Below are 430,000 nucleotides of genomic sequence, written 5' to 3'. Positions count from 1 at the left end.
AATATAGCATTCCATATGCATTCAATCTATGTTATCTTAATATCCTATTTATCCAAATTTCAGATATTTCTATTGTCCTGATCAGGGCTTTTTTTCCTCATAGAACGCTCAGAATGGAGTTCCGGCACCTTTTTTGGATGGAACCTTGTAGGGTAGGCAAGGCGGGTTGTATGACATGTGTGAGTTCCGGCACCTTTTTCTTTTACAAAAAAAGCACTGGTCCTGATGGGGATTTGGATCATAATATATGCTTCTATTCCATAAAAAACAGCTACTAAGTCATAACCACATATAATCTATCAACAAAATTCCAGTCTGGACTTCCAGTTATAAAGAACTTTCTTTATATTTTGAAATGCTGTTCTCATCCATTTAATACTCCTTGTTTCCATCCCATCTGACATTCAAAATGCAGATGTTTATAATGTCACGCCCTTGGTACTTGTTTTTCCTCTAGTATATTATCTGGTTCAGTGATTTTATATTCCTATTGATAAACATTTTTTTTTGCTTTCCTGTGTCTTTATTTAATTCATATTTATCATGACTCTGCTTGACTGACGGTAATGAAATGGCAAAAGGAACAAGACAGATTATTAAAGTACTTTAATAGATATGGGACATTATGGAGTATGCCTTTTACTGTGTTTTATTCTGTGGAAAGGACAAAAGAGCCTAAAATATGAAAGTACTATTTACATGAACTAAAAGAATTCTGCTAATAAATGTAAAAAATAATAATAATGCTGAGACTGTTAGCAATTGGATAGGATGATGGCATTTCTAGAAGCTTGGGCAAATATGAAACAAATTCTTAATGCCAGTTTGAAAATGAACAAATCTTCTCAGAAGAAAGTAATTTTGAAGCTGAACAGTATCTGCAGCTATATTATATTTTGAATCACTATTGTCAAATTTTACTGGCAAAATTTGCAAGATTTTGGAAAGTCAGTATTGATCACAGTCAGTGGTCACACAATTTTAACTGTTAGAGGGGCATTCATTAATTGAAATTGTATGGAATAAGGTGCTGGAAAAGGGCATTGATAGCTAAAATAGCAAGTTGAAATATATTCTTTTTTTCAAATCTCAGTGATTATAAATTATGATTTGTCTCAATGAAAAATCTCTGAGAATCCTGTTGGCTTTCAGGTGGCTTGTTAAATATTGAATATTTTGAAAGTCATTTATTTTCATCCAGGGTTATTCTAAAGGAATCCTAATCCTACACAATTGCCTTGTTTCTATATTGCAATTTTGTCTGGCCTCTAGAGTGCTGCTTCATCATATATTAAATTTATATTTACAACTAATGCTTAGATTATACTTGATCCACTCCTTATAACTCATAAATCTAGATACGTAACAAGGGATTGTTATGAGTATTCTTCCTGAATCTCTATAAAATAAATGGGAATTAATTTTTATAGTAGATTCTCTGCCATACAAGCCACATTTACATCAACACATAGACATTATGGGAGTATATCCTTCCTATATATCAATCTATTCCTGTTCTTACTCACATATGACATTTTATCTGTACATCTAAAAATATGTGTGAAGAAGGCTCTTTCAAGCACTTTTAGAACAGAGCCTTGTGACCTTCAGATGAAAACTTCTGGGACTGAATTCCTAAAAACTTCTGTATTTATCCAATCCTTTCCCTACAAACAAACAGACATATTCAATTCTAACCTTTGCTCCAAAGTATTTTGGGAACCATCCCTTTCCCATCTTGAGTCTAAGCAGTAGTATTTTCTTGGCAGAAGGCCTGCCTCCCAGGCATGTCTAACATAGGTCTAACCAAAGATCAAAATAGGCAAAATTGATTTATATTTCCTTTCACCCACGTGCACATCATTAAATTTTCACATTACCAAGCCATTATCTACTGCTTAAAAACTTAGGGGAAAAGGAGTTTTATGGAGCTAGTGATCACAAAATAGTTTGTGATTTTCCAGGTTCATAATTAATAAACTGAGTAATCAAATATCTTTTTGTTTAATTTGTATTAAAAATCCTTAGACCAGTGGTCTCAAAACAACTTTACCGGCTTTGCAGACTGGTGTGTGTGAGGGAGAGGGGATGGATTCACACAAGTGGTGGGCGAGCGTGCACACATGCATGTGCAGTTCCATTTGTTCTGAATGGTTCTGAATGGGCCTCAGCCCAGGGGTTGGGGACCCCTGACTTAATGCACTAGAGCAGTTGGTGAGAAGGAGACTCACTACAGTACTTAAAACTTCTCAAGCCTTGATAAGGTTTAATTTTGTAAGTAGGCAAGCTTCCTCCTATGTTATTGGTAACAAAACCAGTGAAGGCTCTTAGAATTCCCTTTTTAAAAAAACATATTATTATAACATTCCAAATCTGTCCCAGCCTCCAGATGTTTTTTATTCCTGTTTTTAAGGCAGCAAGCTGTATTTATGGTCCTTCAGAAATTACTCCAGCTTAGTAAATGTAGCTGATAGTCAGGAAAGATAGCAATTGTAATCCAAAACGATTGGGGGCCACCGTTTCCTTAAGAGGTGACAGAAGTACATTGAAGATCAGATAAGGGGGCCTCTTTATAAAAACCCAGGTCTCACTCTCTGTGCCAGTTGGAGGACATATCGTTTTTTAATTTATCTCACACCTTTTAGAGTAAAACAATTTTTCTTTGTGTGCATTGAGACTAGTGCTTATTAAGTCCTTGCTGTTGCATGGCGCTTTCACAGTTCATTTGATGCTTTAGAGAAAGTTTTAAAACATTAAAACTTTTAATAAAGTGGTTATATAAATACTAGATTGCAGCCAAACACTTATTTATGGTTTCTAAAATTTCTGTGAAGCAAATCTGAGTCTGAAAAGTGTTACTTGAAATAAAAATAAGCAATCAGTTCTTAAGAAGATTCATGTCTATTCACTACCTTTAATTCACACAATCTTGAAAAAATATTAAAAGATGAGAGCAGCAGACAGCTTGGTGAGCTCCAAAGGAGGTGTCCATGGAAATTTTGGTGCTCACAGAACCTATGTTAGAAACTCCAGCTGATCTTGCGGATTCTGATTTTCAGCTTGAAATGTATATACTTTACCAGTCAGTTATGACTCTTATTCAACAGAAAAATTGGCTTCTCTAAATCCATTATATTATAAGGAGACAATAATCCACTCTTGGAGGCCACTGGAGGCAAAACATGTTTGACCTAATTGTCACTGTGATGTTTGTAAAGTCAAGCGTTGCTTACATATGTATAATTACATTAAAAACTACAAATTTGCATAGGTGTGTGTGTAATATATATATATGAGTTGGATTGAAGTGCAAAATCCCTTTGATTTAGTATCTGTGACTTTAAAAACCAATAATTTTCTAGCTGAGAATAAGGGGTCACTAGACCTACTGAGGTACCTATCATCAATGACACTTCTTCTAGATGAACTTAGAAAAAGTATAATGCACATTAGAACTGTCAAAGTTACACCCATGGACACTGCATATTTAAAGGCCAGATTCAATGTGGAACCTCCCCCCCCCTTTTTTTTTTAGTAATTTGTCCATGGAGAACCAGCGCAATTATTCATCCTTTGGACTAAATTGTGTCTTCCCAACATAACTGTTGATATCTTTGCCGATTCTGGTGTTGAAATTACCAGCCATAGGATATTTGCATTTGGTAATGTTTATTCAGCTCTCTCCAAAAGGATTTTCTGGAAGAACCAGGCCTTGAAACACAGACCTGAGTTCCATCCTGTTGGAAGATGAAACATTAATGTTAAGAATTAATCCAAACTTTGTGCTATCTGAACTGCCTGGATATGATCACTGTCTTACTGAAGATCTCCCACCCACCCACTGCTCTTCTGTACAAACCAATTTAATGGCAGGGATGTTATATGAGTGATGTCCTGGCAAATGTTGCTAAGCACATTGATTTGTGCTTTAGATTGTAAGCCGCCCTGAATCTTCGGAGAAGGGCGGGATATAAATGGGATTTTTTTTTTTAAAAAATGACAAATATCCAGCCACTATCTCCTATATAAAATGTTAAAGTCTGACAGGTTTTGCTCAAAACAGGTATTGACTATTTCTGTGCCACCTAGCAATAGTCTAACTCTAAGTAATGGCTTATGTGTAACCTGGAGTCCACTGGTGGCATTCAAAGCATTACGTTCTTGTCTAGATGCAAGAAGACATACTGATGATGTTATGGTAATGTTCTCACCAGCTTTTGCTGCCGGCTGCCGGCATCAAGCTCCCTGCGCCCTGTGCGTTCCCACAGAGGGGGCCTCCTCAGGGTGCCACCGATCAGAGAATGTCGATTGGTGGCCCCCAGGGGGAGATCCTTCTCTGTGGGCGCTCCGGAGCTGTGGAATCAGCTACCGGTAGAGCTCCGGACGGCGCCCGATCTTCGCTCCTTTCGTCGCGATCTTAAGACATTTCTGTTTGTACAAGCCGGCCTAGCCTGAGGGGGAGTATTGGGGTTGTTTTATCTCTCGCTTTTTAATTTTTTTGGGGGGTTTTTAGCGTTGTATTTATATTGTTCTTAACTAGGGCTATTGTTTAATCCTGTTTTAATGTTTGTATTCGCTATTTTATTCTGCCCTGTGAACCGCCCTGAGTCCTCAGGGAGAAGGGCGGTATATAAGTGTTATTAAATTAAAATTAAATTAAATTTTGATTCTTCGGATTGTAAATTAGTTTGCTGTTCTTGCATATGGCTAGATTGTGAGACAAAGATCTTGGTTACAATTTTTTATATTATTTCACAAATTCTAACTTATCAGAGGTAAACATGAAAAATTATTCAACTCTCAAATTTTCCTGCACTTCAGTTTCCAGGGTGTGTGTGTTATTGACAGGTTTCAAGCTGACAGCAGGTGAAATAATATTGTAATTGTTATTGAGCAATATTAAGATCTGTTTTTCACTCACAGTCCAGATGTATCCTTAGAGAAAACTCTTACTGAATGTATTAGTATTACTTTCATGTACATGTGAATAAGATGAAATTAAAGACATTTTGAAAATTACCTCCATTAGGAATATATTTGTGATTTTTTTTTTTTTTGCATTTAGCAGTTTCATAATGAATGCTAGCAGTTATGAAGTCCAACTTGCTGTAGTTTTGGTCAGCCCTTGTCAAAAAGCTTCTGAAAATTTAAGGATTGCTTCTATCTACATGCTAATTGAAACTATTTAAGAACAGGCCTTACGTTCACAGAAGCAGGCTGGCTTGGTCGCTCTACAGTGAGAAACTGGTGAAGCGGACACAGCAACGCCTGCATTTTCTGCGTCGCATAAGAAAAGCACATCTTCCTTCCCCTGTCCTTACCACTTTCTACAGAGGGACAATCGAGAGCATCCTGTCATACAGCATCACAGTCTTTGTTTGGAAGCATCACTGCTTCAGACAGGAAGGCAATGCAAAGAGTGGTGAGGATGGCCGAAAAGATCATTGGCAGTTCCCTCCCCTCCATCCAGGACATAGCACAGAAGCGTTGTTTGAGCAGGGTCCGTAAGATTATCTGGGACACTACTCATCCTCTTCACAGCAACCAAAAAGAGCCACATAATGCCAGTGGCTTAGTATGTCTGTGGGTATTTCACCTGATTTCTGATGTTGTCCCTTTAATTAAGCCAAAACAAATACAAACCCAAATACACAAACTAAATGGAAAGCTGGAATCATCTTTATTCACTATTATATTTTCGTATTTCCAGAAAAAGTGATAGATTGCTGCACCTACTCTTTTGACTTGGGAATTATGCTACAAATCTGACCTGGAAAAAAAAAGTTCAAGTTAATGTTGAGCAGTACAAAGCCCTTTTCTGGAGAGAAGGGTATAGAAGCATTGGTGGCAATTGATCAATGAGTTTATGACTAGCCATGCCAATCATGTTCTTTTATGAAACACTTTTTAACATTTTAAAAATTCTTACAGCTTAACTCCAAAAATGGTTTCATTTGTTGGAAATAGAAAATATACCAAGGATTAGTTCTTAATCGCAACCCTCTTCTGTGCACCCATGAATTTTTGCCCTTATCATCCAAAGGGGGGAAAAAACCTGAAGAACAACTGAAAGATCTCTTTTACTTGGTAGCCTAAGAACTCTCTCTTTGAAGGGCAATTAAGATTCTTTTTTTTTGCCAGTCCCCCACAATTTTCAAAGTTGTGGAAGTTTTTCAAAGCCCATTTGGAAGTTTCAAAAATAACTTGCACATCTAACTATATTTGATTTCAAGTAGTTTACAAGTGCCTAGCATAATCGTTGCCTCAATAAGGCTGGTTTGGGTCTGAGAGGACTGTACTATTTGTTTCTTACTGGCAAATCTTCCATTCCTAATTATTTAAAAGACAGTGCCAAATACTAATACTTTGAAAATGCTAACCTAATTATCTATAGCTGTGACTCCAGATCTTGAAATATCATAGGTAAAGGTAAAGGTTCGCCCGCACATGCGTGCTAGTCATTTCCTACTCTAGGGGCCGGTGCTCATCTCCGTTTCAAAGCCGAAGAGCCAGCGCTTGTCCAAGTACGTCTCCGTGGTCATGTGGCCGGCATGACTAGACGCCAAAGGCGTACGGAGCGCTGTTACCTTCCCACCGTAGTGGTTCCTATTTTTCTACTTGCATTTTTACATGCTTTCGAACTGCTAGGTTGGCAGAAGCTGGGACGAGTAACAGGTGCTCACTCTGCTACGCGGCACTCGGGATTCAACCCGCCAAACGGCCGACCTTCTGATCGACAAGCTCAGCATCCTAACCCACTGAGCCACCGCGTCCCTTTGATATCATATCATATGAAGATATAAAAAGGAAAACATGACCTGCTAGTTTATATACAACTCCTCACCTGACTAAAAACATTTTCCCAGAAATATTTTTATATCTGAAGTCAATGTATACTCCAAAGAAAGTTTCAGTTATTTGGGGCTTTAAAAAGTTAATGCATACTACAAACTTTAAATAGCTAACTACAGATCTGGGCAGCAGAGAAATTCAATTATATTTATACTTGGATTAAAAAGGAAATTGCATACTAGGGCAAGTAGAGGGATTTAAAAGAATTGAATATATCTCATTGTGAGACAGACATAAATAGATTATAAAGATATTTCTGATGAAAAATATTTGCTTATGAATAGAACCATAGTACAATATAATGCTTTGCTGTAATTGACTGCTTCAACGATCAAATTTCCACTTTTTGCTTTAATTAATTAATTAATTTTATTTGTATACCGCCCTTCTCCCGAAGGACTCAGGGCGGTGAACAGCTTTACCATATCTGTGGCTCTCATCTTGATGTACGTCACTGAAAGATGCATATTAAGTAATGCCTTAATTTATTTCCTCAGCTTTTTCTTTAAAACAATGGTTTTGTTTTAAATTATTTAAATAAATTTGCATAATAGCCCTTAACATTAACAGAATTGGTCCATGTTGATTTCTACCAGTACAGATCCAGCATTTTTTTGAACCCAGGTTTTTTGGACTGGGACATAACACTTCAAAAGTTTTGATTCCTTGAATGCCATCTCCTCAGTTTGAAGATCTGTTAGACTCCTATAACAATGAATCGGAAAAGGATTTCCAGGCTAAGAAACATGGCTTTAGTAAATAAAAGGGGACAACTACAAGCAGATATAGAGCAGATCTGTTTTCTGTGGGGTAGAGCAGGGGTCCCCAACCCCCGGCCCGTGGACCAGTACCGGGCTGCAGCATGCCAGCAACCAGTCCACACCAACAAGCAAAGCCCTATCCGCGGGATGCAGGCAGCACACAAAACCATGCACCCTCTGGTCCGCGAAAAAACCTCTCTTCACAGAACTGGTCCTTGGTGCCCAAAAGGCTGGGGACCTCTGGGGTAGAGTAAAACCTGTTGCAATAGCTGATGAGTGATGTTGGTTTTTAAGAATTACAACAATGGAAATTAGTATTAAATACTTAGTTATGTTAGAATGAATGTAACCATGTTTTTTTAAAGAAGTAATCATGTGAGTCTATTCTTTTTGTTAATGAGTTGGTTTTAAGGAAAGGATTTAGGGATTTCCCAGTCCAGTAGATAACATATTGAGGGAGGGGAAAAAGCAGAATGTAGAAAAAATAAATGAAATGAGGCAATTGCCACAACTTTATTTAATTAATTCATTCACAGAGAATGCATTTAAAGCTGGTAAGATGATGAAACTGATTCAACTATCAATGCTATGTAGCAAGATGTAATGTAGCAAGAAAACAAGATGTCCATAGAGAGTACATTTAAGGTTATAATAAAATAACAAGATAGGATCTTCCCCTTATTTTGAAAACAAAAATTTCATTCAAGACTGTTAGGATTTTAAAAAGCTATATAATGTTCTTAATTTTCATGAACTCAAACTCATTAGATTTTATCTGTACTAACTGGAAGAAACAATATGCCAGAGAACAGACTATGTCCATTGGTCTATAAAACTAATTTTTGAACATTTTATTGTAATTCTCAACAATTTCATTCAATATTTGTCAGTTTTTATGAGTGCCATATCTAAATGATACCAATTGCTTTTAAAACTGTTTATTTAGGAACAGATTCTATAAAATATTAGGATTAGCTTTTTAGGGCAGACCAGACTTAAAACTTAAATAAGAGAAGCATTAAGGGGGGGGGGGAATTTTCTGATTTTTTAAAATAACAAATAAGAGTGGAGGCCTTTAAAGTAGCCAAAAATTAAACCAGGTTGAAACATCATACCTCATCTCACACATGCTTATGATAAAGTTTGAATTAGTGGTAATAGAATTATTATCACTTTTGGTTATTTCCTCTTCTGTAGTTCTTCTACAAAATTGACTGGAATTATGCCCATACATTCTTCGGTCTGCTGTATTCGATGTCTTAAAATACTAGGCCTGATTATATCAATGTCCCGTTTTAAATGGTCCAATAGATCCGTAATTATTGTTGGAGAAGAATCAAAGTCTACCAAAAAATACCTGGAAATAAAGGGAAAAAAACACAGTTAAAAGGTTTTATGTTAAAAAACATAATATACACTATATCTTGTGGGCAAGATGAGACTCTAAACTGATGATGTACTTGACCCCTCTTTCGGGCTCAGCCTGGACATTTTCTACAAAAAGTGTAACTAAATTTAAGCAAGACTGGCATCCATCTTTATTACACAGCAAGAAAAGTACAAAAAAAAATACAGTACGGTTTCTAAAATTTGTTCCAATAGTACTGCCAAATGGCATGAGAACCCATAAAGGGGCAAGTCACAATTTAAATATTCACTTATGTTGCTTTCCTTTTTGCATTTTATTACTGTTAATATTACCCACTCAAAAGAACAGAACTTCATTATGGTTGAGAGGCCTGTCTGTTCTAATTATGCTATGGGTTTGCTGAAGAGGCACAACCATATGAGGCAGGTCTTAGCTGGAAAGCTGGAACAGACTAAATCTGTTCCAAAAAATCCATTCAATAAGGTGCTTTTTCAAAAGGCCATTCGGCTGTTTTTTCCTTGAAGAAAACAATGCAGTTGTCTTTTTCAAAAGACACATTTGAGACAACTCTGACCTGGATAACTGAGAATCTCCACAGACATCCAGTATGATGATAATACATAACTTGAATTTCATGCCAAATCTACTGTCACCCAGATTAATAAGAGTTGTGTTGGGTGGTATGACTCCTGGGCATTCACTGAAAAAAGTGCTATGGGCTCAGCTCCATCTGCAAGGCAACCAGGGCATGAAGCTGACAGACAGGCTACTGGAAGCCAATTGAAAATTTGTTCAAAGGAAGAAAACTACTAACTATGGAATGTTTCTACTGATCAGAACCAACAAAACATGGATTTCAAGAATGAATATACCAGCCCTGGAAAAAAGACATCTGGATTTAGGGATTACTCAGGAGAGATTTATGGACTAACGTGTATTTTTAAAACACAAGTTCTTTACCAATGTTGAACTGGAAGCAACTGAAAAATAAGCAATTCAAAATTTGGGTTTATTCTGAAATACCAATAATAATAATAATAATATACCAATTTACAGCGTGAACAACGAACAGCAGAAAGTGAGGAGACTATTGATATTAACGAAGAACAATAAGAAACTGTAGCTACCAAAGGTTTGCAAGCACTTAATGAAAATCTAGTTGGGTAAATTAAGGACGAAATGAAAGAACTGAAGGAATAAGTTTGTCAAAATTAAAACACGTTACATGAAAACTTTGGCTAAAACAGGTAAGAATGTTGATGAAACTGTTAAAATGATTCCTATTGCAAAGCTGGCTCAAACAAATCCAGCTGCCGTATGCTGTAGCCTGTGTAACCAGTTATTAAGAAAGTTCTGTAAATAAATATTTTTAATGTTGGGAGAAGGGAAGCTGGCAATCTTCTACAAAGAAGTCATATGAGAAATTGAAATATTTTGATGAGTTATGCATCACACGCAATAAAGTGGAAAGTGGAAAGAAAGCTTTTTTAAAAAAACTCCATTACTTGCCTTTATTGTCCACCTGCAAAAGTTCAGAAACTACACAAGACGCCGCAGAGAATATATGGAAGATATGTCTTCATTCTATGAAACTTGGTGACCCTTGGGGCTTGAGAGTGACTACCCATTTGACAGAAAGTTTTCCAACAAATCATTTGTCCATTAAACTAATAAAAAACATCTCCAAGAATGGTCACATTTTTTGCACTTCCCATTTTCCTTTTTTTCTCCCTAATCAACTTGCTTGCTGAAGAGCTTCCAAAACTCACAAATGTGTGTTGTTCAACCAAAATTTATTCTGAGAAATGTGGAAGAACAGGCTGCTTAGAAAAATTGTCATGGATTCTTTTTTTAAAAAAATTGTACCCAATTAGATTGACACAGATTCAAAAGAGATCCAATAGCACTGGATCTTTAACAGGTAGTTTTGTATATCACCCCATGAGGATTGGAGAGATGTTTTCTTTAAAAAAAAAAGATACAAAAATGAAACATGAAACTTACAAATCTGTATGAGTGCTTTCTATTACCTCTAACCCATATTCTATTCTATTGCTATCCTCGCTCTAGAATTTCTTCTAAATTATTTCAGAATAATGGGAGTGTGTGCTTGATAGAAAGAACTCATTTTTTAAAAAAATCACATTTCTCCCACTTACATGGAAATCTTGCTTTCAGTATTAAAGGGTGAGACTGGTAAATTTTTGCCCCCTTTCTTTTGCCTTGTTCTAGCCAAAAATTAAATGTACTCAAATGCAGCCATGCATTCAACATTTTCTCTAAAGCAGGGGTCTCCATCCATGGACTGGCACAGGGCCACAGCATGCCAGAAACTGGGTCACGCAAACAAGCGAAGCGCCATCCGCAGGATGTAGGTAGCACGCAAAACCACGCCCCCTCCGGTCCGCAGAATAACCTCTCTTCACGGAACCAGTCCCTGGTGCCCAAAAGGTTTGGGGCTGCTGCTTTAAAGCACTAGGGCAAAATCATGAATTTGGTTTATTCTTCTGAACTAGAGAAACTACCTTAGAAACATCAATTTTCTTTCCCAAATTATATGGTTAAGTAGACTTAAACAAGCAAAAATTACTGCAATTTAGAAGCTTGGCTAATGTTCTGCCTGTCAACAGAAAATAGATTATCAAGCCAGCAACAACCGTAGTTTTATGCAACCCAGCAACTTTCCAATGTGCAAAGAAGCATTTATTTATTTATTTATTTTATTTAGTTATATTTATATACCGCCCTATTCCCTGAGGACTCAGGGCGGTTTACAGGAAATTAAAAAATCCAAAATACAAAAATTAAGAACCAAATTAAAAAATATTAAATTAACCCTGTAGTCAATTAAAAAGAACCCCAAATTAAAAATTCCTCCTCAGTCTGGGCCCGAGAGCTCGAAGAGCCAGGTCTTCAGGCCCCGGCGGAATGATCGAAGGTCGGGGGCAGTTCTCAGCTCCACCGGCAGCTGGTTCCAGAGGGCAGGCGCTCCCACCGAGAAGGCCCTATCCCTGGGTGTCACCCGCCGGCAGTCTCTTACCGGCGGGACCCTGAGCAGACCCTCCCTGTGGGAGCGCACTGGGCGAAGGGCATTTGATGCCGGCAGCAGGTGTTCCCTCAGATATCCCGGACCCAGGCCATGTAGGGCTTTATAGGTGATAACCAGCACCTTGAATTTCACCCGGAGGGCAACCGGAAGCCAATGCAGCTCGCGGAGTAGAGGTGTTACATGGGAGTATCGGGAAACCCCCATTACAACTCGCGCGGCCGCATTCTGCACCAGTTGAAGCCTCCGAGTGGTCTTCAAGGGCAGCCCCATGTAGAGAGCGTTACAGTAGTCCAAACGGGAGGTCACAAGCGCATGAGTAACTGTGCGTAGGGCGTCTCGGTCCAGATAGGGACGCAACTGGCGCACCAGGCGAACCTGGGCAAAAGCCCCCCTGGTCACGGCTCCTATATGGTCTTCAAAATTGAGCCGTGAATCCAGGAGGACGCCCAAGTTGCGAGCCCTATCGACGGGGGGTAACACCTCACCCCCCATCATTAAGGATGGAATAACTTGGTTAACCCGAGATGCCGATATGCACAGCCACTCAGTCTTGGCGGGATTGAGACGAAGCCTGTTTCTCCCCATCCAGACCTGAACCGCCTCCAGGCACCGGGACATCACGGAGAGGGCATCACTGGGTTGGTTCGGGGTGGAAAGAAAAAGTTGGGTATCATCAGCGTACTGATGATACCCCACCCCAAAACCACGAATGATCTCGCCCAGCGGCTTCATATAGATGTTGAACAGGAGAGGCGAGAGAACCGACCCCTGAGGGACTCCACAAATGAGAGACCTCGGGGCGGATCTCTGCCCTCCTGTCAACACCGACTGCGAGCGGCCCTGGAGGTAGGAGGAGAACCACCGTAAAACAGTGCCTCCCACTCCCAGCCCCCTGAGACGCCGCAGTAAGATACCATGGTCGATGGTATCGAACGCCGCTGAGAGATCTAATAGGACCAGGACAGAGGAGCAACCCCTGTCCCTAGCCCTCCAGAGATCATTCACCAGCGCGACCAATGCCGTCTCCGTGCTGTGTCCGGGCCTGAAGCCCGATTGGTACGGGTCCAGATAATCAGTTTCCTCCAGGAACAGAGGGAGCTGATGCGCCACCACACTCTCAACAACCTTCGCCAGAAAGCGAAGGTTGGAGACTGGACGGTAGTTGTTTAAAACAGCCGGGTCCAAAGCAGGCTTCTTGAGAAGGGGTCTCACCACCGCTTCCTTCAAGGCGGCAGGAAAGACACCCTCCTTCAAGGAAGCAGTTATTACTGCATGGAACCAGCCTCGTGTTCCTTCCCGAGCCGCATAAGCTAGCCAGGAGGGGCACGGATCCAACAAACAGGTGGTGGTGCTCAGTCTCCCCATGATCCTGTCCACATCATCAGGGGAAACAGGGTCGAACTCAGTCCAGATAACGTGCTCAAGACCGCCTGATTCCTCCACATTAGACTCTGCCCAGTCAGAGTCCAAGCCGGTCCGGATCCGAGCGATTTTGTCCGCCAGATGATGACTAAACTCCTCGGCTCGTCCCTGCAAGGGATCCTCTCTCACCTCCTGATTAAGGAGGGAGCGAGTCACCCTAAACAGGGCGGCCGGGCGATTATCTGCGGACGCGATAAGGGCGGCAAAGTAGTTAGACTTCGCCGTCCTTATCGCCGCAAGATAAGACCTTATAAAGGTTCTTAACTGCAATCGGTCGGATTCGGACCGGCTGGATCTCCAACCACTCTCTAGACCTCGTCTCCGCCGCTTCATCTCCCGGAGCTCCACAGAGAACCATGGGGCCCAACGGGATCTGCGTCGGGTCAGAGGTCGCATGGGTACAACGCAGTCGAGTGCCCTGGTGGCTGCCGTTTCCCAGGCCTCCACCAGGGCATCGACTGGGCTGTGGGTAAGGGTGATAGGTATAGGCCCAAGCGCCCTCTGGAACCGATCTGGGTCCATTAGGCGCCTGGGGCGGAACCACCTGGTCGGCTCCGCCGCCCAGCGGCGGGGGATGGCATGACGGAAAACTAGCCTCAGGAGGTAATGGTCTGACCATGACAGAGGGGTGATGGACGGAGAACCCCCTCCCAGATCATCCAACCACTGTCCAGACAGAAACACCAGGTCAAGAGTGTGACCCCCCTCATGAGTCGGGCCCTCAATAACCTGGGTCAGGCCCATGGCTGTCATGGAAGCCATGAACTCCCGAGCTAACTCCGACGACCCTCCCAGTGATGGCAGGTTGAAGTCACCCAGGACTACGAGCCTGGGGAACTCCACCGCCAACCCTGAGAGGGTGTCGAGCAGCTCGGGCAGGGCTGTTGCCACACAGCTGGGCGCCAGGTATGTAAGCAACAAGCCCAACTGAACCCGAGGACCACACCTCAAGAGGAGGGTCTCACTCCCGGCCATCTGGACAATGGTGGCCTCCCGGGGACACAATGTCTCCCGAATAACCACTGCCACCCCACCACCCCTGCCCTGAGCCCGTGGCTGGTGCAGCACCCGGAAACCCGGCGGGCATAACTCGGTGAGAGGCACCCCTCCCTCCGAGCCCAGCCAAGTTTCCGTGATGCACGCTAGATCCGCACATTCCTCCTCAATCCGATCACGGATGAGGGGAGCTTTATTAACTACGGATCTAGCGTTAAAATAGACCAGCCTGAGCTCAGGGGCCTGATCACCCTCATCCCCGGGTAAGAGGGTGCTAACCGGAGGGTCGGAGCGCGCCACCGCTCGAAGATAGCGGGGGCGCGATCCCAGATGTTGATATGACCCTCCTCGCAAACACCTGCTGCCATACCCTATCGCCGTGGGGATTCGATACCCCACCCCCACATTCCCAGCGCCAGCAGCCACCTCCCCCAACCCCGTCCCACCAGGACCTCTAACAGGACCAGACTGAGTGCCGGTTACACAGTTGCCTTCACTTAGAGCAATGAACTGTGAAATGACATGTGAATATTGTTTGGAATTAAGAAAAGAAGGGAGCCAAGGTCAAAAATTATTTACAGAAATGCAAGCAAATGAATGAAATACAACTCATATTCTCCAAAGCAACCGGTTCCAACTATAACTTTCCAGAAATGCTGGACTACAACTCTGTAGTGGTTTATTGCAGTTGCAATAATAGAAACTATAGCATAATGTGTCTGGATGGCATTAGCTCCAGGGGAAAATGTTTTAGAAGAACTTAGTGGTAGTACCAATGTAGGAGAAAAAGTTCAACTAAACCCCACTAATTCATTGCAAATCCACCGTAACCCTGGTGTTTAGTATATAGATGGGCAATGAAAATACAGGGCAATATTTGTATATTTCCCATCAAAGTATCGGTTACAACAGACATGTCAAACACAAGGCCCGGGGGCCAGATCCGGCCCACAAAGTGGTTTCATGTGGCCCGCAAAGCCATCCTGGAAACAGTGAGGGAATGGCCCCCACTTTCTTGGCCCTGGCCCAGAGACCCTCCTTCTGCCAGAGACCCTCAGATCTGTCCCACTCCTGCCCAGGCCCCCATAGGCACCCTTGATGAGAATGATGTAGAGCTGGCCATGCCCACCCAGTAGGCCATACGCACTCTAGCCACACCCACCCAGTAGGCCACACTCACCCTGGCCATACCCATCCAGCCCCCTGAGGGCAACCGCAATGCTGATGCGGCCCTCAATGAAATTGAGTTTGACAACCCTGGGTTACAAGGACTTAAAGGAAAAAAACATCACAAAATTATTCATTCCAGATTTTAAAAGGGGCAGATACCTAATTATACACATATCAAACTTAAAATATATAGATTTTAATTAAAATGTCAAGATTATAAATTTGATATTGATATTAATTTATATCAACATTACATTTTATGTAATTCAAACATATACTAACAAGCTACATTCCCATAAGAGACTTTTAAAAAATTAATCAGCAACAGACAAGCACCTGGTTCCAACCTTTCTCACAAGCCTCGTGGGAAAACAATTCTCAGATGATCTAGCGTGACAGAGTGCCCGTGGGACAATCTGTTTAGTACAGGGCCAGAAAAGCTCTATGTTTTACGACCGCTGAGCTTCAGATTTTTAAGAATATATCATCATAATTTTTAGGCTCTGCCATCAAACACTTATTAATATAGCTGATTATGAGACTTGGAAGGGGACTAGAATAAGTGCCTTGTCTACTGCCTCTCAGGGCTCAAACTGGATTTCTCAGAGGTACTCAGCATGTCTGGTAAACACACATGGAAAAGATCAAATTACCAATTTTAACATTTGAACCATAGTTAACCTTCACATATTCTCATAAATATTCATACGCTTGGTAAAATATCGTAAACCCCCATTCTACTTTTGGTATCTAGTTCTAGCATTCAGCTGAGCAAAAACTCATGTATATAAAATCTCATCCAGAAGAAAAACTCCTTGTACAGTACCAAAACAACAGAATGTAATTGTTTAATATGCTGGGAAATGTATCATATGCTACAATTGAAGTTCATATGATGTAAAAAAAAGACTGGTTCAGATCTAAAGCCCAAATCTATTACAATTTTCTTCTCTGCTGCAGATAAAGCCTATCAACAGGATACAAAACAATAATCCTGAAATATTCTGGGTCAAGGGTACCCCAACCCTCAGTCTGTGGACCGGCAACCAGGCTGTGCAAACAAGCGAAGAAGCCCCATCCGCGGGATGCACGCAGCACACACAACCACGCCCCCTCCGGTCCTCAGAAAAACCTTTCTCCGTGGAACTGGTCCCTGGTGCCTAAAGGGTTTGGGGCCACTGATCTAGGTGTCAATGTTCAATCTCCCACTTGCTGAATTAATCAAGTGAGCAACTTAACATAAGACATGCAATTATCAAATATGGAAGCCAACTATTTAAAGTTTAGGGGTCGGTCTTATATGGTGCTCACTGTGCATCTATAAGTATATGTCTAGATTTGAAAGCAGCCAATTAAATCTCCTAAAATCTACAATACACCGTCCCCATTTGACCCTTAATGGTGTCATGCAAATAGGACTAGACTACTCTTTCTTTGCGACTCATTTTGAGACTGTGTTGCCTCAGCTTCTGCTCCAAACAAACCTTTCGGTGAACTCTCTTGATTCACCGTATCTTATTAAGGTTTGTCTTGTCTGATTAAAATTATACAAATAAATTGATATACAATACTGGAGGGGGGAGGGGAGTTCTGTTCCAGCAATATACATTCTTGGCTTCCATGAAACTTTGGCCCAATTTAAGCAGAGTATCTGAGACCAAGACATCCAACTTGACAGAGGCAGAGCTTCCGATTCCTGCTATAGTGCAATTTTCCTCTCTTCTTGGCCGACACAACAACATATTATTAATGTTGTTGTTATCATTACTGTTGTTATTTCATATGGTTAACATTATCAGCGTTAGTGCATAAAAATTCACAAAGACAGCATATGTATCTAAGTATAAAACACCAGGGCAGAGAATTATTTTAAAAACACACAGTATGAGTGATGAATAAAATTATGAAAAAAAATTAAATTATGCATGAGCAATTACTGAAGTGACTAAACCTATGACCAGATATGTAGATTGTTTAGCCATTGGACATTGGGGTGCAATGTAGATAACCTCCTCGTGGTGCATCCTGGGCAACGTGACTTTGTCAGGGCTAAATAGTCTACACCAGGAGTAGGCAACCTTGGCTCAGCTGGCTCAGGAATTCTGGGAGTTGAAGTCCACGAGTCATAAAAGAGCCAAGGTTGCGTACCCCTGGTCTACACATTCCAGCTACTGAACCTCATAAGGGTTTCCCAGCAAAAAGCAGCAGCAGCATGAATACGGAAAACAAAGGACATTTTATTCACCCCACAAAACAAAGACTTTTTCCCCCTAGTGCAAACCGATATGCTTCTCGTTAAAGTGACATCAGGCATATACACTGGTACCACTACAAAAATCACACTTGTGATTACTCTGATGAAAAAGATTGAAATTATTAAATTCTTGCCACTGTGAACTCACTCATATTGCCCATTGTCAGAAAACGTAATAGCTCATAAATGGCGACTCTCCTCTTTGGTGATCAATTTTCAGATGCCCCTAAGAAGTTCACACAAATTTCCATCCTATCTCCTATTTTTCTTAATATCTATATGAAACGATTGGGAAAGATCATTTGCAGATTTGATGCTACTTGCTCTCGTTTTTTGCTGATGACACTCCACAGTACTTACTTTCCAAACAGCTGAGAATTTTATCTCTCAAGAGCCTCAACATGAAAACCTGGCTTTTCGATTTATCCGGCCTGGACTGAGGGGGGGTTTTAGTTTTAAATTTTAACATTGTTTTATTGTTGGGCTATTATTAATTTAATTCTTTTTAATTCTATTTTTATCTTAATTTATATTGTCTTTTAAATATTGCCCTGTAAACCACCCTGAGTCCTTCGGGAATAGGGCGGTATAGAAAACTAATTAAATAAATAAAATAAATAAATAAACATACTTCAAGACCTGGATGTTAGAGAACATCTGAAGCTGGATATAGGCAAGCAGGCTGCTAACTCCACAGAATGGACCACAGGGTTGGGATGATATTGGTATTCTGAATGGGATCACATTCCTTCCTTAAAAGAAAATGGGGGTGAGGGAGAAGTCCTCCGTGATCCAGCCTATGTACTAGAAAGCCATATATAACAGTGGCAAAAAAGGTCTTTTCTCACCTTCAGCTGATTAACAAATTATGCCCTCCTGGAGGAAGCCTAGTTTCAGACAGATAGGAACTAGTAATTTCAAGGCTGGATTAACACAGTGCATCCCTTGAAAACAGACCATAAATTGCAGTATGTGACAGCATATGTAGTAAATGGTATTCCAGAAAGTGCCTTAAAACCCCATGCTGAAACATTTACATAGGTTGCCAGTTATCTCCCAAGTCTAATTCAAGTTGCTAAATTGGTGTAAGTTAGGTCCAAAATACATGCATGACTTTCTAATCCTGTACTGACTGCCGCATATTCTAAGATCCTGAATGGGACCATGGATACATTTCACGTGGAGGAAATTCTATTTTTTTTTAACATGGGAACAGTACTGCAGAAAAGATTCCCAATGAACCTGAAGGCGGCCCCATTAGAGTTTAGAAGGGGACTCAAACCCAAGCATTTTAACTAGGTGCCTTACAGAGTTTTAGAGTTTAATATAGTTTTAATGCTGTTTTCAAATTTCAGAATTTTTAAAATTGTAAGCCACTCATGGATTTTGGAATAGTTGGTAGAGAAGGGTGTTATTTTTATGCTTTCAAATAAATTGTAATGAAACATGATGATGATGATGACGACGACGATGATAATAACAATGAATAGCGGTTAAGACACCAGATTAAAAAGCGGGATACTGTGTCTTCTAGTCCTACTTTAGGCATGAAAGGCAGGTGGGTGACTTTAAGTAGTCATTCTTTCTCAGCCCAATCCACCTCACAGGGTTGTTGTTGAAGGGAAAAAAGGAGGAGGAAAGAATATTAGGTATGTGCGCTGTCTTGAGTTATTTATAAACAAAAAATACAGGTGAGATAAAAAAACCACTTTTATTTATTTATTACATTTATTTGCTGCCTGTCTCCTATTGAAACAACTCTAATAAAATTTTTAAAAAGAAATAAAATATTGCCACTGTCTAAGATATCTGTACTTTCTTTCAATATCTCTTTATTGGAAACTACATCATACCAGATACATTGATAAAGAAAACATACTGAATATATTTAAGAAATTCATTAAAAATGTTAAAAGTACAAATACAGTTGGATTTGGCTTCTGCTTTCAAGATACCTCTCAGTAGTTTGGCCAGTAGTACCATTTATATCTTTACAAGTAAAAAATAATAAATATCTAGTTTTCCCCTCAAATTTTGTACATTTCATCTAGGTCAGGGGTAGGCAACCTTGGCTCTTTTATGACTCATGGACTTCAACTCCCAGAATTCCTGAGCCAGCCATGCTGGCTCAGGAATACTGGGAGTTGAAGTCCATGAGTCATAAAAGGAGCCGAGGTTGCCTACCCCTGACCTAGGTGATACGTTGCAGATCGTTATTCTGATTATTTTCATTATTGAATGTCATCTTTATACAATACTAGTTGCTTAGCAACATTTCTCCCTCCTTATGGAGAGACTGCCTTTCATAAATTATTCCTAGACATTTAAGAGCCATCACAAAAAACATCACCTAAGAGAACAATTTTACATATAATTCCTCAATCTTTCAGCCTTTCCAGACTTGGGGTGGGGGAGAGGGCATGGTTCTGCGCAAGGATGTGTGCACAGCTGTTTGTGCGAGTGGCGTACATGCATGTCACTCACACAAATAAGAGTTCATGTGCACACGTTCCCCGCTGCTTGCACAAGCGGAGATGCCCTTGTTCATACTCACCCGCTATTTCCACGGCCCGGTTGCAAAGAGCTCATAGCCCACTAGAGGGCTGTCTCCCGGAAGTTGGGGGCCCCTGGTTTAACCCATCTGGTAGGCATCAAGTTTTGAGACATGGTAGGAGCAACTGCTAAGGCAATGCCCAAGCCCCAATTCCAGTATTTTTCTTCTGTAGATTTCTATGCTACCGCTTTGGATTATATTCAGTCTAAGCAAAACTACATGCAAGTAGTAAGTAGTTCATACCCTCCTCTGTTGTGATGCTCATCGTGCTTTATTATCTTATATGGCAGCATTCTTTCTCCCAAGTTTTCCAAATTCCTCACCACTGCTCCTCTTTCCAGCAAAGTTTCCACTGTCCGTCTCAGTGTTGCAGCTGTCTCAGGCTTTAAACAGAAGAAAAAAAACCATACATTTATAGCGTAGTCAAGGATCATATGTCTTGCTTTATTTAATAAAACAGAATTGGGGGAATGAAAAAATAATGACAATAGAGAAAATGCAGTGTGTGTTGGGTAAGAGTTTTTGATAAAATGGCTTCAGTAAAACTTATCCATATTGTTATTGTAATAGTTCATGCACAATTGACATTCAACTGACTCATGCAAAAGGCACAAGTAATAAATCTTCAATTTAGTGGATAATTGGGGCCATAAATTTGTCTTTCCAATGTTGAAGAACTAATCTCTTGGCAATAATTAGGGCAAAAAGAGCTCACTCACACTGCTCAACTGTCAATGTCCATGTACTATAGAAGGTAAATATTTCAAAATAATATGTATAAAGTCAATGGCAATTACTTTTAACTAGCTGGGCTAGAAAGGAAGGGGAGAAAAGACAGACGTTAAAGCAAGGGGAAGTCCCAAAAGTTTGATTACTCTCTTAGCCATTTGCAAGAATGTATTTTCAGATTATACACACATTAATAGCAGTCTCACAAGGAGTTTCTCAAAAAAAAATTTTTTTGCAATTTAATGGGATTTTAGAGAAAATGTGAATGTAGTCTGTATTCCCAAATTTAACACTTCATATACAAAAGCGTAACACTCCATCGTACAAAAAACTGAAAACAAGTTATTCTTAGGTCCGCTTTAGTATAGTTAAGAAAATTCAATTAAGAAAGGAATTCAATATTTCAGATCATGGTTGTCCAACCTTTTGGCTTGCCTGGCTTCATTAAGTGAAGAGGAATTGTCTTGAGCCACATACAATATATATATATATATAATATGGTTGTCCAACCTTAATCACATAATAATATTAAAATTATTTTGTGAGGCTGCATTAGCTATACAGGGCTGCATATGGCTCATGGGTTAGATATGTCTGTTTTATAGATTGATGTGGAGGAGGAAACAGGTATTTAAATAAAACTCTAAAACAGGGGTGTCAAACTGCCGGCCCACGGGCCAGTTGCATCATACAGAGGCCGTGCCCACCCCAGCTCCGGCAATGCAAAAAAAGTCACAATACATTGTGACAAATCACGTGACGGGTTTGATACGTCTGCTCTAAAGAAACAAGGGTATATTTTATCATACATTACTGCATATAGCATCCCCATTCAACTTCATATAGGTATGTGATACTTTAGGTTTTTAAACTGAAACATTTAACAGAATCTTGCTGGATCGGACCAAAGATAGTCTAATATAAGACTGAGATGTTTCAAGATAGTAATAGCAATCTGCTCCCCAATATTTCCACCATATCTATTGCTCTCTCTGAACCAGAAATTACATGTAGTTTATAGCTAATCACTAAACTTCGGCCTCTGATTTTACCCAATTTTCCAAAATAATGCACTGTCGCTGTCAATCCCCAGAGCTATAGTATAATGAAAGATGGAAACATGATTTCTATCCATTTTATTACAGCATGCAATATTTTCTAATCATTGTTTATCTCTCCCCTTGGGCCACATTACAGATAGTCCTTGACGTACGATCACAATTTTTCTGCTGCTAAGTGAGATAATTGTTAAATGAGCTTTGCCCCATTTTGCAACTTTTCTTGCCATAGTTGCTAAGAGAATCACTGCAGTTTAGTTGGTAACATGGTTGTTAAGTGAATCTGGCTTTCCCATTGACTGCTTCTCAGAAGATTGCAAAAGGTGATCAGATGATCCCTGGACACTACAACCACGATAAATATGAACTAGTTACCACCTGACTGAATTTTGATCATGTGACCATGGGGATGCTGCATCGGTCATGTGAAAAATAGTCATAAGTCACATTTATCAGTGATCTTTAACTTTAATTGGTCACTAAACAAATAATTGTAAGTTGCAGACTACCTGTATTTATAGCAATAAACTATCTAAATATTTTCTTCTGCTCTTTTTTTAAAAAAAAAATAAATCTAAAGGTACAACTAACTGCACCTGTAAATTTCACCCATCTTTCCCAGCTCTACAATATCCTTTTTAGATAAACCAGCCAGGACTGTAAACAGTATTTAAAACAGAGAACTACTAACAGATACTCAGTACTCCTGTTTCAACTCCTTCATGATTCATAAGGAATTTACCCTTTGCACCCAAGTTGTAATTTTCATTAAATTATCCAACCTGATCAAGTTGTTTCATAACTAGTCAAATGCTAGTTTAAAACCCCACCAGCGTTTATGTACTGTCAGAGTAAGCAAATTATGGCCCCGCAGCTCCCATTTCTATGAGCATTAGGAACCACTAATTGGAAGAGGGGAAAAAAAGCAAGATCAGCAGATTGGTTGCCCACCATTTAGAAAAATTAGTAGGAAGTCTGTGCCTACTCTTACTGTCCTTAGTCTCTCAGAGGTTTGTAAATAGCGTGGACCACAGTGTCTCATTGACAACTAAAAAAAAACTGTGTTGCAGTGTTTGTTTGCATTCCTGCCTGCAGAACCATTCTCAAAATAGGATTGGAGGGCTTCTGTTCAATACCATGGCAATCATGCAGGGAATTCCATTGCATTTGGTCTGATCTTCCCTGGTGCTGGAGCCTGTATGAAGCCATTGGGAAAGGCTGTCCAGAGTTTTAGAATGAGATTTACAAATGCCTCTTAAATTTTGTCTTTTTCATCTGATCCAAATCAACAGAAGAATGCTTGTGGGCTGCGAAGGACCAGATGAAGGCCAGCTGCCTGAAGATGAATCACAGAAAGATAAACATTAGCCTGGAGGTTCATCAACTCTGAGAAGTTCTCCTATCCAGAAACTGTCCTTAACCTAATATTACATGGGGTGACACTTGCTCTATAGAGCTGAGTACAGGATATATGGCTTCTCTTGGATACCAAATGATCACTGAACACACCTATGGCCTGAGTAGGGAGACCCTATGCACAGCTTCAGGTAGTGAGTCCAATATAGCAATTTATGGATGAAAAATGCAGTACCTTAGCAGTACACGCCATGGTAATCAAAATTGAATTATTCCATATAATTCTGCCATTGAAGACCATCTGGAGATTACAGGTGGTGCAGGAAACTCTCTAGGGTAGTATATGATCTCAGAAAATGACCGTGTTATCTGTACTTTTCAGGTGCTATCCTGGTTGCAGATAATATATTGGGTTTAATTTAAAGTCAGGTACTTACCAGTAAAGCCCTATTGTGACAGCAAACCTTTGTGATAAACGTCCAACGCATCCGAGACCGGTTTTCTTGTTTTGCATTTCAGAAAACAATAAAACACAAACACACACAATTGAAGCACACAAATGATTCCATTAAAATAGTGGTGCACTAAGCTATCCAGGATTATTCTCTGTTAATTCTCAATCCCTAAAAATATAAACAGCCTACCCTATTTAAAAAGCTATTTAAAAAGCTAAACTCATTCCCACAGATTAGAATATCATTTTTCTCATCCCTGGAATAGCTTTTGACCCACTCAAGAGCAGGCTGGTCTCAATAACTTCTCCAACTGATTCTATGATCTCTGATAATAAGGCATAGTGTTTTCCACATGCTTCTACTCCCCAACTGTTATTAGAAAACCACTGTCTTTTTAAATATTCACAACAAAATGTACCTAGGGACCACTATACATACATTTTGTTGTGAACTACATTTAAAAAGACTCAATAACCTGAAAGTAGGAGTGTTCATTCAAGCTACTCATTTAGTAAGCAACCAATCTTTTAAAGGTGAAGTATGCGGGTTTTTAGATTTTGCCAATTCTCAGCAACCCAAACCAACATCGTCCTACAAGGCAGATGCTGGAAGTGATCCACTAGTTTCTGACCTCTGTGAGTTAGAAAACCTTCTCTAAATCAATTAGAGAATTTATTTTCCATATTTGGATTTGCCCCAATTGTGTTTCTCACTTGGTCTAGGACAGGGTTAGGCAACCTCGGCTCTTTTATGACTCATGGACTTCAACTCCCAGAATTCCTGGGAGTTGAAGTCCATGAGTCATAAAAGAGCCGAGGTTGCCTACCCCTGGTCTAGGAATTCTACATGTTTTTTAAGATATTCTCTTTGAAGGTACCAGATCTCCTAACTATTGATTTGAATGAAGTAAGTTATATGTAGCAATCATGTTTCAGTTTAGACTAAATTTGGTGCATCACAAAATGGTCTTTCAAACTGAATAAAAGGTACCCAAGCGCTGGCTCTTCGGCTTTGAAACGGAGATGAGCACCGGCCCCTAGAGTCGGAAACGACTAGCACGCATGTGCGGGGGAACCTTTACCTTTAAGTCTGAAATAATGTATGTCCTTCCACTGTCTAATATCAAAATATCATAAATTGTTCACATAATCACATAACTGAATAAAAATTCCAGACAAAGCAGACTCAAGAGTATTCACCTAAGTTTATTTCATAAACTTCTAAGATCATTTCAGAAATACTTGTATTTTTGTACTTTTTATTTCAACTTTGTACAGAGGTTTTAAACATTTTCCATACAGTAACTTGGACAGGACAAAATTCTATATTCAGAAAAATGTAAACTGCAAGAAATACAGTTTTTATTATACACTCTAATAAGAGTTTCATGTTGAAGACTAATTCAGGAGGCAAAAAATACAGATACAGTATACAGTAAGCAATAAACATACAACTAGCATAGAGAACAGAGTTCTCCAAAACAGTTTTCTTCAATATAATATTGACCATATTCTATACTTAAAAGCCATTCATTCTATGACAAACTATGGTAACGATCGTAGCAATGTTCCATCAATATTCATTTTCTTAACATTTCCAGATCTATGTTCCTACTGTAATAATTTTATTTCATTGAATAATATGCCCTTTATCGACAGATCATGGACATTTAAGAATTTTAATTTAAGACATCTGAAAATAAGTTTATACATATTTATGCTTAGTTGTCCATTTTCCCCCTAAAGTTTAAGACTTGACATGTTGCACATTACCATTTCTTTTTGCTCGACTTCTAATTTACACACATTTCTAGAAAATACAACAGCAACAAAAACAAAAGATACCAAACATAGTCTTTAAAAAAGTATACCTATATATCCAAAGGGAAAGAAAAATTACCATCACACAGACACTGTATTTAAAACTTAAACGATGAAGAAAAAGTATTTACTTAATAAAAGAATTCGCTTTCTTCTTGAAGAAGACTACTAGATTTTTTTTGCACAGCAACTATTTTTATATCCACCTCAGTTAAAAGCATTGTGTTCATAGACACGTATATTACCTTATGTCACTGCCATCATTGCTAAGTACCTGACTTTGCCCATGAAGAATCTTACTGAAAAGTAGTCATTATAGCACTATTTTACACAAAATCAAAACAAAAATGAAGTATTTTTTAAAAACAAAACATTCCCAGAAATGGTTATGTGGGGTGGAAGGGGGGGGGAGAGATACCTATGCATGTGCTATTTTGTAATCAAGGTTAAAAAAATCTCAGTGAAATAAGGACTCTTATATGTACTTATATTTAAACTATTCTAAAGCTAACAAAAATTCATTTAAAACACTGAATTATACACAATTTCTCTTGAAAAAGTTTTAAGTACTTTACTCACCTTTAATTCATAACATCACATATAATAACACTAGCTTTATTTTCAAAACATTAAGGGCACAGGATACACAGTGTACCGAACAATTAAGATCCTAATTTCAAACACATAAGTTTTCCTTAAACTAAATTTATGAATTCAGTATACAGGTTTTTTTGGAGGGAGAGTCTCTCTTGTAGACAACTCCTACAATATATAATAATTTACCTTAGGTTAAGAATTTAAAATAAAGGCATGACACTACATCGTTGTTTTCTGAAGTATCCTTATCAGAACTTGACAGCCTACAGTCCACAACCTTCTTTTTTCCATTTAGGAAAATATTATACATTAAAAATTATTTCTGAGGCACAATACCAGGCTAAAACAGTCAGCTTACTATCTTCTTTTATATTTGTACAGATAACCCTTGAGTTACAACAGTTCACTTAGCAACAGTTCAAAGTTATGACATTAGCCCCCAAGTGCTTACGACAGTCCTGAAGTTACGAATACTGCAGCAGCAGCACGGCAGTCGTTTACCCTTACAAATGATCGCAGAAGCATTGCAACGTTCACATTGCCTATTCCCCACTCCCGCCGGATCTCCACAGGCACTGAGCCTGTGGAGATTCACTTACCTTGCAAAGATGTAGCGAGCGGTCTCCTCTCCAGCCTCTATGCGGCGGTTTCTTTGCCTGCTTCTGTGCATTTGCAGAGAATGGAGGCCTGAAGTAAAGCGAGATCAGTAGGGCATAATCTCGCGCTACTTCAGGCCTCCATTCTCTGCAAATGGAAGCCTGAACGAGATCCGCACCAAAAGGCTTTGCAAAAAGACAGGAAGGAGACTTTGGTGCTTCAGGCCTTCTGTCCATTTGCCATTCATGTCCTTGCTGAAACCTGCAGGGGCAAAGAGACTGGGGAGGAGACCACTCGCTTGATCATTGAGATCTTCAAAAGGTAATGAGTTTCCACAGGCCCAGTGCCTTTGGAGACCTGGTCGGGCAGGATGAGGGGATGGGAAAAGCATATTTCAGTGGGTCAGAGGCGGCCTTGGGTGATTGAAAGCAGCCCCCCCCACAGTCTTTCCCACCCCAACAAACCTCATGTGCACGTAATGACCTGAGCATTCAATTAGCGAGTGCATTGAGTAAATCAGGGAGGGATCGTGTTCATTTTACGTGATCCGATTAATGAATTCCACGGGTTATGAATATAATTGACAGGCTCTATTACATTCGTAACTTGAGGATTACCGGTACAGCAAAGCAGCAAAACGGGATGGAAGGATGACTTTGGCAAAATATTGAATAAAATATTTTCCAGAATAGAAGCTATGATTTCCCTGAATATAGTACAAAAATAAAGCCCTCATACAGATAAAGCTTCTATTTAAATATACAAATTAAAAGCCCATTATATTTCTAAAAAGGTATTCTTGATCAACTGCTATGGTAGTGTACAAGACAACACTACATCACAAAGATTCAGAGGGAAAAAAATACCCATGCACTTCTCTGGATCCATTAGGGAAATGTTTGTATAGTCCTGCATATAGACTAAACTAGAATTCTCCAGCTGTCCTAGACAACAGTTCTCGGAATTCCAGCATTAGACAAGCAGAACTGTGACCGAGGAAGGCAAATCTAAAGTATTACACACACTGGACAATTGCTTACGTGTTTAGAAGTAAAAGCTGATCTATGGGAAATTTGCATTTTTGCTTAGGTACCACCAGAAATTGTACACTAAATTGTAAATAGAAAGATGGTTATTAGCCAGAGTCTACTCGTCCCAGCTTCTGCCAACCTAGCAGTTTGAAAGCATGTAAAAATGCCAGTAGAAAAATAGGGACCACTACGGTGGGAAGCTAACAGCGTTCCGTGCGCCTTTGGCGTCTAGTCATGCCGGCCACATGACCACGGAGACGTCCTCGGACAAGCGCTGGCTCTTCAGCTTTGAAACAGAGATGAGCACACCAGCCCCTAGAGTTGGAAACGACTAGCATGCATGTGCGGGGAACCTTTACCTTTTTACATTGCTAATCAGAAGATCAACGGTTACTCATGGAATGTACAAGAATTTCCAGCACAGTTCAGATGATCATCCAAGTTGGAATCCTACTCAGTGACATTTATCAGAACTGATTTTGCAATGGTGTTAGAAGCTTAGGATTGTTCATCTTTATTAAAATGCTACCCTTCTTTAATTTTGCAAAGATAATAAAAGAGCCTGCTATTAATTGTTACAGTTAAGCTGTAAGAGGCTGGCTGATGCGATTTTATTTGGGAGTAATTTCTCTTAATTTTTTACATATAAGTTACATACAAAAGGGCTATATAGTACAACATGTAGTGATCTAGAGATACATAAAACAATTTTTACAAGATTAAGTGCTGTTTACAATATGCCTTCTATTAATGTAAAAATAAATACTGAATGGCCATTAACAATGAGTGTAAACTATGATTTACTATTTCATTAGTCTTCAAGACTAGAGTTACAGTTCTACTTAGAAAAATATATGTGCTCCTTTATGGCATAGATAGAAATGTGAAGTCAGCAAAAAATAAATGTTTTCATCACAGATGAGACAAGGTTATATTTTGCTACTAAAAGGCACTATATAACAAGCTATTACACGTTTACTTTCTTAATTTGAAGGAAACAGCAGAATTATATAAAAGAAATGTTCAGTAGTAAGACTAAAGGAATATAGAAAGTTCAGTTAAAATATGATTCTTATACTTATAAAAGAATCAAACTAGAAGTAACACTTAAATCTTCTACTACTACATACAAACAGCAAAAACAAGGTTGCTATATTCCAGAACATTATGCAGCCCAGTACAGACAACCATCTTAGACCATGGCAACCGATAAAAAATATCACACTCAATAGTAAACCCTCACAAGCAAAAAGAGGGTGCTTCAGAGGAAAGCATATTTCTGTGTAGACTGCAGTCTACTTCAATCGGCCCTAGTTAACAAAACAAAGTATTTAAACTAAGGCCTGATTGCTCACTTAACAATTTAACTGAAGCTAAACAACAACAAAATCCTGTTCTGCTATCCTTGCAGAAGCTTACGTGTTAATCAAGTAGTAGAACTGATTTTACAGGTGGAAAGGAGGGGGAAAGATACTGCACTGTAGCCCCCCCAAAAAACATTTTTAGAATGGAAAAATTGGCTTTACTCACTTGATGCCTGTGGCCTCCATCTGCCCTATACCACAAATTTCAAAAAAATGTCTGCAAAATGGTTCCCTAGCTTAAGTTTAGAAATTTCAATGAATAAGCATGGTAGGTAGCATTCACATATTCTAATATTTTGTTTGCTCTGTTATTCCAAAGTGATTTGGAAACTATCGTTCCCAGGAATGGCATGAACTGTTCTAGACTCATTTCCTGCGTCTGGCATGTTCATGTGATACCGATAGCCCTCAACTTACAATCATGCATTTATGGTTGTTTGAAGCATTCTGTGGTCACAACTGTGAAACAATTGAAACAAACAATTGTGAAACCAAAAGTTTACTTCTCCTTTCCACGCAAAAATGTCTCTTGTAGACAATGGGTTCATTAATAACCACAGCATTTGCTTAACAGTGGCAGATTTACTTAATGACCATTGTAATTCGCTTAATGACTGCTGCAGAAAATGTTGTAAAATCAGGTCAGTCATACGATGATCTGGTTAACGATCAGCACGACTTGTGACTATAATATTGTGCTCAATTATGATCACTGCTCAAGGACTGCCTGGACTATACTTGATCTTAGTCAAAAGGCAGAGAAGCAATATTCAGGATCTCCATTCTGTCAAAGCACAAAAGCTCTTAACAAAAAAAAAAACTAAGCTTACGAACAGCATTGCAACCTAATAGTCTAAACTATATAAAGTGGGAAAACGAACATTTCTGCAATGCTCAAACAGAATTAATCGATACATTTAAAAAATGCGGTTACAATTGCCCTTATTGGTTAATTGGTCCAACATTTTATGATCACGTGATGTGCCAATTTCAAATATATCCAGAATTAACTCTGCCATATATCTATTTATAATACCGCACACAAGTTGCTTAAGACAGTGGGGAGTATTGGACGCTGCTATTTTAATGTGTCTGTATGGCTATTCAAGGTATTTTGGGACAAATACCTTGGGAGGGAGGGAGGGAGAGGGAGGGAGTGAAATATATCCCTGAGCTAGCCAATCTGCATGTCAACACTAGCAACTCATTCCATATACTGAACATATTGAAAAGAGCGATGCTACCTTACTCAGTAGTAATCCACATTTCATCACTAGCATCATCTGGTGTCTCTAGTCCCAGAAGGCCAAGTTGTTCACTACTTCAGATCCGAGGCCAAAAAGGAACTTTGGAAAGAGCATGAGCACATATGCCACATAGGTCAGTACCTCTTTTTAAAGAAGCGGTACCTTCTTCTGGGCTTCTAAAGCAGCTGTCACCCAGGAAAATATGCATTTGAATTAGTGAGGCACCAGAATATCTCACTACCTGTTCTAAAGCACTTTTTTTTTTAGCATCAATGAAGTATTTATTACACATGCCTTGGAAAGGCTTTTTGGTCCTGTAGGCAAGGAAGCTCAGTTCATGTAGAAGTCAACAAAAACACCATCTTGCTACAGTATTTACAAAATATACCGCTTTTAAAATTACATCACATAATCGAGATTGAAGCCACAATTTAATGTTTCCAGATTTTTCATATTAATTCCATCATTCAGCCATAAGAAGTGTCAGTTACTATTCAGTAACAAATGACATTTTTTTCACCGCTCTCGTGGGAAAAATTCTAAAGCAAAATGACTCAATATGCTGTTACCAATGAGTTAAGCCAATTTTTGGTTCTCTTATCATATGCTGTTTTAATAGTTATTGCAATCTTAATCTGTTCTAAGATGTTGTTGTTGTTAGCTGCGAAGTCGTGTCCGACCCATCGCGACCCTATGGACAACATTCCTCCAGGCCTTCCTGTCCTCTACCATCTTCTGGAGTCCATTTAAGCTCAGTGTTCTAAGATACGGACATATAAAAAAAGAAAATAAATGTGTTTCTGCATTGAATACTTCAGTTCTGCAGTCCTGATTAAAGTCATAACCCATGGTCCTCCAATGGGGGAACATCCGAATTTCCATCAGCTGTAGATAGCATGACCAAAAGCCAGGGAGCAAGACAAGTACAAAGCATCTGATGGGCCACAATTTTACCACTTTGAAATGTAAGAATGCATTGTTCCAGGACTGCAGAGCTGAGCTCAAATTCTAAACAAAGGACAAATTCCCTCTAGCCAGTTATGAATGATGAAACGATAAATTCGTTTGTATCTGCCAGTTCCTGCTTCCACTGGCCCTGCCATCTCAGTCATGCTATAGACGCCACGAACGCCAGTGCTGAAATGGAGTGTGCATCTATTACTCCTCACGCAGCCATTTCAAACTGGGCATTAAACATTGGCACAGGATAGGGAGCAGGTAAGATTCACTCTTCTGCCTTTGCTACAACTACAGCCCCAGAACAGGAGATTCTTCCATGCATGGAACAGCTGGCTTTCCGTTATTTGAGCCCAAGTTGAAACATGATCATTTGCATTATCTCAATCTGTGCACATAAAAAAACAAACCAGGGCTTGTTGGACTCATGCATTGGGAGTGGGTTGGAACACTGCAGGGAACGCTGATGGTGGCTGAGAAGAGGAAGAACATAAGCCCCCATCTAAGTTGCTGGAAAAATGGGGGGTGCACACTGAAGTCCAAACCTGGAAAAGGGGGAGCTTTTAAAAAGTCTGCTTTTGTGCAAAATTGCTTATTTTACAGTGGCTTTTTTCACACTGTGAAAAAGATTTCGCAAAGGGTGGCTTCACAAAGAGGATGCTAGAGGTTTGGGTTTTTTTTTTCCTTTTCAATCTGCATGAGATTGGAGGAATCAGTGTAATCTTACTATTTTAATGTACAAATAGAAGTTTATGAAAACATTCAAAAATGCCCAAGAAGTATTTTTAGAAGAAAATACCTGAGGGGTTTTTTTTTTTGTCTTACCGCCATTAAGACTGCCTTTTTGTCTCCAAATAATTTGAACTATAACACCAAATAGCTTAATTTGTAATCGAGGCTTAAATCAATATGCAGAGTATCAGTTAGGGAGATCTGAACTGGACCGTTCTTTCTACTTAATTTGAAATATTTTTTTCAAACTTACTGCCAAGTATTGATAAATACTTACTTCCATTTGGTGAATGGAGAAAGGGAAGTATTGTACTCAGCGGTGCATAATAATTTTAGGTGACATGAATTATCAAGAGTTGTGCAATTCAGTCTGAATCCTATTTGTTGGGACCATAGTCAAAAACAATGTTTTAAGTACTGGGTAAAAGCTTGTAAGCCGCCCTGAGTCTTCGGAGAAGGGCGGGATATAATGGAATTTTTTAAAAAATAAATAAATAAAAGAAAAAAGAAAATAATCTGAAACTGTTATTAAGATGATTCATAACTGTACGTGTGTAATTTACCAATATGTTAGTACCAACATTAACACTATTTTCACCTTGACTATTTGCAAATGATTGTGATTATTTTATTTTAATACAGTAATTTCCTACTTTTGATATATTGAAATTCAACTGTTGGTACTGAATAAATTTCCCACTCTGCACTGAAATAAGAACCCAACTCTACAGGATTTGCAATGATTTTCCAGCTGGTTGAGAACAATAATGCAAAGGAAGCATGAGATATGAGACACATAACACACATAATTATATAGTTTTCCAAGGACCTGTTGTCTGTCTTGTGAATGTCAGGCCGCACGCTTAAAAAACCGTTCACAAAGAAAAATAAACAAACATGAATATTCCAAGAAAACACACGCAAAATAATCCACAATTAAGTAATAATTTAACTTTTGGAGTCTCTTCCAGCATTTGTAGACAAATAGTCTCTTCTTCGCTCTTATCTTGGATGACTCTACTGTCCACATTTTTGCTTTTAAAGCCGCAGAACCAATCTATAAATTTCCAGTCTTTGTCACTACTCTCCGTCTGCTCTTCAGCCTTCTTGTTACCCATAAGAGCTGCCTGACCATTAGAGTAACAATCAACTGGTGTCTCAGCTTCAGAGTTAAAAGAAATCACTGGATTGCTGTCATCTCTGGAAGTAATTAGATTGACATTTTCAGGCTGGTCATTTTTAACGTTTTCTTCAGCTTTCCCATTTGAAGATACCATTACACCGTACTTTAACACATTCTTCTCTTGTGCTTGATATGGGCTGCCTTTCACAGAAACTGCCTTTTCTTTCACAGTTCTGTTTTTTCTAGACCAAAATGTAGTTGCACGAATTTGTTCCATTGAAGGTGGTGGGGTCAAAAAGCTGACTATTATAGTCACAGTTCCAGTAATCCAAAACAGCCCAGTAGCAACATACATGTAATGGATATTCTTGATGAAGTATGGTCTAGTGTCTGGCTGGTTACATTCAGGGACACGATAGACAAATGCCAGAATCAGTCGTACAGCTCCTAAAGCAAATCCAACCATCCCACCAAAGAAAGCCCCTTGTTCATTACAACGCTTCCAGAATACACCTAAAAGAAATATAGCGGCCACTGGAGGAGTCAAATAGTCCGCTACCTCTTGTATATATAGATACATTTGACCTCCTTGCATTTCCACTATTATTGGGACCCAAGCAATGCTTATTACAACCATGAAAGCAACAAAAACTCTTCCAACAATCATCAGTTCTCTGGACGATGCGTTCTTCCTTATGAGGAGCTTATATATATCAAGTGTAAAGATGGTACTGGCACTGTTAAATATAGAATCCAAATCACTCATTAGTGCAGCAATCATTACAGCCATCATAAGGCCCCGCAGACCAACAGGAACAAGATTCATTACCAAACGAGGATAGGCAATGTTAGAGCATCCAGCTCTGCTTCCACACACTTTCATACAATGCTCTGGACTGATGCATGCAATATCATCTACAAACAAAATCCGTGATATCATTCCCGGAACTACTATAAGGAACATAGGCAAGAGTTTTAAAAAACCTGCCATCAGAGTGGATCCTTTGGCATGAGCAATATTTTTTGCTGCTAACACTCTCTGGACAATTACTTGGTCTGCACACCAGTACCACACAGAAGCTGGAGTCTGTCCCAAAATGAAACCAGGCCAAGGAATATCTTCATCCGTTGGTTCACGTAACATTTTCAGTGCATCAGGTTTTGGGTCAACGTGGCAATAGTTAGTATTGGAAAGATTATACATCAATAAAATCGATGTAATATTTGGCTTTGCCAACATGTATCTTCGTTTAACCTCTTCAAACCCACCCACTTCTGTAATACTTATGACCATAAGTGTGAAGGCACCAATAATCATAAGCAAAGCTTGAACTGTGTCTGTGTAGATAACTGCTACAAGACCTCCAGTCACTGTCAGCACGGCAGTCATTCCAATCAAAAGTGTAACTGATAAATAAATATTCCAGCCCATTGACTCTTGAATGAACAATGCTCCTGAATACAAATCTACTGAGAGTTTGGTGAAGATATAGAGAATTAGAGACAAAATAGCAAAATATACTTGAATCCTGTGCCCTCCAAAGCGTTTGGATAAGTACCCAGGCATGGTGTATATTCCAGATTGTATGTAGACGGGAACAAAGATCCATCCCAGGAGTTGCAAAAGCATTAAGGCATTGAATTCCCATGCCCCCACGGCAAATCCACTTGCTGCTCCAGATCCTGCAAGCCCAATGAAGTGTTCGCTTCCGATGTTGCTTACAAACAGAGAAGCACCAATTGCAAACCATGTCATAGATCGCCCTGCAAGGAAGTACCCACTTACAGTGCTTCGATTGTACTTCCACATGGCAAAAAAGCCTATGCACAAAACAAGCACAAAATAGAGCGCCACAATGGCAATGTCTGCTGGTTGCAAAGCCGCCCTCATTTTTGTAAAAACAAGTAACTTCCAAAAGCTGATGTCCAGGTCACAAACCCCGAGCCTTAGTAAGATAAATCAGTTTAGTTTTACAAACACTGTGGATCAAAATCTGTCCTTTGGTTTGCTGTCTTGATAGCAGTGGATGCAGTATAAATCTGAGAAGATAAAATGTGTTTTTTTCCGCTTCTTAAATACTTAAGTGTGCACTTTTATTCTCCAATCCACAAGAGCATCATCATTAACTTTGTTGATGTAGGAGAAATTCTTAGTTGCAGCTAAGTCTAGTGAGGCCTACTGTACCAACCCTGCAAGGCAGCAAAAACAAAAGATAAAGATTGAATTAGAGACGGCTTTACTATGCACCAGAAAAACTTGAATTCTGTTATAACAAGTAGGTTGAACATAGCTTTTCCTCACTTTGCAATGCAATGTTGAATTTTACACAATTTAACAGATAACTTTCAAAGACTGTAAACAAGATATATTAGTAAATTAAAGAAAGTGCATGCTTTCACTAAATAAGCTACCAAATTTGCAGAACTAAGCAGTAACTTAACTACGTAGAATGTTTTGATGTTCAAAATGATGGTAAATCAGCACCTCAGAAGGACTCTATTCTAGATTTATATATTGCATTCTTCAATTCTTTCAGAATCACAATTATCTCCAAACATGACTTACCTAACTTCATGTTTCTGTGCAATACTGTATCAATAATGTTATAAACTTAATTGCAAAAGCTGTCATCATTGGGAAATTATAACAGTATGTTCCCTTTACTATTCATTTGCTTCTCCAAAATGATCTCCACTATACCCAGTTCCCTTGTCCTAAGGTAGCTGTGCATATTTTTCATATAATTTCTTCAAAAGCTTGAAGACAAAAATGCTTCATATATTCATGTTCTATAGCACAATGTCGATTTTTTTAAAAAAAGTGTAATAATGTCTAAATGCAGTACTGCAGGTGACCTCTAGTGGGCTAAGGCTAAACTCTGGCAAGATAGAGGATTTCTAGGAATGTGACTGAGTTCAGGAGTTATTTTGCTGAAACTGTACTTTTCCTCCATAAAGAAATGATTGAGGAAGTGGAAGCTGTAGAAATCTTGGGAAATAATGATCAAGTCATCCTAGAATTCACCACACTGAAGGCAGGGAGAACTAAAGGTAATCAGGTTAGTGTTTCAAGACATTTCAAGAGAGCTGACTAAGAAAAAATGTGGGAAGGATTTCATGGATGGAAATGCGAAAGGGAAAATAATTTAGCAGAGTTAGGAAATTCTGGAAAATAAGATTAATCGGGAACCAAATTAAAACAATACTAGAAAGAAAAACTGGAGACAGGTGATATTATTGGGATGGTTGCAAGAACTCTTTGATAAACTGAGAAACAAAAAATGAAAAAGGAGTCATGTAATAAAAGCAGAATATTAATCCAAAACTCTTTTAAGGATGAGGTTAGAAAGACTAAGGGTCTCAGTGAGTGGAGGCTTGCATGGAAAGCAAAAATAACCAAAATGGTTTATTTGGATAAAGTATGAAGAAGATTAAGGAAACAGTGATTCCATTGGTTGGAGAAGATGGCAGCGGGGAGAAGGCTGAACTGCTTAATTCCTACTTTGTACCTGTAGTTACACAAAAGGAAAAAGAGGTCAGACTTCCGGTTTGCCAATGTCAGCCGACATGGATGTCTGGAGGACAGCTCCTGTCATCCATGTCCAGTTTCGCATCGCTGGGGAGTCCTAAAAGGGCCGAAGAGCTGCCTTGGAGGGGCAACCAGACAGAAGGGGCTTTTGCAGAAACGCGGGGGAGCCGCAACCCCCGTTAGTGCCTGCATTCCCTTTGTACTGGCAGACGAAAGACTGGCCATAGTAATACGGCCAGTTACTAGGCTGCAGACAGCCGAAGTCAAACTTACCATCAGGCAACATTAAAGCAGCATGGAAGAGACGGGGTAAGATTCCTCTCTTATACCTTAATCTTCTTCTTTTCACCTAAATAAGCTAAGTACCTTCCCCCCCCCCGTGGAGAGGGAGGGGGGAATTCAACCCTCCCTTCAAATAAGTGGCGAGCAAGCCCAGGGGTTTTTTAAAAAAAATTTTGAAAAAAGAAACGGACTAAAAGAATTTTCACAGTACTTGGGGGACACCCAGTGGCTAAACCTGAAATTGCAATCTTACTTTCTCTTTAAAAAAAATCAAGAAAATGTTCAAGAAAAACAAGATAAGATTAACCTTGAACACCAGATGTGAAACTTCACTATGGAAGAGTTTCAAAAACAAATCCATGCTATGTGGGAAATATCTTACCAAACTTATCAGTTCCTTTCTACAGCTGGTGATGAAATAAGAGCTTTTAGAAAAGAATTAGAAAGCATCTCGAGGAAACAAACTCAAACTGTAACTACAACTAATATTTTATGGGGACAGAACTTAGCAGAAGAAATTGAACAATCAAATAGATTGGCAGAAGATTTAAATATTCAACAAATACAGACTGTTGAAGATTATTATGGAAAACAGGTGAAAGAAAATTTATTCAGACCAGGACAATTATATCAAGAGGTGAAAATAATGAGAAGATTTGGAGCTCTTAACAGACTCCTCAAAAGTGCAGACTGGAGGGCCACTGCAATATGATATAACAGCACAAGAAAGCTTTGATGACCTTGAGGCAAAGAAGAGAAAAATGACATGGCAAAGGAAGAAAGCAAGAATAAGACTGAAGAAATATGGACATTTTTAAGAGGCCTGAAATAGATAATATCAAAATAGACAGGATTGTATTTGGATTACGAGAGATTGTTTTGATGAGTAGACAAAAATACTAATTAAAAATATTGAGTTCTTTAAATGATATGGATTAAGATGTATATATGTTAAAAATGATAGAATGTAACTAATATACATGGATGTAGTGACGACAGGATTATTAAATATTGAAACGGAAGAAATTTTGGTTAATTTTTAATATGTGGAAACTATGTATGAGAAACAAGAATATTATATTGTCCTCCCCCTCTTTCTCCTCCTTGCAATTGGTATTCTAATGACTACTATTCTAATATTGTATTACTAATATTGATATGGAAATGAGATAAATAAGAAGTGTATTACATTATTAGGTATTGGAGAAAATTGTGTAAAGGAGGTTATTTAGCAATATGAAAATAAGAAATTTTAAACATTTAATTTTAATATCAATGTAAAATTAAAGCTAGAAAATAAGGTGTTTGATGTTTTAAAGATGAAATGTTAAAATATAAAATATGCTAAAGTATTTATAAATATATAGGGACGCGGTGGCTCAGTGCATTAGGACGCTGAGCTTGTTGATCTGAAGGTCGGCAGTTTGGCGGGTCGAATCCCGAGTGCCACGTAACAGAGTGAGCGCCTGTTACTTGTCCCAGCTTCTGCCAACCTAGCAGTTCAAAAGCACATAAAAATGCAAGTAGAAAAATAGGGACCCTACGGTGGGAAGGTAACAGCGTTCCGGGCGCCTTTGGTGTCTAGTCATGCCGGCCACATGACCACAGAGACGTCCTCGGACAAGCACTGGCTCTTCGGCTTTGAAACGGAGATGAGCTCCGGCCCCTAGAATTGGAAACTACTAGCACGCATGTGCGGGGGAACCTTTACCTTATTGATAAATATAAGAAAACTATTAAATGACTGATGGATAGCAATGAGAAGTATGTTAATTTAAATAAGAGATAGTATGTATTAAAGGAAAAAAGAGGAAATATTGGTTACAACAATTTGGAGATTTGTAATAATATGTATTTTGTCTGAAATGGAACTATTGTAACCCGGACACCATGCTGCTTTTTAAAGATAATATTGTAATATTGGAAAACTAATAAAAAAAGGAAATACGAAAAAAAAGGAAAAAGAGGTCAACTATCAGGTGTGCCACGGGGGAGGGGGGGAGAAGAGAAGTGAAGGTCAAAACAGACAAATAAGTGGTGAGAAAAACCCTAGTTTGAATGAATTCAAGTCACTGAGTCAGATGGACTACATCCCAGGCTGTTAAGGAACTAGATAAAATAATCTCAGAACCGTTCACTGCAATCTTTGAGAACTTCAGGGTAGGGAAAGCACCAGAGGAACAGCCAAATGGAAAAGAGCTAGGACGCTGAGCTTGTCGATCAGAAGGTTGGCAGTTTGGTGGGTCGAATCCCGAGTGCTGCGTAGCAGAGTGAGCGCCTCTTATTTGTCCCAGCTTCTGCCAACCTAGCAGTTTGAAAGCACATAAAAATGCAAGTAGAAAAATAGGGACCACTACGGTGGGAAGGCAACAGCGTTCCGTGAGCCTTTGGCATCTAGTCATGCCGGCCACATGACCACGGAGACGTCCTCGGACAAGCGCTGGCCCTTCGGCTTTGAAACGGAGATGAGCACCGGCCCCTAGAGTCAGAAACGACTAGCACGCATGTGCAGGGGAACCTTTACCTTTAATCTTTCAGAAAGTCAAAAAACTATGGACTAATCACCTTGACTTCAGTACCTAAGAAAATCTTAGAAAGATCACAAAGCAGTGGGTTTGCAAGCCATGGATTAGAAAGTAACAGGGTAATTAATTGAAACTAGCATGAGTTTGTCAAACACAACTTGTGCCAGATTTTATGCCTTTTTTTAAACTAATTGGTTAGATTAGAAGGATCGTGGTAGGACCGGATGAACTAAGTTGTTATTCATAAAAGCTTATGCCTTTCACTAGAAATTGTTAATGAGAAAAGGTATTACCACACCCCTGCTTTTTTGCCAACACAAAGTAACACAGATCCTCACCTACAATGACTAGATTAGTAGACTAAAGGAATGCTCTGGAGGTAATATAAGTAGAATTCAATAAATTTAATAATTTAAATTTAATAAATTTAATAAAATCACCACCTTCTTCATAAAATGGTACAGTATGGTTTTACTAGCAGATGAATTTACAGTTGGTTAAACAACAATACCCAGCATGTCTTTAATCAATCTATATCTACATGGATAAATGTATGCAATAGGGTAGCTTAAGATTCCGTCCTGCGACTAAGTGCTCTTCAACGTTTTTCTAAGTGACTTAAACCAGTGGACAGAAAAACTGCTCAGTAAATTTGCAGATGGCAGAAACCTGGAAGGGGGGATTGCTAACCTTTTAGAAAACAGGCTCAAAGTTCAAAAATATGTTGCTAAGAATTGAATACTGGACATTTCCCAAGAAAATCCCCAACTTTAATAGCAAGAAATGTACAGTTCTGACCTAAAATAAGAAATCAGATATACAGGTGAAACTTGAAAAATTAGAATATCGTGCAAAAGTTCATTTATTTCAGTAATGCAACTTAAAAGGGGAAACTAATATATTAGATAGACTCATTACATGCAAAGCAAGATAGTTCAAGCCGTGATTTGTCATAATTGTGATGATTATGGCTTACAGCTCATGAAAACCCCAAATCCACAATCTCAGAAAATTAGAATATTACATACAATCAATAAAACAAGGAGTGTAGATAGAACAATATCCGACCTCTGAAAAGTATAAGCATGCATATGTACTCAGTACTTGGTTTGGGCCCCTTTTGCAACAATTACTGCCTCAATGCGGCCTGGCATGGAAGCTATCAGCCTGTGGCACTGCTGAGGTGTTATGGAAGACCAGGATGCTTCAATAGCAGCCTTCAGCTCTTCTGCATTGTTCGGTCTCATGTCTCTCATCTTTCTCTAGGCAATGCCCCATTGATTCTCTATGGGGTTCAGGTCAGGCAAGTTTGCTGGCCAATCAAGCACAGTAATCCCACGGTCATTGAACCAGGTTTTGGTGCTTTTGGCAGTGTGGGCAGGTGCCAAGTCCTGCTGGAAAATGAAGTCAGCATCCCCATAAAGCTCATCTGCGGAAGGAAGCATGAAGTGCTCCAAAATCTCCTGGTAGATGGCTGCGTTGACCCTGGACTTAATGAAGCACAGTGGACCAACACCAGCAGATGACATGGCTCCCCAAATCAACACAGACTGTGGAAACTTCACACTGGACTTCAAGCATCTTGCAGTGTGTGCCTCTCCATTCTTCCTCCAGACTCTGGGTCCTTGGTTTCCAAATGAGATGCAAAAGTTGCTCTCATCAGAAAAGAGGACTTTGGACCACTGAACAACAGACCAGGTCTGTTTTTCTTTAGCCCAGGTAAGACGCTTCTGATGTTGTTTGTTGTTCAGGAGCAGCTTGACAAGAGGAATACGACATTTGAAGCCCATGTCCAGGATCCATCTGTGTGTAGTGGCTCTTGATGCACTGACTCCAGCCTCAGTCCACTCCTTGTGAAAGTCCCCAACACTTTTGAATGGCCTTTTCCTGACCATCCTCTCCAAGGCTGCGGTCATCCCTGCTGCTTGTGCACCTTTTACTTCCACACTTTTCCCTTCCACATAACTTTCTATTAATGTGCTTTGATACAGCACTTTGGGAACATCCAACTTCTTTTGCAATTACCTTTTGAGGCTTTCCCTCCTTATGGAAGGTGTCTATGATGGTTTTCTGCACAACTATCAGGTCAGCAGTCTTCCCCATGATTGTGATTCCTACTGAACCAGACTGAGAGACCATTTAAAGGCTCAGGAACCCTTTGCAGGTGTTACGGCTTAATTAGCCAATTAGAGTGGGACACTTTGAGCCTAGAATATTGAACCTTTTCACAATATTCTAATTTTCTGAGATTGTGAATTTGGGGTTTTCATGAGCTGTAAGCCATAATCATCACAATTATGACAAATCACAGCTTGAACTACCTTGCTTTGCATGTAATGAGTCTATCTCATATATTAGTTTCCCCTTTTAAGTTGCATTACTGAAATAAATGAACTTTTGCATGGTATTCTAATTTTTCGAGTTTCACCTGTACAAGTGTCAGGTGGTAACTGGCTCAGCAACAGCTCTTGTGAGAAAGATCTGGGTATTTATTTAAATAAATAAACTTATTTACCTGATACATTTTTTGCTTCACTGCATTCAAAATATAGCTAGTTCTCAGGTAACAATAAATGGGATTGGAATTTCCATCACCAAGCGATGTGGTCATAAATCATGATGTTATGTGACTACATCACTTAGCGACAGCAATCCTGGCAGTCCCTGTTGCTGTCATTAAGCGAGGACATCCTCCAATTTCCTCCTGGCTTCCAACAACCAAAGTCAGTGGAGAAGCCAGCAAGAAGTTGCAAGTACCAGATGTTTTACAAAGAGGCTGACAGGCAGGCGGGTAAGTGGCTGCTGCCAAGTGTGCATGTGTGTGGGGTGGCTGCAGAGGCATATGTGATTTCAAGGTCCAGGGGTGGCTGCTTTGGGGGGGGGATTGTATGAGTAGCCACAGCAACATCTGGGTGTGGCCGAATACGAATTTTACGTACTGTTTCTATTCACTCAGGACACTCAACAAGGACACTCAAAAGAAATGCTGGCTGGAGCATCCATAATAACTGACATTAGAATGAAGTCGACTGGAACAAACTGATATGAGCAGAATTCATCAGCGTAATAATACAAGATAATGAAACAATACCTGATTATTTTTCAAAATCAATAAAAATGAAATAACCCAGAAAAAAGCAGGAATTAAGAGAAAAAGATTAAAATGAAGAGCTCCAAGAAACACATTTCATCATTTTAACGCTACCAGTTATTATTTTCCATCTACATATCTACCGATATAAATGTAGATGTTACATATCTACCGATATAAATTTGGATGTTAGTTATATATTAACAAACCCATTCAAAGGATTCAGTGACCCGTTACATATTCCGCTACGGAAATGAAACTCCCGGTTCTACCTCTTCACAGAACTAGTTCATACGGTAATTTAAGGCAACAATATAAACTTTCCAGTAAAAAAAAATCACATGAAATCTCATGCCAATAATAATACAATTGTGTAGATATTTGTTGCAGCCACCAAACCACCTGCAGCATCTTCTTTTCAACATCTGCCATTACCACAACCAAAATCCCTGGCTTCAGGAATAGCACATCCAAGCACCAACGCTTCTTCTGAATCTTCCGGTGCCTTCCCTTCCTTATCTGCTCTTAGCTACTACCACTTTGCCCCTAATGTCCTTGACATTTTCTTACACCATCCTCCCAAAACACTAATCTACATGGAACACGCTCCGGTCAGTTTAGATGTTTTGTTTGTAGGGACCATTTTGTACATATCTATAGAGAAAAAAATATGAATAAGAGTTTAGGTAAGGCTTGAATCAGATATCTTAATTATTATTACTTAAGCAACCTAAATTAGAAAAGCCAACACAATGGGACAGTAGTCCTTCCAAATTAATGAATATCAAAGACAATTTACAAGATAATCCAATGGAATGCATTATTCATGGTAACCAAGTATAAAGTATGGAACACCTGGAAGATATTATTTAATTATTCCACCCACTATATGTCTGGCAGTGTATCTCGCAAGTAAACTACAATATTCCAATCCTCTAACATCCAAATTCAGTACATACAAAGGGAGGTAATACATAGCCAAATAACACATTGCAGGTAGTCCTCGACTTACAACACAGTTCATTTAGTGACCATTCAAAGTTACAATGGCACTGAAAAAATGACTTATAACAGTTCAATAACATTCATAACACATTTATGACCATTGCGGCATACCCATGACCACATGATCAAAATTCAGATGCTTGGCAACTGACTCATATTTATGACAGTTGCAGTATTCTGGGGTCATGTGATTAGTAGTACCTTTTCTGATTGTGTGTTAAAGGATAGTTAAAAAGTATTAGTTGAAAAAGATGCTACCAGATTCTTTCTGATCTTTTTTTCACAATGCGTCCTACTAAACGTATCAATTTTTAAAGTTAGAATTATGGACATTGGTCAACTTTCAGCTTACCACTTCAAAAGAAAAGATATTTTGAATAAAAAGTCAAAGCTGTTTAAAAAGAGGGATTACTTAAAAACAGAAATGCTTTGCTGTAGTAGAATAATTTCTGTTTAGCATTATATTCTTTCATAAGTGATAAAATCAAGTTTCCCTCAAGTTGAGTTCACTGATACAGTGGTTCATTATGATTGAACTTCTATTTGCACTAGAGAAGACCTGTTTTGAAGTACATAGATCATTTTTTTCAGCAAAAATTATCAATTATCAGTGCTACAGATTACTTTCATGCATCTTTTAACCAGAGTTCATGTGTACCAAGAAACTATTCATATAGCCCTACTGTCAACAGGGAACTTTAAACTAAACAGAAGTAGCAGTCTCAATAGTTTAATCACTGTTAATGCAGAAGTACCCCACCCCATGTACGGTTTACCTTATTTGATCCTGCCAGCAGTTACCCACTCCTCCTTAATGTCAACTAAAAGCAGTTAGCTCTAACATAAACTGACATTGGTCTAGTGAATGGTCTACAGCACGGGTGTCAAACTCGTCGCGTCACGTGACATGTCACGACTTATCACGACTTTTTTCGCATTGCCTGAGCTGGGGTGGGTGCAGCCTCCACATGATGCAACCGGCCCGTGGGCCAGCAGTTTGACACCCCTGGTCCACAGCCTGTATAAAGAGCAATTACATCCCAATAAAAAAGAAAAAGATTTATCTTTAAATCCACATACATACAATATATAATTGAACAATCAAAGATACATGAAGAGGTATATACATAGAATGAAGGCTATTGCTAAGCACATTGGTTTGTGCTTAAATTGTAAGCCGCCCTGAGTCTTCGGAGAAGGGCGGGATATAAATGGGATTAAAATAAAATAAAATAAAATACTGTAATTTACTGCAATTCATTCCCTGGTCTTTATATTTGTTGCTCTAATTACATATATACCCTGATGCTACTCATCTACAGTGTGCTTCCCTGAACTCTTGAAACAGCCTTTCAATGAAACTTGCCAATTACATAATAATAACCTCATCATTCTGCTGGCACAGGCAGTCCTTGACTTAACAACCAAACATTTAGTGACTGTTCAGAGATACAACAGCACTGAAAAAAGTAACTTTTGGCTTTCACATGTATGATCATTGCAGCAATCCCATGGTCACATGATCAAAAGGTGAGCATTTGGCAACAGTTTTTATGTATTTATGACAGTTGCATTGTTCTGGCGTCATGTGATCACCATTGGTAACCTCTTCAGCTAGCTTCCAAAAAGCAAAATCAATGGGGAATGCCAGATTTGTTTGATATCAATCACTTAATAACTGCACATCATTCACTTAACAACTGTGGCAGAAAGGTCATAATAACTGCCTTGCTTAGCAACAGATATTTGGGGCTTAATTATGGTCATAATAGAGGAATACTGCAACTGGTACCTTGCATAAGCATGTATGACTAATTAATTACATTTCATAAAGTCAGTTTTTAAAGCACACTGTCAATGCCTAAAAATCAGTATCCATTTTTCAAGCCAATCAACCAACAGAAGAATTCAAAGAAGCAACCAATAAGTAGTAGGCATCTCTAAATATGACCATGTTCTAGCCTCCATGAATATATCTAATCTAAGAAACAATTTTTCAAGAAGAATTCAATTTTGGCCATAAACAATAACCAGTTCATAAATGAAAACTCACATTTCCCAGACACAGAACTGGGAAAAATGCCAAATGAATAAGTGATGTAAAAATTTGTAATGGTTGATCAACTTAACTGTTTAGTGCAGGGGTAGACAACCTCGGCTCTTTTATGACGCATGGACTTCAACTCCCAGAATTCCTGAGTCAGCTATGCTGACTCAGGAATTCTGGGAGTTGAAGTCCATGCGTCATAAAAGAGCCGAGGTTGCCTACCCGTGGTTTAGTGCATTATTATGCTTTTCATCATTTGTGTCCTATTCCTTTATATACTGAGTAAAGCAGTATCTTTTTGTAACTTCCTTATTAACAACCTTGGCTATTTTCCAATACATAATTTATATATCTAAATTCTTTCTACCAAAAGGAGAAAACCAATAGCTTCAAACACGTACTTAGGAAAATTGTATTTGCTATATAGTAAAATAATATGAAATTCCCTGAGTAATTTGAAATAACACACATTACTTGTAGAGCCAATTTTAAGCGTGCAGTTTTTCTTCACAGACAAGTGAAGTAAGTCAGTGAACCACTTTCCCCTGAATGGAAAAAAACTGTACTCTAACCAGAAAATAGTTTAGCTCTTTTGCCCTCTTCTGGGCAAGTACAGAAAGTACATGTATTTCTGGAAGGACATTAAAATAGGACCGAGAAATACATCTCAATCTTAATAAATTGCAACTAGATTTAAATTATTTTATATACCTTCTTAAATATTCCACTTTTAAATACCATGTTTGTTATAGGATACATTAAACTTTTAGTCATTAAGACAAAGGGTGGCTGTTCTTTAATTTCTTCCATTAAAATAGCTGTAAATATTTTACAGCTTGCACTCTTGCTTCTATTGTATTTCTATCTGAATTGATTCAGGTACCGTATTTTTATCCATAGAAAATGTATGTTCTTGCCAAAATCAATCCACCAGAACACAGTTTCATCTGACTTGCAATACGCCAGTACAATAGTGTCTTTGGGACTGAGATTTCTACATGTAAATGCAGACAAAATTAAAGCAATTCTTTCTGTATGTTGTTTGTTCATTACAAGACGACACTGAATTATTTATATTTTTAAATATACATAGTAATGATTTGGAAGACTTCTATCTAAATGTGGAACTCAAAGATGATTGATAAAAATTATTCTGCTTCTTTTAAGGTAATCTGTTTCTTTAGATCAGCTGACAGTGATCTGACATTATGGCAGAGGGTTGTTTTTTGTTTTTTTTTTTGCAGATTGTGAACTACTTCAGCTGCAAGATCCTAATACTTCGAACTTTAATTCAGAAATGTCTACATGCTGCTTCACAAATGTTTGGTACCATTTCAACAGGATCTATGCTTTCTAAAATATTTTTAAAATGTACTTTACATCTGAGATGGTCCAAAATTCAATCAACAACTTCTACATCCACAGAAAAACCAATGTTTGTCATCCCTGAAACATAGCTAATTTATTTTGCATTTTATGGCAGCACCCCAGAAAATCTATGAAAATTCAACATTAAATTAAGGTAAACCATCAGAAACAAAATGTGTGACAATACTACAAAATCTACAAACCCAGGTCCCAAACATCAGAAAAGCCAAATTCAAATAAAACTTGACTACGTGTGTTCAGAAGCATGTAGAATACATAACATCTCCTATGTATATAATGAAGCTTTACTAAGCAAAGACCGCATATAAGCAAAAATATTTTTAGGCTGTAAACATATACACATCTACTTGTGAGTTAACCTCACTAACCTCAGTGGGACTTTTTGCACTTAATGCTGCGTGTGGAGTTATAGCGCAAGGAAATACTGTGAGCTGCCCAGCCTTCTGTAGAGTATTTACGAGGGGGGGAAAATGTCTAGTTAGTGTTCATTACTAGTTTGCCTGAATAAATACATTGAAATAGAGTATCATTTTCTATTTCCTTTTTCAAAACTATTTCATGCTCTTCAGTATTTACCAATATCAGAATCTGTTTTAATATGGAGTCAGACTCATCAGTACTGGGTCACCAATACCTGCTTCAGGAAACTTGCCCAGGATTTTCTAGTGTTGTTGGGTTATTTCTGCACGAATCTCAAACCTGCAGCGTGAAAAATAGGTCCTCTGCACTTGTATTCTGGACTCCCATCCGATGCTTGTCTCTATTTGCCATCTGTATTTTGAACACCATTTGCCCTTCCTGGTAAGAAATCGAGCTACTCTTTTTTCAATGCTACCTTTTTCAAGGTCTCTAGAAAAAAACCGGCTAGTTTCAAAGGTTTAAGTCAGGGTTCTTCAAACTTGGCCCTTTTATGACTTGTGGACTTCAACTCCCAGAATTCCTCAGCCAGGCTGGCTGAGGAATTCTGGGAGTTGAAGTCCACAAGTCATAAAAGGGCCAAGTTTGAAGAACCCTGGTTTAAGTCTAAAGGCTCCTAGAGCAGGGGTAGGCAACCTCGGCTCTTTTATGACTCATGGACTTCAACTCCCTGAATTCCTGAGCCAGCTTGGTGGAGCAGTGGGCTAATGCCTCCTTAAGTAACACCAGCTGCCTGCAATTAGTGCAGGTTCGCATCCCACCAGGCTCAAGGTTGACTCAGCCTTCCATCCTTCCGAGGTAGGTAAAATGAGGACCCAGATTGTTGGGGGCAATTAAGCTGACTTTGTAATAATGCCGCTTGGAGGGTGTGTGTGAAAGCCCTAATAAGCAGGCATATACATAGAATGAAGGCTACTGCTAAGCTTGTAAGCCGCCCTGAGTCTTCGGAGAAGGGCGGGATATAAATAGAATTAAAATAAATAAATAAAATAAAAATATATGCGCGGCCCGTGCAAAAAAAAAAACCTAAGAAGAGCTCGGTGAAGGGGGGGGGGGAGAAAAAAAACACAACACTGTAATTTAAACCTGCCACTTTTTTCCTAAACGACTTAAGAGCGCCTCCTTTAATCGCGGTTTTTTTTTTAAAAGCCACTCGACTACACACGTGCGCTTTCAAGCCTTTGGGTACAGAGGTCTTCAAACTCGGCCCTTTTATGACTTGTGGACTTCAATTCCCAGAATTCCTCAGCCAGCGTGCTGGCTGAGGAATTCTGGGAGTTGAAGTCCACAAGTCATAAAAGGGCCGAGTTTGAAGACCCCTGCTTTGGGAAGATGGGACGGGGGCCGGCGGGGGCGGGTGGGTAGGTCGGGGGGAGAGAGAAGTGGCTTAAGAAGCAGAAGAGGAGCTGAATGGTTCGCACTGCGAAAAAGCGCTGAGCGAAATTCTCCCGAAGCGATTCGCCGAACGATACCGAAAGAAAAGCCCGCAATGGCGGGGAAAAAAATAATAAAAAAAAAATAATAAAAAAGGAAGCCCGTCCTTTCCGAGCCCCACACGTTGGTGCGGAGAGAGAGAGGGAAGGACGCACGGTCGGACCTTTCAGGGCTGCTGGGAAGAAAACCCCGCAGCGCGCAGGAGCTACGGCCAGGCTCGGAAGCCGGGCGGCCTAAAAAAAGCGCGCAGAGCGGTCAGAAACGAGCCTCGCCGAGGGAGGAAGAAGAAGAAGATGGATACCTGGCGGAGAAAAAGAAAGCAAGGGCACCCAAAAGGGCAGCGGCTGTTTTAACCGCGCACAACACGCACACCATCACACAAACCGTCCACACCCCACTCACCCTCTGCATGGCTTTCAGGATCAAAGCCAACTCATAACGGGGCATCTTTGGCGGAAAGAGGAGCAGCTCAGCCCCCCACCGGACAAGGGCAGTGCGGCGCAAGCCCGGAGCGCAGACCCGACACCTCCCTCGTCCCCGGCTGCAACGAGGAGTAGGCGGCGGCGAGGTGGGGGTGGGTTGTTTAAAGGAGGTCGGTGCTACGCGCACCCGGCGGGCCCGCCCCTTTGCTTGCGTCAGGCGGCGCTATTTTTCCTCTTTCTCCATCACTCGTCGTTCCGCCCGCCCAGGATTGGGGGGTGGGGAAGGGGTTTCTCAGGCGCGCCGGTCCCGAATTATGCCGGGAGACCCTTTATTTCCAACTCGTCCCCTTGCTGGGAAAGGCGGCCGTGCAGCGCCGCGCGTTTCGAAAGGCCTGCGCGGCTGCCCGCCTCCTCTTCCCGAAAGTCACGCCTGTCCCGCCTTTTCTCCCTTTTGTTTTCCCCTCCTCTTTAGATCCGCGTCCGCAAAAAAAATACTACTGCAGAGAGTGGAAATTTCCACTGAATCCCGCCCCGGTCTCCTCCCCTTGAAAGCCGCACATGGGAACTCGCTGGCCCTGCGAGACCCCTGCCCGGTAAAAAATAAAAAAAAGCCGCCTTCTAGTCCAGACCCTCACCTGGAGGCCTCCGAACCATTTTTTTTTTTTGGGTCCTCCAGCAGATAGGAAACGGGACGGCGACTCTGCCACCGAGCTATGCGGTGCCAGCGTCCTCCATGCCTCAGTTGCCAGAAGCTTCCAGAAACACCTGTGGGTTTGCAAAGCTTAAGCTCCTTTTTTTTCCGGAAAAGGAAAAAAAAACAAAACCCTGCCTACGTACGCACATCACAGACGTTTGGGACATTCCCACGATCAACGATAAAATGCCCATATCCAGGGCTTTTTTTTTCCTCATTGAACGCTCAGAAGGGAGTTCCGGCACCTTTTTTGGATGGAACCTTGTAGGGTAGGCAAGGCAGGTTGTATGACATGTGTGAGTTCCGGCACCTTTTTCTTTTACAAAAAAAAAAGCACTGGACAGAAGAATCAGTTTCTTGCTATGGAATTTGATTTATGTCCCATGTCTTCAATTCATGCCATTTTATGTTACTATGGATTATTTGGAGGACCCATCACCTTGGACACGAATGTTGATTTAAAGGCGGGTTGTATAACGTGTGAGTTCCGGCACCTTTTTCTTTTACAAAAAAAAGCACTGCCTATATCGCAAATAACTCCGGGGTGCAGCAGGTAGCATCGTTGCTCCTATAGACCCAACAGTCCCGAATACTTGTTCCTCTACCGCACGGTTAGCAAATCTGACTCTGCGTAGGGCGGTCTGACATATTTCACATTTCTCCGGAACGTAAGTTTGCAAGGGCATGCATACGCGAAAATAAACCTCAAGCCTCTTCCCAAAAATAAATTGCTGTAATGTCTACAGTGGGGATGGGAACCCAAGTGTGATTTCACTGCCCTGTTGTAGTCTCTCTAATCGTATTTCCATTATCGCCGGTTTAGCCTTTCTAAAAACATACGTTTTGTATTTGGATTGTTCCACAGCTGTTGGCATGCCCCAAAAGGGAAAGAGACAGGAAACTGCATGAATACAATACAGTATATTGTCTTAAATTAAATTAGAGGGGAAAGGGAAAAAAGGAAAACAAAGCTAGGTACCACCACCACATTGTGATGGGGAGGCAGAGCCAAGCCAAATATGGAAGGTCAAGGGAAAGGAAAATTATTCGGTATTGTATGTGTAAGTGCTATCTATTTTTCAGTCTTCCCTGCCTCTTTGCAATAAATTTTCACTTGACTGAACTACACACACACACACACACACAGAGAGAGAGAGAGAGAGAGAGAGAGAGAGGGGTATGCAGACAAGCTCTTTGTTGGCAGAAGTCAGGTGCTCACTTTCTTCTCTTTAGAAACTTTTTAGAGTGACAATATATCCTGGATTTTAACAAAATCCTTGAGCAAATAAAAAAGTGTATGCAACTTCATGTTTCTTGCATCAATCTGATTGGTTGGGGGGGGAGTTGTTATTCTTTATTTTGCCTTATATGTTCCACTCTGTGCCTGATAATATTATAGTATTGATAGGCCCATCATGTATTTCAACAGTTCTGAATCTTTATGGATGCATTGTGCTAGTTCCTTTTTTTTCCTATCTACTGTTCCCCCCTCCCCCCTGCAGATACAGCATACACCAGGGGTATCAAACTCAATTTCATTGAGGGCCGCATCAGCATTGCAGTTGCCCTCAGGGGGCCAGGTGGATGTGGCCAGGGTGGGCGTGGCCTACTGGGTGGGTGTGGCTAGAGTGTGTATGGCCTACTGGGTGGGCGTGGCCAGTTCTACATCGTTCGTATCAAGGGTGCCTATGGGGGCCTGGGCAGGAGTGGGACAGATCTGAGGGCCTCTGGCAGAAGGAGATGGGACCGGGGCAAGTGCCAAGGCAGTGGGGGCTGTTCCCTCATTGTTTCCAGGATGGCTTTTTGGGCCACATGAAACCACTTCGTGGGCCGGATCTGGCCCCCGGGCCTTGTGTTTGACATGTCTGGCATACACTATTTTCAAATCAGCCAAGTGTTGATCCACTGATTGTGCCAGGATTTGATCAACTGACTTGTCATCTGAGCCTGATGTCAGGGTCTGAGGGAAACTGATTGGCCCAAAGTTACCCAGCCAGCTTTCATGTCTAACGCAGGAGTAGAACTCATAATGTCCAAATTACTAGCCTAATTATCCAATTAATGTATTAGTGTGAGGGAATTGTCCAGTAGATCGTGTATTAATTAGTGATTCTATGTATCATTGAAGGTTAAAAGTTCACCTAAAAGTTATTTTCAATCCTATCCTGGCTGATTATGGGACAATTGAAAACTATTATATCTAGAGCACAAATAATAATTAGCTATCACAGTTTCTGCATGTATTAGACATGTCCCTATCTCCTGTAAATAAATAGTGATTCTAAGCAACAAGCATGGCTTGGGGTCAGGAATATTTGGGGGTCACAAGATATTTTGTATGCTCATCTATAAAATCTTAGCCCAATATTTGAGACTCATTTTTGGCCCATCACAATGCAATATGTTCAGGTCTTTCTCCGGATTGATAGATAATTATATCTTCTTTTCCTCTCATAATGGTGCAACTGTAGTCTTAGAATCTTTTGAAGGGTGAGGAGAGGGAGGTTTTTATGTGTAACACAGAGCATTTTATGTGGTTTTTTTTCCTCGATCAAGTGTGCAGCTGAAAGCAAGAGAGACTTAGGACTCATTTTATGCAAATAATGTTTTTTGCTCATTGGGTACTCTGCTGCCTGGAGGGTTTCTTTTTTTGCCTTCCCTTCCCTTCTATAATGCTTTTGGGGAGGGAGAGAAGGAGCTCAATGGTATTCTGTAAGGGGCAAAATCCAGAATATAACTGCCTGCAGCTGAGCAGCAGGTCTGTCAGCTGGCTGCCCATGTGGCAGATACTTAAACCTATGAAGGAAGTACAGTTGGAAAAAATAGGGTTCGTGTAGTAGAAAGCAGAGGGGGGAGATTATTATTTTTCCCCCTATACTCTGTGCCCTATGTGACCAAGTCCTCAATCGAAATTTTGAGCTGTGGTAGGTGAAGGGTGAGCTGCAAGCAATATTTATCTATATGCCACGGCTAGAAGAGTAGAGGAATGAGAAGAACATGCTAATATCTTAGCTATAAAGACGGCCAACATAAGAAGAAAGAGAAAATAAAAGGTTGTTACTAAGATAAAAGGTGAAAAAGGGAAAAGTGTTGGTTTCAATTCAAAAAAAATGGAAAGGTAAAATATATGGGTCTTCAGATAAAAAAACTAGTAGAAAGAGAAATAGGATGAGAACAAAGGGGAAGAGGAAGGAACAAAGTGGAGAGCTTATCTAATAATCCAGATGAGGAAAAAAGATCAACAGATATGGAGAGCAAGAGATTTCACTTGTGAATCTAATGCAACAACAAAGGGATCGTGTGGAGGAGCTTTGTTGACGGAGGGATGTAGGGACAGCTCGCTGCCCAAGAGTTTTCAAGGTTGGGAACACTGTTCTCTGACTCAGAGTTCCACAGCCTTTTGGGTACCAGGGACCGGTATGTGGAGAGAGGTTTTTCCACAGACTGGAGGGTGCGTGGTTTTGTGTGCTGGCTGCATCCCGCAGATGGGGCTTTGCTTGTTTCTGTGGATCGGTTGCTGGCATGCCGTGGCCCGGTACTGGTCCACAGACCGGGAGTTGGGGACCCCTGCTCTAAGTCTCAATGATTTGCAAATGTGGAGGAACAGGGCAAATACAAGGGATGAATTATGGACTGGATTGTGCTGGCAGTGAGGCAAGCAGAGCCAAGTTGCATGTACTTATTCCCCAAAGGGGAGGGCTTTAAAAATAATAAGTAAAGTGATGGTTCAGTTAGGTATGGTATCTGCAGCTATGGCAACAATTTCTAGGAATCTAAAAATCAGCAAAGTCAATGAAAAGTGATTCAAATCCCTTAAAAAATTATTTGCTTAGATTCCTGAAGATATAAACAATCAGATAGTTTGGGATATGGTATATTATTAAGAAAAACAGAGGGTTTTTTTTAAACTTCTTTAGCAAAGAATCCAAGTCTGGACTTTTTTTTTGGTCTGCCCCCCAGTTTTCTATGCATCGGGTACAGAGAAATGATTATTTCTCCAGTTGCAGTGAAGTAGTGCCTAAAAAAAGTTTTTCTCCATAGTGCATGTGTGTGTGAATATGGTATCTTTTCTTTGGATGCGTCTGTCTATTTTGTTATGGCAGGAAACCTTTGTAATTCTGGCTTTATTAAGACTTTCTGGGCCTCTCTTTGTAGCTTTTCCTATTGGAAATTGCCTTCATTTCGCTATCATTCTCTGAAATCCATGTTTTCATCTTCCTTTGAATTCAATGTGCTCTGGTCTTCGAGCCACTCTCCTATTGATTTGAACAATGTATTATTATTTTGTATCTTTTTAATTGGTATTTTTGTAAAACTGTGTCACCTGTGTATGTCATGCAAACCTAAATGACCCATGCACAATCAAAGGATGAAATGAAGTGAAAAGAAATTGTTCAGAAGACACTGTACTAGTTAGTGATTTGTATGTATCATTCAGGAATAGAAATTCACATAAAAGTCAGTTTAAATCCCATCACTGAGATGGAGACTGGGTGATTACAAGATAACTGGAAGCAAATTATTTACATTTCTACCACAAACAAATAATTAGCCACCACAACATTTGCATGTGTCGGACAGGTCATTTTGTCCTATGAATACTGATTCTAAGCAAGAAACAGGACTTGGACTTAGATTCACTCCAATAAAATTTATTTAACAGAACATTAATTTCATAGTATTCTGTACTGCCGCATATCGAAGTCTTCAAGACAATATCCATGTTTATACAGAATACATATTGTATAACCTACTATATATTAAATAATTTAACATTAATTGGCAGGTAGCTGCATCCTATTTTGTCATTTCCAATAGCTAAAAAATCCCCACCTGAGGTTTATAATCATGGTTCCCACTTTTACCCAAATTGCCTCTGTAGCATTTTCATATTTCAACATAAACAACCGATTTTGTGATCTGAAAATGTCTATTTAATATTGTGAAATGGGTACTTCCATTTTGTAATGTCTCTTTTGGGATTTATCTCTGGAATTGTCCCCAGAATACACTACATTGTGTTGGCATGCCTCCTTGGAAACAGAACACCAAGCAAATATGAATAGTTTCAAAATCTTCCATAATTTGACCGTCAAACTATTTTGGAAATGGATTTTTTTGTTATTAGTTCTCTTTCCTCTTGCTTCTTTTGGCCACTTTCCCTGGTGTACCAAGATATTGTGGCATATCAGCTAAGCTAAATCTCAAAGAGAGAGAAAGAGAGAATTTTGCTTTTGTATTCCACTTAAACATATTTTTGTTTAGAAATGAACTATTTACTGCACAATCATAATCCCAGCAAGCATATATAGTAAAATAAATTAGTATGACAGGACAGTAGTTACATAACTGGAAAACCCGCAGTTGTCCAAGTTTTTTTTTAAAATCTATGTACATTTTATCCACATTTATAAAAGAAATAATTTGCTTTAGACAGACTAGCTACTTGTATGTTGAATAGGTGTTTGGATTTATGAGCAAGCTTGTAAGAGCCCTGAAGAAACCTGCTGTTTCAAATCTACAATATAGATTATAGAACATAGAATAACAGGGTTGGAAGATACCTTGGAGGTCTTCCAATCCAACTCCCAGGAATTCTGGGAGTTGAAGTTCACAAGTCGTAAAAGGGCCAAGTTTGAAGACCCCTGCCCTACACCATTCCAGATAAATGGTTGTTCAATCATTTCTTGAAAACCTCCAGTGATGGAACACCCACAACTTCTGGAAGTAATCTGTTACACTGATTAATTGATCTCACTGTCAGGCAATTTCTCCTTAGTTCTAGATTGCTTCTCTCTTTAATAATCATCCACCCATTACTTCTCGTCCTGCCTTCAGATGCTTTAGAGAATAAGTCGACCTCCTCTTCTCTTTGACAACCTCTCAAATATTAGAAGACTGCTCTCACGCCACCCCTAGTCCTTCTCTTCATTAGACTAGACCAGGGGTCAGCAACCTGAAACAGTGAAAGAGCCACTCGGAACCGGTTCCCTCACAAAAGGAAAAACTGGGAGCCGCAAGACTGGGAGCCGCAAAACTGGGAGCCGTACATGCGCGCATGCACAGAACAGGGTTTAACTGAATAGTGGAGCCAAGGCGAGATATGCACCTACCCTGCATATTTGAATTGATTGGTTGAACTTTTTTAGTCCCACTTTTTTTTGGCCTGCACATGGCAGAGGACTGGGAGCCGCAGGAGATGGGTTGCAGACCTATGGACTAGACATATACAGTTCATTGTAAATTTTAAGTCTCCAATCCTCTAATCAGATGCAAAGAATGAATTAAGCAGTTCTGCTTTCTCCATGCTACTGGTGACCTCCTTACCATGTTCTTCTATTAGTGGGACCAATAATTTCCTTGATTTTTTTTCTTGTTTTTCACATGTTGAAAGAAACTTATTATTGTCATGGTTAATCTTCAATTCAATCCACAGTCTAGGACTAGTAAAAACTTAACAGTTGAAGTTCTAACCAAGACCTAAGAGCAGTTGAGGTAATGTCTGAGTATAGAGAGAGTTCCGAGTAAGCTGGTTTTCTGCAAAGTCAGAATATTTAGGTCTAATAAATTCAAAATTTCCATGTATCTAGGCAACCCTTTGAGTATTGCTCCAAGGGTTCCTATTACTATTGGTACAACCATTGATTTCTTCCTCCACGATCACTCCAGTTTGCAGATCACAATATTTTGTTATTTTTTTCTGTTTCTTTTCAATTTGTGCATCACCTGGTATTGTAGTATCAATGAACCAGACTTTTTTCTTTTCCACAATAGCAATGTTAGGTGTGTTGTGGGCCAGATGTCTGTCTGTTTGAATTTGAAAATTCCACACAACAGATCTCGACCTGTTTCCATTCATTTTTGCTGCATTCGAACTCAAACTTCTGCCAAAGCTTCCAATGTATGATTTTCGCAACTTGATCATGGCGTTGTAGATAATCAATCTGTGAAATTTTGCTGCAGCCACTGGAATTTGTTGCAACTCTTAGTTCATTCTTACCTTTTCTGACTTCATTCTTGCAGATTTGGGCTATTTGCTGCTTTTTGGGCTATTTGGTGGTAATTCTATTAGGGATTAATCAATTTGTTATGCAAACAACCTACATTAAATGGAATAAAGAATTACAAATTCTTATTTTGCCCTAGACAGTGGAAAGGATTAATATTAATGCCAAAATCTTTAGTAGAACTTAGATTATATCTTATTCAACCACAGCAAAAAATATTTTGATTGAACTCGATACTTATACAGAAAAGGGTTGAATAGATTGTCATGTTATTGGACCCTTAATAAAATTGATGATTTATTTAAACTTATGTTTATACAGTATCTATAATTTTCTCATTAGTGGAAGATTGTATTAAATGTGTTACCTTTGAGACAGGATTTAATATTTCCAAAATATTTTAATATATTCCTATCACATGGATGTTAACACATGAACAAAGAAAGTGGAATTTCCAGGTTCCATTTTTAGGTAAATGAATTATTTTTCAGCACTGGAAAGATAAATACATGGCCACAGTTACTCAGCGCTTTCCTCAGTTATTAGCAACTTATGAATAAATTTCTTATCAGTATAGCTTAATTGTGATTATAATAAAATATGGTAACAGTTATTGAAATGGGTATGCAGAACTTTATATACATATCCTGACTATACACCTTGTATTTTTAGTTTTAGTGTTTAGTTTTCTTTTCTCTTTCTTTATAATTTTGATTAATAAAATAAATATTTCATTTATTTTATAAATATACTGTATTTCTACATAAAATTGGTCATTATATGAATAATTTTGTGTACTATTTTCTTTCTCTTTGAGTTTTTAACATTTGTGTGTATGTCTGGGGTAGGTGTTAAAATTTATTAAGATGAAAAAATAAATAGCAATATTCCATATGGAAAAATGTAGCTGAGTTTTTTTGACAAAACAGGAAAGCATAAAGTTCAAATGGTTAGTGGAATTTTCCTACATATGCATGGTTTATTTGAAGCACCTGTTCCCATCACCAGGAACAGAAAATGTTAGAACTTTGCCAGCATAAAATTAAGATATAAATACATCTGTACTGTACCCAGTTTAAAAAAATGAAAATTGTGTCATATCTTTCAGCTTCCTTCTGTATTTTTCATGTCATGTATTTTTCTTATGTACTCTGGGAATAAAAATGTACTGTTCCCATTTGCAATGGACTTTCTCAACTTGCCATCAGTACATAATCTGCATTACAGCAGAGAAACAATCTAAACAGTATGTGCCTGTGAACAAATTACTTTCATTTTAAAGCATTTTAAAAAATCCAGGACTTATTTAATAATACATTTTATAAAGTTTTATTATTTTTTTAACAGAATTTTATAATTATTCAACAAAAACATGTTGTCTGAGTATCTTATTCACTAATACAAATTAACAGTGCTTTTTTGTAAAAAAAAAAAAAAAGGTGCCGTAACACACATGTCTACAACCCACCTTGCCTACCCTACAAGGTTTACTTTTGTAGTTAAAAAAAACCCCTTCATTTTTTTAGTGTATCTAAAAGATTAGGATTTTGTTCAAGGTGTGGCTTTAAATTACACTGTGTGGCTTTAAATTACAAGAAGGCATTTTATTAATCTTTTGGGACATTTACCATTGGCATACCCATTTAGTTTATTGAGTGGAAATGTCAGCTTTCTATGTGAAATGAAATTGGCCCAATAAAAGAAAATTTGGTTGCTTGTAAAAGATTGAATTATCTTTAAGAAGTTGTCAAACAAGGTGGGAAAATTTACTTTTGGAGTTTAATATGGATATTGACTTGAAACAAATTAACGTTGAAACTTTGTCAGTGAACAGATTACTTTTAATTTACCTTTAAGTTAAACCCAATTTAATAAATAGATCTGATTAAACCTTATACTGCAGGTCTACCTTTAAATCTGACCAATACATAATTAATATATATTAATAATACCCCCAAATCACAAGACATTGGCTTTATTCTTACTCTTCCCCTCTGCAGTTTGAATATAAAGTATAAAAGACTAAAAAGAGATTTCCGTAGACATCCCAGCCTTTGAACTACCCAAGGAACCGAAACAGCAAAGTTTCGCTGTTGGGCAAGCTTCCACACCAGCTGCCTTTCTTTCCTCTCGCTTCGCCTCTTTTTAACCTCACACCTCACCTTCTGTAAGGGGAGGCAAAAGGCTCACTGACCCTCTTGTGAAAGATGGCCTCCATGTTTATGTGTCTCCCACCACCACCATCGGCTTCCACACCACATGGTCCGACCCAGCCAATCAAGCCACACTCTGGCTGTGGTGCTCGGGCGCCTCATGGCTCCTCCTAGAGGAGGCAGACAGTGCTGGAGGGGACCCCGCTCGCAGCATACCGCCAGCCGGGCATTTTCAAAAACAAACGAGGATAGGAAGGAAAACAATAGGAAAAGAACGCAACTTTGGAAAATCCGTTGAAAAAAAGGTGCTGGAACTCTGTTCCGGTGCATTGTATGACAAAAAAGCCCTGCAAATTAAATTCCTAATCCCTAAATCTTTTCTATAACCATTGATAAAATAGGTCCCAAGTTTCAAAAAAATAATATTCCAATATATCTAGTATTACCCTCAAATTATTTTTTATTTGTCTCTTTGGCAAAAATCCATTTTGATCTGGGTGTATAAATTCAGTCAAAAATCTTTTCAGCCTCTCAGCTATTACTGAAGTGAAGATTTTATAGTCCACATTCAGTAGTGATATCAGTCTGTAGTTTTTTTTTATCTGGGTCAAATCTGAGTCCTCTTTTGGTATCAAAGTAACCTTTGCTTCTGTCCATGTATTTGGGAGTTTTGCCTCCAATAAAAGTTTGTTACATACATCTTTCAATGATGAACTTAATGTATCTTGTAAACATTTATAAAACTCTGCCAGGAGTCCATCTGGTCCCAGTGTTTTTTCATTTTTTTTAATTTAAAAAGTTTTACAATACATTTTGACTTTAATCCCCCCCTCCCCCACCCCTATCCAACCCTCCCTATCCCTCTCCCCCATTCCCTCCTCCCCCCCTGACTTCCCAGAGCTAAATACAGGGTATAAAATCGAAAAACAAACGTAAACACCCCTATGTTATCAACAATAAACTATAAATTCTATCTCCCTCTAGCTCATATAAAATGAATACAAACAATATTAATATTACAAATAAAGTAAAAAAGAAAAAGAGGAAAACAAAAAAGAGCTTTACTCAGAATAAATTTTCTTAATCCCAGTCCTTATTCATATTAATTTCAAAAAAGAAAGAAAAGGAAAAAAAACAACTTTCACCTGCTATTTACATTCTCCCACCTTTCTCTAATTTCCAAACAACTTCTCAGTTACGCGCCAAAAGCGCCTATCTCTGTTAACCTTAATAATCTCCGACCAAACTAAACTATGATCAAAAATAGTTCTTGCATATATCACACCAAATGTCTCGCAGTTCCAAATCATCCTTGAGTTCAAATAAAAAGAGTGTAAAAAGAAGGTTTAGGCAGTCTCTAAGACAACTTGTTGTTAATTAGGAGCTTGCGTACCCATTCTTAGTTCAACACATACTTTAAGTCCATAACCCTAATATACTTTTCTAGCAAGCAAATAACATCAATCTTAAATTGTGTAAAGTATTAAAAAAAGGAAAAAAAACTTTCTTTCTCCTCTATAATAATTTTACTCCATTGACATTCTAATTTAAAAATTTAATCAGCAATCTTAACGCCCCAAAACTTTTGGAGCACATCTGTCATGACCCCCAAAACTTCTTTAGACCGCTCCCCTCCCACATCTTCACTGTAAACACACTTTGGAGATTCCATAACTTTCTGCTGGTCTTGCTCTTGCTCTCGTCTCGCTCTTCTTAGGGCGGCACGCGTCATCTTCTGGCCTCCTGCAGCAACCGATGAGACTGTGACTTGATCCCCTCCAACACCATTGTCCTCTGTCTGTCTATCTGCAACATCTTGAAGCTTTCCCACACAGTATCCTTTTGCAGCTTCCAAAAATGATAGGGGGGTTGCTTTTAACACATTACTATAAAAATCACGTGCCTGAGCCACAGTAACCAAACGATGTCTTTTGCCTTCGTGCGTCGCCACCAATCCAACTGGAATCTCCCATCTAAACTTAATATCACGTTTCTTAAGTTCCTGTACTAAAAATGCAAAATCTTTCCTTCTCCTTAGGATCTTCGGAGGGATCTCTTTTAAAACCAAAACCTCTTGCTCAGCCACTACCAATTTAGTATCATAAGCAGCTTGAATGACTTCATCTCTAATTACTCTCTTTGTAAAGTAAACCACCACATCTCTGGGTAACTTCCTCTGTCTTGCAATCCATGAATTTACACGAAAAACTTTGTCCATATTTCCCTCAATTTCAGATGCTGGCTGGCCCAGTACCCCTTCCAGAGCCTCAGAAATCAGCTGCTTTAAATCTTCTTTACCATTCTCCTTTAAACCCCTAATTCTAATAGCATACTGCATCTGATGATACTGAACAAGGCTCAATTCTCCGTCCATTTTATCCCTTATATTTTCATTTTCTAATACCTTTGCTTCTAATATAGAGTTCTTTTGACTGAGATCCTCCACTTTTACATCCAGCTGTTGCACACATTCAGCTACGGATTCAACCATAGACAAGATGTCCACCCTCATTGCTCTCAACTTCTCTTCCATCTTCTTCTCCAATTTCTCCATTTTCTCCTCCATTTTCTCCTCCAGCTTTTTCAACTTTTCATCCATCATGTCAGACATCAATTGTGCATGCTTTCCAAGAGCATCTTGTAAATCCTTAAGCGTCAATACCGGGGGAGATGCAGGAGGAAGCAAAGCTTGCAATGAGGTCTCTTGCACCAGGGAAGACCCCGCATTCCGAAGAGCTTTAGAAGTTTTAGCCGCCATCTTCCCCCACTTTCACTTATTGCGCACTTTCACTTTAAAGCTATAAAATCCATTGAGCTAGAGAGTAAAAATAAAGAGTCCACTTCACCTTGACCTCCTGTACCGCTCTGCCTGCATCTTGATAATCAAAAGTATTTCCTTTTGGCAGGGGTGGTTGCTAACGCCTGGCTCTGCTCCAAAAATCCCGGAGCAGAGGCGCTGCGCAGCTCGGAGCAACCCAGGCTTCGGGGGGGCTCATCCTTCAGCCGCCCAAGCTCTCAGCTCAGGCAGCTCCGGAGAGCTCAACCCCTACCTGGGGCCTCACCCCCTCTTCTCCCGAGGAGGGGGCTTCAAATCCATCTAAACAGCTGATCGGCGCTGTTTACGATGGAAAAACACAGCTGCGGAGTGGGCAGCCCGAAAACGGCTGTCTTCGGCGTCGCGTCGCCACCGGAAGTCATGTTTTTTCAATTTTTTTGTCTTTTTATTGCCTCTGTCAATTCCATCATTGTTATTTTTTCATTTAACATAGTCTTGACATTTTCTGGAATTTTTGGTAAATTATTTTCTTCCATATATTGAGTCATTTTCTCCCATGGAGTTTCTTCCTTAACGTATAGTTTCTCATAGTATTCTTCAATAATCTTTTTTATTGCTTCATTTTTAAATTGTAAACAGCCTTTTTCATCTACTAAATTGTTTATCAATTTTTTCTCCTTCTGTTTTTTTAAGTTTATAAGCTAACCATCTTCCTGGTTGGTTTACATTTTCAAAAAAGTTTCCCTTTGCCCTTTTAATTTGCTGTGCCAATTTTTCTGATTCTATTAAATTTAATTTATGTTTTATTATTTCCATTTGTCTTTCCAATATTTTCTTTTGTGGGTTTATTTGCAGTTCAAGTTCTAATTTTTTAAATTCTTCCCTTAACAACTGAGATTGTTGTCTCTTTTCTTTATTTTTTTTTCACCATGTATGTTATCGCTACGCCTCAAAAATTTGCTTTGGCTGTATCCCATATATTTTGTATTATTGTATCTTCTTTTTTATTTTCTTTGAAGAAAAATTCCATTTCTTTTAAGTTTAAGTTTTATTAAATTTTTATACCGCCCTTCTCCCGAAGGACTCAGGGCGGTGAACAGGGCATATAATAAAAATACAAAAGTACAAAAGTTAAAAAAGAATTAAATTAATGCCCAAAATAAAACAGTAAGAATATACAAATAATTAAAACCCTAAATTGACTCCCCATCAGGCCAGGCCAGCTTGTTCGAATAAGTGGGTCTTTAACCCACGCCGGAAGGAGCGGAGATCCGGTGCCATCCGGAGCTCAACCGGCAGTTGATTCCACAGAGCTGGGGCGCCCACAGAGAAGGCCCTCCCCCTGGGGGCCACCAGCCGGCATTCTCTGACCGGAGGCACCCTGAGGAGGCCCTCTCTGTGGGAACGCACAGGGCGGAGGGGAGTTGACGCCGGCAGCAGGTGGTCCCCGAGGTATTCCGGACCCATGCCATGTAAGGACTTAAAAACCATCACTAAGACCTTGAACCTCACCCGGAAGACAACTGGTAACCAATGCAGCTCGCGGAGCAAAGGTGTACCGGGAAACTCCCAAGACAACTCTTGCGGCCGCATTGTGTACCAGTTGGAGCCTCCGAGTGGTCTTCAAGGGAAGCCCCATGTAGAGAGCATTGCAATAGTCAAGACGAGAGGTCACGAGCGCATGAGTGACCATACACAGGGCATCCCGGTCCAGATAGGGCCGCAACTGACGCACCAGGCGAACCTGAGCGAAAGCCCCCCTAGTCACGGCTACTATATGATCTTCTAAGGTAAGCCGTGAATCTAGGAGGACTCCCAAGTTGTGCGCCCTATCCACGGGGGGTAAAGACTCACCCCCCATAGAAAGCGATGGAACATTTTGAATGTCCCGGGATGCCGGAATGTACAGCCACTCAGTCTTGTCAGGGTTGAGTTGAAGTCTGTTCCTCCCCATCCAGACCCGAACCGCCTCCAGGCAACGGGACATCACAGCAAGGGCATCACTGGGGTGGTTTGGGGTCAAAATAAAAAGTTGGGTATCATCAGCATATTGATGATACCCAACTCCAAAACCACGAATGATCTCACCCAGCGGTTTCATGTAGATGTTGAACAGGAGAGGCAAGAGAACCGACCCCTGAGGAACTCCACAAACAAGAGACCTAGGGGCCGATCTCTGCCCCCCTGCCAACAACGACTGCGAACGTCCCAGGAGATAGGAGGAGAACCACCGAAGAACCGTGCCTCCCACTCCCAATCCCCTGAGACGCCGCAGCAGGATACCATGGTCGATGGTATCGAAAGCCGCTGAGAGGTCTAATAGGACTAGGACAGAGGAACATCCCCTATCACGGGCCCTCCAGAGATCATTCACCAGAGCGACCAATGCCGTCTCCGTGCTGTACCCGGGCCTGAAACCCGATTGGTACGGATCCAGATAATCCGCTTCATCCAGGACCAGAGGGAGCTGATGCGCCACCACACTCTCAACAACCTTCGCAAGAAAGCGAAGGTTGGAGACTGGACGAAAGTTGTTCAACACAGCTGGGTCCAAGGCAGGCTTCTTGAGGAGGGGTCTCACCACCGCCTCCTTCAAGATGGTGGGGAAATTACCCTCACTCAAAGAAGCAGATATAACCGCCTGGAACCAGCCTCGTGTCCTCTCCCTAGCTGCATAAACCAGCCAGGAAGGGCACGGATCCAATAAACATGTGGTGGAGCTCAACCTCCCCATAATCCTGTCCACTTCATCAGGGGTCACAGAATCAAACTCCTCCCAGATAACATTGACAAGACCACCCGTGTCCTGATCGTCAGACTCTGCCCAGCTGGAGTCCAAACCGGTCCGAATCCGAGCGATTTTATCCGACAGATGTTGACCAAACTCCTCGGCGCGACCCTGCAAGGGATCCTCCCTCACCTCCTGATTAAGGAGGGAGCGAGTCACCCTGAACAGGGCGGCCGGGCGATTATCTGCGGACGCGATGAGGGCAGAGAAGTAATTACACCTCGCCGCCCTCATCGCTGCGAGATAAGACCTAATATAGGTTCTTAACCGCAACCGGTCGGATTCGGATCGGCTGGACCTCCAGCAGCTCTCTAGGCCCCGTTTCCGACGCTTCATCTCCCGGAGCTCCGCGGAAAACCATGGAGCTCGTTGGGATCTGCACCGGATAAGGGGCCGCAAGGGTACAACTCGGTCCAGTGCCTCAGTGGCTGCCCTTTCCCAGGCTTCCACTAAGGCATCCGCCGAGTTGTGAGCGACGGAGGCAGGTGGGGATCCCAGCACTGCCTGGAACCCGTCAGGGTCCATTAAGTGCCTGGGGCGGTACCATCTAATTTGTTCCGCATCCCCATGGCGGGGGGTGGCAAGACGGAAGACCAGCCACAGGAGGTGATGATCGGTCCATGACAGGGGCATAATAAATGGAGAGCCCCCACCAAGATCATCCAACCACCGTCCAGATAAAAAAACCAGGTCAAGGGTGTTGCTAAGTCTGTAAATTTTTTCTCTTTTAATATAGATTGATTCAAACTCCATTTTATTTTTTTCTCCATCCCTTTCCACATCATTTTTAAAGGATTATGATCTGCCCAAGTGCGTAATTCTATTTCAATTTCCTGCATATTAACCCTTAATTCAGGCATCATCCAAATCATATCAATTCTGCACCAAGAATTATGACTATTAGAATAAAATGTATATTGTGACTTTCCTGGGTTTGTTTCTCTTCAAATATCTTATGCACCAATTTACTCTATCATTTTAAAAAAAGTCTTAGGTAAACTTTTTCTACCTTATTTCTCTGATTTACTACTTTTATAGTCTAATGTCCCATCTACTATTGCATTGAAATCCCCAATTAAGCATATATTTTGATATTCCATTTTTATTATTTTTCTGTGAAGGTTTTGATAAAAATTTTCTTGTTTATTATATGGTGCATATATTGCTATCAAAAGTGTCTGTTTTTGATTTAAAAATATTTCTACCATTAATATTCTTTGTTTTGTTTTCTCTTTTTATTCAAAGCAAACTTCATTCAGCATCGGTTGCTATATTTGATCCTTCTATTCTATACAAATAAAGTTGTGAGCTATAAAGAGAAGAAAGCAATATTATAGCAGTGTGTTTATACTGTATTTTTAAACTTGCAAAGCTTTGTGCTTTGTCAGAGGTTAATTTCAAGGTGGCTGACCTAATCCATCATTTTTCCAGGGTATACTGGACTATTTCCTACTGGAACAATCAATTAGTATCTATAGTGAAAGCATAATTTCTCCCCTTTCTTTCCTATGCTCTTTGCGTCTCTCTCTCTCTCTCTCTCTCTCTCTCTCTCTCTCTCTCTCTCTGTGTGTGTGTGTGTGTGTGTGTGTGTGTGTGTGTAAGAGACCATACAGCAGCTGGAAACAAGGCCGGTGGGGTTTGGAGAGTGTCAAAGCCACTTTCCTGGACAAAACCCAGAGCATCCAGGAGCACAGCAATAAGATGGCACCCAAAGATGGCTGGAAGAATGGCTGAGGCAACAGCAGACATGGAAGGAGGATCCAGCAGAGGAAGTGCCATGGCAAGACAGGACCCTGCATGGGTCAACATGGCAGATAGCTGAGATGGAAGACATTGGGAAATCCAATCAGTGGCAGGAAAGGGCTGGAATTAAAGACACCACTGAGGCACTGATCATAACAGCACAGGAAACAGGCACTAAGCACCAGATCCATAGCAGCAGGGTCTACGGTACTCAGGGCTTTTTTTCTCATAGAATGCTCAGAAGGGAGTTCTGGCACCTTTTTTGGATGGAACCTTGTAGGGTAGGCAAGGCATGTGTGAGTTCCGGCACCTTTTTCTTTTACAAAAAAAGCACTGACTGTACTAGACTGGCCACAGGTAGAAACTATGCTGAAAGGCCTCGGAGGCGGTCCAGAATATAGTGGCAGGGTGTAAGATGCACTTTCACTTTAGAAACTTTCTGGAATTAGCAGTGCCTCCTACAATGCTCCTTAAGATTCAAGAAGGAGTTATTTTCCATCCTAGCCCAAAATAATTGACATCATTTCTGGATTGTATGAAAGTGATACGGTAAAGTAAGAGGAATTTAAAAGAAGAAAAATTTGCCTGAAGGCAAAGAGATAGTGGAAAAGATACGGTCGTTCTGTGAAACAGCCATGTTGTCGTTTTTACGTATGCATTATAAATACATCAATAATTGATTGCTAGCCACTGCCCTGTTGTCTACTATTGTAACAGCCATATTAAATAGCAGATTTGTGTTAATGCTATCCATAACCAGGTAGTATACAAAGGTTAAAACTAGAGGGTGTGTAAAGTTGAATAAGTCATGAATTAGTACAGGACGTCCTTGACTTACAACAGTTCATTTAGTGACTTTGAACTTACAATAGCACTGAAAAAAGTGACTTATGACCATTTTCACTTTTACGACTATTGCATTCCCATGGTCATGTGATCAAAATTCAGATGCTTGGCAACTGGCTCATACTATGATGGTTGCTGTGTCCCGGGGTCATGTGATCACCCTTTGACAACCACAGTCAATGAAGAAGCCAGATTAACTTAACAACCGTGCTACTAACATAACAACAGCACTAATTCATTTAACAACTATGGCAAGAAAGCTCATATAATGGGGCAAAACTTACCATCTCACTTAGCAACAGAAATTTTGGGCTCACTTGTGGTCGTAAGTCAAGGACTATCTGTATTCTTTTTAAAAAATACAGGTCCCCCTCAGAAAGAATATGTTGTATTGCTTGTTATGTTAGATCAGATGATGCTCTTTTTTTCCTATGATTTATTTTATGTTCGGAAAACATGCTGCAGATATTTAAATGATATTCACAGATGTGCAGTGCTGTTTGTGCAGAAAGTCTGAAATAAAAAACTCTCAGCCTAGCAGGTGACTATATAAGGGTATAATCTGAAAAATATTTTACCTTTTGCCTAACATTACTCCCAGTCAAGGGTTTATTTTAATTAAGGAATTAACTATTTACATACACAATTTCTGACTCTCACACTAAGAGCTTTACATTAATTGGGCATTTCAATGAAAAAAAAACTTCCAGCAAATCATACGTACAAAATTCTGGGACCCCTGATGTAAAGCAGCATAACTTCTAATGCACTATCACACAGTATAGATATATTGTGACTTTATATACAAGAAACAATTCTACATCTTCACTAAGGGTGATGTGAGATACCAGCCCTTATCACCGTAGGTGATACCTGATTCCTACTTCAATATTAGTGGGTAGTTAGTGGCTACTATTAATATTAGTTCTTATTGTCAGTTACTCATCTAAGGTGAAAGAAAACCATAACATACCGGTATGTAATAATTTATTAGCTGCTGAATAAATTTGAATTCATGCCAAGGCTTTTAGCTTTAGTGTACTCTCTCTCTTGTTTGTTGACAAACATAAGCCAGGGGTTCAGTACATGCTTTGTCTTTATGTCCCAGGTTCAACCATAGCAATTTCTGATAGGATTGGAAAAGGTTTTAGCAGAGATGAAAGAGCTTTTGCTATCAGTCCCCAAAGTGCTGTGCTAGATGGATCAATTTTCTAATTCAATATGTGGATGCCTGCTATCTTCCATAGTCTAAATTCCACTCTACTAAGAAACTCCTCTTCCAAGGAGTTTCAACTATTTTATAAAGACTGCTGTGCTTATCCTACATAAATATGTTAAGGATCATTTAAATCAGGTCTGATTGGGTTATAAGTCTTTTGATTCGTTTCCACTTAGCTTATGAGTAGATTTTAGAGGGATATTCTTATTAATTTTAGTATTACTATTGATTATATTCTTGTTTAAGTTATTATTATTATGTTTTTAATAATTTGAATGTATCTATGTTAAAGGGGAGTTAGAGCACATTATGAATTTGGTTAATTTTATAATGGATAATTTTAGTTAGAATATGATTATTATATCTGTAACCCTGCATTCAGCTCTGGGAAGTGGGGGGGGAAGGGGTGGTTTGGGGTGGGTGGGTTTTGGGGATATGTATTGTAAAATTATTTTGTAAAACTTTAATTAAAAAAAGTCTTTTGATTCGTTTTAGAATAATGACATTTAAATTCTCATTATGTGAGCAGTAGTTCCATTCCTTGGGTATATATAAAATGAAAATGCAGTATTGGAAACACGTGCTTCAATCCCAAAGCAGTTGAAGAAAGATTTCTATCTATTCCAACAACTGTATTCTCCTGAATGAAGTTTCTCCCGAGTGTGTTATGGCATGAAATCAGTATCTTGTTGGAATTTGAAGCAAGAAATCTTAAAAAGTGATGCCCCTTTTTTCTTAAAAGAAACTCAGATATTTTTTTTAAAAAAGTGTCTCTTATGAATAAACATTTCACTTATGATGCTTTCAATCAATTGAAGTTTATAATATAGCCTTCTGTTACTGCCCTTGATCTTTTCACCTGTTACTGAGACTTTACATAAACATAGTTCAGCAGATCTGAAACATCCTATGTACAATAGAGAGTTCTGCTTTAATTTGAACTGTTTTTAAAATAGTGTGCATTCTTCTGATGGCTGATAAAACTATGTTATTAATATTTAATTGAACAAATCTCTTAGGGGGAGCCTGAAACCCCCACAGAGTGCATCCCTGAGTGGTGGATTGGGGGGCCCCTACCCATTATGGCTTTTATGCTGTAATGGCGGGTTGGAGGGAATCAAATACCTCCTGTGGACCAACAGGCCTGGTGAGTGGCAGCTGGCTCCCCAATATCTACTGAAGGCAGAGGCCATATTGGTTGGAACGGCTTCAGAAGAACAGCACACGGTGTGGTGGCAGCCACTTGAACAGCGGGTGCACAGCGGTGTAGAAAGCAAAGGGAAGACTACTAAAATATATATCTCCCAGGAAAATCATGTTAATGGTGGCAAAAACCTAACCAAAACTCAGCAGCACTTTTTCGTGTGGCTGCTGATAAAAACAGGATCACCAACATGATCGCCAACGTCCGATACACAAGAAGAAGAAGAAGAATTGAACTAATCTGGAGTGATACATGAAAGTTCAAGGATAATTTAAATCAAAGTTAAAAGGATTTATGGTAAGTTCTGCCTGCTTTCTGCATCACACATAAAGGGTAATAAAGGTAAGTTTTGACATGAAGGGATTCAAAAGAGAACAAACCAACTTTTCTATGTAGAGTGCTCAAGAAATTGGAACAGATTTTACATAATTTCAGTGTTGGTTTCCCTTATTCTTGAAGATAAGGTATACACAATTTTCTTAAATAGGCAACATTGTAAAGGCAGCCAAGCACATTGGTACAAACAGATAGAACTATGCTAATCATATTAGTTGATGTCTCTATGAATTCTTCCAGACAGAGATACAGTTCTAACAATGAGAGATTAATACAGTAATCTCTTCTTTGTGTGCCATCTTAGAAGGGAACCTAAGCCTGTGCACTGGCACTGTGTCTGTGGATGAAGGAGTGCTATTCCAGGGCAGCATATCCAGATCATGCTATGTCAGAGATACTACTGGATCATCATCTTGTGCCTGAATGGGTAGTTTCTGCTCTCAATTAGGGGAGGGTGTTTTTTTGTTCTTTTTTTGGTTTGGTCCATCTCCTGGTTCCTGGGACCTTCCTATGATTAGATAAAAGTGTCCCAATGCAGAAATATGTGTATACATGATTAGGCATTTAGAAAACCTTACCATTGCTAATAAAGCAAGCACAAAAACACAGCTGCTATTTATTCTATTTTATTATTGTAGAGAGAGGGAAGGGATATATACTTAGGCATTGATCTGAATAGACAAGACAAGGCATTCAGCTATACAAGCAAGCATTGATTGGTTGAGAGTTCTCCGTGCTTGGCTACTAGACAGAAAAGTTAAGTACTTATTGGCAAGCTCTAGACTCCATAGTCATAGGCATCCTGATATCCAAACAGATCTGAAAATAGCCCAGATCAATTTGAGATGCATTTTAACCTGAATTCGAAAAGGTGGATGATGGGAAGCTAACTGTATGATATATATATAGATGATATGTGACTATGTCATCTGTCCTTTACTCCTTTCTGCTTATGGCAGAAACATCTGATTTGTTACAATATTCAGTTTATTGAATATTTAAGAGTTTATGGTGACATGTAAAATTTATAGGGTGTTGTTTTTTTGGTCAGACAAAACAGAAGATCTACCAACTTTGTGCAGTTTTCTTTGGAAGCTATTTAAAACGCGACAATATAGACCTAGGCATTTGATAGCATTAGTCAGGAAAGAATCAAGATACAAACCAATTACAGGCATAATTTATCAGCTATAATATTCAGTTTCTATTAGAAATCATCCACACCATCTCTCTAGAAATGAAGCATCTCATTCATTTAATATTTCAATTTAGATAATATTATTAGGCATCCCCTATTTCTCAGAAGTGAAAAGTTTCAGGGACAGCGTTGTAGGTATTACCTTCCTGTAAATGAGGGAATACAAATGATGGAAGGAAGGTTTTCAATGCTACCTTTTGAAGATATAGAAAAAGGATACAGTTGAGACAAATTACTGCCAAATTACTGCCTACCTCCATTCTGTAGGGATAATTCTTCATTCAAGCTGAGGTGCTTCATTTTCAGCCAACTTTCACCTTTAAATTCTAAGTAATCAGAAATCCATTCTCCCTGCCCTCCTGGACTGATAAGATTCTTTTTTTTTCTACTGAAGAGAATAATGTCACATCAGCCATCCATTCCTGGCCACTGGCTAAAAGCTTTGCAAAGGATTATCTATGACAGTGCTGGTATAGATTTCCCATCATATATTTTAGAAAGAAAAAAATGACATCAGTTTGTCAGATTTTCTGTTTCCCATGCCAGTGATCATGGTGGGGAGTGATGGGAATACAGAACTATGAAAATACTAGGTTTTTTGTTGTTGTTCTCTCTCTCTCTCTCTCTCTCTCTCTCTCTCTCTCTCTCTCTCTCTCTCTCTCTCTCTCTCACACACACACACACACACACACACACACACACACACAAATATGTTACTTATTCTTATTAGGATGACTATAAATCCTTGTCGACAGAGAATGAGGTGGCTGGATGGAGTCACTGAAGCAGTAGGCGTGAGCTTAAATGGACTCCAGATGATGGTAGAGGACAGGAAGGCCTGGAGGAATGTTGTCCATAGGGTCACGATGGGTCGGACACGACTTCGCAGCTTACAACAACAACATAAATCCCTGGGTTTGTTGTCAACAGTTCCTAATTTAAAATGCCACAGGGTTCCAAAGACTGGTCAAGTGAATGCCGCTGAGTTTATAATGCATGTGTGCCAATTTCAGTACTGATTTATTCAGATTCCAATTACAGAATTTAGATTTTACAGATGATGTGGTTGCCCAGTTATTTTCCATGCAAATAACAGGAATACAAAAAATAGAATTCATAGAATTCACAGAATCAGTCTTCTTTCTACATACATTCTGTGTCTCCTTTTCCAGCAGTATATTAAATAAACATTCTAGCTTCTTCTTTCATGTGTTCCTTCACATATATAACTTTTTCACACTGATTTCCTTCTCTTTTCCTGGAATATCTACCCAGAACTATAAATGCTCCAAGTGGGTGGATATTTCATTATCTTCTAAATCAAAGAACCCATTTATTTCCTTTTATGGATCTTATTACCGATGAATTTCCAATTTTATTGCCAATAAATATTTTATTTTTAAAAGCCTATTTCATATATCAAAGTTGTGGGGTCACAGCTAGGAATATTACTTGTTTTATATATAGGGCCTCTCTTTGGAGCCTTATGAAGTATAAATCACCTATATTTCCACTTTTTTGCAGGATTAAAGAAAACAATACATAGAGTGTAACACAACACTTTAAGTCAATAAAAATATAACTTCTACATTTCATGGTAAAGTTCTTACATAAACAGAATCAATATCTGCATAAATTACATTTCTCATTTTCAGGCTCTCTTTCATACAGTATGCTCTTTTTTACACATGTACCAATGAATACCATCCACAGCATTGCACTACAATGTAGTTTGTTTGATTTGATTGTGTGGTATGAACTCAGGCTACGAGTGTTTTTGTAGCCTAACAAAACAAACTTACCATGCTCCTTTTCTTATTACTAAATCACAATTGGGTTCTTGAAATGCACTTAGCATGGTTTACAGATCAAAATAGTTGTGTTCACAGAGCATGCTGAATGAAAAATCAAATAGCAGGACGTAGACTGATTTGTCGATCCCAATTTGGCAGTGAGTCAGAAAGAGCACTTACGGTAGGGAAGAGATCAGCAAATGTCCTGTTTATATAGATTTTTTGCTATCTCAAAAAAGCAGACGGGCACACAGACTCCGCTGTTTTTGGTGGTGCTTCTGATCAGCTGCAGCAACCCTAACCCTGTCACTGTCAAAGGAAAAAAAGCAGAGTCTGTGTGTGCTCCTACCTTGCCCGTATCAGCCAGGCTCTCCATGGCATGTTGCAGCAAGCCCCTCGTAGAGGTGGTAGAGCATGCCCACGCCCAGCAAGCCAAAGGCCACCCCAAGCAGGGAAAGCCGGATCCCTATTGACGCCATGGCCCCCCACTCCCAGCCAGGATTGCGTGCCTCGTCCCCCATCTCTGCTGGGCCTGGGCGGCCATGATGCCAATGGGAATCCAGCTTTCCCCACTTGGGGTGGACTTTTGCCAGTCAACTGAACACTCAAACTGAATGGCATTAATGGTTGACACGGGTTGCTGCCAGCATCCTAGGTATCAACCAGGTATCTCCTTAAAATGTAAAATGTTCCGAGTAGCGCAGTTTTTTGTAGCTGCAATTTCTTGATGTATTTTGTAAAGTTTTTGGACATAGTTCCCAGTGACCCAATGACAATGGGTATCACTGTTATGCGTTTCATCCATAATCGTGCAGTTTCAATGGCCAGGTTGCAGTATTTCATAATTTTTTACAGTTCTTTTTCTTCAACTCTGGCATCTCCTAGTACAGCGATATCAAGCAGCTGTACACTTCGGTTCTCTACAACTGTGATATCTGGCGTGTTGTGTTCCAAATGGCGATCTGTCTGTATTCGGAAGTCCCACAAGATCTTCACCCTCTCATTCTCGACAACTTTTTCCACCCTATGTTCCCACAGCTTTTCGGACACAGGCAAGTTGTATTTTTTACACAATGCCCAGTGGATTAGTTTAGCAACTCGGTCATGTCTAGTTTTGTAATCAGTTTGCGCGATTTTGCTGCACTCATATATTAAATGTGAAACAGTTTCAGCTTTGTTGTTGCAAAGTCAGCAATTTGGATTGTCAGTAGATTTTTGTATCTTCGCTTTCATGGCATTAGTTTGTAGTGCTTGTTCTTGAGCAGCCAGTATTAAGCCTTCTATTTCTTTCTTGATGGTTCCCATCTTAAGCCATGCCCATGTCAAGTTGTTATCACATTTTCCTTCAATGTTTTTCAAATGTTGTCCATGCAAAGCTTTGGTTTTCCATCTATTTAATCTATCATCCAGCCATTTTTCCTTATATTCTGCCTTTGTTTCTGTTATTTTGATAATATTCTCTGTTTTCACAGCCCGCAGCAATTTTTCTGTACTTTGATTCACATAGTCATTCAAACTTTGTTTTTCTTCTTCTCACTGCTTTTTTTGTATAAGAAAAAGGTGCCAGAACTCACACATGTCATACAACCCGCCTTGCCTGTACTACAAGGTTCCATCCAAAAAAGGTGCTGGAACTCCGTTCTGAGTGTTCTATGAGAAAAAAAGCCCTGCTTCTTCTACAGTTTGGTGGATTTGCAGTAGCCCTCTGCCCCCTATTCTTCTTGGCAGGTACAATCTGTTGATGTCACTTCATGGATGTAGAGCATGGTGCATGTTCAAAAGTTTACGCGTTTTCCGGTCTAGGTGTTCCAATTCAGCCAATGACCAGTTGATAATTCCAGCTGGGTAGCGACCACTGGGACTGCCCATGTATTAATGGCTTTAATTATATTTCCACCATTCAGCCATTTCCACCATTATTATTATTATTATTATTATTATTATTATTATTATTATTATTATTATTATTATTATTATTATTATTATTATTTCCTCCTAAGGCATGACCTTCATTATCAGCTAGTCACTATAGACATAAACTGACACATTAAAGGTGCTACATGAGATTTTCAAAAGAAAGTATATATTATACTTACATAAGTAGAAATATGATATGAAATCAATTTTACTTTGTAAAATTTCTACCATCCATACGTAGAAATAAATGCTGTAGTTCTTTCAGAAGTTGAATTATCAATTTTACAATATAAAAATTCTATACCTGTTTTAAGTTTCTGATATTGAATGTTATATGTTATAACCATGGCTTTTTTTGTCACAGAACCCCCCAGAACAGAGTTCTGGCACCTTTTTTGGATGGAACCTTGTAGGGTAGGTAAGGCGGGTTTTATGACATGTGTGAGTTCTGGCACCTTTTTCTTTTACAAAAAAAGCACTGGTTATAACAGTAATCCATCCTGGAGATTATCAGAGCCTGGATTGTGTGTGACAGCTGTACCAACTCATAAAAGTCCAGAAAAAAATATTTAAACCAGGTAAAAGATCCTCTGGACCACTGAGGACGTTCTAGCCTTTAGTGACAATATAGCATAAAGAGATATCTTCAGACTCTGTATCTGCTTTTTCTGTGAGCAGTGAACCATTTTAAACAAAATGAAAAACTGTATTAAAGTTATTACCATGAAGACACTATGTTAATATAGTCTTCTAAGTCAGAAATCAGTAAGGGAAAAGAGAGTTTCTTTTTCTTATCTTTTCTTTCTTGCGTATTCTTGTCCAGCTCAAAATTATTTTTCTGTTACTGAAGCACAATAAATTATCCTTTGAATCAAGTAAAATTTTCTGCTGTCATGAGAAGTTAATTATTTTAAATACATTAAAACAGACATGTCAAACACAAGGCCCGGGGCCCGGATCCGGCCCGCGAAGTGGTTTCATGTGGCCCGCGAAGCCATCCTGGAAACAGTGAGGGAACAGCCCCCACTGCCTTGGCCCTGGCCCAGAGACCCCCCTTCTGCCAGAGACCCTCAGATCTGTCCCACTCCTGCCCAGGCCCCCATAGGCACCCTTGATGAGAACGATGTAGAGCTGGCCACGCCCACCCAGTAGGCCATACGCACTCTAGCCATGCCCACCCTGGCCATACCCACCCAGCACCCTGAGGGCAACTGCAATGCTGATGCGGCCCTCAGTGAAATTGAGTTTGACACCCCTGCATTAAAAGGACTACTAGTCTACTAATGTCAGAATCAGAGAACCCGCGAATTAGCTATTATCAGCTTAAGTGTTTACACCATAATCTATGCTAAAAGAGTTGTACTTTGTTACCTAAGAGAAGATAAAATCAAATTAGCTTGTGACATAAAAACTTGCCCTTTGTGCCCTTTCTGTTATTTCTTTTTAATCAGGCTGCCTTTAAATGGAAACCCACTTTTTATCAACAACTGCAACAAAAATATCACATGTGACCTGCAGTTTAGAGGATGAAGATCTTTTATTAAAGCATCAGTAAGAGCCAGACGTATATAGCAAAATTCTGTGCATTTACTGGTCAGCATTCACATTTGCCTCCAGTCGTTTTCCAGCATATCAGGCTTGCACAAATACACATACAGTTGACTGTGGCCTGCATCATCGAAAGAACCATGTAAAACTGCTTGGGCTTATGTAATAAGAAGCTAAAGGTGTTGTGTAGTGGGTTCTTTGTTGCAAGCAGGAGACAAGGCGAGAGAGTTCAGGCAGCAACATGCTTTATTGCAGACATGTCAAACACAAGGCCCAGGAGCCGGAGCCGGCCCACAAAGTGGTTTCATGTGGCCCAAAAAGCCATCCTGGAAACAGTGAAGAAACAGCCCCCACTGCCTTGGCCCTGGCCCAGAGACCCCCCCTTCTGCCAGAGACCCTCAGATCTGTCCCACTCCTGCCCAGGCCCCCATAGGCACCCTTGATGCGAACGATGTAGAGCTGGCCATGCCCACCCAGTATGCCATACGCACTCTAGCCACGCCCACCCTGGCCATACCCACCCGGCCCCCTGAGGGCAACCGCAATGCTGATGCGGCCCTCAATGAAATTGAGTTTGACACCCCTGCTTTATTGAATGCAGAACTGAACTAGTAACCAAGGCTTCTATGCAGCTATTTATACTGCTGGCCACTAGGCGGAGGCCAATAGGTTTGAAGGAGCCTATTGCTGCCCTAGAGCCAACCAATGGTTGTCGTGGAGACTGCTTGTCTGAGGAGCCAGGGACCGTTACCCAACTCCCTAATTAAGCAATCTCAAATAGCATTCAAAGACACGTGGTACAATTCAAGTAAAACAGGCCCAATACATTACAAAAGGAAGCTTTAAGAAAAAGCTGGGTGTCCTACCTTCTTGTCCTTTCAAACCATAGCACTTCTGGTATCTCTCTGGTAATTAAATGAATGGAAACAGGAGCTAAAATGCTTCCAACTAAGTCTTTTAATGTAATTGTCTTTTTTCATTTTACAGAGGGCTAAGGCATTGTTATCATAGTTTGATTATGTTTGATAACCTCTTTTATAGGTCTATCTATCATCTAGCTAGCTAGCTAAGCTAAAGAAAGGAGAATATGGTTTCCCCCCCCCCCTCTTGGTTCAGTGAACATGGTCTATTCTCTATGAGCCAGCAAAAAGCTAAAACCAGTATATGCTACTTTCTACTGGCTCTGTTCTTACTTGCTGCTGGAGAACAATATCCTCATTTATTGAACATTTCAGGGAAACCTAGCCTCTCTTCATGTTCTGGAAGTCACAGTCAGTGGGCAAACCATCTGTTAGTCATAATAATGAGCTTCACATTTAGCCATTTGTCCCAAATCATCCACCCTTTTACCTATTACATCTAATAGTTTGGGACCAGCTCACATATTGGGATAAGCGTTGGGACAAGAGAAATAGATAAGTCTTTATATAACAGGTCTCTGAGCAATCCCTTGCCCAGCCCTTAGTAACCCACTTATCTCTAGGTTTGTTGTGGGAGATTCCATGATCCTCTTGATAGCTGCCTGTTGATACAGTGGTAAGGTGGCTACAGTATAAATTTTCCTAATAAAAGAAAAATATGCAGAACTTGTAACTTGTAATTTTTATGAACTTAGAATAATTTGCAAATTACCATCTTTTCTCCCAGGCTTGAAAAGAACTTCGGAAATGGTGTGTGCGATGTGCGGCATTACCTAAGCCAGATTGTGCTCTGTTTCTTCTACTCATGGTGCAACCATTTATGTTAAGGAAGAAGATGAGGGGATGCCTTCTAGTGTTCTCTTGGAATTAAACACATGATGGTAGTGCCTAAAAACACCTTGTATTACCCTAATATTAACCTTCCATTACCACGTCTGTTGAAAAAAATGGGAGGCCTATTCCATAAAGCAAAGCAACCCTGACTTGTCTCCATATTCTTTCTGATAGACATTTTAATTCAGTTTTCCCCAACATGGATATTTTGTTGGTGTTTGATTAAACTCCCAGAATTCCTTTACCAGTCTGTCCACTGCTGAGGATTTTGGAAGTTCAAGCCCACATCGACGAAGGGTGGTTTAATACATAAAATAACATTATCAAAGTTCTGAACACAAGAATCTGTGTCAGGTCATTCTAAAAAAACAAAGGTCTCTTGATAAACCAACTTATCAACATGTATTGCCCGCTGCTATAGAAATGAACTTTGAGTTCCAAAACCATCATTTACCTGAGGGAAGGACCTTTGAAACAATAGCAATAAGAAAGTGATGTATAACCTCATTTGATAAACATATTTTCATACATACAAGCCATATCTCCTTCCTCTCAATGTGTTGTACTCCAATCTCAAAATTCATAGGTAGTGGGGTAATTAGCTAAGCTAGCTCAGAATTATGGAAATTGCAGTTCATAAGAATATACTTGGTTAAGAAATATTACTACAGTCCAGAGTGACCAAGCTGGCATTCTGCAATCTCTTTATTCATTTAAATGAAGAAAACAAATGGTGTAGCTCATGGAGTAGTGGTGTTACATGGGCATAACAACATGCCCATAATTAACCATTTTATTGTTTTCTGGACAACTGAAGTTTCAGGATGGTCTTCAAGTGTTGTCCCATGTAGAGCAATTTGCTATGTATCTAAAAAGTTTGGTTTACCTTTAGTTGAAGCACAAAAATTATCCATCTTATCCAGAGACATTATATTTAGTGGCCAAAGTTATTTGGTGATCCTCAGCATCAAATCAAATCAAATACTATTCTTATTATCATGGATCAGAAAATAACTTACAATACCTAAAATCTCCTGTTCAACTATAAAATTAGAAGATGCTGTCACTAAATTTGCCAATCCCCTGGCAGGTTTTTGGATTTCCACTTATGGAGTTTTGGGCAATCCGTTTTCTTACCCAAATCTTATCCCCCCCCCCCACCGCCTGCCATTCAGACGTATTATGTTTCTTGAAAAAATATTGGATTTCAATAACTTCAATTTGAACGAATTTGCTTTAATGTTTCAACCTTAAACATCAGAGGGCAAGTTGTTGCTGAAATAAGTAATCTCTAAAAAAATAGAATAACAGTCTAAAATGGAGAAAAGATTATTTAAAAGATCATTTCCAAATGATATAGGGAATAGAAAAGAAAAAGTGTACATTGGGTGCCCTTGGTTTGGATGGGCCAACAACTCAATATTATTCTCCCACACTAAAGCTGCAAATGTGAGTGAAATAAGAGAAAACAGTAATGAAAACAAATTCTGTGTAGGTGGTAAACTTGTGACCTTTCAAGCATATAGATAATTTCTGAGTGACTGGTAGGAACTATCTACAGAATAAGTGGTTTTCAAATGTTTAAGCCTTAAACAAATTAGCAGTCTTATCAGGGTGATTCAATTTATTCATGCCATCGAAGGATAAGTCAAATATTATTGCATATAGAAAAAAATGTCTTTATCCCTTTTTATTTAGCCATGAGATGAGCCTAGCAGAATTCTCTGTGCTTCAGAAACACTCTAAAAGATATATCTGGATACAATATAAGATTATTAATTTTGTTCTCATGTTCCAAAGTTTTTGCCATTTTGGCTACTTCTAACATTTTGTCTCAAACAACTACATAGGGAAATTCAGTTAGGACAGCATAAACAGACTGGTATTTAGATGGCAGACAATAGACTGCCTCAGTAGATTCAGCACAATGTATCTGATATAGATTTAATAGTTTCTATTCTCTAAAGTCTCTTTGTGCAGTTGATAAGCAAATCCAGACATTTTTTTGTATAAAAATGGTTCAAGGTTTCTTGACATAACACTAACTCTGATTACTGTTATGTCTCAAACGGTTAAAAGCAGCAGTGGGTTTCTTGTTTACTTCAATGTTAACTTGTTCTTTTAACAGCCTCTTTATTTTACTGTATCTCATCTCAATCTTTTCAATATTATCTACATGAGCTGAAAACATCTATTTATCAAATTTAACAAAACAAGACTCTCAGATTTGCTTATTTCATAAGGAATGATATCAATTGGAAATTCTGGAATAAATATAGTTTTCTATATGTATTCCATTTGAATTCAGGTCCCAACCATTGTTTTTACCAGTCAGGGAGGAATAAATCATTTGTCATTTGAAGCTCACTCTTTAGATATATTACAGCCTCTTCAGAAGCCAAGTGGTTTGGTTCCACTAAGGTAGTAGTTCAGATAATAAAGTTCTCTTCATAAGGATGTCTTGCAACTACTTTTATTGAGATTGGCTGTGCTGAACAGAACCTTGAAAGTCTGAGTTTGCTATTCCCTCCTCCTCCTCCTTATACCGTGTTTCCCCAAAAGTAAGGCCTACCCTGAAAACAAGCCCTAGCTTGATTTTTGGGGGTGGGCCTAATATAAGCCCTACCCCAAAAATAAGCTCTAGTTTTGGGGTGAAGTACACACCTAAAAATTAAGCTAGGGCGGGGGTGTGGAGCTACCCCACATGCCCCACACCCACTTGCCTTGCAGCCAGACCTTGCAGCCAGGTGAGTTTAAAAGACACCTACCTGTTGGGGAAACAGTAGTTCAGTGAAATAGGAAGGTCTCTGTCTGAGCCACTTCTGGAGGTTATCTGGATGTTCTGGACTTAAAAGGTGTTTTAGCCCTTGTTGCAATAGATGGCATATCTCCATCCAGGTCATTTTTTTCTTACTCTCTATGGGGAAGAATGGTGGAGGGAAGAGGCTGTACTTTAAACTTATGAAGTATTTTTGTCTTCCCGAGTGATCAAAAGGGGCAGTTTAATTAGGCGTTCACTTTAACAGCTTTCTTTACATGCTGTCTAATTTTTTATTTTTGCAGCTGGTGGGGAAGAGAGGACAAACTACATCTTAGCACATTACCATTCTGCCCGAAATCATAGACATCTGTGTCGATGGAAATACTATATGTGCTAGATTCTAATGTGGGAGATGCTACAGGCTGCAGATGGTCAAGGTTTAATTATGCATTTAGGATTGCAACTTTATCATGTAGTCTATTGCTATTTGCTATGTTTGCTGGCCCTGCTGGGAGCTGATTTGAGAAGATTTGGAGGGGATCACAATTTCACAATTTCCTAATCTTGACATCAGCCATGAGAGCTACTCCTTTTTATTTAAAAAAAAACCATTTCATATGGAAAGAAAGAAAAAAGTGTATATTTTAAAAATATGTAATTATTTAATAAAGATACACATAGAAAACAAAAAAGAACACAATATAATCTTATTGCATGACATATAAATAAAACCATTCACCCACATTTTAAACACATCCTTAAACTTTTTCAGGTTTAATCCACATGCAATAATATTAATTCATCTTTCTATATGGTAAGTAGAGTAATAATTTGTATATACAAAAAAAATACATGTCATTGATCCACAACTATACATCTGACCTTTTTCCAATATTGATGAATACCCTTTAGCCAGAAAATCCATAATGCTCCACAAAGTAATGAATAGTTAAATGTTTGATAGATAATTCAAACATATGTTCTCTCTTGTAACACCTGTCTTCTGGAACATCAGCCCATCCATAGATCTGTATGGCTTCAACTTGATAATAAGCCAACAGTTTTTGAAGAACTGTTTCTTCTCGTCAGCCTGGGCCTAGGGTGAAAACTGAGCCCTGTTGGTTAATTTTTTTTATATTCTATGTTTTCTGGGTACTCGTGGCTGTTCGAGGAGGGGTGGAATTGGTTTTATATTTCTTTATTGTATATCTGTTTTTCATTTAGTTGGTTGGTTTTATGGTTATTTCTTAATTTTAAATGTAAGCCATCCAAAAGTTTTTTGCAACCAGCTAGCTTCTAAATTTACTTAATTAAATAAATAAATCACATATTTAAACTAGAGATTTGTGAAATAGTGCATTAACAATCTAATGAATGTTAAACTACTAAAACTGGACAGGAATAGAATATATAATAAAAGTGTCCTCTCCTCCATTTTCTAGCACAGAGTGAGGCTGTCATCCTATCCTTTAAAACTATCTCTGAATATAAACAGTTACATTCATTTCATATAAATATCATAACAACCAAATTAAATTGCACTTAAAACAGAGATGTTGATTTGTTAATTTATTATAATCCAACTGCTTATTTAGTACTCTTTATTTTTAAGTTTGTTTATAAAACTGGGGTGTTTTTACAGTTAATGCAGATTTGAAATAATTCAAAATGCAATTCCCCACAGCTAATGATTTGGTGGTTTTAGATATGGCTAATGCACTTGAATCAAAATATGAAATCGATATTTTAATTTAAAATGTCTAAAGTTCAACTTGAAAAGAGGTGATTTTCATTTAATAATCCCTTGTTTTATTTAGAGAATGAGTTGATAAGTAAATATTAATTAAACTACATAACCTGCTGTTTCTCTATTTATCTAAAGTATCAGGTGTGTGATTTTACAAAATATCCCTCTATCAAATGCATCCATGACAGCTTGCTTAAAGACATCCAGTTGCAGCTACCAAGCTGTTCATCCAAGCAACTGGGAGGAACTGGGGTATGTACTCAAAAAGGAGAAAGAAAGGATGTGTCTGCAACTAAGTGGATTTTATACAAACATAGGGCCACTTAGATTTTGGAAGCTTCATGACATTTATTGGTAGAAAGTATGAACAACTCTTAAAGTTCAGTCCTGATTTTTTAACAGGATTGGGAAATTATGTTGAGGAAACCATGGTGTGGTTTAGAGATCTGTGATGGCCAGAGAGAACTCATGGAACTATTACTTTTAGTGGGGGGGTGTCTATGGCCAATAGCTTCATAAAAGCCATAGGACTATTGCATTTTGGAAGCCCTATGGCTATCAGTTGGAGACCACAGGGCAAAAAATTGGAACTGGATCATTGGACTCAAACTTTGGTTCAAGAGATGAAATGTTGTCTTCAGGAAGCTAATGGTGTGGTGGAAGGTTGTTAGAAGAATCTTGGTTTGAATAGCAAGGTGTTATCACAATGTGACATATTACCTTCAGGAGAACTTATTTGGTTTAAGACAGTGAACACCATCATGGGTCAATTAAGAGTAAATGTCTACGACTTACAGTAGTGCTTTTCAAACAATGAAAGAGGCTTATGATAACAAATAAAATAGGACATGTGTTTTATCTGTAAAATCTTGCACAAATGGAAATTACTGTTGCTACAGTCAAATGATTAATTTGCTTGTGTGAGTCTGTCTAATGGTACTTCCTTTTAATGTGAATAAGTACATTTGCCTTTATGAGCTTACATTCCAACTAAGGAGTAACCAAGGATATAACGGGCTTTTTGTCTTGTGCTATGAATGGTGATTTGATTTATAATCAACTTTATCACCATGGTTTTGCCTAGGGTGAAAGCTAATGTGAACAGGAGTTTTATCAGGTGACTATTAACATTTCTTTCAGGATTGTTGCTAGAATTGGCATATCTTGCAAATGTAAGGTTTAAACTGCTGGGCTATATAGTGTTTGTACATGTGTATGTGAAAAGGACGTGGTGGCTCAGTGGGTTAGGACGCTGAGCTTGTCGATCAGATGGTCGGCAGTTTGGTGGTCGAATCCCGAGTGCCGCATAACAGAGTGAGCGCCTGTTACTCGTCCCAGCTTCTGCCAACCTAGCAATTCGAAAGCACGTAAAAATGCAAGTAGAAAAATAGGGACCACTATGGTGGGAAGGTAACAGTGTTCCGTGCGCCTCTGGCGTCTAGTCATGCCGACCACATGACCATGGAGACATCCTCGGACAAGCGCTGGCTCTTCAGCTTTGAAATGGAGATGAGCACCGGCCCCTAGAGTTGGAAATGACTAGCACACATGTGGGGGAACCTTTACCTTTTACCTTTATGTGTAAGGGAGAGCATGTTTTGTTCACATATTGTGGTAAGCCACCATGTTGTTTGCTTGGATTTGGTTTAGCATGGTGTGAGAACTCAGCCATTATGGTTTATAAACCATTGCTAATGAATTAGAAAACTCTGTTCCAGTGTAAATCCAAACATTATGACATATTCAGCAAACTATGAGTTAATGGTATAATAGAGAATGAGATTCTCTAGAAAGTTTTGTAATGAAAGATAGCTCCCTTAGGAGGACATTGTTTGGGGGGATAACATGGAGCAATTTGATCTCAGAAAAATGTGGTATAAGCTATGCCATTTGCTTCTTACAGCATTTAGTTGGCCTTTTCTGATCTTGAAAAAAATAAGCAAGGTTGAGCCAGGTTAGTATTTGAATGGAAACCTTGCCAGGGACTCTCAGATTTAGGAAACTGAAAAACCCATTCTGGAAGGAAGTAGTGGAAATCTAATGTTATATTAGAAAATTACACAAATGTGTCCATTGTACCAGAATTCCCTAACCTTTCCGGCTTTGCAAACTGGCGGGAGGGGAGGGGAGGGGGAAAGAGTGAGCTCATGCAAATGGAGAATGTATGCAGTGCTTACGCACTCACATACTCACCCGTTTCCACGGCCAGGTTACAAACAGCTCACGGCCCACTAGTGGGCTGCAGCGCAGAGGTTGGGGACCCCTGCATTATACCACTAGAAGTCTAGTTTGACTCAAGAGAGATATTATCTTTATTTTATAACTTTTGCTTGTGTAATAACTTTTGCTAGCTTCCACTTGCTTGCAAAAATAAAAAATAAATTGAAATAAAGCAAATATTTCAAATATACTTTTGATGTCCAGAGTTTCTCCTCCAAAGAAAATTAAATTGTTGTGACTCAGGGCCAGCCTGTGGGTCCGACAGCCGGGTCCGATGTATCGGAGGACTCAGATGTGGGGGAGGAGGGAAACGAACCGGCTGATGATGATTTGGAGACTTTGCAGAGTCCTCAGCCGGGAACCTCTTCTCAGCTGTGTGAGCCCGAGAGTGCGGAGGATGATGACCCACAGCTGGCCCTGTTCAAGGACGCCCGACGCAGGAGGCAGACGAGCAGGGACAAACAAAGGAAGGCTATGGGACTCCTCGGGAGGAGGCACAGGGAGACCACGCCCTGAGCTCTCTATAAAAGAAGTGTTTGGGGAGGGGCTAGTTGCTGAAAGCAACTTTTTCGTTTGAGAAGTCAAGCTCTTGTATTTTTGTAACAGTGTAATTAAAACTTGGCAGAAGCCTTTTGATCTTGGACGCTTTCCAGACTCTTCCTTTGATTAGGGGTGCGAGAAGAGGGCTGGTTCAGAACAGTTTGCTTTCAGCCACCCACCCCTTAATACTACGATGGAGCAGCTTCTTGCCGAGAATGTCCAGCTCAACCAGCAACTCACCTTGCTGGCCACTCAGGTGGCACAACTGCAGGCTCAGGTACATGCTGCCCCCCCACCCAGGAGGAAATGTCAGATAGCTATGCCGGATAAATTCGCTGGTAATCCAGAACTGTTTCCTGCCTTCCTGGGACAATGCCAGCTTTATATCAGCGTGAGAGCAGCTGATTTCCCCACTGACCGAGATAAGGTGGGATTCGTGTTGAGCCTTCTGTCGGGAGATGCAGCTCGTTGGGGCACGCCTCTGTTGGCACAGCCTAGCCCTTTGTTGGATAACTTTGGGGGGTTTTGTGACCATATGCGCCTCATGTACGAGGACCCGATTAAGGCACAGACGGCCACCCGACGCCTGAAAGCTTTGAGGCAGGGTCAGCGCCCTCTACAGGCCTATATCAGCGATTTCCGGCTGCTTAGCCAGGATTCCGCCTGGAATGAGGCTGCGCTCGTGGATGCTTTTCAGGATGGCTTGTCAGAGGAGATGTTGGATGAGCTGGCCCGCGTGGACATTCCCTCAGACCTGAATGGGCTGATCCATCTTTGTCTGCGGATCGATGCCCGGCTGCAGCAGCGTAAGAGTCGCCGTGCCACCCCACAGACCCCTGCCGCCCCTGTTGTGCGTGAGCCCCCGGTCCAGAGGGAGGAGCCAATGGAGCTGGGTGCCGCCAGGTCCCGTCTATCGGTGACGGAAATGGACAGACGACGATCGGAGGGGTTGTGTTTTTACTGTGGGGACCCTGGACATTTGGCTGCTTCTTGCCCGAAGAAGCGTCAGCGGGCGTCAGTGACCAAGCCTGCCCCAAGAAAGTCCCCTGCTTTGTTATCGGGAAACGGCCCGAGCCCGATCTAGACGGTGTGAAAGATCGGGCGACCCACAACATCCACACCGAGCGACGCCGTTCCGACGGTGCCTGTGAACCTCCACGGCATTTGATTTTGGAGGCACGTCTGATCCTCCCTGGCAAGTCAGAGGGGATTCCAGTCCATGCCTTAATTGACTCTGGGGCTACCACTAACTTTATGGATTCGGCCTTTGTGGCCAAATGGGCTGTTCCCCAGTGTCCAGTGGATCCGCCCATGCTTGTGGAGACCATCGATGGTCGAGTGCTCCTGTCCGGGCCTATCACGGCCGCCACGCAACCCGTGTGTATGGCCATCAGTACCCATGTGGAGGCCATTCAGTTCTACGTCACTTCGGATCTGCACTTCCCCGTGGTCTTGGGACTGGCGTGGCTCCGGGCGCATGATCCACAGATCTATTGGTCTCAGAACTTGGTCACCTTCCCAAGTTTGCAGTGCGTGGACCACACCCGCCATATCTGTGCCGGCCAGGTGGAGGGTTCCTCAGGGGTTTCCTTGCCTCCCGAACTGTCCGACTTTGCTGACGTGTTCAGCGAGTCAGAGGCGGACCAATTACCCCCGCACAGGCCCTACGACTGCTCCATTGACCTAGTCCCTGATGCGCCTCTCCCAGTGGGGCGTTTGTACTCCATGTCGGAGCCCGAGTTGGCTGCATTGCGGGACTTCCTGACGAAGAACTTGGCTCGTGGTTTCATCCGGCCCTCGTCCTCGCCAGTGTCTGCGCCCGTGCTCTTCGTCAAAAAGAAGTCGGGCGAGTTACGGCTTTGCTGTGACTACCGGAAACTCAACGCTATCACGGTGCGTAACCGCTACCCGCTGCCCCTCATCCCCGAGCTCTTGGACCGACTCCGGGAGGCTAAGATCTTCACGAAACTGGACCTGCGTGGAGCTTACAACCTCGTCAGGGTTCGGCCGGGTGATGAGTGGAAGACGGCGTTTGGTACTCGCTATGGACATTTCGAGTACACGGTGATGCCGTTTGGCCTGACCAACGCCCCCGCTGTGTTTCAGCATTTTATGAATGACGTCTTTCGGGATCTGTTGGACCAGTTTGTTGTGATTTACCTGGACGACATCCTGATTTACTCCCCGTCGCGTGAAGCGCATCATCAGCATCTCCGTCAGGTCCTGCAGCGCCTCCGGAATCATCGGCTGTTTGCCAAGTTGGAGAAGTGCCAGTTCTACCAGGTGACCATTGATTTCTTGGGTCACCGCATTTCTCCTGAGGGCATCGCCATGGAACCGAGTAAAGTTGAGTCGTTGCAGAGTTGGCAACCCCCGCGTCGCGTGAAGGATATTCAGCGACTTCTTGGATTTGCCAACTACTATCGGACATTCATCCCTGGCTTTGCTGCCTTGACAGCCCCCCTCACCCGGCTCCTGCAGAAGAAGACTCGGTTCCAGTGGAACGCCCCCGAACAACAGGCGTTCCAAGCTCTGAAGGACGCCTTCATGAAGGAGCCCATCTTGAAGCATCCTGACCCGCAACGGCCGTTTGTCGTGGAGGCGGACGCCTCCGACATTGCCATTGGGGCCGTGTTACTTCAGGCAGCGACGCCCAACGGTACCCTTTTCCCTTGCGCGTATCACTCACGGAAATTGAATCCCTCGGAGCGCAACTATACCATCTGGGAGAAGGAGCTGCTGGCCATCAAGGCGGCGTTCGAGGCTTGGAGGCATCATCTGGAGGGGGCGCGGCATCAAATCGAGGTCCGGACGGACCACAAGAATCTGGAAAGCCTGCAGACCGCTCGGAATTTGAACCAACGCCAGATCCGGTGGTCCCTCTTCTTTGCGAGGTTTGACTTCCGGGTGCGGTACATACCAAGCGGGCACAACCAGAGAGCGGATGCTCTGTCCAGGAAGCCCGAGTACACCCGAGTGGAAGACAAGCTTCCGCCCAGGACCGTGATCCCCGTCGAGTCTTTTGCTGCGGTGCGGGAGCCGGTGGATATACGGGCTCGGATCCGGGAGGCGCAGCAGCAGGAGGCGTGGGTGGCTCAGCGGAAGGAAGAGGTGGGGCCAGATTCGCCTTGGTCGGTCACGGATGGACTCCTGTATTATCGTGACCGGCTCTATGTTCCAGGAGGGCCACTCAGGGGACTCGTCCTCAGCCAATGTCATGATAACCCGGCTGCGGGGCATTTTGGCCTGTTCAAGACTCTGAACCTGGTCTCCCGTACATTCTGGTGGCCCCGAGTCCGACACGATGTCCAGTCTTATGTCACCTCCTGCGTCCCATGCAGGCAGGCCAAGTCAGCGACAGGGGCCCCGCCTGGTTTACTGCAGCCTTTGCCAACGCCCAAGAGACCCTGGGGGGCTGTGTCCATGGACTTTCTGACGGATCTACCCCCATCCTCCGGCTTCACGACAGTGTTTGTGGTGGTGGACATGTTGACCAAGATGGCGCACTTCATCCCCTGTCGCGGCTTACCGTCAGCTCGCGCCACTAGTCGCATGTTCATCCAACAGGTGTTCCGGCTGCACGGCCTTCCCGATAGAGTCGTCTCCGATAGGGGGGCCCAGTTTACAGCCCGCTTCTGGCAGGAGTTGATGCGGGCGTTGGACATTAAGGTTTGCCTCTCGTCCGCGCATCATCCTCAGACCGACGGGGGTACCGAGAAGGTCATCGGCATTTTGGAGCAGTATCTGCGCTGCTACGTTAACCTGCAGCAGGACAATTGGGTGGACTATTTGGCCATAGCCGAGTTTGCCTTTAACAACTCGCAGCACACCTCCACGCAGATGACACCGTTCTTGGCCAATGTGGGTTATCACCCTCGGTTTTTCCCCCTTTCTCCCGTGGACTCACCGGAGCCGGCAGCGAACGAATTCATGGCGGAGTTACAGGCGATCCATCGGTTGGTGCGACGGCAGCTGGAGAAGGCCAAGGCCGACTACAAGAGGTTCGCCGATCGGTCGAGAAGGGATACGCCTCCATTATCGGTGGGGGATCGGGTCTGGCTGTCCACCAGGAACCTACCATCCACTCGGCTGGCGAGGAAGCTGGACCACCGTTACCTTGGACCGTTCCCAGTCGAGGCCGTCATCAACCCGGTCGCCTATCGTTTAACTCTGCCACGTTCCCTGCGCGTGCACCCCGTCTTCCATCGGTCCTTGTTGGTCCCCGAACAACCGGCTTGTCCACTTCGCCAAGCGGAACCTCCCCCATCAGGACCTCGTGATGGCGACAGCACCCCCGAGTACGAGGTCGCCAGCATCAGGGATTCCCGCTGGCTGAAAGGTCGCTTCCAGTACCTGATCGAGTGGAAAGGGTACGGGCCGGAGGACTTCACATGGGAAGACGCGACCGCCGTTCATGCCCCTGCGTTGGTGACTGCTTTTCACGAACAGTTCCCATCCCGACCGCATCCGGATCGGCAGACCCGGGGGAAGGGCCCTGCGGTGCGGGATAGTGTTGTGACTCAGGGCCAGCCTGTGGGTCCGACAGCCGGGTCCGATGTATCGGAGGACTCAGATGTGGGGGAGGAGGGAAACGAACCGGCTGATGATGATTTGGAGACTTTGCAGAGTCCTCAGCCGGGAACCTCTTCTCAGCTGTGTGAGCCCGAGAGTGCGGAGGATGATGACCCACAGCTGGCCCTGTTCAAGGACGCCCGACGCAGGAGGCAGACGAGCAGGGACAAACAAAGGAAGGCTATGGGACTCCTCGGGAGGAGGCACAGGGAGACCACGCCCTGAGCTCTCTATAAAAGAAGTGTTTGGGGAGGGGCTAGTTGCTGAAAGCAACTTTTTCGTTTGAGAAGTCAAGCTCTTGTATTTTTGTAACAGTGTAATTAAAACTTGGCAGAAGCCTTTTGATCTTGGACGCTTTCCAGACTCTTCCTTTGATTAGGGGTGCGAGAAGAGGGCTGGTTCAGAACATAAATCCACTTCTTAAAAGGGAAAACTACACAATATAATTATGTCAAATTGTAATAACATAATCCTTCAGGATGGAAAAATACTATGTACAGCCTTTGTTTAATATGTAGCTTGGATTGTCTATTAATCTAACCAAATTACAGCTCAGTTCTAACCTCAACTCACAGTAGGATAGCACTTATAGTCATATGGAAAAAAAAGTATTAGGACCACAACTGAGCCCAAAATTTCTATTGCTAATTAAGACACTGGTTAAGTGAGTTTTGCCCATTTTACGACCTTTTTTGACAGAGTTGTTAAGTGAATCACTGCAGTTGTTAAATTAGTAATATGGTTAAATTAGTAATATACAGTTGTTAAATTAGTAATATTGTTAACTGAATCTGGCTTCCCCATTGAGTTCGCTTGTCAGAAAGTCATAAAAGGTGATCACATGACCCCAGGACACTGCAAACGTCATGAGTCAGTTGCCAAGTGTCTGAATTTTGATCACGAGACCATGGGGATGCTGCCACGGTTGTAAGTCACTTTTTCCAGTGCCATTGTAACTTCGAACAGTCACTAAACAAACTGTTCTAAGTTGAGGACTACCTGTACACTCTGGCTGAAAAAGCAAAGAACCCAGGTGTTGTATGGCTCAAAGTCCAGACTTCAACCCAATTTATAAAGTTCATGACACAGGAAATATCCTCAAACAGGAACAGGAAGCAACTCCAAACAAAAGGATCCAGAGGGTATAAAAAACCCATTCCCTACATGTGGTCAGCCCTTCTTTTCTGCCAGCCATCTTCCTGTCTGGTTCTCCTCTTCAATAAACTACAATCTTCTTCCCAAAGCAGTTGCCAAGTTTATTCCCAGCTTGGATGAACCATAATGAAGTCTTCATCATGATAATTGAGATAGAAATAAACTATAGGAAAGTAGTGATTGTAGAAATATATGCCCCGAATGGAAACCAAGAACAGTTTTTTAAAACGTTACATAATAAGATATGTGATATAGATTACGATGAGATCTGTGTGCTAGGAGACTTCAATGCTATTATTGATAATAATTTGGACTACAAGGGTAATAAGACCAGGAAAAGGAGAAGAAGAACACTACCAAGATCCTTTTTCAAATTGGCCAAAGATCTAAATATCCAGGACATATGGAGAGAAAGGAATCATGAGGCTAGACCACGGGTCGGCAACCCGCGGCTCCGGAGCCGCATGCAGCTCCCAGTCCTCTGCCATGTGCAGTCCAAAAAACAAAAGTGGGACTAAAAAAGTTCAACCAATCAATTCAAACTTCTCATGGAAAAAAAACTTGCGAAGCTTGAATTGATTGGTTGAAGTTCTTTGGTTTGTGGGACTTCCCACAAGCTGTTTGTGGGACTGTCCACAAGCTGTTTGTGGGACTGCCCACAAACCTCTTTTCTTCCTCGGACTGCACATGGCAGCAGCAGAGGAAGAGACAGGAGTACTGCTGGAAAGGTGAGTGGGTCGGTCAGATGAGGCGTACCGGGGAGGGGGAGGTGTGTGTGTGTGTGTGTGTGTGCGCGTGCGTGCGTGCATGCCTCCAAATCCGTTCATTGCCAAGGTTTCTTCCCAGTGAGAAGGGTCCACTAGAAAGAGGGGATTTAGCAGCTTAGTTGCTCAGCCCACAAGCTTTCTCTTACCAGTTTTGCTGGATGAGGAAAGACGCAATCCCCTTTTCCGATCTGTACCCTCCCTAATACCCATTGGCCACCACTCTGTCTGTTAGAAGGAAAGAAACCAAAAGCCACCCCTTTCATGTTCCTCCTTCCAAGCAGGGAACCTTTTGGGGGAGGAAAGGGTGAAGCAAATGCACCCTTCCCCCAACCATTCCTTGCAGAAGAAACTAAGACTGATCAGCCGCATTTATTAGGAAGTGGCCCCTCTATTCTGGAGAGCCAGCAGGGCCCCTGCTTCGCTTTTCCTACATCAGCAGGGCTGGCACTCCCTTAGCCTGGAAAAAGAAGAGCAAAAAACTCAAAAAGATGGTTCTTGCTAGCAGCAGGGAGCTGTGAAGGTTGGTGAATCGGGAGAAACGGCCGGGGGGAAGGTGGTGTCGGAAGAAAGGGATAAAAGGAAAGCTTTTATCTCGCTCTCTCATTCACTCACACGTTCCTTGCAAAGCTTCTTTTGCTCTCATTTTCTCACATTTTGCTCTAAAAAGCCTGTTTCACACTCTCATTCACTCACACTTTGCTCAAAAACGTTTCTCTCACTCTCATTCACTCACCAACTCAAAAGGCCAGCTGCGGCGCCTCCATTTACTTCCATGGGGACACTTGGCAATTAAAACCATTCCCACTACTGCTACTACTGCTAACTTTTTCACTTGCTGCTTGGTTCCGATGAAACCGGAGCATCCCCGGATGCCACTGCTGGGGGTGGAGGAGGCTGCCCGCGTTCAGCCGTAGCAGAAGCCAATGACAGTAGCGGTGGAGGTAGCAGCGAGAGAGACACCGGAGGTCTGCCACATCTCCGTCAGCCTCCGCCTCCCCCTCAGAAACAAATCCCCGTGCCGGCTCCCATGGCAGCAGCGAGCCCGAAGGACTGGGCAATTGCTCCGCCGGTGGCAGCTGCTGTTGAGGAGCCCTAGTGCTCTCGCCGAGATGCTGGAGTGTCTTTGGCGGCAGGAGTAGCAACGCCTGCCTGCCGGGCGGAAGAAACAGGAAGGTTGGCAGCGGCGGCTGCTTTTGAGGCAGCTTAGTGCCCTTGCTGAGATATGGAGGTGCTCCAGGCCCACGCTCCACTCCTCTCCACTGTTGGTGACTCTGTACACCTGGCCCCGACCACCGACGGGCCGGTGGAAGTCAGGGCCGATGGTACAGAGTCGTCAGCTGATCAGCGGCCCTGTGTCCTCCAGGGCCCATGGGAGCTCTGGCAACTCCATAAGGCCGGCCCCGAACTTCACAAGTGAAAATCAAGGGAGATTGCCAGGAACACGAGATCGGCGTTTCTCAGCCCGTGCTGATCTCGCGCTCCTTACAGTCTCCCTCTCTTTGTTTCAGCTTGCTTTCTGTTGATCAGCACGCGTGGAGAAATGCCGATTCCCTCTGCTGAGCCGTCCCAGTTGCTTGCCTTTGCAGAAGGCAAGCATTTGGGATAAAGACTCGAGATTCGGTGTTTCTCCACGCCCGCTGATCAGCGCACACGGAGAAACGCCCATTCCCTCTGCTGAGCCATCCCAGTTGCTTGCCTGAAGCACCTCCATATCTCGCAAGGGCACTAAGCTGCCTGAAAAGCAGCCGCCACTGCCACCGCCAACCTTTCTGTTTTTTCCACCCGGCAGGCAGCCGTTGCTACTCCTGCCACCAAAGATGCTCCAGCGTCTCGGCGAGCGTACTAGACCACCCCAACAGCAGCAGCCACCAGCGGAGCGATTGCCCAGTCCTTGGGGCTCGCTGCTGCCTTGGGGGCCGGCACAGGGATTTGTTTCTGCGGGGGAGGCAGAGGCTGACAGAGATGTTGGCTTCCGTTACGGCCGAACCCGGGCAGCCTCCTCCACCCCCAGCAGTGGCATCCGGGGATTCTCTGGTTTCATCGGAACCAAGCAGCAAGTGAAAAAGTTAGCAGTAGCAGCAGTAGCGGGAGTGGTTTTAATTGCCAAGCGTCCCCATGGAAGTCAATGGAGGCGCCGTAACTGGCCTTTTGAGCTGGTGAGTGAATGAGAGCGAGAGAAACGTTTTCGAGCAAAATGTGAGTGAATGAGAGTGCGAAAGAGGCTTTTTAGACCAAAAGTGAGGGAATGAGAGAGCGAGAGACAAGCTTTTGCAAACAAAACAGGAGTGAATGAGAGCGAGAGAGAAGCTTTTCCAAGCAAAGGCGAGTGAATGACAGCGGAGGGGCCAGGGCGGCTGCATGTCACACCTTAGGCTTCACTGTTCTGTCAAGCCTCTTGTTTTGCACATGTGCATGCATGCACATCCTTTTTTTGCGGCTCCCAGTTTTTCCTTTTGTGAGGGAACCGGTTCCGAGTGGCTCTTTCACTGTTTCAGGTTGCCGAACCTTGGACTAGACAGTATACATATTTTTCCAATCGACATAGTTCGTGGTCTAGGATTAACATGGTATGGATGTCAAGGGAAATTAACTCTGAAGTCGAAGACGTGTGCATAGAGAAAAAGCACCTGGGCAGACCACAACCCTGTGAAATTTAGCTGGAAAGGGTCCAAAAAAACATCTAGATGGACTATACAAAGATCAATATTAAAAGAAGATGACTTCAGATTAAAGATGGAGAGAGAATTGGACACAGCTAAGGCTATTATGAGAGGAGTAGCTATAGCATATATAGCATATAGCATATATATAGCATATAGCATATATAGCTATAGCATATATAGCATATAGCATATATATAGCATATATGGCGAAAAAGAATAAGGAGAAAAAACAACAACAGAAAATGTTAGAAGGGGAATACAAAAGATTAGAAACAATACTCCAACAAGAACCACAAAAAAATAATGTAAAACAACAAATGGACTTAATTAAACATAAACTTAACATCTTAGAAAAAGAAAAATTAGCACAACAGATAAGATGTATAAAACAGAACTTTTTCGAAAATGCAAACAAACCTGGTCGATGGCTTGCACACAAATTGAAAAAACAAAAGGAGAAAAGCTGGATTAGTAAATTATGAGATGACAAAAGGAGAATACACTATCAAGAAGAGGAGAAAAAAATTATAGCCCAGGAATTTTACAAGAAATTATATAAGGAAGATAGCCAGGAAAATGAGGAGAAAGCGGAGGAATGTTTCAAAAAAGCAATACTACCAAAAGTTAGAGGAAATTAAAAATATGTTGAACGAAGAAATTAGTTTAGTTTAGTTTAGTTTATTAATATTTCTATGCCGCCCTTCTCCCGAAGGACTCAGGGCGGTGAACAGGGCAAGAATAAAATGCAAAATTAGGATGTCAGAGGTGATAATGGCCATTAATAAACAAAAAAATAACAAAGCATCGGGTCCTGATGGCCTCCTGATAGAAATTTATAAGGAACAACAAAGCATTTTAGGACAACGCCTTTGGCGTCTAGTCATGCCGGCCACATGACCATGGAGACGTCCTCAGACAAGCGCTGGCTCTTCGGCTTTGAAACGGAGATGAGCACCAGCCCCTAGAGTCGGAAACGACTAGCACGCATGTGCAGGGGAACCTTTACCTTTACTTTTATTAAATTACGGTAAGTAGATTTATGAAGAGCACCTCTTAACATTTAACTAAAGGGCTGTCTCTTAAATTCCTTGTCTCCATCCTATCCAAACTACCTTACATTTACAGAGCTAGGAAAAATAGGGTTACTTTTCCATACCTATTGGAGTACCTGTCTGTACATAAATGCCACTTTATTTACATGATGTCACCTTGAGAAATGATTATACATGCCAGTCTCTTTTACTCCAGGCACGAGAAGTATTTTTATCTCATGAATTCCAACCATGTTTTACACATCTCAGGCTAAATTTCCACTTGGAAAATCAGTAAGACAGGTGAGCCACCGCTGGGGGTGGGGTAGGAGGTAGGGGAACTTGGCTTGGAATTGCTTAGTGTTCCTCTATTTGCACACAGCAAATTAATATTTTACAGCTTGAGAAACAATCATTGTAATCAGCACCATACAACACAAGAGCTACTTCTATGCATCATGTATAGCCTGCTGCCTAGCAATGTTGCTTAGCAACCTGGCATCATCCAGGCAAAATCCAGCATTAACTTGGAGTGGCTGGTAGGGCTGGTGAGATGTGACATTTTGTGCACCAAGCTGCATCAAAGAATTAATGCTTTCCTCAAGCAAATTTTGATGGGATTTTGAATATCCTTCTCTTGTTTTCCTCATTCTTTGAAGTGTGGCACTGAATTGTATTATACAACATTCTGTATAATTTACCTGAAAACAAAAACAAAAAAAGCTGACGGTCACTTAAATCTCTATCAACCTGATTTAGAGAGCAGTGGAATTTTACAGCTTAATCTCCTCGTGTTTTGCCTCTGTGGCCTGTATATTACCTTCACTTAGCCATACAGTTAGATCACAATGAAATGACTCACTGCTGCAGCTAAAGATAGATACATACAAGCTAAACCTATCTTCACTCTGCATGCAAAATTTGGTTATTTTTCTTCTTTTCTCAAAGTTTGTTATGACATTTAAATTTTTTCTTCCGGGCAAGAGAAAAGTATTGTAAGCAGGTACTGTAATATTATTGGAAGGCTAAGTGGGAGGGTGGAGCCAGTGGTGGGATTCAAATACCTGAACAACCGGTTCTCTGCGTGGACGCCACTTCCAGAAGTCAATAATAATAATAATAATAATAATAATAATAATAATAATAATAATAATAATAATAATAATAATAGTAGTAGTAGTAGTAGTAGTAATAGTAATAATAGTAATAATGATAATAAGTTGGAAGGGACCTTGGAGGTCATCTAGTCCAAACCCCTGCTCAGGCAGGAAACCCTATACCATTTCAGGCAAATGGCTGTCCAGTCTCTTCTTAAAAACTTCCAGTGTTGGAGCATTCACCAATTCTGGAGGCAGGTTGTTCCACTGGTTAATTGTTCTAACTGTCAGGAAGTTTCTCCTTAGTTCTAGGTTGCTTTTCTCCTTGACTAGTTTCCATCCGTTGCTTCTTGTCCTGCTTTCAGGTGCTTTGGAGAATAGCTTGACTCCCTCTTCTTTGTGGCAGCCCCTGAGATATTGGAACACTGCTATCATGTCACCCCTCACCCTTCTCTTCGTTAAACTACACATACCCAATTCCACAACCCTTCCCTATATGTTTTAGCCTCCAGTCCCCCAATCATCTTTGTTGCTCTTCTCTGTACCCTTTCTAGAGTCTCAACATCTTTTTTACATCGTGGTGACCAAAACTGGATGCAATATTCCAAGTGTGGCCTTACCAAGGCATTGTAAAGTGGTATTAGTACTTCATGTGATCTTGATTCTATCCCTCTGTTAATGCAGCCTAGCACTGTCTTGGCTTTTTTGGCAGCTGCAGCACACTGCTGGCTCATATTGAAGTGATTGTCTACTAGGACTCCGAGATCCCTCTTACAGTTACTACTCTTGAGCAAGGTACCACCTACTATACCTGTGCATTTGATTTTTCCTGCCTAAATGTAGAACCTTACTTTTTTCACCATTGAATTTCATTTTGTTAGATAGCACCCAGTGTTCGAGTCTGTCCAGATCCTCCTGTATTTTAAGCCTATCTTCTGGAGTGTTGGCTATTCCTGCCAGCTTGGTGTCGTCTGCAAATTTGATGAGTACCCTATCTATCCCCTCATCTAAATCGTTGACGAACATGTTGAAGAGCACTGGGCCCAGAACAGAGCCCTGGGGCACCCCACTACACACTTCCTTCCACATAGATGCAGTTCCATTGAGGACCACATGCTGAGCACGGCCTGTCAGCCAGCTACAACCCATCTGGTGGTGATGCTATCTAACCCACATTTTTCTATCTTATCAAGTAGTAGGTTGTGATCTACTTTATCAAATGCCTTACTGAAGTCCAAGTAAATTATATCTACAGCATTCCTCTGGTCCACTAATTTTGTCACTTGGTCAGAGAATGAATTAAGATTTGTCTGGCATGATTTGTTTTTGACAAACCCATGTTGACTTTTAGTGATGACTTTGTTTGCATCAAGGTGTTTGCTGATTTGTTGTTTGATTATCTTTTCCAGAATCTTCCCAGGTATTGAGGTCAGGCTGATAGGTCTGTGGTTTCCTGGATCTATATTTTTCCCTTTTTTGAAGATGGGAACTACATCAGCTCTCTTCCAGTCCTCTGGTAGTTCCCCAGTGCTCCAGGATCTTTGAAAAATAAAGTTCAGTGGTTCTGAGATTACGTCTGCCAGTTCCTTGAGAACTTTGGGGCATAATCCATCTGGTCCTGGTGATTTGAACTCATCTAGGCTGGACAGATGCTCATTTACCATTTTCTTGCCTATCTTAACTTGCGTTTCTATTCTGTTTTTTATGGCACTGGTTTTGGTAGGTTGGACTGTTTTTTCCCTTTGTGTAAAGACAGATGCAAAAAATGAGTTAAATAGTTCTGCTTTCTCCCTGTTGCTTGTCACCTTCTTGCCACTTTCCCCCACTAATGGACCAATCATTTCCTTAACTTTTTTCTTGTTTTTTATATGTTGAAAGAAGCATTTTTTTGTTATTTTTGACTTTGGTCACAAGCCTTAGTTCATTTTGAGCCTTAGCTTCTCTCACTTCATCTTTGCAGGCACGGGCTAGTTGCTGATATTTTGCCTTAGTTATGTGCCCCTCTTTCCACTTCTTATACTTGTCCTTTTTATCTTTCAATTTATCAGAGAGTTCTTTATGCAGCCATGCTGGTTTCTTTTGAGAGCTGTTATTTTTCTTCTTTGTTGGTATTGTGCTAGACTGGGCCTTTATTATCTCACTCCTAAGCTTCTTGAGTTGTTTTCCCCTTTAGGATTCTCATCCATGGAATTCTTCCCACGGTCTCTCTAAGTTTATTGAAATTAGCTCTTTTAAAGTCCAAGACTCTAGTTTGGCTGTGTTCTATTGCTTGTCTTCCAGAATGTTGAATTCCAATATTGCATGATCACTTCCCCCCACGGTTCCTGTGGCTTCGACACTTTCTATCATTTCATCTCTGTTAGTGAGAATTAAATCCAATATGGCTAATCCCCTAGTTCCCTTCTCTAGTTTTTGGGAGAGAAAGTTGTCTGCTAGGTTTGTCAGGAATCTGTTTGATCTTCCACTTGATGCAGAATTTGTCTCCCAGTTGATATCAGGGTAATTAAAGTCCCCCATTACTATTGTGATGTGCTTCTTACATACCTTAGTTAGCTGGCTAGCAAAAAGTTCATCTATTTCCTCTGCTTGGTTGGGCGGCCTATAGTATACACCTATGGCAATGTCATTTTTTCCCCTTTTATATTGACCCAAATGCATTCAGGTTTATAGTTTTCATCATTGTTGTGCTCTATTTCTGTAGAGATAAAGTTATTTCTTATATATAGAGCAACTCCACCTCCTTTTTTGTTTAGTCTGTTTCTTTTAAATAATTTAAATCCCTCTAACTGTGTGTTCCATTTGTGGGTTTCGTCCCACCATGTTTCCGTAATGGCAATAATATCATATCCGCCCTCATTTACCTGAATTTCTAGTTCAATTTCTAGTTCTGTGCCTGGGAGGCCTCCCTGCCTCAGACTGGACTTCTGAAAGTGGCGTCCACGCACTTCTGATGGTCCATTCTGGACCTGGGAGGCCTCCCTGGCTCAGAGTGGATTTCTGGAAGTGGCGTCCACGCACTTCCGGCAGTCTGTTCTGGACCTTGCAAAAATGGCTAGGGGATCAGCCGGTTCGCCAAAGTCAACAAACATTAGCTACCAGTTCTACGGAACCGGTACAAACCGGCTGAATCCCACCACTGCTTGGAGCCCATCCAGAATATATAAAGTGCTTGAAGGATAGGGATTTGCAGAAATAGATTACTCACAGGGGAATGGCCTGTCAGTCTTGTGATCACAACCAACTGCAAAAGAAAGTTACTTTGAAAGGTGAGGAAAAAGCTGACTGAATAATTAGTTAAAGGATAGGGCAAGCAAACCCTGAAAGGAATTCCTAAACTTTCATCCCGAGGATCGTCTGGTAAAATTTTATTATTGGGTTGGATGTACATTTTTGTAGTTATTTCCAGAAAGTTAGAATTGTCTGCTTGTCTTCAGATGCTCTGCCAACCAATGTAGACACACCAATCGTGCTTCAATGATTACAGGAGACCATTGAACTTGCTAGACTTCTGAGTAGAAGTTTTGGCTGGTTTGTGTCATGCAAATCGCCATGTTGTACAAATTCAGGCAATTGGATAATTTAGTAAAACATAGTTAAGTAAACCATGGATTACAAATTATTTTCAGATTGTACCATCCCTGTCTCTTTCTCATTTTTTTCCCATGGTATCCTTGAGATAAAATCTTGTTTACTATTTTGTGTCATTTTGATTAGTAAACTATAGCTTTTGGAGGATTAAAAAAAAAGTGAATTAACATGACGACTTTTGCTTCATATTTTCTCTCTTTTTCTTCCTTTTGTTTGCTTTTTGTAAGAAATGTAATCGAAATTCCATAATTCTGGCAGCTACATTTATTGGGTCACATTTTAAAAGTTTTGTTGTTTTGTCAGTTATGAAATGGCTTTTCAGAAGCCAGAAATTTTCTGTGGGTATGCAAAATGGTCATAAGCTGAATCTTGGGGAATTTTTATTCTCAAGAACGCATGTTCTCAGCCAAAGGAATTCAGCAAAGGCTATTGATTGTTGTTCCTCAACCCTTATTCTGCCTTGGATGAAGAAGCCTGATATTTTTCCCCACTTCATGTTGTATCTTAGAAAAGGCTGTGTGAAAGATTTATATACTTGAAGCCAAAGGAAACAGAAATTAAAATGTTTACCAGCTATATCACCTTTCATTTGATTCTCACAACAAGGAAAATCAAGCCGGTGGACCTTATTGGAGATTAAATGCACAAAATAAGTCAAAATCCTTTGCCATATTAATGGGCACCTTTAACAAAAAGATATCATTTGCCAAGAAAAATGACCATGGGAAACATTAGAAAATAGTTCCATTTGACAAGTTATGGTGCACAAGGAATAAAAAAAGAGATAAATAGAATATTTAGATTCACTGGACTTATCACAAGCCCCATTTCCCTCTGCCTGTGTATAAATTGTTCAGCCATCTCAAAAATTCACAATGCCTTGCTATCCCAAGTTTCAGCTTTATATTTGACAAATGAAACTAGGAGACCCTACACTTGACAATAGAATATGAAAGAACTATACTATGTTCAGTCTTAAATAATATAGCTACAATATACGATGTACGTTGCAGAATCCAATCTGGTTAGGTCACTGGGACCAGAGGTTTTGTCTTTTGTCTGCAGTGTGTCTGTGAAGGTATGTTGGTAAGGTCTGCTACGTGTAGGTATGTATTAACATGGTCTGCGATCAGCAAAAATAAAAGAGTCTAAATGCTAAAACATGAGCCTAAAACAAAACTCAAGCCAATCATATAATAGTACAACTCACAGTTTTTAATCAAAGGTGGATACACTGACATAGTGTTGTTGTTGTTGTTAGCTGAGAAGTCGTGTCCGACCCATCACGACCCTATGGAAAACGTTCCTCCAGGCCTCTACCATCTTCTGGAGTCCATTTAAGCTCACGCCTACTGCTTCAGTGACTCCATCCAGCCACCTCATTCTCTGTCGTCCCCTTCTTCTTTTTTTTTTTTTAAATTTTTTTATTGAATTTATTATTTAAAAACATTGGACACAGTACCAGCGAGCTGACAAACCTTTTTGTCTACAATGTTTAAATATATATATATACATGTATATATGTACATCAAAAATACACTTAAATACACTTAGATTACAAATCGGTGAAATACCACAATATTTAAAACAGTGAGCTAGTCTGTAAAACCTAATAGAGACCTTTCTTTTTATCCATCCAAAGATACAATTTGTTCCAAATTCTATAATAGTCTGATTGATCTTTATTCTTTAATTCCAAAGTTAATTTGTCCATTTCAGCGCAATCCCAAATTTTCCTAATAACCTCTTTTTGTCCTGGGATCTCATTCTTTTTCCATTTTTGCGCAAATGATATTCTAGCTGCTGTGATAATATGGATCGTTAAGTATAGCACATCTTTAGGATATTTCTCTTTCGTGATTCCCAACAAGAAAAGTTCTGGACTAAACTCCAGATCTTGTTTCAATATTTCTTTCAGCCAAATCCAAATCATTCTCCAAAATTTTTGTGTTTTACTGCAAGACCACCACGTGTGGAAGTATGTGCCTATCTCTTCAGAACACTTCCAACATTTGGGAGATGCTGTTGTGTACATTTTTGCTAAGCGGGCTGGGGGAAGATGCCATCGGTAAAACATTTTAAATAAATTTTCTTTATACGATGAGGCCAGTGTTATCCTTTTATTCCTATCCCAAATTGTTTGCCAAGTATCTAGGTCGATGTTATGTCCTAAATTGTTAGCCCAGGTCAACATGGGGTCTTTCACTTGCTCTTCAAACAGCTTATATCCCAAAAGTAATTTATAAAAATTCCTTATTTGTTTAGAGTCCGGTCCCAATAATATTTTGTCCAATGCTGTTTCAGAGGTATATATCCCCCATTCATTTTTATCCTTCCTAAATCTCGATTGGATTTGTAAATAGGCCCACCAATCGAGTTTTATACCTTGTAATTCTAGTTCATTCCTAAGTTTCAATTCCCCCTCCTCATTCAGAATATCCTTGTATGAGATTATGTTACCCAAATCAAACAGATTTGGGTAAACTATCGCTTCAAGGGTGGATAGCCAGACCGGTATTTTGGTGTAATTGTGAGATCTAATTTTTTTCCAAGTATTAAGTAGCGCTTGCCTGATCCGGTGTCTTTGAAAATGCGAGAAAAGACCTTGTTTCTCCGTCCATAGGAAAGCATGCCAGCCATATTGCAAATCGTGACCCTCTAAAGTTAATAGTCTTCTATTTCTCAAGATTACCCATTCTCTAATCCAGCTCAGGGCCGCGGCGTGGTAATATAATTCCCAGTCTGGCAATCCAAAACCCCCATTTTCCTTCGTGTCTTGTAAATATTTCAATTTAATTCTTGGTTTTTTCCCCTGCCAAATAAAATTTAGTGATAATTTATCCAAATTTCGAAAAAATTTAGAGTCGAGTTGAATTGGGATATTCTGAAACAAAAACAGGATTTTAGGCAGAATATTCATCTTAATGACAGCGATTCTTCCCAATAATGAGAGTTTTAGGTTTCCCCATCTTTCCAGATCACCTTTTATTTGGTTCACTACATTATCATAATTATCCTTTTTGAGTGAAGTGCATCTAGCCGTAATGTTAATCCCTAGATATTTTATTTTCTTGACTATTTCTATATCCGTGATTTCGGCCAGATTACCTTTTTGTTTATTGGTCATATTTTTAACAATCATCTTGGTCTTATTTCTATTTATTCGCAGTCCGGCAACCTCACCATATTTAGATAATTCTTCCAATAGCTTTGGTCCCGTCTGACATGGATCCTCCATAATAAAAACCAGATCGTCCGCGAAAGCTTGCAATTTAAAGGTTTCCTTTTTAATGGTTAATCTTTTTATCTTTGGGTCGTTTCTTATAGTTCTCGTTAATACTTCAAGAGTCAATATAAACAGCAACGGTGATAAGGGGCAGCCTTGCCGTGTTCCCTTTTGAATTTGAAACTTGCTAGATGCTTCCCCATTGATAATTATTTTTGCTTCCTGATTGTCATAAATTGTCCTAATTATATTTATAAATTTTTCTCCCATATTCATAAAGCTAAGCTGTTGGCACAAAAAAGACCATTTAACATTGTCAAATGCCTTTTGGGCGTCTAAGAAAAGTAATGCCATCTGTTGTTCGCTATGTAATTCATAGTACTCCAATGTATCTAATATTATTCTAATGTTGTGCTTAGTGTGTCTCTTAGCGAGAAAACCATTTTGATCTGCGTGTATGAAATCATTCAGAAATCGTTTCAATCGTTCCGCTATAATTGATGTAAATATCTTGTAGTCCGAGTTAAGAAGTGATATGGGTCTGTAATTTTGGATTAATGTATGGTCTGTGTTATCTTTCGGAGTAAGGGTTATGTTTGCCTCTAGCCAAGATTTAGGCGTCCTTGCGCCTTCTAATACTGCGTTAAATACCTCCACTAGGGGTTGAGCTAGGATATTTTGTAATTCTTTATAAATTTCTGATGGAAGACCGTCGGGTCCCGATGCTTTATTATTCTTTTGTGCATTAATAGCTTTTATCACCTCAGATAGTCGAATTTCCTCGTTTAACATATTTCTGGTATCTTCTGTGACCTTAGGTAGTTTGGCTCTTTGAAAATATTCCTCCATTTTCTCCACACTTGCCTGACTATCTTCTTTGTATAAACTTTCATAAAATTCCTGGGCTATAATTTTTTTTTTCCTCCTGGTGGAATATTCTCCCTTCCTCATCTCGTAGTTCGTGAATCCAGTTTTTCCCCTTTTGTTTTCCCAATTTGTATGCGAGCCACCGGCCCGGTTTATTTGCATTTTCAAAAAAATTTTGTTTCGTATTTCTCAATTGTTGTGCTAATTTCTCTTTGTCTAGAATGTTAAGTTTGTGTTTAATCAGATCCATAGATTGCTTGATATTCTGTTTTTGTGGATCTTGTTGTCGTCCCCTTCTTCTATTGCCCTCAATCTTTCCCACCATTAGGCTCTTCTCCAGTGAGTCCTTCCTTCTCATTAGGTGGCCAAAGTATTTGAGTTTTAGCTTCAGGATCTGGCCTTCTAAAGAGCAGTCAGGGTTGATCTCCTCTAGGACTGACCGGTTTGATCACCTCGCAGTCCAAGGTACTCGCAGGAGTCTTCTCCAGCACCATAGTTCAAAGGCCTCAATTCTTTGGCGCTCAGCCTTTCTTATGGTCCAACTTTCACTGCCATACATTGCAACTGGGAAGACCATAGCCTTGACTATACGCACTTTTGTTGACAGGGTGATGTCTCTGCTTTTTAGTGTGCTATCTAGATTTGCCATGGCTTTCCTCCCCAGGAGCAAGCGTATTTTAATTTCTTGGCTACAGTCCCCATCTGCAGTGAACTTGGAGCCCAGGAAAATAAAATCTGTCACTACCTCCATTTCTTCCCCATCTATTTGCCAGGAATTGAGAGGGCCAGATGCCATGATCTTGGTTTTCTTAATGTTTAGTTTCAACCCAAGTTTTGCACTCTCCTTCTTTACCTGCAACAAGAGGCTCTTTAGTTCTTCTCACTTTCTGGCATTAGAGTGGTATCATCTGCATATCTTAGGTTGTTGATATTTCTTCTGGCAATCTTAATTCCAACTTTTGATTCATCTAGCTCTGCCTTTCTCATGATGTGCTCTGCATATAAGTTAAATAGGCAGGGCGACAGTATACAGCCTTGCCGGACTCCTTTCCCAATTTTGAACCAATCAGTGGTTCCGTGTCCAGTTCTCACTGTTGCTTCTTGGCCCACATATAGGTTTCTCAGGAGACAAATAAGATGGTCTGGTACGCCCATCTCTTTAAGGACTTGCCACAGTTTGTTATGATCCACACAATCAAAGGCTTTAGCATAGTCAATGAAGCAGAAGTAGATGTTTTTCTGGAACTCTGACATAGTAGTTATATAGAATTTTGCAACAGTGAGAGGAATTGCATTTATTTTCTCCAACAATTAAAAAAAAATACCATGAGATTCTGCTGGTTTGCCTGAATTTTGTGCTAAAAGAGCAATATGGGAATGAAGTAGATCTGACATAATAATAGATGGCATACTCTTTCTATCTCTTTTGCTCTTATGGACAATGCAGGTTGAAATGGTAACATTGTGATATTTTCCTTCCGCTAGCATTGGACTAAAGATTACTGCACCTTGTTTGAACAATATTTAACAAAAATTGGGCAGAAGCAGGGTATGGAGTTAGCAAGAACAGGAGACAGTCAGATTTTATTTCTAAGATTGACCAGAGTCAAAGCAAATAAACGTTGATAATTCCAAGAATCTGTTGCAAGACCAGCTGGCCTAAGAGAATTGCAATGAAGCTTGTTATGGAAGAAGTGTTGAATTTAGACGTTTGAATAAAGGCTAGATAGAGGGTTTCCCCCCCTCTTTTATAACTACATTTTGAAGAACAAACCATGTGTTTTCCCTGTATAAGTTGAGGCTTCAAAAAAAAAGCTTATTTTTGGCCTGGTCAATTCAAAGTTTAGATTTAATAATTGCGATTTTTGTCTTGCCTCTCAAAGATACCTTTTTTTTTGCAGGGATTTAATTGTATTCTGGTATAATTCTAAACCCTGCTTCAATGATTCTCTCAATACCTGTGCATGTTTTAAACTGAAATACAATCCCATGAGGTCTTCTCTACTTTCACTTTTCATCAAATATAAATTCATCCCAAACAAAATTGTCATTCTTTACTGAACAATTATTCATACCAGCTTGCAGACTTAAAGTTCAGCAGAAGGCTAGTGAGTATGATTTGCGATGTTTGCTGCCAGCAGAGAACAGCAGAACACCCATTGGATATGCTGGGTTTGCTTAATGACCACATGATTCACTTAGCAGAGGTGGCTTGTTTCATGACCATTGTAAAAAGATAGTAAAATCAAGCTTAATGACTGCAATGGCCTACGACCAAAATTCCGTGCTCAGTTGTGGTCATTCTGGTTGAGCACTACCTGTATAGCCCCTATATGGGGCTCTGGAAGTCAAAGCCATGTGTTCCTCTTTTGCTCTTCTTGGTTCTTCATCCATCTCATTCTGAAAAAAATCCCCTGGCAGGGAATTCAGTGTATTTGTCATTTCTTCTGTCTGATTCTGTTTGATTCCCTCTGATGTATCCTCCCAGATTGCACAATTTTGTGCTTCTATTTGTTCTATTCATCTCACATATGATCAAAAGATAATATTAATCCTGATAATCACCTCTATTATATTGTTTGTTATTGTGTTTTATACTTATTTTTTATTGAAATATATATAGATTTATAGATGAAAACACTTTATCTGTGTTTTCTGGCTGTCAGGCTGTAATGGAAGATTGAAATAAATTAAATTATTTCTTATGCTGAACATATAGCGTAGTAAGTTTGAAGCATATTTTTACATATACTTTGGTTATGTCCTTTGGTTGTCTGGATTGGCAGAATATTCTTACAATGGTCCTAGGCAAAATATAGTATTTGATGTTATTAATATTTTGTAAATTGCATTCCAAAAACTTTGAACATAATCGCCTTATGAAGAATTTTTGATTTACCATGTCTAGATTGTTGCTAAAAACATTATATGCTCCTGGAAAGAAACTTGTGTACCAGATGCAAAAGTTTGGCTTCATGATATGAGTCATCACTTAGCCCTTGAATTGGCTCTTGATTGATGAAAAAAAGACTGCATCCTGTGTAGTCAAGGTTAATTCATTGTTTAAAGATCAAGCTTTTTCCTCATTCATCTTACCATTCCCCCCCCCCTGCGCCGCCATTTCTCCTCAGCAATTTTATTCTGAAATCATGATTGTTATGTATTGAGCTTTTGGGAAGACCTTATCACGTGTACGCTGGAAAGCTAACGGTTCTCCAGCAACACAGATGGGACTTTCCAGTCCAGGCTGCAGTCAACTTGGCGGGAATGATGGGTTCAATCTGATTGGTTGTTCAGACTATGGAAACTATATAAAGACTGCATGGATACCCCTAACCCTCAGTACAGTTAAAGTTATGAATAAAGCAACTATTCTTCTGTACTCATCTGCCTGGCGTCTTTCCTGCTCGTCCGAACCCAAAACTTAACAATGATCTTTTCCACCTCTTCACATACTTATCATGCATGACTTTCCTATCTCTTTTATTCCACCAGTATTTCTTTTCACTATAGAGTTTCTTTTTTGCCTGTTTTTTGCTTCCATTCTTATTTCCTCAATACAGTTTTGTGGAAGCCTTGGCTTTCCAAAATTTAACCAAGAGCTATCCTCAGTACTCTATTTCAGAAGATATATAATAGCAGCATCAGTGCAAAACGTGATTAGGCACATGTTCATTACATCTTTTCTCCTTCATAACAACCAACCGTTCACTGAGGAAAAACTTTCACATCCTTTAGTTTCCAAGAAAGTTTGAGCACTGTGGATGAAGTGTGTTGGGAAAAGTGATGGCACAGTCACAAAATCCATAAAGTTCTTCCCAGTGGCATGATGGGATTCTCCATCTTCCTATTCATAACAATATCCAGAACAGTCTTTCCAAGCTTGAACACTGCCAGGATGCTTTTATATGTGACAGACAGAGCTTTGATTGTGGCTGCCATCCTGACAAATTTTGCCATATCCCTGCAGACACCCGTCTGTGGCCAAGCTTGAGACTGATTTTGGAATTTGAATTTTGGTTTAAATAGTTCAACTATTATACTGACAGTACTGTAATTTATTAAGATGCCTAATCTTTTTACAGTGATGACATCTGGTGTTCAAAATAGATTCTGCAAAACTATGTAAGTTAAAGTGAAGTGGGGAAAGCATCCAATCATAAACAGCATACAGAAGTAATTACTATCAAAAAAATTAAAATATTTTCTAACATAATCCAGGCTTATTAGAAGGCTTATTTGCTGTCTGCTCCCCAATGACCAAGTGATTATGAGCTTGAGGAGAGTGATAAAAATCTGTGCTATTCATAGGGGCAGGTATTGAGAAGATAATGCAGAATGTCCTAATCTGGACAGCTATGGATGTCTTGGAATGGCATTCTCAGTATTCCTGGTGAACAGGCCAAGATTGGTAACAGATGCAATACAAATGTAACTGATTACTAGCATTTAGAAAATGCTCACTTTCATTTCTACTATTTCTGCTCTCTGTTGTATGCTTTTGAGAGTGAATGTATCTTCCTTGGATTTGATTCACACAACACACAAGGTAAAAACATGGTTGTTGAATTTGGGGCTTAATGTATTATGCAAATCCAGCCAGTTGTTAATTTATAGGTTCATTCATATTGGACCACTTCAGTTAACTACGGTTAAGTTAATTATGGGTCAGGGTATGTTCAATGTAGCATTAGTAATGGTAGGCGAGCGTATTTTTCTAATAACCCTTCTTAAATCAAATATAGGATAGTTCAGAGATGCTGCAAATCTACAAAACTAAATAAATCACTGTTCAATTAGTCTTGCATACCTACATCTATGAACGCATCTGATGTTGATGATTATGTGAAACAGTAAAGGTATAAATACAGAAAAAGGGAGAATAAGAATACTCGTTTTATGTAATAGCCGTCTTTCTAGATAAGAAGTAATAAGTTTTGTACATACTACGATCGGTCAGCATAAGTCTCTAACCCAGCGTTTCCCAACCTTTAGGAACTTGAAGAAGCGTGGACTTCAACTCCCAGAATTCCCCAGCCAGCTATGCTGGCTGGGGAATTCTGGGAGTTGAAGTCCACGCATCTTCAAGTTCCTAAGGTTGGGAAACGCTGCTCTAACCCATGGTTTTTCTACATTTAATAATAAACCTTTATTGTCAAAGTACAACATGTGTACATTGAGATTTTCAAAGCAAGGTAAAGCCTTTGCTTTCCCTACTCCGACTCCTTATTATTAAGACTTTCTTTGCCTTCTGGAACTACGCGAGTTCTCCTCTTCCTCGGTATGTTAATATTCACCTCTCTGTAGTCTGAAAAAATGAGGCACTCCACAGAAACTACGACTCCCAGAAAGCCGCAGCGGTACGTCAGTCTCTGCGCGCGCTTCCCGTTTGCGAGGCCGAGAAGGCCGGTTTGACCTAGAGAAGAAGATGGCGGCTTCGGTCGCCGGTTTGGGTCTGAAGGTGAGTGGTAATGTTTCGCGGATTTTTATTTTTTTTAAAAAGGGGGGGAGTTGGTCCCGCGTTTATGACCTTCTCATTACAAGAACATTTCTCCCGTTCCTGTGAGGTTTCGGGGAAGGAAGAGTCACATCCAAGGGTCAAGCAGGATCCCGAAAATATGGAGCTTGCTTAAAAGGAGGATTCTGATCGATATGAAGGTGTAAAGAGGATGCTTTGAGCGAGCGGTTCTTCATTTTCGCTGCCAGATTTCTTGCAAAATCCTCCTCCTGGAATTTTAAGAACCGCCGCGTGCCAGAGCGATATCTGAATGAAATCCAAGCAGCTACCGCATTTTTTGCCCACCGTTTGTGCGAACTCGATCTCTGGTTTGCTCGTGGTCCAGTACGACTTGTGAACCCACAGCCTCCCTGTGGGGCTAGATGAAACTGCTTGTAGTCTTCTCTGGAATTGTCTGTTTATTTATTAAATGTATATGCTGGCTATCTCCCAGATAGGGTGACTCTGGACAGCTTACTGAAGGTAAAAAGACAAAAAAAAATGCAGTTAGAATTCCAAAACTAGGAGAAAAAAACCAGAACCAAGGAGATGGACAGCACAGGGAGTGCAATCCCATCTAGAACTAAAGATGATAATCAGATCCTGATGTCTCCTGCACCCAAGTCTTCTCCATCTTGCCAGAATTCATCTGAAGCCTGAAACCTGTCAACATTTTGTGAGATGGGCAGCTGAAACAATTTGCTAAAAAAAATAAAATACCAGGAACGTGATAGATAGATAGATAAATAAATGCTTCCTTCTTCCAAAAGGGAAAGACAGCATGATAAATTGCTTGGGTTGAAAGAAATTCCTGAAATAGAATAAAAAAAAACAACTTGCATATGCATGTGGGATAAGCATAGATTCACAGAGTTGGAGACCCTACTGGCGTTTCAGTCTTTTATACACATGCACACATCCATCCACCCATGCAGGAATCCAAGATTGCTACCCAGCCTTTCTGAAAACACACCTAGTGAAGGGATACTCACAGTGTGGTTGCACTGTTGAACTGCTGTTGATTGATGTTTATGCACTATCAAGACATTGTCCAGCAACCATAGAATAGCAGAGATCCTTGTCCAGGGTCTTGGACACAATTTACAAATCATCACTGAAGTGTGCACAGCCCTAGAACTACTATTTTACAATAATCTACAATACTGAATGATATTGAGAAGTAATCATATTAATTATTGTTATGTTAATTGATCATATTAAGGATTGATCATATTAAGGATTAATTTATTGTATTTGCTGAATTAATAGGATGCTGTTGTAATGTTGAAAACATGCCTTGTTCAGCTGTTAGTTGCTGAACTAATTCCTATGGCTGGTAAAAAACAACAACTACATTTTGTATGTCTGGAAGATGCATTAGGATCAAATCTACAGAATTAAGTTTTACAAAGTGACCTATCTCAATTGATTTAGAAGTAGTTCATTTTTTATTACTGTGATTTTTTTTATTCAGTTTATGTAATAGCTTTCTTTTTTAAAAAAGTTACACAGTACTTTTCTTCTTATAGGTGCGGCACTTCAGTACCTCTGTGATTAGGTCAGCATCCAAGCTAATTCAGGTAAACTTAAGTATTGCTAAATTTAGCAGAAAATATTGCTCATCCATAGCTTTAATAGTGTTTCACTCTAAGGGAATAAACACATCATTGTTGAATAATGTATTGTAATTTAAATAATGAAAAGATAGCATTTAGCACCTTTCACTTATGAAGTGCACTTTAATTATATTCTTTGGTCATATACAAAGAATTATAAACACATTTTCTAAGAAAAAGTCCTGTTGGGTTTAGTCATTTTATTTTCAATTGAAGTTTACAGTTAATATGAAATTCAAGAGAGAGAAGAAGCGGAACGTTTTCATGAAATGAGAAAAAAACAACAACCCAAGAATAAAGTTGGTAGCAGAGGAAAGATAGATGTTTGTTAAAGAGGTGAGGAAAGAAATATATAAGAGGACAGCAAGAACAAAAGCCGATTGACATCCAGAGATACATGAAAATATTATAGCAGAACTAAAGTCTTCACATCCCATCAGTTTTAGTGAATTAGTTGCAGTATGTTTAGGTGACTGTTATAAATTGTCCAGGACCACTTATTTTGTACAGTAATATTACAGGTAGTCCTTGATTTAAAACAATGATTGAGCCCAGAATCTTGGTAATTGAATGAAGTGGTTGTTAAGCAAGACGTCACACGACTGCTTCGCTCAACAACCCTAATCCTGGCACTCCTGGTTGCAGTTGTTAAGTGATTCCCTGAATTGTTAAGTGGATGGGATCTCAGGTAAGGAGCGCAGGGTGTCTTGGTGGGAGAAGTCCCTGGGAGACTCCACTCAGAAGCTGAAAATCTTCCTTGCCAAAATTCAAGCAGTCTTTCCAGCCCTTGAGCAAAGACATGCATGGCCTGTGCTAGGCCTCCCAGGTCCTCCCTCACCCAGCCTGAGGTACCCCACATCCCTTACTTTCTTGCATTGTGTCACCACATTCTGCTTGAATTTCAACTCCCTCTTGTCTCTATAGGCTGGTTGAAAGAGTTCCCTGCCAAACGATGTGAACTCCCTTCTGCACAGAAGGAAACCCATTTGGGTGGGTGTAGAAGTAGCTCAAATTATCAGGATCTGAGCTCCCATTTTTGCACCCTGCAGGATGTGAACTTTCCTCCACATGCAGAAGGGAACTTCTTCATTGGGGTGCAGGAACAGCTCAAATAATCGGTATCTGAGTTACGTTTCTGCACCCCAAGGGAGGATGAAATCTCCTCTTGTACTCCTTTGTTGGGGTACAGAAAGGGATGACAGATCATCAGGATCCGAGTTCCATCTGTGCATCCCATAGGACAATGTCAACTGTCCACGCACAGAAGTGAACTCCTTTGATGGGGCGCAGGAACAGAACTCAGATCTTCAGAATCTGAGCTCCATTTCTCTACCCCACTGAAGGAGTTCAACTCCCCTCAGCAGGCAACTCTTTCATTCAGCCCCCAGAGATGAGAGGGAGTTGTCTTGGCAGGCAGTAGCAACTTGAACAACCTTCCTTCATGGCTTCCCACCTGACTTTCTGAGGAAGTCAGCAGAGAAAATTGTAAATGGCAATCATATGATTGTGGGGTACTTGGCAACTAATCATAAGCGTGAACAGGTTGCCAAGCACGCAGATTGCAATCATATGATTGTGGAGTGTGTGTGTGACATTTTACGACAGCTAGAAGTGCTTCAGGTCTGTAAAGCACCCTTTCCAGGACAAGTTACAACATCAGATGGTGGTTAAATAGGATTACCTGTAACAATATGTTTTAATGCGTTGCTTTTTCCCCTGCAGCCCCCAATTCAAATATATGGGTTAGAAGGCCGATATGCCACTGCCCTCTACTCTGCTGCTTCTAAGCAGAAGAAGCTAGATCAAATGGAAAAAGAACTGTCTCGTGTGTTGGTAATAACATTTTGTATTGCAACTCTTTTGATGCCTATTTCTGCTGAAGACGTTTGTGTTCGTGACTATGAGGAACATCTTTTTGGATTTTCATGTTAAGCAAAAAATAAATCCTTCTCTCCCGTTTTATTATAGAACCACAAAAATGACTTTTTAAAGTATTTTTTGTAGGAAATAATAAGAATATGTGCTCAATTCTTCTAGTTCAAGTAGAAATGCCTTAATTATGATAGAGAAACATCAGAACTAAATAAATAAAAATAGAAGAATAGTTAACATACAAAAACAGATATTGTTTTGAGAGCCACCTAGAAGTGTTGAGAGTAAGATGTTAACTAAGTTGAATATATTAATACTCAGCATTTGGACTGGATTGGTAGTTGGAGTTTCTTCTAAAAAACAGAAAAATAAGTTCTCATCAAGGGTGTTTGTTTTTTTTCTTTTTGGCCTGGGATGGCTGAGAATGTATAGGACTGTTTTCTTGGTAGGTTCTTGACAAGACCATTTTATGTCCAAATATTGTTACAGTAAAGTGACCTTTGTAGCCACACACAATACCGCCAGTTTGACACCCCTGACCTAGAGGTTTCTTCCACACTGAAAGCAAAAAGGTGATTTTAACACAGTAATCTTGTCATGCAGCTAAGAACCTTGAGATAGATGTAAAAAGTAACTTTTTCTTTAATAAACGAAGTCATCCATTATTTAGTTTTCTTAACAAGTTATTAAAGTAAAGCAACGTATTGTATTCATTTATTTTTAAAAGTTGATTTATTATGGATTTTAAATGTCTTCAATAACTTTTGGAATGAAATTTCTACTCCAAATAACCTGCAGCGTTTATTAAATTATACAGATTTAAGTTATAGTCTGAAATACATTTACTAAGATGGGAAGTAAATGAGAACTGTTTTTGAGCAACTACATATAAGATTAATCAGAAGATGAATAGTATCGTGAATGTGGTAGTATCATTAAACAATCTAAAGCCACAGAGCATACCTTGATAAATTGAACTAGTATGTCATGACTAGAAACAAATATTATTTTGATCAAGTTCTCTTTTTTTGTTATAATTTAAGGCAATAGTGAAGGAGCCTAAATTATCCAACGTCATTGTGAATCCTTATGTAAAGGCCAAAGTGAAGCAACAGGTTGTGTGTGATGCTTTACTTAAGGAGAAGCTGTCTCCTCTCACTATCAATTTTGTCAGTAAGTACATGTATAGTGTTCATAGTAATTGGACCAAGCTCTACAAATGAGATTTGAATAAATATTCTGTAAAATACTTCAGAATGAAAAAGCTTTCTTTTGTAATTTGTCAGTGTGTTTGCACTTCTAATACAGTTTGGATATCCTTAATTACTGTTAATACTTTCTTATATTTTTGTTTTTCAAGAAACGCTTGCTGAAAACGGTCGATTGCCTTACACCCCAGGTGTAATTTCTGCATTTGGTAAGATTATGAGTGCATATCGTGGAGAGGTATTGTGCTCTGTAACTACTGCTCAGGTAAGCAAATATGCTAAATTATTTATATTAACAATTTTTAATTGTTATAGATAAGTCTCTGATAATTAGGTATTGGGGATGGAGGAAGTCACATGGCTACACACAATGAAAATAAGTATAATCCCTCATAAAAGGAATTATATCTGATGTGACCCAGGAAGAAGCCTTTTTCGTTATAGCATCTCCCTATGGAATATCATCCCCCATGGTTTCACTGGCCCCCAAGCCTGTTGGCCTTTAGAAATTCCCTGAGGACAAGATTATGCCATCTGGCCTAGGGATTGCACGAACGTTGTGAGCCTGCGAGGTGTCTGTATTGTCTGTGAGCTGTGATTGGCACAATGCCATGTTTTTACATTTTTGGTTTATTGTTTTAACTGTGATAAATGTTTGGTGTTTGGGGCTATCTTAATTTATGAGCCACTTGTGTCTAAGGTTAGGTGTGATATGGCGTGGCAAGGCATGGTACGGTACATTACAGTATAGCGTAATGTAGCGCACTAAGGTAGGAAGCTATGTATTGTGTTTGCCAAACAATACATGTCTTAAAATATTTTTCTGAAAAGAAATGAAAATGTCACTTGAACATTATTGAATGGAGAATTTCAGTTAAGACCAAAAGCAATGAAATGTTTTAAAGTAATCATTCAGGATTCTGTGTGTAACAAGCTATCCATTCTGTTTCTAAGCAACGAAATACCATATATTCATCTTATTTGTTTAGAATTGAATGCTATCTGTCAATTTTTAAACTTTTCTCTTTTTGTTTAATATTTTAGACCTTGGATGAGGCCAGTCTTACTGAACTGAAAACAACTTTGAATAGTTTTCTAGCCAAAGGAGAAATTCTAAAATTGGAAATTAAGGTATTGATGCAAGTTACATAAATGTTCTTTAAAGCAAAACCCTTTCCTTTTAATCTAAAAGTAAGATGGGCTAACTCTGTTATCCTCATTAGTATTCATCTGTCCTTGAAGCCTTTTCCATGTTTTGTTTTTCCGAATCTAACTTAATGCAAATTGATTAATGGATGATTGAGTCTTACACTAGGCCATAGGAACAAACTACTTTTACAAGTGGCAAAAAAATCACATTTGTAGCCAACCTTAAGTTAACAATAGAATTAATTACCGTTTCTTTGGCCTGTGAATGTTGACATTTCTTTAGATCAGGCATGTCAAACTGCCAGTCCGTTGGCAGGCCAGATGCATCACGCCAAAACCGCACCCACCCCATTGCCGACAATGGGGGAAAAGTCCTGATACATCGCGCGATGTCACATGACTTCGCGAGTTTGACATGCCTGCTTTAGATGTTGGACTTCTTAATCTTTCCAAATTAAGTGTCTTCCAGATCTGTGGAGTTCAACTTCCAGAATTCCCAAACATAGGGAAAGTTGACCTTGTTCACAGAATAATAACTAGAAATAATATTTATATCATTCGCTATCAAATACATATACTAACCGTTCTAATTCTTCTCTCTTGCACAGTCAGGTTATTTTTATTTATTTACAAGAGTTATAATTTCATTTCAGTCACCACCGTCTGAGCAGTGTATCATATCCTATTCTATAAAATAAATTAATAATTGTACAGCCAGACGTCTGGAAAAGCTGGTCTTAATGATCCTTCAAAAGCTCAGTAAGATTGGCACCATATTGGATTTCTGGGTCAATATTGTTCTGAAGAATCACCAATAGTTGAAAAGGCCCATATTCAAGGTCCCTGAAATGATATTTCTCACCTGAAGGACACAGAGGAATTACTTCTTGATCATTTAGAGATAATTGGAAGAAACCAGTTCTAAAGAAATATCTTTGGCAGGTAGACAGACAGGCAGATTCTGATACTGATAAAAACCACTAACATTCAATCAAATATTTTTATAGATTTCTGAGAACTGTCAAGATTATTTGGCATCTCTATTCTGTCATAAATTTGATTGTAGTAATTTCTCAAATGTAACATCAAGCACAGCAAGATTATATACTGTGGTAGTAACCTATCTAAATAATCTTGCCATTTTTTTTCTAGTCTGATCCATCAATCGTGGGTGGAATGATTGTCAACATTGGAGACAAATACATTGACATGTCTACAAAGACCAAAATTCAAAAACTGAGCAGGATCATGAGAGAAGTTATATAATGTCCACCCAGTTATGAATGTTCATTAAAAACTTGTAAGGCCTGTCATGAGAACAATAAAAATGTTTATCCTTAAAATAGCTGGTTGTATTTATAGTACTTTTATATTAGTTTTGATAGTACAATGATATTGATGAATGTATATGTCTTTGCCCTGCTTAAGATGCAGCCCATTGTAGCTGCTATTCTAAAACACAATTCTTCCTTCAAAAGGGTGCTTCTGGGAAGCACCAACTGTGAAATTGGAAATGTAGTTAGTGCTACTGGTGTTGCATTCTTCTACTATCATCTGATGGTGAAGAGCCTCCCTTCCCAAAATTTCTTGTCTACTTTTTGGATCATGTTTGTAAACCTGACAGACTGGAACCCTAACAGATTAATGGTTACTGGTTTTGGTTGTCTTTGGGTTTTTTTTTGTTTTTTCTTTCTCTTGTCTTTTGGCTCTTTCCTATTAATGCAAAACTTGGAGCCAGTTGCTAGCCATTAATGGTAGAGATTGTTGCCTGCATCTTGCATTGAAGGTCATAGTCTTCTAAACAATACTTGAAAACAAATTCCACTGTATTTCAGTGGGTTTAATTTCAAGCATAGATTCTATATACTACAAGATTAAATTCCATTCGGGTCTCTGTAAATTCCTCAACGACCACATTATGCCTGCAGTACTAGAACTGTCAAGAGGAATAACCAAAAGTCTAGCCGTAGACCAAGGAAGAGGAACTCTTTGGGGATTCAGAATTGCATTTGATATTAAGTGGATTGCATTATTGTAGATCTGAGGCCAGAATCAAAATGAATCAATCTCACATTAAATGGCTCAATTAAATCAAGAAGAGGACTTAGAAAGATATTTGGCAGGGTGTTTAGTTTTTCTGCTCAAACAGTTTTTAGCACGTGTTGAAAGTATTGCTTTTGAGATCAGCTGACATCAGGAAGGTGCTGACAGCAATTAATTGGTCAAAGACATCAGATACATAGCTGCAGCAGCATATTCAACCTTAACAGTGGTCTTCAGTAATGCAAAAGATAGGTGGGAGACAGCTCTGTTTAGTCATTCTGAAGAAGGTACATTTTTATTTTGGTAATTGATGCTTCAAAACTCAGCAAATTTGGTACTCTTATGTATTTTGATATGAAAATGTCCCAGTACTTGGCCTTTGTTTAGGACTCAACCTGCTGCTATAACAAGAGTATGGTTGTGGGGAACAGACAGGAAGTCAGCCATGCTGGGAAGGTTGCTGCAAAAGGAGGGGGATGGCCACAAAGGGTGAACAGGAAGTTGGCCATGCTGGGAAGGTCGCTAACATAGAAAAAGGAATAGACAGTTCTTCCTGGCCGAAACAAAGGATTACGTGGTAAGTCAACTGGTTTGGGACTCGTCCTTTTTAGTATACATTCCACCTCCTAAAACCAATTAATGCTGAGTACCAAGATACTACTGTATTATGTGAATTTATGTGTTGGTGAAAGATGTTGAATGCAAATGTTGACAGATCTAGAGAAGGAGTATATCTTTCTAGGACCATTAATAGTACTAAGTGAATAACTAGAAAGAGTTTATATGCTGAACAGTGAATTTTGCTTTATAAGCCAGTTAAATTTTGCATTATCCATAATATGTATTATATCCAGTGCTTTTTTTGTTAAAGAAAAAGGTGCCGGAACTCACACATGTCATGCAACCCGCCTTGCCTACCTTTCAAGGTTCCATCCAAAAAAGGTGCCGGAACTCCGTTCTGAGCATTCTATGAGAAAAAAAGCCCTGATTATATCCTTTAGATTTGAATTTTTCATTCAAGTCTGATCTTTTTAAATGGATAAATAAATGATTTATCCAAACTTGGCAAAATTTTATTGGCAGTTTTACTTATTGACATGCTTTGAATGGCTACTCTTCTTCAAGTTGTGGGCTTCCTGTCGTTATTCTAAGAATATGCAGCTAATTTGCTTTGACACTGGAGCTAATGCATCTGCTATTTTTATTGTCCAGTAAGATTTCTGTAAATAAGATTTTTTTTAAATCTGAAAAGAAAGCAACAGCCACCTTTGTTAATACCCTTCTGAGTTCAAGCATAGGCAAAGCAAGTTAGAACAAAGACGTTTAATATTTTTCCAGCACGAAGGAATTTTCTTTTTACTTTCTACATAATGTATTATTTTCATATACATTATATTTAATAAAATGTACTGATACAGAAAAAAGGAAAGTGTGGGCTTAGTACTATTTACATATTTTAATTCAAACATTTCAAACAACATTGAAAAATAAAAACAAGTGATTTTTCATTGTCTTTTCAACCAGTCAGTGCTAAATAACTGCATGCCTATTAAGTTAAACTTATTCTAAAACTTGATCAGTTTAAAGTTTCTAACTAAAGTGTGTTTCTCTGGTCAAAAAATACATAAGTATGTCATTTCTGATACAAAATTCTACACTATTTTCAATAAATAAATAGTAAACCAATTCTTAAAAGTATGAAATGTAAACTTTGTTGTTTCTCCAACATACAGGATTTTTTTTTTAAAAAAAATGACTGCTGAAAAGAATACAGTGGCCTTGGAAATAATAACACACAAACAGTTTCAAGCACAATTTACATTTATCACTAGACCTTATATACCTATCAAGTATAAAGTTATTCTAATTTCCTAATGGAAATAATAAAAGATTTGCTGTGCTAAATAACATTCATCTCCACAGGAAACATGAAAGCTGATACCAAAACAACATGCAAAGAACAGCACAACTCACAAGAACATTGACGTGCTAACAGAACCATCAACATCTCTCATTCTGAAAATCTACAAAAATCTCCTTTTAAGCATGATCCTTGGGTATCAAATGGAATAGTAATTGAGAACAGACAATGCACTTGCACTGACCCAAATTCTTCTGTCAATGTGTCAAGTTCATCCAAATACTTTAGCAAATAGTCTTTTGTTCAAATGATTTTTAAACACTCTGCTGAATCAGGTTTTTTTTCCTATTTGAAATTGCAGAATGTCAGTGAATCTTTAGGTTTGCAGGATAGCAACAGGTTCCTTTGAGATCACTCCCTTTGCAAAGTCTCAGCACATCCAATGTTTAAAGGGGCAAATCTGCCGCTATCTTGATGAGTTACAATATATTGTTACCATAGTTTCAAAACTGTGGTGTATCATTTCATTTGACTGAGGCACGATGCAATATATATAATAAAATGTTCTGTCTGGACATTTTAGCCTTCTCTTCATGGAGAGTTAACAGCTTTTGTGAACTAGAGCAACCTTTCCTTACCATTAGATTAATCCCCTTGCAGCAGTTTAATACATTTTATTGCAAGGTACAGCAAACACACTGCAGGACTTTGCTAATTGGATCAAAAATCCTTTACAACTCAAGTAAATACCAATACCTGAAGCACTGATAGAGAGTAATCCATTTGGTGAAAGACACCTAATGCCTATGGGAAATACAGGTTTCAAGTCCACTTAAAAGTCTTGCCTGCTAAAGGAAAGGATTTTAAGTTACTGCACCCTGGGCCAGCAATTTATTCTTAATCCATAAAATATCTGCTTAATAAATACTATGAAAAAGCAGCCTTCAGCTCAGCTCTTGAAAACATTCCAGGCTACAGGTACCTGTCACTTCAACATTTTTTTTCTTTCCTCTTTTTTTTAAAAAAAAACATACAAATATCATGAACTTCCTAAAAAAAAAAATCCGAATATCTTACATGGCAAGAATGCATTCGTGTTATAAGTATTTTTATATAAATATATTCACAATTTGTTTATATACTACTCTGAGGGGCAATAGGCAGAACACTAGGATAAATCATTAGAAAGTCCAAAAAGTCATAACGAGGAGGGCACCCTCTTGACACACAGCATGCTGCAGGAACCAGGAAAAAAAGTGCAATGTTTTCTCCACCTTGTCAGAGCACAGACTAAGGTCTGTTATTCTAGAAACCCTGAATACTGCAGCAGAAATTCCACAGAACAAAGAAATAAAATGAAATGAAAAATAACATTTTTTCTCACAATTCGGTATGGTCAAAAATTAATCTGGCTAACAAGTGTCTAGAACCTCTGCAGGGAAAGTTATTTCTTATAAATGGAACTGAGCTGTTTCGTGGAAACCTCTCACATTTTCCTTTCTAAGGCTCATCAAACAGCTGCAGATCAAGTCGGACAACTATCTCTCCCGTTGGGACTTCGTGCAGGAGAAGACACTTTGTAACTGGTCCCTTTGAGCCTTGGTCTTTCTTAATATCAGCCACACGAATTTCTGTTCGACCCAAGAAATCTGAAATGGGAAACATACGTAATCTTATTTATTTATTTTATTTTATTTTTATTTTTATTACATTTATATCCCGCCCTTCTCCGAAGACTCAGGGCGACTTACAAGCTTAGCAGTAGCCTTCATTCTATGTATATGCCTGCTTATTAGGGCTTTCATACACCCCCCAAGCAGCATTATTACAAAGTCAGCTTAATTGCCCCCAACAATCTGGGTCCTCATTTTACCTACCTCGGAAGGATGGAAGGCTGAGTCAACCTTGAGCCTGGTGGGATGCGAACCTGCACTAATTGCAGGCAGCTGGTGTTACTTAAGGAGGCATCAGCCCACTGCTCCACCAAGGCTCTTTCCAATCATAACTAATGGGAATATTGGGATCAAACTGAAAAACAAGCACATGTATATTTTATTTCTAGGAAAATGCCACAAAGCAAAGAACTCTATGCATGGACGTAGACCAGTTAACTTCCCTTTCAGTTGCAACTACTTGTATTGTCTCGTATCCTCATTGGAAGAATTCTGCTATTTAAAAGTGTACTTTCAATTATTGTCAAAGCATGCCGTAACAATAAGAAACCTCAGACTTTCCATACACGCACACTGACGAAACAACACACTTCTCTCCCCCACTGACTATTATAAGTTTGGAAAAGCTGCTTTGAGCACAAAACTAGGCTGAAAAATGAGAAGTGCCACTTACCATCAGGAGAGAATTGATCTCTCTCAAACACGGTTATGCACAGCACATCTTGTTCCAAATCTTTGATAAAAAACTGACAGTTAGAATTCCATTTGGGATTGAGAGTGTCCTGTATAGTCTTGGTGATATGACACTGTGACCCCATCGTCACTTCACAATATGGGTTACTCTTTCCTAATAGAAGAATTCACATAGATGGTATAGCACTGATTATATATTTGCCTCCGTGACGTTAGTAATTCAGTTCTATTCTTTTCACAAGACATCATTTTTATTTCTTTCATATTGTCATTTGTGTTTAAACAAGGACATTTATCTGGCTTTTTGAACGTATGAATGCTTTAAAATGAATATGGCATCATTCAAAGTTAATCATGTCAGACGTGACTCACCACTTGCAACCCATTAACTAATTACTGGTATTAAACCCAAATGGTTCAGGCAGTGAATTTCAAGGAGACATTTTTTTTCCCTTGGAGAGGGGACAAAGCAGAACCAATAAAGTTCACCTTGTCTGTCTGCCTGAAACTGCTAAAAATTGGTAGACTGACTTATGAAGGATATGGAAGCTATTAACATTACAAGTAGTCCTCAACTTATGACAACTGAGCCCCAAATTTCTCTTGCTTCAGTTGTTAAGTGAATCACCGCTGTGGCTAAGTTAGTAACACGGTTGTTAAGTGAATCTGCCTTCCTCATTGACTTTGCTTGTCAGAAGCTTGCAAAAGATGACAACATGGCCCTGGGACACTGCAACTGTCATAAATATGAGTCAGTTGCCAAGTGTCTGAATTTTGATTAAGTCGCTATGGGAATTCTGCAATGGTGATAAGTGTGAAAAACAGTCATAAGTCCTTTTTTCCCGGTGCAATTGTAACTTTGAATGGTCACTAAATGAACCGTTGTAAGTCGAGGACTACCTGTATTTAAGGTAGTATGTACTATCTGTACTGTACAGGCTCTTACTAGTCTAAATAGCTATAGGTGAAGATAAAGATGCTCTCATGCTTAGCTCGTGACGAATCCATGGACATACAGTATGCAGGGTTTTGGAAACAGTACGGAAGTGGTTTCCCATTGCTGCCTGTCTTGTGTTCCATAATGGTCAACATACTAATCTACATGAGATTATTCAAATGTATGTATTTTTTTCTGACAAATTCTTTTACGTTAAGCAGATTAAATAGCCCCAAGAGGTGCCCTCTGACACACTTGTAACTCTTCAGAACATCTTTCCCATAAAGCAGGGGTGTCAAACTCGTATGGTCACGTGACGTGTTGTGACTTTTTTGCCATTGCCGGCAATGGGGGTGGGTGGGGTTTCGCTATGATGCATCCGGCCCGCGGCTCGCAGTTTATCACCCCTGCCATAAAGGATACTGAGCACCTGTTAGTATCATGACTGTCACTTTAGCACTCTTCTCTACATTCCTAGAAGAAAGTTCTAGAGTAGAGAATGTTTTTTGCATTCTGTTGTGATTCAGGGTCAGCCTGTGGGTTCGGCAGTTGGGTCGGACGACTCAGAGGAGGAGGAGGGGCGTGTTGAAGAGCTTGCTGATGATGGCCTTGAGGCTCCGCAGAGCCCTCAGCCAGGCCCCTCCCACGTGGTCACGACGGAGACCCAGCTGTGTGAGCCTGACAGCGTGGATGAAGATGACCCACAGCTGGCCCTGTTCAAGGACGCCCGACACAGGAGGCAGTCAATCAGGAGTAAACAGAGGAAGGCAATGGGGCACCTCAGAAGGAGGCAGAGAGAAGCCACGCCCTGAACTGTATAAAAGGGGAATGTGTGGGAGGGCTGGTTTGCTGAAGGCAACCGCTTGAATAGTTCCTGTTTCATAGCTCCTGTTTCATGGTTGGTGTCTGTTTTATGTTAATAAATTTGGCAGGCTTTATTCCAGCCTCTTGCCGTTTGTAAAGGGGTTGTCCCTGCTTTTTCTGCAGGGCCGGTAGCAGGCTGGTACAGAACACATTCCCTGAAGCTCTTGTCTCTCTTCCCCTCCCCTCAGAAGCTCTTCTCTCTCTTTCCCGCCATCCCCCCCAGCCATTATGGGGAAAAAAAAAGAATAATGTTCTTACCATGAGATCTGCAGGGCTTCAATTCGATACCTTCAACAATGTTCACCATTAACCTTCCAATACCTGTTGCCCTTTGGGATCGGACTGTGGCAAGAACAGGCAAGATTCATTATAATATTCTTCTGTTATTTTGGGGAAAAGTTAAAACTGTACCCCCAGCGCAGTACCTAAGTATGCTTTTTCCCTCTTCTTCTTCTCTGTTTCTATGTAAAGTTCAGAAGCAGCTTTGATTTTCTGAACCCAAGCTGTCCTTCAGAAAGAGAAGGTGGAAAGAAAGTTACCCATTGTCATTAAGGGTGTCAGGTAAGCAAATCTGATTGCATGGAAGCACGAACCTATTTTAGCTCTTAATGTTTTAAAGCCAAACTGGGTGTGATGTGAAGGATCTCCATGAGAAATGACAATAGAGGGCATGGACAATGCAGGAAGAGCAAGATCTATTCCAGTTTTTGTGCTTTTTTCCCCGCCCCCCCACCCCAATTAAAACTTATGTCCTGACCAAAGTTGTTACGGAGCACATAAGCACGTAAATAAATATAGTTGCTGTGAAATCAAAATGGGAGAATGCAAAGTTAAATGTAAATAACAGTCAACGCTACGAGATGATGAAACAAAGTATTTGTGGCACATTTGTATGATAGAACAAAAAAAAAAAAGAGAGAGAGAACGTTCAAAGTCCAGTAATTTTCACTGCTAATGGGATGGTATTTTACCTTTCATTTATACTTTCTGCACGAAGTGTGTAGACTCGATCGATATGTGAGATGTGGAAGATGGGCTCATCCCCAGAAGGGTCCGTAGGCAGCTTTACCAAAACCTCATTTAGAAATATAGGCTGCAGAAATATTACGCAACATTCAGTTTAATTCGGAAGGAAAGCCTTACCAAGAGATGTTAAGCTTGGCACACAATTGACTCGTATGTTGCTGGAAAGATGGTACTTTTCTTTTTCGTGCAAAATGTATGCCACGTGTGTCCACTCCAATATAAAACTTTTGTGTATCCACAGGGCATAACTACATTATTTGCAACATATTCATTGAAAAAACACAAACCCCGCTATCCACTAGGACAGGGGTAGGCAACCTCGGCTCTTTTAGGACTCATGGACTTCAACTCCCAGAATTCCTGAGTCAGCTATGCTGGGAGTTGAATTCCATGAGTCCTAAAAGAGCCGAGGTTGCCTACCCCTGCACTAGGAAAAGATTCGGCATATTTGCAAAGATGTATTTGGTCCTTTTTCCCACAAAGGCTGTATACTGATCTGCTCAAGGCATTAATCATATGGGCAATACAATACCCAGAATATTGTCACTTATATTGAAATACAGTTGTTATAGTATCACCTCTAGTTCAATGCTACAAATGCTGTCAAAACATGAGCATTAAGAGTAAGAATACTTAAATTATGCAAAAGAAAATTGGAGTCCTGATCCCATTCCAAGCTTGGGTTCGCCAAAACATGGGGAAAAGGCCCCTACAAACCGCCACAGCCTCAGAAATACTCCAAACGTTTCATTGGTAGTGCGAGACACTGCCAGATATGGAACCTCACTGAGTACCAGTTTAAATAGCCCCTTCTCGCTCCATGATTCGGGGATATCCATGATATATGTATGATGTGTCCCATAAAAAAAACTTACACCCTCAAATTTTAAATCTACAGGATTAACCAATATGTGTAATTTTTATAGATTTAGTATTATGTAAGTGATGTCCGTGACATTATCTTCCAAGAAACATATATTTATGGGAATCAGCTTTAGATGCTTATAATATATCATGTGCATACATTCTTTGTTTTGTGCAGCTTCTGTACCTTACATTAATAAATAATGATTTAATTCTGTTGGGAGTTAACAATCAGCAGCAGCAACATTCACTCTACTGAATGTCTAAGTGGAATATACTGATTTGATTTAGTTAATTTATCTGAAAATAGCAAAAAAAACCACTTTTGCCTTTATAGTGCCTGTCAATAGTAAATGTATGCTTTTAAACTAAAGCAAATAATTTGTCAAAAGCTTGATGTAATTGCTTTAATTAATTCACTAATATTACCAATCCACAGCTTGTGGGAAAATATAAATATCTGCCAGAGTTAGAGTACATAAGAACTATTGAGGATAGTGTATGTTTTTGTTCCATCTCTGCTTCTGGGGTAAACAACACACATAAACACATAAACACAAACTAGACCCAAAAGGAGGACAAGGATGTTATTTTCCATGTAACTTAAAAAGTAGCACATTCATGGTAAAGGTAAAGGTTCCCCCGCACACGCGTGCTAGTCGTTTCCGACTCTAGGGGCCGGTGCTCATCTCCGTTTCAAAGCCCCAGCGCTTGTCCGAGGACGTCTCCGTGGTCATGTGACTGGCATGACTAGACGCCAAAGGCGCACGGAACGCTGTTCATAGACTACCACTAAAGACATTACAAATTTATTTTTGAGGAATCAGAAATTGAATAGAAGTGTATTTCCATCATTTCTCCAAACAGCTGGTGGATGCTGAGTCATCTGTAGCCACGAGGATTAAGCTGAATACATTATTCCAAATATTGCCCATTCTTAAAATAGTTTAAAGCCAGATGAGTCATACCATTTTTATGAGAACCATTTCAAATTATTTTTCCCCTCAAACCCAATCAGTTCTGGGACAAGAAAGAGAAGAAATTTTTGCTAATATCGCAGAAGGAAAAGTAAGCATTTATCCTCCCCTTCAAGTCATAATAAAATTTCCTTCCCTGCACCTCCAATTAGTTTTTTTAACTATCCAATACAATTTTAATTATATGTTTAGCAACATATCTAGCTTGCTCCCAAGAAACAAATAAGGGCAATCAGGGTGCTTTGGAAATATTAAGGATTGCAATTAACTCTCTAAGTGCCAACATTAGGCTAATGGGGACTACGAATGCTCAGTGACTATAAAATATGTAATTTGGTGGGGGAGAAGGGGGAGCAGAAAGATGAGATAAAAAACAAGGGGTTATAACTAGCTGGCTGTCAGGTGTGAAGCATCAGGATCACACATGAATTTCAGCTCAGAAGATTTATTGCTCAAGCCTGTACACAAGAATCTAGTCAATTAACATACAATACTGGCACTGGATAAGGGTTAATGGAAGAGGTGTTGAATTTGGACCATTTGTGGGAATGTAACAACTCCACCCCCAATTCTGCCTCCTACACTGGCTGGAATAATCCATACTGAATTATTTTATTGAAAGTTCTACTTGCTAGCCACTATTTTCTACTGATGCAGTTTAATTTCTATTTAAGTTGTCATCATCTTCCTCTCATAAGTGAGAAGTATAATTGTGGCTGTGCTTTCACAAATGCTTAAAAATACTGAACTGACATAAGAAAGAATCATGGTGATTGGAAAGATCTGCTGCCTGAGCACCCAGCTAAACAAATATGTTTAGGTTGATAACAATTTAATGGATAGATATCATGTTTCCTCGAAAGTAAGCCCTGCCCCGAAAATAAGCCTAGCTTGATTTGGGGAGGGGGGAGGGGTACTATAAGACCTAGTTTGGGGGTGAGGCACACACCTAAAAATCAAGTTGGGTGGGGATGGGGGGGGTGGAGCTTACCATTGCAGCCAGGCCTCCCATGGATCTACACTTGCCTTGCCGCACTGGCCCACTTCTTCCGCAGCCGAAGGAGCAGCTTCATTCTGCAGCTGTGAATAAAGCGCCAGCCTGCATTTTGCAGTCAGACACCTTTCTGGAAGGCCTCTGCAGCCAAGAAATGAGCTATGGATTTAATCCATAGCTCCGTTCTCAGCTGCAGAGGCCTTTCCAGAAGGCCTATGTCTGCGAAATGCGGGCTGGAGCTCCATTCTCAGCTGCAGAATGAAGCTGCTCCTTCGGCCATAGAAGAAGTGAACTGGTTGGGCGGGGCTGTCAGTGCCGCTGCCATGAAATAAGTAGAAAAGACACCCCTTAAAATAAGACCTGATGCCTCTTTTGAAGGCAAAAAAAAAAAAAAATAAGACCAGGTCTTATTTTTGGGAAACACAGTATGAGTATACTATATTAGAGTCCTCTATGCAAAACCTTTTGAATGTGAAGCAGCCCATTTAGAAATATTTGATGGATTACATTAAAGTTGACATGATATGATGAAAATACTTCCCTTGTTGATCATGTTGTTCACCTGACATCATTACTTATTATAACTTTTTTTGTAAAATAAGCTTACACATTCCATTCAAAAAAAATGCCTACACACAGTGTTGTTAACATCATCTTTCTTCCAAGGAATTCCTCTGATTATGACATTATCCCATTATACCTTATTGGGGGAAAAAATCAGAGGATGCCTTCAGCCCATTTGAGAATTATCTTAAAATGGCTAGTGTTCTGGACAAGGAATACTGTATTCATTATGTCAGCAGTCAACTGCACCAAGCCTGAGAAACACAGAACAAATATTTTTATGTCATAGGCCTTATCTAGCCATGTTACATCCAGTGTTTGGATAACCTTTGTCAAATTTGACACCCAGTGCTTTATTTCAAAGTAAAGTCCAAGATTAACTGGGGCATAGCACAGGGCAGCTAGGCTGGGAAAGACACTAGAGGAAATTTATTTATGAAATTTATATAGCTGCCCGTCTCACAGATGCGACTCTAGGTGACATAAATAAAACAATTGGGCAAAAGAATTTAAACAACGACAGCATAATTCAACAATTTAAAATTTTAAATAATGCAAAAACAGTTTAAACACAGATATAAACAGGACCACGGGAGAATGAACCAGCTTCCTAGGCACAATGTAGCCACCTCATTGGCTCCGTTATTTCCCTGACAAAAACTTCCTCACTGGTTTGCCTTCAGGCGACAATAGCAACCGTACTGGAACGGACATGGATGGAATCCTTTTCTGAAAATATCCAAGCTATATTCGCAAAGTTCCAAAGACGCCTATTGGCTTCAAGAGTTTGGGACCTTCGTCCTTTTGAATGAAAAAAAAGGGTATTTTAATTATAAATCAATAATTCCTTTTTTTAAAGTGATACTTACAGTTTTGTACATTTTATACTGCAGATTAGATTTAGGGCTGAAAACCTTGTCTGTGCCAGATGAGCCAAGAGGTTTTATGATCTGTGTCAGCAGGAGGAAGTCGTTGAACAGAAAACCATACAATTCCTTGTTGCTCTTGGCCTTGTAGAGTTTTCCACTGTGCAGAAATTTGCGTGGCCCCAAGCAGTTTGTAACAGAATTAAAAACAAGTTGCTGAGGGGGAACAAAACATACACACACACAAACCCAGCAGCAGTGAGATGTATAAAAATATACTAGTCATGACATTGTTGTGTGTAATTGAACCTATGACATTGGCTTCTGTTCAGGGTAAACACTTTAACCCAACAGTGTAATGTCATTACTTAGTGGTGCGGCTAGAAAATAAGGGTCATTTCTGAAATTATTCCTTTAGGTTTATACCCTTCAATCAGATTTGAAAGAAGGAAAGTTTAAAGAATTGAAGGAGGTATAAAAATTAAAATTGGTGACAATACATTGGCACGATAGGATTATAATACACCCAACTAGTTCTGCTAGCAGTTGGCTACTTTTTGTCTGTTGGCAACACTGGCCATATTTGCTGAGAGTGGATCAATATAAGTTTTATTATTAATTTAATTAACTATTAAAATTATATTAGTATAATAAGTGCCAGTAAGTACCATTGGCTAAGAATTGAAATTGGCAATTGTTTCTTCCACTTGTTTTTTTTAGAACCGCTTTGCTTCTCACCCAAACTGGACCTGTAGTTAACATTAACTGTGCTTAATCTAAAGAAGGCAGCTTCAAAAACTAGCATTTGAAGATGGCTTGTTTTAAACTATCCACTATCAAACAAGGGAAAGGGACAGAAAAATCTGATTTTTTCTCTCTGACCATATAACTCAGGAGGATGAATGGGAAACCAAAGCCCAAGGTATGCTGCTAAACCAGGGGTCAGCAACCTGAAACAGTGAAGGAGCCACTCAGAACCGGTTCCCTCACAAAAGGAAAAACTGGGAGCCGGAAAAAATGTGTGCGCATGTGCGTACATGCGCGCATGCGCAGAACAGGGTTTGACTGAAGAGTGGAGCCAAGGTGAGATATGCACCTACCCTGCATATTTGAATTGATTGGTTGAACTTTTTTAGTCCCACTTTTTTTTTGGGACTGCACATGGCAGAGGACTGGGAGCCGCAGGAGACGGCTGAAAGAGCCACATGCTGCTCCAGAGCCGCGGGTTGCAGACCTGTGTGCTAAACCATGATTATGTGATATGTGAAGACAGACTGTCTAGATTCACATTGTGCTAACCTGTGATCACAACCGTTTACACATTGTTCTAAGCCATAATCACCATTTATAATGAAGCATGGCCTGAGTTTCCACTACAAACTAAGTTAAAATCAACAAGGAATATTTTGGCTTCCTGTGATATATAAACCCACTAATGAATAACAACAACTACCTTCATCTATATCTTTGATTTTAAGAAACAGCCTTTTTCAGCATTACTGATACAGAAAAGAGTTGATTTTTTTAGTGGAATAGTTTGCTGGTATGAAAAGAACTTAGTTGACGCAAGAGTCACCACACTATTGTGGCTTAACAAAGGAGTCAAAGAGAAATGAAAACCAGAAAATTGACATAGGTAGAAGTTATGTCCAATGAAGAGCAGGATAAAATTAATTTAAAATCTTAGTATCTCTTTAACTAAACAGAGTTATTAACATTATTTCATTAGCTATCTTTTTTTTAAAAAAAGTAAAATATAATTTGTTTTTATATATTTAAGCTTTACCTCTGATAATCCTTCACACTGAACATGAGCCTGGATCCATTCTAATCTGTCTGAATTTTCTTTCTCACGTACGCCTTCATTCACCTGTGAACACAATTCTTCTGCTTTCTCTAAAGCATGTTTCAAGTGGCTATGGTCAGGGTGATTTTCAGGAGTATTTTCCAATATCTACATAAAAATAAGCCAATTTAGTTCCTTAGAAACCTGCAAATCAATTCCCTTTTCATTTTTGTTAATTATAAAAATAAAGAAAAATAAACTTAAGAAATACGACCCTGTACAGAAAAGCCATTTGTAACATTTCTTGATTGCTAAAACTGATTAAAGCTGACTCATTTTCAAAGCAATCTTATTTTAATCTTTCTTACATTACTCTAACATAATTTGACCCTTTCATTATCTGTTCACTCCTCAAACTTTCTTAATCATACTCTTAAAGAACTAAAAACCAGATCAATTCATGTTTCAACTATGTAGGGAGGGATCAAACCTCCAAATAAAACTAATAGAGGAGAGGGGAAAGAGACAGATCAATATATAACAAAGTGCATACAATTTAGCAATTTAGGAAGACTACATATGCTTGTGAAAGCCTAGTGTTCAACGCTCTCATGGTTACAGACACAGGAGTGGACAGACTTATAATTCAACATATCTGGTGACTATCAAGCCAGAGCTGGCTGTTCTAGTATCTTTATCTTTATTAGACTTATATACCGCCCTTCTCCCGTAGGACTCAGGGCGGTTCACAAGGTTTTTTTAAAAGAAGCAATACTACAATTACAAAAGTTAAAACAATTAAAATGATTATATTAAACCTTGAATATAAAAAACCTAGTTAAAACCAGTTAAAACCCCAAAAATACCCTCAGTCCAGGCCAGAAAGCTCAAAGAGCCAGGTCTTCAGGTCCCGGCGGAATGAACGGAGGTCAGGGGCAGTCCTAAGCTCTACGGGCAGCTGGTTCCAAAGGGCAGGCGCACCCACAGAGAAGGCCCTCCCCCTGGGTATTATCCGCCGGCAATCTTTTATTGGCGGTACCCTGAGAAGACCCTCCCTGTGGGAGCGCACAGGACGAAGGGAGCTTGATGCCAGCAGCAGGTGTTCCCTCAGATATCCCAGACCCAAGCCATTTAGGGCTTTATAGGTCATCACCAGCACCTTGAATCTCATGTATGACAAGTATGAATCTCAAGTATGACAAGTAGTGCATATCAGATAAATTAACGAAGTAAATTTGGATCTCAGAATTTTAATCCGATAACAAAAGGACTTACATTTTTTATTATTAGAGGATATCGTGTAACTCGCTGCATAGGCTTTAGCAAAAAGCTTGACAATGGCATTCCTTTACAGCGAGGATCCATTGCTAATTTCTGAAATATTGAGAAAGTAAGAAATATCGGCCGATTATGAAACGTATTTTTAAAATGTCAAAATCAAACAGGATCTTCCTTTATTATTTACATGATGTAAACATCAAATTCTCTCTTGCTCTCTACCTGTAAATCTACAGTATTAATATATATATATATAGCAGGCCTAAGTTGCTTATACAAATGAGAAATAGAATTTTGAGCTGTCTCGCTTACAGAAAGTGACTGGAGATTGGAAAGGGGAAAAAGGAGAAAGAAAAAGGGCAGACATGCAACACTGGGGTTCAATCATGATCAAAATTCCTAATCCTGGGATATTAGTCTTTCTTACATAGCATAGTGACTAAAAGCCAAATAATCGCTACAGGGCACTGTTACCCCAGGAGCACTTTCTGATTTGGGAAATTTAATTTTTTTCTACTCCTGATTATTAGTCCAAACACATATCAAGAATTAACAGGTAAACTATACATTTATTTTCCATAGCACCTGAAGGCACAAGAAGCAATGGATGGAAGCTTGACAGAGGGAGATCCAATGTGGGTATAACGAGAAATTTCCTGATCATGAGAACAATTAATAAATGGAACAGCTTGCCTCCTGGAGTTGCAGGTGCTCTGTCTCTGGAGGTTTTCAAGAAAAAATTGGACAACCATTTGTCTGGGGTATTCCTGTCTTGGTCAGGGGGTTGGACTAGAAGACCTCCAAGGTCCCTTCCAGCCCAATGATTCTATGATTCTATGAAAAACTCAAAAGTTTTCTCAAAGAGGCATAAGGCTCTCTAGTGAAGATTATTTTTACCCCTCAGATAGACTAAGGATAGATTATTTCAGGTAGGTATCTGTTTTATCAGAGGAGCTTTGATATAACAGTATATTGGTTTAAAAATGTGACCATGTTGTGTGAATTGTAATGCTATATTGAGGTACTGATCCAACGTTTTGAAACTGATTCTGATATCATGTACTTGATTTTGCGACACATGTATCTTTTACTAAAAACAGGTAAAAGAGATTTGCTTTAGATAATGATATAGATACATTTCTGTAGATGTTTTGTCACAGAAATCTCAATTTGGGATACTGACAAGCTTTTAAAATTCCCAGCGTCCCAAGCTGGTAAACTTAAGGGCTTAATTAACATGGAGTTACATTAAAAGATACTGAGCAATAGTTCGCAAGAGGTCTACTTGCAGGTATTCACCAATCTATTTGGAGAATTGAAAGCTAGCAGTCTATGACTAAGTGTTGAAGGAAATGCTACAGAGAATGCAGCAAAGCTACTCAACATAGATTTCCTTAGTTCTGCTAACAGTGAAGAATGTACATACAACTAAGAGAAAAAACAGGATCCCCTTGGATATATCTTTGGACATGGGAAAGTGTCATACACCCAGCATTTATTCTTCTATTTCCCAAATTCTTTTTCCTGTTTTAACTGTCCAGGCCACTCCTTAGTTGTCAAATGGTATTTGGCTGCTGCTAGAAATTGGATGCTGGTTGTAACAGATTCTTGATCTGAAAATGAAGGGTTCTTAACAAACTCATGGTAGTGGTTATGTTGAATCACAATCTGTCTTTCAAATTTCCTAATTCTAAAAAGAATCGTGCCATACTGTGTAAAAGTCAATTATCTGGAACAAAGTCAAAGGCTCCTTTGTTTTTGGAATTGAATAGATGGATCTCTAAACTGTGATGTCATTATTTAGGTGCATTATAAATGCATGAATTGTGTAGTTGATACTTCTGATTCCTCTCTATCCAAGTTATGGTCACTAAGATATATATATCCTAGACACAGAGAGAGAGTATTTACACAAATAATGATTGTCACAGTTGTGACTACCACCTGTGGACAGCCTGAGTTTGGGCTGATACAGGCAAAAAGATTTGGCCCGTAGTTGGGCCGGCAAGGTGTTCAAAATACTCAGGACATATCTCCCCTGCCTCTTCCCTCCCCAATGCAGCTGACAAAGTGAGAAAGAGCCTGTGGCCTAGAGGTTAAAACAACTGCCTAATGTGCAGTCAGCCCAGGTTCAAATCTCAGAAGGGTGTGGCTGACTGATGAGAACAAATAAGTTTGAAATAGCTTTATCAGTCTCCCTTTAATTCTTTGTTAGCAATCCAAAAAATTTACGCATATATATATTTATATCTTTCAGGTCTTGAACGCAACAAGCAAAACCTCAGCCTGAAATGGCCGTTTTCTTATTGCAATATGTATGCATGTTTATTTTATATATCTCAGGTTTTGTGTCCTATATGGACACATGTTTACCTCTTATATCTCTCAGGTTTTTATGCCTCATATATCATGTTTATTTTTTGTATATCCCTCAAGTTTACGTTTATATGTATGCATGTTTAATTTTTATATCTCTCAGTTTTATGTCTATTTCTCAGATTTATTACTTATATTTCTTAGGTGTTTTCTGACAACAACAAACCACAAACATGTTTGCATTTGCATAACTACCGTTATGGGATTTATATAGTGGTATTATGAAATACCAGACGGGGAGTGTGCTGCCACCACGTGGCTGTTCTTGGGAAATTATAATATGCTAATTGGGTCTGCCAGTACCTTCCCCCTTTGTGATGTATTTCCTATCCTGCTCATGATGCTGCACTAATATATATATATATATATATATATATATATATATATATATATATATATATATATATATATATATATATATATATATATATATAAAGTTTTCAATTATAAAGCTGTGTTTCTGCTTGTCATGCTTTCAAAGCAGAAGCTTCTGCAAAGAAAAAGAGAAGCAAACATGACGTTCTCTTACTTTAACAAAGTCCTTGAAGTCAGGCACTTCATCTGTTTTCTGCTGTATGAGTGCTGCCCCGTTAAGCTGGCAGCTGCAGAATCGAATGTAGGGCTGCATGTGAGGAAGCTGTGCAGTCAGGATATCACCTATCATTTTAACGGGCATTCTTTCACCTGACATCTTTTTACGAACTCGCAGTGCTCTAAATAGCAAAAAGTAGAACAGGTATTCTGTTAGGTATTCATTTTAATCCCTTTACTAATTAATGTCCCATAAATCAAAGCATTTGAACTTTGAAATACAAAAAATTGAAGGTCCTCCATTAGGAAAAGCTTTTTGAACCAGAAGAGCTTTCTGTAAGCACAGGGATTAACACCCTGTGGCTACTGAGTCCTATTTCTGCAGCTCTGGGAGTTTCCTCTGATCGTTGCAATGGTTTCCTTCCACTACGAGGAAAGAAAACGTGGAAACTATAGCATAAGGTATAAAATAAATGTATCTGTCAAAAAACAAAGAACCTGGAAATCTTCAAAGAGCCCTGCCCACCTATAATGTGGCTTCACCTTCAGCACTATCAAAACCTTTCAGTTCCCTAAAACAGGGGTTTGTTTGAATTCGGAACCGGGCCACAGAAGCAGCAGGTAAGTGTCTGTGTGCGAAGCTCCAATTCCTAACTTTCTGGCTTTGCAGAACCCCCCACCCCCAGCCCCATCCTGTTAATTTCTATATTTTTCCTCCCCAATGCAATAGAAAGATTCCCTAACAGGTTACAATATTGACCAAAAAAGATTTACGTGTTAACTTACTTCAGTAGTTTAATATTGCACATAATAAGTTCTTTCCAGTTTACAAAAATCATAGCCACTTCTTTTTCTGTCAGCAGTTCAGAGTCCATCAGTGGCTTCTGGAAGATCTGAAGATTTAAATAAACAATTTAGAAAACTTAACTCTGTACTTCATTTGCGCTCTCAACTTACGATCAAAGATCTGAAAACATCTTTTCCTGCATCACATTGATAATTCCATAGGATGCAGTATTGTCAAAGGCCAGCACTTTAAAATCTCAGTGATTGCATCAGGAGAAGTTAAGTACACTAACTGCTTAACTCAGAGCAGCCAAAGCAATCATAGTGCATTCAGAAAATATTCAGACCCCCTTCACTTTTGTCAATTTTGTTATGCTGCAGCCTGATTCTACAGTTGTTGAAATTCATTTGTTTCTCATTCATCTACACTCAGTACCCCATAATGACAAAATGAAAACAAAATGTTAGAAATATCTGTAAAATTATTAAAAAGAAAAAAAAACACTGAAAAATCACATTGCTTAAGTATTCAGAAGAAGGAGAGTGTCAAAAGTGGGCTTGAAATTCAACATTTAAAAAACCAAGATCATGGCATCCGGCCCTTTCAATTCCAGGCAAATAGATGGAGATGTTCTGTACCAGCCTGCTACCGGCCCTGCAGAAAAGGCAGGGACAACCCCTTTACAAACGGCAAGAGGCTGGAACTAAGCCTGCCAAATTTATTAACATAAAACGGAGCAAAACAAGACATGAACCATGAAACAGGAGCTATTCAAGCGGTTGCCTTCAGCAAACCAGCCCTCCCACACATTCCCCTTTTATACAGTTCAGGGCGTGGCTTTTCTCTGCCTCCTTCCGAGGTGCCCCATTGCCTTCCTCTGTTTACTCCTGATTGACTGCCTCCTGCGTCGGGCGTCCTTGAACAGGGCCAGCTGTGGGTCATCTTCATCCACGCTGTCAGGCTCACACAGCTGGGTCTGCATCGTGACCAGGTGGGAGGGGCCTGGCTGAGGGCTCTCATCAGCAAGCTCTCCAATCCCCTCAGCAAGCTCTTCAACACCCCCCTCCTCCTCTGAGTCATCCGACCCAACTGCCAAACCCACAGGCTGACCCTGAATCACAACAGGGGAAGAAATGGAGGTAGTGACAGATTTTATTTTCCTGGGCTCCAAGATCACCGCAAATGGGGACTGCAGCCAAGAAATTAAAAGACACTTGCTCCTGGGGAGGAAAGCCATGGCAAATCTAGACAGCACACTAAAAAGCAGAAGCATCACCCTGCCAACAAAAGTGCGTACAGTCAAGGCCATGGTTTTCCCAGTTGCAATGTATGGCTGTGAAAGCTGGACCATAAGAAAGGCTGAGTGCCAAAGAACTGAGGCCTTTGAACTATGGTGCTGGAGAAGACTCCTGCAAGTCCCTTGGACTGCAAGGCGATCAAACCGGTCAGTCCTAGAGATCAACCCTGACTGCTCTTTAGAAGGCCAGATCCTGAAGATGAAACTCAAATACTTTGGCCATCTAATGAGAAGAAAGAACTCACTGGAGAAGAGCCTAATGCTGAGAAAGGTTGAGGGCAAGAAAAGAAGGGGTTGACAGAGAATGAGGTGGCTGGATGGAGTCACTGAAGCAGTAGGCGTGAGCCTAAATGGACTCCAGAAGATGGCAGAGGAAAGGAAGGCCTGGAGGAACGTTGTCCATGGGGTCACGATGGGTCGGACACAACTTTGCAACTAACAACAACAAAGTATTCAGACCTTTTGCAACAACACTTGAAATTTAGCTCAGGTGCCTCCCATTTCTCTTGATGTTTGCTAACATGTTTCTACGCCTACTTTGGAGTTGACTTGTGGTAAATTAATTGATTGGACATGATTTGGAAAGGCACACACGTCTCTATAGAAGGCCTCACAGCTGACAATGCATGCTGTACCAGAGCAAAAGCCACGAGGTCAAAGGAACTGCCTGCAGAGCTCTGAGACAGGATTATTACAAGGCACAGATCTGGAGAAGGCTACAATAAAATTTCTGCTGCACTGAAGGTTCCTAAGAGCACAGTGACTTCCATAATTCTCAAATGGAAGACATTTGGCACAACCAGGACTCTCCTAAGAGCTGGTTGCTCGGTTAAACTGAGCAATCGGGGGAGAAGGGCCTTAGTAGGAGAGGTGACCAAGAACCCGATGGTCACTCTGACTGAGCTCCAGAGATTCTATGTGGAGATGCGACAGAATTCCAGAAGGACAGCCATCACTGCAACCCTCCCCCGATCTAGGCTTTGTGCCAGAGAGGCTAGACGGAATCCTCTCCTCAGTGCAAAACACAAAAAACCCTCTTGGAGTTCGCAAAAAAAGCACCTGAAGGACTTTTAGACTGTGAGGAACAGGATTCAGTGGTCTACTGAAACCAAGCTTGAACTGTTTGGCCTCAATTCTAAACGTTATGTCTGGAGAAAACCAGGCACCGCTTAACACCTGCCCAATATCATCCCAACAGTGAAGCTTGGCGGTGTCAGCATCATGCTATGGAGGTGATTTTCAGCAGCAGGGACTGGGGGACTGGTCAGGGTTGAGGGAAAGCTGAATGGAGCAAAGTACAGGGATATCCTCAATGAAAACCTGCTCCACGGCGCTCATACTAGGCAGAAGGTTCACTTTGCAACGTGACAACGATCCTAAACACACAGCCAACACAGGAGTGGCTTAGGGACAACTCTGTGAATGTCCTAAAGTGGCCCAGCCAGAGCCCTGACTTGAACCCTATTGAACATCTCTGGAGGGACCTAAAAATTGCTGTCCACCGATGGCTACCATGCCACCTGACCGAGCTTCAACACAGTACTAAGTGAAGGGTCTGAATACTTATGTCAATGTGATATTTCAATTTTTTTCTTTTTAATAAATTTACAGACATTTCTAAAATTCTGTTTTCACTTTGTCATTATGGAGTACTGAGTGTAGATGAATGAGAAAAAAATGAATTTCAACAACTGTTGAATCAGGCCGCAGCAAAACAAAATTGACAAAAGTGAAAAGGGTCTGAATACTATCTGAACGCGTTGTACGTGGAGAAGGAGGCTTGCAAGCATCAGGAAAATTTACTGTTATATTGGCACCAATGGGCTTGAGTTCTAATTCAGGACAAAAGGCACTTTAAGATCATTATATATGCAAGAATTATCTATGTCCCACAGGCATAACTTACCTAGCAAGTAATGAATGAATCTGCGGAAGTGTAATATTTAATAATGAACGATTAAGCTCACCTCTGTTACTAATTGTAAATCATTCACATAGTTCTCTTCTGTTACTATGAGTTCATGAATGTACCCTTGCCGTTTCCTTTCTGTAGGTGTCAGCATGTCTAGAAGATGCAAATCAGCACACCCTGAAAAACACAAGGAAAGAGGATCTATTTATTGTTTTTATTATTAACAAAATTCTGCATAAAATCCACATGATGATGTTTAGTGATTGATTGTTGTTGTTGGAACTGCAAATAACTCAAACCTCATTCTCTTTCAAATATGCTCGATTTTAATGCTATAATGTTACTAAATCTGAAAATTGTTTCCAAGTTGAACAATTACAGATTACAGAAGAGGATTTAACATGATTGAATGATTCATATGTAAGGATACAAATGCTTTTTAAAGCATTAAACAGCACTACAGTAAAATCTGTTCTGCATTACCTTACCAAACCTACAACTGAAAATATTAACATTTTTAAAAAATGTGCCTCTACACTTTTGAATCGAAAAATATGCTCCATTCACACAGGAGTAGCCAAAGGAGAAAATAGAAACATTTTGCTTAAAAGATTAGCACCCTATAGCTTCCACAACATGTGTGCGCATACAGCAATTAAGAACAGTGTACTTCAATTTGTATGTATGTATAAATATGTATTTATATTTTTTGCATTAAAATATTAATTCATTACCTGGAAAACCAGGTCTTTATACAGTTTTGTAGTTTTTTTTAAATAGGACAGAATTTGGATTAATGAGCAACACCAGATCATGCATTTTAAGTAAGGCAGCTTACCACCTTAGTCAGAATGAAATCTATTTTAGTAGATGACCAGCTAAAGCATTATTGGTAAACATTCCTTTGCCTAGCAGTACTCTGTATGTACTTTCTTTGATTGGTTTATATCTCGTATATTTACATTTCTTCCAGGAACTCAAGATATCATTCGTTCATCTCCATTTTTATCCAAAACTCCTTTGTGAAGTAAGTTGGACTGAGAGTGAGTGAGTGAGTGAACCAGAGTCATTCTCATACAAATATACAATATGCACAGGAAGATATATACTCTGAAGCAATCAGATACAATGAAGTTCACTTTTCAGTTTGGAAAACTTATTTTTATTGTTAACATCCTTTGTATTAGTTTAATGTTGCTCCCCTGCTTTGCTCATCTATATCTTATTTTATTTTTTCAAGTTGGCATTTCATTATATTTTTGATACTCTGATAGTTAAACTCAGAGACGTATGTGGTTCCCAAAAACCTTGAGTGCCTCCAGAGACCTCCAAAAGTTTATGGCTCAATAGAAATCACATTAATTGGGTTTAATTTCAGTTACCTCTAAATATAAACAAAATGAAACAAATTTAATTGTGTCCTGACCTTGCCCATAAGTCTGAAGTCCCTCCCACTTGCAAGCCAAAACCTCACTTGAAAGCTAAAACCTCAGCACAAGGGAGGGGGGAGTGAACATTATCTATTATTAAAATAATATACTAATGGGAACTAAACAATTACCATCTGACAGGAGGTGGAATACAAACTTAAACTGACTGCTAAAGAAGGCATGTTTAAATACAATTTAAAATTAAAATTTAAAATTAAAATTTACACCAATTCAAGATGTCGGTTACGACTTTTAAAACCTTTGAAGGCTTGGGTCCACACCATCTGAGGAATCATCTCACCCCAGTGGGATTGGCTCATTCCAGCAGAAGACCCCACTCAAGGAATTCTGGTTGATGGGGTCCAGAAAAAGGGCCTTTTCTCCTGTGGCTCCCTCCCTTTGGAACACTGTGTCCCTCAAGGTGATATTGCCTCCATTTTCTTGCCCTTCCAAAAGAATCTCAAAACCTGTCTCTGCTACATGGCCTCAGACCCCAATGGGGGCATCATTCTATGCTGGTGTTAGCTAGTGGACTAGGAAGAAGAGCCTGCCTCCAATCTATTATTTACTTTTTATTTTAATATTTTAATATTTTAAATTTTGTACTTGTTATTACAATGTTATAAACTGTCCAAAAGGGACGTGGTGGCTCAGTGGGTTAGGATGCTGAGCTTGTCGATCAGAAGGTCGGCAGTTTGGCAGGTCGAATCCCAAGTGCCGCATAACAGAGTGAGCGCCTGTTAGTCGTCCCAGCTTCTGTCAACCTAGCAGTTCGAAAGCACGTAAAAATGCAAGTAGAAAAATAGGGACCACTATGGTGGGAAGGTAACAGCGTTCCGTGCGCCTTTGCCGTCTAGTCATGCCGGCCACATGACCACGGAGACGTCCTCGGACAAGCGCTGGCTCTTCGGCTTTGAAATGGAGATGAGCACCAACCCCTAGAGTTGGAAACGACTAGCACGCATGTGCGGGGGACCTTTACCTTTTTTAAACTGTCCAAGGTCACTCGACAGTGAGATGGGCTGCATATAAATTTAATTAATTAATTAAAACTTTTATTCAATATTAGAAGCCAGTATTTTTTTCTTAATTACATTTTAAAGTAGCCTTTCTCAGATTGCTGGATTCTTTAACAATATGTGACTAAATTGAACAGTGGAAATGATTAAGAACTCTTATATATTTTGTAATTCTGCTGTTCACAGAAACTTTACTTCCATTTGGAGCTCTGATATGTCATGTATCATTTTAGTTAGGTTGTGCATGCTTGAGGATACAGTATGCTCAAATTGGTTGGCACTGTATTAGTGGTGGACAACATTATCAGATCTTATTGTCTTGGAGGAGGATTTGTGTTGAAAATCATGGCATTCTGTTCGAGTTTAATAACAAACCTATTCTATGTTCAATAATATATCTGAAAAATATGGCTGAAAGAATATGCTACCTTTTTCATAGCTTCCAATTTTTTGGTGTTGCTTTTAGAGCTGCTTCTTTTTTTATTTTTAACCACCAACACATCTATTTTTTTCAGAAGCAAAACTGGCTTCCCTGAAATTAAAATGTTGAGCAGCACTGCTAATAAAGAAATTAAAAACTGAAGAAATGTCACATTAGGCAATGAACCAATACATCTTTCCCATGGTACGAGTCCAATTATTTAGCTGAACAGTAACTAGTCTTGGATATTTAAAGAAAGAGAGGCAACATGTAAAAACTGACTACTATTCATTCTTTAGCATCATAAGACTCTAGCTAATTGAGTGTGTCTGTAAATCTTCCTCCAGGCAAAGTTTCTCTTTGCTGTAGACCTTAGAAAGCTGATGTTTGGTACACAGACAGCTAATAATCTACCCAGATTGTACTTTTTAAACCCAGCTGGCATACATTATTACCAGCCTGCCATCACAGAATACAGTGAAAGTAGCTACAGTATAATGAAGAAGGCTTGCATGACTTAGGCCCAATGATTTTTTTGGAACTACCAGCCAAATGATTATCAATTTTTTTGTTCCGTTTTTCACACACTGCCTTAGTTTCTACTCGCTGCAGGATAAATGAGATTCCAGGTTGCAATTTGAGCTTAACCTCAATCCTAACCAATTTGTGCTCACTGTAACATTCTGGCTTTCTTACTTTTTGTTGCTTAGAGAAGTACGATTTATTGCGCAATGAACATTTGTAAAAACTTCATAAGGAACATACGTAGCTTATGCTCAAAAAAATAAGAAAAATACAGCATATGATTAAAAGTAGTTCATACAGCAGGATTTTAAGCAAATTCCTTTAGGTATAAAATTATGACAATTAGCAGCAAAGAAAGTTAACCAGATAAAGATGAGAGATGGACTTCATTAGTCCACGACTTAACCGTATTTTGCTGCCTCCCTGAAGAATCCTGGTAACCTTTTTAACTTGGCTTATGGTGTAAAGATATACAGTTGCAAGAAAAAGTATGTGAACCCTTTGGGATTACATGGAGTTTTGCATGAATTGGCCAAAAAATGCGCTCTAAACGTCATGTAAGTCACAACAATAGAAAAACACAGTCTGCTTAAAATAATACTGCACAAACATTAGCTGTTGTCATGTTTTAATTGAACATAAGATGGAAACATTCACAGTGCAGGGTGGAAAAAGTATGTGAACCCCTAGCCTAATGACTTCTCCAAGAGCTAATTGGAGCCAGGAGTGAGCCAACCTTGACTCCAACCAGTGTGATGATATTGGATGTGTTGCTGACAGCTGTCCTGCCCTTTAAAAACACACACCTGTTTTGGGTTTACTGGTCTCAAGAAGCACTGTCTGATGTGAACCATGCCTCGCAGAAAAGAGCTCTCAGAAGACCTACGATCAAGAATTGTTGACTTGCATGAAGCTGGAAAGGGTTACAAAAGTATCTCCAAAAGCCTTCATGTTCATGTGTCCATGGTAAGACAGACTGGCTACAAATGGAGAAAGTTTAGCACTGTTGCTACTCTCCCTAGGCGTGGTCGTCCTGTAAAAATGACTGCAAGAGCACAGCGCATAATGCTTAATGAGGTAAAGAAGAATCCTAGAGTGTCAGCTAAAAACCTACAGAAATCTCTGGCACATGCTAACATTTTTGTTGACACATCTACAATAAGGAAAACATTAAACAAGAATGGAGTACATGGGAGGACACCACGGAGGAAGCCATTGCTGTCCAAAAAAAATATTGCAGCACGTTTGAAGTTTGCAAAAGAGCACCTGGATGTTCCACAGCACTACTGGCAAAATATACTGTGGACAGATGAAACCAAAATTGAGTTGTTTGGGAAAAACACACAACACTATGTGTGGAGAAAAAAAGGCACAGCACACCAACATCAAAACCTCATCCCCACTGTAAAACATGGTGGAGGGAGCATCATGGTTTGGGGCTGCTTTGCTGCCTCAGGGCCTGGACGGATTGTTGTCATTGATGGGAAAATGAATTTCAGAGTTTATCAGGACATTTTGCAGGAAAATGTACGACCATCTGTCCGCCAACTGAAGCTCCGCAGAGGATGGGTGATGCAACAGGACAATGACCCAAAGCATACAAGTAATTCAACAAAACAATGGCTTCAACAGAACAGAATACGCCTTCTGGAGTGGCCCAGTCAGAGTCCTGACCTCAACCCGATTGAAATGCTGTGGCATGACCTTAAGAGAGCGATTCACACCAGACATCCCAAGAATATTGCTACACTGAAAGAGTTTTGTGCAGAGGAGTGGTCCAAAATTACTCCAGATCGTTGTGCAGGTCTGATCTGCAACTACAGGAAACGTTTGGTTGAGGTTATTGTTGCCAAAGGAGGGTCAACCAGTTATTAAGTCCAAAGGTTCACATACTTTTTCCACTCTGCACTGTGAATGTTTCCATCTTATCTTCAATTAAAACATGACAACAGCTAATGTTTGTGTAGTATTATTTTAAGCAGACTGTGTTTTTCTATTGTTTTGACTTACATGACGTTTAGAGCGCATTTTATGGCCAATTCATGCAAAACTCCACGTAATCCCAAAGGGTTCACATACTTTTTCTTGCAACTGTACTTTTCTCTGTATGGGAGAGTCCATTCCTCTAAAAAATCAACTCTACCAGGACAGAGATCTATTGTATGTAATGATTTCATTTTCTGTTGTCAATCAACTATTACAAAATTAGGTATCAAATTTAAGTTATAAAATATTATAATTCCATTTGTCTGAGAAACAGTAATCCTACAGAATGACTTTGAAAGGAACACCTGTACATTAAAATGAAATTATGATACATTTTCTTGCTATTTTTTTTGGTTTTCTCTGTTATTCTTAGATATAATCTAAGACTAATACTGATAGGACACAAATGTTAAGTTGTAAACAGGAACCATGGCAAAAGAAAATGAAAAGAGTAAAATGTTAATGCCAGAGGATAACGCTTAAGTTTGTTTATCCTATCTTTATTATTTTTATAAATAAGTAAGTGCAGCAAAGGCATCTAATTCCTTCCTCCTCCTATTTCTCCATAACAATCCTGTGAGATAAGTTAGGGTGAGAGAGTGACTAGCCCAAAGTCGCCCAACTAGCTTTCATTCTTAGAGTGGGTCTAGAACTCACAGTCTCCTAGTTTTTAGTCTGCTGCCTTAATAGAATTATTTGTTGGCCAAGTGTGGTTGGACAATATTCTATCAACATTTGCAATACTTCAACTCCAAACACGATCTTCTTCTGGCCTCCTTTGGGTTGCAAGTATTACCAGAAAAAAAGATCTCCCCAAGACAGATATTCATCTAAAGAAGAATGACCACAATTCAAAATGTTATTGCTATAACCTTGTTTCTAGTAATTAAGTCTCATTAGCTTCCTTATAGGTTTCCTGGATTCTCACCCCATTTTATTAAACGTAATTTCCACTTGCACTATATGATCATATTTTGAGATTTTAGGTTATATGCACTAAATTAAGAGTTTATGCGCATTTAAAAAATGTTGCCTGAATGTTTTATCAGTCTAACGTGAAATCCATATATTAAATCCTAAGTTATAGAAACAACAAAGTTCTGTTGGTCTATGACCGTAATGATTTGATCTGAATAAAACTTTGTATACTTTCCATTATGTCACAATAGTGCTATATGCCTTCTAATCATTTCTTAACAGTCCTCCATTTCTAACATTCAGCACCATCTCTTCCCTATTCATAGTGTTCTTTGTAACCAGGGCTTTTTTTCTCATAGAACGCCCAGAACGGAGTTCCGGCACCTTTTTTGGATGGAACCTTGTAGGGTAGGCATGGAGAGGTTGTATGACATGTGTGAGTTCCGGCACCTTTTTCTTTTACAAACAAAGCACTGTTTGTAACAGTTATGCATGATTCAGTATTTTTGAATTCTGTATACAAATGTCACAAACCCATTATTGTTTTCATTTTATGACTTTGTGGATTAATAGTTCATACCTTCCTCTTTTGATTTCTATGAATATTCTTGATTTGTATTAATATTATTCTTGTGATTTTTTTGGATGTTAATTTTATCACCCTAGAGAGCACACGTCAATGTTTAGATGAGAATTGCAATATAGTAATATTTGCAAGTGTGCCATTTTTACATTGCGCTTCGTTAGAAGGCAACTGGCTGGTGAGTTCCTCTAATTCCTTTGTCTTGCTGGTCAAGAATCCAACAAAGAGATGGTAGGTAAGAACAAATACATTCTCATCAGGCCCAATACATTTTAATAAAATATGGAAAATTCCTCCATTCAAATGTAAATATATTGAAGATGAGAAAATTGCTTCTAAACACAACATACTTCATTGAGTTATTGTCCAAAAATGTAACATAGAAATCCAAACAGAAATATTTCATAATATCTCAAGTCTTCAGTTGTTCATTTTATTTACTTCTTTTATAGGTTTATAAATATTAACCTCTTTAAGTCTTATTTGTATAAGATGGAGTTATTGTAAATGAAATGAAATATTCTGGGAGAGAAATTCTCAGGATCCATAAGATTTGTTTTGCTATTTCAGTGTTTTAAATTAGTTCTGAATCATATTGACACAATTATCATTTATTGTATTTTTCTATTATCATATAAATCAGAAGTTACGTCACCCATGTAAGATTTCTTGTTCCCTATTCTTTCTAGAAAACATTAAAAATGTTTCTGTTGAAGTCCCAGTTTTCTCTGGATATAAAACTATGCAAAATATATAAAATAATGGAATTTACTTAGAAGTAAACCCCCCATCCCAATAATCTATTGGCTTCCAATGGAAAAATGCATGAACAATCATATTTTGGTTCTTAAGATTCGTTATCATTTGCTTGAAATTTCATTTGTAAAATAACAGCCTGCCCAGCTCCTATGCCATCCTGGCTGTGGCCATAAGGTTTTGAAAATATTCATCTGGCTTAATGTACTTTCAGACTTGCAAGATTCAGTTAATATAACTCTACTATAAAGTAGAATTAGCTCATCTGTCTATTTCCTCTCTGGTCCACTTGCAAAGCTACTATCAATCTTGCAAGACGGACGGCTCCCGACCTTCGCTCCTTCCGACGTGACCTAAAAACATATTTATTTGAACAAGCCGGCCTGGTCTGATGGGTTTAGGGGTATTTTAACGTTTTGTAATTTATTAAACTGGGCTATTGTATTTAATATTAATTTTTATATATTGTATTTTATTGTATTGCCCTGTACACCGCCCTGAGTCCTTCGAGAGAAGGGCAGTATAAAAATTAAATTAAATAAATAAATAAATAAATAAAGTACATTTCTACCTCCCCATCCCTTTTACAGCCCAAGAAGCTAGGGCAGGGGTAGGCAACCTCGGCTCTTTTATGACTCATGGACTTCAACTCCCAGAATTCCTGAGTCAGCTATGCTGTGAGTCATAAAAGAGCCGAGGTTGCCTACCCCTGAGCTAGGGAGACTCTCTTCTGAGCCCTCTTGCCCTATCCACATTCCTCCTGAGGGCAATGTTGCTTTTTATCTGACCATTCCCTTTGACTGCATCTGTTTGTCTGTCTCCCAAAGGTATTTCCACCTACCATTACAATGACACAAACCACTTTGATCGTATCATTTATTTATTTAAATGATTTATGTTACCATCCCTCTTAAGCACCATATCCCTGGACAGCTTGCAAACAATAATACAGTAAAAAGCATGAAAACTAGTGCAAAAACTCCCAATGCCTCCCAAAAGCAACATGTGCCCTAAATCCAGAAATAACATTACTGAGTTGCGGCCTCCTACTACACCTCAGTGCTTGTGAGAAAAAGCCAGGTCTTCAAAGCATTTTGGAAAATGAGGACCCTATTGGATCCCAGATGGGAGGGACTTCCAAAGAGCAGTCTGCTATAATGTTCAAAGGTATTAAGTCTTCGAGAGATGAAATAGTACTGGGAGGCTTGTGTTACTGCTATCCCATTCATGCTATACGGCATATATCAATGCTGTCTCCATGCAAAGATCCAGATAATATGTTTCCTTTGGGGCCCTCTTGAGACAAACCACTTTTTCCACAACCCTTCCCCAAAAAGGGATACCTGAGATAGATCAATAGATCTCCATTATGTATGAGCTGTGGAATGGCATCTTGAGGATTCATACTACTGCCTTTTTCTACGGAATAATAACACCTCTCTGAAAGACGCATTCACCACCATCCAGCTCATCATGTTAGATAATCTCAATTTAATGTGCATATTACTGAGGTAGGTAATATAAAAATAATACTCAACACCCACCCACAAGTCTGCCTAAATACCTAGTACATTCATGGTTTAGCAGGCCTCTGTATTACATTTCCTAGCCCACAACTCAATGACTCTTACTAAATTCCTAAGGAATGAGTGTATAAAGATATGTGAGACAAAAGCTTACTAAAATGCACAAAAGAATCTTAGCATGTTGACTTCAAAAATAACTCAATGTTTCACCATGGAACAAATGGAGATACATGGGGCAGTTGGAAAATGGTCTTAACTCAGTAGTGAGATTCTTCAGTCCACAATGGTGGATTAAATCGATATGCTTCACGATATTCATTGACCACATAGAATATAGTCAAAATTCCAATTTTTGAAATGAGTTTATTCCAGTCTCTTAGTTCCTCATTGATGGCAATAGTAATAATGCAATTTCAATGATGACAATAAAATATTCAAATAAATAAAATAAAAATAGGGTGAATTCAGGGTTCATTTGCTTTCCCACTGGCAGTTCCCGCATTGATGTTCTTTCCTTAGAGAACATCCTAGCAACATTTGGGCTTTTCTGTAATGGACTCATAAACACACTTAATAATTAGATCGTGCGTGTGCTTTTTAAGAAACCTCTCATTTACTACATTCTGGAACTGACGACTCTAATCAGTGGATTAATTAAACAAGCTTAATTTATATTGCAACAAATACAACAGCTGGGAAACGAAGAAATAGTTAGCTGTTCCACACAGAGGTAAAGAAATCTTTTTAAAGTATGTAACAGCTTTTAAGAAACATGATCTTGGAGAATGCTTATCTCAAAAAAAATAGTCTTAAGTTTTAATCATATAAAAACTGGAATATATACAGGAACCTGAGATGTAAAGTTAGTAATAGCCATTCTGGCATTCCAGCAATGCTGACACTTTGGATGCATGTTGAAAAACAACCAGTTATACTTGGAAATTAAAATTAACCATTACTGATGGCCTTTGATACTGCAAACCGAAATATGGGCTATTCCTCTGTGATTAGTGTCACTAAACTAAATTCAATAGATACACAGGAACAAGAACACAGAAACATTTAGTCTAGCTTTTATAGGAAGAATTTAATTATCTATACATGTAGCTAATTGTAAAGATTGTATTACAATTGTTAAAGCTGCAGGTTTTATATATTTATATATTTTACATTCATACCAATGAAAATACTGAAGTGCAAGTGTATAAGGAGCTTCTCTTGTTCTTTGCACCATGTGAATGGACATAAGGAATTACAACATTGTCAGCAGAAAATTTAGATTAAAATACATAAACAAACGGAAAAAGTTAAGGTTATTAGTAAAGTTGCTATATTGTGCTTCAGGCATAGGGCTTTTCTTCCTATGTGCTGGCTGCACCAGATATTTAATTAAGAGCTTATAACTAATATTTAAATGACAAACATAGCTTAGGCTACAACACATCTATGTAAAATTTAACTGTAAGCTCCACTAAATGTTACTTGTATAAATTCCACAGTCTAGTTTTAAAAAAAATGTAAACATTGGAAATTAATTGCAGGAAGGTATTTCTATACATTCTTTTGTCAAAATAAGATACTTGCTTAAAGGGTCTGTTCCATAGTCATTAAATTACAGTGATGATAAAACTTCAACTTGAAAAGGCATGTTAATTCTCAAGAAATAGATAAATGCTATATTCTTTTATTTTTATATAAAAAGGCAAAAAAAAAACCCAAAGAAATCTGAGACACAGAACAAAAAGGTGCTTATTATGTGTAGTTACAAATAAACGTGCAAAATATAAGGTAATGGGAGTAACTGTATTATACACTTATATCCTTTCTTGCACATGGAAGGAAATTAACTTCTTGTCCATGATGTATTTATACACACACACACTCACTCACACAGACACTAAAAGAACACCCAACATATAACAATACAAGATACAAATACCTTAAGCTGAACTTTTAATTGAGCACATTTTAGTTTTCTTTAAACCAGACTAAATTCTGTTCTTTTAGTAGTACATAAAAAGGAAAAAGACACATCAGGTACACTGGACAAGTGAAAAAACAAAACAAAACAAAACATACAAGTCTCAGATTTATGGACATTTGGAACAATTTTAATAATACATGCAGCATTCCTTGATAGTGGGTCTTTTTGCAATAACAAAATTGCAATGACAAAAATGCTTTTTTTTAAAGGCTAAAATAGGCATTTTAAAATATTTATAACCTTGAAAGCACCTATGCCAAGGTGAGAAATAGGTGGGTAACTATGAAAGCCACAAAAGGACCCACTATCCTGTGTTTTTGACTCTTTTTGTAATTTTGCTTCTATATCTTAGATATTAAGTTAAAAACATTGCGATTACATGCAACTAATGTAAAATGAGGTAAACTGCTCTGCAGTGTGTTCTTCTACTCAGAAGGCAGTAGATGATCATGCTGGAAGTCACATGATCAAGGCTGCATCTCCCATCATCCCTCTGGACAGTGATATGGGATAGTGGGTCTCTTTGAGGACTTTCAAGCCTGAGTGGGGGATGGACAACATATGATTCCTAGAAAAAGGAGGAAAACAACACATAAGCAAAATAAAACAATGAGCAAAATTCAAGCTAGGAAAATGAGCCAGGCATGTAAACAGCATGGTGCAAAATGATAAAGGTATCATGCTATAAGGGAAATGGAACTCAAAACCAACACAAATTTAGGCTTGCAATATAGAAGGTCTTCAAAGAGAGTTAGGCAAATATATAGCACAGCCAAGCTCCACATTCTGCAAAACACAGCAGAGTTATAGCAATGCTGCATGTTTCTTTTTAAATACTATCTTAAGCAACTATTGAGAAAAGAATCACTCACATTGCTGGCTTGGATCCATATCAGTTGTCAATTTCACATAGTTGGATGGGAAGAGACCCACATGACCATTCACTTCTCCTTTCCACCAATCAGGGTCTTCTTTATTAAGGACATTAATGATCTGGCCTTTATTGAATGCTAGTTCATCATCATTTTGTGCAATGTAGTCATACATACCAATCACTTGGCACACTGTAAAACAATAGACAATTAGTAAGACTGGAGATTTTCATAAAGGGGAAAAATTATCTACAAGGGGCATGTCAATGCCTGCTTCACTCACAGGCCTAAATCTCAGAATATAACTTGGACAGAGATCAGCAGTCTCAAGGTACATTCAAAATTCTGCTTCCCAAAGCTCTGGGATCAAACTCATGGTAAGAACACACCAAGTATAAATAGCAATGGCTGAATGGAATCTTAATTACATAAAACATCTTAACTTTTCCTCACCATTTCATTGTCACATTTTCAAAAACACTTATTTTTTTAAAAATGGCAAAATGGACAGGTATAATATATATGTCTATATGTCTGTTCATACAAACACACAGGAATTTTATTTATTTGATTTTTTAAATACTGCTTATCTGACAAACAAGTCTAAGGGCTTTGCAAGAGCATTAAAACAGTAACAGCAAAAAAAAGGAAAACACACAACAATAAAAACCACATGCTGGGGACAAAGACTCTAGATACACACTATTAAATCAGAACACACAACATCTTGGCCTAGTTCCTGAGGGGAGAACTTTGGGTTTCTAAAAGTCATCAGGATTGAGGACATCTGGAACTCAGGATATAGGGGATGCTGTTCCAAAGGGCAGGTGCAGAAACAGAGAAGGCAGTCCCCTGGGTCTTATGAGTTGACATTGCTTGATTGATGGGTCCTGGAACATTCCAGTTCTGCCAGATCTTGGAAAGGCAGAAAAAAATGTGAGAAATACGGACCTGCAAAGGTCCTGTGCCACCAGAATGGTGAACTTTGGACAAAAACCTATTCAGCTCAAGGATGACACCCGATCCCATTCTGATCACTGGATCAGACACGAGGATGAACTATTAGTTTCTCTTTCTACTCAACTCCTTTCACTGTTACACGGTCCTCAGCTTATGAATACTCACTGTTCTCCAACTTTTACCTCTTTTAAAAGAAATTAAAGAGACACAGACAAAGCTACTATGCCTACGCTGAAGGGAATAAAAAGATAGTTTAAAAACTCAAAATATGCTGGAGAAAACAAAAAAAGTGCAGCAGAGGAGATTATAACAATGTGAGCTAATATCAATAAGACAGTGAGACTTAGCTTTTGGTATTAAGCCACTTTCTTGAAAGTCAACTAATTTTTGCAGAAAACAGTTGGCTGGTAAATTCACTGAACAATCTCTAATGAGTGGAAGAATGGATAGAATTCCAGCTAGACAGGACAGAGGAAAAGTGGATTGTTCTACTTTAAAAAGGATTGGCTTAAAGTTCAACTTCAGAGGATCATCTGTTCCACCTCTATTTATTCCATGTACTGAAAGTATTCCTGGCAATATCATAGATGGTAACAGCTGATTATATTAAGAAGTTAAGATATTTTTTCCAACTTCCATATTGAAAGTTGTTAATTTTCATGTAGCTAATTATAGGTATTTTTGATCAGAGTAGAAAATGATCTTCTGATGGGCAAGTCTTAATATCTAAGGATAATTATAGTTTGGCAGGCAAAAAGAGGATCCTTCCAGGTAACCCTTGCTCTTTTAGCAATTATTGGGTGCTCAAATAAATGATATATTTTTCCATTCAGGTAATTGTAGTATCCTTAGTTTGGGTGCGTGTATTTGTGTATAGATGGCTGATAAACTCCATCTCTCCATGTATCTGTTGTGTGTGCTACCAGACTCTCAACCCAACCAAAGTGTTTCTGAATGACTGACTGATTGATTGACTGAATATAATTACTTCCCTTGGCCGATAACTGTTTACTCAATGTGCCATTATTTGAAAAATTCCTTAAGTGGAATATTGCTGTGAAGGATAAAATGTTCGCTTCTGGTCACTGAAACCAGGAATGAGCTGGTTATTGTGATAAAGATGCAAAATTGCTTGATGGCATGGGATTACTATATACAATGGCAGCAGATTCTGTTGAAAGAGTGTGTTTCATTTTTTTTTTGGGGGGGGACTTATATGCCGCCCTATCTCCCGAAGGACTCAGGGTGGCTAACAACAATAAAAATACAGCAATGTAAAAGTTAAAAAGAATCAAACTAACAGCCCCAATAAAATAATTAAAATTAATAAATTAAAATTTAAAAACATTTTTAAAATCCCTATCATCAGTCCAGGTCAGCCTGATGGAAAAGGAATGTTTTAAGGCCCCGGCGAAAGGACTAGAGATCCGGGGCCGTCCGAAGCTCAAGGGGAAGTTGGTTCCACAGGGCTGGCGCTCCCACAGAGAAGGCCCTCCCCCTGGGGGTCGACAGCTGACATTGTCTAGCCGACGGCACCCTGAGGAGGCCCTCTCTGTGTGAGCGCACTGGGCGATGGGAAGTTGTTCCCGGCAGCAGGTGGTCCTGCAAATATCCCAGGCCTAAGCCATGTAAGGCTTTAAAGGTAAGTACCAGCACCTTAAATCTCACCTAGAGGACAACCAGTAACCAATGCAGCTCACACAGGAGGGGTGTAATATGGGAGTATCGGGATGCTCCCATCACTACCCGCGCGGCCGCATTCTGCACCAGCTGGAGCCTCCGGGTGGTCTTCAAGGGCAGCCCCATGTAGAGAGCATTGCAGTAGTCTATACGGGAGGTAACGAGTGTGTGAGTGACCGTACGTAAGGCATCTCGGTCCAGATAAGGGCGCAACTGGCGCACCAGGGCAAATGCCACCCTGGCCACGACTCCTATATGATCTTCAAAACTGAGCCGTGAATCCAGGAGGACGCCTAAGTTGCGTGCCCTATCAATGGGAGGTAACACCTCTCCTCCGATAACCAAAGATGGAACCTCTTGGCCTAAACGAGATGACGGTACGTAAAGCCACTCAGTCTTGGCCAAGTTGAGCTGGAGCCTGTTCTTCCCCATCCAAATCCATACCGCTTCCAGGCAGTGGGACATCACGTCGAGGGCATCGCTGGGTTGGTTCGGGGTAGAGATGAAAAGCTGGGTATCATCAGCATATTGATGATACCCCACCCCGAAACCACGGATGATCTCACCCAGTGGCTTCATATAGATGTTGAACAGAAGGGGCGAGAGTACCGACCCCTGAGGCACCCCACAACTAAGGGGCCTAGGGGTTGACCTCTGCCCCCCTACCAACATCGTCTGCGAACGGCCCGAGAGGTAGGAGAACCACCGTAAAACGGTGCCTCCCACTCCCAATCCATCAAGACGTCGCAACAAGATACCATGGTCGATGGTATCAAAAGGCGCTGAGAGGTCCAATAGGACCAGGACAGAGGAATAACCCCTATCTCGGGCCCACCAGAGATCATCCACCAGCGCGACCAATGCCGTCTCCGTGCTGTACCAGGGCCTGAAACCCGATTGATATTCAGTTTCCTCCAGGACCAAAGGGAGCTGCCGTGCCACCACGCTCTCAACAACCTTCGCAAGGAAGCGAAGGTTGGAGACAGGATGAAAGTTATTTAAAATAGCTGGATCCAAGGCAGGTTTCTTGAAAGATTGTAATATACATTCTTATTAAAGAATGTGGTAAAGTAGGTATTTTTACTCTAGCGGATAGATTTTATGAAAAGAATGCTCTGAAGAACTTGGGAAAAATGATTTGTCTATTAGACCTCTGTAGCCATTTGGAGATGTTGGAAGTTTTGCTTCTTGATATAACTTGGTACTTCACAATAAGAATCCTTTTAATTTCCACTTTAGCAAGTTTAGATTTGAAGAGTTTTAATTTTTAAAAAAAAATTGTCTGAAATTGGTCACATGCATTTGAAGTGAATGAAAATTGTGCATTGGTTGGAGGACATTATGACCTCTGGCTACTTTCTGATATCTGCATGAATATTTAAACTATTTAAAAGTATATTTCAAATATACTTGAAAATTAAAACAGTATTATTTGACAAAAAAATTCAGTAATGGTGGACAAGATTATATAGAAGATAACTTGGCTACTCCTTCTTATTTTATGTGCAAGTTACAGCCAGAAAGGAGCACTGAGAGCAATATTTTAGATTTAATAAAATAATCACTCAAAAAGACAGTGGGTTTGTAAAAGACTAGCCAATAACTAGTTGAACTCACTCGAACAATGCATCTGAAATGTATTTGTCTTTTTAAAATAAAAATTAATGCAACAGGCAAAAGTATGAAAACAAAAGTATGATAACTGGACAGCCATTTGTCTGAAATGGAATAGGGTTTCTTGCCTGAGCAGGGGGTTCGACTAGTTGACCTTCAAGGTCCCTTCCAACTATATTATTATTATTATTATTATTATTATTATTATTATTATTATTATTATTATTATTATTATTATTATTATTATTATTATTATTCCTTGAATTAAAGGTTTCCTAAAAGAGAGAATTCTGTATATAATTATATTCAACAATATTACTTACCTGAGGGTAATGCTGTTGATTTGGGGGGCTCAGTTGGTGTGGTTTTACTAGTACCGGGGCTTAAGAGTTTCACATAGTTAGCAGGAAACCATCCTATTTGCCGTTTTTTCCCACGAGCCTAATGAGAAAGGAATTATTAACTTATTTTCAGCAAATCAGGAATACATACATACTTACCTTAAGCAGTACTAAAACATGGTCGGGGGTTACTTATGGGTCTACTAAATGAACTTTAAATACTAGTTCTACAATTTATATAGTTTTCATTTATATATATTACACACACACACACACCTGTGTGTGTAACACACACACCTGTGTGTGTGTGTGTTAAATGTTTGTTAAGCATTCAGAATACACTTGCTTAGTCCCAGACATAGGACAAATCTTATTTCCTGTTTCAGCCTAGCCCAAGGCCATCCACAGGCAGTAGCCACAGCAGTGGCAGCTCATATTTGTGTATTATTTTTTTTTTGGCTTGCTAACAACCCCTCTTGCCTAGGGGTTAAAACAACTGCTTAAGACACAGTCGGCCCAGGTTCGAATCTCAGAAGGGTATGGCTGACTGATGAGAACAAATAAGTTTGAAATGATTATAACGGTCTCCCTTTATTCTTTGTTAGCAAGCAAAAAAAAAAATTACACACACACACACACACACTTTATATGTATACATACACACACACAGAGAGAGAGAGAGAGAGAGAGAGAGAGAGTTTTACACCAAAACCAGTAACTTACTTGGAGTTCTCCTTCCCACCAACCCCCAGGATTCTTCTTTCTTATAAGTATTAGTTGACCAGGAGCAAGAGTAAGCTGTTCAGGGCCTGTTGCTGTGTATGAGGCAATGACTTGAGCTATTTCTGTTCATATATTAAAAAAAAATATTCATTAAAAAATTCATTAATCTGAAAGGTATATTTTGACTTCAATTAAACACACATCTAATGTACTACCAATTATGCCGAGACAGCTCATTTTACATCATCAATATATATTAATTGTAATAAACACACACACACACACACACACACACACACACACACACACACACACACCTTTTAGTACATAACATCAGGGGAAAACAGAACAACTGCATAAGCAAATAGAAGCCATGCAGTCATTTTATCCGTCAAGAGTTGCCCCAAAGACCAGTTCAGGCATTCATGGTCTGCACTCAGGCAAGAGCATGTATATACAATATGCATATCTATTATAAATTCATTATAAATAATTACTTTCTTCTACATAAATACCAAATCAAAACAACCCATTGCCTTTTTGCTTATTGCTAGCAGAATGGCAATGATATTCACCACTTTTTCCTAGGACAAAAGAGGGAGCTGCAAGGTGGTGGTTTCCTAGTGGTTCCAAAAGGAGAAAAAACCTGACTTCCCATTGTTTCCATTGTCAGTGATCTTAACTCCTTTTACTTTGTTTAGGCACAATGTAATAGATGCAGGATATCCTTCTGGAGGACGCATATTGTCTGCAGATTGCCTACAAATGGCTTATGGTATTAAGTGATTCCAAACCTCATTTTTGTGACCCCTCAAGCCAATCCCAACTAAATTGCAAAAGAATATAAGGTTCAGGGCATCTGCTGGACCTATGAATTAGCTTTATTGAAATATATGTATTGATGGTTTTTTTTCCTAACATAGCAGTTAACAAAATTATATATTACCAATAGTGAAATTTAATCCCACTTTTCCTGGTACAGAAATTTGACAGAAAAACTGAGGGACAGAGACAAAATAAAACTTGTCTTTCTGATTTAATCTTTTTTTAAAAAAATTCAAAATTTGGACTATGACATATTTTCTAATATTGTATTTTTTAAAATGATACATAAAAATAGTTAAAATACAAAATAAATTGGTATGTTTGGAAATTCACCAAAACAGGTAATAGGTTAATTTGAAAAGCTTGTCCCTATTTTATTTAAAATTTTTCAAAAGAAATAAAAATTGATTTTAGATTCAGAAAAAGACTCATAAGATGGTTCATTCTATCAAAAAATTGTATTCTGAGACTTATTTCCATTTTATTTTTTCAAATACAGAATAAAAATAGCTTCTATCCTTCAAAACATCTTGATTCATATAATAATTTGAACACAGAAGAGAAATATTTTATAAATGCTACATCATTTTACTCAGGGTGCAGTTTACAGCTTACCAGGTTTCTTGCTTAAGCTTCCTGCTTTTCCAGCAGTTCCAGGAACCTTTAAATAATAAGTATAATTTTAAATTCAACAGAAGAATTTTTACAAAACAAAGTTAAGTTACAAGGGCTATGCAATTAATCCCTCTATATATTTTTTCTATCTGCACAGCAATCTCCTTTTAGTAACAAAAAACTTCAAAAGCCATCTGTATTATACTTGCAAAAATATTCTAGTTATGTAACAAAACTAATCTGTATCATAAAATTTTTAAAAAGATAAAATCATCACCAGTTCACTTGTACACAACAGTAAGGCAAATCTGATATTCTTATGCATTCTAGGTGAAGGACTTCCCCCCCCCGCCATCTAAACCTTTTGGGGGTTGGCTGAATTGTCTGCCTTTCTATCTGGCTTTGAAGAGAGTAAGGAGAGTCCTTGAGCATTCCCCTTTCTGCCAATTTCAGCTCTGCCCTGACAAGCTGCAGTCAAGATCCACCACCATATGAGAGGAGGAAGGGTGGGTATCTCAATACAAAAACCAGAGCCACGCTGAAAATATAAAAACAGACTGGAGAGTTTGGTGAGAAGCCAGGGTTCCCCCCCCCTTATACATCAGGAGTGTCCAACCTTGGCAATTTTAAGACTCGTGGACCTCAACTCCCAGAATTCCCTAGCCATTCATGCAAACTTGCGAAGTCGAAATCTGCAAGTATTAAAGTTGCCAAGGTTGGACACCCCTGATACACAGCCTCTTCCCTTAAACTGGGACACAGGCTGCCTTTCCCTGGGGTAGGGCTATCAGGACATTCTTCTCTCACCTTGTACTGTATATCGCTTAGAGCAGGGGTGTCAAACTCAATTTCATTGAGGGCCGCATCAGCATTGCGGTTGACCTCAAGGGGCCCGGTGGGTATGGCCAAGGTGGGCGTGGCCTACTGGGTGGGCGTGGCTAGAGTGCGTATGACCTATGCATCAAGGGTGCCTATGGGGGCCTGGGCAGGAGTGGGTCAGATCTGAGGGTCTCTGGGCCAGGGCCAAGGCAGTGGGGGCCGTTCCCTCACTGTTTCCAGGATGGCTTCGCGGGCCACATGAAACCACTTCCCCCGCCGGATCCGGCCCCCGGGCCTTGTGTTTGACATGTCTGGCTTAGAGCTTTCAATTGGGACAAAATGCTGCAGCCATGTTTGTTTCCAGTATACCCTGTAGAAATCATATTAACTGCTTCTTAAATTTTGTACTAGCTGCCAATTTCCCCCCCCCCAAAGTATTTCTTACTATTTTTAAAGCCCTAATGTGCTTGGGTGTAGGATATCTGAGAGTGCCTCCTCCTGCAAGATAGTCAATGTCCATAAATATCATCCAAGGAATCATGTCTTGAGTGACAACTAGCCTTTCTAGCTGTCATTCAGAATTAAATACAGTATTGTTCATGGCAGCTCCGCATTTGTGGAACCCACTTCTTAATCTATAATATGAGTTTTGCCATTCAAACTGGCCTTTAGACAATTTTGAAAACATATCGCTTTCCATTGGCCTACATTTAATTATTCACTGAAAAATATTTACCTCACTGGACAAATTAATAATTACATTTTAATATAAAATTGTACAATTTCTATACACACTGTATTTTTAAATGTAATTAGAATTTTGGTATTTATATATGCTACTTAGGAACTTAATTGACGTGTGATTTAAGAACCAAATCAATGAATAAATATTATATACATATAACTTCAAAATAGAAAATAAACTGGGCATGGTGATCAAGATCTAAACACAATACGTTTGTATAAGTTGTATAAAGTTGGCAATACAAGTATTGGCAATATAGAATTGTCAATACTGTTACTTAAGAAAAAAAGATGACAAAATCAATCAGTGTTTTATATTAACTTCAGTTTCTTAGTTCAAAGAAAAAGTAAAGCCTGGTCAATTTAAAGGGGTTTAGATCACAACTGTAGACTTTAATATCGTTACAAAATTTATTTTCATTTTATTCTAAGAAACAGAATATACATATACATACATATATACATATATGTGTGTGTGTATGTATATCTGTCTAGATATGTATATATGTGTGTATATGTGTATATGTATATGTGTGTGTATATATATATATACACACACATACACACACACACATGTGTGTACACACACACACATAGATGAATTATATTTTAAGCATAATTGATCCTCCAGAACAGTAATTCCTCAGAATCTAAAATCCTCTTCAGAATCTGAAGAATATTGCCAATAAAAACCTACTTTTGATATAGTTTAGTTCAACATATTTTATGTTTCTTCCTTTCCCCATCCTTATTTGATAATCATATTTGAAATATTCGGTTACATAGAGAAATTGTTTCTAATAAATAAAGTGTATGAATTTTACCTCAGAGTCTTTGAGTCTAACATAGTTAGATGGAAACACTCCAGACTTTTCACCCAGCATTCCTGTCCACCAATCACCATCTTTCTTGGTCACAAGAATTAAATCTCCCTGCTGAAATGTTAAATCTCCTTGTTCAGAGCTCTCATATGTATACATAGCAATATATTCTAAAAAGCAAAATGGTTTGGAAGTGAGAAAATGCTTATAATTAAATAATTTGCAGGCTACTTTCATGCAATCTTACATACACTAATTTCTGATCTCTGATTTTCCCTTAAATAGGATTTTTAGATGTCACAAATTTATTTCAGGAGGGTTCTAGAATAAAAATAAAAGCAGTTTTAGAGGGATTACTTCCCCTGGAAAAGCATTTTATATTAGCATGTGAACATAAAAAAAGTTGTTCTGTTTCTCTGTTTAAGTAAAGAAATACTTCTGAAACGATGATCCAATGGGCCATAGGTTGTCTAGTTTATTTATGAAATTTATATGCTACCATCTTACTGTTCAAAGCAACAAAGTTTACACTTAATTGCATGTTTTCTATTTAAATAGTTGTATTCTATAAATGGAAATTTAAACTAATATCCATTTTCCCTATCATACAATAATTTCTGGACAAATAAAGCTCAATGGCCTACAAAACATTTTTAACTAAATTCTGGATATCAGTAGCTCCAAATACTGTGTGATAGCTCCTCCTCTGTTAAAGTGAAAAAGTAACTTTTAATTTTTGGACTTTAATATTCTCATCACAGTGTATGAAGGCCTAACTATAATAACACTTCTTGTGTAGAATACACCTTAGTTCTCAATCCAAAATAAACAAAAAGCCTGGGGGAGGTTATTATGAAAGGTATAAGTGCTTTAACGTCTAAAGCACAAAAATCTAGACATCTTTTAAATGGGATGATGAAATGATGATGAGAAAGAAATTTAATAAATAGAATGTTAAATCCTGCATTGTGGAGTAAAAATGAAAGACACAGGTATAGGATGATGGAAGCTTAGCTTGGTAGCAATGCATGTGAAAAGGATTTGGGTATTCTAGAACACAAATTCAACAAGGGCCAGAATTGTGAAACTGCTGCTAAAAAGCAACTATTATTTTGGGATGTATTAACAAGAACATAAAGTCTTATGTTAGGACTTATTTTGTATGGTCAGGTCCACTTGGATACTGTGTCACGTTTACACTTATAAAAAAGATGTCAACAAACTGGAGCAAGTTCAAAGCAGGGCTACCAAAATGGAGGGAGACACAAATTATCTGAAGAAACTTGATATGTTTAGATTGTAAAAGAGGAGAGAGATGTTTCTAATGTTTAAAAAGAGTAGATGTTTTCTGTTGCTCTGGAAGACAGAATCAGAGCCAATGGTTGAAAGTATCAGAAAGTAGCTTCAGGGTAGGTATTAAGAGGAATTTCCTGGTAATACAGTTGCTAATTAATGGAATAAATAGTGTCACAAAATGGCATGTTCCCCTACATTGGAGGTCTTCAACAGACTAGATAGCCATCTGTCCAAAATCCTTTAGCCCAGCTAGAAATGGGATTGATTAAAAGACTTCTGATCCCAAAAATAAATTTAAATATGGTAGGCAACCATGAAAGAACTTAGACAAAAGGAAATAAAAAATAGCATATGACAAAGCAGTATTTCCCAAAAGTGTACTTTCAGATGTGCTAAAATTTTCCACCCAAAATACTATTGTTAAACAATAGAGTATCTCTACAAGTAACAATCCTATATAATTGTAAAGAGAAGGTGGTAAAGGAAAATCTGGATAGAACTTGGCTGTTTTGTAATCTACTAAAACATTTACTGTGCTCAGAATTTAATGCTCAGAATTTAATTTAATTTAATAGTAATTTTTTTTAAAATCCCATTTATATCCCGCCCTTCTTCGAAGACTCAGGGCGGCTTACAATCTAAAGCACAAATCAATGTGCTTAGCAATAGCCTTCATTCTATGTATATGCATACTTCAAATTTGCTCTCAGTTGCTATTTATAATTTATTATATAAAAATCCAGTATATTTCCAGTTAAAAGTCTAACCTTCTCCTGAAAATGTAGATTTTGAAACTGGTGATGTCCTCTTTAAGTTAGCAGGACTCTCTGAAGATCCAGAATCCATGCTAAGAAAGAACAAAGAAGGATCAAAGTTTTTTGCAGCTTATTCAGTGAGGACAACTTAAAAAGAATACACAACACATTGATGTACATCTGCTACGTATGAATATCCATTGTTATTTCTAGATTATGGACGTTACTTTTTCTCTTTAAACAATTTTTTATACACATGTTCATATACATAATCTTAGCTGTTTAAAATAATCCTTCTATTATTATTTTACGTAGCAAAATAAAATTACCTGGTTGATTTCCTTATAGGACCTGATATAAGCTTCACGTAGGATTTAGGAAACCATCCTTTTTGTCCTTGAACCTCTCCAAACCACCACATATCTTGCTGTTCTAACACAGTGATGATATCATTCTTGTTAAAATTTAAATGGTTGTCTTTCTTGGCTCGCCAAGGATACAATGCTTGTGCCTGAAGTCCTTCTACTTTTTCACCCTAGTTAGATATTGAAGTTAGGTTGAGTTTATTTGATATACTATAATAATCAATAAAATATAAAATGGGAATGAGGAGGCACAACATTCATAGATTGTGACGTTATCATGGTACTGTGAAATTTCCAGTGTATTTGTTTAGCGTTACTGTACATTCTTTATTGTGGACAGTATGGACTCAGGAATTCCTAAATTGCTGTTTTCCTGCCTCTTCATGTAAAGTGATACTATCAGTTATATTACTTATCTAATCCATTAACTGTTTCATAAAGCAGGAGTACAAGTACAATGCAAAGTACCCAATAAAATCTATGCCCGTATGGTATTTAGCTTGCTCACAAATATCAACTCACCTGACCCAAAACAGGAGAAGGAGAGGATCCAGTAACAGTTGCAGGAGTAAAGGCAGATCTTTGCCTTAACTGTCCTGTGCTTGGGACTGTAAGGGAAGGCTGAACTGCCCAAGCATCCCAGTTATCTGTTTCTTGCTTATCACTAGTTGTTGGCCAACTGAATAGAGAGAAATGATGGATATAATCATTGCCATAGTTGAGACGCATGTTTTCTCTCTAATCATGACATATAACTTATTTCCCAGAATAATCCTGGATCACTGATGATTCCTGCATCTCTTTCGATATTACTGCTACTGCATGATCTTGTCAAGACATAAAATGTGCAGAACAGATATTCACCATGAGGCCTTGGAGGCCTTATGCCACCTTGGATTGCACAAAAGAGTGACAAAGAGGGAAAGGAACAATAGGTGCTTGGAACTTCTGAAGGCAATTTTGACCATGGATTTCTTTACATGGCTTTAAATTCAGTGATTTTTTTAAAAAAAAATCTTTAAAATACGTTTCTTTTCGGAATATTTTCTAAAGTTTGTAATCTAACAATAGAAATTTTTATCTGCTTTCTGAGAGCAGACAGTAAGAAAGAGTTCAGGACAAATAATTTTTGAACTCAATTTTACTGTGCTGATCCGTTTTGAAGCCACTAATATACCAGAAATTAAGGGCAGATGATGTGCTTCAGTATGTAATTTAAAACCTCTTGTAAAATTAATAGTGAAAGCGGTATAATTTATTTCAGTCATTCACTTATACAATTACCAAAAGGAAGAAAAATTGAAATTCCAATGAAATCATACGTTGAACTGAAGTCCGCCCAGTTGTTGCTAGTAGGACTTGAATCTGTAGGAACAGGTGGTGCCATAGGTATTGAAGGGGTTTCACGTAAGGAAATTTTAGGTACAGATGTCATATCAGTTAACTGCTTTATGGAACTTGGAATTTCATTTTCAGACATCTTTTCTGCATAGTTTGCAGGAAACCATCCTGTTTTTCCTTTAAGTTCACCTCCAAGCCATCCCGGTTCTCCAGTTTGGCTTTCATCCACCTGTTCAAATGTAAATAAGTTAATTCAAAGCATAAAACTAAAATGATTTCCACAAATAATATTTTCACCAAATTAAGAATATTTAATAATTTTAGAGCAATAGTATTATAATTAATGAAATGTAAGTAAATCTGTAGTGACTGAAACAAAAAGCTTTGACAAAGCTTATTGACAGGTAATAATGAAAACAGATGGTCTCCAAGAAACCCACCAGAGAGCAATTCCAATTATACCAATTTAGGACAATATAATCTAAATATTTCTATATTTTTCTAAGTATAAGAGACACAACATATATAACTGAAGGCAAATAACAGTAAAATATAAACAATAAATTTATATTAAATCTGCATTAGTATTTACAGCCTAATTATTTTCCTACTTATGCAACTATGCTTCAACAACTATGGGTATTTATTTTATATATTAACGTACATTGTCATGATCTGAAGGAAACAATATCAGGTAATAGTGTATATTTCATTATTTATTTATATACTGTATTAAAAATTTATCACAAAATGTTTATAATACTGAGATAAAAATGCAAAAATATACAACTAATTGCATGTGTCTGGCTCCTTGTTAGAAAGAACATTTGAACAACATTCTAAATTTTTAAAAAGGTGTAAAGAGAAGCGCTCCAGAGGTATACATATAAATGAATGAGCTGAGAGGGATTGTTCAATGTTATATAGGTAGTCCTCATCGAGCAACTACTTTTAGTGACCATTCAGTTATGACAATAATGGAAAACTTTGCGACCAATCCTTGCATTTACAATCTTCACAGGTCTGTAAAGCCATGGCTATCAAACATCAAAAATATCTATCAAGCTATTCCATCTCCTTTACTTGGTCGATCTGAAGCTATATGGAAAAACACCATCTGAAATACAATCCTTGCTTAATACAGTCCATATATACAGATAAGATATTGCAATGGAATTTGGACTGTGCCACCCTAAGCTTGTAAGCCGCCCTGAGTCTTTGGAGAAGGGCGGGATATAAATGGAATTAAAATAAATAAAAAAATGAGGGGAAAATAGTAAAAACTGAAGTAATCAAGATGCCCTGTGGAAATAACATCAAGAGTCTGGATGAAGACGATCACCACTTGGGCATATTTCAAGCTGACTTCTGACTGAAGTCAAGAAAAAGAAGTGAATACATCAAGAGAATGAAGAATTTCTGAACTCCAAACTCAGTGGAGGAAATACTGTTAAGGCAATTGACACCTGATTCCAGTTATTAGCTACACAGTTGGAATAGGAGACTGGACTCGTGTAGACCTAAAAGCCCTGGATAGGAAGATCAGAAAAAGAATGACAATGAATCATGCCCTTCATCCTTGCAGGGATATTGACATAATCTGCTTGTCTTGGAAAATAAGTGGGCATGAAATGTTGCAAGTGCATCAGACAGTTGAGAAAGAAAAAAGGGCACTAGAATATCGGAAGGACAATGAAGAAAATGCACTGGAGCTAATATACCAGGAAGGCCTACTGAGTACTGGAGAGACCAAACTGGCCTACAAGAAAAGCCAAATGAAGAAGAGAAAAGAAATATGGGAAGACACAAGTATTACATGGCCAGTACATTAAAAAATAGCTGGCAAAGCAGATAAAAACAAGACCTGTAGTATCTAAGAGCAGGGAAGTTTAAGAAAGAGACAGTGGAGCTCATTAAGGCTGCATAAGATGAAGCTTTAAGAACAAATATACACAAAGCCAGAATTGAGAAGACGGCAAAAGAAAGTAGGTGCCACCTCTGCAAAGAAGCTGAAGAAGCAGTGGATCACCTGGTTAGCTGCTGAAAGAAGACTGCACATACTACTATGGCAATGGTATGACAAAGTAACAAAAATGGTGGATTGGAAAAATCTGCAAGAAATACAATTTACCTGCAAACATATGAATAAAAGAGAAAGTAACAGAAGATGAAGAAGCTAAACTGCTCTGGGATTTTAGAATTCAAACTGACATACACCTGCCACATAACACCCCAGACTTAACAATTATTGATAAGAACAACAAAAAAGTCTGGATAGTGCATGTGGCAGTATTTGGAGGCAGAAGAATAGAAGAGAAAGAACTGGAAAAGATGACAAAATACAAAGACTTGCAAAGAGATATGGGACAACTGTGCAAAAGAAAGCAAGGGTAATACCAATAGTAATAGGCACCTTGGGTGCAATCCCAAAATAATTTGGGCACCATTGGTATTGACAAAATTACCGTCAATTGCAAAATACAGCTTTACTTAGAATAGTTTATATCCAGTAACAATACCTTTAATAGCATCAAACATCAACACCTGCCTATCCTAGATTCTTCAGAAGGATTTGATAAATGAAAAAAAATGCAAATCAATAATAACAACAACAATAACAACAACCTCTCAGAATGTTGGGGAAATGCATGGAGCATTCAGGTTTTGCATCCCTAATTTTTTTTTTAAAATAAACCTATTCATGTACAAATCCTGTGTACTAGTACTTCTATCATATAAACACAGAGATTTATAGTCTTGAATGTATTGTATGTAAAAAAAATGTTACTAAACTAAACATGAAAAATGCATACAAACATACTTCATGCTATTCTTTCATTTGAAAAATTAACTCTAGAAAATTATAAACACAACTTTTAGTAAACTTCATGTAATCATAAAGTTAAGATATATCACCATACCTAAACATCAAATTAAAGTTCCTATGTCAATATTTTAAACTTTGACAGAGAAAAAAAAACATTCCCTAGTACTCCAAAATAAGTATATTTACATTATATACATCAAATAATTAAAATCCTGTCTATGAAAAAAGCTTAGAAACAAGGACGTTCCACTGATGTTTCCCTCTTTTTATTCCTGGTTATACAGGAATTATAAAAACTTTATAGGCTTCAGGAAGGGTTAAAGAGTTTTTCTATAGTTACAGCTATAGAAAAAACTGAAATGCAAGTTTAAAAAATATTTAAAAAGCCAACTTTTCTAGGAACTCCTTAGTTTGCCAGCAACTCTAAAATAAGTACATCTTTTTCCAGTTGCAGACAATAACCTCCAAAACATCTTTTTGCCTTTAAATCCAAGACTGCACAGCCTTATTCATCACCATATTTGCCTTCTTACAGACCTATAATCTCTATAACATCCCCAGACATTATTGCAGAGCCTCATTATTTCACAACATATCTCCTCTATTAAGATGTTAAGATTAAGGTTTGTGATTTTGGGGTAATACTGCATTCTTCCCTTACCATAATCATGTCTCCTGGCTGGATAGTGATTTCATCATGGCTTCGGGATTCAAAAGGATACAAAGCTCGATAATACACTATTTTTACATCTTCCTGACCAGAAATAGTTAGTGGAGCCTTTTCTAGATCCACAAAAACAGACATGTTGTTTTTGAATTATATCTCAAGAGACAAATTTAATTTGCATACATTCAAACATTCATTTAAACACAATTTAGGATATGAGGATAAACTGCAGGTTGCAAAATATTTTCACAATTATTCGATGTATATTCTAAATTAGTGTTTTTTTCCCCTTTCTGTTACTTTTATTTTATTTAACCACTATACTGTATGTAAGTTTGTTAACTATATATTTGGGTGTTTTCATTATTTGTATTTACTATTTTAATAAAAATAAAAAATGAATAAAAACTAATGACATTATAAAAATTTCAGTTGCTATTACATGAAAAAAGATGTGCTTGTACCAAGTAAGTGTTCACTGAAATGTCTAATTAAGAGGTCTATTAATCAATAAATTGAATAATGTGGCATTTACATCATTTGCCCAATGATGTTGAATTTTCACTGTATATAATGGTGTGTACGTGAGCATGAAAGTGTGACATCAAATTATATTTAAAAATAATCAAACCAACTGCATCTAAATAAAACATTTGGGGAAGGGAAAAGAGGAAGCAAAAAATGATTTTTTTATTTTATTTTGGCTGTACATCCTTTTGAGTGTGCTGTTCTTGAGTTGGTTAAACCCAAGTTGATTAAAAGACTGTATTAGCACAGAACTATATTTTGGTTTTAGGGTAACTGTTTTTCATTGAACCCCCATTTCTCCAAAAGAAGCTTCCTTTATAGGACGACAAGCATGCGGATAGTTTAAGATTATGGGGGAAAAACAGGATATCAACAGAAGTTTTAAATCATATTTCTGAAATAGTAATTTGAATGTATTTGCATATAGTTCTAGCTTTAATTTAGAGACTTATAAACACTGAGGTTCTACTGTGTATTGGAAAAAAACAAAAAATAAATTGTAGCCTGCTTCTAGTTTGCTTCCAGTTTAATCTGCTTTGTTCATAGTAGTAATTTATTTAAAACAAAATATTTATTATTGCCTCTATACTGTTTCCAAAATGCATCTCCAAGTGATTTACAGTAAAATTATAAAATGCAGTCATAAAAGTAATAAATATAAAAATATGTTCAATTAGTGGTCAGAAAATGAGGAAATCTTCAGTCAGCAGAAGCTACCCCAGTACATCAAGAGAAGAACGTAAGATTTTATGAGCATTTAATCTGAATATTCCATTATTTTGTACCTGCAGTTGACCAGGGAGCTTGAAAAGTTGGTTTTGCTGAATCTTTATGGTGATGGAAAAATTTATTCATTTTTTCTTGCACTTCATGTTTGTTCTTCTCATCATTTTCTTTCTTTTTGTTTAATTCTTCCCATTTTTGTTTTTCTTCCTCTTGATTTTTTCTTGACCGTGAATGTTCTTCTTCCTGTTGTATTCTGTCAAGCCACTGTCTTTCTCTATCTTGGGTTTTTCTAATTAGTGCAAACATATAAATGGTATTTAGAAATATAGAAATTTAGAAATATACTAGACAACCCATGTAATTGCAGAGATATTTCCTTGCCAGATGCCTCAATGCTTTCAACAATGGCAGAACTTCTAATATATTGTTTTACCTGGAAAAGGTCTTAAAAAATCAGGGAGATATTCAGAGATGTTGGTGGGAGTGATCTTGGTGGTTCTTTTGGTGGGCTGTTTGCTGTTATGGTAGTTCTTTGACTGGGGTGTTATTTTTTGACTGTTGTTCCCAGCAACACTTGACAGGGCAAGCCACTAGAATATAAATTGAGAGCAAACCCCATTCCTTACTAACACTGAAGATGTTACCTAGTTTGGGTAATGAAATGTCTACAAGAAAACAACCAAACTCAGAAAGCACCAAGGACCACCACCCCCTTCACACAGACAGAAAGAGAGGGAGTGTGTGAGAGAGAGAGGAAGGGAGGGGGGAGAGAAAGAGGGAATGTGTTACTGTTAGCTTGAACCTAATACAACAAAAAGATGATCAGCTATCTAATGTTTAGGTTATTATTTTAAGTAAAGTGAAATTTATCCTAATTGAATATAATTATGCCTGGACACATATTGATGTACAACAGTAAGAAAATATTAATAAATAAAAATCAAACTGTGTGATAGTTGGACCCCCAGTGAGAAACATGCTTTGGATCAATTGTAAGTGCACCTATGGTATCATTTGGTTCCTTGGAATATCCATACTTTAGCCAGGGAAATACAAATTTAAATTAAGGAAGCACTGCTAGTTTGTTAAATATTAAATGTTTCCATTAATAGTTTTTTTTTGGCAGATATTAAAATATGACACAATTTATTTGAAAGAAATCAAAGAATTATGCATCCCTATCAAAAAAATAAGCTTTTGGCAAATATATGGACAATTAGTCCCTCCACAGTACAAATAACTGACTGATCAAAGATTTTGATCAACTCATTTTATGAAGCAATATGGTTTCCAAATTTGAGCTTACCTCTGGTTTTCTTTCTGCTTTTCCAGCTCTGTTTTCCTCTCCTGCTCCTTCTGTTTTAGTCTGTCAGCTTCTAAATTCTTTTGCTTTTGTAGCTGCTGCTTGTTATGCATTTCCCTCAGGTCCTACAATAATGAAATGGTGGGTTACTATATAATGCAGAGGACATCTTAAACAGTTCCCTGTTTCTCAGCATGAAGAGCCAAAGCTCTTCCAGAATAACCAAATAAACTAATTTTACATTTTATATAATCACCTTACTTCAAACTCACTGTAGTATGATTTATATCTGATATTATATTTGTTGTAGTTATTCAACTGCTTTAAATTCGATCTTGACTTTCAAACCTAAAAGTTTACCGCTTTTATGGGACAATCTGAAATGACAAGAATTGTTTATAAAAAGTCTACATGACTTATCACCTTAAATTCTAGTTTATCAATAAAAGAGAATATATGTAGCAAACTGCCAAGCTCAGAAAGCACCAAGGATTCTACAATTCAAATTCAACTTGTTTGTTTTTGTTTCTGAATCTGAAGTGCTTGTACATCCTTAACAGAATGTGTAGGTTTTCAAATCTTTCAAACGTTCTATGCAAAATGCTGTTCATTCCCTGCATCTTGTCCTTAATGGTCACTTAAGATAATAATTTCCAAACATTAATTCTCTTACCCTTGAGATGGAAAGGCAGCTCTGAATCTGACATGCTTTCAATAACCATCAGAATAGTTTTTATAATCTCAAAAACCTAAGTCTGATGTTCTAGAACCATTACTAATTTATGTTCATACAGGACAGGGTATGTCATGTCTCAACCGTATTGTACTTGAAATGATAGTCCCAATTCTAGTTTTACCATCTTAACAATGCCTAACAAGCCTGTATTCCTATAATATTAAAATCTGTCAAAATATGTTAACAGAATTTGGGTATAACGTTACAGCAATATTCTAACAACAACTACAGTAATAAAAGAGTTTCTCCTTATCTAATCTTCGTGATTTTTTTCCTGCCTACTCTGTTCACTGTTTTTCCAAACTAGAAAGGTAAACTCATTGTAAAATTTTCCCCTTGGTGAAGCTGTTCAGACCCCTTGATAAATGTTCTTATTATAAGATTAACATTAATATACTGAACATGTCAATTCTAAACACAAATTTCAAAATCCGTAAAATTAAAATAAGCAGAAGTACACATCAAACAACACTGAAGACAACTTAAGGAAAACAAAATCATTGTAGTAGTATTTCTATTTAAGTGCAATAATAATGTATAATATATTTTCAATATTTAGCTTAGGTATTCATCATCTGCAATTAATTAATTGGATCAATCTGTCTATATTTCTTATTAATAGCCAGTAGTTAAGTGTTCACATATAATACTGAAAATTATTCAATAATTTAAAGATAGGTTTATAGTTAAAAATCAAGTTTAAGCTAAAATACATTAATAAGATTAATTTAACAGTGCATCTAAGCATACATCAAGAACTTGCATTCTCTATGAATATTTAAATGCCTTGGTTTGTTCAATACTGAATGATGGCATCATCTCATATAAAAAATGAGATACATTTGTTACCCAACTGGGCTGGGTGAAATTCAATATTTTCTAGAGTTTGGATTATGGAGTTTATGTAGACATTTAAAAGGAAGTTAGCAAATAAACAACCTTGTTTCACTCTTTTTTGAACAGGAATTGGCAACACAAAGGCAACCTGATTTGTAACGAAATTGTCATATAATTTAGAAGTTGACGGCTTCACCCAATAGCTATTCCTGGGAAATGAATTATATACTACTTTTAAATAGAAAAATACGGCCTGGATGTCTTCTTTAGGGCAAGAAACATTTTTCCATGAAATAGTATAGAATATTATATATAGATGCTTAGCATAAATTTTGTTAATTGTATTTAAAAGATTTATAAGCTGATAACTAGCAGTTAAGTCTTGATTGTCTTTGTAAATAGGCACTACAATAAGTCAGGGCTTTTCAACCAGTGGTACGGGTACCACCTATGGTACATTGGCACCTGGCAGGTGGTACGCGACCATCCTAGAAAAGTGGTAGCGGGGGAGGGGAATGAGCTAAACCGGTGGCAGCACCGCACAAGCCTGTTGTGACTCAGGGCCAGCCTGTGGGCCCGACAGCCGGGTCCGATGTATCGGAGGACTCAGATGTGGGGGAGGAGGGAAACGAACCGGCTGATGATGATTTGGAGACTTTGCAGAGTCCTCAGCCGGGAACCTCTTCTCAGCTGTGTGAGCCCGAGAGTGCGGAGGATGATGACCCACAGCTGGCCCTGTTCAAGGACGCCCGACGCAGGAGGCAGACGAGCAGGGACAAACAAAGGAAGGCTATGGGACTCCTCGGGAGGAGGCACAGGGAGACCACGCCCTGAGCTCTCTATAAAAGAAGTGTTTGGGGAGGGGCTAGTTGCTGAAAGCAACTTTTTCGTTTGAGAAGTCAAGCTCTTGTATTTTTGTAACAGTGTAATTAAAACTTGGCAGAAGCCTTTTGATCTTGGACGCTTTCCAGACTCTTCCTTTGATTAGGGGTGCGAGAAGAGGGCTGGTTCAGAACAGTTTGCTTTCAGCCCCCACCCCTTAATACTACGATGGAGCAGCTTCTTGCCGAGAATGTCCAGCTCAACCAGCAACTCACCTTGCTGGCCACTCAGGTGGCACAACTGCAGGCTCAGGTACATGCTGCCCCCCCACCCAGGAGGAAATGTCAGATAGCTATGCCGGATAAATTCGCTGGTAATCCAGAACTGTTTCCTGCCTTCCTGGGACAATGCCAGCTTTATATCAGCGTGAGAGCAGCTGATTTCCCCACTGACCGAGATAAGGTGGGATTCGTGTTGAGCCTTCTGTCGGGAGATGCAGCTCGTTGGGGCACGCCTCTGTTGGCACAGCCTAGCCCTTTGTTGGATAACTTTGGGGGGTTTTGTGACCATATGCGCCTCATGTACGAGGACCCGATTAAGGCACAGACGGCCACCCGACGCCTGAAAGCTTTGAGGCAGGGTCAGCGCCCTCTACAGGCCTATATCAGCGATTTCCGGCTGCTTAGCCAGGATTCCGCCTGGAATGAGGCTGCGCTCGTGGATGCCTTTCAGGATGGCTTGTCAGAGGAGATGTTGGATGAGCTGGCCCGCGTGGACATTCCCTCAGACCTGAATGGGCTGATCCATCTTTGTCTGCGGATCGATGCCCGGCTGCAGCAGCGTAAGAGTCGCCGTGCCACCCCACAGACCCCTGCCGCCCCTGTTGTGCGTGAGCCCCCGGTCCAGAGGGAGGAGCCAATGGAGCTGGGTGCCGCCAGGTCCCGTCTATCGGTGACGGAAATGGACAGACGACGATCGGAGGGGTTGTGTTTTTACTGTGGGGACCCTGGACATTTGGCTGCTTCTTGCCCGAAGAAGCGTCAGCGGGCGTCAGTGACCAAGCCTGCCCCGAGAAAGTCCCCTGCTTTGTTATCGGGAAACGGCCCGAGCCCGATCTAGACGGTGTGAAAGATCGGGCGACCCACAACATCCACACCGAGCGACGCCGTTCCGACGGTGCCTGTGAACCTCCACGGCATTTGATTTTGGAGGCACGTCTGATCCTCCCTGGCAAGTCAGAGGGGATTCCAGTCCATGCCTTAATTGACTCTGGGGCTACCACTAACTTTATGGATTCGGCCTTTGTGGCCAAATGGGCTGTTCCCCAGTGTCCAGTGGATCCGCCCATGCTTGTGGAGACCATCGATGGTCGAGTGCTCCTGTCCGGGCCTATCACGGCCGCCACGCAACCCGTGTGTATGGCCATCAGTACCCATGTGGAGGCCATTCAGTTCTACGTCACTTCGGATCTGCACTTCCCCGTGGTCTTGGGACTGGCGTGGCTCCGGGCGCATGATCCACAGATCTATTGGTCTCAGAACTTGGTCACCTTCCCAAGTTTGCAGTGCGTGGACCACACCCGCCATATCTGTGCCGGCCAGGTGGAGGGTTCCTCAGGGGTTTCCTTGCCTCCCGAACTGTCCGACTTTGCTGACGTGTTCAGCGAGTCAGAGGCGGACCAATTACCCCCGCACAGGCCCTACGACTGCTCCATTGACCTAGTCCCTGATGCGCCTCTCCCAGTGGGGCGTTTGTACTCCATGTCGGAGCCCGAGTTGGCTGCATTGCGGGACTTCCTGACGAAGAACTTGGCTCGTGGTTTCATCCGGCCCTCGTCCTCGCCAGTGTCTGCGCCCGTGCTCTTCGTCAAAAAGAAGTCGGGCGAGTTACGGCTTTGCTGTGACTACCGGAAACTCAACGCTATCACGGTGCGTAACCGCTACCCGCTGCCCCTCATCCCCGAGCTCTTGGACCGACTCCGGGAGGCTAAGATCTTCACGAAACTGGACCTGCGTGGAGCTTACAACCTCGTCAGGGTTCGGCCGGGTGATGAGTGGAAGACGGCGTTTGGTACTCGCTATGGACATTTCGAGTACACGGTGATGCCGTTTGGCCTGACCAACGCCCCCGCTGTGTTTCAGCATTTTATGAATGACGTCTTTCGGGATCTGTTGGACCAGTTTGTTGTGATTTACCTGGACGACATCCTGATTTACTCCCCGTCGCGTGAAGCGCATCATCAGCATCTCCGTCAGGTCCTGCAGCGCCTCCGGAATCATCGGCTGTTTGCCAAGTTGGAGAAGTGCCAGTTCTACCAGGTGACCATTGATTTCTTGGGTCACCGCATTTCTCCTGAGGGCATCGCCATGGAACCGAGTAAAGTTGAGTCGTTGCAGAGTTGGCAACCCCCGCGTCGCGTGAAGGATATTCAGCGACTTCTTGGATTTGCCAACTACTATCGGACATTCATCCCTGGCTTTGCTGCCTTGACAGCCCCCCTCACCCGGCTCCTGCAGAAGAAGACTCGGTTCCAGTGGAACGCCCCCGAACAACAGGCGTTCCAAGCTCTGAAGGACGCCTTCATGAAGGAGCCCATCTTGAAGCATCCTGACCCGCAACGGCCGTTTGTCGTGGAGGCGGACGCCTCCGACATTGCCATTGGGGCCGTGTTACTTCAGGCAGCGACGCCCAACGGTACCCTTTTCCCTTGCGCGTATCACTCACGGAAATTGAATCCCTCGGAGCGCAACTATACCATCTGGGAGAAGGAGCTGCTGGCCATCAAGGCGGCGTTCGAGGCTTGGAGGCATCATCTGGAGGGGGCGCGGCATCAAATCGAGGTCCGGACGGACCACAAGAATCTGGAAAGCCTGCAGACCGCTCGGAATTTGAACCAACGCCAGATCCGGTGGTCCCTCTTCTTTGCGAGGTTTGACTTCCGGGTGCGGTACATACCAAGCGGGCACAACCAGAGAGCGGATGCTCTGTCCAGGAAGCCCGAGTACACCCGAGTGGAAGACAAGCTTCCGCCCAGGACCGTGATCCCCGTCGAGTCTTTTGCTGCGGTGCGGGAGCCGGTGGATATACGGGCTCGGATCCGGGAGGCGCAGCAGCAGGAGGCGTGGGTGGCTCAGCGGAAGGAAGAGGTGGGGCCAGATTCGCCTTGGTCGGTCACGGATGGACTCCTGTATTATCGTGACCGGCTCTATGTTCCAGGAGGGCCACTCAGGGGACTCGTCCTCAGCCAATGTCATGATAACCCGGCTGCGGGGCATTTTGGCCTGTTCAAGACTCTGAACCTGGTCTCCCGTACATTCTGGTGGCCCCGAGTCCGACACGATGTCCAGTCTTATGTCACCTCCTGCGTCCCATGCAGGCAGGCCAAGTCAGCGACAGGGGCCCCGCCTGGTTTACTGCAGCCTTTGCCAACGCCCAAGAGACCCTGGGGGGCTGTGTCCATGGACTTTCTGACGGATCTACCCCCATCCTCCGGCTTCACGACAGTGTTTGTGGTGGTGGACATGTTGACCAAGATGGCGCACTTCATCCCCTGCCGCGGCTTACCGTCAGCTCGCGCCACTAGTCGCATGTTCATCCAACAGGTGTTCCGGCTGCACGGCCTTCCCGATAGAGTCGTCTCCGATAGGGGGGCCCAGTTTACAGCCCGCTTCTGGCAGGAGTTGATGCGGGCGTTGGACATTAAGGTTTGCCTCTCGTCCGCGCATCATCCTCAGACCGACGGGGGTACCGAGAAGGTCATCGGCATTTTGGAGCAGTATCTGCGCTGCTACGTTAACCTGCAGCAGGACAATTGGGTGGACTATTTGGCCATAGCCGAGTTTGCCTTTAACAACTCGCAGCACACCTCCACGCAGATGACACCGTTCTTGGCCAATGTGGGTTATCACCCTCGGTTTTTCCCCCTTTCTCTCGTGGACTCACCGGAGCCGGCAGCGAACGAATTCATGGCGGAGTTACAGGCGATCCATCGGTTGGTGCGACGGCAGCTGGAGAAGGCCAAGGCTGACTACAAGAGGTTCGCCGATCGGTCGAGAAGGGATACGCCTCCATTATCGGTGGGGGATCGGGTCTGGCTGTCCACCAGGAACCTACCATCCACTCGGCCGGCGAGGAAGCTGGACCACCGTTACCTTGGACCGTTCCCAGTCGAGGCCGTCATCAACCCGGTCGCCTATCGTTTAACTCTGCCACGTTCCCTGCGCGTGCACCCCGTCTTCCATCGGTCCTTGTTGGTCCCCGAACAACCGGCTTGTCCACTTCGCCAAGCGAAACCTCCCCCATCAGGACCTTGTGATGGCGACAGCACCCCCGAGTACGAGGTTGCCAGCATCAGGGATTCCCGCTGGCTGAAAGGTCGCTTCCAGTACCTGATCGAGTGGAAAGGGTACGGGCCGGAGGACTTCACATGGGAAGACGCGACCGCCGTTCATGCCCCTGCGTTGGTGACTGCTTTTCACGAACAGTTCCCATCCCGACCGCATCCGGATCGGCAGACCCGGGGGAAGGGCCCTGCGGTGCGGGATAGTGTTGTGACTCAGGGCCAGCCTGTGGGCCCGACAGCCGGGTCCGATGTATCGGAGGACTCAGATGTGGGGGAGGAGGGAAACGAACCGGCTGATGATGATTTGGAGACTTTGCAGAGTCCTCAGCCGGGAACCTCTTCTCAGCTGTGTGAGCCCGAGAGTGCGGAGGATGATGACCCACAGCTGGCCCTGTTCAAGGACGCCCGACGCAGGAGGCAGACGAGCAGGGACAAACAAAGGAAGGCTATGGGACTCCTCGGGAGGAGGCACAGGGAGACCACGCCCTGAGCTCTCTATAAAAGAAGTGTTTGGGGAGGGGCTAGTTGCTGAAAGCAACTTTTTCGTTTGAGAAGTCAAGCTCTTGTATTTTTGTAACAGTGTAATTAAAACTTGGCAGAAGCCTTTTGATCTTGGACGCTTTCCAGACTCTTCCTTTGATTAGGGGTGCGAGAAGAGGGCTGGTTCAGAACAAAGCCTGAGCGAGAGACGGTTGGAACTGCAGGGCTGTCAGGGCTCAGCGAAAGCACCAGGATCAGTGCCAGGCTCCAGCTGGAGCTCAGTGCTGATCCTGGCACTTCTGAGCCCAGATGAAGCGCCGATCAGCTGGAATGTTGCAGCATCTCCTTGGTCTTGTGATTTACATTCAGATACTTGGCAACTGATTCATATTTATGACGGTCACAGTGTCCCAGGGTCATGTGAAGTGACCAAAACCTGCTGCAACCACCCAGCAGATGGGGGGAATAAAAACCAAACACCACCCCACTCCACCTCGCTACCAATCCTCAACAGAAATGCTCACAACAATGAAAAACCCGGACAGGAGGAAGAGCGCTGCCGGGCAGGCAGGCGTCTTGCTTGGCTGTGGCTTGGGGGGCACTTTTTTCAGTGCCATTATAACTTCAAACAGCCACTAAGTGAACTGTTGTAAGTTGAGGACTACCTGTACTTCATCACTTTTTTCCTTTTGGGGGGAGGGGTCATCAAGCTTTTGACACCTTGCTAGGCAACTGGTGGTACTCGGATGTTGCCATATCCTAAAAGTGGTACAATGGGTGAAAAGGTTGAAAAGCCCTGCAATAAGTAAATGCCACTCCTTTGGAATCAGTATGTTGCAATCTATAAAATTAAACAAATAGGTTAATACAGGTATCTGCAATTCCAAACTACTACATATAACTTCAACAGTGATAAAATTAACACCAAATTTAAGCTATTTAATCAAGTCTGCAATTTCTGAGTATGTGACAGGAGCCCAGTAAAAAAGCAGTCTAGCATCAAGCTCCAATCTGAACTAAAATTCTGTTTTTGTAAAATTCACTTGACCTATTCATATTGACTATATAGCTATCTTTGCTCTTTTAATTTTATGTTTTAAACTTTTAGACTGTTTTTAGTGAAATTCTGGTCAATGATCACAATCTCCTATACAACTGTGCAGTTACTGATTATGGATCTCCCTGGCCTAAATCCCACACACTTTTTGAACAGAACCTTATTCTGAGTAAGCCAGCAAGCAATTTCCAAGACAAGAAAAATTACTAGACAGAGAAGTTACTAAATACTTAGAAAGCTAAATGGGCAGTTATTGACCAGGTCAGAATTAGATTTTTTTTAAAAAAAAAATTAGAACCACAATTTCCTGGTTTAATTCTTCAAAAACATGGATTGTCCCGGAATGCAATGTTGATAATAATTGTCATCATGTTTTTAGCATCTCATCTAGTCCATATCCTATCTTCAGAACACTTTAATTTTAAAAAGAAATTAGACAGGAATGAGAAATGCTAAAAGCATGATGACAAATATGTACCAATATTACATTCCTGGACAATTTTGCTCTGATTGTATTAAGTACCTTAAATCAATGTCTTTAATGAATTAAACCAGTCAAATGTGACGCTAATGGTTTGTTTGTTTTTTTAAAAAAAGCTAATTCTGGCCTGATCAATAATTGTCCATTTAGCTTTCTAAGAATTCCTAATTCTAAGAATTCTTAATTCTTAGAAGTACATTCAAATAAAAGGTGAATATGTTATCTTTTGGGACACTCAGAGTTTTATGGGACAAATTTTCAATGGCACTGGGAAATTCTAACAATTTGCCAATAATCAATATCATTTCTTCTTTCCTCTTACATTTATATATTTTACCACCAAAAACATATTCAACCTAAAAACAGGGACAAAGTCTTTTTTTATTAAAAAATTCCATGCATGCTCGTCAATTTTCACAATTAATTCTGCAAATGGTGAAGTTGAAGATTTGCTTAATTGTAATATAACTTAAACCTGTTTACCTTTAGTTGGTTGTTGAAAATATCTATCTCCTGAAGTTTTGATCTGGTTTCTCTTTCTACTTCATCTAGCTGGTTACGAAGTTGCTGGCATGCTAATTCCTTTGCTTCTAAAGCTCTTTTGACAGTGAGAAATGAATCCCCTATTTAAAAAAATACTGACAGTGAATATTTTAAAAAAGACTCTCAGTGATTCTTAAATGGAATGACCTTTCAATATATATATTTCTGCTAGCAGAGAACCATTTTAAAATGAACTTACGATGCAAGCTGTTTTGCTGAACTTGCTTTAACTGGTCATTGAGTAATTGTTTTTCTGGAATCAATCTTCCAAGCATTTGCTGGGATTCCTAAAAGAAATAACATGAGAAATGTTGTATCTATAACCACAAATATCATATCACAATTGTTTCATCATTCCACAAAAACCACTTTTCTGAGAAAACAGTTCCTTAAGCCTGCCAAAAAAAAGCCACTGTGTAGAATACTTCCAAATATTTCCCCTTATTTTGTGTTATAGATATCACTTCCTTTCACAACACAAATAGAACAAGGTCTAGGCTCTCTACACATTTGTTATCACTTTGAAGTGGCAGAAAAATTCCATACAAAATCTTGAAAACAAATTTGTTACACTAATAAAGAATCCCATCCTAAAGATAACATTAGGATAATAGCTCCTCCTCTGAAGAAACCTGTTAAGATTACACCCAATTTTTCACAAATAAAGATTTTGAAGAGAATTTTTCATGCCTTATTCTTCCTTAGATTCATTTCAATGGCGTTTCTTATTACAACAGAACAATACTTTAACAGGGAACAGCACTTGTCATTATCAGTAAGCCAAATATGAGTGCAATAGAACAGAGGTCTGCAATCTTTCTCAGTTGGCAGACCGGAGGGAAAGGGAGGGGGAAGCATTTTACGCATGTGCACATACAAACGGGGGCCACGAGCACGCACAACGCAAACAGGGTGGTGCTAGCGCCTGTGTGACACTTGCTAGCACCGCCTCATTTTTGCCACATGGGTGCTATCACCCTGTTTTTGCCACGGCAATGGCACTAGCACAAGTAGGGGTGAGTGCCCATGGCCTGGTAATGGGCTACAGCCCACAGGTTGGGGACCCCTGCAATAAAGAAACAACAGATACTTGGTAAAGACATTTCACAGAAATTCCAAATCAGTTTTTGATGAAAGTGTAGTTTTATAGGGTTCATCCAGTATATAACCACTACCAACTAACTCAGCGGCGCCAAACTGCCAGCCCACGGGCCGGATGCGTCATCCAGAAGCCACGCCCACCCCATTGCCAGCAATGACAAAATAGTCCCAATACGTCTCGCGACATCACGTGATGTCACGAGTTTGACATGTCTGAACTAATGAACTATCTGGCTTGAAAATTAGATGAAAAATGCCCATTCTAATAGTTAATATTTTTGTTATGAAAAAATAAAAGTATTTCAGTTCTTGATACTTCAATCACTAACAATTATCTATAAAAGTTACTAAATATAGTCTTTGAAAGATACTTAGGGAAATGCCTGCAATGTAAAGCAGGCAGTAACAATAGAACAACATCCAAATTAAATTTGCCTGAAATCTCAGATGCCACATTTTTTGCTTCAGAAAACTAGAGGACCAACCTCAAGCATTTTGTGAGAATATTTAAGGTACACTTGCTCCTAGGCAGCGTAATTTAATAGCTACTCAACTTAACTAAATTTCAATATCAGAATAGATTCTGTGGGACGTGGGAAGAAAACTACAGCATCATATGCACTGGTTTCTGGAGAAAAAAATGGGACACAAATAAAATAGTTCATTTCCTTAGATACTGCTCATTTTCACTGTTGCCACATACTTATTGTTTAATACAGATATTAATTAAGCAACTAATACATTCAACTTGCATAAATTAAGTCCTATTATTTCAATGCAAGAGTACATAAGATACAATTTTAAGCAACTAATACATTCAACTTGCATAAATTAAGTCCTATTATTTCAATGCAAGAGTACATAAGATACAATTTTAAACATTTTCAAAAACTATATACTTACTTGTAACTGCTGTTGTAAATGTGTGATTTCCGCAATCCTCAACTCTCTAGATTTGTTTGTGCTCTCAATTTCTTGCCTTTGAGTAGCCAATCTGCATCTGATATCCTGAAGCTTCCCTTCCAGTTGATGTTTTTTATCATTCTTTAACAGGGAAAGAAAATATTGATTTATTCAGATTTTAATTAGAACACAAAACTGGTTGCAAGTATACAAAAAGAAAATATAATTCTTTTAGATGGAGATTAAATTAAAATGCAATTACACCAAGAAATAATAGTGAAGTATTGTAAAAGGAAATTAACAGTATTTTTTTAAACAAGCTAAAATAAAGATACTGATTTAAGAATGGCCTGGGATGCAAGTAAAACTTTTATTAGAGAATATTTCATAGAAAATAATACTGAACTTAAAAAGAATCAAGAGAAACCCAGATTATTTTAGATGAGATAAAAAGAATTAAAGAAACCTGCAAGAAAGATAAATATCTCTCATCAAATTAAACTCTTACAGCAAGAGTTATAGATACAGAAGGTAAGAGAAATGGAAATAAAAGGGAACTTATGCAATGCAAAAAATGTTCAATTTGCAAATAACCAGGAAAATATCTAGCACACAAATTAAGAAAAGAAAAAAAATGATATTGAAACAGAGAGAGAGATGCTGTATTAATGGATAATATGGCAATATAAAAAGCATTCCATCAGTACTATTCCAATTTATATAAAGGGCATGATATTCCTTTGGAGAAAATAGATGGATGTTAAAAAAAACACCAAAATCTATCAAAGATGATAAAAAAAGATAGATTATGAATAGATCTACAACTTCTTATAGTTGTAGTTCCATTCATAATCTTTTCTTTTCTTCTCTTTCTTTTCTTTCTTCTCTAAGTTTCTGAAGCTTTAAATTAAACCAAGAAAAGTACCTGTACCAAATGGATTATTGGACTGTTACTATAAATATTTTAGGATGAAGTTCTACAACCTTTGCAAAACATAGTGAATCTGATTTTACAGAGAGGAAAGGCGCTAGAAACTTGAAAAGCTGCAAATACTGCATTTATACCTAGAGGGATAAGATTTCATTTCAACAAGAAATTATAGACGAATATTATTATTGAATAATAATGACACATTTTTCACAACAGTATTAGCTGACAGATTGAAACTAATTTTACAAGAACGTATTCATGAAGATCAATGTGGATTTTTACCTAAAAGACAGTAAAAAGAATGTGAAAATTGTACTGGATATTTTAGAATATTTTGAACAGCATAATGAAAAACAAGCTGCATTATTTTTTAGGTGTAGAAAAAACTTTTGGTAATTTATTTTTTTATTTTTTTTATTTTAATTCCATTTATATCCCGCCGTTCTCCGAAGACTCAGGGCGGCTTACAAGCTTAGCAGTAGCCTTCATTCTATGTATATGCCTGCTTATTAGGGCTTTCACACACACCCAAGCGGCATTATTACAAAGTCAGCTTAATTGCCCCCAACAATCTGGGTCCTCATTTTAACTACCTCGGAAGGTAATTTGAATTGGACTTTTCTATTTATAGTTTTGGAAGTTATGAAGCTTGGAGAGAATTTTATAAATAAATAAAATGATTTATACTTCATAAAAAGCACAAATAATAATCAATGGAAATTTAGCTAAATCATGTGAAATACAAAAAGGAACAAGGTTTTAAGATTAAGAAACAGAAGACAAAGATGTTCAAAAAAACCCAAAACAAGATCAAATATAATTAATAAAATGGATTACCAGATTAAGAAAGTAAAATTTTTGGGTTTCAATATGATAAATTTGAACTGTTTGCTATTTCAAGATAATTATGTTACAACTAGGAATGAAGTTTAAAAGGATATGTTAAGATGAAAGAAAATGCAATATTGGGGAGAATTTTTATGACCTAGATGAATGTTTTGCCTAACTGCTACTTTGGTTCCAGACAATACCCATTTTGACTGATATACCATAAAATAGTAGAGAGAGATAACTAAATTTGTGCAGCAGCAGAAAAATGCACAAGTTAAATACAAGCTGTCATAAGATGTAAAAGAAAGAGGATTGGGTTTACCTGATTTGAAATTATATTTTGTAGCTTATTGTTTAGTCTGGCTGAAAGAATGGATGCTGCTGAAAAACAGAAGGCTTTTGGAATGAGAAAGACACGACTTGAAATTTGTGTAGCTTGGATATTTATGATACAACAAAACTAACGTTAATGTAGATGATAGATACCAGGGGCTCTCAGCAGAAGAAGCAGTTTATAGAAGAGAAATGATAGTAAACGCAAATAGTTAACTTGCTCTGATATACTAGAAAAATGGTTGAGAATTATAAAGATACTTCAATTTTATGCCAGAAAGCCAAACAAGAAAAGACATTTTGTCATGCTTGGTGGATTATATCAAATCCTAGAAAATTCTGGACTCAAATTATATATATTAATACAGTACGGGAAATTTTAAAAGCCAATATGCAATTGAAACCAGATACCTCTGTTTTGGGATTGATGAATAAAAAGTTGACAGCAAGATTATTACATGCATAAAGTTGGAAAAATTCAGCTTTACCTACAATGGAGGAATAGATGGTGAACAAGATGGAACTTGCTGAGATGACCAAATTGGCAGTTTGGGTTATAGAAAATATATTGTCTAAGTTTAATGCTGACTGGCAAACCCCTTGAACTTTTTTCATAAAACAAAAAAAATGAAATTATGTTTTGATTAGAAAAAATAATTATAGAAAAAAATCTACAATTTTGAAAATATTTGGCAAATGTTTCTCACTTACTAAGGCTTCCAGTTCAAACTCCAAAGTTTTTTTCTTAGCTTTCAAAACAACTATATCTTCTTGTTCTTTGTTTCTTTGATTCAGCAATTCCTGACGACGATTACGTTCCCACTCAAGCTGTCTTTGCCTTTCCAGTTCTCTTTTAGCAGCCTTTGTTAATTTAAAAATATGAAAAAAATTATTGACTTTTGTTGCTCTGTTAAATAAAAGTTTTAACCTATATAATACTGTATGTATTAGTATTGTATTCATACAAACAATGCAGATATGTGTCTCCCTGTCATCTTCCTAACATGAAACTAGATATTAAGTAAGTCTTGGATTTCTTTCCTAGTATTTCCTTGGATCTTCACTCTAATTAAAGTACATTTAATTAGACACTTGTGTGGTTATGCAAATTAACTCTCTCCAAGAATGCACAATTTATGAATGTAAGAAAAGTAGCCAGATTAGAAAGTTCCTATCCATCCAAATATTAGTATGTTAGTTCAAGTGGTATTCTACAGAATGAAAGATTATAGATAGAAATGAGCTTACAAAGCAAGAAGAATGAAAAACAAAGGCATTTTACCTGTTAAAGTGAACAGAGATTCTGAGGATAGCTAATAACTAAATTAGTACACCAATTAAAAATTCAGGCAATTTGATTATCAGGCAAAAAAGCTGCTTGAAAGGCATAGATGAACATTCTACAAAGGCTCAGTAACTAGCAACTAAATAATAATAAAAGCAATTATCAAACATAACTATTTTAACCCAATTTTATTTGATAAATTAGTTGCTAAATACTGTCTCCTAGCAACAAGAAACATAATCAACATGTGAGGTAAACAATGCTTTCTTAGATATTCATTGTCCTTAAATTCCAAGCTGGCAAGGACTTTTTAAAGTTTTAGTACCAGAACATTCATTTATGCTTAAAAAGATAAGCAATAGGCAGCAACAGTTTAGATTCAGTGCAACATAAAGCCAAAGTTTACACAGTCATGATTTAGAGCCAAGTTAAGGAACCAATACTTAAATGTACCTTTCCTGACAAAATGTTGCAAAAATATTAAATTATTCCTTCCTGCCCCATTTTGCCAAATATCTCATTTACACAATTTTGAAAACAGAAAAAAAAGAAACACAAGGTATTGTATTTCCCGATATAATTTTTCAACATAATTTTGACAAATGAGTGTTCCCCTGGAAATATTTATTTACCTCACGTCTTTCTATTTCTTTCCTCCTTTCCTCTTCCCTCTGGCGTTCCAATTCTCTCTGTTTTTCTAATTGTTTTTCTAATTCCATTTGCCTTTTCCGCTCCTGCTCCTGCCGTTCACGTTCCTTCCTTTCCTGCTCTGCCCTTTCCAACTGTGCAAGGCGTTCTTGCTCTTTTCTTTGTTGTTCCAAAAGAGCCTGTCTCCGCTTTTCAAGCTCTAGATTGCCACGTTCAAAGTTCTCGCGTTTTTTATCTTCAAATGTAACTTTAAAAAAATGTTACAATTAAAATTCAGATGTGATTTATGCATATATGAACATGAAGTTATATAGTCTACCTGGAATGTACTTTAAAATTGTAAAGCCCTATACAAATGCCTGATCTTTATTATTCTTGTAAATATATATATATATACACGTGCTAAGGACACTTCATAAATGATCAGAAATTTTCCATTTGTCTTCCATGTACCTTCAGAGCAGGCAAGCATAGATCTTACGCAAAATTTCTTACCATGCATTTCTCTTCTATATGTCACAACCATTATATATACTTGATGCTATCAAATGGGAATTGGCCTCCAGCAAATAGATACTATCAGTTGTGATTTGTGGAGCAGTAATTGGGTTACTAGGGACGCGGTGGCTCAGTGGGTTAGGACACTGAGCTTGTCGATCAGAAGGTCAGCAGTTTGGCGGGTCAAATCCCGAGTGCCGCGTAACAGAGTGAGCGCCTGTTACTCATCCCAGCTTCTGCCAACCTAGCAGTTCGAAAGAATGTAAAAATGCAAGTAGAAAAATAGGGACCACTACGGTGGGAAGGTAACAGCGCTCCGTGTGCCTTTGGCGTCTAGTCATGCCGGCCACATGACCATGGAGATGTCCTCAGACAAGCGCTGGCTCTTCGGCTGTGAAACGGAGATGAGCACCGGCCCCTAGAGTCGGAAACGACTAGCACACAAGTGCGGGGGAACCTTTACCTTTAATTGGGTTACTAAAATTGGAATGATGAATCATACAATAAACACCTTTACTAATAAGGACTCCCAAATCCAAAAAATACTCTGCCATGATCTTCATGATGGCAACACTATTATAGTACAATTCTTTCTGTTGGTGCAAAAATAATGTTGGAAAGCCTAAATAATGTTGAAGAAATCATTTTCAGGGCAATTTCCACAAGGAGGAGTATCAATCTACTATGCTGCTATAATGATGGTTTCTGAAATAATGTGAGAAACAGTTGTATTGCAATCATGATGATAGAAAAGCTAAAGTGAAAAATTTTATTGACATGACCTCTGCAAATATAGTTTTTGTGTTCTATTGTAAATAGTCTCTGGGGTTTTCTCACACCAACACTGTAATAAAGGCTTCTTCAAATGCAACTTACATATCATACGATATAATTTCCATAAAATACAACGTATTTCTTAATTTCAAATAAACTCTGGTTTTCAGAACTTAGTCTCTTTCAAAAATAGGCGGGCCAATTTTATTCCATTTACATTTTCACTCACCAGGCAATTTTTTTTCCAGCTGCTGCTGTTCTTCTTCTAATACTGGTTCTTCTGGTAACCGCTGCTCTACAGACATTGAACTAGTGACAGATACACCACTGCCAGAGCGAACTCTTCTATTAATAAAGAATAATACATTAAAATATATGTTCACACAAAGCTGTTATTCATTCTAATATTGTCACTTTACTCCCTTCCCAACTATGCAGATAACTAATTTAAAGGTTAAAGTTCAGGATTATTAAGCCTAATAAACTGCAGTGCAGGCATTCATTGGAAACTAGTACAATGGATGAATTCAACTTACAAAGCCATTTGTTTGAAACAGTGATATAAAAGTCTACTCTGCAACAAGACTGTGTGTGTTCATGATTCAGTAGTGGACAAGCAGGATGAACTGCCATACATTACTGAGACCTGGCAGAGGCAGGGAAGCAATGCTTCCATCTATTAAATCTGCCCAGCTGGTTTGTAGGTTTAGCAACAAGAAGACTGGCAAGGAGGGATGTGGCATTGATCTAGATCTCAGTTGTGGCCGAGTACCTTTCTATGCAGTTACGCTCTACGGAAAAGCCAGGGATCCTTTTGTGTACCTGGGTAACCCACACCGGGTAAACCAGACCAAGAGGCAACTCCACAGGAAATTTGTGATTTATTAAAAGTAGGCGACCCTAGTACTAGCTATTCGGCTTAGAGCAAGGGTCTTGGCTGAGGATGCCTGGCTGAGGAATTCTAGGAATTGAAGTCCACAAGTCATAAAAGGGCCAAGTTTGAAGACCCCTGCCCTAGAGCGTAATTCCATAAAAAATAAATAAATAAACCTTTATTGTCAAAGTACAACATGTGTACATTGAGATTAGCTGAGCCTCCCCCCGTGCTCTCTCCCCCCAACACACAGTGACAACAAACCCTCCATCCTACCACACCATGTGAACCAACTACACCACACACCGGCCTCCCAAGTAAATTCTGCATAAGTTCACAGAGATTATATCCCATTTAAAAGCCTAACAGCCCACGGATAAAAGCTATTTTTCAGCCTGTTGGTACGGCTGGCTATACTCCTATATCTCCTACCGGATGGTAGGAGAGTAAAGTGATACCGTCCAGGGTGTGAGTCATCCCTGAGAATTTTCCTCACTCTTCCAAGGCAACGAGCCCTGGCGATGTCATCCAGTGGTGTCAGGGGACAGCCCACAATGTCTTGTGCTACCCTCTGTAATACTTTCCTGTCCGCAGCTGTCCGCAGCTGTCAGACCAGCATACCAAACCACAATACCATACGAGAGGACGCTCTCTATAGTAGACCGGTAAAAGAGGGTCATTAGCCGTTGTTCTACCCTGTTCTTCCGCAAGACCCTAAGAAAGTGAAGCCTCTATTGGGCCTTTCTAGCCACCTGGGTTGTACTCAGCTGTAATAATAGTGACTTGTGTGATTATGCTATCCTCTCCTCCTTATACTCATGTCTGTCTAAGCTGTTTACCTATACTTTCTACTTGTTTTGGACTTAACCATATTTATCTTGATAAACTGGCAATGGATCTGGCCTATCTTCATCTTTCTTTACATCTGGCTGCACTGCTACTCCTGAGGATACCTTCCTGAATTTCCAGACCTGGTTGTCAACTTAAGTGATGAATCTCTCTCTTCTATGTTGATACTGTAGTTTAGTTCTTCAATCTCCAGGTGAATATTACTGGGTTGGATTGGAAACTGGGGTGTGCAAGTGGCAGGTGAGGGCACAAAGCTCCATTTGCTCATGTGCAGGATTAGGTTGCATACAGGAAACCATCCCCTCCCCCCACCAGTCTGCGGGGCCAGAAAGGTTGGGGACCACTGTAGTAGAGCTCAAGAGTTCATGGCCTTTATGACCATGTCCCAGGTTATCCTGGCACCAACACACATGGTTGGTCACATGTTAGACGTGGTTTTCATCTCTTAGCAATTGCTGTGTGATCTGGATGCAGGGGACACAATGATTTACCATTTGTAATGAACTGATCACTTTCTAATCCACATGCAGTTGACTATTGCCTGCTTCCTTCTGCCAGGCTGTAGTCATTTGAATAACCCACACCAGACCACCTATGGATCCATCTGTTTTCTGACAGTAACTGGGGATTTTCCCAATGATCTGGCAGGGAAATTGTTGATGACCTGTTTCTGGACTGGTGTGAAGTGGGATTTTAAACACTTGATGAAGTTGTTCCAAGAGACTTCTCTTTGCTGGCTTATTCCAGGTGGCCCTTGGTTTCCAAGGACCTCTGGTAGAGGAAGAAGCAGAAGCAATGCCCGTGGTGCAGAAGAATGGCTAAGACTGAATTTGACCAAGTACAGCCACATGCTTAAGTTGGGTCTACTCTTTGGTGATAAGGCAGGCAAAGCATTCTGAATCCTCCTCTTATTATGTTTCAGGCTGCCATCCAGAGGCTCTATTTGATGGTCAATTTGCTTTTTATAAGTCCTGCTCAGCTGACTTACCATTTGAGTGTTCTGACAAGTTTGCCAATAAAGGCACTCAAATTTGCTCTTATGTAGACTCCACTTGCTTGGAGTCTAGGTGATGATTGGGGCATCATCTTGCCAGGTTATTTATTCTTTGAGGAAAGAACAGGGTGCTCTGTAGGTTCTCTTGACCATCTGGGTTCTGGATTCTTGCCCCTCCTGAATTCTTTGGATAACTAGAGTGGGACTTCCCTGGATTTGGGAGGCTGTCTCACTGTGGGAGGGGTCAATACTGGCGGTCTTTAAAAAGGGATTGGTTCATCTCTTCTTTAAGAGACTCTAGAGACAATAAACAAATACTGTCCAGTCTCTAATCTTCATGTTTTGGTAAAGTTTGTTCAGATGCTAGATTTATTGATCAGCAGATTATTTGGACTCTTCAGTCAAGATTCAAATCTAGGTACAGGACAAAGACAGCATCAGTCACTCTCATTAATGAACTCATTAATGAACTCTGGTCCAAATGAGGGTCGTTCAATTTAATAATTTGACAACTACATGTTTAAACAGTAAGACAGAGCTATTGGGTTCCTCTATGGCTGTTTTGCCTTTGTAAGGGATTCCACTGCTCTTGAAGGAGCAGGTCCAAAATCTGAGGGTCCTTTTGGACTCACAGCTTTTGCTGGATCAGCAGATGGTGGTGGAGGGGGGGGAGTCTTTGCCCGGCTTCAGCCTCGTGTGTTAGTTGCCACTTCACTTGGGTCATGAGGGGCCTGACTGCAGTGGCCCACAACCTCATCAGTACCTGATTTAACTATTATAACAAGCTTTACCTAGGGCTTCCTTTAAAAACCACTCAAAAGCTTCAGCTAATGTAAATTCAGTGGCCTGTATTCTAACAAATGTTCACCAGTGGACATACATTACACCTACTTTGTGAGCCCTGCAATGGATTATTAGTTTTTGGATGCAATCTAGCACGCTGGCTTTAACCCATAAAGCCCTTTATGCCTTGCTGGCATGTTTGTTTATTCCAAAGATTTATATGGCTGCCCATCTTGTAAAAAGATTGGGTAGCTTGGTATCAGTTTATCTGTAGTACCAGATCTCCCCATCTCCCTCAGTCTGATTGTGCTGGATTTACTAGTCAGGGGACCAACACCCATAATCATTATTCTTCCATGACGGCGCTGAGTCTCTTGAATAGCTTTCCATTGGAGGTTAGTTTGTCCCCAACCTTATCTGCCTTCTGGAAAAAGTAGAAAACAGAGCTTTTCTTCAGGACTTTTTTGGGGGGTGATGGTGTCACCAGGTGACTGCTTATGATTACAGCATAATATAAATTTGATTAATACATTTAGACAAAACGAAAAAGTCACCTCTCTAAATTAGAAGAAATGACAGATTGGACATTATATTCCAAACATAATAAAGCTATCTAAAATGCAGCAATATCATGAGTAGAATTCCAAAGATAAAATTCAGCACCAAAATGAAAAGCTGTAAATTTTACCTAAATGAAGGAGGAATATATTCTGGGGATAACACAGGTGGCAATGGCTGTCCTGACATAGCCATATCGATTAAATGCATAGCTAGAATAAACTCTTCGGCTGTCAGTTTTCCATCTTGATCAATATCTGAAAGATTCCTATTGAAGGGGAAAAAAGAATGTCTAACCTGAAGTTTATTGATAATTTAACTCTGAAATAAAGCAAACTAGTGAGATCTGAAAAACAAACTGATGATAAGCAATTTTATGAAAAATATTTACCATATTGTAGCCAACTGAGCCTGTGGCAAACTTGACTGCATAAGGATAGTTCTTGCTTGTGGACCTAATAAATGGGAAACATGCCATGATGATACATTTTAATACAGAATTTTCAAAATGGTTGTTTGATTTTATTTCTATTTATTCAAATTTAGTAGCTGCCTAAGTCCTATGGACTATGATGAAATATTTATAGAACCTATTCGTAAACAATGCAGCCCTTAGAAAAAAATCTTTTCTATTCCAAAGAAATGTAAAAAAACAATTCTTAATAACTACTTTTCCAAAGATAATCAACATGTTTTAATGGCAAAGGGAAATGTTTCTAATCAATAGAACTATTAGTTCTACAGCTTTGTATATTATATTTTATGTATGTATACATAGAGATATCTCCATTAATAAAACTTGTTAGTTAAAAAAGATGCTACTGTCTCATTTGTGCTACTGTATACTAATATGACTAACATTTCTATACCATGATCTTCTGCACAAGGCCCCAATAGAAAGTACAGATTGTTCACAGGATAAAGGTGGTTCACATATCAAAATTAAAGCCATTTTAGAAAGGTACAGTCATAAATGAAACTCAAAAGTGAAGTGACAACTGCTCTAGATGTTTAGTAACAGATAATCTTCAAATACTGCTTCATTCCTGAGCATCACATTCTGGATTAGTTAACATTTTGAACATGTTTCGGAAGGCAATCTTTAATATGTTAAGAGTTACATACTTCATGTATACCATATTTCTTTTTAAGAATATTGATGAAAGCTAAGTAGGAAGAGACTTCCTTTATAGCTCAATTTCTACCAATAAGTTCAGTATTTATAACAGCAAAAGAATGAAAAGGGAAATATATCATACTGCTTTCGTATACACAGCGTAGATTCACAGTCTACTGTTATGATTTGCCTTTGAACAAATATTGTACCCTAGTAATGCAAAATACTTAAATTTTATTTTATCTACAGTATATGCAAAATACTTAAATTTTATTTTATCTACAGTATATATTATACTGTTGAGATAGTATTGGCCTTAAAAATATTTCACCTAACAGTCACAATGAGAGAAATGGAAGCAGGCAAAAATGCACGTTGCAATAGTTAAAGAGCCCTAATCAGGTTAATATCTTGTTCGAACTGAATCTGTTCATCCAGTCTGGCCAATCCAGACTGGTCCTCAAGAAAAAGTCTGCCAAAAGTTCCCTTCTCTTTTGTTGCCTTCAAATATGGATATGACAGCAGGCTGACACTGTAATAGCCCCCACCTTATGGAATACATTCCCTTATGGAATACTTTCCCCCTGGAAGTAGGTGTAACAACTTGCAACAATTCTAGAAATAGTTTAAACCTATACCATGCATTTTTGACCCTTACAGACTTACTATGGACATTTATCTTTGTTTTATTTGGGGATTATTTTTGTTTGTGATTATGATTTGGTTTTGACTTTGTTTTTATGTCCTGATTATTTATGCTTTTAGGTTCCTTTTGCTAATGTTGTATGCTGCTGAGTCTCCTTTAGAATTGCCATGGCATTGTGAATGCGGTAACAAATAACTAAATAAATGCTTTTAAAAGTGCATTATTTCAAAAAAGGTATTATAAAATGAGCTACGCTTGTATTTGACCAGAAAGCCATTACCACGAACTGCTCTATGGAAAAAAACAATTCTAACAGTGTGTTTATCTAATACTATTGACAAGGTTCTTAATTTAAGCTATTTATATTGGTTGCAAGCAGCTGTAAGAGGATTTTGGTCTGAAAGATTAAAATGAAATAAATAAATAAAATAGATGGATCAAATCTAAGTTCCACATTGTACAACATACGTTTTCCAAAAGAGGCCAACAAGATGCGGCCTCACTTTTATTTCCCTAATTCAGAGACATACCGCTTCTAAATCAGGAAGTCCCCTTTCACCAATATAACTAATAACTCGTTGGCATGACTTTTTAACCACTGCATTACACAAATTTCAAAGTATTTAGCAGAATTAATCAAACCAAACATATTTTGAAACTAAATATATTTTAAATGTATTTTATTCAAACTGAATATAATTTTAAAAGTGTTCATTAATATGCATATTCTAATACCTGTTAAATGTCCACTCATTGTTTTATCGTGACTATTGAATAGCTGCCTGTATTTTAGTCTTGATGACTGAGGAACAGCCCACTCTACTGCCGGAGATGCACTGGAATGATAGAACAGAGAAAATAAACCATAGCTCCAAGAATACTAAATTCTAGATTAGATTCTTTAAAAGTAACTTTCTTTTTGTTCTTTTAACATTTTAATACCACTGAAGTGTCGCTTAAGTTATCATTTTACATCTACCTTGGATCAATAGAATTTCTGCAGAGGGATTAGCCCTGTGAAAATACCTTAAAAAATCAGCATGCCTCTCACCAAGTTTTTAAAAGATACATTTTCATTTTTGTTTTCTATAATGTGGTTTTTTACAGTTCTTTTAGCATTACGTCACAAATGTTTATTGTAATGAACTTTTCTATTACCATAAAATATTCCTTTAATACATATATATATTCATTCTTTTCTCTTTTTAACATCTTGGATTTTTCTTCATAATTACTTTCTCTTGTCCATTTTAAAGTGTCCATATGTTTCCAATATTACCAGTACAATGCCTGGTAATCAATAAACATACTTGTCACTAAACCGTTATATTAGCAGTCTGAAAGGTACTTGATGTGAAACACAGATTAAAAGCTTAAATGATAATGTCAAAAATAGGTCAACGCTTTGAACTATGAGACCAGTTCAAGACTCAAACCAAGACTTGTGCTTCCAAATGTGTATAAAAGTAATGTTTTCAACATTCTTTCTTATGCCTACTGCTTGGCATTATCCATTCCCAGTCTGTTATACTTTTAACATTCCAAGCAGAATAGATTTGAAAGAGACCATTTTAGACTATCAAATCAACCCCTCCCCTCCTTAGTGCCATAATTCAAATAAAAACCTCCTGGTCAGTTGGCTATCTAAACCTCCACAATGATAACTGATTTTACTGTGAACCTGCTTTTACTGCTCAAAAGTTTTTTGTTTTTTTTCCTCATATTCAATCAGAATCTTTCCACCTGTGATTTTAATTCAACCTAAGAGGTCCAACATGCTTCTCTTTAGTTTTCTCAAGCTTAATATAATCATTTCCTTTAATTTCTTTTCATAGGATTTAGTTTCTAATCCTCTAATCCCTGGATATCTTTATGGAAGTTTTTTTTAATGTGTTCTAGTTTATTCTGAATCTTTTCTAAAATGTGGTGCCCACAGCTAGATTTCAAGGTAAAGTCTTACCAAAACACACTATACAATTATTTCATTGTTCAAAATAATGAATATCTATCCCATTTGAGCCTACTACAAACATGATGCAGAACTGTCATGTTAGCCTGAGTTTCATTAGTTTTCCAAAATCTTTCACTTTGATCCATATTTCTTGTTGTTTAACTGAGTTGATTTCTTAGCCGTTTGTAACTTACTCTAAAGGAAGCTATAATTAAAAAATAAGATAAAAACAAATCGTGTCAAACTGATTCCAACAAATTCAAGCCGGATTTCAAGTAACAATTTTAAGTGTTTAAGATCAATGCCTTTATGATTCCAAAGACTGACATCAAACTAAATAATCTACAGCTCTTTGTATATTTATTTTATACCCTGGTCACACTGCATTTCTTGCAGGAGTGCGTTACCAACTGACATGACTTTTTTCTTTGTGTTTTTATAAAGCACAATTGCATCTTTTTTTTTTGCTACTTAAGAATTTATCGGTCCTCTGTTCCATTCTATAAGGTAGCTTTTTTAGTCCCTTTGACATTCAGAGACAGTTTAATTGGCAAGATTAACTCAAGACTCTTGTTAGCACTCCCTGTTTTCTTGCTCAGTAAGCTTGCTCTCTTGAACCTAGCTGCCTTTTATTCTTCTTACAGTCTCTATTTTCTCAGCAGGGAACAGTTATTCAGTCACCCATATTAGGTAAACAGCAAGTCACAGGAAAGGAAAGAAAATTACATCTCACAGCTGAACATGCAAACTCTAATAGCATACGGCCTCTGGTTACTCTCCTTTTTCCCTGCTCGTTTTCTCTCTCGATTCTTATGCAGATAAAGATACTGATACTGAGAGATAGCTAAAACAGAGCTAGTCCCATTAATCTCAGACAACTTTAGATTCTTGGCAGAAGATTAATTGCTATGTTCTATACAGAGGCTTTCCAACATACTCTATGAATGCTAGCATTGCTACCCTACTAAGAGGCTGCATTGAAACAAATGTTAAAATAGATGCCCATGTTGATCTCCAAAATAAGACTGTATATGAATAGGAATTACTAACACCATTCAAAATACGTCTGAATAGATGTATCTCAGAATTTAAATTCCCCAAATGTAATAAAATAGGACATATTACCATTTGCAACTCACATCTTTATTCTTAACTTTTTAAAATTTCTGTATATGAAGTTCACTTGTTTGGCAAAACGGAGTTTGTTTTATCCAATGCCAGCAACTCAAGTGTCTCCAAAAGTTCTTGGACTGCAATTCAAAGCCTTCTCATCAAACATGGACTGATTTGATGTGCATCACATTTAAAGGAATCTGCTTAGGAAAAGCTGGCCTATCAAATGTTGACAGTGAATCTTAAGGAAGGAAAGGAGTCCCTGAAGCTTTTACTGTGCTAGTGGTAACCGACTACAGGGGGATGGCACTCATCTCTCTTTCGAGGGCCATTAAGCCACTGCTGTCCGAAGACGTTTCCGTGGTCATGTTGCCACCAAAAATATAAATATTCTCCAGGAATTCAAATTTATTTACCAGTTATGAGTATACCAGTTCTGTTCAATTAATAAGCAATATATTCTGGTCAATATTGCAACAAAATTGCAATTGCAATGATTAAGAAAACTTCTCTCCTAAATAACAATGCTTTTTTTATAAAATTATACTTTCAAGACAAAAATGGCAATAAACCAGCTAAATATATATTAATGAATATCTATGAAATTCTATACATGATGGAATAAAATGGAGAATTTCAGTGTCAAAAACAGATGTAGAGGAAGGAGAAAACTGCATTCAAACATAGGCATAATCAAAATAAATGGAGAACTTATTCTACGGTAACAAGAATAGTTAGCAGTGTAAATCACATCTAGCTAATTACTTTTCCAGATAAGTCCAAATCTTATTATTTATACAAAACTTTAATCCATGACTATCTTTTCACAACAAAACAGATGTACAATATAAAGTATATTAAAGACTATACATATTCTTCTACACAATTCTAATCAGTGATACCGTATTTTCCGGCGTATAAGACGACTGGGCGTATAAGACGACCCCCTACATTTCCTGTTAAATTATAGGGTTTGGGCTATACTCGCCATATAAGACTACCCCTCTTCCAACGCACACCAAATAAAAATTAAAAAACATCAGATTTGATTTCAATATGGTAATTTTAATTCAAATGCTTATGACATGCAGGTGCTTAGTAGGAAAACTGTCACTTATAAACATAAGGCTGTTTGTCATCAAACATGTAAACATAAAACAGTGCAAGTGGATTAAACTTTAATAATAATAATAATAATAATAATAATAATAATAATAATAAGAAGAAGAAGAAGAAGAAGAAGAAGAAGAAGAAGAAGAAGAAGAAGAAGAAGAAGAAGAAGAAGAAGTAGTTGGAAGGGACCTTGGAGGTCATCTAGTCCAACCCCCTGCTAAGGCAGGAAACCCTATATCATTTCAGACAAATAGCTGTCCAGTCTCTTCTTAAAAACTTCCAGTGTTGGAGCATTCACCACTTCTGGAGGCAGGTTGTTCCACTGGTTAATTGTTCTAACTGTCAGGAAATTTCTCCTTAGTTCTAGGTTGCTTCTCTCCTTGACTAGTTTCCATCCATTGCTTCTTGTCCTGCTTTCAGGTGCTTTGGAGAATAGCTTGGCTCCCTCTTCTTTGTGGCAGCCCCTGAGATATTGGATCACTATCGTGTCACCCCTCACCCTTCTCTTCGTTAAACTACACATACCCAATTCCAGCAACCGTTTCCTATTTTCCTAATTAACTTTTTCACTTTTCCTAATTCACTCTAAAGCTTTCCCTGCGCAGAGCCTTATGTAACACCAGCTGCCTGCAATTAGTGCAGGTTCTCATCCCACCAGGCTCAAGGTTGAGTCAGCCTTCCATCCTTCCGAGGTAGGTAAAATGAGGACTCAGATTGTTGGGAGCAATAAGCTGACTTTGTAATAATGCTGCTTGTGTGTGGGGGGGTGAAAGCTCTAATAGGCAGGCATATACATAGAATGAAGGCTATTGCTAAGCACATTGATTTGTGCTTTAAATTGTAAGCCGCCCTGAGTCTTCGGAGAAGGGTGGGATATAAATGGGATTAAAAAAAAGACCAAATGGGAGATTCGCTCCAGGTTTTCCAGCCAGCCCGCCCAGTTCCTGAGTCAAATGTGTCCTTAGAGCTAAACTGCTGCTCTGCTACGCATTCCCCACCTGCCTTTCAAATTGCTCTTGCATTCCCCACCTGCCTACAGCTGCTCTTCAACTTTAGAAGGAAAGAAGCCCAGACCCCAGCCTGTAAAAAATCACAGACTGCAGCTTCTACTCCAATTGGTCCCGCTTTTCCTGCGCAGACTAAATGGAAGATCCGCTCCAGGTTTTCCAGCCAGCCCTGTCCCTAAATTTTCAGCACCCGGCGTATAAGACGACCCCTGACTTTTGAGAAGATCTACGGAATCTACGGTAATAAAAATTCTATTCTATTCTACAGAAACAAGGTTTTCAACAGAATGAATTCTTTAATTTTAGATTTTTGAAAAGCCCTATTATAGGCAAAGAGTTCATATCTGATATCACTTATTTACAAGCAGTTTTCTTAAATTTAGTGAAATCATTGGTATCTGAGTATCTGCAGGACTGACATTTTTGACAAAGCCGCCAAAGTACTTTAGAACAAAATAGTCTTACTTACCCAGCCACATCAAATGATTGTGCTTTTTGCAGCTTTGCATTTAGTTGGGATCCTCCACCAGATCTACTGAAGGAGGAACTCTTTGGCAATGTTGCTGAAACATAATAATTATGTTTTAAATTTGATGAAATTAAATGATTAATACACAAATTATTTTACCTTAAATTGCAATTATCAAACATACTTTTTAATGTAAACAGATTATAATACTGCTTATAACATTGTACTTTTTTTAAAAGTACAAAGGATCATAAAATTAATATTAAATCATATATTAATCAATTAAACACAAAATATGACTTGATAACAGATCTCTTAGTTCATTAAAGAATCTGAGTACAAATGTACCACGTTTCCCCAAAAGTAAAATAAAACCTACACTGAAAATAAGCCCTAGCTTGATTTTTTGGGGTGGGCCTAATAAAAGCCGAAAATAAGCTCTAGTTTTGGGGCAAGGCACATGCCTAAAAATCAAGTTAGGGCGAGGATAGGGGGGTGGAACTGCCCCCCACACACTGCACTCGCTTACCTTACCGATAGGACCACCGCAAACAAGCCTCCTACGCCCTGATACTTGTTGCGCTGCGTGCTCATTGCACCATTGCCGCTCCTTGCAGCAGGAGGTCGCACAGCACATCAGGCCGTTGCCGCTCCTCCCAATGCGCCATGCAGCATCCTGCCACTACCGGTGGCATCGACGTGAAGCACCATGCAGCCTCCTGCAAATGGCCCGAAGCACCACGCAGCTTCCTGCTGTGACCGGCAGCAGCGGCCTGAAGCACCATGCTGTCTCCTGCCATGACCGGTGGCACCAGCGCAATGTGCCAGGTAGCATCTGGCTGCACATGGGAGCAAGCGGCCGCTGAAGTCAAGCAGCAACGTGACAGGTCTCGGAGCGTGGGAGGGCTGGCTGCGGCAGTCCTAAGGTAAGGTATCCCCCAAAAATAAGACCTAGTGCCTCTTTTTGAGGCAAAATAAATATAAGACCAGGTATTAAATAAGGGTTAGAGTTGTCTGACATTGATCGTGATATCCACAGCAAACCACGATGCCAAAATGATTTCATTTGCACTGTGATGTCATCACACAAATGCCATTATGTATTTGCAATCTTGATATCTGATACAATTACTTAAGCTGCAGCATTTGCATGATTTCACAACGGTCAATTCATTGTTCGGGAGAAGGGCGGTATATTAAATAAATAAATAAATAAATAAATAAATAAATAAATAAATAAATAAATAAATAAATAAATTGTTTCCTATCCATACCTCCCTAGGGCATGGATATGGTCCATGTTATTGATGTATCTATTTAATAAGGGTATTTTATTTTCTGTGGGTTGTGTCCAGTACAATAAAATTGTTTATACACAATTAATTCCCTATGTATTCCTTTCATGTAATTATATATTTCTTGAATAGTTTTCTGCCAAGACTTAAGAAAGACCTGGAATATATAAGCAGTATATTGCAGTAAAAGGAGAAACTGATCCCACACTGTATCAAGCTACAATTCATTTAGCCAGTTTATAGAATGAAAGCCAACTAGATTTTACAGCATTATGTGCCAAAAGCAAATAAACCAAATTTTGGTTTAGTACATTGTGGAAACTAAACCACTAAATAGGTATTATTTATAAAAGTGGAAGACAATTTAGGCCAAGCAATACTTCAGAAAGATATCAATCTCATGTCTAATATTAATTTGCTTAAATATGTAAATATATGCACTTGCCTTTATAATATTTTAACATGGCTTAATCAGTATTTAAAACACATGGAAAAGCCAACCAGTGTAATTTTTCAGGGGAAAAATTGATAAGCTTATTAAAATTAATCAAATCATCAAAGATTTAGTGACATTATAAAAAATTATTATAAATCTGTGTGAATCAGGAATGCAACTTTGTAATTCTGAATACAGTTAAACTCAAATATTTGATCTAAGATGCTGTAATATTTTGCTATGCTGTTATATATAAAAATTGATAAAAGAGTCATGTAATTATACTGCAGGCACCAGGATTCTGCAGCTCCTTGGATTAAATCAGACAAGAACAGTCTGATCCTGAAAAAAAAGGTGGGGTTGTTTTAGTGTTGCAGACAGATGTTAAATTCACACACTCCAAAGAATCTTTAGGAGACTGAATCTGAAACACTGTATATACCTCTAGTATATACTATTCAATAAGAAAATAATATAAGTTTAACAGATAACTTAATGTTCAGAGTAGAATTACATTGATGTCATACATAAATATGTGATTTCATTTTAAAACACAAATTACTTTTCTTTTAAATATAAAATAGAGTATGTATAAGCTCTGGAAACCTAAATGTTGATAATTCAGCATACCGGGATGACCATAAGCTGCTAGAGGTTGGATAACAGCTGGTGCTCCATTAGCAACAGGAGGCACAGCTGCTGTAGGAACAGAAGATACTAAAGGTGGAGACATTCCCACAACTGGTATGGATGTCATTGGCCCTGGTGCAACAGCTGAAAGAGGTGGTATACTGGAGAGACCGCTTATTCCTGTAAGAGAAGTTTTCACAATTACTATCATTGGCAAGCTACGAAGACTTTTATTACAATAATCTACATGAATAATCCTTGAATAAGTATAGGACTAAAATTGGAAAAAATGTTCCGATTCTGGAATAAATTAGACCAAGGAAGATTTTCCAAAAGAACAAAATCTGAAACAATGTTTCTCCATAGGGAAAGAGAATTTGAAAAATGTTCTCTTGGCTCCTTTGCTTTTCAAGTTGGGATCACAAAAGTAGATCAAGGGGGGTTATTTTTTAAAAGGTTTAAAATATTTTAACACTTCCCTTAACAATGAAAAATGCAATCAAAATGGCAAAAATGCCCATTGAATCAAATAACTTTGCATTTACAATTATATGGTTTACTTAACTGTGCCTCACTTAATCATCATAAAAATAGTTGTAAAATCAAGTCTGATATGTGGTGCCTCAACTTACAATCATGACATAAAGCCATAATTCCAGTCCCAATCCCAATTGTGGTGGCACAGTGCTTAGAATGCAGTATTGCAGGCTAATTCTGCTGACTGCCAGCAGTTCGATTCTCACCAGCCTTCCAAGGTCACTAAAATGAGGACCCAGATTGTTGGGGGCAATATGCTGACTCTGTAACCGCTTAGAGTATATAAATCTGTGAAATGGTAATTTCTGGATTTCAGGACTGAAAAGGATTCCAAAAGGATCTGAAGGGATTATTGTAATGTTAAAGGGGGAAAAGGGATGAGTTTGTAACTGCTGTAAAGAAGGGCAGAAGATACTTCATTTATTATTTTTCTTTAACTGCATTGTTTTCTGTATTTTTTTCTTTTCTTCCTAAATTTCAGTATTTTTGTTTTATTCAGATAACTCTTAACTGCTAACAACAGATATTTATACCACAAGTGAAAAGCTATATCATGTTTGTTACAATTGTATTAAAGTGATCTCTGAATAGAATGACAGCATGTAGACAGTATGAAATCTACGAAGTACTTCAGAAAGATGATGTAATATAAAATATTCTTACCAAATCCTGGGGTAGTTGAAATAGCAATGGGAGGCTGCTTCATAATAGGAGGTAATACAGAAGGGAGCTGATAACCTTGTAGCTTTAGCTTGATAAGTTTCATAGCTATAGAAAATTCCAGTTGGTCCATTCTCCCATCATTGTTCATATCTGCCAGAGCCCTAAAATGATCAGCATTTTAAAAAAGAATCTTGCAAATTCATCCAATAGCAAACAAAAGTTATATTACAGTGCCAACATTTTCTCATGTAATCTTTTTATCCTAAGGTAGACATTGGTCCACACAGTCCAGTATTATATATTGTGATAGCATCAGTTTTCAAGGAGTGATTTTAAAGTTCTAGAACAGGGCTGGACAATATGCAGTCTGCCAAACAGCCTTGTGTGACCCACAAGCATTTTTATAAAAACTTAAGTCTGCCACCACTAAATATTACCATCACCATCATGTAAATCATACTATCAAGCGTTTCCAACACTTCTAGGCATTGCCAACTCCATATTGTTGTGCTGTTCCTGGATGCATAACAACATGGCAGCTATTCTTTAGTGGCCTGTGATTATTTCTAAGGTATTAATCTAGTTCTTTCCCCTCTAAGAGATATGCAAGCTCGCTCTAGAATACTTTTCCTCTGCCCAAGACTCTTTAAACTAGCTTTTCTTTAACATAATAATCTCCAGATGTATTGGATTTCAACTTAATATTACTATGAACTATGAATGTTAAAAAGCTAAATACTAGAGATTTTCCAGGTTAATACACATCCTAAATGAAACGAATGGTTTCAAATAATCGTAATACACGATTTATGCTAATGTGATACAGAACAGAGCCAATTATTTTCTTGTATTATTTTCATACATTACTCCTGTCACGAATGCTTCTGCCAGTTAGTAACCAACAGAAAGCATCCGGTGATGTTTTTCTTCTTATTAGGCATACTCCAAATTCCTTTACCAGGAACTGAACCAAAATTAAATCTAAAGTTCATCTTAATGAATTAATGTAATATTAATTGGTGTTTTATAACTCTTGGTAGCACTAAAATTAATATCCCTTTGCAAATTACTGATACAGAATGAAATTATTTAAAATAATATATTTTTTCTGCTTCTACTTGAAACTAACAAGAACTGAATCAGAGCCACAAGGCAGAGTTATCAAGCATGAAATTTCATTGCAAAAGAAAGGATGAAAATAGCTTAAACTGTGCTGGCTCTTTCTTTTTAAGAGGACACCTATAGTGCATTGAGAAAGTATGAAGGGCCTTAGTAGGAGAGGTAACCAAGAACCCGATGGTCACTCTGATTGAGCTCCAGAGATCCTGTGTGGAGATGGGACAGAGCTCCAGAAGGACAACCATCACTGCAGCCCTCCACCGATCTGGGCTTTATCGCAGAGTGGCTAGACGGAAGCCTCTCCTCAGTGCAAAACCCATGAAAGCCCTCTTGGAGTTTGCAACAAAGCACCTGAAGGATTCTCAGACCATGAAGATCAAGATTCTCTGGTCTGATGAAACCAAGATTGAACTATTTAGCCTCAACTCTAAACGTTATGTTTATAGGAAACCAGACACCGCTCATCACCTGCCCAATATCATACCAACAGTGAAGCATGGCGGTGGCAGCATCATGCTGTGGGGGTGTTTCTCAGCAGTAGAGACTGGGAGACTGGTCAGGGTTGAGGGAAAGCTGAATGCAGCAAAGTATAGGGATATACTTAATGAAAACCTGTTCCATAGCACTCAGGATCTCAGACTGTGAAGGTTCACTTTGCAACATGACAACGATCCTAAGGACACAGCCAAGATGACACAGGAGTGGCTTAGGGACAACTCTGTGAATGTTCTAGAGTGGCCCAGCCAGAGCCCTGAATTGAACTCTATTGAATATTTCTGAAGGAACCTGAAAATGGCTGTCCACTGACGGCTGCCAACCAATCTGACTGAACTCGAAAGGATTTGTAAGAATGGCAGAAAATCCCCCAATCCAGGTATGCAGAGTATGTCGCATCATACCCTGTTCACCGCCCTGTTCACCGCCCTGAGTCTCTTGAGAGAAGGGCGGTATATAAATTAAATAAATAAATAAATAAATACCCCAAAAAGACTCAAGGCTGTAATTGCTGCCAAAAGTGCTTCAACAAAGTGCTGAGTTTGAGTACTTATGCCAATGTGATACTTCAATTTTTTCTTTTTAGACATTTCTAGAATTCTGTTTTCCCTTTGTCACTATGGGGTACTGAGTATAAATTAATGATTTAAAAAATGAATTTCAACAACTGTAGAATCAGGCTGTAGCCTGAAAAAAGTGAAAGCGGTCCGAATAGTTTCTGAATGCACTGTATTAAACAACCCACAGTAAGCAACTTTAAAGGAAGTCTGTTTTATCACCTTGTACGCTCAAAACATTCTCAAAATTGAACTGGAATGTGGCTGTGACAGGAAGTATGGAAATAATTACTCTGACAATGCTAAAATATTTATCTCTTTCACATAGGAAAATGTTATCACTTTCACAGAAATGCTAAGGTTGTATTTACAAAAGGAACAGTATAAACTGCCTACTGACATTTTCCCTTTCCTTCTCCCTCTATCAATTTTTAACGTAATTAAGTTGTATACAAAAGCAACAGCCACAGTTAATCCAATAACAATAACTGAATACTATAATAAAAAAACCTTAGCTACAGCCTAAAAATAGATGCCTAATTCTACACTCAAAATACATAACATTGCAGTGTTACATAGTATAACAATTGATAAAAATGAAGTTGAAATATCTACAAAATACTACATAGTATTTTCATCTTCTAGTTCTCTTATTTCATCTCTACTAGTTGAATAGTATCAAGACTAATCAAACAGATCAAAACTAAAACAAATCCTAAAGAACATAGTTTTCAGAACATATGTTGGAACAGCATGGCTATTTAAATTTAGTTACTATTTCGAAAACCATTTGAGTTTCTTTTCATTATAAACCTTAACCTTTATAATAAATTGTCTTAGCTACTAGAAATTATGTTTAAAAGGCTAGCATTTTACCATTCATAGCTTTTCAAAGCTCAAGAAAATTTAAACACCCAGTTACATATTCTAAAATATTATAAAATGCAAATAAAAATAATTATTGTCATCTTCTCATATTACTATCCTTTATATCAAAATTATACCAGAATACACAGGATGAAATTAAATCCTTATATAACAAAGGATTCTTAAATGTTCTTAATAATTTTTTAACGAATTATAATATATATTTTATATATAATCACATAAACATTCTAACTAAAGGCTATTGAGTAACATCCTATTATTTCAATATCTATTTATTCTCTCTAGTCCAGACAATGAGAAAACTCATTCTATCTGCTAAATGTATTTCCAATCTTAGAATCAAACATCATTTATGTTTACTCTGATAATTCACATACCTAATTAAAGAAGCTGGCTACAGAAAGATTACTTTGCTAATGTACTGGACTGACATTTTTATATTTCCCTTAATTCTTTAGAAAAAATGTTTCACAAAAACAGTATTTATCAAAAATACTGTTCTAAGAACTCATACTATAAAGGAAATATCTCCTTCAAATTAGGACCATCTATTAGCAACTTCACTGACACATCCATGTAATTCTCCTCCAAGATAATATTTTTTACTTCCCATTGAAGCCTACCGCCCTTGTATTTCATAGTATACTATAGATAAATTTTATTTTATTCATTTTTAAAATATTTTTATCCTGTCTTTATTACTTCTTACTTTATGGGTAACTCAAGGTGGAAAACAAAGTATTCCTTCTCCTCCTATATTCCCCATAACATTCCCCCTGTGAGGTGGGTTGGTCTGAGAGAGAGTGATTGGCCCAAAGTCATCAGCTAGCTTTCATGCCTAAAGCAGGACTAGAACTCAGCGTTCTGGTTTTTAGGTGAAATTTTAAAACAGAACGTCACTGTATCACCATCATTTAAGTATTATCCCCCCCAAAAAATGATGAAATATCAAACTTACCATATCTGTGCTAAAATTGGTTGAGGTAAACCAGACTGGAAAAAAAAATTTCTGGCTTGATCACCTGCCAAAAAGAAATGTATTATTTCAAATGTAAACCTGTTCAAATAGCAATAAGAAAGTAGTAGTAAGGAACCGATGTGTCTAATGCTGTTGAACTATATTCATAAAACCTTTATCGCTTGTCAGAACCCACTCCGATCCACATCTTAGGAAAGAAAAACTCTTGGGAGACACATTTGTCCAAGCAGGAACCTTTACTAAAACATAGACAACAGTGGATATAATAGACAGGATCTGAAACTGTCTCACAGATCGATACTTTTAAAGTGTCCAAAACCCCACCCCTCAGTCCATTTGGTCAGTCCCAGATCAGTCAAGACTCAGGTGTCAAACCCCTCGTGGGGAAAAAAAGAGAACCACCAGTACATTTGCAACATTATTACTTCCTTCCCTTCGCATTGCATCTGGAGATACAAACCAGAATTCCCCCTCCCACCACTTTTCTTGTTTGCTGGTAAATCAGATAGAGAGAGGATTTCCTTTCATTGCCCAGAGCCAGGATTCTCCCCCACCCCCTTTCTTTGTTCAGAGGGAGAGGGTTTCTTCCATCGGTCTTTTGTGATGGCCACCAGGCAGGCTGAATAAACAAACATTACATCTAAGGGAAAGAGATGGGGCAACTAACATCCCTGTCTTCTCTTTCCTCCTTGGGAAGGGCAGAATCCAGTAAGGGGGTGTGTGAGATTTGGGTTTGCACAGAGGGAGTTAAAAATGGATTCTGACACCTATCCTGTTAGAGCACCTGAAATTAAAGTAGAATTCCAAAGGAACCTGGAGCACCAAAAGTTCCCTTCCCCACAGTAAATAATTAATGCTGTTATTTTATCATATTCAAAGAATATCAGTAATTCTTACAACAGCTATTGTGATAGGTCAGAATTATTCCTTCTACCATTAAATAATGTTTTCCATGTTCATTCTGGAACAGCTTTACACATTCTTGAGCATTCCAGAAAACTCAAAGTTACCAGTTTGCAAAACTACAAAAAAAATTATTTTGAAAAAGAAAGTGAAACTACCATGAAAATGGGATTTTTCTCTCTCCCAGTGGGAGTATTTGGGGAGAATGAATAGCTCTAGAGATAATCAAATGAACTAAAAATAATTTTTAGGAAATGTTTTTCTAGAACAGACATGTCAAACACAAGGCCCGGGGGCCAGATCCAGCCCGTGAAGTGGTTTCATGTGGCCCGCGAAGCCATCCTGGAAACAGTAAGGGAACGGCCCCCACTGCCTTGGCCCTGGCCCAGAGACCCTCCTGCTGCCAGAGACCCTCAGATCTGTCCCACTCCTGCCCAGGCCCCCATAGGCCCCCTTGATGCAAACGATGTAGAGTTGACCACGCCCACCCAGTAGGCCATATGCACTCTAGCCACGCCCACCCAGTAGCCATGCCCACCCTGGCCATACCCACCCGGCCCCCTGAGGGCAACCGCAATGCTGATGCGGCCCTCAATGAAATTGAGTTTGACACCCCTGTTCTAGAATGTAAAGAAGCAGATACCAAAAGAGCATAATAAAAAGGAATAGTAGTTCATGAAGTCAAAAGTTGCTCTAACGCAGAGTCAGAACATTCTGCTGGCTCAGATCTACATCAGATGTTTTGAAAACTCCCTAACAGTCCTGGATTATTACATTATCTCCCTAACATTAGATATTAATAAGCATATTACATCATGAAAACAAAGATTCCATTTAACTGTCAAAAACAGAACTACAATATTGACAATAGGGAGCCAGTATTTTCAATGACTACATCTAAGCTTGGAATTTCTTCCAAAGGAGTTGCCTCATATTTTTGATAGTTTTCTGGACATTGTTAAAAATCTTCCTTTTTGAGGGCCACTTTCAATGTACTGTATAATACTGCCATTTTTGTCAAATTGCAGAATATTGTGCATACATTTTATTTCTGTTGTGAGTTGTTCACTGCTATTATTTTAGATTTTTGTTTGTAACAATGCCATCAATAGCTCTAAATTTATTTCTTTTATTCATTAAATTTAGAGACCTCCCATTTCACTTATAGAGTGACATATTAGTCTCTAATATGGTGATGCCAACACTTTAAACTTATTTCAAGTCTTTCAATTTTAGAATAAAATCTCCCATGTTCCAAATGTTTTGCTCTAAAAATTATGTATTTTTATTTATGTTAATTTTTTTGCTGCCTAGCTCACCTGGGGCTACTCTAGGTGGCTTTTATTTCATATAGTTCAGTCATTCTGCCATCTTATAATTTTTTAAAAAAAAAATCTAAAACTTGGAAAGTGCAGTAATTAATAAAAAATACGCAGAGGTTTCATTGCTGTTGCTATCATCTACACATCAACTGGAAGAAAGGAGAGTCAAATTGGAAGAAAGGAGAGTCAAGTAACAATATACTGCTGTTTGCCAATAAGTAAGCTTTCTGGTATTTTTAAATTTTCTGATATAATATATTGCCTCATTCTATATTTTGGAGAGGGTTGTCCCTGTGTTTTGCTTTCTGCTTTAGGTAGGTTATCAAGCAAAAAATTATGGATTATGCACATGCAGTAAACATAGGGTTGTTACGTTGTTTGAGCTTTCAAGCTACATTATATGCACTGTGAAAATAGGGTTTGAAAGAAGCGTCAAAACAATCATAGAGAAATGTATCTCTGCTGTTCTTATGCAGTTCATTGGCAGTAGTGAAGTGAATTTATTGCTATTATTTCTTTGCTGAACGCAGTGATATGCGATTGTTGGGAGGATGAGATAGGCAAGACACCAAAAAATAGCAATAAATTTAGAACTCTAACTCAATTTCTTAAAATTTTAGTGACTCTTTTTAAAATTACACCTCCGAGACCATATTTTAAGCAGAATATTAATTATCTTGTAGACATGTATGCTCTATCTTCTACCTTACTATAACAATGAACTTTTGCAACACTAACAGTTTGGCTGTTGGAAGGAGGCTTTAGGGCAGACATGTCAAACACAAGGCCCGGAGGCCAGATCCGGCCTGTGAAGTGGTTTCATGCGGCCCGCGAAGCCATCCTGGAAACAGTGAGGGAACAGCCCCCACTGCCTTGGCCCTGGCCCAGAGACCCTCCTTCTGCCAGAGACCCTCAGATCTGTCCCACTCCTGCCCAGGCTCCCATAGGCACCCTTGATGCCTAGGTCATATGCACTTTAGCCACACCCACCCAGTAGGCCACGCCCACCCTGGCCATACCCACCCGGCCCCTTGAGGGCAACCACAATGCTGATGCGGCCCTCAATGAAATTGAGTTTGACACCCCTGCTTTAGGGAAACAAACATGTTACATGATACTATGGATAATCTTAAGCAGAATGACTATTTGGCATTACCAGTGATAAATCCAGATATTGGTTTCAAACTGTGAAATTGCTGATCATGCTTTGCTCTCTCTTCCACAGTTATGGCCCAAATTTCCAGGCTGCCTAATTCATAACAAAGAAATTGAAAGAGGAAAAATAGGCATTATAAATAATGGTGTAGTTTCTTAAGGAGCTATAAAGAATTTAAACATTGTCAAACTTCTTTTAAACATCCACAAATTGAAAGGGGATTAAACAATGCCTTCCGCCTCAGGTTGAAGGAAGCAAAGCTCACAAATTAAGAAAAAGAAAATGTTCACTATAATAATCTAAAGAGCAACAAAAATACAGGTTGAAGAATTGGAGTTCACCATAAATGAAGTTGGCAGGTGACCAGTAGAAACCAGCCATGAATTTCTGATAATCAAATGCCTCTGCATTTTTAAAATCAGACAATAGAGAAAATGTTCTTTTACTACTATGAATGGTGTTAAGATGGAAGTAGCCAATTGACTTCTGACATAGCCCCCATCACAATGCCATCTAATATGTTAATCTTTGGATTTCAAAATTATTTCTCTAGCTCTTGTTCGGGCTGCTTTTATCTCCAACTATCCTGATGTCCTTTCTCTGAGCTGTTTTGCTAACTTCTATAATAATTCTGAAGAATGAGATACTTGACTTTTGGCTCTGCAAATCAGAGGACTTTTTCTAACACAAATGAAATAGTGTTTTCTCCCTTAAAAAGAAGTGTCACAGAAATAATTTAATGCTTACCTCCAAAAGGTGTTGGAAACTGAGCCATGATTCAGCTACTTTAAGTAGCCAATAGGTGTCTGAAATAAATCCATGCATAAAAACGTGGGATTACTAAAAATATGAAAATTTGAGACATAAATAAAGGGAGGGAGGGAGGGATTCCATTCCTATCTTTTTAACAGCATTAAGTCTATCACAAATATTGTTACAAACTTTAGTCTAAAGAATTTACATTGTTGCTTATTTTAACAAATGCTGTCTTAGTACTTTAGATTATGGTAAGCAAAGAAAATGAGACAGAAAAACAAATGGTATTAATTTAAAAATTGAGATTTAATTGCAATGACAATATTTAATTTTATCTAACTGCACATCAGCACGCATGGACTTCTACAGCGCTTAAGCAGACTGATTCTCATTGAGGCTCCTCATCAACTTAATAGCTCTCTTCTGATCTTATTCTAGTCGTGTCCATTTTTAGACTATGGTACCCACAACAGAATGCAATATACCAAGTGAGGTCTCACAAAGAAAAAGTAGAAGGGAATAATTGTTTCCTGTGATCTGGATTTGATGTAGATCACAAAATAACACTGACCTTTGGCAGCTGTATCACACTTTTGGTTCATGATCAACTTCTAACAAATATTTGAAGTTAGGTATTTACATAGCTGCCGACTATGAAAGCCATCTGAGTGACTTTGGATCAGTCCCTCTCTGTTCACCCCACCCACCTCACGGGGTTGTTGTTGTGGGGAAAATAGGAGGAAGGTGTGTTAGATATGTTCATTGCCTTGACTTATTTGTAAAAATAATAAAGGTGGGATATAAATAAATAAATCTCTAAGGAACTAGAGTCTCCTTGTCAACCCTGACATCAGGGATATCTGATGTATGTATAATTGTGTTTTCAATATTAAATCGCATTTTAGATTAAAAGAATTGATAGTTTATAGTTTATAAATCAATCGTCTTCTAATCTGCAAGAACAGGGCATTCATTATTTTAAAAATACTGTAATTAGCATTGATCTATCTACATTTTTTGATTTCTTTCCAAACTAACTAGCCTGGAAACCTTAATTATTTTTTCCAATGTTATTTTAGTTATACATTAGCATAGAGAAAAGAAAAAAGGGGGGGAAGAGGAGAAAAAAGGAAGAGGGAGAAAAGGGAAGAGAAAATACATACTGTCTGAAATATACTATCTTGCAAAAATATTAAAGATTACAACTGAGAATGAAGTATGAAGCAGTAAAATCTAATTAAGGCAGAAAAATTGCCAAGATATGGTTAAAAATTGTCAAAAAGCATTCCAAGTACATCAAACTAAATTTTAATTTCTACAAATGTTTTAAACATTCATTAGTTAGGCCAATCTAAGACAATACTGTTGAATGTGAGTCCCAATTTACTTCAGCCATTTTAAAACTGTGGACAGCCATAATATATTAACATTTAAAGGGTTATTTAAGCTGATCCCCCAAAATCTAGGATCTGCCAAGATTTCAGTGGAATGAAATAACTTCCCTGTTGAATCCAAAGACATCTGGAACTCCATTTTGCACTAATAAAACTAAAACTAAAATAAATGCCAACAAAAAGCATGAATGCTCAGAAAATTAAATACAACTTGTAGAGTGAGAAACTTGAAGGATAACTCCATCACAAAAAATTCAATAACTTTTAAATTCATTTTAACCATTGTGAAAGCTTTGAAAGTCCACTGAAAATGATTCTTATGAACACAGAGTTTAAACTTTCAACACTAGTTGAGAAACTTTCTTGAAACAGTCTCAATTAAAAATTCCCAACATATTAGAACAAAAATAGAATTATTCAAATATTTTGATATCAAGTCTGATATATCGGAATTCACAAAATAAGTAGGAAGGATGCCAACATTTCATGTTAATGAAATAAGATTATGGAAAGACATTTGTGGCAAATTTATAGAACATAATGCATACAGTAATCTCTATCCGATACACTCCTACTACAGTACCTTTAATATTTTCAGGGTTTCAACTTTCAAAGCAGACATTCTAAAAACAAACAAAAAAAGGAGAATGAAGAGATTCTTTTTTCTTTCAAGCACTCTTTCATGTTTTTATTTGCTAATATAGGCATGCACTCTTTTTTATGATAAGTTTATTAAACATAACAATTAAAAAGATAAAAACTAATGCAAACTAAAAATATAAAAGAATAAAAATAGAAAATAGAAAGTGTAGAAAATAAGAGAAAAAATGAAAGAAAATAGAAAATGAATGAATGAACCTTTATTGTCAAAGTACAACCATGTATACATTGAGATTAGCTGAGCCTCCCTTTGTGCTCCCAACCCCCAACTCACAGTGACAACAAACCCTCCATCTTATTACACCATGTGAACTAACTGCACCACACACTGGCCTCGCAAGTCAATTCTGCATAAAAGAACACAACGACAATGAAAAAACAAATATCTTCCCTCTTCATCACAAGCATAAACAATTTTAGTAACTGATCACCTTCTCTTAAAATACAACAAATGATTTCTACTTACCATACCTCATTTTTCTCTATAAACAAATCCCTAAAGCCTCATTGATCAATACTGGTCAGCAAACCTCTAGTAAAGGTTACCAGAGATAACATATCTATTTTAATCTTGGCAAAATAAACCAATTTTATACTTCCTCCTTTTAACAATCTTGATCTTTAATCCATTCAAATAATATCCTAGAACACGGGTTTCAAACTCACTACATCATGTGACGTGTTGCAACAGGCCAGCAGTTTGACACCCCATCCTAGAACATAGGTTTTTTTTTCATTTTTCTTTGTCACTTCTTAAAAGATCCTTCAAAAGTTTAACAACTGTCTTGTAAATCCAATATAGAAAAGCTACCCAAATCACTCTTGGTTTGTTATGTATATGTTCCTTTTAATTAAGATTTCAGCCAGCTCCATTTGTATATCCTGTGTAGTATCTTTTCCATATCATCCTTATAGTCTGTTATTTTTAAATCCACATTCAAATAAGTCTCTGTTTTATCTGATAAAACTTATTCCTCTTCTGTCATCTTTTAAAGACAGTCTAACTATAATAGCAGACAGTTTTAAAATTAACTTTCTGTTCACAAATAACCTTCAATATGTCCATTGTAAAAGCATTTTGCTCCATTTTGTATTAGTAGGTCAAATTTAAATGTTGTTCTTTAATTGTAATTTTTAGTTCCTTCTGTTTTCCTCTTGTGTTCAAGCTTCAAAGTCCCACCATATCATGTTTTGTCTTAAAAATTCAAAACAACAGCATTTTCCCATAGGAAGGATTCTTACATTTTCAAAATCTTACTCATAAACCCATCTGAACCCTTAGTCCATAACTTCCAACATCAAAGTTCTAATCATCTTCTGTTGTTTATTAAAAAAATATAGTCCTTAAATTTGTAATATTGGTCCAAAGATTCCTAATAGTTGAAAAGCAGTTAAGAAACAATTTCCAAAAGTGATTAAGAAACTAAGAAAGCTACAGTACAACCGTAAGCTTGGTAGAAATCCCTTGACTCAAGTTCAAGAATGAGGGGATTTGTAATGATACCACAGAAGTTAATTTTTTTAAAAAAAAACCATACTGGTAATCCACATATGATTGAGTGATTGGATAATCCCAATGCAAAATGAAACTTTTAGGAAAATCTCCAAAAAAGGAAAACCCACTTTAGAAATTGTGATTGCCAAGAATTCTCTTCAAAGCCATTTTCAGCATCTAATGAAATGTACATCATGCTATACAATAATTACAAATGTAATCCTGTCAGAACATATTTATCTCATAAATCCATTCTACATAATATTAATTTATCATCAAATTTAGACACTATCCATCTTACTCTCAGAATAACTCGGAGTGATTTACAGATACGCAGATAAAAGCATTAAAACTATATGAACACACAATATCTATCAAGTCCAGTAAAACAGGAGCCAAATAAAAACAAAAGATAAAATAAATTATACAATTAAAAGGTGGCAGCTCTTTAGGGGTGCTAACCTGGCTTCATGCCAAGTAGGCTTCAAAAGTAATCGAGCAAAAGCCCTCTTAGCCTCAAGTAGGAGTCATGAGTCCAAGAGAATGCGCAGATTATGCATTGGGTCTGCCTGGTGCAATGCTGCTCCCTCCAAGACCAAAGATAATAAACCTCCAGATACAAAGGAACCCCATACTCACAGCCACTCTGCATTACCAGGGTTCGGCCTGTTGATCCCCACTGAGACACCCACAGCCTTCAGGCATTGCAAAAGAACATCACAGCACGATTTCATTCACTGGGACAGAGATGTATCACTGTACTGTATGCTCATGATACCCAGCAGTTTCATGTAAATGTTAAATGTCACTAAGCCCTGAAGCACCCTACAAAAAAGGGGCTGAGGACTGGACCTCTCTCCCTCTCTATCAACAGCAACTGGGACCAGCCTCAGAGGAAGGAGATGAACCTGCACAAAATTGTGCCCCACCCCCCAACTCCCCGAGTCGGCCCAAAAGGATATCATGGTCAATAGCACTGAAAGCCACTGAGAGAGCAAGAAGAGCAAGGATGGATACACCAGCCCCATCCCACTTCAATTGGAGATCATCGAAAAGTAAGAACAATGCTGTTTCTGTCCCAGCTCAGCTGGAAGGGATCCAGAGAATCCATTTCATCCAAAATCTTCTGGAATTGTAGTGCCATCACTTTCCCTAAAAATTGTCCAGAACAGTAGGATCCAGCAAAGACTTGAGGAGAGGGCACCCCAGCATCTCCTTAAAGTGAACTGGGAACACCCCTTCCGGCAAAGAATTCACCATCACTCACGCCCATTCACATGTCACTTCCGGGGGCAGTCTTGGCAGCATGAACAGCATGGATCTAACTCCCAGGTGTTGGTATTTATAGTCTGGAGGACCTTGTCTGTTTCCTCAGGTTCAACAGGATCAAATTGTTCCCAGATAACTGAGTAAGTTAGCTCCCCAGGTATCTCCACAGGACTTGTCCCATTGTTGGCATCCAACTGGGATCAATTTTATCTGCCAATTGCGCAGCCTTTGACTCCTGTTGAAATATCCGCTGAATATATCACCACCTGAATATTGCAACTCACTCTGAATTCCCGGAATCTTCATCCTCTTCCCAACAATGTCCTTCTAGCTTTCTTAGCTGGGGATCCCCCCATCCGGCCACATACACCGAACCTCCTACAACCAACACAGCCTTTGCTCTCAGCACCTCTGGAACCTTTCATCCAAAAGTGTCACTCTCCCCAGCTTCTCTAATTAGCCCTTAGATAGAAGTTCAAGGTGTAATTTGTTTATAAAATGAATACCCCATTTTTCTATTTATAAATCACTCAAGGTGGCTTATAACAATTGAAAATAAAAGTTATAAAACCAAATAAATAATAATATAAAACTAAAATCAATATTAAAATCTGCATCATTAAAATCTGCATGAAATGAACGGTATAAAGCTTCTTGAAAGATTTTCACTATTTTCCTTAACATTGAAAGGACATTTTGTGAAGAGTGGCATTCAGAGCCTGGACCCGCACAGAACAAGCCCCTCTGCTCAGTAAGAGAGAGCTGACCTTCTGAAAATAAAATGATCCTCAAACAAACCCGCTCATTAAAATAACCAGGGGATGGGACCACCACCCCCCAAAGAGCGAGGCCTTAAACATTTTAGGTCATATTTATGCAGAACTATTGAAAATTCAAATGGGTTCACAATTTTTTAAGCACCGCTGTATTTCTAAGCTTCAGAGTACATGAAGAGTAAGACAGATTATAAAATGCACCAACCGGTCTGTTGTCAATTTCCTGAGCTCTTCTTAATCGTCTGAGGGCTGCCTTGCCAAGCCGTTGGGCTCATAAGAAGCCTGCCAAGATTCCTGAAGATAATGTTCTGAAGCAATTCAGGCATTTGCTTGCTACATGGCCTGCAATTCCACAGGTGGGCACTTAGCAACTGGTACTTTAGCACTGCAAGTCTTGGCTATGTATATCAGGGCTTTGCAGTAGCAAAACAAACCTAAGACTGTTTGCTTCTGCTGTGGGCAGGGGTTTCTATTTGAATGGTTTCTCTGGTGTTCAGGTCAAGGAGACTTCAGAGGGGAGAACTGGTTGGAGACAGGCTATAAAAGCTCTTGCCTTTATTCTTTCCTCCATGTCGTCAACTCCTCTAATTGCCCATCAGTTACGACACAACATTGGAACAATTCCTCCAAACTCTTTTGTACGCCAATAACTCGTTTCTCAATTTGTCAGCAAGTCTTTTCCAAAACTAGTCAAAGCAAATTGATGCCATTCCATATCCCTGAAAGTGTCTGGAAATTCAGTATATACACACCAGTTATACAATGACCTGTCTTTAGTTTGTGAATTTACCAATTTGCTCTTTTTCTCCTTTCCAGATCACCACAAATCTTTGCATAAAATTTGGGTGATTGTTCATTAATTGATTTTTGCTTTCAACAAGGAAAGCATATCCCTTTTGTGGTAGCCCCTTCTTTCAGCAGACTCAGAACAAAGGCAAACCTGGGGTGATCTGTAAATAATTTCACTACGAAGAGGGGCCAGAATGGCTAAGGTTAGGGTGGCTTCTTGGCTAACAGCTGGTGGAATTTACTTAACACCAGCAACAAGGATAAGTTAGAAGCATTGCAGTCCCCCAGTCACATGATCAAAATTCGGACGTCTGGCAGGCCGCTTGCACTTATGACCAGAGGAGTGTTTCAACTATCATCATTTGCTATCTTTTCCCCATTTCTGCTTTTTTGGTTGCCCTGCATAGCAGCATTTCTTAGTGGAGGTGGCAACACCAGACATGCTGGGGCTAAAATAGAGGCCCAGGGCCATTAGCGGTCTCAGTTGGCTACTGTATCCCCAGGCCTCTACATCAGCCCCAATGCCATCCTAAACACCATTGTCAGTGAGAATTGCTGCCTCAGTATCCACATCATGGCCAGCCAGCCACCCCTGCCCTGTACTCCACCAGCCCTGCCACCGTCACAAGAAGGCAGTGTGAAAATGGAGAAGTGTGGGCACAGCTTTTCTGCAAGCTTTTGGAAAGCCGCAGAAGCATCACAAGATGGCAGTGTGCAACTCAGATGGCTTGCATTACCACATGACTATGTGAGATAAAGCAAACCAATCTAGCCCATCACTTATTCTTAAAACATCCAACCAGTATGATTCATTTTTGCTTGATAATTTCTATTCTCACATTCCATGTACCAACTAGATATGATCTGATAAAGCAAGGAATATAGGTAGTCCTCAACTTACAGCAGTTTATTTAGTGACTGTTCCGAAATTATAATGGCACTGAAAAAAGTGACTTATGACCATTTTTTCATACTTACAACTGTTGCACTATCCCCGTGGTCAGGTGATCAAAATTCAGGTACTTGACAACTAAGTCGAACTTATGACGGTTGCAGTGCCCCAGGGTTACCTTTTGCAACCTTCTTAACAAGCAATGTCAATAGGGAAGCTAAGATTCAAGTAACAATAGCGTTACCAAATTAACACCTTCAGTGAGCCTCTGAACAAATGTGGCAAGAAAGGTTGTGAAATGGGGCAAAATTCACTTAACAAATGTTTCACAGAGCAACAGAAATTTTGGGCTCAATTGTGGTAGTGAAGTCGAGGACTATCTGTACCGCTGTGGCTTCAGGAAATGTTTTCCATCAGTAACTGCAATGGTGCCTTTTCGCTTTGGAGGTTCTAATCATCGGGCACCTAACTGACGTAAACGTTACAGCCTTGTACATACTATACAGTTTTATTGGCAACAGTATCCAAGAGGTTTCTGACTACCTTCTTCCAGGCATGATTTACTCTATATTTCCTCATGCTTTCATTTCTTCTCACTCCTGCTGCAGATTGCTCTTAACTTTAACTCCCTATTTAAATTCCTCTTGCAAATATGACTCTATTAGAGCCCATGGTCCAACCAGCATCACATTTAGAGCCATTAAAATAGTCAACTCTCTCATGACATTGATGTTAATTAGTTCGTTCATTCATTCCTTAGAATTTTATTTAATAACTCCAGGTAATCCTCTACTTATGAACGCGATGGGAACCAGAACCTCTGTCACTAAGCAATACAGTCATTTAATCAAGGAACTGTGCCCAATTCTACAACCTTTTCTGCTGACTTCATTTTGCGAATCCAACTTCCCTTACTGACTTTTCTTGTTGTAAGTGGCTGGGAAGGTTGCCAATAGCAATCATGCAACTCTGGGACACTACAAGCACAGTAAATATGTGCCCTTGCCAAGCACCCAAATTGAGATCACATGACCATGGAGACACTGTGATGGTTATAGGTGAGAGTACTGGTCAAAAGTCACTTTTTTCAACATAATAACTTCGAACAGTCACTAGACAAATGTCTTTAGTTGAGGATTATTGATAGATTTAATTATTACATTTTTAGATTTTCTCCTGGTCTTCTTTTTTAGAATATTACTTCCAACAACCAAAAAAACACAAATGTGTATCACGTGGGAAAGGGAATCTTTTCTGCTAAAACAGTCAACTCAAGGTTCATAAAGTAAAGAAGCTGAACACTGCACCCAATTTTTGCCAACTTTGATGATTTTTTAAATCTAATTTTCCTGTGAGTGAGAGAAGAATTGTTGTGTTTGGGATAAATATAGTACTCAACCCTAATTATGCCTGCGAAACTGGAAGGAGACAGACTTCGACTTTTGCAGGCAACAGAGAACCAAAGCCCAAAGGGAAGTAGCCTTTGCATTTTGGAGGCTTAGCATAATAGGGCAAAGGCAAATTTGACCCAGAAAAGAAGCAGATATCCCATGCTTGTGTTTAATTCCCTGTTTCCCCAAGCACAGATCTAGCTAAAATCAAAATGTACATGATAACATCTCAATTGGCAGAACTGATTGATTATGTCAGGACTTTCAAACTAAACTGAAATAAGCCTGGTAATATTTGGAAGGGACCACCAGAGCTGCTAGACTGGAAAGTTGAAAAACATAAACAAAGAAATGTAAAAACACTTTAATATACTCTCAACAAAACCGTATGGTAGGGTTCACAAGGCAAGTTTAGCTTCACAGAGTATTTACATTTTATTTTTATTTACTGGATTTGTTAAGGACACTCAACTCCATGAAGACTCTCAGAGACTTACAATAAATATATGCTTACAATAAATATGCTTAAAACACAACTAAAATACGACTGCCCAGAATTTTTTTATTTTTCTATATCTATATCTTTTTATACTTTCTACATTATTCTTTTTGTAGAAGCCCAGTGTGTTTACAAGTTTTAAAATAATCTCACAATACCAATAATACTTAAAAATTCATAATGTTTAATTCATATAAAGCAGAAAAGCAAAAAGATGGTTAGAAATCAGTCCTAAAGTTTTTGTTATCCCATAAATGTAAACAGGGCCTGATTGATTTCTTTAAAAAAAGAAACCCTCATCCAGACTCTCACATTTTAACATGAATTGTATTTTGAAAGGTGTTCAAATTATTGATCAGGGCTAGGCTTAGTTGACAAATTACTCACGCATGACAACAGCATTATCAATGCAAGATCATGTGACAAAAAATAAAATTAAAAAATACATAAATTAAAAAGGAAAAAACCCTCAACAGGAAGTCTCAATGGACCACTAGGTCTTTTCCTATGTTTCTATTTCCAGACACAATTCAGGAATAATAATAATAATAATAATAATAATAATAATAATAATAATAATAATAATAATAATAATAACAATAACAATAAGTAGTAGTAGTAGTAGTAGTAGTAGTAGGAAGGCACCTTGGAGGTCATCTAGTCCAACCCCCTGCTCAGGCAGGAAACCCTATACCATTTCAGACAAATGGCTGTCCAGTCTCTTCTTAAAATCTTCCAGTGTTGGAGCATTCACAAATTCTGGAAGCAGGTTGTTCCACTGATTAATTGTTCTGTCAGGAAATTTTTCCTTAGTTCTAGGTTGCTTCCATCCATTGCTCCTTGTCTTTCCTTCAAGTGCTTTGGAGAACAGCTTGGCTCCCTCTTCTTTGTGGCGGCCCCTGAGATATTGGAACACTGCTATCATGTCACCTCTCACCCTTCTCTTTATTAAACTAGACATACCCAATTCCAGCAACCGTTCCTCATATGTTTTAGCCTCCAGTCCCCTAATCATCTTTGTTGCTCTTCTCTGTACTCTTTCTAGAGTCTCAACATCTTTTTTACATCATGCTGACAAAAAATGAACGCAGTATTCCAGGTGTGGCCTTACCAAGGCATTGTAAAGTGGTATTAATACTTCACATGATCTTGATTCTATCCCTCTGTTAATGCAGCCTAGCACTGTCTTGGCTTTTTTGGCAGCTGCAGCACACTGCTGGCTCATATTGAAGTGACTGTCCACTAGGACTCTGAGATCCCTCTCACAGTTACTACTACTGAGCAAGGTACCACCTATACTATACCCGTGCATTTGGTTTTTCCTGCCTAAATGTAGAACCTTACTTTTTTCACCATTAAATTTCATTTTGTTAGATAGTGCCCAATGTTCAAGTCTGTCGAGATCCTTGTGTATCTCAAGCCTATCTTCTGGAGTGTTGGCTATTCCTGCCAGCTTGGTGTCATCTGCAAATTTGATGAGTTCCCCATCTATCCCCGCATCCAAATCATTGATGAAGATGTTGAAGAGCACTGGGCCCAGAACAGAGCCCTGGGGTACCCCACTACACACTTCCCTCCATGTAGATGAAGTTCCATTGAGGACCACACACTGAGTACAGCCGGTCAGCCAGTTACGAATCCCTCTGGTGGTGGTGCTGTCTAACCCACATTTTTCTATCTTATCAAATAGTAGGTTGTGGTCTACTTTACCAAATGCCTTATTGAAGTCCAAGTAAATTATATCCACAGAATTCCTCTGGTCCATTACTTTTGTCACCTGGTCAGAGAATGCAATAAGATTTGTCTGGTATGATCTGTTTTTGACAGACCCTTTGTTTGCCTTTAGGTGCTTGCTGATTCGTTGCTTGATTATCTTTTCCAGAATCTTCCCAGGTATTGAGAAGATTCTGGAAAAGATAATCAAGCAGTGAATCAGCGAAGACCTATTCATAAAACTTTACATAATTTGACCCTATTGGAAATACCAACTATATGAAAGTTATGTAAGGTTTTATACATAAAATCTATCTTATTTGAAAGGCTAAATTTAATATCGTGCTGCCTGGGTTTTGAGACTGCCTTATGAAAAGCTTCCTAAAGTATTTGAGGTTGTTTTAAATTTATCTTATTGACTTCTTTGTAAATTTACTGGATTTTGTATTCATACTCTATTAACTATGAAGAATAGCTGTGATTGGAAAGGCAAGATATATATTCAATAAAATAGTTAAAACTCAGTGCATGGAGCAGCTTTTGCTAATTTTACGAGCTAGGCACCATGTAAATTTAAAGACCTATTTAAAATGCAGGGTACAATGTTTTCAATCCTAAACAGAAGGGGACAAAATCAGAATGCTCTAATCTGGGTTACTATAAATATTTCAGATTATAAGCACCATAGATTTCAACCAGCAAGGATAAAAATGCCGACACAGCCGAACCAAGTTTGTTCAACACATACTTTGGTCTTCAGATTGAGAAAGGATAACTATTTTCTACAATCAATTTTTATAAATCTTACTCAAATATAATTAAAACTATTTTAAAAGCTCTTAGCAATTGTAAGGTAACTGCTAGATGTAACAGTTTTTTAGACTTCAAGTACATCATCTAGAATTCCTTATTAAAGAATTGTTTCCATTTTAAGACCGACAGCAACTCTTTGTACTTGCTTTAAGTTTTATTTTTATAATTTATGCTCAAATTTAATATTGTTCAGTTTTATTATACAGTATTTATTTTTACTTTCTGGCAAGTGGGTAGAAATTTTACATTGAACCTTTCCTAATGGTTAATTTTAGTATGTTGTTACTTTATATACAGTTTAATGGATTTTTTAATATTGCGTGTTTAACTTTTTGTACTTTTGAAAGTTCTCAAATTCTGCCTCTCAAGCTTCATTTTTGAAGCAAAACCAGGCCTTCTTGCTTGCTTTATCATTACAATCTAATTTCTGTATGCTACACTACCTAGTTTCCACTCAATTTAACAGCACAAGAAATAAGATTTTTTATAAAAGATAACTTCCCCAGAGGACCATCTTGAAAAAAATGAGAAACAATAACTTAACACATGAAGGAAACTGACTTAATTTCTAATGCAGCTGATGCCATATTTTCTGTCTGAAAATATGGCAACAGGAAAGTTAGATTCCTGAAGAAACAGAAAATTCTTAAACTAGAGGCAACAAGATGTTCTGCATCCCTATGCCAAATCATACCATGGTTATTTAATGTCATAAGTTCTGACATTTCCTCTTCTAATTACTGAACTACATTCAGCACAAGATACACTGCAGTGCCTTTCATTCATCAGAGATCACCATTCAACTAGCTATCTGGGATTTCCCATTTTTAACACACAGATTCTAAATCAAATCTGGCCACAAAATGCACTGAAGCATTTTCACTAGAGTAGAGAAGAAAAAGAAAAAAAGATAAACTTTCTTGAACACAGGCTGGGGGCAAAGAGATAGCAGCAGACAAGCGCAAGGCCGGGCAGATGCAAAGACTTTTTACTAGTATTTGTTTTGCCAGAAAAAAATGTCAAGAGCCTAATATGTAAATGAGAATTCCTCTCAATGAGCCATGGCTGCCAGGGACCAACATTGCACGGATTTACCCAGCATTGTAGTGGTGGAGGCTTCTCCACTTATTGGTCTGCCTTACTATATATATATCTATCTCATCTTCCGGGGAGTCGATCCCAAAACGGATAACAGTGCAGCAAACAAGCTGATTCATAAAGCCACGGAACAGGAGGCGTTGACACCCTTTCGCAGACAAGGCAGGGCACTCGCTGGTCCGAACTGGCCACAAGCCATCATGCACAGAGAACAGGGCCCCGTCTTCCCAGCACACCCTTCTGGGCTCCGCTCCTTCCATCTATTCCGCCCCTTCCAAGCTAAGGAGCCAAAAGGATTCAAACGAGACCCGCACCCGCATCGTCCCTAGCGAGACATATGATATATATATGATATGATATATATATATATATATATATATATATATATATATATATATATATATATATATATATATATATATATATATATATATATATATCTTGTAAGCTTGTAAGCCGCCCTGAGTCTTCGGAGAAGGGCGGGATATAAATGGAATTAAAATAATATATATATATATATATATATATATATATATATATATATATATATATATATATATATGTGTGTGTGTGTGTGTGTGTGTGTGTGTGTGTGTGTGTGTGTGTGTGTGTATGTGTATGTGTGTGTATGTATGTATATGTGTATGTATGTATGTATGTATGTATGTATGTATGTATGTCAATCACGGCCCCCAGCAAAGAACTCCCCCACGCGCGATAGGGGTCACTCGTCCACACCGATCAGGATCACGCCAGCCAAGAGGCGGCTGCTGCGATGTGAAGAGCCAGGCGAAGAGGAAAGAGGAGGACAAGACAGAAGGCGAGTCTGGAAACAATCAGAGGGGAAACCATCCAGCCAGGCAGGAGCAGCCTCGGAGAAATGGAAAAGGCGGCGGCGGCGGCGGAGTGAGGGGGGGGGGTGGTCTCTGGAGGCAGAAGGGGAAACCTCCCGCGGCCCCAACCTCGCAGCCGTGGGAAAGAGCAGCGGGAAAGAGGAAAAAAAAAACACTTTGGGGAAGGGGTCGGGGCGTCCTCCTCAAAGCGCCTGCGCTCACCTCCCCCGACTGACCCCCCCAGCGCTCTCGCCGCCAATTCAGCCCTCTTTTCCCACAGCCCGACTCCCCTCCGCTCCCTTGCCGTTACCTCACATCTATCGGTCTCCGGTGTCCTCCTCGCAACCTCGGCCAGGACGGAGGGCAGACGGCCGAGCAGCAAAGGCCATCGCCTCAGCGAAAAGCACCATCCCCTCCCGCGCCCGCTGCTGCTGCCGCTGCTGCTTTAACCGCCGCCGCCTCTTTGGAGTCACCGCCGTCTCGGAGAGAAAGGAGGGGGAGGGGAAAGAGACCTGCCTTCCCGGCTTCTTCTTCTCTCTCTCTCTCTCTCTCTCTCTCTCTCTCTCTCTCTCACTCACACACACACCCGCTATATTACTGCGCAACGCGGAGAGAGACCAATCCCCGGGCAGCCAACCGCCTTTTCGTTCGGCCAGCGATCCCGCCCCTTTTCTAAATGACGGACACCCCCTTTCACCAGTCGGGAAGGCGGAAATGCCGCTCAATGGAGCGCTGTAAAGCGCTGGTTTCTAACGATGCCTGAGGGAGTTGTTTTTTTTTTTGACCGTATTCTTACGGTTCCCAAACGGACGAAAAATCAGCAGTAGTGAATGTGGGAAAACGATAGAAGGAAAAGGTGGAAGGGCTGAGGTTTCCAGCCCCAGGAAGGTCATTAAAAACTTCTTGATTCTTCTATCCAGGAAAAGTACGCATAACCTGGAATACTATTCAAACCAAAGCACTCGGCTTTTCACGTGTCCACCCTGACTTGTCCACCCTTCAGCAATTGGAGAGGCGCTCCGTACTGAAACCAGATGACTCGCGTTGCGCAGAGTACCGGGAAATGTAGTCCTTTTAATTCAGAAACTCCAGAAAAAAAAAGAGAGAGAGAGAGAGAGAGAGAGAGAGAGCCGTGAAACGCTCGAGGGAAGTCTGAATGGAAGATTCTTGCCGTATGGTCCCGCCTTTACGTCGAGTGACGGCCGGGTCGACCAATTAACAGTGGCCTTTTCAGGGAACCCTTATTTGTAGGATTTGGGAATCGACGTTTCCGCTCCCGCGAGACTACAAGAGGGGCCTCGAAGAGGTAATGGGCTTGGCGAGATAGTCGCGGACTCTTTTTCTCGCCCGGGTCAGGGGTGCTAGACGTGTGAACGGCAGGGAGTGCGTGTCGCGGTGCAGCTGTACAGTAATCGTGTCGTCCGTTGTCTCTCCTTGATTGTCCGGTAGCTCTGCAGGAGCTCTACACGCTTCGTTTCAGCTGCGCCTTTAAAGAGTTTCAAGACTCTTGAAACTGAACCCGTAACCGTCTCGTAATAACCGATCATATGCCAAATCTGTTACGTGTTGGTTCCATCTGAAAAATTGGGCGAAAAAACAACATTGTTTTAGCTAAAAAGGATTCACATCCTACCCCTAAGCTGGAACGTAAACGGTTTGCCCTTAGCTCACAATATGGCATGACTGGTTTGGTGTATATAGCATATTGTGTGAATTCAGGTTTTATGGCTTGTAAACCCTGGTTGAGTGTTAACTATTTAATTCAGGATCTAAAGCACAGAGTGATGTATAAATTCAGATGCTGAATGGTTTTGTGTAGTAACCCAAATATAAACATTGGCCCTAATGAAGTAAACAAAGGCTGCACCTGGACAATGGATTAATTAATCTGTGAATAAAGTAGCTGATTTATTCAAACCTATTTTTGAGTTATGGGATATCCTAATGCCTGTTTTTATAGTGCTGAGCAGATTTTACAGATTTCTAAAGCAAAATACTATTAACTAAGGGGGAAAATTTTGCTAAATTGCTAAAGCACATTGATTTGTGCTTTAGATTGTAAGCCGCCCTGAGTCTTCTGAGAAGGGCGGGATATAAATGGGATTTTAAAAAAAAATACTAGTAATTTTTTTTCTCATTGTGAAGAAAATGCACTTTGGATCTATTGCTATGTTGCTTACTATTGCCATTTTGAAAGGAATAATACATACACATAGTTAATTGATCAATAGTTTTCTGAATAAATCAAACTGGATTTGCACAACAGACAACCATAAATTTAAAATGCTGGACGTATTGTGCAACACATTGAATCATAAACTAATCACAGCTGCATTTTTATAACAGTTGCTTTTTGAGAGAGGGACAGCTATACAAAGTTGATAAACAGCATCACAAACTATAATTCAATAAGGAGGTATCATAATTTTTGTTAGCATGTTATTCAACCTCACCAATGTCACACAACAATTTGGCATTCATTTTTGAATGGGAAGTAATACAGAAATACCATCTCTTACCTTCATATCTAATAGTAGGTTAACATCCACAATCCTTTTTTTTTTTGTAAAACTTAAGAAGTTTACCAAAACTTACCAAATTCTTAGATAGAAATCTCTTTAGGGTCTTACTATATCTGACCTGAAAATTTTCTAATATCATGAGTTTTATAGCAAGAGGGATTTTATTTTCTTCTCTGAATTTTAAAGATCACTATGAAAGGCTTATATTGGCAGCAGAATTCTGAAAAAGAAGGAGAGTTCATCTTCCTGGAAAAGGTGAGTTACACTGCTATCTTACACATCCATTCAGAGTTGCATATTTGATCAGGGACTGATACTTTCCCAGTGTTAAATTGAACAGTATATCTAGCCACCTAAATTGGGTCCGTGGACTGGCACTTGCACCGGCATATCAGAAAGTGGACCATGCAAACAAGCAAAGCTCCATCCATGGGATGCAGGCAGCACGTGAAAGCACGCCCCCCTCCGGTCTGCAGAAAAATGTCTCTCCTTGGAACCAATCCCTGGTGCTCAAAACATTGGAGGCCACTGGCTTAAATCAGGTCTTTTTGCCCTGTTTGATCTTAAGCAGACCTTTGATTGTATTGTTGAAAGAAAAATCATTATGTCCAGTTCCAAGCCAGGAGTAAATAAAATGGAAGCTAAGACACTGGAAATAAAATGGAGGGGGTGCTGTTTGGAAAGAATGATGAGCAGAACCAACAACAGCGTGCAATTCGGGGATAGCTGACCAAATGACCACTTAAGAGTGGATGGATCTTTATGGGGCCCTGAGACTTTGAAGTGCAAATGTTTCTGGGTTGTGCAATGAGGTGGGCTTTTGTGTCTTTTTCTGGTTTAATGATGGTGGGTTAATCCTATTATGTCTTAAAGGTCATGTCCTGTCCTTAAAATTTAGGTGGGGGAATGTAAATTCTTAATTCCATCAGCTGTGGGGGTTGAAGGCATTGTGTTTATGAATAGATTGACCCAGTCTTTCTTAATAGGTACAAAATATTCATCTCTAAAGACTTGAGGCTTCTGCTTGAGGCTATTAAGAAAGACAGGGGCTGCTTTCTGCCTTTAAGATTTTTCTCCATTTCTCCTTTGGGGAAATATAATATTCTGCCTTCTTTAATATTCCCAAAAATATTTCATTCTCTTGGGGGCGGGGGCTGACTTCCTACAGTATCTCTAGGTCACAAGCTTAAGCCATCTCCAATCAATAGAGAGATACCCAACTATATGCACTTCACAAGAACACTAGCCTGAGAGGGAGTTATACATAACAGTCATCTTTCCAATTCAGCATCAACCAGTAATAGGATAAATAAGAGTGTGTTTTGGACTATTATTATTATTCAGGTTTACAGCAATTCATTAGTAGTTTATTTCCTCAAAGGATACAGCCATATCAAGACACCAGTTGGCCATACAGGGACACACCTATTTCTATAAGGCAGGGCTTTTCAACCTTTTCACCTATTGTACCACTTTTAGGATATGGCAACATCTGAGTACCACCAGTCACCTAGCAAGGTGTCAAAAACTTGATGACCAAAAAAAAGGGAAAAAAGTGATGAAGTACAGGTAGTCCTCGACTTACAACAGTTTGCTTAGTGACTATTCGAAGTTACAATGGCACTGAAAAAAGTGCCCTCCCCAAACCACAGCCGAGCAAGATACCCGCCTGCCCAGCGGTGCTCTTCCTCCTGTCCGAGGTTTTCATTTCTGTGAGCATTTCTGTTGAGGATTGGCAGCGGGGGTGGGGTGGTGTTTGGTTTTTATTCCCCCCCCCCATCTGGATGGTTGCAGCAAGTTTTGGTCACTTCACATGATCCTGGGACACTGTGACCGTCATAAATATGAATCAGTTGCCAAGCATCTGAATGTAAATCACAAGAGCCTGGTGCTGATCCTGGCTCTTCCACTGAACCCTGATAGCCCTGCAGCTCCAGCCATCTCTTGCTCAGGCTTGTAGGGTGCTGCCACCAGTTCAGCTCATTCCCCTCCCCTGCTACCACTTCTCTAGGATGGTTGCGTACCACCTGCCAGGTGCCAATGTACCACAGGTGGTACCCGTACCACAGGTTGAAAAGCCCTGCTATAAGGAACACTGATTCCAGATTAACTATAAGAAAATAAAAGCCATGCATTTGTGTTAAAAATGGACTTTGAGTGCTGAGGAGCATAAAATGCAGCATGTTCCATTTGTTAAGTATCGGGTTTGCACTGCAATATTTGGAGAAGGGACATACTTACACTGCCTAGGTTGCTTTGGATGCTTAGAAGACTTCAGTAGCAAGAGTACCAGCTGCAGTGAAACTCTCTGAAACCAAGACATTGGCACAAGTCCTAGACAAAGCCCAACTAAACCCAGGCATCAACTATTACAAGCCAGGGAGAGACTACAAACCAACTTTCTAAGATAAATGAAACAGTATTGTCCTATGTCTAGAGGTAGAGTTCCTAAAATTGAAACAATGGTGCCTAACTATGCTTTAATATCAAACAAATGTTAATTTTTTAAGCTCTGATGCATCTTATCCTGACAATTTTTCTTCATGGACACAGCAAATAAATGACAAATTGCAGAAAATGGGATTTTTACCTGAGCTGCTGATGAGCTTGGGACAAGAAAAGATTACATTTTTCTCAGGTAACAAATTCCCAGTGCAGAATTATTTATTTATTTATTTATTCATTCATTCATTTATTTATTTATTTATTTATTTATTTATTTATTTATTAAACTTATATACCGCCCTTCTCCCGCAGGACCCAGGGCGGTTCACAAGGCAATTAAAACAGCATCACAATACAAAAATTAATAACAATTAAAATAGATTAAATTATCCTTAATTAAAATCTAAAACCCCTATAACTCTAATTAAAAACCCAATTACAATAAGTTAAAAAATTAAAAAATCCTCAGTCCTGGCCAGAAAGCTCAAAGAGCCAGGTCTTCAGGTCCTGGCGGAACGAACGAAAATCAGGGGCAGTCCTAAGCTCTACGGGTAACTGGTTCCAGAGGGCAGGCGCGCCCACAGAGAAGGCCCTCCCCCTGGGCGTTGCCCGCCGGCAATCCTTTGCCGGCGGCACCCTGAGAAGGCCCTCCCTGTGAGAGCGCACAGGATGATGGGAACTTGATTATAAACTGAATACAGAAGGCTCTCACAAACAATGCAACTAGGTTAGAATAAAATGTTTACGTTTCAACATACTTTGACCAACCTACAAATAATAGGGTTTTTATACTATTGAAGATCAATATCTTGTCACCAGCTGTGTTTTCTAATTTATTTTCTAAATTTCAAAAACTCTATGCAGAAATGTTTTCCCTTAAAAAGATGAAACTATCAAACCACAGACTCATATTTTACTTTATTGTAATTTTGTTTATTAGAAATTGGCTGCTAATACCTCTTTTTAGGCTGTTTGGACAAAATTGTTTATTTGGGGAGATATATATACTGTATTTTTGGTGGATAAGGATCCTAGAATAACTCCTGCAATAGCTAAATGTTTAATTGTAGAATGTAGAATTTTGCTTTCTTAATAGCAAAATAGATTAAGCATGATCACAGGCCTTTTTATTATGTGTATTATTTCATGTTATTGTTAACTGATTTTGTGATCTGTATGTATTTAAGTACCATTTATTTTAAGAAACATATTTCCAGTCAAAAGGCCCTTATTTTCTGAAAGAAAGCCGGCAAACGAAATCAAAATTAATTTGGAACAAATTTCCAAATATTCTGGTGGAGTATAATTGTGTAAACCATGGGTTCCCAATCCTGGCAACTTTTAAGACACGCGGGCTTCAACTCCCAATATTTCCCAGCCAGCCATGCTGGGGTTGGGGAATTTTGGGAGTTGGTCCACCTGTCTTAAAGTTGCAAGATTGGGAACCCCTGGTTTAAACTATAGTTAATACAGATATAATAGCATATTGGATTGTTTGAACTCAGAAGAGGGAATAGAACTATATTATGATAGGAAGAAACATGAAAACATATAGCAAAATCTGAGCAGCCCAACCATGATGTAACCATGCATTAAGAATCAAGCCTAGACTTACTGCACTTAAAGTTATGTAATAATTTATATTTTTAAAGTAGAAACCTCTAAGTCCAGCAGTTATTTTCTTCACAGCACAGCAAAAGAAGTGCATCTGTTAGCAGAATTTGTCACTTTCCATTTTAAAGAAATGATCTGAAATAGTGAGGAAACGATGTAATCACATGAATTTAAGGAAGTCAGCATTGCATTTTAGCAGGAATTGCTTAGTAATATTAAAGTCACAATCCATTATCTTTAGCATAATTTTCTTTGCTGAACACATAAAATTAGTACTATAAAAGAAAGGAGTGAAGTGATTTCCAAAACTCATTAAATAAACCATTTCGACATAAACTAATCTAACCGCTCTTCATACTAGATATAAATATATTAGATATAAACGATGTGTTACCATGCTGAATCTACTGTATTTCAGCCAGCTTTATTAAAATACCAACTTTATAAATGGTGTCCTAAGACAGTTGTGGAAAGCATTGTTGGCAAATAATTATATGAAAATGATTTTACTGTACATATTTATTTTAGAATTACTTTGCCTATAACGTTTTATAGTAAGATTGCCATCTTTTTTTAGGGCAGGACTAAATGTTTCTGGGAAATATGTGCCACATTTGACCATTTGTGGGAAAGCAGATGAAAGTGAGAAATGTTTCATTTTTCTATTTCACTTTGTTTTTATACCATTACTGTCATTCAATTCTCTATTTCATTGATCCAAAATTATAATTACTTTTGCTATTGTATTTTCTCCACATGGAGTAAAGCGCTTATTAATACAGATTATAGAATAAAATAAAGTGGTAGATTGGAATAGATTAAGCATCCCAGCTTGCCACTGCCTCTCTGCTCCACTTAATATTCCTAGGCCCCATTGCCTTTTCAGACACAATATTCTGCTCGAATTTCTTACAAATATTTGCTTGTAATGTAATTCTGCATTTCTGTTTTCACTGCTCTTCCTAATACTGCTTGGAATACATGCTCTGTTTTAAATATATTTCTTCAGCAGTTACAGGTAGTTTTCGACTTACAGCTACAGCTGGGACTGGAATCTTGGTCATTGAGTGAAATGGTTGCTAAGCAAGACACCCACAGAACTACAGTTTTGGCGCTCGCTGTTGCAGTCATTAAGCGATCTGCCAGGTTGTTAAGCAGGCAGACAAAAGAGCTGCCTGCTGACTTCCGGGTGGCAAGGCTCCGTCGATGGAGGTCATTTTTGACCGTCAGCCCTATTGCTCTGTTTAAATCGCGAAAACAGTGACAATCAGCTGTTTTGCGGTTTGGGAATCCCCCCCTCGGGAGAAGAGGGGGGGTGAGCATTCAGGTAGAGGTAGAGCTCCCCTAGAATTATCATTCTGGGGGTTGAAGGGTGAGAGCTCCCTCGGAGCCTGAATTAACTCCAGACTCGGGGACTCCTCTGTTTCAAGGCTTTGAAACAGGACGCTGCAACCATCCCTGCTCCCAATATTGTACTGCATACTTGGACGCAGGCAGAGCTGAGCAGGAGAATATTGAAACAGCAAGTATATGATCTTTAACTCTGGTTTAACCTAATATTGTATGATAAAATGGTGGATAACATCTTTAAGACACATATATTAAGGTATGCCCTGTTGCGAGTTTGGAAAAAATACCGATACAAGTTAAATTATAAAATACCAATTTGGGCAATACCTAAGCATGCGATAGAAAATATAAGTCTGGGATTTAAACATGATGTGACTACATATAAAGATATTCTCAGTCTGGAAAGGAATGTATGGCAATTAAAGCCACTTAACATTTTAAAAGAAGGGAAAATAGTACAAACTTGGTTTCAGTATGGCCAGATACAAGGTAGATGGAAAGAAGATCAGAAAATTGGCATTTCGACAACAGATGAAAATTTGGTAAAACAAATTAGAGATCAAAGTCAAGCACCTATAAGAAGGATATATAATGCATTGATAGAAATAGATTCAGAAACGGAACTTGTTAAAGATTGTATGATAAAATGGGCCCAGAATATTCAAGAGCCAATAACGATGGATGTTTGGGGGAAAAATTGGGTCAGAAACGTAAAATTTACTCAGGCACAAAATTTAAGAGAATTTTTATGAAATGTTTTATAGATGGCACTTAGATCCTAAAAAATTAGCATGTATTTATCCAAATTGTCAGCCTAAATGCTGGAGGTGTGGTTGTGAGGACGCAACATATTACCATATGTGGTGGACTTGTAAAAAAGTTAAAGCTTTCTGGATTAAAATTTGGTGGAATATGCAGAAGATATTTAAGAAAAAGATAAGGTTTACTCCACAGTTATTTCTACAGGGTATTATTACTGATTGTATTGTTACAGAAACTAAATTGATGTGGAATTTAATAACGGCAGCAAGACTTTTGGTTTCGCAATATTGGAAAAAGGAGGAACTGCCTACTATAGAAGAGTAGACTCTAAAAGTTTCAAACTTGGCAGAAATGGCAAAAATTTCGGCATATTTGAAAGAACAATTGCAACAGAGATATATCTCAGAATGGAGAAGATGGATTGATTATATTCAAAATAAATATGGAACTAAAAAAATTCATCTAGCATATGAATTAATATTAGAATTATAAGATGTATTATTATTTACTTATGTTTAAGGGGAGTTAAAGTGCAATAGGATTTAAAGTGTATTTATAGTTGGTTAGCATATTTTAGCTTAAGTTTGTTAGAGGCAATACCCTGTATTCAGCTCTGGGAAGTCGAGGGGGGGAGGGAGGGGATGTGGGGGGGAGGGGGAGGGGAGTATATGCTTAAAATTAATTTAAATTTAAATTTTTGTTTTAATTGTGGGCTAGTATTAATTTAATTCTATTTTAGCTTTCTTTATTTTGTATTGTTTTAATTCGCCCTGTGAACCGCCCTGAGTCCTTCGGGAATAGGGCGGTATATAAAATGAATCAATTAAATAAATAAATAAAATGTACTGTAATACTTTTCAATTAAAAAAAAAGAGCTGCCTGCTGTGTTCAGCTTCTCTCTGTGCGTAGAAGGGAACTGCTCCGGAGGACTGCAGAAAGACAGCTGGGATCTTTGCGATCCGAACTCTGTTTCTCCACCTGGCCAGACGATTTCCTCTTGCCTGCCTGTGGACGAGAACTGCTTCAATGGGCTGCAAGAACAGAGCTCTTTCCTGACTGGAGCAGTTCCCTTCCACACACGGAAAGCAGACAAGCTCCAGTGAGATGCAGAAAAGGAGCACGGATCCTGAAGATCCCAGGTTTGTTCCTGCAGCCCACTGGATCTTCCCTCCATGCATGGAGGAGAACTCCTTCAAAGGGCTGCAGTGGTGGAGCTTTGATCTTCAGGATCTGACCTCTGTTTCTGCAGCCCTTCAGAGAGTTTCCCTCCCTTGCGTACGTGGAAGGAAACCTGTTCGAAGGGCTGCAGAAACGGAGCTCAGATCTTTGGGAATTGAGTTCCGTTTCTGCAGTCCGTTGAGGATATCCCCCTCAAAGAAGCTGACTGTTTGGGAGGAAATCTCAGCTCCACAGCAGCACCTTGCAATCTTCCCTGCTGACTTCCCATTGACTTTCTGGGGAAACTGTCAGAAGACTTTTGAAACGGTGACAATGTGATCGATCATAGGGTACTTGACAATAGGTTGTATGTGCGAACAGGTTGCCAAGCACCCAGATTGCAATCACTTGATCAGCGGAGGGGGCCATTTTAAAGTGTTTTCCAGGCCATTCTTTCTGAGGTTATCATAACTTCAAACAGTCATTAAATGACCAGTCGTAAGTTGAGGACTACCTGTATAAGCTTTCAGTTGTATAGGATCAACATTTCAGAGAAAGTTTCAAGGTTAACCTGGATTGTCCTAATGTGCCAATGCTATTAGTTTGAAATATGTTCTCGACTGTTGTTCAATTGTAGTCAAACTGTTAGGATTTGCTTTCGAAAAATATATTGGAAATTGTACCTATACTTTCGATTTACCTTAGGACGGCCTTCCTATTGTGAGCGACCACTATGTGAAGGTGCAAGTTAAAGCCTGTGCTCTTAGCTGGATTGATAAAAAGGTATTTGATATATGTATATATATTTATTTATATATATTCATAAAGTTGTCAAATGGTTATAAATTTATTCTGTGAATAAACTCTCATGCAAGTTCATGCAAACAAGATTAATATCTTGACCATCTTATCTATCATATAAACTCATATATGAATCATAGCACAGTTCTAGACGTAGGACGTTTTTTTCTTTGTTTGGTGAGCTTGCTACAGAGCTTGAAACTTGTAGGTAGATATGTGCTTAACTTTAATCCTTCGCCTTTTTCCTACTAGATAAATTGGTCTGAGTTTTTAAATTTACTTGATAAATTTTTACACTATCCATCTTACTAAGTGACTCAGTGATTTACAAATAAAAAAATATTAAAAAGCAACAAAAGTTGAAGATAGTGCCTTCAAGCCACTAACCATCCCGAGGGTTGTATATTGTTCTTGGATTCCTCTGCCACTTGAGAGAGCTAGGTCTTAACGCTCTTCCAAAAGACGATGGGAGTGGGGGTTAACCTCACCTCAGGGGGCAAAATGTTCCATAAAGTAAGGGTGACAGCAAAGAAGATTTATGTAGACCCCTCTAGTCAGAATTCCTTAACTGACAGAGTCCGTAATATGTTCTTACTGCCTGACTGGATGAGATGGGTTGATATAACTGAGACAAAATGATCCTTCAGGCAACCTTTTACTTTGTCAAATATATAAAATGTTACATCGAGGAAGAAAAATAATACTGTATCCTAAGGCTCAAATATTAGCTTCTATGTCATAATAGTGAATAGGTAAGAACTTTGCCAATGGTCTATTGTACACATGATAATTGATTCACTTACTACATATATGTTACTTCAGACTTTTACATGATTACCATTACACATACATTGATACTAACACAAGTTTATGTGAGTGCTGCCTAACTACTAAAATTAAGCACTCTTTTGGGTGCATTATCTTGTCCCGTTAGTTCGATTGCCAGTGTGTACATAGAAGTAGAGCTACAACTTAAAAGATTATGCATTCAAAAGTATATGTTCAGCATAAAAAGCCATATATTTTATGTTTTGATATTGATTTTAATAATTAACATATAGAATAGATAATTACAGATAAATACTTGCTTCTAAGCTTACATAGCTTCCTTTTAAACACAATAAATTGAAAATATATATGTATTACATACTTTTATGGTGGCGCAGTGGTTAGAATGCAGTTTTACAGATTAATTCTGCTGACTGCCGGCTGCTGGCAGTTCAATTCTGACCGGCTCAGGGTTGACTTCCACCCTTCTGAGATTGGTAAAATGAGGACCCAGATTGTTGGGGGTAATATGTTGACTCTGGAAATCGCTTAGAGAGGGCTATAAAGCACTGTGAAGCAATATATATTTTAGTCAAACTTTCAAGTGTTTACAATTAATAAAATTAAATTGTTTTTGCAATGTAATTATTATGAAAATTAAACTCACACCAAGTTTATAGTTTCAAGAACTTTAGACTTACAGTTTAGTGCATAACTTAGAAGAATTTCTTTATGTTCAACATTTGTTTTATGGAAAAAAATGCATTTTATTGCAGCCTTAGACCCCATTATTCTTTTTTCCAAATAATCAGGGTCTCATTTTTGTTAGTAGCAGGAATCCATATTAGCATTTTACTGCTCCCTATGCCGATGTATAATCTTGACAATTGACCTTCTGTTATTGTCATAAGTTTTTATCAGAAATAAAAAAAGAGAAGAAAGTTCTACCTGTTGGAAGGGAAATTGCTGGTGTTGTGTTGGAAAGTAAGTATACTAATTTGCGTAATATTTCTATAAAATATTGAAGTATTCATATATTAAAATTACCAATCCCTATGTTCAGTGATCCTCTTACAGATCCTCTTACACTCTCAGAACCTACAACACTCCAGAATCACAACTGAATTACAACTCCTAGGCTACTAGAAGTTGTAATTCTGCAATATTTAAAGGACCACAGATTCCCCACCACAGCTCTAATATAATAAAAAAATGTATGCCAACTGAGAGGTATTTTACTTTTCGCAGACGTGAATGTTAAAGGCTTATCGGGATTAAAGTGCAGGATCATTTTATTTGAGAGCCGCTTAAAATTCATTTTTTATTTGTCCTGTATAAAAGTTTGCATTAATGCTGCAGTGGAGACAGTAGTTGCCACAATCATGCAAAGATAAACCATATTATATAAATGACAGATGTTTCCACAACATATTAGGCCGAAATTTAAAGAAGCCATGTGACAGGTTTACCTAATGAGATTGAGTAAGGGATTTTGATTGGAAATTTAATTTAAAACATGTGCCAATTGTTATTTAATGTATAAGCCAATAATTTCTAGGATTTTTTTTATCAAATTCACTCTCAAACATCCAATTCTTTTTATATTTACAAACTAGTTTGCCTATATAAACGCGTACATTGAAATGTTTGAAAATAGTGGAGATTCAAAAGACATTTTTTTTTAATTTGACTTATTTCTTTTCCTTAATTCCTTAGGACAGGACTGCCAGACTTTTGACTAGCAAATCAGTAGTTATGAACTGTATTTTGGGAGATGTCTGGAGATTTATAGACCTGTATTCAGGTAGTCCCAGACAAATAACACAAATCTGCAGTCAATTGCTGCTCATATAGTACATTGTCTTAGTTCACATATGCAGCTAGAAAATGAAGTTGGATGCAGAAACATCCCACTTGAATTACAACACATTATCTTAATTAACTGAATTTATTTTGTTTATTGCTTGCACATTGTTGATTGATCTGTGGATCTGATTGTTTTGAAGCTATAGATGAAATGGGTATGTAAATTTAATAGTCTTTTTTCCTGTTTTTATTTTTGGGAATGTAATGTCCAGACTTGCTTCCCTTTTTAGTCTTCGATTAAATTCTATTTCAGAGAAAGTTTTTTTTTCTTGCCCTTCTCAGTAATTTTTAAAACTGCCTATAGTTATCACATTGTGGATCGCATAATGTATTAGAAAACTTTATAATAAATTATTATTAACAGTAACATTGTTTTAAATGCCATAGTTCCTTTATCTATTCCTTTTTTTCCACTTTCTTCCAGTTGGAAATAAAGTGTCTTCCTTTAAGCTTCAAGATGAGGTAGTAGGTAAGTTTTATCTAATTAACTAAAATGTTTAAATTGTAAAAATTTACCATTTTTTTAAAAAAAATGTTATTTTGACATTCAGAATGAGTATTTGTCTAAAATAGATACAACATTGTAGATGAAACATTCATCTTGATCCCAGAAATTTTTCTCAGCAATGGCAATTACAATTTTTCCCATCTGAATATGTCTGTTTAAATTCATTCCATACCATGACATAATTATTTTGAATCAGCGTGCAATTCATATTAGTCAAGGTAAATCCTCAAATGTTTAACCTTTTTCTGCATTTTAAACCAGGTTAAACTCCCATTTTCCCCACTGAAAGCCAGATCCAGAAATGCTGTTTGATATATCATAGACCAAAGAGCTTTTCACTCCCTTAATTGTTATGAAGATTTAATTTAGAATTCAGAGGTCACGTCTCTCAGACATATATTGGCTGCTCTTACAATGTTTTTATTTTCAGTATGGGAACTGGGTTAGACGCTAAAATTATAGCTAGCAGAGATGTGCAAACCATTCGGAGGCAGACTTTGTAAGATATTCTTCTGAACGTGCTACTTCTGGCATCAAGTTCTTACATTAGTTCAAATGTTTGGCATGGTCACTTTGAGCACCGTTGAATAAAATTTAATCATATGTGGCTATGCACAGAAAACACTTATTGGCCACCTCAAAGGTGCTTTTTCCAAAATGTTGCGTTGGTTGAGAATCCTCCTGAGTTTTTCCAATATTCCTGCAACATATAGAATGACGATGTTGCTCTGTTTGTTCTCTACTTCTTCCGTTATAAAGGATCTCCTGCTAGATCTTTTTATGGATTTGATGAAGGCCACAAGTTAGGATAGGATAGCCACAAGTTCTGAGGGCTTCCGTGATGTGTTTTTGTTCTTTGGTAGGCAAATCTTCAGCCCGGGTGTAGGGTTATAATTACTCCCAGTTTCTGCTCCAGTGGGTGGTGAGAATCCCCAAATGGCTCAAAATTAAAAGACAGGAAGTGGAAGCCTTCACCAAACCCCTCAATACCGTGGACAGCAGCATTAAGTTCATGTGCAAAGATGCTAATGAAAATAGTCTCGCCTTCTTGGACTGTTCAGTACACATCAAGGAAGAGAGAAGCCTCAGTGTTGAAGTATACAGAAAAGCCACACAGATCAGTATTTACATTTTGATTCTCATCATCCACTGGATCACAGACTGGGAGAATCAGAATCCTATACCACCAAGCTAAAGGTCAACCCCCAAGTGGCTTCGCTGACTCTCAGAAAGCTAATGACCAACCCTTAGAGTGCTAACAACCAGACGACTGCAAAGAATATAAATTGTTCCATCCCTCACCAGTCAGTCAGAACTGAAGAAGCTTCTTGGATGAAAAGTGAAACTTTTCAAAGAAAAAACAAGAGTCCAGTTACCTTTTGGAAAAAAAACACTTTTGGGACAACCATGACCTGGATGATTGAGAATCTCCATAGACATTTACTGGCAACAACTCCAACATATATATAGGCATATACATGCCTTCTCAGCTCGCAAAAGGAGATCAGCTGTCCTGAGCTTCAAGAAGACATAGTTCTTTAATACCAGCACATTCAGTCCTACCAGCAAATACCCATTACTGTATGTTTTGTTCATAGCTGGATTGTTGGATTTGTATAATAATCTTGGAGCACAGTGGAGAAATTTTGTTACTTTCCTCCCTGGCCTTAGCTTTATCGATAATTCTCCCTTCTAACGTACCTATATTACCTTTTTTTGCCCAATTTTTCCCCATACTATAATTATGTGGGAAGGCTAAAGTTTTGCAATAAAATGCTGACAAGGAAAGAAAGTATTGAACTTCTCTCTATTGGAAAAAATCTGAAAAACTGAATTCCTTGTCTGCAGGGAAAGAAATCAAAGATTGTGACAATCACTTTATAGTAATTTGTCATTTGCATCCAATTGCGTTAGGGATCTGTTTTTATTAAAAAAAATTCATTCCAAGTTAAGAGGTACGTTAATCAAAATAATGTGTGCCTATGAGACTGAAGCAAATGCTATAAAAATACTTCAAATGACAGCAATCTTTAATGATGGAGAAGCAAGACAAATATAGGAAAAAGGCCCTAAACTAATCTTGCAAAAGCCTCAAAGTCAGTGCATAGATGTATGTATACAAGGGAGAAACATGGAAAGAAGCAGCATTATAGCCCATCTGGAGCTTTCTTAATATTTATTCTTCTTCAAATATTAAGAATCACTGCAGACTGTTAGTCTTAAACCAAAGATGAGAAACTAGATGACCATGGCTCCTTATGTCCTTGTAAACTCTGTGTGGCATCTGCTTTAGATTATTTCAGTTAAAAAACGTGAAAGTTGCCACATCAAATAGGCATTTTTAAAAAATAGTGACTGCAGTCTGGTGATTTGTTGGCCCACCTTCTTTTAATAAAACGTAAAGGTAAAGAAGTGGTAGAGAAAATCCTGGAAAGATAGATGAACGGAGACCACCATCTCACTAGTTTGTCTTCTGGAATTTGGGATTATGATTGGCTCACATTCATGGAGCGCTATTTTATGATCACAGAAGCACCCCCTCCCATAATAACGATTTTTATAAGAGTGTTTTTTAATTGTACTCTATGTTTTATTTTAATGTGTTATTTTACAGAACACGGTTATTTAAGAAAGGACAAAATGCTGCATTTTTGATTCAGATTATTTATGTCTACATCAGGGGCAAATCACACTAAGCTTCTTGGCTATTCACATTCAGGTGCATTACATGGAATTCAAAGGTGTGCAGGTCAATGATTGTGCTTGGATGTGTTGTTCAGCTGATTGTACTCTTGTCTTAAGCTGGAGGAAATCCTGTTTTCATAGGAATTTTACCATTGGACTCAGAAGAATCTGGAGTGTGTGAAGAGATTCTAGTTCATGAGCATTATTTAGGTATGTAGGTAGAAAACAGTAATACATTACTATTTCTGAAATGTAACTGCCTAACGTACTCAAAAATTGTTCAGTTTGTGAATAAACCTTGTTTAATGCGAAAATATTATCATCTTAGATCAAAACTTTATCATTTGACTTAAATAATGGTAGCAGTAGTTATCATTCTCTTTAAACAGAAACTACAAAAGCTGAGTCATCTGTTTCTGCTAAACTTCTCTTATTACTTCACTCACTCTTCCTTCTGACTAACCCTGAAAGTGTAAAAGCAAGCATTTCATCCTAGGTTTTCTTAATATGTTATTCTAAGATGTTCTTGGTTTCTTATGGAAGCATTTACTAACTATTAAGAAGGAAAATAGCCAAATCTTCCCTTTGTCCTTCCCAAAAATCACAAGGGGGCGGGGAAACAGAACATTGAGTTGGGTCTGGAATTAAGGTTATTATTATTATTATATACACTATGCTCAACCATGGTAACTTTAATATATTGTGGAAAATCATATTTGGAAATCTTCCACATTGCAAAACATGCCCAATTCATAAAATATATAAAATTTCAATTGCAAAATTTATTCTGCAGTTGGAAAATGTGCCCCATTACAAAGGTTTGCTTTGAAATATGGAAATATTTGCATTTCGATTTGGAGCTATCTTTGGAGATTTGTAAGTGTTGTATATACTGCAAATCATATAAATATATAGAATTTACAGGCAAATATGAAGTTTCATATAGTCAGATGGCATGCATAGGTTTGCATAATACCTGGATTTCAGTTTGCCCTTATATTTCTATCATTTTGAAACTGGTTTGGAACATCTCCAGTCAAATTTCATATTAAATTTTGAATGTAACTTCTAGATTCTCAATGTTAAACTGTATTATTTCTTAACGTACATATTTTAAGCCTAACTTAGCACTCAACACAATTTAATCAATAATAATACAAATTGTTGTTTTATAAAACAATTTACTCAATTACTTTTGATTATTTTTTCAAATGTTCATGCCTTGACATTTATCATTGTCAGATCAACATTATTCTAAAAACTCGTCTCAGCTAAAGCCAATATATCAGATGGTTAATAGAGAAACAAATGGAGATGGGAAGATGTTGAATACTTTTGTGTGATAATGATTTCATAGGTATAGCAAATTGAATATTTCATTTTATTTTATTTTTTAGTTTAGATCAATATATAGGTAGTCCTCGACTTACTACAATTGAGCCCCAATTGCTAAGCAAGACAATTGTAAAGTGTCAGTTTTGTTCCATTTTATGACCTTTCTTGGCACAGTTGTTAACTGAATCTCAGTTGCCCATTGACTTTGCTTGTCAGAAGGTCGCAAAAGGTGATCACGTGACCCTGGGACACTGCAATTGGCATAAATACATGCTAGTTGACAAGCATCCAAATGTTGATCCCGTGGCCATAGGGATGCAGCAACGGTCATATGTGTGAAAAATGGACATAAGTCACTTTTTTCCAGTGCCGTTGAAACTTTGATCACTAAACCAATAATTGTTAGTCAAGGACCATCTGTACGCTTCAACACTGCTATAAAGTCTATCACCAAACTTTATTCTTTGTGAAACAGTTCAGAAGCCTGAAAAAATCTCCTGGATTGAATCAGCTGGGACCATTCATGACGGTCTTCGTGCATATACAGCTCTACATTATCTCTCTTATGTTTCTGATGGAAAGAACGTGTTGATAATGGATGGTGCAAGTGTATGTATAAAAATGCCATTGAACTTCAGAATACTGAAAACTATTAGAAATAGATTCAATGGGTTAACTCCAATGCTGTTCAAGCAGCCTTCTGTTCACACAACTGGAATTGTTCTTGTTCTTTTTTCCAAATGATCACCTTAGTCTGTGCTACTTAAATGAACACCTAAGCAATGCCTCAATCTCTGCTACTTAAATGAATTGGGGGGGGGAGAAATAGGCTACTAATATCTTATTTGGCTATGGAGAGGACTATTATAGGATGATTCTGTAAATTCCAGTGAAATCTGGCATGCTTTTTTTCACCAAAAACTAAATTCCACTAATTTCTACAACATTGTATTTCTTACCGTTGCATTTCAGCCAAGCAAAATATAGTACAGGTATTTCTGTTGCTAAGCAATACAGAAAATCAAGTACAGCACTGGAATGGGATGCAGTAATTCAACTTACCAATAAGATTTTTGAATTATACTTATAGATTTTTGAATAACGTGTCACCTGATAATCATTTTTGAAAATATTCAGAGCTAAGAAAAATTATTCCAATGGGGAAAAGTTGAAGGAACAGGGCATATTTACTTTGGAGAAGATAAAAGTAAAATCATTCTAGTGCTTTTTTAAATATTGAAGAGCTGACACGTTAAAAAGACGGAGAAGGCTTATTCTGTGCTGCCCCAGAATACAGGATTAAAACCAATGAGTGATAACAGGAAAAAAAGATTTTAACTGAATTTTTGGAACAATGGAACTAGGTTCTGGATAACGTGTAGGTTTTCTTTTGCTAGCATGTCATGCAGAAACATTTCTCAAGGCATCTTTTATGCTGCTAAAAATGAAGAAAAGTATAAATTTCAAGGTTTCTGAAGTTCAGGTAAAGCAGAAAAGTAAACACATACTGTAAGTCTAAGATTTTTTTACACTGAATGTAGGATTTGAAATACTTTTTTCCCAATAGGATCTAATGCAGCTAGATATAGATGTATAAATACAAGTACATAACCATTTTATTTTTTCTATAGCCATTTGGTACAATAGCTATTCAGTTAGCACGACACAGAGGAGCTAAAGTGATTTCTACTGTGTATAATCTTGAAGACAAACAGTGTCTGGAGAGGACTGTTCCTCCTGTAGGTAAGTTAAATTGTTTTATACTAAACTGCATGGAAAAAACCTAATTCAAACCATTTTTTAAATTTATAAATGTTCCTAAGCTCGTAAGGGTTGGCATCTAGGAAACTGAAATAGTGTATTATTCTACATCATCTATCCAAACTATATCTTTCAGATACATCCTACATTTATGCCCATACATTACCAACATTTTAGCATCTGCTCAGAATCACCCATAATGTAAACTATATATGTTAACTTTACTGACTAAATTTTGTCGATATGCAGCATTGTTGTTGTTGTTAGTTGCGAAGTCATGTCCGACCCTTCGCGACCCTATGGACAATGTTCCTCCAGGCCTTCCTGTCCTCTACCATCTTCTGGAGTCCATTTAAGCTCACGCCTACTGCTTCAGTGACTCCATCCAGCCACCACATTCTCTGTCGTCCCCTTCTTCTATTGCCCTCAATCTTTCCCAGCATTAGGCTCTTCTCCAGTGAGTCCTTCCTTCTCATTAGATGGCCAAAGTAATTTTGGAAACATTCTGATCTGGTCTCTGCCAGGGAAAGAATAATGCAGGCATGTCAAACTTGCGACATCACTTGACGTCGCACGACGTATCGTGATTTTTTCCCCATTGCCGGCAATGGGGTGGGCACAGTTTCAGCATGACGCATCTGGCCCACGGGCCGGCAGTTTGACATGCCTGGAATAATGGAAAGGGTGTCAAAATTTGAGAGGTTACATTGTGTAGACTTGGATTATAATTTTAGGTAAATTTCTGCTATGTAAGAAGTTGTTTCTAATTATTACAGTAATACCCAATGATGGGAAATTTGCAATATTCTAATAAAAACTTAGGAACCCAGAATTGTAAAAGCTCACAGAATTTAATGAGAACTGTACATAATATGCAGCGTTCATCTTTTCCATCTTTTATTTAATTTTAATATTTATCTTTTGTCTTGGCTTTTCAGATTTAGTGTAGCAACCTTAGACTTAATGACCTTCCAAGTTTACTTATGGTGGACTTATGGTTGCATGCAATATTTTCTGTAACATTGCAAGCTCAAAAATAAAATATATCTTTCCCTAAAAGAAAGATCATCTTTGAGGCCTGAAAGCATGCATTTCTTGTTTGCAATATAACAACAGTACTAGAATGCCACCGATGCTTTGGGAGGTATGTAGCAGTACAGGTAGTCCTTGCTTACTGAGTGCCTCATTCTGTGACCATTTGAAGTTACACTAGTGCTGAAAAAAAATAACTTTACAACCAATGTTGCATTTATCATCTTTGCAGTATCCCTGTGTCTTGTGACTGCCATCATAGTCAGTCTACATTGTGCTGATGCCAGCAGCCAGGAGCATTCCCTGAAAAGAGCCCAGGATATTCCCATTGCATGCCTGCTTACTCTCTTGTAATCCCTTCCTCTCTAATCTCACTACTCTGCAAGGTGGGGGGGGGTGAAGTAAAAAACAACAACAACGAGCAATTTCTGTAGGCAAGCTCTGGAGAGCTCTCGTTTTATATGCCAGTTGTTACTCTGCCAGCCCTCTACTAAAAGTGTACACTTAACCTTTGAGTTGGCTCTCTATTGACAGTGTGGAAAGATCTTATCAATTTGATTCCATGTGCACAAGCTTTAATATATGATTTGAAAGCAAAGTCATTTTTACCTATCTTTTTGCAGTTGTCTTTTGTGATGTGTTTTGCTTTCTGCTTTTGTTCATGTTTTGGTTGGGGGCTTATTTTTATGTCTCGTAAGGAGTTTTCATAAAAGGTAACTGTTGTTACTGGTTTCTCCTTGGAACTCCTTTATATGCTTCCCGAATAGCATATATAAAAAAAATCAGGAAATCCCAAAGAGCAAGGATATACAACTTTTGTCTGGCCCATTTACTGTGTTGAGAAGGAGCAGCCCTAAGCTTTTGATAACTGGTTATTTCTTACCTACATTAACTGTAAATCTTTTAACAAAAGACACTGTTCTTCTCTTTTATGCATATTGGTGTTTGGATCGATTTTTTAAAACAACCTATGTCTAATATATTTATTGTATTTTATCTTCCCACCCATTCAGTTCGGATTATCGATGTCTCAAATGGAAAATACGACCTGACAGAAAGTTGCTTAGAGGAGACAGGTGGTCTAGGAATGGATATCATCATTGATGCAGGAGGTCTGTAATTATTCTGCCAGGATGATTCAACCTAGAGAAGCACATTTTTTAGTACAATATATATCCTGTGGTTAAAATTATATAAACTCTGTTAGAACTTGCCGTTTAATAAAGCCACGGAAACAAACTTAGGAAGGATCCACCCTAATTGAATCAGATGATTTTAAAAGTGATGGCAGGAAGTTTGTACCTTCAGCCTTGCAAGATTCTCTTAATGCAGCCTTACAGTAAAGTAGATAGAGCTCACCCAGTCATGTTTCCTTCTGGTTTACCTAGGAAGGCTGAGAGTTTCCCCAAAAGGAGCTTTTGGGCAGGCGCTCATCTAGCATAAGGATGACATGGAGTTTGAAGTTAGATATGGTCTGGTTGACACTTCAGTTGTCAAATTTCCGACACGGGCTTTTCAAGTGACTCGGAGGCATTGTTTACCTTAAAAGTCCTTTATTTAGCCTAATGCACCGGCAAATGCTTGCTCGAAGGAAGCTGGAATCTCAAATCTCCGGCCCCCCCCTTGCACAATATATTAAACACAATTCTCCACCTTTCTAATTTTGTCATTAATCATATTCTCCAATTAATTTAAAGAATCAGTTTCCCTTCCGTTAGACAACCCGCCAAGTTCTTATCTTCTTTCATTTCAGATGGCCTTGAGGCACAATCCTCCTCCTCCCTCCTCCCAGCCTTAACCCTATCTCTTAAAGCAATACACAAGTTTAACATATGAAATGGCTGCTGCTTCATCTCTTGCCAAGCAAGAACATTCCATGTTAGCAGTGTTGACATCAGTGTTGAAACCTTGTCTTGCCATCTGATGCGTAATAATCCAGCAAAAACAAATAGTCTACAAAGAGCCATTTTGGTGGTTAAAGCACCAGCTGTAGGACATGACCAGGCTGAGCCCAGTTCAGGGTCAAACACATCATCAGGTTGAAGTCTCTGTGCTCCTGTAAAAAGACCTAAGTCCAGCCCCCCCCCCCACTTGAAGTCCATTGGCTCGTATCTGGCGCCAATTCCTTGACCATTAGTAGATCAGATCCTTGTGTACAGGTAGCATGAAATAAACTCACAGTGCTTTCGAACTCGTATCCTGACTCCCAACTTCCTGTGCCTGACACCAGCGTATAAACCTGGAGGTTTTGAGTTCTAGAGCTGCTCTAGACACGAAAGCTGTCTTGGAGACTTTGGGCCAGTTATTCTCTCTCTGCCAACCCATCTTACACAAATGTTGTTCCCTACATCGATGTGGGGAAAATAGGAGAAGAAAAGAATATGTATGTTTGTCATGTTCAGACAACAACAATAAATAATAATAATAATAATAATAATAATAATAATAATAATAATAATAATAATAATAATAATAGGATAAAAAAAGTCCTTTGGAAATAGTTGAACTGTTTTGCGTGCCTTCAATACACAGTTCACGTTCATGGGCATACAGAAGGATAATAAGTATCACAGCTCTATACATCTTCAGTTTTGTTGCTGAGCTGATTCCTCAATGTTCCCATATAGTAGAGGAGAATCTTCTGAAAGCAGAATTTGTCTTTGCTATTCTGCAGTTATTCTAGCAATAGTCATAGCTCCGGAAAAGACACTGCCAAGAGAATTAAACCAGTTCACTCCTGTACTTTTCGCCTTTTGACTGTGATATTTTCTTATAAGCAATGAAAAAGCACAAGATCTTTCTTGGAAAACAATATTAAAAAAGGTACAGTAGTGCATTTGTACCAGTGGCACTTCAGAGCACTTTATATACTAACACAGTATAGATTGAAATAGAGCTATATACTCTACCCTGGTAGAGTAAAAAAACAAAGATCCTTAAAAGAAGCCAAGGTTAATCAGTACAAAGAAAAACTGCATCCTGAAAAAATATGAATTTATTGATATGCACATCTTTTCAGTTCTTTCTCATCTTCCATTTTTAGAAAGTGTTTTTAATTTATTTTTAGTGAGACTGCATAATAAAGACAGTGAAACAACTTCACAACAACTGCTACCCCACAAGCATGACATCATTACGTTACTTAGTGCTGGAGGCCACTGGATTACAACTGAAAAAAATCTTCAGGTAAGAAGAAACTTCTAAAACAATTATAGTTAGACCAGCCTTTCCTGGTCTGGTATTTTCCAACTGCATTGGACTTTAATTTCCATAAATTCCCAGATGATACGGAAGTTGAAATTCTAATATACTGTATCTAGCAGGCATTATATGTCATCCTAGTCTTATATTTTTGGAATAAATAATAATATAGATGTTTAAAATGATACTCTCTCTTAGCAAAAACTTTTGTTAACCATCAGCTAATGTTCCTTGTTTATGCTATTTTTATTCTAAGTAATGTAGCTTCACTATTTTTCCCTTTTTTAAAGTTGGATCCTCCAGATTGTCGATATCTTTTCCTGAAAGGTGCTTCGGTTTCTTTTCTGAATGATGAAATTTGGAACTTGTCAAGTATGCAACAAGGAAAATATCTATATATCCTTTCTGTTACATCTATTACATCATTTTATTGTATTTATATATCAGTATCTATATATCACATTTTGTATTGATTGTGAGGTTAGTCTCCATATTTAGCTGGCAGAGACGGCTGCAGAAAAACATCTCGTGTCTCACAACATGACATTCCTTTGTTGATGGGATCCAGAGCATGCAGCGTTTGCCAAATATTACTAGCCAGATAGGAAGAATAACAAAGAAGTGGTCCCTTAAGTATCTGTCCTCTAAGACACATCCTTTAAGGGTGGGAGTAAAAATAATTGAATTGCAATGCTTGACTTATGATCATTCATTTAACGACAGTTTAAAGTTATGGCAGCCTTGGAAAAATTGGCCTACAACTCGTCATCAAAGTTATGAATGTTGCATCATCCCCAAAGTCACATAATCATTGTTTGGGCATTTGGTACTTGTTTGCACTTACAACAGTTGCAGCATCTTGAGGTCGGGTGAAAGCAATTTGAAACCTTCACAGCTGGCTTCTGAAAAGCAAATTAAGAAAGTTGGAATTGCTTAATGACTGTGTGATTCAATTAGCGATCATATGATTCTCTTAACTACCAAAATAAAAATGGTTGTAAAATCAAATCCCATTTCATGATGACTTGCTTAATGACTACATTACTTAGCAACCAAAATTCCAGTCCCAATTATGATCATAAATCAAGGACTACCTGCAGTGCAACATAAATAGTATTATTCACGCTGATGTTTTCAATTTAAATAATTTTAACTATTTAATTATTTGTGAAATATTTATAATTACATCGCCAAGCAAAATGGTCAGGCAAATATTATGTGTGTTTTTATTTTAACATCGTCAAAGTGTTTATTGTCTTCATAGCTACTGTTGAAACCCATAACATATAGAATCAGACCAAGTGTTTTTTTACTTAATCACGAACATAAATATTTTGCTTATTTTCTTTTCAATTGTTCCATCATTCCCTCCATATTTTAAATCATTTAACATACAGTAGAAAAACTAAATACTATGACATTTCATTTAATTGTATTTTCTTTCATAGAAATACTTGGACAACTTTTCACTGAAAAGTCTTTACAGTAGGAAGGGATTTATTTTGACAGCCATTCCTTAACTGTGTGTAAAGACCTTATTTAATTATGAAACATTAGTATAAACTAATGCAGTGCTTCCCAAACCTGGGTAAATTACTCAAATTTGGGAAGTAGTAGTTTTTCTTTGGGTAACAACACCTGAACCCATTGTCCAATTAGAACAGGGATATTAAATTGACTTAAGTACATTGGATAAAAAGCACTGTCTGGTAAGCAGTTTTGGAAAGCTTTGGGAAACATTGGACTAGCGCAGGGGTAGGCAACCTTGGCTCTTTTATGATAAGTGGACTTCAACTCCCAGAATTCCTGAGCCAGCCATGCTGGCTCAGGAATTCTGGAAGTTGGAGTCCACGAGTCATAAAAGAGCCAAGGTTGCCTACCCCTGGACTAGTGAGTTCCGCCAAGCTTAGGAATACATGTTCAGTGAAAGCATATAAATGCATGTTAGAAACAATAAAATAATTGCTTTCTCTCTCCACTCCCATCTCCCTGAAGGCCTTGCTGCTCACTGAATGCTTGTACAGGTACTCCTCAGCTTACAACCACAATTGGAATAGGAATCTCAGTGTTGAGCAAAGTGGTCATTAAGTGAGACAGTCGTGTGACTGCTTTGTTCAACAACTGCAATCATAGCTGTCCCAATTGCAGTCATGAAGCCATCACACAGGTCGTTAAGCAGATGGCACAACTGAGCTTCCCATTGAAGAAAGACAGGCAGCTCCCCTCTGTGCACAGAAGGGAACTCAAACAGGTTGCATGAATGGAGCTTGGATCCTCGGGATCTAATGAAAGGATCGCTTTCATTGGGCTAGAGAAGTGGACCTTGGATCCTGAAGATCTGAGTTTCGCTTCTGCAGCCCAACAAAGGATTCTCCTCACCTGTGTCCATGGAGGGGAGGAGAAATCCATGGGCTCGTGGCAGCAGTTTACACTTTCTCTGTCTTTCTGGGGGAAGCTGGCAGAGAAGATTGCAAATGGCAACGACATGTTCACAGGATACTTGGCAACTGTTTGTAAGCACAAGCAAACTGCTGAACACAAATCTCAATAATATTTGGGGGGGATGGGCTAGAGTGATGTTTTACGGTGGCCAGAAATGCTTTATGGATCTCTGTAACTTTGAACGGTCATTAAATGACCAGTCATCAGTTGAGGACTACCTGTATTTCAAAGAAAAAAGGTTCCTCCTTAATTGTTCTTCGATAGGTTAATTTGTACCCTTGTTTTTGTGACATGTTTGATTTAAGGTTATTGTGAGAGTAGAGTTTGACAGTTTGATATTATGAGAGTACAGTTTCATATTATGAATCACATTTCTCCTTTAAACCCAGATCTTGGCACAGCTCTACTATTTTATATATTGTTTCACTTGACTATTCTCTTCTATACGCATTTTGGAAGATGTAATGGAGAAGTTATCAAGTGGAGTTTTCAAGTAAGGACAAATTGGTGTTTGAACTATTTAAGTATTCCATCGATTAACTTCTTTAAATACATGAGAAAATGATACTTAAAAGCTTCAGCTCCAATTAGCTCTTGAGATCCTAGATATTCTAGATCAGAGCTGCAAAACACACAAAAGGGGAAAGGGCCACACTGACAATTTAAAAATCTTTGTGGGCCACAAAGAAATACTTGGAGTGCTGATGAGATCTTTTGCGACTAATGGAGCAGCAAAAGTGCTGGAATTGGCAATGAAGTTTGGAGATGCTCAGAAACTTTCTTTTGGAGAGGAAATTCCTAGAAATGTACTACTAGTTAAAAAAAACAAGCTGCACAAGGCTACTTGGCATGTCCCACGTTGTAAAGGCTATTCTGAGCTTATTTCTTTTTCTAATTACTGAAATTAGGAAGTTGTCAAAAAATCATACATGTACATTTTTCTCTTAGGACAAACTGCATATAATAAATAAACCCACTTAGGATGGACTATTCATGCATTATCTGGGAAATTGCCTTTCAAGATGTTGTATTTGTTCACAGTCCATGTGCACATTCATAGATATTCCTCCCACCAGTATTATTTTAATAATTTAATGTTATGTATTATTTATTGATACTTTAAAGGTAAAGGTAAAGGTTCCCCCGCACATGCGTGCTAGTCGTTTCCGACTCTAGGGGCCGGTGCTCATCTCCGTTTCAAAGCCAAAGAGCTGTTGTGACTCAGGGCCAGCCTGTGGGTCCGACAGTCGGCTCCGATGTATCGGATGACTCAGACGAGGGGGAGGAGGGAAACGAACCGGCTGATGATGGTTCGGAGGCTTTGCAGAGCCCTCAGCCGGGGACCTCTTCTCAGCTGCGTGAGCCCGAGAGTGCGGAGGAAGATGACCCACAGCTGGCCCTGTTCAAGGACGCCCGACGCAGGAGGCAGTCGAGCAGGAACAAACAAAGAAAGGTTGTGGGACTCCTCGGGAGGAGGCACAGGGAGACCACGCCCTGAGCTCTCTATAAAAGGAGTGTTTGGGGAGGGGCTGGTTGCTGAAAGCAACTTTTCCGCTTGAGAAGACAAGCTCTAGTGTTTTTGTTAACTGCGTAATTAAATCTTGGCAGATGCCTTTTAGCCTTGGACGCTCTCCAGTCTCTTCTTTCTGAATAGGGGTTTGCCTTACTCAAGGCCAGAAGAGGGCTGGTTCAGAACAGTTTGCTTTCAGCCACCCACCCCTTATTACTACGATGGAGCAGCTTCTTGCCGAGAATGCCCAGCTCACCCAGCAACTCACTTTGCTGGCAGCTCAGGTGGCACAACTGCAAGCTCAGGTACATGCTGCACCCCCACCCAGGAGGAAATGTCAGATAGCTATGCCGGATAAATTTGCTGGTAAACCAGAACTGTTTCCTGCCTTCCTGGGACAATGCCAGCTTTTTATCAGCGTGAGAGCAGTTGATTTCCCCACTGACCGAGATAAGGTGGGATTCGTGTTGAGCCTTCTGTCGGGAGATGCAGCTCGTTGGGGCACGCCTCTGTTGGCACAGCCTAGCCCTTTGTTGGATAACTTTGGGGGGTTTTGTGACCATATGCGCCTCATGTACGAGGACCCGATTAAGGCGCAGACTGCCACCCGACGCCTGAAAGCTTTGAGGCAGGGTCAGCGCCCTCTACAGGCCTATATCAGCGATTTCCGGCTGCTTAGCCAGGATTCCGCCTGGAATGAGGCTGCGCTCGTGGATGCCTTTCAGGATGGCTTGTCAGAGGAGATGTTGGATGAGCTGGCCCGCGTGGACATTCCCTCAGATCTGAATGGGCTGATCCATCTTTGTCTGCGGATCGATGCCCGGCTGCAGCAGCGAAAGAGTCGCCGTGCCACCCCACAGACCCCTGCCGCCCCTGTTGTGCGTGAGCCCCCAGTCCAGAGGGAGGAGCCAATGGAGCTGGGTGCCGCCAGGTCCCGTCTATCGGTGACGGAAATGGACAGACGACGATCGGAGGGGTTGTGTTTTTACTGTGGGGACCCTGGACATTTGGCTGCTTCTTGTCCAAAGAAGCGTCAGCGGGCATCAGTGACCAAGCCGGCCCCGAGAAAGTCCCCTGCTTTGCTGTCGGGAAACGGCCCGAGCCCAATCTAGTCGGTGTGATAGATCGGTCGACCCACCACGACCACGCCGAGCGACGCCATTCCGATGGTGCCTGTGAACCTCCACGGCATTTGATTTTGGAGGCACGACTGATCCTTCCTGGCAAGCCAGAGGGGATTCCGGTCCATGCCCTAATTGACTCTGGGGCTACCACTAACTTTATGGACTCGGCCTTCGTGGCCAAATGGGCTGTTCCTCAGTGTCCGGTGGATCTGCCCATGCTAGTGGAGACTATTGATGGTCGAGTGCTCCTGTCCGGGCCTATTACGGCCGCCACGCAACCAGTGAGTATGGCTATCAGTTCCCATGTGGAGGCCATTCAGTTCTACATCACTTCGGATCTGCACTTCCCCGTGGTCCTGGGACTGGCGTGGCTCCGGGCGCATGATCCACAGATCTATTGGTCTCAGAACTTGGTCACCTTCCCAAGTTTGCAGTGCGTGGACCACACCCGTCATATCTGTGCCGGCCAGGTGGAGGGCTCCTCAGGAGTTTCTTTGCCTCCCGAACTGTCCGACTTTGCTGATGTGTTCAGCGAGTCAGAGGCGGACCAATTACCCCCGCACAGGCCCTATGACTGTTCCATTGATCTAGTTCCTGATGCGCCTCTCCCAGTGGGGCGTTTGTATTCCATGTCGGAGCCCGAGTTGGCTGCATTGCGGGACTTCCTGACAAAGAATTTGGCTCGTGGTTTCATCCGGCCCTCGTCCTTGCCAGTGTCTGCGCCCGTGCTCTTCGTCAAAAAGAAGTCGGGCGAGTTACGGCTCTGCTGTGACTACCGGAAACTCAACGCCATCACGGTGCGTAACTGCTACCCGCTGCCCCTCATCCCCGAGCTCTTGGACCGACTCCGGGAGGCTAAGATCTTCACGAAACTGGACCTGCGTGGAGCTTACAACCTCGTCAGGGTTCGGCCGGGTGATGAGTGGAAGATGGCGTTTGGTACTCGCTATGGACATTTCGAGTACACGGTGATGCCGTTTGGCCTGACCAACGCCCCCGCTGTGTTTCAGCATTTTATGAACGACATCTTTCGAGATCTGTTGGACCAGTTTGTCGTGATTTACCTGGACGACATCCTGATTTACTCCCCGTCGCGTGAAGCGCATCATCAGCATCTCCTTCAGGTCTTGCAGCGCCTCCGGAAACATCGGCTGTTTGCCAAGTTGGAGAAGTGCCAGTTTTACCAGGTGACCATCGATTTCTTGGGTCACCGCATTTCTCCTGAGGGCATCGCCATGGAACCGAGTAAAGTTGAGTCGTTGCAGAGTTGGCAACCCCCACGTCGCGTGAAGGATGTTCAGCGACTTCTTGGATTTGCCAACTACTATCGAACATTCATTCCTGGCTTTGCTGCCTTGACAGCCCCCCTTACCCGGCTCCTGCAGAAGAAGACTCGGTTCCAGTGGAACGCCCCCGAACAACAGGCGTTCCAAGCTTTGAAGGACGCCTTCATGAAGGAGCCCATCTTGAAGCATCCTGACCCGCAACGGCCGTTTGTCGTGGAGGCGGACGCCTCCGACATTGCCATTGGGGCCGTGTTACTCCAGGCAGCGACGCCCAACGGTACCCTTTTCCCTTGCGCGTATCACTCTCGGAAATTGAACCCCTCGGAGCGCAACTATACCATCTGGGAGAAGGAGCTGCTGGCCATCAAGGCGGCGTTCGAGGCTTGGAGGCATCATCTGGAGGGGGCGCGGCATCAAATCGAGGTCCGGACGGACCACAAGAATCTGGAAAGCCTGCAGACCGCTCGGAATTTGAACCAACGCCAGATCTGGTGGTCCCTCTTCTTTGCGAGGTTTGACTTCCGGGTGCGGTACATACCAAGCGGGCACAACCAGAGAGCGGATGCTCTGTCCAGGAAGCCCGAGTACACCCGAGTGGAAGACAAGCTTCCGCCCAGGACAGTGATCCCCGTCGAGTCTTTTGCTGCGGTGCGGGAGCCGGTGGATATACGGGCTCGGATCCGGGAGGCGCAGCAGCAGGAGGCGTGGGTGGCTCAGCGGAAGGAAGAGGTGGGGCCAGATTCGCCTTGGTCGGTCACGGATGGACTCCTGTATTATCATGACCGGCTCTATGTTCCAGGAGGGCCACTCAGGGGACTCGTCCTCAGCCAATGTCATGATAACCCGGCTGCGGGGCATTTTGGCCTGTTCAAGACTCTGAACCTGGTCTCCCGTACCTTCTGGTGGCCCCGAGTCCGACACGATGTCCAGTCTTATGTCACCTCCTGCGTCCCATGCAGGCAGGCCAAGTCAGCGACAGGGGCCCCGCCTGGTTTACTGCAGCCTTTGCCAACGCCCAAGAGACCCTGGGGGGCTGTGTCCATGGACTTTCTGACGGATCTACCCCCATCCTCCGGCTTCACGACAGTGTTTGTGGTGGTGGACATGTTGACCAAGATGGCGCACTTCATCCCCTGTCGCGGCTTACCGTCAGCTCGCGCCACTAGTCGCATGTTCATCCAACAGGTGTTCCGGCTGCACGGCCTTCCCGATAGGGTCGTCTCCGATAGGGGGGCCCAGTTTACAGCCCGCTTCTGGCAGGAGTTGATGCGGGCGTTGGACATTAAGGTTTGCCTCTCGTCCGCGCATCATCCTCAGACCGACGGGGGTACCGAGAAGGTCATCGGCATCTTAGAGCAGTATCTGCGCTGCTATGTTAACCTGCAGCAGGACAATTGGGTGGACTATTTGGCCATAGCCGAGTTTGCCTTTAACAACTCGCAGCACACCTCCACGCAGATGACACCGTTCTTGGCCAACGTGGGTTATCACCCCAGGTTTTTCCCCCTTTCTCCCGTGGACTCACCGGAGCCGGCAGCGAACGAATTCATGGCGGAATTACAGGCGATCCATCGGTTGGTGCGACGGCAGCTGGAGAAGGCCAAGGCCGACTACAAGAGGTTCGCCGATCGGTCGAGAAGGGATACGCCTCCATTATCGGTGGGGGATCGGGTCTGGCTGTCCACCAGGAACCTACCATCCACTCGGCCGGCGAGGAAGCTGGACCACCGTTACCTTGGACCGTTCCCAGTCGAGGCCGTCATCAACCCGGTCGCCTATCGTTTAACTCTGCCACGTTCCCTGCGCGTGCACCCCGTCTTCCATCGGTCCTTGTTGGTCCCCGAACAACTGGCTTGTCCACTTCGCCAAGCGGAACCTCCCCCATCAGGACCTCGTGATGGCGACAGCACCCCCGAGTACGAGGTCGCCAGCATCAGGGATTCCCGCTGGCTGAAAGGTCGCTTCCAGTACCTGATCGAGTGGAAAGGGTACGGGCCGGAGGACTTCACATGGGAAGACGCGACCGCCGTTCATGCCCCTGCGTTGGTGACTGCTTTTCACGAACAGTTCCCATCCCGACCGCATCCAGATCGGCAGACCCGGGGGAAGGGCCCTGCAGTGCGGGATAGTGTTGTGACTCAGGGCCAGCCTGTGGGTCCGACAGTCGGCTCCGATGTATCGGATGACTCAGACGAGGGGGAGGAGGGAAACGAACTGGCTGATGATGGTTCGGAGGCTTTGCAGAGCCCTCAGCCGGGGACCTCTTCTCAGCTGCGTGAGCCCGAGAGTGCGGAGGAAGATGACCCACAGCTGGCCCTGTTCAAGGACGCCCGACGCAGGAGGCAGTCGAGCAGGAACAAACAAAGAAAGGTTGTGGGACTCCTCGGGAGGAGGCACAGGGAGACCACGCCCTGAGCTCTCTATAAAAGGAGTGTTTGGGGAGGGGCTGGTTGCTGAAAGCAACTTTTCCGCTTGAGAAGACAAGCTCTAGTGTTTTTGTTAACTGCGTAATTAAATCTTGGCAGATGCCTTTTAGCCTTGGACGCTCTCCAGTCTCTTCTTTCTGAATAGGGGTTTGCCTTACTCAAGGCCAGAAGAGGGCTGGTTCAGAACAAGAGCCAGCGCTTGTCCGAGGACGTCTCTGTGGTCATGTGGCCAGCATGACTAGACGCCAAAGGCGCATGGAACGCTGTTACCTTCCCATCGTAGTGGTCCCTATTTTTCTACTTGCATTTTTTTACGTGCTTTCGAACTGCTAGGTTGGCAGAAGCTGGGACGAGTAACAGGCGCTCACTCTGTTACGCGGCACTCGGGATTCAACCCGCCAAACTGCCGATCTTCTGATCGACAAGCTCAGCGTCCTAACCCACTGAGCCACCGCGTCCATTGATACTTTGGGAGGGTCTTAATATCTGTAAGCTGCCTAAAGATTGCTAGGGAGTGAAGTAATGGAGAAAGCAAATAACTAAATGTAGTACATTTATAATTTTTGGTTTTGTTCTCAGGCCTCATCTGGATAAACCTGTACCTTTATATGAAGCTAAAGTTTCTATGGAAATAGTTCAGAAGAATCAAGCAAGAAAAAAACTAGTTGTCCAGCTATGAAGTTTCTAAGGCAACTTGAACTGTAAAATGTGAAGTTCATGTATTCTGCATAGTTGTTAAATATTTATCGTTTTCAGCCAATTAATTATTACTGAAAATTATTACAGAATAAGAGTTTGAACTCTTCTATCACATCTGAAACAGTTCTTAATAACTATAGGTGAACTCCCTTATAGCCTTAGATATAATTCATGTGTCTAAAAACCATAGGACTTACCTTTGACTATTGTGTACTGCTTTCTTTTATTTGGCTTCTTTATTTTGAAGGGAGGGGGGTAACTGCATGCTCATTCCGAAGAAGGGAGATTCCTATTATTGCTCTATAATGTCACAGAAAACTACATGTTTGATCCAAGTTTATACAAAGCATGAAATCAGGACAAATTTACAATGAATCTAAGTAACCGCCAGGATTTTTCAAAAAAGACTTCTTAGTCTAGGTTTTTGGTTTGGCTGAGTATTTTGTTTAATGTTCCATCAGTAATTGTGAATGGGAAACTATGAGCAACATGTTGTAACTTTGTAATTTTTCCTTTTAAAAATGTCACTACATTTTGTTTCTATCTTTATTAGAATTGTCACATCAACTTCAGTTTCATTTACAAAGAGCACGGCATATTGAAATAAGCATTTCACAATACAAATAAAGAGATGTCTCCAATTCAGATTTAAAGAATTGGATGTATTATTTGTCTTCCCTGTTTTCAAACATCTACTTTTAAAGTTCAGTCCTTTAGAATTTGGGAATATAAACCTGCATTTGTTTATGCAGAAATATGATACTTATCCCCAAAGGTGCGTACAGAATTTCACAGTGTCTAATGTTTTAAATCTGCAATGTTTTATTTGATTTCTGATCACACTTAACATATATAATTCTGGAATAATCAGGACTATTGCACCAAATAAAGAAGAAACCTGTAACTTAAATACATGTTTATTTCTGCATATGCTATAACAGACCCGGACTTGCTTTGTGCAATTTTATTGAGTTAAATGCATATTAATTTTTTTTATTCAGTGGTCAAAAATCCCATTAAATTATTATGTAAAAGATTTATACTGCCGCCCATCTTACGCAATTCTGAACGGCTCACAAATAAAGGAGTTGAAGTCCACACATTTTTAAAAGTGCCCGAGATTGAGAAACACTGCACTAAGGCATCCCGGGTGAAAAGGCTGTAATTCTACCATACTAGATCGACATCATGAGAAAGGCAGGGCTAGATGAATCAAAAGTTGGAATTAAGATTGCCGGAAAAAATATCAACAACCTAAGATATGCAGATGATACCACTCTAATGGCAGAAAGTGAAGAACTAAATAGCCTCTTGTTGCAGGTGAAGAAGGAGAGTGCAAAAGTTGGGTTGAAACTAAACATTAAGAAAACCAAGATCATGGCATCCGGCCCTCTCAATTCCTGGCAAATAGATGGGGAAGAAATGGAGATAGTGACAGATTTTAGTTTCCTGGGCTCCAAGATCACCGCAGATGGGGACTGTAGCCAAGAAATTAAAAGACGCTCCTGGGGAGGAAAGCCATGGCAAATCTAGACAGCACACTAAAAAGCAGAGACAAAACTGCGTCTAGTCAAGGCTATGGTCTTCCCAGTTGCAATGTATGGCAGTGAAAGCTGGACCATAAAAAAGGCTGAGCGCCAAAGAATTGAGGCCTTTGAACTATGGTGCTGGAGAAGACTCCTGCGAGTGCCTTGGACTGCAAGGGGATCAAACTGGTCGGTCCTAGAGGAGATCAACCCTGACTGCTCTTTAGAAGGCCAGATCCTGAAGTTGAAACTCAAATACTTTGGCCATCTAATGAGAAGGAAGGACTCACTGGAGAAGAGCCTAATGCTGGGAAAGATTGAGGGCAAGAGAAGAAGGGGACGGCAGAGAATGAGGTGGCTGGATGGAGTCACTGAAGCAGTAGGCGTGAGCTTAAATGGACTCCAGAAGATGGTAGAGGACAGGAAGGCCTGAAGGAACGTTGTCCATAGGGTCGCGATGGGTTGGACACGACTTCGCAACTAACAACAACAACTATGGTGCTGGAGAAGAATCCTGTGAGGCCCTTGGACTGCAAGGCGATCAAACCGGTCAGTCCTAGAGATCAACCCTGACTGCTCTTTAGAAGGCCAGATCCTGAAGCTAAAACTCAAATACTTTGGCCACCTAATGAGAAGGAAGGACTCACTGGAGAAGAGCCTAATGCTGGGAAAGGTTGAGGGCAAGAGAAGAAGGGGAGGACAGAGAATGAGGTGGCTGGATGGAGTCACTGAAGCAGGAGGCGTGAGCTTAAATGGACTCCAGAAGATGGTAGAGGACAGGAAGGCCTGGAGGAACATTGTCCATAGGGTCGCGATGGGTCGGACACGACTTCGCAACTAACAACAACAACAACAACAACAAATGCAATAGTAGATGGGACATTAGACTATAAAAGCAGTAAATCAGAGAAATAAGGAAGAAAAAGGTTACCTAAGACTTTTTTTTAACATGATAGAGGAAATTGGTGCATAAGATATTTGACGAGAAATGAACTCAGGTAAGTCACAATATGCATTTTATTCTAATAGTCATAAATCTTGGTCCAGAATTGATAAGCTTTGGATGATGCCTGAATTAAGTTTAATATGCAGGAAATTGAAGTAGAATTAGGCACTTGGGCAGATGGGTCGGACACGCAGCTAACAACCGATCGACAAGGAACATTTCAATTCCGATACTAAGAACTGGTAAGACAGCTGAAACGGATCCAGATTGACAATTCTAAGCCTTGGTCTTTTTGTCCTGGCTGTTTTAATAGCGGATCTTGTGATAAGAATTCCGATTTTCAAAAGCGAAAAGGAACTCGGAAAAGCTTCCAGAGATTTTCTCTCGTTTCCCTCCGACGAGCGGAACTCCTCCGTTGGGTCCCCGGGCTTTTCGCTAGCCGGGCAAGGAGGCCTTCGGCCTGCGCGGGGAAAGGGGGCGGCGATGCTGGCGAAGGAGCTCCGTTCGGATTGGTCGTCTTTTCGGCGGGCAAAGCCAAAGGAATCCGCCCAGCTGCTTAGGCGGGGCTTTCAAATCGAGCGCGGAATCCCGCTCGGCGCGGTGGTTCGGTTCTCGCCGCCTCCGCCGAGCGAGCCAGCCAGCGGCATGTGTTCCGTGGTGCCCGATTACTCTCCCGGCTTTAAGAAGCCGCCGGAGCTTTTGCGCTTGAAGAGGAAGAGGTTTCGGAGAAGCGAAACGGGGGCGCTCTCCGGAGAGGTTTCGTCCGCTGCAACCCTGAAGGATTCGCCTGCTCCGTCTCGGCTCTGTCCGGGGAGTCGGCGGCGCAACCCGTTCACCAACCTAGGAAACGCGCCTCGTCTTCTCCCGGAACCCAGTCGGGTTCAATCTTCTCCCCAGAAACTTACCGACGTGGAGTGGTTAGTGGCCAGGAGCGGCGTATCCAGCAGACTCGAGGAGGAGGTAAACTTGGTCTCTGCCCTCGCGTTGCCTTCGATGGGCATTAGACCGAACAGCATCTAAACCAGGGGTCTTCAAACTTGGCCCTTTTATGACTTGTGGACTTCAACTCCCAGAATTCCTCAGCCAGCTTTGCTGGCTGAGGAATTCTGGGAGTTGAAGTCCACAAGTCATAAAAGGGCCAAGTTTGAAGACCCCTGATATAAACCAAGCGTTAGAGAACAATAGAGTGCTTTTTTTGTAAAAGAGAAAGGTGCCGGAAACTCACACATGCCATACAACCCTAAAAGGTTCCATCAAAAGGTGCCGGAACTCCATTCTGAGCGTTCTGTGACAAAAAAAAAAGCCCTGGTTGTAACTGATTGTGTAGAAGGGTGCGCCTGGGTGTCGGAATGAGTTTTTAACTTTTTAAGAAAAAAAATGATTTAAATCAGGGGTCTTCAAACTTGGCCCTTTTATGATTTGTGGACTTCAACTCCCAGAATTCCTCAGCCAGGCACACTGGCTAAGGAATTCTGGGAGTTGAAGTCCACAAGTCATAAAAAGGCCAAGTTTGAAGACCCCTGATTTAAAGCTTAAACGTAAGAAGGGGAGGGCAGCGCTCGGTCTTGCGGGCCTGTTTGAAATGCTGAGAAGATGTGGGCATTGCTACCGCATGGTTAATAAAATAATCATTGATGAGAATGACAATTACTGGGAATGGTGCCTCTCCGTATTTGGCTCAGCTTGTTTATGAAGATGATGTTCGTTCTTAGAATGGTTTCCGTTTTTCTTTTGGGGGTTTGTTTGTTTGTTTTTTTTGAGGAAAAGAAAAAGATGGCTGCTATCAAGCCAAAATCTTTTCCAAGGCTTCACCATATTTCTTAACTGCTTGTTGCTTTAATCTTGTTGGTTGATCCTAAAAGACACAACCTCTTTGACATGTCTGTTGTTAATTTTAAGGCTGGGCCTTCTACCGGTTAGTTTGATCTTCATTATATTTAACGTTAGTCCCATTTTTTTTCATTTTGCTCCTTAACTTTTATTACTTTTATTAACTAATCTATTTTATTAGAGCTTCCACATCCATTGCATTTTATAATACAAGGAATCCTCACTGGTTATAATTGGAACCAGGAACTCACATGATTGTGGGAACTTGTGGCAGTTCTGGCGGTTCCTGTTGGCATCATTAAGCAAACCCTGTGTGGTCAAAGCATCTCACAACCATGTAATTCCCATTTGCAATCTCTTGCCAGCTTTCCCATTAACTTTGCTTGTGGGAAGGTGGCAGAGAAGGTCAAAAGTGGTGGTCATATGATCAAGGGACGCTGCAATGTTTTAATTTTGAGTTGGTCACCAAGTGCCGGCAGTGAGATCATATGACTTTGAGAATGCTCCAGTGGCTGCAACTACCGTGTTTCCCCAAAAGTAAGACACTGTCTTACTTTCTTTTGGGCTCTAAAGCAGGGATGTCAAACTGCCGGCCCATGGGCTGGGTGCGTCGTCAGCAAACCTCACCCACCCCATTGCTGGCAATGGAGAAAAAGCTCCGATATCTTGCGTGATGTCACATGACGTTGCAAGTTTGACATGTCTGCTGTAAAGTAAGCACAGTGTTTTACTTTCGGGGAGGGCTTTTGGCCGGTACCAGCACCAGTAGGCTGCGAGGGGTTGGGGTGGGGCCTGTGCATGGGATAGAGAAGCAACACGGCGCTAGCATGGTGGTGCCAGTTGTTTTTCTCTCCATGCCAGACACCTGCTGAAGCCACGCAAGGTAAGGGTGCCGCCCCCACCCAGATGCCCTCACCTCCCCCAAACATTTTTTTTACTAACCTACCTTTCAGCTGCATTCTGTTTCTCCGCTTCTCAGCCTTTGCCGTGTGTTTATGGGACAAAAAAAAGTTCCATCAGACTTTCTAACTTCTCACGAGATCTCAAGAAGTTAGAAAGTCTGATGGAACTTTTTTTAAAAAAAACTGATAGTCCCACAAATATGTGGCGGAGGCTGAGAAGCGAACGGAGAAACGGAATGCAGCTGAAACGCAGGTTAGTAAAAAAACGCTTGGGGGAGGTGAGGGCATCTGGGTGGAGCAGGCGCAGCAACCTTACCCTGCACTGTGGCGAGAGGGTGGGGCGCGTTCCTTTCCCGTGCAAGTGCAGCCCTGGGGCGGCCATGCTGGGTGGCGGTGAGCAGAGCATTGAGGTGGGGCCTGGCAGGTTGACCAAAGCAGCAGGTGGAGCACCGGAGGCTCAGGGAGGGAGGGTGCTGAAGTGGGCGGTCAGGCCTTTGGCAAGAGCAATGCAGCTGAGCAAAAAGTGGCCTCGAAACAAGTGGGGCAGGTAAGGAAAGAAATCTTTGCTCCCCTCCCCCCAGAAATTGCCTTTCTTTTCTTACCTGACTCCCAGCTCTGTGCCGTTTCTCCTTCGTGATCTGCCACCACGTTCAAGGAAACGAAGGGTTTTTTTGGGGGGGGAAAGGTCAATCAATCAATTCCAACTTTGCAAGTGGCATTGGGTGTGATGCACGAGGTGGCAAATGGCTGTGGCCGGCGGCAAACAGCCACATTGCACCAAAACTGGCCATTTGCCACCTCACATATCGCGCCCAATGCCACTGCCATGAGGCCACGAAACAAGCCGGGCAAAGGTAAGGAACCGGTATACCGGATCCCCCCTCCCCCATTGGCTTCGCCTCGTCACAGAGGCTGTCCATGAAGGCCCTTAAGTAGGGCTTACTTTTGGGGGAGGGCTTATATTAGGCCCGCCCTGCCCAAAATCAGCTGGGGCTTACTTTCGGGGAAACACGGTGTGAGGAGTACCCTTGTTCAGTGCCGTTGTAACTTTGTTGTCAGATAGCACAGGATATTGATATTTCTTCATCCAACTTCAAAACCACACTCCTCGTTCTCCAGTCTATCTTCCTTTAATATATATGCAGCATATACAGTAGATTGAATACATAATGGGAGAGTATATAGCCTTGTCCCATTTCTTTCTCAAGCTGGAGCAAGCCTTCCAGTATGCTGACCATTGTGTTATTCTCCAGGTTTACTGTCAAAGCTTGGTTGGAATCTTGGATCAACTTGCCTTCAATTGCTTGCCTATCTATTTCAGTAGGTATTCTCTCAGTTCTTGTAGCCTTCTGACGTCGTAATGAATGGAGTGCTGATCTAACTTCATCTAGTAATTGAGATTATAAGTAGGAAACATCTTCTAAGGTACCTTGAATGTTGACAGTTCTACTGTACAATGTTTTAATATACATTTCCCGTTTAATTTGATCTCCTTTGAATTGATAACTATCTGTCCATTGGTGTCTTTTAGCCTCCCAATTCAAGATTGGAACTACTGAATTCAGAGATCTTTTGAAAAACTGCTCCTTGTTTTTCCACATCTGTTTCCCTCTTCAGTATCTGTGCAGATGTTGTAATACTGCTTCTTGTATCTTCTAACACACGGGTGTCAAACTCGCCGTGTCATGTGACGTGTCGCGAAGTATCCTGACTCTTTTTGCATTGCCAGCAATGGGGTGGGCGCAGCTTCGGTATGATGAAAGTGGCCCACAGGCCGCCAGTTTGACACCCCTGTTCTAACAGCTCTCCAAAACTCCTTAAGGTCCTTTCTGAGATTTTTGTTTTTCGTGACTTTGGCTTCTCTTTGTGGCAATTGTTCTGAAACCAGTTTATTTTATTCCCTTTATTTTTGTTAGTCTCTTCGCATTCAGCTTTAATGACTTCTTTAATTCCACTATACAGCTCATCTGGAGTTTTCTGTCAATTAGGTTCAGGACTTCACAGGAATTCCTGATGTTGTGGGTGAAAATGGTTCAAGACTGACTAGAAACTGCCTAGATTTTCTTTCTTTGTTAACTTTGAACGTGCATATGACAAGTTCGTGATTTGTTCCACAGTCGGCACCTCTCCAATTCTTTGATGTTATAATTGAGCTCCTCCACCTCCTTTTAACAATAATATAATCAACGAGGTTTCTACATACGCCATCTAGTAATGTCCATGTATAGGGGTCGATTTAGTTGTTTGAAGACAGAATTCTAGGAAGAACTCACTAGAGTGGCATAAAATGATAAGCCAATCTCCTGCTTCATTTTGGTTTCCAAAGCCAATACAACTACATTTTCTTCTTTAGTATTTCCAGTTTTGACATTTCAGTCACAAGCAGCACATTTTGCTTGCATGTTCTGCTGACTTCAAATCAAACCTGATCATAAAAATCATCTACCTCCTCTTCTGGATTGCTGGTTGGTTCATAAACGTGAATGATCATCATCTTAAAGAGTTGTTCTAACAGATATTCAATAATTGATTGCATTGCAGTGATGTAGAGTTCCTGTTGTCTCCTCCTTAACTATAAAAACAATGCTATTCTTTGTTTTTTTATGTCCTGACTAATAAATGTGATCTTCTGACTGAAAAGTCCAGTCCCAATACCATCTTGATTTTCTGAGGCCTAAGATGTCATTTTGTAGTCATTTCATCTTTCACTTTGCTGAGTTTTCCCATGATCCTGCTTCTTATATTCAACATTCCTACTATAATTCTGCCTTTGCACCTTCAGATTTTCTTTTCCTGTATGGCAGGGGTGTCAAACTCAATTTCATTGAGGGCCGCATCAGCATTACAGTTGCCCTCAAGGGGGCCTGGGTGGGCGTGGCCTGCTGGGTGGGCGTGGCTAGAGTGCGTATGGCCTGCTGGGTGGGCGTGGCCAGCTCTACATCGTTCGCATCAAGGGTGCCTATGGGGGCCTGGGCAGGAGTGGGACAGATCTGAGGGTCTCTGGCAGCAGGAGGGTCTCTGGGCCAGGGCCAAGGCAGTGGGGGCCGTTCCCTCACTCTTTCCAGGATGGCTTTGCAGGCCACATGAAACTACTTCGCGGGCCGGATCTGGTCCCTGGGCCTTGTGTTTGACATGTCTGCTGTATGGCAACATCAGCAACTGGATGTGGCTAGATTAAGCCTGTGGGACATCTTAAACACCATTTGTACTCTGAAAAATCCTCAGCTTTCTCAGTAGTACGTTGAGTGCCATTCATTCCAAAGGGATCCATCATCAGGCAATATATCATCAGTCAGGTTACATTTTCTATCCGTGTGGTTTTCTTGGTGAAAATGCAGGGGTGATTTATCATTTTCTTCTCTCACACAGATGCTTTTGCCATTGTCACTATAGTGATCATCTGCTTCCAATATCTTCTTGTACTTTTTTTGCTACAGGGCAGGAATCTGAAACTTGATGTTCTTATGAAGTTTGATACAGACAATGGTAACAGGTTACAAACTGCAATATATGGTTTAATATTTTTTTCTTTTAGTTTTTAAAAAGTCGTGGCAAGGATGGGTTCACATGTAAAGAAGAGCTTTCTAAAACAGCAGCCGCTGAAACACTGATCAAAGTAAGTATCGTTTTTAATTGTAGCATTTCTAAATATGAAAACACTTAAAATTCGAGAGTGTAGGGTTGTTTACTCTGGGTATTTGCATATCCCCCATGTGCCGCTTTGCATACAGACTGTACATGGTCACCCTTCATATAAATAGACCTCTTGCAACCATGCATGTTTTCTTACAGTCAGACATAAAACTTTTTTTTGTTATTCTGTAATTTTAATTGTATCTTACTTTTTAAAGGTAACTTAACAACCAAGCTCAGAGAGCACTAAGGACCCTCTGATAACTTAATGTCCATTTTTCTTTACTGTATACCACAGCACTGAAGTGTGCTTCTTTCATAAACTTCAGAATTTTTTCCTTATGCAGTTAGATCTAGATTTATAAATCAATATTACCCATGTCTAACATAAATCCAGAACCAAAATGATAATGCTTAATGTTTGCAAAAGTAGGATGTCTTCTTTGTACACCTAACTGATGGCACTTTATTGATTTCATTGCTTACTTATTCTTTGTTCAATTTTTTTAAGGACACTTGTTTGGCCATTTCCAATACTGATGTTCTTTCTTCGCCAAGTTTGGAATTTCCTGCAGATTGGAGTATTAAAACTCGTCTTCTAGTCACTTCTTCTCAATCATTTGCATGGGCAGATCACTTAAAAGCTCAAGAAGAATCCCTAGGATATATCCAGCATTGTAGAGCAACATTAATAAACTTACCCCAAAGTATACAGGTAGGTTATGCTGCTTAATGCTGTTGGATTAATGAACTGGAATCTGCAGTGGATACAAGAGTCTGTTCAAACTGCAACTGGTGAACTTATTTTGAATTGTTATATTTAGTTCTTTAAACACTTTAACATCTGAACGGCCGGTCATATCTTTCTAATTCACCTCTGTTGTCTGTTTCTCAATGTTTATAGCTATCTAGTGAACAAAACAATAAAATCTCAATCGTACCATGTTTAATGTTGAACAAATTTCTCAGTATTCTATGAATCTGAGGGGGATGTCTTAAGGGTCCTTATTGATTTATCTGTGACATTCAGGATGTTACATCATGCAGAAATATGACTGTGTTTCAACGAATGGTGCCAGTTCCCAGAATTAGTAATATCTTTTTATTTATTTATTTTATTTTATTAAACTTATATACCGCCCTTTCCCAAAGGACTCAGGGCGGTTTACAGGGCATTTAAAACAACCAATACAAAAGTTAAAAACAAATTTAAAAAGATTAAATCATCCCTAGAATTAAAACCCCAGTTAAAAAATTCTCAGCCTGGGCCGGAGAGCTCAAAGAGCCAGGTTTTCAGGTCCCAGCGAAATGTGCGGAGGTCGGGGGCAGTCCTAAGCTCCATGGGCAGCTGGTTCCAGAGGGCAGGCGCACCCACAGAGAAGGCCCTTCCCCTGGGTGTTATCCGCCGACAATCTTTTATCGGCGGCACCCTGAGAAGACCCTCCCTGTGGGAGCGCACTGGACGAAGGGAGCTTGATGCCGGCAGCAGGTGTTCCCTCAGATATCCCGGACCCAAGCCATTCAGGGCTTTATAGGTCATCACCAGCACCTTGACTCTCACCCGGAGGGCAACAGGAAGCCAATGCAGGTCACGGAGTAGAGGTGTTACATGGGAGTATCGGGAAACCCCCATCACAACTCGCCCGGCCGCATTCTGCACCAGCTGAAGCCTCCGAGTGGTCCTCAAGGGCAGCCCCATGTAGAGAGCGTTACAGTAGTCTAGACGGGAGGTCACGAGCGCATGAGTGACTGTGCGTAGGGCATCCCGGTCCAGATAGGGTCGCAACTGGCGCACCAGGCGAACCTGGGCAAAAGCCCCCCTGGTCACGGCTCCTATATGATCTTCAAAATTGAGCCGTGAATCCAGGAGGACGCCCAAGTTGCGAGCCCTATCAACGGGGGGTAACACCTCACCCCCCATCGTTAAAGGTGGAATAATCTGGTTAGCCCAAGATGCCGATACGCACAGCCACTCAGTTTTGGCGGGATTGAGACGAAGCCTGTTTCTCCCCATCCAGACCTGAACCGCCTCCATGCAACGGGACATCACGGCGAGGGCATCGCTGGGTTGGTTCGGGGTGGAGAAAAACAGTTAGGTATCATCAGCGTACTGATGATACCCCACCCCGAAACCACGAATGACCTCACCCAGCGGCTTCATGTAGATGTTGAACAGGAGGGGAGAGAGAACCGACCCCTGAGGAACTCCACAAACGAGAGGCCTCGGGGTGGATCTCTGCCCTCCCGTCAACACCGACTGCGAGCGGACCAGGAGATAGGAGGAGAACCACCGTAAAACGGTGCCTCCCACTCCCAACCCCCTGAGACGCCGCAGAAGGATACCATGGTCAATGGTATCGAAAGCCGCTGAGAGATGTAATAGGACTAGGACAGAGGAGCAACCCCTTAGACAGTTACGAATATTGCTTATGGAGGATTCAAATCATGCTAACAGCAGGCAGATTTATAAATTCTTGGAAAAAATAAGTATTGGGGAACTATTTTAATTTGGATAGGCTAGGGCAGGGGTAGGCAACCTTGGCTCTTTAATACTCGTGGACTTGAACTCCCAGCATGGCTGGCTCAGGAATTCTGGGAGTTGAAGTCCACGAGTCATAAAAGAGCCAAGGTTGCCTACCCCTGGGCTAGGGTATGGGAGTAAATAAACCTTACTGTTTTGGGAAAGGGATGATCCTCCTAATTTCTCAACATTTTTGGTAAAGTGTTGTATTCTTTGTTGGTTCAGACAACACTGCTCTTGCCTGCTCAGCGATTCTCAAAATGACTAATGCTCAGCTCTGTAGAGCCTTGGTGGAGCAGTGGGCTAATGCCTTCTTAAGTAACACCAGCTGCCTGCAATTAGTGCAGGTTCGAGTCCCACCAGGCTCAAGGTTGACTCAGCCTTCCATCCTTCCGAGGTAGGTAAAATGAGGACCCAGATTGTTGGGGGCAATAAGCTGACTTTGTAATAATGCCGCTTGGGGGCCCCCGAAAGCCCTAATAAGCAGGCATATACATAGAATGAAGGCTATTGCTAAGCACATTGATTTGTGCTTAGATTGTAAGCTGCCCTGAGTCTTCGGAGAAGGGCGGGATATAAATGGGATTAAAATAAAATAAAAAAAAATTATTAAGTTATAGAATTCTTCAAGACTCCAACCTGTCTTTAGTTCTTTTTAACATCTACAGTATATGTAGTTATTTGCATATTGATAAAGGAGCCAACATGTCACATCAGTAGCTTGTTGACAAGCAGATCTGAAGTATCATCTGAGTATTTGGACATGAATGAATCCTAACAAGATACTGCATTATATTTACCTGGGATCTAGAGAGATTACCTATTTTGGATGAAGCTGCATACCCTCTGAAAACCTAAGCACACAATACAGCACTACTCCAGAAGCCATTTTTTTTAGTGGTCTCAGAAATGCATTCTTTGATAAAGCGTTTCTTCACTATGCATTTTTTGGACAGTACAGCTTATAGTAATACTGTTAACTTCACAGTCACCATGTGTAACATGTACGTTAGTTCAGAAGATGCAGCCCATGTAGAATATTGCATCTTCACTGACAACTTATTTTGAGTAGATTACACTGTTTGGAAAGAACTGTACTAAGGGATAGTTCATTGCCAAATGAAATTCAAAATTATTTTATAAGCACATAAAATCTACAATAGTGTAGATCCTTAATACCTACTCTGCTTCTTTTTCCTATAGTGCAAGCCCAACATTTATTTATTCAATTTTTATCCCATCTTTATTATTTAATAAGTAACTTAAGGAAGGGGTCCCCAACCTGTGGCCTGTGGCTCACTACCGGGCCGTGGCCTGTTGACCACTGGGCCATGTGAGTGGCTGGCCAGTGTGTGTGCGCACACTCACTCCCCCCTCACACTAGTGTCACGGTGAGTGTCGCATGAACCTTGCAGCTCCGTTTGCAGCTCAAGGCCCCTTTCCCTTTCCTTCTGAGCTGCAAACCCAGAAAGGTTGGGGACCTCTGACTTAAGCTATAAGTCATACCTAATATACTTTCCTGCCCTTTGTTCCCCAAAATAGCAACCCTTTGAGGTGAATTGGACTGAAAGTGTGTTACTGGCCCAAGGTCACCCATCTGGTTATATATTATATATAAATATTTTATATGAAAATAAAATTTTCAGAATATTCTCTCCTTATTCAATTACAGTTAGCATCAGCACATGTACTTCGTTTTTGTTTTTTGGGAACCAGCTAAGGTTCCATTTCTTCAGCTAGACTTTTAATTAAATCTATGTTGCTATGTCTCCTTTTTTCCTGATTTATAATCATTATGGTTACAACAAACAAAATAGTAGTTTCTATATATTAAAGAAATTATTCTCTAAAGTTATCTTTGCTAATATAAGGTATGTCATATTTTCATGTGTCTTAAAAGGCACACAAATACTTCCATATAACCATAAGTATGAATAATTGCTGCTTTTATATTTTATTTTAGAAAATAGCTATTGTTAATTTTCCCCAATATGTTTTGGTACAGTGTAAAATATTTTACCTTGGATATAAAATCTGCTTCTAAGAAATGTTCTGGATCATCATAAAAACCACATAAAGGTTAAACTTTATAAAAACAGCATATTCTGTTTTGTGGTGAACTAGCTGTAGATTTTTTAAAAATTTCTGTTTCCCTTTACAAGAAAAATGGCAAAGCTTCCAAATGGTTTTATTACGTCCCCTTATCAGGATAATTGGCACTTAAATGCAAACAAGCTATTTAAATAAATCCTATTTTGTATAAGTAAATTGAAACCAAGGTAAAGTTGTTTGCAGATTATGACAAGGTGCAAAAATATTAAATATGTTTGTTTTATATATTTTAAACATTTATGGACTTAAAATGAAATACTAAAAATTGCTTTTTGATCCCTTGAAAGTGAAAATATATCATAATGCTGCTATTCTCTGTGTTTTATTACATGAAGTTTTCTAAAAATCCTTTTCTAATTTTCCTCTTTACACTTTTCTCCAAACCTACAGTATGAATGAAAGTGCATCCACAGTGATTTTGGACAGCATCTTTATCCAATATAGTTCATGGATAGGATATATTATGCAAATTGAATTTAAATCAAAGCAGCGTTACAAATAAGCCATAGTACATAAATGCGCTAGAATACTAACCTTATTCTCCTCCTCTTAAAACATGTTCAACTTATAAACCCTTTGGATATTTTTTTTTTGATAACTGGGCATTAATCCGATTGCAATTCATTTCCAAATTTGTGATCCAAATTTGCATTAAAATCAGGTACTGTTGAATAGACATTTCACATAATGTATTTATTTGCTTACTATATTCTCTACAAGATTCACTTATGGCCTGCAGGTCTATTTCAGGCTTTGACGGTTTTTGAATGACTGAAAATAACTTAAAAGTAGCCTTTTAAAAATGTAAATATAAATTCTGTACTTTGATATTTAGGAGCCAAAACTTTCCACGGAACTGCGATGTGCTTTCCAGCAAAATCTAGTGTATTGGCTTCACCCCTTCTTCCCATGGCTACCACTTTTTCCTCGAATTGGAGCTGACAGAAAAATGGTTGGAAAAAGTCATCCTTGTGCCTTTAATGAAGAACTCCAACAAATGTTCATGAGCGATTGGTAAGTTGAAGTTCTTGGAAATATAAAAAGCTAAGCATAAGGTCCTTTGTTCTGAGAGTATTTTCAGTAGGGATCCTTTTTTCTAACCAAAATCTGCTTGTGTTCAGGTATGTAGAGCAGTTCTGTGAGAGTATTTATTTTCATAGTTGCTATGCTTTTATACTTCTAAAAAAGCAGATCATTACTAACGTGGCTTTCTGTAAAAGGTAATTCTTTGAGTCTGTGTGAAGTAGCCTAAGGACCACTCGGGACGACAGGCTAGTTAACAACAGGGTTTATTTAGTACAAGGCAAACATAGAATAACTTGTCCGGCTTTTATAGCCGGCAGCTGGCAGCGAGGGCCAATCAGGAGTGTTCATTTTGGCGCCGCGTCAAACCGGGACCAATCCGCGTCGTCTTCTGTTGACAGCTCCGGCTTCCGCATGGTTTGGTGTTTTGACAGCCGCGAGCTGTCAGTGGTTGCGCCTGCGCTGTGCGGGGAACTTTGACAGCTCAGGCTTCCGCCTGGTCCGGAGTTTGACAGCCGCGAGCTGTCAGTGGTGGCGCCTGCGCTGTGCGGGGAACTTTGACAGCTGTCAAAGTTCCCGCGTGTTTTCCTGTCAGGCGGCTTCCCTAGTTTTTACAATCTGTTAATGAAGTATTATTACTGTTTACATATACAACACACCCCTTACCCCTCCCCTGGCGCGTTTCCTCCCTCTTGGACGTTGGAACCTGCCCACTGATAGTCTCTTAGGTAGGTGGGGGCTCTTCGGTTCCTGTTGGAGCGGCGAAGGGGTGGGGGATTGTCTGGTTCTGGTAGTTCGTTCCCCTGCTGTTCTTCTTCCTGGTTTGGCATAGGAAGTATTTCCGGGGGGGGGTTGTAGCTCGGGATGCTTTGGGTGCTCAGAGTTGTGTGGTGGTTGTCTAGGTCTGAGTTGGTCAATATGGCGGCGTATGTTGCCGTGTGCTTGTGTGGCAATAAGGTATGAAATGGGTCCGGTTTGTTTTAGTACTGTCCCTTGGACCCACTTGTTTTTATCCGTGTATGACCGTGCCCATATCAATTGTCCTGGGTTGAGTGTGCGGTTTGGGCAGGGGTGCTCTTTTTCTTCTGGGTATGTGTCAGGGTGCAGTCTATCGAGTCGTGTTATTAACCTCCTCCCCCATCTCAATTCCGCTGGTGATTTGCCCGTTGTTGTGCATGGGGTTGAGTGTTGTGACAAGAGGAACTGGCTGAGACGCCTCTGCCAATTCCCTTTAACGAATTTTTTCAAGGCTTCTTTTGTGGACCGTACCATAATTTCAGCCATCCCGTTCGACGATGGGTGGAACGGCGCCGACGTTACCAGCCTAATACAATTCTTCATAGCGAACATCTGAAATTCACGAGAGGTGAATTGAGGTCCGTTGTCTGAAACTATGGTGTCTGGAAGGCCATGTGTGGCGAATATTTTCCTTAAGGCTTGAATAGTGGATTCGGACGTTGTTTTTCTAAGGGGAGTGACTTCTAGCCATTTAGAATAGCTGTCCACTACAATTAAGAAACTTTGGCCCTGGATAGGTCCTGCAAAATCTAAATGTATACATGACCAAGGGTTCCTTGTAGTTTCCCATTTGTGGATCGGTGCTTGGGGTGGCTCGTTTCGGGTCGCCTGACAGGTATAGCACCCTCCCACGTATTTTTCTATTTGTTTATCAATGCCTGGCCACCATACATAACTTCTAGCCATCGCTTTCATCTTTACAATGCCTGGGTGTCCTTCATGTAAAATGTGTAATGTTTGGTCTATGTTTTTCTCTGGTATGATGACCCTATTTCCCCACAGCAGGCATCCCCTATGGGTGGAGATCTCATTTTTCCTGTTAAAATATGGTTGGAATTGGGGTTGTGGGTTTTGAGCTGGCCACCCTGTTGTGGCCCATTTGAGGATTCTGGTAAGTATTTTGTCTTTGGCTGAATTGTTGGCTATAATGTTTGCAGTCAGGGGGCAATCTGGAAGTTGGGAGATTGCTAAAATCAGACCAGCTGGGGCTGGGTCAGAGTCCTTGTTTTGTATGGGCAGTCTGCTGAGGCAGTCTGCGTGTCCTAATTCTTTTCCTGGTTTATGTATTAGTTGATAGGAATAGGCTGCTAAGAATGTGGACCACCGTAATATTCTCGGAGAGAGAATTTGTGGTGTAGTTTTATTCCAAGTGAATATGCCCAGCAGGGGTTTGTGATCAGTAAATATAGTAAATGGCCTCCCATAAAGGTAGTCATGAAATTTTTTGACCCCTGCAACTATTGCTAGGGCTTCCCTGTCTATTTGTGCGTAATTTCTTTCTGCTTTGGTCAGAGTGCGTGAATAGAAGGCTATGGGTCTTTGTGTACCGTCCTTGAATAGATGACTTAATACAGCCCCGATTCCATAGGGAGAGGCATCGCAAGCGATGCATATTGGGGTATCTTCTCTGAATAGGGTGATAGTTGAGCTGCGACAGATAATCTGTTTTAATGATTGGAAACTATTCTCATGTATCTTGGTCCAGGACCAAACAGTGCCCTTGTCCAGGAGCCTATGCAGGGGCTCCGCGATAGTGGCTTTATGAGGGATGAAGGCATGGTAGAAGTTTAATAACCCTAAAAAAGCTTGGAGCTCTTGTTTATTCCTTGGGCTGGGTGCAGTTTGAATAGCCCTTAGTTTATCTGTGGTGGGGTGGATGCCCTGGCCGTCTATTTTGTACCCTAGGAATTCAGTGGATGTGACTCCAATAGAGCACTTTTCTCGCTTAAGTTTGAGGCCGGCTTCTCTGAGCCGGCTCAGCACAGCTGACAGCCTGTCAGCTAAGTTTGCTTCGTTTTCTCCGGCGATGAGAACATCGTCGAAATAGGGGCAGACCCCGGGTATTCCCTTCAGGGTCTTCTCCATGATACCCTGAAATATACCTGGGGCCGCCGATATGCCGAATTGGAGTCTCTTTACTTTAAAGGCACCGCGGTGGGTGACAATTGTCTGGGCTTCCGCGGTGTCCTCAGTGACAGGCAGTTGTAAATACGCCTGCGTGAGATCGAGTTTTGCGAAAATGGCGCCAGAACGGATGGAAGCAAATACGTCCCTTACCGCTGGCACCGGGTAAGCGTGGGGGCTGAGGGCTAGGTTGACTGTCGCTTTATAGTCTGCGCAGACTCTCACTTCTCCATTAGGTTTAATTGGGGTGACAATAGGGGTCTCCCAGGTCCCCCCCTCCGTTGGTTCAAGCACCCCGAGGCCTATGAGGCGATCAAGTTCGTTTTCTATTTTTTCTTTTAGGGCAAAGGGTACTCTCCTAGCTCTTATCTTAATTGGTTGGATTGCTGGGTTTAACTGTAAGGAGATGGGGGGTCCAGTGTATTTTCCTAAAGTGCCATCGAAGACGTCTGCATATTTGTTGCAAACGGCTTCTAGGCTGGGTGATTGAATTGTGTTTACCCCCGTTATGGCGATCCCTAGCGGCCCGAACCAGTTTAACCCTATCAAGTTGGTGCGGTTCCCTGGCGTAACTAAAACCTCTAAGGGACCCTTGAACCCCTTGTACTGCACTATGACCTTCGCCCTCCCTTCCAGAGGAATGGGGGTTTTCTGGAAGTCAGCTAGGTGTACTTGGGTTTGCCTCAGGGGAATTTGTCCCTTGCCTTGCCGACAGATCTCCTGATACGTTTTTAATGAAATTAAGGAGACTGCTGACCCTGAATCCACCTCCATGTGGCAGGGTACCCCCTGAATTTTTACCCAGACCTTAACCTTTGCGCTTAGGCTGTTTACCCTGTCAATTGTCTCTACCAGGGGCCCTGGCGGTTTTTCTCTGCTGGCCTGGGTAGCTGGCCTACCTGGGGAGTTTGCCTCCAGATCATGGACGTTGTCACGGCCCTTGCTGCGGCACACCGGCTTGATGTGGCCGGTCTTTCCGCAATTGTGGCATTTAGCGTTTCTGAATCGGCAGCTTCCCCGGGCATGGTTGCCCCCGCAGCTGGCACAGGCGGCCCGTTGCTCGTAACGTGGCGGCGGCGGAGGGGGGTTCCTGGACCTACGGCGGTCTGAAGTGTCACCTCTCCTTGGTTGCCTGCGTTCCATTCTGCGCTGCAGGGCTTCTCCGTCGGTGAAATCCACCGACTCTTCGCTGTCGCTGAAGGTTGCGCTCTCTTGGAAGACGGTCGCTGGGCTCTCTGGGGTCGAGGTTGTCGGCTTCTTCTTGTGGCTGTGCTCGTAGGCCATTATTTCTCTGGTCAGCTCTGCCAGGCTCATGTCGGGTTTGGATGTTAGCTTCTTCTGCAGCTTCTCGTCCTTCAGACCGATCACCACCTGGTCTCTGATGCGGTCCTCCAGGTCGGGGAAACAGCAGTTCCGTGCGGCGTGTCTGACCCCGGCGATGAACTCGTTGGCGGGCTCGTCCGGCTGCTGTTTCTTTTGGGCGAATTGGACCCGCCAGTACAGTTCTGAGCGAGCCGGCATATAGTACTTGTTCAGCTGGTCCACCAGGTCCGCGTAGGAGACTTCTGTGATGGGCACCGGGCTGAACAGGCCAACGGCTGCATCATACACTGGAGGTCCGCTGATGTATAGAAGAGCGGCGGCCTTTGCTCTGTCGTCAGTGATTTTACTGACGAGGAGGAATCCCTCGACCTGGCCTAAGTGTGATTGACATCTCTCGGGATGGCGGGTATCAAATTCCCTCACACGCCCGAAGTTTGCCATGTCGTCCGGTCCTGGGTTGCTCCTTTGGAAGTTAAAACTTCCCGTGACAGCTCTTGCCGGGAACTCTCTTCCTCGGCCGTGACTTCAGCTCCGGAGCGATCCCACCTTCGTCGCCAGTGAAGTAGCCTAAGGACCACTCGGGACGACAGGCTAGTTAACAACAGGGTTTATTTAGTACAAGGCAAACATAGAATAACTTGTCCGGCTTTTATAGCCGGCAGCTGGCAGCGAGGGCCAATCAGGAGTGTTCATTTTGGCGCCGCGTCAAACCGGGACCAATCCGCGTCGTCTTCTGTTGACAGCTCCGGCTTCCGCATGGTTTGGTGTTTTGACAGCCGCGAGCTGTCAGTGGTTGCGCCTGCGCTGTGCGGGGAACTTTGACAGCTCAGGCTTCCGCCTGGTCCGGAGTTTGACAGCCGCGAGCTGTCAGTGGTGCCGCCTGCGCTGTGCGGGGAACTTTGACAGCTGTCAAAGTTCCCGCGTGTTTTCCTGTCAGGCGGCTTCCCTAGTTTTTACAATCTGTTAATGAAGTATTATTACTGTTTACATATACAACACACCGTGCACACTTGCAAAATATATTACCATAACACATTCTATATGTGGCTTTTCCTTGAAGAGCACTTGGAAATTTTGGAGCAAAATGCAGCTATGTGGTCAGCTATGTGCCCATCTACATCAGCAGATGTTGCTTTGTGAGCTATATTGGTGACATGTTTGCTTCTGGGTTCAATTCAGAGTGCTAGTAAAAAGGTAAAGGTTCCCCCGCACATGCGTGCTAGTCGTTTCCGACTCTAGGGGCCGGTGCTCATCTCCGTTTCATAGCCAAAGAGCCAGCGCTTGTCCGAGGATGTCTCCGTGGTCATGTGGCCGGCATGACTAGCACGGAGCGCTGTTACCTTCCCACCGTAGTGGTCCCTATTTGTCTACTTGCATTTTTACGTGCTTTCGAACTGCTAGGTTGACAGAAGCTGGGACGAGTAACAGGCGCTCACTCTGCTACGCGGCACTCGGGATTCGACCCGCCAAACTGCCGACCTTCCGATCGACAAGTTCAGCGTCCTAACCCACTGAGCCTACAAATTCCTACCTGGCACGGGACCGGATTATTTGAGGGTCTACCTCTCCCCAGTCACATCTACCCATTCCACCAGATCCAATAGGAAGGGCATGTGACAGTTCCTCTCCAGGAAGAAATAGTTATTATGGAATTTATTTGCTGCCGATCTCATTTCAAAGCTACTCCAGGCTGCTTACAACATAAAGACATTAAAATCATCATATAGAAATATACCCAATAAAATCACAGTACAAAAAGAGTAAAATCACAAACACAAGATAAAAAAGGGGGGCAGCCAGAGGCACAGGGGAGAGGTGGGATTAGCTCTTAATTAACCAGCTCCAGTTTGAAGCCCCCCCCCAAGTGTCATCTGATGGGACCCAGAAGGAGAGTCTTTTCTGCCATGGCACCTACCCTTTGCAACATTATTCTCCCTGTGGTCAGATTGGCTCTAACCTTGCAGGCCTCCCAGAAGGGCCTGAAAACATTGCATTGCCATCTGGCATGAGGATCCAGTAACTGGTATAGGAGCCCGCAAAACGGCTTTATTACTAAAGAAATTGAGTACACTCTCCCAGAGATTGTTTTTTTATATTAATATTGTTTGTAATGTTTTTGTTGTTTTGTTACACTATTTTGAATTTTTATCTTTACACAGTGTTCAGAGTCATGCATAAGAGCTGGGCCGCTATATTACATTTACCAAATAAATAACATTGGACGACTGATTAATAGATCAGGTGTCATTAGGTTAGGGTTAACTCCTAGCAATTACATTGAGTGAATCTCTTCAGGACTATCTGTCTCAACCGGGCGCTTCAGGTCCTCCAACAGGATATCCATCTGCCCTGTAAGATAATCCATCCACCTTGCCGCCAGCCATTCTCTTCACCTCACTCCTTTCATCTTCTCCAACATTATAGACTTTTCAAAGAAGCTGGATCTTCACAGGATGTATTCAAAAACATAATAATTTGGGCATGTCATTTATGCCTCAGGTAAAATCAGCCTGATTTGTTCTGAGATCCATTCATTTGTTTTCTTGCCTGTACATGGTATTCTCAAGAGTTTTCTCAAGCACCAAAACTCAGTCCAGCTTTTGCTTCCATTGAATGTCATAAGAAAAGTCATTGACTTATTCAAACAGAGGTATGTTACGGTATCTGAATTTATTTTCCAAGGATTTCATTGTTGATCTATCAAATCCTGGGTTGTGATATATTTCTTGATTTATGACTCCTTTATTTTTAATAGCTGATTCTAAAAGGCAGAAGCTTTCCAACACTTCAGCATGTCATTGTCAGCTCTAAGGCTGGTTGCTGTACTTTTTGTTATTAATTGACTAGTCTAAATTTAATTGCAGACTCATTTTTTTTACTGCGCTCCTCAACTTTTAATTACCAAGAGCTAGATCATTTGCATTTTCAGCTATCACAGTACTGTCATCAGTGTAGTGCAGGTTATTTAATGCTTTCTCCTCCAGTTTTAAGATCATGCCTATCTTTTAGCATTCTAGACTCCTGCGATATATTCTGCACATAGGCTGTAAAAGAAAGTATATAATCTTTTCTCACTCCTTTGTCAATCTGGAGTCAATCTTGTCTTACTATGTTCCATTCAGACACTGGTTTCCGGTCCCGTATATTGGTGTTTTATATGAGGACAATGAAATGTTCTAGGTTTCCCTAGGGCAGGGGTAGGCAACCTTGTCTCTTTTATGACTTGTGGACTTCAATTCCCAGAATTCCTGAGCCAGCCATAAAAGAGCCCAAGATTGCCTACCCCTGCCCTAGGGACATTCCACTGCTTGACATGGTCAATAGAGGTAAAGACCTTCCTATAGTCATTGAAGCACATGTTGACTTTTGGGAGGGGTGGTGGTATTTTTTGGTTTTCTCAATTATCCAGCATGCATCAGCAGGCATCATCTAGGGCTCTAATTTATGTTGGGTGATCCTAAGTATTTTCTAATGCATCCTTTAAATCTTTTTTCTTTGAAATTAATCTGTAATCTCTTCCAGTCTATTGATCACTATATTCTTCAGATCTGCTAGCATAGTTAGATTAGAATTTTTAATTGGTTTTCCTTCTCTTCCTTGACATCTTTGTCTATTGTAGATATTCCATCAATTCTGTAGCCTTCTTGGTAATTACAGGAATGTGCTTCTAATTTCATCTTCTAAAAATACAGGTTAATATAAACGGAATATCTACTAAGATATCTTGGATGTCGACTTCTGTGCTGTTCAGAATTTCAGGTCCTTTGATTTGCCTTTAAAGTGCCTTAAAGTTCTTTATTTTTGCTTTTTAGAAACTAACTTGCCTGCCTATATGGTAACAACTACCACTGTTGTCGACTTAGTATTCTTAGAAACTCTCCAACGATGTATGAATTTCCTTTTTCAGGCTTAACAGTAGCTATGTTTGAAACTGAAATGTGGAAGTCACCTGGATTGGAGAAGGCTTCAGTAAGCAATGTGGATTAAAATCAAATTGATGATCTTTTCACACTGATGCCTATGCAAAGATAGCACTTATATACCGCTTCACAGGGCTTTACAGCTTTCTCTAGGGCGGTTTACAGAGTTAGCCTATTGCCCCCCAGCAATCTGGGTCCTCATTTTACCAACCTTGGAAGGACAGAAGGCTGAGTCAACCTTGAGCAGTTGGCAGTCAGCAAAATTAGCCTCAATACCGCATTCCAACTGCTGTGCCATAATGTTTCTCTACACGTAGCCATTAGATTACATTCAGCCTTTCTTTATTAGCAAAGAACAATTTAAGTTAATTACGTTATTTTTCAAATACCTATAAAACAGCTACTTAATTTTTCCCTGATGAAAATAAAATCTTTTAATTTACGCAATAGCTATCACATTGTTCTGTAGATGACCACACACTGGATTTCAATTTTGCCTATTTTTTACAACAGTCAAGTTGGATCAAGAAAGAGGGAAACCATAAAAAGGCTATATAGAAAACAAAAGAAGATAAAATTAGCCAGTGAATCAATTCTTATTTTCTTCTAGCTTATTTGAATGATACATAGGTGTGTTTTTTTTAAAATGTTCCATATAGCTGAAAAGAACCCAGAATAACATACGAAGTAGCATGGAAACTAGATAAAAACTCTTGATTATTTGAATGAAATAAAGGAAGAATAACACTGGAATTACGAATTCACATGAAATAATAGGCAGATTTGCACTATTGCTTAGGAACACATCAATGCATCGGCTTAAAACAACCGGTTGAGGTTGTTTCCTTGTTCTACATCAGGAAGTTGACCATTCTGTGTTTCTTTAATTTGCAGGTCTCTCAGTTTTACCTCTCTTTATAACCTGTTGAGAGCCAAGCTGTGTCCCTATTTCTATGTTTGCACTTACCAGTTCACTGTACTGTTCCGTGCAGCAGGACTTGCTGGCAGTGATACGATCACGGCATTAATTTCTCCCACAACCAAAGGATTAAGGGAAGCCATGAAAAATGAAGGTAAAGAAGTTATGAACAATATGAAAAATTCTCCTTGTCCACAACCAAGAAAAATTGTTATTCTTTTCTTTTTTTATAGGGATTGAATTTGATTTACCATTTCAAGGAATTAGACAAAAAAACTTCAGTGCTGCAGCTTCTCCTTTAGATACAGGAGGCGAAAAAGATACCGAAATAATGGGCAAAGAAATCGAAGAGTATGTAATCTACTGCTTACGGTGGCTTAAGGTGCATTTCTATTAGCTCTCGTTCAAAAACTGGCCCTTTCTAAGTGCTTTTGCTGTCTTTTGCTACTCAGAGAATGGGGAGTGAATGGTGGTGATGGCAGTGATGAGGATGAGGATGGAATTTTATGGCTGGCGGAAATGGGAGTTGAAGACAAAATTAAAAAACCAGGCACAATTTTTACCAAATTGTATCCTTTGAAGAGTTCAAACGTTTTCCTTTAATCCATGGCCGATAGTTGTTTCCCTAAAATATGCATTGTGTTATATGCAGTCTAGGACTCTAGGTGATGTTGGTATCTGTACATAGAAGTACTGTAGTGGCTGCTGCTCAGATAATCAAAATAGCAGTGATCATTTTTCGGTTTCTTCAGATGGGTTGCTTCGGTTTATCCGGGTTCTTTTTGTCGTTGCTTTTTTAGGAAATTTCCTTCCCCCACCCTTTCCCTTAGAACAGACATGTCAAACACAAGGCCCGGGGGCCAGATCCGGCCCGCAAAGTGGTTTCATGTGGCCCGCGAAGCCATCCTGGAAAGAGTGAGGGAACGGCCCCCATTGCCTTGGCCCTGGCCCAGAGACCCTCCTTCTGCCAGAGACCCTCAGATCTGTCCCACTCCTGCCCAGGCCCCCATAGGCACCCTTGATGCGAACGATGTAGAGCTGGCCATGCCCACTCAGTAGGCCATACATACTTTAGCCACGCCCACCCAGGCCATACCCACCCGGCCCCCTAAGGGCAATCGCAATGCTGATGCGGCCCTCAATAAAATTGAGTTTGACACCCCTGCCTTAGAACCTGAGGTTCTGTGCCATAGTTGTCCCATTTTTTTCTTTCTTTCTGATTTTCTCTATTTCTGGGAATTCGTGATGTTATTTTGTTAGTTTTTCAATAGTAAATTATTTTTTTTCTGGAAAGTTTTGAACTTTGCATATTTTATTAAGGGCACTCCATATCATGGACTAAGCACTTCTTTTTGATTTAAATTTAAATGGGGGGGAGTAGGAGAAGGAAGGCATGCTTGCTGCCTTGAGATAGACAGACAGATAGAGGATAAAAATTGTTTAAAAAGCCACACATATTTGTTCTCTTGGGCTTAGCAGAACTTATTCCTAAACAAGCATACTGATGAATCGACAGAGTAAAAATGATTTTATGGCATTCTTTATCATGAATTAGTAATTCAAATTCAAATTACCTCAATTTGCTATGTATTTGCGATACGTACCATGATCATTTAATCAAACTTATTGGAATCTTTAAGTATATACAGAGAGATCCTCAAAAAAAGACTAACTGATGCATTTTATATTTTCTACTTGTTTCATTTTGTTATTTACTTGCATTTCCTTTCTTTTTAATCTCTTTCCCATTCTTGTTTTGCGAAGAATGGGAAAAATGTGTTTGTTAAATAATTCTGGACTCACTGAGGAGAAAAAAATCTTAATGTAGCAGGAAAGCATATTTTTGTTACTGTGGTAGAGAGAAGCTCACAACTATAAATATATGTTAAACAGTATATTTAAATATTGCAACTATTTCTATGTAATACTTTTAGTCTGTAGTAAAGGTTGGCAACCTTGGCTCTTTTATGACTTGTGGACTTTAACTCCCAGAGTTCCTGAGCTAGCATAGATGGCTCAGGAATTCTGGGAGTTGAAGTCCACGAGTCATAAAAGAGCCAAGGTTGCCTACCCCTGTCCTATACTATAGCAAACGTTGGTTTTATTGTCTTTGCAAGCCTCCTTCCACTACAGGTTTGCAAGGATAGTAAAAAACATACGTAAAGAACATTTATTGCAACTTTTTCCCCACAGAAAACTTCATATTAATTTAACACTATTATATATGTGTGTGTGTACTGTGTATGCATCTTCCTTAACTCTCTATGTAGTTGCAAAGAAAAAAATGAGATGAAATTGGATCACAGGCCGGAATCTGTAGTGTTAGTAAAAGGGACAAATACATTCACTTTGCTGAACTTTTTGATGAATTGTAAAAGTTTGGTGGCTTCTGCAGGTCCTCAGGCTGGTATCCCTCCAACATTGTTGTCCCCAGTTGCTTTTAGAGGCGCAACAATGCAGACACTCAAGGTAATAAATTATAATGAAGTTATTGTTGTTGTTGTTACTTGTACACTTCAATCTATCCTAAATACTATGATATAATATAGACTGTCCAATTTCAGAGAAGAAAAATAGGATGTGATGCATCTCTTACTCAGCCAGAAGCTTCTGCATGAATGTTTATTCTGGCAAAAAAAAGGGATAAAGCTGATTCTCACCAATTAATACCCTTTTCTCTGCTATCCCATTCACCATCTGAAAATCCATTTAGATTAGTTGGGAGACCTTCCAGAATTATGCAAGAGGGAGCAGGAGGGACTAAAGGGGAAAATAGGCAAATACTGGTTTTCTCCAAACTTGTTTTGTAAAATGCCCTCTTTGAGAGCTCCAGCATAGGAAAACGCAGGATCCAAATAAATATAACACTTAGAAAATGTACATTATGTTAATATTGCTCCTGATTGCTAATATAATGTGCATTTTGCTCTATTCAACTCAAGATTATCTCCTTTCCAGGTCTTAATTCAAGGTAAGAAATTAATTTATACATGTGTCCTCATTTAACAACCATTCATTCATCGATTGCTTGAAATTATGACAGTGCTGAACAAGTTGGATTTACTAGCAGTTCTCAAAGTTGTAGCCCTTGCAGCACCACTTACAGTCACATGGTTGTAACTTGGGTGCTTGGCAATCAGCCTTCATAATATGGCAGTGTCCGGCAGTCACATAATTGCCATAGGCAGCTTTCCCTGCTGGCTTCCCACGACGTCAGTTGGAAATCTGGTAGGAAGTTGCAAGCTTCTGGCAGTGTCCTGGGTGGCCTTTTTTCAGGTGTTCTTGTTTTTCATTGTCAAACTGCCGATGGCCCAAACGGAGCAGCAGAGGATGAGAAAAGGCAGTGGAGAAAGAGATCAGGCCTAGGGTGGGGGCATCACCATCCTGCCTAGCCACTGTTAGTTTCCTTACATGCTGCCATCCCAAGACCCTGCCTGAAATGAAGCTTGTTGTTTTGGGGAAAAAGTGCCTTGGAATGGTTCTGACAGGTGCAGAAGGCTTTCAGGGTCTGTGTCAGTCTGGAAGTACTGCATGAAGAGCTGCCTGACACCTGCCATCCATCTATGTCAGGGGCAGGCAACTTTGGGTCTTATGACTCGTGGACTTCAACTCCTTAGGGAGCACCTGCTGCCAGCATCAGCTTCCCATCGTCCTGTGCGCGCCCACAGGGAAGGCCTCCTTAGGGTTCCGCCGGTTAGAGATTGCCAGCAGGTGATTCCCAGGGGGAGGGCGTTCTCTGTGGGTGCGCCCGACCTTTGGAACGAACTGCCGATGGAACTTCGGACTGCCCCCGACCTTCGCTCGTTTTGCCGGGACTTAACTTGGTTGTTTGAATTGTCCGGCCTGGACTGAGGGATTTTAAATTATATTAAATTAAATTAAATTAAACTAAATTAAATTAATTTTAAATTTCAATTTTGTTATCTTAATTTTGTGGGCTTGTATTAATTTAATTGTGTTTTATTCTCTCTTTTTGTATTGTTTTTAACTTGCCCTGTGAACCGCCCTGAGTCCTTCGGGAATAGGGCAGTATATAAATTCAATTAATAAATAAATTAAATAAATAAACTCCCAGAATTCCTGAGCCAGCATAGCTCACTCAGGGATTTTGGGAGTCGAAGTCCACGAGTCATAAAGGAGCCAAGGTTGCCCATCCCTGATCTATGTGATCAGGCTTAGGAAGAGCTGGTGGGCAAACTCCTGGCCCCATCTGGGTTGGGATTCATGCCCCATGCCTCCCCCCACTCGGGGGCCACAGGATGCACGGGGGAATGGGCCACCTGCAGCTCAATGAGCAGAGTGGAAGACAAGTACAGGTGTGTCCGCTTGCAGCCCCGGTTTGCTCTCTCCCTCCAAAATGCAGTCCACGTGCCTCTGGGCTTCTCAGAGAGTTGATGAGGTTTGCTCCAAAGAGGGGCTTTCTGTTCTGTGGAATTTGGACAGCCAAACGTTCTTGTTCAACGATGACAACCGGAATTGCCAAAACTGCCATCATTTAAGTCGGTGCAGTCATGTGAGTTTTTGCTTTATGACCAGGTCTGTTAGCAACTGACTTGTCAGCCCCAATTACTGTCATTAAGCAAGGGTCACCTTTATTTTAGAAATGGCAATTTGTGCTCTGCTCACTTGGCAATTTGTTTCAAACAGTTGCTGAAATTATCTGTGTTTATTCAAGTACCTAAAATTTATACAAGATTGCAGGGTTTGTGTTTTCTAGCACCAATTTGGAAGACGCAGGCCTGGAATGTAAATTTATTTTTCACATTTTTGAACCACCCATCTCCCTCGGATTTTTTTTAGTTGCTTGGTGACTTGGCTTTTATATAGCTTCCTACTATTGCTCATCCAAGTTACTCTAATTGGTATGCTCAGATGTAGACCGCTGCTATTTTTGCTTGGCTTAGTCACCCATTTTTGAGCACATTTTTACCAATGTCTCAAATATCAGTTGTCCATGGTAAATAACACTCCTTTGGTAATAGGAGCAAATATCAATTGCAATTAAGGATTTTTTTCTTCCTCTTTCCTAGGCCCGAAGCATAAATGTGAGGACACAAGCCCATTCGCATTATAAAGATCTATTTAGCTTGGAGATTGTGGGCCCTATTATGCCCCATTGCCTCCATTCTTTGTCAATGCTACTGAAATCTGCTCAAAAGGGAACTTTCTCTGCTGTATGTTATACTCATGAACCAACAGCTGTGTTCAACACAGGTATCAGCGATGAGCAACATATGAAGGTAAATACTTGCATTTGTCCTACTTGCTGGGGGGGGGGAACCACATGTAAATTACAGGCTAATACGTTTTTCTCATGTGGTTATAACAGCTACAACTTAGATTTATTCACTACAGGCAGAGAAACAAACTATTGTCAGTACACCAAAAACAGGAAGAAATTAAAATGAGGCCATTACTTTCCATTTTGGCTGGCTGTAATTAAAGGCCATTCTTCATCTAGATGAAGCACACTTATGTAACCTGTTCATAAATCATATAAGAATATGGGTTCAAATTTGTATTTTTCCCCCCACGGATTTGTACATTTTCAATATAAAGGCACAGATTGGGGATTACCTTATTTCTCATTGTACTACAGTATCAGATTTTTTGATATCTGACCTTTGAATAAGGCTGCTTTTGTTTATCCCATTGTTAACTGCTTTTGTTTATCCCATTTTTCACAGGAATCTTGTATCAAAGGACTTTCCAATTGTGGATTGCATCCTAATACTTTAAATCAACTTACTCTTAATTCAACACTAGGAAAATCTTCAATACGACTTCTAGAAATGAGTGATTATCTCTACACATGGAAAACCTAAGCAACTAAATGATAATTTAAAATGGCTTACCGTGAGCACTTCCTTGTACTCAAATGAGAATAATTTTATTCATTAATAGACTTTTTTGTATATAAGGCTTATTTTTCTCAAACTTGTAAATTTGAAGTATACATTTTAAATTAAACTTTTAAGAATCTGACATTTGTAATTGTATGGATCTAAGGAAGACAATTGGGTGAGGAAAAAATGTTGCAATGCTCCCTTCTGTCCATGCCTTTTTTCTTTAGTACCGTATTTTCCGGCGTATAAGACGACTTTTTAACCCATGAAAATCTTCTCAAAAGTTGGGGGTCGTCTTATACGCCCAGTCGTCTTATACGCCGGAAAATTCACCTCTCTGATCTTTTCTGTTTTCTGCTGGATGGCGGGATCGCTGGGTGAATGGAGGTAGGTGATGGCAACCCGTGGTTAAGCGGCTGATGGCGAACGGGTGATGGAGGGCAAACTCGTCAGCTTCTGGGGCGGCTACTGCAGCCGCCGCCGTTGCTTTCTGTAGGACTGGCCATGCTGGCGCTTCCAATGCTGGCTGTCAGGTCCCCCAAAAGAGGAGGGGCAGGTGGTCCCCAGAGGCGCGCTGCTCGACAGTAGGGAGCACCTTTGCTCCTGCAAAGGCACCGCCTGACCCACGCCGACCGGAAGAATCGCTTGCCTGGTCACGGAGTGTGGAACAGCGCCACTTGCCCGCAGACCATGCAGCGGCCCTCGCCAGCCAGCCTCGGCATGGCCGCCCCAAGCCCGGCTCTCTAGCGCATCTTCCGGGCCCGCCTGGCCAACCGTCTCCTGGGTGGGGCTTGGCTCCAGACGTGGCTGCTCCATCTGCAAATGCTATCTCAAAGCCGAATCACGCTTGGCTGTGCAGGCTGCCGAAAGGCAGGGACTCAGAGTTCCTGCGGTGGTTGTGGCTTCTGGTGTGCTGTTTGCAGTGTCTGGCCTGGAAGAGCGCGTGGCTTTGCACCATTTGCATCAGACGGGGCTGCATCTGAATCGGGCTTGTGTCGGACACTTGGCAACTGGCATGTAAGTATTTTCCGGCGTATAAGACAAAAAATCTTGAAAATCTTCTCAAAAGTCAGGGATCGTCTTATACGCCCAGTCGTCTTATACGCTGGAAAATACGGTATATATGTCACACTTCTTCTTAATACAAATGCTGAGGCCTTCAAAGCATCCATACTGCATTATACTAATTTTAACCAGATCACCCTTCAGTAAGTGGCTATTATTAAATGGACTTGAAAGGCACCATAGCTTGCAGCAGCATTTCAGAAATAAAACAGAGTAAAAATGATAATTTCATATTTTAGGCAATACTGCCAAAAATCTCTGGGATAGAAAGGCTTTTTTAAAAAAAATAATTCTAGTTGTTACATGTTCTTGCAATCTCGAATGAGCTGTGAACAAAACAGAATTTGTTCTGTACACTAGAATGAATGGCCAAATAAGCAAGGCACATTAAGAATATGGACTGAAATTAAAATATTCCTAATATTTGCAGTTCATATGTAGACTGAACTGGATCCTTTATGTATGGCCATGGTCCTACCTATGGAGGAATTCAGGTTCTTGACTACCGTAGCAAAACACTACACAATGTTTCTGTTAACTCTTGTACATTAATTCAGAATTACTTGGGAGAGATGAAGCATCTAAACTAATCCTCAAATGTAGCTAATTTGATAGACCATATAGTGATAAATATAGTAATGATTTCACCTTCTGCCATGTAACATCAACCTTTAATTAAAGGCCAACTAGAAAATAATTCCAACTTGCTCTCAGCCCGAATACATCAATAATATGATTCTTTAGGTTTAAAAAATCCTATTAAATTATAAAGCCTAAATTATTTAGTTTTTATATTTCAGATTATAACAAAACTGCAAATCACTAGTAGTGACTCTTGTTCCATTTGATCAAAATGTACATTATAGTATTCTGTTAAGTGGCTGGTAAATAAAATGAAGTTATACAGCTTTATTTGACCAAGCGGAATACAACAACAATAGCATCATACATCCTCATCCAATTATCGCTGAATTATTTGTTTACTACAAATGTGTATAATCAACACCAGGTATTGTGTGTGAAATTTACAATTTCCTGTTTCTTTTACGAAAACATGCATTGTTCTTATACAATCATTTTCATAAGACATTCTGATAGAGAAATAATGGATAACATTATCTAGCAAAGTTGTTGGATTTTGCTTTGATTCAAAAATTATTGATTTTTTGGGTCCAATACTTATCTAGTAGTTGTATGTAGGCTTAAAAACTACATAGTTTTAAATAAGCATAAATGAACTTTTCCAAAACTATGAGAACTGCATCGTACTACAAAACTGTAAACTACCATATTTATATTGAAGATAAAGCTAAAATATTAAAGCAAATTACAGATACTTTCAGACTCACATTAGATGTTTAGTAATTTAAGAAATAGTGGCGTGACTGAGATCAATAATATACATAACTAAAGGAATTAAATATATTTGCAGGTACAAAAGAAAAGCCTGAAGGTGTCTGTACAGTTTTTACAATGAGTTGCTGATGTATTTACAAAAGCAGAATGAAATACCTGTTATACAGAATAGAAATGTTTGAAATGTTAAAAACAACAGTTTAGTTATGTGAGGCACTCCTGAAGTTAGTGGTGTTTGCCAAGAGCTCCTTTGGTACTAGTCCCAATGCTTGGAGAGCTACAGTGGCTGCTGTGGCTTTAGCATGCTTCTTGTTTGGGCTGACAAAACTAGGTTTATGTTCCACTCCGTTGACCATCACCTATGAGGGAATAAAGAAAGGAAGACAATACTTTCAAAGCTGAATATGTTTTTTTCCTTTTTTTTTTTAAAAAAAGTAGGGAACGCCACCCTATTCTTTACAATATTCAAATGTCATCTACAAATGATTGGCATATTTTGGGAGAAAAGAAAATGCTAATTTATTTTTGAGTGGAGCTTAAGGATTGGCCACACGAATTAGATAAAAATTAATAGTTCTGAAGCAATAAGCATGCTTTCAAAGGGTTAAATCCAAGATTTTTCTCTGGCAGAATGACTTTCATTTGATGAAGTCTTCAGTCAGGAAGGAAACTTTGGACCAAAACCTTTCTATTTAGATGGCAAAATTCAACCTATCTGATATCTCTATGTATACTTTTTTCATTTTATTCTAGTTTGAAAAATTAAAGGGAAGATAAGATGCCCAAGATTATTTCTTGCTTGCTGAGGTAACTTTGGGTAATTGTTCTATATTATGATTACTTACTTCCTATATCCAGTAAATGGTAAACAAATAATACTTTCAAATTGAGGAATATAAAGGGCTCACTGAATTCTAACATCACAAAAGTAAAGAACCATCCATGGGACAGGACCCCTTAATGTATCTTACCTTTCAAGATTACAAATGTAGACTACACTGTTCTGTCCCAGCCTACTATGTCCTTCTTACTTCACAAGGCAACCCCTAATTTAGCAGTAGACTGGGTAAATAAACCCCTTTTATTGAAGTTACAGACCTTGTCCACAAACAAAACAGCATGAGCCAACAGGAAATAACTCACTGGTAACATAAACAGACCCTTGTCTCTTGACACATAAGTTCTTTACAAACGGTGGCCTCCAGCAACCAGCCCTGCCCACACATTTCCTTTTTGTTAGGCAGCCCACAAGCCGTGGCTTCTCAATGCTTTCTCCTTCTCCCCTGGAGTCGCCCTATTGCTTCCCTCTGATTTACTCATGTGACCTTCTATGTTTCCGAGCATCTCTCGGGTCTTCCAGCTGCTCTTCCTTCGAGTCTGACTCTGCCTCCCAGCCCAGCTGGCTTTCAGCTTGACCATGAGTGGAGGGGCCAGGTTCTTCCTCACTTTGTAAGTCTGGTAACTCATCAGAGCCTTCCTCCGACTCCGATGGTTCCCCAGGCCCCTCCTCCTCCTCTGATCCCCCGGACTCAGCTGCCGGAATCACAGGCTGGCACGGAATCACAACAGTCACATAATATTCTAACTAGCTTTCGCAGAATTAAGAATCAACATTTTTATATGTTATGATAATTACAACTTGCCTTAAAGAGGAAATGTTTGCGATATTCAGGACGATTATCATTCACCAGTACAAATACAGGTGGAGACCATCTTCTTTTATTACAGACTTCCAGCAAAGCTGATACTGGATGTTTGCCTTAACAAGAAAAAACATTTTTAAAAATCATCCAGGTACATTGTGATTAGAACTGAAACACAAGGAAGATGCTGTATTTTTATACAAACCGCTATTTTTTTACTCTAACCAGAACAACTATTGGGAGTCTCAGCAAGTATCTATTACTCCAAGTCTTACCTGAAAGATCTTTCACTGTACTAAAAGGCCCATGTCTCTTTTGTGTTTTCTCTCCCACAGCAACTAAGCCTTGGGGGAAAAAAAAAGAATTATAGATTTGTTGTGTGTGCTCACTTCTTTCCTAATGCACTTGGTATTTAATAACATTTTTATATCAGGATCACACCTTTTAAACCGACAAGTGTAAATGGAGAAACACTACTAAGACTTGCAAAAAGAAATGCCATTTCCAATCGTCACCCATGGCAGTTTAACCAATAAACTCATATCATCATAATACAATGTCTTGCCACTTTTTCTCATATGCAGATCATTTTAATTTCCATTAAGCTTGTGATTCATTAACAATTACCCATAGTGCATTCTTACATGACCTGTAGCTTAAGAGATTCCTTTTCAGGAATCTACTTTCATTCATCTGGTTGTTAACATCTATACCACAATAGTAGACTGTAGGGTTCCATTTATTACATTCAAAATATGAAGAACATGTTACTGTGATTTACAATAAAGGGCATCACAACAATTATTTCTTGGAATCTTTAAAAATGTTAACAAAAAATGACTGGTATATTTATTGTATCTTCTGCTTCCAAAACTCTTATGCTCAAAATACTGTTTGTGTATATATGCGTATATATGTATAGTCAAAAAATATTATCTGAATATTTAGTATTTTAGTTTTTAATAAAATATGACAAGCCAAAACAAAAACAATCCCCTAAATTTTAAAATTAAGTTATGAAATTACAGTGGTACTTTGCTACTTATTATTAATTGGTTCCGGGAGGCAGGATGAGTACCAAAAATGAGTACCAAACAAATGTTTCCCATAAGGAATAATGTAGTGAGTCACAAGGGAGTCAACAGTGATAAGTTCTAGCTTGTGTATAGAGTACCAAACAAACAATGAGTACTGGGGCAAACCTTTCACGTCAAAATGTGTTGAGTACCAAATTTGATGAGTTTCAATGCAGTTGAGTACCAAGGTATTACCTACTTTATGAATAAAATATTGAGATTATAACATACCACATCACTTATAAAGCCTACACAGTTCAGGGCCAGTTAAAAGTTGGACTTCCTATCTCCAATTGTCTAGCTTTCCCCGCTAGAAGCAGCAAAATTGCATGTTTCAAGTCCCATCTATTCAACAGGATTATCTTGCAGGATCTAGAAGTTGTACTTTGTGGCTGAGCCTGTCCTGTGGAATAACACATGCTTGGAATCCAAATCACCCCAATTCTGTTGGCCTTGTGCAAAGAATCAATGACCTGAATATTCCCATTAGCATTTGGGCCAGGAGGTTAAGCAAGGCGCTTTGATTGTTCTGCTTGAAGCAGAATTTTTTTCACGCTAGGCGTGTGTTGTAAAGTCATAAAATTAGGAGAGTATTTTTTTAAATAAAATTTTACAACATTTCTGGAAATCTTAGGTTTCTGATCATAGCAATAGCACTTAAGACTTTCATAGTGCTTTACAGCCCTCTCTAAGCAGTTTAGAGAGTCAGCATATTGCCCCCAACAATCTGGGTCCTCATTTTACTGACCTCAGAAGGATGGAAGGCTAAGTCAACCTTGAGCCAGTGAAGATCAAACTGCTGGCAGTTGGCAGAATTACCCTGCAGTACTGCATTCTAACCACTGTGCCACCACAGCTCACACATACAAATGCAGCAGTGTATCTTCAAGCAGGCAAGAATCCCTGGTCTCACATACCAATGGTGTTGTAGGCACCACCTACATGCCCTTTTTATGTCTTGTCATGTATAAATTCTCAAACTGAGTTCAGCCAAACCATCTAGTTCATGTTTCCCAAACCAGAGATTGTGAAGTTCTCCTACCCCAATGTAAGATCTGGGGACAGGAGAGACAGGATATTTTTCTGTGTGCTCCCCAGGCAAATCTTTATCCCTAGAAATTTAGATGGCATCCTCCCAGATGAGTTAGGAAACAGTCGAGACATTAATTATTTCAAAGAGCATCTGGTTGTTCATGTTAGAATTGTAGACTGGACACTCACCTTTCCGATCCGTTTTAAAATCAACTAAAATAGGCTCCTTGTTTCCTTCTTTGTTTTTTCCCAAGCCCTCTCCTTCTCTCCATCCCATCTTTCTCATGAGTTGGGCTCCCATTCCTCCACTAACAGGGGCAGCTCTGAGAAACTGATCCTACCCAAGCGGGGAAAAAAGGGGAAAAAAAACACCTCTGTTTAACACATTTTTAAAAAATTGTAGACCTTTCTAATATGAGTTCATTTATTTCAACTTATTTTTCAGTTACAATTCAAGTCAGATTTCAAAGTATATGCAATATCCTTTTGCATTCATCTAGAAAACTCCAATGGATTGTTTCAAATTAAAAGTATAATTAAAACAAGCAAAACTTATTTGTATAGATACACTACTTACTGAGTAAAACATAGTACTTTACCAATTACATTTTCAGAAACAATCTGGGCCTTTGAAAACCAATTCCCTCACAAAACTCCTCATGCATGATAGAAGCATCTTTAAAAGAAAAAAGCTTAGCCGTACAGTTCAACAGTAGCACAGGACAAATGTTTTGAAAACCATAAAATCATACTATTAGTGAGAGTATATCAACTCTGCTAAAATGCTTTCTGCTTTACAGTTCTTTAAAAACTCCTTAAACGTTTACGTACCTAGGCCTCGATGGCTGCAGTGTTGTGAATAGTAGGGCTGGCATTGACCGTGGCAAGAAGGCAGCTACAAGGCAGATTTGGCCCTGAAACAAGTTTCCATATAGAGGGGTGAAAGTTCACAGGCTATTCTGTGAACTATCATCTCTCTTTCTGCCCCACACCCAAGGACCCAACACAACAAACTGCTTGTGTAGATGTATGGATATATAGATATATATATATACACACACAAACATATAAGTACACACAGATATTTATGTGTCTGTGTGTGTAGTGTTAGCACATCAATTTTAAAACTTAACATACCAAACTCTAGAGAGAAAACCCTCTGCTTTCAGTCTACGTTTCAATGACTGAAAATACGCACTGAAAGTGAACTGAGTGTACAGCAAATAGGCTTGTTCTTCAGCACAGAAAATTATGACATACGCACGCACGCACACACATACACTGCAGTACTGATATCTGTATCCCTGTTAAAAAAAGCAAACTGTATTGTATTCCAATGACATATGTAACATGAGTTCCTCAAGTATCACATCAGTCCAGATAATACAATTAAATAGATGTCTGTATTCCATGCAAATGAACTTTTACTTTGGAAAAGTGTTCTTATGTAAGAGAAGGCTAAAAATGAGGCAGACATTACCTCTCACAGAAAGAAACAGTTTGACTGGTGCAAGCCATGCAGTTTGTGTACACAGAAACATGTTAGCTGATGCCAGTTACCAACTGCTTCGAGTTGATACACCTCTAGAATGGCTTTTTACTTACTTCCATTTTCATCCTGCCCTCTCCTTTCCACGAACCTCATTAGAAAAGGGCAACCATGCAGAGTATGATACAAACCCCAGTCAATGTCACCCAGGGCTCCGACTCCTCTTTTGTACCTGCTTTGCAATGATAGAATGTTCATCAACAATGTCTGTTTCATCACCAATGTGTATCCAGTTCACAAAAATGCCAGGAACCTCTTGTTCGCAGAAGGTTTTCTGAGGCTGCAACAATTTTATCAGGCTCTGTCCTAATTATTAGGGGCAAAATTAAAAGAAGCCCTTTTCTTTGAAACGCAGGTGAGCACAATCCTAAGTAATCTTTTTTTTTCTACAAAGGTAAGGTATAACTTGGGAGGGTTTTGTTGTTGTTTTTTTAAAAAAAAGCAACAACAACTGAAGTAGAGTACATTTTTGAAGAAGTACTGTTTTCTAATTGCTCAACGAGTTGATTGTAATACTATGTTCTCAGGTTATCCAGTTGTAGAATTCAATGATAGAAACCAAAGGAAAATCTATGTGCCAAAGTCCAGTGGAAAAAAAGAACAGTTTTTGATCTAATATCCTAAAATCCTTTTTATCTGTAAATAAATAATGGAATCAACGCTTACTGAGTGAATGAAGTTTATGGTTTCTAAGGGGAATCTTAATATTTCTTTTGTTGTTCTTGGATTGCACATTACAACTCCTTGTCAAACACTCCAGGCTTTTTAATTCATGAAATATGGATTATCCCCAGAAGCCTTTATATCCCTGCAAATTATATCTAACAGTAGTTTATGTCAAATACGAAACACTCCAATTCATCTACATGAGAAAATTATATGAGCTATTTCCGACCTCACACCCTGCAAATGCTTTAAACAAGGCCTATCTATTCCAGCTTACACATATCTTTCTCGGGAAACCACTTGGCTAGTAAAAACTGGCTGTAATACTCTGATATTTTATTTGCAATGCTAACCAAGCACTATCCGAAAGTTGAACAAGTACTTGAAATAACATTACATTGTGACTACGTTATTTCACAGTATGGTGGAACTAAATCTACAATACTATTAATATATTTTCCGGTACAAAGGTACGGTAAATCAAGATTGGTTATTATTAAAATACACAACTATGAAGTCAACAAATGATATGGGAAACATGTAAAAGTTTTTAAAATTTGAATTATTTGTTTTGCTCTGACCCTATATTGCTTCTACGGCAATTTGTCATTTGTGACTCTTTAAATCACCCTATATAAACAAGTCTTAGCGAAGTACTAAATTTCTTGTCACTAGCTAGGGCAAGCCATTTCTTCTTCTTACTGTAAAAAAAGGCTGACAGGTCTACAGTTTAAAGGACAAGCAAATGAAATCTAATAAAAGCACCTAGCAGAAAGAACGCCTGATAGAGGAAGTATTCAACACCACTGTAATGGAAAAAAAATGATATTCAGACTGGTGCAGGGATAGTTAGGAACGAAAGAGGTAAGAAATCACAATTTACCAGATTCATTCAATGCCAAGAAAAGCCCACACAAATGGGAACGCCAAGACCCAATCCTGGGTGCAAGGGTGAATACCTATAAGAAAAACACAGAACGGACTACAGTGAGCAGACCATGTCTGCCACTGACTATTTCTGCAAAGTTTGTAATTACTTAGAAATGAAACTTCACTTAAACCAATGTTAAGTATTTAAATAATATTGCACCAAATCAATATTTCTCACACACAGTAAACAACATTTCTTATGGCCATATGTAAGAGACAGTGGTCTTCATGATTTTTACTTCTAAATGGACACAAACATGATGGGGGGATCGGGACAGTGAAGTTGCCGGAGTGCCTTTATACCTATACTTATAGCTATGAAGTAACAGCAATATGCTAAATAAGGAGCAATATAAAATGAAGGAAAAAAGTAATATGGACATTGCAGCTAAACTGAGTATTATAAAAACTCACATTCACTGCTGAAACTGCTATGTGTGTTTGTGTGTGCAGAGTATTTTATTATATTTGAAATGCAGAATGTCAAGGCTACTAAGATGATAAAGGACCACAATAATATAGAAAAAAGAATTGCAAATGGAGCTGAAATTCTAATTTCCAATTACTGGAAATATATCTAGCTCCATTCTTGTATCTGAATTCAGGACACGCAATCCATTTTTTCTAATCTGCATTCTGTAGCCACAGTGTCCACAACGTCAGGAATCTACCATTGAAAAATGCTTCCAGAGCACTGAAAGGCAGATCACGTGCTTCTAAAAATGTTTCTATAGAAATAAGAAGCCTTGCTCCGAAGCATATTATCGACAGAAATCAGATCATCACTTCCATGACAGAACATATTAGTTAGCCCTTGGATGAAATCGCTAATTATATTCCTCTCTGCTTTTAAGTTGCAGGTTAAATACAAGTACATTTTATTATTATATTGATTTAATATAGTGGTATGGTCAGACGTTTGGTTAAAAGCTCCTAAGGAGGTCCAAAATCAGCAGTTTTCCAACCTTTGCAAATCTGAAAAATCTATATATATTGATCCTGTTCTTAAGTGCCCCCTCCCCAATTGGTTTTGTTATTACACAAATGCTTACTTTGTTGGAGGATCTTGCATTGCTTTCAGGAGAGAGTTAATATTGGCAGGTACTGATTTCTGAAGTAAGGGAAGATTATTATTATAGCATACCATTATGAAGCACTATGCTTTCTCCTACACATTTTTCACCTGGGAATTCCCGGTCGGGCTTCCTGTTCATTGCAGCAATCGTGTAAGATCAGCGCTGTCAGTCCCTCCAGATGAAATCTAGGTCCTGAAGGGGGACAGAGTGCTGGGACAGGGGAATCTTCAGAAGAGCACAGCATTCAGAATAGCCAAAGAACTCAACTTGCAGACACTCGCTTTATTCAACTTAACTCAACCTAGTAATAATTCCTTTAAAACACCCATCGCTACCAGTTCCCCTAGATCTATCATGCTGGTCCCATTTGCCTTCATAAGAACAGTCTTATCGTTTTCTTGGCTGGTGGGAAAGTACAGGAAAAAAAGCAAACTGTTAACTTTTTGTATCCTGACTTTTCTCTTTGGAGTAGGAAATGACTGACAACATGTATTTGGTTACCATTATAAACTAAAAGACTATTTTTGATAGTAATATATGTGGCACTGACTGAAAATCAAGCGAGATTTAGTTTAATACGTTATTACAGCTGTGCTCCTAAACACTCTTTCTTATTGAGTAAATCTGAAAAATATTGTGGAACACGGACTTCTGTTCGAGATACCAATCTCTACTGGACAATCAGTATTGTTTTCTTTCAATTTTGGCCTAATATTTAATACCCTCTTCAAAAAATCACCATATATGTGATTCAAAAAGCAAATAAATAGAGTAAGCCTAAAAAGAAATGTGTTGCACATGTACTGTAAAGAATTTAATATTTTTGTATTTGTGAACTGATTACATCATTGATGATAATGCAAACAGACTAAAGTTGTTCTTTCTTTAAAAATATCAAAAAACCCTAATACCCAAACATTTTATATTACATTGCTTAAAATTCAAGCAAATAAACACACAAATTGCTTTTTTAAAAGTGGCTTGCTTGCTACAACATAAAGCACATTAACAAACATAACCTTCGGTGTATCTTTCTCTTGTCTTTCAGTGATAGTTAAATTTCAATGTAAGTTTTTAAAAACGCTTGATATAGTATAGACTTAACATTCCATTTCTAAAAAAAAAATCACCAATAATTCACCAGTCAACTGACAGATCCAATGACTATTCTTTTAAGAAAATGGTGGATATTTATTATGTGTAATAATGTGAATTAATTTGTTTTTCATACGATTTCACTTGCAAAGAAATTAACAGCCCGATCATATGCAACATTCAAGTCCTATTGAGTGTAAATGGTCTTATTTGCAAGAAAGAATGCTTATCATGGCAACTGAATTTAAATGGTGTAAGAAAGCCTTCTCATTCAGGAATTCTGTAAGCATATAGGCTATATATAACATTTTGTATAGAGTTTTCTTATCTTTCTTACTTTGTTCAAACTTCATTCAAGAAACCAACATTTTTCTGGGAATACAATCGAAAACTCTCACATGAAGAGTATTTAGGGATATTACGCACTCAACAAAATCTAAAAATTACTGCTTCACGGTGCTTTTGGTTTGCCTATTCATTGGAAAAATCATCATTCTTACAAGGAGACAGCTCCAATAACAGAGTAATTTTTTATATACATAGCCCTCTAAATTTGGGTGAAAATGTGAAGACATACAATACCAGACAGTTAAAAAGCTCAACAGTCTAATCTCACAAATCACCCAGAAATCTTCTACCCAACTATCCTCATGCCAAAGGTGATAGAAATCACACAATGCAAACTACATCAATTCACAAACAGAACTGCAAGAGCTTCATCTCCATATATTTGTACATTCAGCAAACACTTTTTATAAAAAATTACGAGTAACATGCTAACTACTCTATGTTCCAGGCCTCCAATAACTATTCTACTCAAGTAGTGAATAATTGCCTGAGACTTATAGGAGGTGAAGGAAAAAAGCAATATTGTATGTGATTCCTCTAACTATATTAAAAAAGATTTGTAATCTAAAGCACACAATATAAAGATTATTATAGATATAAGAGACCTGAACAAAATGCTTAAGAATATTAATAGACAATTTCTCCTATATTAGAATCCTAAAAAACAGAAGCAGTACCAGCTACATATACGTACTCTACATACATTAATTTCAAAGCTTCAACCCTCTGTGAAGAGTGGCTATGAGCAGTCCTCAGCCAGTCAACAATCTGAAATAGCTGGGAAGAGCTAATAAAGTAGTTACAAAATTGCCATTGCTTTAAAAAAAAAAGATATGCCCCTAGATGTGTCACTCAGGCATCTTGTGAAAAGTGAAAAACAAGGGGGGAGGAGTTATAAATCTTCTGGGACATCCTGATTCAAGATTTCTCCATTTTTTCAGATTTCATTAAAATTAGCATGTACTAAAATTAGATACTCTGCCAATTAAATTACAGAAAGGATGGCCTTTTTTGTGAACTGTACATGGGTGCTGAATACCAAGCATATAATGGAAGCTTCAGTGAATTTTTTGTTAAAATGGCTGCTGTATGTTAATAATTACCAACAATTCTCCACTTTTATTTCATAGAGAAAAAAACCCTTTCATGAGGAAATATTTACATATAGCGTATTTACAGTATTTCCCTTATACTTTAATTACAAAATTGTAAAAGTGTATAATACATTTTATCAACAAAACACAAATATAAAAACTCTAGTTACTGTATCCAAATGCACTGATTCAACCACAATGCGTTTGAAAACAAGCAGGCTCCAACTAACAGGGCTTTGAAAAAAGCCAATCAGAATTAGACAACCATAAACTTAATTGATAGATCCGTGAGCATGACGAATATATAAAGAATTGTTTCTTCAGACTGTAAAAATGTACTTGCCAAGCGTACAATCCCACTATAGAAGGGTCTTTTAAACTTTCCAAAACTGTAAATTCTCAAACTATAGTTCCTACAAACTTAAAAGCACCTTTATGATTTCAGCTATAGAAACAGCAGATATAACATAGGCTCCAAGAGTGGGTCAGGATCAGTCTTATAAAAACTCAACTGCGAAAACTATCCAAACGGTCTTTATTTTCATTATCTTTGCATTATTTCTGAACAACAAATAAATGCAAATAAATGTGTGTTAGCTCTGCCACTGCCCTATTAATATGCACAAACATATTTTGCAGACAAAGAAAAAAAAAACAACCTCCCCTCAATTTGCAAAGGCTACCTGTCTACTTTCATTGACTTGTCTCCTACTGATGTCCCCATCAAGTATGGGCCATTGTTCTTAGGATTTAATAATGATAATGATAGTAACTTCTTAATGTTGCCCTTGCAGACTAGAAAATCCTAGAATCTTCTCCTAAGAGCCAAGAATGCTATTAGCTCAGGCCAGAGTTAGGCAAACTTCTAATTCTCCCCTTTCAAAGATGTACACAACAGAACCAAGCAAGTGGATTTTTACAGCCATATTGACCATTAAGTGAGTTCCTATCCAAATTGTACTGAAATCAGCGTCAAGACTTAAAACTAATAGAAAAGCCCATAGAATTGGAACCACATTTCAAGACAGTTTCAACACAAAATAACAGTAGCCTTAGGAGAGAAATGAAAACAGTTATTTCTGAACAGGTGAGCACATCGGTCTCCCGGTTTCTAAAGTCCGACTATCAAAGCAGGGTAAATACAGAATCCAACACATCGTGACAGAACACGCAAAAAGAAATGTTTTTAATTGATTTTTCTGCATATATTTTAGGATGTTACTAATGTCCTAAGAGCATCAGTATCACTTCTTCCAGTGATTTCAAAGGAATTTAAAATGTGACATTTGGACTCATCTGTCTGAATATCATCTACCTTTTTAACCCAGGCTTGGGGACCGCTGTTGGATAACTGTTCAGAAGTCAAGACCTGTGCTCCAGTAGTGCCCGTAAAATGGCCTGGTATAGAATTCAGCTCAGCCCAGGCATCAATCTGCAATTAGAAAGGAGCGTAATAATTCATTAAAATATTTCCAGACATTAAGTATATATATCAAAATAACTTCCTTGTAGTGCCTATAGCTACAGTGAGGGAACAAAGTATTTGATCCTCTGCTGATTTTGTACATTTGGCACTGACAAAGAAATGATCAGTTTATCATTTTAATGGTGGGTTTATTTTAACAGTGATAGAATGAATAACAATAACAAAAAAACAATCCAGAAAAACGCATTTCAAAAAAGTTATAAATTGATCTTCATTTTAATGAGTGAAATAAGTACTTGATCCCCTATCAATCAGCAAGATTTCTGGCTCGTTGAAACTTGAGACCCTTAATAGAGGGAAAAATGGAGTGAAATTTTAAAATGTATAAACATGGGCAGAAAGGTAGTGGATTGTATGAATCTTGCTGCAAAGAATGAATACAATGAAGTGAAATTGGCTGCATATTAATCTTAATTAATCAGAAGTTAAGAGTTTGGTGTATCAGGAGAAACATAAAAGTTGAATGCAGTGGGAATGTGTTACTTAAGAAGTTTGTATAGCAAAAAAAGATATAGGGTTAAGAATGAATAGCATGTCCATATGGATTTAATTCACAACTGACTGAACAATATAAGAGAGATATAGGTGATTTTGTCATGTAGAAATAATGTATAAAAATGCAATACAAACAAGCAAGCAAGAATTGGGAAGAAGGAGATCAAAGAAATTGGATTCAGTAAGATCCTCAAAAAGTGAGAAGTTTAAAGACAAAAGCAATTATGAATCAGTATATTTATATGGTGAAAGAAAAGGGTTTGCAAAAGGCATGGAGAGGTACAGAAAAAGATGTAGATATAAATTAGACTTCATTTCTTTTCAATTTTGCTTACTAATTTTTTTTCTCGTGTTTTGCTTATTACTCAACCTAAGGAAACAATTCAATGTCTATGTATGTATGGGAACATGTAAAGAACATAGCTTTAAAGAAACTTAAAAGTTGAAATTAATACTGCCAGAAATATGTAAAACTGATAAAATTTTACATTCCTCAGTTTTTTATAAAATTTTCAAGATAAAACTGGGAGTCAGAAAGAAACTATAACTTGCCCGTTCTTGTGCACGATTTAACAAGCACATTGCCTCCAGATCAAATGTATTTTCCGTAAGTCTCTTTTGGGCTATCGTCCGTTCATTCAATGCTGATGAGATGTCCACAGGCTAAAAAAAATGGTAAAAATATTATCTTTTCTCTATGTACTTAGGTAAATAGTCTCCTACAGAGGAATACACTTTTGTCTAATTACAAGTCAATATAACACTTTTAGTACATGTTCAGAACATGTAAACACAGAATAACAGAGACAACAAAGCAGGTGTGGGGCTAGGAAATGCAACTTGTGCACCAGTTTTGCCTTTTCCTGGTTTATGAGTCCCTGTGCTCATTCACTCGGGGCCTGTCATCTTACATCTGGACTACTGCCATATGCAGTACACGGAGCTATGCTTGAAGGGTATTTGAAAATTATAACTGGCAGAGAATGCAGACAGTTCTTGAGGCCACTAGGGTGGCCCCAGTTACACCGCTATTCTGCAAGCGGCACTAGTTGCCAGTTTGCTTCAATTCAAGGTATTGGTTATCACCTTTAAGGCCCTTTGTGACATGGGTCCAGGTTACCTAAGGAACAATCTCACCCCAATGGGATTGGTCTGCCCCAACCACACTGGCAGAAAGGGCATGATTCCATTGGTCAAGGAATTCTGGCTGACGGGGTCGAGAAAACCTTTTCTGTCATGGCTCCTGCCCTCTGGAACATTGTGCCCACAAGATGATCTTTCCCCCCATCATTTTGGCCTTCTGAAAAGGCTTGGTGGCCTGGCTCTGCCAACTGGCCTGATGCCTCGATGAATGTGTGTCATACTGCAGGTGGTTAACTCCACCTTCATCCCATCTGTATCTTGCTCCCTTCCTTATCACGTTTCTTAATTTTAAGCCAATTTTAATATTAATATAATTTTAATGTTTTATCTTGTTGCATTTGCTTGGTTGTAAGCCATCGAGAATCGCCTATTAGCGAGATGGGCATGGACAGTACCACCAGTAACAGCTGCCTTAGGTGCAATTCCAAAATATCTAAGAGTGCTATTTGAAAACCATCGGCATTGATAAAATAACCATCAGTAAATTGCAATAGGCAACTTTACTTTGAACACCTTTTATCCTGCAATAATACCTTTAAACCAGGGGTGTCAAACTCGCAACGTCGTGTCACAATTTTTCCCCCCATTGCCGGCAATGGGGTGGGCGTGGTTTCACCAAGATGCATGCAGCCCGCAGGCCGGGAGTTTGACACCCCTGCTTTAAACTATCAAACATCTGGCTATGTCAGGTCCTGGATAAAAATGCCAACTCCAGTGTAAATATCTGATACTGCAATCAGCCATATACATTATCAACATAATATACAGCTTATTTTAATTGTCAAATTATATGCATTGGGATGATTGTTTTTTCTTATTTATAAAAGCATACATTTTCTAAAACTAAGTTTATATTACAACTTTCCTCTGGAATTTGTATCACTAAAAGAATTAGTTTGACAACTTGACTGGAGCAGGCAATCAGTCTAAAAACAGTGTATCGTTCTATACTTAACTGAGAATTATTCAGCTTGCACACTGGATTATAATCTAATGTCTATATATTTAATGAGAAGATTTATAGCCAGTATCTCCAGTCTCTTTCAACTTTTTACCTCCAAATTGGCTGGATTGGGAAACACATCATCCTTGTTCTCATCCTTGTTCTTCTCAACTGGAACCCATTCCCCATATGCACTATCTGCTTCCTTTTTCCTGTGTTGAGATCCTGAAGAAACTGGAAACTCTTTTGTGAGAGTTACCTGATTTTTTGGAGGTGTTGGTTTTATTGTAGGAGTCTTTGGGAGGTGGGAGAGAAAGAAAATAATAAACAGATTTACAATTACAAGCACACATACTACATATACACATATATTAGAAGTGAATTCCTAGCACTGCATTGGCAAAACATGTGCAAAAAGCTGAATGAGTAACAAACCATGTTTCCAACTTTGACGTTTTATAATCCAGATAATTTTAATCACATTTTTATCATTTACTACTATCTTAACTAATATGTATAATGTTACATCATTCCAAACTCTTAAAGCAAAATAAAACTGTTTTTTTTAAATAAATGTTTCAGAAGTAGAGTGGAAAGCAGTGAAATAAATGGTGGTATTTGAATTCATTCTCCATCAACTTTGTGAACAATCTCTGATGCAGTAACCCACTAAAAGCAAAAACTGCCTCTTTTCTTTTTTTTTCATTAAACTATCTCATGAGAAAAATTCTACTCAAGGGAAATCCATATAACATTAATTATAGGGGGAAGGTTGTCTCCAAGTATTTGCCATCCAGGTTATGAAAACAGACATCGTAGGCAAAGGCACACTTGTTTTGATCCATTCTAAAGATTTATAGCAATAGTTTATTTAAGTAATCATGGTAGGTCAGACTGTAATGCATATTAATTATGCTATTTATTTTTAGCTATTTTATTTTCTATAAAAAATTCATTTTTATTTTTTTGTTTTCAATTTGTATTACCTTTTACTATTGCTGAAATCTCTACTAAAAAGCATTGTAAAAGATTTTGAAATGATGCTAAGAAGATCTTAAACAGTTTCTCTAGGTTTCCATCAAGGTATTTTAAATTGAGTTGGCTAAACTCATTTTACTCTGCTCACCATCACGTAAACCTAATAAATCATAAAATGAAATGCCATCTCATACGTGCAGCTTTAATTGTTACAACAGAATTTCCCTTAATCTAATTCCAAATCTCCAAAACAATTTTTGGGGAGACTGGAACTTACATGAGTATTAGAAATCATTCGTCTTTCACATTTTGCTAAACATTGTTCCATAAATTATATGAAACAAATCCAATGTTCACTATTGTTTCAATAGTGTAAACATATTCCTGTGTGTTGTCTAAATACTCAGTAACCTGGAGGGAGGAATGTAATCTCTATCTTTTCACCATTTATAACTTAATTTTGCTTTATCAAATGTTGGTGAAATCCACTTCAAATGCTTATTTCAAGTATTGTTAACGTTAGTATTTCTCTGCAATTAATAACAAACCATTATAGTTGCGAATTCCCTTTGTCAGTTAAGTATTTTGTAAAAAGTACTTAAATGAACCAAAATGCAGTTGCAAGGATTTTACAATACGTACACTTAAATTGAAAAAAATAGGCTTCGGCTCATTCAGCTTAAAGGGATGATTGATAAAAGGATGTTCCTCCTCTTCTTCATCAGAAACGTGAGGCTTATTCACAATGACATCATCTTCCTGGCTTTGGGCAATCTTCTTGCATTTCTGAAAATAAAGTTAACATTATATAGTATTTAATGAAACAAGTATGATTAAAGGGTTGGGGAAATAAGTGTCTATAATGGCATTTCCTAAAATATGACAATGATAACAGTTAAAAACAGACTTGGGACAAACATCCACTAAAACATAACCGAACCCACTCTTACTACTATTTAAAGTTATGAAGCCAGATGATCTAGTACAGGGGTCAGCAACCTGAAACAGTGAAAGAGCCACTCGGAACCGGTTCCCTCACAAAAGGAAAAACTGGGAGCCGCAAAAAATGTGTGCACATGCGCATACATGCGCACATGCGCAGAACAGGATTTGACTGAAGAGTGGAGCCAAGGTGAGATATGCACCTACCCTGCATATTTGAATTGATTGGTTGAACTTTTTTAGTCCCACTTTTTTTTTCTGGACTGCACATGGCAGAGGACTGGGAGCCGCAGGAGACGGCTGAAAGAGACGCATGCGGCTCCGGAGCCGCGGGTTGCAGACCTGTGATCTAGTAAATCTGAGAGCAAACCAGTTTACTTCTAAGAATACAGGGACGCATAATTTTATCGCAGATAAAGAACAAAGCAATTTTATTATTCCTATCATGTAAAAGCCAGTTTGGTCTAAGGGTTAAGGTACCTGGCTAGAAAGTGGAAGATCATAAATTCTAGTCTACCTTAGGCACAAAGCCAGTTGGGTGATCACATCCTCTCAACTCTAGGAAGAAGGCAATGGTGAGCCACTTGTAAAATCTTGTCAAGCAAACTTCATGATCTAGACCTGCGGTGGCGAACCTATGGCACACATGCCACAGGCAGCATGCAGAGCCGTCTCTGTCGGCACGCGCGCCATTGCCACAGATAGAGGGATGCCGGGCTGCTCCCCTCCCCCTCTCTGCTTATGCAGAGTCTGGGAATAGCCGAGCAATCTGGGAGGGATGAGGTTATAAAAGGAGTAACTTTGAGCGGGAGCAGCATTTGGTGCAAACAGCAAGCGAGCACGAGCCAACAGTGGTAAGTTTCAGCGGCTGCTGCTCATGGAGCGGTGGCGATAGCAGCAATGGCGAAGGAGGGGGCAGCCTGGTGTCTGAAGCTGCCTCAGCTGGTTGCTAGTCTCAGCAGGCCCCAATGAGGCAGCAGTCACCCAACTGCCAAACCTCATGGGGTGGTGGCGATGGCGGCAGCGGCAATGGTTGGATTGGGATCTGACCCCTTTTACTTTGTCCAGGGGTCGGGGAGAGGTTGCCTGCCCAGCGTCATGCGTGGCAGCAGCGACGGAGGCTGGGGCAGCCCAGGCAGGCTCTGATAAACCAGGCAGGGCCAAGGAGCCAGCCAGCCAGGAGTGAGAGCAGGGTTGGGTGGGGGGATCAGGATCTGGCCCCTTTCACCTTGTCCAGGGGCCAGGGAGAAGTTGCCTGCTCAGCCTCGTGCACGGCAGCAGCGGCACAGGCAGGCTTTGGAAAGCCAGGCAGGGTCGAAGAGTCAGCCAGCCAGCCAGCGAGAGCAGGGTTGGGTGGGGGATCGAGATCTGGACGCTTTTACCTTGTCCAGGACCCGGGGAGAAGTTAGCTGCCCAGCCTTGTGTGGCAATGGGTGTGGAGGCAGCGGCAGCCCGGCCAAGCTCTGATTAAGCCAGGCAGGGCTAAGCGCTTTGCCGCCTGCATCCAGGACACCATCTCGCAGGTGCTGAAGGGCTACGATTGGAGCCTGGTGCCTACGCTGGTACGGGGCCATAGGGTACTGAAGGCCAAGCCGCATGTCAAGTGGCACAGGCGGCGTGCAGGAAGCTGGCCGACCACTACCTGCACCTGTATAACATTGAGCTCAGCAAGACACTGGGCAAGCTCTGGCAGTGAATGGGCCGGTGTAGAGCCCGGGCAGGGAGAGGCACCGGCCACAGGAGGGAGGGCGGTAGCTCACCTCGGTCAGTCTCCCCCGTGGCCAACCCTCTTCCAAGGCTCGTGATTCACTGTGTGATGTAGACGACGGCTTCTCTGACTTGGGGGATCGACCAGCCGGTTGTGTTTGGGTGTCGGAGCCCCCGAGGGCTTGCGGTCGGCCCAGCTGGGTGCTGGTCCTTCCACTGCTGTGCGGGGACTTTCTCCGTCCGAAGCTGCAAGCTTTGAGAATCGGAGCTAACCAACCAGCTCCTTTTGGACCGATTTTCCAGTGTTATTGCCAGCGAGCAGGCCGGGGGTATGGCCGGCTGTGGATGATGGGAGCTCCATCCTCCAGTTGTTGGGAAACCCATGTGTCGGGCTGGCCTGGGAGATTTTTAAACCAGGGGGGGGGCCCTCCCGGACTCAGTAAGCGGAAGAAGTGGTGGAGCAGCCGCTCAGATGCAGCATTTGGTTTAACGCCGTATCTGTCAAGATGATTGACCAATCTGGGCATGTTCGGACCTTTTTCCTGACTAAGCCGCCTTGAAAACCGATTTGACTTTCATTGGTTTCTGTCTGCAGGCAATTCCTGTCCTGTTAGGTGTCGGTTTGATGAAGGAGGGGAGCTGTGCGTTGGAAGGGCTGAAAAATTAGGAGCTCCCTAATTTTAAGTGGACACCCATGTTCAGGAGGGATCAGACTGGAACGGGGTGATGTAGTCCCAAACAAACGTGTATGCAAAACCTGGCTCTCATGGAGGTGTTTCCAAACTTTGGCTTACAACAGGGATCTTCAAACTGGGACCTTTTATGACTTGTGGATTTCAACTCCCAGAATTCCTCAGCCAGCATTCCTCCCTTCCTTTGAAACAACCCCCCGCCAATCCTTCCGTTGCTGCCTTCTGAATTAAAATGAGAGAAAGCCAAGTTTTTTTTTCTTTTGTGGTCTTTAAATATTTAAACTGCAGCTAGAAGAAAGTGGGGAAGAAAACCATCGCGAGACACTCTTCTGTTTTAACTTTTTTTCCTTGTCGCTTTTTGGAGATTTCATCCTGCTTTCGTGAGAGGGCAGCGTTTGGTAAGGGGGAGAGCTGCCCCCTTCCCCGAGCCATCAGCTAAGCAAGATGCCTGCCTGCCTGCCTGCACTCTTCCCCCTATCCAAGGCTTTCGTTGTCGTGAGCATTTCTGTTGAGGATTGGTGGGGGATGCCTGTTTGGTTTTTATTCCCCTCCCATCTGCTGGGTGATTGCAGCAGGTTCTGGTCTCTTCTGTCGTGCTTTGAGGTTATCCACAAACCATATTTGTTTTTTGGGGGGATCTCTATTCCGGCTGCTGAGCTTGCTTAAACCCTCTTCCCCCACCTCCTCCTCACCAGAGTTGCCCTTTGTCTGCAACCAGACTCCTGCTCCGGCCTTACCTTGCCCCATGGCAATGGCACCCCTGCCCCCTCCCTCACCTTGCCTCACCCTGCGATGAGCCTCCTGCCCACTGCCCCACCCACCAGATACCCCCTGAATCTCCCCCAACCCTGCTTGGCCCCCACAGGCATCCCTCCCCAGGAGCAACAGTGAGGTGGCCACACCCACCCTGTCTGCCATGACTACCGTAGTCACGGCCACCCAGTGGGCCACGCCCACCTGGCGATACATAAGTGGGTTTTGGGTTGCAGTTTGGGCACTCGGTCTCTAAAAAGTTCGCCATCACTGAAGTAGACAGTCGCCAAAAATCAACACTGACTCAAAGGGACACCCAGACATATACACAAATCATGTAAAAAAAAATACAGATTCAGTTCAAGTTGCACTTATTTTTGTCTTTATATTAGATCTAATATGTTTCAAGCAGGGTATTTTTTTTATTTTGAAAACTAAATATAGCATGAATTGTTTTCATTAAATCAGTGGTAAGACAGGATGTAAAACAATTTCAAATTCATGATGTTCTGTTCCGTTTCAATTTTGGAGTTGCCTGAGTAAATGAGTATTTTATATTTAAAATAACTGATTGGCACCTAAAGGTCCTTTCAAATTTGATACTTTGGCACACCTCTAGCTAGTTTTCCTATATCAGTTTCATTTTTCCTCTTACCTCAGTCAGTTCCAATATTGTTTCTTTTGCTGATTTTTGAGTAACTTTCTCTTCCTTCTTCTCTGGAGTTATAACTGGCATCAGACTTGGTGGGAGTGGAACACCAGCCTTAGCACACATTGCTGCTGCATTTGCTTTGGCTATTTCAAGTAACTGTGCCTTATCTACAAAGAAAATGAAATTATTTATCTTGTGTCAGTCTCATGGTGTGTACTTACAGAATTCAAGTGCAGGTCTGTAACTTTAACAATCATGTACCTCTTTCCAAATATCTGATCTGGCATTCTCATTCACTCAAGGCCAGTTAAGTTTGAGTATTCAGTTAAAGTAGAACAATAGGCAGTATAAGTTTTCAATAGCGATATTAGGCAAGATGAGAATGTATAAATATTTAAAAGGAAGTTTATAAATTGAGGGCAATTGCTGATGACTTGGTTATATTTTTGCAAGACTCCCCCCAAAAAAGTATTCAAAATGGACAGTGATTTACACACACACACACGCACACACACGCATGTAGATTCTTTTGAGAGCAGGCAACAGAATTTCATTTTTAATGTGTGCCAGTGTGCCCACAGTAAAAAATGTCAATAAAGATTATCTTTTATCTAAAATAATATAGAATATTTGATGAGTAAATTAAATGAGTTTGGGGTTTTAGCAGGTTTTAAAATAAACAGTAAACAATGCTTATTAAAAATATGTCTCCCAGGATGGCGACATATTGACTAAAAAGTCTGGTTTTAAGTTTGGGAAGAAAGTAAAATACCTGAGGTTTACATTGGCAAATACAAACACAGAACTGTTTCAAAATAACTATGTGCCTCTTTGGAATGATATGGAAAAGGAGTTACTGAGATGGCATAAACTGCAATTATTACTAATGGGTAAAATTTCTGTAATTAAGATGAATATTTTACCAAAGATGCTTTTTCTTTTTCAGACACTGCCAATACTTGCAACTGATACTGCATTTAAACAATGGCAATGGATATTTCCAAGTTTATATGGCAAGGGAAAAAACCGAGAATTAAATACAAATTACTGCAAGATGCTAAGGAAAGAGGTGGTTTGGCTTTATCAGATTTGAAATTTCAAAAGGTAACTGGATTTTGTTTTTCCTCAAAGATGTTTCGCTTCTCATCCAAGAAGCTTCTGAGGGGCAGAGAATAGCTTAGAATGCATTCATGATCTGAAATGAATATATAAAAGCCAGAATAATCAAGATAGTTTTATCTAGCAAGAGGTAACATTGCTTACCCAAGTCAGTGAGACGTTTTGGTGATCTGCTTGAAGATCTAGATCGTCGATGATCAGGTGATTTACTAGCACTTCTTCTTCTTCCTGTAGACCTCAGACGGACAGGTGTTCGACTTCTGGACCGTAACCTGAGAGATATTCTATAACTGTCTCTTGAATCGGATCTTCTTCTTCTCCTGTCAGTTGATCTTGATCGATTTCTCCGAGATCGCCTTTGTCTTTTCCTTGACAAAGATCGCTGTCTTGACACCGATCTTGATCTAGTCCTCCTCCAACGTCTTGAACATGATCGTGAACGGGTTCGAGAGCGTGACTGTGATCGATGAACAGACTTAGATCTTGTTCTCTTCTGTGTTAATGATTTTGAACGATTTCTTCTAGACCTTGATACTGTTCTACGTCTACGAGACCTAGATTCTGAAGACTTGGAACCTTTACTTCTTGATCTTCTTGAGCGTTCTTTCTCTCCTGCTTTATCTATAGATTTAGACCTAGACCTAGATTTCTGCTGCTCAGGTGATTTTTCTCGATTATTCAAAGTTGCTTCCAAAGACTCAGTTCCATCTGTTTTCTCAATAGACTTAGACTTTGATCTGTATTTAGAGCGTTTTCCTCTTGATTCATCTACAGAATCTTTGTCTTTTCTTCTTTCAGAAGACTTTGATCTAGACTTTGATTTAGATCTTGGCCGATCTGATGATTTAGATCGTCTATGTCTAGAATTTAAGGTCGACTCCCCCTTTTCAACTGATTTTGTTCTAGACTTATCAGTAGATTTAGATCGCCTTCTTTTTGACTTTGCTGCTGTTTCTATGTTCTCAACAGATTTGGATCTAGATTTGTGATCAGAAGACCTAGAACGTCTCCGTTTTGATCTAGCTGAAGTCTCTCTTTTATCAACAGATCTAGATCTAGATTTGCGATCAGAGGACACAGACCGCCTTCGTTTCGTCCTCACTGAAGTCTCCCTTTTGTCAACAGATTTGGACTTTGATCTGCGGTTATCAGAAGACCTGGATCGCCTTCGCCTTATCCTCACTGAACTCTCTCTTTTCTCAACTGATCTGGATCTTGACTTACGATTATCAGATGATCTTGACCGCCTTCGCCTTCCTCTCCCTGAAATCTCCCTTCTGTCAACAGATCTAGACCTAGATTTGCGGGTTTCAGGGGTCCTTGATCTTCTCCCCCTTCTTCTCACTGAAGACTCTCTCTTGTCATCAGGAGATCTTGACCTAGATTTGAGGTTATCAGAAGATCTAGATCGCCTTCTCCGTATTCTTACCGAAGAGTCTCTTCTGTCAAAAGATTTGGATCTAGATCTGCAACGATCAGAAGAATGAGATCGCCTTCGCCTTGTTCTCACAGAGGTCTCTCTTTTGTCACTTGATCGCGATCTAGATTTATGATGGTCAGAAGATCTGGAGCGCCTCCTCCTTGATCTTGTCAAAATCTCTCTTCTATCAACTGATCTTGATCTAGACCTGCGATTGTCAGAAGACCTGGATAACCTTCGTCTTCTCCTAGCTGATTCTTTTTCAACTGATCTCGATCTAGACTTGTGATTAGAAGATCTAGATCGTCTGCGTCTTGATCTTATTGAAGTTTCTCTTCTATCAGGAGATTTAGATCTAGATTTAACACGATCAGAGGTCCGTGACCGTCTTCGTCTAGATCTTAATGAAGATTCTTTTTCTTTTTTATCAACAGATTTGGATCTAGATTTATGGCGTGAAGTAGAATGCTTCCTCTTGGAACTGGAATCGTTCTTGCTCCTAGAACGTGCTCTTCTAGATACCTGTCTAGAGGTAGAACGTGATCTAGACTTCTTTTTACGTTTCTTTGACTTGGAAGGAGATTTTGATCTGCTTTTTTTTGTTTTTTTTCCACTTTTACTTTTATCTTTACTTTTACTACTTATTTTTTCACTTTTTTTATCTTTTAAATTACTCACTTCACTTTCCTTAATTATGTCTGAAGAATTCAGAGCAGCATTTGAATCTTTTAAAGATTCCTGAAGAGAAACTTCCAAGTCTTTATCCTTTACTATAACCTCAGATTGAACAACTATTTCTGAATTTTTTGCCTCAATACATTCTCCCACTTTGATGCCTTCTTTCTCTGCCAAGTGCACATGCTTTACAGCTTCTCCTGAATCTTCCAGCACAGTGGTTTCCAGTTGATTAACTTCCACATCGTCTTCTATTGTAATACAGAGAGGTTTTATAGTTGTTGGTTCCTTTGAAGAAGTCTGTACATCTAAGTCTTTTCTGTTTGCCACACCTACAGATTCTAAGGTTGCTTCTGAATCTTTCATTTCCAAAGAGAACTGTGGCATTTCCGCATTCTTATCTCGCGTTGGTATCACATGTTCTACAGTTGGTTCCTGAGCTTTTCCTTCTGCTACAAATCCACTTTTAAAATTCTGTTCCATATCCTTTGTACTTGAACATTCAGAAACTGATGCAAAATCTTTAGCAGGTTCTAGAGATGTTTCTAATATCTTTTGTTGTGGCAAACTTGAGTTTCTTTCCAAATTCTGAGTGTCTGAAGGTAACACTGATTTTGAGTGTTTCTGAAAATCCATTTGCTCTTTCTCTTCTGATGTTTGTACATCAGCTTGGATGTTTATTTCAATGACAGGCTTGCATACAGCAACTGTTTCAGAATCTTCCAGTTGTTTCATGTGTACAGATTCTGCAGCATTATTACTTTTCAATTCCAGTATATCCATAAATCCTGAATTTGATTTATTATCTGTAGAAATGTCAGGTGACTTCTTCTTTATTAAATTGTCTAGTTCTACATTTGTATTTGTAGCCTGCATATTTGACATATCTATACTTTCCAGAAATATTTGAGAACATTTTTCAGTTGTTTCTGGAACTATAGTCGATATATTTGATCCTATATCTGTTGCTTTTGCAAACTGAGTAGTCGTCTCTGAAATACCTGTTGTTTCTTTATATGTAAGACTGGCCACTGGGGTATCAAACTGGGAAGACTCTAAATCTTTTCTTTCCTGGTTACGTCTATATTTCAAAATTTGTTCCAGGTTTTCCATATTGCCTGAAGATAATATGTCTGAAATAGCTTTTGAAAGCTGGTCTTGTGTCAATTTTTCAGATTCTGAAGTAATTTTGAATGGATGTGTTCCTAGCCCATATTTAGTTTCTGAATCAGATTCAAAATTTTTTACTCCCAAAATGTTTTCTGGTTGTATTTGTGTGTCAGAGTCAATGATTTCTAGTGGACAACTCTCTACAGTTGTGTCAGTAGATTTCAAACCAGTTACTCCTAAATATGTTTGAGTAGTTTTGAGCTCTGGGATTTTTGACGTGTCGGTTACTTCCAATGTAGAAACAGATTCTGAAGATGTTAATTCTGGTTTTTTTAACTGCACTGCAGTGGCCACTGGGTCTGATAGTCTTTCATAGTTCATTGTTGCTCTTAAAGATTTTGGTTCAACTTTAGACCCAGACTGTGAAACATCAGCTGCATCCCTGGATTCTAATATATAAAGAGAATTAGTATATTTTTCTCTCTGAATAGCTTTTAAATTCATCTCTTGTGCATCTAAAATATTAGGGCTTTCTTTCAAATCCACCATAAATTCAGGCAGAGGTGTATTAAGCTTCTCTCTCTCTTGACCTGTGATAGTTTCAGGAAGTCCAGAAAGTTTTAATACTAATTCTGTACCAGATTCTGAAGTTATTCCAGAGACACTTTCTTTGTCGGCAACTGACCGTCTATCTTCTATAATTTGTGCCCTTGCAGCATGATTTGAAGACATATATGGTTTTGATACATTTGCATCATTTTTATTAAATGGCTGGACAGGTTCATCATTCATCTTTTCTTTACCCATAGACTCTACATTAATTGACTTCTGACTTGCTTGTGTCTTCTTTACATCTGTTTTGTAATTATGTTCAAAACTTTCTTCTGATACATCTGCAGATTCCACTGATGCAAATAGAGGCGTTACAACACCTTGCTTTTCTATTACATCCAATTCTTTAGACTTGGGAGGCATTTCTAGATCTTCAGTGTTTATTACATATAGAGATGCTGGAGGTGTTTTCAAATGTTCATAGGTCAATCCTTCACTTCTGAGTACTGTATTTGATTTTTGCAATTTTGTTATCTTTGATTCTGGAAGCATTTCATTTTTGGGGGGAGTTTCTGCTGTACATACCATACTCTCTGATGATACCACTGATTTACATCCCGGAATATATTCTTTAATTTCTACACCTGTTTGAAGCAATGGTTCTGAATCAATGTTCAAGTCTTTTACATTTATCATTTTAGATTCTGAAGTTGTTTTTGAATCTTTCATTTGAATTTCATAAGATTTTGGGGTGGTCTTTGAATTTATTTTTGCCAAGTACAGAGTTTCTGGACCATATTCTGAAATTTTAGTTCCAGAATCAGAAGTTGGAACAATCAGATCTCTTTCTGACAAATGTAGAGATTCTGGTGCTTCCATTAATCCTGTTGTTTCTATTTTATCTTCCAATTTCTTGTTCTTCTGAATATTAAATTCATCTGAATATAGAATCTCTGAGCTTGTTCTTGCACATTTAACATCTAAATCAGGCACAGAATCTAAACATTCTTTTCTAGTTTGAGTCTCTGTGTGCTCTAATTGTTCTTGATTTTGTTCAAGAGATTCTGAAACTGATTCAAATTGTTTCACAGTACTGCCAAATGGAAAATCATCTTTTAATTCAACTAATACTAAATTCTTCAATTTAAAAAATTCTCTAGGATCAATTGCAGCTGCCAAAGATTTTCCAGGTTCTTCTTGTATGGCTATTCCTTTAAATTCTTGATTATTTTTTTCTGAACTTATTACATCAATTTCATGCAATGCTTTTGAAACGAATAATGGATCTTGACTCTTACCTAACAAGTCACTTTCTCCTATTTTACTGGAGTTTGTTTCAATTACTTCCTTACTTCTTGATATAAGTCCCAAATCCGTTGTATCTGCACTACTTTTCTGTTCTATTTCTGGCACAAAATGAGATTCGGTTTCACTTTGTTTCCTATTGGAAATACCTTCTAATGTCTCCGTGTATGTCACAGTTGGTAATGCAATTGATTTTGATGCAGTTTCCACATTTTTTACATGTTTGTGCAATGATTTTAAGTTTTCTTGTAAATCATTTGCTTCAGTCACTGCTTCAGATTCTGTACTTTTAACATATTTGATTTCCTTGGCACACGGTTCAAAATTGTCAGCACTCGATTTATGCAATGATTTCAACACTGCTTCTGTATTTTTCAGCTCCATCACACCTTTAGTTTCTGTATAAAGTTCTAGACTATGTTCTGAATAGTTTGCAAATATCATCTGCAGAGATCCTGAACCAGCATCCACTTCTCTCTCTTCAGGCTCAAGACCAATTTTGAAATCTTTTTTCTGTGCCTCCAGATCAGGCTGTGAAGTTTCCTTCACTATTTTAATTTCTTCAATGCACTGTGAAGAGGAATTTTCTAAATTGTTTACAATCATCAAAGTTTCTGGAATATTTTTCAATTTCTCTGCATTCTTGTTTTCTTTATTTCTTAGAGCTACATATTTTGAACTTTCCAAATTTTGTGTTTTCCCAACCTCTGTTTGTATTGTTTCTGCAACATTCACTTCTTTTAATTGTGAAGCGTTTTCAGGAACTTTCACATTAAACAGTGCCAGAGAATGCTGGATGATTTCAGAGTTTCCTCGATTTTCTATTACAGTTTCTAATGAGGTTTCCAAATAATTAATCTGTTCAGCCTTCTCAAATTCCTGGATGCATTCTAAATTCTTTGCTTTAAAAGATTCTGGAGCAGGTTTCCAATTTTCTGATTCTATTACACCAGCAGATTTTGCTTTTAAACATTTTTTGTCAATTTCCGTAAAATCAGAATTAACCTCTAAATTTGTTGTTTCCAACACAACAACTGGGAGATGTTCTTCTGAATCTATTCTAGTCATATTTTCTAATAGTGGTGCTCTTTGCAAATCTTTTGCATCTTTTTGGATTGGAAGATATCCTGCATTTTTTTCTGATTCACTCAGTCCTGGAATGTGAGTAGGAGCTTCTCTCAATTCTTTCATCTCTTTCGGAACCTCTGTACCAAGGGTTGCTCGATTATATTTTTGTACATCAAATTCTGAAACTTCTTGTTGAGGTTTCAGCTGAACTACCACAGCTAGTTCAGAATCTTTTTCAGGGACTGCATGGACAGCTTCTGGAGCAGTTTCCAAATCTTTCCCTTCTGTTCCAAACTGTTGTGGTTTGTGCAAACCTTTCATTGTGATACTTTTCTCTGAATCGTGAACTGAATCACCTTGTCTACTGGAATGCTTCGGACTTCTTTCTGAAGCTTTCACTTTTGCAGTATTTAAAAATTCTGAAGTTGCTTCAAAATCTTTTCCTACCACCATAGCTAAAAATCCCAAAGTTGTTACTGAATCTTTAGCTTCTGCATTTGATTCCAAAGGGAGGGTTGTTAATTTATAGCCAGTTGGTTCAAAGGATGTGGATACTATTTCTTTCAAATTTTTCGAAGTCGGAGACTCTGTGACTGAATTTATACACGTTACTTTCATTGCAGTAGATTCCAGCCTGGTTTCCAAATGTTCTGGCTCCCCTCTTACACAAAATGGACTGCTTTCAGGAATGTATTCTTCACCTGTTGCCTCCAATATTAACTTAGGTTGCTCTACTTCTTTTATATCCAACACTCCTGCAACTGTGCAAACAGCATCACTTAAATATTTATCCTCTGGGTGTATAGTTACAGTTACATTAGGATGGTAATTGTCATCTTCCAATTCTTTTTCATTTGTAAGCTTGACTTCGCTGACCTCCTGAATACTTATCAAAGTAGAATCTTCTTCAGATATATCCATTTTGCTGGTATCTGAACTAAACATATTATCCAACATGGCTGAATTTAGATTTTCATGTACAGTTTTTTCATTAATCAAAGGAGAAACTTCTTTTAAGGTAGGGCCAGAGTGGGTATCACTATCGTTTTCTGTATTTAAGAGAGAACCTGAATTTTCTAGATTTGAATGAGAAATAAGTTGCATATCTCCACATTCTTTTTGCTGAACATCTGTTTCTTTGGCATGTTTTTTATATTTCTTTTCTTTTTTTTCCTTCTTTCGTTTTTTCTTTTTCTTTTTATCTTTGTGTTTCTTGTCCTTTTTAGACTTTTTCCTTGGAATTTCATCTTGCACGTCTTCAGGTAAGCCTCTTTTAATAGAGCGTGAATTATTCCTTTCGATATCATCTCCATCCCCTTTAAAAAGAAATTTTGGTTAAAATTTAAAGCATAAAATAACAAAAACTGACATAAAGTTATATGAAAATCAAAGGCCAAATATTACAAATATTAAGCAGTTTTGCTATATTTGCTGGGATTGTCAACTTATATGAGTCAACAAGCAACTATTATTAATACTGATATATACCATGACTTCTCAAACAATTAAGGTCCTGTACATGTAGTCCTCAACATACGACCAGAACTGAGCCCAAAACTTCTGTTGCTAAATGAAGAAATTGTTCGGTGAATTTTGCCCCATTTTACGACTTTTCTTGCCACAGTTGTTAAGTGAATCACTGCAGTTGTTAAGTTACTAACATGGTTAAGTGAATCTGGCTTCCTCATTGACTTTGCTTATCAGAAGGTCGCAAATGTTGATCACATGACCCTGCAACCTTCATAAACCATAGTTGCCAAGTGGCTGAATTTTGACATGACCATGAGGATGCTGCAACAGTCATAAATGTTAAAAAACATGTCACTTTTTTCAGTGCTTTGTAACTTCAAACGGTCACTAACTGAACTGTTGTAAATTGAGGACTACCTGTATTTATTGATTTCTTTATAGCATATTCATTTACATCTTAGGTTAATTCAGAGGTTTATCTTCACCATAATGTGGGGGCAATTTGCTCAATTTCTTTTTAATTTATATATTACTTAAATTATGTTCTTTAAAACCTAAATTTTCATCATTTGGTAGACAGATTCCAATTTTAACATATATGGTTATGCAGCAATATATGTATTATTAGAAAAAGCACATAAGTCCCTACTGGTCTTATGTAAAGCTGAAATACTGGTTATTAACCATCAGAAAACCAAGATAGTGCACTTTGCTGAAAAAAGTTAACAGTTACACATCTGACATATTAATAGAAATAGTGTCTACATATCTTTTGTGTTTTTGTGGAGAGAGTAACTCAAATATTTTGTTCTCTATGCACAAAGGGATAAAACCCTTATTTTTTTTTCAAATGAAGGGGAGGTGATCCTACATCAACAGGTAAAATGTTTGAAGGCAAAATCTCCCACAAATTCTTTATGGCATAGAACTCTATTCAGAAAATTACCTCTACTATAAACTATTACAATTAAAAATATTGCTTTAGAACATATTAAACAAACATTTAAACTTATGCTACTTTAATTTATATAAATTACAAAACATATACAAAATTGATCCAACTATTTTCTCCAAGTGTCAATTTAATCCATTCTGATATAGCAAATGGTATAGAAAACTTTATGAAACACATTTTGCAAGTGTTATTCATCTCCTGAAGGCTATTTTAAATGTACACATTCTAGATATAACATACTATTTTACAATTACATACTGATCTTAAAATGTTTTTTTAATTTACCTGATTTGTACCGTGGCTCAGTACCCAACACTTCTGATAATACTTGTTCTATCTTCTGCACTAGTGAATCATTTTGAAGACTTTCTATAGATTGAATTGTATCATCTGAGCAGTTTACTTGTCCAGATGTGTTTATTTCACCATTGTGCTGATTTCCTAGCTTTCCACTAATCAGAAAAAAATTAAAAATATCAAGATCACACATAATTCAAGTATACAGTCAAATACATGTACCTTATATGTTTACTAGTTCAACAATTCACATATAAACTTCTCTTAGACAAAAAAAATGAATATTAAATTTATTTGCATATTGAAATTCACAATATAGGAAAAGCTCTCAACGGGTAATAATCACATAAAAGAGTACAATAAAATAATGAAGTCTTCAGTTATGACAGTCAAATGTATAGAACATTACATGTTTGTTGAAGTATATGTTACATATAATAATGTTCAATATCCATTTTTAACAGTTGAGACAAGAGTGCCAAGCATACTTTTACTCAGAAGACTAGATTAAAAACAGTGGGAGGGCATAAATTTCCTTGCAGAAAATTTTAGTATTTTACATCTGATATTTTTAAACAAACTTACAATTAAGCATATACTGCAAAGCCTGTATAATCATGAGCTGAATTCTTTTTTTTAGTGTTATCTCCTACTATACATTGTCAATCTTCAGTGCTATTTGTTCTTCTGATATTACTGCTTGAAACAAAGGCACCGTATTTTTGCCTATGTTTTTCACCCATGTGCACTGAGCTGATATAGGTTAATAAAAGCCTTTCACAAATCAACATTATAGAGGATAATAAAATTGAGTGATCCTTTCAAGTGATAATTTGTTGATAATTATAATCCTTTCCAGAATATAACATCCTTTTTTATAGTTTTATGACACTGATACAATCTGATTATTTTTACTCTAACTAAAGTAAACTTGAGCTACATTTATTAGTTTCAGGAAAATGAAAAGAATATTGACATTATTCTGTATGCTGGTAAGCATCTCAATGCATATTTTGAATGGTTTTGAGCACAGCTGGGATACTAATTCAAAGGCACAGATGCCCTTTAAATACATGAAGCTAAAGGTCTACCAGCATTAAATGAAAACAGGATCAGTGTTTTCAAGATGAACTAAGTGTTTTTATTGAAGGATACCTCATTTAAAAAGAAAAAAACAGAATACTATTAATTTATTTCCCCTGACATACTTTTAATGATACATACAAAGTTATATTTCACAGCTGCATTGAGTGCAATTTAAAAAAAACATGAAGTTTTAGAGTTGGTATGTCATTCAGCCTATTTTCACAAATATATGCTGAAGAAAGTACACTTGGACCTACAATGACTCCACTCTACAAGTTCATATTCTTTGAAAGTTTATATTATTTTTAATGCAACCACTTAGGGCAGAAATCTCAATATTAGTTTTCCATTCACAAATAGGGTGCTAATTTAGGTAGTAAATATGACTCTAAAACCTAGAGCATATTTACATTTAAGCTACTGTCCTCCAAAGAACAGAATTTAAGACAGTAAACGACACAACAGCTATTAAAATGTAAACATTTGTTAACTGCTATATATATAGATGCGCATTTCCAATTTGCATCTTTTGTTGCAATTGCCAAATTATAAAATTTTAAAAATATTTATAATCTTTATAATAGCTTGATATAACTTCTTGCCAAAACCCTCTTGTATTCAAAATATTTTCTTCTGACATAAAAGATAGTTTGTTTGCGGTATTTTATTTACTGCCTCTTTAATCAGAATTTGCTGTTTTACACAATTAGCACTGCCAAAGAGATCCCTATTGTCCATCTTGTCCAATAGGTCTACATCAGTATCATATATAGTAATAAAAATAAATGATGAATATAAGTACAAGTAAATAAAGTAAAAATAAAGGCAGTTTGATCTAGTGGTTAAGGCACCAGGCTAGAAACCAAGAATTGAATTCTGGGTCCTGCCTTAGCTGTGAGTGACTTGGGATTGTCACTCCTAGGAAGAAGGCAATGATGAGCCACTTCTGAACTTGTCTCAAGGACTCATCCAGTCAGTCACCAGGAGTCAACATTGATTCTATGATAACTACGGTAAGTAAAATAATGATAGTTTAATCAATTAAAAAAAATTATGTATTATAAATTGTGCAAGTAATCCAATATGTAAAATTAGTTGGATAGAGATCCTTCATTGATGTGCTTAAGCATGGTATTAGCTTCACAAAATGTTTTTATTTTACTTTAAAATAATCACATCATTTCAACAACAAAAAAATATTCGTGTTTCCCATAACATTCTTGGCACGTTGATTTAAAGCTATGCTTTAAAAGAGTTAAGATTCTACAATTTTCTACAAGCAGTGAAGTAGATTGATCAGTGCATTTCCACGTTAACTCTTCTCCCTTTCGCATTCCCGGGAAAGGATATCAAATAAACACCGTTCTCGAACGCGTCAATTTTATAAAACATTGACTAGGTCAGGGGTCGGCAACCTCGGCTCTTTTATGACTCGTGGACTTCAACTCCCAGAATTCCTGAGCCAGCATAGCTGGCTCAGGAATTCTGGGAGTTGAAGTCCACGAGTCATAAAAGAGCCGAGGTTGCCGACCCCTGGACTAGATGATGTACAGTTAAGGGTTTTGTTTTTTGTTTGTTTTTCTGGATAAGAGGTAATTATCTTCTCAGATAGTCCCAGGGTTTAAAATCCGCTTTCAAGCTCTTGAAACCCACTGAAAAACGTCCAACGATCCGGTTTCGAAATTCCAAATAACGAAGCACTTAGTCTTCTTTGCGACGCCAATCCGACTACTACCAATTACTTGTAGGCCGCATATGTCGGCTTTCCTCCTTCCAACCTTCCTTTACTCTTCCCACCCACCCCGCACCCTTTCGGGTTTTCGGAGGCCCAATTTCTTTCCGTGACTAATCTAAATCGACATCCCGACTAAATCTGCCCTCGGCCCCGTTCTCGCACAACTCGGTCCCCCCTCAATGCCCCTTCCGGTTTCTTGGCCAACCCCTCCCCCACTCCATCCGCTTCATCCGTTACTCCGCGTACCCGCTGCCAGAAGCTCCCTGCTCCCAAGCAAACGTTGAGCCCACTCCTCTCACGGCTTACCTGCCGAATTGCTGCTCTTGGATCTCCCGGAACTTGGTAACGACGAAAGACCGAAAGATTTGCTCGATGTTAGTCGCCATGACAGCCTAGCGCGGCACAAACCCCCTCTTCTCCTCGAGACGCAGATCCGCCTGCGCTCTACAAGGCAACGCCGGAAGAAGATGCAGCTCTTTCCCACCTCTTCCTTTCACCGTTCCGCCTTCTCTGATTGCTTGCTTTCAGGCCGGAGGTGGGGACTGAAGCCGTCTGTGTGTGGACGCTCTACCCTCGACTTGGGCCATAGAGTCCCGGACGGCCGAGTTTCCCCACAGACATCGCTGCCTTTTTTGGGGGGCGGGGGGGGGGGTGTCAATTTGCTGCAACCGCTAATCGTAGTTCCGTGCGAAGTATGCGCTAGGAAGGAAGAACAGAATATAGAAGATTTATAACGATTACTTCCTAGGTCAAAATTAATTTTCTGACCGTGGGAGTCAACTTCGTGGGCGCTTCCCTCCGCTTTAAACCTCGGTTGAACTAAACGGTTCCCCCCACCCCGTCCTGAAGGTTCATAATCACGCGCTTCTCCGGGCTGGAAGAGCCTCGTTTTACCGTTTGCCTCGTTGCGCACGGCGGCCATGTTGCTGCTGCGCTTCACGGCGAGGTGACTGCCTGTCGCTGGGAGTCGGCAGAGCTCGCCTCGTCGAAGAAGCGGGAGCTTGTAGGGCTGCGAGGGGACAGAAAGTCTGGTTAATGTGGTCCGGGAGGCACCTCGAAGCTCTCCTAAACATTGCTCGGAGAGGTTCAAGAGAGTAGCTTTGCAACCAGCCCGGTATGGTGGGCTGCTCAGCATAGCCCGACATTTCACGTATTCTGAAAAACATCTGCCTTGCATTTACATAACTGCAGAGTTTCTCGGCTTCATCCCTGGTGCGAATGCGTCTTTATCTAGCGCGGAGGGCTCAAAGCAAGTTGGCCGTTCGGTGGCAATCCCTAAAAAGCGCCATTTTAAACCTCCAGCAAAATCAATCGGCTCCGCTCGCACCGCAAGATGGGTTGGTTTTCCTGAATGAGTGTTAAGCCAGGGAGAGGGCAAATGGAGAATGTCATTGATAATTGAGTGCGACATCGCGGAGTTCTTGTACACATTTTGTCAATTCAGAGGTTGTGACGAACTAAGGAAGAAACCGACTTCGCATAACAAAATGAACCACAAAAACAACACATTGCGTTTTAGCCTGTTGCCTCATACAGTACTCAGTAACTGTATAGAAAGGAAACGTCAGGAGCATTTTAATTGAATTAAAGTAATTACTTGAAGCTATAATTCAAGGGAGAGGGATAAGAAAAGCCTTAATATCTGTGGTAAGAGAAAACGATACAACGTTGGGCATGCTAAAAATCCTTAATTCAAACCATTGTTTCCTAGACGCTTACGACGAACCTATAAAAACCACTGTACGGAATATTTACACCATTTTGCAATGCTTTGGATTCATTTTGGAAAGTTGCTTTGGAACGTTAGGAGCCCCAATGCAGCACCCATGTAAGACTCATCAAAGCATCTATATTATCTAAGTGCGCTTGAAACCTATCTAATATGTTGCATGTAGGTGCATTTTCACTTTTGCATGTTCCAAAGAGCTGTCTCAAACTGAATCCAAAACATGCAGTCCTATTACTATAATATTGTAGGTAGTTTAACAGGAATTTGCTACCATCAGTTACCATGGCTACCAGTTTAGATGATTTCAAAACGAGATTGGAAAACTTCATAGAGAAAAAGACTACCAATGATTCCTAGTCTGAAGCAGTGGAAATATATATAGAATAATACGTTCAGAAGAACAAAACTAGAAAGTATTAATTCCCTGTTCATATTTAAGAACTTTCTTAATTCTTGATCACTGATAGAATGCTGTATTAGGTAACCTGCCGTCTTGATTCAGTAAGACATATTTTTGGCTGATAACCCATAAATAAGCTTAGATTTGATACTCGTAAATATGAAAACTCTAATAACTAAAATTTATCTTTAAAAATAACAAAACCAAGGTAAAATTTTGGCTGTTCCAGCTATGATGCAGCCTGAACAATCTGGAGCTGAACATACTTAAAACTGTGTAGAGAGTGGATTTCAGGAGAAACCCTCTGACCACCTGCTACGATATTAGACAACACAGTATCAACAGTAGATACCTTCAGGATTTAAAATTGACGCCTAACGTTAGAACCATCATTAAAAAGGGACAATAAAGAACATTCTTCTGCATCAACTCAGAAAGTTCAGACTACCCAGGAGCTGTTGATAAAGTTCTACAGAAGAATTATTGAGTCTGTCATTTTGTACTTCTATAACTGTCTAGTGTGGGAACAATCCAGAGAAAGATACTTGGGGGGATATTAAAAAGGAAAAAACTTCTATACAGAGACACAGCCAGCCAGAAGCCAAGCCAAGCAGAAATCAGCTTTTAGAAATGCAGATGTAATAATCCATTCGGGAAGGTTGGAGTCCTCCAGCTAGAAACCGAAGAGATCAGGAAGACAAAGACCCTTAAAATATACCACCCAAAAAGAGAGGACACAATAGGATTAACCCACCACCATCAAATACCAGAAAGGCACACTCAGGCTCAGGTCAAAGTTCAGTATACAGGAACAACCAAATGAAAGTCCAAGAAAGTATAAAACCCACTCCCTGCTACATGTGCTCTCTCTTTTTTTCCAGAGCCATCTTTCTGTCTGGCTGCTCTGTTCAATAAACTACAACCTTCTTTCTAAAGCAGTCGCCATGTTGTTTATTCCCAGTTTGGACTAGACCCTGATGAAAAAATTTCCTTCAACACTAGCTTGTTACAGCAACCAAAAAGAACAGCTACAGACTTCAATGGATAGCTAGGACTGCAGAAAAAACAATTGCAACCAGCCCACCTTCTATTCAGGACTTGTATACTGCATAGGTCAGAAAGAGGGCTGAGAAAACATCTACAGACCACTCACATCCTGGACATAAACTGTTCCAACTCCTCCTCTCAGGATGCTGCTATAGAGCATTGCGTGGCAAAAACAATTAGACACAAAGACCATTTTTCCCCTTATGCCATCATTCTTCTGAACACCTAATTGCCACAGTACTGTCTTATGTCTAAGGATATTTACCCATATAGTATGGGTAATCATCTTTTCTACCACCTTCTATTGGTATTTTATATTACCTTGTTCGTTGTTTGTACATGTTATTTGTAGGTTTGTATGTACACTGATTATATAACTTTGTTATATAAAGAGAACTTAAGCACTGGAAACAAATTCCTTGTGTGTCCAATCACACTTGGCCAATAAAGCCTATTCTATTCTATTCTATTCTATTCTATTCTATTCTATTCTATTCTATTCTATTCTATTCTATTCTATTCTATTCTATTCTATACCTATTCCTATTCCTATTCCTATTCCTATTCAGAAGGGTTTTAGAACATTAGAAACCAAACAAATTGTGTTAAAAGCCAAAAAAGGTACCCCAAAAGATTACTTTAAAAAATCTATTTTATGCAGAACTATAGGAGGACAGCTGAACTGCCAAATTGGCATGGTATACATCAGGGGTGTCAAGCTGCCAGCCCATGGGCTGGAAGCGTCAGCGGGAAACCATGCCCACCCCAGTGCCGGCAATGGCAAAAAAGCTCTGATACGTTACACAACGTCAAATGACATCGCCAATTTGACATGTCTGGTCTACATGAAAATCTTCTGGGTTAAGTACTTTCCCAGAATGGTAGATTTTCCACATACAGTAGTAGAATGATCCTCAAATTATATGGACACAGCTTTAAAATAATATGGATTATTGAGCTGTTAATACAACATATTAGGAGGAAAGCAGGTTTAAAATTTAAGAGAAACAATTATCCATGTGCCTGATACAGATACAATATATTTCACAAATACTAGACTAAAAACCAAGATATGAAAGTTCTAGTCCTCCTTAGGCGTGAAAGCTGGTAGGATGATTTTGAGGTAACTATGCTCTATCAGTTCAAGCCAGTTCACAGTGCTGTAATTGTGGGGGGAATAAGATTTACTATATTTGCCGCCCTGAGTTGTAAAAAAATTAAGATAAAATATTATGGATTAAAATCTTAAAAATAGACTTGTTCTAGAAAAGCAATGGTTATTTTATTTATTATATTTTCTTCTGCCTTTATTATTTTATAAGAAACTTTTTACTTCTCAAATTTTTGCTCACTATATTAATATTTTAACAATTTTATATAGCACTTGGTGAGCTCTTGGGTGTATTTGTATGTATGTGTGCACGTGCATGTGCATACATTTGTGCACAAGCTTTATGCTATTGTACTATTCCCTCCTTTAAAAATTGAACTGAGCCTGGAAACAGACTGGAAACCAGTGCAATGGAAAAGCATTTATAAACTTGTTTGTGGCTTAAGGCAACTTTCTGGGCTCTTTGCATTTATATAAATTATGATTATATAATTTTAAAAATATATAATTAGTGTTTCAACCAAAGTTTAAGTGAAAAATACTGCATTGAATCATACAGACTAACTATGCAATGCAGTTTGGAAATATGATTTCTGATGATGTAGCATGTTCCTTCCATCCTTCCGAGGTCGGTAAAATGAGGAGCCAGATTATTGAGGACGATGTGCAGACTCTAAACCGCTTAGAAAAGGCTGCAAAGCACTATGAAGGGTATATAAGTCTAAGTGCTATTGCTATTTTTGCTACCTCAAAGTTTTCTATAATAGCAAGTATGCACAGATGGAAATACGCTTGTAAGCACTAGCTTGTTGTGTAATTAATGTTGTTTAATCTAATTGTTTAGACTAGATTCCTAGATATTCAACTTCAGTTTTCAGGCTATGATCATTAATAAATCCTCTGTCACTATGAAATCACTTCTATTTCTCCTTCCCTGAGAAGGGTTAAAGATCGCTGAAACAGCAGCATTCTGGGAGAAGTAGTTTTTAGCATACGCTGGTGGGGAAGAGTATGCTTGCTGTTTAAAAGTTGTCCGCCAAAAAGTAAGTTTTCAGTATTTCTTTCGGAGAAAGAAAAGAAAAAAGAAAACTAGCACATTATTATGGTGTGCTTTTTTAAAAAAATATGTAATAGTCTGTTTTGTCCGCTTACTGAGATAGGAGACTAATTTTTGACCTCGTGGTTAGCGTTTGCAAATTTCTTTCTTGCTGTTTCTTCTCCAGTTCCGAGTAGGCTTTTTTTTTTCAATTTCTTCATATAAATGATTGTGTTTTTCGTGTGTTCCTTATGTATTTTTTTAAGACAACGTTCGACACATTCATTAATCTATTGGATTTTACAGGAATTTGAAATATCTGTATACAGTTTTGCAAAACTAAAATTATTCCATTAATGTTGTATAAATGTCTGCTGCTCGTGAAGAGTCATGACTTTATATTTTTACAAAATATCGAGAAATTTAGGGTGGATATGCTGTGTAACTGTGACGTGATAATGCTCTGTGATCCTCTGAATAATAAGCAATGATATAGAATGGAAATAGCAAAAGCAAAAAAAAATTAACGAAATACCATAACTACAGTTGTCTGGATGTTTATTAATGCTATAAAAGTTGGAGTGCTAACGTTTAAAATCACATGGGAACTTAGGCCTGATTTATGCAAGTCTTTGCCTCATGTGGAAACCTGTTTTTCTTTTTCCATATAAATCAGACTTTCCTCCCTTAGCTATCCAGATTACATTGGGTCTAACTCTTAGAATTCCCAATAAACATGAGTAGCTGGAAATCGTAGGAGCATATTCCTAATCTGTGTTAGAAAGATAGATATAAAATATCAGTGCATATTTAATAACCATTCTATATAATGCTGGATTGCTAAATGTAAATAGGCAAGCAAGCAGTGGGCTGGCAGGAACTCTGTGAATCAAGAGTGAATCCAGTAACGTCTTATTTTTCTACATTCTTCTATGCAAAAAAACATGTTAATTTTGAAACAGTTTTGTTTTAGGATTGTTTGCATTTATTGAAAATAAGTTTCTCTAATTTTCATATTAGGCTGTTAATATATTTTAACTGGGGTTTTATTTTCAGGGATAATTTAATCTTTTAATTCTCTTTTAACTTTGTATTTTATATTGATGTGATTTTAAAATGCCCTAGTAAACCGCCCTGAGTCCTTCGGGAAAGGGCGGTATATAAATCTAATAAAATCTAATCTAAATCTAAAATATGCATTTTCTTAAAAAGTCATAATCATCCGGAGCTACTTCAGTTTGTTACAGCACAAATGGATACTATAGTATTAGAAAACTTGTACATTGGCCTTTCAGCATTGTATTCATGGACATGATATTAAAGCAAATATTACCAGATATTTGCAGAAAAATTCATAAAATGACAGATGAGGGTATTACAATAGCTGTTTTGTCATGTTGTTATAAAGAATTTAAAAAAATAGATCAGTTAAATGAAAAAACAATTTCATAATTATAGAGATTTTTTCTAGGTCATATTTGCCGTGAATGGCAGGCAAAATGTGATTTCTTTTTAGTGTGAAATTATTGGGTGTTGTTTGTTTGCTTTTATTTTGCATCCCTGAAGTTATTTCAAACACCATGGATTGTGTTGCTGGTTTTAGTATTTTTCAACCAAGCAATATCTAATATTTCCAGTATCCGAAAGATACTGGAAATTACTATTTGGAGAAGTGTTTGGTCTACTCCCGATTGGACTACTGCAACGCTCTCTACATGGGGCTGCCCTTGAGGACCACTCGGAGGCTTCAGCTGGTGCAGAATGCAGCTGTGCAGGTTGTGATGGGGGTTTCCCGATACTCCCATGTAACACCTCTGCTCTGCGAGCTGCATTGGCTTCCGGTTGCCCTCCGAGTGAGATTCAAGGTGCTGGTGATGACCTATAAAGCCCTAAATGGCTTGGGTCTGGGATATCTGAGGGAACACCTGCTGCCGGCATCAAGCTCCCTTTGTCCTGTGCGCTCCCACAGGGAGGGTCTTCTCAGGGTACCGCCGGTAAAAGATTGCCGGCGGATAACACCCAGGGGGAGGGCCTTCTCTGTGGGGGCGCCTGCCCTTTGGAACCAGCTGCCCGTAGAGCTCAGGACTGCCCCTGACCTTCGCTCATTCTGCCGGGACCTGAAGACTTGGCTCTTTGAGCTTTCTGGCCTGGACTGAGAGTATTAATTGGGGTTTTAATTGGATTTTAATTGGGGTTTTATATTTATTCAAGGTTTAAATGTAATTATTTTAACTGTTCTTAATTTTTGTAATTGTATTGTTATTTTACAAACCTTGTGAACCGCCCTGAGTCCTACGGGAGAAGGGCGGTATATAAGTCTAATAATAAAGATAATCAAAGAAAGAATGACAAATAATTTGCATTATTTAAAAATAAAAACATTATTTCAACTTGTTGACAATTTATGTTGCTGATATCAAAGAAAGTTTCGTCAATCTGAAAAGCTCTTTTTAGTACTAAGAAAGAATTGCAGATTCCTTTATATTCCTTTAGCTTGAGTTGCATTCTCTTATTGCCCCTCAACTCCAATTGATTTGTCTTTTGTCAAGTTATTTTATTTATTTACTTATAAAATTTGTATACCTGCTCGTCTCACATGCTTAACCCCTTGGCAGCATCAGAAACAACTAATTGCAAATGGACAAAACATAAAACGGTAACATATTCAGCAGCCAAGTTATCAAAAGCATCCCAAACTTTCAGCAAAACCAATGAACAACTTTACATTGCAACTGGGTCCTCAGGCCTGATGACCCCATAATAAATGGGACACATAACGTGCCTCTTCTGCCGGATTTGATGAGATTTCTAGATGTAACCAGGGAGAGGAGGTCCCTCAAGTAATCTGGTCCCATGTCATGTAGAAGTTTATAGATCATTATCCTACACCTTGGATTGAACCCGGAAGTACACTGACAACCAGTGTATCTCATGGGACAGAGTTGTCAAACGCCCTAATCGGGGAGGACCCATAAATGCCCACATGGATGCATTTTGCATTAATTGCAGCTCTTCATAAAGTGATGTCACGTGATTGCATTACTGATGGCAGTTCCTTTTTGACGCCATTAAGGGAGGACTATGCAGGTCATTGTAAGGACCTTATGTGACGAAGAGGTGCTGAAACTCATCCCAGGCAAGCAGGCCATCAAGTGATGGGTGGGTGCTACAGGTAAGCACTACAGAGTGCAAGCAGGTGCCACGGACATCATGGATTCCCTGATGATTTTCCATCCAACTTTTAACTAGTAACTACAGTACTTAGTATCTGGATGATCTAGTCTGGGCTCAAAAGCTATCAAATACTAAACACAAATATTTAAATACGGCCGGAATCCAAAAAGTTGTTGCAAGAAAGACAAAAAGTGGCGCATCTAGTGGGATTTTCTGCTTTTTCTTTGAACTGTAAATCTCCATTTTATCTTCTGTACTGTTCTATATTTGAAAACGTTCTCAGTTTTCAAAATAGTATAGAATGTTGTTTAAAAGGCTGAGCAGACTTTTGGATATGGGGAACAGTTGTCATGGCAGTTAACTGTAATTTTTTCCCTCCTACTATAGATAAACTTGCTTGGAAAATGCATATAAATTATCAGTTGTAACCGCCCTTTCTTTTGACGCTGAACTGAACTCTTCTTTTCATTGGTTACTTGCCTAACATCGTCAGTATGGACCTGATCATCTTTTAGCTGAAGGCACCTCTCTATTTCTTTCCTTTTTTTCCTGCCTTTTTGGAATTTGATATCCCTCTGCAAATTGCTGCTATCACAGTAAGTACACTGTGTGTCGTGGTTAGCTCTTAGCATCGGTTACAATGACTTCTTTGATCATTATAACTAGCACTATCTTTGAAGGGTTGGATATTGTATTATAATTGTAAATACCTTTACTGAAAGTAATTTCCATAGTGCTTTAACACCACAGATCTTTTCAAAAAAGATATATTGTATTTGTTACTAAATACAAATTCTAAATGACAAATTAGTACATGTAATTCCTCTAATCAAATTAAAGAATTTCTTTCCACGTCAGTAATTTTTTGCTGCATTTTAATTACACAGTTCTCTCTCTGCCCTCCCCTTTGTATCGCTCCAACTTAAAGTCCTCACAACAATTAAATAAGATGAACTTTCTTGACAATGTGCAATTGCAAGTAATTTTAAGTTATGACAATGTGGCCACCAACTATTGTGGTTTAATCAGCAAATGAATACTAAAAAAATCATACTTTATTATGATGTGTGAGCCCATTTTGTTGCTACAATCCAGAGTGCTCAGTTACGGTTCATGTACATCGAATGACAAGTCTGAAGCTGGATTACTTGAGAAGTAAAATCAACAAAATTCTATAGCATTTAGTTTGTGCATAGGATTTGTAAACTCATAACACAATTCCAAATATGTCAATTCAGTACTGTATTGTCTTAAATTGTGCAGCCAATTTCTAGGCAAACGTATATATTAGAATTTCATTTACTTTATTTTTCATATTTGCAAAGCAGATTGGTTTTTATGAGTTATGTATCAAAGTTTTTTTAATCTAAGCTTTAAAGGTGATCGAGTGGGTAGCAAATGACAGTTGTACAAAATAAGAATATCAAAAAGAAACGTGTTTTTTTAAAATACTATGTACTCCCAAAAATAAGACCTGTCCCAAAAATAAAACCTAACTTGATTTTTACGCATGCACCTAATATAAGCCCCCCCCCCGCAAAAAATAAGCTCTAATTAAGAGCCTGCACATCTGGTTGTGTGCGGTGCCGCTGCCATGAGGTGAAGCAAGGCAGGTGGGGGAGGGGGTGGAGCTTCCCCATGCGTCCTGCATCCGCTTACCTCAGGGCCACCACAGCCAGGCCTCCCACACCCCAACATCTGTCTCAGCTTGCGGTGGCAGCACCAACAGCTCCTTCCAGCAGGAACCTGCGTGGACGCCACCAGCACACCTCTGCGGCTGCTTGCTGCCACTCGTGCACATCAACCCAGGGCTCCGTTCTCAGTTGCAAGGTCTTTCCTGAAGGCCTCTGCTGGCGAAAGAGAGGCCAGGGGCGACACAAGAGCGGCGGCAAGGAGCCACGAAACAAGTGGGCTGCTGGCAGCCACACAGGTTCCTGCTGGATGGAACAGTGCCGCCGCCACGAGGTGAGACAGTGGAAAAAAATAAGACATTCCCTAATGCCTCTTTTGGAGGCAAAAAATTTATAAAACTGGGTCTTATTTTCGGGGAAACACAGCTATGCAGGTCTACATATCATAATTTAGATATTATTTTTTTTGAAAAAACCTTTTTCTGGTAGTTATGCAATCTAATCTTATTCATGCCTTCCTGAAAACAAATTCCTTCATTAAGTCAAATTTATTTTCAGACAGCTGCACAAATGTGTACAGGTAGCCCTTGCAACAGAGGTATATAATGAAGCTTGTAATTTCCACTGTAAGTCTTGATGTTCATAAAGTGAGGCACGCACATACGTGACCGAACCCAGTTTTATGACACTTTTGCTGCAGTCATTAATCAAATGCTGCGGTCATTAAGTGAATCAATGTACTTCTATGGTCAATTTTTGCTGGTAACCAGCCATAAAGGTGAGCTAGTTGCTAAGTACCCAAAATGCCATCATGCAGCTGTAGGGGTTTCTGCAGTCAACTCCAGAACCAGGTAAGTGGCTTTGGGGGGGTTGTCATAACTTTGAAGGGTCACTAAGTGACTGGTTGTAAGTTGAGAACTACCTGTATAGACTGAAATGTTTCATTGCTGTTTTCTGAGTTAATGAGCTTCTCAGTTCTATAGACTTTGTTTAAATTTCCTCTGGATAGTAGTAAAAACTGTTGCAGCAGAATGGCTGTGATTCTTTTTCCTTCTCTTCTTTCCACTCTTAACCCCTGATGAATAATATATATATATATATGTCTTAATGGGCAAAATTTAGGTGAATCAACAATGTTTGCTTAATCCACGACAGCACTCTGCCTGGTAATGGGAATGTATGCTTACTACCAAAGAAAGTTCTGCTTTAGAGAAGGCTCTTATTTAAATGGGTATCTTCCTTGCCAGTCCCATGGCCATTTGACATTACATTTTACATGAGCCTCTTTCCCTCCCTCCCCCCCAGATTTTAAAAGCAAGATTTGCTTTTATCTATACTTTGCAATAGGAGGAATTGTTTACATTGACAAGGGAGAGGGAAATGACCTGAATAAGGATGACATCACAAGGGGAGGAGAAGGGCAAATGCCATATTTGCAAAGATTGCAACAGAGGTGTAGCTTTGCTGAGTGCAATTTTTAACTAAATAGCAAGCTATTTTCCTGGCAGTATTACAGTATATAAAAGCTTCCATATCGCAAAGGCAGTTTATCAGTCTTGTCAGTCTTATGTTGTATATATATTTTTTAAAATCATAAGTGTTTCAACTGCATAAACAATTATATTAGTAATCATACATGCTTAAAGTACCATAGGTATGTAATATTTCTCTATTACAAAATGGCTCTTCAAAATGCACAAGTGATGTTTGTTTGTTTGTTTGTTTGTTTGGGATTGGTTAATTCTAGGAATAAATATTCTTTGATATGTAGAGATTGGTCCTGAGCTAGAGAAACTCAGATTTACATCCCCATTCATACATGGAACTCCCTGGGCAACTATGAGCCAGGCAGCAATTGTCTTAGTCCAAATTGTTTCATAATGTTGTTTCAGGAATATAATTAGGGAAATCCAGGGCAAGCTGTCTTTTGCTATTATTGTTAGTTGTGATCATTGTCCAGTAATTGCTAATATAGCAGCTGGAAGCTCTTGGTTCTACCTTCCATTTAAGTGAAAAAGAAAGTTGTATTACACAGAAGAGGAAATTTTCTTTGCCTAGCCATTATGTTCATGAAGAAGCCTATGCCTTTGACAATACGTGCAGCCAAAACTGAGTAACTAAGTTACTCTAAATTGGGGTTTTTCAAACTTGGCAACTTTAAGATGTATGGACTTCAACAGCCAGCAAAAACACTACTCTAAATAGAGACCCCACAAATAAGATGATCCACCAGTTTTAATTCTTTGCAGTTTTGGTAAGGAAAAAATATATATACAGTACCTGAAATAAAGTGGGTGGCTGTGCAGTTTGTCTGATTAGAAGTAAATGGGATGAAACCAACTCCATGTCCTATCCAGGAAAGATTGGGGTTCCTATTTTTCCTGTGCATGGCTCAGGCTGCAATCCAAAATATGTTTCTTAAGGTGTAGCCCCAATTAACTCTATGGATTTTTTTTAAGTTGAAATGTGTGCACACTAAATACTGCACTAAAACAGAATAAGAAGAAGCACTGCTTATAGCATTCCTCTTACACAATAAAGTTTTTAACAGTATTGTTATAATTTGCTGTATGAATGGATAGTTTGGAAGTTCAGATGTTTTGGATTGTTTTATACAAATATGGCTTTTCTTTTAGAGGAAGAAAGAAATTTTACCCTGTTGTGATAACGGTACAAACCACGTTTTTGAAGCAGTAACATCTAACGTTGTATGATTTCCTTCTCCACAGACTGATGGCTGATCGAGTGCTTGTGATTGGCAGCGGAGGCAGAGAACATGCGCTGGCTTGGAAACTAGCACAATCTGCACACCTGAAACAAGTACTGGTTGCACCAGGAAATGCTGGAACAGCCAAAGATGGGAAAATTTCTAATTCAGGTAACTATAGAAAAGTGAAATTAGATATACAGCACTTAAGAATTTGCCTTTCAGTCTTTTGTGTTGGTAAAATTTTGGCTTTCCTGCATTCATTTTTCTTCTGTAAATTTGCTGGGAGAAAAAAATAATTAAAACAAGGCTAGCACAGGTTTTTTTTATCTAGAAACCTGAATTCCTTTTTCCATCAGTCTTCCAAAATCCCCACTATGTACAGGGAGTGCAGAATTATTAGGCAAGTTGTATTTTTGAGGATTAATTTTATTATTGAACAACAACCATGTTCTCAATGAACCCAAAAAACTCATTAATATCAAAGCTGAATATTTTTGGAAGTAGTTTTTAGTTTGTTTTTAGTTATAGCTATTTTAGGGGGATATCTGTGTGTGCAGGTGACTATTACTGTGCATAATTATTAGGCAACTTAACAAAAAACAAATATATACCCATTTCAATTATTTATTTTTACCAGTGAAACCAATATAACATCTCAACATTCACAAATATACATTTCTGACATTCAAAAACATAACAAAAACAAATCAGTGACCAATATAGCCACCTTTCTTTGCAAGGACACTCAAAAGCCTGCCATCCATGGATTCTGTCAGTGTTTTGATCTGTTCACCATCAACATTGCGTGCAGCAGCAACCACAGCCTCCCAGACACTGTTCAGAGAGGTGTACTGTTTTCCCTCCTTGTAAATCTCACATTTGATGATGGACCACAGGTTCTCAATGGGGTTCAGATCAGGTGAACAAGGAGGCCATGTCATTAGATTTCCTTCTTTTATACCCTTTCTTGCCAGCCACGCTGTGGAGTACTTGGACGCGTGTGATGGAGCATTGTGCTGCATGAAAATCATGTTTTTCTTGAAGGATGCAGACTTCTTCCTGTACCACTGCTTGAAGAAGGTGTCTTCCAGAAACTGGCAGTAGGACTGGGAGTTGAGCTTGACTCCATCCTCAACCCAAAAAGGCCCCACAAGCTCATCTTTGATGATACCAGCCCAAACCAGTACTCCACCTCCACCTTGTTGGCGTCTGAGTCGGACTGGAGCTCTCTGCCCTTTACCAATCCAGCCACGGGCCCATCCATCTGGCCCATCAAGACTCACTCTCATTTCATCAGTCCATAAAACCTTAGAAAAATCAGTCTTGAGATATTTCTTGGCCCAGTCTTGACGTTTCAGCTTGTGTGTCTTGTTCAGTGGTGGTCGTCTTTCAGCCTTTCTTACCTTGGCCATGTCTCTGAGTATTGCACACCTTGTGCTTTTGGGCACTCCAGTGATGTTGCAGCTCTGAAATATGGCCAAACTGGTGGCAAGTGGCATCTTGGCAGCTGCACGCTTGACTTTTCTCAGTTCATGGGCAGTTATTTTGCGCCTTGGTTTCTCCACACGCTTCTTGCGACCCTGTTGACTATTTTGAATGAAACGCTTGATTGTTCGATGATCACGCTTCAGAAGCTTTGCAATTTTAAGAGTGCTGCATCCCTCTGCAAGATATCTCACTATTTTTGACTTTTCTGAGCCTGTCAAGTCCTTCTTTTGACCCATTTTGCCAAAGGAAAGGAAGTTGCCTAATAATTATGCACACCTGATACAGGGTGTTGATGTCATTAGACCACACCCCTTCTCATTACAGAGATGCACATCACCTAATATGCTTAATTGGTAGTAGGCTTTCGAGCCTATACAGCTTGGAGTAAGACAACATGCATAAAGAGGATGATGTGGTCAAAATACTCATTTGCCTAATAATTCTGCACTCCCTGTATTATTTGTTTCTGTGTATTCATTAGCATTAATAATGATATTAAGACTTGGATTCAAAGTTCTTCTTTGACTCTGTATCCTGTGGACAATTGCACAATAGGTGTGGAAAACTCAGAAGTTGTTAAAAAGGGAAATAATATATATGTGCTTCTATTTTCCAAATGTACACTTGTATCTCTAATGAAAGAAGTATCCAGTAGGTTACCTCAGGGTTGTCTCCTGGGCCTAGTACTTTCCACCATTTTTATAAATAATTGGGACACAGAGATAGAGAATTGAGAAGACATGCTTACCATTCAAAAGGATTTTGACAGATGTGAACATGAGCCTTTCCCAACAAAGTGCAATGTAGGGTTCTACATTTAGGAAAGAAAATACAGATGGACAGGAACGATAGATAATACCTAGCTCTGCAATAATACATGTGAGAGGGATTTGGGTGTCCTAGTAGGCCATAGATTAGGCACGAACCAGCAGTGCGTTGCAGCTACTAAAACAGCCAAAGAAGCCTTGGGCTGCATCAGCAGAAATACAGCATTATGATCATGGGAAATTATGGTTGTACTCTATACTGCATTTATCAGACTACACCTAGAATGCTGTGTTCAACTTTGGTTGCCACACTGTGACAATTCGGAGAAAAGCAGCAAATCAGGAGACTAAACCCCATGAAGATAAGTTAAAAGAACTAACTATGTTTAGCTTAAAGAAGAGAAGGTTTAAGAGAGACTTAAAAAGCTTTTATAGGCAAGAAGGTGTGGTACCCGAGGATAAAATAAGAGCCAACAGATGGAAGCATTTCAAAGATCTACCTCTGAAATAAAGTTTAATTTTCTGCCTGTGAGAGATTTTAAGCAGTCTGTTGTCTGGAGTCATGGGTGGTCTTTCACTGGAGTTTTTTTTTGTTTTTTAAAAAAAGTTGGAAATAACCCTTTTGAAGAACAATTGGACAGCCATTTGCGTGGGACTGAAGATTCATGTCCAAGGTCCATTTCAGCTCTATGATTCTATGAAAATAAGCAGCATATGAATATATCAGTATATTACATAAACTTACATGTATTTCCTAGTTGGTGGTGTACATTATGTTACTTACAAAGTCGCCTCTAAATTAGAGAGCTTAGTTTACATAGCATAATATGATCATACTTGGAGCAAAGCTGGGCTTTTGATCTACTTATGGCAGGCTCTTGACGTCATGTGACATTGCGCAACGTCACGTGACTTTTTCCCCATTGCCACCAATGGGGTGGGCGCGGTTTCAGCATGACGCATCTGGCCCGCGGGCCGGCAGTTTGACATGCCTGACTTATAGCATATTGACCAAATGTACTAGTCTAATTCTTATCATTTGCAGGGAAAGCTGTATGTAGTACAGAAGTGACTAAGGCTGAGAATCAACTTTATATCTTCTCAATTGACCAAAAGCATGGTAGAAGAGCACGATTAAGGGAAAGAAAGGGAAATGAAGCTAAGAGAAAGAAGAAGGATGTAACAGACCTGATTGAAGGTGGTTAGATCTAATGGAATAGAATTAATGAATACATGTGTAAAAGCAAAAAATATAGATTTCATTAAGAATAAAATGACTAATATATGTCATAGAATACGAAGTATCATCATTTAGATTGGAGGTCTCAAACTTGCAGCTTGTGAGCCTTGTGCATCTCTCCACTTCATCTTCTGTAGTCTGCAACAATTGAAATTGCTTCCCAATAAAGCCAGTGTTCTTAATGCTCAGGCTGAATATGGGCTGTGCTTTAGGAAAAAGAGCAACCTTGTGGTAGTGACTTAGCAACTTGCCTCAGTCTGATCCAGAGAGACTTACAGCAACAGCAAGACCTTGTTATTGGGCTGCATGATTGATGCACCTGAGGATACAGTCCTTTTGTACTCCATGGTGGGTAACCTCTGAGTTACACTCAGCTTGGCCACCGAAGATGATCCAGGAGGGAATTGCCTGAAGGAGTGGAGAAGAGAGGAGAGGGAAAGTGAATGAGAAAAAGACTGAAGGACAGTTTGGGACAATTTCCATCTAATAACCGTCTTTCCCTGTTTAGGTAATGATGTTGAAAAGATGGTTGGACTTCAACTCCAGAGAATTCTGGAGGAAATAGATTATCAGGTGGGTGAAAGTATGGGGCAGCACTGGTTGCTCTTGTTGAGGGCCTGCTGCAAATGATCTTTCTTGAAGATAAGGGTTGGAGTGTGCAGACCTTGGGAGAGGAGGGAATACTGTTACAGATTTCTAAACATAAACTTATTCACATATACCAGGGGTGTCAAACTACCAGCCCGCGGGCTGGATGTGTCATCCGGAAGCCGCCCCTACCCTATTGCTGGCAATGGCAAAAAGGCTCCGATACGTTGTACCACATCATGTGACGTCGTGAGTTTAAGATGTCTGACATATACAGTATGAATCAAAATAAATGATCAGGGATATATAGTTATTTTGATCTAAGGTTCTTAAAGCCAAATAGTTAAACATTCCTATGCATGATTGATTGATTGTTTGGATGGTTTATGATGAAAGAGATTGTGAAGGAGACAATGATGAAACACTGAATGTGGAACAAACTATGGTTTGGTAATCAGGAATGGATTTTGTGGGGAAATGGACTTGGAAATAATTAGAAGGGTTTTTTAAAGCATGTTTAAAAAGTATAGTCTGTTAATTCTTCTATATGTGTATGAGCCTTTCTCCTATCTTGAAATTGGAGAAAGATATCAATTTTCTTCGAGCCTTCCTTTGAAATGAAGAAATAATTTTGGTATTTTTGCTTTATACTGAATTACAACAACTGCAGATTGGTTAATCAGTGTTTTGACCTTTCTGGACTTAGAAACTACGCAGATTCTCAGATTACAATGAACAATTTGAAGTTTGCTTCCCAGGGCATGCTGTGTGTCTCTGACTGAGCTTCTTTTTTTCTGTGTTTAAAACATTGAATTTCATAAATGTGTTAATAGATGGATGAAACATTATTGGTGTTGCACATTTAGCTCCAATCTAGTTCACTATCGTACATGGTACATTTGTATCTGGATCCGCATTCCAAAACTGGTTGCTAGGAGCCAATTCTTGAAATATATGAAATAGAAAAGAAAGATGACAAAAGTTTTCTTTTTTCTCTTAAAATATTAGACTCGGAAACAATGAGATGCAAAGCACTAATTCTAAGAGAGTACTAGTGGGAGATAGCTGTTCTTGACTTCTTGAATGCAGCATAGTCATTTGGTTGGCCACTGTGAGAAATAAATTGCTAATCTAGAAGTGAGCTTTCCTATTGTATGTGTTCTTAATAAATCTTACTAACACTTCAAATATAGTGAATGATTCTTAACATTCATTAGCAGCTGGGCTAAGCCCATATTCTGTATCCACAATATGTTACATTATGAGTATTTACCTATTTTTAATGGGATACTCTGATTTAATTACTCAGTGTTCTTTCAGCGTGCTTATCCAGGAGCTCTTTCTCTTAACAAGGGTTCCAGCTAAATTTAAACCCTCAGCAGTGGCACTGCACTTTACAGGGTTTGGCAAACCAGGACAATTATTAGCCAGTTCCTTGTCCTCTTATGTCTATTGCCAAGGTTGGGAAGAATTTTGGGGTTCATTACACTTGCTGGTATGCACCAAAGCATTCATCCTAACACGTCAGCAAATGGAATTTCTGCTTGTTGTTTCTGTGCATGAAAAAATCCAGGCATAGAATCCTTTTTGCCCATTATTTTATCTGCAATTCCAGTATATGTAATAAAGCAGTCCTGTTTCTTTTCAGACTACTGCCAGAGTTATAAAAATGTATTTGCTTCATTTAGTTATTCTTTTCATGAGGAGAATGGGATGTCCCATGGCATTCTTGTGATGGTCATATGATAAGTTAAATGTACAATTTTGAACAACAATATTTTTTTCTTTATGTTCACTGAATTAAATTTGATTCATTTTCAGTAATTTTGCTTTCATGATAAGAACAAAATTAAAGTCCTAACTACATATTCATTTTTTTGAGACATCATTATTGGGACACTCAGTGAAGAAAGGAGAAGCATAAATGTCATCTGTAGCTGCTTAAAATAATAAGAATGAAGAAGGAAAATTCAGCTTAGCTTTCAGTCACATGCTCTGTTTATATACCATGTTTCCCCAAAAATAAGACACGGTCTTATATAATTTTTGCCTCCAAAAGAGGCATTAGGTCTTATTTTGGGTGGATGTCTTATATTTTTCATGACACCTGCCTTGCCTTGTGGCGGCGGCACCAACAACCCGTCCAGCAGCAGCCTGCGTAGCTGCCAGCCCTCTTCTTCTGTGGTCGCTCACGTCAGGAAGCCATGTGGCACATTGCGCCACTGCCGCCATTAGGTGAGGCAGGTGGGGGAGGGGATGGAGCGGCCCCATACACCCCACACCCGCTTACTTAAGGGCCCCACCCTGCCAGGCCATTCCTTGCTCGGCGATCTTCCCTTTCACTCCCCTCCTGAGCCGGACTGTTTCGGAGCCGGGGGGGGGGGAATGACGGTGAAAGGCTCTGCTGCCACTGTGCATCGCTAGAGGGGCTTTCTTCGCGCTTCGCTCTACAGATCACCTGCCTGGCGGTAGCCTCCTCTGCCAACTCTCTTGTGGCTTGCACCGTGACCAGGCAGCACAAGGCTCCCCGGCCACCTCCCGAGCAAGGAATGGCCTGCCTGGGAGGGGCGCTGAAGTAAGCGGGACATGTGGGGCAGCTCTACCCCCCTCCCCCCTGCCTCACCTTGTGGTGGCAGCGAGGTGGGACGGAGTGGGCGGTATCCTACTAGGGCTTATTTTGGAGGTAGGGCTTATATTCGGCCCACCCCAAAAAAATCAGGGTATGTCTTCTTTTCGGGATAGGTCTTATTTTTGAGGAAACACGGTATCACCCTGATTTGAATAAGGGACTTGGAAGAATTTTAGTCACTTTTCCTTGTGTCATGTAGAAACACCAGAGAGCAATTTCCTAATTGCTAATTTTTTTTAGTGTAAGAGATGCCACTCATTTCAAGAAAAACTTAACTGTTTTGGAGTATTTATTATATAGTAGTGTTCTTTAAAATGGGTTTGAAAAGAGGGGGAACAGCAATCCATAAGCCACACGACTCTCAGAGTTATTTCCATCTATGTTCTGTTGAAAGGATCCTAGAAATTAGCTTTCTTTTTTTAAAAAAATAAAAACTATTTTCTTACGTAGTAGAATTTTTGTTCTGAAAGGTGGAATAGGAGCAGGAGCAAAGAAAAACAGATTCACCAGATAAATTACATATTACAAACCATAGTTTAAATATCTGCAGTTGAAGTTTAAAAGGGCTGAGTTCTGGTGATGAGTAACCTTTAATCCTGGTTTATGATAAAATATGTTTGAAACTGGAGGCTTGGTGTTGCAACACCAAACTGCTATTTGCTTATTGCATAAGCAGTTTATATGTTTTTGTTTTTGCTTTTATAAAGGTTGAACCCCTTGGAGGAGGTAGTCTTGATATTCCTTGTGAATACATATGTTTATATTTTATGCATTTCATGTAATATTCAAAAAAGGGTACAGTTGCAAGAAAAAGTATGTGAACCCTTTGGGATTACGTGGAGTTCTGCATGAATTGGCCATAAAATGCGCTCTAAACGTCATGTAAGTCACAACAATAGAAAAACACAGTCTGCTTAAAATAATACTACACAAACATTAGCTGTTGTCATGTTTTAATTGAAGATAAGATGGAAACATTCACAGTGCAGGGTGGAAAAAGTATGTGAACCTTTGGACTTAATAACTGGTTGACCCTCCTTTGGCAGCAATAACCTCAACCAAACATTTCCTGTAGTTGCAGATCAGACCTGCACAATGATCTGGAGTAATTTTGGACCACTCCTCTGCACAAAACTCTTTCAGTGTAGCAATATTCTTGGGATGTCTGGTGTGAATCGCTCTCTTAAGGTCATGCCACAGCATTTCAATCGGGTTGAGGTCAGGACTCTGACTGGGCCACTCCAGAAGGCGTATTCTGTTCTGTTGAAGCCATTGTTTTGTTAAATTACTTGTATGCTTTGGGTCATTGTCCTGTTGCATCACCCATCCTCTGCGGAGCTTCAGTTGGCGGACAGATGGTCGTACGTTTTCCTGCAAAATGTCCTGATAAACTCTGGAATTCATTTTCCCATCAATGACAACAATCCGTCCAGACCCTGAGGCAGCAAAGCAGCCCCAAACCATGATGCTCTCTCCGCCATGTTTTACAGTGGGGATGAGGTTTTGATGTTGGTATGCTGTGCCTTTTTTTCTCCACACATAGTTTTGTGTGTTTTTCCCAAACAACTCAATTTTGGTTTCATCTGTCCACAGTATATTTTGCCAGTAGTGCTGTGGAACATCCAGGTGCTCTTTTGCAAACTTCAAACGTACTGCAATATATTTTTTTTGGACAGCAATGGCTTCCTCCGTGGTGTCCTCCCATGTACTCCATTCTTGTTTAATGTTTTCCTTATTGTAGATGTGTCAACAAAAATGTTAGCATGTGCCAGAGATTTCTGTAGGTCTTTAGCTGACACTCTAGGATTCTTCTTTACCTCATTAAGCATTATACGCTTTGCTCTTGCAGTCATTTTTACAGGACGACCACGCCTAGGGAGAGTAGCAACAGTGCTAAACTTTCTCCATTTGTAGACAGTCTGTCTTACCGTAGACACATGAACATCAAGGCTTTTGGAGATACTTTTGTAACCCTTTCCAGCTTCATGCAAGTCAACAATTCTTGATCATAGGTCTTCTGAGAGCTCTTTTCTGCGAGGCATGGTTCACATCAGACAGTGCTTCTTGAGACCAGTAAACCCAAAACAGGTGTGTGTTTTTAAAGGGCAGGACAGCTGTCAGCAACACATCCAATATCATCACACTGGTTGGAGTCAAGGTTGGCTCACTCCTGGCTCCAATTAGCTCTTGGAGAAGTCATTAGGCTAGGGGTTCACATACTTTTTCCACCCTGCACTGTGAATGTTTCCATCTTATGTTCAATTAAAACATGACAACAGCTAATGTTTGTGTAGTATTATTTTAAGCAGACTGTGTTTTTCTATTGTTGTGACTTACATGCCATTTAGAGCGCATTTTATGGCCAATTCATGCAAAACTCCACGTAATCCCAAAGGGTTCACATACTTTTTCTTGCAACTGTAGAAATTGTTTCTGCTCCAGTTTCCATGTCATTGTCAAAATATATACAACAGTTCTTTTCAAATGTTATTTCAGAAGTTTGAAAAGTAAGATCCATACATCAGTCATACATTCGGTCACTGGAATGTAACATTTAACAAGGTTTCCAGAGATACAGGCACTTTTCAGTTTCAGGATGTCTGGCGAATATAATCAGTAGTACAAGGAGTTTCTCCACACATAACACAAATGTGACAATATCTTTCCTAATGTATCTTTAAAGAAGATCGAAATTGCATCCACAAATAATGGTTTATTAATTAATTATTAATATGCCATTTTCAAGGTGCATATTTTTGCTATTGCCCATTCTTTTATTCTGAAGCAGGCGAGATAGAAAATTAGTTAAGAAGAATGAAACAAACTAGGACTATATTTTTCTATAAACCCATTAAAAAGGCTTCTCCTCCCTAAACACCATGTTTCCAAAAACGATGAAATTGTAAGAGACAAAACAATGTTTTGGTTTATCAGTTTGATTATTTAAAATAGAATGCAATTATATTACAAATGTTTGGTCAGCGGTACTAAAGTGAAGCAAAAAAATTGTCACAATGTAAATCCTAAAGTTGCCCTAAAAATGGCAGTGTGTTTTCAAGGCTTTTCTGATGTGAGAATGAAATGAAACTCTTTCAAGAGTAACATCCCAGCGTGATGTTAAATGTGCCAGGTTAATGAAACAGTTTTGCATGTTTGCCAAAATTCTTGCCACAGTAATACAGTACATCTCGCAGCTCTCCAGGTATAAAGGAGGAGACAGGTAAGAGATGGTCTTGCCTAATATGTTCATCTTTGCCAGATCACTTTAGACTTTGGAGTTATTTATTTTTGATAAAAGTGTGGGAGTAATGATGTTTTTTTAATCTCATGGTTGTCCTTCGTTTCCAAGCAAACATTACATGTAGAATGAACTTTTCTGCACAAGGGTTTTGCTGCAACATTATAGAATCATTTGGTTTGAAGTACAATATGTGGCATGACTTCAAAAATTCTCCTTTACAAACTGAACATCATTACCTGAATTACTCAAGGATATGAAGCAAGATCTTAATTCCATTATTGTAGAATTCCTTTTTCTTGGGATATGGCATAATAAAAATACTCTGCAATTTACCAGGAAGGGAGAGACTAAATTGTTGTATCAGTTCTTAAACTATTTATACACCTTTGGATTATATTGCAAACTGAACAATTAGCACACAACCATTACTAAAATGTATATAATTTCAAATGCAGCTTGGTCCAGTGGTTAAGGCACAAAGCTATAAATCAGGAGACTGTGAGTTCTAGTCCTGTCTTACCACGAAAACCAGATGGGTACGGTAACTTTAAACCAGTCAGTCTCTCTCAGCCTGATTACCTCACAAGGATATTGTTGTGGAGAAAATAGGAGGAGAAAGGAGTATTAAATATGTTTATCATTCAGAGTAAATACAGAATCTTGAATATTTCAGTAAAAATTCTTCAGCCTCATGTATACTGAATAAAATTAAAATGGTGTCTCTTTGCATGCTTTTAGATGTTTCTTCGCAGATTTCTTCCCATCTAGGCTGTTCATAAAAATAAGCTGTGAGCTAATTTGACTGCTATCTTTTCCCTTCCTTCCACAGGCTCTCATATCTTAAGAAAAAATTGTTTCTAAATTCTTTGGTTTTCTCACAAAAAATTAAAGAGGGGTTAGAACTATACTATAAATAATAAATAATTGCAAGTTTTTGTTTATCTCCTGATAGTAATCTCAATCAGCGATCATGGAGCCCTTTCCATATACTGCAGAGACCAGAAGATTGACCTTGTGGTGGTTGGTCCAGAAGTCCCTCTTGCTGCTGGTATGTCCAAATGAAATTATTTTGTTTTGCAATTCCAGACTCTTATCTAACTTATTAACTGATTGATGTTATACAATTGTACAAAATATTCTGATCAATATCCAGTATCTAATTATTATATAATTATATGCTAATAATTGGATCTAAACATACATAGGTGTACAGACACTACAGAATTCTTTTCAGTCATAATATAATAACAGATGTAACAAAATATTGTTATTTATTGGGGTATCTTAGCCTGCTGCCATGATTGAATCACAATTCAGAAATATTTGTTGGGTCAGTCCTGTTTAAGATGTAGTATTTTCTTTTGAGCAACTCATAATTCCCCCATGATGCTACAAAGAGATTGATAAAGCAATGGCTGTCCATCATATCGATAAATCTCCTCCCAGTTTGTAGGATAGACTTTAGCCATAAAAGATAAAAATAGTAGAATTTACAAAGAGTTGCAGTGCCCATTTTGAAATGGTCAAAATGGTCATCCATCTATATATTTTAAAAATATAATCCATTCCATTCCTCCTCTTTTCTGGTTTTCTGATCTCCCATTCCAGCAACTACTGGCATTCTATTTTCTGATGAGCATGCAGCATGTTGACTTCCCCATACTTTGCTGACACCTCTATTTTGAGTGTGGATAGTGCCATTTGGGCTACATAAAAACATGCATTTGGAATGCATGTAAGCCAGACATGTCAAACTCGTGACATCACGTGATGTCGTGCAATGTATCGGGACAGTTTTGCCATTGCCGGCAATGGGGTGGGCGTGTCTTCCGGATGACGCAGCTGGCCCGTGGGCCGGCAGTTTGACACCCCTGAATTGTAAGGCAGTTGTGTTTCAGTGTGCTCTTAGGAAAGTCCATCTGACTTTGAGGCATGTGTTTTTGTTAGGAATTGTTGATGACTTGGCAGCCGCTGGTGTGAGATGCTTTGGTCCTACAGCAAAGGCAGCTCAGCTAGAGTCAAGTAAGAATTTTTCGAAAGCCTTCTTAGATCGTCATGGTATCCCTACTGCAAGATGGAAAGCTTTCACTAATGAAAAAGAAGCTTGCACTTTTATTACTAGGTATAGTAGAACATCTTTTATTCCATTGTCCCAGCATTTGATAAAGTGTTAAAGCTTGCCGTTTATAATATATCCCCCCTGCTTACTTAATTTTTTATTTCATTCCCTCCCCCCCCCCGCCCCAAGTGCATCTTTCCCTGCTCTGGTTGTAAAAGCAAGTGGCCTGGCTGCTGGCAAAGGTGTGATAGTAGCTGCTAACAAAGAAGAGGCCTGTCAAGCCGTGCATGAAATAATGCGAGTGAGTAACAAATGGCCAAACTTAAACAATGTGTAAATAAGCTGTTTCGTTGTCCTACATTTAGAATAATTGTAACCAGAAATAAAAGGTAAAGGTTCCCCCGCACATGCGTGCTAGTAGTTTCCAACTCTAGGGGCCGCTGCTCATCTCTGTTTCAAAGCCGAAGAGCCAGCGTTTGTCCGAGGACGTCTCCGTGGTCATGTGGCCGGACGCCAAAGGCACACGGAATGCTGTTACCTTCCCACTGTAGTGGTCCCTGTTCTTCTACTTGCATTTTTACGTGCTTTCGAACTGCTAGGTTGGCAGAAGCTGGGACGAGTAACAGGTGCTCACTCTGCTACGCGGCACTCGGGATTCGACCCGGCAAACTGCCAATTTTCTGATTGACAAGCTCAGCGTCCTAACCCACTGAGCCACCGCATCCCTTTGTAACCAGAAATATTTTACTATAATTAAAAGAAATTGACTTCTGATTGATTTGGAATATTTTGTTCTTCAAATCACCCAGGAATTGTGGGCAGGATTTTTAGTCTGAGAAACAGATCAAATGGTTTACATTTTACTATGTTTAGATGTTGCTAATTTGCTAAAAATGCACCATTCAGTTTGTGTCAAATAATAACTTATGTCTAACAATAACAACACTATAATTGTTTCATACTAAATATTTATACAATATTTTAAGATCTTTGGTAGTGACAATAAAGAAATTATTTGTAAGATGAAAGCATAAGTTTTTAAAAATTCCTTGGATCTGCAGATCTTGGCGTTAATTTAATGCCAAGAAAATATAACTTCTATCCTAAAAAGAAAAGGAAGAAATGGTTTAGATTGAAAAAAAAGTTATGTGTCATTGCTGCTCGGTCAAAATATAGCATCTGAGTGTTTACCATATGTTTTCTAAAACTTTACAGCACTGCATTTTAAGGCCCACTAACTAGTTTATTTTTTCATTAATATACATAATTTTTCATCTAAAGTGTTTTAAGGAAAGCCTGATATTGCAATCAAATCAGTGTAAAGGCAACAGTCATATGCTTTTTAGGATACTAAATTCTACTGAATACACTGTGCCATTCCTCTGAGTAAATACGGATAGAATAACTTTTTAACAGTTTGGTCCCCCTTTAGATATACAGACTGCAAATTCCAGAATTCTCCAGCCAACCTAGCCATTGCTAAGAGTTCTAGGAATTGCTTCATCTATCTTCAAACACTATTTTTGAAGAACTCTCCCTTACAATTAAGCTGCTATCTGTTACTTGAGATTAAGCCCTCAGTGAAAATGTTGAGTATTTTTTCCAATACGCATGTTGAAATGAGCAATAGAGCTGTGATTTAAGACAGCTTTCCTGGCCCACTGTCTCCAAATGAGTAGATTACAACATCCATCAGCCCAGATAGCACGGTCCAGTGACCCCCCAACCTTTTCGATACCAGGGACCAATTCTGTGGAGAGAGGTTTTTCTATGGACTGAAGGGGGCGTGGTTTCAGGTGTTGCCTGCATCCCATGGCTTTGCTTGTTTGTGCAGCCCACTTTCTGGCATGCTGTAGATCGGTGCCGGTCCACAGATCGGGGTTGCGGACCCCTGTCATAGGCAACAAAAAAGCTAGTTGGAGATCATGGGAATTGTAATAATAACAAATCTGGAAAGAGAAAGAGGGAGGGAGGAATCTTTCACATTTGAAGAAGATATACTGTTGCGTAATTCACATGGGGACACAGAGGTCTCACAGATTGGGAAAGCTACTTAAAAGAATGTCTGTAGTTTGTTTCTGAAAACAGTTGATTTCAGCTGAGTGAGTTATAATTTCGAATTTGAAATGAATGGAAAATTATGGTATTTTGCAGATGGCTAAACTAAGGCTAGTATTTTTTTTTAAGAAAAATGCAAAAAATCAAAGGAAAAAAACTCTTTATCATTGCTTGGGATTCCAAAAAGAATACTTGATTTTTCTATATAACAAATTTACAGAGTCCATAAAATATGCATGTATCTTTAATGCAGGATAAAACTTTTGGAGCAGCTGGAGATACTGTTGTGGTTGAGGAACTTCTTGAAGGAGAAGAAGTTTCTGTAAGTAAATAAGATAATAGAGGAGTCTGTTGAAGTCCGTCCTATAATTCTTTCATCGTTCATGCACAGCACAACTATCTCCTCTAAAGTTTGTAATGTAAAAGTTTTCAGAAATCCAGTCAAGGTAACTATTTTCATGCTTCTTTCATTTCAGTTGAAGAGTTCATCCAAAATCACTGCTTAACTCTTCCTTACTGAAAACAATAGAAATTAAATGTATTAAACTTTGGCTATCTTATTCCCATTTTGAACATTCTACAAAAGTTTGAATTAAAAGTTTAGAAAACCAAGCTCTTCCTGTATGAATCACAGAAACAAAACAGGTGATTAAATAAATATAGTGTTATTTTGATCAATTAATCTTTACGTTGGCTTTCTCTTGAATATTTCCCATGCTGCTGGTGAAGAGTTACCTTGTGGTAAGATGGACAGCCAAGAAATTATATACGGTACATAAATAAATAAAACTCCTAAATGGAATCAAAGCTTGGATTTTCAGGAAATCCAGTCCAACCTTTATTTTGGTCATTCACAAGCATACCACAGTCAAACAATTTGATAAGAACAAACAGTCAAAACCAGAATATTGGGCTTGATTAAGAGTTCATACAATATCCAAATGAATATAAAATAAATTGATATAGTTTAGATATTTTATCAAAAGAATGAAAATAAAATGGACTGTGTTTTTCAGTGTTTTACTGCCTTTCTCTACCAGCCCCATCTGTTTTAGACAAGCTATTTAAATTTTGTTAAAGTCTGTGAGTATTGACGTTATTATTTGACAATAATAATTCCTTAGATTAATATTTGAAATGATCTCAGTCTGATTTTTTTATAAAATGTGTTTATTGTTTATTTTAACAATAAACAATAAGATGCCAGAGGAAATAAGTTAGAGTATGTAAGTATACTTTGTACAACCGATCTCTTGTTATAAGTAGGATGTTACTTATAATTAAGAGCTGAATAATACTCAGCTGTATAAGTTTAATATCACGGTTATTCCCATTGCATTGTTCTTATGTTCTGGCTATTATTTGTTTGTTTGTTTGTTTGTTTTGCAGTGCTTGTGCTTCACAGATGGTGTCACTGTGGCTCCCATGCCTCCTGCCCAGGATCACAAACGGTTAATGGATGGTGATCAAGGACCAAACACTGGTGGAATGGGTGCATACTGCCCAGCACCTCAGGTAAGGCGCCTACTATGTTAGCGTTCCTTAGGCAGCTTAAAAAAAACCAGTAGCGGGTGTTAGAATTCAATATACTAGTTAGATTTTAAGAAAAAAGAGTGGTGTAAGCTGATTGTCACCGCTTTTCTTTATATCACTTCTTAAGGGGATAATGGCGTGGTCCTCTATGACGAGGCAATCTTTATGTGATATTAAGCGTTCATATGATACTATATGAGATAACAGTAACATGACTTCACTAATAAGATACTGTACACTAATTAGAATGAGACATGCCTTTGGGATTAAAAAAAAAAGGCAGAGGGATGAGGAGAGGCATAATAGAAACGAAGGTGACTGTAAAAGGAAATGCAAAGAACTCTTAGTCTGCCATTTATCATAAACACACTAGGTTTTATCCAGCAGAGAGAGCATTCCTAGTTCATAGGTAAGTTTAAATACGCTATAAATATCTTCTTAAATAATGATGCTGCAAATTTCTTATAAAATGGAAATAATAGAATAATATAATGAAAGATTCAATCTTTTCAAGATATTAATACACTGACAAAATTATATTTCATGTATGAGTTTTATATTCCTATGATTTGTTGCTGATAGTTTTAAGTTGTTTCTCTGTCTGCAGTCTATGATTTGTTTTTAACCAAGTCTAAAAGGTAAAGGTAAAGGTTCCCCCGCACATGCGTGCTAGTCGTTTCCGACTCTAGGGGCCGGTGCTCATCTCCGTTTCAAAGCCGAAGAGCCAGCGCTTGTCCGAGGACGTCTCCGTGGTCATGTGGCCGGCATGACTAGATGCCAAAGGCGCACGGAACGCTGTTACCTTCCCACCAGAGTGGTCCCTATTTTTCTACTTGCATTTTTTTACGTGCTTTCGAACTGCTAGGTTGGCAGAAGCTGGGACCAGTACCAGGCGCTCACTCTGTTACGCAGCACTCGGGATTTGACCCACCAAACTGCCGACCTTCTGATCGACAAGCTCAGCGTCCTAACCCACTGAGCCACCGTGTCCCTTTCTTAACCAAGTCTAGTAACATACAATTAGTCCTCGACTTAGTGACCATTTAAAATTACAGCACTGAAAAAAATGACTTATGACCATTTTTCACATTTACGACTAATGCAGCCTCTCCATCCATGGTCATGTGATCAAAATTCAGACGCTTGGCAACTGACACCTATTTTTGACGGTTGTAGTGTCCTGGGGTCACATGATCACTTTTTGCAACCTTCTGACAAGCAAAGTCAAAAGGACACACTGTGTTACTAACTTGAACAACTGCAGTGATTCACTTAACAACTATGGCAAGAAAGGTTGTAAAATGGAGCATAACTCACTTAAATGTCTCACTTAGCAACAGAAATATTGGGCTCAATTGTGGTCATAAGTTGAGGACTACCTGTAAGTCTTTTTATGCACTAGCATTGAAAGAGGAATAGGAGAAAGACAAAAGAAGCATATAGCCAGGAACCAAATTATGTCAAAATCTTGCAGGCTGCTGGGTTGTTACATATGCATACGAAGGGAGATTAAAACTTATGGTTTAGAGCAGAATATCATAATAGTGACATTGTATTTACTGTATTATTTAAGGCAAGTGTAATGTATTAAGACACATGTCAAACTCACGACGTCACGTGACGTGCAACTTAACAGAGCTTTTTTGCCATTGACGGCAATGGGGTGGGCATGGTTTCCCGATGACGCGTCCAGCCTGCGGGCCAGCAGTTTGACACCCCTGTATTAAGATAATACATTAAAAAAGGTAAAAGTTTCCCCTGCCAGTCATATCCATTTGTAGGGGGCAGCGCTCATCTGTGAAGTGTCTGATGTTGCTTCAGGGGTCATGTGACCAGCATGACTATATGCCAGAGTCTCACAGGACACTATTACCTTCCGACCAAAGTGGTACCTATTTATCTACTTGCTTTCAAACTGTTAGGTTAGCAGGAACTGGGGCAAGTAACGGGAGTTACTTAGGTCTCGAAGTGCCAAGGTTACGGTTGACAAGCCCAGCGTCATAACTGCTTGGCCGCTGCGCCCCTTACTAAGATAATATGGGTTCAGTCAAAGCATTGTTGCGTATAGTGAGCTTTGTATATTATGTTCACCAGCAGCAATGTTCCAAGGCACTGGGCAGAGACCTATTTCCTATACTGAGGTTACAGATTAAATTTTTCTTACAAATTTCACTTTCTGTAATATTTTTAGCTGTCTCAAGATCTGCTCCTGAAAATCAGAAATTCTATTCTCCAGAAAACAATTGATGGTATGAGAAAAGAAGGTATCCCATACGTAGGTAAGTAGGAGAATTGTTCTTAGTTGATTGCTTATGATATATATGACTATTAGTTGCCATACAAGGTTCAGAATGAAAAATGCTGACCTGTAAGTTTCTAATAATTACCATACAAAAAGATGCAGGCATGCAAAAGGAGCAGGAATTCAGGTATTAGTACTTAACTAAGTTATCTAAGATTTAGAGAGGAACCAGACTTTATTTATGTATGTACTTATTTTATTTATATACTGCCCATCTCCCCAATAAGGCAGCTCTGGGGAGCCTATAGAATATCAGAAGATAAATAGAAAAGAAATTAAAAATTTAAAACTATGTAAAAAAAACCAGAACCAAGGTGAAAGGCAGCATGGGGCTGAAGACTTCTTACTCCTTCAGCCACCTCCAGCGCTGGGCTCCAAGCCCACTGGCAAACCCAAATTTTAATGCCGTACTGGAAGGCCAGAAGGATGGAGCAGTTCTCACCTCTGGTGGCAGAGTGTTCCACAGGATTGGAGTTACAGTGGAAAAGGGTCTTCTCCTTCCAAAGATGTATCTTTTATCTAGGTTCTACATGTTATTATTGTTGAGTGACAATATTCAACAGTATTATGAACACAGCTGTCAGCACGATTGTTCTGCAGGTATTTCTAGACAATTGTACCAGATGTGTTTGTCTCCAGTATTTTTTGTTCTTCAATAAGGTGTGCTTTATGCGGGGTTAATGCTAACGAAAGATGGACCTAAAGTTTTGGAGTTCAACTGTAGATTTGGTGACCCTGAATGCCAGGTGAGAATAATTGACTGCAATCTTTTACATGTCTGCATGTTGATATTCATAGTTCAGTAAGGTCTATTCAGATATGCATATTGGCTTAGCCAATATAATATTCAACCTCTTCTGAACCAATTTTAATGACTGCATTGGTATAGACTGCATAGTTTTAAACTGAATACTTATTTGGAATATACATTATTGATTTCAAAGTTTGTAAGATTTTAGTGGATTATTTACCAAAACAGACATCGCTATCACCAAAGAGCTTTTCCTGCATCTTTTACCAGTAGATATCAAATCTCAGTGCTTCTTAATTTGCCCAGTTATAAAATGAGCAGTCTTTCCCCCTCATCCCTTGTGATATAAATCGGCAACTGGAGAGCCCAGGGGTAGGTCTGGCCCTTGGAGAAGTAATCACCAACCAGAAGCCTTGTGAATGTCACATATTTTGTAGTTTAAATAACAACATAACTTTTGTCTGCATTTTTGTAGGTAATTCTCCCACTTCTTAAAAGTGACCTTTATGAGGTTATGCAAGCAACCATTGACCAGAAGTTGTCCAACTGCATACCTGTTTGGTTTGAGGATCGTGCAGCTGTTACTGTGGTGATGGCTAGTGAAGGCTATCCAGGAAATTATGCCAAGGGTTTGGAAATAACAGGTATGAAACAGTCACATAGAATCCCAAATGCAGCATTTTCAATATTCCCAATGTTCCCATTCCACTGGAGGCCATGTGAATTTCTGCCTCATATAACAAAAGTACTAGTTTTAACCAGATTATTTTTTGAATGTTGTTAGCTTCTGCGTTAGAATACAGGTAATCCCCCAGGTATGAATGTTTGTTTAGCGAGTTTTCACAAAAACGAATTTATTCAGAAAGGGTACTTACATTAGAAATTCAAAATTGTGAGTAAAAAGAGGCCTCTGTAGCCATGTGACTGCAGCGGTGGCCATTTTGAACTCTGTGACTTGCCTAGGCCGGTCAGGTTACGAATGCGATTTCCTGAAGCTGAAGGATTGTCGGTTTTTTTGTCCCTGGTCACGTGGCCAGCGCTGATTTGTTTTGCTTTTTTGGTGGAGAATCTGCTCCTGCCTGGGCTTAAGGACTGCTTCTGTAAGTATTTTTTTTAATTGTTACTCTATAGTAACAAAACTGTTTGCAAGCACTTTGGGATCTGTGGTGCTCTTTAAGTACTGTACTTTGCAAACTATTGTGTTTATAAGTACAGTATTTGCAAAGGTAAAGTTTGTTTGCATTTTCCTTGAAACTGTTTGTAGAAATGCTAGCCAGGATCTACACAAAACGTTCCATAACGTTGTGTTTCCTGGCTTTTATTTTGGAGATTAGAGTATATTACTGTCGTTTGTAGGTTTTAAATTTAAATTGCCTTCAGAAGTTATGGGTGCCCCATCATTGGAAGCTTATAAGAAGAGTCTGGATAGGCATGTATCAGAAATACTCTGTTGTGAGAGCCGTGGGTTAGACTAGATCAGACATGTCAAACTCGCGACGTCGCGTAACGTCGCGCAACGTATCGGGATGGTTTTGCCATTGCCTGCAATGGGGTGGGCGTGGCTTCCGGATGACACATCCAGCCTGCGGGCTGGCAGTTTGACACCCCTGGACTAGATGTCCTCAAGATCCCTTCCATCTCTGTTACTGTTGCAAGCCGAGAGCTCTGCAAATCCCTCCCTCTGGTTGCCTGGCTGGAGACTCTTAAGCTAATTAGTGGCAAGTGGTGTTTTTTTTTTAATAGCACCTGCTCTGGGCAGCTAAAGAGGCTTGAGCTAACTAGCAGCAGTTTTGTTTTGTTTTGTTTTGTTTTGTTTTGTTTTTAAAGCAACTGCAATGGCTGCAAGTCCTGCTTGGAAGCAATTTAGTTCCTGAGCTGGCTGCATTGGAAACAGCTGATGGGTGGCTAGTGGAAAGCCTCTCAGTTCAGTTAATGTAGCAGCGATCAATTACAAATCGGAGGAAATAGCAAGTCAGATCTTTATTCATTTAACAATCCAGTTGATTCAATTAATGAATTTGATTTTAAAAATTTGTAAAATTGAGCCTGATTCTTTTGAAGGGTTTTTTGCCTCACAAGCCTAGTGGGCAGGCTCCATTAGGTTCATACCTCGAAACAATAATGTACAAGTAGAAACACAATAATGTTCTCTATTAAAGAAGAATTTTGATGCAGAATCACAAAGAGATGGCTGCCCTCAGTAAGGCCGGCACACTGAAATGGACAAATTGTTAGAAATGCATCTTTCAGTTTCAAAGATATCTAAATAGAAAAATGTGCAAGTAGTCCAAGGGTTTTTACTTAAGATTTGGACAATTATATATAATAGTTAAATATGGAAGATATTATCAAGTTGCTTACCATATACATATATTATTTGTGGTGCTTCAGAGGTTGAAGACATACCGGTATATTATTTGAATGGCAGCTATAAAATAAAGTAAAAGACCAATAGGGTATCTTAAACCACACATTAGATGTGCAGACCAATTAGATGCATACATTAGAACAATATATTTAATACGTTGCCAGAACCTGAATATAGCATATAATTTGACCTTTTATCTGAATAAAACAGTACTATGGAGACTGTTGTATATATGGATTTTAATAAGGTAAACAATAAAAGTGATCAGAAATATGAATTTTATTTTTTTGAATTTTGCCTTTTACTCTATTATATATAAACTTATTATAGTCTTGCATTTTGATATGGCCTAAGGGCTAATTGCTAACTATTATTATGGATAGTTGCACAGTCAGATGTTTAGACTGGGTTTGGTATTTTTGTCTACCAATTGTGCTGTTATATTATTGTTGTTGTTACTGTTATTATTATGACTACTACTACTACTACTACAAGAGAAGATGGAATTGGTTATGTCAGAAGTGGAAACCTATCACTTCCAGATATTCTGGATCACCACAAACCCTGGAAAGCATATTTAGTAGTCAAGGTTTCCAGGCTTTGATCAGGTTTTCCAAATAATTTTATCCTGTATCCTAACCAGGCTTCCCCAATGCAAAGTTCAAAAGTTCTGTTATCCTGCCGTATTTGTAGTTTATGTAGGATTTTACTTTAGAGGGGTTGGTTGAATAGACGCCTGTGAGGAGTCAATTGGTTGTCTCTATTTTGATTGATCCACCTCATTTGTTTGCTTTGTGTGACCTTATGTGGCACCTGATTGGATAATCAAACATATTCAGCTCCATTGAGCTGCTGACGTCCCATTAACTGAGCACCAGGCTTCTAGGACTTCTCTGACTTTCCTGCTTTACATGATCATATATAGGTAAAGGTAAAGGTTCCCCCGCACATGCGTGCTAGTCGTTTCCAACTCTAGGGGTTGGTGCTCATCTCCGTTTCAAAGCCGAAGAGCCAGCGCTTGTCTGAGGACGTCTCTGTGGTCATGTGGCCGGCATGACTAGACGCCAAAGGCGCACAGAACGCTGTTACCTTCCCACCGGAGTGGTCCCTATTTTTCTACTTGCATTTTTACGTGCTTTCAAACTGCTAGGTGGGCAGAAGCTGGGACGAGTAACAGGCGCTCACTCTGCTATGCGGCACTCGGGATTCGACCCACCAAACTGCCGAACTTCCGATCGACAAGCTCAGTGTCCTAACCCACTGAGCCACCGCGTCCCTATGATCATATATATTATGATGTAATTTAAATGCCTAATTTTTTTTTAGAAAAACTGGTGAGAAACACCTGGAAGTAGCTTGTCCATTATGTCATTTGTGCCGTTGTGTCATTACTTGTGATCTTTACCAATCAACAATAGCAGTAACCGAAGTCATTATAGTATTATCAATAGTAATAGTAGTAGTAACAGTAATATTAATTATGATAATATATACACAATAGAAACATAGCAAAAGTTTTTTTAGTATCCAAATGTTATTTAGTTATCACATATTGTTGCCTTACAGGATTTTCTCAAGCTAAAGAACAAGGTTTGGAGGTATTTCATGCTGGCACAACCCTAAAAGATGGCAAGGTGGTTACCAGTGGTGGAAGAGTCCTCACTGTGACAGCTATCAAGAACGATCTTATATCTGCACTGGAACATGCCAACAAAGGAGTTGAAATCATTCGTTTCAAAGGGGCCATTTATAGAAAGGATATTGGTTATCGGGCTATTGCTTTTCTTAAACAATCCAGGTATCTATTTGAAGGCAAAGCTAAAAACTGACAGTTAAATTTAAGCAAGCAAAAGACACACAAGTCATTATAAAATGCTGCTTGATTTAATTTTTATACAGTGAAAGCTTGGTTTATTAGATTAAGGCCCTGTCTCCTAGAAGCCCTCCGACTACTACACACCTTAGCTCCACATCCTGTCTTGGTGTGCACCTCGACAGTTACTGCTGCCACAAAGGGATGCCTTTTCCTGATATCTTCTCCCTAACTCTAGATCCCCAGATGAACTGTGTGATTAGGGAATTGAGATCCTCCTACTTGTCCCCTTGTATGGAGAAACAGACCAATCTCACAAGAAATACATAGACTGAATCTTAATTTTTTATTGCAACTATATTAACAAAATTAGTATTTAATCCAGGAATTTGCTTGAGTTTATCTGGGCTGTAACAAAGTCTATTTTTTAAGAGAAAAATCCACCAAATATTAACATTAGCATCAAAGTAGTATCAAACGTTTCTTGATAACACAATCTTTTGTACCATAATAATAGCCTCCTGTCTGAAAGTGTATGACATATCCGTGCACTGCAAGACTAATCTTCTGTAATGCAATAAAGTTACTAACTGTGTAATCATATCTAGTTTTATTATTCTTAGTATTGAATAATTATTTGAAAAGTGATACAAATCCACCTCGCTTTATTCAGTGAAATATATTTTATTGTAAAACTACCTTGTATGTTATTTCGAAGCATGTATATTTGAACAGCTATAATAGGACATTCACTGTGAAAAGCTATAGTATTCCATTGCAGCAAAAAATTTTAAAAAGAGAAGTTTTAGAGAGTATTATTGCCAGCTTAAAGAAGGCAAAATGAGTGTTTTATAAACTCTCACAGACTGTATCAAATGCAGCATTATGAAGTGGCCTTTTGGGCAGAAAAGGGTCTGTAATATTCAGTGAGTTCAATGTAATATTTAAAGAGTTAACATAGTCTTGTATTTAAGAGTCTGGTTAAACAGCTGTCATGAAATACAAATTTATCACTAGACTGCATTGTATTCAGAAAGGAACCATTTTATTTAAACAGAATTATTTGGATACATAGTTGATTTGTAGTACAGTACTATAACACCATTTTGACATTTTCATTGTGCTAATGAACCCTAATATTGATATTTTTTTCTATTGAGGCCTTAAAATTGTTTGGAGGATGCAAATTAACACACATTTTTTACTTTTAAAAAAGTTATGTCATATTTTGGATATTAGTTGTAATATGGTAAGAGGTATTCTGATTTTTTTCTTGTTTGAATACAGTGGAGTAAAGAATCAGTAGAGTAAATCCATTGGAAAATTCTATTGATGATGCACTTGAGCAAACCCCTTCACAAAGGGACATTAAGAATCTTGCTTTCATGTGTTCAGCAATGCCATATACCAGGGGTAGGCAACCTTGGCTCTTTTATGACTTGTGGACTTCAACTCCCAGAATTCAATGCTGGAGAGTTGGAGAACTATGTTGTAATTTGCTCTGATCTTTTTGGTTGATGTAATACCAGCTGAGGCCTCACACACACCAGAAATGACAGTCTTCTATGTGCTGAAACATAGTTACTAAGTTTTGAAATCAAAGTCAATATCTTTCTAAAAAATAGGGTTTTTTTCAACACTTAGCTTTAGAATACCCTTAAAACTATATTTTTAGAACACAAACTTGTTTTTAAAACACTAGTTTTTAAAAGCTAAATTTCTCTGTTACAGTTACGTTTGTTGAAGGTAAAAAAGCAGGATGAATAAAAAGTCCTTACAAATCGACTATAAGCATTAGAAAATACAACTGCAAAATAGATTGTATATATGGGCAAATTGATAATTGGCTATTCTGCCTTTTTAGAGGCCTAACATATAAAGACAGTGGTGTAGATATTGCAGCTGGTAACACCTTGGTTCAGAAAATTAAACCTTTAGCAGCAGCCACCTCTAGATCAGGTAAGATAATCTTACTACATTTTGTAGAACTAAGAATTGTCAGATACATATTCATTAATATTTACTAGTTACTAGATTTGTATTTTTCAATTGGAATTCAAGGGTGCAGAAATGACTGAGTATTGGATTATTATGAATTCCATTTGGGATTATGTATATAATTCTGTAAATCAATTAGCAATTAAAGCAATTATTTGCATGTCTACTCAGGAGCTCTAGCCCTATTAAATAATTAAATTATTATTTGGTGATTGAGTGGGCAAAGGAATCCAGATTAATTCAGGAGCAGTGGGGAAGGGAGAACAAGCTTTTATTTCAGCCTCCCCCACCATGTTACCTTATTGGGGGAGATTAGGAATTCTGGGAATTGAATCCCAATTCATCTTGAAGGTGCCATGTTGAGGGGAGTTGCTTTCATATCAACTGACACATTTCCATATAAAATTAATATTAGTACCCACAAATTCCTGACAGAGCAATTAATCAGTGGAACAGCCTGCCTCTAGAAGTTGTGAATGCTCCAACACTGGAAGTTTTTAAGAAGAGACTGGACAACCATTTGTCTGAAATGGTATAGGGTTTCCTGCCTGAGCAGGGGGTTGGATTAGAAGACCTCAAAGGTCCCTTCCAACTCAACTATTATTACTGTTACTACTACTACTACTTCTAATTATTATTATTATTATTATTATTATTATTATTATTATTATTATTATTATTATTATATTATATTATTGAAAATCCATAATTGAAACAAATGTTATCCCATGCTTGCTGGCATATATTTTTTGTGGGTTTAGGTCACGATTTAAAAAATGGGAAAATCAAGCCAGAACAACAATTTGACAAATCTTATCATAGTAACAACCCTTTTCCCACACTTGATAGGCTGTAATGCTGACCTTGGAGGCTTTGCTGGCCTTTTTGACATAAAAGAAGCTGGATATAAAGATCCAATTTTGGTTTCTGGTACTGATGGTGTTGGAACAAAGCTCAAGGTAATAAAAAAAGAAGACATCTCATAGTTTTTCTTTTTTGGTATTTTGCTGTTTATTTTTAGAGAGGCTGGTTTAAGCCTGAAACCAGGTTTCATAAGAAACCTTCCTAATGGAACTGGGAGATCCAAGGTCGAATCCACCTCCAGCATGGAAATTCACTTCTTGAATGGGTGCCCCTTGCTTTCTCACTCGCCCTACCTCAGAGGATTGCTATTGTGAACTTAAAATTAAGGAGACTTCTTGAAGTTCTTGGAGAAAGGCAACATATAAATCTAATAAATTTAGATCAGAGATTTCTAATATTTTTGGCCAGTGGTATATTTCAAAAGTTGGGGATATCTGTGCTCAATCTTCAAAAAATGGTTGCTGTGGTGAAGATGAGCAGTCATAAAACATTCCTTTATTCAGTGGGAAATTACTACGGCGTGATGCTTTTAGCTTCCCAGGTACAGTGGCGCCCATGGATTCCATGTGGGGAATTAAAAGTAGGAAATGCAGGAAATTCCATGTTCTCCTTGAAATCTCTAGCCTAAAGTAGCCATGGCCACTGGGCATGGCCAACAAAACTATGCAGCAAAAACTATAACTTTATTAGGGCTGGCAAACAAATGTACTTTTGAGTGGGATGGAAACTGGCAAAGGCACTTTTTGTCAAGCCTCATCAAGATGAGAATTGTAAAATGATCATGACATGCTGCTGTTTCTTCATTTTCACAACAGATTGCTCAGTTGTGTAATAAGCATAACGCCATCGGTCAAGACTTGGTCGCCATGTGTGTCAATGATATCCTAGCTCAAGGAGCCGAGCCTCTCTTTTTCCTTGACTATTTTGCATGTGGGAAACTTGATGTCAAGATGGCTCAGACAATCATAGCTGGAATAGCAGAAGCTTGTAAACTAGCAGGCTGTGCTCTTCTTGGTATGGCTCTCTACTTCTATTGTCACAGGAATTTTATCACCTTTGGAAAGGAAGCTGGGTTGGTGTTTAGGAATCTACATGTTGTTGAGAATGATTTGTGTGTTTTGTTGGACCTGGCAGGAATCATTGTCCAGTGACTTGGTTCATCCATACACTAACCCATTATTTGTTTTAATCATAATCTCTTGCAGAAAATCATCAGGGTGGTTCCCATATATTACAAATCCATAAATAATGATTTTAGAATAATCATTGTTAAGCCAGAAACAACATATTCCTTTACTACTACAATCAAAATAACTCTTGATGACTTATATAGAAAAAATACAATATTAAAAGAGTAAATTAATACAAACACAATAGCAACCTGGCTTAGCTCAGGGTGTTAAACCCAAGCATTGGATTTGCAATGGGTTGACACAATGGGGATTTAAAGAGGTTGTCTAAAGTGACAGAGACTGGTATAGGTAAAATTAATTCCATGTTTTCCCCCACTAATATGGTGTTTTGTACAGAAATTGTATAGTTGAACAGATTTACACCATGTGAATCTTCTAGGTTTTTAATGGAATGACCTTTTTCTTTATGGAATTCTGTTTGCTTGTCAGCTAGAAATTATTGGTATTGAAATCCCACACTGTAAAAGCAGTCTGAACCATTTTTCTTTTGCCACTGTTGATTTATTATCTTCTACAGAATTGGTATGAGAGAATGGGCAAAATTTCATAGTAGAATCCCCAGGGCAGCTCTATTTCTTAGAATTAAACCATTCTAAACTGTGTCACATTATAATCTGTATAAGAATCCAGATAGCAAGATTACATAAAACTTCGCAATAACATTTTTTTAATCCCCACTCCTAAACTCAAGGCGGAGAAACTGCTGAAATGCCTGGCATGTACCCACCTGGAGAATATGACCTTGGGGGATTTGCTGTGGGTGCCGTAGAACGAGGACAAATGCTCCCCCACCTTGACAAGATCACTGATGGAGACATGGTTCTTGGAATTGCTTCCTCGGGTATTCACAGCAATGGGTTTAGCCTTGTGAGAAAGATTGTTGAAAAATCCTCTTTAGATTTTTCCTCTCCTTCAGTGGGTGACTGTCCTGAGCAAACACTAGGTAAGCTCTGTCAATAGAGTATTTTCATCCAATATAAATATTAATTTCTGTTTGTATAATATACTTAATATATTTATACCCATGTTTATACAAATTACTTTGTAAATATTTTCCCCCCAAAAAATGCAAGAGTTATCTCTGTCCTCCTTTTCCACCATTGTTGAATTGGCTGAACTTAAGCCAGTTTAGGATTTCTGTCTCCAGCCAACACACCAATCCCTGAGGGCAATAGAATGTGTTTCAACAGTTGCATTGATTTATAAGCTAATAAATCTATTTTGTTCACTTCCAAAACAACTGTCCCTATAATATGCTTTTCATTTTCAGTGCAAACTGGCCAGAGATACCCTTATCAATCATATTTCTTTCTCATTGGGATAAGTGGGAGACACTTGTATCCTGATCAGAGTCAAGAAGCTTTTTCAGTTCTAACTGACTGATGGGGAATGGAAGGATTTCTATTCTTTGCGGTCATTTGGTTGTTAGCACTCTGAGGGTTGATGGTTAGCTCTCTGGGAGTTGTTGAGGCCACTTGCGGGTTTATCTGTATCCTCAGAGTCAGATGAATCAAAGTGTAAATATTGTGGAACCTTCTTGGGACTGCTTTTCAATTTGAACATAGATGCCCTCTTAAAAGAGCAGCCCTCCCTCAACAGAACAGGAGGAATAGGATACACCTATCTCCTGTATACAAAGCTGTCCTTTCATCTTGGATGGAAAGCAAAATGTTTTCAAAGAAAAAAACCAAAGAAGTCCCGTTGCCTTTTGGAAAAAGCACGTTGGGGCAACCATGACCTGGATGATTCAAAAAATCTCCTTAGACACCCTAATCAGAACTGCTAGGAACATATTCTGTTGTCTGCTTTGGGGAGGCTTCGTACTCATGTGGGTGTAAGGTTGGTACAAGGCATAAACAGAGAAGGTCAATATAGAATGGCAAATGAAACAGATTTAATCTCACACTCTAATCCTCATCCATTCACACATGCTACCACATAATATTCTTCCTGCTCAATGGAAATTGGATGAAGGTTTTACCACTGAAGGGGCTATTCATGTCCTTGGATATACCGCAAAGCCAAGACAAGCCAGCCACTGGATTGGATTCTCTTCCATAAAGAATTCTTTCTCCAATTTAGTTCAGTTCACCCTCTGGATTGTAACACCCAGAATTTATATGCATCTCATTCACATTTATGTGGACTATAATTTACTCTCCCATACCAATTTATAGCAGTCTTCCCTGGCCACAGACGTTTCTTGGCTTGAATGAGGTACTTCGAAATTCACATACCTCTTCTTTCTGTGGGAATGCAGCCCTGTTCCACATATTATTTGTTTATAAGTTACTAATATGTAAGGGTGTAGGTCTATACATATGATATGTTGTATATAGTATGTTTTAAATGTGTATTATGTATGTGTACACTTTGAGAGGAAGCAAGTAAATTTCATTTTTAATGTGTGCTATTGTGCCCATAGGGACGCGGTGGCTCAGTGGGTTAGGACACTGAACTTGTCGATCGGAAGGTCGGCAGTTCGGCGGGTCGAATCCCGAGTGCCGTGTAGCAGAGTTGAGCGCCTGTTACTCGTCCCAGCTTCTGCCAACCTAGCAGTTCGAAAGCACGTAAAAATGCAAGTAGAAAAATAGGGACCACTCCGGTGGGAAGGTAACAGCGTTCCGTGTGCCTTTGGCATCTAGTTATGCCGGCCACATGACCACGGAGACGTCCTCGGACAAGCGCTGGCTCTTCGGCTTTGAAACGGAGATGAGCACCGCCCCCTAGAGTCGGACCGACTAGCACGCATGTGCGTGCGGGGGAACCTTTACCTTTACCTTATTGTGCCCATGGGAAAAAATGACTATGAAGTTTATCTAATTAATATTAGATCTGAAATGCTGCAGGAGGAAAAACAATGCAACTAGATTCCTTTGCAGCCTGAAACACACATGTGCAGGCTTCCTGCTGACCTAGAAACATGTATGTTGGCTTTTTGCTCAGATATCTGTCCACTGGATGGACAGACAGCATCCTTTTTATTAATTTTACGGACCTCTCTTAATACGATTATTCTGTCAAAAGAGGCATCTCTGTAATACTAATTTTGGTTTCCTTGTTCTACTTCTGCCTCGGTGGATGTCTCTGTTGTAATAATTCCTTCATTTTGGGGGTTTACAGGAGAACAGTTACTCACACCTACTAAAATCTACAGCAGGATTCTCTTGCCAGTGCTTCGTTCGGGTGATGTAAAAGCCTATGCCCACATTACAGGAGGAGGGCTGCTTGAAAACATTCCTCGCGTTCTGCCAGCATCGGTTGGTGTAGTGCTAGGTAAGAAAGCTAAAGCAACAGTTGGAGATTTCTTGGTTTTTTTTTGTTAAATATGATTTTACGGATACATTCTTAGGCATTCTTTACAGGCTTTTTTTTACCTTCTAAAGTCCTGGTTCAGATTTAATGTTGAACTGTAACTGTACCTTACCAAAAAAATCTGTCTCTTTTGGCTTTATATTCTCCCAAGTTAAGAAAATTAGCAGCACCTCCGTATGAGAAAAAAAAGCAGTATTACTTTATTTTTAAATTCTAGAATTGGGATAGATATGGCACAGCCCCCTGCTCTTTTTTTTCTTACCCCAATCCCCACCAACCCCCATAGTATTTTGATAGACAAATGCATTTCATAGATACGTAAGCTTTAGAATCAATAGGGCAATAGAAATGAGAGAAAAAAGTGAAGCAAAGACATTTTGAGCTCTAATGATCTGGAGGATGAGCTATCAACAAAGCAAAGCAATTAAAAACAGTGCTAGATGGGTTCACAATACAGATAGTAAAAACTTACCACCATTTATTTAGCGACCGTTTGAAGTTACAATGGGACTGAAAAAAGTGACTTATGACCGTTTTTCACACTTAGGACTGTTGCAGTGTCCCCGTGGTCACATGATCAAAATTTGAACAGTTGGCAACGGACTCATATTTATGACGGTTGCAGGGTCCCGAGGTCATGTGATCACCTTTTGCAAACCTTCTGAGAAGCAAAGTCTGTGGGGAAGCCAGATTCACTTAGCAACCGTGTTACTAACTTAACAATTGCAGAGATTCACTTAACAACAGTGTTACTAACTTAGCTACAGTAATTCACTTAACTGTGGCAAGAAAGGTCTAAAAATGGAGCAAAACTCACTTAATAACTGTTTTGCTGAGCAACAGAAATTTGGGGCTGAATACTTGCTGGTGGAATAGATTACTTTTCTCTGCATTCCTCTTCCCCACACCCCCAGTTCAGATTTGCTTTTGAAGGTGAGAGATTGTAACAGAATAATAAGAGTTGGAAGGGACCTTGAAGGTCTTCTAATCCAACCCCCTGCTCATGCAGGGGATCCTATCCCAGGGCTTTTCAACATTTTCACCCATTGTACCACTTTTAGGATATGGCAACATCCGAGTACCATCATTCACCTAGCAAGGTGTCAAAAACTTGATGACCAAAAAAACAAAAAGTGATGAAGTACAGGTAGTCCTCGACTTACAACAGTTCGCTTAGTGACTGTTTGAAGTTACAATGGCACTGAAAAAAGTGCCCCCCAAGCCACAGCCGAGCAAGACACCTGCCTGCCCGCCCGGCAGCGCTCTTCCTCCTGTCCGAGGTTTTCATTGTTGTGAGCATTTCTGTTGAGGATTGGCAGCAAGGGTGGTAAGGGGGGGGTGTTTGGTTTTTATTACCCCCGTCTGCTGGGTGGTTGCAGCAGGTTTTGGTCACTTCACATGACCCTGGGACACTGTGACCGTCATAAATACGAATCAGTTGCCAACCATCTGAATGTAAATCACAAGACCCTGGAGATGCTGCAACATTCCAGCTGATCGGCGCTTCTTCTGGGCTCAGAAGTGCCAGGATTAGCACCGAGCACCAGCTGGAGCCTGGCGCTGATCCTGGCGCTTCCGCTGAGCCCTGATAGCCTCGAAGAAGCGCTGATCCTGGTGCTTCCACTGAGCCCTGACAGCCCTGCAGCTCCAGCCTTCTCTCGCTCAGGCTTGTGTGGTGCTGCCACCGGTTCAGCTTATTCCCCTCCCTCGCTACCACTTTTTTAGGATGGTCGCGTACCACCTGCCAGGTGCCAATGTACCACAGGTGGTACCCGTACCACTGGTTGAAAAGCCCTGTCCTATACCATTCCAGATTGATTGTCCAGTCTCTTCTTAAAAGCCTCCAGTGATGGAGCACCCACAACTTCTGAAAACAAGCTGTTCCACTGATTCATTGTTCTAACTGTCAGGAAATTTCTCATGAGTTCTAGGTTGGTTCTCTTCTTGATTAGTTTCCATTGTTGCTTCTTGTCCTGCCTTCAGGGGCTTTGGAGAATATGCTAATACAACCCCTTCTTTTTGGCAGCCCCTTAGATGTTGGAACGTTGCTATCATGCCCCTCCTCCTTTTCATTACATTAGACAAACACTGTTCCTGCAACCATTCGTCATATGTGTTAGCCTCCAGTCTACTAATCATCTTTGCTGCTTTTTTCTGCACTCTCTAGAGTTTCAACATCTTTTTTATATTGTGGTGACCAAACTGGATGCAGTATTCCAAGTGTGGTCTTACCAAGGCATTATAAAGGGGTACTAACACTTTACATGATCATCTAGAAAAGCACCTTTGTAGAAAAGAGGAAACATTATTGTCTGAGTTAGTCTTCCCATGATACTAATGAATTTTCTCAATTGCTATAAGTAACCCTCAGAGCAGATGTTTGTAGTTCTTAGATTTTATAAATTGTATTCCAAACTTCAAACTCCTGAAACCTTTGAGTGCTATAATGTTTGGACCATAACATTTCTTATTTGAATATAAATGTTTATTAAGATAAATATTCTGGCTATTTTCAGATGCCTTGCATTGGAAGATACCCAGCATCTTTTCCTGGCTTCAGAGGGAAGGAAATCTATCAGAGGAAGAAATGGCACGAACCTTTAATTGTGGCATCGGTGCAGTCCTCATTGTACAGAAAGAGTTGGCTGGGAAAATCCTAAGTGACATTCGGAGACGTGAAGAAGCATGGTTGATTGGGAAAGTTGTGCAACATCAAGCAGGTTATTATGTTCAACTCAATTTTCTGGGGATTACACGTGTCAGTATAGCAGTCTTGATTTCTATAACTGTTAAATACAATGTATAGCTATATCTTAAATGTCACCATTATTTGAACCTATTTTAGGACTTTTGGGATGTTTCCAGATGTTTAAAATAAAACTACCCTTTTTCACATATCTTGAATTTTCCTTATAATTTAATAGAAAATTAGTTGTTTTACTGAACTCTTGTGCTGTAATCTGAATTATTTGCAGTTGATGTTTAATTTCTAATATAAAGGTTCTGCTCACGTTGAAGTCAAAAACTTGCTCCAAGCCTTACGGGCCAATAGATTACAGCCCTTGCACAGCAAACAAATAAAAATGGAGCCACGCAAAACAAGAGTTGGCATCCTCATCTCTGGAACAGGTAAGTTCTTGTGTTTCCAATGCAAGAAATGCAAAGAAACTTTGAGCATCTTCCTTTCATTGAATATAGTTTTCTGATAGACAAGCTTAAAATAGTTTGGTCAATATGGACAGGAAAAGTATCTTCTGTTTCTGTATTGATTTGATCAACATAATTCTTATGAAAATAGATCAAGTTTTTGAGTCCGTGTTTCTCTGTTTAATCATCTGTCTCTCTCCATTAATACAATACATACCGTATATACTTGAGTATAAGCCGAATTTTTCAGCCCACTTTTTGGGCTGAAAAATCCACTTTGGCTTATACTCCAGTGAACAAAAAAAAGAACTTCCACCCCCCAGTTTGGAGAGCTGCTGCTTTCGACAAACATGGACGAAGGCAGCAGCTCTCCAAACGGGCGGCGGCGGTTTGGAGAGCTGCGCGCGCAGCTCCGCCGCCACCTCTGCAAGCCTCCGCTGAGAGAATGGGGCGGTGGAAGCTTGCCACCCATTTTCTCGGCGAAGACTTCTTTCGGGGGATCCAGCCTCTGCCGCCCCCTTCTCTCAGCTGCCCAGCTGAGAGAAGGGGGTGACAGAGGCTGGATTCCCCGAAAGAAGTCTCCGCTGAGACGAGAGAACGAGGCGTTGGAGCGCTCCGCGAAGTATGGGACGGGGAAGCTTGCCGCCCATTCTCTCAGCGGCGAAAACTTCTTTCGGGGGATCCAGCCTCTGTCGCCCCCTTCTCTCAGCTGCCCAGCTGAGAGAAGGGGGTGACAGGCTGGATCCCCCGAAAGAAGTCTCCGCTGAGACGAGAGAACGAGGCGTTGGAGCGCTCCGCGAAGTATGGGGCGGGGAAGCTTGCCACCCATTCTCTCAGCGGCGAAGACTTCTTTCGGGGGATCCAGCCTCTGCCGCCCCCTTCTCTCAGCTGCCCAGCTGAGAGAAGGGGGTGACAGAGGCTGGATCCCCCGAAAGAAGTCTCCGCTGAGACGAGAGAACGAGGCGTTGGAGCGCTCCGCGAAGTATGGGGCGGGGAAGCTTGCCGCCCATTCTCTCAGCAGCGAAGACTTCTTTCGGGGGATCCAGCCTCTGCCACGCCGCACCGCGCCAACAGCAAGCCACCCCATTCTCTCGGCGGAGCGTTCCACTGCCCCATTCTCTCAGCGGCTTGCTGCCCCATTCTCTCGTCTCGGCAGAGCCCAGCTGAGAAAAGGGGGCGACAGAGGCTGGATCCCCCGAAAGAATTATCCACCGAGATGAGAGAACAGGGTGGCAAGCCGCCGAGAGAATGGGGCAGTGGAGCGCTCCGCCGAGAGAATGGGGCGGCTTGCTGTTTTCTCAGTGCAGCACGGCAGAGGCTGGATCTCCCGAAAGATGTCTCTGCTGAGATGAGAGAACGGGGTGGCAAGCTGCCGAGAGAATGGGGCGGCTTGCTGTTTTCTCGGTGCAGCACGGCAGAGGCTGGATCTCCCAAAAGACGTCTCTGCTGAGATGAGAGAACGGGGTGGCAAGCTGCCGAGAGAATGGGGCGGCTTGCTGTTTTCTCGGTGCAGCACGGCAGAGGCTGGATCTCCCGAAAGACGTCTCTGCTGAGTTGAGAGAACGGGGTGGCAAGCTGCCAAGAGAATGGGGCAGTGGAGTGCTCCGCTGAGAGAATGGGGTGGTGGAGGCTTGCCGCCCATTCTCTCGGCAGAGACTTCTTTCGCAAGATCCAGCCTCTGCCATGCTGCACCGAGAGAACAGCAGGCCGCCCCATTCTCTCGGCGGCTTGCCACCCCGTTCTCTCATCTCAGCAGAGACGTCTTTCGGGGGATCCAGCCTCCAGCTGCTGCATTTCCCAGCCTCGGCTTATACTCGAGTCAATAACTTTTTCCAGTTTTTTGGGGTGAAATTGGGGGTCTCGGCTTATACTCCAGTCGGCTTATACTCAAGTATATACGGTAATTACAGTTTACCCATTAAACTATAATTTCTATATGCAGTTTTTTGAGGGAGGTTATTAAAGAACTGCAAAGTAAATATGTTTGAAAAGAGTTCCTATCCTAAGAGAATGGAGTACAGTATACCTATTTTTAATTTAGGAGTGGAATTCCATTTGATTGGTTGGTTGATTGGTTAATTGCATTTTTAAAGATCTATATATCTTGACACATGAATTATATAATCCAATTCAAATTTTAGAAGAAGACATACATTTAGAAGGTGTTTCCTCTAATGCCCTATACTGTTTTATGTAGTGCTGACACTGAAAAATATATGAACAGTATAGTAAAAAGTTTTGGCATTTTCAAGTGTAAATGATAAGATTTTATTTTAAATTTCATCTTATTAAAATAAAATTTATATTTTATTAAATTATTTTTTTAAAATAATGAGTATAATTAAAATTAGAATATCTATTAAATACACTATCATTAAAGTAAAATATATTAAAATGAGAATGCATTTTTAGTTGTGACTAATGTTCATATTTTAACATTACTGTTGATTTTGGATGGATTGGGTTATTTTTTACAAAGGAAGCTCTAACTTTTGGGAGGACTCAAATTGCCAGTTGGTTAAGTTTAAGTTTAAGTTTATTTGATTTCTATACCGCCCTTCTCCCGAGGGACTCAGGGCGGTTCACAGGGCATATATAAATAGCAGTACAAAAATTAAAAAGAAATTAAACCAATGCCCAATTAAAATATAACAACAATAAAATAGTAAAAAACCCATTAAAAAAACCCATATTCCCCCATCAGGCCAGACCAGCTAGTTCAAATAAGTGGGTCTTCAGCCCGCGGCGGAAGGTGCGAAGGTCCAATGCCATCCGGAGCTCAACCGGCAGTTGGTTCCATAATGCCGGAGCACCCACAGAGAAGGCCCTCCCCCTGGGGGCCACCAGTCGACATTCCCTGACCGGAGGCACCCTGAGGAGGCCCTCTCTGTGGGCACGCACAGGGCGGAGGGGAGTTGACGCCGGCAGCAGGTGGTCCTCGAGGTATCCCGGACCCATGCCATGTAATGACTTAAAGATCATAACCAAAACCTTGAACCTCACCCGGAAGACAACTGGTAACCAATGCAGCTCGCGGAGCAAAGGTGTAACATGGGAGTACCGGGAAACTCCCAAGACAACTCTCGCAGCCGCATTCTGTACCAGTTGGAGCCTCCGAGTGGTCTTCAAGGGAAGCCCCATGTAGAGAGCATTGCAGTAGTCCAGGCGAGAGGTCACGAGCGCATGAGTGACCGTATACAGGGCATCCCGGTCCAGATAGGGCCGCCACTGGCGCATCAGGCGAACCTGGGCAAAAGCCCCCCTAGTCACGGCCACTATATGATCTTCCAGAGTAAGTCGTGAATCTAGGAGGACTCCCAAGTTGCGAGCCCTATCCACGGGGGGTAAGGACTCACCCCCCATAAGAAGAGATGGAATATTTTGAATGTCCCGGGATGCCGGAATGCACAGCCACTCAGTCTTGTCAGGGTTGAGTTGAAGTCTGTTCCTCCCCATCCAGGTTAGAATAATTAATTGTATTGTTAATTACATTGCTAATAGTGCAATGGTGCAAACGCTTTCAGAGGGTTAGATTAGGCAACTATATCTCTTCAGCCGTTATTCTTAATACGGGCTCCCCACAGGGCTGTATGTTGAACCCACTACTTTACACCCTCTACACTTATGACTACACTCCCGCTCATCCCAGCAATATTATTGTTACATTTGCAGATGATACAACAGTGGTGGGGCTTATCTCCAAGGGGGATGAGTCTGCGTACCGGGATGAGGGGGAAGGGTTGCTCTTGCGGTGCAGAGACAATAATTTGGTTCTCAACACAGCTAAGACCAACGAGCGTATAGTAGATTACAAGAGGAATAGATCAGACATTCAGCCCCCGATCATCAGCGAAGACTGGGTGGAGCAGGTAGTTTCTGGGTTTTACCGTAAAGGAGGACTTGACCTGGAGAGCCTTGGTGGAGCAGTGGGCTAATGCCTCCTTAAGTAACACCAGCTGCCTGCAATTAGTGCAGGTTCGCATCCCACCAGGCTCAAGGTTGACTCAGCCTTCCATCCTTCCAAGGTAGGTAAAATGAGGACTCAGATTGTTGGGGGCAATTAAGCTGACTTTGTAATAGTGCCGCTTGGGGTGTGTGTGAAAGCCCTAATAAGCAGGCATATACATAGAATGAAGGCTATTGCTAAGCACATTTGATTTGTGCTTAGATTGTAAGCTGCCCTGAGTCTTCGGAGAAGGGCGGGATATAAATGGGATTAAAATAAAAATAAAAATGTTATAGCATTGGTTAAGAAGGCCCAGCAGAGATTATATTTCTTGAGACTTCTCAGGAAACAACAACTGAATGAAAAACTGCTGGTGACCTTCTACCATTGCTCCATAGAGCATTGTAGCCTATTGCGTTTGTGTATGGTTTGCTTGCTGCACAGTAGCCGATAGGAAAGCGCTCCAGAGTGTGATTACTATCACCCAGAGGATTATTGCCTACTGTGGACAGCACTTAATTTCGTTGTGAGTTACACAATGACAATAAAGATTAGTCTAGTCTAGTCTAGTCTAATCATGTGCAGAAAGATGGTCTAATGAGGAAAACTCATTGAATTCAATGTAATTTATGTTTAGGTAAATTAAGGTTCTGGCTTAAGTTTGTTTTATTTGCCTATTTGTCAGGTACCAATATGGAAGCTCTGATTGCCAGTGCAAAGAAGCCAAACAGCTCTGCGGAAATAGTAGTTGTCATTTCTAATAAGGCTGATGCAGAAGGACTTAAAAAAGCTGCAAGAGTTGGGATTCCCACAAAAGTAGGTACTTTCGCATTAGCAGTTTATTGTATTCAGTTGTTGCTGCCTGCAATAAATAAGTAAACAACAGTGGGCCAGCCCTTATAAAAAATACCTAAGAAAGAGAAAACGTGCCCTTTACTAGATTTGTCACAGATGGCAGATTGAGCACAGTTAAGACATCACAGTAGCCCATAAAGTAGGAAGATTGTGCTTGACATGGAACCATTTGTGATCATCTGGCAAAGCGTCACTAGAAACCTGAGTATCATAGCTGTTCTGGATTTTTTGCACATAAGAATGAAAACACTGAGCAAATGGAAAACACAATTACAAGACATGGTTCTAAGCCATTTTTCTCAACTTTCTACTGTTGTTCCATGTCCTTTTCCTTTATTTCCTGCTTGCTCCCCATCTTCTCACTTTGCTTCCTGGTTTTGGGGCACATCGCTGTGTGCTAGTTGCATTTAAGCATTTTCAATGTGCATGTGCAAGTAGATAAATGTGCAAGAGAGTTTGTGTGTGTTCAGCTATACTGTACATGTTTGTGGGAGAGTATGTATGCATTATCTGTATTTAAGTTCATATTTAATTAGAAAGATATACCCACTTTATATCCCCTACCACTGTGAGACTGCAGCCTTCTGCATAATTCTCAAGAACTCCTATGATCCTCATCCCATCAGAGTTCCTTAAGATTTCTGTGCTTATGAGAAGGAACAGTCAACGTTGTGATCCTTAACTAAACTGGTCTAATAAAGGGTGAAACATCTACATTTAAGCATTCTATATTAAGCATAATGAAAGCAGTTCAAGAAAAGGTAGATGTGGCTCTGCCTTATAAGATTCTATGGGATTTAACATTCCTGTGGAAAATATTTACAGCATGTTGTGAGATACTGCTACAACTACAGCATCCTGAATTTCTCATACTAAGCTTGCTGACCAGAGCTGATAGAAGCATTCAGCAGCCCAGATTCCCCACCCTTGGTTCATTACAATTGAAATTATTTAGGTGCACTAGAATGTGTACAAAATGGGGGGGGGGTGTTTGTTGCTGTGTGGAAAAGAGGCCTAAAATTAGGCTAGAATGAAGCCATTGCACCAGATTTTCCCCAGTACAGATTTTCCCCTAGATTTGGACAAGGGCAGTTACCAAATGATAGGTTTTCTTTTATCTGCCATGAATTGCCAGCTGTAAACTCCAGATTACAACATAGAATTAATGTTATAGTACTTGGTTATCACAAAAGTAACTAAGAAGAATGTGTGAAACACTTTGACATACTATTGCAGGATATCCTACTCTAAATCTGTTTAAAGGTTCCTCTTTCATTGCCTTAGTGCCCAGGGCCAAAATTAACCATGTTGACAATAGTATATTGTTCTTGATATATCATAAAGGTAAAGGTAAAGGTTCCCCCGCACATGCGTGCTAATCGTTTCCGACTCTAGGGGCCGGTGCTCATCTCCGTTTCAAAGCCGAAGAGCCAGCGTTTGTCCGAGGACGTCTCCATGGTCATGTGGCCGGCATGACTAGACGCCAAAGGCGCACGGAACGCTGTTACCTTCCCACCGTAGTGGTCCCTATTTTTCTACTTGCATTTTTTATGTGCTTTCGAACTGCTAGGTTGGCAGAAGCTGGGACGAGTAACAGGCGCTCACTCTGTTATGCGGCACTCGGGATTCGACCCGCCAAACTGCCGACCATCTGATCGACAAGCTCAGCCTCCTAACCCACTGAGCCACCGTGTCCCTTTGATGTATCATATGTCTCCCTAAATGATTTCCAACTGATAAGATAAAGCTTTACGTTTCAGTGTTTTGTGTATTTAATGGAAGAATGATAAAATCAGACTTGTCTAATCTTGTTCCACAGTCTTAACAATTATCATGGCAGGGGACGATGGAAATTGAGGTCCAACTTATCTGGAAGATGGCACTTAGGGTAAATTAGACTGCGTTACATCTGTTTTTTTCTACTGGTTTTGTATTTTAGGTAATTAGCCACAAGGATTACAGCAATCGTATAGAATTTGACAGTGCCGTTGATCAAGTCCTGAGCGAGTTTTCAGTAGAATTGATTTGTCTTGCAGGATTTATGCGCATCTTATCTGGCCCTTTTGTTAGCAAGTGGGACGGTGAGCACTTCTGTGTTTTACATTGCCAATAGTTTGTTGTAGAGTCACTTTCCTAGAAGCAGTAACTTCTTAATTTAATCATTTTAAAACTCTTCAGAGACTAACAGATTTGAAGTGAATCCTTTTATTTTGAACAGATGCATTTTGTAAGTTAGAAACTCCACCGATGTAAGGGACAATGTCATTATTCTCCGTGTTGTTACTAAACAAGGTACATTGCAAGAATCTCCCTATTGATAACCATCTATTCTGAGCTGATATGATAATTAAGATGAGGGCAAAAATCTTCCTATTTATTATCTCTTCAATTTAAATCAATATAATGGTGATTTTTTTTAAAAAAATATATTTTTTGCGTCTCTCTTAGAATGAGAGACAATTGACTTCCACTATCACTACCGTACGATCACAGATAAACATATTTTAGAGTAAGAAATATTAGAAAGCCCAATGTGAAAAGGACCACCACCTCTTCTTGTGTTTTTTTTCCTCCTTATGTAGCAAGCTGCAGGAGACAAATGGTCATTTTAGATATCTGAATTGATCCTTTGTAGTAGAAGTCTTTTGAAAGAAATTGGGGTGAGAAGACAACCTGGGGAGTTATAGTTAGAGTGGAGCCTTTATGAACAGTTATGAGAACCTCATGGAATACACATCGGTATTTCTTTTAAAAGAGACAATGAAGCAGAATAAGGACACATGAAAGTATTGAGTTTTTCTTTAAATGGGAATTTGTTCTACTGGCTTAATCTTTTTAAAATTAGAACTTAGGGGTCATATCTGCTTGCTTCATCTACTATACAAATTATAAATCTTTAAAAGTTTATCAACAGACTGACTTTTACAAGTACTGCAAAAAGTTCAAATTTCAATTCCTAGGTTGTTAGTCTAAGGATCACAATAATAGGTTGATTGCAGTTTTTCCTGAGGTCTTGGAGAAACATTGCCAATCAAAACAGACAGAACTACATTAGATGACAATTTGTTGAGGTATCATTACAATGGATCGGAGCTTGGTTGATTCCAATCTAAATATGTACTGTATTGCAAATGCAATTAATAAGTGCTGATGAAAGAATAGACATTAAAAGCATACATTGATGCTTATAGATTGCTGTTTCAAATTTGACATATTGCATTATATAGTCATAATTTAGACTTCAGATCTTGATTTATGCTTTATTTTTCCCTTTAAAGCAGAGTTCTAAATCATTATTTGGCAATTTCTCCCCGACACCAACCAAGATTTATCAATACACTTTGCCCTTTGGTTTTGACCACTTCCAAACTATAATTTAGCTGACTGCATTGGACAGACATTACACAGTTTCCACTGTATTTTTAATTAAATGGGGGGGAGTGTTTTTATCTTATTTTATGCACACCCATTAATTTATATTTTAATTTTATAAAATTAGAAAAATGAACGTAATAGCAGTGTGTTCTTATTTTTTTTTCGTAGGAAAAATTTTGAATATTCACCCTTCTTTGCTGCCTTCATTTAAAGGAGCTAATGCCCATAAACTTGTACTGGAGGCCGGAGTCCGTGTCACTGGCTGCACCGTGCACTTTGTGGCTGTATGTGCTTATTTTTATTACTTGGTTGATCAGTTTAGTTTAAAGCCTTTGGCTAGCAGCTTACTCATAACTTTTGAGAGCAAAGTATAGTGAACTCAACATAAGAGCCTTGGTGGAGCAGTGGGCTAATGCCTCCTTAAGTAACACCAGCTGCCTGCAATTAGTGCAGGTTCGCATCCCACCAGGCTCAAGGTTGACTTAGCCTTCCATCCTTCCCAGGTAGGTAAAATGAGGACCCAGATTGTTGGGGGCAATGAGCTGACTTTGTAATAATGCCGCTTGGGGGGGGGGCGAAAGCCCTAATAAGCAGGCATATACATAGAATGAAGGCTATTGCTAAGCACATTGGTTTGTGCTTAAATTGTAAGCCACCCTGAGTCTTCGGAGAAGGGCGGGATATAAATGGGATTAAAATAAATAAATAAATAAGATAATCAGGGATCTGAGCTATAGTCTTGTAGTTTTGGCAAAAGAAAACTAAACAAGACATAAAAAATATAGATAAAAAAATACATACACGTGGTTTGTCCACCTAGTGCAGGAGTAGGCAACCTCGGCTCTTTTATGACTCATGGACTTCAACTCCCAGAATTCCTGAGCCAGTCAAGCTAGCTCAGGAATTCTGGGAGTTGAAGTCCATGAGTCATAAAAGAGCCGAGGTTGCCTACCCCTGCCCTAGTGGAATACTGATAAATATATTTCAAGAATAATAGATTCTCCCCCTAGCCTAGTAAAACAGGCCATAGTTGTTTGATCGTTTAAGAATTAAGTTAGCCATTTTCACTGTATCCTTTGTTATTGCAGATGACTGTTAAATTGCTGCATCTTGCTAAAGTTTTTTATTCTTTTCTTTCCAGGAAGAAGTTGATGCTGGAGCAATAATATTTCAAGAAGCTGTTCCCGTGAAGATTGGAGACACAGAGAAGACTTTGTCAGAAAGAGTGAAGGAGGCAGAACACAAAGCCTTCCCTGTTGCTATGCAGCTCGTGGCAAGTGGAGCAGTTCAATTAGGAAGAGATGGGAAGTTGTGCTGGAATTTGGAAGACCATAACTAAAAAATATAGGGCATAAAAAGAGCAACAATTCTGGTGCATATTTTGCCTTCTGAGTTTGGCATAGGACAGCAAGATTTAAAATCTTAACCAAGCAACTCAAGCCAATATATCCCAAAAATAAAAGGAATGTACTTGCTGAATTATACTCCAAATAGAACTAAATGGAGATAGGTCTAAGTGACAAGGCATTTGTGTAATTAGTATATCCACAGTATGTTATCTGAAAACTATGTGAAGAACTGCTTGCCGCAAAATGCTTGTCATTTTACCTGTCTGTAATCTATCAGAATTCTGAATTCAGACTCTATGTTTTTAACTCAGACCTAAGAAAGGCACCACAAAAAGAACAGGTCATAATCACAATTATGAATTAAGCATTTTAAAATACTAATGATAGTTTCACCTATTAAGTTAATTTGGAATTATGTTCATTTCCCCCCCCCCCCCATAGTAGTGATATCAAAAGTGTGTTTTGTAATTCTGTACTAAATACTCTGAACACAGCAATACCAGTATTATTGAACAAAGCGGTATCATTCCATATCAGATCTGTGTGTAACTGACCTCCTATATGGGACAAATTTTCCACCCCCTTTTCTAAATACGTTGCACTTGAAACATCCAAATGGTATATTTTTCTCCATCATGGAATCAAGCAACAGTCTTTTTCCAGGATATTTTTATCTTAACCATTAATATTATGAAAACAAATTCATTTAAATCCTGTTAGAAAGTAAACATGGAATTATGGCCCTAAATATTATCTATTTTTTCAAAAGTCATATTATTACTGTCTTTTAAAGTGAATATAAACAATGTAGTTCCACTGAACTATATTTCTGTTACTAACTTAAATGATCAGAAGTCAGAATAACTGTGACATTCCTTTTAACTTTGTTTTTATATCAAAAGATTTTGTGATCTCAACTCCCAATCTAATAAAATGTTTCAAAATTCATTTTTATATTAATGGATCTCTTTTTAATACCATAGGCATAGGGGAATAAAAGTCTTATTGGTAGAGTAGATGAAAATAACTTGTAACAACTGTGATTTCTAGAGAAATCAAAAGATGATGTTCAGAGAAGCCTGTTGATGAAAAACATTTCTGGGGCCTGAAATAAATCAGAGAGTTCCTGTTTCAGGCATTTAACACAAACAGTGCTCTGTTGTCTCTTGTGTCACTCCACAGTAATCCAAAATGTCTCCATTAATAGTGGAAAGCGGTTTCAATTATATACCTTTTGCTACTCTTACTAAACTTTGAAGCCATCTTCTTGATGGGCAAGATGGCTTCATCCACCAGGTCTCTTATGCCTAGATAATCATTTGATGGGGTAATAGTACTTTTTTTTTCTCCTTTTAATAGGTATTGTCTTAGATCAGTGTTTTCTGACATCAGTGAATTCCAGATGCACGGACATTCACTCTCAGAATACTCCATGACCAGTGCAGAGTGACAATTCCAAGTATTTAAAGTCCACACAACTGGAAATTCCAAGATTTGGAAACACTGCCTTACCGCTTCCCAAGGCTGAGTGCTTTACAGAGAAGTAATTGAGATCCACATGGCATGCCAATATTATATAGGTGATCTTTATTACAGTCACTGACCAGCAAATCAAACAGTAGACAGATTAAAAGAAAAAGCATGGAGCATAGGAATCTATGGTATTAGAAAAAAATATATAAATATTAATTGGAAAAAATAGTAAAATGGCTAAAACCTAGAATGTTTCTAAAACATCAGTAAAAGTGCTTAGAACAATTTACTGCAATGCAGTGAATACATACAGGAACATGATGCAAGTAATAGAAACAATATGACAAATTAATTAGTAAAATGTTTTTTAAGCCTAGAGTTCTGAAGTTCTATCTATGGAACACTGAGCTATTAAGTGGATATATGTTTACTTGAGTATAACAGGAGAAATAAAACCTTGACACTATGAGACTTCAAGAACAGGGGTAGGTGTCAGACGTCTGGTATATATACTTTCCAGAGATTTCCTTTAATAAGCAAAGACATTAAGCAACAGTCATCCTGGATGAAGCGGATTATCTAGACCCGTACCAATCGGGTTTCAGGCCCGGGCACAGCACGGAGACAGCATTGGTCGCGCTGGTGAATGATCTCTGGAGGGCTCGGGACAGGGGATATTCCTCTGTTCTAGTCCTATTAGACCTCTCGGCGGCTTTCGATACCATCGACCATGGTATCTTGCTGCGGCGTCTCAGGGGACTGGGAGTGGGAGGCACAGTCTTACAGTGGTTCTCCTCCTATCTCCAGGGACGTTCGCAGTCGGTGTTGGCAGGAGGGCAGAGGTCAACCGCGAGGTCTCTCATTTGTGGAGTTCCTCAGGGGTCGGTCCTCTTGCCTCTCCTGTTCAACATCTACATGAAACCGCTGGGTGAGATCATTCGTGGCTTTGGAGTTGGGTATCATCAGTACGCTGATGATACCCAACTTTTCCTTTCGACCCCAAACCACCCCAGTGATGCCCTCAACGTGATGTCCCGTTGCCTGGAGGCGGTTCGGGTCTGGATGGGGAGGAACAGACTTCAACTCAACCCCGACAAGACTGAGTGGCTTTGCATACCTTCATCCCGGGTTTATTCGGATATTCCACCTCTGGCTATGGGGGGTGAACTATTACCCCCCGTAGATAGGGCTCGCAACTTGGGAGTCCTCCTAGATTCACGGCTCACCTTGGAAGACCATGTAGGAGCTGTGACTAGGGGGGCCTTCGCCCAGGTTCGCCTGGTGCGCCAGTTGTGGCCCTATCTTAGCCGGGATGATTTGTGCACGGTCACTCATGCGCTCGTGTCCTCTCGTCTGGACTACTGCAACGCTCTCTACATGGGGCTGCCCTTGAGGACCACCCGGAAGCTCCAACTGGTACAGAATGCAGCCGCGAGAGTTGTGTTGGGAGTCTCCCGATACTCCCACGTTACACCTCTGCTCCGTGAGCTGCATTGGTTGCCAGTTGTCTTCCGGGTGAGATTCAAGGTACTGGTAACGGTGTTCAAAGCCCTCCATGGCATGGGGCCGGAGTACCTTAGGAACATCTGCTGCCGGCATCAAGCTCCCTGCGCCCTGTGCGTTCCCACAGAGAGGGCCTCCTCAGGGTGCCACCGATCAGAGAATGTCGATTGGTGGCCCCCAGGGGGAGATCCTTCTCTGTGGGCGCTCCGGAGCTGTGGAATCAGCTACCGGTAGAGCTCCGGATGGCGCCCGATCTTCGCTCCTTTCGTCGCGATCACAAGACGTTTCTGTTTGTACAAGCCGGCCTAGCCTGATGGGGATTGGTGGGGTTTTTTATTTTTGGTGTCTTAATTTTAACTTGGTGTTTTAGAATTCTATTCCAATTGTTTTAACTTGGGCAATCATTTAATCTCTTTTTAATGTTTGTATTTAGTATTTTATTCTGCCCTGTGAACCGCCCTGAGTCCTCAGGGAGAAGGGCGGTATACAAATATTATTAAATTAAATTAAATTAAATTTGCATCTTTTTCCTTGTATCCACGAAGCATGGATATTGTAGAGCAAAACTTACTGATAAAATATAAACTTATAAAGATAAAATTTTAAACCTCCAGAACAATTAAATCTTGTTCACTACATCCAATAATCTAATATGAGCTGCAAGTCTCAAATTTATTTGTAATATCAACTTTACTTACGTTGGTTACCATTTTTTTATCACAAAGACAGGTTTAATTCATATTTATATACTTAGTACACAACTGTTAAGATATTTCCATTAAAACTTTGATGATGATGATGATGATGATGATGATGATGATGATGATGATGATGATGATATTATCCATTGTCTATGCAGAGTCTCAGTCATCTAGGTCATGATTATATCCCAAAGATGCTTTTTCAAAAAGCAACAAGACTTTCTTTTTTTCAACGATGTCTTCAAGGAAAAACAAAATGCAGTGCCTTTTGAAAAAAGCTCCTTTGGGATATCCATTCAGTCGTGTCCAACTTTTGGTGATTCTGTGATCTCTCTATGTCTGCCACTCTTGCACTTCTTTGAGCTTTTCTATCCTCTGGCTGGTGTCAGCTGTCATCGTGAAACTTTTGCATGCTAATCATAATTTGACTAAGCATCTGAACTCCATTTTGCAATGAGATGTAGGCTTAAAAAAAGCGCTGTTCAGTAAGCTCTGTAGCAGTCAAACCAGTTTGCATCCAACTCATGTAACTACTAGAAAGATTGTGAAACTTTTCTAAATGTTAGGATTTGTGGTGTGGCATATGCCTCTTTGAAACTAGCAAGACTACAGTTACCATTCATACAAGGCCAGGATGACAGAAGAGCTTATTTGCTACCTAAAGATAATTACAGGCCCAAACCTAAATGTCTCTTCATTTATCCAATAGTAGGCAGCATAGTATATAGGCAATGGGTTTGAAGCATTTCAGATCATTACTGTGATAGACACCCTGGGAAGACAAATTCCAGAGGATACACACACACCACTGCCAGCCTTAGACCAGAATATACATGCAATTGACTTGTAACCTAACCCTTTTTACCTCTTACCGTTTACCTCCTACGGAAAAGCAAGACAGACAGGTGGTAACTAAATTTCTGAACAGATAGAACTCCTCCCTTGCCTTAAAGTTAAATGAGAAGGATAAACTTTTGGGGGGTTTTTTTTGGAATTCTATCCAGGATCAGCAACACGATATTGGGGAAAGAAAGCAGAAACCTAAGACCATTCCAGGATGAAATCATCGTGGGTTTAGGAGGGAATGATAGAATTGTGGAAGTCAAAGTCCAAACGTGTAAAAGTTGCCAAGTTTGAAAAACACTGGTCTAAAACCTACTCGTTTCTCTTTGCTATTCGATTCTTAATAAGCAGTAAACCTTGCTTCAGTAGAGATGGCCGGGGCATTTCCTGCCACTATTTCCTCAACCAAGAATATAGGAGCAAGACTGAAAGAAAGAAATGCCTTCCCCTCTCTTTTAATTGAAATGGCACAAGGATAGCTTAATCTTTGTAATCCGTGCTTAATCTATAGCAGACATATCAAACACAAGGCCCGGGGGCTGGATGCGGCCCTCGAAGTGGTTTCATGCGGCCCGCGAAGCCATCCTGGAAACAGTGAGGGAACGGCCCCCACTGCCTTGGCCCTGGCCCTGAGACCCTCCTTCTGCCAGAGACCCTCAGATCTGTCCCACTCCTGCCCAGGCCCCCATAGGCACCCCTGATGCCAATGATGTAGAGTTGGCCATGCCCACCCAGTAGGCCATACGCACTCTAGCCACGCCCACCCAGTAGGCCACGCCCATCCTGGCCATACCCACCCGGCCCCCTGAGGGCAACCGCAATGCTGATGTGGCCCTCAGTGAAATTGAGTTTGACACCCCTGATCTATAGCAATTGAGCCCCGGATTACAAGATCCTAAATCAAAACGTTGACCAACACGACTGACGTTGGTGAACGTTTTGATTTAGGAGCTTGCAATCCGGGGCTCAATTGCTGCAGACTAACTACAGATTGCAAACATTAAGCTTATCCTTGCGCCATTTCAATTAATGGAGAGGGGAAGGCATTTCTTTCTTTCAGTCTTGCTCCTATATTCTTGGTTGAGGAAATAGTGGCAGCAAATGCCAGGGCCATCTATAACTGCTTCATCTCCTGGGCTGACCTTTGTGCTGATGCTCAGTGGTAAGAAAGTCCCTGGCAATTAACGATTTAGGTATTGCAGTGTAAATGGATAGGGGGAAAAAAAAAACCCCAAGCTCAGTGTCTAATGCAGCTACTGGCCTTTGGGAAGAGGAACTATTTGAAGCTCACATTATGCCCATACCTTTTCTCACCCCAGGGAGCCATTGCTGGTTCTAACGCTCTGGCTTATGGAAGGAAAGCTGTAACCGGTGCTTTTTTTGTAAAAGAAAAAGGTGCCGGAACTCACACATGTCCTACAACCCACCTTGCCTACCCTACAAGTTTCCATCCAAAAAAAAGGTGCCGGAACTCCGTTCTGGGCGTTCTACGAGAAAAAAAGCCCTGGCTGTAACTATATAAGCAAAGGTGGGGGGAAAGTTGCTGTATACAAGGAAGTGACAGACTGAAACCAAAACTGAATTTAGAATCTCAACCACTGTCATTCATCACTATCTGAAATGGCTGCCACAAAAGCATTAACAATCCCGCCTTTCCTTTCAGCAGTTTAGCTCCTGTCTTTCTCTTTTCCAGTAGGTTTTTCTGTCTCCTCCTAACTGCACCATCCCACTGGCAACCAGTTGCAGAGCCATGGGAAAGACCCGGTTCTCTGCTTCTTTGATTTTTGCAGATAAGGTCTCCTGTGTATCTTCTGTTTTTGTATATGCCGGCTCTTGTACAATTATTGCTTCAGGACTGGTCTCCTCCTGAAAGAAAGAGAAGGGAAAACGTCCCTTATCCAGACACTTACTAGCAAGGTTAACGTGAAAGACAAATAGCGGAAAACAGAGCAGTGACTTGTTTACTTAAATTATATGAACAATAGAATTGTTCACTAAGAAGAGACAATTAATTAACAAAATGTTTAGAAATGGGACAAGGGTACAGTAAGAATATTTTATTTAGATAGTCAGTGTATGAAGAATTTTGCTCACGCATGAAATCAAGACAATATTCCTCATCCAATATATTAAAATAGCCAGAGCAAAATACTACCTTCTATATTAACAGGAGTAGGTGGAGTTGTAGTCCAATACATCTAAAGAATATTTAATTATAGATAGTTGCACCAGAGGTAGATGCTATAAAATTAATTACCATAAAAGTTCAATGAAATATGGACAGAGGAGGTATAACATAATTTGGAATGTTTGAGTTGATTTCTTTACACAAAGGTAGAGGAATAACAATATTCCGTAGCCTCAATTTCTACAAAAGGATTTCCCAAATCTTGGTAGATATTATTATTTTATTAATGAAATTGCAGTAAACATCAAACAGACAAGCCATGCTAGTTGTGAACGTAATAATTATTACCTACCAATATATAGAACACAGAAAATGTGTTTATTGCCAATCCAGAAAAACATACTTACAAGTACAAAATGTACAGTACAGCCAACAATTTCGTCTATAGATGGATGTGCTTGATTATAGGTGTTAATTCTCTTAGTTGATGGTGAGACTGATGGGTAAGTTCCCAACATCTTTCCTACAATTAATAATCATATTGGGAATTATCAGATAGTATGGCAATACAAGACACAAACAGATAATTAATTTAAATGTTTTAGATTATACATCTAAAACTTATTGTAGTAGAAAGGGTTGTTATATATGCTAAACTTTCAACAGTAAATATCTCTTCTGAGTAGTAATGAGGAATAACAGCAGTAGAAATAGCAATACAAGTTAGACTTATATACTGCTCCATAGTGCTTTACAGCACTCTCTGAGTGGCTTAAAAATATCAGCCTATAGCCCCCGACAATCTGGGTCCTCATTTTACCGACCTTGGGAGAATGGAAGGCTGAGTCAACCTCGAGCCTGCTAGGATTGAACTCCAGACTATGGGCAGAGGTAGCCTGCAATACTGCATTCTAACCATGTGTCCACAGCTCAATAAATATGACAAATTCAAATTCCAAAGCAGATTTATGCCCAAGGCACCTCTTCATTCACTTTTTAAATGTCTAAATTTTAATTTTAAAGTCATATAAAATGTAGTGGCAAGTTGGCCTATTCATTGCAACACAACACCTGTAACCCTGTAAAATGCAGAAATATGGTGAATTTTTATATACAGGCAGAAATGGGATGTTATGTGTTTGGGCACAAAAGGTGGTGAATGTATCTGAGAGAAGGGATGGTCCTGCATGGTTTAAGGAAGTGGTGATCCAATCTTTCCTCAAGGAGCCATCAGCAGACACAACCATGCTGAATAATTTTTGCCTATGTCCAACATTTCTTTTACAGGGAAAGTTGTTGAGAAGGTGTTCAGGCTGTTGCTAGAAAATGCTCTGAATGAGGTAGATTATCTGGATTCTTGCAGGCAGATTTCAGATCTGGGCACAATACAGAGATGGCATTGATCGCACTTGAAGATCTGTAGGGGGACTATAACCAGGACTGAAGTAGTACATTCAATCTGGTCCTCCTTGATCCCTTGGCATCCTTCAATACCAGCAAGTATCATGTTATCCTGCTGGATTGGTTAAAAGATTGAGAGTGCAATACAAGGTTACTATGGTGATTTTTTCCCCTCAGGGCTAGTTCCTGTCAGTTTGATGGGAGGGAGTGGTGGTAAGAGATCTAGCCCAAGTCTTTAGGGTACCTAGGGCATAATTCTCCCTCCACTCCTATTTAATTTCTACAAGAGACCAATGAGGGAGGTCATCTGTAAGCATAGGGTGAGATATGTTCACTATGCTGATGATGCTCAGTTGTACATCTCATCTCTGGGCTACCCAAGTGATGCACTGACATTCTGCCCCACTGTCTGGCATCTTTAGAGATGTGAATGGAGAAAAGGCTTAGACTTGAACCCTCACAAAACCAAGTGGCTGTGGGTTTTTGGACCACCTGGCTCTGAATGCTTTCCATTTTTGTTTCTGGAAGGGGTCACACTGCCCTAAACAGTGAGGAATTTGGGGCTTCTCCTATATTCTCGGTTCCTGCTTGGGGAATGGATGGCAGCAGTGGTTCATTTGCAGAGCATTTGCACAGCTCCATCTTGTGTGCCAATTGGGAACATGGCCCTTAATCCCTCAGTCTGCTTGCCATTGGATTATTGCAATGCACTGTAAATGGGACTGCTCTTGATATCCATTTAAAAGCTGCAACTAGCCAACACGTAGCCACAGAGACATTTGTAGGAATACCTCAGTATGCGTATACCAGCTCTGCTTCATGAGCTGCACTGATTACCAGTGAGTTTCTGGGTGCAATTCAAGATACTGGTTGTCACTTACAAAACTCTCGATGGCTCAGGCCAGGTTACTTGTGGAATTATCTACCTCCAGTTATGTCTCCTTGTCTGGTAGCATCTGAAAAGTTGGTATATTGGATTTTTTTGTTTAGGCAATATCATCTGACAAGATCCAATAGAAATGCCTTCTCTATTGCTGGCCTTTGCCTTTGGAACAGCATCTCCCCAGATTTTGTCGGCCCTAACCCTGCGTGCCTTTGAAAAGTACTGAAGACCTAGCTCTTTCTCCACACACTGATCCTGCCAAATGAATTTTCCTGAAACTTTATGTCCTCGTGTCTTTGTATTTGTTTTTCTGTACTTGTTTATTATATTGTTTTGCATGACTCTACTGCTTTTGCTGATGAGGTATTCTACCCAGAGTCATGTGCTGATTCAATGACTTTATAAAATAAATAAACAAACAAGAATAGATCCATTACTGTTAACAATAATATTTCATCTAACTTGCTTACCATACCATTTCCTAAGGAAGTTACTAGACAAAATTCTTATAAATCCCGATAGACAAATCAGTTCAATAGAGAATTCTTCAAGGACACTATCAATTGTGCTTTCATATTCTGATGTGCTTCCATACAGTTTATGGTCAATTACCTGCAATAGTTAAGAGGAAATTAGAGAGGGCAAAACCTCCTAAGTGTTTGGGTGAACACTGAAAACGATTCTTTTAACAGTCACCAATATATATCTGAAAGCCATTTAGGTGGATATACAACATCTACCAAGTACGATCTGTGAGGTTTCAAGATTCAAAGTTAAATATACATTGCACTTCATTCCCACTTTTTGGATTGGATAAGTTCTTTTCCCCATTTATTGGGTCTCCATACTACAATTCTTATTGAAAAACAATGTGTATTATAGTAACAGACAATTGTGCAGATCGTTTTCAAGTAATTCATCACTTGGAAGAAGGATACTACAGCTAACTAACTAAGGAGTGCCACCTCTAGCCCACCAAAAAGAGAGAGTAAGAAGAAATCTCTTTGTTATTACCTATGTCATACTTAAAGAGAGAAGATATAACCATGTAGTGCCATGGTCAAAAAGATACACAGTGTATCTACAATCAATTTATTGAACTTTACAGATGCTTAATGATGCTAATCACTGAAGTCAGTCTTGGAAAAGTCATCTCCACCCCCATGGCTGCAATGTATTTCCATTCTTAGAAGTATAGTGTGGTGCCATATTTTTCACTTCACTTGTTTGCTTCTTTTCCTACTTATCTGTTTATTTTTTATTTTTATTTTTATTTTAATTCCATTTATATCCCGCCCTTCTCCGAAGACTCAGGGCGGCTTACAAGCTTAGCAGTAGCCTTCAGTCTATGTATATGCCTGCTTATTAGGGTTTTCACACACACACCCCAAGCGGCATTATTACAAAGTCAGCTTAATTGCCCCCAACAATCTGGGTCCTCTGTTTGAACTTGGACTTCTCCCAATGTGGAAAAAGTGACACAAAGCTAAGTAGATGATTCTTCTAGAAACACCAGCAGCACTTTGCAAGGAGGCAGACATACCCTAAGAAGAATTTCTTGGCAATTGATGCAAGGACAAATTTACAGTCAAAACAAAGTAAAATTGAAAATACAAGTTGGAAATATTTGCACTCTGGAGGGGACTTTGGTATAAACCATCCAGAAGATGCTATGCTCCATTTGATCAGCTGGGGATGTCATTTGCTACTCTGTCTCTGGCAACAGAATGGGCATGTATGTGACTAATATTTCCCTCATATTTATTTCTGTACTTTAGATCAGGGCTTTTCAACCTTTTCACCCATTGTACCACTTTTAGGATATGGCAACATCCAAGTACCACCAGTCGCCTAGCAAGGTGTCAAAAACTTGATGACCAAAAAAAAGAAGAAGAAAAAAAGTGATGAAGTACAGGTAGTCCTTGACTTACAACAGTTTGCTTAGTGACTGTTCGAAGTTACAATGGCACTGAAAAAAGTGCCTCCCAAGCTACAGCCGAGCAAGACACCTGTCTGGCGGCGCTCTTCCTTCTGTCGAGGTTTTCATTGTTGTGAGCATTTCTGTTGAGGATTGGCAGTGGGGGTGGGGTGGGGGCTGTTTGGTTTTTATTCCCCCCATCTGGTGGGTGGTTGCAGCAGGTTTTGGTCAGTTCACATGACCCTGAGACACTGTGACCATCATAAATATGAATCAGTTGCCAAGCATCTGAATGTAAACCACAAGACCCTGGAGATGCTGCAACATTCCAGCTGATCGGTGCTTCTTCTGGGCTCAGAAACGCCAGGATAAGCACCGAGCACCAGCTGGAGACTGGCGCTGATCCTGGCGCTTCCTCTGAGCCCTGACAGCCCTGCAGCTCCAGCCATCTCTCACTCAGGCTTGTGCAGTGCTGCCACCAGTTCAGCTCATTCCCCTCCTCTGCTGCCACTTTTCTAGGATGGTCGCGTACCACCTGCCAGGTGCCAGTGTACCACAGGTGGTACCTGTACCACTGGTTGAAAAGCCCTGCTTTAGATCTTGTGGTAATTAAGCTGTTGTTCTATTGACTGCATTCTCTAGTTGTGGTTGTCTTATAGTATATAGATTATACATAATCTATAGACTATATATAGACTCTGTACTCTCCGTGTACTCTCATTCTTGTAATCTTTAACTGGGTGAAACACTACATCATATGGCAATTATTTTTGAACCAAGGTACCTCAAATGGACTAAATTACAGAATGTGTCCAAAATCTGGGGCCCATTATTCCTGTAGAATTGAAATTTGGCAAATTTGGAAATATTCATATGACATATAGTATTTTATGACAAATGCAAAATATATAATGTTTCATGTGCCGATGCTTGTCTAGTACAATTCAGCTCAATGTAGGCTATTTTCAAGGCTGATCTATCTCTGAATCTTGAACTGGATAACTCACTGTGACCAACTTGCCCAGGACAACTTGCTGTAGGACAACTCGCTATAGCTAACTCACCACTGGACTACTCACCATGGAACGATTCAACTTAATTATTTAAATAATTTAAAAATTATTTTAAATTTTTATCATTCGCATTTCATTTTGTCCCTCCTTTTGCATCTTTAATGATCCTAGTTCACCGTTTCTTTGATATTAGTGTAACTCTTGTCCCGCGGTGACTCAGCTGCAGCATGTTGGTTGTTATGAATTGTCCTTAGGCTCCTCTGAATCTATCCTAACTTTTCCAGTGAAGGCAGTCCATGAGAAGTTCTGTCATTGTTGAAGGGAGTATCTGTGAAAGGATGATCCAATGTTTCACAGGTTGTCTAACTTCCCTCTAAATATTAGAAGAAGTTAGTACCCCTTGGCTTGGATGGCCACCAGTCACAAGGCACACTTGTACTGTAGTGATATAGCCTTTACTAAATGCGTGTGAAGGCAGTGTGAGTGTTTTGCTAGTAGGCTTAGAGATGTATTCAAATAAATATTAGATTATATCATAACCTGGAACTAAATATACATTAATGAACTGGGTCATGTGGCGCCTTTTTATCTGTGGAGCCTCCAAAATAGTGAATGTAATTTTTTTAGAATGTACATTACAATAAGTAACTCATCAATTAATGTCAAAAACAGACTGAAAGCAATAATTCAGAAAAGGGAAAAAAATATCCTAACAAGAGACAATGTAAATCAGATAGCTACAAAGCTTCCTTGCACATCACAACCTGAAAGCTGAATTGTTTTCTTAGGTGAGTGAAAACAATAGAAAGTATTTACCCTCGTTGGGATCCCAGCCAAGGTTGCATTCCTTAGTTCTTCCACCCCAGATCTGTTGGCAATTACTAGGACTACCTGAGAGCAACTTGCAGGCTCTTTTGCATATGACAGGAGTGCTGAAAGGCTTGTATCTCAAAATAAAAGAAAAACATGCAAAATGCATCAAAAGACCATCCTGAAATGCTGAAAATGACATTTTCTTGAGACAAGCAAAAGAAATGCCCCATTAATAATGCAGTGTCTATTTATTTATTCATTCATTCATTTAACACATTTATATGGGCACTCATAACCAAATTTGAATGGATCATATTCAAAAATTAAAACAACATGTAAAATCATATTAAAACTATCAAACTAAGCAGATTAAAGCATTGAAAAAAACAAAGGCCTGGCAACAAGTCAAACATCTAATGTGCAATTATCTGATCTTATCTCAGTGCTTGGAGAAAAAGACAGATCTTCAAAGCTTTATAAAAGGCTCAGAGGATGGAGGCCTGCAGAATTTCAGGGGAATATAAACCCCTTGTCACTTTCTGAGCTTGGTTGTTTCATTACTCAAACTAGGTACCGTCATCGGTTTTAGCATCATCTAGCACTAATGATGTCACCTAGTTTGGGTTATGAAACATCTGCAAGAAAACAACCAAGCTCAGAGAATACGAAAGACCTCTCATTTCAACCCTGAGCTACAAACATTCTCCTTTATTGGGACTAGGAATGTAGCCACCCTACCTCACCTAATAAGATTGGCAGAGGTCCTTAGGGAAAGGCGATCCCATAGATATATGGGATATATATGTGATATTTATTATTGCCACATTGTGTAATTTGGGGGCTCAGAACAAGAAAGGCTTATTCTGACATTCAGACAGAAAATATAAGCTCGTATTTTCCTTTTTTTATTATGAAAGGTTTCTTGATTATTTTAATAGATTGAAGCCTATTACAAAAAATTCTCATCTGAAAACGTTTACAAATGACACAGCATAACATAGCATAATTAAATTCAGATGGTTAACATTGCTCCCTTTCTTCCTTATTTGCCTATTAAGTTTAGAAATCTGCTGAAGCATGTTTCTCAACCCCAGCCTACCCATCTGGAGAAAACTCCATTGCTCTCCTGGATTAAGTTTACCATTCGTGGATTTTATGTAAGTGAGCTCGGTTGTGTTCATTGGGATGTACTGCAAGGTAGTATTGCATCCATAGGCAGCCTAAGAATCTGAAGGTTTCACATTCCGTTCAGTTATATAAATCCAACTGAAAAAGCTTTCCTCTCAAACCACAGCACCATTCTGCTTTCTTTAGGAATTTTATTCCTAAAATCTGAAGATGCTTCCAATTGCCATTAAAGATATTCAACGGATCTGAACAATTAGTTTAATGGTAAATTTGGAGATTGGAAGTTCTACTTAATTTTCAATTTGATCCAAAGCATAACTACTAGAAATGCGATAACTTTTCACAAATCTTAAGAAAGTAGCTTCAAGCAGATATGGAAAATACAGACAAGCAACTTCAACTATAAGACAGGGTATGCATCAAATATACAATGCGACATTAGTAACCACAGAAAATAATTGCATGGTTACCTGATCCAGAAATAAGAACGGCTACTCTAACTTTATGCCTTCCGTGTATGATCTGAGGTTGATTGTCTGCATTTGAAACATCCTTCAAAAATGGCCATTTATATTTTAGCAGGACCTCAGAGAGATTCTTGATTTCTACCTGGGGATACCCTGAAGAAGTATATGATAAAAAAAATAAAGTAACTACAAGCGTTAAATTCAAAATTCAGTTAAATTTGGCTTTTTCCAGATGTTTTGAACTAATTACTGAAAGGATAACCTTTCCTGTAATTATACTATCAAATAGAAATCTCTTGCACTTCACCTGATACTTATTCCTAAACCGACACTCTGTATTTTTATTCACGCCACAAAAAGAATCAAAAGTAGTCATTAGTAAAGTGTACTGCACAGCATCTTTCTCATTAAGGCCAGCGTTTTCATTACATAGACAGGGATAGGAAACCTTAACATCTTCTGAAATTTAGTTCTAAGGCAATCCCAGTTAGAATGGTTAATGTCTAGAGCAGGGGTAGGCAACCTCGGCTCTTTTATGACTCATGAGCTTCAACTCCCAGAATTCCCGAGTCAGCTGACTTGGGAATTCTGGGAGTTGAAGTCCATGAGTCATAAAAGAGCTGAGGTTGCCTAACCCTGGCTCTAGAGAGTATGGGAGTTGTAACCCAAAACATCTGGAGAGCAACAGGTTACTTAACACAAGTTACCAATCATCCATAAAGGTTAGGCCACAATTTACACAACCTTGGAGAAGATACCAAAATCCATTTGTCTACTCTGACTACAATACTTCCTAATTAATTTATATATACTGTAATAGTGTACTGGAGAAAGGTTTCATGTGCATTTTGAGAATCCGTTCAAAAAAGACAATGCACAATTATGCTTCTCATAATGAATATTGCATACTGAAACTGAGACTTGAAACCCTCATTCTTGTGTCTATATGGATAGAAGTAAAATTATAACAGGGCATGAAATGACTAAGAATAGTTCTGAGAAGAATATGAATTTGTATGTCACTTTCTTCTTGAACTGGAGCTAAATGTTGATCTACAGGCTTTATTAAAAGAAACTCAGCACTGTATACTTGCTTGAAAAACCATAAAGTAAATTTGAAATTGTTTTGGTTATTAGATTGGTTATAACTATTTTCCGAAATCTGATGGATTTTCAGAAGTATTTCATAAATACTGATATAGCTGCAGAAACCTAACACAGATTATTCAAAACCAAGTTGAGATCTTTCCACACTTTAATTGGTTTCAGTAAGAAGATAAAGTTGTTCTTATACATGCTTAGTCAATTAAATAACCTGCAGTTCGGTGAACAACTTTTCCAATCACCCATGCGTCCTCATTTTTCTGGACATCCTTCAGCACCTGCTTGGCAGCTTCTGTCTGGACTACTAAAACAGCACCAATCCCACAGTTGAATATTTGCACCATCTCTTCTTCTGAGAGGTTTCCTTCCTCTTGGAGCCAGGAGAAAATTGATGGAATCTTCCACTCACAGGTATCTAAAAAGCAGATGATTTGTAAAGGACAACCCAGTTCTTACACAGCAGCGCAAATATAGATTATATTTTGTTCCCTTTAACATCGCAACCCAGATTAATCTTACGATTTGCAAAGGGGAAAAAAGAAACATACAGACAGCTGAGAATATGATTGAGACCAATGTGATTGGAGACCCCCAATCTTCATTATCGTCCAAAGTGTCATAGATGTTTTCTTGGGGTCTTCCAGAACCTACACTTCAATTACCTTTTTTTTGTTTACATATTTAAATCATTTTTTTTTAAAAAAATGATAATAAGTATGTTGCAATGCAAAATCCTCGTCACTAGTATCATTTTTCCTTCCAAAAGTACCTTTGGTCATCAAATGGGCCTTATAAACTTTTTTAGAAAATAAAAATGATGAATGGGCTTGTTTGGAAGTAAACCATACTAATAGAAGAAAAGACAAAAACAAGCAGAGGAAATCAGATGACAGGAAGCAGTAAATAGCCACTGAGAAAGCATCAATTTATCAGATTGCTGTCTTCCTTTGGCATCCATTTTGTGAACAGGTAACCTTTCCACAACCATTTTGGAAGATTACCCATAAAGTGCTCTCAAAATTCCAAATGTGCTTACCAGCCCCTCAAAGCTGGGGATTCCTACACAGGCTTTTCCTGTTAACTCCTAGACCAGTAATTAAAATCAAGAAGTTGATTTCTGATGTGACCAGAACCTTAAAGATCTATTTTTATATCTTTAGATTCCTATTCTCCTCTCAGAATAGTGTAGAAAATTTTGGAATTGATAGCATAAGAGGCACTGAAACTTCCAGTCTCATTTCCTTAAGGAAGTGGTTCTCTACCGAGCCCATCCTTTCTTTGATGGATTGACTACCTTCCAGGTTTTCTTTCTTTTCCATTCCACCAACTTTATTATACAGTATATTATACATATAATCTATTTACAGTATACATTATATTACACATGTCCACCAGAGGATATGCCTACATTCATTCTTTAGCAGATTTCTTTTCACCATCTTATCGGATTACAGTTGGTACAACATTCCAAGCTTTTTCTACTTACTCAAAACAACACTAAAGCGTTCAGGAAGGATCTGGGAAAAAGCACCCGACAATCCTCCATCAGCAATATGGATAAAGGCTTTTACATTTCCTGATCGGAGGACAGGAAGGAGGGCTCTGCTATAGATTTTGGTTGGAGTTAGCAACTGGTCTCCTATTAAGATACAAGGAAATTAATTTTAAGAAACAGAAGATAGCATTTTTCTGTTTTTGAAGGAAACAAAATAAATTAAATTCCTAACCTCAAAGTATTCTAGGAATGAGCCTACATCATCAGGATCAGAACATACAAAGAGTTGCAATTAATACAGTAAAACTATATAACAGTGTATATGTCTAGGTAAAGGTAAAGGTTCCCCTGCACATGCATGCTAGTCGTTTCCGACTCTAGGGGCCAGTGCTCATCTCCGTTTCAAAGCTGAAGAGCCAGCGCTTGTCCGAGGACGCCTCCATGGTCATGTGGCCGGCATGACTAGACGCCAAAGGCGCACGGAACGCTGTTACCTTCCCACCGTAGTGGTCCCTATTTTTCTACTTGCATTTTTACGTGCTTTCAAACTGCTAGGTTGGCAGAAGCTGGGAAGAGTAACAAGCGCTCACTCTGCTACATGGCACTCAGGATTAAACCCGCCAAACTGCCGACCTTCTGATCGACAAGCTCAGCATCCTAACCCACTGAGCCACCGCATATATATATATATATATATATATATATATATATATATATATATATATATATATATGTGTGTGTGTGTGTGTGTGTGTGTGTGTGTGTGTGTGTGTGTGTCCCTTGCACGATACCTAATGACAGAAAATTATTTCTTTCCAAGAAAAGTGTGGAATAAAAAGTGGTAAGTGTTTACATGCCTAAAGTATAGTTGCCATATCCACCAGGAACAGGAGAGAAATAGTGTAGGGATGATGTTAAAAAAATCTTTTTCACAACATCAAATCCTTGGTGATGAAGTCCTGAAGAAGCTATTCCAATCACAATATCTTCATTGACAATGTTCCCTTGCCGAGGAAACTTCATGCCTCGCTCCACAGCACCAACTGCAAAACCAACCAGGTTGTATTCTCCAGCTGCACAAGTGGCAGGCATTTCATTAGTTTCTCTTCCTGGGAAAAAGGGAGCAAACAAACACAGTGCATCCTAAGAAAATCTAGAAACCATCATTCCATTGAAATCCAGTTTAAAATAGCACAGGTTAGTAAAAGCCCTGACCTTTGATTTTAAACGACCAACAACAAAATGTATTGTATTGATAAAGGCCAACAAAAGCATGCATAAATGAATAAACTGTTGGGATGCTTCCAAAACCCTTACACATGTGCATGCAACAGGTACAGTAATTGTATGCCAAATTATATATTAAGACCTGTAAGATCCACAACTTTGTCCGGTTTAGCCACCCCGTCAATCTTAAACTGGTAATCTAAATGTATACAACTGTAGGAGAGATGCTATATATATATGTACTCTGAGTACATTGCTAGCAGGTTACTAGGATTAGTAACTTGAAAAAAGCTTCCCTAACAGTGCCTCATAGTTTCAAACATCATTTTTGTAAAAGAAAAAAAGCAAGCTAAGTTCTTGTTAACCTCCATTCATGTAATGAGAAAACCACTGATAGTGTGTTTTGTCTCTCTCTCTGTGTGTGTGTTTTCTTATCTGGAATAGCCCTTAATTAGGACATTTGCCCTGTGAATTTTGCCCTACACCAGAAGTACATTCACATCTGAAGATGAATTATTGTAATTGTGCTACATTGTAAAGGCCATTTTTCTATTGGCTGTGTCATCCCTCTTCTTAGGTTCTACGCTGTACACGTAGAATTACTATCTGTTCTTCCCCCAAAGCTACAGCATCCTTTTCCTGTGGCAAGTCTATAAATGCTTTTTCTTTTTCTCTTTTTCCAGTTGCTCTAGCGGTGGGCAACCATGAATAAAAGTATTGAAATGCTTAGTTGCAATAATGCCAAAGTTTTATCATAATATAACAAAAGAAGAACGATGCCTTTGCTGCTAAGAAGTTCCCCATCATATGGACAGCTCAGAATGTTTTGTCTGGCTGTTTTGTAAATGGACAAATGTGCATAACACGTACTGAAAACGTGGAGGAGAGGATCAGTAACTGAATGAGGACGATGAGATTGTTCTTTCTTCATGAGGAAAAGGCACTGCTTGGGTGACTTTCCTATTGGCCCCGTATTGTTTCAATCTTTCAAGTTCAACAGAAATGAAACTCTTTTTCAGGGATTAGGGAACGGAAGTGGTAGGATGGAAGTGCTCTCAGATTCAGCCTTACAACTGGAAATGAGGGCCACTAGGATTCAGGGAAGTAGTTTAAAAACTGATTTAAAAGTGCTCGTACCAAGGAAAGTGCATCCCGCCAGTTTACAAGCTTCAGCTATCCCATCTGAGATAGCCTGAGTGAGATGAGCCACACCAGCATCCAGTTTCCCAAATGCAAAATGGCCCTGGAAGAACAGAGGCTCAGCTCCTTGAACCAGCAAGTCATTGACGCATATAGCCACCAAGTCCTGGCCAATTGTGTCGTGCCTATTGCACAACTGGGCAATCTGTAAAAAGTCAGACAAATTAGCCACACGCTGTAAAGTAAATAATTGTTCATACAAAAATATTACTGCAATAAATTTTGATGGATCCAAAAACTCAGCTGAAAACCGTCTGGTATTGTTTGGCTAATAGGAAGCTTCCATCAGTGCATCAGAAGAGGACACAGTAGAATACGTTTTCCTCGTCTCTAATGACAAGAAAATATGTAGAAGGTTGCAATGGAAGAGATAATTCATGGTAAAAGTAAATCTGCTCTAAAGGGGTTGGGATTTTCAATAATTAAAAATAACACAATTATCTGATTTCACAAGGCTCATGCAATTATAAGTAAAATATAATCAATTGTATGAGTCTTGCGGAATCAGATGTTATCTTGCTAGCAATCTAGTAAAAGCCAAAAAAGCAATAGATATAAATGCACCAAGCAAATCGCAACTTTGAGAAAGGGAAACACATAGCTAAGAAACTCCCCCACTCTTACATGCATTGCATTTAGTGCAGCCTTAAAGTTTGAAGATATTTTGTCCAGCAAAATTATCTCATCAATCCAGGAAAAAGGAAACAGGAAGGGAAAAAGACAAAGGGACAAAAAAGAGTTTACTGAAATATAAACAGCACAATCAGTGTGCAAAAATAAATAAAGAAAAATATAAACAGAAGTTCAAAATAAACGAGTGATTTTTGTCTTTATGAGCAAGTCATTCCCTTCTGATGAGACTAGAGCAAGTTTATGTTTTTTAATTACATACTTATGTACGAGCAATCCAGTTTGAAAATGGACGTGCCTCCATTTACCTTACGTTTTGTCCCAATGCCTTTAGCATGGGATACTAGAATGGGATCCCGATAACCAGAGGCTCTCAAATCAAAGAAGGCTGGAATGATCACATTATGCCCAGGGCAACCTGCAACCCATAAAAGTGTGAGATATTATGGACCATAACATTGCTTCCGAAAACTTAAAACATCACTATTCTCCCTTTCAATTCAACATGCTTGTAGGAGGATGAGGAGATAGGGGAGGGTTCTGGAGAAAGTGCACAAGTGGTTGAGACAGCATTGTGTAAGTTCTCATATCAGATTCACATATGCACAAGGATCATTTTGCACTGCATAATTTGGTGTAACAGCCATAAGCTACAATATGTGCTGTACACAGGCATCAATATAATTACCCAGGGGGAAAAATTATATTCATGGTAATCAAAAATCCTGTGCTCTCAATAACAAAATGGTCACTGTTATCATAGATATCAAGTAAGGTTATAGGTCCATACAAAAACTATGAAGTGTAGCGCTCTCTCTCTCTTGCTCCCCTCCCCCCAAATTTTCTCAAGGATAAGAGTGTAAAATTTTACACTATTCACTGAAACAATTCCAACTAGTGACACATTACATATAAAAACAGATTTTCTCTGTGATAAATATTATTGTAAAAATGCATTTACAACTCAGCCACTTTATCCTCTTTTTTGTTTGAGATTGTAGCAGGTACAAACACATAGTAAACAGCAGATGCTAACTCTATTGCTAGTGGAAGATGAAAGCTGCGCAGCAGGTATTATAACGTAACAGCTGTTTCTATATCGTATTCAATAACTACAATAAATGAAGGTGAAACAATCAAGGTATGTTGGCAGTTTACAGAAGAAACTGGGCCAGCTCCGACTATGTCACCTAGTGGCAAAAGAACTGTAAGCAAAATAACAGGGGTGGTGGTGATAGAAGCAATTTGTACCAGTTTTCATTATGAATATTCTATATATAACATTGCCCTTTATCAAGGTTCTGTATATGAAGATCGTAAATTAATAAGTGGAGATGTACCCAATTAAGTACAGTACATGTTAATGGATTCATATTACCGTACTTGAATTTGATTCCTTGATAATTCTATTAATTAAAACTATACCTAGATATATTTTCCAAAGAAAAACATATTTGTTTTTAAATGATATACTCATGGATAACCCCAGAGGTCATCTTGGGAAAGATATTCCCTCTGCTGTGTGAAAGACAATGGGAATGTTTATTATGTATTTGTTCTTGGCATATATAGTATGTAAGACTGATTATATGCCATTATGTAATTTTCAACTCCAAACAACCATATAGATTTTGTCCATGACCACCTGTCCCTTACCTGGTCTTTCAGGTCTTCCAACTTGCCACTTTAACTGAGTTCATCCAACTGGTTGCTTGGTTTAAATACATTCAGGCTTATTATCTAAATAACCAGAAATTTCAGTTTACTAAGAACACAGCCCTTTGAGAGAATGGAAAACCTCCTCTGCTGCTACTATTGATTCATGAAAGTCATGTTGAGTTATTTATAAAAATAACAAAGATCGGATATGTGTGTGTATGTATATGGGCAAAAATGAAAATTACTCTTGTGCAAAGAACTAGAGAAGAACTTCCAAGCTAAATGAAAACAATCCAGGAAACTTTTGCCAAGGGTTTGTTTGATTCACCCTGAACAAAAAAACTTATTTTAATTCCAGGATCATTGAGAATTCTTCCATTCATCCTCCTCTTACCTAGCTTGGTACCCCTTGCAGTGGATAACACAGATGAATGATCCAAGATACTGCATGCTATGGAATCTGAAATTCTATCTTCATATGATGGGGACCTCAATCAGAAATAAATGCAATTGTAATTAATAAAGCAGACTGTCATGGTTCCGACATGCTAACATTGAATGTTTTTGCTTTGACACAGACACTTACAGGACTCATACCATTGATATTTACAATGCAGCAAATATCAAACACCACTCTGATTGCTGTTTTTGTTAAATGAATGACAACCAGGCTCAAGGTTGACTCAGCCTTCCATCCTTCTGAGGTAGGTAAAATGAGGACCCAGATTGTTGGGGGCAATAAGCTGACTTTGTAAAAATGCTGCTTGGGGGCGGGGGCCGAAAGCCCTAATAAGCAGGCATATACATAGAATGAAGGCTATTGCTAAGCACATTGATTTGTGCTTTAAATTGTAAGCCGCCCTGAGTCTTCGGAGAAGGGCAGGATATAAATGGGATTAAAAAAACAACACCACAGAAACAATGAAAAAAAATCTGCATAAAAACATAAGAAACTTAAGGTAATACTTCCTGTACTTAAAACTATTGAGAAACTATTTTTGTTCAACGGTATATCTATAGAAAATAATATTTGTAGCTCAGCACAGCTCAGGATTGAATTGTGAGGTCTTTGGTGCTCTCTGAGCTTGGTTGTTTTCTTGCAGACATTTAATTACCCAACTAGGCAACATCATCACAAACTCAGACAGCAGCAAGGACCCCTCAATGGTGTATATTAATAAGTGATAAATAATGTCAATTAAGAGCCTTGGTGGCGCAGTGGGCTAATGCCTCCTTAAAGTAACACCAGCTGCCTGCAATTAGTGCAGGTTCGAGTCCCACCAGGCTCAAGGTTGACTCAGCCTTCCATCCTTCCGAGGTAGGTAAAATGAGGACCCAGTTTGTTGGGGGCAATAAGCTGACTTTGTAATAATGCCGCTTGGGGTGCGTGTGAAAACCCTAATAAGCAGGCATATACATAGAATGAAGGCTACTGCTAAGCTTGTAAGCCGCCCTGAGTCTTCGGAGAAGGGCGGGATATAAATGGAATTAAAATAAATAAATAAATAAATTATATTGGGTTTCATTGATCGGAATTGCTTATTACTTACTTAATTACATTTATTGAATATTATAATGGTTTTTAATACCATGGTTTACTTGGCCTATGATTTGAACTGAACTGGCATTAAGTCTGTACAGGTAAACCCTTCACTTATGAGCACAATTGGACCTGGAATCTCAGTTGCTGAGTAAAGTGGTCATTAAGCGAGATGCCACATGACCGCTTTGCTCAATGACTGCAATCCTGGCTCTCCTACTTTGCCACTGCTTGTGGAGCAGGTAAAAAGATTCAGTATAGTTCTATTCCATCATTGACATTTATGTATGTCATCTACTAGAAACCAAAACTGTCTCAGTTTCAATGTTGTCTGGAGTTAAGATGCCACCACATGTTCCAATATTAGCTAAAGAAACAGAAATTGGATACTGTGACAGTTAGCTATTGGGTCTAAACTTGATTTCTTTAACCAAGGCCTCACCATTGCTTCCTACAAGAAAATAGTGTTATATATTCAGGCAGAATTTAATACTTTCCAAGAAGTATATCCAAATTCAGCCATATTTAGAAGTAAAAATGGATAATGGTGCCAGATATTAAATAAGGGGAATTGACATTATTCCTCTGAGTAGTTTTTCTATATCTTTAATATATACTAATGAAATAATATAAATTGATTAGAACCTTTATAAACCACGTTCGTGGATATAGTTTTTTGTTTTTTAGTTGTTCAGAGATAAAAAAAATATTTTTATATTTTATTATGTTATATTTATATTATTTTTTTATTATTAAGTTATTTTTGTAAGCAGCTCAGAGTCACTGAAAGTGAGTAGGCCGTATGAATTTTCTTGAATAAAATAAATAAAAAATAAATACATTCTCAGAACAACTCCATTTTTGTTTAAGATGCGGATTGCAAGAAAATCCTAGAAAAAGTCATAACTCATGGCTTAGTACATGTTATTTCCCATGGTTCACATACACAAACTGTCTGAAGAATGCAATAGTTTGAAGGCTAATTTCTTTTCCGTAGGTTGCACCCTGGATAGAAATGACTGTTAGTCCTTTGTAGATATCTTCAAGGGCTGACATGATGTCCTGTTTGACAGCTGTTACTGTAAGGATTCTGTTTCCATTACTCAGCATTTTGCCTTCCTTTATTACAGTAGCTCCATGAAAGATTTCAAGGCCTAACTCTTTAGCCTGAAGAAGCCCTAAAGAAATTAAAAGGAAAACTGGCTTCATTATTTTTCTCACAATATTTTCTACAAATAGTGACTATTGTACTGCAGTTATATAGATAAATCACATACTCTGTGACAGGGCTTTTCAACCAGTGGTATGGGTACCACCTGTGGTAAATTGACACCTGGCAGGTGGTACGCAACCATCCTAGAAAAGTGGTAGCGGGGGATGGGAATGAGCTGAACCGGTGGCAGCACCGCACAAGCCTGAGTGAGAGATGTCTGGAGCTGCAGGGCTGTCAGGGTTCAGCGGAAGCGCCAGGATCAGCGCCAGGCTCCAGCTGGAGCTTGGCGCTGATCCCGGCACATCTGCTGACCCCAGAAGAAGCGCCGATCAGCTGGAATGTTGCAGCATCTCCAGGGTCTTGTGGTTTACATTCAGATGCTTGGCAACTAATTTATATTTATGACGGTCACAGCGTCCCAGGGTCATGTGAAGTGACCAAAACCTGCTGCAAACACCCAGCAAAGAGGGGGTGGGAATAAAAACCAAACAGCCCCCACCCCACCCCCCGCTGCCAAACTTCAACAGAAATGCTCACAACAATGAAAACCTCAGATAGGAGGATGAGTGCCGCCGGGCAGGTAGGCAGGAGTCTTGCTCGGCTGTGGCTTGGGGGGCACTTTTTTCAATGCCATTGTAAATTCAAACAGACACTAAGTGCACTGTTGTAAGTCAAGGACTACCTGTACCTCATCACTTTTTTTCTTTGGGGGGGCGGGGTCATCAAGTTTTTGACACCTTGCTAGGTGACTGATGGTATTCGGACGTTGCCATATCCTAAAAGTGGTACAATCGGTGAAAAGGTTGAAAAGCCCTGCTCTATGATACTGGGAGACATATTTTCTACTTCACATTTAATTACTTGTTTCTGTTTAGAAATTCTTGAAAACAGACAAACCTAGCAAATAATTAAGAACACTGTATCTCAGAGGGGGTTCTCAGATGCTTGCTATTCTTTGAGCAAACATAACTATCATCAAATATCAGAAGAAAAGACTGTGACGTAAAAATACATAAAAATAACGAACTTACCAGTGATTTCTATGCTCTTTTTATAACCTTGCAGATAGCTGCCATTTTCCATGGAAACTGACACAGCACTACAATTATCCAACCAAGCCAATATGGAATTGCATAGTTGGCCAGCAACTGCAGCTTGGATAACTTCATAAAGATCACTTTTAAGAAGCTGAAGGATTATCTACAAAATTATATATTAAAAAAATCAAATACAAGTACTATAGTAGTTCTAACTTCAGAATTTAGTTTTGTTGTTTTTTGTTTTCCCAAATCCTATATTTATGTTTATCTACTGGATCTGTGTAAGCATTCATATAAAGAATAATATTTTCAGGGAACATGGCAAAGTACGGCAGGAAAGCAATGGAAATTCCCTTTGGGGTCTATGGAAGAAAATACACTAATATAGTCTGGAAGTTAAAGCAGCCTCTCCTTTGTTAGCTCACAAGGCTAATGCAGCATTATCAGCCTTAATGTACAAAAAATTAGAGAACAAAACACAACAGAAAGTAAGCTAAGCCAAAATATGAATCTATTGTTTTAGTGTTTCATTGGAATTATATTCCTCTCCTTTACCTGGCATTGTGGGTCACCAAAATGACAGCCAACACTTAAAACTTTCACACCATGTTTAGTAAGCATTAATTCTATTTGTAGCACACCTACATGGGGAAAAAAGGGCAAAATAATGATTTTGTTTACATGTCCTAAAACAATATATTATCTGTCTTTTTTGCCTGTGGATTTAGGATTTGTATTCTTAATCAGGAACCCCCACCCAATCACTTTTGTTCTCAGATCAGTTCTTACCTGCTGCATGCAACATGACATTTCATAGAATAACACCTAAAGCAGGGGTGTCAAACTCAATTTCATTGAGGGCCGCATCAGCATTGCGGTTGCCCTCCAGAGGTCGGGTGGGTGTGGCCTGGGTGGGCGTGGCCTACTGGGCAAGTGTGGCTAGAGTGGGTGTGGCCTACTGGGTGGGCATGGCCAGCTCTACATCGTTCGCATCAAGGGTGCCTATGGGGTCCTGGGCAGGAGTGGGACAGATCTGAGGGTCTCTGGCAGGAGGAGGGTCTCTGGGCCAGGGCCAAGGCAGTGGGGGCCGTTCCCTCACTGTTTCCAGGATGGCTTCGCGGGCCGCATGAAACCACTTCGCGGGCCAGATCTGGCCCCCGGGCCTTGTGTTTGACATGTCTGACCTAAAGCAATCTTTTGCTAACCAAGAAAATCAACTGATGTAGATTGGGGCTCCAACATAAACAACAAGATAATCATCCAGAGTCATATCCAACGTGCCAGAACTAGGCCAGACAACTCTGGAAAACTGAACTATTCATCACAAGCTCCTTCAGAGACATTCAATTAAGCACCCCAAGCAGCTGGACTAAAACAGGATTCACAAGTTCTGTCAGCTCACAGGCTTTGCACAGTAGGCCAAAGGTCATTCTCCAGTCAGGAGCTGTTTTCACTTTAATATTTTACTATTTATGCTACCATTTAAAGCAACAGAATTCTACCTACCCAAATAAAATGTGGCTGTTTTGTCCTTCATTTTCTTGTTATGCCTGAACTGAGATTTCAATAGTAAGTTTTGGAAGAACTAAGAAGTCGCATGCAAGGCTTAAGTGGGGTGGGATGGTTGCAGACCTGAGGCCCTACTTTGTGACTACCTAATCTACAGTACAATCAACAATTCCTAAAAAAATATCAGAAGTAAGAATAGCCCCTTACCTGCATATGACAAACCTTCTTCCTTCATACCTTCAAGAATGTGTTGAAGGAGTGTGCTTTTAATATTTTCCAGAAGAACTTCAGGAACCTAATAAGTCAAGGAAAAGAACACATTAAGAATTCTCTATTATACGCTTTCTTCAATAGCAACCCCCACACACAAACTCTTTGCTACAACAGCATATCTTTCAAATATGTCTTACAACCTAACAGAAGTTAGGGCATGCTTTAGAAGTCAAGATGCCATTGATTACCAATTCTTATGAATCATTCAATACTGTCAGTGTATATGTGTACATCTGTGTACAGTGTGTGTGGAGTGGTGATGGTGGTAGTGGTAGGTGTGGTTGTGAGTCTATTTAGCAGTGCAGCTTTTACAATACCATTTTAACCAACCACAGGACTCTGATCCTCCCCTGCTAGTCAGAAACCCAGATAAACACGTGTTATAGGGTGTAGTACATATGTGCTAAAGTACATATAAGTCTTTGTACTTTGGTGCCAGAGGCTCCATGTTTTAATGAAGTGCATAGCCTTCTGTGCACTACATCTTTGTTTCTTTAGAGAAAGGAAGCCACCAATATCATTGAACATTTAAAAAAGATAAAGTTGAAAGATTCCTACTATAGTAACCAAATGCTTCTAGACCACAGTATGCAGTTTGTGCTTAGATTGTAAGCCGCCCTGAGTCTTCGGAGAAGGGCGGGATATAAATGGGATTAAAATAAATAAATAAATAAATAAATAAATCAATCAATAAATAAATAAATAAATAAAATACAGGACTTCTTGGCATCTTTCATGTCAGACCACGGACCAAATATGATGCACCTTAGGAAAAGGGGCAAAGGCTCCTATTCCAATGATGCTTGGACTCTGACGTTCATTCAGCAGCTGCTTCTGGACCCGAACTGGTGGCATGGGAATAAAAGTGGCTCCATCAACAAAGCATAAATACTGGAAGGAGAGCAAAGGAGACTGGATTACTTATATGGTAAATGAAATCCATATTTTTATTTTATTATATTATAATTTATTTATATTATAATTTATTCTATTATAATTAATACACACCAGATCAGCAAACTGTTCAACAAGCCCTTCCAGCTACACTCTGACTTTTTAACTGAGGGTTTGTTTCACAACAAGGAGGTTAATATTATCCCCACAACTGTCTATTCATCTCTGGTTTTCTTACTCTTCTTCCCTAAATCTACAAACCTTCATTTTTCCTTATTTTGAACTCCATAAATGCGGACGTGGGGAAGGAGCAATGCAGGAAAAGAAAGAGATCCAAACACATTTCTATGACTCCTCTCCTGTAATGTTTTTAAAATTATAATTTTTCTGGCTTTTAATAATATTTTCTAATGAAATTCTTGAAAATGTTAAGGCTTGGCACTACCATATATTTAAAACTTCAATTGCCCTAAAAGTTTTGTATATATGCTTTCACACTCAGCCCCCTCCCCATATATGCATACAGTATATGTGTCTGTGTGTATACCATATCTGTATGTATCTGTGTATACATACATACATGTGTGTGCATGCGCACACACGTGCATATGCATACGTATATGTATACACATACATGTATCAAGGCTTGTTGCTTGTAATCAGCTTAGTTTTAGGCCATATGTTAAGGCTTAGAGAGCAAATGCCTTATGTAGCCTTTATGCTTGCTTCTCTTTTTAAATACTGACCATTCTCTTTGCTAACGAGCTGCCACAATTAAATTAAAACTTGATGTACAAAGGACTCTTTCTTTAAGCATTTATTGGATTAGTTAAAATATTTCTGTATTCTCCTGAAATTTATGCCCTTCTTTTATCCATAGCAGTCCTATGACCACCTAAACTGATTGACTAATTACCCAGAGAACAGAATGAGAATTTAAATCCCAATACATCAATACAACAAATTAATTGCATCTGCAATTATTGCAGGTTCGCATCCCACCAGGCTCAAGGTTGACTCAGCCTTCCATTCTTCCGAGGTAGGTAAAATGAGGACCCAGATTGTTGGGGGCAATAAGCTGACTTTGTAATAATGCCACTTGGGGGGGGGGGCAAAAGCCCTAATAAGCAGGCATATACATAGAATGAAGGCTATTGCTAAGCACATTTGATTTGTGCTTAGATTGTAAGCCGCCCTGAGTCTTCGGAAAATAATTTCTATAATTAATAATACTTAGCACTACTATAACGCTCAACACTTTTCTAAGCGTTCTGCTAGCTTTATTTTTGATGTTAATAATCACACTAGGATATGTAGTCAGGGTAAAAAGTAACCCAGGCAAACAGTGATAATTCTGACCCAAATATTTAATGAAACAACACACTGAAAATTCTTCCCCTTTAAGAAGTTCTTCAATGATAACTGTCTCAGAGGAGTCTTCAGAATGATAACACATGTTGTCCTGCAATATAAATAGAATAGCAAATGGTCAAATCTTTTTTTCTTTTCATCTTTCCTTGTTTATGAGAAACCACCTTTACAGCATTTCCACTATGAATACCACTTCATTTCCCACATATAAAACTTTTTACAGAGCACATTCTACTCAAGGGGAATATAAGTCAAATCCTTAATTTCTTATCTGATATGATAACGAATAAATATAGAATTAGAATTAAGAGTCCAACTCTTGCTCGCTGCAGAAATATGCCTTAAGGTAATCATAGTATTATATGGGGGACTATGCACGTCAGCATACCTACATATATAAAAATGCTACTGTATTACGTTGGAAAGTTGGGCCCCAAAGTAGCTTGGAATCAGTGTTTTGCATAATGATCTAGATAGGCAAAAATACCACTGGTTCACTAATTAACTTTGCAACATAACTTCACTAAATTCTGTAAGCTTACTATTACACGTTACTATTAAACTAGGGATGCGGTGGCTCAGTGGGTTAAGACGCTGAGCTTGTCGATCAGAAGGTCGGCAGTTTGGCAGGTCGAATCCCGAGTGCCGCGTAACAGAGTGAGCGTCTGTTACTCGTCCCAGCTTCTGCCAACCTAGCAGTTCGAAAGAACGTAAAAATGCAAGTAGAAAAATAGGGACCACTACAGTGGGAAGGTAACAGCGTTCCGTGCGCCTTTGGCGTCTAGTCATGCCGGCCACATGACCACGGAGACGTCCTCGGACAAGCGCTGGCTCTTCGGCTTTGAAACGGAGATGAGCACCGGCCCCTAGAGTCGGAAATGACTAGCACACATGTGCGGGGGAACCTTTACCTTTACCTATTAAACTAAGCGGATTATAAACCAAAATGAATCACATTCAGGGTTCACGTATTGTCTGGAGTCATAATGTGATTTATGTATTTTCTTAATATTATATATGAATATGAATACAGGGAATACATTTACATAGAAATGTTAAGTCACCTGGAGAATATCTTGTGCTGCCTTAGAGGCATCTGCTCGGTTGGATGCAAGAACAATTTTTTTTCTAGGACCGGAACCACTAGGTTTTATCACCAGTGGAGGAAAATCTGCACTTTAAAATAAGATAGAGCATGTTAGAAGAAAATGTTCAGGATATGATCCAAGGTCTCTTTTTGTAAAACTGCAGACTGGAAAACTATATATGACAGAATCAAGGACCAACATTATTCTTGAGACTCTTACAGTTCTGATCAACATCATGTAAATACTTCAGTAAGGGTGAATATGAATAGTAGAGTCTTGAAGATAGAAGAGTAGAGGTCTCAGGATCCAATTTGGGATCACAATTATCACAATTATTCCTAGAGACGTCCTCTTGAAAAACCTAATAAATTACCTCTAAAGTTGCTGAAAAGACAGCTAGAACATTCTTTTTTTCCAGCCTCATCTACATCTTCTGCCTCTGTTTTGAAAGATGGAAGTCTTAATTTTATTAGCTTAGTTATGACGGGCTTGCTTAAACTGCCTCATACGAGACTCAAATGTTGGCAGAGATCTGGCATGAGATAATAATCTGCATTATTGTGCATGCAAGCTAGAATTCTCAATAAAATGTTTTTTTACAAAGTGATTGCAGTAGTGTATTAGTGTCAACATATTTTCGACTGTTTACATTGTTTCTAACACTTTTCCCACATTATTCTATCAAGGAATATTAGTACTATTTTCTTTTCACTTCATAATAGCCATGTTGACACATAAATCTACACTTGTCCAATCTGACTCTTTTAGTTATTTAAAGTCAAGCTTTTAGCTTCTAACTTGCATGGACTGGCCATTCATAGTGAACCTGCAGAACTGGGGTAGAGCATGCTCAGAGATGTGGCAATCTGCTTCAAGAAACTGACCAAGAAGGAAGAAAGACTGGTGTGAGGTGTGCTCTCCCACTACTGCAGAACGTGACAATAGTGGTAATAGTCTCTAATGTCCCTCTAATGTTTCCTTCTGATGTGTCCTCCGAAAAAGTGGTCTTTGTGCTTAAATTTTTCTTTTTAACCAATGAGAACAGATTTTGGAAGTACGTTTCACTCATTTTATGTAAGTTATTTCACATTATTAGGCATAAAAAAGAGGAAAGATTTTTCACACGGAGAGTCTTAAAATCCTTGTAAGGTCCTCCTGTATCAAATTATTTGATTAGAAACACAATCATTGCTCTGTGATGATCCTATCTATAGAACAGATAATCTTAATACTTCAGTGAAAGAAAATAAGTATTTACCTGTTAATAAAAGCACATGCTTCTTTAGGATTTGAAAAGGCTTTCCATCTGGCTGTGGGAATTCCATGCTGATCAAGAAAGATGTTAGTGAAATATCTATTTGTTCCCAACTGGGCTGCCTTGGCTGTAGGGCCAAAACACTGAATTCCAGCTGCTACCAAGTCATCAACAATTCCTAGTAATGAAATACTGAAAGGCTCAGATAAATTGAATGTAATTGAATGTCATATTATTGTACTGTCCCAGAACCAAAGAGCATTTAAAAAGTACATATTGCTATGAAAAGGGAAGAGTTTGGCTGATTTAGCATTATAATGAGATTGTTGGAAAGATTATGTTGTTAGCCCCCTTTTTTAAAGACAACATTATTAGTCATCAGTGGCTATATGAATATTCATGAATATACACGTTAATGGTTGTAAAAATGGAACGCACACTGAATGAAATTTAGGATTTGCTTATCGGTCTCTTTGGCACATTTGGGGGCATGAATCTAAGAAGCAAGTGGCTGAACTACAGTTGTAAGGACCCTATCCACTTCCTCAGGCCCAACAGGATCAAACTGTTCCTAGATAACCAGATAGCCAGTTTTTTTTGCCAGATAAAAGATGTGGGAAAACATAGGAAGGATGCAAAAGTAAGATGATATTATGTGGACTCCTCATAAAATTTCACAAATGAGGAATGGTAATTACATGACAAAAACATCATCTGAAGGCATCCTTGTACTCCAGAACAGCAAACGATTGCAAACCACTATCAAATCCTTAGAATGCCATTCAGTCATGATGTATCAGCACTGAACTCCTTGTCCAGGATTGTATATCATTTTACAGCCCAAGACTGGGTCATTAATTTTAATCTAAGTTCAAATCCTCAGCTGTGGAGGAGGTTCAGACCTTACCAGCAGCAAGCAAAGTTTCTGGTCCAGCAATCACAGACCCGATGTTATGATCTTTGCAGAACTGGGAAAGGATAGTATGATTGCTAATTAAAACACCTGAAACAGAAATTAAAAAACAATATACTTTGATATCCAGTTGCTAAATATGAAAAGTGTGCTTCCCAAGGGAAGCAGAAGCAATCTTGCAATTAATGAAAATAATAATTTTAAAAATGTATATAAAGAGTTGGCTGAACAAATCTTATAAGTTGGGGGAGGAGTGTTCTTTTTTTTTGTTTACAACATGCTAAGTTTGGTTGGTTTTAGTACTGATTAATTTTTATGCATCTTCTTGGGTGATGCAAACTCAACTTGTTTGGTGAGTTTGTGATTCAATGTATTGTACAGGTTCAGAAAATTGGGTTAATTTACTAACCTACGGTAACTAAACTGACTTCATTTAATTTAATTCATTTCTATTTAATTCATATTAAATTGTTTTCTCTGTGTAAACATGGATCAAATGCATTGTCCTAAACACTTATTTTTATACAATATGTGGTACAATGGTTTGGGGAGGTATTATAGATTTTTTTTCCTCTCTCCAGGGGCATTCAAATATATTAATGCACTCTCAGATAATACTCTTGTTACCTGAATTAGACATTTTCCTATCACTGACTGTTCCGGCATTTCCTGGTGCAACCAGCACTTGTTTCAGGTGTGGAGACTGTGCCAGCTTCCAAGCCAGTGCATGTTCTCTGCCTCCGCTGCCAATCACAAGCACTCGATCAGCCATTCTGGCTTGTTCTAGTAAGCTGATGGATGGTGACTTGTGACTTGTGACTTGCATCAAAAAGGAGAATCAGTTTAAAATTTATTTGGATAATAGGCACACTAAAGACAAGCAATAGAAAAACAGTGGAAAATGGTCCTGATTTCTCTATAATTTATTTAAAAAGTTTTACAATACATTTTGACTTTAATCCCCCCCTCCCCCACCCCTATCCCTCTCCCCCACTCCCGCCTCCCCCCCCCCCGACTTCCCAGAGCTAAATACAGGGCATAAAATCAAAAAACAAACATAAACACCCCTATATTATCAACAATAAAGTATAAATTCTATCTCTCTCTAGCTCATATAAAATGAATACAAACAATATTAATATTACAAATAAAGTAGAGAAGAAAAAGAGGAAAACAAAAAAGATCTTTACTCAAAATAAATTTTCTTAATCCCAGTCCTTATTCATATTAATTTCAAAAAAAAAAGGGAAAAGAAAAAAAAACTTTCACCTGCTATTTGCATTCTCCCACCTTTCTCTAATTTCCAAACAAATTCTCAGTTACGCACCAAAAGCGCTTATCTCTTTTAATCTTAATAATCTCCAACCAAACTAAACTATAATCTAAAATAGTTCTTGCGTGTATCACGCCAAATGTCTCACAGTTCCAAATCATCCTTAAGTTCAAATAAAAGTTCAAATAAAAAAAGTATATATATAAAAAAAAATTTTTTAAGCAATCTCTAAGACAACTTGTTATTAATTAGGTGCTTACATACCCACTCTTAGTTCAACACATACTTTAAGTCCGTAACCCTAATATACTTTTCTAGCAAGCAAATAACATCAATCTTAAATTATATAAAATGTTAAAAAAAAGAAAAAAAAACTTTCTTTCTCCTCTATAATAATTTTACTCCATTGACATTCTAATCTAAAAATTTAACCAGCAATCTTAACGCCCCAAAACTTTTGGAGCACCTCTGTCATGACCCCCAAAACTTCTTTAGACCGCTCTCCTCCTACATCTTCATTGTAAGCACACTTTGATTTCTCTATAATTTAAAGCATGTTAAATGAGGTAACTGCAAAAGAATTGGCGAAAGAATGAAATTATAATAAAAGGGAATCAGAAACTAATCGAGACATAATTGAGCAAAAAAGGTACTGACATAGATAAATATATATATAGATCCTGCAGTGCATATTACTCTTAATGTTATTTCCATTTATTTTGTTTTGGCAAACTGGAGCTATCATACTGGCTGCATATATTCATTAGATGGCCAGAAAAAGTTACATAAAGTAATGTTGCTACCATGCATCGGTTGTATAGATTTCCGTAGTTCAGACATGCCAGACATATGGTCATCCTCTTCCACTGAGAATGCCACTTCCAGAAAGAGACAGAGTGATGAGAGAGAAAAAAGGACATCCCCATAGCCAGGCAAATCAGCCAAACCAAATTTGGTGATCCATGGGGCGACAAATGTGGCAGCCAGATTGCCTCCAAATCCCTAAGCTTATACAGTGACTAACTTTCTCAAGTTTTTAAGTTGTGACACTTCATAAGAAGTCATTCAGGGCATGGAAGCTGGCAACCGGGCAGAGAGAAATTGCAGAGAGAAATTGCAAGAATGAAAAGAAACAGTTGAAAAGTGTGGTGTGAAAAGAGGTATGCAATTAACCTATCCCAACATTATTCTTGATTAGATAGCTTTATGCATGTCAATAACATTGTGCTTCATTTGTTGATATTTAAAAAAATGAACTAGAAATAAGCATCATGAATGCTGAGGCAGAGAGAATGGGAGCTCTCTATAAATGTGACCTTTAAAGTCCACTGCTGCACTTCTTGCCCATCAAATATGTTAATTATAGTGCAGTAAAATGTGCCTTTTTATCTCTACAAAAAAAAACCTTTTAGGTGGAAAAGCAAGCAGCTGGGAAGAAGTGAGGTTATGATGGATCAGCCTTAAAGGATGCCCTTAGCATAATTCTCCTCAAGTAATTTAAATCAAGATATGAGGAGTAACTGCCTTTCACAAAACTGAATGATTATTTACATTTGTCTCTGCTCATAAATAATGCTCATAAAACCCTGAACAGAATTTACATGTAGCATATGTGCCTACAATAATAAATAACCAGCAGGAAACAATGGAGAAATAGCTTACTAGTTACTTAGCTTACTAAGATGTTTGCAGGATCTCAGCAAATGCTACTACATTGGCAGTTGGGTTTCACTCAAACTAGCCCACAATATTTGCTAATTTGCATTGTTATTGTTTTTATGCTCTAATCTAACAGTTCTGAATCTTCATGCCCTTTTCCTGCCAGTATAAGAAATCCTCAGTTTGAGAGACAGTGACCGGCCCAGTGTTTTCTGTCATTAACCACTACATCATACTGTCATTCAAAAAAAGCCCCATCCCTAACACAACAAATAACAAAAAATAACATAGATTGAAGATAATTTATATTCCCATTTAAAGGAAGTTTTTGACTTGATTCATACACACACACACACACACACACATAGATGGATCTTTGGTTATTCGGGTTTTTCCCCACGTAGAATTGAAGGTGTAAAAGCAACGTTTCGACGAAATCCCATCCGTCATCATCAGGCTGGTGGCTTCAGCTTCCTTCTTCTGGGAGCAGCATGTGGTAGTGACTGTTTGTTCCTCTTTTTTAAACTGCCAGAGGGGGTGTGTTCTGTGGGTGGAGGTGTGCTCTGATTGGGTGGGGGATTAGGTATGTTCTGATTGGGTGGGAGTGTGTTTTGAATGGAGGGGTGTTCTGATTGGTTGGGGGGGTGTTTTGAGTGGATGGGCTGGTCTCAGCTGCCATAATGCACAACCCCCAAATGGACATCTGTCGATATATTTTAACTAGATGGCAGCATAGAGATATAGAAGACCTGAACTCTTTCCTGCCATCTAGTGATTATGTAATTCTTTATGACCTGGATACAGTACAGGTAGTCCTTGAGTTACAAGTGTAATGCAGCCTGCCCATTCCACTCATAACTCGAAAACCCGTGGGAGTGAATCTCCTACCTCAAACAAGATCACTCCCTTGCTCGTTAAGATGCACATCGCTCATTAAGTGAACATGAAGTATCTCAAGGTGTCGAAGGCCATGGAGGGCCTAGTGATGAAATAGGCCCCCAAGCCCTCCCTGACCACTAAGATACCTCATGCTTCCCCCTCCCTTCCTGCCACGTTGGACTCATCTTCAAAAGATCCATCTTCTCTCTGCTGCGGTTCCTGCTGCCACCAGGATCTGAGGCCGGAGGATGCTTACGGTTGCTCATAAGGACGAATGACTGCCATAGCACTACAATATTTGTAATTTTGGGACTTGCTTGTAAGCACTAGGGGGCACTTATCATGTAACTTTGAACAAGCGTTAAGTGAATGTTCTGTGAGAAGTCAGCCCTCCAGAGAAGGAAATATTAAAAGGGCAGAAAAATATATTTCCTCAAAGGATTTTAAAGAGGCAGAAAAGCATGCCCAGTTTTTTTAATAGCCCCAAGTCTCCCTCCCCCAAGCAGAAACCAGCTCTGTAGAAATGCAGATGTAAATCCAGGAAGGTTGGAGGCCCCCAGCTAGAAGCTTAGGAAGACAAAGACACCTAAAATCTACATACTTCACCCAACTAAGACAGGACATAATAGGATTAACCCACCACCATCAGAATACCAGAAAGGCACACTCAAGACTCAGGTCAAAGTTCATGCCACAGGAACAACTCCAAACAAACCCATTCCCTACATGTGCTCGCTCTCTTTTCTTCCAGAGCCATCTTTCTGTCTGGCTCTCCTCTTCAATAAACTGTCACCTTCTTTCTAAATCAGTCGCCATGTTGTTTATTCCTGGCTCGGACTGAACCATGATGAAGACTTTTCCTTCAACAGTTTGTAACTCAGGGATTACCTGTATTGTAATCCAAGTGTTTTGAAATAACATTTCTGAAATTCTCTGTTTTACCTCCAACAGTTTGCTGGGAATTCTGGAAGTAACACTTTTCTATATGTTTTATTACCATTAGGGCTATCCAATCTGCAATCAAAATTACTAGAGGACAATAAAAAGATTCAGATATAATTTATCAGTCATGTGGATTTTTGTAGCCCAGATCTGGAAGCTCCGATTACTACATTTACAGAAAAAGTGCTGGACACTCAGACTATGTCCTAAAGCTGCAATTTTTAAGAACAGACAATGCTTATGAATTTTGAATGGTATTGTCCTTTGGTCTGATGACACCTGCCTAGAAATTCCTGCAAGAAAAGCTTGCTGATTGCTACTGTATAATAGCAGTATTTTTCTCTTGTTTATCTGTTTAACCAAAGAAGGAACTAGGTTAAGACTGTAGACAGAATGAGCAAGCATTTATCTGGATAGTCATGTTCAGATGTGAGCTGAATTTTGCAGGAGGTCCTTCTTTATTTTTCTTCATTGGATGTATAATCTAACATCTATCCTAAAGCAGTTTATCACAAAGACATTTTTCTTCTCAAAACTAAAACTAATTTCCAAGATTCCAATATGCCTTTATCACAAAGAAATCTTTCTTCTTGAGACTAAAACAAAATTCCAAGATTCCAATATGCCTTATGTGTTCAATATCTCTGAATGAAAGCTTAAATTAAAATAAACCATTAACAACAACATTCAGCAAAAACTGGTAAATGCATTAAGGAATTTTTCAGCATTGGCTTACTCAGCATGGAAGGAAAGCCATCATAAGTAATCCCTTCCCTTTGTTTTCTCCCCTGGGACTTTAAGGCAGCCTAAATTGCCCAGAAAAACATCTACTTCTGCTTCATTGATTATGCTAAAGCCTTCGATTGTGTGGATCATAACAAACTGTGGCTAGTTCTTAAAGAGATGGGCATACCAGACCATCTTATTTGTCTCTTGAGAAATCTATATGCGGGCCAAGAAGCAACAGTGAGAACTGGACACGGAACCACTGATTGGTTCAAAATTGGGAAAGGAGTCCGGCAAGGCTGTATACTGTCGCCCTGCCTATTTAACTTATATGCAGAGCACATCATGAGAAAGGCAGGGCTAGATGAATCAAAAGTTGGAATTAAGATTGCCGGAAGAAATATCAACAACCTAAGATATGCAGATGATACCACTCTAATGGCAGAAAGTGAAGAAGAACTAAAGAGCCTCTTGTTGCGGATGAAGAAGGAGAGTGCAAAAGTTGGGTTGGAACTAAACATTAAGAAAACCAAGATCATGGCATCTGGCCCCCTCAATTCCTGGCAAATAGATGGGGAAGAAATGGAGGTAGTGACAGATTTTATTTTCCTGGGCTCCAAGATCACTGCAGATGGAGACTGTAGCCAAGAAATTAAAAGACGCTTGCTCCTCGGGAGGAAAGCCATGACAAATCTAGACAGCACACTAAAAAGCAGAGACATCACCCTGTCAACAAAAGTGCGTATAGTCAAGGCTATGGTCTTCCCAGTTGCAATGTATGGCAGTGAAAGTTGAACCATAAGAAAGGCTGAGCGCCAAAGAATTGAGGCCTTTGAGCTATGGTGCTGGAGAAGACTCCTGCGAGTCCCTTGGACTGCAAGGCGATCGAACTGGTCAGTCCTAGAGGAGATCAACCCTGACTGCTCTTTAGAAGGCCAGATCCTCAAGCTAAAACTCAAATACTTTGGCCACCTAATGAGAAGGAAGGACTCACTGGAGAAGAGCCTAATGCTGGGAAAGATCGAGGGCAAGAGAAGAAGGGGACGACAGAGAATGAGGTGGCTGGATGGAGTCACTGAAGCAGTAGGCGTGAGCTTAAATGGACTCCAGAAGATGGTGGAAGACAGGAAGGCCTGGAGGAACGTTGTCCATAGGGTCGCGATGAGTCGGACACGACTTCGCAGCTAACAACAACAACAAATTGCCCATTGCACTTGTAGCATACCTGTTTTCAACTGCAAAAGGAAAAGGTGAACACCACAGTGTGGGTGTATAGGTGTGTTGTGTCATGTAGGAAAGCAGAAAGAAGGAATTTGCAGCTGAGAAAGTAAAAAAAAAAGCCATCATCTTAACAGACAAGTGATGACAAAGCAGGAACAGGCTTGGACTTCACCAAACCAGCAGCAGACAAGCCAAAAGGAAAGCAGAGGCCAGCAGCTTCACTACTCCAGCAGCCACATTGAGAAGCTGCAGCCAGCTGGTAAAGCATCTCCCTTTTCTCAGATGGAGAAATTGCTAAGCTAACGACTCAGCAGTTTTGAACAGAAGCTGACAGTAACAGAAGCCAATTTGAAGATGGCTAATGACTTTGATGTATGCTCAAGTGACCACGAAGAATAGGTTGTGTATGAATAAAATATAGACCTATATAAATGTTATGTGTGTGTGTGTGTGTGTCTTGAGTGTTTTTTCCCCCCGATGCAACCTGTCGGCCCAAATATAGAAAGAAGGAATCTTTTGCCTGTCTCAGCCCAATCTAGGGCCATCCACACGCAGCAGTCGCTACTGCGACAATCATTTTTTATGTTAAATTTGGATTTGCTAAGAAAGAATTAAAGATATCTTCCCTCCCTGACACAGCTGACCAAGTGAGAAAGAGCCTGTGACCTAGAGGTTAAAACAACTGCCTAATGTGCAAGAAGCCCAGGTTCGAATCTCAGAAGGGTGTGGCTGGCTGATGAGAGCAAAGCAGCTTCAAATAACTATACCAGTCTCTTTTTCATTCTTTGTTAGCAAATCCAAATTTAACAATATATCTATCTATAGTTTAAGGTAGCACAGGCATATGACCTACATTTGTTATATAGTTATATAGAAAAGAAGTATGATTTTTTTTGCAATAAAAACTTTTCTGAAGAAAAACCAGTCTGTTTATTGTTGATCTTTACCATTTCCAAAATGATCCTACACTCAGATTACAAAAGTCTAGTTTGATCAGAAATCCATGCAGTTATACCAGTATATAAGTATGCAAAAAAGATATTTTTAACAGAAGGAATGTGGGTATCAGAAACATTTGAACAGCTGAATATGAATTATGAAAAATATAAAAATTTGGGACAGTAAAGCTAATTTGTGAATGATAAATTGTGCTTTTGGAATATTTTGGAACTCTGGCACAGATAAATACAGAGTGCACGGGCTGATCGCAAACTGAGAAGACTGGATAACAATGGCAAGGAACTAGTTGGATGGAGGAGAGACAAGACACTTTGCTGTGATCAGGGCTTTTTTTGTCATAGAACTCTCAGAACGGCGTTCCGGCACATTTTTGGATGGAACCTTGGAGGGTAGGCAAGGCGGGTTGTATAATGTGTGAGTTCCGGCACCTTTTTTTTCTTTTACAAAAAAAGCACTGGCTGTGGTAATATAGTTTGCTAATTCCCACTCCTGAATTTTAAAGCAGAGTGCTGTAAAAATATGCATTATTGGATAGTCTACCAAAATAGCAGGGTATTTGTATAAAGTATGGTGAGATAATGACTATACAATGACGTTATTGCTATCTTGGTGTGTTATGAATGTATCAAAAAGGCACACTGCATATTAAAAGGACGGTTTAAAACCTAGCTATCAGCTACTCTCTTAAGTGACTTAATTCTATCATTCCAAAAAGAAAACATCAATATAAGTGATCAAGATAATCAATTTTAAAACTGTGGGTATATTACATGGTACATAATAACTGCTTTGTTTTCCCAGCCTATCTGGGCTCAAATTGCATCTTCAAAATGTAAAATCATTAGGCTAGTCTTCAGGTAGATTCATCCAGTAGCATGGCAATATTTTTTTCCAAACTATCTCTGAGATTTAGAGATTATTAAAAAAAATTATGAGAATTACATTAAAAATATTTTAACTGCTTTCAGTATATTTGTTTATCTGGGTGTTTCATTCTTTCAACATGTTTACATTTTAGAATTTAAATATATTTTACAGATTATGATAAAGTTTCACTGCCCACTTTGCTCTGTAAAATATCAGTTTTAATTTAGCACATTGTAAAAAGTCTCTTTGGTTAGAAAAGTAAAGAGCACTTACCAAAACCTTCCAAATTATTCTGAAATACTATATACAGAAGTAAGTTTCAGTGTTCTTCTAAATTGTAAAGAGCAGCGCGCATAAAGAAAATCTTCAGCTGATGTCAGATTAAGTTACAAAAGCATTTAGACTCGTGGGGAGGCTTTGTGTCCAGCGCTGAAAGAATGCTTTACTGCTCACAGTTGACAGGCTACTGCCTGAAATTCCATCCCTGTGTCCAATCAAGTAAGAGGAAAATACATTTGCATTAGCTGTATTCTTAGATATAAGGGGAACATTTTTCTTATATAAAGGAAAGCCAGAAAAATATTGGTAAAGATAAGGAACAAAAATGTATCTTAAAAAGATGCAATTTCTAAAAGGAAATAATGTGAAATACTAATATGAAATAAAACCCCAATTTGTCAAAATGTAACCCAGAACTTAATAGTACTAAATTTCAAGCTCTAATTTTCCAAATACAAAGATAGCATTAGCCAAACAAAAATATTTTTGGCATTTGATTTATTTGATGAAAATGCCATTGTACTATAAAGGGAATTTTTACTTGCTCTGTGTCTCGGAGATGCTCATACCTAGGTCATAGATGGTTCCTGAATATCTCTGGCTTTGGCTGTTTAATATCAAATTGTATCTATCCACAATAGTGCCATACTCTAAATAAGTAAATATCCACAGTAGCCTTAATTGCTAAACAAGCTTATTATCCATGGCTGTTTCCTCAAGACATATAACTTCCTGGATTTGTAACCTTTATTTAATCAACAAATGGCCTTCAATTGGTGAGCTGTATGTCTCTATAAAATGCAACATTCCCAAGGACATTGATAAGAGGTGTGTTTACAATTCTCCCCATTCAAAATGAGAGGCAAGGTCATACTGTCAAAATAACAACCAGCTTAATTGGCATTCACATTTCTCAAAGGCTAAGTATACTACATAAATTATTATTTTCCCAGATTCTTGTGTACTTGTATCAATAATATTTATCATTTGTAAAATGATCGTTTGTCTACGATCCAATGCATTGCTCATCTTCAGTCTCTGTAATAGAACTTAGAACTTTGTTGATGAATCTCAGTTCTGTTTTGCTGCGAACAATTGATTAACTTGCTGACTTTAATAAAATGATCATGGATTCTCTCCAATTACTGGTACATCCTTAAGTAATGTTTTTCACCACAAATGGACAAACCATGTTTTTTAAATCTTGGAATAGTTTTGAACACCCATTATAACAAAGAATTGGTCATTATCCCGAGCTTCTTTATCAAATAATTAGAATTAACAGATAACATGTTTCTACCATTTTTTTCTTTTAACATGCGATACAAAGTTGGCCTCTGCATGGTCAAAATCAGTAACATAGAATTGCAGAATATACAGGTTGTGGGTCACATGCCAAACTTTGCATTAACAGTAGTTGGTGGAATGTGAGCTGAGATTCTGTACTTGTAGCCCCACAAAAGTGCACATCAGCATGAAGGTTTCTTGCCCATACTCACTCTTACAGAAAAGCTGAGAGGAACCTTGCACCATGAAATTCATATATATTGAGTTATCCAATGTAATTTCAGCAGACCGCTGAGCCTGCAGGGCAAAAGTCTGGGAATGCAGGCCTCCTCTTTAAAAAGCCATCTGGGTCTTACACCTGACTTCTCCAACTTTGGGTGAGCATCTTGGTAATTCCTACCTACATTTCAGGGGTTGCCTCACCTATTGTATGAGAGAGAGAGAGAGAGAGATATGCTGTCTTACTAGTGATTAAAAGATTGAAAAATATTGAAATAATTCTGTAGCACTACACTACTCCCTAACTATTTAGGATAGAGGCATCTGGCTAGAAAATCCAATCCTAACCCCCCCCCCCCACAAACACACTTCTTCCTCCCTAGTAGACCACAAGAAATAAAATCAAACTGTTGCAGAATCAAGAGACTCAGACCCCGGAATCAAAAGAAGTTTGTTTTATTTTGCGCAAAAGGTTCAGAGCAAAAAGCAGTATCAATGTCTGAACACATTTTCAGGGAAAAGCAAGTATATATATAGTCTTCAAAAGTAGCAAAACACGGAAATGTAACTTATGAGCATTGATTGGTTACTTGAATTACAGCCCCCAACTCCCCCTTGTTGCTATGCTGATATTTAGCTAAATATCTTGCAACCTTTTTACTGATCAAGGTCACAGGTTCCTTGTAGAAGCCCTTAAGTTTCCGGCACCATGTTTGTGGTTAGCTACAAACGAGACATATGTGGTTAAATGTATCACAGCTCTATGCTTGACTAAATAGGTGTGAGAGACAGATGTACTCGTGGTTTGGCATTTTCCATTTCCATTCTTTTCTAACTAATACACACATTTTCTTTATGCCTCACTTTTATGTCCTGCCTTCACTTTATGTCCTGCCTCAAAACTGTATTTAAAACAAGACAAAAAATACTTTCAGTTTTAAATATTAAAATATAGACATTGAGTAGTGGAGAAGAAAAATGATGCTGCCCCTATGGGCAGTAACGTAAAAGAACATTAAAAGAAAATAACATACTCTGGACAAAACACAAAATGGTGCTCATTTGCTAGAAATGAGTGAAATAAGATTTCAGGCATAAATTTGGAAGAAATGCTGCAGAAATTTAAATTTATCATTACAAATCACAAAAATGTTCTAGAGAAAAGTGAGAGTATTTTGAGGCACCACTACAATATAAATAAGTCTAGAGCTCTACAAGTACCTTAATTTGTATTCAGCAATAAAGAACATTAGAGATGGCACTTTCAAAATTCTGTTATACCCTTTAAGATTTCTGTGTTACTTGAATTGCCTGTTCCCAGTCACTGGGACTCAGACAGCACAATTTATTGTAGCAGATGACCAGGCTGAGCCTGAGGAAGTTAAATGCATCATAAGTCTCAAGTCTCTTGCTCCCACAAGAAATCTAAGTGCACCCCACCTTCAATTATGTTGACTCTCATCTACTGCCAATTTGCTTTGGCCATTAATCATTCAGATTAATGTCAAACGCAGGAATTCAGGAGTCCAGGCAGTTGAAATGAATACAGGTTTATTGTATGCTAATGCTTGTAGAGAGTATTAGCTTACAACAAACCTATATTTACTTGAACTTTCTGGATTCCTGATTTCCTGTGCTTGACACATATTATTATTATTATTAATAATCTGGCCTATCTCAAAGGACTGACAAAGAGTACCTGCACGTAAGTTGTCCACGTAGGTGTAGATGAGAACATGAGTTACTGTAAGATCAGTTACTGTAAGATGATTTACTATAGTGAGATTTTCTTGGTCCAGTAATACCATAACTGGTACACCTGCTAAAGCTGGGCAAAGGTCTTCCTGGCCATGGCGCCTACCTGCTTATCTGGCAGTAGTCATGAACCAAAGAGAATCCCCAAGTCACAGACCAGCTCTCTTAAATAAAACACACACATACACACACCGGCCCCAAGAGACAATAGCATAGCCAGAAGAAAACCATAACGGACAAACAGGAACGCTGTCTAGCTTGGGTTTAACTTCAGTCTACTTCTTCCCATTCAGAGTTGCTGACATGGGGATGGGTTGCATGGAAATGGTTCTTCAGGATGGTATTATGTTCCCAGGCAATAGATATAAACAACCATAATTCCTTAGCATATCAATACTTGTCAGTTATTATGTATAGTGCTTTTCTTCTATGTGTCTCTAAAAGACAGTAACAGATTTAATGATGTGATTTCTATGTGTTGAGGTGGTTAAATTAATTGGCTTAATTTAACTGGCTCTTTCTTTCCAACTTTTTCCTGCAATCAGTAAAGTAAAAGTATTTACTTTCATGTCCTTTATCTCTCAGCTAGGATGAGAAAGACTTTATACTGTGGCTTGACTTTTTCAAGACTTCTCACTTTTATTTCCTTTTTGCACTGCATGCTGAGTGATAAATTGGTTTCCATTTGCTTGTTTTACTCCTTCCTTGAACAGATCCTTCTTCCTTATATTGATCTTCTCTGGTCTTCTGTTCTCCCATTACTTGGGAAGTTTTCAACTTTTACTTCAGTGACATGTTTGCAACAATGATACTCTTCAGCCACTGTTTCTCTTGAGTTTCTTCCGCTATTGACATAATTTGGAGGCTTTCGGCTTCTTCTCCAGAACCTCAGCATGCTCCAGTATTGTCTCGGTCTATTTTTTTTAAGCAGGAACTGTTGCAGGAGTCCCTAGTTTTAAAGGCAGTTCTCAGAAATAACCATAAAGCACACACCCACTCAGTTGTGACAGCAGCAGAAGCCAAGTGGGGAATAGTCTCTTCTTCTGCTTTAAAAACTTGCTCCACCCACTGGTCGCCAAGCTTCGTCAGAAAACTTTGAGGTTATTAGTAATTATCTGTATAGATCTGGCTAAAGACAAGAGGATCAATTAGCTGGCATATTCTTTTAAAATAGTAAAACATATTTAAAATAAAAATAATGAAGTAAATAAAATAAAATAAAAAGTATCTGGCGACTAATAAGGCAATTAAGCTTGCTTCAAACAATTTATTTCATGAATTTTAATAATTTAATACACACCACTGAATGCCATCATTAATGTTGTAGCGTAATTATTATGGATTCATTGCAGAATAACACTAGACAAGAGTTTTGGTTTCCCTTTAATGCCGATGCAGGAAGAGACTTTATCTTCCTAGGCCAGGGGTAGGCAACCTCGGCTCTTTTATGACTCATGGACTTCAACTCCCAGAATTCCTGAGCCAGCCATGCTGGCTCAGGAATTCTGGGAGTTGAAGTCCATGAGTCATAAAAGAGCCGAGGTTGCCTACCCCTGTCCTAGGCTATCATGATTGGCTCTTCGGGACTCACACGCCGTCCTTTAGGAAAACTACGCCTCCCATAACTCCTTTCGACATAATAGATCATTCAGAGGACGTTGGTCTTGGTGCTGAGGGTTAGGTCGAAATTGTGGCTTAGTCGCAGAGGTGTTACCGATGGTAGCTCGTTATTGAATTTTAAATTTTAGATATTTAAATCTGAAAACGTAGCCGATGTGTTAAAGATGACTGGCTGGAGGGGTGGAAAAAAAGTGGTGAGATTGTTAGATGCAGCGAGGGAACGAGAAGAAGGTTTTGCCTTATTTTTTTTACTTTTCGTAGGTTAGCAGGAATTTAAATTCCACGGATCCCAAATACTGCACAATGTTCTGCGGTTCTGACAGAGTACCAAACTCTTCGCTCACCCCCACCCGCCCCTCAATTTCTTATCAAATATAAATGTCGGTTTGATTCAGGCCTGAGAAGTACGAATAAATGAACAAGATAGCAAAACTGAGCTTGCACCAAATGCCAATCCTACACTGCTCCTTTGCACTTGTTTTAGGTTGGAGTGGGAAGGGGGTTTAATTAGTACCATGAACAGGTGAATTGTAAGAAAATGGAGATAGAAAAAATATTTTTATCTGTATCAATAATCCAAATACATTTTCTAGTTCTATTATTTTACTTAAGATGGAACAAAATCTATATATGAATAGGAAAGAGTATTGATATAATGCATACAAAATAATGACATGACAGCTTAGTTATGTAAATAATAGGATGGTTTCACTGATGGACCAACAGTTCACCTTTGCTGCTGTTAATATTTTTAGCGGGGATTTTTTATTTTTTTACAGTTTAAAAAGAAAACCAGTAGAATCCAATATTTTCAAGATGTGCAAAATAATCATGCTTTTATAGAAGAACGAAAGGTAAGCATTCATGATTTTAATCCTACAGCACTAAGAATTCCATTATGTTTTACATATTGTTTGTAGCATAACAGCATAATGCTGGCATTCTACAACATTCTGGGTCAAAATTTGCAATTGGGAAATAATGGGAACATTATTTGTTTTTAGTTGACCTAACTGATTACCTAGTTTGGGCTACTAAATTGAATTTTTGATCAATCACATTTTAAATATCTCACTGTTTGATGAAAATGGATTTTATGTTGAGTATGTGCAATCTATACTGAACTCTAACTCATAATTGTTTACTACTCAAGATAACAATTTCAGCTGTTTTAATACAGTAGGGCAGAATCACCATATTTTTATAAACTAATTAAATTCTATTGACATAATGGAATATCCAGCAGTATATATAAAAGTGCAGTACACAAACTTTTGGTCTCTAAATTTTTACTGCATGTGTAACCATTCAATTTGGTTTTCTAAAATAACAGAAAAAAATCTTGTATCAACAATAGATAATTTAAGAAGTATAAATTCATAATAATTCATTTAATTCTATTTATTCAGATTTCCAGTTAGGTGCTGGTTAAAATATAGCTACACTGAAGAATTATGAAGTGGGTCTGTGTGGTGTTGATGAGAAAAATACACCATCATGTCTGGATGTGTTCAGCGTTGGTTCCAAAGAAACCAAAATCAGTTCAACATTGTTTTATCTATAACTGTAGACTGATGTCAGATCACAAGCCTCGGAACATTATAGACTCTTACAAGCTGCTTAAACTTCAGGAAGGGTGTTCGTTGAATGATGTTAAAAATTCGTTTTTAGAGCTTGCTAAACAATACCATCCAGATAGTGGATCAGTTACAGCAGATTCTACAATTTTTGTTCAAATTGAAGAAGCATACAGAGTTGTTGTTAACGATATGGCCAAGAAAATAAAATCAAGAGATAAGGAAGAGGATGATGATGATGAAGAAGACAAATTGAAATCTAAAGCTCTACAACATAGACAGTATTTAAATTTTGAAGGTATTGGTTTTGGTACTCCAAGTCAAAGAGAAAGGCAGTATGTGCAGTTCAGAGTTGATAGAGCTTCTGAACAAATAATGGAATATCGACAGCGACAAATGGAGAGACAACTAGCTATGGGAGATGTTATGCTAGCTAAAGATGTAAAGCAAAGTAAAAAAACAAAAATAACCCAAGCAATTGAACGCTTGGTTGAAGACCTCATTCAGGAATCTATGGCAAAAGGAGACTTTGATAATCTAAGTGGTAAAGGAAAGCCATTACAAAAATTTTCAGACTGTACACACATTGATCCTATGACACACAATCTGAATAGGATCCTGATAGATAATGGCTACCAACCAGAATGGATACTTATACAGAAAGAAATACGGGAAACAATTGAAAAGTTAAGGAAGACTATAATAGCTTCTAGGAAAAAGTTAGGTGATCCAATTACCATCCAAAAAGAGAAGCAATGGAAGGAGGTTTGTGAAGAATTTAGGGAAAACATTAAGATATTAAACAAAAGAATTAATGATTTCAATTTAGTTGTTCCTATTCTTAGCAGACAGATGGTGCATTTCAATGCAGACAAAGAGATTGCACGTGTAGAAGACATCTTTAAAGCCCAGATGAAAAAGTCCGAGACAGAAGCAAAGAAAACAGAAGCTGAAATGGAACATGATAGACATGACATAAAAACCATTTTTTTAAAATGGATAGCTCTTATTTTGAAGTAAGATCAAGAATTTAGTCATTTAATTTCATAGTCAATGAACTTTTTAAATAAGATTGTCCTATTAACTACTGGAACAATCCCTTATTCAAACTGAAGAAGTGAACTGAATTGCAAACCTGCAAATAAATGTTCATTAACAATCTGATTTTTGTTGATAGTCTTTTGTCAACAGTTTAGATCAGGTAGCTCAAATGAACTAACTTACATAATGCGTTCAAAATCTGAAACCTATGACTCCTATGGAATTGAAATATGACAAATTTTATAAAGGATTTTATGACAAAATACAAAACGTCAAGAAACTTTTCCTGTGGTCACCTTCTGATGTTTGACTATGTTATACAGTTCAAAATGGGATATTTTCAAGGCAGATGCATCTCTCAATATCTCCTTGTTGTTTAAGAACTTTTCCATTGTTGCCATTGTTGAAGGCATTGAGGAATCTGCTAAGGAACTATCTTGGAAATGATGGTTGAAGGGTCATTGGTTGTCTAGTGTACTTCCATGTTTCCCTGAAAATAAGACCTGATCTTATATATTTAGTTTTTATATTTTAGTTTTTATATTTTTGTAATTAAAGGTATTTAGTAAGATTATGCGTCGTGTTTTATTTCCTTCCTTCATGCACATCATGCATTCTCTGAAGCACGGTCCTTCGCCCTCTACTAAGGTGATTTATACCTTAACAATTTGCCTCCAAAAGAGGCACCAGGTCTTATTTTCGGGTGGGAGTTTTTGCCACTCATTGTGGTGGCACTGACAGCCCCACCCAGCTGGCCCACTTCTGTGCCTGAAGGAGCAGCTTCATTTGCAGCTGAGAATGGAGCTCGGGCCTGCATTTCGCCATCAGAGGCCTTTCTGGAAGGACTGTGTAGCCGAGAACCGAGCTATGGATTGAATCTATAACTCGGTTCTCAGTTGCAGAGGCCTTCCGGAAAGGCCTCTGACAGTGAAATGCAGACCCGAGCTGCATTTTCAGCTGTAGAATGAAGCTGGCTGCAGAAGAAATGGGCTGGCGAGGCAAGTGTCGATTTATGGGAGGCCTGGCTGCAATGGTAAGCTCCACTCTCACCCTAGCTTGATTTTTAGGTGTGCACCTTGCCCCAAAATTAGGGCTCAATTTTTGGAATAGGGCTTATATTAGCCCCCTCTCCCTGCAGAAAATCAAGCTAGGGCTTATTTCAGGGTAGGTCTTACTTTCGGGGAAACACGGTACTAAAATTGTCCTGTTTGTGTGAAACCTTTAGCTGGGCAAAGTAATGCATTGTAAGACAACAATTTTTAAACCAAGGTACTTCAAATGGGCTAACATAGAGAATGTGTAACATAAAAAATGTCATAAAACATTTCCTGTGCCATACAATCTGGACCACTTTCAAGACAGAGATCTCTGAGTATCGTCATAATAGTTAAGAACTTTTCCACTACATCATAAGTTCTACCATTGCTGAAAGTATTAGGGAATCTAGTAAGGATATATCTCTGAAATGATTACACAATTGGTCATGGGTTGTCTAGTAATGGTACTGAATTTAGCAGATATACAAATGGGAATCTGCTAGCAGGATCCAGAAAGCAAAGATCGTAAGTACTTAGCTGCTCACAGTTATTGTTACTAAATAAGGACTACTTGTAGGCAATTTTCACAATGAAGTGAAAAAGTGAAATTCCTCAAGGATCTTTGTTGGGACCAGTACTTTTTAACTATCTCTAGTCAAGATCTCTAGGGACGTGGTGGCTCAGTCGGTTAGGACACTTAGCTTGTCGATCAGAAGGTCGGCAGTTTGGCGGGTCGAATCCCGAGTGCCACGTAACAGAGTGAGCGCCTGTTACTCGTCCCAGCTTCTGCCAACCTAGCACTTCGAAAGCACATAAAAATGCAAGTAGAAAAATAGGGACCACTACGGTGGGAAGGTAACAGCATTCCATGTGCCTTTGACGTCTAGTCATGCCGGCCACATGACCACGGAGACGTCCTTGGACAAGCGCTGGCTCTGGCTTTGAAACGGATATGAGCATCGGCCCCTAGAGTTGGAAATGACTAGCACACATGTGCGGGGGAACCTTTACCTTTACGTTTAGGCAACCTTGGCTCTCATAAATGATCTTGATTAGAGATAAGAAATGAGCTGTCTAACTATGCCAATTATGTTAGTTTAAAGGGTAGTAAAACAAAGAGATTGTGAAGAGCTCTGATAAGCTTTCTCTGAAATGTGGGAATCTTCAACCAAATGGCAAATGGAATACAGTTCACATAAGTGTAATAAATTGTACGTAAGAACCAGTTTGATCTAGTGGTTAAGTACAGGCTTAGAAACTATGAGATTGTGAATTCAAATGCTGCATGAATTCTTAGACATAAAACCAATTGGGTAACTTTGGGCCTGTCTCTCTTTGCCCTAGGAAAAAGACAACAGCAAGCTTCTGCAAACCCAGTTTTTTCTACCGGTTAAGGCAGGGGTGTCAAACTCAATTTCATTGAGGGCCGCATCAGCATTGCGGTTGCCCTCAGGGGGCCGGGTGGGTATAGCCAGGGTGGGTGTGGCCTACTGGGTGGGTGTGGCTAGGGTGGGCATGGCCTACTGGGTGGGTGTGGCCAGCTCTACATTGTTCTCATCAAGGGTGCCTATGGGGTCCTGGGCAGGAGTGGGACAGATCTAAGGGTCTCTGGCAGAAGGAGGGTCTCTGGGCCAGGGCCAAGGCAGTGGGGGCCGTTCCCTCACTGTTTCCAGGATGGCTTCGCGGGCCACATGAAACCACTTTGCGGGCCGGATCCGGCCCTCGGGCCTTGTGTTTGACATGTCTGGGTTAAGGGATCAGGCTAGAAACTAGGAGATGGTGAGTTCTAGTCCCACTGTAAGCATGAAAGCCAGTTGGGTGACTTGGGCCAGTCACTCAGTCTGAGCCCAATCCACCTCATAGGGTGGTTGTGGTGGGAAAAATAGGAGAAGGAAAGTGTATTAGCTATATTTGCCACCTTCGGTTATTTCTAATGGTATATAAACTTTACCAAGAAAACTGCAGGACCTTATATTCTCTCCTCCCACTTAAAAAAGGATATAGTAACAGCTGGAAAGAAGAACATAAGAGAGCAGATAAAATGATCACTGGCTGAAAACTTATGAGAAAAAGGTATTGGAAATCTTGGAAATTATATAGAATTCTATA

At 39.4% G+C, this 430,000-nt stretch overlaps 11 protein-coding genes and 1 long non-coding RNA gene across 28 annotated transcripts in view; 6 read left to right on the top strand and 6 right to left on the bottom strand.

Moving 5' to 3' along the window:
- Positions 1 to 8,105: 8,105 nt before the first annotated feature.
- On the bottom strand, positions 8,106 to 49,831 carry MRPS6 (mitochondrial ribosomal protein S6). Of its 3 annotated transcripts, XM_083362874.1 has the most exons (4): positions 24,008 to 24,296; positions 23,351 to 23,550; positions 20,671 to 20,810; positions 8,106 to 8,970 (listed from the first exon to the last, which is right to left on the bottom strand). In XM_083362874.1, the coding sequence occupies exons 2-4, from the start codon at positions 23,360 to 23,362 to the stop codon at positions 8,793 to 8,795; spliced, it is 330 nt and encodes a 109-aa protein (XP_083219000.1). In that variant the 5' UTR covers positions 23,363 to 23,550; positions 24,008 to 24,296; the 3' UTR covers positions 8,106 to 8,792. The 3 variants fall into 3 exon arrangements, with proteins under 3 accessions (XP_083219000.1, XP_083218998.1, XP_083218999.1); XM_083362872.1 differs by lacking the exons at positions 23,351 to 23,550; positions 24,008 to 24,296 and adding an exon at positions 49,615 to 49,831; XM_083362873.1 differs by having other exon boundaries at positions 23,351 to 24,296.
- LOC310640550 lies at positions 18,510 to 20,080 on the bottom strand. The gene is made up of 3 exons (XR_014492553.1): positions 19,376 to 20,080; positions 18,722 to 18,760; positions 18,510 to 18,625 (listed from the first exon to the last, which is right to left on the bottom strand). It is a non-coding gene; the product is annotated as an uncharacterized lncRNA (long non-coding RNA).
- On the bottom strand, positions 31,479 to 49,752 carry SLC5A3 (solute carrier family 5 member 3). Its single transcript, XM_083362871.1, has 2 exons — positions 49,615 to 49,752; positions 31,479 to 35,683 (listed from the first exon to the last, which is right to left on the bottom strand). Exon 2 carries the CDS (start codon positions 35,382 to 35,384, stop codon positions 33,246 to 33,248), a length of 2,139 nt encoding a protein of 712 aa, XP_083218997.1. The 5' UTR covers positions 35,385 to 35,683; positions 49,615 to 49,752; the 3' UTR covers positions 31,479 to 33,245.
- A 60,389-nt stretch (positions 49,832 to 110,220) lies between the features above and the next one.
- On the top strand, positions 110,221 to 117,529 carry ATP5PO (ATP synthase peripheral stalk subunit OSCP). The gene is made up of 7 exons (XM_083361556.1): positions 110,221 to 110,305; positions 111,871 to 111,921; positions 113,680 to 113,790; positions 114,873 to 115,002; positions 115,190 to 115,302; positions 116,082 to 116,168; positions 117,339 to 117,529. Exons 1-7 carry the CDS (start codon positions 110,273 to 110,275, stop codon positions 117,450 to 117,452), a joined length of 639 nt encoding a protein of 212 aa, XP_083217682.1. The 5' UTR covers positions 110,221 to 110,272; the 3' UTR covers positions 117,453 to 117,529.
- A 1,688-nt stretch (positions 117,530 to 119,217) lies between these two features.
- ITSN1 (intersectin 1) lies at positions 119,218 to 224,554 on the bottom strand. 2 transcript variants are annotated; one of them, XM_083361427.1, is made up of 40 exons: positions 224,230 to 224,554; positions 212,275 to 212,314; positions 210,289 to 210,347; positions 209,542 to 209,634; positions 206,140 to 206,203; positions 202,123 to 202,283; positions 200,923 to 201,102; positions 198,562 to 198,655; positions 193,644 to 193,744; positions 191,537 to 191,600; positions 191,276 to 191,413; positions 187,317 to 187,432; positions 185,800 to 186,062; positions 184,594 to 184,743; positions 181,788 to 181,928; positions 179,983 to 180,070; positions 179,724 to 179,863; positions 170,489 to 170,610; positions 169,242 to 169,471; positions 167,923 to 168,044; positions 164,416 to 164,663; positions 163,616 to 163,772; positions 163,058 to 163,263; positions 162,741 to 162,820; positions 160,681 to 160,847; positions 158,294 to 158,339; positions 156,854 to 156,975; positions 156,113 to 156,230; positions 151,536 to 151,727; positions 139,571 to 139,692; positions 136,306 to 136,412; positions 135,518 to 135,701; positions 132,610 to 132,708; positions 131,335 to 131,502; positions 129,552 to 129,764; positions 125,229 to 125,350; positions 124,683 to 124,765; positions 124,516 to 124,599; positions 122,437 to 122,610; positions 119,218 to 121,739 (listed from the first exon to the last, which is right to left on the bottom strand). In XM_083361427.1, the coding sequence occupies exons 3-40, from the start codon at positions 210,314 to 210,316 to the stop codon at positions 121,591 to 121,593; spliced, it is 5,136 nt and encodes a 1,711-aa protein (XP_083217553.1). In that variant the 5' UTR covers positions 210,317 to 210,347; positions 212,275 to 212,314; positions 224,230 to 224,554; the 3' UTR covers positions 119,218 to 121,590. The 2 variants fall into 2 exon arrangements, with proteins under 2 accessions (XP_083217553.1, XP_083217552.1); XM_083361426.1 differs by lacking the exons at positions 119,218 to 121,739; positions 122,437 to 122,610; positions 124,516 to 124,599; ... (6 more) ...; positions 136,306 to 136,412; positions 139,571 to 139,692 and adding an exon at positions 149,045 to 151,231.
- A 603-nt stretch (positions 224,555 to 225,157) lies between these two features.
- On the top strand, positions 225,158 to 258,118 carry CRYZL1 (crystallin zeta like 1). 7 transcript variants are annotated; one of them, XM_083362633.1, is made up of 13 exons: positions 225,158 to 225,225; positions 226,628 to 226,696; positions 234,476 to 234,553; positions 236,251 to 236,323; positions 237,630 to 237,674; positions 240,540 to 240,608; positions 242,209 to 242,342; positions 243,365 to 243,476; positions 245,540 to 245,638; positions 247,594 to 247,712; positions 248,018 to 248,123; positions 250,617 to 250,662; positions 257,095 to 258,118. In XM_083362633.1, the coding sequence occupies exons 2-13, from the start codon at positions 226,634 to 226,636 to the stop codon at positions 257,192 to 257,194; spliced, it is 1,044 nt and encodes a 347-aa protein (XP_083218759.1). In that variant the 5' UTR covers positions 225,158 to 225,225; positions 226,628 to 226,633; the 3' UTR covers positions 257,195 to 258,118. The 7 variants fall into 7 exon arrangements, with proteins under 7 accessions (XP_083218759.1, XP_083218762.1, XP_083218760.1 ...); XM_083362636.1 differs by having other exon boundaries at positions 225,212 to 225,270; XM_083362634.1 differs by lacking the exon at positions 225,158 to 225,225 and adding an exon at positions 225,251 to 225,451.
- A 2,213-nt stretch (positions 258,119 to 260,331) lies between these two features.
- On the top strand, positions 260,332 to 286,616 carry DONSON (DNA replication fork stabilization factor DONSON; the record flags this gene model as incomplete). Its single annotated transcript, XM_083361267.1, has 10 exons — positions 260,332 to 260,646; positions 265,954 to 266,034; positions 266,563 to 266,766; positions 271,520 to 271,698; positions 280,767 to 280,945; positions 281,025 to 281,142; positions 281,244 to 281,360; positions 283,062 to 283,260; positions 285,822 to 286,031; positions 286,479 to 286,616. 10 exons carry the CDS (start codon positions 260,332 to 260,334, stop codon positions 286,614 to 286,616), a joined length of 1,740 nt encoding a protein of 579 aa, XP_083217393.1.
- A 1,975-nt stretch (positions 286,617 to 288,591) lies between these two features.
- SON (SON DNA and RNA binding protein) lies at positions 288,592 to 322,862 on the bottom strand. 5 transcript variants are annotated; one of them, XM_083361555.1, is made up of 12 exons: positions 322,457 to 322,862; positions 319,318 to 319,484; positions 310,622 to 317,923; positions 309,362 to 309,525; positions 305,255 to 305,398; positions 303,747 to 303,929; positions 302,101 to 302,211; positions 300,883 to 300,999; positions 292,999 to 293,146; positions 290,977 to 291,045; positions 290,702 to 290,817; positions 288,592 to 289,417 (listed from the first exon to the last, which is right to left on the bottom strand). In XM_083361555.1, exons 1-12 carry the CDS (start codon positions 322,534 to 322,536, stop codon positions 289,259 to 289,261), a joined length of 8,760 nt encoding a protein of 2,919 aa, XP_083217681.1. In that variant the 5' UTR covers positions 322,537 to 322,862; the 3' UTR covers positions 288,592 to 289,258. The 5 variants fall into 5 exon arrangements, 1 of the variants encoding a protein (XP_083217681.1); XR_014492378.1 differs by lacking the exon at positions 288,592 to 289,417 and adding an exon at positions 293,641 to 293,723 and having other exon boundaries at positions 290,762 to 290,817; positions 322,457 to 322,800; XR_014492379.1 differs by lacking the exons at positions 288,592 to 289,417; positions 290,702 to 290,817; positions 290,977 to 291,045 and adding an exon at positions 293,641 to 297,222 and having other exon boundaries at positions 292,998 to 293,146; positions 322,457 to 322,800.
- Positions 322,863 to 327,416: 4,554 nt separating this feature from the next.
- On the top strand, positions 327,417 to 378,783 carry GART (phosphoribosylglycinamide formyltransferase, phosphoribosylglycinamide synthetase, phosphoribosylaminoimidazole synthetase). 3 transcript variants are annotated; one of them, XM_083361848.1, is made up of 23 exons: positions 327,417 to 327,480; positions 331,035 to 331,243; positions 335,008 to 335,156; positions 345,894 to 345,989; positions 346,889 to 347,063; positions 347,190 to 347,301; positions 349,312 to 349,380; positions 350,448 to 350,573; positions 352,783 to 352,870; positions 353,554 to 353,639; positions 354,120 to 354,288; positions 357,579 to 357,810; positions 359,690 to 359,784; positions 360,673 to 360,782; positions 361,503 to 361,701; positions 362,572 to 362,823; positions 365,004 to 365,156; positions 367,712 to 367,915; positions 368,196 to 368,324; positions 372,974 to 373,104; positions 375,083 to 375,224; positions 376,687 to 376,802; positions 377,660 to 378,783. In XM_083361848.1, the coding sequence occupies exons 3-23, from the start codon at positions 335,012 to 335,014 to the stop codon at positions 377,855 to 377,857; spliced, it is 3,027 nt and encodes a 1,008-aa protein (XP_083217974.1). In that variant the 5' UTR covers positions 327,417 to 327,480; positions 331,035 to 331,243; positions 335,008 to 335,011; the 3' UTR covers positions 377,858 to 378,783. The 3 variants fall into 3 exon arrangements, 2 of the variants coding, with proteins under 2 accessions (XP_083217974.1, XP_083217975.1); XM_083361849.1 differs by lacking the exon at positions 331,035 to 331,243 and having other exon boundaries at positions 327,432 to 327,480; XR_014492418.1 differs by lacking the exons at positions 361,503 to 361,701; positions 367,712 to 367,915; positions 368,196 to 368,324; ... (2 more) ...; positions 376,687 to 376,802; positions 377,660 to 378,783.
- A 4,540-nt stretch (positions 378,784 to 383,323) lies between these two features.
- Positions 383,324 to 411,321, bottom strand: LOC310639516 (trifunctional purine biosynthetic protein adenosine-3-like; the record flags this gene model as incomplete). Its single annotated transcript, XM_083361266.1, has 21 exons — positions 383,324 to 384,253; positions 384,923 to 385,038; positions 387,270 to 387,411; positions 390,547 to 390,677; positions 392,142 to 392,291; positions 393,454 to 393,657; positions 394,729 to 394,881; positions 395,595 to 395,846; positions 397,102 to 397,309; positions 398,103 to 398,212; positions 399,848 to 399,942; positions 401,940 to 402,171; positions 403,238 to 403,406; positions 403,802 to 403,887; positions 404,963 to 405,050; positions 405,794 to 405,940; positions 407,307 to 407,384; positions 408,358 to 408,469; positions 409,640 to 409,814; positions 410,544 to 410,639; positions 411,177 to 411,321. The coding sequence occupies 21 exons, from the start codon at positions 411,319 to 411,321 to the stop codon at positions 384,047 to 384,049; spliced, it is 3,096 nt and encodes a 1,031-aa protein (XP_083217392.1). The 3' UTR covers positions 383,324 to 384,046.
- Positions 411,322 to 424,277: 12,956 nt separating this feature from the next.
- TMEM50B (transmembrane protein 50B) overlaps positions 424,278 to 430,000 on the top strand; it is a 24,138-nt gene continuing 18,415 nt past the window's right edge. The window contains exons 1-2 of the mRNA XM_083362050.1: positions 424,278 to 424,335; positions 425,016 to 425,090. The gene's annotated coding sequence lies outside the window, so the exon portion shown is untranslated. The remainder of the gene's footprint in view (positions 424,336 to 425,015; positions 425,091 to 430,000) is intronic.
- On the top strand, positions 424,293 to 427,082 carry DNAJC28 (DnaJ heat shock protein family (Hsp40) member C28). Of its 2 annotated transcripts, XM_083362045.1 has the most exons (3): positions 424,293 to 424,335; positions 425,016 to 425,090; positions 425,646 to 427,082. In XM_083362045.1, exon 3 carries the CDS (start codon positions 425,691 to 425,693, stop codon positions 426,831 to 426,833), a length of 1,143 nt encoding a protein of 380 aa, XP_083218171.1. In that variant the 5' UTR covers positions 424,293 to 424,335; positions 425,016 to 425,090; positions 425,646 to 425,690; the 3' UTR covers positions 426,834 to 427,082. The 2 variants fall into 2 exon arrangements, with proteins under 2 accessions (XP_083218171.1, XP_083218172.1); XM_083362046.1 differs by lacking the exon at positions 424,293 to 424,335 and having other exon boundaries at positions 424,641 to 425,090.

The sequence above is a fragment of the Vipera ursinii genome (genome assembly GCF_947247035.1).
Source record: "Vipera ursinii genome assembly, chromosome: 4".
In the NCBI taxonomy this organism is placed as follows: Eukaryota; Metazoa; Chordata; class Lepidosauria; order Squamata; family Viperidae; genus Vipera; species Vipera ursinii.
The sequence above is the reverse complement of the archived record's forward strand: the minus strand, read 5'-3'. Positions and strand labels throughout refer to the sequence as shown.

What these genes read in the sequence shown, in the direction of transcription:
- SLC5A3 (XM_083362871.1), bottom strand. Translation starts at nt 35,384, where the DNA reads ATGAGGGCGGCTTTGCAACCAGCAGACATTGCCATTGTGGCGCTCTAT.
- MRPS6 (XM_083362872.1), bottom strand. Translation starts at nt 49,659, where the DNA reads ATGCCCCGTTATGAGTTGGCTTTGATCCTGAAAGCCATGCAGAGG. An exon ending in TCCTGAAAGCCATGCAGAGG is followed by an intron (nt 20,811 to 49,614) that starts GTGAGTGGGGTG and finishes TTCTGTTTAAAG; the next exon opens with CCTGAGACAGCTGCAACACT. An exon ending in GAGCATCACAACAGAGGAGG is followed by an intron (nt 8,971 to 20,670) that starts GTATGAACTACT and finishes CTTTATTTCCAG; the next exon opens with GTATTTTTTGGTAGACTTTG.
- ATP5PO (XM_083361556.1), top strand. Translation starts at nt 110,273, where the DNA reads ATGGCGGCTTCGGTCGCCGGTTTGGGTCTGAAG. An exon ending in TCTCACTATCAATTTTGTCA is followed by an intron (nt 115,003 to 115,189) that starts GTAAGTACATGT and finishes TTGTTTTTCAAG; the next exon opens with AAACGCTTGCTGAAAACGGT. An exon ending in TTCTAAAATTGGAAATTAAG is followed by an intron (nt 116,169 to 117,338) that starts GTATTGATGCAA and finishes TTTTTTTTCTAG; the next exon opens with TCTGATCCATCAATCGTGGG.
- ITSN1 (XM_083361427.1), bottom strand. Translation starts at nt 210,316, where the DNA reads ATGGCTCAGTTTCCAACACCTTTTGGAG. An exon ending in AGTTTGAACTGGAAGCCTTA is followed by an intron (nt 181,929 to 184,593) that starts GTAAGTGAGAAA and finishes TCCCTGTTAAAG; the next exon opens with AATGATAAAAAACATCAACT. An exon ending in TTAGACTCAAAGACTCTGAG is followed by an intron (nt 158,340 to 160,680) that starts GTAAAATTCATA and finishes TATTATTTAAAG; the next exon opens with GTTCCTGGAACTGCTGGAAA.
- CRYZL1 (XM_083362632.1), top strand. Translation starts at nt 226,375, where the DNA reads ATGTCACACAACAATTTGGCATTCATTTTTGAATGGGAAGTAATACAG. An exon ending in TCTTACCTTCATATCTAATA is followed by an intron (nt 226,453 to 226,627) that starts GTAGGTTAACAT and finishes TGAATTTTAAAG; the next exon opens with ATCACTATGAAAGGCTTATA. An exon ending in CAACTGAAAAAAATCTTCAG is followed by an intron (nt 247,713 to 248,017) that starts GTAAGAAGAAAC and finishes CCTTTTTTAAAG; the next exon opens with TTGGATCCTCCAGATTGTCG.
- SON (XM_083361555.1), bottom strand. Translation starts at nt 322,536, where the DNA reads ATGGCGACTAACATCGAGCAAATCTTTCGGTCTTTCGTCGTTACCAAG. An exon ending in CTATTTTTTTCAATTTAAGT is followed by an intron (nt 303,930 to 305,254) that starts GTACGTATTGTA and finishes CACCTCCCAAAG; the next exon opens with ACTCCTACAATAAAACCAAC. An exon ending in GCAAACATTTCCTCTTTAAG is followed by an intron (nt 289,418 to 290,701) that starts GCAAGTTGTAAT and finishes ATTCCCTCATAG; the next exon opens with GTGATGGTCAACGGAGTGGA.
- GART (XM_083361848.1), top strand. Translation starts at nt 335,012, where the DNA reads ATGGCTGATCGAGTGCTTGTGATTGGCAGCGGAGGCAGAGAACATGCG. An exon ending in CAAGGGTTTGGAAATAACAG is followed by an intron (nt 354,289 to 357,578) that starts GTATGAAACAGT and finishes GTTGCCTTACAG; the next exon opens with GATTTTCTCAAGCTAAAGAA. An exon ending in CTGTCCTGAGCAAACACTAG is followed by an intron (nt 362,824 to 365,003) that starts GTAAGCTCTGTC and finishes GGGGGTTTACAG; the next exon opens with GAGAACAGTTACTCACACCT.
- DNAJC28 (XM_083362045.1), top strand. Translation starts at nt 425,691, where the DNA reads ATGAAGTGGGTCTGTGTGGTGTTGATGAGAAAAATACACCATCATGTC.